Below are 576716 nucleotides of genomic sequence, written 5' to 3' on the forward strand. Positions count from 1 at the left end.
CAAAAATTACATAATGCCTATAACAATATATATATTCTAAAAATACCAGGAATTAATATATATAAACAATATATATATATATATATATATATATATATATATATATATATATATATATATATATATATATATATTATATATAAAGTGCAAACGTGCAAAAAAAGATAAATATAAAGTGCACAGAGTGAATAAATAAATTGCAACTATAAATTAGATATAATGTGAAATATATACCGTGATATATATCCCAATAAATATAGAGGAAACACAGTGTCATATAAAGTGCAAGAAAACTCTTATATAACAAACAATAAACAGTTCTGGAATAATTCACACATTAGTTGGTGAACACTTGGATGTTTTTTGGCACTGGGTTTGGCACGGATGAATTACCTTCAGCAATAATTCAAGAACTGTTTATTGTTTGTTATATAAGAGTTTTCTTGCACTTTATATGACACTGTGTTTCCTCTATATTTATATTATATTTATATTTATTGGGATATATATCACGGTATATATTTCACATTATATCCAATTTACAGTTGCAATTTATTTATTCACTCTGTGCACTTTATATTTTTATTTTTTGCACGTTTGCACTTATATATATATATATTGTTTATATATATTAATTCCTGGTATTTTTAGAATATATATATATTGTTATAGGTATTATGTAATTTTGGTACCGTATTTTGATTTAGGCTAGATGCGATTTTTTGATTCCTTCAAATTTTTACTCTCACGGCAGAAGCGCAGCACCATTTATATTTATCACTTATCCACTTTATATGAGATTTGGTTTGGCTCATACGGTGTGTGCAGCATTTGTTTTATTTTAATCATTTTATCCAATACTCCTATTAGTGCAGGTGCCAAAATCACCATACTGAATCGAACATTGCTCTGTTGGAACAAATGGTTAGACTGATAAGAGATCCAGCAACTGCAATAGATCTTTCTTCCTTGGTGACCGACTCCTCACGACTGCCCTCAAAAGTTGTGAAAATTAAGGATTCTTGCTCCTTTCAAATGTGTTACTGCCAGTATAGCCCACACTCGTGAGCTATGTGAGGATAGGCTAAGGCCTGGAGGAAGAATACAACAGCTGACACTGGAAGGGCAGTAGGATCAATGTCTCGCCTTACCAAGAAAAAGCAAACTTGTTCTAGAATTAGACCTAGATGTTGTAAGTAGAATGTCTTCTCACACACAACAAAAGTAGAGATCACTCTGGAGTAGGGATGAGCTTCGTGTTCGAGTCGAACATACGTTCGACTCGAACATCGGCTGTTCGCCCCCCGAACATCGGCTGTTCGCCCGTTCGGCGAATTCCGAACATTATGGGCCGTTCGCGCCAAATTCGTGTGGCGCTCACGGCCCACAATGCACTGCGTCATCGCAGTGCATTGCTGGCTCATGATTGGCCAAGTCATGCACTGTGACCCCGCATGCTTGGCCAATCACAGCGCCAGCAGCGAGGAGAGCCATGATTGGCCACAGGCAGGATGCCTGTGGCCAATCATAGCTCAGGCTGTGTAGTACACGCCCCACACTATATAAGGCCGCCAGCGCGGCGGCCTTATGTAGTGTGTTGGCGTCGGAAGCAGTTAGTGGGTGTTCTGTGTACCTTCAACACAGTACACACCGGTCGTTATCGGCCGATTTTCGATCTTGCTGTTGTGTAGTGGTTGTTGTCTGCTTGCCATGACCGCAGTATACACCGCTATATTCACCTCACCTATATAGCTAGTGATCTATCTTTTATAATAGAGCTTGCAGTCAGTAGTGTTAGGAGCGTGCGTGCTGTCTGCGTGCTCTGTACCCAGTACACACCACTATATCCACCTACATAGCTCTTCTCTATTTGAGCCCACTTGCCATCTGCAGGAGTTATTGGAAGTTGTGTGTGCCTCCAGCACAGCACAGTATACATCTGTATATACACCTTTATCTCTGGTGTTCTATAAAAAAGGCATCTGCAGGAGTTAGTGGGTGTTTTGTGCCTCCAGCACAATATACACCTGTATCTACCCTTTATTGCTGTTCTCTAATAGAGCCATCTGCAGGGCTTAGTGGGTGTTGTGTGACTCCATTACAGTATACCCCTTTATCTCTGGTGTTCTATAATAAAGGCATCTGCAGGGGTTAGTGGGTGTTGTGTGCCTCCAGCACAATATACACTACCCAACTGCTGTTTTACCCAACTCTCCTCAGGCCATTACCATGTCTGGAAGGCCAGCAAGGAGAGGCAGACAGGCGTGAGCCGATAAAAGAGGGCAAGCAGGCTCTGTGTCTAGAGACAACAGTGCTGGTCGTGGATGCGGTGCATTGTCATCAGCACGTGGCCATGAGACACGCTTGTCCTTCTTTTCGGCAGCTGGACATGTTGAACCGCAACATGCCAATGACTTGGTAGAGTGGATGACCAAGCCCTCTTCATCCTCCTCATCCTCTCTCACCCAGTCTCAGGGTACTAGCAAAGCAGCTGCCAGCGCATCGTCTTCCCTCCTCTCAATGTCATCATCAGTGACTCCTTCCCTAGACCCACCATGTCCTCCTGAGGAGTCTCCTGAACTCTTTGAGCACAGTGTTGGGTACATGCTTCAGGAGGATGCCCAGTGTTTTGTGGGCTCTGATGATGACACTCAGCTAGAGGAAGGCAGTAGCGTGAGCGCAGAGAGAGGGGATGCTCAAGAAGGACAGCAATCTGGCAGTCATGTTCCACAAGCTGCAGCATACTGCCAGGTTTGCTACAGCGATGAAGAGGGAGGGGATGATGAGGGCACTGACTCCACGTGGGTGCCTGGTAGGAGAGAGGAGGAGGAGGAGGCACATGTCCAACGAGGCAGGATGCCCTCCGGGGGCCAGCTTAGGGGCAGCACACCGACTGAATCACACCACAGAGCTCCGCCTGTGCAGGGCGCTGCCTCTGCGCGTTATTCTAAAAGTTCTTTGGTGTGGGCCTTTTTTGAACGAGTGCATCAGATCGCACCGCTGCTATTTGCAACGAATGTCTCAAGCGTATCTCGCGTGGCCAAAACATCAGCTGCTTGGGCACCACATGCTTGACCAGACACATGTTGACCTGCCATGCAGCTCGTTGGCAAGTGTACCTCAAAGACCCACACCAAAGAACAAAGCGGACCTCTCCTTGCTCCTCATCAGCTGGCATCTCCAACCCCACTAGACCTTCAGTCCTCTCTGAAACCTGCTCTGAGAGGAATGAAGGTGTAGAATTAGGTGTGTCACAGCCAAGTGCTTCCGGGCACTCTGCTAGCAGTACACCCACGTCCGATTATAGCAGGCAAATGTCCCTGCCCCAGCTGCTGGACCGGCGAAAGAAGTTCACTCCCAGCCATCCACATGCCCAGAGGTTGAATGCTAGCTTGGCTAAATTGCTAGCACTTCAACTGCTGCCTTTTCAGTTGGTAGACTCGGCCCCCTTCCGTGAGTTTGTACAATGTGCGGTTCCTCAGTGGCAGGTCCCCAAACGCCACTTTTTCTCACGGAAGGCAATTCCGGCTCGCTACCGGCATGTGGAAGGCAATGTCCTTGCCTCGCTGGACAGGGCGGTCAGCGGTAAGGTGCATATTACCGCTGACTCATGGTCCAGCAGGCATTAACAGGGATGTTACCTGTCTTTCACGGCCCATTGGACCACTCTTCTGGCAGCTGGGAAGGATGCAGGACAAGGTGCAGTAGTGTTGGAGGTTGTTCCACCACCACGCCTCCAAAATGCCACTATTGGTTGTGACACACCTCTCTCCTCCACCCCCTCCTCTTCTTCTTCCTCCATGGCCTCTTCCAGTGCTCTGTCCTCAGAACCAGCGTTGCTCCGTAGGCGTTCCAGGGGCTACGCAAGTACGCAGGCAAAACGATGCCATGCCGTGCTTGCGCTGGTTTGTTTGGGGGACAGGAGCCACACTGGGGCGGATGTTTTGTCAGCTCTGCAGGGGCAGGCCGAGAGGTGGTTGACGCCACGCCAGCTTAAGCCAGGAATGGTGGTTTGTGACAATGGCACCAACCTCCTCTCTGCCCCCCGACAGGGACAACTGACCCATGTGCCCTGTGTAGCTCACATCCTTAACCTGGTGGTGCAGCGGTTCTTGGGCAGGTACCCCGGCTTACAGGATGTCCTGAAGCAGGCCAGGAAAGTCTGTGTGCATTTCCGCCGATCATTTAATGCCTGTGCTCGGCTGGCTGAGCTCCAAAAGGAGTTGAACCTGCCCAAGAACCGCCTTATATGTGACATGCCCACCAGGTGGAACTCAACGTTGGCCATGCTGCAGCGGCTGCACACACAGCAGAGGGCCATCAATGAGTAACTGTGCGACTACGGCATCAGGACAGGATCAGGGGAGCTCGGTTTTTTCTCACCACGCCAGTGGGGCATGATCAGGGATGCATGCACTGTCCTGCCACCGTTTGAGGAGGCCACAAGGATGGTGAGCAGTGACAGTGCATGCATCAGTGACACTGTACCTCTTGTCCACCTCTTGGAGCATACGCTGCGTGGAATAATGGACAGGGCACTTGAGGCAGAACAGAGGCAGGAAGAGGAGGACTTCCTTGCCTCTCAAGGCCCCCTTTATCCAGACAGTGTTCCTGCTGTGCCACCCATCACACAGGAAGAGGATGAGGAGGAGGAGGATGATTGTGTCAGCATGGAGGTGGAGGCTGGCACTCAGCATCAGCAGCAGCAGTCTTGTAGGGATGATTTACAGTCCCAAGAAACATGTGGACTTGTACGTGGCTGGGAAGAGGTAGCTGCGGATCATGTTGCCCTTAGTGACCCAGAGGACTCTGGACCGAATGCCTCAGCTAACCTACGCTGCATGGCCTCCCTGATCCTGCAAAGCCTGCGGAAGGATCCTCGTATTCTTCGGATCAAGGAGAGGGACCATTACTGGCTGGCCACTCTCCTTGATCCACGGTACAAGGGTAAGGTTGCCGACCTTATCTTGCCATCGCAGAGGGAGCAGAGGATGAGACATCTCCGGGAGGCCTTGCAGAAAGGTCTGTGCAACGCGTTCCCAGAGACTGGGAGGTTACAAACTCCTGGTCCTGGACAACGTGTTGCTGAGGCATTGGTCAGAAGGAGCGGGGGAGAAGGTGGCTGTCTGACTGATGCTTTCAGACAATTTTTTAGTCCGCAGCCCCAAGGTATGATCGGTTCCAGCAACCATCGCCAGCGACTGATTTACATGGTGCAGGAATACCTAGGGGCAAGGTCAGACTTGGACACCTTTCCCACCGAAAATCCTCTGGCTTACTGGGTCTTGAGGATGGATCACTGGCCAGAGCTTGCACAGTATGCAATTGAGCTACTGGCCTGTCCTGCATCCAGCGTTCTTTCGGAACGCACCTTCAGTGCTGCTGGTGGCTTTGTTACCGATCACAGGGTGCACCTGTCCCCCAAACCAGTTGATCGACTGACCTTCATCAAGATGAATCAGTCTTGGATCACCCACAGCTACCAAGCACCTGAAGCTGATGTAACCAAATAATTTTTTTGGAAATATCACATCCCTTCAAGACTGCCTATGCTGATGCTGAGTGACTGTCCTGTTATGTTGATTGTCTATTCTCTTCCTCCTCCGCTGATATCTTGGAAGAACATTTCTGGTTCTGGGTGATGCCATCAGCCCAATTTTTCTGCCCCTGTTTAACAGGGGCGTTTAATTACAATTTTTGATGCAATGCTTTGCAGCAGGGCTAATTCCTGCAATAAAAATAGAGTATATGGGAGAGGTTGCAGTGTGGTGGCACCAGCACCAGTGCCTAAGGCCCAATTTTTCTGCCCCTGTTTAACAGGGGCGTTTAAGTACAATTTTTGATGCAATGCTTTGCAGCAGGGCTAATTCCTGCAATAAAACTAGAGTATATGGGAGAGGTTGCAGTGTCGTGGCACCAGGACCAGTGCCTAAGGCCCAATTTTTCTGCCCCTGTTTAACAGGGGCGTTTAAGTACAATTTTTGATGCAATGCTTTGCAGCATGGCTAATTCCTGCAATAAAACTAGAGTATATGGGAGAGGTTGCAGTGTCGTGGCACCAGTGCCTAAAGCCCAATTTTTCTGCCCCTGTTTAACAGGGGCGTTTAATTACAATTTTGGATGCAATGCTTTGCAGCAGGGCTAATTCCTGCAATAAAACTAGAGTATATGGGAGAAGTTGCAGTGTGGTGGCACCAGCACCAGTGCCTAAGGCCCAATTTTTCTGCCCCTGTTTAACAGGGACATGTAATTACAATTCTTGATATAATATTTCACAGGAGGGCCCGTTCCTGTGCCCACCCAGAGTAACTGTGAGGACTTATAGTGTTGTGGCACCAGCACCACAACCACCAAAGGTCAATTTTTCTACCACTGTTCAACAATGGCATGTAATTACAATTCTTGATATAATCGTTCACAGCAGGGCGCTCCAGCGCCCACCAAGAGTCACTTTGAGGGCTTACAATGTTGTGGCAAAACCAAGACCTTGTTCCGCCATTTCTGCAGAGCATATAGGGCAGGCCCCTACTTTCAAACATCCAACTTACAAACATCTCCTACTTGCAAATGGAAGGAGACAACAGCAAGTGAGATGAAAAAAGATGTACGACAAAACAAATTATACAGGGGTGATAACCCTTCCCTATGTTTTCCAAAAAGCTTAAAAATAGTTTTTTTGACTGGAGCTACACTTTAAAAATGTACCAGTTGAAAATTACAAACAGATTCAACTTAATACAAAAAACCTACACAGTCCCTGTCTTGTTTGCACCGCCTGTATACTGCTGTTCTGAGTATATAGGGCCTGGGGGCCACACGCATTTCCTTTTTTTAATATGGGTACAGGGTTCCCCTTAATATGCGTACAAGACCCAAAGGGGCTGGTAATGGGCAGGGAGGGCTACCCATGCCATTTTTCTCAATGATTTTCAACCATATTGCAGGAACCAGATATAACATTAAAACCGCAAGCAGTTTTCAATGATGTTATTTCCGTTTAATGTCATTTTGTGCAGGGACTGTTCTAAACACGGGAAACACGTGGCACTTCACAGGCATACTACAGACACCCCCCAGGCACCATATTTAAAGGAATATTTCACTTTTTTTTTTCACTTTAATCGTCATTAAAATCAGTGCTCCCTCCAAAACTGCCATTTTTAAAAACATTTTAGGCATTGACCCATGTCCCCTGGGGCAGGAGCCAGGTCCCCAAACCCTTTTTAGGACAGTATCTTGCATATTAGCCGTTAAAATTAGCACTTTTCATTTCGAACGTTCGAGTCCCATAGACTTCAATGGGGTTCTAAAGTTCGTACGAATTTGGGGTCCGTTCGAAAGTTCTGGTGTGAACCTAACCGGGGGGTGTTCGGCTCATCCCTACTCTGGAGTGAAACTGGAGCAGCCGGAGTTGCCCATCCTCCCCCTTTAGTGCCCCTACTTGCAGCCCCAGTCTGCGTATGTTATAGAGGGGAAATGCCTTCTGTATCCTGAAATGAATGGCCAGGGAAAACTGAGGGCCTCCTGGTCATAATGGAGGACTGGCTATGACAACTATGTTTTCCCTTGACAGCCTCAAGGGGAATCTCATTTATGGGAAATGTTGGGGAAAATATATAGGTTAGATCGCAGTCCCGGGGAGAGACCAGAGCATCTGCCCCTTGGGGTACAGACAAAATCAGACCACAGTTTGTGATTACTGTGGCAAACGAGGAGGTCTGTCTGTGGTAGGCCCCACCTGTGGACCAGCTCAGAGAAGACCTGGGTCATAGACCCACTCTTTGTGCTCTGGGAAGCTTGTACTTGTTCAAAAGCAACTGCTGGGAGGTAAACTGTTTCCGAAATTTTGCTGGTGGTCTTCCACCCCAGGTGTTATGGGTTTAGCCTCTCTCAATAGCATATTGCTGCGAGTTTCATCCTGGAGTTGAATATAGGCGACTGCTGCCCTGTTGCTAAACTGCAAGGAGATTGGTCCTCCTTGACTATGTGTAGTAAGGCCTAAGTGCTAAAAGGGCTGTTTGAATCCCATCATGTTCAAGATTACCCTCCTTGGCTGGGAATCTCTGCTTGCATCTTCCCGGCTGTCTTGCAGACATGATTCGTAGCCATTCTCCAGTCTATAGATTCTAACCGACTGAGACTTCCTCAAGGTCTTTCCATCACCGCGGACCGCTACTCATACTGAGTAACATTTATTAACCTCCCTGGCGGTACGATTATTTCGGATTTTAGGTGCTAAAAGCGGTACCATTATTTTGCATGAAAATTTGGCGTTTTATATTGTAGTCCTGCAATTCTTAGGAATAACTCACTTAAATCTGTCCAAACCAGAGTCTAGCAGACATCCCGGGTATAATAAAGTTTGAAAAATGAAATCATAAATTATAATATAATAAATAATTATAAATAATTGTACCAAATAATAATATAACAATAATAAAAATTATTCAATAATGTAATCAAATCAAAAACACTGAAATTTGCTCAGTTGCAGAATTGTCACTGTTATTACTTTTCAGTATTTGATGACAGATCTCCCCACAAATCGCTATCGCTCAATTCTGCGAGTGATTCTAATTTATTATCGCTGTTTTCTAGCTGGTCTAAAACCATTTTTGATGTAAAGGGACAGTTTTGGTTGCTATGGACAATCTCCAGTTTCCAGGCATAAAGAACAGTTTTTATTACATAAAACTGCATGCAGGACACTGGGCAGACCACTAGGGACAAAGGGGATGTGAAATACTTACATACAGCAATGTAATCTGTAAGATTACATTATACTGTATGTTTACTGTTTGTTTCACTTTTTGAATTTGGCGCCGATCTCCGTCCCCGTGCGTCGCAACGCTCGCAGGGCACGGAGATCGGCGATGTGATGCATCGAGCGAGACACGGCTCGCTCATACAGCGGGGAGACAACGCTGGATCCGAGGGAGAAGGTAAGTAAATCTCCTCCTGGATCCAGCGATGCAGTCCCGAGTCTGGCTCGGGGATACCGCTTTTGGTATGAAAATTCCACCCCGAGCCAGACTCGGGAATACCGTCAGGGGGGTTAACTGTGTTCTATCCTGTTTCCTCCCTTGCACTAAGAATTCTAGTTGAAATTTGTGCGGGTGCCCCTGCACCCCAGGAATCATCTATATGCAAGATGACGTTGTGCGTAGATGACTGAGGCACTGAGAAACCTTCAAACAAGCGGAAGTATATTCATCAGAAATCTGTTCCTGGCTGTCACCACTTCCTCTGATGGAAATAAAAACAGAGGAAATAGCAGAGCACCCACGGGTACACCAACCATTGGGATGGAGAAAGGTTGGATTTACTTTCCCTCTAAAGTGTGAGGATAGGATAGGCATCCTGACGATCCAGTAACAGCCTCCAGCCATGTGGTTATACTGTTTAATGGACTCCGTCTTAAAGATCTCAAAGATGGCCCAAAAGGGTTCAACCTCTTCTGATCTGCAACTGGACACTAACCAACCTCCCCTGCAAACTCCAAATGGGATTGGGTAGGAAACCTATAATCCCTCTTGAGTCGGAGGTGCTTGTAAGCATTGTAGCAGCCCCCCCCCCCCCCCCCCGCTGTTGTGGTGGACTTCGGAGCTCCATGGGAGAGAAATGGTCTTGAGGAGTGTCTGATACCTTCATCATGCTCTCCAGAAACCCATGAAGCATGCCTTCTAGGTTTTACCTTAAGAGTCTGGGTATGCCCTTGTGTGACTGGCTCTCTAATTTTCCTAGAAGTCTGCACTAAAATACAAGTCAGATTTTTGGCACCCACTGCTTACAAAAATATAATTTTTTTGCAAGATACTCCCAATAGGAAATCATGTCTAAAGGGATGCATACCCTGCCACTCTCCTCAGAGTCCTGCAGGTGCAGCAGCTGGCTGATAATTATTAACCATTCCCATTAGACTCACCCAGTACATGGACTGAATATTGGTGGTCTGCTGACACTTACAGATGCTACAGTATGTAGAAGCAGGTTTACCATTAGCTTGTTCAGGGTACACATTTTCGACAGCCTGTTTATACTGGCATTTTTCTCAAACCCCTTACATTGTTCCCCACTTTTGTTTCTAGGAAGCAATACGCAGTCCAGTGTCTCAACCATATGACCTCCCTAGCCACCAAAGTGCTAGGGTGCTCCTCCAGTGGTTATACAATCAACTAAGGGGGTCTTCCTGGTCAGCCTCCCTATTTTGAGTAGCAGACTGCTGCATCTATAATATATGTAGCAAGGACCCACTACACCTTCAGTCCAATGAGAACCTCCAGAGCCTTGAGTTGTTGACCTCCCTCCACATAGAGTGGGTCGTAAGACATAGTAGGTGCAGAGCACGTCTTTGGATTGTGGTGAGAAACCCACACAGGGAGAAGATATAAACTTCAACACAAGCATTAGCATGTTGGGGAATTAAACCAGCAACCCCAGTGCTGCTAGATAGAATTGCCACCCACTTAGCAGGCAGCCTCTGCAAAGTAGATTCATGGGCGCCAGACACCTACGGTGTGCCACCTGTCCAGGATTCAGCCGAACAGTTTGGGTTTTGAATCAAGTGTCAGGGTTTCAGTCCACCTGAGACCTGGACATATTACCCGGAACAGGCTGTGGTTCCCCAAGTAACCGACATAGTCATACACAAATCTGTTGACGCCATAGGTGGCTGTTTTGATGCTGTCAGCAAGGGCAATTTGGCCACACCTACTAGCTCACTCTGAGTGCTAAATTTCCACTCTCCTTGGAGCACCCAAATGTGTCTGTGTAATGCTAACCCGGTAAACTCCCGGACTTCTACAGGACAGCCACGTAGGAAAAAGCATCCAGCAAGATGCCCCATCTGCATGAATAAGATGGCTGTCTCCTATGGCAACAGTCTCCTACAGTATCCAATCAGTATCCAATACAAGTGTAACAGTTGCTTCAGGTAATTAAGGCAAGTTCATAACAGAATCTTGTGCCACTCTTATCAACAATAAAATCATTTGCCATTACCTGTTAGCTGTATACTCCTCCTCCAGTCAGTGTCTACTCACCAGCCTCCTGGGTATAGATACTGTGCCACGGGCCCTGCAGGACTCTTGCTGGGGCGCTGGCTCTGGGGAAGTGGAGCAGAGATGTCTTCCTTGGAGCTTTTCTCCTGAGTGGGAGCAACATTTTTTTTCTTTTTTTTAAACTAGCCTGATTTTTTGCTGGGATGCCTGTATTGCTCTGGAGAAGAGGAGGCGTGGTGTGCTCTTTTGGATCTTTTTTTTGACCGAGAGCGACGTCTGAAGCTATGCTCCTTTAGAGAACACCTGTCCTCGCTGTAACTCCAAGAGCATGAGCGTGCGGAGCTGAAACCTATCAAAGCGAACCGCATTAGAGGGCACTCTTTAAGGAGACCTGAAAATTACCAAGTGGTGGTCCCCCTACCTTAAGTATTGAGGGTCTTACATAAGTGGTGGCTGACTCATGGTAGTAGAGAATAAGGGATGGCCAGCAGAAAAAGAGAGATAGCTGAAAAGAGAAACAGAAGGATGGAGATTGCCAGTAATCTTCTAACATGAAAGTCTGAACACTACAACAAAGCAAACAGCTGAAACAAACCAAAGAAAAAGAATGTATCCTTTTTTTTTTTTTTTTTAAGTACAGAAAACTTTCCTACCAGCAGATGGCGACACAGAAGGTTGCTGAGACTGGATTCAGGAACAAACTTCACAGTCTGAAGACACAGTCAGGAGGCTGTATATTGCCCATACCACAGCAGCCCACTGACACTCTTAGGTGATCCTGGGACAGGCAGAACCCTCCCCCAGACTCCTCCTGTTGTTTGTGGGCAAAACTAATTGCTTTGCCTAGAACCAAAATGGTGCCCAGAGCTTCTGTCGGCCAGCGCTCATGTGCGGACCGGGCGCAGTCCTATGACAGAGTATGAAGAGTCTTCACTACTATTATAATTCTTTTTATTTTATTCTCTGGGGTTTACTTATGAATTTCAGTATACGTAAATTCTTCGACAGCGCTCCAGTCCTCTGAAGAAGACCCGCATAGTTGCCAACGGTCCCGAATTTCCCGGGATATTCTCGGGATTAGGACATTTGTCCCCAATCAATTTTATCCTGGGAAATGTCGCGGGAAATTCAAATTCCCCATTTTTCGCTGCCGCCCGCGGACAATGTCTCCGCCGGCCGCTATTTTAAAGAAGACCAGAAGCTGGTCTTCAATAGAGATGCTGTGACTCCGCCCACCCCCGCTGCCAGTGTGCGTGAAGTGCAGTGGGCGGCGCCGCAGTTCAAAGTCTCCGCGTGTCAACAACGGGATGTCGGGGGCCAGTCTAGATGTCGGGGGCCAGTCTGGATGTCGGGGGCCAGTCTGTGGATGTCGGGGGCCAGTCTGGATGTCAGGGGCCAGTGAGCCTGGATGTCGGGGGCCAGTGAGTCTGGATGTCGGGGGCACCAGTCAGAGTCTGGATGTCAGAGGGGCCAGTCAGAATCTGGATGTCAGAGGGGCCAGTCAGAGTCTGGATGTCAGAGGGCGCAGTCAGAGTCGGAATGTCAGAGGGCGCAGTCAGAGTCCGGATGTCAGAGGGCGCAGTCAGAGTCCGGATGTCAGAGGGCGCAGTCAGAGTCCGGATGTCAGAGGGCGCAGTCAGAGTCCGGATGTCAGAGGGCGCAGTCAGAGTCCGGATGTCAGAGGGCGCAGTCAGAGTCCGGATGTCAGAGGGCGCAGTCAGAGTCCGGATGTCAGAGGGGCCAGTCAGAGTCCGGATGTCAGAGGGGCCAGTCAGAGTCCGGATGTCAGAGGGGCCAGTCAGAGTCTGGATGTCAGAGGGCGCAGTCTGGATGTCAGAGGGGCACCAGATGTTAGGAGGACTGATGGGGACACCAGATGTAAGGAGGGGCTCCGCTGATGGACACAGATGTGAGGAAGGTACCTCTGATGGGGCACTATGGGGCATTATGGTGAGTTGAATGATTTCATTTCATATTACAATGTAATAATAGAAATAATGTGCTTCAATCATCCTGACACCATAACAATCATGGCGCCAGGATGATTGAAGCACTAACACCAGGTATTTGGAGTATCTTTATCTGCTGATTGTCAAACTCTGGAAAACACATATTGCTATTTGTGGTGTAGGATCCGGGGGCTGCTGTCCCTCCATCCCTCCACCCTCCCCCCCTTTCCCTCTCCATCCCACATTCATCTCTGACACTAACCACACCCCTTTGAGCCACGCCCCATGTAAGCCACACCCACTATTTTACGTAAACCATGCAACCGCATTTTCACCTTTTCCTATGCCACACCTATAACCGCATGCCACGCCCCCTAATTTAACACAACTCCGCCTACTGCCAAAAACGTGTCCCGATTTTTTTTTTTTTTTTACAATGTTGGCATCTATGGACCCGGCAGGGTCGAAATGCGTCAGTATTCATTTAATATCCTGTTTTAGCGCTACAACATTGAATACTGTGTTTTATTCTCACTTGTGTTTATTGCCTTCATATCTCTGTACCACAGCTCATATTTTAACTGTTATTGTCATTTTTTTGAGATTATCTCATTAATAAAGTTTAAACAATTTGAAATCACATAATATAATTTTTCTACTCATTTGCTGCCTAGAAAACCCCATATGGGGGGCATCTCCCTTTTTTTTTTGTATCACACCGGGTATGCCTCTTTACTCCCTCCAGTGGCGGAAACAGGTATGACATGCAGCTAAGGAGAAAGTCCTTAAGATTTTTTTCTTAGGATTTTCTCACTTACCTTATCCCTGCTGCAGGAACTGCTGAAGACCAGACAGATCCATTCTTCACCAATCACGGTGGGTAGTGTTGTACCAACATTCAGGGCTCTGGGTTCCTATTTAAAGGAGGCCTCTTCCCTGGACCTGTAAAAGACTCTGCCAGAGTATCTTTGCGCATTTTTTAATACGTGACCAAAGTACTGGATCCCTGAGCCCAGTCCTACAAAAGAGACATTACAGGAAAAACCTTGCTTTTCCACGAGGCCTGGGTTCCATCCATTTTAGCATTTTTTTTGGCTTTTTTGGATGGATCCGGTTGCATAGCTCCTTGAGGCTAGGTTCACACCGGAGCGATGCGGGAACGCCGCGAATCCGCTGCGTTTTCCCGCATCGCATGCCTCCCGCCGGCAGTTCACACTGCCCTATACGGACTGCTGGGAGTGTCAGTGAAATCTTAATGACACCCCCAGATCAGTCCGCATATCGCAGTGCGATCTGCAAACTCGGACAGGAATCGGATCGCATGGTGTGAACACCCATGCGATCCGATTCTGCTGCGGACCAAAAAAAGGGTCCCGTGCGAGTTTGCGGCGGGTGCGATGCGAATTCAGCCATACTATCTGTATGGCTGAACTCGCATCGCACAGAGATTGTATGTGATTTGCACTGCAGTGCGGTGCGAATCACATCCGGTTCTCTCTGCCGCAGCAGTGTGAACCCAGCCTTACCCCCGGAGGGATCATTCAGTAGAGCTTTCTTCTTAGCACATCTTTAACCGTGACCAACACAGACACTGGTGAAAAAATGGAGGTACTCTCCTTATGGGAGGGGTTATATAGAGGGGGATTTGTCTTCATTGGGTGTGCCAGTGTCCAGTCACCTATTGGTGAGCTATACAATCCATTAATTAATTAACAAGGCTCTGTGTCCCGTGGTGTATAAAAAAAGAAAGATCACTCTAGTAGTACCAACTACTACAATGATTGTCAGTTTTCACAACATTACAGTACATTAGTCCAAGCTGGACCAATGTAAGTATGCAATTAACATCATGCCAAGTTCAACTTTAATTCTAATGTGTAGTACTGGAAAGTAACAATATGTGGGGAAACTGCCACGTTTTCTGCTTTGTAATTATGACTACTTATTGGTCAGTTAAACAAAAATAACTGTGGTATTTAGGGAAACGACTTCAGTTTAAAGAGCTCAACAATATTCAGTCTCTCGCTGCGAACTGTGGTCAATGCCAGATGTTATGGAAGCAATCTGTAATGTTCATGACCTCAGCTCTTCTATCCAGTCAGAGAGTTTACCGAGACAATGACCCACTACCCTTCAAAAACAGTCAACAGTCCAAGTCCATTCCTCATGTCTGCAGATCTCTCCTGGGTTTTCAGCCCGCTCCCACTGCGCTTCAAATGTTGGAATAATATTGTTAGTCTTGGCACAACATTTTTCTTCTATACTTGAAGCTCTAGAAATAGCACATTAGACACAAGCATACATAATGGTAAAAACAGGACCTTCTGCAAATTAAGATCTGTTGTAATGGGATCAGATGAGCATCAATGACAACTTAAAAGGATGGGAGGGGGCTTCTCATACATTTTAGGTATGCTAGTACTCACCTATTTAAATAGAGGGGGAGAGGGCTCTGTGGGGTGTCTTATGTCAGCATTATTTTATCACGGAATAGAGATGAAAAATAATCCGTAATACAGATGGGTAGTTCAGTCATGTTGCTTTGTTCTTTGACCTCACTAATGTGTACATTAACAGCGGTCCTGCAGTGGGCTTTTTTCTAAGACAGCCTTTTGATTTGATGCCAAGATTGTACCTAACTAACAATATTAGTTTGTTTAAAGGTCTGCACATCAATTGGTCATATACTGACAGATCGCTTAGTGACTATGAGATCATTTATACGTTTACAGGGCTGAATTTAAATTATTTGACACCCTAGACAACACTTTGTGTTGAGTCAACAGCACCCAACGGCCCCAAATTTTTGTGGGCACATATTGCGCGTGCATTTGATGTGCATGGAATTTGCATTTATTGACCCTAGAATTTAGAATTTTTACTGTTTTTACTGGAAGATGTATAAAGAAAAAAATATTTTGAGATGATTAACTAGGGTAATCTGTTGCTTAGTCATATTATTATTAGCATTATTATTATACAGGATTTATATAGCACCAACAGTTTGCATTAGGGCGAATAGTACAGTTGCAATACAGTACAGGAGGAATCAGAGGGCCTTGCTCGTTAGAGTTTACAATCGAAACTTCTTAAAGTGGTTGTAAACTCTGTTACACCACTTGTACCTACACGTGAGCCTATAATAAGGCATACCTGTAGGTACTGTGAATATCTCCTAAACTTGCACAGTTTAGGAGATATTCAGAGTACATGCAGTGATGACATCATCGGCGCATGTGCTCTGAAGGTCCAGCTTACAGCGCTGGACCTTCAGAGCCCGTGCCGGAAACAGCGACTCCCATGCGCCATAGCAGCTCCAGCCACTCACAGCGCATACTCGGAAGAAACACCGGGGGGAAGATTTCAGCTCTCTCAGCGGTGAGTGGGCACCGCTGGAAGAGTTTCGTTCTAAGGTAAGTATTTCATAATGTGCTAGAACAGGTTTTTTTTTATCTTCAGCAGTTTACAACCGCTTTAACTGCTACATGCAAACTGGTCCCCTCACTAGTGTATACATATGATATAGTATATCATATGACAGAAAAACAATGTATTGGTGTATTTCAAACAAACATAATACAGTCAAATGACTGCATTATTTTGTAATACTGTATGCCAGTTGATTATCAATAATGGTACCAAATAATGAATCAAAACTAAATTCCCAAAACTAAAACTGGCCATACACCTGAATGAAATTCCTGCTGGGCTGCCCAAATTTCAATGAGTGCGTGGCTTTGCTGCTGCACAGAAGTCGGTTATTTCTGTTGAAGGAACATGGTAGAAAACTTTCATCAATCAGGGGCTGCAGCCAATAAGCTGCAGCCATTGATTACTGGATTCTGACAGCTATGGGTGTTATGCAAGCAGTCCTAAGGTTGCATCTTACACAGAATAGTTGTTTGTACTACTGAGCTTACAATATTTTAGAACAGCAAATGTACAGAGCGCAGTAGTCTGATCTATGTAACATAGAACATAAAAAACAGCAGTATCCAATGGTCTGTAGTATGTGATGCTCAGAATGATGAGCAAAGTGACATGCTGCAGATTATTTTGTAGCACGTACCCCTGTGGGATACACACTAAATTAGACATTCGAGGTTCTCCCCATTACTAACAAATATATTTAGTAATAAATTCCTCAAATCAGTGGCAGAGTACATTGGCCCATTAAGCAAAAATTTAGTTTAAAACCCTCTTTTAAGCGGTTCTGCACTGACAATTTTTTTTGCGGAATGTTAAAAAAATATGTGTTTAAAATAAAAACCTTACTTGTCCTGACTTTGCCCGCTATCCATGTCCGTTTTTCCGTTCAATTGTTCTTTTTATAAATTAGTTTTGGCCGATGTCATTTTGCTTGTGGGCATTTGAAGCCCACAAGCAATCACGTCCTCCTTCCCTCGCTTCGGAGGAACCAGCATTCCTTGCTGGTTCCCGTGCATGCTCAGTGGCTACAGCTACGAGCGGCGTAATTAGAATCGCTGCCATGACGAAATCCCAGGAGACATGAAAAATGATGCTGATCCCTGCAGAAACCCTGCCCATAGACGCAGGGAGAACAGCAGAGAAGGAAAGGTAGGAGGAAAAAAAAATAAAAATAAAGGGGCATTGAGCACTAGTTAGAGCACCAAAAAAACAAAGGGACAAAGAAAAAAAAATGTGTGTAGAACCGCTTTAACTCAACCACCAGAGGAAAAGAACATACAGTGGTGTGAAAAAGTGTTTGCCCCCTTCCTCATTTCCTGTTCCTTTGCATGTTTGTCACACTTAAGTGTTTCGGAACATCAAACCAATTTAAATAATAGTCAAGGACAACACAAGTAAACACAAAATGCAATTTGTAAATGAAGGTGTTTATTATTAAAGGTGAAAAAAAATCCAAACCATCATGGCCCTGTGTGAAAAAGTGATTGCCCCCCTTGTTAAAACATACTATAACTGTGGTTGTCCACACCTGAGTTCAATTTCTCTAGCCACACCCAGGCCTGATTATTGCCACACCTGTTCACAATCAAGGCATCACTTAAATAGGAGCTGCTTGACACAGTAAGGTCCACCAGAAGATCCTTAAAAGCTACACATCATGCCGAGACCCAAAGAAATTCAGGAACAATTGAGAAAGAAAGTAATTGAGATCTATCAGTCTGGAAAGGGTTATAAAGCCATTTCCAAAGCTTTGGGAATCCAGCGAACCACAGTGAGAGCCATTATCCACAAATTGCGAAGACATGGAGCAGTGGTGAACCTTCCCAGGAGTGGCCGGCCGCCCAAAATTACCCCAAGAGCGCAGCGACGACTCATCCAAGAGGTCACAAAAGACCCCACAACAACGTCCAAGGAACTGCAGGCCTCACTTGCCTCAGTTAAGGTCAGCGTTAATGCCTCCACCATCAGGAAAAGACTGGGCAAAAATGGCCTGCATGTCAGAGTTCCAAGGAGAAAACCACTGCTGAGCAAAAAGAACATCAAAGCTCGTCTCAATTTCTCCACAACACATCTTGATGATCCCCAAGACTTTTGGGACAACATTCTGTGGACCGATGAGACAAAAGTGGAACTCTTTGGAAGGTGTGTGTCCAAGTATATCTGGCGTAGAAGGAACACTGCATTTCATAAAAAGAACATTATACCAACAGTAAAATATGGTGGTGGTAGTGTGATGGTCTGGGGCTGTTTTGCTGCTTCAGGACCTGGAAGACTTGCCGTGATAAAAGGAACTATGAATTCTGCTGTCTACCAAGAGATCCTGAAGGAGAATGTCCGACCATCTGTTCGTGTACTCAAGCTGAAATGAACTTGGGTTCTGCAGCAGGACAATGATCCTAAACACACCAGCAAGTCCACCACGAATGGCTGAAGAAAAACAAAATGAAGACTTTGGAGTGGCCTAGCCAAAGTCCTGACCTGAATCCTATTGAGATGTTGTGGTATGACCTTAAAAAGGCCGTTCATGCTCGAAAACCCTCTAATGTAACTGAATTAGGACAATTCTGCAAAGATGAGTGGGCCAAAATTCCTCCAGGATGCTGTAAAAGCCTCATTGCACGTTATCGCAAACGCTTGGTTGCAGTTGTTGCTGCTAAGGGTGGCCCAACCAGTTATTAGGTTTAGGGGGCAATCACTTTTTCACACAGGGCCATGATGGTTTGGATTTTTTTTCACCTTTAATAATAAACACCTTCATTTACAAATTGCATTTTGTGTTTACTTGTGTTGTCCTTGACTATTGTTTAACCACTTGCCGACCGCCTAACGCCGATGTACGTCGGCAGAATGGCACGGGCAGGCATAAGCACGTACATGTACGTGATTTGCCTCCCGCGGGTCGGGGGCCCGATCGGGCCCCCGCCCGGTGCCTGCGGCGGTCGGTTTTCGTTCGGGAGCGATCCCGGACGAGGGGACGGCCATTCATTCATGGCCACCCCCTCGCGATCGCTCCCGACGAATAGAAATCCCCGGTGACATCACTTCCTCTCCTGTAATGTAAACACAGGAGAGGAAGTGATGTATTCTCTCCTCCGTGTCGGTATTTTTCGTTCCGACACGGAGGAGAGCGGATCAGTGAGTTGCACCAACACATCCCACACACAGTAGAACATGCCAGGCACACTCACACCCCCCCTTTACCCCCCGATCACCCCCCCAATTACCCCTGCCCCCCAGTCACAGTGACACCAATGTCATTTTTTTTTTTTTTTTTTTTTTTTTTGCATTGGTGTCATTTGTGACTGTAATAACTGTTAGGGCAGTTAGAGTTAGCCCCCTTTAGTTCTAATGTACCCCCCTAACCCCCCCAATAAAGGTTTAACCCCGTGATCACCCCCCGTCGCCAGTGTCACTAAGGCTGGGTTCACATTGCAGCGGTTTATGAGAACGAATGTGATTCGCACCGCACTGCAGTGCAAATCACATCCGATCTCTGTGCGATTCGAGTTCAGCCATTCGCCGCACCCGCCGCACCCGCCACACCCGCCGCACCCGCCGCAAATTCGCACGGGACCCTTTTTTTGGCCCGCAGCAGAATCGGATCGCATGGGTGTTCACACCATGCGATCCGAGTTTGCAGATCGCACTGCGATATGCGAACTGATCTGGGGGTGTCAGTAACATTTCACTGACACTCCCAGCAGTTCGCATAGGGCAGTGTGAACTGCCGCCGGGAGGCATGCGATGCGGGAACCCGCCGCGGATTCGCGGCGTTTCCGCATCGCTCCAGTGTGAACCCAGCCTAATAAGCGATCATTTTTCTGATCGCCGTATTAGTGTCCCAGGTGACGCTAGTTAGGCAGGTAGGTATTTAGGTTCGCCGCAGCTTTTTATAGCGCCAGGGACCCCCATATACTACCGCATAAAGCCCCCTGATTGCCCCCTAGTTAACCCTTTCACCAGTGATCACCATATAACTGTTACAGGTGACGCTGGTTGGTTAGTTATTTTTTTATAGTTTCAGGGCACCCGCCATTTATTACCTAATAAAGGTTTAACCCCCTGATCACCCGGCGGGTGTCATTTGTGACTAATAACTGTTAGGGCAGTTAGGGTTAGCCCCCTTTAGTTCTAAGGTACCCCCCTAACCCCCCCAATAAAGGTTTAACCCCGTGATCACCCCCCGTCGCCAGTGTCACTAAGGCTGGGTTCAGATTGCAGCGGTTTGAGAACGGATGTGATTCGCACTGCAGTGCAAATCACATCCGATCTCTGTGCGATTCGAGTTCAGCCATTCGCCGCACCCGCCACACCCGCCGCACCCGCCGCAAATTCGCACGGGACCCTTTTTTTGGCCCGCAGCAGAATCGGATCGCATGGGTGTTCACACCATGCGATCCGAGTTTGCAGATCGCACTGCGATATGCGAACTGATCTGGGGGTGTCAGTAACATTTCACTGACACTCCCAGCAGTTCGCATAGGGCAGTGTGAACTGCCGCCGGGAGGCATGCGATGCGGGAACCCGCCGCGCATTCGTGGCGTTCCCGCATCGCTCCAGTGTGAACCCAGCCTAATAAGCGATCGTTTTTCTGATCGCTGTATTAGTGTCACAGGTGACGCTAGTTAGGCAAGTAGGTATTTAGGTTCGCCGCAGCTTTTTATAGCGCCAGGGACCCCCATATACTACCGCATAAAGCCCCCTGATTGCCCCCTAGTTAACCCTTTCACCAGTGATCACCATATAACTGTTACAGGTGACGCTGGTTGGTTAGTTATTTTTTTATAGTTTCAGGGCACCCGCCATTTATTACCTAGTCTCACTAGTGTACCCCTAAATTTAGGGGTGTCTACTTTCCAAAATGGGGTCATTTGGGGGGGGTTTGTGCCATCTTGGCATTTTATGGCCTTCAAAACTGTAACGCCCTTAGAAAGCCTGAAGGCGGTGCTTGGTTTTCGGGGCCCCGTACGCGGCTAGGCTCCCAAAAAGTCCCACATATGTGGTATCCCCGTACTCAGGAGAAGCAGCAGAATTTATTTTGGGGTGTCATTTCACATATGCCCATGGCATGCGTGAGCAATATATCATTTAGTGACAACTTTGTGAAAAAAAAAAAAAAAAAAAAAAAGTTTGTAATTTTCCCGCAACTTGTGGCAAAATATAAAATATTCCATGGACTCAACATGCCTCTCAGCAAATAGCTTGGGGTGTCTACTTTCTAAAATGGGGTCATTTGTGGGGGTTTTGTGCCATCTTGGCATTTTATGGCCTTCAAAACTGTAATAGGTAGTGAGGAGTGAAGTCAAATATTTACGCCCTTAGAAAGCCTGAAGGCGGTGCTTGGTTTTCGGGGCCCCGTACGCGGCTAGGCTCCCAAAAAGTCCCACATATGTGGTATCCCCGTACTCAGGAGAAGCAGCAGAATTTATTTTGGGGTGTCATTTCACATATGCCCATGGCATGTGTGAGCAATATATCATTTAGTGACAACTTTGTGAAAAAAAAAAAAAAAAAAAAAAAGTTTGTAATTTTCCCGCAACTTGTGGCAAAATATAAAATATTCCATGAACTCAACATGCCTCTCAGCAAATAGCTTGGGGTGTCTACTTTCTAAAATGGGGTCATTTGTGGGGGTTTTGTGCCATCTTGGCATTTTATGGCCTTCAAAACTGTAATAGGTAGTGAGAAGTGAACTCAAAAATTTACGCCCTTAGAAAGCCTGAAGGCGGTGCTTGGTTTTCGGGGCCCCGTACGCGGCTAGGCTCCCAAAAAGTCCCACATATGTGGTATCCCCGTACTCAGGAGAAGCAGCAGAATTTATTTTGGGGTGTCATTTCACATACGCCCATAGCATGTGTGAGCAATATATCATTTAGTGACAACTTTGTGTAAAAAAAAAAAAAAAATTTTTTTTTTGTCATTATTCAATCGCTTGAGGCAAAAAAATAAAATATTCAATGGGCTCAACATGCCTCTTATCAATTTCCTTAGGGGGTCTACTTTCCAAAATGGGGTCATTTGGGGGGGTTTTGTACTGCCCTGCCATTTTAGCACCTCAAGAAATGAGATAGGCAGTCGTAAACTAAAAGCTGCGTAAATTCCAGAAAACGTACCTTAGTTTGTAGATGTGACAACTTTTGCGCAAACCAATAAATATACAATTATTGACTTTTTTTTTACCAAAGACATGTGGCTGAATACATTTTGGCCTAAATGTATGACTAAAATTGAGTTTATTGGATTTTTCTAATAACAAAAAGTAGAAAATATCATTTTTTTTCAAAATTTGCGGTCTTTTTACGTTTATATCGCAAAAAATAAAAATCGCAGAGGCAATCAAATACCATCAAAAGAAAGCTCTATTTGTGGGAAGAAAAGGACGCAAATTTTGTTTGGGTACAACATTGCATGACCGCGCAATTACCAGTTAAAGCAGCGCAGTGCCAAAGTGTAAAAAGACCTCTGGTCATTTACCAGCAAAATGGTCCGGTCTGAAAGTGGTTAAATTGGTTTGATGTTCCGAAACACTTAAGTGTGACAAACATGCAAAGGAACAGGAAATGAGGAAGGGGGCAAACACTTTTTCACACCACTGTATATAGGGTAACTCCATGGACTATATTATTATTACTATACAGGATTTATATAGCACCAACAGTTTGCACAGCACTTAAATTGTTACTTTATTGATTATCAAAAAGGATTAGAATATACAAATACATAAATTAAAATTGGTACCACACACAACAAACACACCTAAAATCACACTTACTCTCTCTAATGGCAAAAACGCATTCCCTATATGTAAATTAGCTATAATCTCTATACATATATATAATATGTGTATGGGCTAGGGCTGGTGATCCTAATGATAGACGGGATTAAATTCTGGTCACAAATGGATTTGTGTGCATGTAAATAACAGTTCATAGCACCCATCCAAAGATAGCATTTCTGTCAAGCAACATAATTCAAGTTCCAGGATTGATCCAAGAGGTATGGTGAGATGATGAGCAAATCCTCAGTTAGTTTGTGAATCAAGGTATTGCGTGGTCTAGAGGAGGATCAATGTTTACTGGTTGTGTACAGTTATATTAGCTTTGTAGGTATATAGGTATATAGCTACAGCAATAATAAATCAGCCAAGAGATATGTGTGAACATGGATACCGCTTCCCTCGCACATCAGTCATGTTCCAGGTAACACAAAGTGGGTCTGTTCCAACACCAACTTGGAAATTAATCCTTAATGTCTTAAATGTCCATGTGTGGTCGCAAAGACCAAAATATCATGGAATGTTCCATAGGGTGCATGCATGCATGTTATACTTATCAGTCCAGACGTCTCTGAAGATATAAGACCAGAATTACCATTTCAGGAAGATTCCTGCTTGGACGTTGAAATCCTTAGTCATAGAGATGGGGATCACCAATGCCCCAGGAGAGAGGGCGGATGTGGAAAGAGAGATTAAGACTGACTGGTTTTGCCAGACCCAAGCTGGCTACCACTGATATTGATGGGTCCTCCGTTCTGACATGACTCTTAAAACCTAGCTAGATAACTTAAGGATTACTGATTCACAGCTATGTAACAATGCACAAAAAATTAGGTGCAGACTACCAGATAGCAGGTTAAGCAAATGTATTATTTCAAAGCTGTTTACCAGTATATAACATGGTATCAAGCAAATATAATATTTCAAAATGGCAAAACTGACTAAAGTGAGCACTGGCCTGTAACTGGAAAGACAAACTGAACTGCGGCAGTGTTGAACCAAGTTTTAAATAAAACCACTACTATAGATCTAGATTAGACTCAATTAACGCAAAGATAATGTTCTCGAGTGTACTCTCTTTGGATACCTCTGATGTGGGTATACGTAAATGTTCCTAAGTGGGGTAACCCTGAAAGAATGTGGCAAAGTACCTGGTGCCTTAACATTAGTGTTGTCCGGCTTGCTGTAGGGCTCTCTGTTGGTGGTGCCAAAGGGTCTGTCCCTTTAAGAATAAATGGTGTATAGCAGCAGGGCTGATAAGTAATGAGTGATCTCTGTTGTACAGTGTGTAGCAAGAGATTAAGTGCTGTCCTCTCACGACTCCTGGTAGGTGACAAGTCCCAGTATACGTGATTGATGTATAATGCTGGAAGTCTCAGCGACAGGTTTGTCCTCCCTCTGATGTATGCAGTTAGGCACTAGCAGCAAGATCATTCTGTACACTATTCTTTCTCTCATACTCTCATTTCTCCCGTGATCCTGCTAAGCTGGCCGAAGCGATTTACACAGACTTTTTACATAGGGAGAAGTTGCCTGCCAGCTCATGCAGGTGATCACCCCCCTTCCTCTCCTCTTACACACACAGAACTGTTCACTCTGTAACCCACCCCTGTGCCCCTATTGGCAGGCAGAAGAAAGCCAATTAAAAGGCACAGTTACAGCAGCCAATCAAAGAGACTGTACTGAACTGCAGGAAAACTGCAATGGATTTTGGGACATGCAGCTCCCACACAAAACAGCTCTATAGCCTGGTATACAACCTTCCTTCCTATGCTCATTGGTGGGAGGTTTCTCTGCCAGGTTCTTATGCAAATGTGAATTGTTTGTTTTCCTGTGTACATTAACCTGTTTTCTCTGCATGTATTTTAAAAGCATGTACCAGGTCAAGGACTGTTACTTCCTCTGGGAACCAAAGGTTCTTTGGTGGAGGGAGTGTGTAGCAGGTGTCTTGTTTCTCCTGCAATCCTGCCAAGCTGACTGTAGCAATTTACACAGGCTTTTCACATAGGGAGAAGTTGCCTGCAAGCTCCTGCGGGTAATCACCCCCCTTCCTCCATTTTTACACACACAGAACTGTTCTCTCTGTAACCCTCCCCTGTGCCCCTATTGGCAGGCAGAAGAAAGCCACTTAAAGGCACAGTTACAAAAGCCAATCAGAGAGACTGTACTGAGCTGCAGGAAGAGCTGCAATGAATTCTGGGACATGCAGTTCCAACGCAAAACAGCTCTATAGCCTGGTATACAGAAAGGAACTAAAAACCCATGGTGCTCTGCTGACAGGAAAATAAAAGACTTAATTTTGTGTGCTGAAGGGAGTTCAGTCAGCCAGTCCTCCTGCCTGGTGTCACGTACCTGGTTGGAGAGCCCAAGCGTGCAGGGAGCGGCGCCTCGTAAGCCTCCGGCTCGAGAGCCCCTGGAGGTGGGAACAGGGATTCAGGAGTCCGGAGGACACAAGTGCCAGGCTTGATAGCTGGTAGTAGGCAAGCCGGAACAGGTGGTAGACTGGAACGGCAGGTGCAACCAGCGCTGGGTGCTGGACTGGAACTGCTGGACAGCTGGCACAGGTGAACAGGCAGGAACCGCAGAAGTAGTCGGTGCTGGACTTCAGGTAGATAGGCAGGCGTGGTCAGGGACGAGCTGGGTCGGCAACAATCGGGCAGCAGAGGTACAGAGCAGAAGGCAGAGGAGAGGTCAATCAGGCAAAGGGTCGGAGGCAGGCGGCAAACAGGCAAGGTCCAGGAACAGGCCGGGTACAGGATCAGGAGCACACACACAGGAACGGATAGCAGGAGTCTCGGGAACGCTGTAGACAGGACAGCACTGAGGAGCAGGAGCAGGTCCCTTAAATAGGCAATTGGGTGCCACGAACGGTCGCACGGTACATTTGCGTACCCCCGCGGGTAGCCGTGCTCCCGTTCGTGACCCCGCGTACCCGCGTACGCCCGTTCGGCTCGTCGCGCACCCGCGTGCGCCCGCTCGTGTCAACGCGCACCCGCGTGCGCCTGTTGGGGACTACGTGCACTCGCGTGCGTTCGTTAGCGCCAACCCACGTCCGAAGGCACCGACGATCCCCTTGTACGGGGAACCTGCGGGTAAGTCTTCCTTGAACGACCGGGATAGTGGAACGACCGTGACACCTGGACTCATAGATCCAATCTGAGTAAAGGTAACCAATCTAATTTTAAGTGCCATATTGTGCTTTATTTACCGTTAAAGTGTGCCTCTTCTTTTGGACACATTCTCAGATTTGAAATCCCCTGTCTGCAAATCACTAGCTACTAGGTCCACAAAGGTCCTTCTAAGGACTGGTATAGATATACAATATATAGAGTGCTGGGGCACTGCTACTGACTGCTGCCCTATTCTGCAGCAGTCTTTTATCAGTGTAGGGACTGAGGGACAGTCTGCAAATCACTAGCTACTAGGTCCACAAAGGTCCTTGTAAGGACTGGTATAGGTGTACAATATATAGGGTGCTGGTGCAGGGCTGTGCTGCAGATTACTGCCCTATTCTGCAGCAGTCCTTTATCAGTGTAGTGACTGAGGGACAGTCTGCAAATCACTAGCTACTAGGTCCACAAAGGTCCTTGTAAGGACTGGTATAGGTGTACAATATATAGGGTGCTATAGGTGTATTATAACTGGTGTGATAGACCAATGGCCCCCAAAAATGACAGATTGAAGCGGGGTGTTATATACCTTCTTCCACATACATACTGCACTTCTCTAGAGACTTTTGTCACAGGGTCATTTAAAAAATGACAGGCAGAGGAAGAGGCAGGCCCTTCCGCAGGGGTGGTAGGGGTAGGGCAGGAGCAACAGGCTTGAGCCAAAGTGGCAATTTGCAGAAGGTGCGTGCGATTACGTAAAAGGATGCACCAGACTTGGAGTGGCTCACTCAGCCTTACTCTTCTGCACCCTCCTCATCCTCTCGATCTGCACCCTCTTCTTCACCCTCTGCTGTGTGCACCCCCAAAGATACTACCACCAACACCACCACCACCACCATATACCTTCCGCTTGAGTCACAGGAATTATTTTCCGATCCATATCAAGACATTTCCGATGCGCAGCCACTCTTGGCATTGGATCAGGAAGAGGAGGTAGCAACAACCGCCACTCAGCAGACTGACTACTGGTGTCAGTGCTCTATATCACGGTGCTGGTGTCAGTGCACTCTATCATGGATTAGACAAATTCGTCCAAAAAAATTTCAGGGGGTAAATCTACTCTCCTTCCAGTCAAAAGGAGCAAACATCCATCATTTAGGCGTTCTCTCTCTCCCGGAGCATCAAGCTCTCAGCAGTGGCGACGGCCTTCTCAACCCTCCTCTACAGGAAAGGCTCAAGGCCGGGCCCAGGGGCAGAAGAAATCCTGGGGGCGAAAGCCTGTCAAGCAGAGCCCAAAAGCTTCCTTGTGAAGGGGCGGCCCCGTTCGGCCGAGTGGGGGGGAAGGCTCCTGCAGTTTGTGGAAGCCTGGCAGGAAGAGATCCAGGACAAGTGGGTGGTCTCTTCGGTATCTCTGGGCTTCAAGCTAGAGTTTCAGGAGATTCCACCTTCTCGCTTTCTAAGGTCAAGGATCCCCAGGGACCCAGTAAAGCAAAGACCGCTATTTCTGGCCTTAGATCACTTACTATCCAAGGGGGTGATAGTAGAAGTGGACCCAAAAGAACAGGTTTCAGGGTTTTACTCGAATCTCTTCACCATTTCGAAGCCAAATGGAAGTGTCAGACCTATCCTGGATCTGAAGGATCTGAACCGTTTTTTCCACATCCGGTCCTTCCGAATGCAGTCAATTCACACTGTGGTCTCCTTCCTGCAAGGGGGAGAGTTTATGGCATCAATAGACATCAAGGATGCATATCTCCATGTGCCAATTTTTCCTGCACACCAAAAGTATCTAAGGTTTGCGGTAGAGCGGCGCCATTTTCAATTTGTGGCCTTGCCGTTCGGGCTTGCTACGGCCCCTCGAGTGTTCACAAAGATTCTGGACCCTCTCTTGGCAAACCTAAGAGCTCAGGGTATAGCCGTCATGGCTTATCTAGACGATTTGCTTCTCATAGAGAAAACAGTAGCGCTCCTGAACCACAGTGTTACCAGAACGCTAGAACACCTGGAACGCCTAGGTTGGATTCTAAACCTAGAAAAGTCGTCCCTACAGCCTGCTACCAGGTCCATTTATGCCTTCCCCCCGTGCCCGCTTCTGTCGTGGTTCCTGGGAAGAGTCAAGAGGGAGACAAATTCAGTTCTTTTGGTAGCCCCGGCTTGGCCCAGGCGACCGTGGTACGCAGAGATCATGAAGTTGGCAGTAGGCAGGCCGGGGATCCTCCCTCTCCGGCCAGATCTGCTCTCACAGGGTCCAATTTACCATCCTGCTTTACACAGTCTGATTTTTACGGTTTGGCTGCTGAGACCCACATTCTGAGAGACCGTGGGCTTTCGGGGCCAGTCCTTTCTACTCTGGTCAATGCCAGAAAGCCGGCCTCCAGGCTTATTTACTACAAAATCTGGAGGGCATATGTTTCCTGGTGTGAACTCAGGGAATGGCATCCTAGAAAGTATGTCATTAGCAGGATCTTGGTCTTCCTCCAGTCAGGCCTAGAAATGAATTTGGCCGTAAGCACTATCAAGGTGCAGATTTCGGCCTTGTCAGTGTTTTTTCAGAAGCCACTTGCATCGCATTCCCTGGTGCGGGCTTTCATCCAGAGGGCTATGCGGATAAGGCCGCCAGTCAAACGTCCGGTATGCCCATGGGATCTGAATTTGGTTCTCTTGGCTTTGCAGGGGCAACCTTTTGAACCTTTGCATCAGGCTTCATTTGTTCTTTTGACAAAAAAATGTGTTTTCTTGGTAGCCATATCCACGGCTAGAAGAGTGTCAGAACTAGCAGCTCTCTCCAGCAAAGAGCCGTATCTAATTATTCATAAGGACCGGGTGGTAATGCGTCCCAACAGGTCCTTTCTGCCTAAGGTGGTTTCAGGATTCCATTTGAATCAAGATCTAATCCTACCATCCTTTTTTCTGGACCCACAGTCCGCAGAAGAAGAATCTTTGCACACTTTGGATGTGGTAAGGACAATCAGTATCTATCTTCAGGCAACTGCTCAGATAAGGAAAACTGATTGCTTATTTATTTTGCCGGAAGGCCCTATGAAGGGCCAGGCGGCATCAAAATCCACTCTCTCAAGGTGGATTAGACAGATTATTTCTCAGGCCTATAGTGTTAAAGGGAAAATCCCTCCTTTTCAAGTGAAAGCACACTCAACTAGGGCTGTAAGTGCTTCTTGGGCAGTGCATCACCAGGCCTCCCTGGCTCAGATCTGTAAGGCTGCAACTTGGTCATCAGTCCACACATTCACCAGATTCTATCAGGTGGATGTCAGAGGGCAAGAGGATATCGCCTTTGGGTGCAGTGTACTGCAGGCTGCAGTTTAGGTCCTCCGGTCCATGGCGGTCTATAATTATGATCTGTGTCTCTCTCCCCTCAATCTGAGCATTGCTTTGGGACATCCCACTATGTAATGAAGCTCCTGTGTCCCGTGATGTATGATCAAGAAAATAGGATTTTTATATACAGCTTACCTGTAAAATCCTTTTCTTGAGAGTACATCATGGGACACAGTGCTCCCGCCCCTCTAGGGTTTTACGTGGTTTCTTATTGCTTTGCTACAAAACTGAGGTGCCTCCCATATGGGAGGGGTTATATAGGGGAGGAATTCTCCACTATGTAATGAAGCTCCTGTGTACCGTGATGTACTCTTTTACTCTTTTACAGGTAAGCTGTATATAAAAATCCTATTATTGTTTTTTTCTAACATCCTAGAGAATAAAATGGCGGTCATTGCAATACTTTTTTTCACACCGTATTTGCGCAGCGGTCTTACAATCTTACAAGCGGTCTTAAAATTCACTTTTTTGCATAAAAAAATAAGACAACAGTAAAATTAGCCCAATATTTTTTTTATATTGTGAAAGATAATGTTACACCAAGTAAATTGATACCCAACATGTCACGCTTTAAAATTGCGCCCGCTCGTGGAATGGCATCAAACTTTTACCCTCAAAAATCTCCACAGGCGACATTTAAAAAATTCTACAGGTTGCATGTTTTGCGTTACAGAGCACTAATGGTTTGACCACCATTTTCATATGCGGGCTCTACTCACATATGTGTTCACTTCTGCCAGCGAGCATTTCAGGACAGGCATTTTTTATCTTATTTATTTTACTTTATTTTTATTATTATTATTATTTATTATTATTTATTTATTTACTATTTTATTTATTTTTACACTGTTTTAAAAAAATATAAAAACTGGGTCACTTTTATTCCTATTACAAGGAATGTAAACATCCCTTGTAATAGAAAAAAGCATGACAGGTCCTCTTAAATATGAGATCTGGGGTCAAAACATACTCAGATCTCATATTTGGACTTAAATGCAATAAAAAAAAAAAAATATCATAATTTTGTCATTTGAAAAAATGACATTGAAAAAATGTGCCTTTAAGAGGTATGGGCGGAAGTGATGTTTTGACGTCGCTTCCGCCCTGCTATGGTATGAAGAAGGGTGGGAGCCATCTTGCCCTCACTCGTAACCATACCAAGCAGGAGACAGGACCTGATCGCCTCCGCCGCTACTGACAGTTCCAGTAATCGTCAGAGTGCGCAGGAGAGCGGCGGGAGGGGGGTGGCACCTCTCCCGCCGCCGGTAACGGTGATCTCGCTGCGAATCCACTGCAGAGACCACCATTATCGTAAACATGACCAGCGCCTAAAGAGATGGATAGGTCGGTTGTGGAAGCAGCTGCTGCCGTTACCGAGATATCCCTCTTCAAAAAAAGGGACGTACATCGTCGTGCGCTGGTTGTGAAGTGGTTAAAAGAACAGTGGCAGTGATAGCAAACCCTTAGGCTCCTTTCACACTTGTACGACTTGTAGTCGCGGGATGATTTTTAATGACAACCATTTATATTAGTACAGCGTCAAGTCTTGCCCAGTTTAAAGTAGTCCCTGCACTACTTTGGTACGAGATATGAATACCGCAGTTACTGTAGATCTCAAGTATTATTTATAGACTGGGCCAGCTACTTTTCTTAAGTTTGGTCTATAAGGTAGCTCTTCACCTTTATGCCCACTTTTACCAAAGGCAATGACTGTACAATCCAAATACAAAATAGATATGATGTGTCACTGGTGTAGCTACAGGGGTCACAATGGCGATCCTGCCCATGCTCCAGGGGACCTGTGGGGCGTCCCTGTCACATTAGCTTAACCTCTTGTGGAAAGCCCACTGCCTTTTTACTGTGTCAGATCACTTAAATGGACGTGATCCACTGTTTCTGGGTATAGGACTTGTGCGGGCACCCACTGCCTGATCAGTGCTGCCATTCGATACAGCACAAGTCGGTTATCAGGTCCAGGCCAATGATTTTTGGCTTGGACCTGCTGATCGGCTGTACCAGTTCACAGCCCAGCTTGTGTTAATGTTTTGTCAATGCAGACACAGGAACTGCACTGTTCTTCCGTCTATGAGCCCTTTTTTGGTTCCAAAGAGAAGAGAGCAGACCCGTGTAGGTAAAATCAGCACATTTTTCACTTAGTTAGGCATGGTTAACCCCTTGATTGCTCTTCGGTTAACCCTTTGATTGCCCTGTCACAGTGTCATTGGTACAGTATACAGAATTTTCTTTTACTGGTCTCTGTATTAGTGTCACTACAATTTTAGTACAACCACCGTGCAATTCCACAGGTACCCATGACATGTGTGAAAAATATCTAATTAAAGTGACAACAATTTTTCTTTGTCATTTTCCAAAAACTTTTGGCAAAAAATAAAATCTTCCATGCAGTCAACATGCCTCTCAGCAAATACCTTGTGGTGTCTACTTTCCAAAAATGGGTCATTTGGGGGGATGTTTGTACTGCCCTGGCATTTTAGCACCTCAAAATTTTTTATAGGCAGTCAGAAAGTAAAACTGTGTACATTTGAGTATATATGCCATAGTTTGTAGACACACAAACTGCTTGTCTTTACCAAAGACGAGTAGCAGAATATATTTTGGCCTAAATTTATGACAACATTTTATTTTATTGGATATTTTTTCAAACAGAAAGTAGAAAATATATAGATTTTTTAAAGTTACAAGCCCAGTGGTGATCAAATACCACCAAAAACAAAGCTCTATTTGTGTGAAGAGATGAAAAAAATGTGATTTGGGCACAGTGTTACATGACTGACTGACATACCAGTTAAAGCAGTGCAGTGCTGAATAACAAAAATGCTCTAGTCATGAAGGGGCTAAAACCTTCCGGAGCTTAAGAAGTTAAAGCAGCCTTTATCAACCAGGTAGCATGAGTTCTCAGGGGGTGCCATGGTATCCTTGTGTAGTTACTTATACAAATATGCAGCCTCATACAAATCAACTTCTGTTCTTTAATCCTGGGTTTACACTTATGCGAATTTAGAGCGGGTTTTTATTGCTTTTAGGAACACACAGATTCACAGGTCATGTAAAAAGCATAGTATTCATTGGCTTTGGCTCACATCTATGCGTTGCAAGCAGGGTCCGGTGAGTGATGACTGCGGGTGCCATGTGAATTCTTAGTGCAACGCAAATTTTATCTTCATAGGCTTCAATTGAACTTGCAGTAAATTCACAGCACACAGTTCACATCTCTGCAAATTGTTCACTGCCTGCCTCCTGAAATTTGCGGTAAAATCGCAGTAAATCCTCACACAGGACAAAAAAAATGGATCAAATTTGCAGTACATCTCATCGCAGTAGTGTGAATCTAGGCTAAAAGTGTAAGCAGTTTATCCTTGTGCATCATAATGTTCTGTTTTCCTTCTACTTTGCTATAAGAGTTAGAGAATCTCCGGTCGTTTTTCTGAAAATGAAAAGTCAGCTGCTACAAAAACTGTAGCGGCTGACTTTTAATAAACAGACACTTACCTGTCCCATGTTTCAGCGCTGTGCTCACCCGAGGTCCCTGGCGCCGGCATCTTAACTGTGGGCACCAGGCTGTGACAGCGAGCCGCACTGCACATTGTATATGGCCTATTAACATAATATTTTAATTTTGGGTTTCCTGCAAAGACCAACTCAAGTATTAATTGATGGGTGGTGAACAGATGTTTATACAGTTATGTTAATTTTAAGTGAGTTGTTAAATAAAGAGGCAGCTATGGCCAATATTTACTCCAACTTGGTGTGGTCTCCATTAATGGGAAGGTAAGGGGGGTATTGGAGTATGGGTTAGTAAGGCAGTTATGTGGTAAGTATGGATCATCTGTTATACAATGGTCAAGGAATAGCCCACTGCAGGCTTTGTATTCCAACTCAGTACAGACCAGTACAATAATACATCTTTTGTGGCGATGTCCAAAACTTCAAAGATACTGGGTAAAGGTGATTGGTACCTTAAATTTCTGTACATATGTTCAGTGTGTTTTTACACTCTTTTTCCTGTTTATGTGGGTGTTTGTCTGGACTGACTTTTTTGCACCATTTTGTGGGCCTCCACTCATTGGAACCGATGCACAAAGGCCCCCCATTTCATTTTTGGGGGGCCTTTTGGTGCCGCCCGTTCTGCGGCCCTGTGTTTTTGGCACCTTGGTGCCTTAAGCCTGGTTGGCCGTTATGGGTTCGCTTTTGGCGCTCGTGGGTGGTACCTGCAGGACGCGTCTCACAGGGTGGGCCCTTTTTGATCCGGCTCTGTGAGGGGCGCCCTTGCAGCTATTGCCCAGGTTCCCCATGGTGTCTTTGGTTGGTGCATTTTTGACTGTTAAACTACGAGATAGGATTTTTATCTTATTTGCTCCTTTTTTTTCTTAGCATACACTAAATTAGGACTTCGGCTGCAGGCTCTTCCTTTATTTCTTTGTTTACTGGTTGCCATGGCAATCAGTGTATACATCCTTCCAACCTTTTATTTTACACCTACGTGGTGCTGAACTTTGAGGTTTCACTTACGGCGTGGTGGCGTTGCGCTTGTTGCTATAGTGACACAAGACACAGTGTTGTCATCACGCCGTACACCACATCCATATCCGCTTTAAAAAGCCAGCATCAGCTGTGTATGCCCCGTCGCTGTTGACGCTATAGGATCCGCACAAGGGAGTTTTATCCTAGGCTTGATCTATTTAAAGGTACACTATCTATTTTACTGATCCCTTGATGGGCCAAATTTTTTGTTACTTTTTAGAAGCCCTTTTTTCATGTCTATAGAGGACAATGTCCTCTGACATGATTTGTAACCAATAGCGGCAATAGCGGCAGTTTGTTATGAGATGTCTCTCTTTCTTTTTTTTTTGCTATAGATTTATTGCTATTTGACTCCATACCCTTGAACATTGCAGCTCCTTGGCCATGTACTTACTGTGAATTATATCAAGGTATGATGTGTTTGGTGCAATTACGGTTCTTTACTACCCACATCCATACAAGGGATTCTCCCTGGACTTGGCTTAGTTTAGCTTGATAAATATCTTATACTTTATCCTTTTTTCTTTTTCATTTTCTTAGATCGTATAATTTGGAGCTTTTTTCTTACAAAAGCAGATGTTTACACTCATTTGTGTGCCACAACGCGTCAGGTTGTCTGGACGCTATGAAAACTCATCTTCAAGTTTCATCCAATTTTTATCTGGTTTGATATTTCTAAATTTGTATATATGTATATGTGTTCAATAAATTATATTGTATTTTTTGTAATTTTTGTACTCTGTCGCTGTTAAAGTCCCAGTTTCTTGGGGGGCATCTCCTTTTTGAAAATGTACCTTTAATATTGTTTTGGATATTAATATTTCGGTTGAACCGCTTATATGTATATTGGGTTACTGTGACACCTCTATCTACACCTCCTCTACTGATAATACTATAAGGCGCACACTTTTTGTTGCCCGTAGACAGATTTCTCTTAAGTGGACCTCTCCACCTCCACTGACTGTGTCCAAATGGATTGTAGATCTCAATAGGATCATTCTTTTTGAAAAGCATTCATATTCCCTAAGGAACTCCCTGAATAAGTTTGATGTTATCTGGTCTAGATGGCTTCAATCTATGACTTAGGTATCATGTCAACCACTTTGTACTGTGTACTTTGTAATGCTGGATATTGGAAAAAAGGAAAAAAACTGCGCTAAGGTGCAAAAAATGTGAATTGTATATGCTCCCGTGTGGTACTTATAAAAGTGAGCGTTTAGCTGCAGCTTCACTGTGTCACATAATACAGAACCAAAATTGAAAAAATACTAAGCTGCACTTAACCTATACAGACAAGTGATTGTACGTAAATTAAAAATTATAAATATAACAACCATATATAAATAGTGTTACTTACAACATCTATAATATAAAACACACATAGAAAGAGCCAAAATATAAAACTTGAGTCTTGCAATATAAGTTCCCAACATATAAGGCTCTTATCAGCAAAAAAGGTAAAACAGAAACACCCAGTGTTTGAATGGTGAGTCCATGTGCATGAAAACTGATTATGAAATAACTGAAAATAAAGTCCTCCAAAATTAGACCACAATATTCATAGATATCCACCTCTCGGTTTAATAGAAAACAAAAGGGATATTCAATACACCACCACCATACGATAAAATTTGCCGCTTACCAGAACGACATGACCCCCCACTACAGAGGGTCACACGAGACTTGTAAGGATAGATGTCACTTCCGGCCAAAAGAAGGGGGGATCCTCCATGTCCTCCTGGTTCCACCACTCCAATGGGGGTAGGGAAGGGGACCTGTTCCCGGGCGTCCTCCTCACAGGTCCACAAGCGGGTTCACATACAGGAATATAGGAACCATAAAGGGAAAAAGACTCCAGATAGTGTAAAACCCTTTATTGCTCACGATAAAAAAAGTAAAAATACACTTACAAATGTGTAGAAGAAAAAAAGCCTTAAGTCTGCGGCGCCGGCCGGACGCACACAGACAGACCTGTTCTCCTGGAAGCCGTCACAAACACGAGGTGATGTATAGCGTACCACTCAGCCCTACGTGTTTCGCAACAAAATTGCGTCATCCAGGGGCACGAGCGGCACGCTGCGTCACCTCCATTTATACTGTCTCTACCTTCCAAACCTCACTCTGGGCACCTGGCTGTTCCCGCCAAAACCAAGCCTCACTGTGATATCCACACCTGATTCGTCAGGTACTTATCCCATCGACTAGTCAAAATCTAAGCCCGGGTCAGATGTCCACCCCCCATACGAGCAACCGACCCGATTGGTTCCTAGTACTTATCTGGACTGTGGTGGTGCCAGTGATTGGATGTACAAACTGCTATTATTTGTTAACCCAACTGTGTCTGCTATGTCTTATGACCCTCCACACCAATACATACCTCCAATTATTAAAATAAGGGGGAGAGAAGCACGAGACACCATGTTGAAACAAACATCCCGCCCCACTTCCGGTTTATGGCCGTCCGGTTTGACCAAGCCTCGTTGTCAAGCACAGACGGCTTCCGGTCCAGCATGATATGGTGTATAAACTCCTGGTGTTTCATGTTCCACTATATTTGTTGTGTCACATGCTCATCCGTGTTAGTACATATCCAAAACTGATAGGACTAGAACACCAGAAGAGAAAGAAAGGACAAAGAGCACCGTAATCGTGTTTAACCCGCCCCACTTCCGGTTCGCGACCATCCACCACAGTCAAGCCTCGTTTTCAGACTCTGCTAACTTCCGGTCTGGCGCCACCAGTCAATGATTATGCCCCAACCAGCCACACCTCCCTACCGCTGTAATAGGTCATATCCAGCATGGGGTTGTGAAACCAAGCCTCACTCCCATGTCAGTATGTCACATCCGGTGTGTGGCTTATTGTAACAAATCCCAAGCCTCGTTTTCAACAGCCTATAGCCACCAGTATAACCCGTCCGCCATCCAATAACCGCCCGCACGGACGAACGATTCGATGTCCCCAACATAGGCAACAACCACATCACGGAACAGCATACAGTCCCGCATGGGTCAAACACTGCACTAACAATCTAAAATTCGGAGGCAGTTATCACATATACCAACCCAGGTATCTGCTCCAGGCTATTTTAAAGAGCAGTCTGCATATTCTTAAGGCTAAGGAAGCATAGTATCACCCCATCAGGAGAGGAGAAAAAGAATATACAGATAAAATGAATTAAAATCAGAACAAAAGTGAAAAATAAAATATAAAAAAAGGATATTAAAAAATTATGAGAAGAAAAATAATAAAATGAAATGAAAGTGAAAAATGTATTACCATAGATAGAAAGGTCCAATGGATAATAATAGGTGAGAGGAATTTGTGAATTGATAGTGTATCCAATACATGGGGGCTCAACCTACAATTAAATAAAGCCATCAAAAACCCCCATAACAATGGCCATAAAGAAGCCATCGTTAATGTCCTATATAAGGTACCGATAATGTACAAAAATATTCAATAATTACCGAATTTCTGACATTCAGTAATCATTAGAAAAATATTCAATGATGGACAAAACGCTAATAGCCAATTCCTATAACACCTCAGCATACGCCGAACTATATTGAGACCCCAGAGACGAGGTGTATCAAAAGTTCCCCATAGCTATGGCCCTGGAGACCCCCATAGATATCCCCTATGGACATACGCCATGAAGCCGCCGGCCCAGAGTGTAGATCAAGTAGGGGGAGCTCACAATATCATCAATTAGACGTGATAATACAACACTTCAAGATAACTAACATCATAAACCTAAAAATATAAGTGACCATATGTGACTATACTTGCCATTTGTAAAAATTATCTCCATTGGAGAACAAAAACGACCATACAGTAAAGAATACAAAATAGACTGAGAACCAAAAAATTGTTCCCACAGCATATTGGCTGCAGTCGCTGATAGTGATACAGATCCCTCATTTTACAGAGGGTATTCACGGAATGAACACACAACTAGAAAGATGTGGTAGGGATGTGGATGCCCTCACGAATTATTGATGAAGGCATTCACATCCGTGTCCACATTCAAACCGAACGGAACAAAAGTTTTAAGTCTGTATATCCAGGCCATTTCTTGTTTAGAAATCTCCCTAACGAGTGACCCACCCCTCCAATGGGGTCTGTGTTTGTCAATGCCCACATATAGCGTGTTGGAGGGGTCCCTGTTATGTACTTGGTCAAAATGGCGTGACACAGGATGTTTATCGAAGCACCTCCTAATGTTGCCAATGTGTTCATTGAGCCTCGTCTTAAGTGCCCTTTTGGTCCTCCCTACATACTGGAGGCCGCAAGGGCACTGTATCAGATTTACTACTCCCTCAGACGAGCATGTAATAAAAGATTCAATATCATATGATCTTAAAGTGCTCGTGGATGAAAATTTGTAGATCCTCCTATCTCTACAGCCATTTAGAGTGCATACTTGACAATTTCCACATTTATAATAGCCTTTCATATCCTGAAAGAAAGATCTGTTCGCTTTTGGGGGGTCGTGTACACTCGGTGCCACCCGGCTCCCCAAAGATGATGCTCCCTTAAACACCACCTGTGGTTTAGATGGTAAAACAGTACCGAGGATCGGATCACTTGTTAATAAGTGCCAATGCTTTTGTATTAATTGTTTAATACTGCGATGTTGTGCTGAAAAGGTGGGGATAAATGGGATCCTATTTTGTGCAATAGTGTCTACAGGTCTCCTCTCCCCTAGTAACCTGTCCTGCGCTTTCGAACTGTTTGAAGGGCTTTCAATAGGCAACTACTATTATACCCCTTTTCTAAAAATCTGTTTGAGAGGAGAGTTGCCTGATCTTCAAAAGTACTAATTTCAGTGCAATTTCTCCTCAAACGCGTAAACTGCCCCTGAGGGACAGCCTTCAGCCAGGGTTCATGATGACAACTATCTAGGGGGATGTAGGAATTGTGATCGGTTGTTTTGAAGAAGGTTGATGTTACAAAACAGTCACCCTCTATCCTAATCTTGAGGTCTAGAAAACAGATCTCTGTCTGACTGGCCTCAAAATTGAACTTAATACCTCTATTGTTCATATTGAGGTTGGCCATAAATGACTGTAACTCAGTCTCCGCTCCCTCCCATAAGAGGAGGACGTCATCAATGTATCGTGCCCATAGGGCCACTTCCGGTCTCCTAGGGGCATCGATGACGTTCTCCTCCCATTTGGCCATGAATAGATTGGCCAAGCTGGGGGCATATTTAGCCCCCATAGCCACACCCCTATCCTGGCGATAAAATTGATTATCAAACCAGAAATAGTTGTGACTTGCTGCATATTCTAAAAGTTCCATAATGAACTCGATCTGTGCGGATACAAGGCCCGAACCCCTCTCCAGGTATAATCTGACTGCTTCTAGGCCTAAACGATGTGGAATAATCGTGTATAGTGACGTCACGTCAGCCGTCACTAGCCACAGGCCCCTCTTGGGGGTTAATCCAGACAGGATGTTGATAACTTGTTTCGTGTCTTTAATATACGATGGCATCGTGTTGACCAATGGCTGTAAAAAGTGATCTATGTATTTGCCCACCCGGGACGTGACCGAGTCGATACCGCTCACTATCGGGCGTCCTGGGGGGCAAGTTACACTTTTATGTATTTTGGGGAGGTAGTAAATAATGGGCGTACGGGGGGGGGGGGGCACGTGGCACCAAAAACAACCTCTCCTTTTCATTAAGAATCCCCTTTTGAAAGCCCTGAGCAAGAGTCTTTTTGTAATGTAAGACGGGATTCCTATTCAAAACGGTATAGGTCTCATTGTCATCTAGAATCCGATGCATTTCCTTTAAGTAATCATCGTGATCCAACACTACAATCCCCCCCCCCCCCCCTTGTCTGCTGGTCGAATAACCAAAGATTTATTATTACACAGTGAATCTAGGCCAACCTCAAGGTCCTTCTGCATCCAGTATAAATGGAGGTGACGCAGCGTGCCGCTCGTGCCCCTGGATGACGCAATTTTGTTGCGAAACACGTAGGGCTGAGTGGTACGCTATACATCACCTCGTGTTTGTGACCGCTTCCAGGAGAACGGGTCTGTCTGTGTGCGTCCGGCTGGCGCCGCAGACTTAAGGCTTAAGGCTTTTTTTCTTCTACACATTTGTAAGTGTATTTTTACTTTTTTTATCATGAGCAATAAAGGGTTTTACACTATCTGGAGTCTTTTTCCCTTTATGGTTCTTATATTCCTGTATTTGAACCCGCTTGTGGACCTGTGAGGAGGACGCCCTGGAACAGGTCCCCTTCCCTACCCCCATTGGAGTGGTGGAACCAGGAGGACACGGAGGATCCCCCCTTCTTTTGGCCGGAAGTGACATCTATCCTTACAAGTCTCGTGTGACCCTCTGTAGTGGGGGGTCATGTCGTTCTGGTAAGCGGCAAATTTTATCGTATGGTGGTGGTGGATTGAATATCCCTTTTGTTTTCTATTAAACCAAGAGGCGGATATCTATGAATATTGTGGTCTAATTTTGGAATCAAATTTTTTGCACCTTAGCGCAGTTTTTTTCCTTTTTTCCTTTGTTTTATTTCACATTGACTAATTGCAGCTTTGGTTGAGGGTAATTTTGACCCCTTAGTATGGATATATTTGAATTCCGAGCAAAGAGGGTGGTTAATACTTCTGAAGTTTTTAGCTCCACCCCCTTTGTCTCAGAATCGGATGTTGGGGGTTTGTTTATTAGATTAAAGAATCTTACTACGTCAGAAATCCATGCACAATGGGACATTGCTTTTCTAGAAACATATATAAGGGAAGCCATGGTGCCCAGAAGCCTCAGATGGGAGGTAAGTCCTCCCAGGGGTGATCCTGATGTGGAAATCTGGTTCAAGTTCTTTAATGAGGCAGGGATCAATCTGTTGCGATTTCTCGTCCATAAAAAAAACGAGAAGTTGATCAGATTGGATGAAGACATCAAAGAAATCAGGGAAAAATTAACACCTTTTATTAATGGGGAGGAATATAAAGAGTGTTCAAAAAACCTACAGAAAGTTCTAGAGAAGGAGGAAAGGGACCAGAAAGTAAAAAAGAAAAAGAAATACGATAGAGACAGGGAGGACTATCAGACAGGTTTTGTTTTCATTTGGCAGAGGAAACTCGCCTCAGATAATGAGGAGACCATGATGATGGACACCTTACCACAAGGGGCAGTCTCTAATGGTCCAGCTAACATCCCTTCACTAGCTCGGGTTCAACAAGGTCCCCACCATTCCCCTAAAAGGTGTAATGTACATAATAGGTCAAGAACAGAACCAAGACTTTCTCACAGAGGGCCTGGGCAACGTCAGTCCGATGCCCAAACTCGGGGTTGGAGAGGGAATATGACTTATGGTCCTGACCCTTACCAACATCCGAATGCAAGGTGGACACAGGCTGGCCCCCAGAGTAGACGGCCCCCCTATCATCCGGTACAGGGATACGACAGGCCCTATTTGCCATACTATAATAGAGATAATGGTAACCACGACACAGAGATTAATATCCAGAACCGTTTTTTTCTCTTGTCTGATCTAGAAGCCTCTGACTATACCAGACAAACGGATGGCCCAAGAAGTAGAGGGGGACATGGTGGTAGCCTTAGAACACAATATCAGTCGGACCACATACGGGATCCAGACGATATGGGACCCCCCCCACCACCCGGTCGTTCCGGGAGACAGGGGAGGACTCGGATGGAGACAAGATGACCGTAGGTCCACACATTATATAGACTCTCCCAGAAGGAGAGACGGTCAAAGTTCGGATTTTCACAAGGACAACAGGGGCATAAAAAGGCCCGTAGAACGAAGAGAGGAAGCAGAGGGGGGAGGAGAATCCAGTCAGCTAAAAAGAAGGAGACCATAGGGTCCGGTATTTTTAATCTAAGTAAACAGACCCTATCAGACCCTGAGAAAAGACTATTGGACAAAGGCCTAAAATTTGCCCCTCCAAGGAACATGAGTAAGTTCCAAACATATATGGACATACACAAATATGTTCGTAGATTGAAAATTAAAAGGTATATGCTCAATAATACAATACCTGATGGAGGAAGAAGCACGTCAGTGTTCCAACACTCCAATCTTTCCAATGCATCCCTCTTTAATCCCCCGGGCCCCATGCCGCCCAACATCAAGGTCTTCAGAGATGTGGTATTGCGTGACCTTGATTCTCTTAAAGTGAGGAAGGTCAGGATGCAGAAGGACCTTGAGGTTGGGCTAGATTCACTGTGTAATAATAAATCTTTGGTTATTCGACCAGCAGACAAGGGGGGGGGGATTGTAGTGTTGGATCGCGATGATTACTTAAAGGAAATGCATCGGATTCTAGATGACAATGAGACCTATACCGTTTTGAATAGGAATCCCGTCTTACATTACAAAAAGACTCTTGAGAATATTGTTGCTCAGGGCTTTCAAAGGGGGATTCTTAATGAAAAGGAGAGGTTGTTTTTGGTGCCACGTGCCCCCCCGTACGCCCATTATTTACTACCTCCCCAAAATACATAAAAGTGTAACTTGCCCCCCGGGACGCCCGATAGTGAGGGTATCGACTCTGTCACGTCCCGGGTAGGCAAATACATAGATCACTTTTTACAGCCATTGGTCAACACGATGCCGTCGTATATTAAAGACACGAAACAAGTTATCAACATCCTGTCTGGATTAACCCCCAAGAGGGGCCTGTGGCTAGTGACGGCTGACGTGACGTCACTATACACGATTATTCCACATCGTTTAGGCCTAGAAGCGGTCAGATTATACCTGGAGAGGGGTTCGGGCCTTGTATCCGCACAGATCGAGTTCATTATGGAACTTTTAGAATATGCAGCAAGTCACAACTATTTCTGGTTTGATAATCAATTTTATCGCCAGGATAGGGGTGTGGCTATGGGGGCTAAATATGAACAATAGAGGTATTAAGTTCAATTTTGAGGCCAGTCAGACAGAGATCTGTTTTCTAGACCTCAAGATTAGGATAGAGGGTGACTGTTTTGTAACATCAACCTTCTTCAAAACAACCGATCGCAATTCCTACATCCCCCTAGATAGTTGTCATCATGAACCCTGGCTGAAGGCTGTCCCTCAGGGGCAGTTTACGCGTTTGAGGAGAAATTGCACTGAAATTAGTACTTTTGAAGATCAGGCAACTCTCCTCTCAAACAGATTTTTAGAAAGGGGGTATTGTCATGTATCAGATAAGAGCAGAACTGTGTGGACTGCAACAGAGGAAACCCAAACGTGTATAAGTGAAATATGATTTATTAAAGAAAGTGAATAATATAAATACAACCACACAGTGCAATAAACCAACCAACAAAGACCCCCAAACAACAGGCAGATATGTACAGTAAATGGGAAATGCAAGGACCGTAAACGATAGGCAGGCCAGGGTCATACACAGAGGATCAGCGAATAAACAAGGGCAGTCCAGAATCAGAGTCACAAGCCAGGCCAAGGTCATACACGGGGAGATCAGCAAATGGGATAAGGAACACAGGACAGGGAGAGGATGGACGGATCAGACTGCAGGACAGGGATAATGGTAACAGGTGGGACAGGGTAGGGACCAGGACAGGGAAACAGGATCAGGACCACGGGTCACAGGTTCAGGGCACAGGAATAGGTTCAGAATCAGGATCGCAAGCAGCAGGTCAGGGCACAAGGAACAATACCAAGGCGAGGTGTGTGTGCACCTGCCGGGTATTTATAATGGCTGCTGTCAGTCATGTGACGCCTGACTGCAGAAGGCAATACCTGCTCCATACTGCCAGGATGCCTCCGCTGGTGGACACCAGTACTGCGGACCAAAGATTACATAATTCCAGCAGGAGACACCTGCTGGTGGATCGCAGTACTGCATGCCAAATGATTGATATTACCAGCGGAGGGAACCTTTCCTGACAGTACCCCCCCTCAAAGGAGCGACCTCCGGACGCTCCAACTAGCAGTTGCTGGGGAAAGTCCATTGCGTCAAGCTGGGCTATGAGCAAAGTCAAATCAGGTTGGGTAACGGGCACTTCAAGCAGGGCAGCAGACAGAAGCACATCGGACCGGGAAGCTGGCACATCGGGCTGGAAGGCAGGCAGTGACACGTCAGGCTGGAAGGAGGGCAGCGGCACGTCAGGCTGGAAGGCGGGCAGCGGCACGTCAGGCTGGAAGGCGGGCAGTGGCACGTCAGGCTGGAAGGCGGGCAGCGGCACGTCAGGCTGGAAGGCGGGCACTGGGACGTCAGGCTGGAAGGCAGGCACTGGGACGACAGGCACATCAGACTGGAAGGCGTCGGACTGCAAGGCCGGGACATCAGACTGGAAGGCGTCGGACTGCAAGGCCGGGACATCAGACTGGAAGGAGTAGGACTGCGAGGCCGGGACATCAGACTGGAAGGAGTCGGACTGCGAGGCCGGGACATCAGACTGCGAGGCCGGGACATCAGACTGCGAGGCCGGGACATCAGACTGGAAGGCATCAGACTGCCAGGCCGGGACATCAGACTGGAAGGCATCAGACTGCAAGGCCGGGACATCAGACTGGAAGGCCAGGGCATCAGACTGGAAGGCCGGGACATCAGACTGGAAGGCCGGGGCATCAGACTGGAAGGCATCAGACTGGAAGGCCGGGGCATCAGACTGGAAGGCATCAGACTGGAAGGCCGGGGCATCAGACTGGAAGGCCGGGACATCAGACTGGAAGGCCGGGGCATCAGACTGCAAGACGTCAGACTGGAAGGCCGGGACATCAGGCTGGAAGGCGTCTGGCTGGAAGGCCGGGACATCAGGCTGGAAGGCGTCTGGCTGGAAGGCCGGGACATCAGGCTGGAAGGCATCTGGCTGGAAGGCCGGGACATCAGGCTGGAAGGCGTCTGGCTGGAAGGCCGGGACATCAGGCTGGAAGGCGTCTGGCTGGAAGGCCGGGACATCAGGCTGGAAGGCGTCTGGCTGGAAGGCCGGGACATCAGGCTGGAAGGCGTCTGGCTGGAAGGCCGGGACATTAGGCTGGAAGGCGTCTGGCTGGAAGGCCGGGACATCAGGCTGGAGGCATGGGCGTCCGCAGCAGGGGGCAAGGGGGGTCAAGTGCCCCCCCCTGGAATCCCCAAGGTGTTGCAGCCGCCACCATGCTGCATTTTTTTTACTGAGTCTGCCGGCGGCTGCATCCTCCGCTCTCTCCTCTGGATCACAGAGCGGGCTGCCTCTGTGTTCGGCGGCCGCTCTGTAACATGGCCCCGCCCCCCCAGACCTGCTTGTGTGATAATAGAGAGAATCACTGTTCTGCCTATCACACGAGCCGGTCTGGGGGGGCGGGGCCATGTTACAGAGCGACCGCCGCCATACACAGCCAGCCAGCACTTTTATCCATAGGAGGAGATGCTGCAGGTACAGCCCGCCCTGTGTGCCACAGTGCGTGGATAGGAGGATCGGGGGGGGAGGGGGTCTGAAGGGCTTCCCCTCTGCCAATTCTCCTATCCAAATTATTTTACTGTCCCCAGTTCACCTTGTGCTCCCTGCCCCCCCCCAGTGCTCTCCTCCACCACACTCTCCTGCCCCCCCCCCAGTGCTCTCCTCCGCCACCACACTCTCCTGCCCCCCCGTGCTCTCCTCCACCACACTCTCCTGCCCCCCCCAGTGCTCTCCTCCACCACCACACTCTCCTGCCCCCCCCAGTGCTCTCCTCCACCACCACACTCTCCTGCCCCCCTCCCAGTGCTCTCCTCCACCACCACACTCTCCTTCCCCCCAGTGCTCTCCTCCACCACCACACTCTCCTGCCCCCCCCCAGTGCTCTTCTCCACCACCACACTCTCCTGGCCCCCAGTGCTCTCCTCCACCACACTCTCCTGCCCCCCCAATGCTCTCCTCCACCACACTCTCCTGCCCCCCCCAGTGCTCTCCTCCACCACCGCACTCTCCTGCCCCCCAGTGTTCTCCTCCACCACCACACTCTCCTGCCCCCCCAGTGCTCTCCTCCACCACCACACTCTCCTGCCCCCCCCAGTGCTCTCCTCCTCCACCACACTCTCCTGCCCCCCCACAGTTTTCTCCTCCCCTGTTCTTGCTGCCCCCCTGCTTTCCAGTTCTCCCCATCCTTCTCTAGCCACCATCCCAGTGCTCTCCCCCCGCCCCCCCCCCCAGTGCTATCCCCCCTATTCCCCCCCAGTGCTCTCCACTCCGCCCAGTGCTCCCCCCGTTCCCCCCCCCCACAGTGCTCTCCACTCCCCCTAGTCCTCTCCCCTCTGTGCTCTCCCCCCTGTTCTTTCCCCCCCAGTGCTCTCCACTCCCTCCAGTGCTCTCCCCACTGCTCTCCCCCACTGCTCTCCCCCAGTGCTCTTCCCCCCAGTGCTCTTCCCCCCAGTGCTCCCCCCCCCAGTGCTCTCCTCCCCCCCCAGTGCTCTCCTTCCCACCAGTGCTCTCCTCTCCCCCCAGTGCTCTCCCCCTGTTCTTTCCCCCCCAGTGCTCTCCGCCCAGTGCTCTCCACTCCCCCAGTGATCTCCCCCCTGTTCTTTCTCCCCCCCAGTGCTCTTCAGCTCTCCCCATCACTCTCCAGCCCCCCATTCTCCCCACCCCTGTTCTTTCTGCCCCCCTGGTGTTCTCCAGCTCCCCCAGTGCTCTCTACCCTCCGTGCTCTCCACCCCTGTTCTTTTTGGCTCCCCCCAGCACTCTCCACTCCCCACCCCTGTACTCTCCACTCCCCCTGCGTTTTGCCCCCACCCATGTGCTCTCCAACCCTACCAGTGCTCTCCACCCCCCATAGTGCTCTCCAGTCCCCAGTGCTTTCCACCCCTGTTCTTTCTGGCCCCCACTGGTGCTCTCAAGCTCCCCCCCATTGCTTTCCACTCCCCCCTGCTCTTTCCACTCCCCCCTGCTCCCCCCCCCATTGCTTTCCACTCCCCCCTGCCCCCAGTACTCCCCAGCCCCCGTGCTCTCCACCCCTGTTTTTCTGCCTCCCCCAATGCTCTTCACCACCCCACACTCTTAGCCCCCCCCCCCCAGTGCTCTCAGCCTACCGTGCTCTCTACCCCTGTTCTTATTGCCCCCTCTAGTGCTCTCAAGTTCCCCCCAGCACTCTCTGCTCCCCACCCCTGTGATCTCCACTCCCCCTCGCTCTTTGCCCCCACCCATGTGTTCTCCAACCCCACCAGTACTCTTTGCTCCCCCTTCTCTCCAACTCCCACCCAGTGCTCTCCACTGCCCCAGGACCAGAGAACAGGCTGACTGGGGCTGGAAAATGAGGACAGCTAAAGGTCCAGGTGGCCAGGGACCACTCCATCTCACAGCAGACAGATCCTCTGGAAGGAGCACCGTCCCCATCCAAAACGAGAACAGACCCTGCCTGCTGCTGGCCATCATGGATATCCTGCTGGCATGCAAGGTACCGTACCGAGCATCAACAACACACCTTCCCACAGACAGGGACTGCAGACTGGGACATGGGGCACAGGGGGGGCTGCAATGATGGACACAGTGAGGCTGCATTCACGGCACAGTAAAGCTGCAATTGATGGACACAGTGAGGCTGCATTTGATGGACACAGTGAGGCTGCATTTGATGGACACAGTGAGGCTGCATTTGATGGACACAGTGAGGCTGCATTGGTGGGCACAGTGAGGCTGCATTGGTGGGCACAGTGAGGCTGCATTTGATGGGCACTGGTGAGGCTGTATTGAGCTCTTGCATCAAGTCTGCAGTCTCTGTCCATCTCCTGTAGCATGTCTGCAGTCTCTGAGGGAGTCTGCAGAGGAGTCAAGAGTGGGAGCACCGCCAGGATGGGGGTCATGGCAGAAGTCAGACTTGTGTGGACTGTGGACAGGAGACTATAGGATAAAACCAGAGCCACCAAGCTGGAGCCGACTGACTGAGCCCTGCACAGTGCACCTGAGAGGAGGTCAGTGGAAGCACCGCCAGGCCAGTCGGGGGGGGGGGGAGGGTCACTGATTTAAGGGGGGAGTGAATACGATAATGTAAGGGGCACTGATATAAAGGGTTTCCTCCTTATATTAGTAACCCACCCCCCTTACCTTAGAGTATTCTTTCTGCAGAAGGTGGTCCCCCTCCCCCACGTTCTGAGTTCCCGGGGTCCCCCTTGATGATTGATCAATTACCACTATTAACTGGTAAAATGTATGGTTTTCCCTTTCATGAACAAGAAAATAATGACGTTATGCTGTTGGGCTGGTATAATAATGCTGTGAGGCTGGTATGAAATTTTTTCCAGGGCTGGTTTTTGAAAGCATGGGCCTCCGCAAGGTTACTCAGGTGGCTGCGTACCATGCCCATATAGCCTAGAGAATGTACATCTTTTTACATTGCAATACATCTGTTGTTGCCATATTTTTATCTTTATGAAAACAGCCTATACAGTGACAGTATGAGATCAAAATATGGCCACAACAGATGTATTGCAATGTAAAAAGATATACATTCTCTAGGCTATATGGGCATGGAACACAGCCGCCAGAGTAACTTCCAATACAAAGTGAAGATGAATTATCTGTTATATAACACATATGTATTACCAGTGGAAAGATTTTCATGAGATTTTCGAAAAGGGGCGGAGCATGAGTGGCCTTAAAATGATGCCCCCCCTTGGAAAAAGTTCTGCGGACGCCCATGGCTGGAGGGCGTCTGGCTGGAAGGCCGGGACATCAGGCTGGAGGGCGTCTGGCTGGAAGGCCGGGACATCAGGCTGGAGGGCGTCTGGCTGGAAGGCCGGGACATCAGGCTGGAGGCCGTCTGGCTGGAAGGCCGGGACATCAGGCTGGAGGCCGTCTGGCTGGAAGGCCGGGACATCAGGCTGGAGGGCGTCTGGCTGGAAGGCCGGGACATCAGGCTGGAGGGCGTCTGGCTGGAAGGCCGGGACATCAGGCTGGAGGGCGTCTGGCTGGAAGGCCGGGACATCAGGCTGGAAGGCGTCTGGCTGGAAGGCCGGGACATCAGGCTGGAAGGCGTCTGGCTGGAAGGCCGGGACATCAGGCTGGAAGGCGTCTGGCTGGATAGCAGGCAGATGATTGGCAGAATCAGGTGGGTGATCAGGTTCAGCTGGCATGCAGGCAGACTGGAGCAGGTTGGTTGATGTGGAGGCAGGTTGCATTACTGGCAGGATCAAATGGGTAGGAAAGAACTTCCGTCTCTTTTTAGATTTAGCTACTGAAGGCCTGTAGGTAGCTGCAGATCTATAGGTAGGGGATGAAGCAGACTGGAGAGAAGGGTTGGAATATGGCAGGGAAGAGGTAACAGTGGCTGGGGGAAGTTCTTGAGGGATAGTGGGCCATGGGAAAGAGGCAGTTGGATTAAAGGCAGGATATGTGCAGCAGGAAGAAACAGGGTATTGATATTTGGTGGGGGGGTAGAGTATATTGGGCTGAAACTGAGGTTGCCATAGGTGATGGAGGAAGAGACTCTTGGGCAGGCAGGTGTTTGGTAGCAGAGATGGTTTGTTGTGGGCTGGCTGTGGCTGATTGCAAAATACCAGACCAAGCTAAAAGTAGTGGTTGTACAAACTGCGGGTTACATACTGCCTGTCTAACAAGGGATTGTACGGAATCAACACATTCTATTATCATCTGTTGGGAACAGGCTGTGTAATGCTCAAAAAAGTAAGGGGAATCATCTTCCAGAAGCCATACCAGTGATGTGACTTGATTAATACTGAAAGGGGGAGAAAAATCATCCTGGCCCCCTGGGATGCAGGGCAGGGCTAGCTTTGTGCAGATTTGAATTAACGGCTGAACATCCCCAAACAACATACAGCCCTGATCAACCCAGGAGTGAGCTAAACCAATGGTTTCCAACAGCTGATCACTGGTCCACCCTTTCAGTGTCTGGCGGAGATAGTCACCACTCTCAGACGCCAACAAAGCATAATAACGAATCACTTCTAGATTCATTTCAGTAAGCAACCTGAACCAAGATGGTTCCTCTGTGTAGCCACTTCTGGTCAGAGATGGCCTTGGTATTCTGTCATGTATCAGATAAGACCAGAACTATGTGGACTGCAACAGAGGAAACCCAAACGTGTATAAGTGAAATATGATTTATTAAAGAAAGTGAATAATATAAATACAACCACACAGTGCAATAAACCAACCAACAAAGACCCCCAAACAACAACAGACAGATATGTACAGTAAATGGGAAATGCAAGGACCGTAAACGATAGGCAGGCCAGGGTCATACACAGAGGATCAGCGAATAAACAAGGGCAGTCCAGAATCAGAGTCACAAGCCAGGCCAAGGTCATACACGGGGAGATCAGCAAATGGGGTAAGGAACACAGGACAGGGAGAGGATGGACGGATCAGACTGCAGGACAGGGATAATGGTAACAGGTGGGACAGGGTAGGGACCAGGACAGGGAAACAGGATCAGGACCACGGGTCACAGGTTCAGGGCACAGGAATAGGTTCAGAATCAGGATCGCAAGCAGCAGGTCAGGGCACAAGGAACAATACCAAGGCGAGGTGTGTGTGCACCTGCCGGGTATTTATAATGGCTGCTGTCAGTCATGTGACGCCTGACTGCAGAAGGCAATACCTGCTCCATACTGCCAGGATGCCTCCGCTGGTGGACACCAGTACTGCGGACCAAAGATTACATAATTCCAGCAGGAGACACCTGCTGGTGGATCGCAGTACTGCATGCCAAATGATTGATATTACCAGCGGAGGGAACCTTTCCTGACAGGTATAATAGTGGTTGCCTATTGAAAGCCCTTCAAACAGTTCGAGCGCAGGACAGGACAACGTTACTAGGGGAGAGGGGACCTGTAGACACTATTGCACAAAATAGGATCCCATTTATCACCACCTTTTCAGCACAACATCGCAGTATTAAACAATTAATACAAAAGCATTGGCACTTATTAACAAGTGATCCGATCCTCGGTACTGTTTTACCATCTAAACCACAGGTGGTGTTTAAGGGAGCATCATCTTTGGGGAGCCGGGTGGCACCGAGTGTACACGACCCCCCAAAAGCGAACAGATCTTTCTTTCAGGATATGAAAGGCTATTATAAATGTGGAAATTGTCAAGTATGCACTCTAAATGGCTGTAGAGATAGGAGGATCTACAAATTTTCATCCACGAGCACTTTAAGATCATATGATATTGAATCTTTTATTACATGCTCGTCTGAGTGAGTAGTATATCTGATACAGTGCCCTTGTGGCCTCCAGTATGTAGGGAGGACCAAAAGGGCACTTAAGACGAGGCTCAATGAACACATTGGCAACATTAGGAGGGGCTTCGATAAATATCCTGTGTCACGCCATTTTGACCAAGTACATAACAGGGACCCCTCCAACACGCTATATGTGGGCATTGACAAACACAGACCCCATTGGAGGGGTGGGTCACTCGTTAGGGAGATTTCTAAACAAGAAATGGCCTGGATATACAGACTTAAAACTTTTGTTCCATTCGGTTTGAATGTGGACACGGATGTGAATGCCTTCATCAATAATTCGTGAGGGCATCCACATCCCTACCACATCTTTCTAGTTGTGTGTTCATTCCGTGAATACCCTCTGTAAAATGAGGGATCTGTATCACTATCAGCGACTGCAGCCGATATGCTGTGGGAACTATTTTTTGGTTCTCAGTCTATTTTGTATTTTTTACTGTATGGTCGTTTTTGTTCTCCAATGGAGATAATTTTTACAAATGGCAAGTATAGTCACATATGGTCACTTATATTTTTAGGTTTATGATGTTAGTTATCTTGAAGTGTTGTATTATCACGTCTAATTGATGTTATTGTGAGCTCCCCCTATTTGATCTACACTCTGGGCCAGCGGCTTCATGGCGTATGTCCATAGGGGATATCTATGGGGGTCTCCAGGGCCATAGCTATGGGGAACTTTTGATACACCTCGTCTCTGGGGTCTCAATATAGTTCGGCGTATGCTGAGGTGTTATAGGAATTGGCTATTAGCGTTTTGTCCATCATTGAATATTTTTCTAATGATTACTGAATGGCAGAAATTCAGTAATTATTGAATATTTTTGTACATTATCGGTACCTTATATAGGACATTAACGATGGCTTCTTTATGGCCATTGTTATGGGGGTTTTTGATGGCTTTATTTAATTGTAGGTTGAGCCCCCGTGTATTGGATACACTATCAATTCACAAATTCCTCTCACCTATTATTATCCATTGGACCTTTCTATCTATGGTAATAAATTTTTCACTTTAATTTCATTTTTTTTTTTTCTTCTCATAATTTTTTTAATATCCTTTTTTTATATTTTATTTTTTATTTTTCACTTTTGTTCTGATTTTAATTCATTTTATCTGTATATTCTTTTTCTCCTCTCCTGATGGGGTGATACTATGCTTCCTTAGCCTTAAGAATATGCAGACTGCTCTTTAAAATAGCCTGGAGCAGATACCTGGGTTGGTATATGTGATAACTGCCTCCGAATTTTAGATTGTTAGTGCAGTGTTTGACCCATGCGGGACTGTATGCTGTTCCGTGATGTGGTTGTTGCCTATGTTGGGGACATCGAATCGTTCATCCGTGCGGGCGGTTATTGGACGGCGGACGGGTTATACTGGTGGCTATAGGCTGTTGGAAACGAGGCTTGGGATTTGTTACAATAAGCCGCACACCGGATGTGACATACTGACATGGGAGTGAGGCTTGGTTTCACAACCCCATGCTGGATATGACCTATTACAGCGGTAGGGAGGTGTGGCTGGTTGGGGCATAATCATTGACTGGTGGCGCCAGACCGGAAGTTAGCAGAGTCTGAAAACGAGGCTTGACTGTGGTGGATGGTCGCGAACCTGAAGTGGGGCGGGTTAAACACGATTACGGTGCTCTATGTCCTTTCTTTCTCTTCTGGTGTTCTAGTCCTATCAGTTTTGGATATGTACTAACACGGATGGGCATGTGACACAACAAATATAGTGGAACATGAAACACCAGGAGTTTATACACCATATCATGCTGGACCGGAAGCCGTCTGTGCTTGACAACGAGGCTTGGTCAAACCGGACGGCCATAAACCGGAAGTGGGGCGGGATGTTTGTTTCAACATGGTGTCTCATGCTTCTCTCCCCCCTTATTTTAATAATTGGAGGTATGTATTGGTGTGGAGGGTTATAAGACATAGCAGACACAGTTGGGTTAACAAATAATAGCAGTTTGTACATCCAATCACTGGCACCACCACAGTCCAGATAAGTACTAGGAACCAATCGGGTCGGTTGCTCGTATGGGGGGTGAACATCTGGCCCGGGCTTAGATTTTGACTGGTCGATGGGATAAGTACCTGATGAATCAGGTGTGGATATCACAGTGAGGCTTGGTTTTGGCGGGAACAGCCAGGTGCCCAGAGTGAGGTTTGGAAGGTAGAGACAGTATAAATCGAGGTGACGCAGCGTGCCGCTCGTGCCCCTGGATGACGCAATTTTGTTGCGAAACGCGTAGGGCTGAGTGGTACGCTATACATCACCTCGTGTTTGTGACGGCTTCCAGGAGAACGGGTCTGTCTGTGTGCGTCCGGCCGGCGCCGCAGACTTAAGGCTTTTTTTCTTCTACACATTTGTAAGTGTATTTTTACTTTTTTTATCGTGAGCAATAAAGGGTTTTACACTATCTGGAGTCTTTTTCCCTTTATGGTTCCTATATTCCTGTATTTGAACCCGCTTGTGGACCTGTGAGGAGGACGCCCGGGAACAGGTCCCCTTCCCTACCCCCATTGGAGTGGTGGAACCAGGAGGACACGGAGGATCCCCCCTTCTTTTGGCTGGAAGTGACATCTATCCTTACAAGTCTCGTGTGACCCTCTGTAGTGGGGGGTCATGTCATTCTGGTAAGGGGTAAATTTTATCGTATGGTGGTGGTGGATTGAATATCCCTTTTGTTTTCTATTAAACCGAGAGGCGGATATCTATGAATATTGTGGTCTAATTTTGGAGGACTTTATTTTCAGTTATTTCATAATCAGTTTTCATGCACATGGACTCACCATTCAAACACTGGGTGTTTCTGTTTTACCTTTTTTGCTGATAAGAGCCTTATATGTTGAGAACTTATATTGCAAGACTCAAGTTTTATATTTTGGCTCTTTCTATGTGTGTTTTATATTATAGATGTTGTAAGTAACACTATTTATATATGGTTGTTATATTTATCATTTTTAATTTACGTACAATCACTTGTCAGTATAGGTTAAGCGCAGCGTAGTATTTTTTCAATTTTTTCAATGCTGGATATTGTTATTCCTTTTTTTTGTGTGTCATATATACTCCGAGTGATTGGGGGGAGGTTGGCAGGGCTTGTGGAAGGGAACGGGTTTGGGGTTTACATTTTTTTTTTTTTTTTTTTTGTTCTGGCAGGGTTTTGGTTTGGTGTGATTTCTATTTTTGTGGTTTTGTCTGTATTGTGTCAATGTCATTTTCATATAAAATAATAAAAAGGATTTGATTACAGTACAGGCCGGTGAAAATGTGTTTCCATTGTTGGCCATATAGCAGCATTCATTTTCACATCATGGATGCTAGTCATTAAATTAGGAGTGAGATTAAATAAGGGTGAAAAACCAGAAAGGGAGAAAGAGAAAAGGAAAGAGAAAATAGAGAGATGGGTGGAGAGAGAGAGAAGGAAAGAGACAATGAGATATAAGTAACATTTGAGAATTTAAGAAACAGAGGCAGCAAGAGAAGAAGGAGTAGAGAGCAAAAAAGGAAAGAGAGAGACAACAAAAAAGAGAAAGAGGAGGAAAAAGAGAGCTAGAGCACCCAAGAGAAGCAAAGAAAGAGGAAGAGGGAAAGAAAAGCAAAGGAGAAAAAGAGAGTAGAAGAGAGAGTTTAATGATTTCACCTGGGGGAGGGGAATGTGATTAACCAAAGTTTGTAATATATTCATGCAAACATTTTACATTTCAGACTGTGGTGCCCCAAGTTTTGCACACTTTTAAAGGGTGCCGTGACCAGGGCCTTTTTTCTGCCGGACGTGGCAGAACAGCGTTCCGCTACCTCTGGCAGCCCTGTCCTCTCCATCCAGTCACTGAACACAAAAGGCGGTAGAGGAGGTTTCTGTTTCCTCTGGCTTCCTCCACCGGCTTCTGTGTCCTATTGTCAGGACATGTGTATATGTCAGTCAGTGCTGGAGTCCCCACACCGCGACCGCTGCATCTTTTTACTTTTTCTGGAACTTCGGGAGTTGTGGCTCCCATCCCACGGCTCCCGTCCCGCCCAGACCTGCCCTGCAGTGCCTCCCTGTCAGATGTGTGTAGCTCAGAGCCGAGTGAAGTGTTCGGCCGGAACTGCACATGGAAAAAAGCCTGCATTCTCTAAACGGACCAATGATAGCTGAAACGTAAGCTATGGAGAGGAGGTGAGTGCGCTGAAAACTATGGAGGGAAAACTACGGAGGGGGGCGAGTGGCATCTGCAGGGAAGGTGATAGCTGTGGGTCGCAGTGGGGGAGTTGTTGGAGCTGGAAAGGGGGAGAGGTTGTGCAAAGTGAGAGCTGAGTAGTGGGGGGGGGGGGGCAGGTTGTTTGAAGGTGACAGGTGGTGAAGAGGTGGAAGTTGAAGAGATTGTGGATTGAGGTAATCTGTAGATGGGGGTGCAGTAATGAAATGTGGAAGGTGTAGAGACAAGCTGTAGTTGTGGACTGGGAGTGTAAGCTGTAGATGTGGGCATGGACGTAGCATAAGGGGTTGCAGGGGTCACAATTGCAACCCCGCCCCCAGCTCCATGGGGCCCCTGCAGCCTCCCTGCCATATTATCATATCCTCCACAAAGTCCAGCTCCAATCTGCCCTATGGCCCTACAGCCACTCTCCAGGACTGGGCTTCCACTTAGCCTTCCACAGTCCACACCCCTCTGTTCTAATTGGCTGGGGAGAAGATGTGAGCCATTTCCTGAATGGAGAGCATGGGGTGAGAACAGCCCAGGATGAGGAAGTGTCTGTGCTGTGTGCTGGCAACATGGAATGGTAACCAAGCTCAGCGAGTTAAGAGGAGGAGAGTGCAGTCCTGTAGCCACGATGGGACCAATGTCACTGGTGAGGTAAGACACTGCTCAGTGTCTTCTAGTCACTAGCTGGGATTCTCTGTACCCCCCCTCCAACCGGGGATGTCTGCTTACCCACTTCCCTGACAACTGGGGAAAATACACACACCTCTGGGAGGTGACCTTCCCCCAACACCTGCCAACACTGACAGAGAAACCTTCAGAAATTGCTAAAACAAATCCCTTAACGCCTCCTGAGGGGCCCCTGAGGGGCTGCAGATTTAATGTCATATGCCCCCCGATATCTAAGTCCCCCCCCCAAAGCCCATTGACCACCCCTTCCACCTTGGATGCTATGCCCGCTGCTGAGCTTCTTTCCCAGTACAGCACTCTATACTGCTCCTCCTCCTCAGGGCTGAAATCACTGTCCTTTACAACACAGCTAGTCAGCCATGATCTGCATAGGGTGTATTTGCCTACTGGAACTACACTGCCGTTCCATCCAGGGGATTTCACAGGTCAGAATGGTGACATTAAATCCAGATACACCCTGTGAAGGCTGATAGACTGTGTAAAGGAATGTGATTTCAGCCCTGTGTATTGGTATATTGTGGGGGGGGGGGGAGCTGTATGCAGTGCTGGAATGGGAAAGGAGCTCTGCCAGGGGTCCCCTGTCCTCTGATTCTCCAACAATGATCCCTGTCCTCTAATTCTCTAGGGGTGATCTCTGTTACATAGTTACATAGTTAGTCAGGTTGAAAAAAGACACAAGTCCATCTAGTTCTACCACAATTCTTACAATGTGAGGAGGAACTCTGAGCTCTAAACTCTTAAGTCACTTTGAGTATCTTATTGTGCGGTGGGTGTATCTGCGCACATGGTGGAAATGGTGGGTGGTAGTGGAGGGGGGGGCCCAGGTAAACTTTTGCATCAGGGCCCACAAGCTTCAAGCTACACCTCTGGATGTGGGGCTGCAGAGTTGAGTTGTGGATAGGGTGTACAAAGGTGAGTTGTGGGGGGTGCTAAGATGACATGTGGACAGGGGTGCAGAATTGAAGAGGGACAGGGGAAAGAAGAGGATTGCGGATGGAGGGAAGAAGTGGTGAGTAGCGAATGGGGGGAGAGAAGTGGTGAGCTGCAGACAGGGAGGAGAGAAGTGGCGAGCTGCAGACTGAGGGAAGAAGAAGTGAACTGTGGACTGAGGAAAGAAAAGGTGAGCTATGGGGGGGAAGAAGAGGTGAGCAGTGAACCGAAGGGAAGAAGAGGTGAGCCATGGACAGGAGAAAAGATGATATGAGCCGTGGACAGGAGGGAAGTAGAGGTGAGCCATGGATGGGGGAAAGATGATGTAAGCTGCGGATGGGGGAAGAAGAGGTGAGCTGTGGACAGGGGACAGAAGAGGTGAGCTGCAGACAGGGGGAAGAAGAGGTGAGCTGTGGACAGGGGAAAGAAGAGATGAGCTGCAGACAGGGGTAAGAAGAGGTGAGCTGTGGAAGGGGGGCAAAGATCAGCTGTGGACAAGGTTTGCAGAGGTGAGGTTTGAATGGGGGGCACAGAAGTGAGCAAAAGATGGTTACATTGGGGGAGATATGCAAGTACTGTCTGCTGATTTTTTGTTTTTCTGTGCACTGTCATACACACAGCTCATCACTGCAGAGTACACTTTCCTCAGCCCTGTGTGTTATGCGCTCCTCTGTGCCATTTGGGCCTACGCGGTTTTGGCACCATTTTACTTCTCTACCCGTGGAACAACATGATTGGGGGTGGAGAGTTGGCTGGGGAGGGTGAGTTCCTGCACCTATTTTCTGGGAAAAAAAAGCCCTGGCCGTGACTGAAAAAAGTTGAAAAACACTGGGTTAAAGGCTCTATTCACATTAAAGCAGACAGCTACCTGGAGCGCATTTCCTATCCTGGGGGAGGTAAATGGCAGTGTAGAGTGAGATGCAGTGCATCACCCGACTGCCTGTTTTGTCCAATTTTTTTGGAAGTGTACAAAATGTACATTTCTTTCATGGTGCGGTACAGCAGCATGATGCATTGCCGCACAGTGTCATGCGTTTCCGTATAGTGCACTGCAATAAAATACAGCTTGTCTGCATTTTATTGCAATGCAGTAAAATGTCTGTCACTGTACAATGTGTGAATTAGGCCTTACATTGTGTCGCTGGGAAAAAGTGTGTAAGCAGGTTGAAATAGTTAAATAGGTACTGTCCTGGTCGGGAGGGTAGGAGTTAATGCCTTTCCTGGTTCTTTGAGCTTTTGGTGGGATCCTTTTGGGCCCGGCCTACTATTTCTCTGGTTTATAAATATGAGGTCCAGGTTTCGTCCAGAGGACAGAGAGTTTGGGGACTATCTCCATGGAGAGCCCAAGAGAAAGAGAGAAAGCTGTAACCAAGACCCATAAGGGAGAGAGACAGAAAATTATATCCATGAGGAGGTCATCTATCACATCTGAACTTGAGGTTCATCCTGAAGACACCAGAACTGGAGTGTGCCTCCGAAGGACTTGCATCTGCATGAGAGTGCCTCTGAAGGAATATAATTGCTTGGATTTCATCTTTACAGATATGTCGGGGCAGCACAAGCCTGTAGTTAGGAGTAGGGACATAGGAATAACCTTGCATTTGTATGTTGGACTGTGGAATGTTCAATTTTTGCACTTAAGAGCAGGGTCCACTCTGCTAATGGGGAGTAGTAGAGGAAGACACTGGACAGTTGGATGTGGACATTGTCTTAGCGTGTCCCTCCTGAATGCAGATTAGGTGAATACTGTTACGGGAACCAAGAGTTAACTGGTTACAGTGTCAGTGTGCATAGTATACGTTCATCTTGAACAATAGAGGTCTGCCTTAAGGTTGAGTATTCCCCCATGGCAGCCTCAGCCTTGTCCCAGGCCATTGATGAAGATGGTATGAAGCAAAGGTACCCCATATGTAGTGAAGTGGCCCTGTACAAGGTGCCTAACACAGCCCAGAAGAACCCACCCCGCGGTAGGCCTCTCCTGTGACCCTATGAGGAGGGAAACATGGAGGATGTTACAAACAACCACCATCCTAGCCCCATAAGTGCTTGCCATGTCACCCTTCGTAGGTAATTCAGTAAACTCAGAGGGCAGAGGTTAATAGTGCCTTTGTACCTCCGGAGTTGGCTGAGAAGGGTCATGGAAAGGTCTCGGTAGAGGTGTCAACGAAGTTCCTTCATCATTCTTTAACCTCTGAAGAGCTGCAATGTGGTCACCTGACCCCATGACCAGTAACACCCTGAACCTCCCCTGCTCAGTTCTCAGCTCACTTTCTACATTTTTGATTTAAAACTTCCTTCCAAACTAAAACTTCCTCTTCCTAACCAATGAAACTACAAAGCTCCTGATTCACTCCCTGGTTATCTCTCGTCTCGACAACTGCAACTACAACTCCCTCCTCATTGGCTTACCTTCAATTAGGCTATCCCCCTTCAGTCCATCATATATGCTGCTGCCAGATTCATTCACCTACAAACTGCTCAGCGTCTGCTACCCCTCTCTGTCAATCCCTCCACTGGCTGCCACTCACCCAACAAATTAAATTAAAAATTGTAACAATAACTTACAAAGCCATCCATAGCTCTGCCCCCAGCAACAACAGCCTAGTCTCAAAATACCAACCTAATCCTCCTCTTTGTTCCTCCCAAGACCTCCTGCTCTCTAGTTCCCCCATAACCTCCTCCCATACTTGCCTCCAGGACTTCTCCTGAGCCTCTCCCATCCTTTAGAATTCCCTACCTCAATCTGTCAGACCCCAAATCTATCCACTTTTAGGCGACCCCTGAAAACTTTTCTATTCAGAGAAGCCTACACTGCCTCCATGTAACAACTGTACTTTCATTTTCTTCATTAGATCACCCCCCACAGTTTTTTACCCTTTTGTATCACGTGACCCTCCCTCCTAGATTGTAAGCTCCAATGAGCAAGGCCCTCTGATTCCTCCTGTTTCGAATTGTATTGTAATTGTACTGTCTGCCCTAACATTGTAAAGTGCTGCACAAACTGTTAGCGCTATATAAATCCTGTATAATAATAAAATAGCCATACAGCAAGTAGGGGCAAAGTCAGATCTTTTATTAGTCATTGAAGTAAATTGATCAGCATGAGAGCCTGAAAAACAGAAAAATATTTTCGGAAGGACAGTCTGCACATATAATTTCTTTTACCTTTCAGATAACTTTTTCCAGTTAATAAAAGATGATAGCAAGCATCTTGTGGTGACCGATCTTAGGCAGGACTTGGCTGGCAGAATCAGTTCAGAGTGGTATACCATTTCAGAGTATATTTGTGTCATATTGTAAAGCTCTGCAGAAAGGAAGCATTTTATTCTGTTCACATGACCCAGAGTCATTGCACTGATAAAACGCTTTCTGATCAATTTTAAGGATTTATGGTGGTCCCGAGTAAACTGGGTCTTAAAACTGTACTTCTCTGAAAACCCATTCTTCTCCATTCATTGTTTTTTATGTTTGTTTTTTTTTTGTCAAGCACAAGATTTGTTTTTAGATAATTTTCTTTTCATTGAAATTTTGTATATAATATTTGTAGAGGCAACAAGTTGTAGCACAAGAGAAAATATTTACAGGATTGCAAAATGGTGATTGCAAAAGGGTATACAGTAAATGAAACAAAGTTGCTGCATGTGACTAAATTAAAAGAATTTAATTTAATGCAATAAAAATAAACATTTCTTTAGTTTCCCCTCATTGAAAATAATGAATTATACCTAGTTAGGGTAAGTAAAATTTATTTGTGAAATGCTCACAATAGTTTTACAAAAAAAACCTCTCATAAATTAAATGTTTCACCAAAAACAGCAAAATAGCCATTAAATCTTTATAACTTGGCTCTGCAGAGTGAAAGTGGCTCACTTTATCCTTCAGGACAGTAATAAGCTGCTTTAACTCAGTTAAATAGTAACTTTGTGGTTTCTGCAGGCAGACAAGAAACCTATCCTGTAAAAATGTGAAGTTTATAATTTGACTCTGTAGTGCGACTACTCAGCACTCAGGTATGAGATCCGGCCTGCTGACCCCTCCTGATGATCCTGCTTTCTTATCCCACATTGTTAGTGATTGATGTTTCCACTCATAGCCCCGTGACTCACCACAGCTTCACAAAGACTCATCTAGCAATAAAGGGAGAGAAAAAAAAGCAGGAGAGTAGTAAGAAAAAACCTCAAAGTTGTGAATTATAGAACACAGCATAAAATAAATGTTTTTGTCAGTGGTTTTGCTACAGTTCACAATTGGAAATGTAAGCAGTGTCAGGACGCAAAAAAATATTTGTATTGAATTTTACAGAACCATTCACGTCATTCCCTACTGCAGCAGACTTAACCGGCTTTGACTATCAGTACTATCAGGGTATAATGACTGTCAGTGACAGTAAACAGCACTAAGCCAAGGAGCTGAGTCAGTCAACACTCAGGCTTACATTTTTTTCACTTCAATTTTTCTCACTAGGACCATGCAATAGCAGCACAATGCAACAGTGTTTCAGCATTGTGTTTAAGGCTTGGTTCACACTGCTGTGACATGGGATCTGATTTGTGAGACTCCAAGTCGTATGACATGTAAAAGTCAATGTTTCCCTATGAGAGCCGGCTTAACTAATACTAGACAAGTCGCTCTGACTTTAGAAAAGGTTCCTGCACTACTTTGGTCTGACTTGGGTGGGACTTCAGGCCTTATACAGGCTCACATCCAAGTCTGATCAAGTCAGAAGGAAGTCGCAGGCAAAGTCGTACGACTTTGTTGTCGAAGCAGCGTTAACTAAGCCTATAGCCTCATACACACGGTCGGACTTGTACAAACTTTTCCGTGGACTTTTGTACAAAGGGCGTGGTCCACAAGTTTGTATTGCATACACACGGTCGGGCTTTTTGACAACAAACACGAACGTGGTGACGTCACAACGTACGGACGCCACATAAAAAGAGGACGTTCAATGACTCCAGCGCCACCTTTGGTCAACTTCTGTATTGTAGTCTGATCGTTTGCATAAGTTCTGAGCATGCGTGTTTGTACCTTGTACAAAAGTCCGATGCTTTTGCGTACACACGGTCGGACTTTGCTCCATCGGACTTTTGTTGCCAGAAAGTTTGTCCGTTCGCACAGCCAACAAAAGTCCGATGAAAACAGAAAAAGTTTGTCCGATGGAGCGTACACACAGTCGGATGTTGCTCCAAAACAGCTAATTTGCATGTTTGTTGTCAAAAAGTCTGACCGTGTGTACGGGCCTTTAGGCCCCTTTCACACGTGTGGACCGTATGTCCGTATTTCATCCATCTGTTTTCGGACATACATGCTTCCCTATGGGAGAGCGGGTCCGCTGACACCCGATATCATCCGTCTCCCCTATGGTTCGATTCTGCAGATGGAGGAAAATCCTATTTTTCTATCTGCCTGCAGAGCGGATCAGATGAACATGGACAGACAGTCCGTGTTCATCCGATCCTCCATAGAGGAGAGCGGTGATCTGACAGGGCAGTCCCTGCACAGTGTGCAGGGACCACCCTGTCATCCGCTGGCTCAGCGGGGATCAAAGGAGCGATCCCCGCTGAGCAATCGGATGTTCACCGGACGGATCATCACGGATCTATCCGTGTGAAAGGGGCCTAATAGGGTAGTGTCATGATTTCTGTGACCAGGGAACAATAGACTATTATAAGTGATCTGTTCCTACAGAGGTGCATGAGGGAGGAGAAAGGGCTGCATTACTTCTACGAGTAATCAAAACCTAAAGGTAAAAAAAAAAGAAAAGTAAAGCATATTGAAGAAGCACATTAATTAAAATAGAACTGTGATGGTTACACTCATGGTCATCTCCCACCACAATAACCACAATATGAAAAGTGCATACTTGGTCACTCCCCATGCAAACATTTTCCTGGTGGTGGGACAGCATTTTAAGAACCAACATAATAATCTAACTGAGCAGTTACTCCTTCACACATACACACGGTGGCCACAATGTATTTTACTGGAAACAAGCACTATTGCATCCGCTGTTCCAATTCTGACCTTTAAGAAATGTCTAGAACACTCGTTGCCACTCCCAGATGGGAATACAACAGAATTTGACACTATGGTGGTTCTTCGAAGAGGTAAAGTTCTTTGATTTCTAATTTATAGCAATTTAAGGTTCAGCTTAATTATATCATATTGGCTGGGTACACCCTGTTCCATATGCATAGTAATGCAAACATATATGTGAATGGGCCCATATCCTTTCACCCTAAACTGCAGTGAATAACATGTGAATGTTGAAAAGAACGGGATTATTACATGAAATGCATTGTCATACAACAAAATGCATACATTTTTATGCATGAAAACGGGCAAGTGAAATGATATTACATAGCAGACAATAGCAACAGTAAACTAAAAGGGATTAAAAGTGAAAAACAATACGTAAAGGTCACCTGGTCTTTGGTTCTATGTAGAGTCCAATTTGCTTGCAGAATAAGTCCAATCTGATATTTGTAAGGATCACTGGCTCTTTAGAAAAAAATAAAACATGGTATTCAAGGTCAAAGGGGAGGTTATGACTGTAAATACAGCCATATTTACCTGCCACTCACACCCCTACTGTCCTGGGCACAGCTATAGTTTCATTTGATAAGGTTTTACACTCTAACAACCAACATATTATTTGGCTGAATTAAATTAAAATGAGCTGGATACCAAAAATTTTGGCTTTAGAAGTTCAGTTTAGGGTAAAAACAGACCCACAGGTGTGTATTGTGGTCTGCCAGACTATTTAGACCTGGCCATTTATGACAGGGCCACAATAAGAGCCATACAAAACTCTGTCTAATGGATCTCTATGGCATCTCTGCATTCCTTTCTAGCTGTCCTGTATCTGTCAAATGTGCTATAAACTGAACTGTGATTTATCAAATGTGTCACCTTCTCGGGCTGCCTACAACTGTAACTGAGCTGTGAAATTTTGCAATAAATGTGCTTGCCGTGGTGTTCTCCCATTCTACTCACACAATTTAGGGTCAGGTTTCATTATTGTCACAATCTTAGGTCCCAACAAACACATCAGATGCTCCAGAGAACATGTGCTTTTACCTCAAGAGTGAAAAAAAACAAAAAAAAAAACTTTTTGCACAATGTAATTTGGTATTTTAATGATTGCAGGCCTGTGAAAATATGGTCATCACACTAATTTCTTTTCGTGCAAACCCAACTTAACATCTGCAGGACCGCCAGCCCACATCATACCGTAGGCGAGTGCCTCTTGCAGGCACACTGCCAAACCTGTATGTCACTGACCTCTTCTAGGTACATGGTGTAGGCAGAGGCGGCCCATCCATAGACTGCGCATGGGCCCCTCCCCTGTCCATGCGTCCGGCCCCCTGATGTACATATCAGTGGCGCCAAACCATGAATTCCAATGCAGGGTGTGTGTTTCTTTTAACCACCTGATTAGAGCCAGAGGCTCTAATAGGCTTCAAAAAAGGGTGGGCTCAGAGCATTGCGCTCTGAGCCCACCCAGTTGTGCGACCATAGCAAATACATTTTCGCTATTATCACACCAAAGTTCCTCCCTGCTAATCAGGAGGCAGGTACAAGACCTGTTTCCCGATTGGCCAAAGTGTCAGGCGATCCTATTGGATGCCTAATATGTTGGGGGAAGAGGAGACACGGTGGGTGGAGGAAGCTGGAGGAGTGGACACCGGAGCCGCTGCCCGCACTCCAGGAGAGGACACCAGAGCCTACCACATTAGCGGGTAAGTGGCAGACCACCCGCGAGAGATGCTGTTTCAGTGCCATGCCGTGTTGTTTGTTTGCTGCCCCCCAAAGGAGGAACCCTCCAGCCACCACTCTGGGTGTGGGCATGTGCCCTCCCCTGCCAACCCCCATTGTGATTAGACACAGTTGGATTTTGTCAGTAAGTCCTAGACAATAATTCATGGCTGGGACCTGCTGATCAGCTGTGTTCAATGACAGCCCAGAGCCCTGTGTTGACAAACACCACAGGGCTCTGTACAGAGGGATCAATCTCTTTGCTTCTTCTTCCTGAACAAAGATTTCTTAGTAAAAAGAAGCAAATAATACTTACATAAGCACTTGTTAGGCACACAACCCTATCCCAGCCAGTGTCATTAGTACAGTGACAGTGTATAGTATTATCACTAATCACTGTATTAGTGTCACTGGTTAAGTAAGTGTCAGTTCCCACCCAGTGTCAGCTAGTGTCAGATTGCCAAATACCATTACTAGTATAAAAAAGAACAAAAAAAAACATTCTAGTATACAATCTAGTATACAATATCTCACAAAAGTGAGTACATCCCTCACATTTTTGTAAATATTTTATTATATCCTTAAGTGACAGTGCCCAAATTGGGCCCAAAGGGAGTTATTTACTATAGAACCACTAATGCACACAAATTTTCGCTAATTAGCGCACATTTCCACGAATTAGCGCTAATATAGTCCAATGCAAGTTTCAGCCATTGATTCTAATGGTACAATAAATAGATATTTTTAATGTTGAAATGAAATGTATCTTTCTCTGAAATAAATGTCCTTTGCAACATTGTTGCTGCTTCTATTTTGTTTTTTCTCATCTATTTTGTTTTTGAGACTGCTAGAATGTGGAATGTTTTGATAAAATATATTTTTCTGTCACTTTCACTTGTTACTCTCCATCTCACAACAATCTTTACCCAAACTGACTCAGGTGTCTTTACAAAGCACAAACAATACCATTGCTGATGCAAATTTAAAATGAGTCACGCTTTTTTTGTGCATTTTATTATTTCCAAATAATCATAATTTGAGCCCAAAATATGATATGTGCACCAACATCAGAAATCAAAATGTAATTCCCCAAAATTTGAGGATAATATCATTATTCACTACTAAAATCACTATAAACTCACCCACAAAGAACCACCAAATATCACAGAATAAATCAAGAAGAATAACTCTTGAATAATGTAATTCCATTGCCTGTCTAAAGAAATGCAGTATTTGTGAGTATTCTCACATCTGTCAGCTCCATGGCTTAGAGCAATGTTTCTCAACTCCAGTCCTCAAGACGCCCCAACAGGTCATGTTTTCAGGATTTCCCTCAGATGAAACAGCTTTGGTAATCACTAAGGCAGTGAAACTGATCAAATCACCTGTGCAAAATAATGGAAATCCTGAAAACATGACCTGGTTTTGGCCTTGAGGACTGGAGTTGAGAAACACTGGCTTAGAGGTTAGAACTTCTGCTTAGCATCTCTGAGTGTCTGGGTTTGATTTCCAAACATGCAGCTTCATGTAGAGAAGTTGTCTCATCTCTCAGGTCCTAAAACGATGTGTAAATGTAATATTTATGTGTAGGAGGGTTCCACCACCTTTGTAAATCTTGCCAGATAAACTATCTAGCCAAAAGTATTGGGACACCTGGATTTACACACACATGACTTTTAATGGCAGCCCAGTCTTAGTCCATAGGGTTAAAATTTGATTTGGTCCACCCTTTGCAGCTAGAACAGCTTCGGGAAGCCTGGTATAGTGTGGATATGGCAATGTTTGACCATTCTTCCAGAATTGCATTTGTGAGGCCAGGCACTGATGGTGGATGAGAAGGCCTGGCTCGCAGTCTCTAGTCTCTTTTTCAGCCAAAAAGGTGCTCTGTCGGGTTGAGGTCAGGTCTCAGTCAAGTTCCTCCACCCCAAACTCGCTTATCCATGTCTTTATGGACCTTGTTTTGTGCACTGGTGTGCAGTCATGTTGGAACAGGAAGGGGCCATCCCCAAACTGTCCCCACAAAGTTGGGAGCATGAAATTGTCCAAAATGTCTTGGTGTAATGATGCCTTAAGCCAAGGCCAAGCCCAACCCTTGAAAAACAACCCCATACTATAATCCCCCCTCCACGAAATGATTTGGACCAGTGCATAAAGCAAGGTCCATAAAGACATGAATGAGCGAGTTTGGGGTGGAGGAACTTGACTGGCCTGGACAGAGTCCTGACAGCACACCTTGGGGATGAATTAGAGTGGAGACTTTAAGCCAGGCCTTCTCGTCCAACATCAGTGCCTGACCTCACAAATGTACTTGGAAGAATGGTCAAACATTCCCGTAGACACACTCCTAAACCTTGTGGACAGCCTTCCCAGAAGAGTTGTATCTGCAAAGGGTGGGCCAACTCAATGTTGATCCCTATGGACTAAGACTGGGATGCCATTACAGTTCATGTGTGTTTAAAGGCAGGCGTCCCAATACTTAGGCCAATATATTGTATATTGCTTGTGACACTGAGCATGGATTTAGGGCTGGTTCACACCACAGAGATGCAGACACCATGTGTTGGGCTGCCTGCTGGCTAAGTGGGTAGCAATTCTGTATAGCAGCACTGGGGTTGCTGGTTCAATTCCCCAACATGCTAATGCTTTTATTGAAGTTTATATGTTCTCCCTGTGTGGGTTTCTCACTACAATCCAAAGACATGCTGGCATTTTATTTGGCTCCTGTCAAAATAGTCTCTAATATAAGAAAGTTAATTTTTGACTTTAGGTTGGAAGCTCATTGCAGCCAGGGACTGATGTTAATTGGGGTTATTTATGAAAGGCAAATCCACTTTGCACTACAAGTGCAAAATGCACTTGGAAGTGCAGTCACTGTAGATCTGAGGGGAAGCTCTGCTGATTTTATCATCCAATCATGTGCAAGGTGAAATGCTGTTTTTTATTTTCCTTGCATGTCCCCCTCGGATCTACAGTGACTGCATTTCCAAGTGCACTTTGCACTTGCCTTTCGTAAATAACTCCCAATGTTTGTTAGCACAAATCATGACCAGGGATTTGGACATTTAAAATTGTAGGGTTTACACTGCACAGGTACATATGCTTAGAAAACTGTTACTTTGTGGATGCAAATACACTTTTTGATCTTTGGCCTGTAGTTGGAAATTTGATGCACATAACCAAGGGCTAACACAGGTGCAAATAGTATTATCTGTTCCTGCCCATCAGGTGCAATCACTTTAGACATACACGAAGAGGCAGGCGTGTGTCAGTGTGCCAACAATACAGCCTACCTTATAAAAGGGCAGCAGTAGGGGGGGGTTTGTTTGGCCTGAGAAGGTCAGGTTTTTTTTTTTTTTTTTGCAGTGATGTGTGTGTGAAAGATATTGTGCAGATTGACAGATGCCCAACTAGGGTTGTTTGCTGAAATTCTTGTGCATTTTTCCCATCAAAAGTGGCTTTTTGTGGCCAGGCTGTCAATGTTGTGTGTATTGTTCCTGTCTGACTATGCGTACATGGTTTGTGAGTATGTGCAGACCTTCTACTGTTTGCTCTCCTTGCTTAATCATGAACACAGGAATACAGCTTCCAGCAGAACATGGTCACCTATGTATGGATTGTGGGGTGGTGGTGGGTGTTATGTTTTGAATAAGTGGCTTTTTTAATATTCTGTTGGAATGTTTTGTAAGAATGACTGTTAAGTATATTTCTGTAATCTTGCAGATAAAAATGTGATGTGTTGCCCATTTTATACACTGAAAGTAAAGCTGTGTCCATGCTAAGGTTTAGACACATTTTAGATTGTAAGCTCCTATGAGCAGGGCCCTTAAAATCCAATTGCTAAATGTTTTGCTAAATGTAGCACCATAAAAAATTTTTTTGGGCTAGTAAGTGTACATAATTTTGTTTTCTGCTGTCAAAATAAAAGTACATTATTGAGCTTGTTTGTGTGTGTGTGTGTGTGTGTGTGTGTGTGTGTTCCCCTCCCCTCCCCCTTTTCTTTCTTTCTTTCTTTCTTTTAATTCGTTTTGGGGAAGTGCAATATCTTTTTATATCTTATACTTTCTATATATATATATATATATATTTGTGCACCAAAAAAAATTTGTCTCTTTGCCCTGGTTCACATTGATGCTACTTTGAAATCGGGCTAATTCACTTGAGGTAGCCCGGTTTTAAAGTAGCAAGGTCAGCGTGATTTCAGGTACTAATTGATAGACATCTGTGTGGCTTCATACAGTTTTCTATTGAAGTCACACCTGAAATCAGAAAAAGTAGTGCACAAACTACTTTTGTAAATCAGTGCGGTGCCTCATCGATTGGAACTGTGCCATTGCTGCTAATAAGCTGTGACTTGTCATGTAATTTGTCTAAAATCGCATGTCAAATTGCTCCAATATAAACATAGGCTTCAGCACACCTGCAAGTAAGCGATAAAGGGGGAATATTTATATATAACAGCTGTGGGGAATTGCAGGTAATGAATTCAGCTGGTGGATAGGCAGTGTGAATGTGTCAGCTCTGGTTCACATTGGTGCGATTTGACACGTCAAATCTGTGGCAAGTGGCAACTGCACTGATCTAATTGGTGTGACTTTGGAGTGCGAATTGTATTGATCAGTGCAGAAACTGCACAGATGTCTGATATTGCCCCCACAGTTGGGACGGACATGCGGGAATGAAATTGTGAGTAGGGATGAGCCGAACACCCCCCGGTTCGGTTCGCACCAGAACTTTCGAACGGACCCCAAATTCGTACGAACTTTAGAACCCCATTGAAGTCTATGGTACTCGAACGTTCGAAATTAAAAGTGCTAATTTTAACGGCTAATATGCAAGATGCTGTCCTAAAAAGGGTATGGGGACCTGGCTCCTGCCCCAGGGGACATGGGTCAATGCCTAAAATGTTTTTAAAAATGGCCGTTTTGGCGGGAGCACTGATTTTAATGACGATTAAAGTGAAAAAAAAGTGAAATATTCCTTGCCACAAGCGTGTCCCATGGCCACGTGCTGATTATGACGATGCACCGCGTGCATGACCAGCACTGTTGTCTCTAGACACAGAGCCTGCTTGCCCTCTTTTATCGGCTCACGCCTGTCTGCCTCTCCTTGCTGGCCTTCCAGACATGGTAATGGCCTGAAGGGAGTTGGGTAAAACAGAAATTGGGTAGTATATATTGTGCTGGAGGCACACAACACCCACTAACTCCTGCAGATGCCTTTATTATAGAACACTAGCAATAAAGGGTAGATAAAGGGGTATGCTGTACTGGAGGCACACAACACCCACTAAGCCCTGCAGATGGCTGTATTAGAGAACAGCAATAAAGGGTAGATACAGGTGTATATTGTGCTGGAGGCACACAACACCCACTAACTCCTGCAGATGCCTTTATTATAGAACACCAGCAATAAAGGGTAAATACAGATGTATACTGTGCTGTGCTGGAGGCACACACAACTTCCAATAACTCCTGCAGATGGCAGATGGCTCAAATGGAGAAGAGCTATGTAGGTGGATATAGCGGTGTGTACTGGGTACAGAGCACGCAGACAGCACACACAAGCTCCTAACACTGACTGCAAGCTCTATTATAAAAGATAGCTATATCGCTAGCTATATAGGTGAGGTGAATATAGCGGTGTATACTGCGGTCAGGGCACGCAGACAACAACCACTACAGAAGAGCAAGATCGAAAAATCGGCCGATAACGATCGGTGTATACTGTGTTGAAGGTACACAGAACACCCACTAACTGCTTCAAATGCCAACACACTACACAAGGCTGCCGCGCTGGCGGCCTTATATAGTGTGGGGCGTGTACTACACAGCCTGAGCTATGATTGGCCACAGGCATCCTGCCTGTGGCCAATCATGGCTCTCCTCGCTGCTGGCGCTGTGATTGGCCAAGCATGCGGGGTCACAGTGCATGCTTGGCCAATCATGAGCCAGCAATGCACTGCGCCATCGCAGTGCATTGTGGGCCGTGAGTGCCACACGAATTTGGCGCGAACGGCCCATAACGTTCGGAATTCGCCGAACGGGCGAACAGCTGATGTTCGAGTCGAACGTATGTTCGACTCGAACACGAAGCTCATCCCTAATTGTGAGTTCAGCTGAACGATTTCCTCCCGCTGTCAGTGTGAACCAGGGCTCAAACTGGGCCTATGTCTTTGTAATTCACCTACTGCTATCCCAGGGCCACCCTTTCTTATCAAACTTCCTTAAGTTTACCTTCAAATATCATATGTAGAAATACAGATTTGTAGATCTGAAAATAAATACTAAACATGGTTGTGACCAAATATTCGCAGCTGCAATCAAGAGCGTTTTTTTACCTCCTGACCCGGAAATGAGTCCTTGTATGTGCCCAGAAGTTCCTGTGCTGGTCAGGATCTCCATCTAGGTGGACATGGCAGTGTCTCTCTTTAGCAAAGAGAAGGTGCTGCTTGTTTGCCGGGTAAGTGTAGGTAGGATATGTACTTACTCAATGTGGATTTGGTAGATTTGGTGTGAGTGGGGTTCATTGATTTCTTTGGCATCACCACACATTTGCTTCTGGCCAATGTGCACACATCACTTCCTGCATTTGTTCTGCTGATGTAAATCAGTAAGGACTTTGCAAGCATAAATGAGCGCTCCTTTAATTCAAATATATATGACTTCAGTTTCACAGTTGGGTGAATTTTCCAGTAAATTTGGACCTCTGAGTTGCACCCCGTGATTCTCAATGATAACCATTCATATCTGTGCTACTTTAAAGAGGAAGTAAACCCTGATGGGTTTACTTCCTCTTTTTTTCCCTGCAAAGGTAAAGCATAATGGACTACTATGCATCGCATAGTAGCTCATTATGTGTCACTTACCTGACACAGGAGCCAGCGAAGTCGCCGCTGTCCCCTGTAGTCCGCCGCATCCATGTTGCTTGTGGCGTCTCGCAGCTCCGACGAATCACAGCGGCGCAACCGCGATGACGTCACTCCCGCGCATGCGCACGGGAGTCGCGCCTCGCAGCTCCGCCGCTGTCATACGGCGAAGCCGCGATGACGTCACTCCCGCGCATGCGCACGGGAGACGACAAATTTGGCAAATCCATTCTTGGATTTGCCGCATTTAGTGCGCATGCGCGCCGCTGTCTACGGCGCATGCGCCGTAGACAGCGGTGCCCATTTTCGGGCAAATATCTCCTAAACCATATAGGTTTAGGAGATATTGCTTGGACCTACAGGTAAGCCTTAATCTAGGCTTACCTATAGGTCCAAGTTGTTTGGAAGGGTTTACTTCCTCTTTAAGTCACACCAACTTCAAAGTAGTCCCTGTACTACTTTTGTGTGACTTGAGGTACATCGGGTACAATAGTACACAGGCATTCCCAGAAGTTGGGGCCAAGTTGTAGAGGCAAAGTGGCAGCAAAATAGTGTGACTTTCAGGTCGCAGCAGTGTAAATGAGATTCAAGGATAACACCTTTTTAATTTGGCTCTATTGTCACTAGTGCATTCTGAAAGTGGGGCAAATTCATCTCCTGCACTACCTTGGTTGGACTTTGATGCAATTTTAGGTCCATACACCACAAGATTATACAGACATTGTTTCAAGTCATGGCAAAGCTGTGCAATTTTAAGGTCGCACAAGTGAAAATGGAGCCTTATTCAAAGGTGTTATCAATTAATTTCATTAGGTTACTTTCACACTTTGGTGACTTTTCATGCAGCTTTGGAACTCAGAGTCACATGAAAAGTTGTCCCCCATGATTTCCATTCATATTTATTAGAGCTGCACGATTAATCGTCAAGAATCGTTATCGCAATTTTTTTCCCCTTTGCGCTCTTGAAAAAAGCGTTTCATGATTCTTGCTATGCAAAGAGTTCTCTCTGCTCTTCTGAAGCCGCAGCCTCAAAAGAAAGGAAGTGAAAAACCGGGCAGTCTGCCAAGAATGAGAACATTCTTTATCAGTGAACTTAAAGCAGAGCTCCACCCTAAAGTGGAGCTTCCGCTCATTGGAACCCTCCCCCCTCCGGCGCCACAATTGGCACCTTTCAGGGGGGAGGAGGGTGCAGATACCTGTACAGTACAGGTATCTGCACTCACTTCCGGCATAGATATCCGCAGAATCTGCGGATATTTACGCCACTTCCCGCGGGTCCCCAGCTGTCTGCTGGGAAACACACGGATCCCAGAGACAGCGGGGACCATCCTTATTGCGCAGCACGACTCGCGCATGCGCAGTACGGAACCGGGAAATGAAGCCGCAAGGCTCCACTTCCTGATTCCCATACCCAAGATGGCGGCGGCAGCACCCGAGAGACGATTGAGAGATCGGCTTTGGGTGCTGACATCGCAGGCGCACTGGGCGGGTAAGTGTCCTTATTTTAAAAGTCAGCAGCTGCAGTATTTGTAGCTGCTGGCTTTAAAAAAAAAAAAAAAACGGCGTTACTCCCGCTTTAACTAGAACATTGTAACAATTTGTCAATTAAATAGACTTCTGTGTAAGTGAGGACAGTTTAAGCACTTAAACACTAAACCTTTTCTGACATTTGTACAATATAAGAGATATAAGCTTTGGCGCTAAAACCTTACCTAACGTGCACCTTGGTGCCAAAAAATTAAATGTGCAGTATTCTAATCAATATTATTAATAGGCGGCCTTAAAAATAAAATAAATAATGTGAACTAATATGAAATATTAGTGGTATCCACCAAATACCATATATATATCCCTGATAAATACGTGTTAATATAAATAAATAAATGACGGTTAAAATGAAGATTAAAAAATGAAGATTGAAAAATGCCCGTTGGCGTGCAACTCAAAAGTGCACATGTGCTATAAAAAGTGAAAATCATGCAAAAATATAGAAATAAAAATTAATGCATATGTGTTACATGTGAAGGATTATATACAAACCACAAGCATCAATAATAAAAATCCATAAACTGTGTTCTATATTGTAAGTCCCAAGAGTGATAGTCCAAAATGATCGTAAAAATAACAAGAAAAAGTATGTCAAAAGGAATTCTTTCAATGCCCAAACAAATTTTTTTTTTTTATTTAGAATCGCATCACTCAAATTGCTGGAAAAACGCATAAGATCTCTTCAAGTAACAAAGGATAGAGTAAGGTGACTAGTGCAGAAAAGGTTAACCACTTTCAGACCGGACCATTTTGCTGGTAAATGACCAGAGGTCTTTTTACACTTTGGCACTGCGCTGCTTTAACTGGTAATTGCGCGGTCATGCAATGTTGTACCCAAACGAAATTTGCGTCCTTTTCTTCCCACAAATAGAGCTTTCTTTTAAAGGTATTTGACTGACTCTGCGATTTTTATTTTTTGCGATATAAACGTAAAAAGACCGCAAATTTTGAAAAAAAATGATATTTTCTACTTTTTGTTATTAGAAAAATCCAATAAACTCAATTTTAGTCATACATTTAGGCCAAAATGTATTCAGCCACATGTCTTTGGTAAAAAAAAAGTCAATAATTGTATATTTATTGGTTTGCGCAAAAGTTGTCACATCTACAAACTAAGGTACATTTTCTGGAATTTACGCAGCTTTTATTTTATGACTGCCTATCTCATTTCTTGAGGTGCTAAAATGGCAGGGCAGTACAAAACCCCCCCAAATGACCCCATTTTGGAAAGTAGACACCCTAAGGAAATTGATAAGAGGCATGTTGAGCCCATTGAATATTTTATTTTTTTGCCGCAAGCGATTGAATAATGACAAAAAAAAAAATTTTTTTTTTTTTTTACACAAAGTTGTCACTAAATGATATATTGCTCACACATGCCATGGTTATATGTGGAATTGTACCCCAAAATACATTCTGCTGCTTCTCCTGAGTACGGGGATACCACATGTGGTCGACTTTTTGGAAGCCTAGCCGCGTACGGGGCCCCGAAAGCCAAGCACCGCCTTCAGGATTTCTAAGGGCATACATATGTCATTTTACTCCTCACTACCTATCACAGTTTTGAAGGCCATAAAATGCCAAGATGGCACAAAACCCCCACAAATGACCCCATTTTAGAAAGTAGACACCCCAAGCTATTTGCTGAGAGGCATGTTGAGTCCATGGAATATTTTATATTTTGCCACAAGTTGCGGGAAAATGACAAACTTTATAAATTTTTCACAAAGTTGTCACTAAATGATATATTGCTTACACATGCTATGGGCATATGTGAAATTACACCCCAAAATAAATTCTGCTGCTTCTCCTGAGTACGGGGATACCACATGTGTGGGATTTTTTGGGAGCCTAGCCGCGTACGGGGCCCCGAAAACCAAGCACCGCCTTCAGGCTTTCTAAGGCCGTAAATTTTTAATTTCACGCCTCACTACCTATTACAGTTTTGAAGGCCATAAAATGCCAAGATGGCACAAAACCCCCACAAATGACCCCATTTTAGAAAGTAGACACCCCAAGCTATTTGCTGAGAGGCATGTTGAGTCCATGGAATATTTTATATTTTGCCGCAAGTTGCGGGAAAATTACAAACTTTTTTTATTTTTTTATTTTTTTTCACAAAGTTGTCACTAAATGATATATTGCTCACGCATGCCATGGGCATATGTGAAATGACACCCCAAAATAAATTCTGCTGCTTCTCCTGAGTACGGGGATACCACATATGTGGGACTTTTTGGGAGCCTAGCTGCGTACGGGGCCCCAAAAGCCAAGAACCGCCTTCAGGCTTTCTAAGGGCGTAAATCTTTGATTTCACGCCTCACTACCTATTACAGTTTTGAAGGCCATAAAATGCCAAGATGGCACAAAACACCCACAAATGACCCCATTTTAGAAAGTAGACACCCCAAGCTATTTGCTGAGAGGCATGTTGAGTCCATGGAATATTTTATATTTTGCCGCAAGTTGCGGGAAATTTACAAACTTTTTTTTTTTTATTTTTTTTTTCACAAAGTTGTCACTAAATGATATATTGCTCATGCATGCCATGGGCATATGTAAAATGACACCCCAAAATAAATTCTGCTGCTTCTCCTGAGTACGGGGATACCACATGTGTGGGATTTTTTGGGAGCCTAGGTGCGTACGGGGCCCCGAAAGCCAAGAACCGCCTTCAGGCTTTCTAAGGGCGTAAATCTTTGATTTCATGCCTCACTACCTATTACAGTTTTGAAGGCCATAAAATGCCAAGATGGCACAAAACCCCCACAAATGACCCCATTTTAGAAAGTAGACACCCCAAGCTATTTGCTGAGAGGCATGTTGAGTCCATGGAATATTTTATATTTTGCCACAAGTTGCGGGAAAATTACAAACTTTTATTTTTTTTTCACAAAGTTGTCACTAAATGATATATTGCTCACACATGCCAGGGACATATGTGAAATGACACCCCAAAATAAATTCTGCTGCTTCTCCTGAGTACGGGGATACCACATGTGTGGGACTTTTTGAGAGCCTAGTCGCGTACGGGGCCCCGAAAACCAAGAACCGCCTTCAGGATTTCTAAGGGTGTAAATTTTGGATTTTACACCTCACTACCTATCACAGTTTTGAAGGCCATAAAATGCCAAAATAGCACAAAACCCCCCAAAATGACCCCATTTTGGAAAGTAGACACCCCAAGCTATTTGCCGAGAGGCATGGTGAGTATTTTGCAGCTCTCATTTGTTTTTGAAAATGAAGAAAAAAAAAAATAATGTATATTTTTTTTCTTTTTTTCAATTTTCAAAACTTTGTGACAAAAATGAAGGTCTGCAAAATACTAACCATACCTCTCGGCAAATAGCTTGGGGTGTCTCCTTTCCAAAATGGGGTCACTTGGGGGGATTTTGTGCTATCTGGGCATTCCATGGCCTCCGAAACTGTGATAGGCAGTGAGGAATGAAATCTAAAATTTACACCCTTAGAAATCCTGAAGGTGGTGCTTGGATTTTGGGGTACCGTACGCGGTTAGGCTCCCAAAAGGTCTCACACTTGTGGTATCCCCGTACTCAGGAGAAGCAACAGAATGTATTTTGGGGTGTAATTTTACATATAACCATGGCATGTTTGAGCAATATATCATTTAATGACAACTTTGTGCAAAAAAAAAAAAAAAAATAATAATAATGTATTTTTTCCACAACTTTTGTCAAAATATAAAATATTCCATGGACTCGACCTGCCTCTCAGCAAATAGCTTGGGGTGTCTACTTTCTAAAATGGGGTCATTTGGGGGGGTTTTGAACTGTCCTGGCATTTTATGCACAACATTTAGAAGCTTATGTCACACATCACCCACTCTTCTAACCACTTGAAGAAAAAGCCCTTTCTGACACTTTTTGTTTACATGAAAAAATATTTTTTTTTGCAAGAAAATTACTTTGAACCCCCAAACATGTAGTGTTTTTTTAAAGCAAAAGCCCTACCGATTAAAATGGTGGGTGTTTCATATTTTTTTTTCACACGGTATTTGCGCGGCGATTTTTCAAACGCATTTTTTGGGGAAAAAACACACTTTTTTTTATTTTAATGCACTAAAAATCACTATATTGCCCAAATGTTTGATGAAATAAAAAATATGATCTTAGGCCGAGTACATGGATACCAAACACGACATGCTTTAAAATTGCGCAGAAACGTGCAGCGGCGACAAACTACGTACATTTTTAAAAGCCTTTAAATGCCTTTACAGGTGACCACTTTAGATTTACGGAGGAGGTCTACTGCTAAAATTAGTACCCTCGATCTGACCTTCGCGGTGATACCTCACATGCATGGTGCAATTGCTGTTTACATATGCCACCAGACCAACGCTTGTGTTCCGCGTTGCGCCTTAGCAGGGGGGGACAGGGGTGGTTTTTTTTTTTTTTTTTTTTTTTATTATTTATTTTGCTTTTTTATTTTTTTTTTAAACTGTTCCTTTCATTTATATATATTTTTTTATGATTTTTATTGTTATCTCAGGGAATATAAATATCCCCTATGATTGCAATAGGTAGTGACAGGTACTCTTTTTTAAAAAAATTAGGGTCTATCAGACCCTAGATCTCTCCTCTGTCCTCAAAGCATCTGACCACACCAAGATCGGTGTGATAAAATGCTTTCCCAATTTCCCAATGGCGCTGTTTACATCCCGCAAAATCTAAGTCATGAAATGCTCGTAGCTTCCGGTGTCTTAGGCCATAGAGATGATTGGAGCCATTCTGGTCTCTGATCAGCTCTATGGTCAGCTGGCGGAACCACCGGCTGCATTCTCAGGTTCCCTGTTGGGACAGGAGAGCCTGAGAAAACCATGGAAGATGGTGCGGGGGGGGGGACATTCCCTCCCACTGCTTGTAAAAGTAGTCTAGAGGCTAATTAGCCACTAGGATTGCTTTTACATAAAAGCCGACCGCTGGCTGAAAAGAATGATACCAAGATGATACCTAAACCTGCAGGCATCATTCTGGTATAAGCACTCAAAGTCCCGCAACATACCAGTATGTTGCTGGAACTGGTTGGGCATATATTGTATTTTTTTTTTCATGCAGCCTGTGGGCTGAACGAAAAAAAAATATTGATCGGTGGGCATGCCCACCATTAGATACCACCCTTCATCCACCCACTTTCTAATGGTGGGCATACATGCACCATTTATATATGCCGAAGCATGGGGGCATCCTCCCGCAAAAGGTAGGAGCAGATCGTTCCTCCACCCCGTATGCCCCCATGCTTCGGCATATATGCTCTTTTTTAACTGTGGTGGTGAAATCACCCCCGACAGTGCTGGAGTCGCGGCTTTATGTATCGTGGGAGCAAACGCTGTTGCTGTCAAGATAAATAAATCCGCTCTGCAGCAGAATGGCGTACCTGCTAAGCAAATGATGGTTAACAATAAAACAAAGTAACATTACAGTATAACAGTAGGACTTACCATACCTGCAAAGCAAATACAAAAAAAATCGCAAAAAATAACACATTTAACACAATCTGTGCCTAAAATATATATATGCCGAAGCATGGGGGCATCCTCCCGCAAAAAAGTTATGCCGCGTACATACATTCAAACTTTTCCACGGGCAAGCCCTCCGTCGGAATTTTGACTGTATGTACGCGGCATTAGGAGCAAAATCGATCCTCCACCCCTTATGCCCCCATGCTTCGGCATATATGCTCTTTTTTAACTGTGGTGGTGAAATCACCTCCGACAGCGCTGGAGTCGTGGCTTTACATATCGTGGGAGCAAACGCTGTTGCTGTCAAGATAAATAAATCCACGCTACAGCTGAATGGCGTACCTGAAAACAAAAAATGGTTAACAATAAAACATTGCAGAATAGAATACAGTACAAAGGAGCAGAACAATAGAGAGAGAATAGAGAGCGAGAGAGAACAATAAAACGACAACTATTTTTGGTTTTTTTATTTTATATTTTTTTTGGTTTTTTTGGTTTTTTTACTTTTTTTTTCTTTTTTTTTTTTAACACTTTTTTTTGTAACTTTAACACTTTTTCTGTTGTAACGGTTCCAGCGGTTTGGGTCTCTCAAAATGTGATGGCATCTTGGGAGACCCTGTGAACGTGTGCCTAGCTTGTGCAATGCTGTACCCTGCGCTAATACTCAACTAGTTCATGGTAGCGTTCAAAACACTCACCCTGACAAAGACCAGGCTGGTCAGGACAGCGGGGACAATAAGAACGGGTGTCACGCCTAAATCCGCGCTTGCTACAGACACGACATCTTTTTTGGGGGGCTCGTTGGGTAGGGGTACTCGGGATGACATAAGAATAATGCCTCTCATGCAGCCGGCTTACTGCATCTGGTAGGGGAAGGTGAGGTGGAGCACCGTCTGGATACAGAAGGGCTCTGACGATATCCTCCTGGAATTTGAGGAAGGATCCAGTCCGTCCTGAAGCTTTGTGTAGTACATAAGCATTCAGTATAGCCAATTGGAATAAATAAACAGACACTTTTTTGTACCAGCGTCTGGACTTACGGGCAACTAGATACGGCGCCAACAACTGGTCATTGAGGTCCACCCCTCCCATGTTAAGGTTATATTTGTGGACACAGAGGGGTTTCTCCACAACACCAGTCGCCGTAGAAATTTGGACCGTCGTGTCTGCATGAAGGGAGGTAAGAACGAAAACATTCTTATTATCCCTCCACTTCATAGCGAGCAAATTATTACTGCGCAAGCAGGCTCTCTCCCCCAGCCTAAGACGGGACTCTACAAGCCGCTGGGGAAAGCCCCGGCGATTAGGTCGCACGGTGCCACATGCTCCAATCTGCTGATCAAACAAGTGACTAAAGAGTGGCACGCTTGTGTAATAATTGTCCACGTACAAGTGGTACCCCTTTCCGAATAAGGGTGACACCAAGTCCCACACTATCTTGCCAGCGCTTCCTATGTAATCAGGGCAGTTCTCCGGCTCTACGTGACTATCTCTTCCCTCATAAACCATGAAACTACGTGTATAGCCTGTGGCCCTGTCACAGAGCTTATACATCTTGACCCCGTATCTGGAACGCTTGTTGGGGACGTATTGTTTGAAGGACAAGCGACCAGAAAATTTAATCAGGGACTCATCAACGCAGACAACTTGATCGGGAGTAAACAAGGCTGCAAAACGTTGGTTGAAGTGGTTTATGAGGGGCCGAATTTTGTAGAGCCGATCATACTCAGGGTCTCCACGAGGACGACAGAGTTCATTGTCGCTGAAGTGCATGAACCGCAAAATCATCTCGTATCGTGCCCTGGACATGGAAGCAGAGAACACGCGCATATGGTGAATTGGGTCAATGGACCAATATGACCGCAACTCACTCTTTTTGGTTATGCCCATGTTGAGGGAGAGGCCCAGAAAGATTTTAAATTCGGAAACCGTAACTGGTTTCCATTGTCTGGCAAGGGCGGACTGGGGAATAGTGGCGATGTGTTGAGCAGCGTACAAATTGGTTTGGTCCACAATAGATCTAAAGAGATCTTCGGTGAAAAACAGTGAGTAAAAGTCAAGTGTCGTAAAATCAACTGTTTCCACGTTAATGCCAGGTTGGCCAGTGAATGGGGGAAGTACGGGTTCTGCAGAAGTGGTGGGCACCCAAATAGGATTGGCGAATTCTGCAGGAAGGGCACTATGGGTACGACGGGCCTGTCTTTGTCTTCTTCTTGGTGGCAGCGGGACACTACTTGTGCTTGCCACCTCGCCAGCTTGAACTGCACTTATGGGACTCGCCACGTCACCACGTGTTACTGCAGTGCTGGATGTAGGTCCAGGGTGTACTAGGCCGCTGGTGCTTGCCAGTTCACCAGAAGGTTGAGCGGCTCTAGTACGTCTCTGCTCCATACGAGTGACCTGCGGTTCCTGCACCTCAACAACAGAATACATACGGGATTGGGCACACCTGTTCTTAACAGCGGCCTCATCTCCGTCGTCAGAGCTATCTGTCATGGAGCCGCTGTCCTCTACAGGATCGTATTCTGAGCCTGAATCTGACAGATGAGTGACGTCCTCTTCACTATCTGTCATGCTCAGAAACGTGTAGGCCTCATCACTAGTGTACCTTCGCTTTGCCATTTTGGGCTCTAAATTTAGGGGTACACTAGTGAGACTCACAGGTAAAAAAGCACCTAGCCTGTCAGCGACTGTTTCAAAACGCTACAAAAAAAACTGTTAGCGATCGCAGGGATCAAGCCTGACTCTGCGAACGCTGCAGTTATGTGTGTTGTGTTTTGTAAGTGACAGTGATCGATCGATACTGCACTTGGGTGGGCTGGGCTGGGCTTGGCGGAGGGGCTAAACGCAGGTGCTAGCGGGTATCTGGGCTGATCCCGCTAACAATGCGTTTTGGGAAACCTAAAATGCTGGCAACGCTAATATATATCTGATCAGATACTATATTACTAAGGGAGGTGTATGCTTTGCGCGTGGGTGTTAGCGGTACTGGCACTAACCTGACGCTGGGGCGACGCAGGCCTTATCTGACCCTAAAAAACTTATATCACCCGCCGGGTGATCAGGGGGTTAAACCTTTATTAGGTAATAAATGGCGGGTGCCCTGAAACAAAAAAATATAACTAACCAACCAGCGTCACCTGTAACAGTTATATGGTGATCACTGGTGAAAGGGTTAACTGGGGGGCAATCAGGGGGCTATGCGGTAGTATATGGGGGTCCCTGACGCTATAAAAAGCTGCGGCGAACCCAAATACTTACCTGCCTATCTAGCGTCACCTGTGACACTAATACAGCGATCAGAAAAAAATCGCTTATTAGTGACACTGGCGACGGGGGGTGATCACGGGGTTAAACCTTTATTGGGGGGGTTAGGGGGGCACCCTAGAGCTAAAGGGGGCTAGCCCTAACTGCCCTAACAGTTATTACAGTCACAAATGACACCAATGCAAAAAAAAAAAAAAAAAAAAAAAAAAAAAAAAAAATGCACTTGGTGTCACTGTGACTGGGGGGGGCAGGGGTGATTGGGGGTGATTGGGGGGTGATCAGGGGGGTGAAAAGTGTGCCTGGCGTGTTCTACTGTTAGTGTAGTGTTAGGTGCAACTCACCGATCCGCTCTCCTCGGTGCCGGAACGAAAAAGACCGACACGAGGAGAGAATACATCACTTCCTCTCCTGTGTTTACATTACAGGAGAGGAAGTGATGTCACGGGGGATTTTCATTCGTCGGGAGCGATCGCGAGGGGGTGGCCATGAATGAATGGCCGTCCCCTCGTCCGGGATCGCTCCCGAACGAAAACCGACCGCCGCAGGCACCGGGCGGGGGCCCGATCGGGCCCCCGACCCGCGGGAGGCAAATCACGTACATGTACGTGCTTATGCCTGCCCGTGCCATTCTGCCGACGTACATCGGCGTTAGGCGGTCGGCAAGTGGTTAAGGAACATTCCTCTCCGGTGCGCCACTCAGTGTCAGGAGAATGATTGCGCTCACCAGACAAAGAACCCTCAAAGGGTTAGCCGAGCAGTCACAGTATGAGCCACTGTGCAGCTTTCCTTTGGACTCTGTTCCTGCTGTGCTGGGGGAATGTTCGCCCTTTTACTTCCTCAAATAGTCCGTTTAGCAAGTGCATAGGAGAGGAAACAGAAATACATCCATAGTGCAACACTATTTTTTGAACGGTTTATTTGTTTAAAATCCAAATTACTCACAATCTCCAAAGAAACAATTCGCCTTTCAAATAGCTGCGCCGGCGTTGTTATCTGTATGCCAGTGTAAGGTGCACGTCCTAGGCCACGCCATACGCGTTTCGTCAGCACGACGTCATCTGGAGCGGCCATGTTGGTGCACCCTCTCATTTATATAGGGTGCAGCGCTCCACTGCGCTTGCGCAATGAATCCGCGCCATTTTGACTATGGGAATGCCCTAACCGTATCGCTACGGGTCCCACTGCGTGCTATATGTTCCCTTCTGGCAGCACAGGTGTGGGAAAAAGTCAGTTTTTCCCGTCTCCGCTGCGGGCACAGGGCATAATGATTGTTATGTTATTATATTGAACTATGGAGCACTGCAACCCACATGTTTGACACAGGCACTCAGAACCAAGGCAGACAATGGTAAAAGACTGATAAAACGCAATACACACAAATATGGGTAATAAAATGTATAAAAAAATTTAAACAATATGTGTGCAATCCACTGACAGATTGCCCCATATATATGACCTAAAATACGAAAATAAAATTAAATTAAGATTACAAAAACCAATCTATGTAGTCACTCCCTAGGGAATGAATATAATGGCATTCTAATGAACAGAGAATAAGGAAAAAAGGGGAAGAAAAAGTGAAACAAAAAAAGGCTTATAAATATATGTATACACACTTCTTTGCACACATATATGTGTATAAAGTTGCCAACACTAATGTAAATATATTATAAAATTATAAGAATTATTAATACAAATCCATTTAATCAATCAGTTGATATGGAATAAGGTAGTGTGCAAAGTGTACCTTCAGGTGAAAATAGCTTTACGAGGGAAGTGTATAATGAAGGAGTGTCGGTATGTTTCCTTTTAGGGGAATATTGACTCCCAAGGGTGAAAAGTATGGGAAAGAGCAACAGAATGTAAAAGATTTTTTGAATGAAAAAGGGGGGTATCTATATGTGAATCCCTTATTGAAAGGTGGTACCTGATGTTTAATCTATTATCAACCCACTCTTTTTATTCTTTTGAGTGCATATGTGTGTATACTGCCCCCAATTGGGGACATATGTGTATGGTCCTTTGTTTGGTCCCCGATATATATATGCCCCTATCTTAGAATGGGTCCTTTTTTCTATACTGCTATAGCTCATTAATCAATCGATTAAAAAGAGAACCTACCTAGTTTGTATATGGGTCGAATGTTATGCTTAATATGGCGTCTTCAATTTCATGGATATAAACCCCTATTATATTCAATCCTATTCCAAATGGTGTGTAGTCTAAGTATAAGGAAGAGGGGAATTTAAGCAAATTTAAAAGTAAGGGAGGGGTTAAAAGAAATTTAAGATTTAAAACCTCAAAGAATTTAAAAATTGGTCAGAAAACAATTCAGATCCAGCTCCACATTCATTCCTTGTGGTTGAAGGGTGTCTAGGTCATATATCCATTTGGTCTCATTTTTAGATATTTTAATTGTTTTGTCCTCTCCTCTCCAGTGGGCCCTTATTTTGTCAATTCCATAGAACACCATCTGTCCTGGGTCACGGTTGTGGAAGTCCCTAAAGTGTCTGGAAACACTATGTAGTTCGTCCTACATATTGTTTGAAACAAGGGCACTCTATAATATAGATGACATGAGTGCTTTTACACGTGATGAGCTCCTTTATTCTATATTCTCTTTTGTTTGAAGATGATTGGAAAGTAGCCCTCTTTCTTTCTGTTCTTTTACTAGTTTTGCAAGGGAGGCATTTGCCACATTTGAAGAAACCTTTTAAATTGCCCGCTACTTTTATTTGTCTTGGGGGATCGATGGTATTTTTGACTAATTTATTTCTCAGTGTGGGTGCCCTTCTGTAAATAAACAGAGGTTTTTCTGGTAGAATATCTTTAAGTGTGCAGTCCGCTTTCAGGATAGGCCAGTGTTTTTTGATAATGGATTCCACATCCCTATGTTGTCTATTAAACCCTGTGAGGAAGGCAATTAGTAAATTGTTGACCTTTTCTCGTTTCTTATCTTTCAGTATCTTATCTTATCTTATCTTTAATAATATTGATTAGAATACTGCACATTTAATTTTTTGGCACCAAGGTGCACGTTAGGTAAGGTTTTAGCGCCAAAGCTTATATCTCTTATATTGTACACTTTTCGCCTACTCCTGTATCCTAAGGGGCAGGTTCTAAGCACAGGCAGCTCTAACCTTTTGAGTTTGTTTTTTTTATTATTTTTTCACTATTTTTTTCCCCAAGGAGCTAATAGGCTTTGTATAATTTGTCCATAGCGCAATCTTATTTTTCTATTTTTATTTCTTTTCTGACATTTGTTGGTTTCAAGTTAAAATCATTTTTTTTGCTAGAAAATTACTTGGAACCCCAAAGCGTTATATTTTTTTTTAGTAGAGACCCTAGAGAATAAAATGGTGGTTGTTGCAATATTTTATGTCACACTGTATATGCGCAGTGGTCTTTCAAATGCAATTTTTTGGGAAAAATTACTTTAATGAATTAAAAAACAAAAAACAAAAAAAAAAAACTAACCAGTAATGTTAGCCCAATTTTTTTTTGTGATAATGTGAAAGATTTTAAATTTTTGCCAGAACCGCGCAGCTCTAATATCTATGCAACTTCACCCATGTTCACATAGCTCTGAATTTACATGTCTAATTGCTGGCCAAATCGCCGCTTATTGACGGCAATAGAACTGTCCGAATTGTTGCGACGCCACAAGAATCCCTGCACTACTTTGGGTGACTTCAGGGGGCTATTTCTTACCTCTCAACTTTTTGAGATGGCTATAAGGGACACCTATTAGCAAAAGTAGGTAGGTAAAGGACACCCCTCCTAAAACACCTTCTTAAAGGAAAATTATTAAAAATAAATAAATATTAGTTAAACCTCTAAGTGCTTTTTTTTTTTACCAATAATATTCCTTTAGATTGGCTTTGGAAATGTACAAACAAAGCAATTTAGAAATTAGATGAAAGGTTTAGCGCTGGGAAACCCTTTTTGAAAGATAAAAAGAGCATTTTATATACAACTATACATGTCAGAACAAAGGGACAAATGAGGAGAAAAGAGGACAGTTATGACCTATGTGATTTCACTATACATCTGTGCAGTAAAGTGCACTGATGTCTCTGAAATCACTCACAAAGTTGTGAGTCGCTGAGTCACACTTGTGCCACTTTGGACATCAGACTCGCATGACAAGTTATACCCCATGATTTTCAATGTGTACCATTCATATCTGTGTGACTTCAAGTCACACCGACTTCAACATAGTCCCTGTACTACTTTGGCCTGACTTTAATGCGAGTTGAGGTCCATAGACCTCAAGTTTACACAGGTATTCCCTGGAATCGTGGCAAAATTGCTGACGCAAAATCGCGGGAAATTTGCGCACCTTTCACTGCAACTCCTGCGTCCATGGGCCTCAAGATTACACAGGCATTGCTTAACCACTTAACAACCGCCCTTTGCCGATTAACGGCTTCAGGGCGGTAGTTTAACTCTGAGAGGCCGTTAATTAACGGCCTCCCAGAATTCTGCTCTCGCGCGCCCCCTGGGGCGCGCACACGAGATCATCCGTGCCCACGGATCACGGTAAACAGCCGCTCGTCACGGCCGTTTACCACGTGATCGCTCCGTCAAATGACGGAGTGATCACTTGTAAACAAACCGGCGTCATGTTATGACGCCGGTTCCTCCCTCCCCCTCTCTGTACCGATCGGTACAGCGGAGGGGAAAGAGATCGGTGTTAGCAGCGCTGTGGGCTGCATCTGCAGTGCCCACATCGCTGCTCACCGAATTTAACCCTGCAGTAACCTGCCATTACTCTGCAGTACCCCCCATTACTCTGCAGTACCCCCCATTACTCTGCAATACCCTGCCATTACTCTGCAATACCCTGCCATTACTCTGCAGTACCCTGCCATTACTCTGCAGTACCCCCCAATACTCTGAAATACCCCGCCAATACCTGCCAATACCCCGCCAATACTCTGCAATACCCTGCCATAAATTGCCATACCCAGCCATACTTGGAGATACCCTGCAATACCCAGCCATACTCCGAGATACCCTGCAATACCCAGCCATAGACGCCCCCCCCCCACCCCTCACCGCCCTCCGGTGCTTCTACCAACTCACCAATACAATCAAAGCCAGAATCTTCTTTTTTTTTTTTTTCATGCTTCCCAGCCTAGAGGTGAGATGTGGGGTCATATTGACCCCCAGATTTCATTGTAAAGAGGACCTGTCATGCCATATTCCTATTACAAGGGGTTTACATTCCTTGTAATAGGAATAAAAGTGATCAAAAATTAATTTTTGGGGAAAAAAATGTCAAACTAAAATAAATAAAGTAAAATGAACAATAAAAAAAAAAAAGGGGGGGCATGGCTACCGCGCGTGTGGATGGACGTGTGAAGCAATAGCTCCGCACCACCAAGAGTCTACATCGCATACCGGGACGGTTAGATAAGCTCAGACTGGCATCGCCGGGTGTCGGAACCCCCACTCTTCACAGCGAGATGACCCGCAAACGTAAGGGTTTGCCGCAACTTAAAAAATTGCCTCAGTTCTTCCCGAGGAATTCCCGAGGCCTAATCCAAGATGGCGCAGGCGAATCCTCCCCTTCGGCTTCCAGCGGCTCAGGATCGGCAGCGTCCAGCCCAGGAGCGAACAAGCGATCGTCGAATAGGTCGCCGGAGGCGTCCACCCCTCTGTCCCTCAGCCCAGCGAAATCCAAACCGCGGATGGCGGATCCTCTCAGCGTGGAACAGGTCAGTGGAGATGGTGAACACCTAGAGGACACTAGGGAAATTACAGACACCATAGACTCATTTCCCACATCCAACCAACCTGTGTCCGATACCACGCTCAAAGCCATGCTGGTCTCATTGCGTAGCACCATCCACGCGGATATTATGAACTGCATGAGGGGGTTCAAGGCAGACATCACTGCAGTGGGGGCCTGCATCGACCATGTCAAACACAAAATGGGAGAATTCGCGTCCACCATAAACTCAGTGGTGGACGCACATAACAGCCAATCGGATGAAGTGGAATGGCTCAAAATGAAAGTCGCAGACCTAGAGGACAGATCTAGACGAAATAATCTTAAACTGAGAGGTGTCCCTGAACTGATCTTACCAGGTCAACTACTGCAGTACGCCCAAGAATTGATGGGAGCCTACCTCCCAGACCTATCGGTCTCCGACTTAGCCATAGACAGAATTCATCGCCTACCAAAGCCACCACATATCCCGGACAATCATGTTCTCATGAGGGTCCATTTTTTTCAAGTTAAGGAGAAGTTTGCTTCAGCTTTTCGGACCACTAAACAACCGCCGGAACGGTACGCCAGTCTGCAGGTATTCGCTGACTTGTCGCAACACACAATGCAGAAAAGGAAAGCACTACTGCCCATTACCAAAGCCCTCCGTAATCATGCTATTTTATACAGATGGGGATATCCATGTAAACTTTCCATATCCAGAGAGGGCCAAACGACAGTCATTGACAACCTAGAGGATGGTTTGGCCCTTCTTAGGCTTTGGGATATTCTCCCTGCCCAAACAGAAGTCACTTCAACCCCTCTGACCAGGCCTCCAATGCATGATACTTGGCAAGTAGTGTCGCGCAAGAAAAAAGCTGCAAATCGAAATGTTTAAGTTCTGGTATTCGTTTTCATTTAAGTTTTCACTTTGTTACACGTTTTATTATGCTCTCGGTGTTGGCTTGCTGAACTTTGTGAGCTCTTTGTCCCCTTGCTAGTTTCATGTTAGGCAGGATACCTGCCCACAGATTCTCAAGTGAATCGTCCTTTTTATACATGTGGCCCAAGCCACAGCTTCGGCACTGTTTTTCTCCTTGTTACTCCTTTTTTTTTTTTTGCATTTTTATCTACCCCCTCTTTTTCTGGACTTACCCCCGTCTTTCATGTCCTCCCTTCCCTCACGCTTCCTGTATCCCTGGAAGCCACCACATTTCTACCAGAGATGGAACCTATGATCTCAAGGCCTTGATGCCCAGGAAAATGCTACAAGTTGAGCTTGCACGCCCGTGCTCGATTGGAGACGCTCCCAAGAAAGCGGGGGGGGGGGGGCATGGCCTACATTTACCTCATCTTATACTGACTCACGATGCTGAACTTTGTTTCATTCAATGTACACGGTCTGAATCATCCGGCAAAGAGGGCTTCTGCATGGAAGGAGGCTCTGAAGCTCCGTGCAGATGTGCTTTGTAGTGATGGCCGAACGGTTCGCCCGGCGGTCGTTTCGCGGCGAATTTCCGACTTTCGCCGTCCGCGGGTTCGAACGCCTTTTTCCGTCGTTCGCCCCGGCGGACTTACGTGTTTAATGTATACAAGAACTTTAACCTTTCGTGACACGTTTATCATGTGTTACAGGACAACCAATTGAGACATGACAGCTCATGGACACTTGGACATTCCCCCTAACCTATAAATACACCCGATCCGGTGGCCATTTTACATTCTTTCTTCTGTCACTGTAGGGAAAGGATCCTGTGTGGAGTAGGGACAGAGAAAACGCTAGCTATTTGGTACACAAAAGTTCTTTTCAGGACTGGTATAGGTGTTAGGTCAGCAGCCTGAGTTTCTTTTGTCAGTTTAGATAAAGGGACAGAGCGCTGTATGCTGCTATTTTAGGGACAGCTCAGCCAGATTAGTCTTTCTTCATCATCATCATCATCATCATCATTAGCTGTTACTATCAGGTCCACAAAAGAGCTGTTCCAGCTAATCGTTCCAGCCTACTCTTTTTTGCCAATTTGTATAGGGACAGGCAGGAAGCAGTGTGTCAGGCAGTGAGGATAATTTTAAAGACTTGCTGTTACTATTAGTTCCACAAAGGTTCTTTTCAGGACTGGTATCAGTGGTACGGTAATAGGCTTGTACACGTATAATATTCTTTCTTCCAAATATAGAAAGAATATTATACTTGACTGCTGCCCTTCTGCTGCAGTCTGCTAATCATTCACAACTCACTTGTTCCACAAAAGTTCTTATAAGGACTGGTAACTTGGTCTGTCTAGGGTGCTACGGTACATAGGCTTGGGTGCGGTACAGTCTGCTGTTCTGTAAGGACCGCTATCGGTCCACAATAGATAGGGTTGCCGTGCACTACTGCTGACCGCTGCCCTATACTGCAGCAGTCCTTCAGCGGTATAGGGACTGACGCACAGTCTGCTAAACACTAATACACAACCTGCTTGGTCCACAAAAGTTCTTATAAGGACTGGTAACTTGGTATAGGGTGCTACGGTACATAGGCCTGAGTGCGTTACAGTCTGCTGTTCTGTAAGGACCGCTATCGGTCCACAATACATAGGGTTGACGTGCACTACTGCTGACCGCTGCCCTATACTGCAGCAGTCCTTCAGCGGTATAGGGACTGACGCACAGTCTGCTAAACACTAACACACAACCTGCTTGGTCCACAAAAGTTCTTATAAGGACTGGTAACTTGGTATAGGGTGCTACGGTACATAGGCCTGAGTGCAGTACAGTCTGCTGTTCTGTAAGGACCGCTATCGGTCCACAATACATAGGGTTGCCGTGCACTACTGCTGACCGCTGCCCTATACTGCAGCAGTCCTTCAGCGGTATAGGGACTGACGCACAGTCTGCTAAACACTAACACACAACCTGCTTGGTCCACAAAAGTTCTTATAAGGACTGGTAACTTGGTATAGGGTGCTACGGTACATAGGCCTGAGTGCAGTACAGTCTGCTGTTCTGTAAGGACCGCTATCGGTCCACAATACATAGGGTTGCCGTGCACTACTGCTGACCGCTGCCCTATACTGCAGCAGTCCTTCAGCGGTATAGGGACTGACGCACAGTCTGCTAAACACTAACACACAACCTGCTTGGTCCACAAAAGTTCTTATAAGGACTGGTAACTTGGTATAGGGTGCTACGGTACATAGGCCTGAGTGCAGTACAGTCTGCTGTTCTGTAAGGACCGCTATCGGTCCACAATACATAGGGTTGACGTGCACTACTGCTGACCGCTGCCCTATACTGCAGCAGTCCTTCATTGGTATAGGGACTGACGTACAGTCTGCTAATCACTAACACACAACCTGCTTGGTCCACAAAAGTTCTTATAAGGACTGGTAACTTGGTATAGGGTGCTACGGTACATAGGCCTGAGTGCAGTACAGTCTGCTGTTCTGTAAGGACCGCTATCGGTCCACAATACATAGGGTTGACGTGCACTACTGCTGACCGCTGCCCTATACTGCAGCAGTCCTTCATTGGTATAGGGACTGACGTACAGTCTGCTAATCACTAACACACAACCTGCTTGGTCCACAAAAGTTCTTATAAGGACTGGTAACTTGGTATAGGGTGCTACGGTACATAGGCCTGAGTGCAGTACAGTCTGCTGTTCTGTAAGGACCGCTATCGGTCCACAATACATAGGGTTGCCGTGCACTACTGCTGACCGCTGCCCTATACTGCAGCAGTCCTTCATTGGTATAGGGACTGACGTACAGTCTGCTAATCACTAACACACAACCTGCTTGGTCCACAAAAGTTTTTATAAGGACTGGTAACTTGGTATAGGGTGCTACGGTACATAGGCCTGAGTGCAGTACAGTCTGCTGTTCTGTAAGGACCGCTATCGGTCCACAATACATAGGGTTGACGTGCACTACTGCTGACCGCTGCCCTATACTGCAGCAGTCCTTCAGCGGTATAGGGACTGACGCACAGTCTGCTAATCACTAACACACAACCTGCTTGGTCCACAAAAGTTCTTATAAGGACTGGTAACTTGGTATAGGGTGCTACGGTACATAGGCCTGAGTGCGTTACAGTCTGCTGTTCTGTAAGGACCGCTATCGGTCCACAATACATAGGGTTGCCGTGCACTACTGCTGACCGCTGCCCTATACTGCAGCAGTCCTTCATTGGTATAGGGACTGACGTACAGTCTGCTAATCACTAACACACAACCTGCTTGGTCCACAAAAGTTCTTATAAGGACTGGTAACTTGGTATAGGGTGCTACGGTACATAGGCCTGAGTGCGTTACAGTCTGCTGTTCTGTAAGGACCGCTATCGGTCCACAATACATAGGGTTGCCGTGCACTACTGCTGACCGCTGCCCTATACTGCAGCAGTCCTTCATTGGTATAGGGACTGACGTACAGTCTGCTAATCACTAACACACAACCTGCTTGTTCCACAAAAGTTCTTATAAGGACTGGTAACTTGGTATAGGGTGCTACGGTACATAGGCTTGAGTGCGGTACAGTCTGCTGTTCTGTAAGGACCGCTATCGGTCCACAATAGATAGGGTTGACGTGCACCACTGCTGACCGCTGCCCTATACTGCAGCAGTCCTTCAGCGGTATAGGGACTGACGTACAGTCTGCTAAACACTAATACACAACCTGCTTGGTCCACAAAAGTTCTTATAAGGACTGGTAACTTGGTATAGGGTGCTACGGTACATAGGCTTGAGTGCGGTACAGTCTGCTGTTCTGTAAGGACCGCTATAGGTCCACAATAGATAGGGTTGACGTGCACCACTGCTGACCGCTCACCTATACTGCAGCAGTCCTTCAGCGGTATAGGGACTAAGAGTTTTGTCACAGGGTCATTTAAAAAATGACATGCAGAGGAAGAGGCAGGCCCTTCCGCAGGGGTGGTAGGGGTAGGGCAGGAGCAACAGGCTTGAGCCAAAGTGGGAAGTTGCAGAAGGTGCGTTCAATTACTTTAAAGGATGCACCAGACTTGGTTGAGTGGCTCGCTCAGCCTTACTCTTCTGCACCCTCCTCATCCTCTCGATCTGCACCCTCTTCTTCACTCTCTGCTATGTGCACCCCCAAAGACACTACCACCAACAACACGACCACCACCACCACCACCACATACCTTCCGCTTGAGTCACTGGAATTATTTTCCGATCCATATCAAGAGGACATTTCTGATGCGCAGCCACTCTTGGTATTGGATCAGGAAGAGGAGGTAGCAACAAGCGCTACTCAGCAGTCTGACGCCAGTACCCAGATCAGCCCAAGGAGGAGGTTGGTCCCCGGTGTTGCTGCCTACTCCGAGATCTCTACTTATAGCGGTGGGGAAGGTGACGTTGATGATGACGTGTCTAGTGATGTCACGTGGGTGCCCACAAGAGAGGAAGAGGAGGGGAGTTCAGAGGGAGATATGGACCAGCAGATAGGGAGGAGAAGCAGCAATGACTTACATTGCACAGCAGGGACAAAGCAGACTGCAAATGTATCAGGAGCGAGTCATCGACCATGTACGGTCACATCTGGCGCTCCCAGGACACCGGCACATGGCTCCGCAGTGTGGGCTTTTTTTAACGTGTCCGCTGCTGACAATAGCGTTGCCATCTGCAATCTTTGCAGTCAACGCGTTAGTCGCGGTAAGCCCAATACTCACCTAGGGACGACCGCCTTAAGAAGGCACATGAGCAGCCATCACCGAGCCCAGTGGGAGCAACGGAACACACAAAGCCACACTGCAGGCTCTCACCGTCCAGCCTCGTCTTCTACTTCTCCTTCTCCTCTCTCCTCACAATTGTCCTCCACTCCACCTTCCATCACGCCAAGCTCACATTTTTCTGCAAAAAGGCAGGCTTCCGTGGGCCTAATGTTTGAGCGTAAAAAAATGATGACGCCGGATAACCCTCTTGCCCAACGGTTGGCGGCTGGCTTGTCAGAACTCATAGCCCGCCAACTACTGCCATATAAACTGGTGGACTCGGAGGCCTTTCGCAAATTTGTGGCCATTGGAACACCACAATGGAAGGTCCCAGGAAGGAAGTATTTCTCAGAGAAGGGCATCCCAGAGCTATATGGCCATGTTCAGCGGCAAGTGAATGTATCTCTGGCACACAGTGTCGGTGCCAAGATACATCTGACCACAGACACGTGGTCTAGCAAACACGGGCAGGGAAGGTATATCAGTTTTACTGCCCACTGGGTGAACCTTCTGACGGCCGTCAAGCATGTAACCCGTGGCACCCGTGTAGATTTGGTTTTACCGCCACGGATTGCATGCAGGCCTGACTCTTCTTCTCCTCCTCCTACTCCATCCTCCTCCCTCTCCTCCTCAGCTGCCTCCTCCTTTTCCGCTGCTAGCGTCTCTTCCACTGCACCGCCCAAGCTCCCCAGAACCTATTCCACATGCCAGGTGAGACGTTGCCATGCCGTGCTGCGTCTGTTGTGCCTGGAAGCAAAGAGCCACACTGGCCCGGCACTCCTTTCAGCTTTGCGTTCACAGGCAGATGAGTGGCTAACACCGCTCAATTTGACAGTTGGTAAAGTGGTGTGTGACAACGGTGCCAATCTGCTTAGCGCATTGAAACAGGGCAAAATCACGCACGTGCCGTGCATGGCACACGTCTTAAACTTGGTCGTGCAGCGATTCCTTGTCAAATACCCTGGGGTCCAGGACATCTTGCGGCAGGCAAGGAAAATCTCGGCCCATTTCAGAAGATCTTACACGGCCATGGCTCGCCTTGCTGACATTCAGCGGCGACACCATCTGCCGGTCAGACGTCTTATTTGCGATTGCCCGACGCGATGGAACTCAACCTTCTATATGCTTGATAGGCTGCTCCAGCAGAAACGTGCAGTTAACGTCTACCTGTATGAACTCTGCGAAAGAAACGGTTCTGGGGAGCTGGGTTTTTTTTCACCGCGCCAGTGGCTGCTCATGCGCGACACATGCAGACTTCTGCGGCCATTTGAGGAGATCACCAAACTGGTCAGTCGCAGCCATGGCGCCATCAGTGACATGGTACCTTATGCCTTCTTTCTGGAGCGTGCATTGCGTCGTGTCATTGATCAGGCTGTGGAGGAGCAGGAGCGGGAAGATGAGGAAGTCGCAATGCTGGATGAATTCCCAGGGGGGGCTACTCTATCTGAGACAAGTCAACAACAGGAGTCTGATGAGGAGTCAGAGGAGGATGGTGCCGGGGCGGATGAGCAGGAGCAAGAAGAGCATGCTTTAAACCTTTCTGGGATCCCTGTTGTGCGAGGATGGGGAGAGGAGAATGAAGAGGACGACATTATCCTGGATGATGAGCAGGAGCCAGGCCACCACACCGCTTCCACTTTAGTGCAAATGGGGGCCTTCATGCTCCAGTGTTTTAATAGGGACCCCCGTATAAAAAGCATGAGGGTCAAGGACCAGTACTGGGTGGCAACGTACTTAGACCCCCGGTACAAACACAAAATGGCGGAAATGTTACCGCCGTCGCAGAGGGCTGTCAGAATGCAGCACTTCCAGGCCTTGCTTCGAGAAATGCTGCATTCTGCTTTTGCGTGCGCTGGCAGAGGAGCAATTCCCACTCCCAGAGAAGGATTTGCGGGTACCAATCCAACAGCGCCTGCAAGAAGAGGCCGGTTTGAAGATGTGTTGGTGACTTCGGATATGAGGTCATTCTTTCAGCCGACCCATCGACAGGTGTCATCCGGATCCAGCATCAGGGAACGCCTAGACCGTCAGGTGTCCGACTACATTGGGTTAACGGCCGATGTGGACGCTCTGAGGAGTGATGAACCCCTAGACTACTGGGTGGGCAGGCTTGACCTCTGGCCAGAGCTTGCCCAATTTGCAATCGAACTGTTGGCTTGCCCCTCATCCAGTGTCCTGTCCGAAAGGACGTTCAGCGCAGCAGGGGGGATTGTGACCGATAAGCGTACTCGCCTAGCTCACCACAGTGTTAACTACCTCACATTTCTAAAAATGAATGAGGCATGGATCTCGGAGGAATTCAACACATGTGATCAGTAGACCATGTATATGTCTATAAACAATTTTTGGAATCAAGCACACAGACCTTCTTAATTCATTTGGCTCACTTCCCTGACCCAAAAAAGCACACCGTACTATATGCCCCTACCCTCCTCTTTGAAGAGGTTGAGCGGTGTCATATTTCTACTGGGGCTGCTTATTATGAGGGGTTCCCACCATCCCTGTGCTGTGCTGACTTCCTCCTGGGTGTTCTTATTATGAGGGGCTCCCACCATCCCTGTGCTGTGCTGACTTCCTCCTGGGGGTTCTTATTATGAGGGGATCACACCATCCCTGTGCTGTGCTGACTTCCTCCTGGGGCTGCTTACGGTGCTGCTGTCAGCGCTGTATGTCACGGAGCTGCTGTCAGCGCTGTATGTCACGGAGCTGCTGTCAGCGCTGTATGTCACGGAGCTGCTGTCAGCGCTGTATGTCACGGAGCTGCTGTCAGCGCTGTATGTCACGGAGCTGCTGTCAGCGCTGTATGTCACGGAGCTGCTGTCAGCGCTGTATGTCACGGAGCTGCTGTCAGCGCTGTATGTCACGGTGCTGCTGTCAGCGCTGTATGTCACGGAGCTGCTGTCAGCGCTGTATGTCACGGAGCTGCTGTCAGTGCTGTATGTCACGGAGCTGCTGTCAGCGCTGTATGTCACGGAGCTGCTGTCAGCGCTGTATGTCACGGAGCTGCTGTCAGCGCTGTATGTCACGGTGCTGCTGTCAGCGCTGTATGTCACGGAGCTGCTGTCAGCGCTGTATGTCACGGAGCTGCTGTCAGTGCTGTATGTCACGGAGCTGCTGTCAGCGCTGTATGTCACGGAGCTGCTGTCAGCGCTGTATGTCACGGAGCTGCTGTCAGCGCTGTATGTCACGGTGCTGCTGTCAGCGCTGTATGTCACGGAGCTGCTGTCAGCGCTGTATGTCACGGAGCTGCTGTCAGCGCTGTATGTCACGGAGCTGCTGTCAGCGCTGTATGTCACGGAGCTGCTGTCAGCGCTGTATGTCACGGAGCTGCTGTCAGCGCTGTATGTCACGGTGCTGATGTCAGTGCTCTGTATTACGGTGCTGCTGTCAGTGCTCTGTATCTCCTGCACCCTCTTGTTTGCCTACCCTGGTCCCTGACCTTCCCTCTCCTCCATTGCCTTCATTAGCTCCATAGTCCTGAATTGTCAGAACAATTTCCCAAATAAAAAAAAAATGCTTGTAGTTATCGATCCCAAATTCACCTCATACATGTATTATGCTATTGTCCAGGTGGTGGGACTACGTGCTACCCCCTAATAATTACCCCGTGGCCGCAAATTCGACCTAAAGGTTTGCGAAATTCGCCTCCCATTGAAGTCAATGGAGCCCGCGGCGAACGGTCGTTTTCGCGAACGTTTGTGCCCGTTCGCGTTTCGCGTTCGCGAAACGTCCCGTCGGAAGTTCGTCCATCACTAGTGCTTTGCCTCCAAGAATCACACTTCCTTGCTTCTGATCCACCATCATTTCGCAACAAGCATTTCCTCATCTCTTCTGTGCCTCTGCTACCCATAAACGTAAAGGTGTTCTGATCGCTATTCGAGACACAGTTGCCTTCTCCCACATCCACACTGTATCGGACCCAGAGGGCAGGTACCTTATTGTGGTAGGGTCGCTCAACTCAAAAATCGATACTATTGTTTGCCTGTATGCCCCAAATTCCCATCAGATAAGGTTTTTTCAACATCTACTCAAAAGAGTCAAGGACATTCGTCAAGGAGCTTTGATACTGTGTGGGGACTATAACATCACCGCTGACTACACTATAGATACTACTACTAGATCTCGTAGACCCCTTCCCTCATTACAACGTTTACTTCATGAGGAGGGACTGTACGACATCTGGAGATGCCAGCACTCTAACGAGAGAGACTATTCGTTTCACTCTTCCAAGCACAATACTTATTCAAGAATCGATATGATACTTGTAGATATATTCTTGCTCCAGGCAGTGTCTTCCTCCGCTATCCACAGCATTTCTTGGTCTGATCATGCCCCGGTCTCTGCTGTGGTGGCGGAGGGGGACAACCGCCCTGTGTCAGGTGTTTGGAGAGCGAATACTGAGGTGTTTGGGTCCCCAACCCTTATCGGAGAAATTACTAACAACCTCAAAGAGTTTTTCCTCTTTAACACTAATTCGGTAGATGATCCTATGGTTCTCTGGTGTGCGCACAAAGCCTTTGTGAGGGGTTTGTTGTTACAGGCTAGCATTAGACTTAGGAAAGCAAGATCTCTAAAACTGGATGGTCTCCTAAAGCCCCGTACACACGAGAGGACTTATGTCCGACAGACTTCCGAAGGAGTTCCGTCGGAGTTCTGCTGGAATTCCGACGGAGTTCTGACAGACTTTTCGGCTGAGCGGACTTGGCCACACACGATCACACTAAACTCCGACGGATTCGAACGTCATGACGTACAACTGGATTCGAATAAGGAAGTTCATAGCCAGTAGCCAATAGCTGCCCTAGCGTCAGTTTTAGTCCGTCGGAGTAGCATACACACGAGCGAATTTTTCGAAGGGAACCGGGTCCGGCGGAGTTCTTTCGGAAAAATTTGAAGCATGTTCCATATTCTAAAGTCCTTCGGACTTTGGCGAGTCAAAAGTCCGTTGCAGCCCACACACGATCGAATAGTCTGACGGACTCAGTCCGTCGGACTTTGGATGTTGAAAAGTCCGCTCGTGTGTACGCGGCATAAGAGATATTAAACTATTAGATACACAAAATAAAATGGCTCCTTGCCCTGTGAGGGTGCGCAAAATAGACGCACTCCGGTCCGAACTGAGACTCTTACTGCTAGAAAACCACACCAAAACTCTAGCTTACTTTAAATTGATGCACTACTCGGTGGGTAATAGGGCAGGTAAACATCTAGCACGCCGCTTGAAAGAACATAGAGCTCGAACTACCATCCCCTATTTACTTAACCCCACAGATAAAAGTAAGATATACGACCCTAAAAAAATAGCGGACTCTCTCACCCAATACTATTCCTCCCTTTACAATATCACCTTAGACCCCGAGACCCCTCAGCCCTCTGTAGATGATATCCAAAAATTTCTAGATGGAGTTTCACTTCCAAGGCTCTCTGAAGATCAACTTCTGAGTCTCAATGCCCCAATATCACAGACAGAGATCCGGAGAGTCATTGGATCCCTGCCGTTGGGCAAGTCCCCGGGGCCTGATGGCCTCCCCGGTGAATATTACCGTAAATTTGCTGAAATTTTATCCCCTACCTTACAGGATGTTTTTGCCCAGGCGACTACCTCCTCCTTATTCCCCCCTGAGATGCTTAGCACCTATATTGTCACTATCCCTAAACCGGGCAAGTCCCCAGATACACCGTCTAACTTTCGCCCAATCTCACTTTTAAATACTGATGTGAAAATTTATGCTAAAATTCTAGCCCAAAGACTACTCCCTATACTTCCCACACTTATTAACCCAGACCAGTCGGGGTTTACCCTGGGCCGTCAGGCATCTGATGCCACTAGGAGGGTGATAGATATTGTGTGTTATGCAAGGGTCTGTCGAGCGCCTTCTCTGCTCCTCTCCTTGGACGCGGAGAAGGCGTTCGACAGAGTACACTGGGGCTATATGCGGTCCACTCTTGCTAGCTTTGGATTCGGGAGTCCTATCCTGTCTGCTATAATGTCCCTATACTCAACTCCTTCAGCAAAGGTATATACATCTAATATTCTCTCCGAGTCCTTCGATATAACTAACGGTACAAGACAAGGGTGCCCCCTATCCCCCTCTATCTTTAATTTGCTAATGGAACCCTTGGCTGAAAGGATCAGGGCTCACCCGGGCATACAGGGATTTTCCTTCCAAGATAAACAACATAAAATAAACCTCTTCGCAGACGATGTCATTTTATTTCTCACTTCCCCAGTAACGTCTTTACAACATACCCAATCTCTATTAGATCAATTTAGTAAAATCTCTTATTATAAAGTTAATGCTTCTAAATCTCTTATACTCCCTCTTGCTGTCCCACAGGAGCTCCATTCTAAATTGCAAACACTCTACCCATACTCGTGGAAATCAGATAGCATAACTTACTTAGGACTTCAGATAACGTCAGACCCTAGCAGACTAGCAGATATAAACTATTCCATCCTACTCCAAAAATTAACCTCAGAGACTAAGCGTATCGCTAAAACCGAATTGACTTGGTCGGGACGCCTAGCCTCTTTTAAAATGCTCCTGCTCCCGCAGATTCTTTACGTATTTCGCACCCTTCCCATACCACTTAAAGCCACTCATCTCAAGTCGCTCAACACCCTTCTGCAGAGTTACATATGGCGTGCACAAAAACCAAGGTGCTCAAAAACTCTCCTAATTAAAAATAGGAGGGCGGGAGGTATGGGCCACATTGAGTTACAGGGTTACTTTAGGGCGAGCCTGCTCACTCAACTTAAGACTTGGTTGGATGTGCAGTCATCGTCCCCTTGGCGTGACATCGAACAATGCATGTCTATGACAAAAGACCTCCCTGCTCTCTTGTAGCTTGACCGCTGGAGTCCCGTCCCCTTAAGACAACTACCTCTTACACTACAAGCTTCTCTTTGGGCATGGAGGGGCCTCCCGTGGGCTGACACGCTGGAGCTGGGGATGATAGTGGTCCCCCTGGGGATTGAGCTGCTCACTAGGGCGATTCCTAACCTCAATCTCCAAAGCTGGCAACTCAAGGGCATCACCCTAATATCTGACATGTTTGCTGGGGGACAGATTAAAGATTTCAAGGTACTCCAAACTGAATACGGTCTTGGGCAGAGTGAGATCTGTAGGTTTGGTCAAATATCCCATTTCCTGCGTTCACTACCAGTGCCCCTTATGTACCTGAACCAAGATGTTTGGAAATTCTATACGAGTAAGAACGCAAAGGCAAGAGGTGTCTCTCTCTTCTATGGCCTCCTCCAACACAAGAACGTGTTTATTAAATCCTCCCCATATTTGAAGTGGGAAGGAGATCTGGGGAAATCTTACACATCAAAACAATGGCAGTTAGCTGTTAACTCAATTTACAAAGCCTCCAAATGCGTAAATCATTGGGAGCTACACCAAAAAATAACCCTTAGATGGTACCTCACGCCATACCGGCTGTCTAAATTTTCTGATGGGCACTCTAATCTGTGCTGGAGGGGCTGTGGAGGTGTAGGCACCCTTAAACACATATTTTGGTCCTGTAGACACTTGACCAGTTTCTGGAATAGTATATTCAGACTGATCTCCTCCATAACGGGTATTATATCATCCTCTGAGCCTGGGCTGGGCCTACTTAACCTGGGAATAGAGCTCTTCCCACCCCAATACCGTACGATTGTTACACACATTCTACTAGCTGCTAGATCGCTAATTACTAAAAAATGGAAGTCTGCTGAAGTACCGAATCTCTCAGAAGTAATTGTAATTGTTAAAACCAACTGTATATTTGAAACCCAATTGCTTCAAAGGTTAAATAATGGTATGGCACGAGCTAATGTGTGGAAAGCTCAATTTCACCAATAAACCTCAATAGCTACAGCAGATTTGGTAATTTAGGTCCATCTCACTCTCTAGAAACTTCCTACCTTTATCCTCCCTTCCCTCCTTTCTTCTTTTTCGATTTTTGTTTCTCCCATCTGTGGATTAGTTACTTCCCTTTTTTCTTTTTTTTTATATATTATTTTCTTTCACTCCAGGTAATTTACAGCATGAACCAGCTTGATAGTTACCACCTGACCCACTTTCCTTTTCCCATTTTCCTTACTCCTCTTTCTTCTTGGTATCCCTCTAACTCAAGTGATGGTATGTTGTTGAAGACTATCTTGATGTACCGTATATACTCGAGTATAGGCCGACCCGAATATAAGCCGAGGCCCCCAATTTACCCCCAAAAAAACTGGCAAACTTATTGACTCGTGTATAAGCCGAGGGTGAGACATGCCTGTCCATCCCTGTGTGTGTGTCCGTCCATCCCTGTGTGTCCGTCCATCCCTGTGTGTCCGTCCATCCCTGTGTGTCCGTCCATCCCTGTGTGTCCGTCCATCCATCCCTGTGTGTGTGTGTGTGTCCATCCATCCATCCATCCCTGTGTGTGTGTGTCTCCATCCATCCATCCATCCATCCCTGTGTGTGTGTGTCTCCATCCATCCATCCATCCATCCCTGTGTGTGTGTGTCTCCATCCATCCATCCATCCCTGTGTGTGTGTGTATCCATCCATCCATCCATCCCTGTGTGTGTGTGTGTCTCCATCCATCCATCCATCCGTGTGTGTGTGTCTCCATCCGTGTGTGTGTGTCTCCATCCGTGTGTGTGTGTGTGTGTGTGTGTGTGTGTGTGTGTGTGTGTGTCCAGCCTACCTGTGTCCCGAGCCTTTGTCCCGAGCCTCCGTCCCGTGTCGTGCCTTGCCTTCGTCCCGTCCCGTCCTGTCCCGTGCCGTGCGTTGCCTTGCCTCCGTCCCGTGCCCTCTTCGTCGGCGGCCATTGTAAAATTCAAAAGCCGCGCCTCCTCCTTCGCCTGTGATAGGCGGAACACTGAATTTCCCAGCAGCCTGTGTTCCGCCTATCACGGACGTCGTATCATCCTCGTCCGTAGGAGGAGGATGAGCGGATGCCCGTGATAGGCGGAACACAGGCTGCTGGGAAATTCAGTGTTCCGCCTATCACAGGCGAAGGCGGAGCCGGAGGCGCGGCTTTTGAATCAGAATGGCCGCTGTCTGTCTGCTCGACACGCTGATCGAGCGGGCAGACAGCGATGACTCGAGTATAAGCCGAGGGGGGCACTTTCAGCCTCAAAAAAGAGGCTGAAAATCTCGGCTTATACTCGAGTATATACGGTAATAACATTTAATACAATGTCTTGGAAAGAGCATAGATGTCGAACCTGAACTAGAGTGGATGCATATATGGTGTACCTTCTTTTTCTATTATTGTACTTGATAACCACACTTTGTATTATTGTATATGATTTCTCTTGCCTTCTTTCTATAATGAAAAATGTATGTTCATGCTTTTGAAAATCCCAATAAAAACATTTAAAAAATAAAATAAAAATTTAAAGCGCCCCTGTCCCCATGTGCTCGCATGCAGAAGCGAACGCATACGTAAGCCCCGCCCACATATGAAAACGGTCTTCAAACCACACATGTGAGGTATTGCCGTGAACGTTAGAGTGAGAGCAATAATTCTAGCCCTAGACCTCCTCTAACTCAAAATATGTAACCAGTAAAAATTTTTTAAAGCTTCGCCTATGGGGATTTTTAAGTAGCGACGTTTGGCGCCATTTTGAAGAGTGACATGTTTGATATCTATTTACTCAGCTTAACTTAATCTTTCACCTTATGTAAAAATTGGGCTAACTTTACTGTTTTTTTTTTTTTTTTAAGCACAAAACTGTTTTTTCCCCCAAAAAAATGCGTTTGAAAAATTGCTGCGCAAATACCGTGTGAGATAAAAATTTGCAATGACCACCATTATATTCTCCAGGGTGTTTGCTAAAAAAAATATATATATAATGTTTTGGGGTTCTGTGTAATTTTCTAGCAAATAAATTATGATTTTTACATGTAGGAGAGAAATGTCAGAATTGTCCTGGGTGCTCCAGAACGCCTGATGGCGCTCCCTGCATTTTGGGCCTCTGTATGTGGCCACGCTGTGTAAAAGTCTCACACATGTGGTATCGCCGTACTCAGCAGTAATAGCAGAATGTGTTTTGGGGTGTAATTTGTGGTATGCATATGCTGTGTGTGAGAAATAAACTGATAATATGACAATTTTGTGGGAAAAAAAAAAGTAAAAAAAATCTTGATGTTGCAAAGAATTGTGGGAGAGAATGACAACTTCAAAAAACTCATCATGCCTCTTACTAAATACATTGGAATGTCTTCTTTCCAAAAAGGGGTCATTTGGGGGGTATTTGTACTTTTCTGGCATGTTAGGGTCTCAAGAATTGAAATAGGCCATCAGTACTTCAGGTGTGATCAATTTTCAGATATTGGCACCATAGCTTGTGGACTCTCTAACTTTCACAAAGACCAAATAATATCCACCAATTTGTACTTATTTTTACCAAAGATATGTAGTAGTATAAATTTTGGCCAAAATTTATGAAGAAAAAATTACTAATCTGCTAAATTTTATAACAGAAACGAAGAAAAATTCATTTTTTCACAGAATTTTCGGTCTTTTTTCTTTTATAGCACAAAAAATAAAAAACTGAGAGGTGATTAAATACCACCAAAAGAAAGCTCTATTTGTGTGAAAAAAAAGGACAAACATTTCATTTGGGTACAGTGTTGCATGACTGAGTAATTGTCATTCAAAATGTGAGAGCACCAAAAGCTGAAAATTGGTCTGGTTATTAAGGGTGTTTAAGTGGTCAAGTGGTTAAATATGCATCATAATCTCGCAACTTTCAGGTCACACAAGTGTGAGAGGGGCCTAAGTCCCTGTGCTGAGTACTATTATACCTAGAATATAATGTAGTCCTACCATCAAACACCAGTAAGGCTGGATTCACACCTATGCCTTTTTAGTGCTTTTTGCATTTTGCATATTTGCACTACAGTCCATTTACCATGGTTTCCTATGGAACACGTTCTGTTGTGCAAATCTGCAATAAAAAGCACTAAAAATGCATAGGTGTGAATCCAGCCTCCACTCTGTGGCGTCTCTTACATAGCCATGGAGCAGACTCTCCGGGTGACATTAGTGGATGGCCACAGAAGAAGAGCGGGCTTTTTTTAAATATTGGGTAACCGGCTGTGCAGAAGAACACATCAGCGGGAGACCACACTCCCCCGCTGCCGACAGCACTCATGCAGCCCTAGACCAGGACACTCTCACCACCATGCTTGACTGTAGGCAAGACACACTTGTCTTTGTACTCCTCACCTGGTTGCCACCACACATGCTTGACACCATCTGAACCAAATAAGTTTATCTTTGTCTCATCAGTCTACAGGATGTGGTTCCAGGAATCCATGTCCTTAGTCTGCTTGAATTTAGCAAACCGTTTGCCGGCTTTCTTGTGCATCATCTTTAGAAGAGGCTTCCTTCTGGGACAACAGCCATGCAGACCAATTTAATGCAGTGTGCGGTGTATGGTCTGAGCACTGACAGGCTGTCCCCCCACCCCTTCAACCTCTGCAGCAATGCTCGCAGCACTCATATGTCTATTTCCCAAAGACAACCTCTGGATATGACGCTGAGCACGCGTACTCAACTTTATTTGGTCGACCATGGTGAGGCCTGTTCTGAGTGGAAACTGTCCTGTTAAACCGCTGTATGGTCTTGGCCACCGTACTGCAGCTCAGTTTCAGGGTCTTAGCAATCTTCTTATAGCCTAGGCCATCTTTATGTAGAGCAACAATTCTTTTTTTTAGATCCTCAGAGCGTTCTTTGACATGAGGTGCCATGTTGAATTTCCAGTGACCAGTATGAGAGAGTGAGAGTGAGAAAACCAAAGTTAACAAACCTGCTCCCCATTCATACCTGAGACCTTGTAACACTAACGAGTCACATGACACCGGGGAGGGAAAATGGCTAATTGGGCCCAATTTGGACATTTTCACTGAGGGGTGTACTCACTTTTGTTGCCAGAGGTTTAGACATGAATGGCCGTGTGTTGAGCTATTTTGAGGGGACAGCAAATTTACACTGTTATACAAGCTGTACACTCACTACTTTACATTGTAGAAACGTTACATTTCTTCAGTGCTGTCACATGAAAAGATATAATGAAATATTTTTACAAAAATGTGGGGGTGTACTCACTTTTGTGAGGTCCTGTATATACCATACATTTCAGACACTATAACTTTCATGCAAACTAATCAATATACACTTCTTGGGATTTCTTTTTACCAAAAACATGTAGCAGAATACATTTTGCCTAAATTTATAAAGAAATTAAATTTTTTTTATTGGATACTGTATATTTTATAGTAGAAAGTAAAATAAATATATATATATTTACATTTTTTGGTCTTTTTTTTTTTTGTTTATATAATAAAAAATTAAAAACCCAGTGGTGATCAAATGCCACCCAAAAGAAAGCTCTATTTGTGTGAAAAAAAATAATATAAATTTAAGCAGGGCCGTCTTTAATATTGATTGGACCATGGGCAAAAATTTTCTTAGGGCCCCCTCCCCCCATGCAATTTCGCTCGCCATCTTCTCTGAGACATACAATAAATAGCAGCTAGACTTAAAGCGGGAGTACACCGGGACTCCGCGTTTTTTTTTAAAAGCCAGCAGCTACAAATACTGCAGCTGCTGACTTTTAAATAGTGACACTTACCTGTCCAGCGCGCCCGCGATGTCGGCACCCGAAGCCGATCGCTCGCTCGGCTGCCGGGTCCCGCCGCTATCTTGGGTATGGGAATCAGGAAATGGAGCCTTTCGGCTTCATTTCCCGGTTCCCTACTGCGCATGCGCGAGCCGCGCGGCGCAATCCGGACGGTCCCCGCTGCCTCTGGGAGCTGTGTGTTTCCCAGCAGGCAGCGGGGCACTTGCTGAAGGGGGCGGGCGCTTTCGGAAAGGGGCGTAACGTACGCCCCGTTCCGCAGAGAGCTAGCCCGGAAGTGGGTGCAGTTACCTGGATTATCCAGGTAACTGCACCCCCCTCCCCCCTGAAAGGTGCCGATTGTGGCGCCGGAGGGGGGGGGATTCCGATGAGCGGAGGTCCATTTTAGGGTGGACCTCCGCTTTAAAATCAGTTTACTGTATCAGGCAGTGATTGCGATTGGTTGCCAAAGGTTACAGCATATCATTACTGCTTACTGACTGGTTGCAGCACTCCTTAAGGCTCACTTATTAGTTGCTAGAGGTTACAGCACATTTCTGCTTGTTGATTGGCTGCTAGAGATTTCTGTACAGTAATATTGCTCACTGGTTGCTATAGGTTACAGCACATCTTCTCCTCACTGCAGGGGGGCATGATATACCTATAAATGCTGCCTTTATTTACATAACAATGCAGTTGGCCTCAGCTATTTACATATTAATGCCAGTATTTACATGTAAACAAAAGATCTGCAGGTGAGTCATCTGTACACAATAGGGCAAAGCTGGGCAACATTAGTAGCAGCACAGGACTAAAACTTCAAGGGAATGTAAACTGGGATAGTTGGCAAGTATGAGGCAGCTGCTTTGGGCCCCACAACAATGACAGGACCCAGGGCAGCTGCCCCTTTTGCCCTGCTTTAAAGACGGCCCTGAATTTAAGTTGTTAAAGTATTGCATGACCGCACAATTACCAGTTAAAGTAGCAAAGTGCTAAATAGCAAACATTGGCCTGGTCATGAAGTGGCTAAAACCTTTCAAGAGCTGAAGTGTTTAACGATACACAAGCAAACTATGCAAACCGATAATTTTTTTGCCTGTTTGCGTTGTCATGCAATAAAGCTGTAGCTGTCAGCGCAATAAAAGTTCAGTTCTTGCAACAACTCAAAACTTTGGGTTTTCCTGCATTTTCTGTCTCCGGGACAATTGTCATCAGGACATCCAGAAACTGTAATACAAACCTGGCAGAGTTTCTAATCCTTTCTTACTCTATTCAAAACCAAAAAATGGCTTTAGGATCAATTTATACTGATACTAATTAACCTAAATCAGTAGCTTTTTGGAATTAAGGCTTTAGATCTTATATGATACATTGCTGTAGACAGAATTCAATCATTTTCAAATATGAGAAATCATCCATATATTATCATCTACCAAAAAACGATGTGTTCGGACTTTACTGGTATGAGAGAGACTGTCACAAGTATATTAAAAATGTTATATTAAAAAAAAAAACACAATAAAAAAGTATGTTAAAAACAAAGAGAATGATTCTCTACTACCGTATAGGCCATATAATGTAGTACCATCAATTATCTCTGCTGGATGATCCAATCGGTCGATGCGTTTTGCAACCTGCTTCCTCAGGACCTCCTTAGCTTAATAGCAAAGAAATGGCCTACTCAAAAAAGATACATTTTAAACATACATAAGCAACATATAATATAATATAATATATAGAATCTTACATATAGATTGCAATGCATACTTTGTTACACTTACGCATCACGTTAACAGTCTAGCTTTCCAATGACGACAGATTATTCAACGTAGACATATGTGTGAATGTATCTTATGTCCAGTTTGCAGTCAATAAAGTAGTGTACATAAGTGAACCTTATGATAAAAAAAGATATTTATATCTATAAATACTAATGAAAAGCAATCAAACATTCTATATTGTATAGCATTGAAAGGCTGTAACACCACAACAAATGGTCCATTACTTACTTATACATAGACTATTATGCTACGCAGTCTATTAGGAGCTGCTGCTTCAATCACACAGGCAGATCACAATAAAAAAGTATCACAGCCAGGGCCGCTGATAGGGCAGTACAACAAGCCCTGCTGTACCGGACCCGCCCCCATCAGCTACACAGTGGGGCCCAGGTATCTTACAGTTTCTTACTGCATTTAAAAAAAAATTAAAAATTTGAAATTCCTCTCCCGCTCCTACTTGCTTACAGGGGGGGGGGGGGGTTATATAATTTTCCAGGAGGGGAGTGCAGGCGCAGCAGAGGGACTATTTCTTTATTTTCGGGCACATGTACATCATGCCGCCGCACTATTCTATTAGAGCTGGCTGGGGGAGTGATACAGTGATTCTTCATTCGTCTCCCGACTGCAGTCCTCAGGAGATGTATAGAAGTTGACCGGCTGACAGGGGAGAGCAGGAGGACAGCGTGGTTGCACTGGACACAGTGAGCGGGGAATAGAGGTTAGAATACTCACTGTGTCCTATCATGTATCTGACAGCACAACAGGTTATCAGCATTACAATTATCACAGGTAGCACAATAAGCAGGTGCTCTATCATGGCTCTAGGTCACATTGCTTTTGGGTGCTGACTGTGTTATGGCTGTGCTTTGTTACAGTCTGTTACATACAGTACAGCCATAAGTTAACAAAGTCAGCACCCAAAAGCAATGTGACCTAGAGCCATGATAGAGCACCTGCTTATTGTGCTACCTGTGTGATAATTGTAATGCTGATGACCATAAGAAACAATGAGATGCCACTTTACACTTCATTTGGGGGAGCAGTAAACATGCAGCAGAGCTGCATGTTTACAGCTCCCCAAACCAATCCCCTTTAACTGCTTCCCATCCAGCAACGTACCAGTAAATCACTGGGATAGAAGGATTATATCTTGGTCATCACTACAGCAATGATCAAGATATAATTTTTTTAGTCCCAGCAATTCTGCACAAAGTAAAGTAATCCTAATGGCTAAGAAGCCACTGGATTACTTTTACAGACAGTGGAAGGGGGTCCCAACACCATCTTTACTGCTTTTAAGATGTGACCAGTAGCATCCGGTTTTGGGGACACAGTGAGAGGGACGGATATTGTTCTTCCCACTGTGTGACATCAGAAACCGGAAGTGACACGGATGTTGTCACTGCCAGTTATGTAAAGAAGCCATCACTGGCTTGAACAAGCATTCTAATCAAACTGATCTTAGTTTGATCAGATGCTTTGGAGGCCAGAGGACAGATATGGGGTCTAAAAGACCTCATATCTCTCCATAAAGTGGACCTGTCATGGCCCATGCTATCACAAGTAATGTAAAGATACAGTGTAAGATTTTTTTTTTTAAATTTGTAATAAAATACAATTTTAAATAATTTTAAACCCCCCCCCCTCCCCTCCTTCGTGCTTATTAATTGCAAACGCATGCATTGGCTCCACATGCATATGTAAATGGCAACAAACCTGCATTTTGTTTCAAGCCAGGGTCAGGGGCGGGGCCAGGGGTGGTTGAAGGGGGCCCTGTCAGGTAGACTGTACGGGGCCCCATTATTTCTAACAGCTGCCCTGCTCACATCCACTAATCATAAAATACATACACAAGCCCAGGGGCTCCGGAGCTACTGTTAAAGTTATGAAGGCTAAGGATTTTTTTATTGCACCCCCCAAACAAAACAATACCAAAAAAATGACAACCTCCCACAACCTAGATCGGTATGTATTGAAAATCAAATCGATGATGATAAATTACAAGTCATCAATTTATCCTCCCAAGGCGTTTCTGAAACAGAAAAAGAGGTATTACGGTAGGATTTGGACTCTGTTTCTGTCCAACTAATAAAACAGACAGTTTTGAGGTTGTGAAAGACCTTAATCTTTTTGCCTGTAGGCTTACATACAAGTACCTTTATGATGAAGAGAGAAAAAAGAAAAAAAACAGGAAAAGCTAGAAACAGTTGAAGGGCTTTACTGTTAAAGATTTCCTTGCATTAAAGGATCTGATGGATCTGCTAAATGAAAATTAACTAGCCATGGGAGACTCTGTTGAGATGGGGTCCCAGGATGTTATACCTGGGACCTCCCCTCAAACACAGTCCCCCATGCTGTCAACCAAATTTAAAATAAAAAATCTACCATATTATGCCCTTTACAAACAAATCCGAATATCTGGACATTCCTCTCCCAAACAACATCAGAAGTTAAATAGCTTGACCTCAGTAAAAATCCTATATAGCAGGGTTCTGCAACCTGTAGATCATGATCTACCAATAGATTGCGGACATATGCCTGGTAGATCACAGTCTGGGCTTGCTGACCCCCCATCCCAGAGCATCAGAGTGCAGTGCAGAGGGACTACTTCTAAAGTTGAAACTGTAGTAGGGAGCAAGAGCCACATAAGCTGATGCCTCCTATGTAGTGCTGGCTTCTGTTCCATGTGGAGTAATACCAACTGCACTCCACTTATTCCGGCTAGTGGTCTCCACAGTAGTGCCAGCAGCAGAACAGAAGAGTTCTTCAGGTCAGTGTGAAGCAATACACTGGGCATCATAATATAGGGCTGCTTTCACACTGATGTGCTGTGGTTTACCCTCATTTCCGGAGTGGAGTGCAGTGCACCTGCAGCTTTCCTGCGGATTTGCTGCGCTTAGCCATAGACTTCTATTAAATCTCCTTAGACTTATATTCAATCTTGCAGGTTTGGTGCTCTTTCTGAAAGTGCACCACACCTGTGTAGCACCTGCCAAGCATGACCCATTCAAGGGAATGAGGCCACTCTGCAAATGCCATGGCGCTATTCCTATCCCTAAGTGCATAGGGATAGGAGGTGGTAAAACTGCAATTCAACCGCAGGGTTTTACCACACCTCAACTTTACCTGTGAATGAGCCCTATAGGCTGCTGCTTCTATATGCAACTAAGGATTCATTCACAAGTGCACAAGGCACTGCTGCTCCTCTGAAAAGCAATCTAAGTGTGTTTGACAGGTGTCGAGGAGGCGATATGTTGCCTGCTTACCACCTGGTTTAAATCCATGATTGGTGTACAATGTACATGATTGCAACATGGTAGTATGGCAATTAGAGGTTTAAATCAGGTGTGAGGAGGCAACACTGTGCCCGGTGATCTTTGACTTCTCTCTTTGTTGTTCAGGTAGATCTCCACCTCTTTAAGGTTGCCTAACCCTTCCATATAGCAATCTCACTTCACAATGACAAGCAATATTTAGATTGCATAACGATAATAGTTTAACTATAAAAATGGCTGCCAAAGGAAGGAATATAGTAGTAATCGATACACTAATGTATAAACAAATGTGCCTAGATATTCTCTCTAATTGAGATTGGTATGCAAGAATTCCTGCTGATTTGATCTCTGAGTTTAATACACAATTTGACACATTAATTATGGAGGCATATAGAGATGGCATTATTGACAAATAATGACTGCAATGTTTCACTGCACTGAGAGAAGAGACACTAGTCACACTTTGGTTGTTTGTTCTATCACTCAGCAATTTTGCGGCATTATTTATGTTGCACTGATTTCAGGATTTATCACGTACATCGTCTATTGAGTCAATGCTTATCACCAGCACTTATTGTTTTTTGTCATTTTGATTTACCTATGACAGGAGGGGCTGCTATACTTCTCTGTGTTTATTTAAGTTTAACTACGAGATTTCAAATCACGCATTCACTGATTTACATGTCTATGCACCTTTAAATATACTTCATCTTTCCACATTTATTAATTTAAATAGCGCAGCTCCATACACTGTTATTTTTTATTTCTCCATTGCTACGGATTAAGCTTACGGGTGTTTGCGGCTGTTAGTCATGTACTTACATGCAGTGGTAGTGCAGGAGCACTTTTTTTATATAATATTAACAAAGATATCTTCGAGGCCTTGAAATTTACACATGCAAGAGTCTCACCATTTTAAGCATGCCAAAAACACATAAACATCCTACTAGACCCCCAGGCCAACCAACCATCTCAGGAATTTATTTTATTTATTTATTTCAGGTACTTATATAGCGCCGTCAATTTACGCAGCGCTTTACATATACATTGTACATTCACAGTCCCTACCCTCAAGGAGTTTACAATCTAAGGTCCCAATAAATGGAAAAAGGGTTGGGACTTTGGCGAAGCATGCGATTTTGGGAGCAAAAAGCAAAAGAGCAATAGGAGTCAGATAATGTAAATTCATTAGCTGTAAATTTAATGCATAACATAGGACGCAAGGATGCACATTCCATAGTCCGTAATCCATCATCCATCCTAGATATATTAAAATATTGCACATCAAAAACATCAATCCCATAGTTCATACATCAAAAGACTTGAATTCATATATAAACATATTACACATAGTAAAAGTCAATAGAATTGAGTAAAAACATTACAGAGTCTAGTAAAACTGCATGATTAGATGTAATTTATAACATTTAAAGCTCAAGCTCTACGCGTTTCGTGGCTATTTTGCCACTCATCAGGAGCTGATATATGATGGATATCTGTGGGACGAGAAATAGTGTGCCAAAAATTAGTCAAGTTGATATATTAGATAAGGAAAAGAGGGAAAAGGGCAATGTATCAAAGACAAGCGCCCATACTTACGGGTCAGGCAATGATAGGAGGCGCAACAATGGGCGTTGGAGGTAGCCGGGAGTATCATCTGATACGGGAGCTGAGGCGGGCAGAGCGTACGGTACTGCAATGAGACAGTGTGCCATAGATGTGAGCCAAAAAATGATCCTCACCCTAGGATCAATGATTGCGTGTGTAAGTGTCAGGTTAAAGCATCTAAATAACTGTAATGTGACGTGAGTTGGGTTGGAAATGTTGTGACACAGAAAAAATTATGTGATAGTGAAATCATGTTAAGAGCAATATAGATGCTCCAACAATAGTGAACACTATTGTTTATGACAAAAACAAACGGGTGAGTGTTGAAAACAAAAACCACAAAATGAGTGTACTGTGAAACCATCCCTGGATATGTTGAACATAATGTTCATTCCATCTAAGTGCACTGGGCTATCAAGAGCAACAGTCGCCGTACTAATATTGTCCTTTAATCTTGTACCAAGAGTTATGTGTGCCTCACCATAGCTGCACAATGCCGCCAACGTCACGCTGGCAACCGAGTAGGAAGAGGCAACGTCATCACCCGGGGGAACGGCGCCAAAAATTTGCTCCCTCCCAGCAGGGTGCCAGATAAATTCACTGCGCCCACGTGATGATGTCAATCGGCGTCAATCACATGACGTCGGATGCGTGACGTCGATGCGGGGAAACCACCCAATCCCCCAACAGGGAGGAGGGGCGAAAGCCCAGGTGCGCATCGCAGCTCCCATAGTCAGAAAAAACCCCAACCACGGAACCAAAGCCACAGAGTTTGCACCCCATACCACAGCAGACCCTATGAATCTAATAAAACTGAATAAATATAATAGACTCAAATGAAAAATTTAATAAAATAAAAAGTTGCACAAACATTATCATAATAGGGAGTTTAATCCCGACCTTGCCCTGCAGCGTTGCAGGAAAAGGAGCTAAATCTGACATGAAGGTATTATGTCAGAGTGCTCATGTAACCTATCCTGGATCCTATCCCGCAGTTTTGCAGGGACAGGAGGAGAGGAAACAAGCCTAACACCTGAATTACATGTGTTGGCTGGGAACCAAAAGACGCATGCTTCCATCCCTGGTTCATATAGACTAGAAGAAGGGGTTGGGACTTTAAGTGAGGCCTAAAACACTTACATCAAAGTAGCCTCCATCCCTATCGGCACGATAAATAGAAAAAGGGTTGGGACTTTGGCGAAGCATGCGATTTTGGGAGCAAAAAGCAAAAGAGCAATAGGAGTCAGATAATGTAAATTTATTAGCTGTAAATTTAATGCATAACATAGGGTGCAAGGATGCACATTCTATAGTCCGTAATCCATCATCCATCGTAGATATATTAAAATATTGCACATCAAAAACATCAATCCCATAGTTCATACATCAAAAGACTTAAATTCATATATAAACAATTTACACATAGTAAAAGTCAATAGAATTGAGTAAAAACATTAGAGTCTAGTAAAACTGCATGATTAGATGTAATTTATAACATTTAAAGCTCAAGCTCTATGCGTTTCGTGGCTATTTTGCCACTCATCAGGAGCTGATATATGATGGATAATCTAAGGTCCCTAACTCACATTCATACATACTAGGGACAATTTAGACAGGATTCAATTAACCTACCAGCATGTCTTTGGAGTGTGGGAGGAAACCGGAGTACCCGGAGGAAACACACAATTGGGGCTAAAACTGAGAAAGGGAGTCACTTGGTAGATACATTTCTGCACCCCTATGTTACATAGTTACATAGTAGGTGAGGTTAAAAAAGACACAAGTCCATCAAATCCAACCTATGTGTGTGATTATATGTAAGCATTACATGGTATATCCATGTATGTTGTGGTTGTTTAAGTGCTTATCTAATAGTTTTTTGAAACTATTGATGTCCCCCACTGAGACCACCGCCTGTCGAAGGGAATTCCACATCCTGGCTGCTTTTACAGTAAAGAACCCTTTATGTAGTTTATGGTTAAACCTCTTTTCTTCTAATTTTATTGAGTGGCCACGTATCTTGTTAAACTCCCTTCTGTGAAAAAGTTTTATCCCTATTGTGGGGTCACCAGTATGTTACTTCTAAATTGAAATCATATCCCCTCTCAAGTGTCTCTTCTCCAGAGAGAATAAGTTCAGTGCGCGCAGTCTTTCTTCATAACTAATATCCTTCAGACCCTTTATTAGCTTTGTTTCCCTTCTTTGTACTCGCTCCATTTCCAGTACATCCTTCCTAAGGACTGGTTCCCACAACTGGACAGCATACTCTAGGTGCGGCCAGACCAGCGTCTTGTAGAGTGGGAGAATTATCGCTTTATCCCTGGAGTTATTCCCTTTTTTAATGCATGCCAATATTCTGTTTGCCTGTCATTTATTAGGACCCCAGGTCCTTTCCCATCCTAGTTTCCCCCAGAGGTTCTCACCCAAATGCATTATTTTACATTTTTCTACATTAAACCTAATTTGCCATGTAGTTGCCAACCCCATTAATTTGTTCAGATCTTCTTGCAAGGTTTCCACATCCTACGGAGAAGTTATTGCCCTGCTCAGCTTAGTATTGTCCGCAAATACAGAGATTAGACTGTTTACCCCATCCTCCAGGTTTATGAACAAATTAAATAGGATTGGTCCCAGCACAGAACCCTGTGGGACCCCACTAGCCACCCCTGACCATTTCAAGTATTCCACATTTATCACCATCCTCTGAACTCGCACTTGTAGTCAGGTTTTAAGCTATGTACCTGTCAGGTCACCTAGAGCTCAGGTGACAGGTGCACACCGAAGGGTTGGGGATGCACCGCAAGGCTGTGGACCCTACGGCTGACGGCTGCAGACGGGGGACAGATCCCACTGGGGTAAGAGCGTAAGATTCCCCGGGGCGCGGAGTCTAAGAGCCAGCTGGTGTTCACCAGAGCTTCGAGTGGTGAAGATGGTCTTGGCTGCAACTGGCTCCAGGTCGCGACCCCCAGGGTCCCCCAGCTCACACCCACAGTAGGTAACAGGAGGATAGGGATGGTGAGGGACAAAGCCAAGGTCGGGGCCACAAGCAGAACAGAATAGTCGGGTACACGCCAATAGGTCAGGGTCACAGGCAAGCAGGGATGGTCAGAACACGCCAAGGTCGGTAACGGAAATCAGAAGCAGAGCACACGACAGGAAACAGGAAGCTAATACACAAAGGTTGATCAGCAGGATAGGCTAGCAGTGCAAAGGTTAATATAGAGTAGTCTGATAGGGGCTAGGGTGGAGCCATTCCAGAGGAAGGAAATAAAAGCAGTCAGGTGAAGCTCGGCTGGTCTCTAGAAATGAACACATGCAGACAGGTAAGGAGAACAACTCTAATGCATAACCATGACAGCACCCATATGGTTCATGACAACGGACCTTATTTTGTACAGTAAAAGTCTATGAGGAACTGTGTCAAATGCTTTTGTAAAATCCAGATACACCACGTCCATGGGCCTTCCTTTATCTAGATGGCAACTCCCCTCCTCATAGGAGGTTAATAGATTGGTTTGTCAAGAATGATTCTTCATAAATCCATGCTGATTACTGCTAATGATAATGTTTTCATTACTAAAATCTTGTATATAGTCCCTTATCATCCCCTCCAAGAGCTTACATACTATTGATGTTAGGCTAACTGGTCTGTAATTCCCAGGGATGTATTTTGGGCCCTTTTTAAATATTGGTGCTCCATTGGCTTTTCTCCAATCAGCTGGTACCATTCCAATTAGTAGACTGTCAGCAAAAATTAGGAACAAGGATCTGGCAATTACTTGACTGAGTTCCCTAAGTACCCTCGGGTGCAAGTCATCTGGTCCCGGTGATTTATTAATGCTGTTTCCCAAGTCTAATTCTAATTCTGATACAGTTTGTAAGGGCGCTCTGAACTTCAGGACCAAGCAAAACCAGATGTCTTTATGAACCAGAAAGTCTATAATAGGGTATCTTCCCCACTTAGGGCTGCACTTGTGGAGAGAAGCAATCTCTGAATAGGAAACAGAAAAACAAAGAAAAGGCACCTCTAAGTGTAGAATTAAAAGCTGTTTAATTTCCCCAAAAAGCAAGGTGGCACCAAGTAAACTTAAAGAGAATCCTCCTCCCCCTGGTAGCTCTATTCCCACTTTTCTAGCTATCTCGGGTATGTACCAATGCCGCAAACCATTATGCAAAACCTGTCAGTTTGTGAGACACGGCCAGAAGGATTTTGTTGTAAAAGGAAAAGCATACCCTATCAAGGGTTTTCACACATGCTCCACTGACCATGTGGTATACTGTCTAACATGTCCCTGTGGCCTGTTTTATGTAGGGAGAACCATTAGGCCACTTCGTAATTGTTTTGGCGAGCTTCGCCGTTTCATCTCCGGTGGATTAGATAATCACAGTGTTCATGGCATTTCCTCAAGAACCATCAAAAATCTACAGATGGTTTAAGGGTCTGGGTCATTGAGACAATGCCAAAGAACCTCCCCTCAGCCGAACGTTTCAGAAAACTCTGTCATCGAGAAATGTTTTGGATTTTTACTTTAAATGTTCTTGCCCCTGGAGGGTTGAACAAGGACTTTGAAACTAGTGCCATTCACTAGATTCCTCCTTTCCTAATATATATGTGCAGGATTTTTTATCAGTATATAATTTTCTATTAGTATATTATTTTAAATATGGTAAATATTTTTAAATAATTTTAACCATTTTGGTTTATATATATTTTTTAAATATATTTAGCCAATATATTTATACATATTTTTTTAAATATTTTTTCCCTAGATATTTTTCAAAATATTTTCTCTTTGCCCCTTTATTCCCTTTCTTCTTTTGCCCCTCTCTTTTTTTCCCCCACCCCTTCCCCTTCAGTCTTATATATATGCCTAGTCTTAAGAATTATTGAAGACTGTGTAAAAATATGATTCTCATTTTCATTTTATGTTTATTTTTAAATGTTGCTCATTGGTTGGTGTTCTGTATGAAATCATATATTTTTTTTTTTGTTTGGATAGGGATTTTGTTTCTCCTCCTGTCCTATACCTTTATATTGTGATAACACTCCATTTACATATTCCCCGCCCCTAAGGTCCACCAAGGTAGTATAAATTAGTCTCATACACATACAGTCATCAGGTTGACAAAGGAACCAATGAGATGTTCCGAAAAACGCGTCCCTCTTTGATGACTGCTTCCTGTTTTGCTTCCTGTTTGTGGTCCACGCTGGTTTCTGGTTATTGTCTCCTGCAGCTGACGTCACTTCCAGGATCCTCGTGTTTTGAGACTGTAATTGCGGGCTGGCCTGTCAGTTCTCTTGGAGCTCCTGGCTGGTTTTCCCGTTGGCATCCCCTGAACCCCCCCCGCTACTGGACACACACAGCCTAAAGAACTTGTATATGCCAGTGACCACTGCCTTCATGCCTGACCACCTACATGGATATTAATGATATGCTCTGCCAGTCTACATATCTTGTAAGTGTTTTTAACCCTTTTTGGGGAAATTAAACATCTTTTAATTCTACACTTAGAGGCGCCTTTTCTTTGTTTTTCTATTTCCTAATTCTAATTCTGTCCTCAGTTAGCCACGAGGGTACTTCCTGTGATGTGTCATGAGGATACACATTGCAGTTTTGGTTACTAAAGCCCCAGATTCTCTTGTGAAGACTGAGGAGAAGAATACGTTCAATACTTTCGCCATCTCCCCATCCTTTGTAACCACATATCCTTACTAGTCGCCCTAATTGCACCCTTACATTTCTTGTTGCATTCTTTAGAAAGAATATGTTAAGCCTTTCATTGTACATTCAAGATACTATGAATTTATTGAAAAAACTATATAATGTTACCATACACCCAGAAACAGAATGTTGCTTATGTATGTTTTTTCCTTTTTTTTTTCTTTGAGTAGGCCATTTATTGCTATTAATCTAAGGAGGTCCTAAGGAAGCAGGTTGCGAAATGTGTCAACCCCTTGGATCATACAGCAGAGATAATTGATGGCATTACATTATATGGCCTATACTGTGTTAGAGAATCATTATCTTTGTTTTTAACATACTTTTTTATTATGCTTTTGTAATAAATGTAAATTTTTTAATATACTTGTAACTGTCTCTCTCTGGTACCAGTAAAGTCCAAACACAGGTAGGAATAAATTATTCTGCGTAATAATAGTTCCTTTTTCAAACCCTTCACCACTCACTATAGAACACACCATTGACATATGGACCAGAAGATAAATCCACTGAGCACAAAGAGGGATCATGAATCTGAAACACCCAGAAGTTTTGAATTCTGCAGGATCTTCAGGTGGTGGTTTCTCTTCACTACTGCAAAGATCAGTGTGGACAGCAGAAGTGAATATATAGGGGTTGATTTACTAAAGGCAAATAAACTGTACACTTTGTAGTTGCTCCAGAGCTTAGTAAATGAGCAGAAGCCCTGCTAACTTCCATCATACAATCATGCGCAAGCAAAACTGCTGTTTTTTTTTTTTTATTTCCCTTGCACGCAATTCGGTATTTTTTGCAAAGTGAAGCTTTACCTCATTTGCTAAGCTCCGGATCAACTGCATTTGTAATGTGCACAGTCTATTTGCCTTTGTTAAATCAACCTCATGGTGTCTTTTTCAGAAGGCATATTATTGTAAATTGTTTAAATGTTTAAGTAGAAATGTATTCAAAACTTTTTTTTATTTTTGTATAGAATAGAGAAGGGTTAAATCCTGTGGTCAGTTTTTTTTATTTTTTTATTTTTTTTTATTTTATTGCTGTCACCATGAAGGAGATTTGCCTTTACTTTTTGTCCTAGAGAAGCAACAAAAAAATGAGTGAAAATTTCTTGACTGAGTGAACAAATATCAGTTTTAATAGCTGACATGGGAACAGGTGTTCCTGATCGAAAAAATACTACATCCTATCCTGGTAACAGCTGTACATTTTTGGATCGCACCCACAAGGACACAAAGCAATAAAAAAAAAACACTGATGTTTGTTTTGTGTCACTGTTCTATCACTACACCTTGTCGCCAGTCACAGAAACACTTCAATGGTGCCAGGCCAAAGGGGCTAAACTTTGCATTAAAACCTGACAGAGGTTCTAGCCCTTTCCACTCATTTCAATGAAAGGTTTTTAGCCCTGACCATGCTGCATTTTCAAATAAGAGACAGATGCAAAAAGTTCTAAAAATATGATCTACAGGGCCCTGAATTATCTACTTACCTCTCTATACCTTCCTGGTAACAACCTTTCTTTTACCCTATATTATACCAAATCTCCTCCAACCCTAAACTTTGAAACTACAATTTTTACTATGTATCTAATCCAGTTATTAAACTTTATACATGTTTATCTTTAGCTAAAATGTGTTAAACTAATATATCCCAAATTACATGACTGTTATTATAGTATTCACTTCCTGTTAATATACTGAGAAGCCTCATTTCACACTTTTATACATTCTACTTAACTATAAATCTATTGTATGACTCTTTTTATTGCATTATATTCAATGAAATATTTGAAAAGAGAAAAATATGATCTACAGGTACATTTTGCTTTTTTACTGCTGTTCTCTTAGGGTCAGTTCTTGCCTACACTAAAAAGATTAAAGCTTGTTTTTTTTACAATGCAGTTTCTGTAGATTTCCAGTGATGGATGTGACATTTTTAGCACTCTAAATTGTAAAATGTATTTCAGTGGAAGTAGCGTTATGAAGATGTTGGCTTGGTCCAAAGAGAGGTGTGGTGGTATTTTTGTCACACTTATTGGACAGTCCTTCCTGACATCTCCTGACACAGCTGTTGTACTCACTTAAAGGCATAGAAAAAAGCACAGAAGTCGTGACCGTAAATTTTATTGCTTGAAATAAAAACTAACAGAGAGAGTAACTGATCCATGCAGGGGGTCATACAAATAGGATAGTTCATAGAAATTTTAACAGGCTGCTCTCTGCACTAACTTTGTACCAGTCACTTTTACTGCTCTGGTCACAGGTCCTTTGCTACTCAGAATGCCAACCATCTCTTAAAATAAATACTTTAATATCCGCTTTGAAGTCCCCAGGGGTACAAATGTCTGCACAGAACCCAATACTCCACATGTGAAGGAATTCATGATATGTGCCAGCCTCAAGCAATTGAGAAACTGGAGACACATGTGATGACAGCCACTCTTGCATACTTGCTGTCCCTTGCCACGTACACTGGCAGTTCTACTTGGGTTTATCTGAACTGTCTGTTTCAGAACTCTGCTGTGCTCTATAACAGCTCAAGGCCCAGATACCTGCAACACCACTTCACCTACTGTAGGTATGTGTTCTGGCAGGCCAAGTGGTTCATCCTTAAACAAACATTTCCATGAGATCCATGAATAAAATACATTCTTCCTTTCCTACTGAAAATAATAGAAAATGTAGACATTCTTTTTGTTATTAGTAATATTCAGATGCAAGTATTGCAAAGCAAGGGAACTACAGTAGTTTCTATACAGTTTCCTGCATAGAAAAAAATGTGACCTTGACCCTAAATTTATGGTTACCTATAACAGCACAGAACTATTTTATATGTAGCATTACACTGTAGGAGTCGCTGAAGTTAGGGTTCTCCACTGCTGCACAACCAGTCACGTAGTATTTCCTTCATTCACTCCAACTCAGAAAACAGTCATTGGCATTTTTTTTTTTTTTAATTAGGGATGATAACTTGGATGGGGTAGGGAAATTATGGGATGTCCAACTTGAAAATGTCCAAAACACTGAACAGCGGGACAACCTCCTTCCAATTTACAAAAGTCCTCTGCTTCCTTCCATATGCATAAACTCGGTTTCCTATTTACAGCACCTGTTACCGACTTCTGATGGAACTAGCAGGACATTACTAGTTCAGCAAAGGCCCACTACAAGCAGGGACTCTCAGTTTGACAAAATAGCACAGATGAAGTGAACAGCATAACATCTCTCCTTCTGCGTTCCTGTGGTCACTGATCCCAGCTCCACTTGCCTGAAGAATGCTAGCTAACCTGGCTGCTCTTCCTCTCAGTCCTCCTGACTGACTCTCTGCACCAGTCCTACTTAACTGGTACACACACATGGATATCCCCCAGGGCAAGGTTAGATGAAGACTTAGATGAAGACTTTGCACAACACAGTCTTCAGGAAAGTCACAGCTCACAGTATTTCCCTTTTGTCTTGTCCCTGCACCGTGCTGATCTGTTCTTTTTCCCGCTGCCTCTACGGCATGAATCCTTCCAACTGCCTCCTGTGGTAGGATCTTTCCAGGCCAGCTTTTCTGAGCTCCCAGCCTGAGGTAAACTTCCTCTGGTAAGGGATCCCTCAAGGGCCACTCACAGCTTCTCCTCATCTTCCACCTGACTCCCCTGATGGCATGCCCCATGTCTATTTAAAGGCTTCTTTAGCTCCTTGACATGCCTCAAACCTGGGGATTGGCTAAAGGCCTCAAAATATTCATGGCAGCTCCTCACCTCTGCCCACTTGTTCTGGAATATTCTCCAATATTCCAGATATCAGTGGGAGGCACCAGGTAGCTGCCAGGATGAATCATCCAGCCCTTGCCTCTACTAACCCTGACCCAATTCAGGGACTCAGGTTTATCCCTGGCCAGAAAATGCTTTCAACTACTCTTACTTCTAGTGCTACACCCACCTCACCTCATGATCAATTTGTATGCTGAGGCATCAGGCTCAAAGATCCATCTGGATTAGAGTGAGGTATTCTGAATAGGAGAGGAAGGCGAAGGCTTTGAACTACTGGACACCTTTCCAGAGTCCTAGCAGGAAATGAAAGTTTTAGGCATCACATTTGATCTCGACGATTAAGGCCTTGCAAATTGGGTAAGCAGGTTACTAGATGCCATTGCCAAGGTTGCCAGCTGGAAGGATTTGAAACTCTCTTACATGGAAAGGATTGAGTTGATCAAAACTTACCAGATCCCAATATTTCTGTATGTCAGCTCCAACTTTGTTTTGCCAGTTTCTCTCTATGGGAGAATTTACAGTTGTTTCTTTCAGCTGTTTTGGGGAAACAGACTGAAGCTCGTTAAGAGGTCTGTAACTTACCTTCCCAGGAGGATGGGTGGCCTAAGTATGGTCGACACAGTGGTATTCTTTTCTCTGATGTTTTTGAAACATAATTTTGGTAATATGCTGGCAGAGGAGCCGCCTGGGTGGGTTGATATTTTTCAGTCCTGGTTTAGGCCTTTTCTGCAGAGCTGGGAGAATGGTGGGCCAGTGAAAAGCCTGAGGATCCTACATGGTAAGCTCCCTTGCCTGAAAATACTTCTGCAGTGGCAAGTGATGGCCGAGGAAATTATGTCTCTTCCTAGGAAGGCCCTAGAGAAGAGGGTTGTTGAATCTACCCCCTGAGCCAACCGCTGGATTGCCCAGGCCCCGTAAGATTTGATTAATCTGAAGAGAATCCCTTTAAAGTTTCAGGCTTTGGCCTGGTGCTCGTTTCATGGCAGGCTCTATGTGAAGGGCAACCTGAAGGATCTCTGTGTGGAGAACCGTAGTTGTCCAAGAGTGGAGTGCGGTGGGGTGAAGGAGATGATGGACCATTTCTTGCTTCGGTGCCCTTTAAATATAGAAGTCTATAAGCATAGTGTGGCTCTGGGTATCCCTTTCCTTTGCCATTTGAGTTATGCGGAGTGGTCATGTGGAGCCTTTTAAACGCACTGGGATTTTGAATTTGAGACACTTTTTCTAGTTAGCTTAGTCTGTTACTTCATGTGGAATGCACAGTATCAGGTTCAGTGCCGGCCCCCACTGAAAAAACATAATTTTTTTCCTTTTTGCTATAATAAATATCCCCAAAAAATATTTAAATTTTTTTTCCCTCAGTTTAGGCCAATACGTATTCTCTGAACATATTTTTGGTTGAAAAAAAACCGCAATAAGTGTTTATCGATTGCTTTGCGCAAAAGTTAGTGTCTACAAAATAGGGGATAGATTTATGGCATTTTTATTAATATTTTTTTTTTACTAATAATGGCAGCGATCAGCAATTTTTATCATGACTGCGATATTATGGCGGACACATCCGGCAATTTTGACACATTTTTGGGACCATTGGCATTAATACAGTGATCAATGCTATAAAATTGCATTGATTACTGTAAAAATGTCACTGGCAGAGAAGGGGTTAACCACTAGGGGGTGGGTAGGGGTTAAGTGTGTCCTGGGGTGTTTCTAACTGTCTGGGGGATGGGCTAGCAGTGACATGACACTGATCGCTGCTCCCGATGTCACTATGCAGAACGAGAAGATACTGTGTTTACATGAGCATCCTCCCCTGTTCTTCAGCTCCGTGACACGATCGCGGGTATCCCAGCTGCCATGGTCACGGAGCTCGAGGCAGGTGCATGCACGCGCGCGCACAGCAGGACATTCAAAGTAACGTATGTGTACGTTACTTTACCCAGCCTTCCATTCTGCTGACGTATATCTACAGGAGCCGGTCGGCATGTGGTTAAAAAAAAAAAAAGTCCAAAATTGCACTGTGTTTGGGTGCCAGACACAGTGCACTATGGGAAGCGCCACGTCTATGCAATCACGAGATGCGGCGCTTCATTGGCAGGATTTGGAGCTGCTTTGTGGTACAATCCATAATGCTGAACAGCTTCCGCCTGGTGCCCGTGGTGAATCACTATGGCCAGATACTTTGTTCTCAGTGTGAGAAAAAAGTCGCTTCAGGTGAGCCACAAAAAGATGGCCGCCACTGCGAGGACTAATCCCCTTGTGTTCAGTGGAGAGGGGAGGCCCCTCCCCTCTCCACTGTACACATGGAAAAAGCCAGGAACTAGCTGCCGCTGAAGGGGAGAGACAGATGCGGCATGAAGGAGGGCTGTGCTGCCAGGGACACAGATGTGTGGAGGACTCTGCACTGCTGATGGGGACACAGATGTAAGGAGGACTCTACTCTGCTGATGGGGACACAGATGTAAGGAAGGACTCTGCTGACGGGGACACAGATGTAAGGAGGGACTCCGCTGATGGGGACACAGATGTAAGGAGGGACTCCGCTGATGGGGGCACAGATGTAAGGAGGGACTCCGCTGACGGGAACACAGATGTAAGAAGGGACTCCGCTGGCGGGGACACAGATGTAAGGAGGCGCTCCGCTGACAGTGAGACAGATGTAAGGAGGGGCTGTGCTGACTGGAACACAGATGTAAGGAGGGGCTCCGCTGACGGGGACACAGATGTAAGGAGGGACTCCGCTGATGGGGACACAGATGTAACAAGGGGCTCCACTGACGGGGACACAGATGAAAGAAGGTGCTCCGCTGACTGGGACACAGATGTAAGGAGGGGCTCCACTGACAGGGACACAGATGTAAGGAGGGACTCTGCTGCTGGGGGCACCTGATGTAAGGAGGGACTCTGCTGGGGGCACCTGATGTAAGGAGGGACTCTGCTGGGGGCACCTGATGTAAGGAGGGACTCTGCTGGGGACACCCAATTGGATCTGGTGGCAAGTAATCTGGCAGGTGACACGCTCAGGGCTCCCACTGATTCTACATTATGGTGAGTTGAATGATTTTATTTTATATTACACTGTAATAATAGAAATAATGTGCTTCAATCATCCTGACACCATAACAACCTTGGTGCCGGGATGATTTAAGTCCTAACACCAGGTGTTTGGAGTATCTTTATCTACTGATTGTTAAGCTTTCTAGAATATACATATTTCTATTGCTGTGTAGGATCTGGGCCTGCTGTCTCTCCCTCCCTCTCCCGTCATCCCTTGTTCATCTCAGATGGTAACCACACCCCCCTTATAGCCACACCATTTAAGCCATACCCACTATTTTGCTGAAACCACACCCATTTTCTCCAAGTGGGAGGGGTCAAAAAGGAAGGGCGGGGTATGGTGCCCCCCCATCCTAAAACTTCACCAGGCGCCACTGGTCAGGTTTCTACTTGGAAAAAAAGTCCTTCCTGTCAAGGTGGTGGTGCACAAAATTCTGGGTGAGGTTGGGAAGATTTGGGGTCTTGAGAGGGACGGGTGGTGGCAGGGGGCCTGAGCAAAGGCGTGGAGGAATGTTAAGTCCCCATAGCTGCTGTCTTTCAGTCTCTGAGTGTTCGGGTTTATTTCTGTCCTCTAGATGTTTTATGATCAGATTTTTTTTTGGCAAAAGGTTGCATACATGGGTTAAAGTGGAGAGCCCCCCTGAAAAAAAAATACTGTAAAAATAAAAAATAAATCATTAAAAAAAAAAAATTTTTTTTTTAACTTACCAGAAATGCCTGTTGCTAGGCACATCATCCTAATCTGCCTCTTCCTCCTCCGCAGAGATCTTCTTTCTTCTCTCCTCCATGCGGCATCTTCTGGGTAATGGGTCGCGCTGTGTTCTGGGAACTGTGTGCCCCAGAACACAGCGCGCCCCATTCACAAAGCGCTGCGCGACTCGCGCATGCGCAGTAGGAAACGGGCAGTGAAGCCGCAAGGCTCCACTGCCTGTTTCCCTTAGTTGAAATGGCGGCGCCGGGACCCGAGAGCCGACATCGCGGGCGCCCTGGACAGGTACGTCTGCTTAGTCAGCAGCTACAGTGTTTGCAGCTGCTTACTTTTAATTTTTTATTTTTTTTTAAACCGGCCCTTCTCTTTAAAGCGGGAGTCCGCCGGGAGTTCCGCCGTTTAAAAAAAAAAAAAAAGCCAGCAGCTGCTGACTTTTAAAATAATGACACTTACCTGCCCAGCGCACCCGCGATGTCGGCACCCGAAGCCGATCTCTCGATCGTCTCTCGGGTGCTGCCGCCGCCATCTTGGGTATGGGAATCAGGAAGTGGAGCCTTTCGGCTTCATTTCCCGGTTCCCTACTGCGCATGCGCGAGTCGTGCTGAGCAATAAGGATGGTCCCCGCTGTCTCTGGGATCCATGTGTTTCCCAGCAGGCAGCGGGGGACTTTCGGAAAGGGGTGTAGATTCCGAGGAAGGGGCATACCTTCTGCAGAATCTACGCCGGAAGTGGGTGCAGATACCTGTACTGTACAGGTACCTGCACCCCCCTCCCCCCTGAAAGGTGCCAATTGTGGCGCCGGAGGGGGGGAGGATTCCAATGAGCGGAAGGTCCACTTCAGGGTGGACCTCCGCTTTTAAGTGTTTGACTGTTGCTTAGCCTGAGGGGGTGTTCAGGTTGAAGTAGGTTTGGTTTTGCATAATTTAGTAGTTTACAGATAGTAAAATTATCTTTCTTTGTATATAGTTCTGTTTATGCTATTTTCTGAAAAAATATATTTTCTTTTCTGTTATTTGCTGATGTAAGCTTGTTTGTTTTTGTTTATTTATGCATATAAATTTTTGTTGATTTTTTTGTATATATGTAAATATGTTTTTATTATGTTTTTATTATGTTATTATGTTGTATGTTTGTAAGATTTTTGATAAACAAAAATGTGCACCCTCCTCCCTCTAAAATTCAGAATGTCCCCATTGGCTGAAAAAAAACTGGCATCCCATAAGAAAAAAGGGGAAGGGGGAAAAGGGAAAAAGGGAACAGGTACATAAATAAAAATACACCGCTTAAACAATAGGTAAATATCAACAATAGTCCTTGTAACAGCTAAATAAACCCAAGGTGCTGCAATCCACAAAGTGCTTGTGCTTCTATTTTTAAAAACAGTGCTCCGCTTGGCTTGTGCTCAAAAACAGGTGACCCACATGGATGTACACTCACCCTGAATCTTGACCACCTATCTATAGCATAGCTCCCACCTGTCTCAGATTTCGAGGGACTGTCTCTGATTTGGGGCAAAGTCCCTCTGTCCCTCGTTTCCCCTCATGTGTCCCTCGTTTTTTGGTCTGATCCATATAGTTGTATATAAAATGCACTTTTTATCTTTCAGAAAGTGTTTACCAGCGCTAAACCTTTCATCAATATTCTTAATTGTTGCATTTGTACATTTTAAAAGCCAATATAAAGGAATAGTAGTGTTAAAAAAAAAACATTTGTGGATTTAATTAACCTTTTTTTTTTTGGTTACTTCTCCTTTAAGGGGGTGTGGCAGGGGATGCATCCTATGCCTACATACGTTTGCTAGTAGGTGTCCCTCATTCCCATCCAAAAATGTTGGGAGGTATGTCTATAGCAGGGATATGCAATTAGCGGATCTCCAGCTGTTGCAGAACTACAAGTCCCATGAGGCATAGCAAGACTCTGACAGCCACAAACATGACACCCAGAGGCAGAGGCATGATGGGACTTGTAGTTTTGCAACAGCTGGAGGTCCGCTAATTGCATATCACTGGTCTATAGTATGGTCATATGCACTTGTTGGGGAAATTTCCCCTGGGTGGTGTCTCTGCTCACGGTAGTGTCAGGAAATGTTCCATCCGCTGATAATATGTCTTTTGGCATGCAGTACTGAGGTCCACCAGTAGGTGTCTCCTGTCAGTTTGGAACTGTCAGGAGAGCATTTCCCTGCTGATATGTCATCTTTGGGCTGCAGCCTGATGTCCCGGCCTTGCAGTCTGATGCCTTGCAGCCTGATGTCCCGGCCTTGCAGTCTGATGCCTTGCAGCCTGATGTCCCGGCCTTGCAGTCTGATGCCTTGCAGCCTGATGTCCCGGCCTTGCAGTCTGATGCCTTGCAGCCTGATGTCCCGGCCTTGCAGTCTGATGCCTTGCAGTCTGATGTCCCGGCCTTGCAGTCTGATGCCTTGCAGTCTGATGTCCCGGCCTTGCAGTCTGATGCCTTGCAGTCTGATGTCCCAGCCTTGCAGTCTGATGCCTTGCAGTCTGATGTCCCGGCCTTGCAGTCTGATGCCTTGCAGTCTGATGTCCCGGCCTTGCAGTCTGATGCCTTGGCCTTGCAGTCTGATGCCTTGCAGTCTGATGTCCCGGCCTTCCAGTCTGATGCATTCCAGTCTGATGTCCCGGCCTTGCAGTCTGATGCCTTGCAGTCTGATGTCCCGGCCTTGCAGTCTGATGCCTTGCAGTCTGATGTCCCGGCCTTGCAGTCTGATGCCTTGCAGTCTGATGTCCCGGGCTTGCAGTCTGTTGCCTTCCAGTCTGATGTCCCGGCCTTGCAGTCTGATGCCTTCCAGTCTGATGTCCCGGCCTTGCAGTCTGATGCCTTCCAGTCTGATGTCCCGGCCTTCCAGTCTGATGCCTTCCAGTCTGATGTCCCGGCCTTCCAGTCTGATGCCTTCCAGTCTGATGTCCCGGCCTTCCAGTCTGATGCCTTCCAGTCTGATGTCCCGGCCTTCCAGTCTGATGCCTTCCAGTCTGATGTCCCGGCCTTCCAGTCTGATACCTTCCAGTCTGATGTCCCGGCCTTCCAGTCTGATGTCCCGGCCTTCCAGTCTGATGTTCCGGCCTTCCAGTCTGATGTTCCGGCCTTCCAGTCTGATGTCCCGGCCTTCCAGTCTGATGCCTTCCAGTCTGATGTCCCGGCCTTGCAGTCTGATGCCTTGCAGTCTGATGTCCCGGCCTTTCAGTCTGATGCCTTGCAGTCTGATGTCCCGGCCTTGCAGTCTGATACCTTCCAGTCTGATGTCCCGGCCTTGCAGTCTGATACTTTCCAGTCTGATGTCCCGGCCTTGCAGTGTGATGCCTTCCAGTCTGATGTCCCGGCCTTGCAGTGTGATGCCTTCCAGTCTGATGTCCCGGCCTTGCAGTGTGATGCCTTCCAGTCTGATGTCCCGGCCTTCCAGTCTGATGCCTTCCAGTCTGATGTCCCGGCCTTCCAGTCTTATGTCCCGGCCTTCCAGTCTGATACCTTCCAGTCTGATGTCCCGGCCTTCCAGTCTGATGCCTTGCAGTCTGTCCCGGCCTTCCAGTCTGATGTTCCGGCCTTGCAGTCTGATGTTCCGGCCTTCCAGTCTGATGTCCCGGCCTTGCAGTCTGATGCCTTTCAGTCTGATGTCCCGGCCTTGCAGTCTGATGCCTTCCAGTCTGATGTCCCGGCCTTGCAGTCTGATGCCTTCCAGTCTGATGTCCCGGCCTTGCAGTCTGATGCCTTCCAGTCTGATGTCCCGGCCTTGCAGTCTGATGCCTTCCAGTCTGATGTCCCGGCCTTGCAGTCTGATGCCTTCCAGTCTGATGTCCCGGCCTTGCAGTCTAATGCCTTCCAGTCTGATGTCCCGGCCTTCCAGTCTGATGCCTTCCAGTCTGATGTCCCGGCCTTCCAGTCTGATGCCTTCCAGTCTGATGTCCCGGCCTTCCAGTCTGATGTCCCGGCCTTGCAGTCTGATGCCTTCCAGTCTGATGTCCCGGCCTTGCAGTCTGATGCCTTCCAGTCTGATGTCCCGGCATTGCAGTCTGATGCCTTCCAGTCTGATGTCCCGGCCTTCCAGTCTGATGCCTTGCAGTCTGATGTCCCGGCCTTCCAGTCTGATGCCTTCCAGTCTGATGCCTTCCAGTCTGATGTCCCACTCTTCCAATCCGATGCCTTCCAGTCTGATGTCCCGGCCTTCCAGTCTGATGTGCCTGACGTCCCAGTGCCTGCCTTACAGCCTAACGTACCAGCTTCCCGGTCCGATGTGCCAGCTTCCTGGTCCGATGTGCTTCTGTCTGCTGTCCAGCCTGAGGTGTTCCTGTCTGCGGTCCAGCCTGAGGTGTTCCTGTCTGCTGCCCAGCCTGAGGTGCCAGTGCCCGCTACCCAGCTTGAAGTTGCCGCTGCCCAGCTTGAAGTGCCTGTGCCCGCTGCCCAGCTTGCAGTGCCCTCTGCCCAGCTTGATGTACCCGCTGCCCCACGTGATGTGCCTGTGCCGGCTGCCCAGCCTGATGTGCCTGTTGCCCAGTTCAAGGTGACTGCTGCCCAGTCCGACAACCCGGACCCTGCCGATGACCTGGAGCCTGCCGCCCAACCCAACGACCCGAGCCAGCCGCCCAGCTCGATGTGCTTGCTGCTAAGCCTGCTATGTCTTCACCTGCTGTCCAGCTTGAGATGCCCATCGCCTGGTTTAATATTTTAGACTGTCTTCATATGCAGCTTAATGTGACTCTGCCTGTTGCCCAGCTTGATGCCATGGACTTGTCCCAGCAGCAGCTAGTTGGAGCGTCCGGAGGCTGCTCCTTTGAGGGGGAGTACTGTCAGGAAATGTTCCATCCGCTGATAATATCTGTCTTTTGGCGTGCAGTACTGAGGTCCACCAGTAGGTATCTCCTGACAGTTTGGAACTGTCATAAGAGCTTTTTCCTGCTGATATGTCATCTTTGGGCTGCAGTACTGGCGTCCACTAGCGGATGGATCCTGGCAGTATGGAGCAGGCAGTACCTCCTGCAATCAGGTGTCACTTGAGGCCAATCACAGGCCTATAAATAGCTGGCAAGCACTCATATGTTTGCCTTGGTATTGCCCTTGTGCCCTGACCTGCTGCTTGTGATCCTGAGCCTGATTCTGAACCTGTTCCTGTGCCCTGAACCTGTGGCCCATGTTTCTGATCCTGTTTCCCTGTCGTGGTCCCTACCCTGTCCCACCTGTTATCATCGTCCCTGCCCTGCAGCCTGATCCGTCCATCCTCTCCCTGTCCTGTGTTCCTACCCCATCTGCTGATCTCCTGGTGTATGACCTTGGCCTGGCTTGTGTCTCTGATTCTGGACTGCCCTGTGTTTATCTACTGATCCTCTGTGCATGACCCTGGCCTGCCTATCGTTTACGATCCTGGTATTTCCCATTTATTGTGCATATCCGTCTGTTGTTATTTGGGGGTCTCTATTGGTTGATTTATTGCACTGTGTGGTTGTATTTATATTATTCACTTTGCTTAATAAATCATTATATTTCACTTATACACGTTTGGGTTTCCTCTGTTGCAGTCCACACAGTTCTGGTCTTATCTGATACATGGCAGGTAGTTACTCCTTAGGTGTGAGTGGTGAAAGATAAACGATAGATGTAAACCTCATAGCGTAAAACTGTTTTCTTTATTGTACATGAAAAGGTATAAAAATTGTACATTTACATTGTATGGTGCCTATGTCCTGGCACCTGGTGTATATAGCATGGGTAATATGGATATCCTGGCCCGTGTATGGTAGGTCTGCAAATCACACCTCCGCACAGTCCCTGGAAGTGACATAGGTGGAAGTGTTGTCACAGTGACGCAATCAAGCCTCATCGTGCTTCAGGCCTTCAAAGGGCCGTCGACAGGAAGCTCTGGACAGGTGTCAGGGAAAAATTCTGAGAAGACCTGTCAAATATGCCAATATCCAATATTTCCACACTAATGTCTTGGCTCACCGACTGCTATTATCTGTCTACCCATGTATGATTCCAGCTTGATCTAGTTTCTGCTACCTGCCTATGCTACTGACTGATCCACCGTGTATGGCCCCTGGCCTGGCTTCTGGTTCTGCTTCCTGTTCGCCCTACTGCCAAGCATGACCCAGAACTGCTAAGGACATCTGCCCTGTAGCGTATCCTGCTTGTTTCCAGTGATCAGCTCTGCAGACTACTACAACTGGCAACCCATGCTTCATTGGGCACTGCATTCCCTGTACCACCTCCAGAGGTGTTCTGCACTTAGCCATAAGGGGAGCCCTCTCAGCACTTTGGCCTCCGACCAGGTACGGGACAGTACAATCCAGCCAACATGTCAGAGGCCGATGGAGTTGTGTCCCTGCTTGAGGCTCTGTGCCAACAAGTTGCTGCATCACTCGAGTATTAATAAATACCTTTTTTTACTTGGATTCATGCACCATGTGGAGGCCCTTTTTTCTATTTTTCTCAGTTATGGTTTGATCCATTGATTGGATGTCATTGGGAGGATTTTACACACTTTCCAGCTGACAATTAATCCAAGGACCAGGCACATCTGCGTACCAGAGTTCCCGGTGTATAACATCCACCTTTCATCTTATACTAGATATCCTTCCAATGCTTGCTTTGTGTGGCTATGGTCTCTTTTCTCGTTACCATAAAACTAAAGTTAGTCTGTCCATTTGGGTAGTGGTTGAATAATGCAAAACAATTGACCTAAAAATAGAAAGTATTATTTTGAATTTTATGTGATTTGTTTGGGTCCACCATAGCTGTAAGATAATTTCTGGGCCTGTATATATCCATATCCAGCCAGTGCATTATAGAATGCTTACCAGTTCCTGATGTCCCACTGTGTCCGGTCTGGCCATCTAATGAGATGTCCCGCCGTGTCCGGTCTGGCCCTCTATCGAGATGTCCCACTGTGTCAGATCTGGCCATCTAATGAGATGTTGTATGACCATAGCCTGGGGACAGATATGTAATCTGCTGCTGTTCCTGATCTCTTGTAGTCCTGGACCGGATTGTGCTCACTATTATATGGACTCCTCAGGCCACCAATTTTTACTTTAAATTAACAGATGTGTGCCCTGGGGTACAAAGGCTTCGCAAATTTCAGCAGTTTCTCCAGCGTTGCCTTCCTCTTTATTTTGTAATGATCCAGAATAAATTAATATTTATTTTTCCCACATACCGTGTTTCCCCGAAACTAAGACAGTGTCTTACTTTCTTTTTATCCCCAAAAGCCCCACTATGTCTTACTTTCGGGGTATGTCTTATATTGGAAAAAAATCCCAGCATGCAGAGCTGCACTGCGCTACAGAAGAGGACTACAAGTCCCAGCAAGCAAGGCTGCACTGCATTACAGAGGACTAAAAGTCCCAGCATGCAAGGCTGCACTGTACTACAGAGGAGGCCTACAAGTCCCAGCATGCAAGGCTGCACTATGGAGGACTACAAGTCCAAGCATACAAAGCTGCTATGCTCAGCAGAGGAGAACTGTAAGCCCACACAGCCCGGTATGTTGGGACTTGTAGTCCTCCTCAGCTGCATCTTGCGGTTACATAATAAGAGCTGCAGAGAATCTCTTCACACCCCCCCTCCCCCTCCTTGGTCTCTCTCTGTATGACCAGCACTGACCTGTACCGGGAGGACACAGAGCCAGTGACACCTGTCGGCAGTGATCCGGGACCTGGCGCAATAATCCCCTTCTCTGTGGTTGCGTCGCGCCGTTCTGATCAGTCTCGGGCCGAGCAGAGTGAAGCCGCCTCCCCGTCCTCTTGTATGGCTACACAGTGCTGTCCATGAAGGAGAAGGAGGAGCCATACAAGAGGAGGGGGAGGCGGCTTCACTCTGCTCGGCTGTGAGTGACAGCCGCTGCCCGAGACTGATCAGAACAGCGCTGTCTCTTCAGTCGGAGGGGGAGGGCGCTGGCCTGGCACCCCCCCAAGGGTGTGGGACCCGGTGCAGCCCGCACCCCCCGCCCCACTCTTAGTACGCCACTGGAGGCGGCAATACCCCCGTGTTTCCCCGAAAGTAAGACATATGTCTTACTTTCGGGGTACGGCTTATATTAGCCGACCCCTCTGAAACTCCCGATACGTCTTACAATCGGGGGTGTCTTACTATCGGGGAAACACGGTACTTGCCTATGTGTTTTACTTCAAAAAGAACAATTTTTTTGTGAGTGGGCAGGTACATTTCTAAAATACAAGGTCAAATTAACAAGGGACACCAACCAACTTCCTTGAGGTAAAAAAAATCCAAGATAATAATGGTGTTGTGGCAACGTGACACACAAAACAAGAAATAATATCATGGAGAGCACTAGAAAAAAAATGCAGATCTTGATAAAACAAACAAACAAAAAAAAAGTATTATGGAGATCTGACAAAAAAACAACAATATTATTCATGAGATTGTGAGAAATTATAAAGAAAGAAGTTTGTGAGATGTTTGAATATGACCAGGAAAACAACTTAATTCTTCTAGCATTCGAAAGAAGAAGAGAATGCACTGTATTAAAAAATTTGCAGCATGAAGAATGTTCTATGTCCATTACGAGCGCTAGTTTTACCAAACCAATCGCTTCTGTCTCGTAATTTATTCTGAGCATGCGTGGCACTTTGTGCATCGGAATTGTGTACACGTGATCGGAATTTACGCAAACAGATTTTGTTGTCGGAAAATTTGAGTACCAGATCTCAATTTTTTTTGCGACGGATGGAGTCTACAAACGGTTGGAATTTCCGACAACAAGCTCCGACTGCGCATTTTACGTTGGAAAGTCCGACCGTGTGTACAGGGCAGTACTCTGCAGCATCCAGTCAGTGTAGCCTAGAGATCTACATTCTAACGTGCATTCTGTGGTGTTCTATTTCTAATCTACTTGAGGCGGTGTATTATATATATACACTCTGCAGCATCCAGTGTAGCGTATATCTACAGTGAATTCCGTGGTGTACTACTACTACTACTACTACTATTACTACTTTTCTGGTGGTGTACACAGCACACAATACAGTGCAACTGTAGTGTAGTTGCTACTAGTTTTTTGTGGTGTACACATCACACAATACAGTGCAGCCATAGTACAGTTGCTCCTACTTTTCTGGTAGTGTACAAAGCACACAAAACAGTACAACATAGTGCAGTTACTCCGACTTTTCTGGTGGTGTACACATCACACAATACAGTGCAGCCATAGTACAGTTGCTCCTACTTTTCTGGTGGTGTACACAGCACACAAAACAGTGCAACCATAGTGCAGTTGCTCTGACTTTTCTGGTGGTGTACACAGCACACAAAACAGTGCAACCGTAGTGCAGTTGCTACTACTTTTCTTGTGGTGTACACATTACTTGACTGCTGAGGCACAATGGGCTTAGGTACCAATTAACGTAACACAATAGGATCAAGTCCCCCACTAGCCTTGCCCTTTACCACATTAAATAAGACACTTATAACCATTAGTTTGGAGAGGGTAAGGCCACAGCTTTATTAAATTCCAACATATAATATAATATGTGAACATATTCAACCAGTGCCAGTCACAGTCATACTGTGAGCACTTAACCAAAAGAGGGAAGTGGGGTCTGTCCTTTACAATAAGTGCTGGACAGACAGCCTACTTCCAATTTTCCATCAAGGGCATAGCTCAATACAGCGACTTTAACTGCTGGCAAGGTCAAGAAAACACCAACCGTCTGTCAGTTAATAACTGAAAAGCGCCCCACCGCAGCCAGCACCTGTTCCACACCTCGCTGCAGACCAAGGTTGAAAATGTCCAACCCAATGTCATTAAGGTGAACTCCGTCCGGCCTCAACAGATCATCATTAGTACCCTCCAGAACCTTGTGACGGATTACAAACCCACTGATTTGCCAAAGAAACTTGGCGACCTGAGCGTTAACTTTTTGACGGAAGCGTTCTAGCTGGGGACCAGGTGTTTCCCTGGCCCACAGCCAGCGAGGCATGATTTCCGACCATATGAGCACCAAATTAGTATAAACTGCATAGCATTGAGCAATGTCCCACTTGATAGCAGAGATTAAGTTCACAGACCAGGTATAACCCACATCATTCCCTCCAGCATGAAAAATCAAAATGATGGGGCCAGACACGTGGGACCAAAGGCGCAAACACTCTGGAAGGACTTTGGGCCAGCGTAAACTGCAAAGCCCAAGCCAGCGTATCCTGGCGAGATCATAGGTAAAACCCAAATTCTTCCTGTGGCTCTGAACTGCCGCCCAACGAGTGGCCCAGTAAATGAAGAAATCTCCCACGATCAAGACCATAGTCGGGTATCGATCTGAAATTTAAAACAGGTGTGGACGGGCATACAAAAAAAAAGGTACGATTTCCACCTACCCAAACGCTGGAGTTTCGTTCCAGCAAAACCCATGCCCGAAGCCGTAGTGGCAGCGCCGATTCAAACGGAGTGGGTCGTAAAGTCACGTGAAGGGAGGCCAAGTTTTTTTTTTTGTTTTCTTTTTTAGGCAGCAACGAAAACCCGCCAAAAATTTGAACCTGCTAAGGGAGGAGGAATCGGCATGGACAAAGAAGCTAGGGGACGGGGGCCATGAAGACAGGAAGGGAAGCCAAAAGAAACAAGGAAGAAGGGGCCTCCGCAAGGGTACAAAACGACTCTTCTGCCCTTGCCAACGCTGTTGAATTTTGATGTGTGCAACAGAACCGACACGCATCGCTCAGAGAAGGTAATGTCCTACGCCTGGACTCCGCCCACCGAAGACGCTTTTTGATGTCCTCCCACCCAAGGAGCTGAAAGCAGAAAGACAAAGCAGACATAGCATAGTAGTTCAGGGTATAGGTTTGAGGCAGTGCTGTGCTAGTGATTGTTGCAGCAGCCTGAGTGTCTTTTGTCAGTGTAGAGAAAGGGACAGGACGCTGTGTGCTGCAGGGACAGTCAGTTTAATCATTAGCTGTTACTATTAGGTCCACAAAAGTGCTATTCAAGTTATTGTTCCAGCAGCCTGTGTTTTGTCAGTTTAAATAGGGACAGGCAGGAAGCTGTGTGTGAGGCAGTGAGGGGCAGTCAGTTTAATCAGTAGCTGTTACTATTCGGTCCACAAAGGTTCTTTTCAGGACTGGTATGGTAATAGGCTTGTACACGTATAATATTCTTTCTTCCAAATATAGAAAGAATATTATACTTAACTGCTGCCCTTCTGCTGCAGTCTGCTAATCATTCACAACCTACTTGTTCCACAAAGGTCCTTATAAGGACTGGTAAGGTCTAGGGTGCTACAGTACATAGGTTTTTTTTTTTTTTTTTGCCATCTCAGTAAGTTTCTTTGTACTGACGGATTCTAATCAGCTTGACTCTCAGAATCCCTCTTAACTTAACATCATTGTGGCAGTCTCTCTTTTTCTTTCCTTTCTTTTCTCCATTTTCTTTTTTGTGAAAGGAAAAAAAAAAAAAAAGGGAGAGCTTTACAAAAAAGAATAAAACTACCATCTCATTAAATGCTTTTACATTCATGTTTAAGAAACTGTATCTTATTTACTAAACTATTTTATTTATTTATTTTACCCCTCCCCCCCTACCCTCTTCTCTCTAATCTGTTGGCCCTTCCTGAATCCACTACCTTTTATTCTGTTAGTGCTTGTGTATAATGTTTCGTCCTTTAAAATATTCTCCACTTTAACCACATTACCCTGTATCTTTTCATTTTATTTTCTTCCATTTTGCTAAGATATTCCATATTATTGATGTACTCTATTCTTTGTATCCATTCTCTGATAGGGTTTTTTTTTTACCTGTAACCAGTTTTTGGGTATTATGGCTTTTGCCGCATTAAGTAAGACCGGTACTAACGTATTTTTTATTCTTTTTTTAAATTGCTTACTGTTTTTTTCTTCTGCCCCTTGGAACAAACACTCCCCGGGGGATAAAGGTATTCTGTCCCCTGTTATTTTTTCAATATATTCTATTATTTTTCGCCAGTATTGTTTTATTTCTGGACATTCCCACCAAATATGGAATATTGTTCCCGGTAATTTACATTCTCTCCAACATAGTTTAGATTTGGAGGGATCTATTCTGTATAATTTATCTGGTGTTAAGTGCCATCTCATTAGGCATTTATAATTAGCCTCTATTGATCTTGTGTCGGATATGTGGTCGTATACGGAGTTGATCATTTGGGTCTCATCTACTTTAAAACCCAAATATTTTTCCCATTCAACTAATGAAGGTATAATACCTAGGCCCTCTATTTCCGAGAGACGATCGTATACCTGTGAAACACAGTGTTTAACTGCTGTTTTCCCCGTACATAGTTTTTCTATTGGTGTTAACATATTTTCGTTTCTTATTGGTTTTGGGATAGAGTTAATAAAATGTTGAATCTGTAGGTATTCCCATTTTCTTAAAATTTGCCAACTGTGCTTCTTAATTAAATCTTGTCTTGACATTAATTTCCCATCCCGCGTGATATCCTTTATTTGTAGATCCTTAATTTGTTTCCCTAATTGTGTGCCGTATCCTGGGGTGAAAAAAGCGTACCCTCTAAAGGGATTAGTGGTGAATTATATACCCATTTATTTTTCCGCTGTATTGTATCCCATTTTTTTAATACAGTACATAGGGTTGAGTGAGGTACAGTCTGCTATTCCTTAAGGACTGGTATAGGTCCACAATACATAGGGTTGAGGTGCACTACTGCTGACCGCTGCCCTATACTGCAGCAGTCCTTCATCAGTATAGGGACTGACGTACAGTCTGCTAATCATTCACAACCTACTTGTTCCACAAAGGTCCTTATAAGGATTGGTAAGGTCTAGGGTGCTACAGTACATAGGGTTGAGTGAGGTACAGTCTGCTATTCCTTAAGGACTGGTATAGGTCCACAATACATAGGGTTGAGGTGAACTACTGCTGACTGCTGCCCTATACTGCAGCAATTCTTTATCAGTATAGGGACTGAGAGTTTTGTCACAGGGTCATTTAAAAAATGACAGGCAGAGGAAGAGGCAGGCTCTTCCGCAGGGGTGGTAGGGGTAGGGCAGGAGCAACAGGCTTGAGCCAAAGTGGGAAGTTGCAGAAGGTGCGTTCAATTCATTTAAAGGACGCACCAGACTTGGTTGAGTGGCTCACTCAGCCTTACTCTTCTGCACCCTTCTCATCCTCTCAATCTGCACCCTCTTCTTCACTCTCTGCTATGTGCACCCCCAAAGACACTACCACCAACAACACCACCACCACCACATACCTTCCGCTTGAGTCACAGAAATTATTTTCCGATCCATATCAAGACATTTCTGATGCGCAGCCACTCTTGGTATTGGATCAGGAAGAGGAGGTAGCAACAACCGCTACTCAGCAGTCTGACGACAGTACCCAGATCAGCCCAAGGAGGAGGTTGGTCCCCGGTGTTGCTGCCTACTCCGAGATCTCTACTTATAGCGGGGGGGAAGGTGACGTTGATGATGACGTGTCTAGTGATGTCACGTGGGTGCCCACAAGAGAGGAAGAGGAGGGGAGTTCAGAGGGAGATATGGACCAGCAGATAGGGAGGAGAAGCAGGAATAACTTACATCGCACAGGAGGGACAAAGCAGACTGCAAATGTATCAGGAGCGAGTCATTGACCATGTACGGTCACATCTGGCGCTCCCAGGATACCGGCACATGGCTCCGCAGTGTGGGCTTTTTTTAACGTGTCTGCTGCTGACAATAGCGTTGCCATCTGCAATCTTTGCAGTCAATGCATTAGTAGCGGTAAGCCCAACACTCACCTAGGGACGACCGCCTTAAGAAGGCACATGAGCAGCCATCACGAGCCCAGTGGAAGCAACGGAACACACAAAGCCACACTCCAGGCTCTCACCGTCCAGCCTCGTCTTCTACTTCTCCTTCTCCTCTCTCCTCACAATTGTCCTCCACTCCACCTTCCATCACGCCAAGCTCACGATTTTCTGCAAAAAGGCAGGCTTCCGTGGGCCTAATGTTCGAGCGTAAAAAAATTATGACGCCGGATAACCCTCTTGCCCAACGGTTGACGGCTGGTTTGTCAGAACTGAAAGCCCGCCAACTACTGCCATATAAACTGGTGGACTCGGAGGCCTTTCGCAAATTTGTGGCCATTGGAACACCCCAATGGAAGGTCCCAGGAAGGAAGTATTTCTCACAGAAGGGCATCCCAGAGCTATATGGCCATGTTCAGCGGCAAGTGAATGTATCTCTGGCACACAGTGTCGGTGCCAAGATACATCTGACCACAGACACGTGGTCTAGCAAACACGGGCAGAGAAGGTATATCACTTTTACTGCCCACTGGGTGAACCTTCTGACGGCCGTCAAGCATGTAACCCATGGCACCCGTGTAGATTTGGTTTTACTGCCACAGATTGCATGCAGGCCTGGCTCTTCTTCTCCCCCTCCTCCTACTCCATCCTCCTCCCTCTCCTCCTCGGCTGACTCCTCCTTTTACGCTGCTAGCATCTCTTCCGCTGCGCCGCCCAAGCTCCCCAGAACCTATTCGACATGCCAGGTGAGACGTTGCCATGCGCTGCTGCGTCTGTTGTGCCTGGAAGCCAAGAGCCACACTGGCCCAGCATTCCTTTCAGCTTTGCGTTCACAGGCAGATCAGTGGCTAACACCGCTCAATTTGACAGTTGGTAAAGTGGTGTGTGACAACGGTGCCAATCTGCTTAGCGCATTGAAACAGGGCAAAATTACGCACGTGCCATGCATGGCACACGTCTTAAACTTGGTCATGCAGCAATTCGTTGTCAAATACCCTGGGGTCCAGGACATCTTGCGGCAGGCAAGGAAAATCTCGGCCCATTTCAGAAGATCTTACACGGCCATGGCTCACCTTGCTGACATTCAGCGGTGACACAATCTGGCGGTCAGACGTCTTATTTGCGATTGCCCGACGCGATGGAACTTAACCTTCTATATGCTTGATAGGCTGCTCCAGCAGAAACGTGCAGTTAATGTCTACCTGTATGAACTCTGCGGCAGAACAGGTTCTGGGGAGCTGGGTTTTTTTTCATCGTGCCAGTGGCTGCTCATGCGTGACGCATGCAGACTTCTGCGGCCATTTGAGGAGATCACCAAACTGGTCAGTCGCAGCCATGGCGCCATCAGTGACATGGTACCTTATGCCTTCTTTATGGAGCGTGCATTGCGTCATGTCATTGATCAAGCTGTGGAGGAGCAGGAACGGGAAGATGAGGAAGTCGCAATGCTGGATGAATTCCCAGGGGGGGCTACTCTATCTGAGACAAGTCAACAACAGGAGTCTGAAGAGGAGTCAGAGGAGGATGGTGCCGGGGCGGATGAAGAGGAGCAAGAAGAGCATGCTTTAAACCTTTCTGGGATCCCTGTTGTTGTGCGTGGATGGGGAGAGGAGAATGAAGAGGACGACATTATCCTGGATGATGAGCAGGAGCCAGGCCACCACACCGCTTCCAGTTTAGTGCAAATGGGGGCCTTCATGCTCCAGTGTTTTAATAGGGACCCCCGTATAAAAAGCATAAGGGTCAAGGACCAGTACTGGGTGGCAACGTACTTAGACCCCCGGTACAAGCACAAAATGGCGGAAATGTTACCGCCGTCACAGAGGGCTGTCAGAATGGAGCACTTCCAGGCCTTGCTTCGAGAAATGCTGCATTCTGCTTTTGCGTGCGCTGGCAGAGGAGCAATTCCCACTCCCAGAGAAGGAGTTGCGGGTACCAATCCAACAGCGCCTGCAAGAAGAGGCCGGTTTGAAGATGTGTTGGTGACTTCGGATATGAGGTCATTCTTTCAGCCGACCCATCGACAGGTGTAATCCGGATCCAGCATCAGGGAACGCCTAGACCGTCAGGTGTCCGACTACATCGGGTTAACGGCCGATGTGGACGCTCTGAGAAGTGATGAACCCCTGGACTACTGGGTGGGCAGGCTTGACCTCTGGCCAGAGCTTGCCCAATTTGCAATGGAACTGTTGGCTTGCCCCTCGTCCAGTGTCCTGTCCGAAAGGACTTTCAGCGCAGCAGGGGGGATCGTGACCGATAAGCGTACTCGCCTAGCTCGCGACAGTGTTAACTACCTCACATTTCTAAATATGAATGAGGCATGGATCTCGGAGAAATTCAACACATGTGACCAGTAGACCATGTATATGTCTATAAACAATTTTTTTAATCGAGCACACAGACCTTCTTTCTTCATTTGGCTCACTTCCTTGTCCAAAAAAAGCACACCGTACTATATGCCCGTACCCTCCTGTTTTGAAGAGGTTGAGCGGTGTCATATTTCTACTGGGGCTTCTTATTATGAGGGGCTCCCACCATCCCTGTGCTGTGCTGACTTCCTCCTGGGGCTGTACCTCTGCTGTGCATATTATGAGGGGCTCCCACCATCCCTGTGCTATGCTCATTATGAGGGGCTCCCACCATCCCTGTGCTGTGCTGACTTCCTCCTGGGGCTGCTTATTATGAGGGGCTCCCACCATCCCTGTGCTATGCTGACTTCCTCCTGGGGCTGCTTACGGTGCAGGTGTCAGTGCTGTATATCACGGTGCTGGTGTCAGTGCTGTATATCACGGTGCTGGTGTGAGTGCTTTATGTCACGCTGCTGATGTCAGTGCTCTCTATCATGGTGCTGCTGTCAGTGCTGTATATCACGGTGCTGGTGTCAGATCACTCTATCACGGTGCAGGTGTCATTGCTGTATGTCACGCTGCTGATGTCAGTGCTCTCTATCACGGTGCTGCTGTCAGTGCTGTATATCACGGTGCTGGTGTCAGTGCTGTATATCATGGTGCTGGTGTGAGTGCTTTATGTCACGCTGCTGATGTCAGTGCTCTCTATCACGGTGCTGCTGTCAGTGCTGTATATCACGGTGCTGGTGTTAGTGCTTCATGTCACGCTGCTGATGTCAGTGCTCTCTATCACGGTGCTGGTGTCAGATCACTCTATCACGGTGCAGGTGTCATTGCTGTATGTCACTCTGCTGATGTCAGTGCTCTCTATCACGGTGCTGCTGTCAGTGCTGTATATCACAGTGCTGATGTTAGTGCTTCATGTCACGCTGCTGATGTCAGTGCTTCATGTCACGCTGCTGATGTCAGTGCTCTCTATCACGGTGCTGGTGTCAGATCACTCTATCACGGTGCAGGTGTCATTGCTGTATGTCACGCTGCTGATGTCAGTGCTCTCTATCACGGTGCTGCTGTCAGTGCTGTATATTACGGTGCTGGTGTTAGTGCTTTATGTCACACTGCTGATGTCAGTGCTCTCTATCACGGTGCTGCTGTCAGTGCTGTATATCACGGTGCTGGTGTTAGTGCTTTATGTCACGCTGCTTATGTCAGTGCTCTCTATCACGGTGCTGGTGTCAGATCACTCTATCACGGTGCAGGTGTCATTGCTGTATGTCACGCTGCTGGTGATCATCTCCTGCACCCTCTTCTTTGCCTACCCTGACCTTCCCTCTCCTCCATTGCCTTCATGCGCTCCACAGTCCTGAATTGTCACAACAATTTCACATATAAAAAAAGAATGCTTGTAGTTGTCGATCCCAGATTCACCTCATACATGTGTTATGTCATTGGCCATGTGGTGGGACTATGTTTGCACTGCTATTAATTATTTTGTGGCTGCAAATTTGACCTGTAGGTTTGCAAAGTTCGCCTCCCATTGAAGTCAATGGGGCCCAACGTGAACGTTATGGTTCGCGAACTATCGGGCCGCGTTCGCGAAACGTCCCGTCGGAAGTTCGTCCATCACTACTTATCAGTAGAGGGGTATGAGTCCTTTGGGCCCTCCACATTGGATTCCCTCCTTTTTCTTTATTTACTATTCCATTAGAAGGGGGCTGCATATGGCCTTTAGGGTACCAAGTCCCCAGGATGATAGATACAGTCAGTGATGATTTACGTGGGCAGAAACACCATCAGTGTCAGCATAAAGAGTAGGTATAAGGCTTTCCCAAAGTCTGTTGTGAGAGAAGTGAGGTCATCTTTTTCAGAGCCTTATTTTCACCTGTTTCACTCGCTCTTCGAGGATTTGCATCACCTATTTGACCTCCTTTATCTGTGTCTTGCTTCGGGGTCCTCTGTGGTACTTTCTTTATCCTCTCATCATGGATCCAGCCTCCGGATTGTTCCATGAGGACAGCGGTTCTGGTCACTGCGACTATGCAAGTGGGCGGGCCAAAAGAGTAATCTTGCTTCATGGTCTGGTTCAGTTAGGGAATTACGACCACATCTCTGGGTTGGAACTCGGGTGCTGGCTCCTTTGAGAGTTATAGAAAAAGAATACTTTACCGTAGATGCCATTCAACTTCCTAATCAAGTTTCTACAATATTCTTCCTGTATCAAAGTCAGATCTCCCTGCTCTATTACCAAGGGTTTCTTAATTCAGGGCGTAGGAAAAGGTTGGCCCATCATGATCTTAAAAGAGTACAAGTGATTGGTCATGGAAAGGAGTCATTCTTATTTCTGCTAAAACCACAGGCAGCACGGTCAAAGCAGCTTGTTTAGCAGTGGCGTCGGCCAGTGCATTTCCCTTTGAAATGTCATCAGTACTGTGTGTGTGTGTGTGTGTGTGCGCTTCCGTAAGGTGACCTAATGTAAATGATGTAGCCATTTCTACAGCCATGACACAAGAGGCCAAAGCCCTCAGACACGCCGGCATGCCTTGTACCAGATCTGGGACTATTCTAGAAAAAAAGACTACAGGTCTCAGCTTTCCTCCATGCTCATGTGCAAGGACACCAGCCATGGTTTTACAGTTGTCCTGTGCAAACAAATGAAGCATTTTACAATATTCAAGTAATCCCAGACCAGGAGCCATTATCATAGCAGTTTTAAGATATACAAAAGCGTTAACCATTTCATTACAAAATCAGGACTGTTAGGTAGAGCAGCTTGTCTCAGCAAGTTATCATAGTAGGGGCAATCATATATCCATTGGCAGCAATAACCAAGCGTACCTAAGAAGGTTAGCACTTCCTTCATGGTATGTGGGCAGGACAGAGCCCTTGTGACTGATTCTCCTTTCACCATGGTACAGAGTAAAATCAAGACACTCAACAATTTCCTGACACCTTTGCAACTTTTCAGTAGACACTTTGTGACCCCTCTGTGCTAAATTTTGTAACAGTAAAACAGAATCTTTCTGACAGGCTTCCTGGGAGAGACTACAATGAAGTAGGCTATTGAAGAGGGACGGAACCATGACTAGGTGCCTAAGACTGTAAGGTTGCCTAGATTTACATATCTCTGGGATTAGGTTGGGGATATTCTTTACTTTCTCCCTTACCCATTCTTAATTTGGTTATAAACAACTTATACAAACTTACCAAACTGTTGTTGTCTTACCTTACAAGACCCTCTTGTAATGTACAACAATAATATAAGCTCTAAACAATATTATTATATAGCACAATATTCTTATACTGTATAATAAAATATTATTATGCAATATAATATTCAGCGATAGAAAGAAGAAGCGAAAGGTTGGTAGAATTCCACTGATTGTCTGGCTCCTTCCTTAAGACCTCTATTTTAGCCTCCCAAAGACTAAGGCCGCGTACACACGCGCGGACTGTTCGCCCAACTTTGTCCGTCCAACAGTTTCGGCAAACAGTCCGCTCAAACTTAGCATGGACGGACATGGCCACACACGACGAACGAACAGTTTGCTGAAACCGTGCGCGATGACGTGAACGGCACGTACGACGGGACGAAAAATACGACGTCCTATACACTGCATTATAGCTTTCGGCGTGAAAATCCTTTCTGAGCATGCGCGCAACTTTGTTTGACGAACAAGCCTACACACGAGCGGACTGTTCGCTGTAACAAGGTTTCAGCGGACAGTTTTACGGAATTTCCGAAAAACCTTGTCCGTCAAACTGTCCGCTGAAACTGTCCGCTGAAAGCCCACACACGAGCGGACTGTCCGCCCAAACACTGTTCAGCGGACAAAGTTGGGCGAACAGTCCGCGCGTGTGTACGCGGCCTAAAGCCGCGTACACACGGGCGGACTGTCTGGCCAACTTAGTCCGTCAGACAATCCGACGGACAGTCCGTCATACTTTCGAATGAACGGACTTGACCACACACACCACTTTTTGAGCGGACTAATACGGCGTACTAAGTCCGCCATACTATCCGCCCTACTTTTGAAATGAACGGACTCGCCCACACACGCGGAGGAAAGTCCGCTCATTTCGAGCGTGTCTCCAGGTAGGCGGGGCCCGCGAAGGAGACGTCACTGACCCCGCCGCCTGGTATGGACTTAAAGGGGAACCCCAACGCCGAAAAAAATCGGTGTGGGGGTCCCCCCCAAGTCCACAACAGACCCTTGTCCGAGCACGCTACCCGGCCGGCCAGGAAAGGGGGGCGAGCGAGCGCCCCCCCCCTCCTAAACCGTACCAGGCCGCGTGCCCTCAACATGGGGGGGTGCCTCCACCCCAAAGCACCTTGTCCCCATATTGATGAGAACAAGGGCCTCTTCCCGACAACCCTGGCCGTTGGTTGTCGAGGTCTGCGGGCGGGGGGCTTATCGGAATCCGGGAGCCCCCTTTAATAAGGGGGCCCCCCGGATACCGGCCCCCCACCCTATGTGAATGAGTATGGGGTACAATGTACCCCTACCCATTCACCTGTAAAATAAAAGTACCAAAAAAAAACACAACACACGAGATAAAATACTTTATTGCACAGCTCCGGGGGTCTTCCGTCTTCGGGGGTCTTCTCGCCGGACTCCTCCGCTATCTTCTTGTAGCTCTTTTGCTAGCGGAGGAGTCCGGCTTCCTTCCTCGCCGCCGGCCTCTTCTCCCGACTTCGGGGGTCTTGTCTCCCTCTTCGGTTCTTCTGCCGGGCCACCGCGCCTTCTTATAGCTCTTTTACAGGCGGCGGCCCGGTCTTCTGTCACCGCCGCCGCCGCCTTCCGTTCTTCTTCTTCTCCAGGAGATGTTGCCTCGACGATCTCTCTGGCCGGAATGCCAGGGACGCACTGCGCGGCCACTTATATAGGGACAAGGGGCGGTGTCACATGGCTTTATGTCACATGGGTTGGTGTCACATGGTGACCCCGCCCCCTTACGATGTCATAGTCCCCATGTGACATCAACCCATGTGACCAACCCATGTGACATAAAGCCATGTGACACCGCCCCTTGTCCCTATATAAGTGGCCGCGCAGTGCGTCCCTGGCATTCCGGCCGGAGAGATCGTCGAGGCAACATCTCCTGGAGGAGAAGAAGAAGAAGAAGAAGAACGGAAGGCGGCGGCGGCGGCGACAGAAGACCGGGCCACCGCCTGTAAAAGAGCTATAAGAAGGCGCTGTGGCCTGGCAGAAGAACCGAAGAGGGGGACAAGACCCCCGAAGTCGGGAGAAGAGGCCGGCAGCGAGGAAGAAAGCCGGACTCCTCCGCTAGCAAAAGAGCTACAAGAAGATAGTGGAGGAGTCCGGCGAGAAGACCCCCGAAGACGGAAGACCCCCGGAGCTGTGCAATAAAGTATTTTATCTCGTGTGTTGTGTTTTTTTTTGGTACTTTTATTTTACAGGTGAATGGGTAGGGGTACATTGTACCCCATACTCATTCACATAGGGTGGGGGGCCGGTATCCGGGGGCCCCCTTATTAAAGGGGGCTCCCGGATTCCGATAAGCCCCCCGTCCGCAGACCCCGACAACCAACGGCCAGGGTTGTCGGGAAGAGGCCCTTGTCCTCATCAACATGGGGACAAGGTGCTTTGGGGTGGGGGGGCCGCGCGGCCCCCCCTTCCCCAAGGCACCCCCCCATGTTGAGGGCACGCAGCCTGGTACGGCTCAGGAGGGGGGGGGCGCTCGCTCGCCCCCCTTTCCTGGCCGGCCGGGTAGCGTGCTCGGACAAGGGTCTGTTGCGGACTTTGGGGGGGACCCCCACGCCGATTTTTTTCGGCGTTGGGGTTCCCCTTTAAGTCAATACCAGGCGGCGGGGCCAGCGACGTCTCCTTCGCGGGCCCCGCCTACCTGGATACCCGCTCGAAATGAGCGGACTTTTCTCCGGGCGGGGAAAAGTCCACTCATTTCAAAAGTACGGCGGACTGGCATACACACGGGCGGATTGTCCATCAAAATGCGAGTACGATGGACAGTATTTTGAACATTCCGAAATACTTAGTCCGCCGTACTGCACGCTGAAAAAGTCCGCTGAAGCCCCCACACGAGCGGACTGTCCGCTGAAATGTGTTTCGGCGGACTATGTAGGCCATACAGTCCGCCCGTGTGTACGCGGCATAACATTAATGTGCCTAGCAAAAGCACAGCAGTTTACAATTAACCTCTCTACAATTTTGCACTATTCGTCTACCAAAGACTTTCTGCCTTTTAATGTGCTTGCCTAAAGCACGGCAGTTTGCAATGTTGCACTATACAAGGATACAGTATTGTCAGCAGGGCCGCTGATAGAAATCATGGGGCCCCGTACAGCCTACCTGATGGGGCCCCCTTCAGCTCCACCCTGGCCCGCCCCTGGTCCCTTCTTCAGCCCCACCCCTGGCCCCACCCATTGCCCCTCCCCAGACCCCACCTTGAAACAAAGTGTAGGTTTGTCTACAAGTGATATTTGTTTTTCTCCAGCCAGTTATAGGTTTGATTATCCAAAAGAAATACTGTTTTCAGATGAGAACAGACCTCGTTAATATCTATATGTAATACAAACCATTAATGAATAAATAAAATGGTATTTTGAAAAAATTAGGGAGATTAAACAAATGACAAAGGTTGAAAAAAACAACAAGCCAGGTCTCGTTAAAGATAGTTTACTGTAGATAGTTTTCAGGTGTATTGGCAGGGCAGAGGCGGCTCTAGGCTTTGTGGGGCCTTAGGCAAAACTTAGGCATGAGGCCCCACTCACACCCATGATGGGAAAAATAATTCAAGTGATAAATAACTGTATAAGGAGGGTAATTGGACACAGTACAGGGGGGAGCAGGACACAGCACAGGGGAAGGGTAAGCAGGCACAGTACAGGGGGCAGGAGGGTACAGCACAGGGGGAGCAGGATGGCACAGCACAGGGGGGAGGGTAAGTGGGCACATTACAGGGGGTAGGAGGGCACAGCACAGGGGGAGGGTAAGTGGGCACAGTACAGGGGGCAGGAGGGTACAGTACAGGGGGAGCAGAAAGGCACAGCACGGGGGAGGGTAAGTGGGCACATTACAGGGGGTAGGAGGGCACAGCACAGGGGGAGGGTAAGTGGGCACAGTACAGGGGGCAGGAGTGTACAGCACAGGGGAGGGTAAGTGGGCACAGTACAGGGGGCAGGAGTGTACAGCACGGGGGGAGGGCAAGTGGGCACAGTACAGGGGGCAGGAGGGTATAGTAAAGGAGGGAGCAGGAGGGCACAGCACAGAGGGAGGGTAAGTGGGCACAGTACAGTGGAAGGTAAGTGGGCATAGTACAGGGGGAGCAGGAAGGCACAGAACAGGGGGGGGTAAGTGGACAGAGTACGGGGGCAGGAGGGAACAGTACAGGGGGAGCAGGAGGGCACGGCACAGGGGGGAGGGTAAGTGGGCACAGTACAGGGGGCAGGAGGGCACAGTACAGGGGGCAGGATGGCACAGGCAGGGCAAGTGGGCACAGTACAGGGGGCAGGAGGGTATAGTAAAGGAGGGAGCAGGAGGGCACAGCACAGGGGGAGAGTAAGTGGGCACAGTACAGTGGAAGGCAAGTGGACATAGTACAGGGGGCAGGAGGGTACAGTACAGGAGGAGCAGGAAGGCACAGAACAGGGTAGGTAAGTGGGAACAGTACAGGGGGCAGGAGGGTACAGAACAGGGGGAGCAGGAAGGCGTAGCACAGGAGGGAGGGTAAGTGGGCACAGTACAGGGGGTAGGAGGGCACAGCACAAGGGGAGGGTAAGTGGGCACAGTACAGGGGGAGGATGGAATCTCCTGTGTTTACAGCGGCTGAGCAGCAGATTCAAAAAGGGTTACCAAGGCGGGCGGGGAGAGAGGCACCGAGCGGAGGAACAGACTGGCATAGCTAAGAATCCTCCTTGAGTGGAGCGCATTGCCGGAAGTTCGGGACTTGGTCCGACACTGGCTTCATCCCCTGATGGGTCAGCGGGGCAGACAGGAGAAGTGGGCGGAAGGAGGAGGAGCAGCAGCATTAGCAGCTCTCTCTCCTTTCCTGCTTGTGAGGGGAGGATGGAAGTGTCAGCGCTGGCTCTGAGCGGCTGTCCCTGGCTGTGATCCGGCGCTATCAGTGAGCTCCGATCAATCAGTAAACAACCCGCTATCTCTCCATGTAGCGGTGAGCAGAGTCAGCACTGTGTTGATGGCGGGGGGTACGGACGATGATCGGTGGAGGAGAATCTTTTTTTTTTTTCATTAAAAATTTACTTTGCAGTTCAGGTAGCCCGGGTCCCCATGCTAGTCAGGCCCGGTACAGCAGGGCCAATAGTACTGGCCTATCAGCGGCCCTGATTGTCAGAGCCAAGGCAAGAAGAACTGTCAAAAGCAGACATGTTCCTACATTACCTCAGGTGAACACTGTATCCCACAGCTGCAACAAAACTGTAAGGCCGCGTACACACGGGCGGACTGTCCGCCCAACTAGGTTCGTCAAACAGTTTGACAACCAGTCCGTTCAAAATTAGCATGAACGGACTTGACCACACACGGCGAACGAACAGTCCGCTGAAAACTTGCGCGATGACGTGAACGGCACGTACGACGGGACGAGAAATTCGAAGTCCAATACACTGCAATGCAACCTTCGCCGTGTAAATTCTTTCTGAGCATGCGCGAGACTTAGTTTATCGAACAAGCCTACACACGAGCGGACTGTCCGCTCAAACCAAGTTTCAGCGGACAGTCTTATGCCCTGTACACACGAGAGGGATTAAGTCTGACAGACCTCCAAAGGAGTTCCGCCGGAGTTCCGACGGAGTTCTGGCGGACTTTTCGACCGAACGGACTTGACCACACACCATCACACCAAACTCCGACGGAGTCGAACGTGATGACGTACGACTGGATTCGACGTAGGAAGTTCATAGACAGTAGCCAATAGCTGCCCTAGCGTCGGTTTTAGTCCGTCGGAGTAGCACACACACGAGCGAATTTTTCGAAGGGGACCGGGTCCGGCGGAGTTCCGTCGGGAAAATTTGAAGCATGCTTCATTTCTAAAGTCCGTCAGACTTTGGCGAAGCTAAAGTCCGTTGCAGCCCACACACGATCGGATAGTCTGACGGACTCGGTCCGTCGGAGTTTGGATGTCGAAAAGTCCGCTCGTGTGTACGGGGCTTTACGGAAATTCCGAAAAACTTTGTTCGTCAGACTGTCCGCTGAAACTGTCCGCTGAAGCCCACACACGAGCGGACTGTCCGCTGAAACACTGTTCAGCGGACAAAGTTGGGCGAACAGTCCGCCCGTGTGTACGCGGCCTAAGGGTTAATTCTGCTTAGACCTGGGACAATCAATAGAATTCTTTCGGAACTCTGGAAGCATTCAATGCACAAGACAAGAGAGAGCCATTGAATGAATGCTTGGCTTTATTAGTAAGACGTGCATCTTTATACAAATTATGAACAAAGAATATTGCACAACTTACAGAGAAGGAGGGAGGGAGGATAGAGTTCATCACATGACACATAATCCTTATACAAACATCTAGCCTCTCAAACACAGTGTTAAACTAGTATTTTAGCTGATGGTTGATATTACCTGAAAACATAATTTATCAACTGATGTTCTGACTTTGTGTGAAGACATCATTTCAAAACCAGTTCTTACCAGACCTTATCAATACTGTGGTCATCAGAAAAAACAAGACCCTAAAAAAAGAGATTGTTCCTCTATGAGCTATATTCAATTTTGTCATGTTAACTCTTTCTCCTCCTTCATTCACATTCATAAAAATGAATCAGTCTTGGATCAGCAGCAGCTATCAAGCACCTGATGCTGATGTAACTGTACTTTTATATGGATGTGGATTTAAAGACTGCCTATGCTGAGTCACTATCCTATTCCTCCTCAATCATCAAGATGCTAGCTGACCAACAATATTTTTGGTTTAGGGCACCACCACCACTGCTTAAGGCCCATTTTTTCTGCCCCTGTTTAACAGGGGCATTTAATAAAAAATTTTGATCAAGTACTTCACAGCAGGGCCTGTTCCTGCGCCCAACAAGCGTAACTGTGAGGGGTTACAACAGTGTTGTGGCACCAACACCACCTAAGGCCCAAATTTTCTGCCCCTGTTTAACAGGGACATGTAATTACAAGTCTTGATATAATACTTCACAGTAGGGCCCGTTCCTGCACCCACCAAGAGTAACTGTGAGGGCTTAGCCCACGTACACATGGTCAGAGATTTTGCCAACCAAATCCGTCGGATTTTGCCCGTCGGATTTAGTCCGACGGATTGTGTCCGAAACTGTTGCATACACACGGTCGGGCCAAGTTGGCGAAAAATCCGATCTTTCAGAACGTGATGACGTAATTTCATTACGATGGGACTACATTCAGGCTAGTAGCCAATAGCTTTGATGTAGGAATTTGATCTGAGCATGCGTGGCACTTGGTCCGATGAAAATGCTCTACACATGATCGGATTAGGTCCGTCCGGCCCATTTGGTCGGGAAATATTTCCAACATGTTGGAAAATTGGGTCTGACGGAGATTCGGATGGAATCAGTCCGATGCATACCACACACAGTCGGATTATCTGACGACACGGTCCGAAAAGACTCATTCCGACAGATTCTCCGACCGTGTGTACAAGGGCTTACAGTGTTGTAGCACCACCACCACCACCCAAGGCCCAATTTTTCTGTCCCTGTTTAACAATGTTTGATCAAATATTTCATAGAAGGGCCCGTTCCTGTGCCCAACAAGCGTAACTGTCAGGGGTTACAGTGTTCTGGCACCACCACCACTGCCTAAGGTCCAATTTTTCTGTCCCTGATTAACAGGGGCATGTAATTACAATTCTTGATCAAATATTTCATAGTAGGGCCTGTTCCTTTGCCTAACAAGCATAACTGTGAGGGGTTACAGTGTTCTGGCACCACCAACACCTAAGGCTCCATTTTCTGCAGAGTATTTACAGCAGGCCATATAGTCTATATACTTCTGTTCAGAGTATATAGTGCCTGGGGGCCCCCCCACGCATTTTTTTTTAAACAATTGGGTGCAGGGTTCCCTTCAATATCCATACCAGACCCAAAGATCCTTGTAATGGGCTGGGGGAGACCCATGCCATTTTTCTCAACGATTTTTATGTATATTGCCGGGACCTGACAATACATTACAGCCGCAAGCAGTTTTTGATGATTTTTTTCCTTTAGAAATGCAATTTTTCTGTGGTATTGTTATAAACACTGGAAAATTGCGTGAATTTACAGGCATACAATAGACACCCCCCAGGCACAAAATTTAAAGGAATATTTCAATTTTATTGTTTCACTTTAAGCATTCTTAAAATCACTGCTCTCGAAAAAAAACGCCATTTTTAAAACCTTTTTTTTGCATTGATCCATGTCTCCTGGGGCAGGACCTGGGTCCCCAAACATTTTTTAGGGCAAAAACTTGCATATAAGCCTTTAAAATTAGCACATTTGATTTTTCCCACAGACTTTGCATATTCAAACAAACTTTTCGGCATGTTCTGATGTGAACCAAACTGGGGGGGGGGGGGGGTGTTCGGCTCATCCCTACCTCCTTGTACATGTGAGAATTCCAAGCAGTGCTGCCTAGCATGTCCTAGTGGAGCTGGTATTTGGGTGAGTTTCCCCTGACTCCTAACTATGCATTACATTCCCCCTGGTCTGTTTTTTTATGTTTTGTTTGGTTATGGTCTGGTTAACTCTGGTGACCCCAGTTTTTGGGAACATGCTTGATCTACATTTTGTTTATCCTAAAATACTTGTCCTGTCTGATTTCATGCATCTCTAAAACACTCTTTATCGAAAAACTCAAGGCAAAGCTATTAAAACCTCATTCCTGCACATGCGGATCTTAAATTATAAAATGTCTGGCACCATGGTGCCATGTAAAACCACAAATATAAGTGAATGACTGTACATTTCCGGCTTCTTTATAAATGCTGATGGCTTCTACATCAGTATTTACCAATTCATGCATGTACGTGAAAGTTGCATTGGTAAATTCCAATGTAGAAGCCATAAGCATTTACAAGCAGCCAAATGTGTACAGTCATCCACTTTTATTGGCAGCTGTATGCAGCACCATAGTTCACTGGGTGCAGGCTGTCTGTCCTTATAGAATTGCTCTCTCTGTAGCCAGGTACAGCGAGATGTTTCTCTTTCGCTGACCTAAATGCTATTGATTCCACACCACTAGTGATGAGAGCAACATCTTGCTGCCTTAACCACAATGGGAGTGATTCCATAGAAACAAACAAGCCAGGAGGCTTCTACTGCTACTGATTTTCAAAATTGCTAGCCCAGCAGCAAGATTGCTGGCAGCAGAGTAGCCCCGTGGACAGCAGCCTAATGCCGTATACACACGACTGGACTTTTCGACGGACTATGTCTGACAGTCTTCCCGACGGACTTTCTGCGTAGTTCCAGCGGACTTTCTGAATGAATGGACTTGGACACACACAATCACACCAAAGTCCAACAGATTCAAACGTGATGACTAGGGATGAGCTCAGTGTTCGATTCTCTTTTATACTCAGTTGTGACATGATGCTACTTGTATTTCAAGTCAAAATGTATTAACAAAATCTGCTTGTCTTGCAAAACGCTCTGAAACCAAGGTTTTACTGTATATATAATATCAAAAAGAATAACATAATGTAGACCACTTAATAATAATAACTGGCTAGCTGATCACTAGGGATGGCCGAAGTGTTCGCCAGGCAGTCGTTTCGCGGCGAATTTTGCGTGTTCGCGATTCGCTCGATCGGCGGACTATTGCCGCTGTTCACCCGGCGAACATACTGTATGTGTTTACAGTGTGAAAGAACTTTGACCCATGATGACACATCCATCATGGGGTACAGGACAGCCAATTGAGACATTTCAGCACATGGACAATTGGACATTCCCCCTACCTTATAAATAGAACTGATCTGGCGGCCATTTTACATTCTGTCTTATTTCAGTGTAGGGACAGGACGCTGTGTGGAGCAGGGAGAGACTGTAGTGACACAAATCGCTAGCTATTATGTCCACAAAAGTCCTTTTAAGGACTGGTATGGTATTGGTGTAGTACAGTATATAGGGTTGAGTGCACTGCTGTTCTGGTGATTGTAGCAGCCTGTCTTTTGTCAGTGCAGGGAGGGACAGGACGCTGTGTGCAGCAGGGACAGTCAGTTTAATCACTAGCTAGCTATTACTATTAGGTCCACAAAGGTCCTTTTAAGGATTGGTATAGGTGTACAGTATATAGGGTTGTACACTTATAATATACTTTCTTCCAAATATAGAAAGAATATTATACTTGAATGCTGCCCTATTCTGCAGCAGTCCTTTAGCAGTGTAGGGACTGAGGTACAGTCTGCAAATCACTAACTACTTGGTCCACAAAGGTCCATGTAAGGACTGGTATAGGTGTACAATATATAGGGTTGTGGTGCACTGTTGCAGATTACTGCCCTTTTCTGCAGCAGTCCTTTATCAGTGTAGGGACTGAGGTACAGTCTGCAAATCACTAACTACTTGGTCCACAAAGGTCCATGTAAGGACTGGTATAGGTGTACAATATATAGGGTTGTGGTGCACTGTTGCAGATTACTGCCCTATTCTGCAGCAGTCCTTTATCAGTGTAGGGACTGAGGTACAGTCTGCAAATCACTAGCTACTTGGTCCACAAAGGTCCTTGTAAGGACTGGTATAGGTGCACTATTTGGTGTACAGTATATAGGTGTGTAATACACGTATAAAATACTTGCACATATATAAAGCATAGTATAGTGCATTTCCACTGTGCAGCATTGTGACTGCTGAGTGGTTCTGCAGCGATACTACAGAGAGCGACAAACGCAATAAAAAAAAAGTATTATAACTGGTGTGATAGACCAGTGGCCCCCAAAAACAACAGATTGAAGCTGTGTGTTATATACCTTCTTCCAAATACATACTGCACTTCTCTAGAGACTTTTGTCACAGGGTCATTTAAAAAATGACAGGCAGAGGAAGAGGCAGGACCTTCCGCAGCGGTGGTAGGGGTAGGGCAGGAGCAACAGACTTGAGCCAAAGTGCCAAATTGCAGAAGGTGCGTGCGATTATGTCAAAGGACGCACCAGACTTGGTTGAGTGGCTCACTCAGCCTTACTCTTCTGCACCCTCCTCATCCTCTTGATCTGCACCCTCTTCTTCACTCTCTGCTATGTGAACCCCCAAAGACACTACCACCAATACCACCATATACCTTCCGCTTGAGTCACAGGAATTATTTTTGGATCCATATCAAGACATTTCCGATGCGCAGCCACTCTTGGCATTGGATCAGGAAGAGGAGGTAGCAACAACCGCCGCTCAGCAGTTTGACGACAGTACTCAGATCAGCCCAAGGAGGAGGTTTGTCCCCGCTGTTGCTGACTACTCAGAGATTTCTAATTATAGCGTTGGGGAAGGTGACGTTGATGATGACGTGTCTAGTGATGCCACGTGGGTGCCCACAAGAGAGGAAGAGGAGGGAAGTTCAAAGGGAGATATGGACCAGCAGGAAGAACTTAGATTGCACAGGAGGGACACAGCAGAATGCAAATGTATCAGGAGCAAGGCATCAACCATGTACGGTCACATCTGGCACTCCCAGGACGCCAGCACATGGCTCCGCAGTGTGGGCTTTTTTTAACGTGTCCACTAATGACAATAGTGTTGCCATCTGCAATTTTTGCAGTCAACGCATAAGTCACGGTAAGCCCAACACTCACCTAGGGATGACCGCCTTAAGAAGGCACATGAGCTGCCACCACCGAGCCCAGTGGGAGCAACGGAACACACAAAGCCACACTCCAGGCTATCACCGTCCAGCCTCGTCTTCTACTTCTCCATCTCCTCTCTCCTCACAAGCTCACGTTTTTCTGCAAAAAGGCAGGCTTCCGTGGGTCAAATGTTCGAGCGTAACAAATTATGGCGCCGTATAACCCTCTTGCCCAACGGTTGACGGTTGGCTTGTCAGAACTCATAGCCCGCCAACTACTGCCATATAAACTGGTGGACTCGGAGGCCTTTCGAAAATTTGTGGCCATTGGAACACCACAATGAAAGGTCCCAGGAAGGAAGTATTTCTCACAGAAGGGCATCCCAGAGCTATATGGCCATGTTCAGCGGCAAGTGAATGTATCTCTGGCACACAGTGTCGGTGCCAAAATACATCTGACCATAGACACGTGGTCTAGCAAACACGGGCAGGGAAGGTATATCACTTTTACTGCCCACTGGGTGAACCTTCTGATGGCTGTCAAGCATGCAACCCGTGGCATCCGTGTAGATTTGGTTTTACCGCCACGGATTGCATGCAGGCCTGGCTCTTCTTCTCCTCCTCCTCCTACTCCATCCTCCTCCCTCTCCTCCTCGGCTGACTCCTCCTTTTCCACTGTTAGCATCTCTTCCGCTGCGCCACCCTATCTCCCCAGAACCTATTCAACATGCCAGGTGAGACGTTACCATGCCGTGCTGCGTCTGTTGTGCCTGGAAGCCAAGAGCCACACTGGCCCAGCACTGCTTTCAGCTTTGCGTTCACAGGCAGATCAGTGGCTAACACTGCTCAATTTGACAGTTGGTAAAGTGGTGTGTGACAAGGGTGCCAATCTGCTTAGTGCATTGAAAAAGGGCAAAATTACACATGTGCCATGCATGGCACACCTCTTAAACTTGGTCGTGCAGCGATTCATTGTCAAATACCCTGGGGTCCAGGACATCTTGCGGCAGGCAAGGAAAATCTCGGCCCATTTCAGAAGATCTTACATGACCATGGCTCGCCTTGCTGACATTCAGTGGCGACACAATCTGCCGGTCAGACGTCTTATTTGCGATTGCCCGACGCGATGGAACTCAACCTTCTATATGCTTGATAAGCTGCTCCAGCAGAAACGTGCAGTTAACGTCTACCTGTATGAACTCTGTGGCAGAACAAGTTTTGGGGAGCTGGGGTTTTTTTCATCGTGCCAGTGGCTGCTCATGCGTGACGCATGCAGACTTCTGCGGCCATTTGATGAGATCACCAAACTGGTCAGTCGCAGCCATGGCACCATCAGTGACATGGTACCTTATGCCTTCTTTATGGAGCGTGCATTGCGTTGTGTCATTGATCAAGCCGTGGAGGCGCAGGAGCGGGAAGATGAGGAAGTCGCAATGCTGGATGAATTCCCAGGGGGGGGGGGGGGCTACTCTATCTGAGACAAGTCAACAACAGGAGTCTGAAGAGGAGTCAGAGGAGGATGGTGCCGGGGCGGATGAGGAGGAGCAAGAAGAGCATGCTTTAAACCTTTCTGGGATCCCTGTTGTTGTGCGTGGATGGGAAGAGGAGAACGAGGAGGACGACATTATCCTGGATGATGAGCAGGAGCCTGGCCACCACACCACTTCCAGTTTAGTGCAAATGTTACCACCGTCAGAGAGGGCTGTCAGAATGGAGCACTTCCAGGCCTTGCTTCGAGAAATGCTGCATTCTGCTTTTGTGTGCACTGGCAGAGGAGCAATTCCCACTCCCAGAGAAAGAGTTGTGGGTACCAATCCAACAGTGCCTGCAAGAAGAAGGCGATTTGAAGATGTGTTGGTGAGTTCTGATATGAGGCCATTCTTTCAGCCGACCCATCGACAGGTCTCATCTGGATCCAGCATCAGGGAACGCCTAGACCGACAGGAGTCCGACTACATCGGGTGAACGGCCGATGTGGACGCTCTGAGGAGTGATCAACTCCTGGACTACTGGGTGGGCAGGCTTGACCTCTGGCCAAAGCTTGCCCAATTTGCAATGGAACTGTTGGCTTGCCCCTCGTCCAGTGTCCTGTCCGAAAGGGCGTTCAGCGCAGCAGGGGGGATCGTGACCGATAAGCGTACTCGCCTAACTCACGACTACCTCACATTTCTGAAAATGAATGAGGCATGGATCTCGGAGGAATTCAACACATGTGACCAGCAGACCATGTATATCTCTATAAACAATTTATTTAATCGAGCACACAGACCTTTTTTCTACATTTGGCTCACTTCCTTGTCCAAAAAAAGCACACCATACTATATGCTCCTACCCTCCTGTTTGAAGAGATTGAGTGGTGTCATATTTTTGGGGCCCAGCAGCGAGTTGCTGGTATCAGTGCTGCTGTCAGTGCTCTCGATCTCGTTGCTGGTGTCAGTGCTCTATATCACGGTGCTGGTGTCAGTGCTCTATATCACGGTGCTGGTGTCAGTGCACTCTATCACGGTGCTGGTGTCAGTGCACTCTATCATGGTGCTGGTGTTAGTGCACTCTATCACGGTGCTGGTGTCAGTGCTCTATATCATGGTGCTGGTGTCAGTGCTTTATTTCATGGTGCTGGTGTCAGTGCACTCTATCACGGTGCTGGTGTCAGTGCTCTCTATCACGGTGCTGGTGTGGTGTCAGTGCACTCTATCACGGTGCTGGTGTCAGTGCTCTATATCACAGTGCTGGTGTCAGTGCTCTATATCACGGTGCTTGTGTCAGTGCTCTATATCACGGTGCTGATGTCAGTGCTCTATATCACGGTGCTGGTGTCAGTGCTCTATATCACGTTGCTGGTGTCAGTGCTCTATATCACGGTGCTGGTGGCAGTGCTCTATATCACGGTGCTGGTGTCAGTGCTTTATATATCATGGTGCTGGTGTCAGTGCACTCTATCACGTTGCTGGTGTCAGTCCTCTATATCACGGTGCTGGTGTCAGTGCTCTATATCACGGTGCTGGTGATCATCTCCTGCACCCTCGTCATAGCCTACCCTGACCTTTCCTCTCCTCCATTGCCTTCATGCGCTCCTGAGTCCTGAATTGTCAAAATTTCACATATAAAAAAAGAATGCTTGTAGTTGTCGATCCCAGATTCACTTCATACATGTTTTATGTCAGTGGTCATGTGATGGGACTATGTGTGCACAGGTAGTAATTATTTTGTGGCTGGAAATATGACCTCACAGAGGGCTGTCAGAATGGAGCACTTCTAGGCCTTGCTTCGAGAAATGCTGCATTCTGCTTTTGCGTGTGCTGGCAGAGGAGCAATTCCCACTCCCAGAGAAAGAGTTGCGGGTACCAATCCAACAGCGCCTGCAAGAAGAGGGCAGTTTGAAGATGTGTTGGGGACTTCTGATATGAGGTCATTCTTTCAGCCGACCCATCGACAGGTCTCATCCGGACCCAGCATCAGGGAATGCCTAGACCGTCAGGAGTCCGACTACATCGGGTTAACGGCTGATGTGGACGCTCTTAGGAGTGATGAACCCCTGGACTACTGGGTGGGCAGGCTTGACCTCTGGCCAGAGCTTGCCCAATTTGCAATGGCACTGTTGGCTTGCCCCTCATCCAGTGTCCTGTCCGAAAAGACGTTCAGCTCAGCAGGGGGGATCATGACCGATAAGCGCACTCGCCTAGCTCACAACAGTGTTGACTACCTCACATTTCTGAAAATGAATGAGGCATGGATCTCGGAGGAATTCAACACATGTGACCAGTAGACCATGTATATCTCTATAAACAATTTATTTAATCGAGCACACAGACCTTTTTTCTACATTTGGCTCACTTCTTTGTACAAAAAAAGCACACCGTACTATATGCTCGTACCCTCCTGTTTGAAGAGGTTGAGCAGTGTCATATTTTTGGGGCCCAGCAGCGAGTTGCTGGTATCAGTGCTGCTGTCAGTGCTCTCTATCTCGTTGCTGGTGTCAGTGCTCTATATCACGGTGCTGGTGTCAGTGCACTCTATCACGGTGCTGGTGTCAGTGCTCTATATCACAGTGGTGGTGTCAGTGCTCTATATCTCGGTGCTGGTGTCAGTGCTCTATATCACGGTGCTGGTGATCATCTCCTGCACCCTCATCATAGCCTACCCTGACCTTTCCTCTCCTCCATTGCCTTCATGCGCTCCTGAGTCCTGAATTGTCAAAATTTCACATAAAAAAAAAGAATGCTTGTAGTTGTCGATCCCAGATTCACTTCATACATGTGTTATGTCAGTGGCCATGTGATGGGACTATGTGTGCACAACTAGTAATTATTTTGTGGCTGGAAATATGACCTGTAGGTTTTTAAAGTTCGCCTGCCATTGAAGTCAATGGGGCACGCCGCAAACATTGGGGTTCGCGAACTTTCGGCCACGTTCGCGGTTCGCATTCACGAAACGTCCCATCGGAAGTTCGTCCATCTCTACTGGTCACTAGGGACAGAGTGAGCAAATCTATTAAATATTTTCTTTAGCTCCGTGTACACAAAGGGGTGAATATACAGTTTTAAAGGCAATTAGACTGCACGTTGCAAGTGCATTTACACTCATTTTCACCAGAGTTTAGTAAATGTGGTACATTAAGGGCACTTTCACCCTGAGGCGTGGGGGCGTCGGCAGTAAAGCACCTCTAGTTTTAGCTGCACTTTATCGTTGTTTTAGCAGTGCTTTTTTTGGGTCACTAGCAGGGCGCTTTTAACCCCCACTAGCAGCGGAATAAAGGGTTAAAAACGCCGGCAAAGCACCACTGCTTAAGCACTTTGTGGGCACTTCAGCAGTACTGGCCATTGATTTCAATGGCAGAGGCGTATTAGGAGCGGTGTGTTCACCGCTCCCGCAAAGCCCCAAAGATACTGCTTGCAGGACTATTTTTTCCCACTCAGGCTTTCACACTGGGGTGGCAGGGGAGGAGTTTTTCAGGTGCCTTACAGGCGCTATGTTTAGCCCTTTAGCACCTTAAAAACGCCTCAGTGTGAAAGTAGCCTTAGTTTTTGGCTCCTTCTGTAGTCAAGGGAACAGTGATAGTTTCAGAACACAGAAACGCAATTCGCCCATGGGACTTTTTTAGAGTGGTGTTGAGTAAAAGAGTGCATCGAATATATAAAAAAAAACATTTTATTAGAGTTTGAATAAACATATATACACTCCCACATTGATTTTGTCACAATAACATATAGTTTTACCAATGTACATACAACGTATCAGTGTATATGAAAAAGTGAATAATTAGGCTGTGGGGGTACCTCATCCTATATAGAATATACACAAACACAGAACCAACATGATGGACTATGACAGTACCAAAGAGGAGTATAAAGACTAAATCCTTTTTAATACATTTATTTTACAAAAATTCATTCATAGAAAACATATTAAAATCATTAGAGTTATTTTTAGAGATCAACGATAATAGTTACGAAGTCAAAAAGCTGGTAGCCATCACTTTGGTTCTGTGTTTGTGTATAAACGTATCAGCGTAGCAGATAATGCATTGTTAATAGGAGCTGTCATCTCTATGCATTTCGCGGGACAACACCCACTTCATCAGGAGACAGCTGCAGTTGTTTTATGTGTACATATGTGAAAAGAACATGCCGATATACAAACAGGTTTTAATAAAGGAAAAAGAAAACAAAATCATTAAAATGTGCCTTGATTTAAAGTGGTTGTAAACCCTTACTAACCACTTTGACCTACAGGTAAGCCTAGATTAAGGCTTACCTGTAGGTCCAAGAAATATCTCCTAAACCTACACGGTTTAGGAGATATTTACTAAAAGACAATCACAGCTGTCTAAGGCCGCGTACACACGGGCAGATTGTCTGCCCAACTAAGTTCGTCAGACAATCCGACAGACAGTCCGTCCAAACTTTTGAATGAACGGACTTGCCCACACACGGCACTTTTTGAGCGGACTAATACAGCGGACTAAGTCCGCCATACAATCCGCTCAACTTTTGAAATGAACGGACTCGCCCACACACGCGGAGGAAAGTCCGCTCATTTCGAGCGCGTCTCCAGGTAGGCGGGGCCCGCGAAGGAGACGTTGCTGGCCCCGCCGCCTGGAATGGACTTAAAGGGGAACCCCAACGCCGAAAAAAAACGGTGTGGGTGTCCCCCCCAAGTCCACAACAGACCCTTGTCCGAGCACGCTACCCGGCCGGCCAGGAAAGGGGGGCGAGCGAGCGCCCCCTCCCTCCTGAGCTGTACCAGGCAGCGTGCCCTCAACATGGGGGGTGCCTTGGGGAAGGGGGGGCCGCGCGGCCCCCCCACCCCAAAGCACCTTGTCCCCATGTTGATGAGGACAAGGGCCTCTTCCCGACAACCCTGGCCGTTGGTTGTCGGGGTCTGAGGGCGGGGGGCTTATCGGAATCCGGGAGCCCCCTTTAATAAGGGGGCCCCCGGATACCAGCCCCCCACCATATGTGAATGAGTATGGGGTACAATGTACCCCTACCCATTCACCTGTGAAAAAAAGTACAAAAAAAAACACAACACAGGGTTAAAATATTTTATTGCACAGCTCCGGGGGTCTTCCGTCTTCGGGGGTCTTCTCGCCGGACTCCTCCGCTATCTTCTTGTAGCTCTTTTGCTAGCGGAGGAGTCCGGCTTTCTTCCTCCCCGCCGCCGGCCTCTTCTCCCGACTTCGGGGGTCTTGTCCCCCTCTTCAGTTCTTCTGCCGGGCCACCGCGCCTTCTTCTAGCTCTTTTACAGGCGGTGGCCCGGTCTTCTGTCGCCGCTGTCGCTGTCGCCGCCGCCTTCCGTTCTTCTTCTTCTTCTTCTTCTTCTTCTTCCCCAGGAGATGTTGCCTCGACGATCTCTCCGGCCGGAATGCCAGAGCCGAGCTGCGCGGCCACAAGGGGTTCTCCCTGGGAGCCGAGGGTAAGATGGTGGCCAGGAGGTGGGGCATAAAGTTCGACCCTCACCGCAGAATCCCTACAGCGGTTTATTCTCTTTATTCACCTCATTTTATTTCACCATAAGCATGTACATCTGTCTTTCAATGCATACTTTCTTGCATGCAACTTTTCTCATTTGTATGTTTTTGCTTTGCATTTGTCACTTATCTCTCATCACCCATCCCCTGCAGGGATTCTGCAGTGGGGGTTGGATCTTAATGCCCGCCCTCTGGCCACCATCTTACCCTCAGCTACTTGTATCTGATGGCCTGCCAACTAAATAAAATCAAAAAATGTTGGCTACCCCTATCTGTGTGCAATCCAATTAATGTTTTTAAACCAAAACCTTACTTACAAACCACAAAACTGCTTTTATTATTCCGTGACAAACTTTCTTGTGTACAATAAAAAAAAAAAAATGTGACAGTCCCAGATGACTATAGTTCAATTAGTAGTGCATGTCTTCTTTCAAATATTTTTCCCTTTTAAATGTGCTTCTCATATCCCACAGTTTTTCCCTCTTCACTCGCGAAAGTGGAAAAAATGCGCCTGCACTGTGCTGTTTAGCCATGCTCTGTTCAATAATAATGCCTTGTTCAGTAATATTGAGGATACAAGCAATATACCTTTAAAAAAATTAAACAGGATACACAGAAACAATTTAAACAAACTGAGTCAGTAAATAAAGTGAGCACATTCTTAGTATGCATGTACTCACAATAGCATGTTAGTTTTATTATCAGCTTTACTGTCGCTGTAGGGAAAAGTAAATTCACTTAACCCAGAAAAAAAATGTTAGCTGAAAGTACATTGCTGGACAAAGATTTAGAACATGAGAAGAAACTCTGAGCAGATACTGCTTTAGTCAACAGGAGCAAATTAGGTGTGACTCACAGTTCAGCATCTCCCTGATGTGCCATTATTTGGTGAATCATTTCTAAGAAAACCAGACTCTTGCCTTAGCACACGCCTGTACTTTCTAAGCAATTATATTAACTGCCTGCACCCATTTTTAAGCATGTTGTAATTGACAGGGAACGCAAAGAGCATCCAGTGACTGTGCTCAGTGCCAGGTCATACGGTGCCCAGGGCGAAGATGGCAGACTTCTTTTGGTGGTATTTACACACCACTGGGTTTTGTTAGCTTTTATTATGAGTGAAAATAATTTAAAAATTTATTCAAAAATATATATTTTTTACTTTCTGCTATAAATTAAATTAAATTAAAAAAATAAATAAATCTTCATACATTTAGGCCAAAATGTTTTCTGCTGTCGTTGGTAAAAAAATAAGTGTGTATTAACAACTTAAGGACTGGGCCTATATTTTAGACTTGTTGTTTACAAGTTAAAATCTTTTTTTTTTTTTTTTGCTAGAAAATTACTTAGAACCCCCAAACATTATATATATTTATTTTCTAACACCCTAGAGAATAAAATGGCGGTCGTTGCAATACTTTTTGTCACACCGTGTTCGTGCAGTGGTCTTACAAGTGCACTTTTTTGGGGGAAAAATACACTTTTGCGAATTAAAAAATAAGACAACAGTAAAGTTAGCCCAATTTTTTTTATACTGTGAAAGATACCAAACATGTCATGCTTCAAAATTGTGCTCCCTTGTGGAATGGCGCCACACCTTTACCCTTAAAAATCTCAATATGCGACATTTAAAAAACTCTACAGGTTGCATGTTTTGAGTTACAGAGAAGGTCTAGGGCACTAACAATCGCGGCGATACCTCACATGTGTTCGCTTCTGCTCGCGCGCTTGGCGGAACGGGTTGTGTTTACATTTTTTTGTTATTCATTTTACCTTTTATTTTTTATTTTTACACTGTTCTTTAAAAAAATAAAATAAAATAATGTGCACCTTTATTCCTATTACAAGGAATGTAAACATCCCTTGTAATTGAAAAAAAAAAAACATGATGGAACCACTTAAATATGAAATCTGGGGTCAAAAAGACTTCAGATCTCATATTTACACTAAAATGCATTAATGAAAAAAAGTCCCTTTAAGAGCTATGGGCGGAAGTGACATTTTGATGTCACTTCCACCCTGCAATGGTATAGAGACGGGTGGGGGCCATCTTCCCCTCAGTCAGCTCCATACCATAGAGGGGACAAGACCCGATTGCTGCCGCCACTGCTGGTGGCTCCGGTAAGCAGTAGAAGGAGGGGGGGCCCTCTCCCACTACCGATCAAAGTGATTTTGCGGCGAATTCGCCGCTGAGACCACTTTTATCTAACAGCGGACCACTCGCTGAAGAAGAGGATAACTTGGTTATGACAGCTAGCTGCTGCCATAACAATGATATTCCTCTTCAAATTGTCGATGTATAACGATGGTGGGTGGTCCATAAGTGGTTAATTGGTTTATGTGAAAGCCAAAATGCCTACTAACAATGGGATATATTCCGTTTTTTTTTTTTAATACTAGTAATAGCGGCGACCAGTAACTTATAGTGGGAATCAACTAAGATTCCTGTGTGTGCTTCTGTAAAATCACAGGGGAGTGGGTGGGTGGGACGATGGGAGCATGAGCCCGATACCCTGAAACCGGTAGCATCATACGCCTGTAGCTGCCACCCCGTAGCAGTATATGTATTATGACAGGTTGTCTTTTCAAGTGGTTAATTACCAATGGCATTTTTAATATGCAGAATGGATGGGGGGGGGGGGGGGGGGGGGGTACTGGTCAGCCACTAATGTATCAGTGACCAGTGGCAGTACATTAAATTAATGCTGCATATTACAGAAATTAAGAATAAGTAGCATTGGTAATTAACGTCCCATCAGCCTCCTCCCCTCATCGGATCCAGACAGTTAATTTATTATGCTGCAAATGGCATGGCATTTGGCAATCATTATCTGTTTAGTGCTTACTTTTGTGCAATATACACACTTGGTTGGTTCCTCCTTGGCGGCTCCTCTAGGTCTCAGCTTTGGAAGCAGCTCTCTACACTATTCCCATCCCGCCTCCGGCCATGAGCGACGTCACGCCGCCAGGATGGGACCACAAAGTGCCTTCATAGGGGGAGTGAAGCACGGACAGGGAAGGGCTGGTGCGGTCTCTCTAGGCTTGTGCCGGGTGCAGGAACATACTCAGCACATCATTACAGTAACAGGTACAGACGACTGCAGTACAGCTATTAGTGTCGCCGGCTACTGTGAAGTAGGGATAAGTCGAACACCCCTGGCTCGGTTTGCAGCAGAACATGTGAACAGGCAAAAAATGTGTTTGAGCACATGAACACCGTTAAAGTCTATGGGAAACGAATGTGAAAAATCAAAAGTGCTAATTTTAAAGGCTTATATGCAAGTTACTGCCATAAAAAGTGTACGGGGACCCACAGTGAACTGTCGTCCCATGTCATGTCCTGGACAATACTCATAAGATGGTTAGTATCTTTGAAATAGTTGGGGAGACTGCACACTAGAGGCTGCAGGATATTATCTAACAATTCTCCCAATCTCTCATTAAGGGATTCAATCCCTGCAAAAATGGGCCTTCCAGGCAGCTGGATAAAGGGGGCCTTGAGAGGTAAGGAAATCCTCCTCTTCCTCCCACTGTTCTGCCTCAAATACCCTTCATTATTCCATGAAACGTGTGCTCCAACAGGAAGACTAGAGGGACAGTGTCACTGATGCATGCATTGTCGCTGCTCACCATCCTTGTGGCCTCCTCAAATAGTGACAGGACAGTACATGCATCCTTGATCAGTAGCCATGGGCATGGTGAAACAAAGCCAAACACCCCTGACCCTGTCCTGGTGCCATACTCGCACAGGTACAGATTGACGGCCCTCTGCTACATGTGCAGATGCTGCAGCATTGCCAACGTTGAGTTCCACTTGGTGGGCATGTCATAAATGAGGCAGTTGGTGGGCAGGTTGCATTCCCTTTGAATGTCAGCCAGCCGAGAACTGGCATTGTATGACCAGCGTAAATTACCACAGACTTTTCTGGCCTGCCTCAGGAGATCCTGTAAGCCTGGGTACCTGCTCAAGAACTGCTGCGCCACCAAATTCAAGACGTGTGGCAAACATGGAATATGGGTCAAGTGTCCCTGTCGGAGGACAGGGAGAAGGTTGGCGCCATTGTCGCATTCAACCATTCCTGACTGAAGCTGGCAAGGCATCAACCACCTATGAGTTTGCCCCTGCAGAGCCGCCAGAATCTCTACCCCAGTGTGGCTCCTGTCCCTTAAGCAGAACAACTCAATCACCACATGGCATCTATCTTTTTTCCTGAATGCTTGCATAGCCCCTTGAACACTTACGGAGCACCATTGGTTCAAAGGACAAATCTGCAGAAGAGGCCGTAGAGGAAGAAGAAGAGGAGGGGGTGGAGGAGAGAGCCGTGGCAGAATGACCACTAGCATTTTGGAGGTGTGGTGGCGGAACAAGCTCCAACAATACTGAACCTTGTCCTGCATCCTTTCCAGCTGCCAGTAGAGTTACCCAGTGTGCCGTGAAGGAAAGGTAACATCCCTGCCCATGCCTGCTGGACCATGAGTCAGCGGTAATATGCACCTTACTGCTGACCGCCTTTTCCAACGAGGCAAAAACATTGCCTTCCACATGCCAGTAGAGAGTCGGAATAACCTTCCGTGAAAAGAAATTAAATTTTGGAACCTGCCACTGAGGTACAGCACATTCCACAAATTCACAAAAGGATGGAAAGTCTACTAGCTGAAAAGGTAGCAGCTGTAGTGCTAGCAATTTGGCCAAGCTAGCATTCAGATGCTGTGCATGTGGATGGCTGGGACTGAATTTCTTTTTAGGGTTCAGCAACGGGGGTAGGGGAATTTGCCTGCTAAAATCAGATGTTGGTGTACTGCTAGCAGATTGGCTGTAAGTACTTGGGACACCTATTGCTATACCTTAATTCCTCTCAGTGCAGATTTTTGAGAGGACTGGAGGTATATTGGGGTTGGAGATCCCAGATGAGGAGCAAGGAGAAGTCCACCTTTTCTTTGATGTGGGCCTATCAAGTGCTGTTGCCAATGGACTGCATAGAAGGTCATCATATGTCTGGTCAAGCATGTGGTGCCCAAGTGGCTGCTGTTCTGGCCACGCTTGATCCGCTTCAGACATAGGTTGCAAGCAGCAAAGGTGTCATCTGCTGCACACGTGTCAAAGGCCCACATCAAGGAACTTTTAAAAGTCAGCAGGGAGTCAGCAGCGTCCTGCACCTGTGGAGCTCTATGGTGTGATGCAATAGGGTGGCTGCCCTTAAGCTACCCCCTAGAGGACATCCTGCCTCGTTGGAGTTATGCCTCCTCCTCCTTGCTTCTCTCAGGCACCCAAGTAGAGTTAGTGACCTCATCATCCCCTCCCTCCTTGTCACTGGAGCAAACTTGGCAGTATGCTGTAGTTGGAGGAACATGACTTCCGGTTTTTAGTCCATCTTGGGCACCCCCTCTCTCTAGGCTCATGTTACTCCCTTCCTCAACCTGGGAACCAACATTGGAGCCTTCAAATTTCTGCACATCCTCTAGCAGCATGTACCCAACACTGTGGTCGAATAGTTCTGGGGACTCCCCCATGCATGATGGTGGGGCTAAGGAAGGAGTGACTGTGAACAAGGAGACGGTGGAATAGGCCGCTTTGGCAGCTGCATTGGAAGGCCAACTACTCTGAGCCTGGTTGACAGAGGATGAGGATGAGGACGGCATTGTTATCCCCTCCACCAACTCTTCTGCATGTTCTGACTCATTAACACGGCCAGCAGCAGAAAAAAAGGACAAGCTTGCCCCACGGCCACCTGCAGAGGATGTACCATGTCCACGACCAGCACTGGACTGTAGACACAGAGGCTGCTTGCCTGTGAGGGTCTGCCTCTCCCTGGTGATCTTCCAGATATGATTTATATTTTATTTTGCAACACCACACTACACTGTATTAGTAGAAACTCTACACACTGTATACACCGCCTGCACTGTATTAGCAACTGTACTACGGTTGCACTGTATTGTGTACTGTGTACACCACCAGAAGTGTAGTAGAAACTGTACACACTGTATTAGATACTGTGTACACCACCAGAAAAGTAGTAGAAACTGTACTATGGCTGCACTGTATTGTGTACTGTGTACACCACCAGAAGTATAGTAGAAACTGTACACACTGTATTAGATACTGTGTACACCGCCTGCAGTGTGGGACTCTTCATTCTTGATGGAGAGGGGCTCTTGACATCTGATGTAGGGGGGTGCTCTGGACATTTAGACTTACAGATACAACTGACCCTTTGAGGGCAACCATAATGCTGATGTGGCCCGGGATAAAATTGAGTTTGACACCCTTGTCCCAGCTGAGAACAGAGGGAATGAGGGAAAAAGGGGGGAAGAGTATTTTTAATATTTAGTATTTAGTATTTTAAAGTCATTGGTACGAATCCGGACAAGGTTATAAGCGCCTCGTAGGTCAAGTTTGGAGAAGATCTTGGCAGTCCGAAAGCGCTGAAATAATTCTGGGATGAGCGGGAGTGGGTATCGGTTTTTGACAGTTATTTTATTGAGTTCCCTATAATCGATACAGGGTCTGAGGGAGCCATCTTTCTTCTCAACGAAGAAAATACCCAAAAATGTGAAAAACAGTGCAGCGCTTGCTATTAAATAAATTAACCATGTAACTAAATACAATGAAGTGATCTTTCATGAAAAAACCTTAGTGTTAGTGATTCCAGAAACTGAACATCAGTGAAGAAAAATATTGTGCAAAAAGTTATTTTGCAAAAAAGTTGTTTGGTTGTGAACCAAAAAAAAATTTTTTCTAAAAAAATATATATATAAATGCAAAAAAGTGTGTTTACCAAAAATTGTTTCTAAAAAAGCAAAAAAACGAAAACAGAAAAAATTATAGAACAAAACAAAGAAAATCAAATCAAAAGAAAAAGTCCTCTGCCTTGAATATGCGAAAGTGACTTTTCAAGGTCCCATACAAGTGAAGATAATTATTGGTTGAGTGGAATATAAGTGAACACAAATGAAATTGATCCCATGTAACTCCGGTGAGAGTGCTTGACCATGTAAAATCATTCACTACAGCAACTTAAGTAAGTAATGCAGGCTTACCAGAACATCTATTAATGTGCGCAGATACGAATTCCCAAACGATTTGGATCGGTCGAGGTCGCTCCTCAGACACTCCACACTAACTCGGACGACTCGAATCCTCTTTCCGGACGGGAAGGTAAAACACAGCCCACACCTTCGGGTGTTCCGAGATCGTAGTCCGTTCCGGTCAGTTCGAAAGTCTCAAGGTGTCGTATCACCGAATGGATGAAAAAAATAAAGTACGCCCAATCGTGTGATAAAGTTTCAAACACGTGGAATTTATTTCTCAACCAAGTACATGTTGGAAACTACGAATGACTCGTTCGAGTCACATAAAAATAATCGTAACATAAAAAAGAACAGTTTTGCTAGCAAAAGTATATAAACGAGCGAATAAAAATAGCACGAGGTGTAAGCGTATCTACCCGACGATCATTTCGTCACAGATTGACGTCATCAGGGGTACGCCCACACCCTCGTGCTGAAGCCTTTTATATCCTATGGGTAAGGTAGGGAGCCCTGCCATAGGTGCAGACAAAAAACGTCCGTTCATGATCAATTTAACCAACGAACGACCAGTTTATTCGAACAAGTTCCCATCAATTGGGAAGGATGACAAAGGTACTGAAAGTGATAGGGTGTCCCCCAACCAACAAATAAATTCCAGCACGGTCTATGACCATTTTGTTCGAATGAGGTTGAGGTTCCCTCATGAAGTTTAGTAATAAAACTTATATCAAACATTATAAAGTAACTCTTAGACAATGCAAACATTCGATGCAAATCCAAATCCCCCCCTTTATTCCCATGGCCACATACACTAATGGTGACCTGTACCACACAATTTGACCACATATGTGTCCCAAAAATAGGTGGCAGGTTCAAAAAATGAACAAAGCTAGTGAGTGCGTGTGGTTTAGAAACAACCCTCCACAAGATCATGAAGTTATGCAGATATGATGTTGTAATGGGGGCCTAAACAACATTGACTACCCACCATTACCCATAGTCAGTTCAAGAAACTTCATGGGTAAAATATGTGTACTAAGTTTAAAAAACATACCATTTTTTCTTTTTTTATAAAAGAAATGTATAAATGATATAACAGAAATTATACAAAAATACAAACAATAATATCATAGTTGGTCCTCAGGGCATAAACAGCTTGTATTGACTACAAACTAGACACACTAAAAAGGGGGGGGGGGCATCAACCATTGTTGATGAAGCAGTTAATGTCCCATTCAATATTGAGTCCCCCAGGAATATGTGTACCTAATTTGTGTATCCAATTTGTTTCTGCTCTTGAGATAGTGCGCTTAGCATTACTGCCGCGCCAATGCGGAATATATTTCTCTATAGCTAGAAAAGTGGTGCCTCTTGGATCACGGTTATGTTTTAAATCATAGTGTTTACTAACATTGTGTTTATCAAAACCTTTGCAGATGTTGGTTATATGCTCCCCCAGGCGCACATGTAACATGCGTACTGTGCGACCCACATATTCTAAACCACATGGACACCTAAGCAGGTACACAACACACTTAGTAGTGCATGTGATAAATGTTCGAATAGGGTAAGTGAGTCTCGTCCCCTCAGTAAATCTCCTGCCCCGTAACACATTCAGCTTGCAGGCTCTACATTTCCCACAAGGGAAAAAGCCTTTCAAATCTGCAAAGAATGTTGGTCTAGTCGGGGGATCAGGGACATTTGGAGCAATCATATTTCTCAAGCTGGTGGCACCCCTAAAGATCACATTTGGTCTGTCGGGTAGCTCAGGACCCAAGATGCGATCATTTTTAATAACTGACCAGTGTTTCCGTAGGATTCTTTTAACGGCCCAATGTTGGCTCGAAAAAGTTGTAATTAAAGATACCCCATAGTTGTCTGTGTTACCAGTCCTAGGTTGTTTATCGACTAACAATGATTGGCGATCTCTACTGTTAACCTCCGTTATGATGGAATCAAGAGATTCACTATTGTAGCCCTTAGCCAGGAATCTCTTCTTTAAAATTAGTGCCTCCCTAAGGAAGTCATCATTAAAAGTGCAATTGCGCTTAACCCCCCTGACGGTATTCCCGAGTCTGACTCGGGGTGGATTTTTTATACCAAAAGCGGTATCCCCGAGTCAGACTCGGGACAGCGTCGCTGGATCCAGGAGGAGGTTTCCTTACCTTCTCCTTCGAATCCAGCGATGTCTCCCCGCTGTACGAGCGAGCCGTGTCTCGCTCGATCTATCACATCGGCGATCTCCGTGCCCTGCGAGCGTTGCGACGCACGGGCACGGAGATCGGCGCCAAATTCAAAAAGTGAAATAAACAGTAAACATACAGTATAATGTAATCTTACAGATTACATTGCTGTATGTAAATATTTCACATCCCCTTTGTCCCTAGTGGTCTGCCCAGTGTCCTGCATGCAGTTTTATATTGTAAAAACTGTTCTTTATGCCTGGAAACTGGAGATTGTCCATAGCAACCAAAACTGTCACTGTACATCAAAAATGATTTTAGACCAGCTAGAAAACAGCGATAATAAATTGGAATCACTCGCAGAATTGAGCGATAGCGATTTGTGGGGAGATCCGTCATCAAATAGTGAAAAGTAATGACAGTGACAATTCTGCAACTGAGCAAATTTCAGTGTTTTTGATTTGATAAAATTATTGAATAATTTTTATTATTGTTATATTATTATTTGGTACAATTATTTATAATTATTTATTATATTATAATTTATGATTTAATTTTTCAAACTTTATCATACCCGGGATGTCTGCTAGACTCTGGTTTGGACAGATTTAAGAGAGTTATTCCTAAGAATTGCAGGACTACAATATAAAACGCCAAATTTTCATGCAAAATAATTGTACCGCTTTTAGCACCTAAAATCCGAAATAATGGTACCGCCAGGGAGGTTAAGGCGCAGAAACTGGCCTTTAGGGACAGCTGACAGCCAAGATTTATGATGACAGGAATCTAATGGGATATAACTATTCCTATCCGTTTTCTTAAAAAACGTTGTAGTAATTATATTGTTGTCCCTGATGGAGATATTCAAATCCAAAAATTGGATGTTGGTGGGACTCAGAGCATGACTGAGAACTATCCCACGGTCATTATTGTTTAGATGGGACAGAAAAAGTTCTGCTGATAAACTGTCCCCATCCCAGATGAAAAGAATATCGTCGATGAACCTTTTCCAGGTCACCAATTCAGGAGGTTTGTTACTCAAGACAGTATCCTCCTCCCATTTTGCCATGAAGAGGTTGGCCATACTGGGAGCAAATTTAGCTCCCATGGCCACCCCCTTCACTTGCAAAAAATGGGTCCCGTCATGCCAAAAATGGTTATGTGTCATGGCGAAAAAAAGTAGTTCTAAAATATAATTACGCTGAGTCACCGAAATACTCCCATCTTGGGCTAAAAAATGATGTACTGCATCATAGCCCAACTGATGGGAAATTGCGGTATACAGCGAAGCTACATCCGCGGTGATCAGCAGATAAGTGGGTTTCCATTCAACCAATTGTAAAATATTGATGACATGCTTAGTGTCCCTCAAGAAGGATGGGGTGCCCACCACCAGTGGTTGTAGATATCTGTCAATATATTTCCCTATGCGGGAAGTTACAGAATCAATTCCACTGATGATGGGCCGCCCTGGTGGATTCTCCAAAGACTTGCGTATCTTCGGTAAAGAATACATGACCGGCAGGCGTGGCGCCAAAGGTACCAAAAAATCTCTCTCTTTTTTGTTCAGAATGCCCATATTAAACCCTTTATCGACCAACTCTTTTAATTCACCTTTAAACCTAATAGTGGGGTCTGTAAGTAATGGAGAGTAGGTCTCGGAGTCTGACAAAATCCTAGTCATCTCATTGGAGTACATAGTTTTATCAAGTATTACTATTGCACCCCCTTTGTCAGCCGACCGAACTACTATATCCTTCCTATTCAGCAATGAGTCTAGTCCTATCTTAAATTCCCGTGTTGGTTGGGCTGGTCTCAACCTCAAATCGTTGAGATCTTTTAGTAACAGATCGGGAAAAATGTTTATGTTGGGTGCTGTATTGCTGGGAGGATTAAACAAAGAGGCGTTTGATAAACCAGAATGCATAATTGTTGTGGAATCCCTAGCCATTTAACGGGAGGGGTTGCTCATGATGTACCTTTTTATGTTCAACTTGCGTGTGAACTTTTGAATGTCTATAAAGGTCTGGAATTTATTTAAATTCTGAGGAGGCACAAACTTCAGGCCCTTGCCAAGAGTCTGCATGCAATTCCTCCTTTGATAACTCCTTGTTGCTAAGGTTGATGACACCGCTAATGTCTAGGTCCTTCTCCTTTTTGGTGTGAAAACGTTTCCCCCCTCTGCACCCTCTCTTGTGTCTCCGTTTCTTTTGTGTCACCCCCGAGTGCCTTCCTGAAAACCCTGTTGGTAGTAACTACCACCTGAGGGTTGAATGTATGATGGTTGGGAACCACCATGACCCCTAAGGGGTCCAGAGTGCCCCATCCTTTCATCCCCAAGGGGGCCATATCTATTAAAGGTCTCAACCGTATAGTTGGATCCCACATCCCTCAAATCCGAGGGGGGTCTCCTGTCCCTACTATCACTTCTACCCTGTAGAAATGGTTTTTTTCCTTGAAAAAAAGGCTTACCACCTCTGGAGCGCCAAGGTGGAGGAGGTGCCATTGAGGTGGGATGTTGGTAATAATTTGATGGAGTCGGATACTGTTGGTGATTAAAATTACGTTTGTCCATCCTTTCTCTGGAGGACTGAGGATATGGCTGTAATGATGGACCCATTCCTCGTTCCGTATACACTGGAGAGGCCTGATATCACTTTCAGTACCTTTGTCATCCTGAAAATTGATGGGAACTTGTTCGAATAAACTGGTCGTTCGTTGGTTAAATTGATCATGAACGGACGTTTTTTGTCTGCACCTATGGCAGGGCTCCCTACCTTACCCATAGGATATAAAAGGCTTCAGCACGAGGGTGTGGGCGTACCCCTGATGACGTCAATCTGTGACGAAACGATCGTCGGGTAGATACGCTTACACCTCGTGTTATTTTTATTCGCTCGTTTATATACTTTTGCTAGCAAAACTGTTCTTTTTTATGTTACGATTATTTTTATGTGACTCGACCGAGTCATTCGTAGTTTCCAACATGTACTTGGTTGAGAAATAAATTCCACGTGTTTGAAACTTTATCACACGATTGGGCGTACTTTATTTTTTTCATCCATTCGGTGATACGACACCTTGAGACTTTCGAACTGACCGGAACGGACTACGATCTCGGAACACCCGAAGGTGTGGGCTGTGTTTTACCTTCCCGTCCGGAAAGAGGATTCGAGTCGTCCGAGTTAGTGTGGAGTGTCTGAGGAGCGACCTCGACCGATCCAAATCGTTTGGGAATTCGTATCTGCGCACATTAATAGATGTTCTGGTAAGCCTGCATTACTTACTTAAGTTGCTGTAGTGAATGATTTTACGTGGTCAAGCACTCTCACCGGAGTTACATGGGATCAATTTCATTTGTGTTCACTTATATTCCACTCAACCAATAATTATCTTCACTTGTATGGGACCTTGAAAAGTCACTTTCACATATTCAAGGCAGAGGACTTTTTCTTTTGATTTGATTTTCTTTGTTTTGTTCTATAATTTTTTCTTTTTTCGTTTTTTTGCTTTTTTAGAAACAATTTTTGGTAAACACACTTTTTTGCATTTATATATATATTTTTTTAGAAAAAATTTTTTTTTGGTTCACAACCAAACAACTTTTTTGCAAAATAACTTTTTGCACAATATTTTTCTTCACTGATGTTCAGTTTCTGGAATCACTAACACTAAGGTTTTTTCATGAAAGATCACTTCATTGTATTTAGTTACATGTTTAATTTATTTAATAGCAAGCGCTGCACTGTTTTTCACATTTTTGTTATTTGGGCCTAGTATCTGGGTTATTGTGTTTAGCCGCTGTTTTCTTAATCAATTTTTTTACCTAGCGCAGATTTTATATTTAGAAGAAAATACCCGCCCCGGCTGGAGATGAAGAGGGCCGAATGAAGCCTTTTTCCAGGTTCTCATCGATGTAGGCTTTGAGAGCCTTTAGTTCAGTCTCGGATAGAGGGAATATGCGCCCGAACGGAATTTCAGATCCAGGTAACAATTCGATGGGGCAGTCGTAAGACCGATGAGGTGGTAGACAATCGGCCTTCTTTTTATCAAAAACATCCTTAATCTCGAGATATACTGGATGGACATGCTGAAGACTGTCGGATGCAGGAACGACTGCCATACAAGTAGCTGGAACTGGAGGAAAACAGTGTTGAGAACAGTAAGAGGATGTAAAAGAGACCTTCTTTCTGCCCCAGTTAACTTGGGAGTCATGAGTCTTAAAATAATAGGGAACATGGGAGAAGAAATCAAATCAAAGCGTAAGAACTCCTGGTGGCCCGAGTCCGTGATGGTGAGAATCGGCTGGGTCTCTTGTGTAACTGGTCCGGAGTGAGGTAAAGACCCATCAGCCAAGTGGACAAGAAGATTTTGTTTTTTGTCTTGGAGAGGGATGTGAAGTTTTTGAGCCACAGAGATGTCCAGGAAACAACTGCATGCTCCGGAGTCAATGACAGCCGGTAGTTGAATCCTCTCTTCTGCCAGCTGCAGAGAAACAGAAAGAGTAACATAAGACTGGGTGAGGTTTGTGGCTTGATAGTTCATAACAAATTGCAGAGGTGGCTTACAAGGTCTCACTGGGCAGTTGCGAAGGTAATGGCCAACCCCTCCGCAGTACAGACATAGGTTGGCCTGTCGTCTTCGTTGCCTTTCATCTGGGGTGAGACGAGGGCGAACAAGTCCTAGCTGCATGGGTTCCCCTTCCGAGGCCAAGGGGCCGGAAGGGACCAGAATTGGAGGGTAAGGAGTGGTCGACTTGGGGAGAAACCAGCTGGGCCGAGGGGTCTGAAGACGCTCAGAGCGACGCTCCCGCATGTGCCTGTCCAGCTTGGTGGCTAATTGGATCAGGTCCTCCAAAGAGGCGGGGGTCTCTACTCTAGCTAATTCGTCCTTCAAAGTTTCGGAAAGGCCTTGTCGGTATTGGTACCTGAGGGCGGCCTCATTCCAGCCGGTGTCAGCTGACCACTTATGGAACTCGACGGTATAGTCCTCCACTGGTCTCTTTCCTTGTGTTAAGGTGTGCAGAGTGGCTTCAGCTGTAGCAGTACGTTGTGGGTCATCATATAACTGACCCATGGAGTTAAAGAAGGTTTCCACCGAGTTCAGGAGAGGACTTCTTTGTTCCATAAGGCTATGTGCCCATGCCTGGGGTTCTTCAGATAGTAAGGAGATGATAAATCCAACTTTCACTATTTCAGAAGAAAAAGTCCTTGGTTGCAGGGCCAGATATAAGGAGCAGGCATTTTTAAATGCCCTGAATTTTTTTCGGTGGCCCGAAAATCGCTCAGGCATAGGTACCCTTGGTTCAGGAGTCGCCATCACTAGGGCAGGCGGTGAATGGGCCTGTGGTAGGGAGGCACCGCCAGGGGGCGCTGGTGCTGCGTTAACTGGTGCAGGTGTTCCTGCTAATTTCTGAAGACGGCTGTCGATTTGGGTGTACCCTTCTTGCAATTTCTGCACAGCGTCTGCAAGGGCTGTAACTTGCTGGCACAACATCTCCAAAGGTGAACCCGCTCTGTTGGCCTCTGACATGGCTGGTTTGTACTATCAGCAAAGAGGTACTCACCGAGGCCAAGATGCAGAGAGCGGTGGCTGTTGCGACTCAGCGCACACCACCCCTGGAGGTGATACAGGGAATGGGTTGCACCAAGAGGCACAAGCCTCCAGCGGGATACCTGACTTGTGTGAAGGTCTGGAAGAAGGCTTGTGCAGGATGGACCGGACCAGAAGGTAAGCAGCCAGCAGGTCTGTAAAACAAGTAAAGGAAGTGCAAAAACAGGCCGAGGTTCAAACACAGGTGATCAGTCCTGGAGCCAGCAAGGCTAAGTGCAGCAGACAGAGAATAATCCAGAGGCAGGCCGAGGGTCAAACACAGGTGATCAGTCCTGGAGCCAGCAAGGCTAAGTGCAGCAGACAGAGAATAATCCAGAGGCAGGCCGAGGGTCAAACACAAGTAGCAGTCCAGTGCGCAGCAAGGCTAAGAGTAGGAAGTCCGTTTAAACAAGCCAGGGGTCAGGTCAGGAGAGAATCAGCATAGTCTTCAGGCAATCCGGGTCAAACAGGAAGTGGCAAACAGGAACAGGAAGCAGGGAAACACAGGTGAGCTGAGACAAACCAGCAACTTGTCTGTGTGCTAAAGATCCTTTTATAGGCTGGTCAGGGAATTCACGTAATGCGTGTGCTTGAGCGCACTCGCGCACGCCTCTCAGTAGGGCTGCGAATGTGCGTGCGCCGGAGCACCGATCCATGGCAAATTTGTGTGCGTCTTTGCACAGGGAAATGGTGAGTTTGATACAAATTACTTCCCTGATAACTATTTAGGTGTGTTACTTGGTAATCTTGTGCGATAGAGTAAGCAATTGAGGAACATTCTTAACAACATTACTTTTAACCTTATATAGAGAAAAGAAGGGGCGCACCAAGAATCCTGCCAGGCCTCAAATTCAACGCTAAAATAATTGTCACAGCCATTTTTGGAGTCTAGTGAGCATCCCTGATAATAAAAGGGTGTATCTATATATCTAGTAAGATATATAGGTTGTGGCTTTCTTGGGCCCAAGAAAGGTGTGCACTAGAAGGATTCTCAGTACGCCCAGTTAACAAGTTTTAGAAAGGTAGGAGGGGATTTGACTCCTTGAAGAAACCTCTTACTGATACCTAACATACACTGTTAACGACCAGAACCATTTGCTTTGTGTATAGTGAAAAAACCCCCCCCTCAAAAACAAGAATGAAAGGAAAAGTAAACCAGATTAAGAGAACCCTTTTGACGGAACTGGTATGGGGATAATCCAGTCTCCAGGACTCGTAAGGAAATTAAACCTTTAGTGATTAAAACAATGAGTCACTTGTATGCTAGCATAGGGAAAAAAAATCTAGGCATCCTAAACGTAACAGTCAGTATCTGGACCTGTCATACAAAACAAAATCAGGCTTAAACCTTTCCCCTCTAGTAAACAGTTATTAACACAAACACAGGTGAGAAGAGGGTTAGTATTTGACAAATGTTTAGGAGTCCACCTGTGAAAGGAACTAGATTATGAAATACCCAGTTCAGTCTTTCCCCAAATAAACGTGCTTGGTAAGGGTGACTGTAGATCTGCGTAATTGCAGGTCCAAAAGCTGTCTGAGTTCCCTTGAAACGAGTTAACATGCGTTTTACCCATAGTCCGGGTATCCACAAAAAGAGCGCAAAAGAACCCCTGAAAGGGGCTTACCTTATGGGGCAAACCTGATTTACCCAGTTGTGGATAGGGGTGCTGAAGGTTCGCTGGGTAAATTCACGCGCTGTTCAGAGGGCGCTAGCTGGCGGAATTAGGCCAGTAGATGAGGTGTTGGCGGGTAGAATAGGACAACGGTGAGCTGATGAGAAAAAGGTCCAAGAAGGGTTGTGGGGCTTCTTTAAGGTAAATGCTTCAAGAAGTTTCACCTTGAGGGAGGCGAGGAACTGTGATCTAGGTGTGCATTAGATCTTGTCTGTCGACTTGGTTTCTTCTGGATGGGGAAATACCTGGGCTTCCGTGTTCTGCTCCCCTTCCATGGTGAGGTGCTGACGGAGATCTTCGACAGCCGTCTCTGTTTCTCTGCGTTCTGGGAGTCGTGTTGTTTGCTACTTCGATCCATGTGTCATGAATCTGGAAGGAATTGTACCAGTCAGGTACATCCGTTACAGGGAGGTTGAGCGATTCACAGAATGATTGCAGGTCATCAGGAGTGCGTAGAAGAGCTGTGTGACCTCTCCATGTAGCAGAGAGGCAGAATGGAAACTTCCATCTGTAGGGGATGCCTCTGGTCCGGAGTTGGTCCAGCAGCGGACGAAGGACCCTGCGTTGCTGTAAAGTAATGTTGGAGAGGTCTTGATACAATTTGATTTCATGTCCATTGAAAAGCACTCTGTTTCTTTCTCTAGCTTTTTTAAGAATGGCTTCCTTTAATGGAAAATTTACCAAGCAGCAGACAATGTCTCTCGGTGGGTCAGTGTCTCTTCCCCTCGGTCGGAGAGCACGGTGAATCCGTTCAAAGTCAATTGGGGAGTCAGGGGGTCTCTCCAGCAGGTCATTGAAAATGGAAGTTGCCGTTTGCATTACAGGGGTTTGGTCTGTTGTCTCGGGGACCCCACGGATTCTGATGTGGCGCCTTCCTCTATTGTCGAGGTCCTCAATGTGGCGTTGCATCTCTATTAGGTGACATAGATGGTTGTCAGATGATCTTTGTATTTGTTTCAGGGCATCAGAGTGACGTGATGCAGTTTGTTCAGCTGCTCCAATTCTTGCTGCCATGTGCTGAATGTCAGACTTTAAGTCTGTAATGGCTGCTGACAATGCAATGTAGCCTTAATATCAAGGGCTACTGCTTGGAGGTCTGCAAGGCTTAAAGCTTGTGGGGCTAAGGAGACTTGGGGGGATACAGCCTGAGGCAGTGGGGGGAAGCTGTCCTTATTCAGGCCCTGCGGGCCGCTCGCGCCGCCCGCCCCGCTCTGCACCTCCGGAGGCTTAGGCGAGGCCGCGGCTTTGAGGCCTCCGTGCCCCGGGCGGAACATCGCCGGGATGCTGGTGAGAGGGGACTGACCTGCCTCGGCGGTGTCCTGGGATCCCGGAGCATTCCGATCCCCCCTTTCCCATATTCGGATGGTGGTTGTTTAGCCCTGTGTGCTTCCAAATAGCTCCCTGTGCGCCGGAGGAAAGGGATCAGGCGTCCATCACTGTCCCCGGTTAGGCCACGCCCCGCCTTTTAATTTCTATTTTAAACTGAAAGGGTTATTTTACAATGGGATTGTTTACGATCACTTTAAGTTCACCTTTCGGAACACGTTACATGTTACACCCGTATTTAGGTTCCAGCTCCTGCTACCAGTTCTCCAAATGTACCCCCCCCCCCTCCCTGCACCTCCTCTCACTTTTTGAACAGAGTGTGCAGGGCCAGATTAAGAACATCATGGGCCTGGTGCTGAGGATTTTGGTGGGGCCTTTTATAAACAATAAATAAATAAAAATGCAAACTATTTTTTGTTATAACAAATTAAATGAAGAGAGAAGAGAGGGAGGATGAGAGAGAGAGAGAGAGAGAGAGAGACAGAAAGGGGATGAAAGAGGTGTGAGGGGTAAGGGAGGGAGGATGAGAGAGAAAGAAAGGGGGGGGATGAGAGAGAGAGGATGCACATGAGCATGTGTGGGAATGACATCAATGCAGCCTGGCCAAGGCAAGTGACTGCAGGCACAGAACCCAGAAGGAAGACCGGGTGAAGATGGAAGTGCCCGGGCCCCGCCGGATTGATCACAGCACAGCATTGGAGGGCTCAGTCTGACAATTTAATTGTGCCCTAATGTGCTAATATGCTGTGCATACTTGTACATTATCATAGCTGCCAACTGTCCTGAATTTCCCGGAACATTCCCGGGATTAGGACATTTGTCTCGAATTAATTTTGTCCCGGGAAATGTCCCGGGAAATTCGGTTTGTCCCGGGAAATTGAATTTCCATTTTTTTGCCGCCGGCCGCTAGAGGGCCACCATTTTTAAGAAGACTAGAAGCTTGTCTTTAATAGAGAACCTGTGGTGCCACCCACCCCGCTGTCAGTGTGTGTGAAGAGCAGTGGGCGGCGCCACAGTTGAAAGTCAGCGCAGCAACGACGGCTGCCGCTTGGAGGCCAGGAGATGTAATGTCCTGTCGGGGGAGTCCGTGCAGTGAGTATGTGGGCGCCAGTCTGGGGATGTGGGGGCCAATCTGTGTATGTGGGGGCCAGTCTGTGTATGTGGGCGCCAGTCTGGGGATGTGGGGGCCAGTCTGGGGATGTGGGGGCCAGTCTGTGTATGTGGGGGCCAGTCTGTGGAGATGTGGGGGCCAGTCTGTGGGGGCCGGTCTGGAGATGAGGGGGGGGGCAGTCTGGATGTCAGAGGGGCACCAGATGTAAGGAGGGGCTCTGCTGATGGACACAAATGTGAGGAAGGCTGCTCGGATGGGGCACCTGATGTAAGGACAGACTCCGCTTGGGACACCTGATGGAATCTGGTGGCAGGCAACGTGGCTAGTGACGTGCTCATGGCTCCCACTGATTCTGCATTATGGTGAGTTGAATGATTTAATTTCATATTACAATGTAATAATAGAAATCATCCTGACACCATAACAATCATGGCGCCGGGATGATTGAAGCACTAACACTAGGTATTTGGAGTATCTTTATCTGCTGATTGTCAAACTCTGGCAAACACATATTGCTATTGTGGTGTAGGATCGGGGGGCTGCTGTCTCTCCTTTCCCTCCCCCCTGCATTCATCTCAGACTCTAACCACACCCCTTTGAGCCACGACCCCATGTAAGCCACTATTTTGCGTAAACCAAGCCCATATTTTGCCGTGGTGTTCTTCGTGCGCCGCATTTTCACTTTTTTGTATGCCACACCTATAACCGCATGCCCCGCCCCCTAGTTATAATACAACTCCGCCTACTGGCAAAAAAGCGTCCCGAATTTTTTTTTTTTACAATGTTGGCAACTATGCATTATGGCATAACCTACCCCAGGGCCTCTAAAAAGTAGTAATGTTAGAAAAGTTTACTACCACTTTAATATCACAGGAGCCTCTCATGGGGCCCCCTACTGACCCTGTGGCCAAGTGCATAGTTGTCAACATTTCAAAAATATTTTCAGAAACACTTTTTTTTACAAGTGCTATATTTAGAATAGCTGACATCCCCTATGTTCCTCTATACATCACAATTGTAATTACAAAATTAAATAAGTACTAATAATGGGGCAGAACAAATATGAGGACTGTGAGATTTCCTTTAGTTGAACTGACTAAAGTGTGCCCATTCTAAAGCTGGTAACATTGAGGATATTCAGTATCATTTTAAAGAACAGTTTTTGTGGGTAAGAGGCATAGGGGAGGAGTATGGATGGTATAAAAGAGGGAAGTATGTTCAGGGAGAGGAATGTGGAGGGTCTAACAGTGGACACTATGTACATGAGAGGAGTGCAGAGGGTTTGGCAGAAGGCACTATGTACAGGAGAGGAGTGTGAAGGATATGACAGTGGGCAGTATGCACAGCAGAGGAGTGTAGAGGGTATGACATTGGGCACTATGTATAAGAGAAGAGTGTGGAGGGTACGACAGTGAGTAATATGTACAGGAGTGTGGAGGGTATGACAGTGGGCACTATGTACAGGAGAGAAGTGTGGAGAGTAGGACAGTAAGCAGTAATTACAGGAGAGGAGTGTGGAGGGAGGGTATGACGGTGGGCACTTTGTATAGGAGAGAAGTGTTGGAGCTATGACAGTGGGCACTATGTATAGGAGAGGAGTGTGGAGGGTATGACAGTGAGTAGAATGTACAGGAGAGGAGTGTGGAGGGTATGACAGTGGGCACTATGTATAGGAGAGGAGAGGAGTGTGGAGGGTACGATAGTGGGCACTATGTACAGGAGAGAAGTGTATGACAGCGGGCACTATGTACAAGAGAGGCGTGTGTAGGATATGACAGCGGGCGTTATGTATAGGAGAGAAGTGTGGAGGGTATGACAGTGAGCAGTATGCACAGGAGAGAAGTGTGGAGAGTATGACAGTGGGCACTATGTATAGGAGAGAAGCGTGGAGAGTATGACAGTGGGCACTATGTATAGGAGAGGAGGATGAAGTAATCTGGGAAGGAAAAATTTAAAGGTTTGTGGAAGGATGTTTAGGGACTGTGTAGTGGTTAAGCGGGCCATACATGGATTGAAATTACACCAATTAAGCAGAGACCAGCCATAGTCGATCTATGTATGGGCTAGCTGATTTTATACAAGTCAACCTATTAACCAACTTGAGTACAACCAGCCTGTCAGGTTTTCCCCAAAACAATCAGTGCTGCCAGCTATAGTTAGCAACACTAATCATTGTATTCACTGGCAGAACACAATAACACTGCGGGAGTGATTGCCCCATTCACAGGTCAGCAGGTGAGAGGGTGTGTGGGGACAGGCTGGGGAGAGATACTAGTCAGTCCCTGGGTAGGCACTGGTTAGTATCAGAGCCAGATACACACAGGTTACATACGCCAGGATCGTTAGATCGAGAGCAATAATTCTAGCACTAGACCTCCTCTGTAACTCTAAACGTGTAACCTGTAAAAATATTTAAAGCATCGCTTAGTACACAACAAAAAATGGTGCTAACTTTAGTGTTTTTTTTATGAATGAAACAGTTTCTTTACAAAAAAAAGTTAAAAAAATTGCTGCGCAAATATCGTGTAACATAAAAAGTTGCAAAGACCACCATTTTATTCCATAGAGTGTCTGCTAAAACAATATATAATGCTTGAGGGTTCTGAGTCATTTTCTAGCATAAAAAAATTATGATTTTTACATGTAGGAGAGAATTATCCTAAGTAATATACAAATAATTATTATAAGCACTGTGAGCTCATCCTCTCAGTCTGCTGCAGAGTGTTCCAGCTTATATTTAAAGTGGCCGCTCTGTATGTAGCTTCTGACAGGCTGCACAAGGAGCCCCGTATCTCCGGAACCATAGATGATAGCAGCCCCAAATTTTAACCAGTGCTGTAGTGGGTCTTTAGCTACATACCCCCCCCCCCCCAAATGTGGGGTCTCTGTGACTCCTGATCGCCGAGCTACAATCCCCGAAGTCGATCTTTTTTTTTTTTTGGGCAAATGGGCCTATCTTGAGAAAGGGGCCTGGAGCTGCAGCTCCAATAGCCCCTATGTTAATCCGGCCCTGAGAGTGTGGCCGTACAGGGCTTTGTCCACACAGCCACACCATTCATTCTCAGTTTCCTGTGAATGAATAACATACAAGTACCATCAGCAATATGTTACTGAAGACACGTCATCACAATGTTAGAGTCAGAAAAATGCTTGGCTAGGGAAAAAAGAATATTACTCTTCTACTAATGCACATTTCCAACGTTCACATGATACCCAAGGAATGCCTTACTGCCAAAGTCATGCCACATTTCCACAGTGATTCCATGGCACCTGTGATGTCCTATTTAGTTAAATCAGACATTTCATACTACCAGAACCTGTGTTGTTATAGCAATAATGGCCATAACCTAATGACCACTGACATGTATAGATGAATACCTTTGATTGTCTCATTACAATGGCACCTGAAAGTCAGTAGGATATAGAATGCAGCAAGTGAACAGGTTGTCCCTAAAGTTGATGTGTTGATAGTAGAAAAATTGGACAAGGGTGAGTGATTGTGACAAGGGCTTAATTGTAAGGTCTAGATGACTGAGTCAGAGCAACTCAAACTGTAGTTCTTGTTGGATTTTCCCATTCTGCAGTGTTCAGGAACCCTACCAAAAATGGTCCAAGAAAGGAAAACCGGAGAACCCGCGTCAGGGCCATGGGCAGTCAAGCAGGGTTGTCTTAATGCATGGCCACCCCTGGCTGTGTCCTGGGAAGCATCCAAGAACATGTCCTGTGCCCTCCTGACCCCCGCCCCCATCCCTGTACTATGTCCTTCTGCTTTCCCCCTGTACAGTGCCCTATGTGTTGCTTAGTTTTTGATTTAGTGCATGTTTTCTTATTGTTTAAAATAGATTTTATTGAAAGTGCTAAGGAATATGTGATTAATTCTATCAACTATTTACTCTTTCATTTTTGAGAGTAGGTGTGCAAATTTGGGCAAGCTTGTAGGGATCCCAGTGCATTACTTTGACCAGGGGCCCATGATGCTATTAAGACGACCCTGCAGCCAAGGCTCACTGATGCATGTGAAAAGTGAAGGCTGGCCCCTGTAGTCTGAGTCAATAGAAGGGCTATTGTAGCTCAGATTGCTGAAAAAGTTAACGCTGGTTCTGATAAAAAGAAGTCAGAACACACAGTGTAATGAGTTTGTTTATCGGGTTATGTAGATGCAGTTTCTTTGAAATCACGTGGATAGTCAGGTGCATGTGTGTCGCTTACATGGAGAAAAGATGGCATCAGGATACATTATGGAAATCCATGGAGGCCCCGCATCACAACTTACAGGGCTTAAAAGATCTACTGCTGATGGCTTGCTGCTTCCAGTATACCTCCAAAAGGTTTAGTGGAGTCCATGCCTTGATGGGTCAGGGCTGTTTTTGCGGTAAAAGGGGGACATAATTATATGGGTGGTAATAATGTTATGTTTGACTGGTGTAACTATCACTATAGGAATGCAATGGTCCATAATTCTATGACTGATGGGAATGTGCCCTTCACTACTACACTACTGCTTGGATGCATTTGCTTCACAACAGATCTAGTGTTCTACTGTGTATCCTTGATTCCAGCTGCTGAGGGTCGTTGGAAAATCTTGCTACCCTTACAGTAGAACCCTATTAAAATTAAAACACTACTAGTCTGAAAATTTTATGGAACAAAACAAAAAACACTACTAGTTTGAACCATTCTATGCAATATTTCATGAAACTATTATTCATAATCATTGATCATTTTTGATCATTGTAAAGCTTGTGATGGATAGTAAGTTCTGTAACCTGATATCTGGGAACTTCAATGTATTAATTTTTTTTTTTACTGGACACAAATAATATATATTTTTTTCCTTTTTTTAACACTGTTCTTTATTTTGAAAGTCCCCTGTATGACAAAATACTATAGACAGACAGTCTTTTGCAGTTTTGCAGAGGGAATTAATGGGGTGTTTTAGAAGAGCTACAGCTGCTTGGGGCTTAGACACAAGCTGTTATTTGTGCAGAAATATAGATGTCTGGCTGTCTGTTCCCCTGGCATGCACCTGAAAATCAGCCCCCTGAATAATTTACTGCCAGCACACTCTGCCCACCTTCCAAATGTTTCTCACATTCTGATCTGCTGACATTCAGTGAACACTGCAGCTAGTACTAAGCTATAAAAAGGAGCAATATGGGAGTAGATTCAGGGCAGCAATCTAACATTTAATAACAGCTCACGGTAGAATTGCAGTATTTACACCAATGTAAATATGACAAGTGCGTTATTGATTTTTAGTTAAAAACTGTATTAAATGTATATAGCTCCAGAGCATTGGAGCAAAAATAGAGACATAAAGAATCATACATATACATTTTTGGGGGTACATGTATGCTATATTGCAGTAATAATAGCAAGAAAGTAAAACTATTTGACTCTCCAGAACCCATAACCTAAAGTTGTTTCCTAACCATAATCTTGCTTCCAATGCAAAAACCCAAACTGTTATTATAAAGTTCAGTTACAACCTTTGGATATAGGGGGAAGATTTATACCCTCAGTCATCATTATTAATATTTTTACTATGATTGATTTTTATTACAGTTATTTATATAAAACTGACAATTGATGAAGTGCTTTATATTTGAAATGTACAATTTATGAAAACTCTTTACTTAACCAGGCCTTTTCTGGCACATATCGTTTACATGTAACAGTTTCTAGAAAATTACTTAGAACCCCCAAACAAGATATATTCCTTTAAAGCAGAGGCCCTACAGAATAAATTGGTGGGTTTTGCAATTTTCTATGTAACAGAGTATTTGCGCAACAATTTTTCACATTTTTGGGAAAAATACACTTTTTTGAATTTTAATGCAAAACAACACAATACATAACCCATTTTTATAAAAAATTATGTTACGCCGAGTAAATAGATACCAAATATGTCATACTTTAAAATTGCTCACAGCCGTGCAATGGGGACAAGCAACGTAAATGTTACTATCCATAGCTGATGCTTTAATAGCCTTTACAGATTACCACTTTAGATTTACATAGGAGGTCTAATGTTGCCATGATTTGGCGTTGTCACGTACCTTACAGTGGAGTCAGACTGCTGAGGGTGGCCTCTCGCACGGTTCCGGTCTCCACGCCCCTGAGGATGGGGACAGGGAGCGTGAGGACACGAAAGGGTGCAGGTGCCTGAAGGTGGAAGTAGCAGACCTTGGAGATGCTGGGTCCTCACGGCAGAAGAGATGTTGTAGGTAGGCACCGGAAGATCAGCAGGTGTGCAGGAAGCACTGCGTGTCTGTAACAGGCAAGGTCGGCAACTGGCAGGCAATGCGGTACAATAACAGGAGGCAGGTGCGTAATCAGGAACAAGCAAGGGTCTGGCAACGTGCAAGCAAACGAGGTACAGATTCAGGAGGCAAGCCAAAGTCGAAGTCCAAGCCGGGGTCAAAGGTAGTCCAGGAGATAGTAGCACAGGGTATCCAAAGAGCGGGTGTCAGGAACGGGTCACAGGAACAAGGATCACGGGAGCAAGGTCACAGGAGCAAGGTCACAGGAGCAAGGTCACAGGAGCAACGATCAGGTCTACAGGAGTAGCTGAAGACGATCCAGCACTGATGTCAGGCCAGGATCCTGTTTATATAGAGGGGAGTGAGCCAGGATTGGTGGAAGTGGCCGTCCGTGCGTGAATATGTACATCCGTTCAGTTTGCGTGGGTGTCTTCGCGTGTTCGGATTGGCGTACGTCCACGTGTTCGGATTGGCGTACGTCCACGTGTTCGGATTAGCATACGTCCGTTCGTCCTGGAATTCGTACGCCTCTGACGGGGACACCGCGCATGCCGCCTGGAACGAAGGGAAACAGTCGCTATACGGGGACGGGCATACGTATGGTGAGTTCCCTGACAGGCGTTCACAGCGATACCTCGAATGTGTGGGCTGATCACTGTTTGTGTGCATGTGGGACCGGCCTTTGTGCACTAGCACCTTTTTTTTTCATTATTCATTTATTTTATTTTATTATTTTTACACTATTGCTTTTAATATTTTCGATTTTCAAAAAATTGTGCTGTTTTCGGGTAAACTGGAAGTTCTTGTCATCGATTTCAGGTTATCATAGCGAAGACCTGATCAAAGCTGATCCTGGCTTCCTTTCCCCGGGACGGGAGAGCCTTAGAGAGAAGATGAAGGCAGCAGGAGGGGGGACATCCCCTCCGGTTGCTTGTAATAGCAATCGAGTGGCTAGTTATCACCCCAGTACAACCACTTGAAGTCAAATGATGTACTAGATATGTGATTTGGTGTCAAGATGATATTATACATTCTCATCAGTACCTGCATGCAGCTTACAATCTAAGGTCCCATACTTAAATGCATACTGTACATACACACACTAGGGCGAATTTAAATAGGATCCAGTAAAACTACCAACATATTTTTGGAGTGTTGGGAGATAAGCTAGCAGCGGTGGCTATACAGGCACACAGAGGAGGAGAATCACTAGTGGAGCTGCTCATCTCCTTCCCATTGATGACATAGCAGTGCATAGGAGTTTGGGATATGTAGTCCTCAAGGAGTGCAGTATATTGCAGATGAATGGGGGCTGTAGACTTAATTACCTAGCAGAGTTTTTTCTGGCAATTGAGCAGAAGGTTGGGCAGAGCATTGAAGACTGAGTTACTGGGGCTGGGTTCTTGAGGACAGCAGACCACCAAGCATTTAGGACAAGGATCGCATTGTGCCAGGGCTGACGATCATCCAGGAACTTGTGGATCAGACTGCTGATTTAAACCAAGCCACTGGACGCCAAGATCTATCATGCATTGTGTGCGCCATGACGCACATGCATGTGCTATTGCGCACAAATGTTTGCAGCCATTCACAGCCGTGCACGCATGCACATTCACACTGGCGAATCTTCTATGGCCCTGTTGAGTATTGGCAGATGTGCTAGTTCTTCTGTGAACCATCATCTAACAGCTCCTTTACCAGTGTTGCTGGCACCATTTAGAATTAGCTTAATGCCACAGTGATCTGAACTAACTGCCATATCGTATCCTGATTTGCACGTCAGTTAGCATATTGAAGTAACAGTGAAAAAACAAATGTGCAAACTAACATGGCACTAACACAAATAAAGTTCTATAGTAAACAAAACAATAATCACATAATCAATAGATCAATAGAGTCCATAATTATAGTCCAATCAGTGAAATAGGAATCCAAAATTCATATATGTACAAAAAAGTGCATGTGCAAAAAACAAGTCCTAATATTAAAAAAAAAAAAGTGTATGTGCAATCAAAAAATGTTGATAGTAGATGTGTAACAATCAAGTGCAGGAAACACATCTGTAGCACTGACCCCCCGAAGGATCTGCTGGTTTGATTTGGGCCTGCCCTCTGCTAATAAACCCCACTAATTTGACTCAGTCCCCTTGACACAGCTGTGGTGCAATACAATACAGTAAAATATAATATAAAACAATGTACCTGTATTGACACTTCAGGATCCACTGGCTGCACCTGCTGGGAGAAAACAATATTCCACACAATGGGGTACTTAACCAAAGTATATTTTGGCGCTACATGGCGCCAAACACTAAGCCATAGAAACGTCCATAGACTTCCATTATAAATGCTAATACACATTAGTAGACAAGGATACTCACGCTACACACTCCTACTTTTGTCTCTTTGGTATGCAAAGATGTTCAAAATCTTGACTCTATCCTGTATTCTTGTCTCTATACGGTTACACAATACAGACAGAGGAGCTTCTCACCAGTTCACTTGTGATGGGGAGCTGTCCTGTGCACTCACAGCTGACACTATAGTGTCTGGTACAGATGTGTCAAGGGGTGAGTTGGGGTTGTCCCTCACTGAATTAGAAGTAGATTCTCGAAGATATCTGTGGAATTCAGTATAGAAAATTAATTAAATAATAATAAACCAATTGCAGAGCTAATAAGTGAAAGAGAGAACACCCAAATTAGTTTGTAGCAACCAGGATACCCGTGAGGATAAAAGAGTAAGTGTTGGAATAGCAAAAATTAAAAAAGGAAAGGGTGAAATAAATAAAGTGTAATTACCCGCAAAGATATATAAAGGGGTCCAGAGAGGTGCAGCAGTGTCGTTGACAAGTAGATGTAACTGGGTGTGATCTCAGTGTGTATGTGATATAAGTATCATCCGTGAACCAATGATGACCGGCAACGTCACACAGCGTAATGAGAGGGAGGCGGCGCCACCGCCTGAGCAACAAAGTGTGCTCGGCACTTGGCGCCAAAAATTCCCTCGTGGAGTACGCAGAGTGGATAAACATGTCAATGATGCGGCATCAGGAAATGACGTCACTCGCTTGACATGCGGGTGTGGCGTCGACCCACAGCAAGTACCCGCCACGTCCTACCACAGTAAGGACTACAAAACAAAACCAGTCCCTATGAGCAAAAGACTACATAAATTGGCAATAATATGTCACAGATATATTTAAAACAAGTATTATAGTATAGTGATGTGCTTCCATCCCTGGCAATATGAAATAAGAACTAGAACTAAAACTAGGGTTGGGACTTTAAATGAGGCAATAATATATTATATACCTCCATCCCTAATATCTTGAACAAGAGGGAGCAATTAGTGGGACTTTATATGAAGCACATTACTGAATCAGAATGGACCAATCAATAAATAAACGGTTATTTATTGCAAGTGGTATACATACACATAAAAAGGAAATGTCAAAGTGATACAATACATTGTTGAGATACAGTCTGAACAATTTATAATGTATACAAAATATCTCGACATAATATTAAGTCTCAATGTATAAAAATAGTTCATAATATAAAACAATTGTCTCAACATAATAAATAATAATAGACCTTGAGCATGTAGACCAAATTGCAATGGTATAAAGTGCACACAACAGCGTGCATCGGCAAGCATCGACGCGCACCGGCGCCAGCAGGAGCACGCATGGGCGCACACCGGCGCGCACCAGCGCCCGAAGGAGCGCGCACCACCGCGCGCACAGGAACGCGCACCCCCGCACACACCGCCGCACATCGGCGCACACCAGCACGGGCAGCACCACGACCATCCAGGTAATGTCCCTGACAGGCACCGAAATCCAATTTGTACAAAAAGAGGGATATCCAATGTGCAGCTGAAAAAATGGCATTTAAAAGTGTACATAATAAATATTGTAGCTGATTCCCGAAGATATCTGTGGAATTCAGTATAGAAAATTATTTAAATAATAATAAACCAATTCCAGAGCTAATAAGTGAAAGAGAGAACACCCAAATTAGTGTGTAGCAACCAGGATACCCGTGAGGATAAAAGAGTAAGTGTTGGAATAGCAAAAATTAAAAAAGGAAAGGGTGAAATAAATAAAGTGTAGATACCCGCAAAGATATATAAAGGGGTCCAGAGAGGTGCAGCAGTGTCGTTGACAAGTAGATGTAACTGGGTGTGATCTCAGTGTGTATGTGATATAAGTATCATCCATGAACCAATGATGACCGGCAATGTCACACAGCGTAATGAGAGGGAGGCGGCGCCACCGCCCGAGCAACAAAGTGTGCTCGGCACTTGGCGCCAAAAATTCCCTCGTGGAGTACGCAGAGTGGATAAACATGTCAATGATGCAGCGTCAGGAAATGACGTCACTCGCTTGACATGCGGGTGTGGCGTCGACCCACAGCAAGTACCCGCCACGTCCTACCACAGTAAGGGGGAGGAGGGGGAGGACTCTGTATGCATCGCAGCTCTCTGGGACAACAAAACCAGTCCCTATGAGCAAAAAACTATATAAATTGGCAATAATATGTCACAGATATATTTAAAACAAGTATTATAGTATAGTGATGTGCTTCCATCCCTGGCAATATAAAAAAAGAACTAGGACTAAAACTAGGGTTGGGACTTTAAATGAGGCAATAATATATTATATACCTCCATCCCTAATATCTTGAACAAGAGGGAGCAATTAGTCGGACTTTATATGAAGCACATTACTGAATCAGAATGGACCAATCAATAAATAAACGGTTATTTATTGCAAGTGGTATACATACACATAAAAAGGAAATTGTCAGGTCACCTTGAGCCCAGGTGACAGATGCACACCGAAGGGATTAGGAGTGCACCGCAAGGTTGTGGACCCTATGGCTGACTGCTGCGGACGGGGGTCAAGGTGATAGGAAGGCAGGGCCGCCAGAACACCAAGATGGATCCCACCGGGGTTAGAGCGTAAGATTCCCTGGGGCGCGGAGTCTAAGAGCCAGCAGGTGTTCACCAGAGCCTCAAGTGGTGAGGATGGACTTGGCTGCAACTGGCTCCAGGTCGCGACCCCCAGGGTCCCCCAGCTCTCACCCACAGTAGGCAACAGGAGGATAGGGATGGTGAGGGACAAAGCCGAGGTCGGGCCACGCCAAAAGGTCAGGATCACAGGCAAACAGGGATAGTCAAGGACACGCCAAAGTCGGTAATAGAAAACAGTAGAAGAGCACACGGCAGGTAACAGGAAGCTAACACACAAAGGTTGATCAGCAGGATTGGCTAGCAGTGCACAGGTTAATATAGAGTTCTCTGATAGGAGCTAGGGTGGAGCCATGCCAGAGGATGGATTATAAAAGCAGTCAGGTGAGGGTCGGCTGGTCTCTAGAAATGAACACATGGAGAAAGGTAAGCAGACAAACGCTATTGCATAACCATGACAGAAATGTCAAAGTGATACAATACATTGCTGAGATACAGTCTGAACAATTCATAATGTATACAAAATATCTCGAAATAATATTAAGTCTCAATGTATAAAAATAGTTAATAATATAAAACAATTGTCTCAACATAATAAATAATAATAGACCTTGAGCATGTAGACCAAATTGCAATGGCATCATATAGACATAGTAACAATGAGAGATTGGTTCATTATAATAAAAATATAGCATAGTACAACCGGTAGATAAGGGAACTGTGACGTTGCATCATAAAAGAATCTCTACGCGTTTCGTGGTTACATTACCACTCATCAGGAGCAGATGCATAGTTAAGAAGTATCTAAAAAAAATGCCAAAATTGTATAATATTAGAAAAAAAGATTTAAAACATGGGAGAAAGAGGGGGAACATAGAAGGTCCCAAACACTCTCACCTCTCTGTAGTAAGTTGATAGAACTGTTGGTAATAACAATGGTAAAGGGCACTTTAAACAAACGTTATCCCTGGGAGCTGAGACGGTAACATCAGAGGCACGGACAGTGGCACCGACAACCAATTTATACAAAAAGAGGGATATCCAATGTGCAGCTGAAAAATTTGCATTTAAAAGTGTACATAATAAATATTGTATTATTACTATGTCTATATGATACCATTGCAATTTGGTCTACATGCTCAAGGTCTATTATTATTTATTATGTTGAGACAATTGTTTTATATTAACTATTTTTATACATTGAGACTTAATATTATGTCGAGATATTTTGTATACATTATCAATTATTCAGACTGTATCTCAACAATGTATTGTATCACTTTGACATTTCCTTTTTATGTGTATGTATACCACTTGCAATAAATAACCATTTATTTATTGATTGGTCCATTCTGATTCAGTAATGTGCTTCATATAAAGTCCCACTAATTGCTCCCTCTTGTTCAAGATATTAGGGATGGAGGTATATAATATATTATTGCCTCATTTAAAGTCCCAACCCTAGTTTTAGTCCTAGTTCTTTTTTCTTAAAAGGCCACTCAAACGCAGTCATGCAGATGGCGATCACCTAATAACCACCTTAGTGTAGCTATAGGGGTACAAAGGGCAATCGTAGAGACAATATAGAGAAACATCTAAAAACATAGGAGGCGCTAAAGAAATTGCACTCGATGAGATTTTAATGGCATGACCCAAAAAGGTCTGGAAACAAAACCGGATTTCATTGAACAATAAGTAGCACTCAACTACAAAGTGAGGACAAGCATTAAACCATCGGGCAGTCCGAACGTGAAGTAAGTGTAGATGTCAATAACACCTCAGCAAAGGACAAACTCCCATGTAAGTGATCTTATTCTAACTAAGCAATAACATGCAGCTCCTCCAGGAACCCAGCCCTTTGCTGAGGTGTTATTGTGATACTGTGATATTGTTATTGTGATACTGGATAGAATATATCTATTTTGTGACTAAAAATTATTTTTCGAATTTTTTCCTTTTTTTCTATGTAAATTGTACTATTATTTTGTGTGATACTTATCAAATTGTGTAATAAATCAGTTTTTTAACCCTTTCATGACTAAGCCTATTTTTGGAATTTGGTGTTTACAAGTTAAAATCCATATTTTTTGCTAGAAAATTACTTGGAACCCCCAAACATTATATATATTTTTTTAGTAGAGGCTCTAGAGAATAAAACGGCGATTGTTGCAATATTTTATGTCACACGGTATTTGCGCAGTGGTCTTTTAAACGCAACTTTTTGGGAAAAGATACACTTTCATGAATAAAAAAAAAACAAAACAGTAAAATTAGCCCAATTTTTTTGCGTAATGTGAAAGATAATGTTACGCCGAGTAAATAGATACCAAACATGTCACACTTTATAATTGCGCGCACTTGTAGATTGACGACAAAGTACGGTACCTAAAAATCTCAATAGGCGACGCTTTAAAAAATTTTTACGGTTACCAGGTTAGCGTTACAGAGGAGGTCTACTGCTAGAATTATTGCTCTCGCTCTGACGATCGCGGCGATACCTCACATGTGTGATTTGAACACCGTTTACATACGCAGGCGTGACTTCCGTATGCGTTTTCTTTGCTTCGCGAGCTCGCGGGGACGGCGGGCGCTTTGAAATTTAATTTTTTATTTTTTTATTTATTTTATTTATTTTAAAATGACTAAATTGTTTTAAAAAAAAAAAAAAAATTTGATCACTTTTATTGCTGTCACAAGGAATGTAAACATCCCTTGTGACAGTAATAGGTGGTGACAGGTACTCTTTATGGAGGGATCGGGGGTCTAAAAGACCCCCCACCCCTCCTTTACACTTCAATGTATTCAGATCGCCGAAAACGGCGATTCTGAATACCGGATATTTTTTTAAAACCGGCGCCATTGGCAGCCGAGTAAACGGGAAGTGACGTCATGACGTCGCTTCCGTGTTTGCGATGAGGAGACTGGAACGAAGCCGATTACGGCTTCGTTCCAGTTCCTCCCCAGCAGCCAGAGCCAACGGATCGCTAATCGGTGCTCCCGATCGAGCGGGAGCACCGGTAACAGCGGCGAGAGGCGGCGGGAGGGGGGGACGTCCCCTCCCGCTCCTCCGGCATAACAGCCGAGCGGCTTTTAGCCGCATCGGTTGTTATGGCTGGAAAGCCAATCGCCCGCTGTAAAAAACGGTACCGGGATGATGCCTGCAGGTGCGGGCATCATCCCGGTATACCCCCCGGAAGCCGAGTACGCAGATCTGCGTACGCTCGGCGGGAAGGGGTTAAACATTTGTAACTTGTTTATCTGTATTAACCACTTTCAGACCGGACCATTTTGCTGGTAAATGACCAGAGGTCTTTTTACACTTTGGCACTGCGCTGCTTTAACTGGTAATTGCGCGGTCATGCAATGTTGTACCCAAACAAAATTTGCGTCCTTTTCTTCCCACAAATAGAGCTTTCTTTTGATGGTATTTGATTGCCTCTGCGATTTTTATTTTTTGCGATATAAACGTAAAAAGACCGCAAATTTTGAAAAAAAATGATATTTTCTACTTTTTGTTATTAGAAAAATCCAATAAACTCAATTTTAGTCATACATTTAGGCCAAAATGTATTCAGCCACATGTCTTTGGTAAAAAAAAAGTCAATAATTGTATATTTATTGGTTTGCGCAAAAGTTGTCACATCTACAAACTAAGGTACGTTTTCTGCAATTTACGCAGCTTTTAGTTTACGACTGCCTATCTCATTTCTTGAGGTGCTAAAATGGCAGGGCAGTACAAAACCCCCCCAAATGACCCCATTTTGGAAAGTAGACCCCCTAAGGAAATTGATAAGAGGCATGTTGAGCCCATTGAATATTTTATTTTTTTGCCTCAAGCGATTGAATAATGACAAAAAAAAAAATTTTTTTTTTTTTTTACACAAAGTTGTCACTAAATGATATATTGCTCACACATGCTATGGGCGTATGTGAAATAACACCCCAAAATAAATTCTGCTGCTTCTCCTGAGTACGGGGATACCACATATGTGGGACTTTTTGGGAGCCTAGCCGCGTACGGGGCCCCGAAAACCAAGCACCGCCTTCAGGCTTTCTAAGGGCGTACATTTTTGAGTTCACTTCTCACTACCTATTACAGTTTTGAAGGCCATAAAATGCCAAGATGGCACAAAACCCCCACAAATGACCCCATTTTAGAAAGTAGACACCCCAAGCTATTTGCTGAGAGGCATGTTGAGTTCATGGAATATTTTATATTTTGCCACAAGTTGCGGGAAAATTACAAACTTTTTTTTTTTTTTTTTTTTTTTCACAAAGTTGTCACTAAATGATATATTGCTCACACATGCCATGGGCATATGTGAAATGACACCCCAAAATAAATTCTGCTGCTTCTCCTGAGTACGGGGATACCACATATGTGGGACTTTTTGGGAGCCTAGCCGCGTACGGGGCCCCGAAAACCAAGCACCGCCTTCAGGCTTTCTAAGGGCGTAAATTTTTGAGTTCACTTCTCACTACCTATTACAGTTTTGAAGGCCATAAAATGCCAAGATGGCACAAAACCCCCACAAATGACCCCATTTTAGAAAGTAGACACCCCAAGCTATTTGCTGAGAGGCATGTTGAGTCCATGGAATATTTTATATTTTGCCACAAGTTGCGGGAAAATTACAAACTTTTTTTTTTTTTTTTTTTTTTTCACAAAGTTGTCACTAAATGATATATTGCTCACGCATGCCATGGGCATATGTGAAATGACACCCCAAAATAAATTCTGCTGCTTCTCCTGAGTACGGGGATACCACATATGTGGGACTTTTTGGGAGCCTAGCCGCGTACGGGGCCCCGAAAACCAAGCACCGCCTTCAGGCTTTCTAAGGGCGTTACAGTTTTGAAGGCCATAAAATGCCAAGATGGCACAAACCCCCCCCAAATGACCCCATTTTGGAAAGTAGACACCCCTAAATTTAGGGGTACACTAGTGAGACTAGGTAATAAATGGCGGGTGCCCTGAAACTATAAAAAAATAACTAACCAACCAGCGTCACCTGTAACAGTTATATGGTGATCACTGGTGAAAGGGTTAACTAGGGGGCAATCAGGGGGCTTTATGCGGTAGTATATGGGGGTCCCTGGCGCTATAAAAAGCTGCGGCGAACCTAAATACCTACCTGCCTAACTAGCGTCACCTGTGACACTAATACAGCGATCAGAAAAACGATCGCTTATTAGGCTGGGTTCACACTGGAGCGATGCGGGAACGCCACGAATGCGCGGCGGGTTCCCGCATCGCATGCCTCCCGGCGGCAGTTCACACTGCCCTATGCGAACTGCTGGGAGTGTCAGTGAAATGTTACTGACACCCCCAGATCAGTTCGCATATCGCAGTGCGATCTGCAAACTCGGATCGCATGGTGTGAACACCCATGCGATCCGATTCTGCTGCGGGCCAAAAAAAGGGTCCCGTGCGAATTTGCGGCGGGTGCGGCGGGTGTGGCGGGTGCGGCGGGTGCGGCGAATGGCTGAACTCGAATCGCACAGAGATCGGATGTGATTTGCACTGCAGTGCGGTGCGAATCACATCCGTTCTCATAAACCGCTGCAATGTGAACCCAGCCTTAGTGACACTGGCGACGGGGGGTGATCACGGGGTTAAACCTTTATTGGGGGGGTTAGGGGGGTACCTTAGAACTAAAGGGGGCTAACCCTAACTGCCCTAACAGTTATTAGTCACAAATGACACCCGCCGGGTGATCAGGGGGTTAAACCTTTATTAGGTAATAAATGGCGGGTGCCCTGAAACTATAAAAAATAACTAACCAACCAGCGTCACCTGTAACAGTTATATGGTGATCACTGGTGAAAGGGTTAACTAGGGGGCAATCAGGGGGCTTTATGCGGTAGTATATGGGGGTCCCTGGCGCTATAAAAAGCTGCGGCGAACCTAAATACCTACCTGCCTAACTAGCGTCACCTGTGACACTAATACGGCGATCAGAAAAATGATCGCTTATTAGGCTGGGTTCACACTGGAGCGATGCGGAAACGCCGCAAATCCGCGGCGGGTTCCCGCATCGCATGCCTCCCGGCGGCAGTTCACACTGCCCTATGCGAACTGCTGGGAGTGTCAGTGAAATGTTACTGACACCCCCAGATCAGTTCGCATATCGCAGTGCGATCTGCAAACTCGGATCGCATGGTGTGAACACCCATGCGATCCGATTCTGCTGCGGGCCAAAAAAAGGGTCCCGTGCGAATTTGCGGTGGGTGCGGCGGGTGTGGCGGGTGCGGCGGGTGCGGCGAATGGCTGAACTCGAATCGCACAGAGATCGGATGTGATTTGCACTGCAGTGCGGTGCGAATCACATTCGTTCTCATAAACCGCTGCAATGTGAACCCAGCCTTAGTGACACTGGCGACGGGGGGTGATCACGGGGTTAAACCTTTATTGGGGGGGTTAGGGGGGTACATTAGAACTAAAGGGGGCTAACTCTAACTGCCCTAACAGTTATTACAGTCACAAATGACACCAATGCAAAAAAAAAAAAAAAAAAAAAAAAAAATGACATTGGTGTCACTGTGACTGGGGGGCAGGGGTAATTGGGGGGGTGATCGGGGGGTAAAGGGGGGGTGTGAGTGTGCCTGGCATGTTCTACTGTGTGTGTAGAGTGTTGGTGCAACTCACCGATCCGCTCTCCTCCGTGTCGGAACGGAAAATACCGACACGGAGGAGAGAATACATCACTTCCTCTCCTGTGTTTACATTACAGGAGAGGAAGTGATGTCACGGGGGATTCCTATTCGTCGGGAGCGATCGCGAGGGGGTGGCCATGAACGAATGGCCGTCCCCTCGTCCGGGATCGCTCCCGCACGAATACCGACCGCCGCAGGCACCGGGCGGGGGCCCGATCGGGCCCCCGACCCGCGGGAGGCAAGGGACGTACATGTACGCCAATATGCCTGCCCGTGCCATGCTATCGACGTACATCGTCGTGCGGCGGTCGGCAACTGGTTAAGGCACCGTGATAATTCCACTTTCTTCTTTTGTTGCTTTTGGTTTGATTTATTCAGGGATGAGGTGCAGTATCTATAATTGACTCCTTTGCCACATAATTCCTAGAAAATGATTTTTTCTAACCCTCTATTAGGGATGAGCTTCGTGTTCGAGTCGAACATACGTTCGACTCGAACATCGGCTGTTCGCCCGTTCGGCGAATTCCGAACGTTATGGGCCGTTCGCGCCAAATTCGTGTGGCGCTCACGGCCCACAATGCACTGCAATGGCGCAGTGCATTGCTGGCTCATGATTGGCCAAGCATGCACTGTGACCCCGCATGCTTGGCCAATCACAGCGCCGGCAGCGAGGAGAGCCATGATTGGCCACAGGCAGGATGCCTGTGGCCAATCATAGCTCAGGCTGTGTAGTACACGCCCCACACTATATAAGGCCGCCAGCGCGGCGGCCTTGTGTAGTGTGTTGGCGTCTGAAGCAGTTAGTGGGTGTTCTGTGTACCTTCAACACAGTATACACCGATCGTTATCGGCCGATTTTTCGATCTTGCTCTTCTGTAGTGGTTGTTGTCTGCGTGCCCTGACCGCAGTATACACCGCTATATTCACCTCACATATATAGCTAGTGATATATCTATCTTTTATAATAGAGCTTGCAGTCAGTGTTAGGAGCTTGTGCGTGCTGTCTGCGTGCTCTATACCCAGTACACACTGCTATATCCACCTACATAGCTCTTCTCTATTTGAGCCATCTGCCATCTGCAGGAGTTATTGGAAGTTTTGTGTGCCTCCAGCACAGCACAGTATACATCTGTATTTACCCTTTATTGCTGGTGTTCTATATTAAAGGCATCTGCAGGAGTTAGTGGGTGTTGTGTGCCTCCAACACAATATACACCTGTATCTACCCTTTATTGCTGTTCTCTGATACAGCCATCTGCAGGGCTTAGTGGGTGTTGTGTGCCTCCAGTACAGTATACCCCTTTATCTCTGGTGTTCTATAATAAAGGCATCTGCAGGAGTTAGTGGGTGTTGTGTGCCTCCAACACAATATACACCTGTATCTACCCTTTATTGCTGTTCTCTAATAGAGCCATCTGCAGGGCTTAGTGGGTGTTGTGTGCCTCCAGTACAGTATACCCCTTTATCTACCCTTTATTGCTGGTGTTCTATAATAAAGGCATCTGCAGGAGTTAGTGGGTGTTGTGTGCCTCCAGCACAATATACACTACCCAACTGCTGTTTTACCCAACTCCCTTCAGGCCATTACCATGTCTGGAAGGCCAGCAAGGAGAGGCAGACAGTCGCAAGCCGATAAAAGAGGGCAAGCAGGCTCTGTGTCTAGAGACAACAGTGCTCGTCGTGGACGCGGTGCATTGTCATCAGCACGTGGCCATGGGACACGCTTGTCCTTCTTTTCGGCAGCTGGACATGTTGAGCCGCAACATGCCAACGACTTGGTAGAGTGGATGACCAAGCCCTCTTCTTCCTCCTCATCCTCTCACCCAGTCTCAGGGTACTAGCAAAGCAGCTGCCAACGCATCGTCTTCCCTCGTCTCAATGTCATCATCAGTGACTCCTTCCCTAGACCCATCACGTCCTCCTGAGGAGTCTCCTGAACTCTTTGAGCACAGTGTTGGATACATGCTCCAGGAGGATGCCCAGTGTTTTGTAGGCTCTGATGATGACACTCAGCTAGAGGAAGGCAGTAGCGTGAATGCAGAGAGAGGGGATGCTCAAGAAGGACAGCAATCTGGCAGTCATGTTCCACAAGCTGCAGCATACTGCCAGGTTTGCTACAGCAATGAAGAGGGAGGGGATGATGAGGGCACTGACTCCACGTGGGTGCCTGGTAGGAGAGAGGAGGAGGAGGAGGAGGCACATGTCCAACGAGGCAGGATGCCCTCCGGGGGCCAGCTTAGGGGCAGCACACCGACTGAATGACACCGCAGAGCTCCGGCTGTGCAGGGCGCTGCCTCTGCGCGTTATTCTAAAAGTTCTTTGGTGTGGGCCTTTTTTGAGACGAGTGCATCAGATCGCACCGCTGCTATTTGCAACATATGTCTTAAGCGTATCTCGCGTGGCCAAAACATTAGCCGCTTGGGCACCACATGCTTGACCAGACATATGTTGACCTGCCATGCAGCTCATTGGCAAGCGTACCTCAAAGACCCACACCAAAGAACAAAGCGGACCTCTCCTTGCTCCTCATCAGCTGGCATCTCCAACCCCACTAGACCTTCAGTCCTCTCTGAAACCTGCTCTGAGAGGAATGAAGGTGTAGAATTAGGTGTGTCACAGCCAAGTGCTTCCGGGCACTCTGCTAGCTGTACACCCACGTCCGATTATAGCAGGCAAATGTCCCTGCCCCAGCTGCTGGACCGGCGAAAGAAGTTCACTCTCAGCCATCCACATGCCCAGTGGTTGAATGCTAGCTTGGCTAAATTGCTAGCACTTTAACTGCTGCCTTTTCAGTTGGTAGACTCGGCCCCCTTCCGTGAGTTTGTACAATGTGCGGTTCCTCAGTGGCAGGTCCCCAAACGCCACTTTTTCTCACGGAAGGCGATTCCGTCTCTCTACCGGCATGTGGAAGGCAATGTCCTTGCCTCGCTGGACAGGGCGGTCAGCGGTAAGGTGCATATTACCGCTGACTCATGGTCCAGCAGGCATGGACAGGGATGTTACCTGTCTTTCACGGCCCATTGGGTCACTCTTCTGGCAGCTGGGAAGGATGCAGGACAAGGTGCAGTAGTGTTGGAGTTTGTTCTGCCACCACGCCTCCAAAATGCTACTATTGGTTGTGACACACCTCTCTCCTCCACCCCCTCCTCTTCTTCTTCCTCCATGGCCTCTTCCAGTGCTCTGTCCTCAGAACCAGTGGTGCTCCGTAGGCGTTCCAGGGGCTACGCAAGTACGCAGGCAAAACGATGCCATGCCGTGCTTGCGCTGGTTTGTTTGGGGTACAGGAGCCACACTGGGGCGGATGTTTTGTCAGCTCTGCAGGGGCAGGCCGAGAGGTGGTTGACGCCACGCCAGCTTAAGCCAGGAATGGTGGTTTGCGACAATGGCACCAACCTCCTCTCCGTCCACCGACAGGGACAACTGACCCATGTGCCCTGTGTAGCTCACGTCCTTAACCTGGTGGTGCAGTGGTTCTTGGGCAGGTACCCCGGCTTACAGGATGTCCTGAAGCAGGCCAGGAAAGTCTGTGTGCATTTCCGATCATTTAATGCCTGTGCTCGGCTGGCTGAGCTCCAAAAGGAGTTGAACCTGCCCAAGAACCGCCTTATATGTTACATGCCCACCGGGTGGAACTCAACGTTGGCCATGCTGCAGCGGCTGCACACGCAGCAGAGGGCCATCAATGAGTACCTGTGCGACTACGGCACCAGGACAGGGTCAGGGGAGCTCGGTTTTTTTTTTATTAGCCGTTAAAATTAGCACTTTTAATTTCGAACGTTCGAGTCCCATAGACTTCAATGGGGTTCTAAAGTTCGTACGAATTTGGGGTCCGTTCAAAAGTTCTGGTGCGAACCAAACCGGGGGTGTTTGGCTCATCCCTAGTGCTGAAGATGTCAATCATGCCAAAACTATTATATTTTTTTCAAAACACTCCCTGTCCCCATCCCTATGGCTCAGATAAAAATACTTAAGCGGTGGTTCCTTAACTTTATTTGGAAAGGTGGGGCACATAGAGTGGCCAGCTCGATTATTTTCTCCCCTAAAGGTCAAGGTGGTATGGGGGCTCCAGACGTCTACAAATTTTACCTGGCTTCCCACCTACGTACGGTGGTGTCATGGTCCAGTCTGAGACCCCCAAGCCGCTGGACAGAGATAGAGATGGGCTCCCTTTTCCCGACCCATCATTGCTCCCTACTGTGGTCCCCCGAGGCAGTGTCAGACCCCAGGCTTCAAGACCTTTGCCTGGGCCCCATGCTGTTCACACTCAGGCTATGGCACTCCTGCCTTTCCAAATTTGCCCTATCGTCCCCTTGCCCCCCCTTTAACGTACTCTTTAATCCCTTAATCCCTGACAGTCTTTCACATGTTTGTATGTTCCCGTGGGCAAAGAAGGGACTGTTTCAACTCCGCCACTTTGTCCATCCAGTCACACCTAAACTTAGACCCTTTCCAGCCCTCCAATCTAAAGCCAAGTCTCAGACCATTTGAGGTACTCATATCTCCAGATAACCCATTACTTCTCTAAACTTTCTCCCACCCTTACCCTCACCAAGCCGACGCCCTTCTAACATATCACAATCACATTGTCTGAAGGACTAATCCCTTCGGAAAAGGGTGGTAGGCGGTAAGGACACAGCATGGACATCGCTGACATTGTTGCCGCTATGTATTTTTAAGTTTATAGGGTTAATTCCCCCCCCCCCCCCCCACACACACCCCTGATCCCTGCTACACTTGCCTCACTCCATGATTGTCTATCACTGCCGACATTGGTTGATGTAGTCAGTGATGCAGTCCAGGCAGGGGTCAAGTACTTTGGAAAAAAGTGTGGGAACTCCCACCCAAGATCCTCTCGCCCACCAAAAAAAAAAAAAAATGAAACGCTCATATGCACGAACGCTTCAAAAGTAGTATTTTTCATCCAATTTTTGTATTGTGTGTATGAAGCTTAACTGTTAGTACATAAAAAAAAAACAATCCTCAATAAACATAAATATGGTAATTCTCTGAATAATCAGGATAGAGTGTTTATGTGGTGAGTTTACACTTTTCATTGAACAGAGTTTGAATAACACGGAATTAAACGGAAAGGTCATAAATGAACTGCACATTATCTGGACAGAATGCTTGGGAAGATAGTGATGTGTTCCTACTTAGGAGATGAATTTTAGCTTGAGGGGGCTGCAAACTCTGCTGGGCTCCAACACACACTCGCTGCTATTCCAACCCTTCACATATTTCCACATAAACTTCCCTCCTGGCATTAAACGTTGCCAGGTATTGTGCTCAGCTTACCACCCCAAACTGATGTTCCTCCCTCAGCTCACCTCTCTCCCTGCTTGTCCTGTGAGCAGAATGGCTATGCTCCTCCTCTGGGTTCTCTCATCATATGGCACTGAAGATAGAGGAGGGGGGATTCAGCGGGACACACAGAGCAAGTATGCAGAGACTGGGGGGGGGGGGGGGATGAGGAGACAGAAAATCAGGAGGGGTCGATGGGGAGGAGCGCATAATGAGAGATCTGACTAAATACAATCTCTTAGCAGCAGGGACCTGATCTACCCGCCAGCTAGCTGTGATTGACAGGTAGATAGATAGAATGAAGCGGAAGCTGTCATGGGGCCCCCTACTGGCAATGCCTGAATGGTCAGTCCACCCCTGGTGTGCGGCGCTTACTATTGCGAGCTGTGTCGGCAGCTGCTGGTGTAGCACCTGCCACACAGCTGGCATACTTCAAAGTCTTGCAGGACATGGCTGCTAACGGGAACTGAGTTCCTGTTGTGGAAAAAGTACAGGAACTCCATTCCCATGCGTTCCCGCAAGACTTGAGCCCTGAGTCCAGGCATTTGAAAGCCCTGCTCTTCTGTTCCCTTATTTCTTTCAGAATGCTGGGACGGCTCAGAGAGATTCTTATTGGCCAACACATGTCCTCTCACCATTGCATGAACTATGGTGCTATACAACCTCTGGGCTGTGAACGGCATTTTCCAAAAACCCCGACTGCATGCACCAGCTGGCATGGGCAGCAGAACATACCCAATGAAGGCGACAAGTGTAGCAGGGACCAGGGGAGTGGGGAAAGTGCATTTTTTATTTTGAGAAAAGGTATTTATTGTGAGCAGATTCTATCAATAAAGCTTCATGACCATTTTGTGAAAAAAGATAAGAAGTCATTAAACATTTAGTGGGAATACAATTATTGCCCTAGAACTTTAACAGGCAACCTATTATGTACCTGGTGGAGATCAATCAGGAGAGGGGGCTTCTCTTGTGTTCTTCTCTTCTATTTTATACCCCTGGCAGTGGTGACAGGAGATGTGAGGAGACTGTTGAATGAGGGACACAGATGACTGTGGACCATCAGATAAGGACTAGAGGCCACAACACAGTGACACTTGAATAAAAGATAGGAGTGAAGCCAGGACTCAAGACAAAGGTTCTCAAGAGCGAGACAGCAAACTACAGGAACATAGGCAGTGGCGTCTCCAGCTTTCATATTTAGGGGGGGCACATGGGGGGACAGGAACAAAAGTAGGGGGGGGCAACTATAAAAGGCAAATTATATATATATATATATATATATATATATATATATATATATATATATATAATATATACACTCAGTATCTCACAAAAGTGCATACACCCCCCACATTTTTGTATATATTTTATTATATCTTTTCATGTGACAACACTGAAGAAATGGCACTTTTCTACAATGGAATATTAGTGAGTGTAAAGCTTGTATAACAGTGTAAATTTTCTATCCTCTCAAAATAACTCAACACACAGCCATTAATGTCTAAACCGCTGGCAACAAAATTGAAAATGTACAAATTGGGCCCAAAGTGTAAATATTTGGTGTGGCCACCATTATTTTCCAGGACTGACTTAACCCTCATGGGCATGGAGTTCACCAGAGCTTCACAGGATGCCACTGGAATCCTCTTCCACTCCTCTATGACGACCTCGCGGAGCTGGTGTATGTTAGAGACCTTGCGCTCCTCTACTTTCCATTTGAGGATGCCCCACAGATGCTCAATAGGGTTTAGGTCTGGAGACATGCTTGACCAGTTCATCACCTTTACCCTCAGCTTCTTTAGCAAGGCAGTGGTAATCTTGGAGGTGTGTTTGGGGTTGTTATCATGTTGGAATACTGCCCTGCGGACCAGTCTTCGAAGGGAGGGGATCATGCTCTCCTTCAGTGTGTAACAGTGCATGTTGGCATTCATGGTTCCCTCAATGAACTGTAGCTCCCCAGTGTCGGCAGCACTCATGTAGCCCCAGACCATGACACTTCCAGCCACCATGCTTGACTGTAGGCAAGACACATTTGTCTTTGTACTCCTCATCTTGTTGCCACTACACACGCTTGACACCATGTGAACCAAATAAGTTTATCTTGGTAGCATCAGACCACAGGACATGGTTCCAGTAATCCATGTCCTTAGTCTGCTTGTCTTCAGCAAACTGTGGGCTTTGTTGTGCATCATCTTTAGAAGAGGCTTCCTTCTGGGAGGACAGCCATGCAGACCAATTTGGTACAGTGTGCGGCATATGGTCTGAGCACTGACAGGCTGACCCCCCCAACCTCTGCAGCAATGCTGGCAGAACTCATACCTCTATTTCACAAAGACAACCTCTGGATATGACGTTGAGCATGTGCACTCAACTTCTTTGGTTGACCATGGCGAGACCTGTTCTAAATGGAACCTGTCCTGTTAAACCAATGTATGGTATTGGCCACTGTGCTGCAGCACAGTTTCAGGGTCTTGGCAATCTTCTTATAGCCTAGGCCATCTTTATGTAGAGCAACAATACTTTTTTTTCAGATACTCAGAGAGTTCTTTGCCATGAGGTGCCATATTTAACTTCCAGTGACCAGTATGAGAGAGGGAGAGTGATAACACCAAATTTAACACACCTGCTCCCTATTTACACCTAAGACCTTGTAACACTAATGAGTCACATGACATCAGGGAGGGAAAATAGCTAATTGGGTCCAATTTGGACATTTTCACTTAGGGGTGAACTCACTTTTGTTGCCAGCGGTTTAGACATTATTGGCTGTGTGTTGAGTTATTTTGAGGGGACAGCAAATTTACACTGTTATACAAGTACACTCACTAATTTGCATTGTAGAAAAGTGTCATTTTAGTGTTATCACATAAAAAGATATAATAAAATATTTACAAAAATGTGAGGGGTGTACTCACTTTTTTTTTATATATCCTGACAATGGATATCAAATGCATACAGATATAATGTTAGTGTAGTGATACTAGAAAACATCCAATTCTTTAAATGTGCATAGGGATTTGTGATAGTGTGCAAGTAACTTTTTCCTTTTGTTTTTTATCAAATAAATATACAGTATATACACCCCTGAAATCGGACATCAAATGCATAAACATGAAATATTCCTGACAATGCAAATTCTTAATGCATTTGATGCCCATTGTCAGGATATATAAATGATGTATTAACATTATACTTCCTGACAATGGGCATTAAACACTAAACAGTAAACATTCAGGAAAGCCTGTGCTATTCTGGTGGCGGCTAGGGTGACCACATTTCCAAACTGCCATTCAGGGGATGGAGTCTCGGGGTTGAGGAGGAATTTGACGGTGGGTGATTTGTCAGGTGAATGGCTGGTGCACTTAAATCATCTCAACACCATGCTTGATATGGTGTACGAATGATCAAATCACATTATTTCTATTATTACATTGTAATATATAATTAAATAGTTCAACTCACCCTAATGCAGAATCAGTGGGAACCCTGAGCTTAAAGAGCTTTGATCCATTGAACTGACACTGACAGCTCCAGCACAACCGGCTCTGGCCGCTCACACAGAGCCTCCTGATCCATGTGCCAGGGTACAGGGCCGTGTCAGGTACTCACCAAAGCCGAAGTGCTGAGAGCGGCTTCCCTTGCAGCTGGGTGCACAGTACCCCTGAGGATGGAACAGTGGGTATAGGGCACAGAGAGGCACGGGTTGCCAGCAGGTGACTGGAATGCAGCAGGTCTACTGAAGGAAGAGATGCCCGTGCAGAAGATCTTGGAACTGGTAGAGGTAAACGCCTGCCAGGGGTTCCAACACCTGGAGTGAAGGCCGAGGGTCAAACACAGGTACAGTCCGTGAGACAAAGGATATTCCAGAGGCAGGCCGAGGGTCAAGCACAGTCATCAGTCCGTGAGATAAAGGATATTCCAGAGGCAGGCCGAGGGTCAAGCACAGGTATCAGTCCGTGAGATAAAGGATATTCCAGAGGCAGGCCGAGGGTCAAGCACAGGTATCAGTCCGTGAACCAGCAAGGCTAAGTGCAGAAAGTCAGTTTAAACAAGCCAGGGGTCAGATCAGGAGAGAAGCAGAGTGGTCTTCAAAAAAGCCGGGTCACAACAGGAAGTGGTCAACAGGAACAGGAAACAGGTGAGCTGAGGAGACAAACCAGCAAAGACACAGAGCACATTGATGCCTTTTATATGACTGTCAGGCCAATCAGGTAAGGCCCATAGCCGTGTGCATAGGCTTGCACATGCGTGTACGACATTGTATCGTACGACGCATATGCATGCGTCGTTGTGCAGCTCTTCCCCGCAGGCGCACAGGGAAGTGCCGACGTTGAAGTCTGGTGATTCTCTGACAGTGCCCCCCCCCCCCAAGGGGCAGCCTCCGGATGCCCAATCTGGCTGGTAGCTTGGGGTGTCTCTGGTAAAAATCCCGTATCAGGCGAGGAGCGTGGATGTTACTGGAGGGTTCCCAAGAACTGTCTTCAGGGGGATACCCTTTCCATTTTACCAGGTATTGGGTCTGTCTTCCCCTTCTTCGACAGTCCATTATGGCTTCAACCTCGAATTCTTCCTCACCTTCGACTTGGACGGGTGGAGGTGGTGCCACTTGTCTTCCGGTGAAGGAGCTTGGAATCACTGGTTTTAATAGGGATGCATGGAACACCGAGTGAATTTTGTACGAACTAGGTAGCACCAGTTCAAAAGCTACTGGGTTTACCACCCTTTTGATTCCAAAGGGGCCAATGAACTTGGGACCGAGCTTCCGTGACGGGTATGGCAATCTCGGGTTGGCAGAAGATAACCAAACCTTATCCCCGATCTTGAAACTTGGGCAACCTCCTTTTCCTCTATTGTAGTACACCTCATAGTCTCTTTGAGCCTTCTTCATGGCCTCCTGAATCTGTAGGAAATTGTCCTGAATTTACTTTACCCGTTCTTGGACTGCAGGAGCAGAGACTTCAGGGACGGAATCTGGCAAGAAAAAAGGGTGGTAGCCATAGTTCGCCCAAAATGGAGTTTGGTTGGTGGCGGAATGTACAGAGTTATTATACGCAAATTCCGCACAGGGCAGGAGAGAGGACCAATTGTCTTGAGAGCAGGAGCAGAAGCAACGAAGGTATTGTTCTAGTGTCTGATTTGTTCTTTCTGTTTGCCCGTTGCTTTGCGGGTGGTATGCGGAGGATAGTGAGGTCTCGATTTCTAGTGCTTTGCAGAGGTCTTTCCAGAATTTGGAGGTGAATTGGATTCCCTTATCAGACACGATGTTGGAAGGGACGCCATGTAGCCTCACGACTTCCTTGATAAAGATACTTGCTGTAGCCGAAGCAGAAGGGGTGCCATACATAGGTAGAAAGTGTGCCATCTTCGAGAGACGATCTACCACTACTAGGATTGTAGTGAACTGGTCAGAAGGTGGTAAGTCAACAATAAAATCCATAGAGATCTCTCTCCAAGGGCGTTCGGGAACAGGTAAGGCCGCGTACACACGGGCGGACTGTCTGACGGACTTGGTCCGCTGAAACGTGTTTCAGCGGACAGTCCGCTCGTGTGTGGGCTTCAGCTGACTTTTTCAGCGGACTGTCTGGCGGACTAAGTCTTTCGGAATTTCCGTAATATTGTCCGTCCAAACTTGGTTTTAGCGGACAGTCCGCTCGTGAGTAGGCAAGTTGGACGGACTAAGTATGGCGCATGCTCAGAAAGGATTTACACGGCCGAAGGTTGCATTGCAGTGTATTGGACGTCGTATTTCTAGTCCCGTCGTACGTGCTGTACACGTCATCGCGCAAGCTTTCAGCGGACTGTCTGTTCATCGTGTGTGGTCAAGTCCGTTCATTTAAAAGTAGGACGGACTGTCTGTCGGATTGTCTGACGGACTTAGTTGGCCAGACAGTCCGCCCGTGTGTACGCGGCCTAAGGACCTCAAAAGTCCCCAGGCCTTGGTGTTTGCCCCCTTGTTACGCTGGCAAGTGATACAGGATTGGACATAGTTCTTGCAGTCCCTTCTCCAACCCGGCCACCAGTACGAACGACTGATTAAATTGGCAGTCTTCTGGATCCCAAAATGTCCTGCCATCTTGTGGTCATGAAAGGTTTGCAAAATCTGAGGTCTTACTGAAGGAGGAATGAATACCTTGTTGTGTGCCCATAGCAAACCGTGTTTCCTTTCCAGGGAGGATGCTGTAGTTTTCGAGAGTTGGTTAGTGGCTTGTTTGATGGCAGTTTCTAGATCGGGCTGGATAATTTGGAGGAAGTTGTGTGGAGACAGAATAGTTGTGGGTTCAGGTGGTTCTTCGGCTTCTGGAAACATTCGGGAGAGTGCGTCTGCTTTCCCATTCTTGGAACCGGGACGGAAGGTGATATGGAAATTGAACCTGGAGAAAAAGAGAGCCCAGCGTGCTTGTTGGGGGTCGGAGGCGTTTAGCAGCTCTGAGGTACTCCATGTTCCTGTGATCTGTAAAGATCATGATGGGTTGAGACGCACCCTCCAGCAGGTACCTCCATTCTTCCAGTGCAAACTTTATAGCGAGAAGTTCTTGATCTCCGACATCGTAATTCCTCTCCGGAGGACTGAGTTTCCGAGAGGCGAAGGCAACTGGATGAAGGAGAGCCTTCGGCCCACTTCTTTGGGAGAGGATAGCACCTAATGCGAATTCAGAGGCGCCCACCTCCAACACATAGGGAAGGCTTGGATCTGGATGTAGGAGGATAGGAGCTGATATAAAGAGTCTCTTTAATTCATCGAAGGCTTCCTGTGCTTGTGGAGACCATCGAAATTTGACCTGCTGGCGGGTTAGTTGGGTGATGGGGGAAATAATCGTGGAGAAGCCCTGGATAGACCTGCGATAAAAATTGGCAAAGCCAACGAATCGCTGTACAGACCTTTTGTCTGAAGGTGCCGGCCATTCTTGAATGGCTTTGATCTTCTTTGGATCCATTGAGATTCCTCCTGTGGAGATGATAAATCCAAGGAACTGGATGGTGTCTCTCTCAAATTCACACTTTTCTCCCTTTAGGTAGAGCCCATGTTCTCTGAGGACAAGGAGGACCTTCCTGACGTGAGTACGGTGCAGTTCTAAGGAATTGGAAAAAATCTGAATATCGTCAAGATATACCATCACGAAGTTGTCTAGATACTCACGGAATATATCGTTGACCAGATGCTGGAATGTGGCCGGGGCATTGCAGAGCCCGAAGGACATCACTAGATATTCAAAATGCCCGAATCTAGACCTGAAAGCCGTCTTCCACTCATCCCCATCACGGATTCGGACTAAGTTATATGCTCCCCGAAGATCTAGTTTAGTAAATATCTTGGCAGTTCTTAGGCGTTGAAAAAGTTCAGGGATGAGTGGAAGCAGGTACCTGTTCTCAATGGTAATTTTATTAAGTTCCCTGTAGTCCACGCAAGGCCTGAGAGAACCGTCCTTTTTTTCAACAAAAAAGATGCCTGCACCAGCTGGAGAAGAGGATAGTCAGATGAATGCCTTTTCCAGGTTTTCATCTATGTAAGAGAGTAGGGCTTCTAGTTCAGTCTCTGATAATGGAAAGATCCGACCAAACGGAATTTCGGAACCGGGTAGCAAGTCTATCGGGCAATCATAGGGCCGATGGGGTGGCAGAGTATCAGCCTTCTTCTTGTCAAAGATGTCCAAAAAATTATGATAGGCTGAAGGGACATGTTGCAGGTTATCAGGAATGGTCTGTATGGTTAGGCAGGAGGTGGACTTGTGGGAGGTCGGCAGGTGACAGTGCTGTGAACAGTAGGCAGATGAAAAGAGTACTTCTTTCTTGTTCCAGTTGATCTGTGGGTCGTGGGCTTGTAACCAAGGGAAACCCAGAATGATTGGGAACATAGGAGAGTGGATAATGTCAAAGCGAAGAAATTCGCAGTGACCAGAGTCTGTGGATGTCAAGATTGGTACTGTTTCCTGGGTCACAGGACCGGAGCAGGGTAGGGAGCCATCGGCCAGATGAATCTGAAGGTGTTGTTTTTTAGAGCAGAAGGGAACGTGCAGACTCCGAGCTAGGGTTATGTCCATAAAGCAACTGCAGGCCCCGGAGTCAATGATGGCTCCCAGCCGAACCTCCTCTTCCGCCACCTGTAATGAAACCGGGAGGACAAGGTGAGACCGGGTGGAAACCGCAATCTGGGAATTCACAGCAACACGAGGTCGGCACTTACTGGGTCTCACAGGGCAGCTGCGTAGGAAATGGCCCGCTTCACCACAATATAGACAAAGGTTGGCTTGACGCCGACGGAGTCTCTCGTCAGGGGTGAGTGGAGCCCGGACCAAGCCCAGCTGCATGGGTTCGCCATCAGTAGAGGAGGTGGGAGCTGGAACAGGTGCGGGTACCGGGGGTACCCGGGGTAGCATCCACATGGGTCTAGGTGACTGGAGGCGTTCGGAGCGACGCTCCCGTAGAAGTCGATCAAGTTTGGTAGCCAAATGGACCAGATCTTCCAGGGATGTAGGGGTGTCTACTCGGGCTAGTTCATCTTTTAAGGTCTCAGACAGGCCCAGACGGAACTGATACTTAAGGGCAGCCTCATTCCAGTTAGTGTCCCCAGACCATTTCCGAAATTCCACAATGTAATCCCCTACTGGTCTCTTTCCCTGGGTTAGGGAATGCAGGATGGCTTCAGCCGTAGCGGTGCGGTGGGGATCGTCATATAGTTGTGACATAGCTTCAAAAAAAGTCTCTACTGAATCAAGAAGGGGGCTCTTCTGTTCTAGGAGGTTATGGGCCCAGGACTGTGGCTCATCGGATAGCAGGGAAATGATGAAACCCACCTTTACCGACTCAGAATGGAAGGTCCTGGGCTACAAAGCCAAATACAGGAGGCATGCATTTTTAAATGACCTAAACTTCTTCCGGCTGCCCGAAAAACGCTCAGGAGTAGGGACCCTGGGTTCCGGAAGGGTCATGACTACCGCAGGTGTAGCATCGCTTTGGGCATGCGAAGCAGAAGGGCTGCTGGCTGTGGACGATGAAGAATCTGGTAGACTGGGAGCGACTGCCAAGTGCTGAAGGCGACCCTCAATCTGGAAGTAGCCATCTTGGAGTCGCTGTACGGCCTGGGTGAGGACTGCAACCTGCTGGCAGAGAGCCTCCAAAGGTGAGCCAACCCTGTCGGCTTCTGACATGGCTGGTTTGTACTGTCAGGTACTCACCAAAGCCGAAGTGCTGAGAGCGGCTTCCCTTGCAGCTGGGTGCACAGTACCCCTGAGGATGGAACAGTGGGTACAGGGCACAGAGAGGCACGGGTTGCCAGCAGGTGACTGGAATGCAGCAGGTCTACTGAAGGAAGAGATGCCCGTGCAGAAGATCTTGGAACTGGTAGAGGTAAACGCCTGCCAGGGGTTCCAACACCTGGAGTGAAGGCCGAGGGTCAAACACAGGTACAGTCCGTGAGACGAAGGATATTCCAGAGGCAGGCCGAGGGTCAAGCACAGGTATCAGTCCGTGAGCCAGCAAGGCTAAGTGCAGAAAGTCCGTTTAAACAAGCCAGGGGTCAGATCAGGAGAGAAGCAGAGTGGTCTTCAAACAAGCCGGGTCACAACAGGAAGTGGTCAACAGGAACAGGAAACAGGAACACAGGTGAGCTGAGGAGACAAACCAGCAAAGACACAGAGCACATTGATGCCTTTTATAGGACTGTCAGGCCAAACGGGTAAGGCCCATAGCCGTGTGCATAGGCTTGCAAATGCGTGTACGACATTGTATCGTACGACGTATATGCATGCGTCGTTGTGCAGCTCTTCCCCGCAGGCGCACGGGGAAGTGCCGACGTTGAAGTCTGGTGATTCTCTGACAGACCGGTGCAAGAATTTTTGTCTACAATTTTACCACACCCACCCCAAAGCAACTGGATATGTCTCCAACTGATGCTGTCCTCCTATGCTGTGTGTGCTTGGGGTGTGGCGCCCTGTCTACCTGGTGCAGAGCTCTCTAGTCCCAGTCGGGGGAAACATTCAGTGTTGAGGTATCCCATTCTCTGGTACCACTAGCTGCCCCATATGCTGCAGTAAGCCTGTCGCAGGTACCCTGGTTCCCTATCTCATGCCACTCACTGTGCCTAGTGCTGCACTGCAAACAAACGTAATAAAGCCAGGCCAGGCTGAGCTCGGCAGAGGATGGAGCAGAGTCCAGCAGGGGGATCTGAGAAAAGGAGTCCCGGCAGGGGAGTGCACAGAGAGCACCTTTTACATCCGAGTTTCCCTTCACATCAACAATGGCCCGATAAATCAGGACCCCATTTGCAATCAGAGTCCACACATAAAGAAAGAGCCCCCCCTTACCATCAGAGACCCCACTTACAGAAAGAGCCCCCACTTACAGAAAGACCCCCCTTTACCATCAGATCCCCCCTTACAGAAAGAGCCCCCCTTTACCATCAGATCCCCACCCACAGAAAGAACCCCCCTTTAACATCAGATCCCCGCTCACAGAAAGATCCCCCATTTACCATCAGATATCCTGCTCACAGAAAGAGTCCCGCTTTATCATCAGATCCCGCACTCACAGAAAGAGCCCCCCTTTACCATCAAATCCCACAATCACAGAAAGAGCCCCCCTTTACCATCAGATTCCCCCCTCACAGAAAGATATCTCCAGCAGTGCTGGAACTGTACATGGGGGAAAAAAGCAGCAGCGGGGACATGGAGATCACATCACAGCCCGCACAAGTCTTTCAGGCTCCACTAGTTTTGGCCCTGGCTCAGAGGAGGTGGGTGGAGCTAAGTACTAGGTGCGGAGGAGGAGGAAGTTAAATCCTCCTCCGCTCTGAATGCTGAGGCCTCGCTCTGGTGATGTCACTGGTTGATAGACGCCAGGCCACTAGCAACCAATTTGGGCAGTGAGCCAGAAGCTGGGGAACTAAAGGGTAAAGCGTGTCTTGGCTGGCCTGCCCCAGCCAGAACAATTAACAGTCAGTAAAGTGGTGATGGCATTTTAATTGGGGGGCACGGTATAATGTTGGGGGGGTCATGGCCCCCTCTGCCCCCCCCCCCCCCCCAGTGATGCCACTGAACATAGGCAGAGGCAGAGGTAGGATACAAGCCAAGATCAGTTCACAGTTTGGCTGCTACCAAATCAGGAAACGGGATACAGAGTCCAAACACAGGCTGAGGTCACAACATTTAGATACAGATCGAAAGACAGGTCAAAGGCAAGTCAGGTCATACACGGGAAGGCAAATGTAGCAGGTCAGGTCACTGGTAAATCAACAACTAGCTGAAGACCACTTAGCAGCTTGTCCATGTCACAATCCAGCTTCAATAGACTGTGTGGCGCCAATACCAGCGCTAAGTGTGCATGTGCATGTCTTGTATTGAGCTTATGCTCAGAAACATGCGCATGCAATGGTCTTGTTTTAGCATATACTGGACTTTTCTTACATAGCCAGTATTTATTCAAAACAAAGGAAGGAAGCCAGTTGGTTAATGCAGTGGTGGCTGGTGAAGTTTTAGGATGGGGGGGCGCCAGACCCCGCCCCTTACTGGTTGCCCCCTCCCACTTCTCATAAGCCACACCCCTTATAGAATCCACCCACTCCGTCCCCTGTATTCCACTTGCTTCCACTCAGTGTCAGGAGTATACAGCTCACCATTACAGGACAGAGTATATAGCCCCAGCATCACAGGACAGAGTATATAGCCCCAGCATCATAGATCATGGTATATAGCGCAGCCTTACAGACCTGGTATATTTCATTTCTCACAAAGCCTGGCATATAGAATTTCTCACAAAGCCTGGCATATAGCATTTCTCACAAGCCTGGCATGTAGCATTTCTCACAAAGCCTGGTATATTTCATTTCTCACAAAGCCTGGCATATAGCATTTCTCCCAAAGCCTGGCATGTAGCATTTCTCACGAGCCTGGCATGTAGCATTTCTCACAAGCCTGGTATATAGCATTTCTCACAAAGCCTGGCATGTAGCATTTCTCACAAGCCTAGTATATAGCATTTCTCACAAGCCTGGCATATAGCATTTCTCACAAAGCCTGGCATGTAGCGTTTCTCGCAAGCCTGGTATATAGCATTTCTCACAAGCCTGGCATGTAGCATTTCTCGCAAAGCCTGGCATATAGCATTTCTCACAAAGCCTGGCATATAGCATTTCTCACAAGCCTGGCATGTAGCATTTCTCGCAAAGCCTGGCATATAGCATTTCTCACAAAGCCTGGCATATAGCATTTCTCACAAGCCTGGTATATAGCATTTCTCACAAGCCTGGCATGTAGCATTTCTCACAAAGCCTGGCATATAGCATTTCTCACAAGCCTGGCATGTAGCATTTCTCACAAAGCCTGGTATATTTCATTTCTCATGAAGCCTGGCATATAGCATTTCTCACGAAGCCTGACATGTAGCATTTCTCACAAGCCTGGCATGTAGCATTTCTCACAAGCCTGGTATATAGCATTTCTCACAAAGCCTGGCATGTAGCATTTCTAACAAGCCTAGTATATAGCATTTCTCACAAGCCTGGCATGTAGCATTTCTCACAAGCCTGGCATATAGCATTTCTCACAAAGCCTGGCATGTAGCATTTCTCGCAAGCTTGGTATATAGCATTTCTCACAAGCCTGGCATGTAGCATTTCTCGAAAAGCCTGGCATATAGCATTTCTCACAAAGCCTGGCATATAGCATTTCTCACAAGCCTGGTATATAGCATTTCTCACAAAGCCTGGCATGTAGTATTTCTCACAAGCCTGGTATATAGCATTTCTCACAAAGCCTGGCATATAGCATTTCTCACAAAGCCTGGCATGTAGCATTTCTCACAAGCCTGGCATGTAGCATTTCTCACAAGCCTGGCATGTAGCATTTCTCACAAAGCCTGGCATGTAGCATTTCTCACAAGCCTGGCATGTAGCATTTCTCACAAGCCTGGCATGTAGCATTTCTCACAAAGCCTGGCATGTAGCATTTCTCACAAGCCTGGCATGTAGCATTTCTCACAAGCCTGGCATGTAGCATTTCTTACAAAGCCTGGCATGTAGCATTTCTCACAAGCCTGGTATATATCAGTGTCAATGCTGGGGGGGGTGGTGTCAGTGTCAGTGCTGGGGGGATGGGATGAGTGCCGGTGCTGAGGGGAGATGGCATCTGTGTTAGTGCTGGGGGGGTGGTGTCATTGCTGGGGGGGTGGCGTCAGTGTCAGTGCTGGGGGGGGGGTGGCGTCAGTGTCAGTCCCGTGGGGGATGGGATGAGTCAGAAGCGAGGGGGGGGGGGGGGGGTTGCTGCCATCAAAAATCATAAAAATAATCCATGTAGTTCAGAAGTGCGGGGTGCTGTCACCCAGACTGAGAAAAAAATATGTGTAGTTTAGAAGGGGGGGGGGGTGTTGTGTTTGCTGCAGTCCAAAATCATTAAAAAAAATCCATGTAGTTTTACAAGGGGGGAGGGTGGGAGGGTGCCATCCAGGTTAAGAAAATAAAAACATGTAATTTAGAATGAGAATGGGGGGGGGGGGGGGTGTTCTGCCGTCCACAATAACCAAATAAGACACTTTAGTACAGTACTTTAGAACCAGGTGGTTGCTGCCTTACATTCATCCATGCATACCATCCACAGCAGGAGACGAGTGCCAATGACATCACTTCCTTCCTGCTTCTGAATGAATTTATGCACTCGCCTGGCCAGTCAGACAGCCGGAAGCTGTGGCGCGATTGACCGCGCCACAGAGCGAGTTCTTTTGGGCCAAATGAAGCGCCTCGTCTGCAATCTCGTGATTGCATAGACATGGCGCTTCACATATCGCACTGTGCCCAGCGCCCGATGCCGGGACACAGTGCACATAAGGACATTAAAAAAATAAAAAATGTAAAGGGATATGTTTAAATAACATTTTTTTTTTACTTTTTTCTTTTTTGGTCTGCCTGGGGGGGGCGGGGGGGGCGGTGCCCGGGCGCCCCCTATGGATGGGCCGCCACTGGGTTAATGTGTATGTTCTACCACTGACAACTTTTAGATCTGGTTTTATATAGGACAAAGATAGACAAAAACTAGTTTAGCTACTTGCTTTTAATGACTTTTGGTCTGGACATATTATGCAGCTGCACAGAGAGCTTTGGGATTTGGTTCATTAATAATGACCTTTACTACTAGTGATGGACGAACTTCCGACGGGACATTTCGCGAACGCGGACCGCGAACGCGGCCGATAGTTTGCGAACCGCAACGTTCGCGGAGGGCCCCATTGACTTCAATGGGAGGCGAACTTTGCAAACCTACAGGTCAAATTTGCAGCCACAAAATAATTACTAGCTGTGCAAACATAGTCCCACCACATGGCCAATGACATAACACATGCATGAGGTGAATCTGGGATCGACAACTATAAGCATTTTTTTTTTATATGTGATGGATGATCAACCGCACCGTGATAGAGAGCACTGACATCAGCAGCGTGACATACAGCAATGACACCTGCACCGTGATAGCTGTGCAAACATAGTCCCACCACATGGCCAATGACATAACACATGCATGAGGTGAATCTGGGATCGACAACTATAAGCATTTTTTTTTTATATGTGATGGATGATCAACCGCACCGTGATAGAGAGCACTGACATCAGCAGCGTGACATACAGCAATGACACCTGCACCGTGATAGAATGATCTGACACCTGCACCGTGATAGAGTGATCTGACACCAGCACCGTGATAGAGTGATCTGACACCAGCACCGTGATAGAGAGCACTGACAGCAATGTGACATAAAGCACTGACACCTGCACCGTAAGCAGCCCCAGGAGGAAGTCAGCATAGCACAGGGATGGTGGGAGCCCCTCATAATGAGCATAGCACAGGGATGGTGGGAGCCCCTCATAATAAGCAGCCCCAGGAGGAAGTCAGCACAGCACAGGGATAGTGGGAGCACCTCATAATAAGCAGCCGCAGGAGGATGTCAGCATAGCACAGGGATGGTGGGAGCCCCTCATAATAAGCAGCCCCAGGAGGAAGTCAGCACAGCACAGGGATGGTGGGAGCCCCTCATAATGAGCATAGCACAGGGATGGTGGGAGCCCCTCATAATATGCACAGCAGAGGTATAGCCCCAGAAGGAAGTCAGCACAGCACAGGGATGGTGGGAGCCCCTCATAATGAGCATAGCACAGGGATGGTGGGAGCCCCTCATAATATGCACAGCAGAGGTACAGCCCCAGGAGGAAGTCAGCACAGCACAGGGATGGTGGGAGCCCCTCATAATAAGCAGCCCCAGAAGGAAGTCAGCACAGCACAGGGATGGTGGGAGCCCCTCATAATAAGCAGCCCCAGTAGAAATATGACACCGCTCAACCTCTTCAAACAGGAGGTTACGGGCATATAGTACGGTGTGCTTTTTTTGTACAAGGAAGTGAGCCAAATGAAGAAAGAAGGTCTGTGTGCTCGATTAAAAAAATCGTTTCTAGACATATACATGGTCTACTGGTCACATGTGTTGAATTCCTCCGAGATCCATGCCTCATTCATTTTTAGAAATGTGAGGTAGTTAACACTGTTGTGAGCTAGGCGAGTACGCTTATCGGTCACGATCCCCCCTGCTGCGCTGAAAGTCCTTTCGGACAGGACACTGGATGAGGGGCAAGCCAACAGTTCGATTGCAAATTGGGCAAGCTTTGGTCAGAGGTCAAGCCTGCCCACCCAGTAGTCCAGGGGTTCATCACTTCTCAGAGCGTCCACATCGGCCGTTAACCCGATGTAGTCGGACACCTGACGGTCTAGGCATTCCCTGATGCTGGATCCGGATGACACCTGTCGATGGGTCGGCTGAAAGAATGACCTCATATCCGAAGTCACCAACACATCTTCAAACCGGCCTCTTCTTGCAGGCGCTGTTGGATTGCTACCCGCAACTCCTTCTCTGGGAGTGGGAATTGCTCCTCTGCCAGTGCACGCAAAAGCAGAATGCGGCATTTCTCAAAGCAAGGCCTGGAAGTGCTCCATTCTGACAGCCCTCTGTGACGGCGGTAACATTTCTGCCATTTTGTGTTTGTACGGGGGTCTAAGTACGTTGCCACCCATGCCATTTTTCTCAATGGTTTTCAACCATATTGCAGGAACCAGATATAACATTAAAACCGCAAGCAGTTTTCAATGATGTTATTTCTGTTTAATGTCATTTTGTGCAGGGACTGTTCTAAACACGGGAAACACGTGGCACTTCACAGGCATACTACAGACACCCCCCAGGCACCATATTTAAAGGAATAGTTCACTTTTTTTTTCACTTTAATCATCATTAAAATCAGTGCTCCGCCAAAACGGCCATTTTTAAAAACATTTTAGGCATTGACCCATGTCCCCTGGGGCAAGAGCCAAGTCCCCAAACCCTTTTTAGGACAGTATCTTGCATATTAGCCGTTAAAATTAGCACTTTTAATTTCGAACGTTCGAGTCCCATAGACGTCAATGGGGTTCTAAAGTTCATTCGAATTTGGGGTCCGTTCGAAAGTTCTGGTGCGAACCGAACCGGGGGGTGTTCGGCTCATCCCTACTTCCTGCATACCAGTCACCTGCTGGCAACCCATGCCCCTTCGTGCCCTGTACCCGCTGTTCCACCCTCAGGGGTACTGTGCACCCAGTTGCAAGGGAAGCCGCTCTCAGCTCTTCGACCCCTGGTGAGTACCTGACAATGCTCTTCTTGCTCCTCCTCATCCGCCCGGCACCATCCTCCTCTGACTCCTCTTCAGACTCCTGTTGTTCACTTGTCTCAGATAGAGTAGTCCCCCCTGGGAATTCATCCAGCATTGCGACTTCCTCATCTTCCCGCTCCTGCTCCTCCACAGCTTGATCAATGGCACAACGCAATGCACGCTCCATAAAGATGGCATAAGGTACCATGTCACTGATGGCGCCATGGCTGCGACTGACCAGTTTGGTGATCTCCTCAAATGGCCGCAGAAGTCTCCATGCGTCGCGCATGAGCAGCCACTGGCGCGGTGAAAAAAACCTCAGCTCCCCAGAACCTGTTCTGCTGCAGAGCTCATACAGGGAGACATTAACTGCACGTTACTGCTGGAGCAGCCTATCAAGCATATAGAAGGTTGAGTTCCATCGTGTCGGGCAATCGCAAATAAGACGTCTGACCGGCAGATTGTGTCGCTGCTGAATGTCAGCAAGGTGAGCCATGGCCGTGTAAGATCTTCTGAAATTGGCCTGAGATTTTCCTCTCCTGCCGCAAGATGTCCTGGACCCCAGGGTATTTGACAACGAATCGCTGCACGACCAAGTTTAAGACGTGTGCTATGCATGGCACGTGCGTCATTTTGCCCTGTTTCAATGCGCTAAGCAGATTGGCACCACTGTCACACACTACTTTACCAACTGTCAAATTGAGCGGTGTTAGCCACTGATCTGCCTGTGAACGCAAAGCTGAAAGGAGTGCCGAGCCAGTGTGGCTCTTGGCTTCCAGGCACAACAGACGCAGCACGGCATGGCAACATCTCACCTGGCATATCAAGGTTCTGGAGAGCTTGGGCGGCGCAGCGTAAGAGACGCTAGTAGCGGAAAAGGAGGAGTCAGCCGAGGAGGAGAGGGAGGAGGATGGAGTAGGAGGAGGAGGAGAAGAAGAGCCAGGCCTGCATGCAATCCATGGCGGTAAAACCAAATCTACAGGGGTGTCTTGGGTTACATGCTTGACGGCCGTCAGAAGGTTCACCCAGTGGGCAGTAAAAGTGATATACCTTCCCTGCCCGTGTTTGCTAGACCACGTGTCTGTGGTCAGATGTATCTTGGCACCGACACTGTGTGCCAGAGATGCATTCACTTGCCGCTGAACATGGCCATATAGCTCTGGGATGCCCTTCTCTGAGAAATACTTCCTTCCTGGGACCTTCCATTGTGGTGTTCCAATGGCCACAAATTTGCGAAAGGCCTCCGAGTCCACCAGTTTATATGGCAGTAGTTGGCGGGCTATCAGTTCTGACAAGCCAGCCATCAACCGTTGGGCAAGAGGGTTATCCGGCGTCATCATTTTTTTACGCTCGAACATTAGGCCCACGGAAGCCTGCCTTTTTGCAGAAAAACGTGAGCTTGGCGTGATGGAAGGTGGAGTGGAGGACCGTTGTGAGGAGAGAGGAGAAGTAGAAGACGAGGCTGGATGGTGAGAGCCTGGAGTGTGGCTTTGTGTGTTCCGTTGCTCCCACTGGGCTCGGTGATGGCTGCTCATGTGCCTTCTTAAGGCGGTCGTCCCTAGGTGAGTGTTGGGCTTACCGCGACTAATGGGTTGACTGCAAAGATTGCAGATGGCAACACTAATGTCAGCAGCGGACACGTTAAAAAAAGCCCACACTGCGGAGCCATGTGCCGGCGTCCTGGGAGCGCCAGATGTGACCGTACATGGTCGATGCCTCGCTCCTGATACATTAGCAGTCTGCTTTGTCCCTCCTGTGCAATGTAAGTTATTCCTGCTTCTCCTCCCTATCTGCTGTTCTATATCTCCCTCTGAACTCCCCTCCTCTTCCTCTCTTGTGGGAACCCACGTGACATCACTAGACACGTCATCATCAACGTCACGTTCCCCACCGCTATAATTAGAAATCTCAGAGTAGTCAGCAACAGCGGGGACAAACCCCAAAAATGTACTATATACACCAAACCCCAAACCTCATATATCCAAATGTGCAAAAATGCAAGATAATCTTACTAAATATATACATATACAATAAATATCAACCAGGATATTTATATATAATAGAAAAATAGGAAACTATATATATAATTATGTGCTATAAATCAAAAAATAAAAAATTTCCCAAACAACATTAAATAAAAAATAGAGCCAAAAAATAATAAAAAACCAAAAGCAGAAAAAGAAAAAGAAAAAAAACACAAAAAAAGTCTGTTAATGTCCACACGTGGAAGCAAAGAAAATTAAAAAAATCAGACAAAATTCTTGATTGTGCAAATCCAGCAGGAATAAAGTGACTTTCGTGCTTGCGACTAAATTCTCCAGGTGACTGTGTGCTCCCCCACAAGGTTCCCCACTCACCAGAACGATGTGACCGTACTTGGTCGATGCCTCGCTCCTGATACATTAGCAGTCTGCTTTGTCCCTCCTGTGCAATGTAAGTTATTCCTGCTTCTCCTCCCTATCTGCTGGTCCATATCTCCCTCTGAACTCCCCTCCTCTTCCTCTTTTGTGGGCACCCACGTGACATCACTAGACACGTCATCATCAACGTCACCTTTCCCACCGCTATAAGTAGATATCTCGGAGTAGGCAGCAACACCGGGGACCAACCTCCCCCTTGGGCTGATCTGGGTACTGTCGTCAGACTGCTGAGTGGCGGTTCTTGCTACCTCCTCTTCCTGATCCAATGCCAAGAGTGGCTGCGCATCAGAAATGTCTTGATATGGATCGGAAAATAATTCCTGTGACTCAAGCGGAAGGTATGTGGTGGTGGTGGTGGTGTTGTTGGTGGTAGTGTCTTTGGGGGTGCACATAGCAGACAGTGAAGAAGAGGGTGCAGATCGAGAGGATGAGGAGGGTGCAGAAGAGTAAGGCTGAGTGAGCCACTCAACCAAGTCTGGTGCGTCCTTTAAAGTAATTGAATGCACCTTCTGCAACTTCTCACTTTGGCTCAAGCCTGTTGCTCCTGCCCTACCCCTACCACCCCTGCGGAAGGGCCTGCCTCTTCCTCTGCCTGTCATTTTTTAAATGACCCTGTGACAAAACTCTCAGTCCCTATACTGATAAAGGACTGCTGCAATATAGGGCAGCAGTCAGCAGTAGTGCACCTCAAACCTATATATTGTGAACCTATACCAGTCCTTAAGGAATAGCAGACTGTACCTCACTCAACCCTATGTACGGTAGTACCCTATACCTTACCAGTCCTTATAAGGACCTTTGTGGAACTAGTAGGTTTTGAATGATTAGCAGACTGTACCTCAGTCCCTATACTGATAAAGGACTGCTGCAGTATAGGGCAGCAGTAAGCAGTAGTGCACCTCAACCCTATATATTGTGGACCTATACCAGTCCTTAAGGAATAGCAGACTGTACCTCACTCAACCCTGTGTACTGTAGTACCCTATACCTTACCAGTCCTTATAAGGACCTTTGTGGAACTAGTAGGTTGTGAATGATTAGCAGACTGTATCTCAGTCCCTATACTGATAAAGGACTACTGCAGCAGAAGGGCAGCAGTCAAGTATAATATTCTTTCTATATTTGGAAGAAAAAATATTATACGTGTACAAGCCTATTACCATACCAGTCCTGAAAAGAACCTTTGTGGACCTAATAGTAACAGCTACTGATTAAACTGACTGTCCCTCACTGCCACACACAGCTTCCTGCCTGTCCCTATTTAAACTGACAAAACACAGGCTGCTGGAACAATAACTTGAATAGCACTCAAAACTATATCCTGTACTACTTTACCATACCAGTCCTGAAAAGGACTTTTGTGGACCTAATAGTAACAGCTGATGATTAAACTGACTGTCCCTGCTGCACACAGCGTCCTGTCCCTCTCTCTACACTGACAAAAGACAGGCTGCTGCAACAATCACTAGCACAGCAGTGCCTCAAACCTATATCCTGAACTACACCTAACACCTATACCAGTCCTGAAAAGAACTTTTGTGGACCTAATAGCTAGCGATTTGGGTCACTGCAGTCTCTCCCTGCTCCACACAGCAACCTCTCCCTATAGTGACATACGAAAGAATGTAAAATGGCCGCCGGATCGGGTCTATTTATAAGTTAGGGGGAATGTCCAAGTGTCCATGTGCTGTAATGTCTCAATTGGCTGTCCTGTACCCCATGATGGATGTGTCATCATAGGTCAAAGTTCTTTTATACCGTAAACACGGAAGTCCGCCGGGCGAACGGCAGCAATAGTCTGCCAATCGGGCGGACCGCGAACACCCGAAATTTGCCGCAAAACGACCGCCGGGCGAACCGTTTGGCCATCCCTATTTACTACTTTTAAAGCTGAATTCCTTAAAACTACCCTTGCAGTGGGGCTCTCTCCCCTCCCTCACTGCAAAGGTTAAATGCTTGTTTTTGTCTAGGGAGCAAAAAAACTGGTTTACTTACTCTGCTGGCAGATGGTGCCCTCCTCTTCCTTCTGACAGTCTGGGCTGTTGGTCAACCCTTGGTGTCCTCACTTACAATGCAGGACTTCTTTCTTCATTTTCCAAAAACGTGAGACAAAAAATGTGAACTTCATTGTTCATTGTTCTTCATTGTTGAAGTTGTGTGTTGCAGTCTGTCTTCCAAAATGTGGTCATTTTTCAAGGGTTTTCATTGTCCTGATGCTCCAGGGCCTCCGCAAATGTGATAGGTATTCAGGAAATTTAAATGTGTAATTTATGCCCCTCACACATGTGCGCTCCCAACTGTCCCTGATTTCGAGGGACTGTCCCTGATTTGGAACAATCTCCCTCTGTCCCTCATTCCTCCTCATTTTGATCTGATCCATGCACTTTTTATCTATCAAAAAAGTGTTTCCCAGTGCTAAATTTTCCATCTGATCTCTAAATTGCTGCATTTGTAAATTCCAGAAGCCAATATAAAGGAATAGTAGTGGTAAAAAAAATCACTTGTGTGTGTTTAACCAATTTTTTTTGTACAATTCTCCTTTAAGGGCCGTGGCAGGGGGTGTGTCCTATGCCTGCATACTTTTGTTGATAGGTGTCCCTGATTCCCATTTCAAAAAGTTGGGAAGTATGCATGTGGCATCCTCATACTCAGGAGGACTAGAAGAATGTGTTTTTAGGTGTAACTGTAAGTATGCCCATGTCACGTGGGAGAAATAACTTGTAAAAATGACAACTTCATAAAATCACATTTTATTAACTTTCTTCATCTTCCAAAAATTTGTAGCAAATAATTACAACCTCTAAAATCTCACCATGCCTCTTATAAAAGGGTCTACTTTAAAAAAAGAGAGACAATTTCGGGGGTGTTTATACTGTCCTGGCATTTTAGGGCCTCATTTTAAGCAGCCAGGACATCAGGCATGATACATTTTAAAATATATACCATAGATTGTAGACTCTATATTCTGTGTTTCTTTGGTAAAAACAAAAAACGTTAGAGTCTACAATCTATGGTATATATTTTAAAATGTATCATGCCTGATGTCCTGGCTGCTTAAAATGAGGCAGAATATATTTTGGCCTACATTTTTGAAGAAAGGATATTTATTATATTTATTTGCAACATTTTATAACAGAATCTACAGAATTTTATTATTATTTTTTTTAAATGTGTAAATTGTTTTCCTTTTTCTACCTGTAGCAAAAAAAATAAAAAAAACCCAGTGATGAAAAAATATCACCAAAAGAAAGCTTAATCTGTCTCTAAAATTGTCAATGTATCACAGTGATTAAAATGGAAAAATGGCTTGCAAAAGGAAGGAAGTTGAATATGCTGGCCTTCCGCTAACATTACTTTTTTGAAATGTTAAAAATTACATCAGAAGTTTATAAATGCCACCTGAAATGGATTACAGTGAAGCCCAGATTATACAATTCTCTTAAAACAAACAACTTTTACAAAACATTTTTAATTATAGTGTAAGCTCCGTTTAATAATACAGAGATCATGGATCTTTGTTATGTAGTCATCATGACTGTAACTCAGCTCTAAAGCCAAGACTATGCATGCACAAAGTGACATCTAGTGGCTATACGGATAATTGCAATAAAATGAATGTTGATACAAAATCCATTTTGTTTGGTGGGGTCTCTCTGGACTTTTCAAGTGTATCTTCTTAGTCTAGGTTCACATCTATGCGTTTGCAGTTGATGCATTTTTCAGGCATGTTTTGCAGTGTGTTTTGCATTTTCTATGTATTTTTGCATGCAGTTTTCATGCATTTTGTGTTTTTTTTCGCCTTTAACCACTTCAATACCAGGCACTTAAACACCTTCCTGCCCAGACCAATTTTGAGCTTTCAGCGCTGTCGCACTTTAAATGACAATTGCACGGTCATGCTACACTGTACCCAAATGAAATTTTTATCATTTTTTTCCCACAAATAGAGCTTTCTTTTGGTGGTATTTGATCACCTCTACGGTTTTTATTTTTTGCGCTACAAATAAAAAAATACCGAAAATTTTGAAAAAAAAAATGTTTTTTTTTGTTTCAGTTTCAAAACTTTGTAAATAAGTACGTTTTCTCCTTCACTGATGGGCACTGATGGGGCTACACTGATGGGCACTGATAAGGCAGCAATGATGGGCACCAATGATGTGGCACCAATGAAGTGGCACTGATGAGGTGGCATTGATGGACACTGATATGTGGCACTGATAGGCGGCACTGATAGGCGGCACTGATGGGCGACACGGATGGGCGACACGGATGGACACTGATAGGTGGTACAAATTGGCACTGATAGCTGGCACGGATTGGCATGGATGGGCGGCACAGATGGGCATGGATAGGCGGCACAGATGGGCATGGATAGGCGGCACAGATGGGCGCGGGTGGGCACTGATAGGCAGCACAGGTGGGCACTGATAGGCGGCACAGGTGGGCACTCATAGGCGGCACAGGTGGGCACTCATAGGCGGCACAGGTGGGCACTCATAGGCGGCACTCATAGGCAGCATTGGTGTTATACTGTACTAATGGATGCCAATCAGTGCCAAACAATAATGCATGCCAATCAGTGATGCCCATTGTGGGCACTGATTGGCATCCATTATGGGCACTGATTGGCATCCATTGTGCTGACTGGCATCCCTGGTGGTCTAGGGAGTATTACCTTTTCCCTGGTGGTCTGGTGGCGTTCCTGGTGGTCCAGTGTGGGCATCCTCGGGGTGGCTGTGCTGATAATCGATCAGCACAGACCCCCCCCCTGTCAGAGGAGCAGCCAATCGGCTCTCCTCTACTCGAGTCTGACAGACGCGAGTGAGGAAAAGCCGATCACCGGCTCTTCCCATTTACACTGTGATCAGCCGTGATTGGACACGGCTGATCACGTGGTAAAGAGTCTCCGTCGGAGACTCTTTACCGAGATCGTAGTTGCCGGGTGTCAGACTGACACCCCGCAACAACGATCGCCGCGATGCGCGCCCCTGGGGGCACGCAGCGGCTCATAATCCTGATCACGTCATATGACGTCCGATCAGGATTATGAAACCACTTTGCCACCGTCAATTGCCTATAGGGCGGGCGGCAAGTGGTTAAAAACAGCAGGCACTTCCTGCCACCTTATGCATCATTTCCCCTCTGCAAGCTGCTGCCATCCTTTTGGACACCGCTACTAGAGGTCAAATGCTCAAAAAGGGAAGCATAACTGCTGAATAAGCAGCACCAGCCTGAAACTCTGGCCTGATCCCCCCCCAATTTATGGCACAGGGCCGCAGCGCCCCCCCCTGCCCCCCCATTGGTATGCCCGGCCCCCAATTCATACCAGGCCCATGTCTGAGCATGCACCCTGGCAGGTCAGGAAAGAGAGGGGACAAGCGAACCATATCAGGTTTCATGCCCTCAACATGGGGGGTGCTTTGGGGCAGGGGGGGCTCTGCCCCCTACCCCAAAGCACCTTGTCCCCATGTTGATGGGGACAAGGGCCTCTTCCCCACAACCCTGGGCTGTAGTTGTTGGGGTCTGCGGGCGAGGGGCTTATCAGAATCTACTCATTCACCAAAAAAGTCTCACACACAGACAAAACACAAACACAGTTTTTGACAATTCCTTTTTTTTTTTAAATCAAAAAATAATGTCCCCCTAACCTGCCAGGCTGCATGCTCAAATAAGGGTCTGGTATGGGTTTGGGGTGGGACCCCACGCCATTGTTTTTTAAATTTTTGTTGGATTTCCCTCCAAATCCATACCAAACCCAAAGGGCCTGGTATGGATTTGGGAGGAGACCCCATGCTGTTTTTTTCACTATTTTTTAGCTGGCAATTCTTATTTTTACATCCCGCTGTCATCAGTTGTTAAGGACGCAGCAGCCAGCTTTCTGTGTTACAGTGTTTTTAACCAGTTGCCAACCGCCGCATGCCAATGTACGTTGGCAGAATGGCACGGGTAGGCATATGGGCGTACCTGTACGTCCCTGGTCGGAATAGCTTCAGGAGTGATCCGCGCTGAGGGGGGGGGGGGGTCACTGATTCATTGCCACCCCCTCGCGATCGCTCCTGGCAAATGAGAAGCTTCCTCTGCTTCTGCAATGTAAACAGAAGCAGAGGAAGTGATGTCATCACTCCTCATGCCTTTTCGTTCCTGGCTTCCCAAGGACTGAAGACATCCAAGTGAGTTTGCACCAACACTACACTTACAGTAGAACACGCAGGCACACAAATCACTCCCAATCACCCCTGATCACCCCCCCCCCCCCCGCACCACCTGTCACAGTGACACCAATAGCATTTATTTTTATTTTTTTACTGATTACTGCAGTGGTGTCATTTGTGACTGTTATAAATGTTAGGGCAGTTAGTGGTAGGCCCCTTTAGGTCTAGGGTACCCCCCCCATAAAGGTTTAACCCCCCTGTCACCAGTGTCACTAAGCAATCTTTTTTCTGATTGCTGTATTAGCCGTTGTACACACGGTTGGAGATTCCGACGGAATGTTTCCTATCAGACCATTTTGTCGGATATTTCACTGTGTGTGGTCTGCATCGCACTGTTTCCGTCGGAATATCCGACGGACCAACTTTTCCAACTTGCCGGTAAAATTTTCAGACAAAATGCTCCGATCTGACATACTCTGATCATGTGTAGCCTACTCCGACGGACAAAGTGCCACGCATGCTCAGATCAAATTCCTAGACCAAAGCTATTGGCTACTAGCCTGAACGTAGTCCTGTCGTAACGAAATAACGTCATCACATTATGTACAATCAGTTTGTCCGACCATGTGTATGCAACATCACTTCCGGACCTCTTCCGGAATTAATCCGTCGGGATTAATCCGACGGATTTGGTTGCCGGAATCTCCGACCGTGTGTACGAGGGCTTAGTGTCACAGGTGATGCTAGTTAGCCAGGTAAGTATTTAAGTTCAGCATCAGCTTTTTATAGCGTCAGGTACCCCCATATACTACCTAGTAAGGTTTTAACCCCTGATTGCCCCCTAATTAACCTTTTCACCAGTGATCACCTTATAACTGTTACGGGTTTCTAGTTAGTTTGTTTTTTATAGTGTCAGGGCACCTGCCGTTTATTACCTAATAAAGGTTTAACCCCCTGATCACCCAGTGGGTGATATAAGTTAGGTTTTAGAGTCAGACAGGGTCTGTGTCACCCCAGGCAGCGTCAGGTTATTGCCAGTACTGCTAACACCCACACAGCATACACCTCCCTTAGTGGCTTAGTATCTGAACGGATTGATATCTGATCTGATCCGATCTATACTAGCGTCTCCAGCAGTTTAGGGTTCCCAAAAATGCAGTGTTAGCGGGATCAGTCCAGATACCTGCTAGCACCTACATTTTGCTCCTCCGCCCAGCCCAGCCCACCCAAGTGCAGTATTGATTGATCACTGTCACTTACAAAACACTAAACACATAACTGCAGCAAAAAATAAAAATATAATTGTGCTACCAGAATAACGTAAAAAGTCTAGCAGCCAGCAACAATGATGAATTGTGAAAACATAAAAAACAAAAATTGCAGCGCTAAATAATGTTAGATACTAGTGACAATACACACCAGACAAATATTTTAAAAAAACATTTGTGATAAAAAAAATCTGTGAGAGTAAACTCACTGAAAAGAGTGAGACACAACAATAGTAGTGAAACAAATAAATATTAATAAAAAGCAAATTAATATCAAATCCAAAATGCATAACATTAAATTATAAAAAATAATCTGTGCAGTTCATAGAAAATCGCAGAAAATAGGAAAATGCTATGCACATAAAAAAATCCTCATGAGAGGCCAAGACACTACAACATCAATGAATCAGTCCTTCATGTAACCCCATCCAGTTCTTATACGAGGGACTTCAAATATATGCGGTAGTATGGAAATGTGATACTTGACGTCTAAATTCCACCAATAGCAAATGCTAAGCCCTTGTCCACATGGTCGGACATTCCGACAACCAAATCCGTTGGATTTTGTCCAAAACTGTTGCATACACACAGTCGGACAAAGTTGTCAGAAAATCCGATCGTACTTAACGTAATGATGTTATTTCGTTAGGACGGGACTAAGTTCAGGCTAATAGCCAATAGCTTTGGTCTAGGAATTTGATCTGAGCATGTGTGGCACTTTGTCCGATTGGAATTCTCTACACATGATCGGACAAAGTTCGATCAGATCATGTTGTCAGAAAATTTTATAGCCCAGCTTGAAAATTGGTCCGTCGGATACTCCGACGGAAACAGTCCAATGGAGCCCTCACACTGTCGGATTATCCGACAACACTGTCCTATCGGAGTTTTGTGATTTTAGTGTTGCGCAATAGAAAATAGAGGAAGAGAAGGAAAGAGAGACGGAAGAGAGGGGGGGGGGGAGGGGAAGGGGAGGGGAGAGAGGGGGAAAAGGGGAAAGAGGGGAGAATGTGCAAAGTGCTTGATAAATTATTGAAATGCGTGGTAGCAAATATATAAAAATGCCATAAAGGTGAAACTATCAGTCATAAATGAATGCCTAAGCTCACAAATAGTAAAAATCAAGAAGGCATTGCCGAATTGCCAATATAGTGTACCAAATGTGAAAATAAAGTGATAAAGTGATAATCCAAGATATATAACTAAAAGTGTACAATTTTTAAATAATCACATAAGCATATTTCCATGTGACATGCCAAGTGAACAATCAAATGTCAATAAACCCAATAACTATATACACAACATACGTAATCCATGCAGTGCTTATAAGTGAAAATGATGCTAGCAGCAATATAAAACGTAACAATTGCAAATAAGAGAAAAAAAAAAAAAATTGTGCAAAAATGGATCAAATGGGTAAAGTGCTAATAGTCAATATAAACTATTCAATACAGTGAACATGCTGTGTTCAAAGGGAGAGCACTTTGCTTCAAACTCCAGTGACTCATGCAGGCATACAGATGCAGTGACTTTTTCTTCCTATTATCCAGTGAGTGGACGGATGTGCCCTTACCTCACGGCTGTGAGGTTACAGCCTTAATCAAATATTGGTGAATAGCTTGCTTCAATTCCTAGGGTAGGTATGCCTCACAAAATAAAGAGATGATATCCCATAGTGCAGTAGTTTGAACAGATTCAATTTATTAAGTAAAACGTCAGGGTACTCACATTTGAGGAGTAAATAAGTGCAGTATATACAGAGCAACGAGCGGTGCGTTCCAACGTTCTTCCTGGTATCTCTCTCACTTCCTTCCTTGCGCATTCGTCACCGTCACGTGACTTCTTCAGGGAAATGAGTAGAGAGAAAAGGATTGTGCTTTTATGCTAGACGTTAGTCATTACGGCGGCCATTTTCTTGTGGTCCGAAACCGGAAGTTCCGTGGCGGCCATTTTTGATGGGTTATGTCGCCGGAAATAGACCAGCAGGCATTAGATTGGAGGTTTACATAACCTAATTATGTTACGCTCGGGTCAGAAGAGTGGTGACACCAGGAGATTGCTCAGCACCTTTACTCTGATTAAATGTATCGCTTAGATCACAATTTAAGACAATTAAAAAACCATTAGCAAGAAAAAATATTGTAAAAAATCTAATTTAAAATGTGCAAATTATAAAAATATAAAAATAAAGCGCACCAAAATACGTTTATAATCTATGAAGTATAATGGAGAGAGAGAGTATAGATATATTTACATCAACGTTTACATATATTGTAAAAAATCTGATTTAAAATGTGCAAAAAATAAAGCGCACCGAAATATGTTTAAAATCTATGAGGTATAATGGAGAGAGAGAGAGTACAGATATATTTACATCAACGTGTACATACATAAATATAAAAAAAGGTTATCTGAATCAATCTTTACTTTTAAAACTATTTTAAAATTGGGTATTTTTATAAAAAGCTTAGTAAAAACTCATAAACCAGAATTAAAACCAATATCTGGGTGTAATGAAAGGAGTCTAATAAGGGGTAGGCATGTATAAATTAAAAATCACTGATAAAACAGTTCAGGTCAAAATTTATGTTTAACCCTTGAGGTGCAAAAGTGTCTAAGGTAAAAATCCACTTTGATTCCAATTGACTTAGTATTCTAACTTTACGCCCTCCGCGCCAATGTTTAGTATAAGATTCTATACCCCAAAATTTCAGCTGGGATGGATCTTTATTGTGCACAGAGGCAAAGTGCCTCGATACACTATGCTTGTCGAATCCTTTTGTAATGTTCTGCACGTGTTCCTTCAGGCGTACTCTAAGGGGTCTTTTTGTGCGGCCCACGTATTGGAGACCGCAGTTACACTCCAGTACATAGACCGCTCCCTCAGTGTTGCAACTTATAAAATCTTTTATCTCATACGTGTTTCCAGTAGTTGTAGATGTAAACTCCTTTCTTTTTTTGTTCTGACATCCAGTTTTTAAGTAAGCATAGCCTCTTCTGCAAGGGAAAAAACCTTTTCCAGAGAAAAATGAGAAGTTGTTCTTAGGGGGATCCGGGACATTTTTTACTACCTTGTCCCGAATGGTTGGAGCCCGCCTATATATAAATTTAGGTTTTAAAGGGAGTAGCTGTTGTAGTTGTTTGTCTGCTAGTAGAATGTTCCAATTCCGTCTAATTATTTTCTCAACATCTTTAAATTGGGAACTGTAATCGAGGATGATTGGTACTAGATCATCTTTGGGTGTATGTTTAGGTTTATCTTCTAGTAGTGTTTTTCGATCGATCTCCGCAACCTCCATGATTTTATTATTGATAAATTCATTATCATAGCCTTTTTCCAGAAATGTATCTCTCAGAGTCTCTGCTTGTACTTTGAATACTTGATCGTCAGTGCAGTTTCGCCTTATTCGCATCATTTGCCCTTTTGGTATATTAAACAGCCAGTTGTTATGGTGGCAACTTCCTATTGGAAGGTAGCTGTTCCTGTCTACTTCTTTAAAGTGTGTTTGGGAAGATATTATGTTGTCATTCTGCATGATTTCTAAATCCAGGAATTTAATGTTCTTATCACTGATCTCCCATGTTAACTGGACATTTCTGTTGTTAGTATTAAGGCCTTCTAGGAAGTTGATGAGTGATTCTTTCTTACCCTTCCATATTATTATTATGTCATCAATATACCTTTTGTATAGTTGTAGGCCTTCTGGGATATTTTTCAGTACCTCTTCTTCTTCCCATTGCGCCATGAATAAGCCCGCCACACTCTGGGCAAATTTAGCTCCCATGACTACTCCAGTTTTTTGAAAAAAGTAATTACGGTTATACCAGAAGTAGCTATTTTTCAGGGCAAAATCCAGGCATTTTATAATGTATTTCCTCTGACTACATGGTAAGGTGGTATATTTTCTCAGACCCCATTTAACTGCCTCACACGCCTGATGGTGTAAGATTACTGTATATAAGGAGGCTACATCTGCTGTTGCCAAAAGCCACGGATCTTCATTGGCAGGGAGATTGTCTAGCAGTTGCAGAATCTGTTTGGTGTCCCTTAGGTATGCTTGTGTCTTCTGGACTGCGGGTTGTAAGTAAAAATCAATGTATTGTCCCATGCGCGATGTTAATGAGTCTATCCCGTTGACTATTGGTCTTGGTGGGGGATTACTCTGCTCTTTATGTATTTTTGGGACTGAATATATAATAGGCGTACGACACGATTCCGGTATGAGATATTTTGCTTCTTTCTCGGTCAGGGTTTCTCTTTTAAGACCCAAGTGGACTACTTGTTCTAGTGCCTTTCTGCATCTGAACATAGGATTACTTAGTAGGCATGTGTATGTGTTTTCATCTTGTAGTAAGTTTTCCATACTTAAATTATATTGCTCCTTGGAGAGGATCACAATCCCTCCCCCTTTGTCCGCTGGTCGAATTACCAAGTCTTTTCTTTTTGTTAGTTTGCGAATTCCACTCTTAATGTGCTTGGGGTCTTCTTTCTTTCTAATTTATAGTGACTTTAGTTCGTCTGTCACAACTCTTTTGAAAACATCAATGTGTTTATTATCTTTTGCTGGTGGATTAAAAGTGGATTTATTCCTCAAAGTGCTATGTACAGTATTGTCATTAATGTGGGATATTTTGGTTCTACAAGGGTTGCTAGCGATATATTTCTTAATGTTGAGTTTCCTCATGTACTTCTGAATCCCTATATATGTCTGAAACTTGTCTAAATTTTTTACGGGAGCATATTTAAGACCCTTGTCTAATGTACCAATTTCCTCATGTGTGAGTTGTTTCCCACTAAGATTAAAAATGCCTCCTCCTTTCACTCTCTTTTTCTTTTGTGCTCTCTTCCCTCCTCTCCGTCCTCTCTTCTTTCTGGAGTGCGTCTTACATATCTCATTTCTTCGGCATTTCTTACCGGGTGATTTTCCCTGCCCCGTTCTAAAAAAGACCTTTCATGTTCAGTATCTGAGTAACGCTGTCTGTCAGGTCTTTCCTCCTCTGGTCTGTCTAGTAGGGGCGCATAATAATTATGCGTTCGGATTGGACTCCTCTCGTACGGTCTGTACGGACCCTGTGATTGTGGGCCTCTACCATCTCCATCTCTTCTCTCGTGATTATGCATGCGGATTGGACTCCTCTCGTGTGGTCTATACGGACCCTGTGATTGTGGTCCTCTACCATCTCCATCTCTTCTATCATGTTGGTATTGGTATTCTGGGCTCCTTGCTCTTGGTTTGTATGTATCTTGCGGGCGATCCCTATTATAATATGGTGCCCCCCTATAGGTTTGTGGATATCTTCTCTCATCCCTCTGTTCGTATGGAGGCCTCTGATCATATGTAGGTTTTTGTTTATAATTATTCTTCCTGAAGTTTTTCCAGAATGGCTTTTTCCAGCCATTTCTTGGGGTCCGTTCATGTTGATATCTTCTTTCATTGTCATAAGGTGTATGTTGTTGGTAATTTGTATATCTTTCATCATATCTTTGATGTTCTGTAATTTCCCCTCTGTAGTTTTGATGATCATCTTGAGGTAAATGTTGTGTATCATTTCTACTCGGAGGGTTTATTTGGGGGGGTTGGACTCTCACTGTTTTCTCTGGTGTTGAGTATGTAGATATTGGATCTGATTGGCTGTGCTGATTCTGCCATTTAAAAGTGTGATCCGTTTTAAAATCATTTATGTCCCTGGTGTATTTTTTGCTTTTTTTCTGTTGGACTTCTTTATCCCTTTTAGTGAGATCCTTGTTTAGTTGTGATGTAAGGGTAAGGAATTCGGTTTTGTCTTTCCAAGGTTCCAGGTCCCTTTTAATCTGAGAGATCAATTCCTCTATTAATCGCAATTTCTTCTTCTTTCTTTCTAGTAGGAAGGCAAGTAATTCTAGGCCTTTCTCGTTGAAAAATTTGAACCATTCATTGATGGATTCCTGGTCCATCAGTCCATCATTAGGAGTTATGTCCCATCTTAATCTTCTTGGGACAATGCTATCTTTCATGTATTGCTCAAAAGTCACTATATCCCACCATAGGTTAACTTTTTTCTCCATAGCATGACCCAATTTCCTCATTAGGCTCTCCAGGTCATTGCTTTTCTTACTGGGGATGGTAGTACTAAAAATTTCCTCCAGGTTAATTTGTCGCTTATCTAAAAATGAAAAAATGTCCATGGTGGCAGCAAAAGTGGGGAGGAAAAGTAGGGAGCAGATAATTGTTATATAAGATACCTCTGCGCCAGCCAACCAGACAGGGGGAAATGAAAAAATGCTGCAAACACTTAAGGGGAGCTTAACCTACTCCCTAAGCGATAAGAGTTTTGTGATTTTAGTGTTGCGCAATAGAAAATAGAGGAAGAGAAGGAAAGATAGACGGAAGAGAGGGGGGGGGGGGGGGAGGGGAGGGGAGAGAGGGGGAAAAGGGGAAAGAGGGGAGAATGTGCAAAGTGCTTGATAAATTATTGAAATGCGTGGTAGCAAATATATAAAAATACCATAAAGGTGAAACTATCAGTCATAAATGAATGCCTAAGCTCACAAATAGTAAAAATCAAGAAGGCATTGCCGAATTGCCAATATAGTGTACCAAATGTGAAAATAAAGTGATAAAGTGATAATCCAAGATATATAACTAAAAGTGTACAATTTTTAGTTATATATCTTGGATTATCACTTTATCATTCCGGCCGGAGAGATCGTCGAGGCAACATCTCCTGCAGAAGAAGAAGAAGAAGAAGAAGAAGAAGAAGAAGAAGAACGGAAGGCGGCGGCGACGGCGGCGACAGAAGACCGGGCCACCGCCTATAAAAGAGCTATAAGAAGGTGCGGTGGCCCGGCAGAAGAACCGAAGAGGGGGACAAGACCCCCGAAGTCGGGAGAAGAGGCCGGCGGCGAGGAAGAAAGCCGGACTCCTCCGCTAGCAAAAGAGCTACAAGAAGATAGCGGAGGAGTCCGGCGAGAAGACCCCCGAAGACGGAAGACCCCCGGAGCTGTGCAATAAAGTATTTTATCTTGTGTGTTGTGTTTTTTTTGGTACTTTTATTTTACAGGTGAATGGGTAGGGGTACATTGTACCCCATACTCATTCACATAGGGTGGGGGGCCGGTATCCGGGGCCCCCTTATTAAAGGGGGCTCCCGGATTCCGATAAGCCCCCCGCCCGCAGACCCCGACAACCAACGGCCAGGGTTGTCGGGCCCTTGTCCTCATCAACATGGGGACAAGGTGCTTTGGGGTGGGGGGGCCGCGCGGCCTGGTACGAAGGCTAATCAAGGCACCCCCCCATGTTGAGGGCACGCGGCCTGGTACGGCTCAGGAGGGGGGGCGCTCGGACAAGGGTCTGTTGTGGACTTGGGGGGGACCCCCACGCCGATTTTTTTCGGCGTTGGGGTTCCCCTTTAAGTTCATTCCAGGCGGCGGGGCCAGCGACGTCTCCTTCGCAGGCCCCGCCTACCTGGAGACGCGCTCGAAATGAGCGGACTTTCCTCCGCGTGTGTGGGCGAGTCCGTTCATTTCAAAAGTAGGGCGGATAGTATGGCGGACTTAGTACGCCGTATTAGTCCGCTCAAAAAGTGGTGTGTGTGGTCAAGTCCGTTCATTCGAAAGTATGACGGACTGTCCGTCGGATTGTCTGACGGACTAAGTTGGCCAGACAGTCCGCCCCGTGTGTATGCGGCTTAAGTCTCACTAGTGTACCAGTAAATTTAGAGCCCAAAATGACAAATCGAAGGTACACTAATGAAGATGCCTACACGTTTCTGAGCATGACAGATAGTGAAGAGGAAGTCACTCATCTGCCAGATTCAGGCTCAGAATACGATCCTGTAGACAACATCGGCTCCATGACAGATAGCTCTGACGACGGCGTTTTGGTCCCTGTCAAGGTCAGGCGTCTCAGACCCCAATCTTCTTCTGCTGTTGAGGTGCAAGAACCGCAGGGCTCTTGTATGGAGCAGAGAAGTACTAGCACCACTATTCCTTCTGGTGAACTGGCAAGCACCAGCAGCCTAGTACACCCTGGTCATAGTCAAACCAGCACTGCAGTAACACGTGGTGACGTGGCAAGTCCCGTAAGTGCAGTTCAAGCTGGTGAGGTGGCAAGCACAAGTAGTGTCCCGCTGCCACCAAGAAGAAGACAAAGACAGGCCTGTCGAGCCCATAGTGTCCTTCCTGCAGAATTTGCCAATCCTAATTGGGAGCCCACCAGTTCTGCAGCACCCGTACTTCCCCCATTCACTGGCCAACCCGGCATTCAGGTGGAAACAGTTGTTTGTATGTCACTTGATTTTTATTCTCTGTTTTTCACTGAAGATCTCTATAGATCTATTGTGGACCACAGCAATTTGTATGCTAATCCCCAGGCCTCCCTTGCCAGAGATTGAAAACCAATTACGGTTTCCGAATTTAAGACCTTTCTGGGCCTATCCCTTGACATGGGCATAGTTAAAATGAGTACGTTACAGTCATATTGGTCCACTGACCCAATTTACCATATGTCTGTGTTCTCTGCTTCCATGGCCAGGGCACGATACGAGCAGATTTTGTGGTTCATGCTCTTCAACAACAATGAACTCTCTCTTGTCCTCGCGGAGACCCTCGATACGATCGGCTCTACAAAACTTGGCCCCTCATAAACCACTTCAACCAACGTTTTGCAGACTTGTTTACTCTCCATGTTGTTTGCATTGATGGGTCCCTGATTACATTTTCTGGCCGCTTGTGATTCAAACAGTATCTTCCCAGCAAGCGTGCCAGATACGGGGTCAAGATGTATAAGCTCTGTGACAGGGCCACAGACTATACATGTCGCTTTCCCCAGTGGCTTGTATATTCCCATATTAGGCTGGGGGAGAGAGCCTGCTTGAAGTGTAATAACCTGCTCGCTATGAAGTGGATGTTTTGAGCGCTACCATACACTAATTGAGTTTTAACGTAGGGTACAGCATTGCACAGACTGGGCACACTTTCACAGGGTCTCCCAAGATGCCATCACATTTTGAGAGACCCGAACCTGGAACCAAACCGTTACAGTTACAGTTACAAATAAAAGTGTAAAAAATAAAATAAAAAAGTAAAAAAATACACAAAAAAATATAAAATAAAAAAAACATAAATAGTTGTCGTTTTATTGTTCTCTCTCTCTCTATTCTCTCTCTATTGTTCTGCTCTTTTTTACTGTATTCTATTCTTCAATGTTTTATTGTTATTATGTTTTATCATGTTTTCTTTTCAGTTATGTAATTTTTTTATACTTTACTGTTTACTGTGTTTTATTGTTTTCAGGTACGCCATTCAGCTGCAATGTGGATTTATTTATCTTGACAGCAACAGCTCCCACGATACATAAAGCCATGACTCCAGCGCTGTCAGAGGTGATTTTACCACCACAGTTAAAAAAAGAGCATATATGCTGAAGCATGGGGGCAGCAGGAGTGGAGGAGCGATTTGCTCCTAACTTTTGCGGGTGGATTCCCCCATGCTTCGGCATATATGTATTTTAGGCACAGGTTGCGTTAAAAATTTTTTTATTTTTTACTATTTTTTTTTGTATTTGCTTTGTAGGTATGGTAAGTCTTACTGTTATACTGTAATGTTACTTTGTTTTATTGTTAATCATCATTTGCTTAGCAGCTCGGATTTATTTATCTTGAAGCAACAGCGTTTGCTACCACGATACATAAAGCCGTGACTCCAGCGCTGTAGGAGGTGATTTCACCACCACAGTTAAAAAAAAGAGCATATATACCGAAGCATGGGGGCAGCAGGGGTGGAGGAGCGATTTGCTCCTAACTTTTGGGACAGATGCCCCCATGCTTCGGCCTATATTTTTTAGGACATTCAGCTGCAGGGCTGATTTATTTATCTTGATAGCAACAACGTTTGCTCCCACGCCATGACTCCAGCGCTGTAGGAGGTGATTTCACTACCACAGTTAAAAACAAAATGGTGCTTGTATGCCAAGCATTAGAAGTGGGTTGGATGAAGGGAGGTATTCTAATGGTGGGCATACCCACTGATCAATCTCTTTTTTTCATGCAGCCCACAGGCTGCATGAAAAAAAAGATTACAATATATGCCCAACAAGGACCAGCAACATACTGGTATGCTGCTGGGACTTTGAGTGGTTATACCAGAATAATGCCTGTGCGTTTAGGTATCATTATTTTCATCCAGCGGTCGGCATTCATGTAAAAGGAATCCTGGTGTATAATTAGCCTCTAGACTGCTTTTACAGGCAGTGGGAGGGAATGTCCCCCCACCGTCTTCCATGGTTTTCTCTGGCTCTCCTGTCCCAACAGGGAACTTCAGAATGCAGCCGGTGGTTCCGCCAGCTGACCATAGAGCTGATCAGAGACCAGAATGGCTCCAATCATCTCTATGGCCTAAGAAACCGGAAGCTACAAGCATTTCATGACTTAGATTTCTCCTGGATATAAACAGCACCATTGGGAAATTGAGAAAGCATTTTATCACACCGATCTTGGTGTGGTCAGATGCTTTGAGGGCAGAGGAGAGATCTAGGGTCTAATAGACCCCAATTTTTTCAAAAAAGAGTACCTGTCACTACCTTTTGCTATCATAGGGGATATTAACATTCCCTGAGATAACAATAAAAATTATTAAAAACATATATAAATTAAAGGAACAGTTTAAAAATAAAATAAAAAAGCACCCTTGCCCCCCCCTGCTCTCACGCAAAGGCGAACGCAAGCGTCGGTCTGGCATCATATGTAAACAGCAATTTTACCATGCATGTGAGATATCACTGCGAAGGTGAGATCGAGGCCAGTAATTTTAGCAGTAGACCTTCTCCGTAAATCTAAAGTGGTAACCTGTAAAGGTGTTTAAAGGCTTTTAAAAATATATGTAGTTTGTCGCCGCGGCACGTTTGTGTGCAATTTTAAAGCATGTTGTGTTTGGTATCCATGTACTCGGCCTAAATCATCTTTTTTATTTTATCAAACATTTGGGCAATATAATGGGTTTTAGTGCATTAAAATAAAAAAAAAGTGTGTTTTTTACAAAAAAAAATGTGTTTGAAAAATCAATGCACAAGTATTGTGTGAAAACAATAAAATAAACACCCACCATAGGGTCATTATTTGGGGGGGGTTGTGCCATCTGGCAATTCTATGCCCACTGAAACTGTGATAGGTAGTGAGGAGTGAAATCAAAAATGTACGCCCTTAGAAATCCTGAAGGTGGTGCTTGGTTTTCGGGGTCCCATACGCAGCTAGGCTCCCAAAAACTCCCATACATGTGGTATCCCTGTACTCAAGAGAAGTAGCAGAATTTATTTTGGGGTGTAGTTCCACATATGACCATGGTATGTGTGAGCAATATATCATTTAGTGACAACTTTGTGCAAAAAAAAAAAAGTTTGTAATTTTCCGGCAACTTGTGGCAAAATATAAAATATGCCATGGACTCAACATGCCTCTCAGCAAATAGCTTGGGGTATCTACTTTCCAAAATGGGTTCATTTGGCTGGGTTTTGTGCCATTTTGGCATTTTATGGCCTTCAAAACTGTGATAGTTAGTGAGGAGTGAAATCAAAAATTTACGCCCTTAGAAATCCTGAAGGCGGTGCTTGGTTTTCAGGGCCCCATATGCGGCTAGGCTCCCAAATAGTCCCACACATGTGGTATCCTCATACTCAGGAGAAGCAGCAAAGTGTATTTTGGGGTGCAATTCCACATAATTTAGTGACAACTTTTTGTAACATTTTTATTTTTTTTGTCATTATTCAATCACTTGGGACAAAAAATAAAATGTCCAATGGGCTCAACATGCCTTTTAGCAATTTCCTTAGGGTGTCTACTTTCCAAAATGGGGTCATTTGATCAGGGGTTTGTACTGCCCTGCCATTTTAGCACCTCAAGAAAAGCTGCGTAAATTCCAGAAAATGTACTCTAGTTTGTAGACGCTTTAACTTTTGCGCAAACCAATAAATATATGCTTATATATGCTTATTGACATTTATTTTTTACCAAAAACATGTGGCTAAAATTAGATTTTTCTTATAACAAAAAGTAGAAAATATAATTTTTTTCAAAATTTTTGTTCTTTTTCCGTTTATATTGTAAAATATAAAATATAAAAACACTCAAATACCATCAAAAGAAAGCTCTATTTGCAGGGAAAAAAATAATGCTAATTTTGTTTGGGTACAACATTGCATGACCGCGCATTACCAGTTAAAGCAGCGCAGTGCCAAATTGTAAAAAGTCCTCTGGTCTTTAGCCAGCCAAATGGTCTGGGGCTTAAGTGGTTAACATTTAAAAAAACACATAAAAAAAATAGTTTAAAAACAACATTTGCGTTTCTGGTGCAACTCCATTAAAGTCTATTACATGGAAAACATAATCTGCAGCGGGAAAAAAAGTCCCTGACCCTTTCCAAAAATGCACCGGCTGAATAACGAATTGGTGTGAAGGTGTACCATAGGAAACCATGTTAAATGGACTGTAGTGCATGTCTGAAAATTGCAAAATGCACAATGCACAATATCAGTTCTAGCCTTTCCTCTCCTGTTCCAATCAATTCTAGAAATAATACAAGTTCACTTCTAGACATGTGAAAGCAAGTATTATATAACACTCCACTCACACTGCAAACACAATGCTGTCTGGCTGCTATATGTAATTGTTCTTCCTAAAAATAATGAGGGATGATAGATGAATGGTGAGACCAATCACCTCCTGAATAAATTTCAGCCCACTACATATTTCCCAATTTTCTGAATTGATGAAGAGGGCTTTTTAGTACACAGTATATAGGCAAAGGACAATCACTTAGCAGCAAAATGATTGAATTGCTTATGTAGCTCAAGGTTCAGTAATTGGCCACTGTAATATACTATTTGCTATTTAGGCAGTATATATATTACTATGTGTAGGTTCCTCATGCTGTAACAACCACATCCAGGAAAAGGGCTCTGTGATCAGTGGAGAGGAAAAACATAACACTAGCTAACCCTAGATAAGAACAAAATGTGATAATGGGTAGGGGTAAATGCTTTGAACAGTAAATATATGTAGGGCCGCTGATAGAATCTGTACCCCACTGGTTGCCCTGACTCTGCAAGTCCTCCGACACCTCTAACACCCTGGGTTCAGTCATTATTCCCCTTTGACACCAGGAATAAGGCCTCATGCACACGAGACACTGTTAAATGCGTGTCCAGATGCAGTTGGACACTTTTTTCAACTGCCCCTGAACTCATTCAATGTTATCCTATGTGTCCATGCACACAGTCTAGTTTTTTGCCGCTTTTATGCAGTTGCGTTTAACCTAATTTTTCCAGAAGCAAAAAAATGGGTTCAGACGCAAAAATTTCCCCTTTCAGACGCAAAACGCAGCTAAATGCGGCTAAACGTGGCACCCGCATTTAGCCGCGTTTAGCCGTTTTTGCGTTTATAAGCGTTTTTAAAGGAACCCAATTTTTTGGAACTGAAAAGAAATATGATCTGAGAATGACATTTTGCGACCCGACTTTGGGGGCCCATATCTTGGGGCCATTTATTGCCAGGAACCCCAAATTCTGTATGCAGACACTGTGAAACTAGCACTACAACATATCCAATGTGAGGTTCCTATCACCAAGTGACCCCGAGATAGGGGGCCCCAAAGTCGGGTCGCAAAATGTCATGCACTTTTCTGCATCAGAGATACATGGCCTCTAAATCAACTGTGACCATCTGCGGCAATGTAATTTGGTCATTAGGGTTGGGTGTTATGGTAAGTGGTTATCCGTTAGGGTTAGGGTTATTGTTTAGGATTAAGGGTTGGATTAGGGTTAGGGTTGTTTAGGGTTAGGGTTAGTGTAAGGGATAGGGTTAGCTGTTAGGGTTAGTGTTAGGGGTTAGGGTTAGTGGTTAGTGTTAGGGTTATTGTTTAGGGTTAGGGGTAGGGTTAGTGGTTAGGGTTAGGATGAATGGTTAGGGTTAGAATTTTGGATATTTTAATAAGGTATTAAAAAATATTATACTACCATATACAGCAGCAAAGAATTAAAATATATTAATCAATATATTTCACGATAAAAATATATTTAAAAATTGGCCAAATAAATTTAAAACAATTATAAAAAATCGAATTAGCATAGATTTGCTTTTAAATAAAACTATTTGAAACTAGAAAAAATGAATAAAAAAATATATTAAGATTAAAAAAAAAAAAAAACTATTTTAATATTGTTTTATATTAGAAATAATGAAAACATTTTGAAAATTGCCACAAGAAAATTTTAGATATTTTAAAAAAATTAATAATTTGCTATAAATAGACATTATTTTTTTTTTTAAATAAAGGACAGAGAAAAAAATTCATCTGTACATCTATAGATAAATATATTTTATAAATATATACACATACCTGATCGTTACCAACAGACGTTCCTCTGGTGACACACTGTTTCTCATATTGGTGTCCATGAATGTCAGACCAGGTCATACTTTTTATAAGAGCAGATCAAATGTGACAATGGACATCCGGCTAAAATAAAAAAACTTGTCAGGGTAAGTACGGAGCTGCACATACATGTTTGTGAAATATCCAACGGACATTCGCTGTCCCATCAACGGATGGGTCCAATATCGATGAGCTCTGACTCTGGACCTCTCACGAAATTTGCAACGACGTTGCTGTCTCATCAAGAGCAACATCAGGAGCATTTCCTGACATATATTCAATATTTCAAAATATATACCACAGAAAGGGAGGCAAATGCAAGTGTACAACTGCTCTCTATGCTGCTGCTGCTCACTCTGATCAAAATAGCAGAAATAGTTAAAAAAACATGCTTTGAGAGCTTGGGGAGGGTCTACATGATGTTATCTTTATAAACGCTTATAAACGCGGCTAAACGCGGCATGCAAACGGCTTTTTTTAAGCAGAGTTTTCACCTGCATCTCGTGTGCATGAGGCCTAAGAAAGTTACACAATGATAAACAGTTTAGTTCTTGTTTACTGTGGCAAAAAATTACACAATGGAATGAATAACATAAAACTGCACATCATGTGAATACCTTATTTTAAGGCAACAAATCTCTAGTAATCAGTGCAATTATACCATAAGGATTTCTGTCAACAAAGCAAAAATGCAAATAAACACAATGTGGTTAAATACAATTAAACCCTGTTTCAGTCATTACATAGTTACATAATAGGTGAGGTTGAAAAAAGACACCATCAAGTCCAACCTATGTATGTGATTATATGTCAGTATTACATTGTATATCCCTGTATGTTGCGGTCGTTCAGGTGCTTATCTAATAGTTTCTTGAAACTATCGATGCCCTCCACTGAGACCACCACCTATGGAAGGGAATTCCACATCCTTGCCGATCTTACAGTAAAGAACCTCCTACGCAGTTTAAGGTTAAATCTCTTTTCCTCTACTTTTAATGAGTGGCCACAAGTTTTGTTGAACTCCCTTCTGAGAAAAAGTTGTGGGGTCACCAGTATGGTTTTTGTATATTGAAATCATATCCCTTCTCAAGCGTTGCTTCTCCAGAGAGAATAAGTTCAGTGCTCGCAACCTTTCCTCATAACTAATATCCTCCAGACCCTTTATTAGCTTTGTTGCCCTTCTTTGTACTCACTCCATTTCCTGTACATCCTTCCTGAGGACTGGTGCCCAGAACTGGACAGCATACTCTAGGTGAGGCCGGACCAGAGTCTTGTAGAGCAGGAGAATTATCGTTTTATCTCTGAAATTAATCCCCTTTTTAATGCATGCCAATATTATGTTTGCTTTGTTAGCAGCAGCTTGGCAATGCATGCCATTGCTGAGCCTATCATCTACTAGGACCCCCAGGTCCTTTTTCATCCTAGATTCCCCCAGAGGTTCTCCCCCCAGTGTATAGATTGCATTCATATTTTTGCCAACCAAATGAATTATTTTAAATGTTTCTACATTAAACCTCATTTGTCATGTAGTTGTCCACCCCATTAATTTGTTCAGATCTTTTTGCAAGGTTTCCACATCCTGCGGAGAAGTTATTGCCCTGTTTAGCTTAGTATTGTCTGCAAATACAGAGATTAAACTGTTTACCCCATCCTCCAGGTCATTTATCAAACAAATTAAATATGATTGGTCCCAGCACAGAACCCTGGGGGGCCCCTCTACCCAACCCTGACCATTCTGAGTACTCCCCATTTATCACCACCCTCTGAACTCGCCCTTGTAGCCGGTTTTCAATCCATGTACTCGCCCTATGGTCCATGCCAACGAACCTTATTTTGTACAGTAATTGTTTATGGGGAACTGTGTCAAATGCTTTTGCAAAATCCAGATACATCACGTCTACAGGACTTCCTTTATCTGGATGGCAACTCACCTCCTCATAGAAGATTAATAATCGTTGGCAAAAACGATTCTTCATGAATCTATGCTGATTACTGCTAAAGATACCGTTCTCATTACTAAAATGTTGTATATAGTCTCATATCATCCCCTCCAAGAGTTTACATACTATTGATGTTAGGCTAACTGGTCTGCAATTCCCAGGGATGTATGCTACATTGGCTTTTCTCCAATCAGCTGGTACCATTCCAGTCAGTAGCCTGTCAGTAAAATTAGGAACAATGGCCTGGCAATTACTTGACTGAGTTCCTTGAGTCCCCTTGGATGCAAGACATCTGGTCCCGGTGATTTATTAATGGTATGTTTTCCAAGTCTAATTTTAATTCTGTCCTCTGTTAACCATGGGGGTGCGTCCTGTGATGTGTCATGAGGATAAACACTGCAGTTTTGGAAGCCCCCCCGATTCCCTCGTGAAGGCTGAGGAGAAGAATAAATTCAATAACTTATAAAAGGGGGGGATTTGGGACTTTAAATGAGGCACGGTAAGGTGCCTCCATCCCTATATTCGATACATTCAAAAGGAGATTGGGACTTTAGATGAAGCAGTTGAAATGCGGAGGTGAGAGTAAAAATTATTTTATTGATCACAAATATATAATAACAGAGTAATTTCATCTATATAGATGTAATAAGCACAAGGCATAGACATGATAATACAAGGGTATAAATAAACACATGATTCAGGATGAGTACATAATAATCAAATGATAATGTATAAGACAATAGTATGGCCTACAAGTACCGAGGACAGCATGCCTATGTTCATAATCACATTATATAAGTATAATCGTACTAAGTTAAAATTGATGACATCATCAGGGCGTAATAGGTATCACTGTAGCATCAATTATAGCTCAACGTGTTTCATGGATGTTTCTCCACTTATCAGAAGCAGATGCGAAAAATTCCAACCCTGTCAGTGAATGTGACATGCAGTGAATGTCGCATAGTGGGCCAGAGGCACCAACTCCACGGCTGGAGCTGAGGCGGCGTGGTATACAATGGCAGCATCGGGTGATGTAAAAAGGAGCCTGGGTATAGGGGTAATCTCAAGTGACGGCAGTGCTGGTGTATAGGTCATCAAACAGGGAAATCCAATTGCTGTATACCTTGCAACACCAAGCAGAGAAACAGTTGGTGTGCAGGAACCCCAGGAGGAGACAGGCCGGCCTGTCAGATGCAGCCTGCCTGTGCCCATTAGATGCAGTCTGCCTGTCCCGTCAGATGCAGCCTGCCTGTGCCCGCCAGATGCAGCCTGCCTGGGTCCCTCATGCAGCCTGCCTGTGCCCCTCATGCAGCCTGCCAGTGCTCGTTATATGCAGCCTGGCAGTGCCCATCATATGCAACCTGCATAGTGGCAGTACTGGAGGGTTGATGGGATTGTGGCAGTGCTGGGGGGATGGGATTAGTGGCAATGCTGGTGGGGTGGGGGGTGAGAATAGTGAAGAGTATGCTGGTTGGGATGGGATGAGTTGCAGTGCTTCAGGAGGATGGAATGAGGGGAGGAGGGGGATGTAATCAGTGACACTCACTTGCTATTACCTGTCCATGGGCAGCAGCGGGTAGGGCTCTTCTCCTTCTGGGTGGTGAGGCTCCTTTCATGATCTATGACTTTTTAGGTCATAGATCATGGACTGTCCTGGGTAGCAGCCCCTGGCTGCATGCACCTCCCGTCGGTCCTCAGGGGACCCCCGATCCGCCTGCACACCGGGCCGCTGTCAGAGCTTGCAGTGGATTTTATAGGAGTAGATTGACATACAGGAAGTCATTCTTTCTCCCTTTCATACCTCAACCCATAGGCCATTTCCGGCTTGTGGGTTGGTTATACTGTAATCTACTCTAATATACCTCTTTGGTGTTCAGTTACCAAATCTCAGAGGTGTGCCAGAGGGGCAGAGCATAGAACCTAAAATTATTAAGCAGGTCCAACGGGGGGGGGGGGGGTTCAACTGCATATTATCAAGTAATAACCATATGCACTCACCAAAGTATGCTTCATGATAGCTAGCATCTAACTTCAAGCAAGTACCGAAAACACAATTTAATGCAGCTATTTATTTGATAATTTATTTATTTTTTTAAATACAGCTGGTGTAAGTACCTAGGTTGATCTACATCAGCTTCCTGTAATTCATTGCCAGGCACCACTCAGGTCCACAGGTTAGCAGAAGGTGATCCAGCAGGTCAGCCAATCAGGCTACCTTGTTTTGCACAGTGCCATCAGATTAACTATGTGAATGAGCCCAAATTGACTTATTCATCTAAGTCATACACTAAAGACCTTGAACACAGAGAATCATTCTTAAAATGAAACGAAAGTCCCCAATACATAAGTCTCAAATTGTCCAAAGTTGTTCCCCCGTGCCAGCATCTTCTACTCAACTTCTGCAGCCGTCTTGATTGGCTGGTGTCTGACATCACTTCCTTGCAGTTTCTTTTATATGATTATATCATTTTTGGTGCATTTCTATTGAAGCCTCTGAGGCAAAAAACAGGATCTGTACTTTTAAAATATGCACTGCATCTGAGCTGTATTTACTGTATGTGATGGGCACCATAGAGAATAATGTACTTTCTATTGCCATGCAGTATAGCTCAACAGCAAATGCAGGAGAAAATGCACTAGTGTAAATGGGGGCTTCGTTTTAGAGGAGTTTTTTTGTTGCATATGTAACACTACCCCTGGAGAAGCTGCTGTAATTTAACTGGTTGTTCCCCAAGCTATGTGCAGAGGTAGCCAGGTACACAGCAACAGTTCACTCACTCTGACTCAGTAATCAGCCTAGGGAATGTCTTTTCAGGATTTTATTGCTAAAGAACTTGGATGGGGTATAGGGTGTGTAGCACTACCCCCAAATGAGCTACTGGTTAGATTTGGGCTTACCGTTACCTTCTTCTTTCCACACTTCACGTCTAGGGGTGTCCCGTGGTAGATGGCTCAGTAACTCGAGAGACTGACAATAGATCCACTTGAATGGATTTTATTTGAAAAACGTTGACAAGGAACAGTCTCTTAAATTGGGATCAGAGGGTTGGAAAGGAAGCTCAGGTACTCTTAGTGTCAAAGTCAAATGTTGAAGAACTTGCTTACTTTGAATGTATCCAGAGAATAGCCATTCGCAACTGGATGATCACTCAAGTTGGACAGTCCCTCTTTCACAAGGCCTAGCAGCCAACAAGGTGCTTACTCAGGAACAAGTCTCTGCCACAGACGTTTTAGAACGTACAAGATATGTCTCTGCCACAGACGTTGTTATAGAACACGTAGGAAAACTAAACTTGATGAATACTCGTGGGATACCTGGATCTTTCAGCCAACTTGGCGATATCTATGAGACCAGATTCTCTTGGGTACTTCAGCCCTTCCAGGCTCTTACAAAGAATCCAACCCGTACGTGGTCATCTTCTGAAGAGTCCTCCCCTGGAATGCTTGAAGTCACTGGGTCTTTCCCAGACCAGAGACGGCACCCAACCACCTCAGAATCCTCCTTTGGTTTCCTTGCCTCGGGATAGCCGGCCCGAGACATCAAGATTGGGTGGATTCCTGGGGGCTGGTCAGGAGGGCCAGGACCATGAATTCAGTGCATCCTTCTGGCCCGGAACACCGAACCACGTGACGTCCTCATCTTAAATACCCTCTCCCAGAAAGCACAGCAAGAGTGCCACTCCCACTGGGCGGGCTCCAAGAGAGAGTAACTTAAACACCCAACCAGACCATAGTTCCATACCTGCCAGAAGAGACAGTGCCCCCTCTGGTAACGCGGAACATCTCACAGTCCAGTCAGACTAATGCTGAAGTCCAAATTTAGACAATTGTGCCTAAACCAAACTGCAGTTTAGGCATAATCTTAACTTTGAAAAACGCATAGCGCATGCTCTTAAGGAGCTGCTGCTACAGGTGATATGGGATACTCCTAATCTACTGAAAAATAGCAGGAGGACACTCCACTTTGCTAAACCTCCTTGAACAATCTCTATGCAGGAACAAGTATAGATGGCAGAACTGGGTCCTTTTTAAAAGCTATCCCAGTCAGAACTGCCACTTGCTCTTTCAAACAAAGGGCAGTCACTAGAACTATGAGCTCAGGTCAGTACTCTTAATGCCACAGGATCACTGGATGCCTCCTTCCAGTATCCACCGGACATTCTTAAATGAGGGAGAGGTTAATGCCCAGCCCACAATGCCACAGGACAGCCATACCCTTTCCATCTTCCACTGGGCACTCTTTACTGAGCTCTCCAGACCAGGTTCTTAGAGAGTTCAATTGATCAGCTTCATAAAAATAATTTTTAGAAGAAGGTCCCCCAGCTATTCCACTGCTGGGACAACGATAAACATGCAGCAAATTCCAGCACTCTGCCCAGAGGGGCACAATTCCTCAGGCTGGGGATTCCTGCAGGATGAGACCCAGGACTAAAAAAAGGCTGCTTGAAGCCTCAGATTATTTTATGTGCTCTTTAGCCACCTACTGGGCACACCTCCCCAGGGATTGGCTGAAGTCCCATAAATAATCAGACTACTTATTTATCGTTTCAGACCACTATGATTCTAGAATAAAGGGGAAACAATCAAATTTCCATAAAAACAAAAATGTAACTGCGCTGGTAGAAATGGAAAAGAAAGGCTAAAAAAAAGCAGCAGTAATACAGTGCGATAACACAGAAAATATTAATACAATCAAAAAAACGGTGCTATACATAATAAAAATAATAAAATTAAGTTACAAGTAGTCCATATATTGTGTCAGACCAATCAAGGCCAAAAAACTTGATCACAAGTAAATAGAAATAAAAATAAAAAATCATAAAGTCTCTAAATTGTAAACACAGCGGTGCACATGCATGAACTTCAAAAGTGTGCCCGATCACCCAGAAGTAGATTGTGCTTACCAAATAGCAAGCAATAAAAGGTTTCTGCTAAACCCAGCCTAGGGCCTCTACGCTTACAGATATCAACACCTCGGATAGGGACCACATATAGTTGAAAGCCGCGTCCACCAAACAAGGTCCGTACACTGTCAGAAATGGCTCCAAAAAGAGAAATGGACCACCATAGCATAATACGTTCAAACAATATACAAAATTTATTCTTGGGAATAAAACTTACAAAAGTAGATCGGTAAAATACAATAAAACGAAGAAATGCCAACCAGCATATACACGGAGCCTGTCCTCCTGTTCGGATGGTATGGTAACGTCACTATGTGCCTTCCTCCAGCCGCGTTTCGTCATCAACCAGACGTTTTCAATAAGGTTCCCCATTGAAAATGTCCGGTTGACGACGAAACGCATCTGACGGATGACGAAATGCGTCTGATGAATGCACGTAGTTCCCCATTGAAAACGTCCGGTTGATGATGAAACGCTTCGGGAGGACAGGCTCCGTTTATATGCTGGCCGGCATTTCTTTGTTTTATTGCATTTTACTGATCTACTTTTGTAAGTTTTATTCCCAAGAATACATTTTGTATATTGTTCGAACGTATTACGCTATGGTGGTCCCTTTCTCTTTTTGGAGCCATTTCTGACAGCGTACGGACCTTGTTTGGTGGACGTGGCTTTCAACTCTATGTGGTCCATATCTGAGGTGTGGATAGCTGTATGCATAGAGGCCCTAGGCTGGGTTTAGCCGATCACTTTTATTGCTTGCTATTTGGTAAGGACAATCTACTTCTGGGTGATTGGGCACACTTTTGGAGTTCATACATGTGCACCGCGGTGTTTACAATTTAGAGACTTATGATTTTTTTTTTTATTTCTATTTACTTTTACGTTTTTTGCCCTTGATTGGTCTGACACAATATATGGACTACTTGTAATTTAATTTTATTATTTTTATTTTGTATAGCGCAGTTTTTTTGATTGTATTAATCAAACCTCCAGCCTGTGAAACATTGAACAGCCCAAAGTAATTAACAACTATTCCACAGATTACAAAGGAGCAAAAAAATCGAAGTTTGCCTAACTTCTTAGCAACTTAACTAGGATAGTACTACACATACATTTTGGATTCATGAAAACCACTCTGCCATATCTGAAAACTGTGGCCCCCAACTTAGCTTCCAACTTGGGACATGTACATAACAGTAAATAACGTGAGAGTAGACTTAGCTAAATCTTTTGGTAAAATCTAGTTTAGCTCCCAGCCCCCCCGCTTTAAGGATGCTCTACAGCCGATCAAAAAATAAATGCAGGAACCTGGAGGTTCCAACTATGATATTTAAGTGGTTGTTACTTTATTCTATTGCATATCATAACTTCTGAAAAGTTCAGTTTTTAACAAGAGAAAATGTTTTTTATGAAAAGGCCACTAGATGGCAGCAACTAAACAATAATTGTAATGAAGTTTGTGCCTATACACAGTTGTGCTCAAAAGTTTGCATACCCTGACAGAAACCTTAAAATCTTGGCACTGATTTTGTAAACTTTTATTTAGGGATAGTGATCATATGAAGCCATTTATTATCACATAGCTATTTGATTCCTTTTGAAATCATAATGATAACAGAAATCCCCCAAATGGCCCTGATCAAAAGCTTAGATACCCTAGAATGTTTGTCCCTGGTACAGACACACAAGGTGACACACACAGGTTAAAATGGCCATAAAGGTTAATTTCCCACATCTGTGGCTTTTTAAATTGCAATTAGTGTCTGTGTATAAATAGCCAATGAGTTTCTTAGCTCTCACATGGATGCACTGAGCAGGCTAGATCAGTATCTAGCCTGCTCAGTACATCCATGTGAGAGCTAAGAAACTCATTGGCTATTCATACACAGACACTAATTGCAATTTTCTCTGTAATTTACAATTGCTCGGTAGCCATGGGGCGCCGAAAAGAACTGTCAAAAGATCTGCATAACAAGGTAATGGAACTTAATCAAAATTATATCATGCACAGCTCTCTCTCTCTCTCTCTCTCTCTCACTCTCGTGAGAGTTTGCCAGGAAGGAAGAGGGGATGAGTCATAAGAGGGCCAATGGGAGCGGCAGGGCTGGAGGTGTGCCTCTGTGTGTCTTCGTAAATCCAGGAAGAGAACAGGCAACAGCTTCAGCTGCCCACATTTAAAATGGATGCAGCCAGACTCAGTGGAGAGAAATTTCTGCAGCATATTTGGCAAGTACAGAATCACAGTATATATAAAATAATATGTAAACTGGTTGGAGAGAAGTTTCAGGATGGCAAAGATGTTTTAATTACAAATTATGTGAGCAGACTGAGGTTCCCCTTTAAGTACACCAAGCCCAAAAATATAGGTATATGGGTGCTGACACTCAATATCTTAAAATTGTACCCCATACATACTGCATACATGGAAAGTAAACCTTGCAATGTCCTTAATAATAATCTACAAACATAGGATCCAGAAGAGCACTTTAAAGAATGCATATCATTTATATATATTTAAGAAAACTGAGCTATGTACATGTGTGAAGACTCAAATAATCCTCTATCCTATGTTTTCTGTGGTTAAATTGAACGTCACACATTTTTTTTTTAATCTGGAGTGTGGTAAAGAGTTATCTGCCTCACAGAAATAGCCAAAACACAGATTACTGTATTTATTGGCGTAAAACACTCACTTTTTCACCATGAAAATCGGGTGCAAATAGCGTGTGCATGTTATAAGCCAATAGTTACATTTTAGCTGCCTCAGAGGGGACGGGGCGGGGGTGCAGGGCGAGCGCCGTCAAATTACAGCAGTGAGAATCTCCTGTTTACGTGACGGCCTCTGTAATAGGACGTCCTGTCTCCTGGGCTGCCATTGGACCACTGTTCTGTCTATCATAGGAGATTCTCACTGTATGTAATCTATATGAGCTCATCCTGCCCCCCTCCCTGTCCCCTCTAGGCTGCAGATGAGCATCATCAGGCTACACTGATGGCAATAGTGAGGCTGCTGCATTGATGGCAATGGTGAGGCTGCACTGATGTGGACTGATGAGGCTGCATTGATGGCAATGGTGAGGCTGCAGATGGGCAATGACCCTTATTTTGCTTCAAAGTTTCTTATTTAAAAAAAAAAAAATTACTGAAACTTCTCTCTTAAAACGAATGTGCATGTTATACACCTGTGCGTGTTATGCACCGATAAATACGGTAAATACTCTTTGTTTTCCCACAAAAGTGATTTATCTGATCCATCCATTTTCTTGTTGCTGCACACCAAGTAGACTTTCCATAGCAATATATGTAGATATTATTCTGCTGGAAGCAGCTTGCTTGGCTATCTGGCAGACTGTTGTCATTTTCATGGATAGGAGTAAAGATGATGAGAGATACTGCATTCCTACTCTATCCAAAGGCAAACATTTTGGGTGGAGTTCTTCTTTAAATAAACACATAAAACAGGTATATGAATATTTAGCTATGTGTACCATTTATTAATAAACATGACCCAAACGTTTTTCTACTATACATCAAACATTGTACTATTATGTGTTCTTTACAAACTGTAAAGATTAATACTGTGAGATTACCAAGCTATCACAGCATGGTCTATATATAAATATATTCCTTGGAAATTCCAGTCTCTCTTCAGTCAGCCTAACAAGATTGAAAGCCAGAGACAATGCCCGGAGAGGGGAACATGTATTGGTCAGAGCACAGCCAAGTCTGAATTTCAATATCCCATTGTCTTGCCAACTCTGATAAGTGTCTTCCTGTATCGGGAAAGGTGGGTAAACTTCAGGTACTGATGCTCAGAGCATGCCATCTTTTTACCAGTTCTTTGGGTTTATTAAGCATTTCATTCCAGTGCTCCAGCTCTCGACCTCTTGTGTACATGTATGGTCCAACGACAACACGGCCCAGCAAAATAGTCTCTAAATAACACAGAAGGCATATTAAATGATTGTCAGTTTGTCATTACTACTATACTGACTATAAATAAATAATTTCTTTATACACCTCATTATTTACTGAAGCAGTACTAAGACCAGTAATGGTTTGTTGTAATCCATAGGGATTAAACAGATTTCAAATAAATTTACAAATATTTACTGCAATTTGGAAGCTGTTCATCTAAAACAATATACCTTAAAGTATATATATGCCCTGTAAAACAATCCACTCAGTTTAAAATAGAAAAGGCAACAAAAAGTTGTGTATACTGTAACAGAGCGAGATCCTGTCACTGAAAAGGGAGGAGACTATGAAACAGGATTCACATTAAAGCCCCATACACACTATCAGATTTTCTGCTGATTTTTTTCATTCAGATTTACCAAAACCATATAATATGAGGTTAGGGGTTTTAATTTGTATGCAATCAGGCAGGCCCTTGCGCTACATAGTTTTAGTGAATCTGAAGACAAAAATCTGCAGAAAATCTGATAGTGTGTATGGGGCTTAGTAATGTGAGGTTCTGGACTATCTTTTCTGTGCAGGGAAAGCTGTGTTTTTGGGTTTTCTCCGGATTCCCTGGTTCTGGACTGGAATTTTCAATTCTGTGTCTGGATTTTACCAAGTGCCTGTAGCCTGTCATGAGTACACAGGTGTGCAGGGTTGTTACAGTGCCTTGAAAAAGTATTCATACCCCCATGCAGGGCTGGACTTACTATTGGGCTTGACTGGGCTCAAGCCCATGGGCCCCACCCAATAGGGGGCCCCACGGACCCCGCCGAGATACATAGCCGAGTGTGCCCGGCTCCACTCACAGTCACGCCCAGTTCCACCCTATGATGGACATAGCACAGGGACTGGGCGAGACTGTGAGCCAAGTCAAGTACACTCGGCTACTCTCGGCTCTGCTCGAGACTGCGAGAGGACCCGAGAGCCGCCGAGATAGACAGGACTCTGTATTTCGGCGGCGCCATTTTTAAACTTCAAGACTGCAATGACAAGGCTGAAATGACACTGGCCAAGGATGCAGATGGATGGGCAAGGCTGCAGATGGACACTGATAAGGCTGCATTGATGGGCATTTAAATGTAAGTTTTTTTCCTTAAACTTCCCTCATAAAAGTTTTTTTCCTTAAAACTCGCTCCTAAACTTGGGGCGCGTCTTATACGCCTATAAATACAGTAATGTATAGAAGGTAGGGCCCAAAAGTGACTCAAGCCCAGGGGCCTCCACCACCCTAAGTCCTGCCCTGCCCCCATGACATTTTCCACATGTTGTCATGTTAGAACCATAAATTCTATTGGGATTTTATGTGCTAGATCAACACAAAGTGGCACATAATTGTGAAGTAGAAGGAAAATTATAAATGGTTTTCAAAATGTTTTACAAATAAAATATGTGAAAAGTGTGATGTGCATTTGTATTCAGCCCCCTTTACTCTGACACTACTAACTAAAGTTTAGTGGAACCAATTTCCTTCAGAAGTCACTTAATTAGTAACTAGAGTCCACCTGTGTGTAATTTAATCTCAGTATACACACATCTGTTCTGTGAAGCCCTCAGAGGTTTGTTAACCTTAGTGAACAAACAGCATCACGAAGGCCAAGGAACACACCAGACAGCTCAGGGATAAAGTTCTGGAGAAGTTTAAAGCAGGCTTGGGTTTTACAAAAATATCCCAAGCTTTGAATATCTCACAGAGCACTGTTCAATCCATCAAACAAAAATGGAACGAGTATGGCACAACTGCAAACCTACCAAGACATGGCTGACACCTAAACTGACAGGCCGGGCAAGGAGAGCATTCATTAGAGAAGCAGCCCAAAGGCCATGGAGCTGCAGAGATCCACAGTTCAGGTGGGAGAATTTGTCCACAGGACAACTATTGGTCGTGCACTCCACAAATCTGGCCTGTATGGGGGAGTGGCAAGAAGAAAGCCATTGTTGAAAGAAATCCATAAGAAGTCCTGTTTGCAGTTTGCAAGAAGCATTGTGGGGGGACACAGCAAATATGTGGAAGAAGGTCCCCTGGTCAGATGAGATGAAAATTGAACTTTTTGGCCTAAAAGCAAAAGTATATGTGTGGTGGAAAACTAACACTGCACATCATCCTGAACAAACCATCCCCACTGTGAAACATGGTGGTGGCAGCATCATGTTGTGGATATACATTTCTTCAGCACGGAGATTGCGTTGGCTTCATCTGTTGGGGCTTTACGTATATCGAATAAGTCTTTGGTTTATTTTGGCCCCTATTTGATACCTATAGATTATCTACGGTGTCTGTAGTAGATTTAATAATATTAGCTTTACCTGCTATATAAGAGATGGAGCTTATATTAGACTTATATGAGACTTATTTGAGACATCCCTATGGTAGTTTGAAACAAGTTCTGCATTAAAACTAGGAGTAGTGTCTTAGCTGGCTACTGATCAGTGTCAGTATTGATATAATCATATAATTTATAAAAAAAGGCTTAATAATATTTTTAGAGAGTAATCAATGTCCTTCTGTCTAGACACAAATCTGTGATACAAGGGTTTTGTTGTTTATAGATGTTTGGACAAATAAGAAATTATAAGAAATCCGGTATCAGTTTAGATTTTTATTTTTACAGGTTAAACTTTTTCCAGCATCGGTTCTTAATTTTTGCCTTACCTAAGATGGCGTCTCATGTGGTTTCCCCTACATAAGATGGTGTCTTAAAGTCAGCCACTTATGATTGAGAATGAGGCTTGTTTTTTTTTTTATATGAAGCGGTGCATCAGTACGCTGCCTGTGCCCCATGACGATGTCAAACCTGTGACGAAACGCATTGGCAGGAGCTACGCACTGACGTTACCGCACGCTACATCTCGTTGTTTGTAACACGGGCATGTGTATTGCAGCCAGCCGGCCACATATTTTATCTGTTTTAGCTTTATTGACACATTTTTGACAATGTTGTTTTAAAAAAAATTTACAATTAAAGTACGCAGCGGGTTTTACCTATGGTCATCTCAATATTTTTTCTTTGAACCACAATTGCACCAACATCCATTGTATTGCAACAAGTTTCCAGTGGATGATTTGCAACAAGCATCCAGCGGAGGATTCATGCTGTCTTATGCCCCATACACACGGTCGGACATTCCAACCACAAAATCCATCTGATTTTTTTCAGTGGATTTTGGCCAAACTTGTGTTGCATACACACGATCGCACAAGGTGACGTCAAACACGTATGCAGGACTATAAACGGGCCAGAGCCAATAGCTTTCATCTCTTAGTTTATTCTGAGCATGCGTGGCACTTTGTCCGTCAGAATTGTCTACACACAATCGGAATTTGTTGCCGGAAAAGTTTAGATCGTGCTCTCAAATTTTGTGTGTCGGAAAATCCAACGGAAAAAGTCAGATGGAGCCCACACACGGTCGGATTTTCCGACAACATGATCCGACAACACATTTTCCATCGGAAAATCCGACCGTGTGTATAAGGGATTACACTCTGACCAGAGGACCCCTCATAGATGTGAGGATCAACCCAATTGAGGAAATGGTCCTGGCTGGGTGTTAGCAACAGGCATAATCTGTCTGTGCAGCTGGTAAGTGCACACTTCTTTGCCCTTGTACACACGGTCGGAGATTCCGACAACCAAATCCGTCGGTTTTTGTCCGTCGGACAAAATCCGACGGATCTTGTCCGAAACTGTTGCATACACACGGTCGGACAAAGTTGTCGGAAAATCCGATCTTTCAGAATGTAATGACGTAATTTCGTTACGATGGGACTACGTTCAGCCTAGTAGCCAATAGCTTTGATGTAGGAATTTGATCTGAGCATGCGTGGCACTTTTTCCGATCGGAATTTTCTACACATGATCGGAGTATGTCAGATCGGAGCATTTTGTCGGAAAATATTTCCGGCAAGTTGGAAAAGTTGGTCCGACGGATATTCTGACGGAAACAGTCCGATGCAGACCACACAGTCGGAAAATATCCGACAAAACGCTCCGATCGGACACATTCCGTCAGAATCTCCGGTCGTGTGTACAAGGGCTTATGGTGGTGGGTTTGTTAAGGAAAGTCACATTGTTTTCTGGATTTGATCAAAAGTTGACCTGTGCACCATTCAGTATTGGTTGCCTATTGGAACTTGATTGACTTTTTTTGTTTCTAATTTACACTGTCACCGAATACCTACAGAGTTCATCATATATTATTATATTTCAATTTGTGGGACTTATTACAATTTCATTCACTGAATATTTATTTATCACATTTTTGAGTTTTGAGCACAACTATTTTTGTTTTTTGTTTGTATTTGTGTGTATTCCACTTGGTGTTGCAGCTATATCTTTTTTTTTTTTAACCTTTTTTTGTTTTTGTCCAGTGCAGTTTTTTTCTTTTTTGGTTTAGGTGTATAAAGGTGGCTATACAATCTGATTGTACAATTTCCTTTAGATTTACCAAATTTGTATAATAGGAGGAAACACCTATCTAGCCAATCACTCTGTATCCAACCAGGCAGGCCCTTGCAATACATAGTTGATGGTAGATCTACAGGAGATTGTACAATCAGATTGTATAGTGTATGGCCACCTTTATACACCTAAAATTACTTGTTAACAACACACGTTTTGGCATGTGAAAAATATGAATGGCAAATGCTGCCAAACGCACAGTAAAAAACACGCAACCCACAAAACGCCAACATTTCCCATAAGCCACATATAGCACAGACCATTTAAATCAGCAGGCTGCCCTATGTGTGTCACAGGAAAAACGAGACACAAAATGTGCACTCTCACTATGCTAGATGTGAATGGTACCTGAAAGTGAAATTGGTGCGATAACACAAGAACACTGAGGCTCCATTACATCTGTGCATTTCCTTGCATTTCAGAAATGCACCGCACCAAAAATTGCAGTAAAAAACCCACCAAGCTCCACTTTAAAAAAAGTTCTGAAGCTTCTTTGGAGTGATTGCTGCGTGTTGGGCAGCACATTCAGGTGGATGGCTGCTCTATGTGTGATGAGTGATAATGGTCCAAAACACCTCTCCACCTCGCTAAAAAAATAAAAAAAATAAAGCGCATGTGTGAATGCGAGTTCCAGCTATGCAGAGATGTGAATGGGGCAGCTGAGTGTTTCTGTCCACTCCCTCCTATGTACTTGTATAAAGATGGCCATACACTATGCAATCTGATTGTATATTGTGTATTTAGTGAGAAGGGTGATATCTGATTGATTGCATTTGATTTAAAAAACATGCACCTGGGAGTAGGAGGGTGGAGGATGCAGGGTGTGTGCTAATGAGGTCAGCTGGTCAACTCCTTCCTGTGTCATGAGCTACAGTCTGTAAGGAAGTAAGATAGAAGCAATAGATATGTTTTGAATCATGGATGTAGGACAGCAAGGTACACGTCTATAGATTTTATGGTAACTTTGAAAATTTTGCAAAAAAACGACATGAATGCTATATAATGGCACATAGGGGAGCTGGAATTTATAAAAACAAAAAGGTGAACTTAGCCTTTAATAATACAGTGATGACAGTGATGGACATGCCTGTTATCTTAACATGCCCTCCTTCAACATCAGGCCCACAGCGGCAGCATGATCTTCTGTAACTATTATTGGATCATGGAGCACCAGGAACGGGCTCCATAGAGGCAAAAAACGTGCAACAAACTAGAATACATTGCTTCATTGCCAAAGAGAACATCATAGATTATGGTTTCATTGCCAATTAGCTATTTATATAAACTGTTAAAATTGCCACCTGTATTTTAAAAGAGAAGTATGGGGATTTTTTTTTATTTTTGAATCATATTTACCAAGGTGAGTGCAAAATTGTTCCCCGATGGCTCTAAGGCCGCGTACACACGGGCGGATTGTCTGTCCAACTTAGTCCGCTGAACCGTGTTTCAGCGGACAATCCGCTCGTGTGTGGGCTTCAGCGGACTTTTTCAGCGGACTGTCTGACGAACAAAGTCTTACGGAATTTCCGAAATTTTGTCCGTTCAAACTTGGTTTTGTCCGTCCAAACTTGGTTTCAGCGGACAGTCCGCTCGTGTGTAGGCAAGTTGGACGAACTAAGTATGGTGCATGCTCAGAAAGGATTTACACGGCCGAAGGTTGCATTGCAGTGTATAGGACGTCGTTTTTCTAGTCCCGTCGTACGTGCTGTACACATCATCGCGCACGCTTTCAGCGGACTGTCTGCTCATCGTGTGTGGTCAAGTCCGTTCATGCAAATTTTGAACGGACTGTCTGTCGGATTGTCGGACGAACTTAGTTGGCCAGACAATCCGCCCGTGTGTACGCGGCCTAAGGCTGCGAACTGAGTGATCAAACACCACAGATCGCTCAGTTCTCAGAGCTTGGTGAGCAGTGAGCTGGGGACTCTCAGTCACTGCTCTCATCTCTGCCCCCCCTCCCGTGCTCACTGGAGCACTGTGCTGTGGAGGGGGGGGCGGGAGTGGTTGGCTCAAGCTCTCATCTGCTCACTGAGATGATGAGCTGGGTGTCGGTCCAGGCATGTTGGCGGGTCCCAACCATATTGTCGTGATCTTACCCCAGCCTGGACTGGCTCTGTGACGTCAGCCGATAGCAGGCTTTAGTCCGCTGTCTGCTGAAAAGGGTCAAGGGAGTGCTGAACGAGCTGCACTTCTGTGATCCACAGGAGAGGTAAAACCAAATGAGATTTGGCTATACTTTTCCTTTAAATTCACTAATTGGTAGGCCTTTATTTATTAGGTTTAGGAGATTTAAGCTAGATTACTTACTCTTCCTGCTTAAAGGAAAGCATTTTTCTTTTTGAAAGATCTGGGAATGAACACCTTCCATTTTCAAAGATTTTTTGCATTAGAAAGGCTTTGCCTTTTATTTCTTGAGGCCTATATACATACAATTTTTGAATTATCTTCTCTAGGGCTCTTGGGTCAATATACTTTAAGATCCTCTTGTTCACTTATAAGGCTCTTCATGGCTTGGAACCCCATTATCTGTCTGAGTCTGAACCTTTATCCTTCACTCCTCAACCCCCCCCCCCAATAACCTTCACTCCTCAAATTCAGGTCTTCTATGTGTTCCCCTTCCAAAGAAGATCAGAGAGTTATCTTCTCTAAACGCATTCAAATCAAATCTAAAAACTTTTTCCTTTGGACAGGCTTTCACGTAATTTTTCAATTTTTCCCCTTTGTTTTATCCTAGATTCCTGTGTATATCTTGTGTTTCCTTTGTATGCCAGTTCTCATAGTAGAAAAAAAAAAATGACAGCAATTCAGAGAACCCTCTTCGTCCGACCTCCTTTGAGCAAAGGTGTCACAGTGACCTCCACTCACTACTATCCCTGATTGTTGCTTATTTGCTGACAACTTCCTTCTTATACACAACAGTGATTCTCTGATAATGGTTCAGATCTTACTGAGGAGGATTGGTCTCATATTTGTATCAACAATAAATCTAGCTAATGTGGGCGGCACAGTGGTGTAGTGGTTAGCACTCTCACCTAGCAGTAAAAAGGGTCATTGGTTCAAATCCCAACCACGACACTACCTGCCTGGAGTTTGCATGTTCTCCCTGTGCCTGCGTGGGTTTCCTCCGGGTACTCCGGTTTCCTCTTACACTCCAAAGACATGCAGGTAGGTTAATTGGCTTCTGTCCAAAATTGACCCTAGTATATGAATGGGGACTTTAGATTGTGGGCTCCTTGAGGGTAGGGACCAATGTGAGTGTGTAATGTACAGGGATAGGGATAGACACTCACTCAGGTTGAACTGGATGGACTGGTGTCTTTATTCAACCTTACTAACTATGAAACTATGAAACTATAATGAGATAGAAACTAAAACCAATTATAAAGTTCCCACACATTGGTACAGGGTAAGTGTTGGAATCTAACACTGTGTACCCAGTTACACACCCCTTTGTTTTCAGCGATGTGGACATTGGGGGACTTTCTATCATATGTAGTGGATGGTCCTATGGTTCAGCAGTTCAGCCACAGGTGTTCTGTATACTGACCACATTTTTCAGCACTAGGATCTCCCCATAACCCAAATATTCACTCTTAGATATGAGACCGCTTGGCCTTTTTAAAGTATGGTTCTATTTAATGACCCATATTCTCACAGCTGCCAAGTAAACTATTAGGTAAGGCATGGAAAGCATCCACTGCTGAAACCAAGTCTTTAGTTACTCAGGTCATAAGAAATTAGAAAAGTGAATATAGGATTTCTGACCAAATGGTCAAATACTTGGCAACATGTTACCCCTGGTCCACACACTTTCTTAGTCCTACACATGATACAATTCTTTTAGGCCTGTAGGCATTGGAGCAGATTTAGTGGCTTCTCTCTGTGCCTCTCTTTCCCTGTCTCTCCCTCTTCTTTTGTTGCTTCTTTCTCCACCCAGATTGTTGTATATCCACCCCTTCCACTTTTTATTAGAGGCTGTGACATGCTCTGGTGCAGGGGAATCAAACCACCTGCTGTAGCTGAATCAGCTAAGCTGGTTGTTTGGAATCATTTGTTGCATTAACATTGACAGATCTCTTTGTACCTTTCTGAGTAGATTTACTTTTAAACTTATATAAACATATGTGTAAGATTTTAACTTTGATAGATTTGTCTCTTGCTGAGATCACGAGTGTGAGGTATTGTGAAATGCTATCATCCCATTCATCTTCCACAAGCTCAGGAATATCAGCTCTCCATTTGTAAGGTAGTTGAGAAAGCTTCAGGGTGTCTAAGTCCTTGAGGTATAGGTATAGGAATGAGAGTGGTTTAGGGAGGTCAGGCTGCAGTAAACACAATTCCAATGGGTTAAAGCCAGATTGGATGGGAATTGAGATCAGGTAGTGTTACTGAACTGTAAGTATCTAAAAGACATCCTCTTGGGGAAGTTAAAATTAGATTTATTGTATTAATGTTGGCAAGGGTATCCATTGAGAGGGAATTTTGTAGTATGGTTATTCCCAGTCACTAATCCAAATCTGGGCATATGGTGTTGTATTAAAATAGAAGAAGGTTGGATTTTTTCCGCAAGGCATAAACTAATATTATTGACTAATAACCAAGCCTTCAGCTAGGTCTTTATAGGACAGAGAAGATGGGGATGGGGGCATAGGCCCTTATAGAATACCCTTTTCAATTTTGTGAAGAGAGTGTATACCTAGTACATCAGTATCAAGGTTAACTGCAGAGTTATTTGGAGCTAGGATAAGCTTTGTTAGCACATGAGAGATTCTATACATGTATTTGTTGCATTTATGCACATAAGCTTTATTACACTAAAAATGTATCAAAAAGCTACTGAACCATAAAATAACAGAAATTCTGCTTATGATGCCACTAAAATTTAGTATTGAAGCTAGATTTTTTTAGTGATATCTGTTACCTCTCATATAGACACATTGAGAGCATAGTACTTCCCATATGTTTTGCCCAGCAAGCAAAACTCCTCCCAATGTCAAGTGACTACATCGTGTTACCAAATTCTGCAGCAATCTTTTTTTATATTACAAGAGATAAAAAAGATAAATATATAACAGCATATATATAATATAATCCACAGCAGTGCCCTTAAATGTGTCTAAAAAAGACACCCGCTGTGACTAAGTCAGAAATGATGAAATGCGCCGGGGCGTGGCTACTTGGCCACTGTATGTTGAAGCTGGGATACTGTTCTGATGTCTAAAAGGCTGATCTTAACTGTATTTGATGTACCTGCAATATATATTTTAAATACATCTATTTCTCAAATGATTTTACACTCTTGGAGGATCCATATTTTCTGCATGTGGAGTCAAACCAGGCATGTGAACAGAGTGTGACGGTTTACAGCAGCTGTTCAATATAATCTTTGAGCTTGTTTGCCAAAAACGAGAGTGAATGGCAACATCATCTGGCGAGCTTGTTTATTTTTTCTTTTTTTTTTAAGTATTTGTTTATTGATTTTTGATATAAAGTTTTGGACAGGCATTTCACAAAAGGTACATCTTGTATACATTGAGCATTATATAACCAGTAGCCAAACATGGCCAACTTATAACACATTAATAACTTTGCCCCCCGGTTTCAGAAACTTGATAGAATGGCTTATGAAGATTTCCATGTGGACCACGTATTGCCCAAAACCAGTACGTTATAGTGCCATAAACGGTAAAAGACATTCATTCTCCATTTACACACACCAACATGCAACCACCATTCAGACCTCACCATCCCCTCCCGGTCAGATTGAAGGGTCTTGGATCCATCAACAGGACGCCCGACAACCTAGTGAAAAAATTACCTAAACATAAAAGTTACCCACTATTGTTGGGAGAGTGGAGTGTCACTCCAAAAGGAATCAGCAATATCAAGCCAGGGTTGCCAGACCTTGAAGAACTTTTTTGGACAGGCCCTACCATTATATACGGGTACAACTTTATTCACCATGTGATGTAAAATGTTTGTATATCCGGGGCAAAGGCATTCTTCCATTGCAACAAAATGAATTCCTTGGCATTAAATAATAATATACGTACAAGAGTACGAGCATGATTTCTGTGTATAAAGTCATTTAACACATCCAATAGTTCAACTTCAGAAGTGTGAGGTACTGGTAAGTGGTAAATGTAAGGTGCTGTCAAAAAAAGAAAATAAGTCCTTCCAATATGACAACAGAGCAGGACAGGACTAAAACAAATGCAAGAACTCTGTGTCTGTACATCCCACATCTGACCCACATCTGGAACAGGATGCAGCAGAGTCAAACCCCATTCAGGCCAACCTGGCAGGAGTGTAATGCAACTGGTGTATGAATTTAAACTGTATATACTGATCATTGGATCCAATAAGGTCCTGAAAGCAGATTTCTGGGGCCACCCCTCCTCAGACAGCCCAGGAATCACAACCTCCCATTTCCATTGAATCAGTTGGAAGGGGTTGACTCTGGCCGACTGGAGGCAAAAGTAAACAGTCGTAACTAGTTTCTCAATATCTGGATATGACAGCATCACCTCTAGTGGTGATTCAGAGAGCTCCTGGGTTAAATCCGCAAACTGTGCCCGACTGGTATAACGCAACAAAAGATATTTGAAAAATTATTTATTAGTCACTCCACACCAAGCCTTCAACTCCTTGAAGGAAGCAAATATGTTGTTAACACAAATGTGGGAGTCATGGGTGACACCAAGTCGTGTCCACCACAGGGAGTACAGGTGGCCCAGGATCTCTGAGAAACTGGGATTGTGCCACAGGGGGGCATTAGGAGACACCCCGCCCGAATTTGTTATCACCTTATTACCCTTATGCCAGCCAGCTAACATCTATCGGAGAGATGCGAGAGCAGCATTTGGGCATAGACCTGTGTAGTGCATTTACGTGTGAGGTCCTAGAGCCAAATAGTGCAGTCAATAGAGCAGTGGAGCAAGACGAGGAGGACTCTGGGAACCAGTCATAGACATAGGTAAGTTGTGACACTAGAAAATACTGTAGATTCGTAAATTTGGGCAGGCCAATCCACCATCAGATTTAGCAGCTTGGAGAGATGCTCTTGCGATATGTGGGTGTTTTCCCTACCAGAGGAGGGTGGATGAGATCAAATGTATTTAAAAAAAAAATTTTAAACAAAAAACTGGGGATGCCCAGAAAACATATAAAAATGTGGGTACGTATATAATTTTAAAAATGTTCACACGGCCAATCAGATTGAGAGGCAAGGAGGTCCAGGTCCATAACCTTGTCTCCATGTGAGTTATAATTGGGGTTATATTAAGGGATTCAAACATGGATAGGTTCATATTAATATAAATCCCTAAATATTTAAAGGCGGGCTGAATGGTCAGTTTGTATTGACATAGATAGGTATAATCGAGGTTGGGGCCAATAGGAAACGCCACAGATTTCTCCCAGCCAACACATAGGCCAGAGCCCTCCCAAACTCCTTCACAACTCCCAGCAGTGAGACAAAGGACTGTTCTGAGCCATCTAAATATATTAAGGCATGGTCCCCATAGAGGGAGATCTTTGCAGACAGCTCCCAATAACAGATGCCCCCCACCGCTGCCGTCTGTTGCACCGCCAGAGCATGGGCCTCTATTGCCAGTGCAAACAGAATCAGCAAGAGCGGTCAGCCCTTGTTCCCCTCTGTATGGAAAAAAGATCATATATATCCTTATTAGTATATACCCTAGCCCTAGTGTTAGTGTAGAGCAGGCGGACCCACTTAATATATTGGGGGCTAAAGCCCATGCGGTGCATAGTTTCCCAAACAAAGGACCAGTTAACAGTATGAAAGGCTTTCAGCACATCCAATGATAACATCAGTCCACTTTTTTGGTCAGCAGTTGCCTGTGAATATGCAAATAAAGACGGAGAATATTGTCATATGTACTCTTTCCAGGCATGAACCCAGTCTGGTCCTGGTGGGCAAGGTGAAGAATAACCTTTTTTAGCCTTGTAGCTAAGATTTTAGCCAGCACTATAAAAATCACAATTTAGTAGTGAAATTGGACGGTAGGACCCACATAACAGTTTATTTTTCTCAGGTTTGGGCAACACTACAATCAGGGCTTCACACATGGATGCGGGAGGCTTGCCATCCTCTAAGGCCTGTCCGAACAGAGAATGTAGTTTCTGTGCTAGGTCTTCTGCATAGTTCTTGTACCATTCACCAGGTAAACTGTCCAACTATGGAGTCAGAGGTTTATCCAAAATACGTTTGTGAGAGTCCACCAATTTGGGGGAATTGGATGGATTCAAAGAACCCCACCGACTCAAGTTCGGTTGGGGGGTGGGTCTGAATATAGGCATTCATATAAGGACTTGAATGTCTGGTTTATGGTCATAGGATTTGTGAATTCCATGCGAGAAAGATAGACCAGCATCTTACCATTTTTCCCACTATGCTTGTGTAACCCAGCCGACAGATAGAGTTGTAATTTCTGAGTTGTGTCCACCCTATGGAGATCCAGTGCCTTATGTGTCCCCACCAAGACACCATGGGAGTCCGGAGTGGGGAGTGCAGTATATTAGGCCCTAGCTGTCTCTAAGGAGGACCCCCGGGCCCGAAGGGTAGCCTGAGTAGATTTCCTATGCTTGACAATATTGGCGATATAGGCGTCATGCACAGTTGCCTTAAAGGCGTCCCATGTGGGGGCTGAGGAGGAAGACCCGGCATTGTCCCTCCATGTGAGACATGTCCTGCCGGATGGATTCCTGAAATTTGGGGGTCAATATCCATAGGGGACTGAGCTTCCACAGCCGAAAAGAGGGCCTATGTCCTAATAGTAATTCTACACACAGAGCAGAATGGTTAGATATCGTCTGAACTAAATAAGAAACTGTCTGGATATAGGGGACTAGATCCGGCATAGTCCAGCCTGGAAAGAGTACAGTACATTAGAGATTGGCATGAGTAATCCCTGACATTTGGAACTTTTTTGTCGCCATAGGTTGACATAACCAAAGGAAGCACACCACTGACCAAACAGCCTAGATTCATAATGGAGAGACTTTAATCGGTGAGCTTGTTTCTTAATGGAAGTTGATCTCCCATTCATCACTGTGGTAGAGGAACTGGTGTCATTATATTGTTTTTGCACTCTTCATCTTTTTGGTGTGGATTCACAAGACTTTCTCATTATTTATATAAATAAATATATATATATATATATATATATATATATATATATATATAACATTTTTTTCAGTATATTTTATACAGTATATATATATATATATATATATATATATATATATATATATATTCATTAAGGATTTTTTGTGACACATTTGAGAGCGCTACTGTGGATTATATTATATATTTATTTATGTATTTATTTATTTCAGGTACTTATATAGCTCCGTCAATTTACGCGGCGCTTTACATATATATTGTACATTCACATCAGTCCCTACCCTCAAGGAGCTTATATATATACACTGTTATATATTTATGTTTCTTTATCTATTGTTATGCTTATGTTATTTAACCACTTACAGACCGGACCATTTTGCTGGTCAAAGACCAGACCACTTTTTGCGATTCGGCACTGCGTCGCTTTAACTGACAATTGCGCGGTCGTGCGACGTGGCTCCCAAACAAAATTGACGTCCTTTTTTTCCCACAAATAGAGCTTTCTTTTGGTGGTATTTAATCACCTCTGCGGTTTTTTTTTTGCGCTATAAACAAAAATAGAGTGACATTTTTGAGAAAAAAAACGCATTATTTTTTACTTTTTGTTATAATAAATATCCCCCAAAAATATATAAAAAAATATTTTTCCCCTCAGTTTAGGCCGATACGTATTCTTCTACATATTTTTGGTAAAAAAATCGCAATAAGCACTTATTGATTGGTTTGCACAAAAGTTATAGCGTTTACAAAATAGGGATAGTTTTATGCCATTTTTATTAATAATTTTTTATTCTTTTTTTTTACTAGTAATGGCGGCGATCAGTGATTTTTATTGTGATTGCGACATTATGGCAGACACATCGGACATTTTTGACACATTTTTGGGACCATTGTCAGTTATACAGCAATCATTGCTATATAAATGCAGTGATTCCTGTGTAAATGACACTGGCAGTGAAGGGGTTAACCAGTGAGTGGCAGTGTAGGGGTTAAGTGTTCCTAGGGATGTGTTACTAACTGTGGGGGGTTGGGCTTTCATTTAGTGAACACTGATCTCTGCTCCAATCACATGGAGCAGAGATCAGCGTCACTAGTTGCTAGGCAGAATGGAGAAATGCTGTTTACAACGGCACTTCTCCATTCAGCTGTCCCGTGAGACGATCGCGGGTATGCCTGCAGCGATCGAGTCCGCGGGACCCGCGACCGAACTCACGGGGGTTCCGACCGACACGCGAGCGGCAGGGCAGCATTGAAGATTGGACATACCTGTACGCCAAGATGCCTGCCCGTGCCATTCTGCCGACGTACATCGGCGTGCACTGGTCGCGAACCGGTTAAGTAACAGCACTACTATTGGGTATTTTTGCATTCTAAAGTGCATTGCTTTTGTTTTTACAAATCTTTTTTAGATGGCATCTTTCCAAATAGTATGCAGACCAGCAGGATCTGTGACCCAGGGACTCATCTGTGTTATATTTGCGTAGCAATATGAACTACAATCATGAAGAACCGTACCTTCCAGTATTTCAAACCATTGTGTGCCCCTCTAGTGATCAGTGTATCAGATGACATCAAATTTTTGTGCCAAACTAAAGGATTGGGATGAATAATCCCCGTAAGAGAATTGCTTTGCACGATTATGTGCCAGGATTACATATCTCAGAGATCTTTGCTTCCATCGTGAGATTGCTGGGAGTAGCTATAAAAGAAGCAAAAGCCCACACAGAGCTCTCTTTCTCTCTGTACAACAGGGAGAGAGAGGTCGTGGCCTAACACGTGGAGTATCACCTTCCAACCCGTAACCTGAGAGGCCTAGCTCTGCCGTTTGCTGTCGGACAGCCTTCCAGCACCAATCTGGTCGCCTGCCATTCAGTGAGTGTCAAGCTTCACATTGGGAGATCGAGACAGTGCATCTGCTGCATGTGTGTCGCTACATGAGTTCCTGTTCGGAAGACATCGGGGCAGTCTGGTTGTTGGTGAGAGGGAAAATCGCTCAACCCTTATCCATTCTTTGTCACAGTTACATTGAGACATTTTGCACAGACATCTCTACTCCAGGAATGCTTTGCTGAATTTATCTGAATACTGTGCTTAGACATCTTTAACCTTCCTCACTACAAGAAAGCTACTGTTTCCCCACTAAACCTAATCAGATTACAGTTAACAAGCTCCTACATGCAAGTGAAGAACATCAGATCTGCAACGTGGACTTTATTGCCATTACTAATAGAAAGGCTCACATACTATTATTTCTAGATCTGCTCTGCCTTCTTAGGATAGCATTATAGGCTGGCTAGGTCCCTTCTCTTACAGAGTGTCAGTATAACCAGTTAGCTAAAATATCCATCTAGGGGGAAACATTATTTCCCAAGGAAGTGTGTACATTGTATTGTCATTGTTAATATGTGTCTTGTCCATTTCAGGGGAATTCCTTTGCTGAGTTGGCGCTGTCGCCTAGAACTCATCAGATCTATTACCTCCTCTTTGTGATAACGTTCCCCTTTATTGGTTCAACTAAAATATTCATAGAACCTAAGTACACAGAGTTGTACTCAATAGTGATACAAGGATGTCTGAACCCAGATTGTCAGGTGGGTTGGACTGTTCAACAGGTCTTGGCCATGCAGATGAGCAGGTAATTCTAAGCAGTCCTCTAGGGGGTCATGCTACATTTGAGGGCTCGTCTGGGATGCTATCTGCAGCTGGCTCTAGCCATCGTAGATTGGAGCTGCAATCTGTGCGGGAGGCCATCTCAATGACTGCAGTTGCGTGGGATAGAAGTTGTGAGGCCACAACAGAGAAAAGCACCATTCTGGAGATCTCTGGAAATGAGCTCAGTGAGAGAGAGATTAGAAGGTGGCTGAGAGCTCTGACACCAGGACACCGGGTCTACCTGGTGGAAACTGAAGCCTCAGAGGAGTTGAATCACATCAGGGCACTGATAGAATGGTAGTAAGAGGTGCCAGTGTGCCTTTGAAAGGAAGAGGTTCTTCAGACTGAAGACGTGACTGCAAGGGTGTTCCCACTCAAAATGGAGAGAGAACAGACCGAGAAGCAGCCCGCTGCAAAAATTCACACCAAGGGTCCTGTACTGGTGGGAGTCGACTCGTAAGGAGCCAGTGCTCCCCTCTTGTTCTTTACGGATATGAGTCGATTAGTCGATAGCTTTGTGAAGAATGGATCTGGGAATGCTAGCCAGACTTATCGAAGATTTCAATTTTTCTCAGGGCAATTATCGACCCCTGTGGGAGAAGACTAGTTTGAAACATGGGTGAGCCAGGCTCTACAGGCCATGGAAGAGTGGAGTGTCCTGGAGGCTGCAAAACAACAACGGCTTAGTGAGAGCCTTCCAGGCTCAGTGGCTGAAGTGGTCCGTAACCTGATGATAGGCAAGAGGGTTTGAATTGCTATGGACTACATAGATGCCTTGTATGCTGTTTTTGGAATGGTTGAAAATACTGCTGACTTGCTGTATAAATTCAACCACACTCACCAACAGAGGGGAGAGAGTCCATCTAAATAAATCTCCCGAGTAGACAGGATGCTGCATCAAATTATCCTCAAGAAGGGAATTGACCCTAAAGATGTTGATCAGGCCCATCTGGACCGGGTTCTGCATGGGGCCCAACCCAATAATCCTATCGCACTGAAGTTATTGCTGAAGAGAACTCAGGTGGTACTCACCTATCTTGAATTGATAAGAGAGGTAAGAGAGGAAGAGGCTCTGTTGGAAGAAAAGAGTAAACAATCAAGAGAATTGAACTCTGCTGCTGGGAACAAAGAGAAAGTGGTGACCCAAGCTGTCCATGCAGAAATTACCTGATGAGGATAGTGGAACTGAGTCTAAACCGAAGGTAACGGCCCTCACTGACATGCATAAACCAGTAGCAGAACTCGGGCCAACAGCACTGATGGCTCAGGTAGCTCAGGCTCAATCCCAAATGTATCATGCTCTGATGCGAGTGATGGAGACTCAAGCGAAGGTTTAGGAGCAAGGGACTCGTTCAAGTGAACAAAAACTGTACCCAGAGTGATAAAAGTGATGTTATAGATGTGGGGAGGTCGGACATTTCTGAGCTAAGTGCCCTAAATCCAGCATCAGCCTTCAACTACTCACCTAAGTCCTACAAGCCTTACAGAAATTGCTTTTCCCAAAGCCAGCGGGAAACTTTAAGGGATCTCAGTGAAAGAGCTAGTTGAGAGTCCCAAGGGAAAACTGTGCTCCAAAAGAAGAGAGGCAAAAAGAAAGTGGGACGTCCCTTCTAACACTTCGGTACCTAAGCAGTGGACTATAGAAAAAAAATCCTCAGAGAATGGAAGATGGGGACAGGAGATCAATGCACACCTTGTCAACCGAGTAGTTAAAACAACTCCACCACCTCCAAAGAGGCTGGCTAGGGCACAAACCATAGAGTCACCTGTAAGAAACCTACCCGAGAACTTAGTGGGGCTTCCCCCATAGTGTCGATACAGGTAGAGGGCATATATACACAAGCTTTGCTGGACACTGGAGCCCAGGTGACACTGCTTTATTGAGGCTTGTACCACAAGTACCTGAAGCATATCCCTTTGTGAAAACTCGAGGAGCTAGAGATTTGAGGCATCGGGACACACAATGCCCCTATGATGACTACATACCCATCAATATAACTTTCGACTCTGCTCTATCTGGAAAACGAGAGACTTTTGACACACTGGCCATCGTATGCCCCCAACCTCCCGGGGCTGGCCGAAATTCCTTATTGATAGGCACCAACACCAATTTGGTAAGGAGACTGCTCCCTTCTCTGGCCTTAGAAGGTGCTCCCATTGGGAAGATTCATCCTCAGTTGAGGCACGCATTTCAGAAGGTGAGAAAAGAAGGAACCTGTGGAAGGAGTGGGAAGATTGTGGCAGCTGGACACCCAAGAGAAGGTGCTGCAGCCTGAAGAAAGGGCCCGTCTAAAAGCCACAGTCAAGCTGTCCTGGGACCAGCTGGGTCCATACGTGGTGGTATACGTGGTGGTATAAGCTGATCCCACAGAAGAAGTTTGTGAAAGAATTGGTTCTGGAAAGTGTCCCCACTCTGGCCTTGCTAAGAAGGAGAGGGCGGATTCCTGTCAGTGTGATCACTACCCGATCAGACTAAAGCCTCGAATGGTGATCGGAAAAGTGAGTGCTGCCATCCTGGTAGCAGGGAATGACATAGCTCAAAAGGGAAATGGAGGAAGAAGCACTGACCACTGCCCAAATCTTCCTCCTTCAAGGGAAGAGAGGATTAAAGCTCAGATAGCTTGCGATGGGAGAAAATGATCTCCAAGAATGACTTTGATGTGAGCTGTGCCAAGAGCGCTCAACATCAAATTCGTCTGACTGAAGATAAGCCATTTCGAGAGAGGGCAAGTCCCCTTATGTGAGCTGGAGGATCTTCGAGAGAAACTGGCTGAGCTAAAGAAGTCAGGGGTCATTAAGGAGTTCAGGAGCCCTTATGCTTCTCCAGTTGTGGTAGTAAGGAAGAAGAATGGGTCCTATCGGATGTGTATTGATTACACATCCAATAGCATGAATCGAAGGACCATCCCATATCAATACATGACCCTTTGCTTAGAAGAAGCCCTACAATGCTTATCAGGGGCTGAATGGTTCAGTGTATTGGATCTAAAGAGCGGGTACTACCAGATCCCCATGCACCCAGAAGACAGAGAGAAGACAGCTTTTATTAGCCTGCTGGGGATTTTCTAGTTTGATTGAATGCCACAGGGATTAACTGGGGCCCTTGCCACTTTCCAGCGACTGATGGAGAGCACTGTGGGTGATATGAACTTGGTGGAATCATCATCGTGTTTGGCTGAACGTTAGAAGAGCACGAGGCCCAGTTGGAGAAGATTTTCCAGTGACTGCATGATGAGGGGTTGAAGCTGTCATTAGAGAGGTGCCAGTTCTACCAGATTTTATTCACATACCTAGGGCACGTGGTGTATGTCAAAAGTATAGCAAACAACCTTCAAAAGCTGGAGGTGGTCACTTCTTGGTCCCGCCCAACTACTGTCACCGAATTGAGGTTGTTCTTGGGCTTCTGCTCCTACTATAGAAGATTTGTGAAGAACTTCTCACAGATTGCTCGGCCACTGAATGAGCTGTAACAGAAGCAAATGGAAGGGGAACAGCAGAAAGCCCAGAGGGGAGGGCCCAGGAAGCCTCAGGACTCGGAGTCTATCCAGGAACAATGGATGGTGAAGTGTAAAAGGTCCTTTGAGCCATTGAAGGAAAGCCTGGTTGAAGCCCTTGTGTTGGCCTATGCTGATCCCTCTAAACCATATGAACTACATGTGGACACCAGCAGAGATAGTATAGGGGGGGGTATTGTACCGCGAAGTCCGAGGGGAGACTTCACCCAGTGGCTTAGATGAGTTGCAGCCTAACCCCACCTGAGAAGAACTATCCTGTGCACAAGTTGGAGTTATTGGCTCTCATGTGGGATGTAGTAGGTAAACGACGTGACTATCTGTAAGGGGCCACCTTTGTGGTGAAGACTGACAACAAGCCCCTGACTTATTTATTATCCACTGCCAAACTGGATGCCCCTGTTTTGAAATATCAATCAGGAGTGGGAAATAGAGATGCTGATGCTCTTTCCCGAAGGCCTCACTCCACCCAGAATGGTCAGAAGAGTTGGGTCCATTTACCTACATAGTTACATAGTAGGTAAGGTCAAAAAAAGACACAAGTCCATCAACCTATGTGTGTGATTATATGTCAGTATTATCTTGTATATCCCTGTATGTTGTAGTCGTTCAGGTGCTTATCTAATGCCCTGTACACACACGGTCTGACTTTCTGATAGAAAATGTGCGATCAGAACGTGTTGTCTGAAAATTCGATCGTGTGTGGGCTCCATCTGACCTTTTCCGTCGGAATTTCCGACACACAAAGTTTAAGAGCTGGATCTAAAATTTTCCGACAACAAAATCCGATTGTTTAAATTCCGATCGTGTGTAGACAATTCCGACGGATAAAGTGCCACGCATGCTCAGAATAAATTAGATGAAAGCTATTGGCTACTGGCCTATTTATTGTCCCGCCGTATGTGTTTTACGTAAAGTCCGACCGTGTGTACAGGGCATAATAGTTTCTTAAAACTATCAATGCCCCCAGCTGAGACCACTGCTCCATCTGACCTTTTCCGTCGGAATTTCCGACACACAAAGTTTAAGAGCTGGATCTAAAATTTTCCGACAACAAAATCCGATTGTTTAAATTCCGATCGTGTGTAGACAATTCCGACGGATAAAGTGCCACGCATGCTCAGAATAAATTAGATGAAAGCTATTGGCTACTGGCCTATTTATTGTCCCGCCGTATGTGTTTTACGTAAAGTCCGACCGTGTGTACAGGGCATAATAGTTTCTTAAAACTATCAATGCCCCCAGCTGAGACCACTGCCTGTGGAAGGAAATTCCACATCCTTGCCCCTCTTATAGTAAAGAACCCTCTACGTAGTTTAACCACTTCAGCCCCAGACCATTTGGCTGGCCAAAGACCAGAGCACTTTTTGCGACTCGGCACTGCATCGCTTTTTTGCGCTATAAACAAAAAAGGAGTGACAATTTTGAAAAAAAAGCAATATTTTTTACTTTTTGCTATAATAAATATCCCCCAAAAATTTATAAAAAAACTATTTTTTTCCTCAGTTTAGGCCGATACGTATTCTTCTACACATTTTTGGTAAAAACTAAAATCGCAACAAGCGTTTATTGATTGGTTTGCGCAAAAGTTATAGCAGCTACAAAATAAGGGATAGTTTACGGCATTTTTATTAATAATTTTTTTTTTGGCGGTGATCAGCGATTTTTATCGTGACTGTGACATTATGGCGGACACATCTGACTCGTTTGGTGCTATTTTGGGACCATTCACATTTATACAGCAATCAGTGCTATAAAAATGCATTAATTATTGTGTAAATGTGACCAGCAGTGAAGGGGTTAACCAGGAGGGGGTGCTGAATTGGTTAAGTGTGTCTTATGGATGTGTTCTAACTGTAGGGGGGATGGGCTACGTGTGTCACGACACTGATCACCGCTCCCGATCACAGGGAGCAGTGATCAATGTCCTGTCACTAGGAAAAATGGGGAAATGCTTGTTTACATCAGCATTTCTCCATTCCTCCTCTCCGTGAGATGATGGCGGGTATCCCCACAGACATCGAGTCCACGGGACGCGTAATCACACTCATGGAGCTTGCGGCGGGAGCACGCGCCCACAATGTCAAGTCTTAAAGGCGACGTACAGGTACGTTAATATGCCTGTCCATGCCATTCTGCCGACGTATATCGGCTAAACCGGTTAAACCTCTTTTCTTCTAAATTTAATGAGTGGTCACGTGTCTTGTTTAACTCCCTTCCACAAAAAAGTTTTATCCCTATTGTGGGGTCACCGGTATGGTATTTGTATATTGAAATCATATCCCCTCTTAAGCGTCTCTTCTCCAGGGAGAATAAGTTCAGTGTTTGCAACCTTTCTTCATAACTAATATCCTCCAGAGCCTTTATTAGCTTTTTTGCCCTTCTTTGTACTTGCTCCATTTCCAGTACATCCTTCCCGAGGACTGATGCCCAGAATTGGACAGCATACTCTAAGTGTGGCCTGACCAGAGTCTTGAAGAGCGGGGGAATTATCGTTTTATCTCTGGAATTAATCCCCTTTTTAATGCATGCCAATATTCTGTATACTTTGTTAGCAGCAGCTTGGCATTGCATGCATTGCTGAGCCTATCATCTACTAGGACCCCCCGGTCCTTTTCCATCCTAGATTCCCAGAGTTTCTCCCCCCCAGTGTATAGATTGCATTCATATTTTTGCCACCCAAATGCATTATTTTAAATTTTTCTACATTAAACCTAATTTGCCACCTAGTTTCCCACCCCATTAATTTGTTCAGATATGTTTGCAAGGTTTCCACATCCTGCCGAGAAGTTATTGCCCTAGTCAGTTTAGTATCATCCACAAATACAGAGATTGAACTGTTTACCCCATCCTCCAGGTCGTTTATGAGCAAAATAAATAGGACTGGTCCCAGCACAGAACTCTGGGGGACCCCACCACCCACCAAATTTCATAAACAAATTTCATAAATGACTCGAAAGGAGTACAGGCTGTGTGTGTCAGTGTCAGGGAGTGGAAGATAAACACAGAGGAGCCATAGGAGCTGAAGCAATGGGAGTCGCCCCTGTGGGAGTACCGTACTACTGTGTAGTAATGCAGCCAAGAGTTACTTCAGCTGACTAAGAAGGACATAAGATGGGATCAATGGGAAGATCCATGAGGGAATCTAATAAGGAAATCGTTGTCCACCAAAAACCCTCAGATATTGATGAATAACCCCATTGAGTTGTCCAAGGTGATTCACAGAGAATGGGAGCAAATGAAGCTGGAAGAGGGGATCATATATAGAAGAGGTCCCTCTGAAGAGGCGGAAGGTGTGAGCTAGCTGTTCCTCCCTAAAAAACATTGTCTAACTGTGCTAACCGCTCTCCATGATGATCATGGTCACTTAGGCCCAGATAGAACTTTCAAGCTGGTCAGGGATTGATTTTCCTGGCCATCCATGAGAACGCTATTGCCGTTCTTGTGTCAGGTGTATCCAGAGAAAGACTTTACCAGGCAGGGCAGCCCCCATGGGCCATCTACACAGTCAAGGGCCAATGGAGTTGGTGTGCATTGATTTCTTGTGCCTGGAACCTAATCTGAGTGGGAGGAGTAATGTCCTGGTTGTGCAGATCATTTCACCCGATATGCTCAGGCTTTCCCCACTAAGGATCTACAAGCTAGTACAGAGGCCAAGACTCCAGGGGAGAATTTCTTTGTCCATTACAGGTTGCCTCAGCGCCTACATTCAGATCAAGGTCGGAGACCCTGAGAGTAAACTAATCAGAAGACTATGTGAGCATAAAGAAATCCTGGACTAGTCCTTACCATCCCCAAGGGGACCCACAACCTAAGCGTTTCAACAGCACCCTGTTGAACATGTTGGCGACCTTCCCATTAGAGAAGAAACAGCATTGGGGAGACCATATCGCTGCAATAGTTCATGCCTACAATAGTATCTCAAATGATTCTACCGGATACTCCCCTTACAGATTAATGGTCCGGAGAGAAGTGTCAGGGCTGGGCTCAGCCCTTTCTTCTCTGAGCTGGCTGCTCAGCTGTCGGTTAATTGGCAGCTTTTATCCCTCCACAGTGACTCACCTGTTGATAATATCCTGCTTGTCAGTCCTGCCTACTTAAGCCATCCAGCCCAGATGATCTCTGCCTTCACCTTGGTCAACATCACAGAGACTATCTCCTGCATTCCTGTTAAAGACTTGCTTGGCTGACATTCCTTCTGGCTCCAGATCCTGCTTGCTGTTCCACTATGCTGATCCATGACTTTCTGGCTTGTCTGACAATCTGTTCTGGTTACCGAACTTTGGCTATGTTTTGATTAAGTTTGTTCTATTTACTTTTATTATTAAACAAGTGTGATTTAGCTGTACTTCTGTCTCAGTCTGATTCATGGTCTCTGACAAGAAGATCGTCTACCCGTGGATCAGGCCTTCCAAACATCAATAGATCACACCTCTCAAGCCTCTTATAGGGGATATATCGACAGGCTCCAGAAAGAATTTAAAGGTGGCTTATGAGAAAGCCAAGGGGGTCTCTACCATCAAAGGACAAAGGAACAAGAAGAGCTTTGATCTCAGAGTGAGGGTTCAGGATCTACAACCTGGAGATCGAGTGTTGTTGCGTAGCCTAGGGGTGCCAGGAAAACATAAGCTGGCTGATCGATGGCATTCCCAACCCTACATTGTTTACAAACGACTAGCTGGACTCCTGTGTATCAGATGCGGCCTGAAGGGAAGACTGGCCCCCTCAAGACTTGGCATTGAAACCATTTGCTGCCCATTTCAGAGGCTGTTCGTGTACCCTCAACCCCTTGCCAAGAGACATATCAGTCTCAAACATTGAGGCCTAGGGTCAGGAAAACCTGCCTACCTACACTTCCGAAAGAGGAAAATGATGATGAGGAATTACCTTTGGATTGGCTGTGGGTTTCCTCTTTGGAAAATTATTCCATTGTTACTGATGCTGAAAAAGAAGGCTGTCCAGGGACAGGTTCCCATTCACCTGACACTGAGATAGTGGTTCCCTACACACTTGAGGGAAATGAGGAATTCAAGCTGGAGCCTCATGAAATGTCTAAAGTGACTGATACTCTCATCCCTCCTACTAACACGACAGGGTGAGAAACAACCTGAATCGGGGCCAGAGCCTGAAGTAGAACCAGAGCCTGAAGTAGAGCCGGAGACAAGTTAGAACCTGAACCGGAAGCTGGGTGCAGTTTTTGGGAAGCAGAACAGGAACCAGAGTCACTGGAAGACATACATTGCCAGTTGAGACAGGGGATATGTCCCCCAAAAAGATTGACTTATGATACTCTAGGAGAAAATTCTGAAGAATGTATACCCACTACCCAATGTCATAGTCAAGCACTTGTCTCCTTTCCCAAGCCTTTAGTAAAGGATGACCTTGATCCACACTACTGGGTGGGCCACTAACTTATTACTGGGCTGTCGTAAAATCAATGTGACTTCTCCTGTTGATGTATATAATTTGTCAGAAGACCCTTCATTAAGTCAGTTATTAACTGTTGCAACTTCTAGTTTGTTAGATGGTTCATTGTTTAGCTTTCAGGATGCAGTAAAGTGATTTTACAAGTTGTGCTCTGTCTTTAGGGACCACAGACTTTCAAGTGAGGGGAGGATGTAGCAATATGGACTACAATAATAAAGCACCATACCTTTCAGTATTTTAAAGCATTGTCTGCCCCTCTAGTGATTAGTCTATCAGGTGACATCATATTTGTGTGCCAAACAAAAGGATTGTGGGATGAATAGTTCCCCAGTCATATAATTGCTTTGCATGATTATGTGCCCGGACTATATATTCCAAAGATCTTTACTGCCATCATGAGATTGCTGGGAGTAGCTATAAAAGAAGCAAAAGCCCATATGGAGCTCTCTTCCCCCTGGGCCTGACGCAAGACGGACCTCTCTGTACAGCAGGGAGAGAGCGGTCGCGGCCTACCACGCGGAGTATCGCCTTCCAACCCGTAACCGAATAGGCCTAGCTCTGAAGTTTGCTGTCGGAACATCCTTCCCGCTCCACTCTGGTCGCCTGCCATTAGGTGTGTGTCAAGCTTCACATTGGGGGATCGAGACAGCGCATCTGCTGCATGCGTGTCACTACATGAGTTCCTGTTCAGAAGACGGGGAGGTCTGGTTGTTGGTGAGAGGGAAAATCGCTCAACCCTTATCCATTCTTTGTCACAGTTACATTGAAACATTTTGCACAGACATCTCTACTCCAGGAACACTTTACTGAATTTATCTGAACACTGTGCTTAGACATCTTTAGCCTTCCTCGCTACAAGAAATCTACTGTTTCCTACTACACATAATCGGATTACAGTTAAAGTGGAATCCTCCCACCACTTCAAAAATTAAAAGCCAGCAGCTGCACATACTGCAGCTGTTGACTTTTAATAATAGAACACTTACCTGTCCTGGAGTCTAGAGAAATTGGCACCTGCAGCTGATGTTTCCATCAGCTGTCGAGTGCTGCCGCTGCCATTGAGAGTAAGAGAACCCGGCAGTGTAGCCTTACGGCTTCACAACAGGAAGTGAGGCTCCGCTCCTCTCTCCTATTGGCCCGGCAGCGGGGTAGGAGGAGGGTGCCGAGTGGGCTGTGGCGCAGGCTCCCAGAAGTGTGAACAGGATACTTGTGAAAAACAGATATTCTCAGATGAGTGGAAGTTCCACTTTTCTGTGGAATGCCACTTTAACAAGCTCCTACATGCTGGTGAAGAACATCAGATCTTCAACGTGGACTTTATTGCCATTACTAATAGAAAAGCCCCATTGCTATTATTTCTAGATCTGCTCTCCCTTCTTAGGAAAGCATTATAGGCTGGCTAGGTCCCATCTCTTACAGAGTATCAGTATAAACAGCTGAAATATCCGTCTGGGGGAAACATTATATCTCAAGTGTGTACATAGTATTGTCATTGTTAATATTTGTCTTGTGCCTTTCGGGAGAATTCTTTTTTTGAGTTGGCGCTGTCGGCTAGAACTCAGCAGATCTATTACCTCCTCTTTGTGATAATGTTCCCCTTTATTAGTTACAGTAAAATACTCCTAGAACTTAAGTACGCAGAGTTGTCTGAGTAATACTCTATAGTGATACAAAGATGTCTGAAACCAGTGTCAGGTGGGTTGGAATGTTCAAGAGGTCATGACCCTGCAGGTGAGCAGGTAATTCTAAGCAGTCCTCTAGGGGGCCATGCAACATATGGAATTTATCTTCTATTGATTTATGTTTTCTGGTGTGACATCTAGTTTAAAGTGATGGTAAACACTTACATAAATCCAATGAAGTGACTATCCTCAAGTGATACACAGAGATTAAACAAATCCTACTACATAAGTTGTACCAGTATATGTACATCCCTCTTTTCTCCATTCAAAGTACAGAATTTGGACCAGATTTCTGAGCTCCAGAAGGCAGGGGTGAGTATCTGATGTCTCACACTGCAAAGCACAGAGAGGAGCGCTGAGTGTAATCTGAGACCCGAGTGCAGGGAATATGTACAATCCACTCTTCACAATCACATAGGTAAACATGCACAGCTGTGGCTGTCAATCACCTGCTGTGTGCTGGGGGGGGGGGGGGGCGTCTCACAGGATTGTCTGCTGTTTGTATAGATTTTCAGAAGTGACTCATGCAGATAGGGATAAGAACTTACTATAGAAGGACATGCTTTGTTCATTTTTTATTTCAGAGGCTTACAATCACTTTAATAATATTATCTTTTTTTTAAATGGCACTGTTTGTTTTCTACCCTCAACTTTTTTATTTGTTGCATTATGTGCATGCATTTGAACCAACAACCTATAATTTCTTATTTCCAGCTTTTTAAATAAAATCAGGTTGTTAACAAAGTAAATCATGCTTTTAGTTTTCGGGTTTCAGTAATCAATGGACATAAATGAATACAAATTCTTTATATATTCTGTAGAGCTTTCTAACAGAGTAACTTCTGATTATTCTTTTCCTCCAACCTCCATTATCCAACAGCTGGCAAAGCCTACAGATGGCTGTAGCTGGCATCTAATTGGGTTTTAATAACTTAATTATCTGTTATATTCAATATATATGTTTCACTTGGGAGAGACTTGCAGTATAAAACTTCCTGGGCATAACAAAAGCTAGAATATTATTATTAATTAGGCAGCTTGATAGATACACATCCTTGTGCCCTTTTCATATGAATCAAACATCTATGCAGCAATTTCCCCTAAGTCATTGTGACAAAGACCTGCAGTGCTCACTAACAATAAACGCTCTAATAAGGGAACTGAACTAAAGTCTTGTTTGCTAGTGATATGGGACAGGTGAAGGTTGGATAAACAGCTGGAGAGGAGCACCCAGTTCACACATTGTTGTTTGTTGTATTTTCCATCCAAGGTATGTAAAGCGGAATAGTTTAACTCCCTGGTGGCAGAAGCAAAGTGTTTATACTAAGACGTGGTCAGACAGAAGCAAATCTAGACTATCGTCAGCCTTGTGCAGTACTGAAATCATGGGGTTGATTTACTAAAACCAGAGAGTGCAGAATCTGATGCAGCTGTGCATGGCAGTCAATCAGCATCTGACATCAGCTTATTCAATTAAGCTTTAACAATAAAACCTGAAAGCTGATTGGTTTGGAGTTGCACCACATTTTGCTTTCTATAGTTTTAGTAAATCAACCCCCATATATCCCAATTTAATATACAATTTTGCTTTATCTGCTGACATTTCCTTCATTATAAATTTGCCTAATATGAATAATAGTGAATAACCTTTTCAGAAATCATTAAAAAAAATGCTACAAACTCTTAATGTCAAAATAATATAATGGTTTGCTCTCCCTAACACTTACAACTTTAGATCCCAAATTTAAAGATGAACTCCAGGTATTGCATACTTACAGTACATTGATCTGGCTTGGGCCAAAGTACATATCTTGTACCTGATGGATTGCTGGGGAAGTTGGAAATCACTGTAGTAGTCGGCGCATCTTCAGGGTCCTGCTTCGGTTCTATGCAAGTGAATGCCCCACTGCACAATGACCACAGGGTTGATTGCTCAGTACCACCGCCATTTTTATTGAATGAGTACAAGACATTCTGTCACCGAACAAGGTGGCGAAGAGGGGCAGCGACACCTAAGCAAGACCCAGAAAATAGTGGCTATCACTCTATTAGTGCCAACTACTGTAACGATTGTCAGCTTCCCTAGCGATCCATCAGGCATGAGATAGGCATACTTAAATTATGCCAAGCTGGACCAATGTAAGTATGCAATCAAGATAATACTTGGAGTTTTGCTTTAACCCCCCTGACGGTATTCCCGAGTCTGGCTCGGGGTGGAATTTTTATGCCAAAAGCAGTAACCCCGAGCCAGACTCGGGACCGCATCGATGGATCCAGGAGGACGCTTACTTACCTTCTCCCTTGGATCCAGCGATGTCCCCCCGCTGTACGAGCGAGCCGTGTCTCGCTCGATTCATCACATCGCCGATCTCCGTTCCCTGCGAGCACTGCGACGCACGGGGACGGAGATCGGTGCCAAATTCAAAAAGTGAAACACACAGTATACATACAGTATAATGTAATCTTACAGATTACATTGCTATATGTAATTATTTCACATCCCCTTTGTCCCTAGTGGTCTGCCCAGTGTCCTGCATGCAGTTTTATATTATAAAAACTGTTCTTTATGCCTGGAAACTGGAGATTGTCCATAGCAACTAAAACTGTCCCTTTACATCAAAAATAATTTTAGACCAGCTAGAAAACAGCGATAATAAATTGGAATCACTTGCAGAATTAAGCAATAGCGATTTGTGGGGAGATCCATCATCAAATACTGAAAAGTAATGACAGTGACAATTCTTCAATTGAGCAAATTTCAGTTTTTTTGTTTTGATTACATTATTGAATAATTTGTATTATTGTTATATTATTATTTGGTACAATTCTGCTAGACTCTGGTTTGGACAGATTTAAGTGAGTTATTGCTAAGAATTATAGGACTACAATATAAAACGCCAAATGTTCATGCAAAATAATGGTACCGCTTTTAGCACCTAAAATCCGAAATAATTATACCGCCAGGGAGGTTAATGCCTATAATGCCCCAATGATAACTCCACCTCTATGGCTGAATATGGAACTTGTATAACCCTGGCCTGGTCGTTCAGTCTAATTTATTCTAAGTAATCAGAAAAAGACACACAGATATGTTTCATAGATATGGATACTTTATATAGGTATATGTGTGTAGGTGTGTGTGCTACTTACTATCTCCTTCAGCATTCTGCAAGATGGAAAAACTCAGGCTTGCTGTGTCCAATTCACTTTGTTCCAGCTTAAAGCTAAAAGTTTCATTATACACAGGATTTGGAGTCCCAAGTACTACAGCTGTCTTCTTACTCTTAATAAACCTGTTGTGATTCATGAGGGACACCTTAACAAATGCTGAGCCTATAGAAAAGATATGACAAATATTGTAATCTATATACATAACCATAATCCAGCTGATTTTACATATATAGTCATATTAAATGTACACATGCATGTATTATTTAATTGGAGGTGTGTTTAATAATTTCAGGCCCCGTTGTTGGCCATTGACGAGAGATCACATGACACAATCCACCCACCCCCCCCCCCATGTCTTTAGCTGTTACCCTTCATTCATTAGATGTGAGAGGGTGTCATTCGATAATATTAACCCCCCCCCCCCCGCCAGCTGTTACATAGTCCAAATTGTAGGGAGCCACTCAATCTACCTGATATGTCACAAAATCAGAGTGATAAATACATCCTATTCTGGACTGTGCCCTTAACACTATAATGATTCTTCAGCTACACTTTATAAAAGAGTAGTGGTGTGTCAAGATGACATCAGAAGGCCTAATTCCAGCTTTGGAGCCATAAGGCCTATTTAAGGAATTTGCTAAATGTTCTTCGGTTGATCTCCAGGCACCTGGACCTGACTCGGCTTGTTCCAATCCCTGGTTTTGTTTGCCTGTCCATTGCTGCCTTGGACCTGCTTTTGCTTAGCTTTTGTTTGCTGATTTATATAGTTGCTGACCATGGCTGATTTCCTGGTGTAATCTTGGCCTGCCTACTGACCACAAACCTGACTATTACCCTGCTTGCTCATTCCTTATCTTAGGCTTTGCTTCCAGCCTGTTCCTGTTTGCTGCAGTTCCAGCTTACTCTGGGGTCCCTCCACCTGCTGCCTTGCTGCTTGGTGACATCCCCACTCTGAACTTTAGGGACATGGTGTGCATGAGCCCCTAACAGTCAAGCCTTCTGCCAGAAGGGAGCGCCTGCATATTATTAGACTTTTGGTACTTTTGCCTCTTTGTGCCCTCTCATTCCCTGTTCTCAACTCCAAGGATATTTGGACCAGTGGTGTGGAGGAAGCCCTCACATCAATTCGGCCTCTTAGGCTCCATTCAAACCAATGCATTTTTTTCATGTTTTTTACAGAAACACAGGACATTTTTTAACATGGGTTCCTATGGAACATGTTCACATCCATGCAATTTTGTGCATTTTATTTCATAAATGTACCACTGTATGTTGAGATATGTTGCAGCCAGTGGCTTCTGGTGAAGTTTTAGGATGGGGGGGCACCAGACCCCGTCCTTCCTTTTGGACCCCTCCCACTTGGTGAAAATGGGTGTGGTTTCAGCAAAATAGTGGGTGTATCTCTAAGGTGGTGTGGTTAGCGTCTGAGAGGGAGGGAGAGAGGGAGGGACAGCAGGCCCAGATCCTACACAACAATAGAAATGTGTATTCTAGAAAGTTTAACAATCAGCAGATAAAGATACTCCAAACACCTGGTGTTAGCACTTCAATCATCCTGGCACCATGGTTGTTGTGGTGTCAGGATCATTGAAGCGCATTATTTCTATTATTACATTGTCAATTACACCATATATTTTACCAAGTAGTTATTAATTAAACCTGTCATTGTCACTAAAGGGCATCTGTAGGAATTCAAACCTCAATACCTAAATTGTTATAATAGCGCAGCTATACCTTTGAGATATTAATAGACATTTCATTGCTTGAAAGTTGCTACAAATATGTCTTCTATTACAGGCAAATGCTGCTGGACACAAGGCTGAATTATACACCAAAAAGCTGCATACTGCACTCAATAAAAGTTCTCTAGTGCAATAACTTCAAAATTCATACATAAATTATCAAATTATCAAAGTGCTATAGTGCAAATTATTTCACATTAAAATGCTATTAAACAAAAAAATAAAGTACTCTTGTGTATTCCAAATAAATAAAAATATTCCAACTGGCTTCATAAAACAGAGAAAGCAGGGACGGAAGGTGTGCAGTCTGTGAGGCTGAAAAGGAGCCATTGCAGTGACCTCTGTTATGAAGCCCAAGTAGAGGAAGGGGAGAGCACGGGGGAGGATCAGAGAGGCACCGTGCAGTAGTTGGAAGAACATCAGCGACAGTAGCTGGCTGGAGAGGACTTCACCTTCATTATCAAACACAGGGAGAGGAGGGAGGTGCGCATGGGAAGGATCAGAGGCATCTGTTTTGCAGCTGCAGGGCTAGAGTTTTGTCAGGGACAGGCTGGAGCCATGTGATATCAAGTGTACTCACTGACACGGCTCTTTTACTTGCTGTTATGCCCAAAGTTAGTGCGGGAGGGAGAGCAAAGTCGCAGCTGCCCAGGAGAGCTGCAGATCAGAACAGAAAAGCTCTCTCTATGTGTTTGCTCTGGACAGGCAGGGGTGGGCTCAATCGCTCAGAGAGAAATAAAACCACAAAAAAATCCAGCAGCTTTGAAAAATGTTACAGATACTCCCCCTCCCCCCTTCTTCGTGTGAGAACAGCAGCGGCACTTACCTTGATGACTGTGTTGTGTTGTCCTCTCCTGCGGTGTGTCCTTCCAGCGGCGATGGAGGAGTCCGCTCCTCATACTTCCTGTTTTCTCTCTCAGGCACAATGGGAGAGAGAAGACAGGAAGTGACATCTGAGTCAGATGTCAATCAAACTGCCCAGCCGTAGTAATACATACTACGAGCTCCAGGCGGAAGCTACTCAGTGCTTCAGAAAGCGCCCAAGGCGGGCTAAATGCTCCGCAAATGAAGTGTCACGTCTGCAATCTCATAATTGCATTGACGTGGCGCTTCCCATAGTGAACTGTGTCTGGCACTCGAACACAGTGCACGTAAAGGACTTTTTTTTTCTTAAAGGAGCAGTTTAAAAAAAAAAAAATCATTTTTCTTGTGACTACACAAGGGGGGGGGGGGGCGCCCAGACGCCCCTTATGGACGGGCCGCCACTGGTTGCAGCCCTGGCCTGCCCCACATATGCATTACAATAACCAAAAAATGCACTTGACTATATTGTTATGCAGATCCTTAATAATGGTATAATAATTAACCAACTTCTAGGGAGACAGCACAGGCCTAACATTGTATTATAATGTTTATATAACGTAATTTAAAGAAAGAAGATCTGTTAATATTTCCTTCCTCTGCTCAGTCTTCTGTGTTTTTTTTTCTTCTGTATAATCAGATCTTACTAAAACCAGACACCACAATAAATAAACAATAAAGACAGCAGAGAAACTGAATCAGAGAGAACGTGGAAAAAAAAAAGTTTGGTTCACAGAAAGAGATATTGTTTGTGTAAACAACCTTTTAATAAGAGGATGATGGGAAAAATGTGTGGCCCATAATGGTACAGAGAAAAGCCGCCTTTTTTTGTGGTAAATTCAGTGCTGCTGGTCAAATTTTACCGTATAAAATCCTAATATATAATCCACTTGGATGTTTATTATTTTATTTTGTATTTTTTATTGCTTATTTTATAGTTTTATCTATCACTTACTAAAACTGAAATTTTTAGGTAGAATGGGGAAGGGTTGGGGCTCCTGCCAGGAGGATTTGTCCAGTCAATTGCCATCCTAGGGACATTTTATTTATTTATTTCAGGTACTTATATAGCGCCGCCAATTTACACAGTGCTTTATATATACATTGTACATTCACATCAGTCCCTACCCTCAAGGAGCTTACAACCTAAGGTCCCTAACACACATTCATACATATATTAGAGCCAATTTAGATAGGATCCGATTAGCCTACCAGCATGTCTTTAGAGTGTGGGAGGAAAACGGAGTACCCGGAGGAAGCCCACGCAGGTACAGGGAGAACATGCAAACTCCAGGCAGATGGTGTTGTGGTCAGAATTCATCACTGGAAATTAAAGTTTTGCAATGGGAACAAAGAAAAGGCTACTAAAGGAACCATTTACAGTTCTGTACATGAAACTGTATCATGGAAATATAGAGCAAAAAACAGGGGCGGACTGACAACTCATGGGGCCCCCGGGCAATAGGAGATTATAGGGCCCCCAGGCAATCAGAGATTATGGGGCCACACAGTATACAATCACATGGTGAATGGTCAGTCCACGCCTGGCAAAAAATATATAAACGTAACATAAAATGTCCAGACTAGTAAGCTTCCATAGCATTACACAAGCTGAGCTTTTTCCAGCTTAAAACAAATCCCTGCTATGATATTGTCCACTTGTCCACATATAACGCATAAACAGTATTTTTATGTTTATTCTCTTTTTGAATTTAAAATGTTATGTGGTCTTTTTTTAGATGCAAATCAGTCTAATTAAAATTGCTTTTTTTAAGTATTTTACCATGTTTTCATCTGCAATGAAAGTTTTCCACAATAGAAGACTAACTAGAAATAGTCTGCCTTTTTTGGCATTTGGTGCAAGATAATCATTCCGTTTAAACACTATTACGCTCCTGCACAGTTTGTTTTTATGTCAGCTATAATTTGTTGTGCTTTTCCAAATCAAATTGTAAGCATTTATTTTTTTGATTAAATAAAAATTGTCCTTATTAATAAGAAGCAGCTGTAACTCATGTGTTACGGTCTTGGATCATTAAGCAAATCTTGACACTGCTAAATGATATAGTGTACTGGATTGTCATAATAGAAGCCAAGCATTTGGGGATTACCAGTCAACCTATAAATCTACTGTGTTTTTGTGACACTATAAATGTATTATGGTAGAGCCCCCACGACTTGCAGCCCCTGAATTTACCTGTAGTGGGCACTGTTATGACATTTTTCACCAGGGTGTTGATGGTAATATCTAAGGACATTATCAGGTTTGGAGCAGATTTTCCTAGAAATATGATATTCAGGACCCAGTCAAAATCGGTTGCATATTTAGTCCTGCACACATTTTAAAAACAGGTTTATACTGGGTGAATGCATGATGCTCTATTGACAAATCCAGAAATTGTGATTATTGTTCCTTAACAAAATGTCTTTTGAAAAATTTGATGAAGAAATATACTAAAGCCTAAACAAACCTAGAAGATAAACTCTAGAGATTAGAATTAGCAAACAAACCATGCACTTTTATTTATTCAAACAAATCAAGGACATTATAGTACAACCTTCCACCTCCCTATCCAATAAAACAGAGGGCTCTGGGATGGACTCACTCAAGATATTACACATTTATATACCCACCTGACAGATGGCTAAACTGAGAGCTATAAAACAGCTAAAAGTTTACAACCCACACGTTTAGACTGGTCAGGTAATTTCTAACGCAGACAAAAGCTATTCCTCCCTTTAGGCATTATTTACATGGACGCACTGTTCCAAAAACAACCCTGCAAAGGGACGCCTTTACCACCACAGAAGGCACAAGTGTTCCATGCAGGTTGGTGATTACATGAATCTTCAATCATATCCCTATGTGTGCATCTGCTAATGGATCAGAACGCAGTCTGTCATGCTTCCAGTCATACCATTCCCCTTTGTTAGATATAGATACAAAGAAAGTGTTTTATTGCCTAGACTGGGGGGCATACATGGGCCAAACTACAGCAACTTGCCATCCTGGACCACCTACTAGAAGAGATTATAACCCTTTATATCTGTCTCACAGCTTGGATTCAAATGAGTGGCCTACTCTTAGGCCTTGTACACACGGTCGTATATTCCGACGGAAAATGTTCAATCGGACCGTGTTGTTGGATAATCCGACCATGTGTGGGCTCCATTGGACTGTTTCCGTCAGAATATCTGACGGGCAAAGTTTGAGAGCTTGGCTATAAAATTTTCCGTCAACATGATCCAATCAGACTTTTTCTGATCGCTTGTAGAGAATTCTGATCGGACAAAGTGCCACGCATGCTCAGATCAAATGCCGAGACCAAAGCTATTGGCTACTAGCCTGAACGTAGTCTCATCGTAACGTACAAACGTCATCACGTTATGAACAATCAGATTTTCCGACAACTTTGTCCGACCGTGTGTATGCAACACTAGTTTTGGACAAAATCCGACGGATTTTGTTGTCGGAATGTCCGACCGTGTGTACAAGGGCTTAGACCCCGTCCAAATCCACAGTGGGACATGTCAAGGGTGTCCCCTCTCACTCTTCTAATATGCCTTGGCCATTAAACATCTGGTGTATGTTATTCACTCTAACTCTGACATCTGTGGTGTCCTAATAGGAGGCTATCATCACAAGGGCTTTATGCCGATAATATGCTTTTAATTATTATAATTATTATTCACAATTTATATAGCGCCATAAGTTTACACAGCTCTTTACAATGTATAGGGGGGACAACACTATTACAGTGCAATACAAAAGGTACAGGAGGGCGCTGCTCATAGAGCTTACATTCTAAAGGGAGGGGGTGGTGGTACAAAAGGTAATAGCTGCAGAGAATGCTTTGATGGGGGTGGCTCGGGGACAGTTAGGTGGGTATGGGATAGGCTTCCCTGAATAAATTAGTTTTCAGGGAACTCCTAAAGGTGGACAGGGTAGGGGCTGATCGGACAGACTGGGGCAGGGAGTTCCAGAGGATGGGAGAGGCTCTGGAGAAGTCTTGAAGGCGAGCATGAGAGGAGGTAACAAGGGAGCTAGAAAGCAGGAGGTCCTCGGAGGAGCGGAGGGGACGATTTGGGCGATATCTGCAGATGAGGTTGGTGATGTAGATGGGGGCGATGTTGTGGATGGCTTTGTATGTTATGGTTAGCATTTTGAATTTTACATGGTGGTGTAGGGGAAGCCAGTGAAGGGATTGGCAGAGAGGGGCAGCAGTCACGGAACGATTAGTGAGGTGTATTATTCTAGCAGCAGCATTCATAATAGACTGAAGGGGGGATAGCCTTCTTAAGGGTAGGCCATTAAGGAGAGAGTTGAAGTAGTCAAGAAGGGAAATAATCAAGGAGTCAATGAGTTGCTTTGTGGTGTCATTAGTCAGGAAGGGTCGAATTCTGGAGATGTTGCGGAGTTGAAGGTGGCAGGATTTAGCCAGTGATTGGATATGGGGGCTGAAGGAGAGGTCAGAGTCAAGGATTACCCCCAGGACCCTGGCATGTGTGAAGGGACCAATGGTTGTGTTGTTGATATTAATGGTGAAGTCACGGGGGGGGGGGGGGGATTGTGAAGGAGGAAATATAACAAGTTCAGTTTTAGAAAGATTGAGTTTGAGTTAGTGGTGTGACATCCATACTGATATGTCATTCAGTAAGTTGGAGTTCTGTGAGGAGATTGAGGGGGTGAGTTGAGGAGTGGGGAGATAGATCTGGGTGTCGTCGGCATAGAGGTGGTATTGGAGACCATGGGAGTTTATCAACTGGCCCAGGGAAGAGGTATAGAGCGAGAATAGGACGGGCCCAAGGACAGAACCTTGGGGTACCCCAACAGAAAGAGGTAGGGGAGCAGAGGAGATGGAGTTGTAAGTGACGCTGAAAGTGCGCTGAGATAGGTAGGAGGAAAACCAGGATAAAGCAGAATCGCAGAGGCCAAGGGAGCGCAATTTGCTGAGGAGGAGCAGGTGGTCAACTGTGTCAAAGGCAGAAGAGAGGTCTAAAAGTATGAGTATGGAGTAGTGGCCGTTGGTTTTAGCAGTTAGTAGGTCATTGGTGATTTTTAGTAGGGCAGTTTCAGTAGAATGTTGTGGGCAGAAGCCAGACTGTAGGGGGTCGAGAAGGTTGTTGTCCATGAGGTAGCGACTCATTTGGTCATGGACAAGGCATTCGATGAGCTTGGAGGCAAACGGGAGCACGGAGATGGGTCTTAAGTTGTTCAAACAGGTGGGGTCTAGTGAGGGTTTTTTGAGTATGGGGGTAACCAGTGCATGTTTGAGCAGGGAAGGAAAGGTGCCGGGGGAGAGGGAGAGGTTGAAGATGTGGGTTAGGGAGTTAAGGATAGAGTGGGAAGGTGGTAGCAGTAATTGTGAGGGGACAGGGTCCAGGGAGCAGGTAGTAAGGTGGGCCGTCGAGAGGAGTTTTTTAACTTCATCTGTGGTAACTGGGCAAAAAGAGGAGAGTATTGAGCGTGGTGTTGGACCTGTTGTGTTGGGTAGGGGAGGAAGTTGAATGCTGGATATCTCCTTGCGAATTGTGTCAATTTTGCTATTGAAATGGTTGGCAATCTGTTCAGCTGTAAGCAAGTTGGTGGGTGGGGGCAGTGGGGGGCGAAGTAAGGAATTAAGGGTAGAAAAGAGTTGATGAGGTTTTTATGAGAGGGTTTGATGAGAGTGTTGTAATAGGTTTGTTTAGCAGTGTGGAGGCAGGAGTTGTATTTGAGAAGGGCAGATTTATAGAGGGTAAAGTTTTGCAGGGACTTAGATTCACGCCACGCTCGCTCAAGAGCATGGCTGTGTCTCTTAAGACTTCTGGTGTCATCTGTTTGCCAGGGTTGTGGCAGACAGGGCCTTGTTCTGCGTGTAGAAAGAGGAGCAAGTATGTCTAGGGAGGATGACAGCGTGTTGTTGTAGATGGAAGTGGTTAGGTCTGGGCAGGACAGGGGTGCGATTTTGTCATAAAGGCCACCAGTAGCAGAATGAAGAAGGGAAGGGTTGAGGTTGCAAAGGTTTCTGCAGGTAGTGGTTTGTAGGTTGGCGGCATGGGATGTAGGAGACAAGGAGAGAGTGAAAAGGATAAGGTTGTGATCAGAGAGAGGAAAGGGTGCGTTAGAGAAATTGCAGGGAGTGCAGCGATGGGAGAATACGAGGTAGAGTGTGTTACCGTTGGAGTGAGTGGTGGTTTGTGTCCATTGTGTTAGGTTAAAAGAGGAGGTTAGGTTGAGTAGTTTAGAAGTGGTAGCAGTATTAACATTGATTGGAATGTTAAAGTCACCTAGGATGATAGCAGGCACTTCAGATGAGAGAAAATAGGGTAGCCATGCAGAGAAGTCATCCAGAAAGCGTGACACTGGTCCAGGTGGTCGATAAATAACTGCGTCCCTCAGACAAACTGGAGAAATAAAACGAATGCAGTGCATTTCGAAAGAGCAGGGGGAAAGAGAGGGAGGTGTGGGAAGTACCTGAAAGGTGCATTGTGGGGAGAGGAGAATGTATGTTTACCCCAGATATTGTTCCCTTCCTTCCTACGGGTGCTTGTGTTATTTAATACATTTAGAAGTCTTGGAGCTTAAATGATACCCTTTATTGACTAACAATTCAATTGCCTTAAATGTTTCCCTCCTATCAGGAGATCAGCTACACCTAGCCAGTGTCTTTCCACTTCAGTGGGTCGCCAAATCATCCAATAATTTGGAACACAGATGCCTGTGGACCGCTAAGGCCGCGTACACACGCGGGGACTGTTCGCTCAACTTTGTCCGTCAAACAGTTTCAGCGGACAGTCCGCTCAAAATTAGCATGGACGGACTTGCCCACACACGACGAACGAACAGTCCGCTGAAACCGTGCGCGATGACATGAACGGCACGTACGACGGGACGAAAAATACGACGTCCTATACACTGCAATGCAAACTTCGGCGTGTAAATCCTTTCTGAGCATGCGCGGAACTTAGTTTGACGAACAAGCCTACACACGAGGGGACTGTTCGCTGAAACAAAGTTTCAGCGGACAGTTTTTCGGAATTTCCGAAAAAACTTTGTTCAGCAGACTGTCCGCTGAAACTGTCCGCTGAAAGCCCACACACGAGCGGACTGTCCGCCGAAACACTGTTCAGCGGACAAAGTTGGGCGAACAGTCCCCGCGTGTGTACGCGGCCTGAGACTTATATTACCTGAACATTACTCCATTTCTGCAAGACACTCTCAGTAGACTTAAAACGTGGGTCCCAAATATGCTGCTCTATTTAAGATGGACATTTTGCCATGTCTCCTCTATTTCAGGCCATTTTTGATTGCATTTATTGGCTATACACCAGCCTGTTTTTGATTACAGCATCTTAGTCCATCTTGAACAAGCTTGGTCCATACTGGACTGCATATTTCATGCCGATGATAAACTATGGGTAACATCTTGCTCATTACCAGCTGCCGCACTTCTCTGGATGTCACAGGCAGACAGGCCTCCTTCCTCTACTCTTCTGTACTCTATTCTTCTGTGCTAAAAATGTAGCACTCCTCTGTTACACATCTTAAACGCTCCACATATGTAGGCCTTTAAGTAAAGTACTTGGAAATCAAGCATTACCCCCAGATCTGAACTGTTTACAGTTTCTTGTATGGATCAAGGGTGGCATGTCACCTGTTGTAAGTGTCCTCTACAAAAATCAGCTGAAGTCCTTTGTTGCCCTGACTATGAATTGTCCACCCTACCTCTATAGATGGCTGCAACAAATGCAGAGGTTTATCATTTCTCTAGCACAGACATCCATGAACGTTTAACCCTGTTTGAAGCCTTTTGTCTCCAGAAAGAATATCCCACTCGCCTCATCTCAATTTTTACCACTGTACTTGCCCACCCTGATATCCCCTATTATGTCTTCACATGGGTGAAGTATCTTGGCTAAAGATATTTGGCTGATGAATTACCAAAAACATTTATTTTGACTGAAAAGATGTACCATTAGCAGCGCAGGAAAAAAGTTAAACATTTTCACATGCTGGTACCAGTGGAATTTTTCCTTCAACTCCAAGCATCTGTTGGTGGTGCAGAAGAGTGATAGGCACAATGCTAAATACTTGGTGGTCCTGCCCCCGATACACGACTTTTGGTCCCACTGCACACATACCACAATGTTATGGATACACAGACTACTGTATCTCCTAACATTGCCTTTTTTCGATGTATACTAGCTTTATTTCCAAGGCCAAGAAGGGCCTCTTTCATTTATTTCTCCTGGCCATCAATTCCAAGCTCACACACACTGGGGAGTATGACTCATTGCCTTCACACTCATCATTCCCTAGAAGTCCTCAGTCATTCCTAGATCGTTAATCTGTTTCCAGTTATGTCTGCTCTCTCTTTTGCTCTTCTTTTAATTCCTTTCCAACCAAGTAATATTTATAGGGTACCCTCATGGCAAAACGACCCACCCATACCCCCCACAAAATGCAGTGACTTACCCCTAGTTAAAGGCACACTTCCCTAAATCTCTCATTCTACCCTATTTTGTGACCTAGATGAGATTCAGATAAGGCATCAATATAGCATTTGCTGATTTTTGTTATGTCATTACATGTTATAATCTCCACATGTGGTGTGGTGCCTGTTTTTTGTTTGTGCTTCATGTTTTAGACATTATGTTGGTCTGTGTAAATATTTTCTGTATATACTTGAAATCAATAAGCATTAATTCTTAAAAACATATTTAATAAGACTAAATGTTGCTTTGTAGCATTTAGAATTTTTTGTAAGAAGTTGTGTGAGCTACCGTGAGAGTTCAACACCAAAATTGACCTGGAAATAACTCTTATGCCACATACACAAGGTCGGAATTTCAGCCAGCAAAAGACGATGAGAGCTTTTCATCAGAAAATGCGACCGTGTATATGCTCCATTGGAATTTTGCTGGCCGAATTTCCACCAGCAAAAGATTGAGAGCAGGTTCTCAATTTTTCAGACGGAAATTCCGATTGTGTGTATGCAAATCCAACATGCAAAAAAAACACACGCATTCACAGATTCAACTACTAGAGGGAAGCTATTGGCTACTGGCTATTGAACTTCCTTTTTCTATTCAGGTCATACATGTTGTACGTCACCGCGTTCTTGACGGTCGGAATTTGGTGTTGCCCATGTGTATGCAAGACAGCTTGAGTGAAATCCCATTGGAATTCCATCGGGAAATCCATCAGAGCTTTTTCCGACCAAAATTCAGATCGTGTGTACGGGGCATTACAGTAAACCATCTCAATGGTAGCCTTGCATTATCATAGTAAAAGATGACCACTCTAGTAACAGGTTTTTACTATATAATGTGGTGCCTTTCTAGTACAGAAGCATGGAATCATTTCTTCATTTTCATATCTGTCAATGACTCCAGTATAATGCCACGTACACACGACCAGACTTTCCGGCAGACTAGGTTTGATGGTCTTCCCGACAGACTTTTGGCGGAGTTACTACAGACTTTCCAAGCGAACGGACTTGGCCACACATGAACGGAGTAAGTCCATTCATTTTGAACGTAATGACGTAAGACGGGACTAAAAAAGGAAGTTCAATAGCCAGTAGCCAATGGCTTCCCTTGCATGTATTTGGTCCGTCGGACCAGCATACAGACGAACGGTTTTCCCGATAGGAATTGGGTCCATCGGACAGTTTTGATTTTTTTCCACATTTCTTTGAAAAATTAAGATTATTTTTTTTTCTAATTTGTCATCATCGGGTTATTTCTCACACACAGCATATGCATACAACAAATTACACCCAAAAATACATTCTGCTACTCTTCCCGAGTATGGTGATATCACATGTGTGAGACTTTTACACAGGCTGGCAACATACAAAAGCCCAACATTGAAGTAGCACCTTCAGGTGTTCTACTAGCATAAATTACACATCTCATTTCTCAACCACCTATTAGCCCTTGTACACACGGTCGGAGAATCTGTCGGAATGAGTCTTATCGGACCGTGTCATCAGATAATCCGACTGTGTGTGGTATGCATCAGACTGATTCCGTCTGAATCTCCGTCCGACCCAATTTTCCAACATGTTGGTAATATTTCCCGACCAACTGGGCTGGACGGACCTAATCCGATCATGTATAGAGCATTTTCATCGGACCAAGTGCCACGCATGCTCAGATCAAATTCCTACATCAAAGCTATTGGCTACTAGCCTGAATGTAGTCCCATCGTAACGAAATTATGTCATCATGTTCTGAAAGATCGGATTTTTCACCAACTTGGCCCGACCGTGTGTATGCAACAGTTTCAGACACAATCCGTCGGACTAAATCCGACAGGCAAAATCCGACAGATTTGGTTGGCAAAATCTCCGACCGTGTGTACGTGGGCTTACACTTTTGAAGGCCCTGGAGCACCAGGACAATGGAATCATCGTCAAAATGACCCAATTTTGGAAAGCAAACACCTCAATGTATAATCTATGAGGCATAACGAGTCTTTTGAACAGTTCATTATTTTTCCAGAAGTTTTTGGAAAATGTGGAAAAAAAATGAAAACTTATTTTTTTTTTTACACAAAGTTGTCAATTTATAAGATATTTCTAACACATAGCATTTATATAGAAAAAAAATTACACCCCAAAATACATTCTGCTACTCTTCCCGAGTATGGTGATACTACATGTGTGAGAATTTTACACAGCCTGGCCACATACAGAGACCCAACATTGAAGTTTTAGGCGCATAAATTACACATCTCATTTCATTCCTAGCGACCATACTTTTGAAGGTCCTTGAGCACCAGGACAATGGAATTACCCACAAAATGACCACATTTTGGAAAGTAAACACCCCAACATATATTCTATGAGGTATGGGCTGCAGATAGGTACTGGGGTACTCTGATGGGCTGCAGATAGGTACTCAGGTACTCTGATGGGCTGGAGACAGGTACTCTGGTAACTTGATGAGCTGCAGACAGGTACTCGGTTACTCTGATAGGCTGGAGACAGGTGTTCGGATACTCTGATGGCCTGGTGACAGGTACCTGGGTACTCTGATGGGCTACAGATAGGTACTCGGATACTCTGATGGCCTGGTGACAGGTACTCGGGTACTCTGATGGGCTACAGATAGGTACTCAGGTACTCTGATGTGCTGTTGATTGGTATTCGAGTACTCAGTACTCATATGAACTGTGACAGGTACTCAGGTACTCAGATGGACTGTAACAGGAGCTTGGTTACTCAGATGAACTGTGACAGGTACTCGGGTACTCAGATGAACTGTGACAGGTACTCAGATGGACTGTGACAGGTACTCTGGTACTCATATGGACTGTGCGACATTCCCTCCCACCTGTTCAGTTGCTCCCCACCTGTCCCGCTTCCCCCCTACCTATGACGCTGCCTCCCAAGTGTCCCGCTGTCCCCCTATCTGTGACTCTCCCTCCCACCTGTCCCGCTGCCTCCAATCTGTTCCACTGCCCCTCCACCTGTCCAGCTTCCCCCCTACCTATGACACTGCCTCCCATGTGTCCCGCTGCCCCCCTACCTGTGACTCTCCGTCCCACCTGTCCCGCTGCCTCCCACCTGTCCCACTGCCCCTCACCTGTCCCGCTGCCCCCACCTGTCTCGCTGCCCCCACCTGTCCCGCTGCCCCTCACCTGTCCCGCTGCCCCTCACCTGTCCCGCTGCCCCTCACCTGTCCCACTGCCCTTCACCTGTCTCGCTGCCCCATCTGTCCCGCTGCCCCTCACCTGTCCCGCTGCCCCTCACCTGTCCCGCTGCCCCTCACCTGTCCCGCTGCCCCCCACCTGTCCCGCTGCCCCTCACCTGTCCTAATGCCCCTCACCTGTCCCGTTGCCCCCCTACCTGTGACACTGCCTCCCACCTGTCCCACTGCCCCCCTACCTGTGACACTCCCTCCCACCTGTCCCTCTGCCCCGCACCTGTGACACTGCCTCTCACCTGCCCCACTGTCCCCACCTGTGACACTGCCTCTTACCTGCCACACTGTCCCCACCTGTGACACTGCCTCTGACCTGTCCCAATGCCCCCCACCTGAGACACTGCCATTAATCTGTGATGCTGCCCCCTACTCCACTTTTCCCACTGCCCCCCACCTGTCCCGCTGCCCCCCACCTGTCCCGCTGCCCCTCACCTGTCCTGCTGGCCCTCACCTGTCCCGATGCCCCCACCTGTCCCGCTGCCCCCCACCTGTCCCGATGCCCCTCACCTGTCCCGCTGCCCCCCACCTATCCCACCTGTCCAGCTGCCTCCCTACCTGTGACACGACCTCCCACCTGTCCCACTGCCCCCCTACCTGTGACACTTACTCCCACCTGTCCCTCTGCCCCGCACCTGTGACACTGCCTCTCACCTGCCCCACTGTCCCCACCTGTGACACTGCCTCTCACCTGCCCCACTGTCCCCACCTGTGACACTACCTTTCACCTGCCCCAATGTCCCCCACTTGAGACACTGCCTCTAATCTGTGATGCTGCCCCCTACTCCACTTTTCCCCCTGCCCGCCACCTGTACCGCAGCCCCCCTTCTATGACACTTCCCCCTCCTGTCCTGCTGCCCCCCTTCTGTCCCCCTGACCTCCTCCCATGACCCTTCCCCTTCCACTGCCTCCGCCTGTCCCACTGCTCCCCCTTTCATCCATCTGCCCCCTCCTGTCAAGCTGGTCTTCTCCTGTGACACTCCCCCCTCCTGTCCCACTTCCCCCTCCTAACCCACTGCCCCCCACCTGTCCCCCTGCTCTCTTTCTGTCCCACTTCCCCCCTTCTGGGGTAGGAGGAGATGGGACTGGAGGAGGAGGACATGGGATTTAACCCTGGTAAAGTAAGGCTAGTCTAGGGAAAACCCAGAACTACTGACAAGTGGCCATTCACCAACTGAAGGGTTGATTGTAAAATTTTCACCAAAGACCTGAACTAGCTTTATCTACCTTGAGTCTAAATTAGCTTTACCTAGAAACTCATAAATGAATTGATAAATGAACTGATCAGAGTTGTCAAAATCATGGAGAGACAATGAAGCTGCTGTTTATGTTATATTGAAAGCAGTGTAAGAAGCTCACGCTATCACTGTAAATTTACAGTATCTAGAATTGGCTGAATTACAACACACACACACACATACATATATATATATATATATATATATGTATATATATATATATATATATATATGTATATATATATATATATATATATATATATATATATATATATATATATTAGTATTTTAATGATTTTTCCACATGTAATTCGCTTTCAGTGCTTGCCCCAGTCAGTGTTTTTTACTCCTAGCTTTTAGAAAATGCCATTTGTAATTTAATTATTTTATGTCTGTGTTTTCTTTTTGACCAGAACAACAGGAAATGATAACAACTGTTAAATATTCTTTTACAAACAGATGTGCATGAACGCATGAAGAAGTCAGGAGATGGGAGATATAGTGAATCTAGCAGTGGTATTTAGCATGTAGAGAATATTAGTCATTCCAAGACTAAGCTTTGTAGAACTACAATATAGCTGGCCCGCTAGATGAACACTACTTTGGGAGACACAGCATTTCTGTAAGCAATATATAAAAAAGAAGATGTGCAAAAATCAAAGATTCAGATTATCTTCTGTTTAAAATAATCAAAAACCTGGTAAAGATATCCATGCCCGGGGAGTGGCCTGAGGTGCAATGGAGTACGCCCTCCGCCGCGGGTGTGGTGCTTATTTTCTCAATAGCGGCCGGTGGGACAGTCCGTGGCTCCAGCCTGGTCCCTGGAACGGTGGCCATCTTGCTCAACCCACGGTGGCCCCTAAAGGCCTCTATGACTGCCTACATGCTAACATCTACCTGCCGTGGCCATCAGCTTGCTCCCTGCCACCTGGGAAGCGCCCCTCTACCCTGCAGCAGGTGGGATAGCCTGTGGGGCCGGCCTGGGCCTAGGAGCAGTGGCCATCTTGCTACACCCACTGCGGTCCTGTGCCCAGTAATCTACGATCCCCTGACCGCCCTGTCCCCGGTTCTCCCCTGCTGCAGCTGCTGATCTTTTCAGGCACCTAACCCCTATCCATAACCCTAACTGCGGTACTATACAGACGTTGCGAGCGGGGAGGTTGAAGAGTTGGCCTAATACACAGCGACCATCTTGGAACACCCCGGACCATGTGCCCACCTAAAAAGTCCACCGAGGCCGCTGACAAGCTTGCCAGGTACCGCCGCCATGAAGAGGAACACCGGGTCAAAGATGGCGCTGGCGCTCCCTCTGACGCAGCCCACTCTGCGTCGGCCACTAACCAAGTTCTTGATGCTATAGCCCTATGCCAGAGCTCACCTCCAAAATTGAGGAGGTCAAAATTGATGTGTCCCTCATCCGGCAAGATCTCTCTACCCTCCGGGACTGCGTGGCAAAGACGGAGACCCGTATCAGTAGAGCTGAAGACATCATACACCCCCTGCAACACACCACTGACGAGGTGCCCCGCCAGCTGCAACAGATTAGCGCGAAACAGAACGACATGGAAAATCTTCTCCGGAGATGCAATCCCCGCTTTATCGGCCTCCCTGAGGGCAACAATCCGGTGGGTTTCCTTGAAAATCTCCTGACTTCCACCTTCGGAAGAGAGGCATTTTCGGTGATGTTTGCGGTGGAGAGAGCTCATCGAATTCCTGCCCGTCCTCCTCCCCAGGGGGCCCCACCGCGCACCCTGATAGCGAAATTTCTTAACTTCAGAGATCGCGACAAAATCCTGACTAGAGAGAGGGGTAATATCCCTCATACCAATATACATGTGGAAGTATTCCCAGACTTCTCCAGCGAGGTACAACGGCAGCAATCCAGGTTTCAGGATGTTAAGCGACGCCTCTGGGTTCTACACCTCAAATACGCAATGTTGTATCCTGCGAAGCTTCGCGTGGAACACGAGGGCCAAACCCACTTTTTTGAAGCCCCTGCATTGGCATCCACCTGGATTGATCAGAGGGGACACCCCTCCTACTTGGCGGTTGAACTCATTTTGGTTCACTGCCCTGCAGGAGCAAGAAGACATCCCTACGGAGTTGCAACACTATTTTACAGTTAACAAGGACTCCGCTACGCACGACATAGTGTGGGAGACATTTAAGCTTTAAGCCCGCTCCCTGCTCACCACGCATATTAACAGACTTAAGCGGTCGTCAAAACTTGTTGTCCAACAGGCTACAGAACACCTACAAAGAGTGGAGCAGGCGTTTCATCGAGACCCCTCACCTGACACAGCTAATAATCTTAAGATTCAGCTACGACAGGTCTCCCAACTGCATATGGAGAAGGCCAAGCAGCGCATCTTTTTCTGTAGGCAAAGGATATTTGAGTATGGAGAAAAATCGGGCAAACTACTTGCTTACCTTGCCCACTTAGATTCCCGTCCCCCAGTTGTGGTATCACTGATAGACATCCAGGGGAATGATATTACTGATCCACAACAAGTGGCGGAGGAATTCGCAAGATTTTATCTCGTACTTTACGCCACCCGGGTCACTCATACTCCCCAAGATACCAGAGACTACTTAGCGAGAATTATATTTCCCAAACTGACAGACGCCCAACGTGAGCTCTTAGCCCTTGTACACACGATTGGAGATTCCGACGACCAAATCCATCGGAGTTATTCCGACGGATTAATTCCGGACCAGGTCTGGAAGTGATGTTGCATACACACGGTCGGACCAAGTTCTGCTGATCTCGTGTCTATCGCGTGTTAGTAGAAGTTTGGTGAGAGACGATTCGCGCTTTTCAGATTTGTGATTCAGATCGCTACTGCTCTTCAGTTTGTGCTTGTCTTTGCTTATCTGATAATCAGTGCATGCAGTCAGTAAGTATTTGTTGATCATTGTGGACTATATCTTGGTATAGTACGCTTTGATTTGCATTTCTTATTGTCTGCTTGCTTCTGCTATTCAGTTCGTTCCTTCAGGCATTGCTGTTTTTCGGTGCTTTCTGTTGTCCATTCTGACGAGCCAACCATTTTGAAACCATGTTTCGTCTATGTACTCGTCGTAGAGTTTGTGCTGTGCAGGGGCTTCGTGTTGGGGTTGTTACTTTGACACAAGCCCGGTCCATGAACAGGGAGGGGAGGCGTTTGTGGACCAAGAATTGGTTGCGCCAGCGTGACCAGTTTTCGCACATGCCTTTGCTCCGTGAGATCCGGGAGAATAATCCTACTTGGTGACAGGGAGAAGCCTTCAGGACCTCAAGTTCTCTACAGGCATCTCCCCCCAGGCTCTGTGGATCATTATTCAAGAGACCTGTTCTGCCATCATTCAGGTCCTGCAGAAGGACTATATGAAGGTAAGTTTTATCCTTTAACATCCCATTCTATGTATTTAATGATTGCTAATGTCTTGCATTTCTTTCCTCATTCTCTAATTACCATCATTGCAATATGCTCTAATTCATATACTTTGCCCCTTTGTCCTCAGGCATATTTGCCTCACTAACTTCCCCACTAGGGATGAGCTTCATGTTCGAGTTGAACATATGTTCGACTCGAACATCGGCTGTTCGCCCGTTCGGCGAATTCCGAACGTTATGGGCTGTTCGCGCCAAATTCGTGTGGCGCTCACGGCCCACAATGCACTGCGTCATCGCAGTGCATTGCTGGCTCATGATTGGCCAAGCATGCACTGTGACCCCACATGCTTGGCCAATCACAGCGCCAGCAGCAAGGAGAGCCATGATTGGCCACAGGCAGGATGCCTGTGGCCAATCATAGCTCAGGCTGTGTAGTACATGCCCCACACTATATAAGGCCGCCAGCGCGGCGGCCTTGTGTAGTGTGTTGGCGTCTGAAGCAGTTAGTGGGTGTTCTGTGTACCTTCAACACATTACACACCGATCGTTATCGGACGATTTTCGATCTTTTCGAGCTCTTCTGTAGTGGTTGTTGTCTGCATGCCCTGACCGCAGTATACACCGCTGTATTCACCTCACCTATATAGCTAGTGATCTATCTTTTATAATAGAGCTTGCAGTCAGTAGTGTTAGGAGCTTGTGCGTGCTGTCTGCGTGCTCTGTACCCAGTACACACCGCTATATCCACCTACATAGCTTTTCTCTATTTGAGCCCACTTGCCATCTGCAGGAGTTATTGGAAGTTGTGTGTGCCTCCAGCACAGCACAGTATACATCTGTATATACCCCTTTATCTCTGGTGTTCTATAATAAAGGCATCTGCAGGAGTTAGTGGGTGTTTTGTGCCTCCAGCACAATATACACCTGTATCTACCCTTTATTGCTGTTCTCTAATAGAGCCATCTGCAGGGCTTAGTGGGTGTTGTGTGACTCCATTACAGTATACCCCTTTATCTCTGGTGTTCTATAATAAAGGCATCTGCAGGAGTTAGTGGGTGTTGTGTGCCTCCAGCACAATATACACTACCCAACTGCTGTTTTACCCAACTCCCTTCACTTCCCTTCCCTTACCATGTCTGGAAGGCCAGCAAGGAGAGGCAGACAGGCGCGAGCCGATAAAAGAGGGCAAGCAGGCTCTGTGTCTAGAGACAACAGTGCTGGTCGTGGACACGGTGCATTGTCATCAGCACGTGGCCATGGGACACGCTTGTCCTTCTTTTCTGCAGCTGGACGTGTTGAACCGCAACATGCCAATGACTTGGTAGAGTGGATGACCAAGCCCTCTTCATCCTCCTCATCCTCTCTCACCCAGTATCAGGGTACTAGCAAAGCAGCTGCCAACGCATTGTCTTCCCTCGTCTCAATGTCATCATCAGTGACTCCTTCCCTAGACCCACCACGTCCTCCTGAGGAGTCTCCTGAACTCTTTGAGCACAGTGTTGGGTACATGCTCCAGGAGGATGCCCAGTGTTTTGAAGCCTCTGATGATGACACTCAGCTAGAGGAAGGCAGTAGCGTGAATGCAGAGAGAGGGGATGCTCAAGAAGGACAGCAATCTGGCAGTCATGTTCCACAAGCTGCAGCATATTGCCAGGTTTGCTACAGCGATGATGAGGGAGGGGATGATGAGGGCACTGACTCCACGTGGGTGCCTGGTAGGATAGAGGAGGAGGAGGCACATGTCCAACGAGGCAGGATGCCCTCCGGGGGCCAGCTTAGGGGCAGCACACCGACTGAATCACACCGCAGAGCTCCGCCTGTGCAGGGCGCTGCCGCTGCGCATTATTCTAAAAGTTCTTTGGTGTGGGCCTTTTTTGAGACGAGTGCATCAGATCGCACCACTGCCATTTGCAACATATGTCTCAAGCGTATCTCGCGTGGCCAAAACATCAGCCGCTTGGGCACCACATGCTTGACCAGACATATGTTGACCTGCCATGCAGCTCGTTGGCAAGCGTACCTCAAAGACCCACACCAAAGAACAAAGCGGACCTCTCCTTGCTCCTCATCAGCTGGCATCTCCAACCCCACTAGACCTTCAGTCCTCTCTGAAACCTGCTCTGAGAGAAATGAAGGTGTAGAATTAGGTGTGTCACAGCCAAGTGCTTCCGGGCACTCTGCTAGCAGTACACCCACGTCCGATTATAGCAGGCAAATGTCACTGCCCCAGCTGCTGGACCGGCGAAAGAAGTTCATTCCCAGCCATCCACATGCCCAGCGGTTGAATTCTAGCTTGGCTAAATTGCTAGCACTTCAACTGCTGCCTTTTCAGTTGGTAGACTCTGCCCCCTTCCGTGAGTTTGTACAATGTGCGGTTCCTCAGTGGCAGGTCCCTAAACGCCACTTTTTCTCACGGAAGGCGATTCCGGCTCTCTACCGGCATGTGGAAGGCAATGTCCTTGCCTCGCTGGACAGGGCGGTCAGCGGTAAGGTGCATATTACCGCTGACTCATGGTCCAGCAGGCATGGACAGGGACGTTACCTGTCTTTCACGGCCCATTGGGTCACTCTTCTGGCAGCTGGGAAGGATGCAGGACAAGGTGCAGTAGTGTTGGAGGTTGTTCCGCCACCACGCCTCCAAAATGCTACTATTGGTTGTGACACACCTCTCTCCTCCACCCCCTCCTCTTCTTCTTTCTCCATGGCCTCTTCCAGTGCTCTGTCCTCAAAACCAGCGGTGCTCCGTAGGCGTTCCAGGGGCTACGCAAGTACGCAGGCAAAACTATGCCATGCCGTGCTTGCGCTGGTTTGTTTGGGGGACAGGAGCCACACTGGGGCGGATGTTTTGTCAGCTCTGCAGGGGCAGGCCGAGAGGTGGTTGACGCCACGCCAGCTTAAGCCAGGAATGGTGGTTTGCAACAATGGCACCGACCTCCTCTCCGCCCTCCGACAGGGACAACTGACCCATGTGCCCTGTGTAGCTCACGTCCTTAACCTGGTGGTGCAGCGGTTCTTGGGCAGGTACCCGGGCTTACAGGATGTCCTGAAGCAGGCCAGGAAAGTCTGTGTGCATTTCCGCCGATCATTTAATGCCTGTGCTCGGCTGGCTGAGCTCCAAAAGGAGTTGAACCTGCCCAAGAACCGCCTTATATGTGACATGCCCACCAGGTGGAACTCAACGTTGGCCATGCTGCAGCAGCTGCACACGCAGCAGAGGGCCATCAATGAGTACCTGTGCGACTACGGCACCAGGACAGGGTCAGGGAGCTCGGTTTTTTCTCACCACACCAGTGGGGCATGATCAGGGATGCATGCACTGTCCTGTCACCGCTTGAGGAGGCCACAAGGATGGTGAGCAGTGACAGTGCATGCATCAGTCCACCTCTTGGAGCATACGCTGAGTGGAATAATGGACAGGGCACTTGAGGCAGAACAGAGGCAGGAAGAGGAGGACTTCCTTGCCTCTCAAAGCCCCCTTTATCCAGACAGTGTTCCTGCTGGCCACTCTCCTTGATCCACGGTACAAGGGTAAGGTTGCCGACCTTATCTTGCCATTGCAGAGGGAGCAGAGGATGAGACATTTCCGGGAGGCCTTGCAGAAAGGTCTGTGCAACGCGTTCCCAGAGACTGGGAGGTTACAAACTCCTGGTCCTGGACAACGTGTTGCTGAGGCATTGGTCAGAAGGAGCGGTGGAGAAGGTGGCCATCTGACTGATGCTTTCAGACAATTTTTTAGTCCGCAGCCCCAAGGTATGATTGGTTCCAGCAACCATTGCCAGCGTCTGATTTACATGGTGCAGGAATACCTAGGGGCAAGGTCAGACTTGGACACCTTTCCCACCGAAAATCCTCTGGCTTACTGGGTCTTGAGGATGGATTACTGGCCAGAGCTTGCACAGTATGCAATTGAGCTACTGGCCTGTCCTGCATCCAGCGTTCTTTCGGAACGCACCTTCAGTGCTGCTGGTGGCTTTGTTACCGATCACAGGGTGCGCCTGTCCACCGAATCAGTTGATCGACTGACCTTCATCAAGATGAATCAGTCTTGGATCACCCACAGCTACCAAGCACCTGAAGCTGATGTAACCGAATAATTTTTTTTTGAAATATCACATCCCTTCAAGACTGCCTATGCTGATGCTGAGTGACTGTCCTGTTATGTTGATTGTCTATCCTCTTCCTCCTCTGCTGATATCTTGGAAGAACATTTCTGGCTCTGGGTGATGCCATCAGCCCAATTTTTCTGCCCCTGTTTAACAGGGGCGTTTAATTACAATTTTTGATGCAATGCTTTGCAGCAGGGCTAATTCCTGCAATAAAACTAGAGTATATGGGAGAGGTTGCAGTGTGGTGGCACCAGCACCAGTGCCTAAGGCCCAATTTTTCTGCCCCTGTTTAACAGGGGCGTTTAAGTACAATTTTTGATGCAATGCTTTGCAGCAGGGTTAATTCATGCAATTAAACTAGAGTATATGGGAGAGGTTGCAGTGTGGTGGCACCAGCACCAGTGCCTAAGGCCCAATTTTTCTGCCCCTGTTTAACAGGGGCGTTTAATTACAATTTTTGATGCAATGCTTTGCAGCAGGGCTAATTCCTGCAATAAAACTAGAGTATATGGGAGAGGTTGCAGTGTGGTGGCACCAGCACCAGTGCCTAAGGCCCAATTTTTCTGCTCCTGTTTAACAGGGGTGTTTAATTACAATTTTTGATGCAATGCTTTGCAGCAGGGCTAATTCCTGCAATTAAACTAGAGTATATGGGAGAGGTTGCAGTGTGGTGGCACCAGCACCAGTGCCTAAGGCCCAATTGTTCTGCCCCTGTTTAACAGGGGCATTTAATTACAATTTTTGATGCAATGCTTTGCAGCAGGGCTAATTCCTGCAATAAAACTAGAGTATATGGGAGAGGTTGCAGTGTCGTGGCACCAGCACCAGTGCCTAAGGCCCAATTTTTCTGCCCCTGCTTAACAGGGACATGTAATTACAATTCTTGATATAATATTTCACAGGAGGGCCCGTTCCTGTGCCCACCCAGAGTAACTGTGAGGACTTATAGTGTTGTGGCACCAGCACCACAACCACCAAAGGTCAATTTTTCTACCACTGTTCAACAATGGCATGTAATTACAATTCTTGATATAATCGTTCACAGCAGGGCGCTCCAGCGCCCACCAAGAGTCACTTTGAGGGCTTACAATGTTGTGACAAAACCAACACCTTGTTCCGCCATTTCTGCAGAGCATATAAGGCAGGCCCCTACTTTCAAACATCCAACTTACAAACATCTCCTACTTGCAAACGGAAGGAGACAACAGCAAGTGAGATGAAAAAAGATGGACGACAAAACAAATTATACAGGGGTGATAACCCTTCCCTATGTTTTCCAAAAAGCTTAAAAATAGTTTTTTTGACTGGAGCTACACTTTAAAAATGTACCAGTTGAAAATTACAAACAGATTCAACTTAACACAACAAACCTACACAGTCCCTGTCTTGTTTGCACCGCCTGTATACTGCTGTTCTGAGTATATAGGGCCTGGGGGCCACACGCATTTCCTTTTTTTAATATGGGTACGGGGTTCCCCTTAATATGCGTACAAGACCCAAAGGGGCTGGTAATGGGCAGGGAGGGCTACCCATGCCATTTTTCTCAATGATTTTCAAACATATTGCAGGAACCAGATATAACATTAAAACCGCAAGCAGCTTTAAATGACGTTATTTCCGTTAAATGTCATTTTGTGCAGGGACTGTTCTAAACACGGGAAAGACGTGGCACTTCACAGGCATACTACAGACACCCCCCAGGCACCATATTTAAAGGAATATTTCACTTTTTTTTCCACTTTAATCGTCATTAAAATCAGTGCTCCCGCCAAAACGGCCATTTTTAAAAACATTTTAGGCATTGACCCATGTCCCCTGGGGCAGGAGCCAGGTCCCCAAATCCTTTTTAGGACAGTATCTTGCATATTAGCCGTTAAAATTAGTACTTTTCATTTCGAACGTTCGAGTCCCATAAACTTCAATGGGGTTCTAACGTTCGTACGAATTTGGGGTCCGTTCGAAAGTTCTGGTGCGAACCGAACCGGGGGGTGTTCGGCTCATCCCTATTCCCCACCATGCTCTTCTCGGCCCATAAAACTATAGTCTAGTCCCTTACCAATGTCTTTTGTCAGCTCCATAGTATTGCTTTGCCCTAAACACCCCCTAAAATGTCTTCAAATGTGATGTGTGTGCTTCAATTCATGCAGAGTGCTTCTTTTTTTTTTTGGGTTGTGCCAAACTCATTAGGAACCCCCCTCCCCCAACAGCTAGCTCAGCTGATAGCAATCTTCTATCTCATAGTTTCATAGTTAGTTAGGTTGAATAAAGACACCAGTCCATCCAGTTCAACCTGAGTGAGTGTCTACAATTGTCCCTTTCCCTGTACCTTGCTACACCCACATCCCTATCCTCTAGGAGCCCACAATCCAAGGTCCCCATTCATATACTAGGGCCAATTTTGGACAGAAGCCAGAAGCCAATTAACCTACCTGCATGTGGATGTGGGAGACATTTAAGCTTTTTATCTGATGACTTTGCCAAACCCAATACATACTCTACCTACCTTTTTGATGGTCACATTAATAGACAAGATCACCAAAGCATGTAGTGCAAGGGCCTGCCTCAATACTTTCAAATGCTTTTTACATTTTTTTGTTTTTTCCCCTATTAATTATTTTGATATGTGATAGCAGAATGTCAAAATGTACTTTCATTTTTTTTCTATTTTTGGTATTATGACACTTCTTACCTGTCCGGTGGGCTGCCAATAGTGTAAGTAGAGAGGGGCTTCCCAAAGTATCACACATTATTTCTGCATTCAGCTCTCAATCAAGTGGAGAGGGTTACCTGTCCAAAACATCCCCCCCCCTCATTTTTTAGCAAGGACCCATCAGATGGGGGGGATGGGGGGGTGATGACTCTCATAAGGGGACCTTATACTTTAGGCTTTAAATACTCAGTTCCCAAAATGTTAGACTAATCTTCGCCAAGAATGTTGGTGTCTAATCTGCTTGCAATTTTGATTATTTAAATTACTAATTTTGGTTCTTTGTAAATATAAACATTAACAGGAAATGGGGGGATTAGGGAGAAAAATAAAAAATATGGATGAAAGAACCTTCACATAAAAGACCTCAAGAGAAAAAAAGTGGGTTCAGTTGGACTTTTTAGGCATAAAAGAAGTTGTAAACACAACCGATATATTCAAGAGAACTTATCTCTATTTATTATCAAAACAGAAAAAATAAAATTTTTACAAACACAAAGAAGTTTTTTCCTCCTTATACATACACATTTAAGACCTAATTGACATCCTATCAGAGGTAATATAGTCCACTCCAAATTTCCAAAAAGGAAAAACAAAATACATATTTATATAAATATAAACTAGAGGATATCAAACATACAGTCGGAAATGACATATGTTCTGGTGCTCTACATGTTTCGCGTCTATTAGATTTTGGTTCTTGTTTCACTCCACAGTGTCCTTCAATGCCACAGGAATGGCAGACTGTGGCCTCCCACTTTGCCAGTCCTTGGGACTTTCCCAATTGTGGAGGAGCAATAGATGGGAAGCACGTCCTCATCATCCCACCACCCAACTCGGGGTCATACTATTATAATTATAAGGGGTTTCATAGTATCGTGATGTTGGCGGTGGTGTCTGCGACATGAGTTTTTGTATGTGGACGTGGGGCAAAATGAACGGATGTTGGATGGTGGAGTGTTTGCACAGATGGAGTTCTACTGGCATCTCCAGAGTGGCAGTCTGGGCTTGCCACCCCCAGAGGAGAATCAGGAAGGACTCCCGTTCGTCTTCGTCGCGGATGAGGCGTTTGACCTGGCGAACCATCTGATGCGGCCTTTCCCGATGAGGACTCTCACCCCAGACCAGAGGATTTTTAATTTCCACCTGTCCAGAGCCCGATGAGTGGTGGAGAACACCTTTGGTATACTGGCCAGCCGGTTCCGCCTTTTTCTTACGCATATCCACATGGCGGAATACAAACTGAATCACATAGTGCTGGCGTGCTGTGTTCTTCACAATTTTCTTAAAAAGTTTCTGTGAACTATGCGGTCTCAATTGGCCAACAAGAAGCAGACTTGCTTGAAAATTATGATAACCTCACGGGCCTTGAACCTGCTCATCCTGGCTTGCCCCCCAAAACGCCCGTGAGGTTAGAACCCAATACATGGACTACTTTGTGGGTAGGGGGGCCATTGATATGCCAGACAATGTCTGAGAGGCATTTTCAAAATAAATTTTACTTTGAAACTCCTTCATTTACTGCTTGGCTTGCTTTTAGGTGTCTCCTAGGTAAATTTAGGTTTTTTCTTGTGGTGCCTTTTTCACCAACAGTGCAAACCCAAGTTCAAAGCGAGATGAGGGGACAGTCTCTTCTTCAGATAATCTTATTATGTTGTGGGTCTGCTACACACACACACACCTTGTTTTTGGTAACTAATGTATGTAGTGCATTACTGACCAAAATCATGCTAATTTTCAGCACCATGGCAGGAAAATGGCATTATTGTCCAAATTAACACATCACTGTGGGTGTTTTTTTACTAAAGGCACATCCACTATGCACTACAAGTTCACTGCAAAAGTACACCTGAAACTGCACTTGGAGTGCAAAGTGGAGTTTCCTTTAGTAAATCACTCCCATTCTCACCGCAATCTAAAATTTCACTCCAAATACATCTTTGGCGCAATGAAAAAGGAAGCCACACATTGATGATAATTTAACTTTTTAATCCAAGCACATTCACATGCGTTTAGAAAAGGTTTTTACAACAAACCAAGAAATTTTGTGTATCAAAAACAGTCTTTCAGCTAATTTTTGTGTACTTGGTGTTTTTGTGTAAACAGGCATGTATCAAAGCGTAACATACAGAACACAGGAACTTACAAAGTTCAACTTTGAAAAGTGAAGACAATATCAGACATGAGTATGTACAAACTGGGCTGATATTGTCTTCATCACATGGGGTGTCACCCCTGGAAAATCCAAATTTGGAAGATGCACACAGTGTGTCAACATGTGCTATCTCCCATCATGGGGGATCAATGTACATGTTGTGGGGCTGCAACCCCTTCAGCTCAGCCACTTTCCACAAAACACGTACATTGATCCCTCATGATGGGAGATAGCGCATGTTGACACACTCTGTGCATCTTCCAAATTTGGATTTTCTAAAAATACAAAAGTTGTGGTTTAAAATTTAAAAACTAAAAGCCTAGCTAGTTTGGGCTGTTTCACACTCTCCCCAAAACATCAATGATGTTCTTCATTTTATTTTTCACATCATTGATGTTTTGCTGTATATTTTCCAAATCCCGATTGCACCCCATTATCTCCCCAATCAGGATCTGGGCACTTTCACTGGTAAAACGGGAATCTTCTTCCACATCACCTACAAAACAAAAAAAAAAAAAACACACCATGTATTAAAAATATGGTGATATACATTGATGAGCTTACCGGAAGCTGTGTTCTCTGACACTCACCTGTTGTGGTGACAATTTGCCCAACTTCAACGATCTCTCCTTCCTCCTCCTCCTCCTACTGCTCCTCTGCTTCGGGTTTTGGTATTTGGCCTTCTTTGGGAGGGGTGTGGTCCCTGGTGTCTTCATACTTGCCGAGTCTTCTCTCCCCTATGAGAATGTAAAAACAGAATAATTAGCACACTGAGGGCAGAATTCGGAATATGAAACATTGCTTGGAAGTGTTGTAGAATTGATTTTTTGGGCCGAGCTCCAAGGTGAGAACATTATTGTGGACACTTTGTTCAGCTGGAATACCTCCCTGCAGAACGATGTTTCTTACGAACGAATGAAACCATGAACTTGAAAGTGGCCATTTTAAAATGCACAACATGAAATCAAAGCACATGGAGCAGTATGCAAAGCAGGAATAATGATATGAACACAAGACAACTACTTACTTTTTTGAAGAACACGCTTGATCCTTCTGTACTGATCGTGCTCCCTCAGTTTCAGGTCTGACCAGCGTTTTCTCAGTTGATCCTTGGATCGGTGTACCCCAAAATTCTTATGAAGACTCTTCACAACTTTAGTCATCTTGGCCTTTCTGATATTTGGGTTTGGGTAAGGTCCATACTTCCCATCATAGTCGGACCTGTTCAATATGTCCACCATCTCCAACATCTCTCCAAAAGACATATTTGAGGCCTTAAATCTTCTCTTCCTGGATCGGGATGTTTCAGGCTCCAGGCTTTCCTTCCCCTCCTCCTCGTTAGTGGAACTGTGATTGCGCACCTGCGTTCTCTCCGCCATGTGCTCTCCCCACTGCGCCGAAAGCGAAGGGGCGGGGAATAGTCTAGAAAGAACATCAGGGGTGGGCGGAGTTTCACGCATGCATACTGTATATAAAACTTAACACACGTGTGTCGTCCGTACGATCTGGGAAGAGAGTGAGGCGCGGACGCGAGGATCGTGCAAACGAAGGTAACATTTTTAACTTGGTGCATCACTATGCTTCTATCTAGGCCAATTTTGGGACAAGATTAGGAGGGTTTTTCATGGCATTATTAGCATTATTAGTATTTTAGGATTTGTCTTGTGTTGTGTCTTGCAGACAAGATGGATCCATTCGTAAACCCCAATTTTATGGGGCTATTCCTCCAACTATACAAGGAGATGCCCTGCCTGTGGCAGATCAACAACCAGTTTTATTACGACAGAAGAAAGAGGAAGGCAGCGCTGGAGAAACTTCTTTCTTTGGTGCGGATCATGGTCCCCACGGCAGACATGGCCTATCTGAATAGGAAAATTGGTGCCATGAAGATTACATATCTCAGGGAGAGAAAGAAGCACCTGGAGTCCTTGAGATCAGGAGATCCAGATGCCGTTTATTACCCCAGGATGGTTTACTTCCAGAGGCTGCATTTTTTGGTAGACCAGGGGGTACCCAGGCCACCACTCGACCGTCTTCCTTTAAGGCATCCTTCACCCCCAGCTGAGGCTTCCAACGTCCAACCTGGGCCTTCCAGGCAGCAACATGTGGTGGGGCCCAGCTTGAGACAGGTATTGCATTGTTGAACATATTTCTTGTGTTACATTTAATGATGTTAACTAGATGTTCTTATTGATCAGTAAGTTGTGATTTAACAAAGTGGTTTACATCTCAATAGACAGTAGTGACCAAAAATGATTGGGACGGGAATGAAAAATGCTGGGCTCAGAATGATAGTCTGTTCTATTTGGTAACATTCTATTTGCAAAAGTCAGGAGCTCAAAATGGTGTGATTGATGAGCAAAAAACTAAAACTATGTCCCATTTTCATACACAGGAAGACCTCAGTCGGTGGGAGGCTGTGGCAAGTGGCAGCCAAGAGGTCGATCAACGCCCTGCTTCTCCTCCTCCTGCCCCAACTACAGGAGCCCAGCCACAGCCTTGAAGGATGCCTGGTGGGAAGTGCCTAAGGAAGACGAGAGAGTGATGGCCTGGGTTCAGTCTGGTCTGCCAGAAGATGCAGCCTCTTGAAGAACCACATCCTGGGGACATAGATGGCATCTGCTTTTCCTGATCTCTAGGACTTCTGGACCAGAATTCTCTCCCTGAGATACAGTGCCTTGCGAAAGTATTCGGCCCCCTTGAACTTTTCAACCTTTTGCCACATTTCAGGCTTCAAACATAAAGATATAAAATTTTAATTTTTTGTGAAGAATCACCAACAAGTGGGACACAATTGTGAAGTGGAACGAAACCTATTGGATTTTTGAAACTTTTTTAACTAATAAAAAAATGAAAAGTGGGGCGTGCAAAATTATTCGGCCCCCTTGCGTTAATACTTTGTAGAGCCACCTTTTGCTGCGATTACAGCTGCAAGTCGCTTGGGGTATGTCTCTATCAGTTTTGCACATCAAGAGACTGAAATTCTTGCCCATTCTTCCTTGCAAAACAGCTCGAGCTCAGTGAGGTTGGATGGAGAGCGTTTGTGAACAGCAGTTTTCAGCTCTTTCCACAGATTCTTGATTGGATTCAGGTCTGGACTTTGACTTGGCCATTCTAACACCTGGATACGTTTATTTGTGAACCATTCCTTTGTAGATTTTGCTGTATGTTTGGGATCATTGTCATGTTGGAAGATAAATCTCCGTCCCATGTTGGAATTTGAATGTGAGCATGCGTGGCACCATACCGTCGGAGTAGGCTACACATGATCGGAGTATGTCCGATTGGAGCAGTTTGTCGGAAAATATTTCCGGCAAGTTGGAAAATTTGGTCCGATGGAAACAGTCCGATGCATACCACACACAGTCGGAATATCCGACAAAATGCTCCGATCGGACACATTCCGATGGAATCTCCGACCGTGTGTACAAGGGCTTAGAGGCCCCCATTACTGAGGAGGATATTTCCGGGGCTATCTCCTCTATGGCAACCTCTAAAGCACCAGGACTGGACAGCCTACCGCTTGAATTTTATGCCACCTACTCTGAAATTTTGACCCCTAAACTCCATAACCTCTATGAATCCATATTTGACATGGGAATCCTACCCCCCTCTATGAGAGAAGCTCAAATAGTAGTAATTCCCAAGCCCCGGAAGGACCCAAACTATCCGGAATCATATAGACCTATCCCCCTACTACAGGTCGACATTAAAATACTGGCTAAGATTATTGCCGCCCGCCTTAACCCGGTCATTCTTTCACTGATCCACCCTGACCAGACTGGCTTTATGCCAGGAAAAAACACTGCCATGAATATCCGCCGCTTACTCATGAACATCCAGGGATCCCATGATGAAGTCGGCTCGCAGGTCGTGGTGGCCCTAGATGCTGCCAAGGCCCTCGACTCCGTGGAGTGGAACTACCTGTGGGAATGCCTCTTGGGATTTGGATTTGGCCCCAACTTTATTCAATGGGTCCAACTCCTGTATCAATCCCCAAGGGCCAAGGTGTTTGTGAATGGTTGGCTCTCTGACCGGTTCCCGCTGGAGAGAGGGACTCGACAAGGCTGCTCCTTTCTCCCATGCTGTATGCGTTGGCTGTGGAACCACTGGCTATTATGGTTCGCGCAGACACCAGAATCCGTGGCCTTAGGATAGGGAATCTGGAAGAAAAGATCGGGATGTATGCTGACGATACACTCCTATACTTAGCCGATTCGGGTCCCTCCCTTCTTGCAGCCCTTCACACCATAGACTGTATTGGTAGTCACTCGGGTCTGAGTGTCAACTGGTCTAAATCCCAGATCCTCCTGCTTGATCATTTCCCCTTGTACCCACACCCTCCCCTGAATCTCCCTAGGGTCTCTGTGACCAAGTATCTAGGAGTGCAGGTCACTAGATCGCTGACAGACTATGTACCCCTAAACATTGAACCCCTTTACACCCTGATCAAGAACAAGACACAAACCTGGGCCAGACTACCTCTGGGTGTTATGGGACACATCAGTCTGGTCAAAATTATACCTAATATACTTTATTTGGTGTGGCATGCACCCCTGTATATACCACAAAAGTTTTTCAAAACAATTGAATCAATTCTTAATTCATTTGTATGGGGTCACAGCAGACACAAATTGTCTTGGAGAATTCTGAAGAACCCAGTGACATTGGTAGGGGCTGCTCTTCCAGAATTCCAGGATTATTATCTTGCCTCCCAATTGTCCCATTTTTATCATTTTGACAAGAGCGAGCTACCAAGATACCAGACATTACTTTGTAAACTCCCTGACGACCCAGCCCATACCCCACTCCAGTCAGTCCTTAGGGCCACATTGCCAAGACGTTCCCCCCATCACAAAGCATGCTGACACACCACCGGAGGATATGGCGGACAGCCCTAAAAAAACTTGGGACCCCGCAGGTCCACTCTTATACTCCTCTCTGGTTCAACACTCATTTGCCCGAACTGTTGTCCGTCCCAGGCCCCGTAGCTTGGATACGTTACGGGATCCTGTACATGCACCAAATTATGACTAACACTGGGCTCAAATCATTTCAAACGCTAAAGGAAGAATTCTCACTCCCTAACCATCTCTTCTTCAGATACTTACAGCTCCGACATGCTTTACAGACTCAATTCGCCGGTTCCAACCCAACTCTGACAGTCCCTCCTATAGTTGACATAATCACAGGTGCTGAGCCAACCAAGTTGATTTCCACCCTCTACTCCACCATCCGTCTCCCAGGCACCGTGGCATTGGCTTATGTTGCTAAGACCAGATGGGAGGTGGATGTTGGATTCATTGAGGATAAGCAGTGGGATGAAGTTTTGGGGGATGTGAAGAGAGTCCCCCCCAGGCTGTCGGACCGCCTCACATAGTTGTACATCATACATAGGACATACCTGACTCCCCAGAGGATAGCACGGTTCAAACCCATGTATAATCCAGGATGCCGCTTATGCGACCACACCCCAGGCTCCTTTCATCACCTTATATGGTCCTGTCCGGTTATCCAAACATACTGGATACAGGTGATTCACTTTCTCCATGATCAGATGGGCTCTCCTGCTAGCCTTGACCCAAAGATGTGCCTGCTTGGTCTGTTGCCAGATTTAGACACTGACAAACCCCTTTGCACCTTTTTACATGAAACGCTTTTCCTAGCGATAAAAGTGATTGCTCGTGGCTGGATGCAGGCCCTTCCCCCCACAGTCCAACGCTGGAAGAAAGAGATTAACAATACCCTCCCGTATAAGAAATTGATCTATGCACATAGAGGATGTCCACTTAAATATGAGCATATCTGGAGTAGATGGTTGGGGGATGGGGAGACATGTACTTGAAACATTGCTATATTGATCCCTTTCTCCCCTCCCCCCTCTGCTTTTCCCTTTCTGTGCTTCTTCCACCCCATGGGCTTCCTCTTATTATGTTCCCTTCCCCCTCCCCCTTTTTTTTCTTTCTCTATCTGCTCCCCCTTCCCCGGTTGACACAAAATGGCTTTATAATGACTTTACCCATGATAAGTATCTAACCCTATACAGCGCAGCTAACCCAATGCACTCATGTATGCAATACTGCTTTGGCCAGGTTGGCCCATGTTACTTGTTGTACCGTATGTATGCCTACTATGTCTGCCTTTTTCTCTGTTTCCTTCTCCTTTCAATAAAGTTTGTTTTTTGATGAAAAAAAACCCATCCATGCCCAAGAACAAAAATCTAAAATATTGCAGCCTACCATGCACTAGATGTGGTGGATGCATTTTTTTTTTAAGGCTTAGTACATTAAAAAAAAGTTTTTTACTATTTTAAATAGATTTTTTAAACTAACGTTTAAGAGGGAGGGGGGAGGAGGTAGGTAAGACGAACAAAAATGTGTGAAGTTCTACTTCTCTAAAGTGGAAGTAAACCCTCCTATCATTTTCAGCCAAGGAAGCTGCCATCTTGACCTCAGTTTAATCTTCAACTGCCATGATGTTGCACATGTGATCAGTTATGACACCGGCCATTGGATGGTTTGACAGTTTGGTTCAAGAGTAACTGTACTTGTTTTTTGAAACTGTTAAATTAATGGGCGTATTTCTGCTTTAAGTAACTGAAAAGCTCATAGTAATTTCTCATGCATGTTATACTGTGTGTGTGTATATATATATATATATATATATATATATATATATATATATATATATATATATATATTACACACACACAGATGCATCTCATGAAATTAGAATATCATCAAAATGTTAATTTATTTCAGTATTTCAATTCAAAAAGTTAAAAGTGCATGTTTTATACAGATGCGTTACACGAGTGATATGTTTCAAGCATTTCTTTCTTTTAATTTTGATGATTATGGCTTTTACAGCTAGTAAAAACCCCAAATTCAGTATCTTAGAAAATGTGAATATTACATAAGATAAGGGCTGCACTGACTTTGGACTTGATAAAACACAGTGGACCAATGCCAGCAGATGACATGGCTCCCCAAATCATCACTGACTGTGGAAAATGTTGCATTTCATATGGCAATCAAAATCCCAGAGTCTGGAGGAAGAGTGGAGAGGTACAGAATCCAAGTTGCATAAGGTCCGGTGTGAAGTTTCCACTTCAGGGAGCCATACCATCTGCAGGTTTTGGTCCTCTGTGTTTTATCAAGTCCAAAGTCAGTCAGCCCTTATTGTTTATAATATTCTAATTTTATGAGATGTATAAATATCTCCTTAACAAAATATAAGTATCAAAGGGGTTGTTAACCTTTTTTTTTCTAAAATAACAAACAGGTCATACATACCTCCACTGTGCAGTTCATTTTGTACAGAGTGGCCCAAATCCTCCTCTTTTGTGAAGCTTGAGAAAGGAACGCAGCTATTCCTCCACCAAGTTTCAGAAAGGAACGTGGCTATTCCTCCACCAATAGCCTGCCAGTTCTGAAACGTGTTGTATGTTTGTGACGTCATTGCCAGGCACCGTGCTGTGTTTTCTCTCCAAGCCTCATTCTGATCATCACCAAGCCGTGTCCCTCTCCACATAGAGGCGGACCAACATTGTGACAACACGGTGCGGCCAGCCTTTTGACACTGGCATCTGTTTTTCTCCCCCACTGCTTATTTCCGGAACTCTTATCCCTGGACTATGCCCCAGTACACCAGACTGGATATGTACAAGCCTGCATACGCCTATGCTGGGCCATAATGTAGTATAGCTTTCATCATTGGTAGAAATTTTTGTAAATCATCCCCACTATGTCCAGGCCAGGCCTAGGGCTGTCATTTGATCCATGAGAAACCAAATGGGAGATTTTGAAGCCTGTGTGCAGAGACTTGAACATTCATATAAGCAAGAGATGTCAGAGCTGTGCAGAGATGTCACAAACAGGCTGGAGGAAGTGTAACACAGTGTAGAGGAGACTGTCTGCACACTACAATCGCATGAAGCCATTCTACATGAGCATACCCTGCAGATTCAACAAATTATGTACCACCAAGATGACCAAGAAAACAGGGCCAGACACAACAATACACGCATCCGCGGCCTCCCAGAATCTGTTGAGACCAAAGACCTGGCCCCTGCTGTCATAGCAATGTTTAATGAACTACTCCAAAAAGACAAAGATGCCCCTCTGGAGCTTGATCGTGGGCACAGGGCCCTAGGCCATGAAAATCCAAACCTGGAACACCCCAGAGATGCGATTTTCAGAGTGCACTTCACGATTAAGGCTGACATATTGCAAGCTGCACGCACACAAGACGCCATATACTTTAATGGCACACAGATTTCCTTACTTCCAGATCTCTCCAAACTGACCCTGGACAAGCGTTGTTTGCTGAAACCACTCACTGGAGCTCTGCAAGCAAATAATATTAAATACCGCTGGGGTTTCCCGTTTAACCTTTTGGCCTCCCATGACATTCCGCACATTGGGTGACCTACCAAAATTCTTCGGGACATTCGAGCTTCCACAAATCCTTATTTCGGATTAGCCACTTCATGCAGCCACCCCTGGACTCCCTATCACCACCAGTTGGCAGAAAAAATCCAAGAACAACAAACATGGAAGCCTCCAAGTCGACAGCTGGATGAACCTCCACTGCCTGCATGACTGCATGACTAACAAATTTTCTCTTCACAGATACATTTAATCCCAATTACTATTTATTATTATTTTTTACCTGTTCTCTACCATTACATTATATTACTGCAGGTAAGAGGGCTAGGTTCATAGGTGTTGCTCCCTCTCTTTCCTATATCAATTGATTTTAAACCATTATTAACTTTTTGCATACAATTCATTGTAGATATTCCCAACCAGCTGCTCCTGATGAGTGGATATAAGTCCACGAAACGCGTCGAGATTTTACCCTTGCTGCTATATCACAGTATCCATAGTTTATACCATGGGTTCTATTAAAGGGTGGAGACATTGATTTATTTATTATTTATTTATTTTTTATTATAATATGTTCATCATGGTCATGTCGATTCTGGGTGTACTGCTGCTATTTATTTTTACTATGTGATATATTATTTATTATGTTATTATACCTATTATTATTATTATTATTATGATATATTGTTTGATATAAAATTATGTTGTGAGATATTATACGAATCATATTTTATTTATTATACTATTGATTTAATTTAATTACATAGTAATATATTGTATTTGTATCAATTATTTCTTATTGTTTACCGATTGATTTCAATTAAATACTCAATGAATTATTGCTTTATGCCCATTATTGTCACCTCAGAACACTATTTATATTATAATTAATGTCTCAGCCAACCCTGAGTGTTGTATTTCATATAAAGTCCCCTTGTCCCCCATGTCCCCCAGCTTTTTTCCCCCTTGTGCATTACATGATCTACACGATAATTAATGCATATTCTCCAAATCAGGATCAACTGCAGTTCCTCTCCTCTGTGACGTGGTGCCTGAAGTGATTCGGCACAACCAACATAATCCTGGGAGGTGATCTCAATGCCGCCTTGATACCTTGCCTAGACACCTCGACTGGTGAGTCATCAGTCTCCCTGGCCTCTCTGACCAAAATTCAATCACTTCTCTCTAACTTATCACTAGTAGACGCGTGGAGAATACTACATCCTACAACTAAAGACTACATGTATTACTCCCCCGCACACTCATCTTACAGTAGGCTAGACTACATTTTCATTTCTCAATCCTTGATGGATTAATCCCCCACCACTTCCATAGGCCTCACCTTATGGTCGGACCATGCACCCATACACATGAATTTGGGAAACATCCCCACACATTGGAAGAGATCCTCTTGGAGGTTGAACGACAAACTTTTACATGACTCTGCACCCAAGACATCATACAGACAATCAAAAACTTTGTAAAAGATCACACACATGATGACATCAACCCACTTACAAATTGGGAAGCACTTAAATGTGTTCTCAGGGGCAAATTCATACAACACGGCTCCCAAATTAAATGAGCACACATGGCAGACATAACACGCCTTCTGAACACCATAGCCTCCCTGGAAGACTCCCATAAATGAACCCCTGACGCCACTGTACAACTAGAGCTAACCAACATTAGAAGAGACCTCCTCAGAATTTTTGCAGAATGCTCTACCCTGGCGAGAGATAAAGGGTGATTTGTCCACTACTCTCAAGCTAATAAGTGCAACAGACACTTCACAAATACACTCCAACCAGGACAAATGCAGAAACCTATCCCTTTCATCAATTCCTCTACAAAAGGCAAAATACTGACCAATGCAGCTATAGCCGAAGAATTCCGCCAATACTACTCCCCCTTATACAATCTCACCCCCAGGTACAACCAGTCTCACCCCATGCAAGTAAACTGACACAAGACTTACTTTCATATATCTAGGAAACTGCATTGCCAACCATTTCAGCCTCTGACACGGAGGAATTAGATTCCTCCCTGTCCGAGGCTGAATTTCAACTTGCCATAAAAAATCTTAAGAATGGTAAGAGCCCTGGTTCTGACAGGCTCACCCCAAGTTTCTGCAAAACATTTCCACTCATGCTGGCTCCCCCCTTGGCAAAAGCATTTAATGCCATAGACGGGACCCTCACCCCCTTTCCTACCCTGCTCCAAGTCCAAATAGTAGTTATCCTGAAGCCTGGTAAGGACCCCTCTTTATGCTCCAATTACAGACCAATATCCCTTCTAAATATAGATTTAAAACTATTCTCCAAAATGTTATCAAATCACCTTTCACCTCTATTACCTGAGACAATACTTAGAGACCAAGTAGGTTTTTCCCTGGATGCAAAGCTTATAACCTTATAGCTTATGCTCAACACAACCACATACTGACCTGCCTTATCTCCTGTGATGCAGAGAAGGCCTTTGACAGGGTCAGCTGGCCCTTTCTCCAAACCACCCTCTCCCAGATAGGAGTAGGCCCAAACATGCTCTCATGTATTATGTCCCTGTACTCCAAACCCTCCACCACAATCTTAGTAAACGCAACCCAATCGGAAAAGCTCACGATCACCAACGGCACCAGGCAGGGCTGCCCCCTTTCCCCACTCCTGTTGGCCGTGGTAATTGAACACCTAGCCCAAGCCATTAGAGCAAATCCAAACATCCATGGTATACAAACCCCCCCCGCTCAATGTAAACTCTCCCTGTATGCGGATGACCTTCTCCTCTACGTGACTCAACACCATATCAGCATTCCATCCATACTTGCAGCGATCCACTTCAGCAATTATAAGCTGAACATCTCCAAAACTGAAGCACTGAACCTCTCTTTAACACAATCTACCCTCTCCTCTCTAAAAAACTATTTCTCCTTTCAATGGCAAACAAAATCCATATCATACCTTGGAACAGCTATCACAATGCATATAACAGATATATATGCACTGAACTTTAGCCCTTTACTTACAAAACTTAGACACCTCTCAGAAGGCAGAATGAACCTTCCAGTGTCAAGCTTTGGTCGCATGTAGACGCTAAAAATGGACATACTCCCCAAACGGTTGTATTTATTTCAAGCCCTACCGATTACTCTGCCATCCGCTTTCTTCCGCACTCTTCGATCCATGGCCATCAAAATTGTATGGAAGGGTAACCACCCAAGACTGAAACATAAGCTCTCCTGCACCCCCACTTCTAAAGGCGGGACTGGCCTTCCAGATTTTGAGCTCTATCACACATCGGCAGTGGTCTCCTGAGGTCTGGAGTGGTTCCCCTGTCCTCTGATCAAAGCCTCCACTTTGGTGGAACAAGATTTGTCTACCTTCGTGCACTTCTCTGGGGTCACAACCAAACCTACAAATCTATTCCAACACTGTCCCCCCTCACGAAGGATGCCTTAGCAATCTGGTACCGCAGAAAAGAGAACTACTCATTATGCACAGAACCGAGCCCACTCACCCGGCTATTTGACAACCCAGCTCTCCCAGAGGACAGGTCAACCCAAACTATAGACAATTATAACAGAATCTCCTGGCCTACAGCAAAACAATTTACCCTGGGTACCTATGTGACGAACCATACTACTACACCCTCCCACATAACATGGCTCACTCGTTTACATTTGTCCTCCTGCTGTAAGAAACTTCATGACTCCAAACAGATTCACAGACCCCTGACTAGCTTTGAGCAATTATGCACAATCTCAGAAACCCCCAGACGCACCCTTTCACTGATTTACAAAATGATACTAGACCATACTCATAGTACTCTACCCAAATACACGAAAGCTTAGTCGGAAGAGCTTGGGAGAGACATATCAGAGGCGGAGTGGAGTAAAGCCTTTCTCTTTAAGCACAAATCATCTATCTTTAGTTACACTCAGGAGAAAACTACAAGCTGTTATCTAGATGGTATCGTGTGCCAACTGACCTCAAGATCATGTTCCCATCGGCCACCAACATCTGTTGGAGATGTAATTCTGCAAAAGGTATGTACAACCTGATGGGAATACGATGAGATCCAACTGTTTTGGGCGCAAATCTTCCAAATTCATACTGAAATATACAACAAACCACTCATTCCCTCTCCTTCCATTGCCCTCCTCTCCATACTACCATACTCCATACTCCATACTACATACTACATATTGTTAAATCTCAAAAGCACAACCTCCTAAAATTTTTCCTCAGTGCAGGTCGGCAACTAATTCCTAGACACTGGAAATCTACCCCCTCCCCATCTCTTATAGAATGGGTGAGAGAGATAAACGACATCATGCTAATGGAGGAGATGCAAGCCAAATCTCTAGATAAACAAGCACAATTTTCCTTTAACTGGAGTATCTTGAGGCATTACTCTATCTCAGATAAACTGAAGCACAGACTCTCAATGGCAAGCACACCTTGAGACACTAACTAACCTCAAAATTGTGTTCCCACTCCCTGGACTGGCAACACCTCAGTAGAATGAGGCTCGCTGTCTCCCCCTCCCTCCCCCTCCTATCTCTATAACCTTCCTTTTCCTTAACTAATCTGCCCCCCCCCCCCCTTCTTCTATCGCTTCTATCCTTTTCCTACAGGTATATTTCCAGCTATGAATAGCCATACTACGAAATCACTTGTATTCAGGCTCTCAAATATGATCACTTAAATTGGTCATGGGACTTGAAAGTACACATGCACCTTTGTACAGACAAACTCCCAATGTTCCTCTCAAACACTTTGATTTCCTTGGCCTCTGGGCACAGCAGGTTCCCATAGGGGCACCCAAGCCAATGGAAATTGCACTTACACGACTGTCAGTACATTGTTTGAAATCCTACCTCAATGATGCAGCCTCAGGTTACCTATATAAATGACATAGAATGTACTATATATAATTTTTGTATAATTCAAATATGTTATACCAGAACGCCTTATGTTAGGCACCTGGCCCTGTTCTTGTTTCTTTCTGTTTAAATTTATTTTGAAAACAAAAACAACAACTTATTGAACCCAAACTTTTGGGTACCAGTTAAAGTAGTGCAGTGCCAAATAGCAAGAAATGCCCTGTTCATGAAGGGGGTAAAACCTTCCGGAGCTTAAGTGGTTAAGGTAACTTTATACAGTAATGTATTGTCGAAAGCATACTGTAAAGAATTTAGTGTTTACATACACTTTATTCAGTTTCAAAATCTTGGAAGCATACCTAAAAATCCTTGAGATAGAGAATTTAATTTTACCGAAATACTCTTTATTGGTCATCTGATAACTTCTAGTCTGCTCAGTTGTCACTAATGATGCTCATTATGGCCAGCTTAGATAAAAACTTGTTAAAAATGCTCATACAATCAATTTCCCAGTTAAATCATGGTTGTCAGTGTTGGAATAACAACATTTAAACAAAAGAGTGCACTCCTTCTCTGTGAAATGGGTTCAAGTGTGGAGATCATAAAACCACTAACTAAACATATGCTGATATTTTAAAGCACTATTTAAAGCACAGTCGTATTTAATAAAAAATGCAATTACTTGAATGCTTTATTAACTATGCTTTCAATGCATGCAGGGTGTCTTCCCATCTGGTAATCCTTTAATTGGCAATTACTGAAGCACCTTGCTGTTAGTGGCTTATAGTAATGTATTTTGGTCTGTCTGCAAATCAAGGCTTTATTTTCAATAAATAAGTGACCCATGCTGCAAAGATGTGTAAGAAAAAACTTAATGAACAAAGTATAAAACACTAATTCACAATATTCGCATAACTAGCAAATGTACAATGGGGACGGAAAGTATTCAGACCCCCTTAAATTTTTCACTCTTTGTTATATTGAAGCCATTTGCTAAAAACATTTAAGTTCATTTTTTTTCCTCATTAATGTACACACAGCACCCCATATTGACAGAATAACACATAATTGTTCACATTTTTGCAGATTTATTAAAAAACAAAAACTGAAATATCACATTGTCCTAAGTATTCAGACCCTTTGCTGTGACACTCATATATTTAACTCAGGTGCTGTCCATTTCTTCTGATCATCCTTGAGATGGTTCTACACCTTCATTTGAGTCCAGCTGTACTTGATTATACTGATTGGACTTGATTAGGAAAGCCACACACCTGTCTATATAAGACCTTACAGCTCATTGTGTATGTCAGAGCAAATGAGAATCATGAGGTCAAAGGAACTGCCTGAAGAGCTCAGAGACAGAATTGTGGCAAGGTACAGATTTGGCCAAGGTTACAAAAAATTTCTTCTGCACTTAAGGGTCCTAAGAGCACAGTGGCCTCCATAATCCTTAAATGGAAGTCGTTTGGCAGCACATGAACCCTTCCTAGAGCTGGCCGTCCGGTCAAATTGAGCTATCAGGGGAGAAGAGCCTTGGTGAGAGAGGTAAAGAAGAACCCAAAGATCACTGAGGCTGAGCTCCAGAGAGGCAGTCGGGAGATGGGAGAAAGTTGTAGAGAGTCAACCATCACTGCAGCCCTCCACCAGTCAGGGCTTTATGGCAGAGTGGCCCGACGGACGCCTCCCCTCAGTGCAAGGCACATGAAAGCCTGCATGGAGTTTTCTAGAAAATACCTGAAGAACTCCAAGATGGTGAGAAATAGGATTCTCTGGTCTGATGAGACCAAGATAGCTAACTTTTTGGCTTTAATTCTAAGCGGTATGTGTGGAGAAAACCAGGCACTGCTCATCACCTGTCCAATACAGTCCTAACAGTGAAACATGGTGGTGACAGCATCATGTTGAAGGGGTGTTTTTCAGCTGCAGGGACTAGTTGTAATCGAGGGAAAGATGAATGCAGCCAAGTATAGGGATATGCTGGATGAAAACCTTCTCCAGAGTGCTCAGGACCTCAGACGTTGTTTCACCCAGCTGTGCCAGTCTGCTGCAGTAAACAGCCATACCACAACCACTTTAACATACAGGTAAGCCTAGATTAAGGCTTACCTGTAGGTGCCAGAAATATCTCCCAAACCAAAAAGGTTTAGGAGATATTTGCAAAACTAGCTGCACCAATGTCTATGGCGCATGCGCTGTAGACATCGGGCGCAGGCGCACTGAGCGTGCCGTTTCTAATGGCGATCATGCCGTTAGTGACGGCACCAGCGCGAATGCTTGGGAGTGATGTCATCACGGCTCCGGCCAGTCAAAGCGCCGGATCCGTGATACCCGGAAGTCACTCCAGGATAGATGACGGCATCAGAGGAGGGGAACGAGGACCGCTTAGGGGGCTTTGATCTCAGGTAAGTAATTCATAATGAGCTAGTATGCTATGCATACTATGCATAGTATGCTAGCTCATTATGCCTTTGTCTTGCAGGGGTTATTTTTATTTTTTTTATTGCTGAAGCTTTACTTAATCTTTAAATTTTGATATCACTATTTAGTCACAATTTAATAACGATAAAACTCACAAATTCGAAAAGACAGCTCTACTTACTGACAACCCCATGGTCTTCTTGGAACTGTAGTCCTTTTGCTCGAAGTACTACTGCTGTCAAACGTCCAAGGTAGTCATTGTAGCTTAGAGAGAACTGTATGTCTCCATATTCGGATGGTGGCTGGTAAAAAAGGTAAAAAGACATAATTGATTATTACCAAGATAGGAACACAGAATGTCCACTAACTGTAAGTTAGTTTCCTGCAACATAGTTACTTAAAGCAGTATTAACCCAAAAGCAAACCTTTATTATATCACAGCTTAGTAGAAAAAGATACCTCACAAGAATTACTTCTTTGGTCAATGGTGGATTTTAAAGGCACAACGTGAGATGCATACATTTATATAAAAGAAACATTTTATTTAACACATATTGAAAACTAGTTTATTAAAAGGCTTCAGAGATAGCCAAATTCATGGGGAATATCCCCTGCAAATGCACCACTCAAAGAAATACAGGACATGCAGTGAATGACCATAAACGCCAGATGGTATATGAATTATTCATATCATCCAAGTAGTCTTGTTCAATTTTACAATAAATGTCAGAAATCGGTGGAATTCCAAAGAACCAGTCTGGGGAGTGGACAAAAGGGACCTAGGTGTAACCAGCCCAAAGGGAGAGCAGAGACATACAGAGGTGGAAAAAGGCCCTATAGGGTGAAACCAATAGGGAACCAGGGACATTATTCTAAGGGTATTTACTGTAGTTCAAAACAAAAAGGTAATATGTGGTAAATCATAAAAAACTTACACAAATACTTTGCTGGTGTCTTAACCTACAAACAACCTGCATTGTAGAATAGGGATCAGGATGAAACAAGGGAGGAGAACCAGCCTTAATGATGCTTATAGCCCAACTAAAAAGAAGGGACCGAAGAGCCAGCTACTAATCTGTATTTAAACAAATATATAAAACAACTAAATCCATCATAGATAAGTAACGCTCACATGAAAAGAGGGGAGGGCTTTTAAAGTTAATTTAACTCCTGGTATACAACTTCTTTTATATATGGACTGTGCAGTCTACTGAGCATTAGAGTATGATCTATGATCAAGCAAACAAAACCATAAACGTATAGATCTACACAAAATGGCTCTAGTTAAGAGTGAAAAAGGCATATGTAATACACAATCTCTCACCTTGCACACAATAAAAGGATATTCAATGTGGCCCAAATTTTCACAGATTTTCCTCACACATCATATCTCCCAAAATTAGAATACCATCCAGAGAGGAAAATATATCAGTGAAGCCAGCACTAAGATGGTAAAATGGCCTACAGAGCCCATAGACCAGCCATCGTCATGTTGTTTACCCTGTATGTTGCCTCCTCCTGTAAAGCCACTGCCATGTGTCTGTTATCCCCAGGGAGGCTGCCTGATATACCCCCACCATGCCAATCAAGTCCATTCTAAACATGGCTCCGGCTGATGATGTCACAATGCAGCAGCGCTGCCCAATGATACCATGACATGGCATGCCCCAACCAGTCGCATATCGCAGGTCTGTATGTGGAAGCGAAGCCGCATGGACACAAGGACTGTGCCAGAAGAAAAATCTCCCAGAGGCACATTAGCCCATGGCAAACTGGCACCGCCCCTAGGACCCACCAACACATAGGAGGGACGAACCAAAGGAGTAGCACGCCATGCTGCTACCCTGTTTCCCCTAAAATAAGACCTAGCGTGATTGTCGGTGTTGGCTGCAATATAAGCCCTACCACCCAAATAAGCCCTACTCTGTTTCCTCAAAAATAAGCCCTACCCTGAAAAGAAGACCTACAATGACTTTAACTAGGGCTTATTTGGGGGGTAGGGCTTTTATTGCAGCTATCACCGACAATCACACTAGGTCTTATTTTAGGGGAAACAGGGTAGCACAAACAATCCTCTAGCAACATAGGGAGTGTTTAGGACACATATGTTTGCCTATGAGACTAATGGGATCCCACCAATGCAACCATCAAAATCGTAGTCCCCTTTGTCAACCCCCCAGACTAGTTCTTTGGAATTCCACAATTACCGGCATTAGTTGTTGTTCCCTCAAAAGCATATGGTCTTGAAGAAGCTACAAATTAGGTGAAACACGTCGACCATTCAGAACTGGGCAAGATTACTTGGATAATATTGATAATTGATATACGATCTGGTGCTAATGGTCATTTATGTCCTGTATTTCATACATTTGCAGGGGATTTTAATACACAATTTTTAATATGTGTTAAATAAAATGTTTTTTTTATATAAATGTATGTGTCTCCTGTTGTGCCTTTAAAAACCACCATTGACTACACAAGTAATTCTTGTGAGACATCTTTTTTTGCTATTGTTTATTGGATGTGGTACTTTTTTGAAAGCTATTTTGCTTTATTGCTGCTTACCATTCATTAGATGTGATGGCTGTATTAGTTCCCGTTTTTAGGTTTTATCGCTCCTGTTCTCTTCTGACAATCCAGCCAGTAAAACTGTTTTTCAACAGAAAAGCTCTTTTGCAGTTACAGGGATGAGACAGACCAATTAGGACTGGCGGGGGTGTGTAAAATGATCAGCTATTATTTATTTATGTACAACCTTTTATCCCAAAAGGAAAAATTTTTTTTGCTGTAACCGATTTATAAAGTATTACCTGGAGTTTGACTTAAATTTGTTCCTGTGGGGGTAGGTGCAGTGTGGTGCGGTGTCAGAAAAGCTCCAGTTGCAGAAAATGGAAATGTATTGTAACTTAAATTAGGCAATTCACAACAAGCCCAGCAGGAAGACACCTGACTGGGAACACTCACAGGATATATCAACAATGAGTAGTGGCAGAAGGTCTTAGGTGTGCCAACAGTGCAGTCTGAAGAAGTTAATGGTGGCTTGGCAGGTCCGAACCCAAATGGGGAGGCTACCAGGAAGGATGGCGTATCCCCGTGCTTTTCCTACTCATCTGGAACCCCTCCCTGATGCTAAGTACTGTACTTGTCAGACAGGTGACCTGTGCCTATTCTAGCAACACGTGAAATGCACACCAAGCCTGGGAACCAGGGTCCAAAATGGACTCGCCTGACCCAGGAAGGCCACCAAAGTCACATGGGGCGCCGGCATCCAATCAGACCAAGAAATCGATAGAGGAACTAGGTTCCTCTCAACTTCCTACTCCACCTGCATTGCCACTGTGGATGAGCGCCACCTGCAGTGGAGACAATAGACTGCACCTGTCTTCAATTGTATAAAAATCTGCTAGTCCATCTAACACTCCCCTCCCCAAAACTGACAATTATGCTGTTCAATGATGCCCCCTCTTCTCCTTTATTCAGAGTGAGGGCACTCTAAGGCAGGAGGTGTGTAAATGGCAAAATCACTGGGTGAAAACAGAGGGGGGAAATGCCTAATGCTGCGTACACACGTAGCGGACTATCCAACAGACTTAGTCTGGCGGACTTCCCGCCAGACTGTCCGTCCGACTTTCCGAACGGGCTACTTGCCCACACATGGCACTTTTTCAGCGGACTAATACGGCGTACTAAGTCCGCCGTACTATCTGCCCTAAATGAACGGACTCGCCCACACACGCGGAGAAAAGTCCGCTCATTTCGAGCGGGTCTCCAGGAAGGCGGGGCCCGCGAAGGAGACGTAGCTGGCCCCGCCACCTGGTATGGACTTAAAGGGGAACCCCAACGTCGAAAAAATCAGCGTGGGGGTTCCCCCCAGGTCCACATCAGACCCTTGTCCGAGCACGCTACCCGGCCGGCCAAGAAAGGGGGGGACGAGCGAGCGCCCCCCCCCCCTCCTGAGCCGTACCAGGCCACGTGCCCTCAACATGGGGGGTGCCTTGGGAAAGGGGGGGCTGCACGGCCTCCCCACCCCAAAGCACCTTGTCCCCATGTTGATGAGGACAAGGGCCTCTTCCCGACAACCCTGGCCGTTGGTTGTCGGGGTCTGCGGGCGGGGGGCTTATCGGAATCCGGGAGCCCCCTTTAATAAGGGGGCCCCTGGATACCGGCCCCCCACCCTATGTGAATGAGTATGGGGTACAATGTACCCCTACCCATTCACCTGTGAAAAAAGTATGAAAAAAACACAACACAGGGTAAAAATAGTTTATTGCAAAGCTCCAGGGGTCTTCCGTCTTCGGGGGTCTTCTCGCTGGACTCCTCCACTATCTTCTGCTAGCTCTTTTGCTAGTGGAGGAGCCCGGCTTTCTTCCTCGCCGCCGGTCTCTTCTTCCGACTTCGGGGGTCTTGTCCCCCTCTTCGGGGGTCGTGTCCCCCTCTTCGGTTCTTCTGCCGGGCCACCGCGCCTTCTTATAGCTCTTTTACATTCGGTGGCCCGGTCTTCTGTCGCCGCTGTCGTCGTCGCCGCCGCCTTCTGTTCTTCTGTTCTTCTCTTCAGATGTTGACTCGTGGCATCCTCCGCTCACAATGGCGATGCGCTGCGACTTATATAGGCGGGAGTTTGCCGGACTTTTCCACCCGATTGTTTGATTGTGTGTACGCGGCTTTAGAAAACCTAATTTATCCAGTAGCCACAATATCTAATGATTGGTAAATATATAACATTGTTAAACATGACATTTTTGGTTTTGGGTTTAATACTGCTATAAGCTCCTTCAGATGCTAACTAAAACAATAAATAATAAATAAATAAATAAGCCTGAAAAAAAACTCTGATTTGTGATTACACTAGCACTAGCGAACTAAGTCTGGGATCAATTAGTCCCATTAGATCTAGGAATTCTTCTTGAGTGTGCTGAACTTGCCTTTTCCATTGTGAACACCATGCAGCCCCCAGCTCAAGCTACGTTTCTTTTTTTGTTTTTGGTGGAATAGGGAACAGTTAACATTTCTGTCAAGTTTTCGTATTTTGTCTATGATCCCCATTGGGAAGATTTTATTTTATGTCCACATCCTGTGATTCTTTTGCAAGAAATGCAGGGTCCTGCAAAGAGACAGCACCACAAATTGGGGGGATTCCTTGCCCACAGGACTGGGAGAGTGAGGACAGCTGCAGAAGATTGGGAGAAACTGAAACAAATAACGAGTCCAGGGGACCGGAGAGCTTCTGTAGATCTCAAGATAGTGAGAGAGCTCAGGGTGTCAGTGCATTCTCAAGCAGACTCAAATTAATAATTTAAATATTAACTCTAGATTTATGTACAGGCCTATTTAAAGTCTATCATTAGAGATCTTTGAGCTGGAAGTGGGGGAGATGAAGGTGAGATTCCTTGAGAAGGTCTATAGCTGGTCTCTTATAGATAGGACTTAAGAAGCTGCCAAGAATACTTCAAAGGAGGACATTTAAAGAACAATGTAAGTAAGGATAATAGGGAATATATCAAGACTAACTCCCAATTTGTCTCTTTTAAAACATGTTATAACCTGTTCAGTGATGTTAAACAAATTGTATACAGGCATTTACCCATTTTACGAAAACAGATGTAGAATTAAAGAAGATATCATCTCCAGGAGATTGTTTTGTGGTTAAATGACACCCACAATTGGCAATATATGAATACCCAGTCTGTTTCAATCTAATAAAAAAAAAAATCAATGCACAATGGCTGGATACAGTGGGTATATTTGGGATTGGGGCTCTTCCTACCTGAGCGCTCCTCATATTATCCAATCATTTGCAAATGGTCACTCATTTAAAATTAAACCATTGGTGAAATGTCACACAAAATATGTAGTTTAAGTCTGCTCTGAGACTGATGTGGTGCGGTTTGACTGCAGTGCAGCTTACTCGCATGTTTGGGGCAGGTTAGCTTCCCTTTCCCATAGAGTAATATTGTGTATCATGGTTTTGGTACACTTTTTGAAAGCACACCAAAACTTCTGCATGCTGCATCTTTAGTGCGCTTTCAGAAAACACACCAGACATGCAGGACATAATATAAATCTGTGGGAAAGCGTAGCTAACTGAATGCAAACACATGGGTAAGCTGCACTGCCCTCCCGGTGTGGATAAACAACATTGCATCTGTCTGAAAGCAGTCTAAGTAATTTCTTGCCAGTGGAATAATGGCATGATTGTGTGACCATTTTAAGAACTGTACAACAGCAGAACCAACAAAATACCAATGTAGATTTTTTCTCCTTTTCTTTTTGCTCCATTTTCCTATTTCTTACCTTTTTTGACCCTCTCTCGTTTTACCTTCTTTTTATATGTCGCCCTTCCCTTTCCTTCCTCCTGCCTTTTTTTCCCCTACCTTCTTTTGCTAACCTTTACAAAGGATACATTATGTTTTTGTTAAAGTTATACAACTGTTGATTTACAAAAAATGGAGAGTACAAATTCCGATGTGGCTGTTGATTGTAATCAATCAGCTTCTAACTTTAGCTTGTTCAATTAAGCTTTGGCAAAAAAACTGGAGGCTGATTGGTTTCTTTGCAGAACTGCACAAGATTTTGCACTCTTCAATTTTAGTAAATCAACCCCAATTTGTCAAGCAATTTAAAGTGGAACTTTACTTATAACAACTTTATAAAAATAATGTTCTTTCGCAAGGAGCATACATTCCACATTATTAATTATGCTGCCAAAAGTAGTGTGTTCTGTGAATTGCCTCCAGCATTTCCCCTGTTTCTTCTTGCTTGAGGCTGCCATTTTGCTAAAGCCTGGTGCCCCTGAGTGGCAGTGAATCTTTAGGCTGTCAGCAGATCAACCTCCAGACACTTATTTTTGTTTACATAGATTTACCTGCAAAAAGGGCCAGACAGAAGTGATCCATCAGGACTTAATTTTCTGACCAAAGTTCCACTTTAAGGTCAAATTCTCTGTACCTTCTTACCTCTGAACTCTCTTGTTCAAGATCCCGCCAAATGACAAGCTTGCCATCATCTGCTAAATTCTCATTTTTCAGGGGGAAGAGAACCTGTCCTAAAAGATGGTGCTTCTTAATTTTATCCACATGATAGACAGAAAATCTCAGAATTCTCTGACGTAATGTTTTGCCAGAAACCTGCAGAAAATCAGATACATTGTCTATAAATGATCACGAGTGTGGTGTATCTTCAAATTATATCCAAAAGCTGAGAGTTAAGTTACAGAACCCAAACTTTATACCCTCTCCCAAATACAATGGCTTTCAAAATAGTACATGTACTCTTAAAACAAATTCTACAATATTATAAAACTGAAATGTCTTGGCAGTATTGTTTTAATCAGTTCATTAATAACCTTCCTTAAAATTTGTAAATTGTCAGTACATGCTTATCATTAATGTTTTATACAAATTTAAACTTGGAAATAAAGCCAAACTATTACATTCATTTGAACAAGAACATTTTTTTGGAGTACTGCCACAAGCAAATAAAGTTACAATCTGAATGTCTGACAGCACAAGGAAAAATCCTGACAAACCTGCTGAACATGCCGATTTCCTCATTTTTAAGATATTTGTTTTGTTTTGGGTTTGCTGTCATTCTTTCAAATTAGGGACATTTTAAAGTAAAAACCTGTCATTAGGAAAATAAATACCATATCAGGCTTGTGACCCCTTGCTAAATATGCTAGTTGCCTGTCTGTTATACTAATTCATTGGCTCCAATACTTTCTGAATCTCTCACCTAAAACAGTTATGCACATCAGGAAGTTTGGAGTAAACTCAGAAGTTCCTTATCTCCATACTTGTTTCAGGTTAGTGATTCAAAGTTTATTTTTTATTTTTTTTAATAGGCAGGTTTTTATATAGTTACATAGTTACATAGTAGGTGAGGTTAAAAAAAAAACATACACAAGTCCATCAAGTCCAACCTATGTGTGCGATATTATGTCAGTATTTATGTCAGTATTACATTGTATATCCCTGTATGTTGTGGTCGTTCAGGTGCTTACCTTATAGTTTTTTTAAACAATCGATACTCGCCACTGAAACCACTGCCTGTGAAAGGGAATTCCACATCCTTGCCACTCTTATGCTGCGTATATATGAGCAGAATGTCCGACAGAAAAAGTCTGATGGAAGCTTTTCATCGTATATTCCGATCGTGTGTATGCCTCATTTGACTTTTAAAAAAAAGAAAATTCTGACGGACCGAGAAATAGAACATGTTCTAAATATTTCCGAACCAATTCCTATCGGGAAAACCGCTCATCTGTATGCTGTTCTGACCAAAAATGACGCATGCTCTGAAGCAAGTACGAGACGGAAGCTACTGGCTACTGGCTATTGAACTTCCTTTTTCTAGTCCCATCGTGCGTGTTGTATGTCACCGCGTTCTTGACGATCGGACTTTGGTGTGATCGTGTGTACGCAAGACAGTTTCAGGGGAATTCCGTCGGAACTCCATCGGAAAAAGCTTCAGAGTTTATTCCGAAGGGAAAACCGGTAGTGTGTACAAGGCATTACAGTAAAGAATCCTCTACGCAGTTTAAGGTTAAACCTCTTTTTTAATGAGTGGCCACGTGTCTTATTAAACTCCCTTCTGCAAAAAAGTTTTATCCCTATTGTGGGGTCACTAGTATGGTATTTGTAAATTGAAGTCGTATCCCCTCTCAAGTGTCTCTTCTCCAGAGAGAATAAGTTCAGTGCTTGTAACCTTTCCTCATAACCAAGAACCCCCAGTCCCTTTTTTAGTTTTGGTGCCTTTCTTTCTACTTGCTCCATTTCCAGCACATACTTCCTGAGGACTGGTGCCCAGAACTGGACAGCATGCTCCAGGTGAGGCTGGACCAGAGTCTTGTAGAGTGGAAGAATTATCGCTTTAATACCCATTTTAATGCATGCCAATATTCTGTTTGCTTTGCTAGTAGCAGCTTGGCATTGCATGCTGTTGCTGAGCCTATCATCTACTAGATCCTTTTCCATCCTTGATTCCCCCAGATGTTCTCTCCCCAATGAGTAGATTGCATTCATATTTTTGCCACCCAAATGCATTATTTTACATTTTTCCACATCAAACCTCATTTGCCAAGTAGTTGCCCACCCCATTAATTTGTTCAGATTTGTTTGCAAGGTTTCCACATTCTGCAGAGAAGTTATTGCCCTGCTTAGCTTATTATTGTCTGTAAATACAGAGATTGAACTGTTTACTCCATCCTTCAGGTCGTTTATGAATAAAATAAATAGGATTGGTCCCAGCACAGAACCCTGGGGGACCCCACTACCCACCCCCGGCCATTCTGAGTACTCCCCATTTATCACCACCCTCTGAACTCGCCCTTATAGCCAGTTTTCAATCCATGTGCTCACCCTATGGTCCATGCTAACGGACCTTATTTTGTACAGTAAACATTTATGGGGAACTGTGTCAAATGCTTTTGCAAAATCCAGATACACCATGACTACGGGCCTTCCTTTATCTAGATGGCAACTCACCTCCTCATAGAAGGTTAATAGATTGGTTTGGCAAGAACGATTCTTCATGAATCCATGCTGATTACTGCTAATGATACCGTTCTCATTACTAAAATCGTGTATATAGTCCCTAATCATCCTTTCCAAGAGCTTGCATACTATTGATGTTAGGCTAACTGGTCTGTAATTCCCAGGGATGTATTTTGGGCCCTTTTTAAATATTGGTGCTACATTGCCTTTTCTCCAATCAGCTGGTACCATTCCAGCCAGTAGACTGTCAGTAAAAATTAGGAACAACGGTCTGGCAATTACTTGACTGAGTTCCCTAAAGACCCTCAGGTGCAAGCCATCTGGTCCCAGTGATTTAATAATGTTAAGTTTTTCAAGTCTATTCCTAATTCTGTCCTGTGTTAGCCATGAGGATGCTTCCTGTGATGTGTCATGAGGAAAAACATTGCAGTTTAGATTACTGAATCCCCCCCCATTTCCCTTTGTAAAGACTGAGGAGAAGAATAAATTCAATACCTTCGCCATCTCACCATCCTTGTTAACACAATTCCCTTCTTCATTCTTTATGGGGCAAATATGGTCTGTCCTCCCTCTTTTACTGTTTATATACCTAAATAATTTCTTGGTATTTTTTTTGCTCTCCTCTGCTGTGTCTTTTGTGTTCTTCTTAGCCGCTCTAATTTCACCCTTACATTTCTTGTTGCATTCTTTGTAAATTTTGAATGCTGATGACGATCCCTCAGCCGTGTATTTTTTGAAGGCCTTCTCCTTTGCTTTTATATGCATTTTTACATTGGAGTTAAGCCACCCAGGACTTTTGTTTTCTCTTTTAAATGTATTTCCCAATGGGATGCACTGGCTAATGCTCTTATTGAATCTCCTAAGATTTTATCCCAATTAATATCTTCTAGCAAGGTTCGTAGTTTAGGGAAATTGTCTCTTTTGAAATTCATTATCGTTGTATTCCCCTTATGTTTCCTATTTATGTGATTTATACTGAAGATAATTGACCTGTGATCGCCTTTTCCTAAATTGGCCCTTATTTCCAAAATCCGTGATCAGGTCTGTATTGTTGGTAATCAGTAGGTCTAGTAACGCTTTGTTTCTAGTTGGCACGTATAATTTTTATGGTTCTTCTGAACCATGAAACTGTCCTGCAACACATTTAGGAACTGGCAAGCCTTAGACAAATGTGCGGTTCCTTCTGCCCAGTCTATGTCTGGATCATTAAAATCCCCCATTATGATGACACTTCGCATCCTTGCCGCTAATCCAAATTGTGATAGGAGTTCTGTCTCCCCCTCCCCAGGTTAGGGGACCTAAGGTATACTCCCAGTATTACTTTCTCCTTAGTTTTCTTACTTAGGAGCTCTACCTATAAGGATTCCACCTCCTCCCTTGCTCCCTTAGTGATGTCATCTCTCACATTCACTTGTACATTATTATTGATATACAGGCATACCCCTCCCGTTTTTTTACCCTCTCTATCCCTGCAATAAAGGGAATAACCTTGAATGGTTGCCAGCCAATCATGAGAGCTGTTGAACCAAGTCTCTGAAATTCCCACAAAATCGAAATCCTCCTCGTACAACAGTACCTCTAGTTCTACCATCTTGTCCACCAGACTTCTAGCATTGGTGAACAGTTTAGACAGGTCATATACTGTCTCTTATTGGGTGTTCCGAGGTTGCAATTAGGACTTGTTACAATACTATCCTCGGGTTTAGTCAACCTACCACTAATGCCCCCAATACTACCCTCTGGAATATGTTCCGCACTGACTATCTCTACCTCTGGACCCTCCCCCCCCATCGCCTAGTTTAAAAGCCCCTCTAACTTTTCAGCCATCTTCACTTCCACAGATCTGCGCGCTCCTGATTTAGGTTTATGGATTTACAAAGTACAAAATGTACAGATTCCAGAACAGGAAGAATACATACAAAGAGATGTAGCACTTGACTTCATGAATACAGAACAGTCCAATACAAAAGGGAAGAAAATTACATTCCAACAGTTGCACCATACAATATTAAAAAATAAACTGATGTACTGTTCTGCAAGAAGTAAGCTCACGTGCTAACCGATGGCAATGAATCAACCAGGGAGGAGTCTAAGGCCTGGTTCACATCTGTGTGCTTTTATGTGCATTTTTACAGAGCATAAACATGCAGGTGTCATGAATATACATTGATTCCAATGAGACTATTCACATCCATGCACTGCATTGTAAAAACATAAGGCATGATCGATATTATATGCATTTATCTTCATTTTCTGGCTCATTGAAGCCTATTAAACATATGAAAGCTCTTGTAAAATGCATGAAAATTCTTAAAAGTGCATAAAAAACACATGTAAATGCACTAAAAGCAAATTAAAGAACATAAACAAAACACAAGCAAAAATGCATGACAGTGGAAGCAGTAAGATGTGAACAGGCTAAGTGGTTAACACAACTGCCTGGGAGCACTAGGGTTGCTAGTTTGAATTCTAACCACGGCACTACCTGTACGGGGTTTGCATATTCTCCATGTGCCTGTGTGGGTTTCCTCTGGGTACTCCACTTCCTACCACACTCCAAAGACATGCTGGTTAGCTTAATTTGCTCTCCTCTAAATTAGCCCTAGTATGTGTGTTAGGGACCATAGATTGTAAGCTCCTTGAGGGTAGGGACTGATGTGAATGTACAATGTATATGTAAAGTGCTGTGTAAATTGACAGCGCTATACAAGTACCTGTAAAAAATAGTAATAATAATAATAATAATAGGCACCAGCAGTTTTTCACCCGAGCTCTTGATAGTGGAGATAGATTTCACTGAGTATTGGTACTGGTTGTTACCCCCATGCTGTAACGCATGGTCTAACCCTTATAAGCTGAAGAGGCCAGGTGGGAAAGAACATCAGGAAGTACAGTAGAATTGAACAGCAAAGATGAAGATCTGGAAACAAGCCAAGGGTCAGGACGGACAGCAGACAAGCAAAATTAATTGTGAGAGAAGAGATCGATACACAGAAAATCAGGACAAAACAGGCAGGTATTGGTTTCCCTGAAGAGACATGGAGGCAAATGATAAAATGTTACTGAGGTGCTAGATGCTGACCAGTGCAGACCAAGCAGGGCTGGTACAAGGGGTGAGCGGGAAGGGCTTCTGCCCTGGGCACAGTGTGGGAGGGGGTGTCAGGTTGGGAGAAGAAGAAATTGGTCCACAAAATCTAGCTGTGACACTTGTATGCCCCTGTTGCCTGGCCAAAAACAAACAGAATGCACCCTTGCCCACTGCCAGACTCCTTTCCAGAAAAATATCACGCTCTCCCGGGCTCCCTTATTGAGTTCCTGTGAGTCGTCACCCACCCCCCGGGCGGGGCAAGGAAGAGAACCTTACACTGTAGTTTATTGAAAGAGAAAGTAAAATTCTTTAATGGGTTAGGAATTAGTGGGGCTTTTCAGGTGCTCCATAGATGTATTCCACATACACATTATACACATTGTATTACACATTAAAAATTCTTGTTGTAAGATATAATGTGTATGTGGAATAAATCTGTAGCACCTGAAAAGTCCCACTAATTCCAAAGCTATTACAGAATATATATATATATATATATATATATATATATATATATATATATATATATATATATATATATATAAAGAATATAAGTATACACAGAAAAGAATGGAATGGCTTATCCTAGCCCAACTCCAAGAAAGTAAAGAAGTCCATGCATGCAGTGTGGGGGAGGGGGGACAAGGGGAGTATAGCCTTTTTTACTTACCTGATTCTTTACTCCAGCCAGCTCCAGTGTTCTTCTCTTCCCTAAAACATCATCACATTTAAAGGAAGATTAACCCGGTATGAAACAAAGTGGAGGCTGGAGTGTGACCACAGTCAGTCCCAACTTACACAGGAGCTGCAGGGGACCAGTAACAGCACTGCGGGGAACCTGCTGAAGCAAGGGATAAGGTAAAACTGGGTACACAGATCAACATTCATCTGGTTCAGCAGGGGCTGAATATTGCTCGGTGTGTAGACGTCTGTATTAGGTAGAAGCCGATCATTATAGCAGCTTCTGCTGAAAGGGACTTCTGGAAATCCTTGTTCAATTACCTGCTTGCAGACAAACAGCAACAGTGCTGATCAGTGTGTTCTGACAGGGGATAGTCACTACTGTCAGGATACAATGTCCCAGTGAGGGGGGATTCCTGAATACACCCCACTTGTATGGATGGAGAAATCTGTCAGCCAGTGGGCGGAGCAAAAAAATTTAATTGTGCACATGTACCAGCTTAAAGGATAAGTTAAACTTTCAGAACATGTTACAATCCTATACATGTTCCAATTGCCCCCTTTCCTCAGCATCACCCCTTCCCAATGTGACAGCAGGCAGAGGTTCTTCTGCGCACACCCACTGTCAGATTTTAAAAACAGCATGGCTGTTCAGGAAATTGCCCATAAAGCCACATCATTCATTTACAGGAGTCTTTAAAAGTAGAAACTACAAGTCCCGTCTTCCAGCACGGCAGACAAACTTGCAGTTTAATCACTTAAACCCTGGAAGGATTTCCCCCCTTAATGACCAGGCCATTTTTTGCGATATGGCATTGCGTTGATTTAACTGATAATTGCGCGGTCATACCCAAACAAACTTTATGTCCCTTTTCCCCACAAATAGAACTTTCTTTTGGTGGTATTTGATCACCTCTGCGTTTTTTTTTTATTTTTGTATTGTGCTATAAACAAAAAAAGAGTCACAATTTTTAAAAAACACAACATTTTCTACTTTTTGCTATAATAAATATCCAAAAAAAATAATTAATAATCAAGAATAATGTATTCTTCTACATATTTTTGGTAAAAAAAAAAACGCAATAAGCGTATATTGATTGGTTTCCGCAAAAGTTATGGCTTCTACAAAATATTATTTTATATATATTATATTATCATTTTTTTTTGTTTACTAGTAATGTCGGTGATCTGCGATTTTTATTGGGACTAAGACATTATGGCGGACAGATCGGACACTTTTTTGGGACCGATCAGAGCTAAAAAGAGCAACTGATACTGTTTAAATGTCACTGGCAGGGAAGGGGTTAATACTAGGGGGCGATCAAGGGGTTAAATGTGTTCCCTCACTGTGTGTTCTAAGTGTGGGGGGATAGGACTGACTGGGGGAGGAGACATATCACTGTTCCTACTTAGTAGGAATACACGATTTGTCTCTACTCCCAAGACAGAACTGGGATTTTTGTGTTTACACACACAGATCCCTGGTTCTGGCTCTGTCAGGAGTGATTGCGGCTGCCTGGTGGACGTTGTGCCCGCCAGCCTTGCACATTGGCTCCGGGGACACGCCGTGGGTGCACGTGTGCCTGCCATGCCGATTTAAAGAGTCGACGTACCATGACGGTGATTCGCACAACAGTGCCAACCTGCCGCATTACAACTGTGGCCACTGGTCGGCAAGTAGTTAAATGAACTACAAGCACACTAATCGGCATGCCTGTAGTTCATTTACTCTGTCTACAGCTCTGAAAATGACAGCCCATACAGAGGTATAGGCAACAGAGCTGTGGGTAGTGTCTGCAGGAGCCTGACATTGTACCCGTGATCTGCCGATGACAGGTGCAATACTTTGCAGGCTCCGGTTTTAAATTATAATAAATGCACAATTCTTACCTGAAAAAACAAATGTTTTTATTATTTATTATTTTTTATTTAAAGGTGAATTTAACCTTTAAGTATTTATACCTTAAAGTGCTTCTAAAGACTGAAGATTTTTTTTACCTAATATATTCTCTGCATTAAGGTAAAAAGCCTTCATTGTGCAGCTCTCCCCCCTCCCCCACCCACCTAATACTTGCGTCCCATCTCAATCCATCAATGTGCACAATATCAGTGGCTCTCTAGTGGCCTGTTTGTTTTTAGGGGACTGCTTTGCACTATTTGTTTGATTTGCAGCACTGGGAGTTTGGTAGGAACTCCTGCACCAAATTGTGTGCAGCTGAACTATAAGAATTTGACTAGAGTTGTTTGAATATTATTTGGAAGTTATTCACATTATATGTTATAGTATTTTATATTGTTTTTTACAGCATCAGGAATCCGGTCTTAACTCCCTCACTAAATTGTTTTTACACAAGGGGATTTTTGTCCCCCATACCCGTGATTTGTAATTGATATTTGTAATTGTAATATGTTTTGGTATTATATGTACAGCACCGGGAGTCTGGGTATTTTGTTTTCATATTCATGTGACATATAATTCACTTGAGGTAATGACATATACACTAAATTTAATTTAATTTATAAATGTATTTATAGCATACATATAGGACTTAAGCACCATGCTGATACAAAGAAAAATACACTAACATATATGGGGAGACACATATGTGGTGATACACATAGTAAATATAGGGAAGAGATTTAAATTGCAGTGGTTGCACTCTCTCCCTCCTCATTTGCTCAGAGAGAGCAGCAGGAGCTATTGGCTCCTGCTGCTTTCATTCACATTCCAGAGAGGAGGGGGCAGGACTGAGCTGCACTCTGTGTGTCTATAGACACACAGAGCCAGCTCAGGAGCAAGCCCTCACAAGTGCTCCCATAACAAGCTGCTTGCTATGGGCACTTGGCAAGGGGTAGGGGCCAGGAGTGCCATTGAGGGAAAAAGAGAATCGTGGCTGCTCTGTGCAAAACCATTATACAGAGCAGTTAAGTATGACATATTTGCTATTAAAAACAGTCACTTTAATCCTCTGCCCCTAGACTAAACTGAGTGGGGTGCCCCGCCAAGGGTGAGTTTTTTATTTTACTGGAGTTGGGATTTGAACCTTTATGAAAGAGAAAGTCAGAGAAGACACCTGGGTCTGGCAGGCACATAAATGGGTTTATGTATATATGTGTGTGTTTGATGTACATGTGGGTATATATGTACGTGTAAAATGCCTCATAGGGGTACTGCTGTGCACTAGGTTGTATATACTCGTGGTCTCTGCACTCTAAACTAGTTTATCCGCTCATGACTCCTGCACATTGTATATTACTGTACATACACCTTACCTCTGCACTCTGTATGTTTTCATCTCTTGACTCCTGCACACTGTACATTATTTTTGCTCCGGATCCTTGTACTTCTTAATGTATCCAATCCTGGCCTCTGCACTCTATATGTAGTTCTAATGATCAGGTGTGTGTAAGATAATTGGTCATGGGGGGCACAGCTTGGCATGTTCGCCCTGGGCGCTGATTGACCTTGTCCCAGCACTGAGGCCAAGAAAGAAAGGAAGCCTGGAAGCACAGGAGTGAGGAAGGTAAGTGACATGTGGCAGCTATGTGTATATTTTGGAGTTCTATGTATATGGTGGCCAATAGAAATTTAGACTACATTTTTGTTATTCGGAGATTCGGATGTATGCAAATTGTTATGGATGTTATGTTTGTTTATTTGGAACTCTAGGATGCATCTCTGTTGTACTTACTTCCTGTGTTGTGTTTCCTGTTCCTGCTGAATATTATTCAATGGACATGACTGCTGTGCAGTAATGCAGTAATGGCTTGTGCTGTCTTCACTTACATCACATGAAACATGGTGTCAGAAGTATCTGAATCCAAGCTGTTCCTACACATTTGATGCTGAGAGCCTGCTAGCCTTGATGTGAGTGTTTTTAGTACCGATTGTGCCTCCTAGCATTTGCAGTCTTGTCCTGGAAGCTGGGCTTATTAGTTAAAGTTATACCGATATTTTCAATACTTGTGTGAGCCTTTGAAGACAGATTTTCTCTTCATTATATTTCATTTTATAACTTGCCAGTCTGATAGAGAGATGTCACTGAGCTGAATACTATTATTATTATTTTGTATTTTTTTTCATTATTCATCTAGGGGTTTCATGCCTTCATATGACCTGCCCCCTTGTGGACAAGGCGACCCCCAATGTCTCCACTTTCTCTGGGCCTTCAATATTGATGAGAGCAATTGCCTAATTGGTAGTCTATAGCTTGTATTGTGATTTTTTCCATTCAATTAGACTATCCATGAATTATGTTTTAATTTGTTCCATTACAATCAATGTGAAACTTGCAACCAAATTACTTCGGAGCTTTTGGAATTTCCTTTAGCATTATCTGGATGCTGAAACCCTGGAGTCTTGCTTTGTTTCTTTAGCAGTATTTTTGATGTAGTCTGATCCTCCTAGTAAGTGTATTTTAAACTCCTCCCGCATCCTCTGTTTGAACCATTTATACATGCTTTATGTCACATGTTATACTCTAATTAATGAATATTATTTTTGTATGTTTGCTAGATATTGCAGTCTCTCTTTGCGATCCCTGAAGAAGAAATTAGACATAAATATTAATCCGAAAACATGTTGGATATTGGGAGTATATTGGATAATGCTTTGATTTTTTAAGAATCTTTGGCTTCTTCAATGTACATCCTGTAAGAGGCTCTGCGTATAATATGCTGCTTTCTTGTATTTTTTGTTTGTGTTATTATTATGTATGAATAAAATTTGTATTTTTTACATTTTTATATATTTTTGGACCGACTACACTTTTAACCCCACCCATAAAGTCCCTTGGGGCATGTTTTCTTTTTCTATTGATCCTATATATGTGGGATAAGGCGGTGGTTATATGTAATTGCTGGTTGATTTCTCCTCTTTTCTGTTCTTGTCCTGGAAGCTGAGCATTTAAAGCAAGGAAAACGGCATCATGGCAGCTAATAGCATTCCACTGCCTGATGCAATGAGGGTGGGTGGAGATATCAGCAGTAACTGGGACAATTTCAGGGCTGAGTTTGAGCACTATTCCCTAGCCACAGGGTTAAATGAGAAGCCTGCAGCAGTGCAAGCAGCCACAGTGAGGGGGGTGGTGGGCAGTGAATGCCTCCATGATTACAAGCATAATCTGAGCCGCATAGGGGAGCAAAAGAGCTAAACTAAAGCCATTCTGGATGCATTCAAAGCTTTCTTCAGGCCCCCTAAAAATGCCATGAACTTATTTGTGATAAAATAGCACAAGCTGTCATCTATTGAGGAAACATGATTTAGACCTACAAACAGCAATTGAGATGTGTCGTATAGCAGAACTTACTGACCAACATATGAAAGCTATGCAGCAGGATAAACTGATTGACAATATCAATGCAGCCTCTAAACAACAGCAAAGGTTCAAGAACCACCAGCACAAGTTTCAGCACTAGAATCGCCTACACAATTCACCTGGGAGGAAGCCTGCATCATGCAAGTATTGCAGCAATGTGCATGTACAAGCGAAAGAAAGGTGTCCTGCATATGGGAAAATCTGTACTGCATGTGGTAAACCAAATCACTTTGCAAGAGTGTGTCTCTCCAGTAACATGGAAGCAAGGAAGCTGCACACAATTGAGCAAAAATGACAGATCTGGAGGATGCACACCTGCTTAGCACTGATATGGCTTACTCCTCAGAATGCATTGGTGCTGTAAACACAAAGGGCAAAAAAATGTTTGTAAACCTTAGATTAATTAGAACTGAGAATAAAAAACCTGTCTCGGCTCAACCAGCCCAAAAACATAAAAGTAGCCCACTATATGTATCAATATAGCAAACAATTTTATTAGATAAACCATAAATGTATATTTAAAACAATGACTAACAGACACAAACAGGCACTAATTAAAACAAGCCAAGTCCACCTCTTTCAGACCCATAAATAAGACCAAGATGACAGCGGCATGTGGCAATTGTGCAAAAATCTAGTATAGAGGGTTGTACCCTCCAGTTCACAAAAGCTCTTAAGACTGAATAGCTTGTGCACCTATGGAGGCCAAGATATATAAACTGTCAATGCTCATGGGGTAAAAAGTGTATATCTCCAATGTCATTCTGCTGCATAGTTGGATCCAGTAGTGACGAGGAATACTAACCACAATTACACAAATACTGCTGGCAATGTGCTGATGGTTTTTGGATGACCCAAGATAGGGAAAACTTTTCCAATGGTGTAGAATAGGTATGTCAGACAGGATGGTTGTGTACACACAGTGTAGAGCCACTAAAAACACTCAGTGGCATATCCACTCCTGTATGGCCTCTCTTGCATTGTGGCATAAGGCTGCAGAAAGCAAACTGATAGTCCTGATCCCATAGGGACCATTTGTAATCCAGAGGTTGTATATAAAGTACTGCATAGCTCCCAAGTTCTTGGGGTGTAAGATATACTTATCAGAGCCTGAAATGTTGCCAATTCCTTGATGGCGCACTGTTTCAGTTTTCCATTGTAGGGTCCTTACAAAGCACTGACAAGTGGGTGCCTTCACAGGCTCAATAGGGTCATGGGCATGAGACTGTGGCAAGGCCTGACTGGTTTCTCTGGTCACCGCCGGCTGTGTCATAGGCTCAAAGCGAGTGCAGTCCTGCTACCATATGCAAGAGGCAGGCTTTTAAATGGCTATTATTAAACATCCTCATTTAATATTCTGACCACAGTATACTCAATGCTGATTATGAAATAGATACATTATAGCCAGCCATTCAGGGCATGGAGCTTCACTTCTACCACGTTAAAATTGTGAGTATAAAGGATTTTATTGCAGTTTTCATTCTGCAATTATACATGCTGTTTTAGGATTAATTAAATCTTTTTAATCCCTGCAAATGATTTATGCTGAAAATTACAGTAACTAAACTCTATATTAAAGCTAAACTATAGGTTTAATAATTTTTTTATTTTTTACATTTCATATACAAGTATATAGGAGAAGAGTAATGCCCCGTACACTTGGTCGGAAATTCAGACGGAAAAGGTCCGATCGGATTATATTGTCGGAAAATCCGATCGTGTGTGGACTCTATCGGACTTTTTCCGTCGGAAATTCAGATGGAAAAAATTTGAGGGCAGGATCTAAAAATTTGCAAAAAAATATCTGATTTGACTTTTTCCGATAGTTTGTAGAGAATTCTGATGGACAAAGTGCCACGCATGCTCAGATCAAATTACGAGACCAAAGCTATTGGCTAATAGCCTCTATGTAGTCCCATCGTACGCAATGAGCATCACCACGTTCCGAACGTTCGGATTTTACGATAACTTTGTCCGTGTGTATGTAACACCAGTTTTGGACAAAATCCGTCGGAAAAAATCAGACGGATTTTGTGGTTGGCATTAGAGTTTCTCAGGCTTTCACTACTGTCTGTAGTTCCATTTGGAGGATTTCCTCTTGTGTTTTATCACTGTAACAAAAGAACATGACATGAAGGAAGCAGGCATCCCTCGGAAAAGACAGCACAGACAAATATTCTGACCTCACAAAGGTTCTACCCTTTCTCCTTTCTACTACAAAAAAAGCGTAGAACCAGAAGTGTTTAAACATAGCAACCTCTCCGATGTCCCCTTCACTACCTCTGTGAATTTAAGTAGTCTCGGTGAACAGAGAACCTTCCTCCTGATAATTGTCTCAAACATGTCAGCACAAGTGCATTATGTGAACATACCTGAAAGACAAAGTTTTCATCAAACTGGGGGTTCAAGGTTTTACGTTTTGTTTTTGACTGAAGAGAGCGCCTTTCATCAGGCAGGAGATGCATCTTCACAAAGGGGTTGCAGGAGTCTGAGTTGAAGTGAAGGTTCCTTACTTTAATAAGAGAAACCACCAATCTCTCTGTCTCATGTTCATACTCTACAGCAAACCAAATGCGCCCAATATTTCCTTCTGGGAAATCAGTTTCTTCATTATCATCTGGATATTTGTACAAAGCCGGGTTGATGGAGCCCAAAATATATGCTGCCCCTAATAATTGTAAAAGTATATTTGATTATTATATTTTCTAGCAGCCATCATTAAAATAAAAACATTAGCTTAATTATCAAATATCAGTAATAAACACAGAATCTAATTTTTTTACTGAAAGCAATTATTTTCCTAATTAAATTGGCTTATACATTAAAGACCTCCATATGCTGCTTCTTGTTATTCTGTATAATAACACAAAAGGGTCCCAATTTTAATAGCTTACTTTTTTAGCAACAGCTAGAATATTGCAGTAGTGGTGCTTCCAATGATCAATCGATGTACAGTCAATGTCATTAGAGGATACCAATAAATCTGCCAATGTTTGATTTTTTTGAGGGTTTTTCACATTTAAAGTCAGCAAAACACAAATTTAGCTTGGAACCCCACTGAAGTCGATGGGAGAGTGAATCTTGATGCTGAATTCTGGTCATTTTGCAAGGCTAATAGGCAAACAAGATATTGTAAGTAGGGCACTGTCATGGGTGACATTTAACAAAGCAAAAATAAAAAAAAATGTAGAAGATTATTCTTTTGCTGTGACTTCAAGGGCAACATGGAAAAACACCAATATACATTGCATGCTTGGGAGGTGCCTTTAAGTTCTTTGTGGTGCTACAAAACAATTTTTACAGACAGGAACAACACCACATTCTGGCATCATATATTTGGATTTGCAATTGCGGTTTTAACCTTTACATTTAGCTTTGCCTAAATACAATAGCAGCACCCTAGTCTGATTAGTTTCAACCTGAAAAAGGGGCCTTTTTAGGTTTTGGCCGTGACACCTAATTTATTTTACCAAGTGGTAATAGGTAAGCTGACTGTTGGAACTAAGAGCAACAACAAATTTTAAAGCCATAAGAGTGTTCACCCTTAAAAGAAAAGCCAAAGCCCACAGTTTCGTACAATTTGGCCAGTGGCACAACAATTTATTAGTACTGTTTATGAGCTTTTTTTTCACAGCACCACACTGCACTGTCTTTAAAGGGTTAGTTCAACCTTTACCAAAAAACTGTCTATGCAAATAAGAATGTTTGTAGATAAAACAAACGGCATCAGAAGCCTAGCCAATGTGTTATATATATACTGTGACAGACCCAACATGGACAAGACTAAGGGCAAGCCTCCTACCCACTGATTATGGCCCATGGAGAAAGTGGATCATTCTCCAATGACAACAATCTGATGAATGCTAATGCCCCATACACACGATTGCACCTCACAAAGCCTGAACTTTCTGAAAACTCTGCAGGAATATATTCTTGCAGTATTTTGAACACCCTGCTATCCCAGAATAGAGCAATGATGGACAACAATATGATGAATGCTAATGCCCGATACACACGATTGGAACAAAACCGTGGATTTTTGTCCGAAGATTGTTGGCTAAAACTTGTCTTGCATACCCATGGTCACACAAACGTAGGCCAACAATTCCGAACGTGAGAACACGCTGATGTACAACACGTACGGCAAGCATATAAAAAGGAAGTTCAATAGCCAGTGCGGCACCCTTTGGGCTCCTTCTGCTACTCTCATGTTTATCTCGTGTTAGTAGAAGTTCGGTGAGAGACGATTCGCGCTTTTCAGCCTCATGCTTTTCAGTTCATTTCTGCTTTACAGTTTGTGCTTGTGGGTTTGTATCTGTTCTTCAGTGTGTGTTGTCGGTTTGTTCCTGTTTTTCAGTGCGTTCTATTTGTAGTTCACTATTGTGTTTTACAGTGCGTTCTTGTCCAATCGTTTCCAATTTTCAGCTCATTCTGTTAGTTCGTTCTGACCAGTCAACCGCTTTCTAGCCATGTTGCCGTTACATTCTCGTTGGAGAGCTCGTGCTGTTATTGGGCTTGGTGTTGGAGTTATTGCTTTGACCCTAACCAGTCCATGAACAGGTTGAGGAGGAGTTTATGGATGGAGAATTAAAACAAGTGATTCCCAATGCGATTTGTTGTGGCTGTCAAAATCGCATAAAGTGCCAGTGCCAAAAAATAAAATAATAATCCATGCAAAATTCCTCTACACCATAAAAATTGTTAAAACAATATAAATAAAGCAGTGAGCAAATTGATCATTCAACTGTGCAGAAAGTGGCAATTATAGAATAAAAATAAAACACATAAAGTGTCATTGCTGAGGGAATAAATGCAAAATCCCTCTAAAACAATATGGAACTATGCACAATGCCTAAAACAGTATTGAAGCTATGCAAAATGCCAAAGTGAAAAAAATAAAATATATCGGAAAATGTCCATTACACTTGTGCAAGACCGGTGGCGATTATGTCAGAAAATCGCATGAAGTGCTAGTGTTTAAATAATAATAACATGTGCACTATATTTAATAAAAACAATATAATTGGTGGTGGTAGTGGTGATGGTGGATATTTCCCTCGTGGTCCTGTATTTTTATGTAAGCAAACAATAGGATACTCACAAACAAAGGAGATGTTTAAAACAGTGTATAAACGAGCATCGAGCTCGATTTGCGTCACTTCCGGTAGCTCTCAGCCCGCTGCGTATTCGTCGCGGTCACGTGACTTCATCAGGGATCTTTGATGAAGTCACGTGACCATGACGAACACGCATCGGGACGAGAGCTACCGGAAGTGACGCAAATCGAGCTCGATGCTCGTTTATACACTGTTTTAAACATCTCCTTTGTTTGTGAGTATCCTATTGTTTGCTTAAATAAAAATATTTTATGGTCAAAACTACTACACTATGGGGCTTCCTATCTCCACATCTTTTTAACCCTATATATACACACCAATTGTTGAGGCACCCCCCACGCTGAATGTTGCTGAGTTACCACTTAAAGGGACCAACACAGCGCAATAGGCAGGATACTGACGCCAGGATCTGGGGACACCACAGCAGAACCTCAAAAGACAAAGAGCACCAGGGACCCCGAGGATATACATATTATACGCTGTTACCTTACAGCTGTAAGGTAAGGGGACACCCATACCCTGACCACACAGGACCACGAGGGATATATCCACCATCACCACTACCACCACCAATTATATTGTTTTTATTAAATATAGTGCACATGTTATTATTATTTAAACACTAGCACTTCATGCGATTTTCTGACATAATCGCCACCGGTCTTGCACAAGTGTAACGGACATTTTTTCGATATATTTTATTTTTTTCACTTTGGCATTTTGCATAGCTTCAATACTGTTTTAGGCATTGTGCATAGTTCCATATTGTTTTAGAGGGATTTTGCATTTATTCCCTCAGCACTGACACTTTATGTGTTTTATTTTTATTCTATAATTGCCACTTTCTGCACAGTTGAATGATCAATTTGCTCACTGCTTTATTTATATTGTTTTAACTATTTTTATGGTGTAGAGGAATTTTGCATGGATTATTATTTTATTTTTTGGCACTGGCACTTTATGCGATTTTGACAGCCACAACAAATCGCATTGGGAATCACTTGTTTTAAATATTTTGATTGTGTGTTTTTTCGTATATTATTGCATCTATACTTGAATTTACCTTTGCTATAACGTTATAGTGCTTTTGAGGGTTCCTTACTATCCCCTCATAAAAAAACGCACACTGCTTTACATATATCTTTTGCCTTATGTGACGACATATATATCGTCTAACATCTCTATATTATTCTAGTGCCTATAGAGCTTACCAGCCTTCAGGCTAGACTCCCTGTCACAGTACAGCGCACCACTACTTCTGTTTTTTCCATTTTTTCTCACTGGGGTTCAGGTACCCCACCACAGTGCGTGCAGCAGTACAACGTTCCTTGTTTTCTAGATTTACCTTGATTAGGCGCAGGAATACTTCCTTATACTTATGGACGGAGAATTGGTTACTTAATCATGACCAATTCTCTCACATGCCTTTGCTGCAGGAGCTCCAGGAGAATAATCCTGATGATTTTAGGAATCATCTCCGATTGGCAGAACCCGTTTTTCATTGTCTGTTGGCTTTGCTTACCCTTCATAATGCCAAGCAGGACACATGCATGTGGCAAGCCATCACTCCTGAGTAAAGGCTCGTCGCCACCTTGTGGTACTTGGCAACGGGGAGAATATTAAGTTTACGACGGGGATCTCCCCCCAGGTTCTGGAAATCATTATTCCAGAGACCTTTTCTGCCAAAATTCAGGTCCTGCAGAAGGACTATATTAAGGTAAGTTTTATCCTTTAACATCACATTCTATGTATTTAATGTTTGCTAATGTATTGTATTTCTTTCATCATTCCATATTTACCATGATTGTAATATGCTGTGAATGTCCTCTTTGTTCTCATGCATGCTGCAAGCTTTTAGTGCTCCTTTTTTGTCCTTCATGCATATTTGCCTTCACTAACCTTCCCAGCATGCTATCATGGGGCCATACACCCCTAGCCTAGTCACTTAACAATGTATTTTGTCAGCTCCATTGTAGTGCTTACCCTAAACACCCCCTAAAATGTGTACAAATGTTTTTTGGTGTTCTAAAATTCAGGCATAGTGCAAGAGGTTTTTTTGGGGGGCCAAAACTCATTTGGAGCCCCCCCCCACCGTAAACCGATACCAATACTCAATCTGCTGACTTTGCCAAACCAATACACACTATACCTACCTCTTTTGTGGTCATATTTATGGATGAATTCACCAAAGCTCCTATTATCTTGATAGATAATTGAGGAATGTAAAAATGTGCTTCAGTTTGGACAGTGTGCATTCATATTTTTTTATTATTACACTTCTTACCTGTCCACTGGGCTGCCAATAGTGTAAGTACGGAGGGGCTGGCCAAAGTAACACACATTATTTATGCATTCAGCTCTCAATGAAGTGGAGACGGTTACTTGTCCAAAACATCTCCCCCCATATATTTTTTTGCAATGGGCCATCAGAGGGGGCGAGGAATCTGATAAGTGTACCTTATACTTTTGACTTTAAATACTAATTTAAATAAATGTTATACTTATGTTGGCAAAGAATGTTTGTGTCTAATCTGCTTGCAATGTTATGTGCAAAAGTACAATTTTTTTTTTCTTGTTTGAATCCAGTTTCCTTCCAAGTATAAAAGAGAATATTCCTGCGCCTAATCAAAGAGTAATCTAATTGTTGCACCGCTGCACACACTGAAATGGGGTACTTGAACCCCAATTGGAGAAGACAAAAGGTAAAAAGGTAGTGGTGCGCGGTACTATGGTGAAGAATCTAGTTAAAACAGGTTTAATATATTCAATAGGTACTCAAAAGATTAGAAGATAAATGTAATATCGTCTCCACTACAGGTAATAAATGGAACGTAGAAAAAGAAAAGACAATATATGTATATAAAAAATAAAAAAAATATATATATATGTATATATAGTGAGGGACCCTCACTCCTATGCGTAGTAGTATTTTGAGTGGTAGACAAATGGATAAGAAAAACAATTAATGATAAATAAGACTGGTGGTCCCAATGCGATTTTTTAGGTAGCAGAGTTGCATAAAGTGGCAGTGCTGAATATAAAGAAGGTCAGTGAAAATAACTACTACTGTATTTGTTTCAGTGACTAAAGTACTATACATAAAATAGTGGACGAAATAAAAAATATATAAAGTGAATCACCATGCGATTTGTTAAAAATGACGAAAAACGCATACAAAGTGCTAGTGCTGAACAATAAATAGATCTGAAAAGAAAATCTGCTAAGTCAAAGTATATGTGTAACAGTGTACAAAAGTAATCATTAGCTAGATAAGGAAAAAGATGTAAGTAATGCTTGCCTTGTGACTAAAGAAATCGCATATGGTGTTAAAGCCAAGGGAGGGTTAAGCAAAGTGACTCTGTGCGGGTGTCTTTATACCATAGACTTAAATATCGGTGCAGTGCACTAAATAGAATCATACAATCAAAGAAAATAAATCAAATTGTTGAATCAAAACAAAAACGCATAAACGATCCAAGTGTTGGTGAGAGGGAAACAACCCTCTGGGAATAATCCAAAACAGAAGGAAAAAGGTGCACAGTGTTTGAAGCTATAAAAAATATAAAAAAACAACAATGGAACAGTAATCCTAGTTAAAATTGTCCATTCAGCTGGTGCAACAACAAGTGGCGATTAGCCCAAAATCGCATGTAACAAGACAGTCGCCTGCAATGCTGGTGCTTAAAATATATGTGCACTATAAGGTAGAGATTTAAACAGTGATAATGGTGATGGTGGATATCTCCCACGTGGTCCTGTGTAATCAGAATATGGGTGTCCCCTTACCTTACAGCTGTAAGGTAACAGCATATGGTATATGTATCCTCAGGGTTCCTGGTGGTCCTTATCCCTCGAGGTCCTATTCACGTGTCCCCGGGTCCTGGCGTCTCCTGCCTACTGTGCCGTATTGGGCTCTGTAAGTGGTCCCTCAGCGGTACTTCAGCGTGGGGGGGGGAAATTGGTGGTATACCTCGGCGGTTTTATGCAAGGGGTTAAACAGATAAGGAGGAAGGGAGCTCCATAGTATAGTATTTTTCAACAGTATTGAAATTTATTTATAAAAACAGCTTTGGTACTCACAGAGTAACAGACAGAGTTTTTGTATGGTGTATAAACGAGCCTCGAGCTCGATTGCGTCACTTCCGGTAGCGTCCCGACTAGTGTTCGTCACGGTCACGTGACTTCATGACCGTGACGAACACTAGTCGGGACGCTACCGGAAGTGACGCAATCGAGCTCGAGGCTCGTTTATACACCATACAAAAACTCTGTCTGTTTGTGAGTACCAAAGCTGTTTTTATAAATAAATTTCAATACTGTTGAAAAATACTATACTATGGAGCTCCCTTCCTCCTTATCTGTTTAACCCCTTGCATAAAACCGCCGAGGTATACCACCAATTTCCCCCCCCCACGCTGAAGTACCGCTGATGGACCACTTACAGAGCCCAATACGGCACAGTAGGCAGGAGACGCCAGGACCCGGGGACACGTGAATAGGACCTCGAGGGATAAGGACCACCAGGAACCCTGAGGATACATATACCATATGCTGTTACCTTACAGCTGTAAGGTAAGGGGACACCCATATTCTGATTACACAGGACCACGTGGGAGATATCCACCATCACCATTATCACTGTTTAAATCTCTACCTTATAGTGCACATATATTTTAAGCACCAGCATTGCAGGCGACTGTCTTGTTACATGCGATTTTGGGCTAATCGCCACTTGTTGTTGCACCAGCTGAATGGACAATTTTAACTAGGATTACTGTTCCATTGTTGTTTTTTTATATTTTTTATAGCTTCAAACACTGTGCACCTTTTTCCTTCTGTTTTGGATTATTCCCAGAGGGTTGTTTCCCTCTCACCAACACTTGGATCGTTTATGCGTTTTTGTTTTGATTCAACAATTTGATTTATTTTCTTTGATTGTATGATTCTATTTAGTGCACTGCACCGATATTTAAGTCTATGGTATAAAGACACCCGCACAGAGTCACTTTGCTTAACCCTCCCTTGGCTTTAACACCATATGCGATTTCTTTAGTCACAAGGCAAGCATTACTTACATCTTTTGCCTTATCTAGCTAATGATTACTTTTGTACACTGTTACACATATACTTTGACTTAGCAGATTTTCTTTTCAGATCTATTTATTGTTCAGCACTAGCACTTTGTATGCGTTTTTCGTCATTTTTAACAAATCGCATGGTGATTCACTTTATATATTTTTTATTTCGTCCACTATTTTATGTATAGTACTTTAGTCACTGAAACAAATACAGTAGTAGTTATTTTCACGGACCTTCTTTATATTCAGTTTCCTTCCAACCCACAGGAATGGCAGACTGTGGCCTCCCAACTGTGGTGGTGAGATAGATGGGAAAGGAAACACGTCCGGATCGTCCCACCCCCCAACTCGGGGTCGTACTACTATAACTGCAAGGGGTACAGTAGAATCATGTTGTTGGCATTGGTGTTGGCAAAGTATGAATTTCTGTATCTGGATGTGGGGTAGAATGGCCGTATGTCGGATAGAGGAGTCATCGCCAAGACTGAATTCTACAGGCATCTCCAGACTGGCAGCTTGGGCTTGCCACCTCCAGCAGACAACGTGGTGGGCCTCCCATTTGTGTTTGTGGCAGATGAGGAGGTCTAGTGCTAGAATTGCTCTCACTCTAAAGATTGCGGCGATACTTCACATGTGTGGTTTGAACACCGTTTACATATGCAGGTGCGACTTCCATATGCGCAAGCTCGCGGGGACGGGGGAGCTTTAAAAAAAAATCTTATTTATTTTATATGATTAAGTTGTGTTTAAAAAAAAAATAATTTTGATCACTTGTATTGCTGTCACAAGGAATGTAAACATCCCTTGTAAGAGTAATAGGTGGTGACAGGCACTCTTTACGGGGGGATCAGGGGTCTAAAAGACCCCCGATCCCTCCTTTGCACTTCAAAGTATTCAGATCACCATTTTCATCAATTCTGAATACTGTATATATTTTTAAACCAGTGCCATTGGCAGCCAAATAAACAGGAAGTGACGTTGTGACGTCGCTTCCGTGTTTACAATCAGGAGGCTGGAACAAAGCCGTTTCCGGCTTCATTGCAGTCTGTCCCTGGCCACCATAAGATTGTCGGTCGGGTCTTCCGTGTCATCGGGAGGCCCGGGAAGAGTGGCAAGTGGCGCTCCTCCGGGATAACGGCCGAGCGGCTTTTAGCAACATCGGTTGTTATCCTGAAAGCCGATCGCCCGCTCTAAACAACGGTACCGGCATGATATGTCTGCAGCTGCGGGCATCATTCTGGTGTGACCCCCGAAAGCCAAGTACGCACATCTGCATACGCCTGGCGGGAACAGGTTAAAAACATAACATCCACATCCCCAACTCAGGAACTTACAATGTTCAACTTTAATAAAGTGAAGGCCATATTAGACATTAGTATGTCAAAACTGTGTTGCTCTTGCCTTCATCAGATGGGGTGATCTCACGCCTGTAAAAGCCAAATGTTGAAGATGCACACAAATTGGGAGTCAAAATGTGGATTATGTTTAAAATGTGTGTCTTTTCCCTACATCTATTTTGATAAATCCACAAAACACACAGTGTGTCAACATGTGCTATCTGGCATCATGGGATATCAATGTAGGCGTTTTGGGAGTGCAACCCCTTCTTCACAACTAAAGTAGATGAGAGGAAGAGGTTGCACCCCAAAACATGCCCATTGATCCCCCATGATGTGAGCTAGCACATGTTGACACACTGGGCCTTATTTCAGAAAGGACAATCCACTTTTCCCTACTAGTGCACTTGCATTGCACTTGTAGTGCAAAGTGGTTTGGCTTTTTTGAAATAAGCCGCAGTGTCAACATGTGCTAGATCCCATCATGGGGGGATCAATGGAAGTGTTTCAGGGGTGCAAATCATTCTTCTCATCTACTTTAGTTGCGAGGAAGGAGTTGCACCCACAAAATGCGTACATTGATATCCCATGATGGCAGATAGCACATGTTGACACACTGGGGGTTATTTACGAAAGGCAAGTCCACTTTGCACTGCAAGTGCACTTGGAAGTGCAGTCACTCTAAATTTAAGGGGTAGATCTGAAATGAGTGGAAGCTCTGCTGATTTTATCATCCAATCATGTGCAAGCTACTGTTTTTTATCTTCCTTGCATGTCCCCCTTGGATCTACAGCGACTTTACTTCCAAGTGCACTTTCATTGCAAAGTGGATTTTCCTTTAGTAAATAACCCCCACTGTGTGCATCTTCAAAATTTGGCTTTGCAATTACTTTCACATTTTTATAAAAAGATACACAATAACGACAACTTTTTTTGTTTTTAGATTTTGGCTAAAACATCAATGATGTTGGTCAGTCTTTTTACAACATCATTGATGTTTTCCTTGAGCTTCTCTAAATCCCGATTGCACACCATTATTTTGCTGATGAGGACTTGTGCACTTGCACTGTTGAAGTGAGATTCTTCTTCCACAACATCCACATCACCTAAAAATAAAAAAACACACACCATGTATTATAAATATGCAGGCATACATCTATTACCTGAAGCTGTGGTCTCAGAGACTGACCTGTTGTGGTCACCATTTCAACCACTTCCTGAACCTCGGAATCCACATCCTTAGATTCTGTGCTGAGTTGTTCCCCCTCTTCATTAGGTGTGGGGATTGTGGTGTCCTCATATGTCCAGATTCTTTTCTCCCCCATGTGAATACAAAAAAGGTATACTTAGCAGACAGATATTTGAGGCGAGAAATAGAAATATGAAACATTGCTTGGAAGTGCCCTCCAATTGTCTGTTTTGGCAGAGTTCTTAGCTGAAGACATGATTTTTTCCCTTTCAAAAGCTGGAATACTTACCTGTTTTGTGCAAGTTTCACACATGGAGAGACCCCTAGTATCCACTGGAGCACCTGCGTGGGACACCATAAAAAGGTTGTTCTGGTGTCCCGCACTAGTGCTCCTGAGTCCAGATGTGTAAACAGCCACTGAGTGTCTTCTCCTTACACTGAATTGAGTTTGCATTTCATTATAGTTACAAACACATCTAGACAACAATGTACTAAACTTCTTTTAATAAAAATATGCATGAACAAATGTAGTTAACCTGCATCTGCCAAAAACATTGTATTAGTGGTCGAATTATGTTTACTACAAATGATTACTGTGCCCACGAACCTCAAACTTGCCATTTTAAACTGTACAACAGTAAAGAAAAGCACATGGAGCAGCACTAAAGTAATAATAATAATAGGAACACACGACAAATACTTACTTTTTTTAAGCACTTTCCTGATCTTTCTATACTAATCATGCTCCCTTAATTTCAGATCTGAACAGCGTTTCCTCAATTGCTCCATGAATCGTTGTACCCCAAAATTCCTGTGCAGACTTGTCACAACTTTAGTCCTGATCTTGACCTTTCTCACATTTGGGTTTGGGTAAGGTCCATGCTTCTCTCTTCAAGATGTCTGCCCTCTTCAAGATGTCCACCATCTCCACCATCTCTACAAAGGACATATTTGAGGCCTGATATCTTCTCCTGGATGTTGAACTGCTTTGCTCTGGGCTTTCGTCATTGCTGCCCTCTGCATGCACCTGCTGTGTCTCTGCCATATGCTCTCCCACTGCCCCAAAAGAGAAGAGGCGGGAAATACACTAGAAAGAAGGACAGAGGCAGAGTTTCACGCATGCACAGTGTATATAAAGCATAACACACGGGTGTCGTACGTATGATCTGTGAGTGGAGGACGAAAGGATCGTAAGAGCCGATTGTGTAAACGAAGGTACAATTTTAACTTGGGGCATCAGTGGTTAGTGGCCTATACTGCTTTAGAGATTGAGGCCTATATTGGGAGAAGATTAGGAGAGTTTAGCCTGACATTAGGGTTTGATTTGTGTTGTGTGTTGCAGCTAAAATGGTGGATAAATTCACTGACCCGGACTTCCTGCCCAAATTCCTGGATGTGTACAGGGAGCTGCCATGTCTCTGGCAAGTGACATGCAGAGAATACTCCTAACAAGCTAAAGAGGAAAGCAGCGCTGGAGAAAATGTTGTAATGGGTGAAGCCGGTGTATCCCACAGCAGACATCTATTTGAAGGCCAAAATTGGTAGCCTGTGGAGCACATATAATAGGGAGCGAAAGAAGGTCCAGGATTCCATGAGATCCGGAGCAGCAGCTGATGATATGCTCATAAATGTACCCAGGCTGTGGTACTATGACAGACTGTGTTTTTTGTCAGACCAAAGTGAACCCAGGCCATCGCTATCCACACTTCCTTCAACATCAGCGGAGGCTCCTGAAGTCCAACCTGGGCCTTTCACTCAGGAAGAAGATGTGGAGGAGCCCAGCTTGAGCCAGGTATAGCATTGTTCAACATATTTTTTGACAAAAATTAAATGATGTTAACTAGATGTTATTGATCACTAATTTCTGATTTAATAAAGTGGTTTACATATCAATAGACAGTAGTGGGCAAAAATGAATGGGTCAAGAATGAAAAATGTTGGGGTCAGAATGATAGTCTTTTCTATTTGTTAACATTCAATTTGCAATAGTCATGAGCTCAAAATTCTGTGTGATTGATGATCAAAAAACTAAAATTATGTACCATTTTCATACACAGGAAAGTGTCAGCCAGGAGGAGGCCATGGAAAGCAGTCTGACTGAATCCTAGGTTCCTCCCCTCTGCCTTCCAATCAAAAGGACCAGGAAGGTGAGGCACCTGGAGAAGTCAGCGACTGCTTTAATTAGCCAGGCTACTGCGGTACTTACAACGACCCCTAGTGGCCCTGAGATGTTTGGCTGTTTGACAGCGAGTAAACTGGAACACATGGAGGAGGGCGCAAACGCCTCATCTGTGAGAAGATCATTCTTCAGGCCCTAAACAAGGGGACAAGGGGCCAACTCACAAATAAAATCCACGTATGTGAGTTTGACCATACTCCTTCACTACCTCCAGCAACACCACCAACACCACAGCCACCCAACCCACCACAGCAGCATGGAAGGAAGCGTGGAAGGAAGTGTTGAGAGTGATGGCCTGGGTTTGGTGTGGTCTGGCAGAAAAAACGCAGTCTGTTGTGAGACCACAGCCTTGGGACATATATGTCATCTGCTGCTGCTCCCAATCTCTCTGAGTCCTCGACCGTACTGTGCTCCCTATTAAATGACTTTTGACAGTCAAATAATTGATGTCTGTCCTGGGGTATAAAGGCTTTACCAATTCCAACTGCTTCTCCAGGGTTGCCTTCCTCTTTTTTTTGTTATGACCCCTATTATATTTCTAATTTTGGTTTTGACAAATACTTGGCTGTGTTTTACTTCAAAAAGGACAGTTTGTTTGTGAGTAGGCAGGTACATTTCCCAAATACATTGTCAAATTAACAAGGGACACCAGCATAGTTGTATCTCTTTAAGGTTAAAAAAATACAAGATAATAATGGTGGTAACTTGACACACAAAACGATAAAAAATATTCTGGAGATCACAAGAAAAAAAAATATTCTGGAGATCACGAGAAAAAAAAAATATGGAGTTCAATAGAAAAAAAAATAATATACTGAAGATCACGAGAAAAAAAAACAACAAAGATTATTGATGAGCTCACGAGAAATAATAAAACATCAGCTTGTCAGAACTCTTCTTCTCATAAAGAAAAAGAGAATGCGCTGCATTGAGAGATTTCAACATTTGCTGCATGATGAATGTGCTCTCCATCTCCATTACGAACACTGGTTTTACAAGACTGAGCGCTTCCGGCTCATACTTGATTCCGAGCATGCATGAACTTTTGTGTGCGGACTTGTGTACACACGATCGGCCTTTCCGAACAACAAAATTTTGTTGGTGGAAAATTTGAGAACCTGCTATCAAACATTTGTGGGTCGAAAATCTGACAGCAAATTTCCGAAGGAGCATACACACAGTCGTACTTTCCGACAACAAGCTCACATTGAATATTTCCCGTTGGAAAATCCGACCATGTGTATGCGGCATAAGAGCGAGGCTTGGATTACTTCTCTGAATATGGACAATAAAGCTTCCCTTCTGGAGTGAATGGAAAGGTGTAATAATAATCTTGGTCAGAGGAAATATGGTGGCCCTCCTGTAGATTGGGTTGGAGAGGCTCCTTCACTTGGGACAGAAATATTTATCAACAATATCCCTCAAGAAAAATATGAATATAAATTCCACCTTTTCAGACTGCTGGAACAATGTATGAGTTTGTCTCATACAGACAGTTGTAGACTTTTGCCGAACAGTCTGAGGTGGGGTGGGATCACTGTTTGTTATGTGTGTGTCTTTGTCCCGTTGTGTGCCTTTTAGGTGTGCATTCCCATTGTTAATTGAGTCACTTATTGCTTCTGTATGATCATCTCATGGAAAGGTGATTAATATTTTGTCCACTTTAACTTGTTATCGAACTTAGGGGGGATGTTATGTGTTTATGTTGATTAGCTTACAGATTAATTAGAACACTGTCAATTAGATCATTTTCAACTATTTGTTGCTAGCTATGGATTAGCATTATGTGTATGTTGGCTGTTCCTTAGCTATGTAATTATATTCCTGTTTACCATTTGTATTGTATACGATCATATGGTCAGGCTCACCTGATATTGTGTGGTATATAAATTCTGTGTAGGGTTTTAATAAAAAACGTTCCAGTTTGCATCTAAGCTAGTGCCGTATAGTCTTGGATGCTCAGCTACAATACCTGGTTCATGGGTCCAGACTGGATTAAGCTATCTCTTGACAGAAGCACCCAAGCTTGGTGCTGGATGGTTCCGTCAAATATACATTAAACATTTGTATTCAGTTTGACTTTGGGGGGGGGTTAGGGGCTTTCAATAGAGTAGGCCTTCCATTTTCATAGAAAATCACTGTTTTAACCCTTCCTAACTAGTTGAGCTAAGTTCAAAGGCCATTTAGTGCATTATGGTTACTATGGAGAATTCCCACATTATTTTTGCGGGTCTGTGAACCTTGAACACACATGCCAAACCCATGGTAGTAGCACACCTGAACCTTGTACCTACAGCCAAAGTATCTGAATTATCATGCTGCAGTAATAGATTGTATTGTACACCAGAAAAATAAATCTAAAACACTGCTAATAGTAAAGCTGCTCATTTACAGAGATGGGGAATAATGACCTTTTCAGCCACTTAACACAATCAGAAATATGATTTCCATTTAAACCATAATTAATCCTTAATTGCTACACCTGATTACACATCATTATGTTAATACAAGTACTACCTCAACAGAGATTTAATAGAGAATATTTTACCCATAGAGCAGAAGGATGATCTTGGAAGAAAATCTGGAGCAGTATATGGCTCACTATCTTCTTGTATACGTTCTCCATTCTGTATGCCAACCCAGTCTCTTCCATGAAACTTTGGTGGAACAATAAAGGGTATGCTTTTTGCTCTGAAAGTAAAAAAAAAAAAGAAAAAGGCTACACCATTTTCCTGTCAGATTCGTACATATGACTGCTATTTGTTTATGCCAAAGACTGTATTTTGATAATGTTTGGCTACAAAACATAGGTTATAAACTGTAGACTTACATTAAAGATTCTGTCTTCAAGAAAGACAGAGAAATAACTCAAATAACTTAATTTCTTTTAAATATAACTATTTCTTGTGATGTATAGCCAAATGATGGTTCTTAACAAAGTAATCTGTCAGTAATCCACAATTAACTAAAAGTGACTAAGCGTGAGCCAGGTCAACTGGACACCAACATGGGTGTAACAGCAAAAAACCTGTGCCGTTTGCAAATTGAAAGCAGTGTTAGTACCTACAGTGACTATAAAAAGTACTCAACCCTTTTTGCAGTTTTTATGTTTCATTGTCAAAAAAATTGAATCGCAGAGGATTTAACTTGGATTGGAAGATTTAACGGGCGGCACAGTGGTGTAGTGGTTAGCACTCTCACCTAGCAGTAAGAAGCATCGCTGGTTCAAATCCCAACCACGACACTATCTGCTGGAGTTTGCATGCTTTCCCTGTGCCTGCGTGGGTTTCCTCTGGGTACTCTGGTTTCCTCCCACAATCCAAAGACATGCAGGTAGGTTAATTGGCATCTGTCTAAAATTGGCCCTAGTATATGAATGGATTGTGGGGACTGACATGAGTGTGCTATGTACAGTGATAGGGACAATCGTAGACACTCACTCAGGTTGAACTGGATGGACTGGTGTCTTTATTCAACCTAACTAACTATGAAACTATGAAACTTTTGTTACACTAATAAACCGAAAATACTATGGAGCACCATTCTATACATCGCTGAGATGCACCAGCTCTAGAGAGAAGCCCACTCATCATATGGCTGCCTGGAATAAACCTGCATTTAAGGTGTGTGTGTGCAGTAGTTTTTTTATTTGAAAGCATTCTATGCATTAAGATAAAAAAAAATCTGTGTGCAGCAGCCCCCCTAGTCCCTCCTAATACTTACCATTGCCCCATTTCGATCCAGAGGTGTTGCACAAGAGGCTATGCTGTCCCGGACTCTCTCTCATCATTGGCAGAGACAGCAGTGGGGTGCCATTGGCTCCCCCTTCTGTTCAATCAAAGGCAGTGAGTCAATGAGGAGAGAAGGGCAAGGGGCCGGGCCACAGCTTTGTGTCTGAATGGACACACAGAGCAGCTGCTTGGGTGCCCCTTTAGCAAACTGCTTGTTGTGGGGGCACTCGGCAGGAAGCAGGGGCCAGAAGTTGCCGATGGGGGGCCAGAAAAATAGGAGGATCTGAGCTTTAGTATCATTTTAATGTCTTATTATAGGCAAACTAAAAATGTCCTAGTATTTGATTCTTGACCGTAGGGTTATAGTGCTATCTCCAGGAGTAGGAACAAAACAAAAGCACTTCCTAGGGACATCTCCCATTGGTAGCCAACTCCCCCATCTGCTATGTGCAGCTCAACTTCACGTTCATGGGGCTGGCTAGGTGGATACTGGCTGGGGCGGATACTCTCCATCCAACATGAATAACCACAGAACCACCTACCTAACCTAATAATTAAGGCCTTCTTTAACAATTGGAGGTGTCAAAAAGATTCTTTCATTAATTCAAACATACTGTAAATCCATTAGGCGATTGAGCATGCAGAAATAAAATGTTTCTTAGCAACAGTTTTCATTATATAGATTCAATATACAGTATCTCACAAACGTGAGTACATCCCTCACATTTTTTGTAAATATTTTATTATATCTTTTCATGTGACAACACTGAAGAAATTACACTTTGCTACAATGTAAAGTAGTGCGTGTACAGCTTGTATAACAGTGTAAATTTGCTATCCTTTCAAAATAACTCACACAGCTATTAATGTCTAAACCACTGGCCACAAAAGTGAGTACACCATTAACTGAAAATGACCAAATTGGGCCCAGTTAGCCATGTTCCCCTTCCCTGTGTCATGTGACTCGTTAGTTTTACAAGGCTCAGGCGTGAATGGGGAGCAGGTGTTTAAAGTTTGGTGTTATCACTCTCACTCTCTCTCATACTGGTCACTGGAAGTTCATGGCACCTCATGGCAAAGAACACCCTGAGGATCTGAAAAAAAAATTGTTGTTCTACATAAAGATGGCCTAGGCTATAAGAAGATTGCCAAGACCTTGAAACTGAGTTGCAGCACGGTGGCCAAGACCATACAGTGATTTAACAGAACAGGTTCCACTCAGAACAGGCCTCGTCATGATTAACCAAAGAAGTTGAGTACACTTGCTTAGCGTCATATCCAGAGGTTGACTTTGGGAAATAGACATATGACTGCTGCCAACATTGCTGCAGAGGTTAAATGGGTTGGGGTTCAGCCTGGCAGTGCTCAGACCATATGCTGCACACTACATCAAACTGTATGCGTAACTGTCATCCCAGAAGGAAGCCTCTGATGCACAAGAAAGCCAGTGTCTAGGAATAAGGACCTGCTAGGAATATTAGTTTCCTTTTAGCATGGATATTCTTTTTTATTTTTCTTCAAGGCATTCAATAAACAGCCAAATTGGGTGACAAGCTATTAAATATAGACAGCGGCGCCCAGGCGTACTGGGCAAGCCGCAGATCGCGGAGATATGCCGCGAGTGTCGGCTCCCGCGCGTATGCACGAGAGTGACATCATCGCGGCTCCGGCGAATCACAGCACCGGAGCCGCGAGACCCAGAAGTCGCTCTAGGATACATGGCAGCGGCAAAGAGGAAGACGGAGGACAGCTTTGGGGGCTTCGTTCTCAGGTAAGTTATTCATAATGAGCTAGTATGCTATGCATATTAGCTCATTATGCCTTTGCCTTACAGGGTGTTTTTTTTTTTTTTTTTGCCTTTATTTCCTCTTTAATAAGAGGTTTATATGTTAAATGTGTATTTTTGATTCACATGTCTTGTGAAATTAGGAAGTCAGTTTCAGCCAGTCTCAAACCAAAGGGAGACAGTGAGAACATTTTGAAATATATATACAGAAGGTGTGAATATCGGAAAAGAGGAGCATAAAGTAGATTGCTCTACTGTACTGTACTGAAAAATTTAGTTTTAACTTATAGCTGGGATATTTTGATTATTTCAGTTTAAGTCTGACTTTAAATAATGTTTTGCACTTAAGTTCCAGAGGTTAAAAGAAACTAAAGGTGTTTGTTTTATTGAATCCTGCTGTAATACTGTATTTGAAAAATGTTCATTTGAATATACAGTATCTCACAAAAGAGTACACGCCTCACATTTTTGTAAATATTATATTATATCTTTTCATGTGACAACACTGAAAAAATACACTTTGCTACAATGTAGTGAGTGTACAGCTTGTATAACAGTGTAAATTTGCTGTCCCCTCAAAATAACTCACACAGCCATTAATATCTAAACCGCTGGTGACAAAAGTGAGTACACCCCTAAGTTAAAATGTCCATATTGGGCCCAAAGTGTCAATATTTTGCGTGGCCACCATTATTTTCCAGCAGTGCCACTGGAGTCCTTTTCCACTCCTCCATGATGACATTATGGAGCTGGTTAGAGACCTTGCACTCCTCCACCTTCCATATGAGGATATCCCACAGATGCTCAATAGGGTTATAGTCTGGAGACATGCTTGGCCAGTCTATCACCTTTACCCTCAGCTTCTATAGTAAGGCAATAGTCATCTTGGAGGTGTGTTTGGGGGTCATTATGTTGAAATACTGCCCTGTGACCCAGTCTCCAAAGGGAGGGGATCATGCTCTGCTTTAGTATCTCACAGTACATGTTGGCATTCATGGTTACCTCAATGAACTGTAGCTCCCCAGTGCCGGCAGCACTCATGCAGCCCCAGACCATGACACTCCCACCACTATGCTTGACTGTAGGCAAGACACACTTGTCTTTGTACTCCTAACCCGGTTGCTGTAACATACGCTTGACACCAAATAAGTTCATCGTGGTCTCATGAGATCACAGGACATGGTTCCAGTAATCCATGTCCTTAGTCTGCTTTTCTTCAGCAAACTGTTGGCGGGCTTTCTTGTGCATCATCTCTAGAAGAGGCTTCCTTCTGGGATGACAGTTATGCATACAGTTTGATGTAGTGTGCAGCATATGGTCTGAGCATTGCCAGGCTGAACCCCAACCCATTTAACCTCTGCAGCAATGTTGGCAGCACTCATATGTCTATTTCCCAAAGTCAACCTCTGGATATGACGCTAAGCAAGTGTACTCAACTTCTTTGGTTAATCATGGCGAGGCCTGTTCTGAGTGGAACCTGTTCTGTTAAATCACTGTATGGTCTTGGCCACCGTGCTGCAACTCAGTTTCAAGGTCTTGGCAATCTTCTTATAGCCTAGGCCATCTTTATGTAGAACAACAATTTTTTTTTCAGATCCTCAGGGTGTTCTTTGCCATGAGGTGCCATGAACTTCCAGTGACCAGTATGAGAGAGAGTGAGAGTGATAACACCAAACTTTAAACACCTGCTCCCCATTCACGCCTGAGCCTTGTAAAACTAACGAGTCACATGACACAGAGAAGGGGAACATGGCTAACTGGGCCCAATTTGGTCATTTTCAGTTAATGGTGTACTCACTTTTGTGGCCAGTGGTTTAGACATTAATGGCTGTGTGAGTTATTTTGAAAGGACAGCAAATTTACACTGTTATACAAGCTGTACACGCACTACTTTACATTGTAGCAAAGTGTAATTTCTTCAGTGTTGTCACATGAAAAGATATAATAAAATATTTACAAAAAATGTGAGGGATGTACTCACTTTTGTGAGATACTGTATATTGAATCTATATAATGAAAACTGTTGCTAAGAAACATTTTATTTCTGCATGCTCAATCGCCTAATGGATTTACAGTATGTTTGAATTAATGAAAAAATCTTTTTGACACCTCCAATTGTTAAAGAAGGCCCTAATTATTAGGTTAGGTAGGTGGTTCTGTGGTTATTCATGTTGGATGGAGAGTATCCGCCCCAGCCAGTATCCACCTAGCCAGCCCCATGAACGTGAAGAAACTAACCCCCTATTCATGCCCTTATGCAGATGCTAGCAATTTGAAGAAATTACTACATCTTTTACAGCAAAATCTTTGTTGTTCATCTTTGTTGTTCTAATGCCACAGGAGGTCCTGAGATGAGTAAAGGGAGACTCCTGCTGGAAAAATGTTCCTGGGAATGACCCCTTGAGGGGGGCCATGATGCAAACCCAAGGAAGACTTCCAGTGAACACCTCAAGAAAGAGACCTGAGGTGCCAGCTCAAAGACCCAAGCCTAGCCCAATGCATCAGTTCCAGTTTGTCTGTGGATGTCAAGTTCTGTCCTTACAAAGAGGCAAGTTTTTGGGGTGGAGAATCTTCTGTTTACATGGATGACAACAAAATCAAATCCTTGGAGGTATTTTTAAAAGTTTAGGAAATTAAATTAAGGAGTGAAATAATGTGGATTTTTTTTCTGTATACTGGAAATTTTGTGGACATTCATATGCCATACAAAAGAAACTATTTTTGTGTTCCTTTATATTTTTTGATAGTTATATAATAGGTGAGATTGAAAAAAGACACAAGTCCATCAAGTCCAACCTATGTGTGTGTGATTATATGTCAGTATTACATTGTATATCCCTGTATGTTGCGGACGTTCAGGTGCTTATCTAATAGTTTTTTTAACTATTTATGCCCCCCGCTGAAACCACCACCCGTGGAAGGGAATTCCACATCTTTGCCACTCTTACAGAACCCTCTATGCAGTTTAAGGTTAAACCTCTTTTCTTCTAATTTTAATGATTGGCCACGAGTCTTGTTAAACTCCCTTCTGCGAAAAAGTTTTATCACTATTGTGGGGTCACCAGTATGGCATTTGTGAATTGAAATCATATCCCCTCTCAAGCGTCTTTTCTCCAGAGGGAATAAGTTCAGTGCTTGCAATCTTTCTTCATAACTAATATCCTCCAGATCCTTTATTAGCATTGTTGCCCTTCTTTCTACTTGCTCCATTTCTAGTACATCCTTCCTGAGTACTGGTACACAGAACTGGACAGCATACTCCAGGTAAGGCCAGACCAAAGTCTTGTGGGAGAATTATCGCTTTATCTCTTGTGTTAATCCCCTTTTTAAAGCATGCCAATATTCTGTTTACTTTGTCAGCAGCAGCTTGGCATTATATGCCATTGCTGAGCCTATCATCTACTAGGACCCCCAGATCCTTTTCCATCCTAGATTCCACCAGAAGTTCACCCCCTAGTGAGTAGATTGCGTTCATATTTTTGCCACCCAAATGCATTATTTTAAATTTTTCTACATTAGACCTCATTTGCCACGTAATTGCCCACCCCATTCATTTGTTCCGATAATCTTGCACTTCTTAGCTTAGTGTCTTCCGCAAATAGAGAGATCAAACTGTTTACCTCACACTCCAGGTCATTTATGCATTATTATGCATATTTAAACAGGATTGGTCCCAGTACAGAACCCTGGAGAACCCCACTTCCCACCCCTGACCATTCTGAGTATTCCCGACGGATTAATTCCGGAAGAGGTCCAGAAGTGATGTTGCATACACACGGTCGGACCAAGTTGTCGGAAATTCCGGTTGCCAAGAATGCGGTGATGTAAGCCGCGTACGGTGGCACTAGAAAAAGGAAGTTCAGCACCACGCCTGGCACCCTTTGGGCTCCTTCTGCTGATCTCGTGTCTATCGCGTATTAGTAGAAGTTTGGTGAGAGACGATTTGCGCTTTTCAGATTTGTGATTCAGTTCGCTACTGCTCTTCAGTTTCTGCTTGTCTTTGCGTATCTGATAATCAGTGCGTGTAGTCAGTAAGCATTCGTTTCTCATTGTGGACTATATCTTGGTATAGTACGCTTTGATTTGCATTGCTTATTGTCTGCTTGCTTCTGCTATTCAGATCGTTCTTTCAGGCATTGCTGTTTATCGGTGCTTTCTGTTGTCCGTTCTGACCAGCCGACCGTTTTTAAACCATGTTTCGTCTACGTACTCGTCGTAGAGTTTGTGCTGTGCAGGGGCTTCGTGTTGGGGTTCTTACTTTCACACAAACCCGGTCCATGAACAGGGAGGGGAGGCGCTTGTGGACCAAGAATTGGTTGCGCCAGCATGACCAATTCTCGCACATGCCTTTGCTCCATGAGATCCGGGAGAATAATCCTGATGATTTCAGGAATTATCTCTGGATGACAGACCCCGTTTTTCACCGTCTGCTGGCTTTGCTGTACCCTTATATCAGCAGGCAGGATACCTGCATGTGGCAAGCCATCACTCCGGAGCAGAGGCTCATTGCCACGTTGCGCTACTTAGCGACAGGGAGAAGCCTTCAGGACCTCAAGTTCTCTACAGGCATCTCCCCCCATGCTCTGGGGATCATTATTCCAGAGACCTGTTCTGCCATCATTCATGTCCTGCAGAAGGACTATATGAAGGTAAGTTTTATCCTTTAACATCACATTCCATGTATTTAATGATTGCTAATGTCTTGCATTTCTTTCCTCATTCCCTAATTACCATCATTGCAATATGCTCTAATTCATAAGCTCTGCCCCTTTGTCCTCATGCATATTTGCCTCACTAACTTCCCCATCATGCTCTTCTTGGCCCATAAAACTATAGTCTAGTCACTTACCAATGTCAGCTCCATAGTATTGTTTTCCCCTAAACATCCCTTAAAATGTCTACAAATGTTATGTGTGTGCTTCAATTCATGCAGAGTGACTTTTTTTTTGGTTATGCCAAACTCATTAGGAACCCCCCTCCCCCCAACTACTAGGTCAGCTGCTAGCAATCCTCTATCTGCTGACTTTACCAAACCCAATACACACTATACCTACCTTTTTGATGGTCAAATTTATGGACGAGTTCACCAAAGCATGTAGTGCAAAGGCCTGCCTCAATACTTTCAAATGCTATAATTTTTTTTGTTTTTTCTCCTATTATTATCTTGATATGTAATAGCAGATGACTCTGATAAGGGGACCTTATAATTTAGGCTTTAAATACTCAGTTCCCAAAATGTTATACTGATCTTGGCAAAAATGTTGGTGTCTAATCTGCTTGCAATGTTGATTTGCAAGATTACAAATTTTTTGTCTTGTTTCACTCCACAGTTTCCTTCAACACCACAGGAATGGCAGACTGTGGCCTCCCACTTTGCCAGTCGTTGGGACTTTCCCGATTGTGGAGGTGCAATTGATGGGAAACACATCCGCATCTTCCCACCACCCAACTCGGGGTCGTACTATTTTAACTACAAGGGGTTTAATAGTATCGTGATGTTGGCGGTGGTGTATGCGACCTATGACTTCTTGTATGTGGACGTGGGGCAAAATGGCCGGATGTCGGATGGTGGAGTGTTCGCACGGATGGAGTTCTACTGGCGTCTCCAGAGTGGCAGTCTGGGCTTGCCACCCCCAGAAGTGAATCAGGAAGGACTCCCATTCGTCTTCATCGCGGATGAGGCATTTGCCCTGGCAAACCATCTGATGCAGCCTTTCCCGATGAGGACCCTCATCCCGGATCAGAGGATTTTTAATTTCCGCCTGGCCAGGGCCAGAAGAGTAGTGGAGAACACTTTTGGAATACTGGCCAGCCGGTTCCGCCTTTTTTTAATGCCTATCCACGTGGCGGAATACAAAATAAATCACATTGTGCTGGCCTGCTGTGTTCTGCACAATTTCTTAAAAAGACATTCTGCAAACTATGCGGTCTCAGTTGTCCAAGATGCAGACTTGCTTGAACATGAGAACCTCACAGGCCTTGAAGCTGCTCATCCTGGCTTGCCCCCCCAAAGCGCCATGAGGTTCGAACCCAACACATGGAGTACTTTGTGGTTAGGGGGGCCATTGATATGCCAGACAATGTCTGAGCGGAATTTTTTTAATACATTTTCCTTTGAAACTCCAATAATCTTTGTTTTCATTTACTGCTTGGCTTGGTTTTAGGTGTCTCCTAGGTAAATGCATGTTTTTTGTTGTTGTGCCTTTTTCTACAACAGGGCAAACCCAAGTTCTGAGCGAGATGAGGGGGCAGTCTCTTCTTCAGTTAATCTTATTATGTTGTGGGTCTGCTACACACACACCTTGTTTTTGTTAACTAATGTATGCAGTGCATTACTGACCAAAATCTTGCTCATTTTCAGCACCATGACAGAAATATGTGGGCTCAGGAAAATGGCATGATTGTGAAAATTAACAGATCACTGTGGGTGTTATTTACTAAAGGCACATCCACTATGCACTACAAGTGCACTGCAAAAGTGCACCTGAAACTGCACTTGGAGTGCAAAGTGGAGTTGCCATTAGTAAATAACACCCATTGTCACCGAAAACAACAATTTTACTCCAAATACTGCTTTTGCGCATTGAAAAAGGAAGCCACACATTGTTGATAATTACACTTTTTAATAAAAGCACATTCACATGTGCGTTTAGAAAAGGGTTTTACAACAAACCAACATATTGGGTGTATCAAAAACATTATTTAAGGTAATTTTTGGGTAACTTGTTTTTTTTGTGTAAACAGGAATGTATCAAAGTGTAACATACAGAACACAGGAAAGTTCAACTTTGAAAAGTGAAGACAATATCAGACATGAGTATGTACAAACTGGGCTGATATTGTCTTCATCACATGGGGTGTCACCCCTGGAAAATCCAAATTTAGAAGATGCACACAGTGTGTCAACATGTGCTATCTCCCATCATGGGGGATCAATGTACATGTTTTGGGGCTGCAACCCCTTCATCTCAGCCACTTTTCACAAAACACGTACATTGATCCCCCATGATGGGAGATAGCGCATGTTGACACACTGTGTGCATCTTCCAAATTTGGATTTTTTTAAAAGACAAAAGTTGTTGTTTAAAAGCAGAAAAATAAAACCCTAGCTAGTTTGGGGTGTTTCACACTCTCCCCAAAAAATCAATGATGTTCTTCATTTTATTTTTAACATCATTGATGTTTTGCTGTATATTTTCTAAATCCTGATTGCACCCCATTATCTCCCCAATCAGGATCTGGGCACTTTCACTGGTAAAATGTGATTCTTCTTCCACATCACCTACAAAACAAAGCAAAAACAACACACCGTGTATTATAAATATGCCGACATACATTGATGAGCTTACCGGAAGCTGTGGTCTCCGACACTCACCTGTTGGGGTGACAATTTGTCCAACTTCAACGATCTCTCCTTCCTCCTCCTCCTGCTCCTCTGTTTCTTGTGTTGGAATTTTGCCTTCTTTGGGAGGGGTGCGGTCCCTGGTGTCCTCAGACTTCCCGAGTCTTCTCTCCCCTATGAGAATGTAAAAAAGGAATAATTAGCACACAGAGGGCAGAAATCAGAATATGAAACATTGCTTGGAAGTGTTGTACAATTGTGTTTTTTGGCCGAGTTCAAAGGTGAGAACATTATTGTGGACACTTTGTTAAGCTGGAATACTTACCTGCAGAATGATATTTCTTACGAACGAATGAAACCATGAACTTGGAAGTGGCCATTTTAAACTGTACAACATGAAATCAAAGCACATGGAGCAGTATGCAAGCAAGAATAATCATATGAACACACGACAACTACTTACTTTTTTGAAGAACACGCTTGATCCTTCTGTACTGATCGTGCTCCCTCAGTTTCAGGTCTGACCAGCGTTTTCTCAGTAGATCCTTGGATCGCCGTACCCCAAAATTCTTAAGAAGACTCTTCGCAACTTTAGTCATGATCTTAGCCTTTCTGATATTTGGGTTTGGGTAAGGTCCATACTTCCCATCATAGTCGGTCCTCTTCAATATGTCGACCATCTCCAACATCTCTCCAAAAGACATATTTGAGGCCTTAAATCTTCTCTTCCAGGATCGTGACGTTTCAGGCTCCGGGCTTTCCTCGCCCTCCTTCTCGTTAGTGGAACTCTGATTGCGCACCTGCGTTCTCTCCGCCATGTGCTCTCCCCACTGTGCCGAAAGCGAAGGGGCGGGGAATAGCCTAGAAATAATATCAGGGGCGGGTGGAGTTTCACGCATGGGCACTGTATATAAAACGCAACACGCGTGTGTCGTACGTATGATCTGTGAACAGAGGGAGAAGCTGATGCGACGATCGTGCAAACGAAGGTAACATTTTTAACTTGGTACATCACTAGCCTATGCTGCTTCTAGATTGAGCCCTTCATTAGTGGAGTTTAGCCTGACATTAGGGTTTGTCTTGTGTTGTGTCTTGCAGAGATTATGGACGGTTTCAATCATCACAGTTTCCTCCCTCTGTTCATCTATAAATACAGGGAGCTGCCCTGCCTGTGGCAAGCGACGCATCCTCATTATAGTAACAGATTAAAGAGGCAGGCAGCAATGGAGAAACTGGTTGAGTTTGTGAAGCCGGTGGTCCCCAGGGCAGACATCCACTATTTAAAAGTGAAAATCGGTGGCCTGAGGAGTACATATCTGAAGGAGAGGAAGAAGGTGCTGCAGTCCATGCAATCTGGAGCTTCAGCAGATGACATTTATGTCCCCAGGCTGTGGTATTATAACAGGATGCAGTTTCTGTCAGACCAGGCTGAGGTCAGAGAATCCCTCTCTACACTTCCTTCCATGCGTCCTATGCTACATTCCACACCCGCTGAGTCTTCCGACGCCCAACCTGGACCTTCCACTCAGGAAGAACTGGGAGAGCCCAGCTTGAGCCAGGTATAGTATTGTTGTACATATTTTGGGAGTAAAAATGAATGATGTTAACGTGATTTTTGCTCACTAATTGCTGATTTTTGAAAGTGTTTCACATATCAATAGACAGTAGTGGCCATTGGGACAAGAAATAAAAATGCTGGGCTCAGAATGATAGTCTTTTCTATTGCTTAACAATTTGCAACAGTCTTGATGTGAAAATTGTGTGTGTTTAATGACCCAAAAACTAAATCTATGTCCCTTTTTCATACACAGGAAGATATCAGCCAGGAGGAGGGTGTGGAATGCAGCAGCCAGGAGGTGGCTGTGGAAAGTGGCAGCCAGGAGGATGCGGGGGTAAGCAGCAGCCAGGCGGTGGGTGGGCGGAGGAGCCTGACAGAATGCCAGGTCCCTCCCCTCCGCCTTCCACGCAAAAGGGCAAGAAAGGGGGGGAATGTGGAGGAGCCGGCTCTGAGGCTGATTGGGGAGGCTTCAGCGGCCCTCCAAGCCACCCCCACCTATCAAGAGGCCTTTGCCGCCTTGGCTGCATGCAAACTGGAGAAAATGGAGGAGGGGCAAAAGCTCTTGTGTGAGGAGATAATTATACACACCCTCAACAAGGGTCTGTTGGACCAAATCACACAAACAACACACTTGTGTGATTTGGCCCATGCCCCTCCTCCTCCTCTTTCTGCCACAGCTCCAGCACTACAGCCACAGCCTGGAAGGAAGCGTGGAAGGAAGACCAGAGTGTGATGACCTGGGTTCAGTCTGGTCTGACAGAAGGTGCAGCCAGCCTCTTGTAGTACCACAGCCTGGGAACATAGATGTCATCTGCTGCTGTTCCGGGTTTCTTGGACTTCAGGGCCAGACTTCTCTCCCTCAGACATGTATTCCTCAGGCCACCAAGTTTTGTGATTAAATAGTTGATGTGTGCCCTGGGGGCCAAAGGCTTCGCTAGTCTCCCCAGTTTCTCCATCGCTGCCTCCCTCTTTATCTGTTACTGACACCTAAATAAAGTTTTTTTTTGTTTGAAGAAATACTTGCGTATGTGTTTTACTTCCAAAAGGCCAGTTTATTTGTGAGCAGGCAGGTACATTTCAAAAATACAAAGTGAAATGAATAACAAGGAGCACCAACACTAAACAACGTCCTGTAGATTAAAAAAGAAAATACAAAAAAGATAATAATGTTGTTGTGGTAAGTTGACATACAAAACACACCCCAAAAAATGCAAAGATGAGCAAACTGTCAAAAAAGGAGATGTTTATGAAAAAAAAACAAACACAAAATTCCCCCAAAAAAATAAAAAAATAATGTGCCGATTTAAAATATTGTATTGCTGAACTGAGTAAAAAAGACTGAAGAAATACGTTCGGGAGAAGTGTGTATGACTATGAACATCAAAAGAAGTTCATTCTTGCAGCATTGTAAAGAACAAGAGAATGCGCTTCATGAAAGAATTTTTACCATTGCAGCGTGACGAATGTGCTATATCGATTACGAGCAGTAGTTTTACCTGAGCGAGCGCTTCCATGTCCGAATTTGATTGTGAGCATGCGTGGCACCTTGTCCGTCGGAGTAGGCTACACATGATCGGAGTATGTCCGATTGGAGCAGTTTGTCGGAAAGTTTTACCGGCAAGTTGGAAAAGTTGGTCCGTCGGAGTATCCAGTCCGATGCAGACCACACAAAACGCTCCGATCAGAAACATTCCGTCGGAATCTCCGACCGTGTGTACAAGGGCTAAGAGTTTTTATACTATTAATGTTAGGCTAACTGGTCTGTAATTCCCAGGGATGTATTTTGGCCCTTTTTAAAATATTGGTGCCACATTGGCTTTTCTCCAATCAGCTGGTACCATTCCAGTCAGTAGACTGTCAGTAAAAATTAGGAACAATGGTCTGGCAATTACTTGGGGTGCAAGCCATCTGGTCTCAGTGATTTATTAATGTTAAGTTTCCCAAGTCTATTTCAAATTCTGTCCTCTGTTAGCCATGAGGGTTCTTCCTGTGATGTTTCATGAGGACAAACAGTGCAGTTTTGGCTACTAAAGCCCCCTGATTCCCTCGTGAAGACTGAGGAGAAGAATAAATTCAATACCTTCACCATCTGACCATCCTTTGTAACCAGATGTCCCTCCTCATTCTTTATAGGGTCAATATGGTCTGTCCTCCCTTTTTTACTGTTTATATACTTAAAGAATTTCTTGAGATTTTTTTACTCTTCTCCGCTATGTATCTTTCGTTTTCTATCTTAACCGCCCTAATTGCACCCTTACATATCTTGTTGCATTCTTTGTAAATTCTGAATGCTGATGATGATCCCTCAGCCTTGTATTTTTTGCCATCCAGGACTTTACTGGCTGGCCACTCTCCTCTCAGACAATTTTTTAGTCCGCAGCCCCAAGGTATGATCGGTTCCAGCAACCATCGCCAGCGTCTGATTTACATAGTGCAGGAATACCTAGGGGCAAGGTCAGACTTGGACACCTTTCCCACCGAAAATTCTCTGGCTTACTGGGTCTTGAGGATGGATCACTGGCCAGAGCTTGCACAGTATGCAATTGAGCTACTGGCTTGTCCTGCATCCAGTGTTCTTTCGGAACGCACCTTCAGTGCTGCTGGTGGCTTTGTTACCGATCACAGGGTGCGCCTGTCCACCGAATCAGTTGATCGACTGACCTTCATCAAGATGAATCAGTCTTGGATCACCCACAGCTACCAAGCACCTGAAGCTGATGTAACCGAATAATTTGTTTTGAAATATCACATCCCTTCAAGACTGCCTATGCTGATGCTGAGTGACTGTCCTGTTATGTTGATTGTCTATCTTCTTCCTCCTCCGCTGATATGTTGGAAGAACATTTCTGGTTCTGGGTGATGCCATCAGCCCAATTTGTCTGCCCCTGTTTAACAGGGGCGTTTAATTACAATTTTTGATGCAATGCTTTGCAGCAGGGTTAATTCCTGCACTACAACTAGAGTATATGGGAGAGGTTGCAGTGTCGTGGCACCAGCACCAGTGCCTAAGGCCCAATTTTTCTGCCCCTGTTTAACAGGGGCGTTTAATTACAAATTTCTGATGCAATGCTTTGCAGCAGGGCTAATTCCTGCACTAAAACTAGAGTATATGGGAGAGGTTGCAGTGTTGTGGCACCAGCACCAGTGCCTAAGGCCCAATTTTTCTGCCCCTGTTTAACAGGGGCGTTTAATTACAATTTTTGATGCAATGCTTTGCAGCAGGGCTAATTCCTGCACTACAACTAGAGTATATGGGAGAGGTTGCAGTGTCGTGGCACCAGCACCAGTGCCTAAGGCCCAATTTTTCTGCCCCTGTTTAACAGGGGCGTTTAATTACAATTTTTGATGCAATGCTTTGCAGCAGGGCTAATTCCTGCAATAAAACTAGAGTATATGGGAGAGGTTGCAGTGGCACCAGCACCAGTGCCTAAGGCCCAATTTTTCTGCCCCTGTTTAACAGGGGCGTTTAATTACAAATTTCTGATGCAATGCTTTGCAGCAGGGCTAATTCCTGCACTAAAACTAGAGTATATGGGAGAGGTTGCAGTGTTGTGGCACCAGCACCAGTGCCTAAGGCCCAATTTTTCTGCCCCTGTTTAACAGGGGCGTTTAATTACAATTTTTGATGCAATGCTTTGCAGCAGGGCTAATTCCTGCACTACAACTAGAGTATATGGGAGAGGTTGCAGTGTCGTGGCACCAGCACCAGTGCCTAAGGCCCAATTTTTCTGCCCCTGTTTAACAGGGGCGTTTAATTACAATTTTTGATGCAATGCTTTGCAGCAGGGCTAATTCCTGCAATAAAACTAGAGTATATGGGAGAGGTTGCAGTGGCACCAGCACCAGTGTCTAAGGCCCAATTTTTCTGCCCCTGTTTAACAGGGACATGTAATTACAATTCTTGATATAATATTTCACAGGAGGGCCCGTTCCTGTGCCCACCCAGAGTAACTGTGAGGACTTATAGTGTTGTGGCACCAGCACCACAACCACCAAAGGTCAGTTTTTCTACCACTGTTCAACAATGACATGTAATTACAATTCTTGATAAAATCGTTCACAGCGCCCACCAAGAGTCACTTTGAGGGCTTACAATGTTGTGGCAAAACCAACACCTTGTTCCGCCATTTCTGCAGAGCATATAGAGCAGGCCCCTACTTTCAAACATCCAACTTACAAACATCTCCTACTTGCAAACGGAAGGAGACAACAGCAAGCGAGATGAAAAAAGACGGAAGGCAAAACAAATTATACAGGGGTGATAACCCTTCCCTATGTTTTCCAAAAAGCTTAAAAACAGTTTTTTTGACTGGAGCTACACTTTAAAAATGTACCAGTTCAAAATTACAAACAGATTCAACTTAACACAACAAACCTACACAGTCCCTGTCTTGTTTGCACCGCCTGTATACTGCTGTTCTGAGTATATAGGGCCTGGGGGCCACACGTATTTCCTTTTTTTAATATGGGTACAGGGTTCCCCTTAATATGCGTACAAGACCCAAAGGGGCTGGTAATGGGCAGGGAGGGCTACCCATGCCATTTTTCTCAATGATTTTCAACCATATTGCAGGAACCAGATATAACATTAAAACCGCAAGCAGTTTTAAATGACGTTATTTCCGTTAAATGTCATTTTGTGCAGGGACTGTTCTAAACACGGGAAACATGTGGCACTTCACAGGCATACTACAGACACCCCCAGGCACGATATTTAAAGGAATATTTCACTTTTTTTTTCAATTTAATCGTCATTAAAATCAGTGCTCCCGCCAAAACGGCCATTTTTAAAAACATTTTTGGCATTGACCCATGTCCCCTGGGGCAGGAGCCAGGTCCCCAAACCCTTTTTAGGACAGCATCTTGCATATTAGCCGTTAAAATTAGCACTTTTAATTTCGAACGTTCGAGTCCCATAGACTTCAATGGGGTTCTAAAGTTCGTACGAATTTGGGGTCCGTTCGAAAGTTCTGGTGCGAACCGAACCGGGGGGTGTTCGGCTCATCCCTAGCTGTGTTGTTATCTAGGAGCCGATTAGCCCTACCTTGTGATGCCTCCTACCTTTTGCGTTGTACCTACCATTTTAATTTAATATGGGTTTACAGCCTGGGGGCTGTTGGGTACTGGCTATGACCATTCTGCTGTGACAAAGTCTGCACTAGACATGTGCAAAAGGAAAAAATTGTTTCGTTTTATTTTGTTTTAATTCGTTAATTCATTAATTTTGTTTAGTTATATTCGTTAACTTCCTTAAATTAGTTTTCGGATTTCGTTTAGTTTTCTAAAAAAAAAATCGGCCACATTCGAAAATATTTCAACCAAATTTGAAAATATTTCTACCGGATTCGAAATTATTTCAACCGCATTCGAAATGATTTCAACATGATTCGAAATGATTTCAACCGCATTCGAAAATATTTTGTGACCCGACTTTAGGGCCATGTATCTCGGGGTCACTTACTGCTAGAAACTCCAAATTTGGATATGTTGTAGTGCTAGTACTATTGTGTTTGCATACCAAATTTGGGGTTTCTAGCTATAAGTGACCCCGAGATATGTGGCCCCAAATTCGGGTCGCAAAATGTAATTCTTTGCTGCAGAAAAGTACTTGACATATTGCCTATATCTATTGGGCACTTGGTGCTAAGAACCCCAACTTGTGGCAGGTGACATGGCAAGTGGCCAATCCATAACTTGGTCATGTGGCAGGTCATGTGGCACTTGTGGCAGGTCACGTGGTACACATAGCACTCGTGGCTGTTCACGTGAAACTCGTGACAAGTCATGTGGCACCCCTGGCAGGTCACGTGGCACCCGTGTTTGGTCCTGTGGCACCCATGTTTGGTCACATGTGCTATGTGACCTGCCACGAGGCAGGTCATGTGGCACTCGTGGCAAGTCACATGGCACCCCTGACAGGTCACGTGGCCCCGTGGCCGGTAACGTGGCAGGTCACGTGGCCCCCCTAGCAGGTCATGTGGCACCCGTGGCAGGTCACGTGGCACCCCTGGCAAGTCATGTGGCACCCTTGGCAGGTCACGTGGCACCCGTGACCGGTAATGTGGCACCCGTGACCGGTCACGTGGCACCCTGGCAGGTCACGTGGCACCCTGGCAGGTCACGTGGCACCCATGGCAGGTCACGTGGCACCCCTGGCAAGTCATGTGGCACCCCTGGCAGGTCACGTGGCACCCGTGGCCAGTAATGTAGCACCCGTGGCTGGTAACGTGGCACCCGTAGCAGGTCACGTGGCACCTTTGGCAGGTCACATGGCATCCGTGGCAAGTCACGTGGCTGGTCACGTGGCACCCATGGCCGGTCATGTGGCACTCGTGGCAGGTCACATGGCACTCGTGGCAGGTCACGTGGCACTTGCGGCCGGTCACGTGGCACTTGCGGCAGGTGACTTGGAAAAAGGGACAATGATATACAGCATATGTACTTGCCTTGCGAATGAAATCCATGACGTGCAAAAGGCAAACATTTGTTTTGTTTTAATTAATTAAAGTGGGTTCCCACCCTAAAGTGGAACTTCCGCTCATCGGAACCCTCCCCCCCTCCGGTGTCACAATTGGCACCTTTCAGGGGGGAGGGGGTGCAGATACCTGTCAAAGACAGGTATTTACTCCGACTTCCAGGCATAGACTCCCACGGGTGTCTATGCCTCTTCCTGTCCCTGCGCGCTGTCTGCTGGGACACACACGGGTCCCAGAGACAGCGCGGACAATTCCTATTACGCTGCGCGACTCGCGCATGCGCAGTAGTGAACCGGGAAGTGAAGCCACAGCGCTTCACTTCCTGATTCCCTCACCTAGAATGGTGGCGGCAGCAGCCGAGAGCCGAGCGTTCGATCGGCCTCGGCTGCCGGCATCGCTGGACCATGGGACAGGTGAGTGTCCATTTATTAAAAGTCAGCAGCTGCAGTATTTGTAACTGCTGGCTTTTTATATTTTTTTTTTCCACAGTGAAATAATTTAAGTAATTTTGTTTAGTTATATTCATTAAATTAGTTTTCGGATTTCGTTTCGTTTTCGACCGAATTTGAAAAATCGGTCGCATTTGAAACTATTTCAACCGGATTTGAAATGATTTCAACTGCATTAGAAACTATATCAACGGGATTTGAAATGATTTCAACTGCATTAGAAACTATATCAATGGGATTTGAAAATATTTCAACCAAGCCCATTGGGGTGGAGTGGTGATCTCGGGGGTTTCCGTAGGAGATGCCGCCATGTTTACAAATAAAACTTTCTATCCTCCCACTTAGGCCTTAGTTTTTTTTTTTTTTATCATTAATATAAATTTCAGATTTGTATATTACGAAGCCTCGTAGTGATAGATACCAAAAATAAGGAGAGCAGACTTGACTATAGCTATTTGTTGAAGGTCTTCTCTACCTATTCTTATGCCAATTGCCATAAAGAAGTTTTAATGGAAATTTCTTTCCCATATACAGCTTTTCGTTCCTAATAGGTTATCATTGCTCAGGATAGAGCTTAGCTTCTCTTCTTATACAATGTTTGTAGCCTTTCTTTTCTGGCCTCAAGAGACCACGTATAATCTTATTACGATTTAGGTAGCTTATTGCTTTTTCTCTTTGGTTCTAGACCATTAATAAAAATTTTTACTTAGAGGTTGTACACCTAAAAGAAATACATCTTTACATTCCAAGTCTTTCATGCCCTACAATAGTCTCAGGTATAGGAGTAAAAGATACCTTGTATAACTTGTTTTTCTTTGATTAATGAATCCTGCTCAAATTCTATTTTCTTTCTTTTATTTCATGTATTTGCTTTATACCTAATTTTGATGATACATGATGTATTTGTCAAAGATTAAAATTCAATAAAAACTATTGAAAGAGAAAATATTTCAACCAAATTGGATAATATTTCAAACAAATTCAGCTATGTTCCTGGTAAATCTGTCTGTCAAATTTTTCACATATAAGAATAGAATTATACAGCCTGACAATTCAAAAATGACTTTAAATAAAAAATGTACTTAATTTATCTTATTTGAGAATTACTTTTTTTGCACCACTACCATGTTGAGGACTTCAGGTCCAAGATGCACCTGTGTTGTGTCAGCCATAGAATAAAATAGAAAGAATATACAACCATCTTCTGAAATTCGAATTTCAAATAGAATGAATTACATTTTTTAAATTAATTAATTTTAAATTTGGATAGAAAAGATTATAATAAAATAGAAAATTGACTAGAAAACAATAGAATAGAATATATTATATATTATATTTTATTCTGTTCTGTTCTATTGTTTTTCTAGTCTATTCTTTTATATTCTATTAATATCTTTTCTATTCAAATTCAAATTCATTCTATACCAAATTCTAATGTCGGAAAGAAATATATATATATATTATAAAACCACCATCTTCCGAAATTCGAATTTAGTATATAATGATTTCACCAAATCACCAAATTTGTGGTTTCTAGCACCAAGTGACCCTGAGATATGTGGCCCCAAATTCGGGGTAACAAAATGTCATTCTCTGCTACAGAAAAGTGCTTGACATATTGTCCATATCAGAGAATAACATTTTGCAACCCGAATTTGGGGCCACATATCTCGGGGGCCACGCTTTAGCTGTAAGTGGCCCCTGAGATACGTATCTCTGGGTCACTTGGTGTTAGGAACCCCATAACTTTTGGTAGGAGATGTGGCAAGTGGGCAGTCCACAACTTGGTCACGTGGCACTCGTGGCAGGTCATGTGGCACTCATGGCCAGTCACGTGGCACTCGTGGCCGGTCACGTGGCACCCGTGGCCGGTCACGTGGCACTCGTGGCCGGTCACGTGGCACCCGTGGCCGGTCAAGTGACACCTGTGGCAGGTCACATGGCACTCGTTGCCGGTCATGTGGCACCCATGACCGGACAAGTGTCACTCATGGCCGGTCACTTAGCACTCGTGGCCGATCACGTGGCACTCATGGCAGGTGTTGTGGCAAGTGGACAATACACAACTTGGGGCAGTTGATGTGGCAAGCGGACAATACACAACTTGGGGCAGGTGATGTGGCAAGTGGACAATACACAACTTGTGGCAGGTGACGTGGCAAGTGGACAATACACAACTTCTGGCAGGTGATGTGGGAAGTGGACAATACACAACTTGTGGCAGGTGATGTGGAAGGTGGACAATACAAAACTTGTGGCAGGTGACGTGGGAAGTGGACAATACACAACTTGATCACATGGCAGGTTACGTGGAACTTGTGGCCGGTCACGTGGCACTCGTGGCCGGTCATGTGGCACCCGTGGCAGGTGTCATGGCACTTGTGGCAGGTGTCGTGGCAAGTGGACAATACAAAACTTATGGCAGGCGACGTGGCAAGTGGACAATCCACAACTTGGTCACATGGTAGGTTACGTGGAACTTGTGGCCGGTCACGTGGCACTCATGGCCGGTCACGTGGCACTTGTGGCCGGTCACGTGGCACTTGTGGCAGGTGGCATGGCACTCGTGGCAGGTGTCGTGGCAAGTGGACAATACACAACTTATGGCAGGTGATGTGGCAAGTGGACAATCCCCAACTTGGAGTTCGGGTTAGGTTTAGGGTTAGGGTTGGGGTTAGGGTTTCCCCTTGAAGAATAAGTCTTGGACTCAGTGATAGAATAAAAATAAATAGAAAAATAATATTTTATACTATTCTGTTCAATTGTTTTTCTAGTCTATTCTTTTGTATTCAAATCTTTTCTATTCTAATTCATTCTATAGGAAATTTGAATTTTGGAAGATGTTATATATATTAATTCTATTGTGTTATTATTTTATATTCTATTTTACTGTATTCTTTTTTAGAAATCGATTTATATTTTTTTGATTTTTATTCAAATTTGTTTTCAAATTTGATTCGAATTGTTTTCAAATTTGGTTCGACTAGAATTGTTTTTGAATTAGATTCGAATTGTTTTAGAATTCAAATTTTTTAGAATTTGATTTGAATTTTGGCCGAATTCAGTTGCGTTCGTTAGCATTGTAATTCGGTAATTTGGATGCATCCGAATGTCCAAATAATGAAAATTTGTCCGAATTTAGAATCGGAACGAAACGAAATGCACATGTCTAGTCTGCACCTCCGGCAGTGATCTTTGTTTTGGGAATGGCACAGGCCAATAATATCTCTCCTCAGTGCTCTGCAGGGACAGTGCGAAGGGGCTCCACTTGGCTTCCCTGACTGACTCATGTTGTGCAGCTGCTGCAGTGGTCAAGAACAGCACCCTGTGTAATAGCTTGCTCCGGAAAGGGCACCCTTCCTGTTTTTTAACCTGTGTGGTTGCCTAAAACTCATAGTGGTGCTCTGAGTCCTGCTGGGTGTCAGTCCTTCAATCTGTGGCAGTTGTTCTGTGCCTGTAGAGTCTTGCCCTCAAGGCTTACACGTGGTGATGAAGGGGGAGGGAGACTGGGTGCCTTTTCCTGCCAAGCTAATGCGGGCCATCCCATACTGCACTGCCCCATCTTGGGGAGTGCTACAGTAATCCGGTACCTATTTTCCTCCAAATTAATTCACAGGAAGGAATCTCCTTTCTTTAAAGACCAGGCCAAAAGAAAGGCAGAAACCCTTGCACATTCTATGTATTTGTCCTGTCTTCCCTGGAGGACAATCTAGAAATTACTATTTGCACCCTAAACGAGTTTGACTGAATCTTGAACTTCTCCAGCTTCAACTCTGCATTTGGAGTACCTGGGCCTGATTCTGCAAAAACTGCAGAGACTCAAAGCTCATGTTTATCTGCTGTTGTCTCACTGGTGGGCATCTCTGCAGAATGTATGCAAATTCTAGATGTCATTGTCTCTGCGGTTCTGTAGGCAGTTTTGTATGTGTAATACCACACCCTAGTTCTGCAGTGGGAAATTTTGACCAAATGGGACAAATCATCCTTGTCCCTGGAGAAACAGGTTTGTGTGAGTTGTCTACTCAGGTTCTTCCTATTTTGGTTGCTTCTTTCTCCATTGCTGCTGACTGGCAAAATCTTTCTGACCCTTTATTGGATAGAGAGGGCTGATGGTTCAGATGGCCTGTGGAAGGGATGTAAATTTTCTAACAATGTGCAGCAACTATGGGCAATAAGAATCTGTCTTTCACATTGGATTGATCTCTTTTGGGATAATTCACTGAGGGTCCAGTTGCAGCAGTGGCATATGTCAATTGCTATGGCAGAACAATGAGTCCTGCTGGGTGGAGCTTCATGTTCCAGCCCTCTCCATGGTTTAAATTCTGGATATGGAAAGCTAACAGGCAGACTACTTAAGTCATCAAGGTCTAGACCAGGGGTGTCCAACCTGCTGTCCATGGGATATGAAAGCTATGAATGTGGCCCAACACAAAATCATTAACTTATTTTAAAATATTGTGTTTTTCTAGATTTTTTTGTAAAAATGTTGTTTAGCGAACACATACAGACAAAGAAATATTTGTTAGTGCCTCTTTTAGAGGCACTAATGACAAGATAACAAGATAAAACTTTTATAAGTTTTATCTTCCCAAAGAAAAATACCCCACTCTTCACAATCATGCTTTTTCCATGTCATCAGTTTTTAGCAGCACCTATATTTGTGAGCAACTATTTTCCAGGATGAAGCACACGAAGGGCAAAATTAGAACCAAAATATCTGATGAGCACCTAGAGCAGGCATATGCAACTAGCAGACCTCCAGCTGTTGCAGAACTACGAGTTCCATGAGGCATAGCAAGACTCTGACAGCCACAAGCATGACACCCAGAGGCAGAGGCATGATGGGACTTGTAGTTTTGCAACAGCTGGAGGTCCGCTAATTGCAGATACTTGACCTAGAGGATTCATTGAGAATTTCTACTACATCCAGCAAACCAGATATTGATGGGTTAGTTTGTCAAAAACAGTATCAAATATTGCACTAGTTTTATGTTGCCCTCTTATATTTTATAATAAATATATTACAAAAAACATAATTTTCTTACTTAGATAGGTACATGATCTATATCAGTGATTAACTTACCCGACTTGTTCTACTCATCAGCTATCTTTATCATTAGTGCATTTTATGTGTGGCCCAAGCAATTCCTCTTCTTGCAATGTGGCCTAGGAAGGTCAAAAGGTTGGACATCCCTGGTCTAGACCAAGGTAAGCCAGGTTTTGGCCAAGGTGGTCTACTTTAAATTACCTCTGGCTGTACAGTCATTGGATTGTACCTTCTTCACCCAAGGTGTTATGGATGTTACTCTGCCTGTCAGACTTCCAATGTTGTTGTGGGACCTGACCTTCTGTAGAAACTCCCCCTTGAGAACATTCGGAAAATTAATTTCCTGACTCTTTCCCAGAAAATTGCCTTTTTGGTAGACATCAACTTTGCTTGGCTGGAGTTGACGTTCCTGTTTTGCAAGCCCCCCTTTGTGGTTTAACATAAGGATTCTTCAGCCACTGCTCTTTTTCCTACCAAAGATGGTGTCCACATTTTACGTTAACATTGTCCTGCCTTGTCTTTGCCAACAACCAATTCATCCAAAGGATATTGCACTTTGTACTCTGGATGTTGTTACCTTTCTGATATAGCCTCATTTCACACAACAGTTACCCTCTTTGAGGTCCCAGAGGGTCCATACAAGGGGTTGATGGGTTCTTTGCCTACTATCTTGAGATTGATTAGGCAGGCTATTGTTCAGGCTTATACCATAAAACATCAGGCTCCTCATTTTCCTGTTACAGCCCATTCCAATAGGGGAGCTTGCATGCCTTGGGTCTATTTTGCAGGCAGCAGTTTAGCAGATTTTTTTTCTTGGGAGTTTTATGCTGTTTCTGGTTCTCCTACCTCATGGTGGTCTCTGCTTTGGGATGTTCTTAAGGTCTAGAATCAAAAAACAGACTTTGTCCTTTATAAACAAAAGAAACAATAGGATTTTTTGTACTCACCATGAAAAGGTGAGTACCTTTATTAAAAAGGACTACGAGGAAACAAGATTGAATACAATTATTGTCCAGGTGCCTCAGGTCCATTGGAGGGGCATAAATAGGAAGAGATACATTTTTCAAAAAGAAACTAAGTGGATTAATTATCTTCAAACTCTGAAACCCAAAAGTCTCAATATCAAATTGGACATCATTTGTTTTATTAGCAATGCTTATTTTATATATACAGTGTATATAAAAGTCTACTCACCCCTGTTAAAATGTCAGGTTTCTGTGATGTAAAAAAAAGAGACAAAGATAAATAATTTCAGGAGTTTTGAACCTTCAATCTGACCTATAAACTGTACAACTCAGTTGAACAACAAGCTGAAATCTTTTAGGTAGAGGGAAGTAAAAATAAAAAACAAAAATAATATGGTTGCATAAGTGTGCACACCCTTAACAAATACTTTGTTGAAGTACCTTTTGAGTTGATTACAGCACTCAGTCTTTTTGGGTATGAGTCTATCAGCATGGCACATCTTGACTTGGCAATATTTGCCCACTCTTTGCAAAAACACTCCAAATATGTAAGATTGTGAGGGCATCTCCTGTGCACAGCCCTCTTCAGGTCAAACCACAGATTTTCAATCGTATTCAGGTCTGGGCTTTGGCTGTGCCATTCCAAAACTTTAATCTTCTTCTGGTGAAGCCATTCCTTTGTTGATTTGAGTGTATGCTTTGGGTCATTGTCATGCTGAAAAATGAAGTTCCTCTTTATGTTCAGCTTTCTAGCAGAAGCCTGAAGGTTTTGTGCCAATATTGACTGGTATTTGGAACTGTTCATAATTCCCTCTACCTTGACTAAGCCCCTGTTCTAGCTAAAGAAAAACAGCCCCAAAGCATGATTCTTGCCACCACCATGCCTTACAGTGGGTATGGTGTTCTTTTGTTGATGTGCAGTGTTGTTTTTGCACCAAACATATCTTTTAGAATTTTGGCCAAAAAGTTCAACCTTGGTTTCATCAGACCATAACACATTTTCACTCATGCTTTTGGGAGACTTCAGATGTGATTTGGCAAAATTTAGCTGGGCTTGGATGTTTTTCTTCATAAGAAAGGGCTTCCATCTTGCCACTCTACCCCATAGCCCCGACATATGAGGAATATGGGAGATTGTTGTCACATGTTCCACATAGTCAGTACTTGCCAGATATTCCTGCAGCTACTTTAATGTTGCTGTAGGTCTTTTGGAATCCTCCATGACCAGTTTTCTTCTTGTCTTTTCATCAATTTTGAAGGGACGTACAGTTCTTGTCCAGTCACTGTTGTGCCATATTTTCTCTACTTGATGATGACTGTCTTCACTGTGTTCCATGGTATATCTAATGCCTTGGAACTTCTTGTGTACACTTCTTCTGACTGATACCTTTTAACAATGAGCTCCCTCTGATGCTTTGAAAGCTCTCTATGGACCATTGCTTTTGCTGTAGAATTTGACTAGGAAAATGGCAGGAAAGACCTACTAGAATAGCTGAACTTTATTTGGGGTTAATAAGAGGCACTTTAAATTATGGCAGGTGTGTACTGGCTCCTATGTAACATAAGTTTGAATGTGATTGCTTAATTCTGAACACAGCTACATCCCCAGTTATAACAGGGTGTGCACACTTATGCAACCCCATTATTTTAGTTTTTTAGTTTTACTTCCCCATCCTAAAAGATTTCAGTTTGTTTTTCAATTGAGTTGTACGGTTTATAGGTCACATTAAAGGTGAAATAAGTTCTGAAATAATTTATCTTTGTCTAATTTTTTTTACAGCACAGAAACCAGACATTTTAACAGGTGTGTGAAAACTTTTTATATGTACTGTATTTTTGTGAGGGCCTTTAGGTTTAGATTTGCGTTTAATATTGTGGTCTTTTATGGGTTTTATTTTCTATACATGTATTTTATTACCGTATATACTCGAGTATAAGCCGAGATTTTCAGCCTCTTTTTTGAGGCTGAAAGTGCCCCCCTCGGCTTATACTCGAGTCATCGCCGTCTGACTGCTCGATCAGCGTATCGAGCAGACAGACGGCGGACATACTACAATTTGAAAGCCGCGCCTCCTTCTCCGCCTCCGCCTGTGATAGGCGGAACACTGAATTTCCCAGCAGCCTGTGTTCCGCCTATCACGGACATCGTCTCATCCTCGTCCGTAGTACGAGGATGAGACGATATCGGTGATAGGCGGAACACAGGCTGCTGGGAAATTCAGTGTTCCGCCTATCACAGGCGGAGGCGGAGGCGGGGCTTTTGAATTTTAGAATGGCCGCCGAGGCGATCCTGGCAAGGCACGGGACGGAGGCAAGGCAAGGCACGGCACGGCACGGGACGGGACGGAGGCAAGGCACGACACGACACGACACGGGACGGAGGCAAGGAGGCAAGGAGGCAAGGCACGGCACGGGACGGAGGCAAGGAGGCAAGGCACGGCACGGGACGGAGGCAAGGAGGCAAGGCACGGGACGGAGGCTCGGGACACAGGTAGGCTGGACACACACACACACACACACACACACACACACACACACACACACACACACACACACGGACACACACACATGGACACACACACACAGGGATGGATGGATGGAGACACTCACACACAGGGATGGATGGATGGAGACACACACACACAGGGATGGATGGATGGAGACACACACACACAGGGATGGATGGATGGATGGACACACACACACACAGGGATGGATGGATGGATGGACACACACACACACAGGGATGGATGGATGGATGGACACACACACACACAGGGATGGACGGACACACAGGGACGGACACACACACAGGGATGGACAGGCATGTCTCACCCTCGGCTTATACACAAGTCAATAAGTTTGCCAGTTTTTTTGGGGGTAAATTGGGGGCCTCGGCTTATATTCGGGTCGGCCTATACTCGAGTATATACGGTATGTGTTTATTTGTTTTTTTATACAATAGTTTTCATATTTTAATATTTATTTTACTTTGTTACAATATTTTATTTGGGGTGCAATATATGTGTATTCATTTTAGATCTTTTTATGGATTACATATGGATTAATTATACACCACGCCTTTTATGTATTATATATGTTGGTTCATTATGCTACATTGATTTTCAGTTGATCAGCATTCGATAAGTTAATGAGCTTGCATACAATTGGTATTATTTTGCTACAAAGTTTTAGTTGTTTTTACTATTAACTGATACAGTCCTGTGTGAGGTCTGTGCCTATGGAACTGGCTTGTGTGAATTTCCAGCTCTGGGGATCTATTCAGCAGGGATGGGCTAAGCTTTTCTAGGCAGTGTTTTCAATATTGGGCCTCTCCCTTGAAAAAGACAATACGAACGAAACGCATGTAGGGAGTGAAGCCTAATAGTGGGGGCTGAGATTTGCTTTGTTTCTATCTGTAGATCCTGTTTGTGTTCAGCTGTGAAGGCTGGATTAGCCAGCGGCCGGAGGTACACTCTGCCTAGCTGAACCTGTGTTTATTTCATGCTTTATGCTGATTAACAAGATTTTTTGTGTGGGTATGTTTTGGTTAGATTCAATATCGTATGCTTGGCAGTATTACACTATGGAAGTGGTTTTTGCTATGCATCTCTATGTCCTATGAGACTGTGTTCTAAGGCGAAAGCCTGGTCTGCCAGTGTTTTTTGATCTTAGAATCATCTGATCTGTGTTTGCCTAATTTTATTTGTTATGCCGCGTACACACGGGCGGACTGTATGGCGTACTTAGTCCGTCGAAACACATTTCAGCGGACAGTCCGCTCGTGTGTGGGCTTCAGCGGACTTTTTCAGCGTGCAGTCTGGCGTACTAAGTATTTCGGATTTTTCGAAATTCTGTCCGTCGTACTTTGGTTTCAGCGGACAATCCGCTTGTCAGTAGGCTAGTTCGACGGACTAAGAATGGTGCATGCCCAGAAAGGATTTACACGGCGGAAGGGTGCTTTGCTGTGTATTGGACTTTCTATTTCTAGTCCCGTCGTACGTGCTGTACACGTCATCGCGCAAGCTTTCGACGGACTGTTTGGGTATCCGTGTGTGGTCAAGTCCGTTCAGTCGAAAGTACGATGGATGTCCGTCGGATTGTATGACGAACTAAGTACGCCACACAGTCCGCCCGTGTGTACGCGGCATTAGACACACACTTTTGGTAAGTGCGTTTCATGAGTGCAATGGAGGGCACTTAGTGTTGAGGATTATTTTCCTGTATTATCATATGGGGGAGAAAATGAAGGACCATACACCAGTGGATTTTTTGACATCACATACATGTTTACACTATATAATTTGTACTATTTTATCTGCTTTACTTATACTACTATTTATTATCATTGTTCATTTGAATGGTTCAAATTTTGTTTAGAGGAACTAGGGCACAGTACAATGAAACAAATAAATAAATATACCTCTCATAGAACCCTTATAATGTGCAATTGCACGACTGTGTCCATTGATATTCTAAACTATTCTAACAGCCTTGACAGTATGTTCTTCTTCTGCAGTCTAAATGAACCAAGCTGAAGGGCTAATCAAATCAATTAATCAAATTTGAAAACCAGACTAGTTGGCATAGAGTGTAGGCCATGTGGACTTAATCTGATTTTATTGTAATTTTATGATACCTTTAATTGATGTAACAATGTAGGCAGTTATATATTTTTTTTTTTTCATTCGTTTTTTTTTAATTGTAAGGTTTGTATTTAGTTTTCAAATTATACAAAGATAAACCATTACATATTTCACATTCTGCCAGTCTTCATAGTGTCAGCAGTTAAAGTAAATCAACAGTCATAGCGCAATATTGGGTAATTAAGTATTTACTATTACACACAATGACGGAAACAGAAGATAAACATTGTAAGAATGTGGTGGAAACAGCAGTGGATAACTCATCTTTCTTTGGTTGTGAAAGCTGAAAAGTGGCAATGGTGTGAGAGGGATATAGGTTTGTTGGCTTTTAGCAGTCCATGGGGGTGTTGTGTAGTGTAAAAAGATTAGGGGAGAAAAGAGACTCTGAGACTTAGGGGAAGGGTAGAATGGGTGGGCAGGAGGCGTGGGGACCTGTACATCTGGTCAGGCCCGGACTGGGACAAAAAAATGGCCCGGGCAATTTAGACTGAGCAGCCAATTTCCCATCAACCGCATGTTCGCGAGAGCAGTTGGTGACCAGATAATGAAGGAGTCAGTCCTCTGCACTGTAATATAATGGGGGCACTGTGATATAAAGGGGACTGCACTATAAATGAAACTGTAATGATTACAGTCCCCCTTTACAGTGCAGTTCACTTTTCATCACAGTGCCCCTACCAATCACAGCCTTCCATTACAGTGCCCCTTGCAGTCATGCCCCCTCATTTTTTTCTGTAATCACAGTGGCCCCTTTTACTCTCTGCCTCCCCTGCACAGTCCTACCTTTGGCAGGGCAGGGGCAGGAATCAGCCTGTGTGTCCTCTAAAGTCTCTCGCACCCCTCCTACGATGTCATCCTATAAGCAGAGTAGGGGTCGGGAGGAGCTGTAGATCAGGATTATATTAACAAACGGGTGAGTACCTGCTTGTTGGTATTAAAAGACTCCCACTTCATTGAACATGTATTAACATTGATTAGGTCTTTCTGCACCAAGGCTTTGTTCTCTTCTTTTTTCACCTATAATATTTTAGGTTTTCCCATTTTCCATTTTTCTTTTTTTCCTTATTCCGGTTTCTTCCTCTTCGTGTTCTTTCATTTTTATCCTTTATTATAATTTTTATTTCTCCTTTTTTTCCTTTTCTTTTATTATTATTTATATTTATTTTTATATTTATGTTTTATTTAAAAAAATGTCACACTTTATTTATTTATTTATTTATTTTTTATTACTTAGGTAATTTTCTTTACTTGTTTTTTTAAGTTTATTTTTATACATTTTTCTCAGTTGCACCTTATCCTCTTAAATTGTCTCCTTTCCCCACTCATTTCTTCCTTTTTTCCTATTTTCATTTCTTTATCATCTTTATCCTTTTTCATTTTTCACTGTTTTTTTGTCTTTCATTTTCCTCTCCGTTGTCTCCTTTTTCTGTTTCTTTTTTCCTTGTTTTTCTCTTTCTCTTTATATACCCCCCCCCCTTTTTTTCTATCTGCTCTTCCTCCTTCCTTCCCCTCTTCTTCCCCCTTTCTTATCTCCTTTTTGTGGCCATTCATTTTTATCTATTTATACTTTCCTGTGTCCTCCATTACTCCTTTTCTCGTTTACCTGTTTTCCTTCTGTGTCTCCTTCCCTTGTCTCCCGATCCGATGGCTTCACTTCTCTCTATGCACTTACACTTCTCACATTTACTGTCTTCTCACTCCTGTTGGTTTTTTGAATGGACGTAATCTGCCTGGGTGGGCGGGGTCTCCATACGTCATACGTTTCCATGACATCAGTGGCCCCAGCCCTGACAGCGTCCCCCTTGCCTAGCTATCAGCAGCAGTGCGCGTGCATGGACAGTAATCGCTGTTTTGATTGGATCTGACCTGCTGACTAGCAACCACGGATCCCTGCACTCAAGCTGTTCAGTGTCTCCGGCTCCTCCTGCCCCTGCTCTGCTGATATATTACATTGTCGGCAGGGCAGGAGAGCCTGGAGAGGAGACACAGGCAGAGCCGCACGGTGAGAAGTGACCGCGTCCTGTGTTAACCCTCTCCATGCCGTGGTCAGAGCTTACCTACTGCTGTGCAGCCCAATTATCCCCAGGTATCAGACTGCGGCCCTGAGGTTGATCCCAGCGGGCCTGGCCCACCGGGCAAATGCCCGGTGTGCCCTATGGCCAGTCGGGGCCTGCATCTGGTGCACCGTGACTGTCCCTCCTACCAAATCCAGAGTGTTGTAGTAGTTCACTAATGGCCCACAGATTCAGGGTATTTTACCTCCTTTTGCTGCAGCTGTAGCTCCGGGCGCCTCAACAACAGTTAGCCCTTGTACACACGGTCGGAGAATCCGTCGGAATGTGTCCTATCGGACCGTGTCGTCGGATAATCCGACTGTGTGTGGTATGCATCGGACTGATTCCGTCGGAATATCCGTCGGACCCAATTTTCCAACATGTTGGAAATATTTCCCGACCAGCTGGGCCGATCGGACATACTCCGATCATGTGTAGAGAATTTTGATCGGACCAAGTGCCACGCATGCTCAGATCAAATTCCTACATCAAAGCTATTGGCTACTAGCCTGAATGTAGTCCCATCGTAACGAAATTACGTCATCACGTTCTGATGACCTTCCGTCGGACCTTTGCTGTCAAAATGTCCAGTCGTGTGTGTGTGTGGCATAACAGAGAAAGTGGTGTTATCCTCCTGGCTGTGCTGCTTGTCAAGGACCTATGAATCACAAAAGCGGCAGACCTTTTAGCAGATAAATCTGTTCATATACACAAAAAAATTTCAGTTGTATATTTAGCCATTTGCCTGCTGTTCAATTTTTAAAGGATATATCCAGTAAAAATGTTTTTCGTCCTTTTGGATAGAGTGGGGAAGGGTCAGGACCTCTGTCAGTTTCCAATGGCTGTCCATTTTCCATTTATGTCCTGTGTACAGCTTGCTATACATTTTCAGGTAAATTTCACCACTTCAGCTCAGCACAGAGAGTTATTTACAATATTATGGCCAGGAGTTGGGCACAATATGGCTAAGCCCCTGTACACACGGTCGGAGATTTCCACAATCAAATCCGTCGGATTTTGCCCGTCGGATTTTGTCCATCGGATCTTGTCCGAAACTGTTGCATACACACGGTCGGACAAAGTTGGCGAAAAAATCAGATCTTTCAGAACGTGATGACGTAATTTCGTTACGATGGGACTACATTCAGGCTAGTAGCCAATAGCTTTGATGTAGGAATTTGATCTGAGCATGCGTGGCACTTGGTCCGATCAAAATTCTCTACACATGACCGGAGTATGTCCGATCGGCCCAGTTGGTCTGGAAATATTTCCAACATGTTGGAAAATTGGGTCCGACGGATATTCCGACGGAATCAGTCCAATGCATACCACACACAGTCGGATTATCTGATGACACGGTCCGATAGGACACATTCCGACGGATTCTCCGACCGTGTTTACAAGGGCTAAAACTTCTATCTACTAGCAGCGGGTCACTGTCCTAACACAGAAGAAGGAGGACTCGGGTTCTAGCGATTTGGTGCTAACATGCACCAAATCGTGGTGCCTCTTACAGTTTTTACTGCATGTCTAGACTCCAGATGCTGCATGCACGCAGCCCATTGAAGTATATTGAGAGGCTGCACGGACAAAGACATTCATTATAATGTATCAGGCGAGCAGGTGTACTTGAGCATACTTGTTAATGAGGCAAAAGTAAACAGGAATGCCCTGAGTTACCCGGGTCAGTCAAAACTCAGGCAACCTTGTAAATATAACAACAGGAGACCTTGTAAATATAAAACGTTGACAATGTGGCTCCAAAAATGTTGCAACATTTAATATATCTAGATAACTGTTTTATAATTTGAGTTCTGTCTCAACTCTACAGTCAGCCAAACCACCAATGAATTTATAAAGTTTATATATAGGTGGGGAAAATAATTAAAAAGGAGGGTAGGGTTTGCGCTATGGAGACAGTGGTTGGAAATAAGAAAAAAACAAACTAAAACCGCTCGGAAGGGAGGCTGCCACTACCGAAAAAACGTCCCAACTGAATGAGTAGGGAAAAGCTGTATGAAAATAAGGAGGTAGTTACGGCACTCTCCTATACTAGTGGAATAAATCGCTTGCTACTCATAGATGAAAATCGCATGAATAAAAATCGCATGTGGACTGGGTTACCACTATTCAACTTTCTCAAGTGTTAGTGTTGCTGAATCGCAGTGAAAATAACATATATTGATACAAATTCTTTAAAATTCAAATAAAAAACGTATATGACAGTAAAATAAACATAATATTTTTTCTATTATATATTTTTTTTTCTATCATGTTTTTTTTCTATTATGTTTATTTTACTGTCATATACGTTTTTTATTTGAATTTTAAAGAATTTGTATCAATATATGTTATTTTCACTGCGATTCAGCAACACTAACACTTGAGAAAGTTGAATAGGGGTAACCCAGTCCACATGCGATTTTTATTCATGCGATTTTCATCTATGAGTAGCAAGCGATTTATTCCACTAGTATAGGAGAGCGCCGTAACTACCTCCTTATTTTCAAAATAATTATTTGATCCCCTGCAGATTTTGTAAGTTTTTCAACTTACAAAGAAATGAAGGGTCTATAATTTTTTTTCATAGGTGTATTTTAAATGATAGAGAATCCAGATAAAAACACATAAAACAAATGCTATAAATTAAAGCAAAACATGAGTTAGTACTTGGTGGAGAAACCCTTGTTGGCAAGCACAGAGGTAAGACGTTTCTTATAATTGGTGACCAGGTTTGCATGCATCTCAGGTGGGATTTTGGTCCACTCTTCTTTACAGATCTTCTCTAAATCCTTAAGGTTTCTTGGCTGTCTTTCGGCAACTCGAAGTTTCAGCTCCCTCCATAAATGTTCTATATGATTAAGGTCTGGAGACTGACTAGGCCACTCCATGACCTTAATGTGCTTCTTCTTGAGCCACTCCTTTGTTGCCTGGGTGGTATGTTTTATACCATTATCATGCTGGATGACCCCTTCATGACCTTCAGTGTTCTGGCTGAGGGAAGAAGGTTCTCATCCAAAAGTTTACAATACATGGCCCCATCTATTGGCCCTTCAATGCGGCAAAGTCAACCTGTACTTTTAGCAGAGAAACAGCCCCAAAGCATCATGTTTCCACTTTCATGCTTCAGTGTAAATATGGTGTTCTTAGGATAATAGTCAGCATTTTTCTTCCTCCAAACACGGCAAGTCGAGTTCATGCCAAAGAGCTAAATTTTGGTGTTATCTGACCACAGCACTTTCTCCTAATACTTCTCTGAATCATTTAGATGTTTGTTGGCATGACTGTACATGTGCCTTCTTGAGGAGGGGGACTCGCTGTGTTAGAACGAAATAAAATGCTTACTGTGATCCTAAAAACACCATCTCTATAGTCAAGCACAGAGGTGGAAACATTATGCTTTGGGGCTGGTTCTTTGCTAAAGGTACAGACTGACTTTCCCGCATTGGGGCCATGTATTGTAAAATCTTGGATGAGAATCTTGTTTCATCAGCCAGAACACTGAAGATAGATCGTGGGTGGGTCTTCCAGCATGACAATGACATAAAACATACTGCCAAGGCTACAAAGGAATGGCTCAAGAAGAAGCACATTAGGTCATGGAGTGACCTATTCAGTCATCAGCCAGAACGCTGAATATGGGCCATTGATGAGTCTTTCAGCATGCCAGCGCTCTCTACATAGTCTAAAGTTGAGAAGAAATCACTTGCCAGCCCCTTGTCCTACACTGCTTCTCCTGTGTCATTGTCAAACAAAGCTTTTAAATAGCTTTTAAATAGCTCAATAGCTCTGTTTTTTTCTGGCTGCTCTCCTCCTCCCTCTCCTCTTCCTCCTGGGGGGTGTAGCTTTAGATTGGATAAGGAGAGCAGTCACAAGACCATCTATGAAACGTCAGAGGAGAGCAGTCATGTGACTGGGTCAGTGAAAGAATGGAACTATTGAACTATTGAGGTATTTAGAAGCGTCATTTTACAATTACACCAACACAGGAGGAGCAGTGTAGAAGGGGCTGGCAGTGATTTTTCTTTACTGGGGGTCTCCTGGGAGTGCACGGGGCTGTGTATTGTGCAGAGGTGGGGGCTGTGTATTGTGCAGAGGTGGGGGGCTGTGCATTGTGCAGAGGTGGGGGCTGTGTATTGTGCAGAGGTGGGGGGGGGGGGGCTGTGTACTGTGCACAGGGAGGGGGCAGTGTAATGTAGAGGGGGCTGTGAAAACATTTTTCTTATTGTACATCACGGGACACAGAGCCATAGTAGTTACTATGTGGGTTATAGGCCACCTACAGGTGATGGACACTGGCAGACCCTAAGACAAGAAGTCCATGCCCTATATAACCCCTCTCACTACTGGGAGTACCTCAGTTTTTTTGCCAGCGTCTAAGGTGTTGGTCACGAGTGAAGATGCGCTGTGCTGACCTCCTCTGGAGCAATCCTTGATGGGGCTAGCTATGGAGCCAGATCCATTCAAAGTGTCTCTTAGGCCAAATTGAATGATACCCGGGCCTCTTGTCTGAAGAAATTAGGTTTTGCCTGAAAACGCTTCTCTTTTTAGAGAGCTGGATCCCGGGATCCAGTACTTTTGGTATTAAGGCCATAAAGTTTTACTGGTGGGATGCTATTGCAGGTCCAGGACTGTGGGTTACCCCGAGGGTCCCCGGCTCCTGAAGGCTTGTTAATGGAACCCAATGTGGAGGGTGAAGATTGAGTATGTTGGTTTTTACCACAGAAAACTTTTCTACGTTTCCCCCTGCTTAAGCCAATACATGTCCGGGTCCCTCTGAGGTTTGCTAGAGAGCATTTAGACGATCCAGAAGAGGATTGTGAGAATGTCATATGGTCAGATGAAACCAAAGTAGAACTGTTTGGTAGAAACACAACTTGTCATGTTTGGAGGAGAGAGAATGCTGAGTTTCAACCAAAGAACACCATAGCTACTGTGAAGCATGGGGGTGGCAACATCATGCTTTGGGGCTGTTTCTCTGCAAAGGGAACAGGACGACAGATCCATGTACATGAAAGAATGAATGGGGCCATGTATCATGAGATTTTAAGTGCAAACTTCCTCCCATCAGCAAGGGCATTGAAGATGAAACATGGCTGCGTCTTTCAGCATGACAATGATCCCAGACACACTGCCCGGCAACAAAGGAGTGGCTTTGTAAGAAGCATTTCAAGGTCCTGGAGTGGCCTAGCCAGTCTCCAGATCTCAACCCCATAGAAAACCTTTGGAGGGAGTTGAAAGTCCGTGTTGCCCAGCGAAAACCCCAAAACATCACTGCTCTAGAGGAGATCTGCATAGAGGAATGGGCCAACATACCAGCAACAGTGTGTGACAACCTTGTGAAGCCTTACAGAAAACATTTGACCTCTGTCATTGCCAACAAAGGATATATAACAAAGTATTGAGATGGGTAGGGGTACATTGTATTGTACCCCATACTCATTTACATAGGGTGGGGGGCCCGGATTCCGATAAGCCCCCCACCCGCAGACCCCGACAACCAATGGTGAGGGTTGTCGGGAAGAGGCCCTTGTCCTCATCAACATGGGGACAAGGTGCTTTGGGTTGGGGGGGCGCGCGGCCCCCCTTTAGGCACCCCCCCATGTTGAGGGCATGCGGCCTGGTACAGCTCAGGAGGGGGGGGGGCGCTCGCTCGTCCCTCCCTTTCCTGGCCGGTCGGGAAGCGTGCTCAGACAAGGGTCTGATGTGGACCTGGGGGGACCCCCATGCCGATTTTTTCGGCGTTGGGGTTCCCCTTTAAGTCCATACCAGGTGGCGGGGCCAGCGACGCATCCTTCGCGGGCCCTGCCTACCTGGAGACACGCTCTAAATGAGCGGACTTTCCTCCGCGTGTGTGGGCGAGTCCGTTCATTTCAAAAGTACGGCGGATAGTCCGGCGGACTTAGTACGCCGTATTAGTCTGCTGAAAAAGTGCCGTGTGTGGGCAAGTAGCCCGTTCGGAAAGTCCGATGGACAGTCCGGCGGATAGTCCGCTACGTGTGTACACGGCATAAGAGTAACAGGTCCCATTCCATTACCCAGGACCCTCAAACTGAGGAACATGGGGCGAGAGATGACAAATTTCTCTCAGGGGACCAGGAGGAGGCTGATGATTCCTCTTCTGAAGAGTCAAATACTGATGGATCGGGTTCACAAGAAAGGTTGTTGGTACAATCTCTCACTGAATTGGTCCGCTCCACATTTTTGCTGCCAGTAGCGGAGTCCGTCGATGGACCCACTTCTTGTTTGTGTTCGCGAAAGCTATTCATGCTTTTCCTATCCATTCATTACTAAAAAAGCTTATATTTCCTGAGTGGGAGCATCAGGTTTTTCCTCCAAAAAAGTTTTCAACACTTTATCCTATGGAGGAAGAGTTTAATAAGAAATGGGGGATTCCAGCAATTGACGTTGCTATATCCTCTGTGAGTAAAAACCTAACTTGTCTGGTAGACAATGCTCAAATGCTGAAGAATCCAACAGTTAAGAAGTTGGAATTCCTATTTAAAAACAATATTTCTCTGGCAGGTTCAGTAGTTTAGCCAGCACTGGCAGCGATCGGTGTATGTAAGTCCTTAAAAGACCAGTTTAAACAGGAGCTCAAGATTATTCCTGATCAGCAGGCCCAAGATTTGGCTGGAATATTAGAGGCGTTATGTTTTACAGTAGATGCTATGAGAGATTCTATTCTCTAGGGATCACGGCTTATGCTCAGGCTGGTGCATGTGCGTCAAATTCTAGGGTTGCAAAATTGGTCAGCCGAGGGGTCCCATGCAAAAAGCTCTTGGCTAGTTTTCCATTTCATGGTAAACGGTTGTTTGGGGACGATCTGGATAAATACATCCAAAGAAGTTCCCTTTTACCAGTTAAGAAGTTTAAGCGTTTTTCTTTTAAATGAGCGTCTTCTCCAGTGCTAGGAGCATCAGCCTCCAGGCAGTCACGAGGGCCTCCACCATCAAGTAAAGGAGGGAAACCTCAGGGTCAACCCCAGGGTCAAAAGAGGCCCTGAGGGAGGAAACCCACAAAACAAAATACTAAAACCTCCTTATGAAGGGCGCTCGAGTGGGGTGAAGACTTTTTCAGTTCTCAAGGGTCTGGCAGGAACAGTGTCAAGACAAATGGGTGGCTTCCTCAATCTTCTCGTTTTCTCAGATCAAACGTTGCCAGAGATCTGGAAAAAAAAGAAGTCTCTCTTTCTGGCTTTGGATCATCTCTTTTCTCAAAAGGTGATATCTGTGGTCTTCATGGAGTGAAGATTAGGGTTTTCATGGTACCAAAACCAAGTGGGGATGTCAGACCCATTTTAGATCTCAGAGATCTAAACCGTTTTTTGAATATCCGCTCTTTTTGCATGGAGTCAATCCGATCAGTGGTCTCTATTCTACAAGGTGGAGAACTGCTAGCATCAATCAACATCAAGAATGCTTATCTCCATGTACCTATTTTTCCCGCTCACCAGAAATATCTACGTTTCGAGATAGAAAAATCATAATTTTCAGTTTGTAGCTCTGCCTTTCGGTCTAGCTACTGCAACTCAAGTGTTTACAAAGGTCCTGGCTCCCCCTTTAGCCAGATTGAGGTCTCAGGGTATAACGATTCTAACTTACTTAGACAATCTACTCTTGATAGATCAGTTGGTAGCCCGCTTAAACCAAAGTTTGGTCACCACAGTTAGTTACCTGAAATACCTAGGTTGGATTCTCAACCTAGAGAAATCCTCCTTAAAACCATCAAGGAGATTGGAGTACGTGGGTCTGATCATTGATACAGCTCGGTAGAGGGTGTTCTTGCTCCAGACAAAGATTAGTTCCATAAGGCAACTGATTCAGGTGGTCAAAGCAAAGAAGAATCATTCTATTTGACTTTGCATGAGATTCTTGGGAAAGATGGTGGCTTCATTCAAGGCCTTTCCTTATGCTCAGTTTCATTCGAACCTGCTACAAAACAGTATCCTGTCAACTTGGAACAAGAAGGTACGCGCTCTAGACTTCCCAATGTGTTTATCCCCAAAAGTGCATCAAAGCATCAGTTGGTGGTTGATAATCAAGAATCTCCAAAAAAGAAAATACTTTCTACCAGTTACCTGGAAAGTGGTAACAACAGATGCTAGTTTTCTGGACTGGGGAGCAGCCCTAGAAGAAGCGTCTGTCCAGGGAAGATGGTCCAAATCAGAAATGACCTTGTCCATCAATATTCTAGAAATTTGGGTAGCTTGTCTGGCCCTGAAAGCATGGATGCTCAGTTTATGGAATTGTCCTGTCAGGACCCAATCCGAAAATGCCACAGTAGTGGCCTATATCAATCACCCAGAGAGAGGTGAATCATATCCTATCTTGGGCAGAAGACGCCATTCCTTGCCTAGCGAGAATTGGCAGGCGGACTACTTGAGTCACCAACAGTTGTTCCCGGGAGAATGGTCTCTTCACCCTGACATCTTTCTATCAATATGTCAAAGATGGGGAATTCCAGGATCTGTTTGCGTCCAGGTTCAAAAAAAATATCAACAACTTTGTGTCAAGGACAACATGGACTCAGGTTTCACTGTGGACTCAGTTTTCACTGATCTATGCGTTCCCTCCTGTTCTGCTGCTTCCGCGCCTTCTTCGCAGGATCAAGCAGGAAGGGAAGGAAGTGATTCTTGTGGCCTCAGTGTGGCCCAGGAGATCGTAAAGATGGCGGTAAAGGACCTATGGACCCTACCATCTCTACCAGACCTTCTCTCACAAGGTCCGGTATTCCATCCTACCTTACAAATGCTATATTTAACGGTTTGGCTATTGAGACCCACATTCTGAAAGACCATGGGCTGTCAGGTTCAGTAGTTTCTACTTTGGTTAATGCTAGGAAGGTGGCCTCCAGAGTCATATATTATAGAATCTGGAAGGCATATGTCTCTTGGTGTGAATCTAGGGGTTGGCACACCAAGAAATATGTCATAGGTAGGATCCTTGAATTTCTACAGATGGGATTAGAAATGAAGCTAGCCTTGAGTACTATCAAAGGCCAGGTGTCAACCTTATCGGTATTTTTTTCAACGACCACTTCACACTCTCTGGTTCGTAGCTTTATTCAGTGAGTAATGCGGATTAATCTTCCAGTTCGGTCACCCCTGAACCCTTGGAATTTGAATTTGGTCCTGTCAGAAACAGCCTTTGGAGCCGATACAGCATATTCCTTTGGTCCTATTGACAAGGAAATTAGTTTTTCTGGTTGCCATATCTTCTACAAGAAGAGTATCAGTTGGCTGCCCTTTCTTGTAAAGAGCCATATTTGATTATTCATAAGGATAAGGTTGTATTGCATCCTCATCCTAATTTCCTACCGAAGGTAGTGTCAGGTTTTCATTTAAACCAGGATATTGTTCTGCCTTCATTTTTTCCAGAACCTCATTCTGCAGAAAGAAATGTCACTACATTCTTTTGATGTGGTGAGAGCAGTCAAGGTCTACTTGAAGGTGACTGCTCAGATTCGTAAAACAGATGTTTTCTTTGTGTTACCAGAAGGACAGGCAGCATTGAAATCTACTATTTCTAAATGGATTTGTCAAGTGATTGTTTAAGCTTATGGTTTAAAAAAGAAAATTCCACCTTTTCATATTAAAGCGCACTCCACCAAGGCTGTCAGTACTTCCTGGACAGTGCATCACTGAGCCTCCATGGCTCAAATATGCAAGGCAGCAACTTGGTCTTCAGTCCATACATTTACCAGATTCTATCAAGTAGATGTAAAAGGTCATGAGGATACTGCCTTTGGGCGCAGTTGGGAAGAGAGACGTACTGACATCACCATTCGCTACGTCCCGTTGTTTGTAGCACAGGCGTGTGTATTGCAGCTGGCCGGCCGAATATATTTTATTATTTGCTGTTTTTTACGCCTATTTCGGCGTTTTGTAATTTTAAACATTTAAATATAGAGACATTTCACATTGAACATTTTTTTAATATTTATTTCTGAGCACAGTTTCATTGGGGTGCAGTGCTGTATACAATGAGGATTAGCCTTATATTTTTGGTCATCTAGAAGAATTGATGCTATTTTTAAGCCAAAGGGTGGTCACATCAATATTGATTTCATTGGGATTTCTTTTCTGTTTATTTTCTTGCCATTTTGTTAACTGATAAAAATAAATTATTAACACTTCTATTTTTGAAAGCATTCTTAAGAGCATTTTTTCACACTTCCAAAAACTTTTGCACAATGTACAGTGCCTTGAAAAAGAATTCATGCCTCTTGAAATTTTATACATTTTGTCATGTTACAACCAAAAACGTAAATGTATTTTATTGGAATTTTATGTGATAGACCAACACAAAATGGCACATAATTTTGAAGTTGAAGGAAAATGATAAATCGTTTTCAATTTTTTTTACAAATAAAAATCTGAAAAGTGTGGCATGTATTTGTATTCAGCCCCCCCGAGTCAATACCTTGTAGAACCATCTTTCGCTGCAATTAAAGCTGCAAGTCTTTTTGGGTATGTCTCTACTAGCTTTGCACATCTAGAGAGTAAAATTTGTGCCCATTCTTCTTTGCAAAATAGCTCAAGCTCTGTCAGATTGGAACATCAATTTTTAAAGTCTTGCCACAGATTCTCAATTGGTTTTTGGGCCCAGACTTTGACTGGGCCATTCTAACACATGAATATGCTGTAATCTAAACCATTCCATTATAGCTCTGGCTGTATATTTAGGGTCATTGTCCTGCTGGAAGGTGAACCTCTGCCCCAGCCTCAAGTCCCTTGCAGACTCTAACAGGTTTTCTTCTAAGATTGCCCTGTATTTGGCTCCATCCATCTTCCCATCAACTCTGACCAGTTTCCCTGTCCCTGCTGAAGAAAAGCACCCCCATAACATGATGCTGTCACCGCCGTGAAATATGGTGTTCAGGGTGATGTGCAGTGTTAGTTTTCCACCACACATAGAGTTTTGCTTTTAGGCCAAAAAGTTCAATTTTGACCAGAGCACCTTCTACCACATATTTGCTGAGTCCCCCATATGGCTTCTTGCAAACTGCAAACGGACTTCTTATGGCATTCTTTCAACAATTCCTTTTTTCTTGCCACTCTTCCATAAGGCTACTTTCACACTGAGGCGCTTTACAGGAGATATAGCGCTAAAAATATCACCTGCAAAGCACCTGAAAAGCACCACTCCTGTCACTCCAGTGTGAAAGCCTGAGTGCTTTTACACTGTAGCAGTGCACTGGCGTCCCTGTCTATTGAAATCAATGGGCAGCGCTGCTGAAGCTGCAGCAACGTGGCACTTTTAACACTTTTTCGGACGCTAGCGGGGGATAAAAGCACCCTGCTAACAGCCGAAAAGCGCTGGTAAAATGACGATAAAGCACTGTCAATGCCCCAGTGTGAAAGTGAATACTTGTACTGTGGACAGATTCTCCCACCTTAACTGTGGATCTCTGCAGCTCCTCCAGAGTTACCATGGGCACCTTGGCTGCTTCTCTGATTAATGCTCTTCTTGCCTGCCTGACAGTTTAAGTGGACTGCCATGTCTTGGTAGGTTTGCAGCTGTGCCATACTCTTTCCATTTTCGGATGATGGATTGAACAGTGCTCTCTGAGATGTTCAAAGCTTGGGATAGTTTTTAGAACCTAACCCTGCTTTAAAAATCTCCACAACTTTATCCCTGACCTGTCTGGTGTGTTCCTTGGCCTTCATGATGCTGTTTGTTCACTAAGGTTCTCTAACAAACCTATGAGGCCTTTACAGAACAACTGTACTATTTTCATTTTCCTTCTACTTCACAATTATGTGCAACTTTGTGTTGGTCTATTACATTAAATCCCGATAAAATACATTTCCGTTTTTGGTTGTAACATGACTAAATGTGCAAAATTTCAAGTGGTACGAATACGGCACTATATATACAGTACACACACACACACACACACACACACACACACACACACACACACACAGTGAGTGAAGATAGAATGATAGATAGATAGATAGATAGATAGATAGATAGATAGATAGATAGATAGATAGATAGGCATTGCAAATTATCCCTTTGCAATCAAATATCATGACATTCCTTGCATACTCAGTAGAGTTATAGTGTTAAATCTTACCCTGGGTCCTTGGCATAACCCAATGACGGTGACAGTCTCTGTTCCACAACAGTGATTTCTGTTTGTGTTGGAGTTGAGGCATTTAACAGTTCTTCATAAGAAGGGCCAATGCACTTCTTCTTCAATAGGACATAGACTCCAAAGCCAATCAGAAACAACAGAAGAACTCCTCCTATTATACCTCCGGCAACTGCTGCCACTTGTTCTAAATGGAAACAAAATAAACAAGGTGTTTTTTTAACACAGTGGCATGTAAGTGGTTGACATAATGAAATCCACAAACGTAGATATCGTAAATATGCGCTTGAATTAAATACAAGAACTATTTCACCTTCTAAATAATTTGTATATCTGTACAGCCAGTTTTGTGATCCATTGCCAAATATTTGACCTCCAGAACAGCATAAGCACAGCTTGATTAAAGCTGGCCATACACTTATAGATTATCTGCAGATTTTCTATGGTTAGATGGAAAAAGTGGGAGATTCCTTCATCCACACAGTTTCGCGAACATGGAGAAATCTGTTGCACTTTTTCCATCTAACCATAGAAAATCTGCAGATAATCTATAGGTGTATGGCCAGCTTAAGAAAACTGGTCAAACTTTACCACAGATTTTTGATTTTACACTGAAGTACCTGATCCTCCTTCTGCCAGATGAAGGGCCCAGTACAAGGACAGCTTTGTGTACATCATCTGTATTGTAAAATATAATTCTTAATTGTTTGATAAATATATTACTACATTATTAGGGGTTTTTATGTCTCTAAATTCGGCATGCAGCACTAATATAAAAAATAAGACACCCAGTACACCATCATGCAGCACTCTGCTTCTTGACTGATGCTTATTTGGATGCGGACTACATCTGATTTGTGGCATGTTCACTCACTGTACTGTATATTATACAGTAAAACCTTGGATTGCGAGCATAATTCATTCCGGAAACATGCTTGTAATCCAAAGAACTTGTATGTCAAACCACATTTCCCCATAAAAAAATATGGAAACTCAGGTGATGTGTTCCACAAACATTTATTCATAAGTCCTTCAGTTTATAGTCCATATTAAAAGATTATAGCAATGTGATAGGTTGTGTAACCATGTGAGTTGCTAAATGTTGTACCTTCATTAAATGTAACCATATTGCTACACTTAGAGGGGCCTGAGTTTTAAACTCTGTTGTGACATGACGCTACTTGTATATCAAGACATCACTTATTTATTTAAAAATTTAGCTTGTCTTGCAAAATGCTCTCAAACTAAGGTTTTACTCTATACTGCTAGCACTTATTTGTTACAAATTCATGTATGGTGCCCTGATTGCCATCCATTTCCTACTTTTTAAATTCTTTGTTATCTTGTTATTCTATTTCCCTATATCATGTTCTGAAATTAGGGATTTACTCATAAATCTCTTCTGACAGAGTTACAAAGTTAGTTCGTCCAGTTCAACCAATAGAAGGGGAGAAAAAAATTATACAATCCTATATCCACAGTTCATCTAGAGTAGGGTGTCAAACTAGCGGCCCTTCAGCTGTTGAGGAAATACAAGTCCCATCGTGCCTCTGCCTGTGAGAGTTATGCTTGTAACTGTCATTCTTGCAATGCCTCATGGGACTTGTAGTTCTGCAACAGATGGGGGGCCACCAATTTGACATCTGTGATCTAGAGCAGGATTGTCCAAACTATGGCCCTCCACTTGTTCATGAACTAACAACTGTAGTAAACAAATGCAAGAGCAATTAAATGATAAAGAGAATTATTTCTTCATTGGGAGAAAATGAATAGAAAATCCTCAAGAATAGTCCTTACGTGGCACAGCCTAACGGAGGAATAAGTCAACATTAGGGATAAGCTTCGAGTTCGAGACAAACTCACGTTCGCCTGTTTGCTGAACAGCAAACAATTTGGAGTGTTTGAGGCAAATTCGAAAAGCCGTGGAACACCCTGTAAAAGTCTATGGGAGAAATCTAAAGTTCTCATTTTAAAGGTTTATATGCAAGTCATTGTCATAAAAAAATATCAATGCAAAAAAAAGCTTTTAAAAACTTTTAAAAACTGCAGTTTTTTTGGGAGCAGTGATTTTAATAATGCTTAAAGTAAAACAATAAAAGTGTAATATTCCTTAAAATTTTATACCTGGGGGGTGTGTATAGTATGGGGCACATGTTTCCCGTGCTTAGAACTGTCCCTGCACAAAGTGTAATTTCTGTAGGAAAAAAAGTAATTTAAAAGCACTCGTGGCTATAATGAATTGTCGGCTCCCCGTAATACAAAGAACAGTCATTGAAAGTCATTGATAAAAAAAAAAACTCCACGCCACATTATTATTTTTTTAAATGGCGTGGTGTTCCCCTGAAAAAATCCATACCAGACCCTTTGTCTGAGCACGCAACCTGGCAGGCTGCAGGAAAAGAGGTGGGGACGAGAGAGCGAACCCCCCCATCCTGAACAGTACCAGGCCACATGCCCTCAACATTGGGAGGATGCTTTGGGGGTCTGTGACATGTTGATGGGGACAAGGGCCTCATCCCCACAACCCTGGCTGGTGGTTGTGGTTGTCTGCGGGTGGGGTGCTTATCAGAATCTGGAAGCCCCTTTTAACAAGGGGACCCCCAGATCCCGGCCCCCGTTTGAAATGGTAAGAGGGTACAAAAGTACCCCTACCATTTCACAAAGAAAGTTTAAAAAATTGTAAAAAAAGACACACACACCGTTGGGAAAAGTCCTTTATTAAAAATAAAAAAATAAAAAAAGATTCCAGCGGTGGTAATCCACTCTTGCTATCCAGCGATGGGTGATCTCTTCTCCGGGTTCCAGCGATGGGTGATCTCTCCCGATGTTCCAGTGCAGTGCATCCATCCTGTCTCCACCAGAGACACTGCGGGAATCCTGGCAGCCTGACACATCTTAGCTGAGGACAATTCATGCGAGTGCTTTTTTCATGCATAAATGACACTTTGTGCAGGGACAGTTCTAAGCACGGGAAACATGCGCCCCTTTACAGGTATACTATACACACCCCCCAGGTACGAAATTTAAAGGAATATTACACTTTTATTGTTTCACTTTAAACATTATTAAAATCACTGCTCCAGTTTTTAAAACTTTTTTTTTTTGCATTGATCCATATCCCCTGGGGCAGGACCCTTTTTAGGACAGTATCTTGCATATTATCCGTTAAAATTAGCACTTTTAATTTCGAACGTTCGAGTCCCATAGACTTCAATGGGGTTCTAAAGTTCGTACGAATTTGGGGTCCGTTCGAAAGTTTTGGTGCGAACCGAACCGGGGGGTGTTCAGCTTATCCCTATTGGCTAGTATCAGAGCCAGATACACAAAGGTTACATACGCTGCGATCATTAGAGTGAGAGCAATAATTCTAGACCTCCTCTGTAACTCTAAACATGTAACATGTAAAAATGTTTAAAGTGTCACCTATAGAGATTTTTAAGTATTGAAGTTTGTCGCCATTCCACAAGTCTGCGCAATTGTGAAACATGACATGTTAGGTTTCTATTTACTTAGCGTAACATCATCTTTCATAGTATACAAAAAAAAGCGGGCTAACTTTTTTTATTCATGAAACAGTTTCTTTCCCAAAAAATATGTTTGAAAAATTTCTGCACAAATACCATGTTACATAAAAAGTTGCAACGACCACCATTTTATTGGTGCTAAAACTATATATATATATATATATATATATATATATATATATATATATATATATATATATATAATGTTTAGGGGATCTGAGTAATTTTCGAGCAAAAAAATTATGATTTTTACATGTAGGAGACAAGTGTCAGAATTGGCCTGGGTGGCAAGGGGTTAAGAAAACCCTGCTCAAGCAGGGTTATCATCACCCCTGTAACATTTGTTTTGTTGTCTGTGCCCCTGTTCAGAACATTTCACCTCACTTTCTGTCCCAATGACAATTGGATTTAGAAAATATTGGGTTATTGGGGAACCAAGGATTGGTGATAAAACCTCAGTGGAGACACCTTTTTCCCATATTAACTCTTACAGGAGAGAATTTCCCTTCCTAGGGGTAGATTTCCTCTCACTTCCTGTTGTCTCCCTCCGTTTTTTAAGTAGGAGCAGTTTTTAAGTCGGATGTTTGAAAATAGGGGACCGCCTGTATATACTATATGGCCTGCCCTATACACTCTGTGGAAAATTGGGCCTTAGGTATTGGTGGTACCAGAACACTGTAAGCCCTCACAGTTACTCTTGGTGGGTGCTGGAACAGGCCCTGCTGTGAAATATTATATCAAGAATTGTAATTGTAATTACGCCTGTTAGGCGGTGGTGGTGGTGGTGATAGCACAACACTATAAAGCCTCACAGATACTTTTGTTGTGCGCAGGAACAGGCCCTGCTCTGAATATTAGATCAAAAATTGTAATTACTTGCCCCTGTTAAACAGGGGGAGAAAAATAGGGCCTTAGGCAGTGGTGGTGGTGCCCTGAACTGAAAATATTCCTAGAAGCTATCAAGAAGATTGAGAAGGAATAGGATAGTCACTCAGCATAATAGGATAGTCACTATGCAGTCTTCAAAGGATACCACATCCATAGAAAAATCAATCGGTTACATCAGCATCAGGTGCTTGTTAGCTGGTGATCCAAGACTTATTCATTTTTATGAATGTGAGCCGACCAACAGAGTCTGTGGACAGGTGCACTCTGTGATCGGTTACAAAGCCTCCAGCAGCACTGAATTTGCGTTCTGAAAGAATGCTGGATGCAGTACAGGCCAGTAGCTCAATTGCATATTGACCAAGCTCTGGCCAGTGGTCCTTCCTCAACACCCAGTAACCCAATGGATGTTTTGGTGAAAGAAAGGACTGAAGAATTGTCTGAAGGCATCGGTCATCCGGCCACCTTCTCCTCCACTCTTTCTGTGACTGAACAAAGCTTCAGCAACAGGAAATTGTACTCCCAGGCTCTGGAAACGCATTGCACCAACCTTTCTGCAAGGCCTCCCAAAGATTATTCAACCTCTGCTCCCTCTGCGAAGGCTGGATAAGTTCTGCAACCTTACCTTTATAATGTGGATCAAGAAGGGTTGCCAGCCAGTAATGATCCCTCTCCTTGATACCATGAATCCTGGGGTCCTTTCGCAGGCTTTGCAGGATCAGGGAGGCCATGCAGCTTAAGTTTGCAGAGGCATTCAATCCTGAGTCCTCTGGGTCAGTAAGTATCAAATGATCCTCAACCACCTCCTCCCAGCCAAGTACAACTCCATGGGTTTCTGGGGACTGCAAACGATCCCTTGAAGTCTACTGCTGATGCTGAGTGTTATCCTCCACCTCCATGCTGACACAATCCTCCTCCTCCTCTTATTTTTCCTGTGTAATCGGCGGGCCTGCAGGACTACTAGTATCTGGATGAAGGGATCCTTGAGAGGTAAGGAAGTCCTCCGCTTCCTCCCGCTATTCTGCCTTAAGTGCCCTGTCCATTATTCCATGAAGCATGTGCTCCAACAGGAAGACAAGAGGGACAGTATCACTGATGCATGCACTGTCACTGCTCACCATCCTCGTGGCCTCTTCAAATGGTGACAGGATAGTGCATGCATCCTTGATCAGTAGCCACTGGCGTGGTGAAAAAAAAGCCAAGCTCCCCTGACCCTGTCCTGGTGTCATACTCACACAGGTACTCATTGATAGCCCTCTGCTGCATGTGCAGCCGCTGCAGCATTGCCAATGTTGAGTTCCACCTGGTGGGCAGTGGTTATTGGGCAGGTTGCACTCTCTTTGAATGTCAGCCAGCCGAGCACTGACATTATATGACCGGCGGAAATGACCACAGACTTTCCTGGCCTGCCTCAGGAGATCCTGTAAGCCAGAGTAGCAGCTCAAGAACCGCTGCACCACCAAATTCAGGACGTAAGCCAAACAGGGAACATGGGTCAAGTGTCCCTGTCAGAGGGCGGAGAGGAGGTTTGTGCCATTGTCGCATATAACCATTCCTGTCTGAAGCTGGTGTGGCGTCAACCACCTCTGAGTCTGCCCCTGCAGAGCTGACAGAATCTCTGACCCAGTGTGGTTCCTGTCCCCTAAGAAGACCAACTCAAGCACCGCATGGCTTTTTTTTGCCTGAGTGCTTTGTAGCCCCTTGAACACCTGCGGAGCTGGTTCAGAGGAGAAATATACAGAGGAAGAGGCCATAGAGGAAGATGAAGAGGAGGGGGTGGAGAAAAGAGCCGTGGCAGAATCACCACTAGCATTTTGGAGGCATGGTAGCGTAACAAGCTCCAACAATACCGAACATTGTCCTGCGTCCTTCCCAGTTTAGCAGCAGAGTTAGCCAGTACATTGTGAAAGAAAGGTAAAGTCCCTGTCCATGCCTGCTGGACCATGAGTTAGCAGTAATATGCACCTTACTTCTGACCGCCCTGTCCAATGAGGCCAAGATATTTCCTTCCACATGCTGGTAGAGAGATGGAATGGCCTTCCGTGAAAAGAAATGGCATTTGGGAACTTGCCATTGAGGTACAATTCCACAAATTCACAAAAGGGGGCCGAGTCTACCAGCTGAAAAGGCAGCAGTTGCAATGCTAGCAATTTGGCCAAGCTAGCATTCAGACGCTGAGTATGTGGATGGCTGGGCCCGAATTTCTTTTGACGGTTTAGCAACTGGGGTAGGGAAATTTGCCTACTAAAATCAGATGTTGGTGTACCACTAGCAGATTGGCCGCAAATACTTGGGACACCTATTTCTATAACTTCATTCCTCTCAGTGCAGGTTTCTAAGAGGACTGGATGTATAGTGGGGTTAGAGATCCCAGCTGATGAGGAGCAAGGAGAGGTCCGCCTTGTTCTTTGATGTGGGTCTTTTAAGTGCTGTTGCCAATGGACTCGTTGCCAATGGAGGTTGTCATATGTCTGGTCAAGCATGTGGTGCCCAAACGGCTGCTGTTTTGGCCACGCTTGATACGTTAGACAAAAATGTCTATTGTGTCCGACATAATGTCGCAGTCATGATAAAAAAAACTCTGATTACCACCATTACTAGTAAAAAAAAAAATATTCCTAAAAAAGTGTCATGGTTATGCAGTGATCTTCCTCTGGTTGCTTACCTCCCCTCATGTGTTCTGACTAAGAGGCCAGCCACTTCCACCTGGGGATTTTTATAACCTCTCCTCTAAGCATGGCTCCACCCCAGGCCCTATCAGGGAACCCTATATTAACCTGTGCACTGCAAGCCAACAGGGCTGATCAACCATTGTATATTCATTGTGTGTTTGGCTTCCTGGTTCCTGTGTGCCGTGTGCTCTATGTTTGACTCTGTTACAGACCTTGGCGTGTTCTCAACAATTCCTGTCTGCTTGTGACCTTGACCTTTTGCATGTCCCTGACCATCCCTGTCTGCCTGTGACACTGAACCTTTGGCGTGTACTCTGTTGTTCCTGTCTGCTAGTTGCCCTGACCTCTACCGTATCCCCTTACTATCCTTGTCGTTCCAGCCTGCTACTTACTTCTCCTGTAGTCTACTGTGAGCGTGATCTGTGAGACCCTAGGGGCCGCGATCTGGAGCCAGACTGCAGCGAAGTCCATCCTCACCACTGGAGGCTCTGGCGAACACCCGCTGGCTCTTAGACTCCGCGCCCTGGGGAATCTATGCTCCAGCTCCCATTGGGATCTGTGTTAGTGATCCTGTAGACCTGTGTCCTGAATCTCCCTGGGTACAATCCGCAGCAGTCAGTCCTAAGGTCCACTACCTAGTGGTGCACTTCCGACTCCTATGGAGTGCATCTGTCATCTGGTTTCAGGTGACCTGACAGTTTGATCAGCCATGGACCCAGCTGATGTGCCGCTACCTGCAGATGATCCATTGCAGGGCTTAGTTCGCAGACTTGAGACCCAACAATCACATCAGACCCAGGTGATGCGATTCCTTCAGGATTTGGCATCCCGTATTGAACAGGTTTAGGCCTCATTAGGACCCCCGGTTCAACAACCTCAACCACTATCTGCCACTGCACCTATCGCATCAGTCGCAGCCACAAATTCATTACAACTACCAGCTCCAGCCCGTTTCTCTGGGGACTCCAAGGCTTGCAGGGGGTTCCTTAGCCAGTGCACAATTCATTTTGAACTTCAGCCCCAAAACTTCCTGTCCGATCGGGCAAATGTAGCATATATTATATCCCTCCTGTCCGGCGAGGCACTAGCTTGGGCTGCCCCTCTGTTGGAACTGAATGATCCAGTGGTTTCTAGCCTGTCTGATTTCTTGAAACTTTTTCGGAATATCTTCGAGGAACCGGGTCGTGTCTCCTCAGCGGCTAGCGTTCATTTACGTCTCTGTCAAGAGTCCGCTTCTGTGGGACAGTATGCTCTTCAGTTTCGTATCCTCACAGCTGAATTGAGCTGGAATAATGAGGCCCTAGTTGCAACCTTTTTACATGGCCTCTCTGATAGAGTGAAGGATGAATTAGCAGGAAGATCCCTTCCTGCTGATCTGGACAGTGTAATCACCTTGTGTAACCAGATTGATATTCGATTTCAGAAGAGGGCCCTGGAAAAAAGACACCAGCACTCCCCGTTCTTTAGGCAGCCTGAGCTCCCAGTCCCTTCTCTTCGAGCCGAGGAGCACCCCCTGCCTGCTGAGGAACCTATGCAGTTGGGCCGGACAAAGTTATCTCCCGAAGAACGCACTAGGCGCAGAGCTCTGGGCCTATGCCTCTATTGTGGGGCCAGAGGTCATTTCTGTGACACTTGTTCTCTTCGTCCGGAAAAACGCTCAGGGCTAATACATCTGGAAGATGGAGTATTAGACCCTGAAATATCACCTTCACCTTCTCGTCTTCTCCTTTCTGTGTTGCTTCATGTCGGTGCTTCCTCTCGTTCGGTCTCAGCATATCTGGATTCCGGAGCAGCTGCCAATTTCATGGATTGGGAAACTGCATCCTCCTTGAGACTTACCCTTTTGCCCCTTACAACACCATTGGTGGTCTTGGCGATTGATGGCACTGTTCTCCCAGGGGGCCCTATCCGCTTCCAGACCCTTACTGTTAAGATGTCAGTAGGGACACTCCACTAGGAGTGGATATCCTTCCTTGTCTTACCTAAGGCTTCATCTCCTATCATATTAGGTCTTCCTTGGTTACAGCTCCATTCTCCACACGTTGACTGGTCTGCTGGACAGATCCTGGCTTGGGGTTCCTCCTGTTCCTCTTCCTGCCTTCTCAAGGGTACCCCAAAAGAGAGACTTCCTGTTGCCACCATTCCAGTATCTTCTGCTCTTCCCGCTGTATATAGAGATCTCTGGGATGTGTCCTGCAATAGTCAGACTGGTGCACTCTCTGGGTCATGTGGTACTCTGGATGAGGGGCCCACCTGTGAACCTGAGTCGATCTTTCACTCAAGTTTGCATTTCCATTTACCTTTGCCTGTCCCTAATCTCCCTTGGACGCACAGCCAGGCTAGCTTGTCTGCAAGTTCTAGAGTCGCTATGCCCTGTGATGCGATTGAGATGGTCGCTACACCTGACAATACTATTCAGCCGGCCTCTGCACCAGTTATGCCAGTCTAGCCCATGCCCAATGAGCTTCCTGCTGTTCAGGACCTTCTGTAACCTGGCCTCACCCTACTGCTACTATGTCCGTTCAAACCCGTTTAAGAGGCTCAATCCATCCTTTGGATAACAAGAGAAATAAAACCGTGCTGACACCCAAAAAAAAAATTTCTTACTTGTCAAATAAGAAAAAAATGTTTTTTAAATGAATAAATATAAAATCAATCAAAAAAACAAATACACACACATGAAAATAGACAAAAATAGGAAAAAAGAGCTGCGCCAAAAAAACTACACCAATAAAAAACAAATCAATAAACCAATACTATAAGCAAAAGTCCATAAAGAATTTGTGTTATTGACGAAAAAAGCTGATCACACCACAATGATTCCACACTTCCTTATCTCTACTGTGTCCAGCCACCGACAAATAAATGCGCTTACCAGACGGTAAAGCATAATGAGCGTTTATGATCTCAAGCTACTGACAGCTCCTCGCCTCCACCGAACACTTTGCCAATCAGGAACAAATGATCCATGTATTGAGGATTCTTATGATGCTCCGCATTTTCATTAGTATCCAATATATACGTTCAGAATATAGAAAGAAAGAAGCTTCCCATAGTATAAAAAAACTTCAGGACTCGTTTAATTATAATAGAAATACACTTACATAAAACCAAGAATGATCGCACATAAAAAATAAGCCGGCCGGCAAAACAAGAGCCCATCCTCCTCTCGTAACACGTGGTGACGTCACAGCATGCCCTCCCATATGCGTTTCGTCATATGTGATGTTTTCAATGGGGAACATTGAACATTCCCCATAAGCGCATTTATTTGTCGGCGGCTGGGCACAGTAGTGATAAGGAAGTGTGGAATCACTGTGGTGTGATCTGATTTTTTCTTCATTAACACAAACTCTTTATGGACTTTTGCTTATAGTATTGGTTTATTGATTTGTTTTTTATTGGTGTCGTTTTTTTGGCGCAGCTCTTTTTTCCTATTTTCATCCTTTGGATAGACTGCCTCATTCGGCCAGGTGGGGTTTTCAATCTTTTTCTTAGGGCTCTCTGCATTCTATTTGTGTTTCAGCTATCCAGCTTGACTCTTGTGACATGTCACCTTCTAACCAACCTGACCTCAGGAATCCACTGACCCCTGCCCAGTCTGGTGGTCCTGTGCTGGATGTCCAGCTCATCTTTAAGGATCTGTGGGACCCTGCTCAGACTCCTGATCTTCTCATGCCCTTACTCATTCCTAAAAAGCCTTTAGTCCTCAAGTACTCCCGTCCTCTCCCTATCTTGGTTCCGGTCTCTGAGGATAATCTTAAATACGAGGTTAGTCAAGTTTTGGATTCCCGGCTCCATAAAGGCCCTGAGGAGAGGTCTTGGATCACTGCATCTGAGGACTTTGCTCCTCGTCTGTTGAGGAGGTTCCATCTGGAGTTTCCCTTTAAGCCTGGACCCAGGCGGGGGAGGGTGAGGCCTCGTAAGAGGGAGGGTACTGTCATGGTTATGCAGTGATCTTCCTCTGGTTGCTTACCTCCCCTCATGTGTTCTGACTAAGAGGCCAGCCACTTCCACCTGGTGGTTTTTATAACCTCTCCTCTAAGCATGGCTCCACCCCAGGCCTGTCAGGGAATTATTAGACCAGACTGTGTGGACTGCACAGAGGAAACCCAGAACGAATGTGCGTAAAAATAACAAGTGTTTATTATAAATAAAAGGAAAGTGAAAACATACAGTGCACAACCAACCACAACAGAAAGAAATATATATACAATAAATAGGAACTACCGGAGACGTTAATGAAAGCCAGGCCGAGGTCATACACCAGGGAATCAGTCGATGGGTGAGGACGGATGGATGGGCTCAGGATTGGAAAGGGACAGGTCAGGTAGGTACAGGGTTCAGGTACAGGGTTCAGGTACAGGGTTCAGGTACAGGGTTCAGGTACAGGGTTCAGGTACAGGGTTCAGGTACAGGGTTCAGCGGTCAGGGCACTTGCAGAGAGAGATACCAAGGCAAAGCATATTAGCGCTTGCCGGGTATATATAAGACTGATGATTACCCTCACGTAACAGCTGATCGGAGCAGATGCTGTCTGCTCCACACTGCCGGAGTACACCCGCTGGTGAGCGCCGGTACTACAGTCCAGGGATCAAATAGTGCCACCAAGAGGTAGGTCCTCTTAATACAGGCCCTGGGTGTTAGAAGACACCCGCTGGTGGACACTGGTACTGCAATCCAAAAGATCAACAGCGCCACCAACGGGTGGACCTTTTCATGACAGTACCCCCCCTCAAAGGAGCGGCCTCCGGACGCTCCAACCAGGTGTAATTGTCCCAGGTTAATGGCCTCAAACCACACCATGGATGAGGGCACGTCAAGCTGGGTACCGGGCACTTCAAATCGGACAGCGGGCACGTCAGGGCAGACAGCGGGCACGTCAGGGCAGACAGCGGGCACGTCAGGGCAGACAGCGGGCACGTCAGACTGGCAAGCAAAGACATCGGGCTGGCAAGCAAAGACATCGGGCTGGCAAGCAAAGACATCGGGCTGGCAAGCAAAGACATCGGGCTGGCAAGCAAAGACATCGGGCTGGCAAGCAAAGACATCGGGCTGGCAAGCAAAGACATCGGGCTGGCAAGCTGGAACATCAGGCTGGCAAGCTGGAACATCAGGCTGGCAAGCTGGAACATCAGGCTGGCAAGCAAGGACATCAGGCGGGCAAGCTGGAACATCAGGCTGGCAAGCTGGAACATCAGGCTGGCAAGCTGGAACATCAGGCTGGCAAGCAAGGACATCAGGCTGGCAAGCAAGGACATCAGGCGGGCAAGCTGGAACATCAGGCGGGCAAGCTGGAACATCAGGCTGGCAAGCAAGGACATCAGGCTGGCAAGCTGGAACATCAGGCTGGCAAGCTGGAACATCAGGCTGGCAAGCTGGAACATCAGGCTGGCAAGCTGGGGCATCAGGCTGGCAAGCTGGGGCATCAGGCTGGCAAGCTGGGGCATCAGGCTGGCAAGCTGGGGCATCAGGCTGGCAAGCTGGAGCATCAGGCTGGCAAGCAGAAACATCGGGCTGGCAAGCAGAAACATCGGGCTGGCAAGCAGAAACATCGGGCTGGCAAGCAAAGACATCGGGCTGGCAAGCTGGAACATCAGGCTGGCAAGCTGGAACATCAGGCTGGCAAGCTGGAACATCAGGCTGGCAAGCTGGAACATCAGGCTGGCAAGCTGGAACATCAGGCTGGCAAGCTGGAACATCAGGCTGGCAAGCTGGAACATCAGGCGGGCAAGCAGGAACATCAGGCGGGCAAGCTGGAACATCAGGCTGGCAAGCTGGGACATCAGGCTGGCAAGCAAGGACATCAGGCTGGCAAGCAAGGACATCAGGCTGGCAAGCAAGGACATCAGGCTGGCAAGCTGGAGCATCAGGCTGGCAAGCTGGGGCATCAGGCTGGCAAGCTGGGGCATCAGGCTGGCAAGCTGGAGCATCAGGCTGGCAAGCTGGAGCATCAGGCTGGCAAGCAGAAACATCGGGCTGGCAAGCAAAGACATCGGGCTGGCAAGCAAAGACATCGGGCTGGCAAGCTGGAACATCAGGCTGGCAAGCTGGAACATCAGGCTGGCAAGCTGGGACATCAGGCTGGCAAGCAAGGACATCAGGCTGGCAAGCAAGGACATCAGGCTGGCAAGCTGGAGCATCAGGCTGGCAAGCTGGGGCATCAGGCTGGAAGGCGTCAGGCTGGAAGGCCGGGACATCAGGCTGGAAGGCGTCAGGCTGGAAGGCCGGGACATCAGGCTGGAAGGCGTCAGGCTGGAAGGCCGGGACATCAGGCTGGAAGGCGTCAGGCTGGAAGGCCGGGACATCAGGCTGGAAGGCGTCAGGCTGGAAGGCCGGGACATCAAGCTGGAAGGCATCAGGCTGGAAGGCCGGGACATCAGGCTGGAGGGCGTCAGGCTGGAAGGCCGGGACATCAGGCTGGAGGGCGTCAGGCTGGAAGGCCGGGACATCAGGCTGGAAGGCGTCAGGCTGGAAGGCCGGGACATCAGGCTGGAAGGCGTCAGGCTGGAAGGCCGGGACATCAGGCTGGAAGGCGTCAGGCTGGAAGGCCGGGACATCAGGCTGGAAGGCGTCAGGCTGGAAGGCCGGGACATCAGGCTGGAAGGCATCAGGCTGGAAGGCCGGGACATCAGGCTGGAAGGTGTCAGGCTGGAAGGCCGGGACATCAGGCTGGAAGGTGTCAGGCTGGAAGGCCGGGACATCAGGCTGGAAGGCAGGTGGCACGACATCAGACTGAAAGGCAGGTGGCACGACATCAGACTGAAAGGCAGGTGGCACGACATCAGACTGGAAGGCAGGTGGCACGACATCAGACTGGAAGGCAGGTGGCACGACATCAGACTGGAAGGCAGGTGGCACGACATCAGACTGGAAGGCAGGTGGCACGACATCAGACTGGAAGGCAGGTGGCACGACATTAGACTGGAAGGCAGGTGGCACGACATCAGACTGGAAGGCAGGTGGCACGACATCAGACTGGAAGGCAGGTGGCACGACATCAGACTGGAAGGCAGGTGGCACGACATCAGACTGGAAGGCAGGTGGCACGACATCAGACTGGAAGGCAGGTGGCACGACATCAGACTGGAAGGCAGGTGGCACGACATCAGACTGGAAGGCAGGTGGCACAACATCAGACTGGAAGGCAGGCAGCACAACATCAGACTGGAAGGCAGGCAGCACAACACCAGACTGGAAGGCTGTCACGTTGGACTGGAAGGTAGGCAGCAGGACGTCAGGCTGGGTAGCCGGGACGTCAGGCTGGGTAGCAGAAACTGGGACGTCAGGCTGGGTAGCAGAAACTGGGACGTCAGGCTGGGTAGCAGAAACTGGGACGTCAGGCTGGGTAGCAGAAACTGGGACTGGGTTGGTTGGTGTGGAGGCAGGTTGGGTTACTGGCAGGATTGTGCGGGTCGGAAAGAACTTTCGTTTCTTTTTTGACTTAGCCACTGCAGCTTTGTAGGTAGGTGCAGGGCTGTAGGAAAAGAAAGTATCTGGGCAAAAGGAAGACCAAGGAACAGTGGCAGGAGGAGGGTTGTGTGGGATTGTTACAGGTGGAGGAGAAGAGGCAGGTGGATTGAAGGCAGGATAGGTGCAACACTTGGTGACAGGATAATAGTATTTGGTAGGAAGTGGAGTAGACTGGGCTGTAGCTGAGGTTGCCGTAGACAATGGGGAGATAGTTACTTGGGAAGGCAGGTGGTTAATGACAGGGCTGGAAGGTTGTGGCTTGGCTAAACGCAGGAGATCTGACCATGCTTGTAGTACAGGTTGAACAAACACTGGTTCACACACAGCCTGACTAACCAGAGATTGCACTGAATAGATGCAATCAGACAACACCTGCCATGGACAAGAGGAATAACATTCCATGAAATAGGCTGGATCATCCTCTAACAACCATACCAGAGATTCAACTTGGCCCAAATTGAAGGGGGGAGAAAAATCATCACTTCCTTCGGGATAACATGACAGGGCTGGCTGTGCACATAACTGGATCAAGGGCTGTACATCCTCAAATGACATGTAGCCCTGATCCACCAGGGAATGAGCTGATCGGATGGTTTCCATCAGCTGGTCACTAGTCCACCCTTTTAGAAGCTGGCGACAATATTCACCATCCTCTTCTGCCAGCAGAGAATAATACGAGATTTCATTGAAATCCATATTGGCCAACTAACAGGTCGGGATGGTTCCTCAATGCAGCCACGTCTGGTCAGGGATGGCCTTGGTATACTGTCAGGGAATTATTAGACCAGACTGTGTGGACTGCACAGAGGAAACCCAGAACGAATGTGCGTAAAAATAACAAGTGTTTATTATAAATAAAAGGAAAGTGAAAACATACAGTGCACAACCAACCACAACAGAAAGAAATATATATACAATAAATAGGAACTACCGGAGACGTTAATGAAAGCCAGGCCGAGGTCATACACCAGGGAATCAGTCGATGGGTGAGGACGGATGGATGGGCTCAGGATTGGAAAGGGACAGGTCAGGTAGGTACAGGGTTCAGGTACAGGGTTCAGGTACAGGGTTCAGGTACAGGGTTCAGGTACAGGGTTCAGGTACAGGGTTCAGGTACAGGGTTCAGCGGTCAGGGCACTTGCAGAGAGAGATACCAAGGCAAAGCATATTAGCGCTTGCCGGGTATATATAAGACTGATGATTACCCTCACGTAACAGCTGATCGGAGCAGATGCTGTCTGCTCCACACTGCCGGAGTACACCCGCTGGTGAGCGCCGGTACTACAGTCCAGGGATCAAATAGTGCCACCAAGAGGTAGGTCCTCTTAATACAGGCCCTGGGTGTTAGAAGACACCCGCTGGTGGACACTGGTACTGCAATCCAAAAGATCAACAGCGCCACCAACGGGTGGACCTTTTCATGACAAGGCCCTATCGGGGAACCCTATATTAACCTGTCCACTGCAAGCCAACAGGGCTGATCAACCATTGTGTATTCATTGTGTGTTTGGCTTCCTGGTTCCTGCTTGCCATGTGCTCTATGTTTGACTCTGTTACCGACCTTGGCGTGTTCTCAACAATTCCTGTCTGCTCGTGACCTTGACCTTTTGCGTGTCCCTGACCATCCCTGTCTGCTTGTGACCCTGAACCTTTTGGCATGTACTCTGTTGTTCCTGTCCACTAGTTGCCCTGACCTCTACCGTATCCCCTTACTATCCTTGTCGTTCCAGCCCGCTGCTTCCTTCTCCTGTAGTCTACTGTGAGCGTGAGCTGTGAGACCCTAGGGGCCGCGACCTGGAGCCAGACTGCAGCGAAGTCCATCCTCACCACTGGAGGCTTTGGTGAACACCCGTTGGCTCTTAGCCCTTGTACACACGGTCAGAGAATCAGTCGGAATGTGTCCTATTGGACCGTGTCGTCGGATAATCCGACTGTGTGTGGTATGCATCGGACTGATTCCATCGGAATATCCGTCGGACCCAATTTTCCAACATGTTGGAAATATTTCCAGACCAACTGGGCCGATCGGACATACTTCGATCATGTGTAGAGAATTTTGATCGAACCAAGTGCCACGCATGCTCAGATCAAATTCCTACATCAAAGCTATTGGCTACTAGCCTAAATGTAGTCCCATCGTAACGAAATTATGTCATCACGTTCTGAAAGATCGGATTTTTCACCAACTTTGTCCGACCGTGTGTATGCAACAGTTTCGGACAAGATCCGACGGACAAAATCCGACGGGCAAAATCCGGCAGATTTGGTTGTGGAAATCTCCGACCGTGTGTACAGGGGCTTAGACTCCGCGCCCTGGGAAATCTATGCTCCAGCTCCCATTGGGATCTGTGTTAGTGATCCTGTAGACCTGTGTCCTGAATCTCCCTGGGTACAATCCGCAGCAGTCAGTCCTAAGGTCCACTACGTAGCGGTGCACTTCCGACTCCTACGGAGTGCATCAGTCATCTGGTTTCAGGTGACCTGACAAAAAGCCATAAAACTATCCCCTATTTTGTAAACGCTATAACTTTTGCGCAAACCAATCAATAATCGCTTATTGAGATTTGTTTTACCAAAAATATGTAGAAGAATACGTATTGGCCTAAACTGAGGAAAAAAATATTTGATATATTTTTGGGGGATATTTATTATAGCAAAATGTAAAACATAATGTGTTTTAATTAAACATTTTTGCACTTTTTTTTGTTTATAGCGCAAAAATAAAAACCGCAGTGGTGATCAAATACCACTAAAAGAAAGCTCTATTTGTGAGAAAAAAAATGACGTCAATTTTGTTTGGGAGCCACGTCGCACGACTGCGTAATTGTCAGTTAAAGTGACACAGTGCTCTGGTCAGGAAGGGGCGAAAATCTTCCAGGGCTGTTAAGCGGTTAAACAGTACCTTTTCAGCAGCAGCACATTCTCATTCTCTGTCTTAACTGTGTGAGAAAAATATGGGATTGTGGTTAAATCTTATACCCATAAACCCATGTATTTCTTTGTAATTAAGAGGGCTGGGCTGGAAGAGAGCATGTGTCTTTTATTGGACACCTGAGGCCAATGGTACTTTATCATTGGTCGAAGACTCCAAGCTGTCCATTTAGCTCAGTGCCTCTGACAAGACGGAAGGAGAGGCACTGTCAGCTCAACCTCTCATTCTGTTGCAAACAGAGTGTGCCAGCTTGTATTTAAACTGTCTGCTCTGTATGTAGCTTCTGACAGGCTACGCAAGGAGCTCTGTATCTCTGGAATTGTAAGTTGTAGGAGCCCCACATTTTGACCAGTGGTGGGGTAGGTATTTGGCTACATACCCTCCAAATTCTCTGCGACCCTGGAAATTCAATCTTTTTTTTGGGCAAATGGGCCTATCTTAAGGTAAGGGGCCTGGAGCTGCAGCTCCTAAAACCCCTATGTTAATCCGGCCCTGTGAACAGGTACAGAACTTCTAACCAAATAAAAGAGGGAAAAACTGGGGTGTAAGGGTATCAACTAAGGGAGAACCATCTAGAGGTCCACTTTTCATTTTATTTGTACAGACTAGCTGAAGACTGGAAAAAAATGAATAACATAATAAGTGTCATTAAACATTATAGAATTCTTATAGGATTTAGTATTGTAATTAAACAGTTAAAAATTGCCACTGTGAAAAGAAACAGAACGTTTATGTTAATTGATACAGCGAGCCCCAGAGCTTTGGATCTCATTGCTACAATGAACTTGGTGAACCCTATTACACAACAACTGGAGCACTGTTATTTTAATAATTCCATGTGCGGGGTTATAGAATGATGATATCTGGTGCTTTCTGGTGCTTCATGTTACACTAAACAAATAACATAGCCACCTTATGAAAGGATTTCTGTTACTGAAGTCAAAACGTAAAATGATATAAGTAATAGAGTCCTCAACACACAATCACATAGTACTGTATGTACTGTGATTTTTTGCATAAGCCCTCTGTATTTTAAATGATATCTGTTATTCTGGCCAGAATCCCTGCTTGTATGACATTTTCATAAACAGGATGATAGTCCTGACATCATCTGAAATAGGACCCCTAAAATGGCAATCAGCGTTGTCACCCAGCATCCACTATTTAACCCAGCATTACAGCTCTACATGCTGACATAGGAGTTGATTTATGAAAAGCAAATAGACCGTGCACTTTGCAAGTGCAGTAGCATTCTGCAAAGGCATCTGTGCCAGAGCTTAGTAAATTAAGTGAAACTTCACTTTGCTGATGTAGTGCTACTCCCATAGGAGCTGCTAGAAATTTGAGCAGGTTCTTCCCCTGTGGATTGCCCCACAGCCAGGCACACAATCTCAGCCACACTTTTCCTTAATAAACAGTCCAGGGTTTGTTGTTTTTGTTGTTTTTCTTTTTAAGAACTTGGATAGGGTTGAGGGAATTGAGTGGGATACTCCAGTCACTATCGATCCGAGGGGAGATGCAAGGAAGATAAAAAAACAGCATTTTAGCTTGCACATGATTGGATGATCAAATCAGCAGAGCTTCCCCTCATTTCAGATCTACCCCTCAGATTTACAGCAACTGCACTTTTAGTGCACTTGTAGTTTGCACTTGTAGTGCAAAGTGGATTTGCCTTTCGTGAATATTTGCATATAGCATAGAGTTGCCACCTGTATGGTTTTCTCCCGGACAGTCCGGTTTTTGAATGATGTGTTTGGGTTTACTTCTGCCCCAGACCTGGACACATTAGTCACATGGACTGCACCGAGAGTGACATGTCTCTCCTCTCCCTGACAGCAGCTTGGTTCAGCGGAGAAGAGCAGAGTGTCAGTGTATCAAAGCTTCTCCCCTCCTCATCCTTCTCCATTCTGTACACAAACGAGGAGGGGGGAGCAGGAACACGTTGATATCAGATCTGTAGAAAGTTTTTATTATGCTCTGTAGATGGAGGAGGGAGTGGGAGAGAGCGACTGGAAATGAGGACAAGGTAAACAATATGTGGAGTGATCGAGGGGTTAGGAGGAAATGTGCTGGGGGGGGCTTTGGCAGGAGGAAGATATGCTAAAAGTATGGATTGGATTTTGAAATCTGACAACCCCTCCTAGCACTATCTCTCTTAATTCCCAAAGGACTCCCAAAGGACCCCTCCAGCACATATCCTAACCCCTACCCCTCCCCCTTGCAATGGCCCTCTTCTCTCATAAAGCCTTGAAGAAAAGGTGGCAACCCTAATATAGCAGACTGTGGAGTTTGTAAAAGAAGCAGTTAAAGTGGTTGTAAACCCTTACAACACACTTTGACCTACAGGTAAGCCTAGATTAAGGCTTACCTGTAGGTCCAAGAAATATCTCCTAAACCTACACGGTTTAGGAGATATTTGCCGAAAGACAGGCACTGCTGTCTACGTAGACAGCGGCGCGCAGACGCACTGAGCGCGGCATCGTCAACGACGAAGATGCCGCGCGTGTCGGCTCCCGTGCACATGCGCGGGAGTGACGTCATCGCAGCTTCACCGAATGACAGCGGCGGAGCAGCGAGACCCCACGAGAAGATGGAATGCGCCGGACTACAGGGGACAACGGTGACATCGCTGGCTCCTGTGTCAGGTAAGTGACACATTATGGACTACCATGCGATGCATAGTAGTCCGTTATGCTTTGCCTTTGTAGGGAATGAAAGAGGAAGTAAACTCATCAGGGTTTACTTCCTCTTTAACAGCATACACGCTTCTTCTGTTGGGCCCCATTCACACCTGAGCGTTTTGTAGCTTGAAGCCTGAAGCAAAAATGCCATAAAAAAGCCACAAAATCACGCGATTTCTGACTGAAAACGCTAAGCCCAGGTGTGAATGGGTTCTTAGAGCAACAGGAGCAGAGTCTCTTCACAGAGAACTAGATAGACTGAGCTCTTAAGGACACCAGCCAAAGTCCCTTTTAGCAAACACACAGCTGACTCTAGCACAAGAGGAGTGGCAGCAGCCCAAAGTTCTCACAGCCATCTGTAATCACAAAGGGTCAAGGGACAGTTGGTTGCCTACTTCCAAGCAACACTTTCCTCCAGCGATAGCAGACTAGATCTTCAGCAGCCCCAGTTAGCTCTCGGTAGCTTCAGCATCCAGGCCCTCAGTCCACCCTCTTGAGGCCTCCTGAACAGCAAGCACCTGGCAGCACTGCCCTGGAGGGGAGCAGCCCTCCTGGCTAGACTAACCCTCTCCATGAAAAGACCCAGAGCCCAGTGTACTCAGAGAATATATAAAGTCCCCCAGCATGCCATCAGGGCCCTGTGCCCTGGGATTGGCCAGGGCTGTATAAATATTCATGCTATTATCTGCATAGCTCCACCCCTATGATCCAGAATGTTCTCACAGCTTTTCTGGAAAGAAAAGGGAGTGAACAGACTAGCAGCAGCTAAGAACAATGAGCAGACCAAACAAGTCAAAGGCAGCTGCACAAAGTTCTACAAAAATGTCATCATTGTACACAGTACGTGTGAAGCATGTACAGTCTTTCTGCCCTGCTTCTGGGACCACCCATCCCCATTATACAGTAATTAATCAAAGCCACAATACTGCATACTCACAGAAGAACTCAGCATCTGTAGCTGTCAAAAAAAGAAATTGGAATCAATGTTTATAAACAACAATACTCAGACAGTGACTATGAAAAAGAAACAACGTAACATGTTGTTACTTTTGTATTATTATGTTCAGTTGTCTGCAGATTAACCACTTAATAACCGCCCTATAGCCGAATGACGGCTACAGGGCGGTTTCTTAACTCTGGGAGGCCGTCATATGACGTCCTCCCAGAATTCTGGTCTCGCGCGCCCCCTGGGGCGCGCACTCGAGAGCATCCGTGACCACCGGGTCCACAGGACCCGGCGCATCACGGATCACGGTAAACGGCCGCTCATAGCGGCCGTTTACCATTTGATCGCTCCGTCAAATGACGGAGTGATCACTTGTAAACAAACCGACGTCATGTTCCTCCCTCCCCCTCTCTGTACCGATCGGAACAGCGGCGGGGGAAGAGATCGTGTCAGCAGCGATGTGGGCTGCATCTGCAGTGCCCACATCGCTGCTCACCGAAAATTAACCCTCAATTCCCTGCAAATACTCTGCAATACCCTGCCATTACTCTGCATTACTCTGCAATACCCTGCAATACCCTGCAATACCCTGCAATACTCTGCAATACCCTGCAATACCCTGCAATACTCTGCATTACTCTGCAATACTCTGCAATACTCTGCATTACTCTGCATTACACTGCATTACTCTGCATTACTCTGCATTACTCTGCATTACTCTGCAATACTCTGCAATACCCTGCAATACTCTGCAATACTCTGCAATACCCTGCAATACCCTGCAATACTCTGCAATACTCTGAAACACTCTGCAATACCCTGCAATGCTCTGCAACACCGCCAATACCCTGCAACACTCTGCAATGCTCTGCAACACCCACCAATACCCTGCAACACTCTGCAATGCCCTGCAACACCCGCCAATACCGTGCAACACTCTGCAATGCTCTGCAACACCCTCCAATATCCTGCAATGCTCTGCAACGCAATACTCTGCAACGCCATACTCTGAGATACCCAGCCATACTCTGACATACCCAGCCATAGTCGGTGATACCCTGCAATACACAGCCATAGACACCCCCCCCCCCCCTCCCGTCGCCCTCCGGTGCTTCTACCGACTCGCCAATACGATTAAATCCAGAATCTTTTTTTTTTTTCAGGCTTCCCAGCTTAGAGATGAGATGCGGGGTCTTATTGACCCCACATCTCACTGTAAAGAGGACCTGTCATGCCATATTCCTATTACAAGGGATGTTTACATTCCTTGTAATAGGAATAAAAGTGATCAAAAAATTATTTTTGGGGAAAAAAATGTCAAACTAAAATAAATAAAGTAAAATGAACAATAAAATATATATATTTTTTTTAAAGCGCCCCTGTCCCCATGTGCTCGCATGCAGAAGCGAACGCATATGTAAGTCCCGCCCACATATGAAAACGGTGTTCAAACCACACATGTGAGGTATCGCTGCGAACGTTAGAGCGAGAGCAATAATTCTAGCCCTAGACCTCCTCTGTAACTCAAAACATATAACCAGTAAAAAAAAAAAAAAAATCGTCGCCTATGGGGATTTTTAAGTAGCGTCGTTTGGCGCCATTCCACGAGCCTGTGCAATTTTGAAGAGTGACATGTTAGGTATCGATTTACTCGGCGTAACTTCATCTTTCACATTATGCAAAAATTGGGCTAACTTTACTGTGTTTTTTTTTTTTAAGCACAAAACTGATTTTTTTCCAAAAAAAAGCATTCGAAAAATTGTTGGGCAAATACCGTGTGAGATAAAAAGTTGCAACGACCACCATTGTATTCTCCAGGGTGTTTGCTAAAAAAACATATATAATGTTTTGGGATTCGATGTAATTTTCTAGCAAATAAATTATGATTTTTACATGTAGGAGAGAAATGTCAGAATTGTCCTGGGTGCTCCAGAACGCCTGATGGCGCTCCATGCATGTTGGGCCTCTGTATGAGGCCACACTGTGTAAAAGTCTCACACATGTGGTATCACCGTACTCGGGAGTAATAGCAGAATGTGTTTTGGGGTTTAGTTTGTGGCATGCATATGCTGTGTGAGAAATAAACTGATAATATGACAATTTTGTGAAAAAATAAAAATAAAAGTAAAAAAAATCTTGATTTTGCAAAGAATTGTGGGAAAAAATTACAACTTCAAAAAACTCATCATGCCTCTTACTAAATACCTTGGAATGTCTTCTTTCCAAAAAGGGGTCATTTGGGGGGTATTTGTACTTTTCTGGCATGTTAGGGTCTCAAGAATTGAAATAGGCCGTCAGTACTTCAGGTGTGATCAATTTTCAGATATTGGCACCATAGCTTGTGGACTCTATAACTTTCACAAAGACCAAATAATATCCACCAATTTGTACTTATTTTTACCAAAGATATGTAGTGGTATAAATTTTGGCCAAAATTTATGAAGAAAAAATTACTAATCTGCTAAATTTTATAACAGAAACGAAGAAAAATTCTTTTTTTTACAGAATTTTCTGTATTTTTTCTTTTATAGCACAAAAAATAAAAAACCCAGCGGTGATTAAATACCACCAAAAGAAAGCTCAATTTGTGTGAAAAAAAGGACAAAAATTTCATATAGGTCCAGTGTTGCATGACTGAGTAATTGTCATTCAAAATGTGAGAGCACCGAAAGCTGAAAATTGGTCTGGTTATTAAGGGTGTTTAAGTGCCCAGTGGTCAAGTGGTTAAAGGGATGAACCTAGATCTTCACATGATGTTTTTTTTTTTTGTTCTTTCAATAAAATGTTCCTCTGTTTAACCCCTTATTAACCCATAGTTAAATCTAATCAGTTCTAATTAAGGCTCAGTTTAGACTGCAGTGATGCAGGAACCCTGCAAATCCACTGCGGGTTCCTGCATCACATGTCTCCCAGCGGTAGTTCATACTGCCCTATGTGCACTAGGCTTTCTTTTTTTCTTGTTGTAACGTTTTGGGATTTGATAGACCAGCCCTGATAGCCATCATCCTGCACACATTTCCTTTTTTGTTTCTCATATCGTGGGGTCAAACCCACAAAAATCCCCTAATTTGTGCAGTTTGCTGGTTCGTCGTTTTGACCTTCATATATACTGTATACATATAATGGCTGATTTTTTCAGTATTAGGTGTTCGCTCTTGTTCTTATACTCCTTGTCACCTTACCTTTGTTACCTTGTTCAGTTTTTCTAACTAAACCCCTTTCCTTTGCGGTTATATCTGTGTTTTTGTTATGGCAGCCTTTCTAGGTGATGAGTGGGATACCAACATGAACTTTACTGCTAACCAATTTGAATCTAAGGAATTTGTTGAGTCTGAACTTAGATTCATTTTTTTGAACCTAACACATACAGTACACTGGCACATTAAATCATTTCAGAACTACCTTACAGAAGGCATCAACCCCTTTGGATTACGTGTACAAATCTTTCCTAAATTTGATGACATTACACGAGAGTTTAAGTCTTCTTGGGAAATAGCTCTTAAACAATGTTCATCAGAGCTGAAATTACTTATTCAGGAATACCAACGTAAAATGACTATATTAGACACTAAATTAAACATTATTAGTCCGCAATTAGCCAAATTTAAAGATCATCTTTTGTACGATACACTTGACAAACAACTGAAGGATAGATTTGATAAATTTAACAAGGACATGCTTTCCAAGAAAGACAAAAACATTTTTATAGACAAAAAAGGAACGTGCCTACAAATGGCTGGATGCACAGCGTGCTACACGACCTACGATCCCTGCACGCGGTGCGCCCAGACCTACACAAACTTATAGTAAAGACATTGCACATGATCCACAAGTTTCTGTTATTGATGTACAGACTTTACCCAATGGCCAACGCAGACAAAAGCGGGGTCGTCCTAAAACAATGTCCTGTGAAGACTCCTCTGATATAGAGGGTCCTTCACATTTATCGACTAAGGAACAGCCACAATCTATTCCCAGTCATGACAATAATGTGTCATCTTACACCCCCGTCAGATCCAACTCATTGCCTACTCCTACCCGTCAGGGCGATTTTTTAGACAAAATCTGTGCCGCCCAAAAGATACAACAAACACACACCAAGTCTCACTCTCACAAGTCCAAAAAACAACTCCCGTCACCCCACCTTCACTAAATCTTATCAACCTTTCCAACTATCACTTATCCACGCACAAGATTTCCATGTTAGAAAGAGGTCTAACGTTTTCCCTGTTTCACAAATTGACATATTTTCTGTGATTAAGGATATACATCTTTTTATTCGTAAAGTTTTACTACAATCCATTTATTCCTACACACCCTTGTGGATAATATTGAGCCTTAAGATCTATGTGGAAACTATTTGAGGTGCAAAATTCCAGCCGAGGGGGCCAGTACTCACCTGCCAGGAATAAGGTCATAACCCCTGGACCTTGCCGTTTGGTTGCTCTGCTGTTTACCTTACAGCAGTAAGGTAAGTGGCCACTCCACCTGGTGTGCCGTGAACACTGGAGATATAAGAATTAAAGACACGGTTGCTGGCACCTGTTTTTGAGAAGCACTGAATAAGCCACTGGTCACTTTACCCATTTCAGTTCACATAAAGACTTTATCATTTTGTTTTACTGTGAGGAGCACTGAAAAAAGCCACTGGTCACCTTATTTCATTTAATTTCACACAAAGACTTTATTATTTATTCACGTTTTACTATAAGAAGAATCCTATGAGTTTATTATCTTGGAGATATTTACTCGAATATTTAAAGCACATGATACTTTATTGTTTGGTTATCTGTGTTATATTGGACACTTTATTCTATTATTCTTTGATTATTCACGGTTTAATCTACTGGAGGCACTTTATATATTTGGATTAGTTTTATATTTACCGTGTGTAACCACTTTCAGACCGGACCATTTTGCTGGTAAATGACCAAAGGTCTTTTTACACTTTGGCACTGCGCTGCTTTAACTGGTAATTGCGCGGTCATGCAATGTTGTACCCAAACGAAATTTGCGTCCTTTTCTTCCCACAAATAGAGCTTTCTTTTAAAGGTATTTGACTGACTCTGCGATTTTTATTTTTTGTGATATAAACGTAAAAAGACCGCAAATTTTGAAAAAAAAACGGAAAATTCCTATCAAAATACTTACCGTAATTTTCCTTTCCTGATGGACTCCATGGCAGCAACGTGTGGGTTAAGTCCCGCCTCCACTACCCTATAGGACACTACTCCCATAAATCTTTGCTCCCTGCCCATGGCCGTGTTCGATAACTAGCCTACTCCAGCCATTTTGGGAGGGAACTCCTGCTGCCATGGAGTCCATCAGGAAAGGAAAATTACGGTAAGTATTTTGATAGGAATTTTCCGTTTTCCTGACAGACTCCATGGCAGCAACGTGTGGGAAATAACTCGCCAAACACACTCGGGTGGGCAAAAAAATGCTGAACAAAAAATGTATTTAACACTGTCCACCGACAGCACCTTTAAGCCAAAATCAACAGAAGATAAACTGGCAGGTTCAACACAATAGTGAGCCATAAATGTATGAATGGATGACCAAGAGGCAGCCTTGCAGATAACCTCAGGAGCCACATGACGTGAAGCTGCCCAAGAAGTAGAGAGACTTCTCGTGGAATGTGCCGTAACCGCCTCAGGAGGAGCCAAGCCCTTCTCATTATAAGCCCACTGGATCGCCTGAACCACCCACGTGGAGATGGATCTGACCGAAGCCCTAAGGCCTTTGCTTTTACCATGAAAAAGAACAAAAAGATAATCTGATTGCCGGAAAGAAGCTGTCGCCTCCAGGTATCGTTTCAAGATAACTCCCATGTCGAGAGGATGAAGATCCTGATTCCCAGCCGAATGAAAGGTAGGGTAATGTCCTGATTTTCGTGAAAGACTGAGGTAACCTTTGGGTTCGAACCCAGCATTGGCACTAGGACCACTCTGTCAGGGAAGAATGTGAGGAAAGGTTCCTTTGATCCTAAAGACTGAATCTCAGAGACTCTTTTTGCTGAGGATATGGCCACCAAAAAAGATGTCATTAGGGACAATTCTTTGACTGAAAGTGTTCTGTCCAGATGAGAGAAGAAGTCGAGAACTAGCGGTAAATCCCACTTGGGGAACCTAGGTTTCCTCTGTGGTCTAAGTCTAATCGCTCCTTTAAAAAATTGCTGAACCAATAGATGTTTAGCCCAGGATACTCCAGAAAAGGCCGAGATTGCCGAGACTTGCACACGAAGAGCGCTGACAGATAGGGGAATGTCTAGTCCGGACTGTAAGAAGCCGAGAACATCCTGAACTGTCAAATTACCACTGGAGCAAGACCTGGAAGACAAGTGACTTGTGAATCTAGACCAAATCCTCTCATATACCTGGTTGGTACTTTTCCTCCTTGCACTCATGAGAGTAGGAATGGCCTCCTTTGGGCAACCCAGAGCCTCTACCCTTCCCCTCTCAAAAACCAGACCCTCAGACATAGATGGGCTGGACAGGGATGGAGCTTCGAGCCCTGGGATAGAAGATCGGGTCTGAGAGGTAAGGGAATCAGATCTCTGACACTGAGGAGCATTAGAAGCGGAAACCATGGCCTGTTGGGCCAATAAGGTATTACAGCTATCACCTCTACTGCTTCTGTTTTGAGTCTCCGCAGGAACTGTAGAATCATAGGAGTTGGAGGAAAGGCGTAAGCTTTGTTGAACCACCATCGATCCGTCAGCGCATCCACTCCGTAGGCCTGAGGATCCCGAAACCTGGAATAATACCTCGCCAGTTTCTTGTTGCAAGGGGAAGCAAATAGGTCGACCTCTGGGGAGAACCACAACGTTAGAATCCACCTGAAAACTTCTTCGTGAAGGGACCATTCGTTGTTGTCCAGATTGACCCGAGACAGAAAATCCGCTTGGACGTTCTGCGTTCCTGGAACATAAGTTGCTGTAATGTTGACCAGGTTCTTCTGAGCCCAAGACATGATTGGCTCTACCTCCTGAAGAAGGGACAGACTCCGAGTACCTCCTTGTCTCCTTATATATGCCACTGCTGTAGTGTTGTCTAGTCTGAGTAGGACCGAGGTTCCTAAGACCAGATGACGAAAGGCTAGGAGCGCCTGGAAGGCTGCCCTCAATTCTAGAATATTCGACACCATCCTCCTGGAAGGAAAGTCCCAGGTGCCCTGTGCTACTTCCGTCAAACAGTGGGCGCCCCAGCCCCTGTTGCTGGCATCCGAAGTTATTGTCACCCATGAGATGGGGAGAATGGAATGGCAATTGAATAGGTTCTCCTTCCGAAGCCACCAGAGCAGAGAGACTCTCATTGAAGATGTGATCCGGATAGGTTGCATCTTGTTGCCCAGCCATTGGTGAAGAAACCCCTTTTGGAACGGTCTCATCTTCCATTGGGCCCACTTCACCATTGGAATCGTGGCCACCATGGTGCCAATAATCCTCAGGCACTGAAGAGCCGGAAGATGGGAGGCTGAGAGGGCCGGGCGAATTCTGTCTCGAATTACCACTACTTTCTCTTCGGGTAAAGAGATGGTACCCCTCACTGTGTTGAAGAGTGCGCCTAGGAACACAAGAGACTGGGAGGGAATTAACTGACTCTTTTCTAGATTCAGGATCCAACCGAACTCTTGAAGAGTGGAGATAACCTGACCCTTGTGCAGTAACAGACGGTCTCTGTCCTGGGCTAGCAGCAGAAGATCGTCCAAATAGTGGTGAAGACGAATTCCCTTGGTTCTCAATAGAGCCACTACGGCCAACAACACCTTTGAGAACACTCGGGGGGACGTTGAAAGTCCGAACGGGAGACACACGAACTGGAGATGTAGTTTTCCTACTGAAAATCGCAGAAACTGCTGAAAATCTTCTGCCACAGGGACATGAAAGTAAACGTCCTTTAGGTCTATTGAAATCATCCAGTCTCCTGACAGGACTGACTGTTGTATTGTAGACAAGGTTTCCATCTTGAACCTTTCCTTCTTGATAAAACGATTCAGATGTGTAAGGTCTATGACTGGTCTCCAAGAACCGTTTTTCTTCTGGACCATAAAAAGAGGGGAATAAATTCCTCTCCCTCGTTGATCGTCTGGCACGGGTACGGCAGCGCCTTGAGCCAATAAAGATTTCACGTAGGCCAACAAGATCTGCCTTTTTTCTTCTGTGGCTGGAAATGAAGTGGCAACATACTTTAGTCTTGGGGACCTGCAGAAGGTCCAAGAATGGCCTGAAGAGACCGTTCTGACGGTCCAGAGGTCCTGGATTGAGGCCGCCCAGACATGCCGAAAATGTAGAAGACGAGCCCCCACCTGGCCTATCTGAGCGGGCCCAATCTCAAAAAGATTTAGCTGGTTCCCTCTCTCCTGACGCACTGCTCTTGGCGGATTTCTTGAAGGATGACTGCCTTGATTTCCATGATCTGGAATATTCCCGACCCGGTTTATAGCTACGGGCCTCCCTGGCCTGCTCTTGATACTGCTTTTTAGGAAAAAATCTCCTCTGGCTTTTTAAGCGTCTATCCTGGGGAAGAAACCCCGACTTACCACCAGTGGCCCGGGTTATGGCATTATCCAATTTATTCCCAAAAAGAGAAGAACCCTCGAAGGGGATACGGCACCACACCTGTTTAGATGCTGGATCAGCCAGCCAGGGACGGAGCCAAAGGGCCCGTTTGGCGGTTACAGCTGAAAGCATGACCCGGGACACTAGGCGGATGATGTCAATCGAAGCCTCCCCCAGAAAAGCCGAAGCAAGCCGCAACTCCTGGATAGGAGAGTTTTTAGCGACTTCATCCGAAATGTTTCTGAGAGTATCATCCACACCGTCCGTCCAGACTTCCATGGCTTTGGACATTGCCGCTAAACCCAATGCTGGCTTGCATGCCATACCAGCAGTGAGGTAGACTCTCTTTAAATCGGAATCAATCCGCCTATCTAAGGCATCCTTGAATGAAACTGTATCCTCCAATGGAAGGGTCACATGTTTTACTAATCTCATCACCGCTGCATCCACGAGTGGAGCGGATTCCAGATACTTGACCTCATCCTCCTTAAAGGGATATAACCTTAGGACTTTTGAGAGCATACTATTCTTTTTCTCAACTTTACTCCATTCATCCGTGATGACCTCACCAAGTTCAGACAGGAATGGAAAGTTAAGACGCTCCCTTTTAAGTTGCTTGAAATACTTCCTTTGTTTGGAAGGATTAGCCACCTCATCTTCCCAGTTCAAAGCCTCTCTGATGGCCTTCACCAAGGGAGAAAGTAAGGCAAAGTCAAACCCCACACAGGGGCTATCTTCCTCAGATTCACTGTCTGAAGCATCAGCTGAATGGTGGCTTGTTAAAGAGGACTCCCAGAGCTCTTGAGCATGCGAATCCCTGACTGGTGACTGAGGTGATTCTGACTGAGGCACAGGGGTCTGATTGGCCCCGATCCCCTTGAGGGATTCTTTCACCACTTTTTCCACAAGGGATCTTAGTTGCTGGTCCGTACCCCCTCTCTCACTAGAGGCTTTGGAAAAGCAGAGGTCACACAGGGATTTCCCAATAGGAACTTGCGATCTGCATCCCCAGCAAGTATTAATAACAGAGTGGCTGGAATGAGCCCTGGAGGAGCGAGATCGATCCTCGCTACGGCGCCCAGATCTTGAGGGTGAGCCGTGATGTTTAGACTTAGAATATGAGTGCCGGTGGTAAGACTTAGAAGAATCGCTTCCTCTGTGCGTTGAGCTGCGTTGCTGTGCTGATCTAGATGGGCTAAGACAGAGATAGAAGAGACATACAGATAAGGAAAGATAACACACTGACTAATACCGGACCACTCCCCCCCCCCTTACTTCCTCCCCAGACAGTACCTATTATGAGAGGGCTGGCCACATACCGGCGGAGGTGAGTCCATATCTCTAGGGGTTTCCATAAATGCTGCAAAGACATATAAGTAAGGCTGAGGGCATCAAACACACACACGCCCACCCCCTTCTTCCCAGAAGGCCACCTACCTCCACAGCAGAAAACCTGGACAAGGGGAAGTCACGTAATAACCTGCAAGCATTCCCAAAGCTTGCAGGCTATTTTCTAAGTTTAAATAAGGCGCCTTAATGACGTCATCACCGCGTCCTGTGTACCGCTACTGCGCATGCGCGAATAGCATCATTTTGCCGCCACTGCGCACGCGTGAACCAAGCCTCGCTCCTGTGCCGTACGCGCGCATGCGCAGAACGAACGTACCGACGAAGACCCGGAAGTGAGCACCGGCTGGAACGCAGGCTAATCCGACCGTCACGCCTATACCCACATACACAGACACAGAAAACGAACGGAAAATGAAGGAGAAACGGCAAGAAACAAACACAAACTGCTGCCATGGAAAAGAGGAACAATCTTACCGCTCCCACACGATCGTCTCCAGGCTGAAGGTAAGCACAATACATACCGGACTTCTCAGGGCAAAATAGGTCACCTGCTATTTAGCTGGGCTATCCGACCAAATGCGCAGCCTGCCTGCCAGTGGCTAGGTTTCTGGATTCCTCCAGCACTTATATCCAATGCCCACTCCATACCCCGCTAGTAGCTAGGGCTTAACGGAGTCATGCGACAATTCCATCCAGTCGCAATTCGGCCAAACCAACAATGGAACCGTGTGGGAGCAATCTTCAGGTAGAAAGACCATAACGTCTGGTCCTACGGAGGAGGACAAAAAAAGAGCATGGCCATGGGCAGGGACCAAAGATTTATGGGAGTAGTGTCCTATAGGGTAGTGGAGGCGGGACTTAACCCACACGTTGCTGCCATGGAGTCTGTCAGGAAATGATATTTTCTGTTATTTTTTGTTATTAGAAAAATCCAATAAACTCAATTTTAGTCATACATTTAGGCCAAAATGTATTCAGCCACATGTCTTTGGTAAAAAAAAAGTCAATAACTGTATATTTATTGGTTTGCGCAAAAGTTGTCACATCTACAAACTAAGGTACGTTTTCTGGAATTTACGCAGCTTTTAGTTTACGACTGCCTATCTCATTTCTTGAGGTGCTAAAATGGCAGGGCAGTACAAAACCCCCCCAAATGACCCCATTTTGGAAAGTAGACCCCCTAAGGAAATTGATAAGAGGCATGTTGAGCTCATTGAATATTTTATTTTTTTGCCTCAAGCGATTGAATAATGACAAAATTTTTTTTTTTTTTTTTTTTTTTTTACACAAAGTTGTCATTAAATGATATATTGCTCACACATGCTATGGGCATATGTGAAATGACACCCCAAAATAAATTCTGCTGCTTCTCCTGAGTACGGGGATACCACATATGTGGTACTTTTTGGGAGCCTAGCCGCGTACGGGGCCCCGAAAACCAAGCACCGCCTTCAGGCTTTCTAAGGGCGTAAATTTTTGATTTCACTTCTCACTACCTATTACAGTTTTGAAGGCCATAAAATGCCAAGATGGCATAAAACCCCCACAACTGACCCCATTTTAGAAAGTAGACACCCCAAGCTATTTTCTGAGAGGCATGTTGAGTCCATGAAATATTTTATATTTTGCCACAAGTTGCGGGAAAATTACAAACTTTTTTTTTTTTTTACACAAAGTTGTCACTAAATGATATATTCCTCACACATGCTATGGGCATATGTGAAATGACACCCCAAAATAAATTCTGCTGCTTCTCCTGAGTACGGGGATACCACATATGTGGGACTTTTTGGGAGCCTAGCCGCGTACGGGGCCCCGAAAACCAAGCACCGCCATCAGGCTTTCTAAGGGCGTAATTTTTTGATTTCACTTCTCACTACCTATTACAGTTTTGAAGGCCATAAAATGCCAAGATGGCACAAAACCCCCACAAATGACCCCATTTTAGAAAGTAGACACCCCAAGCTATTTGCTGAGAGGCATGTTGAGTCCATGGAATATTTTATATTTTGCCACAAGTTGCGGGAAAATTACAAACTTTTTTTTTTTTTTTTTTTTTTTTACACAAAGTTGTCACTAAATGATATATTGCTCACGCATGCCATGGGCATATGTGATATGACACCCCAAAATAAATTCTTCTGCTTCTCCTGAGTATGGGGATACCACATATGTGGGACTTTTTGGGAACCTAGCCGCGTACGGGACCCCGAGAACCAAGCACCGCCTTCAGGCTTTCTAAGGGCGTTACAGTTTTGAAGGCCATAAAATGCCAAGATGGCACAAACCCCCCCAAATAACCCCATTTTGGAAAGTAGACACCCCTAAATTTACGGGTACACTAGTGAGACTAGGTGCAACGCGAATTCAGCCATACTATCTGTATGGCTGAACTCGAATCGCACAGAGATCGGATGTGATTTGCACTGCAGTGCGGTGCGAATCACATCCGTTCTCATAAACCGCTGCAATGTGAACCCAGCCTTAGTGACACTGGCGACGGGGGGTGATCGTGGGGTTAAACCTTTATTGGGGGGGTTAGGGGGGTACCTTAGAACTAAAGGGGGCTAACCCTAACTGCCCTAACAGTTATTACAGTCACAAATGACACCCGCCGTGTGATCAGGGGGTTAAATCTTTATTAGGTAATAAATGGCGGGTGCCCTGAAACTATAAAAAAATAACTAACCAACCAGCGTCACCTGTAACAGTTATATGGTGATCACTGGTGAAAGGGTTAACTAGGGGGCAATCAGGGGGCTTTATGCGGTAGTATATGGGGGTCCCTGGCGCTATAAAAAGCTGCGGCGAACCTAAATACCTACCTGCCTAACTAGCGTCACCTGTGACACTAATACAGCGATCAGAAAAACGATCGCTTATTAGGCTGGGTTCACACTGGAGTGATGCGGGAACGCCACGAATCCGCGGCGGGTTCCCGCATCGCATGCCTCCCGGCGGCAGTTCACACTGCCCTATGCAAACTGCTAGGAGTGTCAGTGAAATGTTAATGACACCCCCAGATCAGTTCGCATATCGCAGTGCGATCTGCAAACTCGGATCGCATGGTGTGAACACCCATTCTGCTGCGGACCAAAAAAAGGGTCCCGTGCGAATTTGCGGCGGGTGCGGCGAATGGCTGAACTCGAATCGCAGAGATCGGATGTGATTTGCACTGCAGTGTGGTGCGAATCACATCCGTTCTCATAAACCGCTGCAATGTGAACCCAGCCTTAGTGACACTGGCGACGGGGGGTGATCACGGGGTTAAACCTTTATTGGGGGGGTTAGGGGGGTACATTAGAACTAAAGGGGGCTAACCCTAACTGCCCTAACAGTTATTACAGTCACAAATGACACCAATGCAAAAAAAAAAATAAAAAAAAAATGCATTGGTGTCACTGTGACTGGGGGGGCAGGGGTAATTGGGGGGGTGATCGGGGGGTAAAGGGGGGGTGTGAGTGTGCCTGGCATGTTCTACTGTGTAGTGTAGTGCTTGTGCAACTCACCGATGCTCTCTCCTCAGTGCCGGAACGAAAAATACCGACACGGAGGAGAGATTACATCACTTCCTCTCCTGTGTTTACATTACAGGAGAGGAAGTGATGCAATGCTTCACTCCCATTCGTCAGGAGAGATCGCGAGGGGGTGGCCATGAATGAATGGCCGCCTCCTCATCACCGATCGCTCCTGCACAGATACCGACCGCCGCAGGCACCGGGCGGGGGCCCGATCGGTCCCCCAACCCGCGGGAAGGCAGGGACGTACATGTACGCCCATATGCCTGCCCGTGCCATGCTGTCGCGTGCGGCGGTCGGGAAGTGGGTAATATATAATTGTATAGTATCGGGTGATTTTTATCACATTTACATAATAGGAGGAGACATCACCTAATAGGAGGAGACATTGCTCTCGGGAGTGTGTTATTTAGTAACACTGGTAATATATATATAAGCATAAGGCACCTTATTTTAGTTTAGTATAGTCTAGCTTAACCTTTTCAGGTAGCGCAACACCATTTATTTGATTTTTAAGAATATACTATTGGGGGTTAGGGCTTATACCCCTGCCGGTGGTCTGCTGCAACCTATCCTTATTAATAGCCTAGGCCCTTGGTGAGAGCGCGGGGATACCCTAATCTACTGTATTCCTATACACCGCTCACAGATCACTCACTACACACTTCAATTGAGGCTGCCACAGTTCAGGATCTTATTGACCTCTTAGATGAAAATGAACCTATCGATTTAATTAACACTTTAGATCTTGATAAAATTCTTGCTCAGGTGGATAGTGCTTCCAGTTTTACTTCTACTAGGCCCGACATCTCTATTAAAAAAAGTCAAGTATGTACCGCTCCCCAGCACCAATCCAAACGCAGCTCTTTTTTTTAAATTGGTAACCCATGAATTACAAAGCCTCAAACCTACTTCTCGAAGTATAAAAAAATATTACTTACAATGAAAACATCTCGCACTTCAAAGCTTAAAACAAAATCCCTCTATCGTTATCAAGCCATACACTATTTTGGTCGCCATTGACATGTAGGCCCTATACAGCTCCATTCCTCCCCAATTAGGCCTTACTACTATTTGCCACATCTTATCAACCACACAGCTGTATTCTGTACAGCTGTCCGACTTCATTATTCAAGCTCTTGAGTTCATACTCACCCATAATTTTGTCTCTTTTAGCGGTTCCCACTACCTCCAGGTACAGGGTGTTGCCATGGGCACTGGTTGTGCCCCAGCATACACCAATCTGTACCTGGGGGAGTGGGAACGCTTACTCTTTTTGGATCTAGAAGCGGATCGCTTCTGTCCATATGTAGCGACTTGGTGTCGCTACATTGATGGCATTTTGTTATTCTGGACTGGCCCAGTAGACCTATTACATCAATTTCTACACTTTCTGAACTCCAACAATGTACTAAACCTGTCATGCAGCTTATCCAGCATATCTTTTTAAGACCTAACCATTATTAAGGACAATCAAGGCTTGCTCCAAAGCAAATTGTTTAGAAAGCCGACTGCTGGCAATACTATTTTGTCAGCAATCAGCTTTCACCCCAAATCGTTACTCCAGTCTATCGCGTTTGCTCAGTATTTGAGAGTGCGATGCAACTGTTCTACCGATGCTTTTTTCGATCAGGAAGCTGCTCTATTGAGAGACAGACTTCAAGCTCGGGGCTAGTCTAAAAAAACACTAAAATTAGCATATAAAAAAGCTAAGGCCAGACCTAGACACGACCTTCTTGCTAAAACACGGACGATACAACGTCCCCCCCTATGCATCATCACTACATATTGCTAACAGTATCAGCAGATCAAAAACATACTATCTAAATACTGCCAGATACTTACCACAGACAACTGCCTCGCACCTTTTGTACCTACACAGCCACTTTTCACGTACAGGAGAGTTCCATCTATATGTGACAAACTTGTTAACAGTGAATATAAATACTTTTAACACTACTAAATTCCGAGGCAACTTCCAGTGTGGGAGTTGCGGATATTGTAAACCAATGGCCAGGGTTGTCGGGAAGAGGCCCTTGCCCTCATCAACATGGGAACAAGGTGCTTTGGAGTGGGGGGGCCGCGTGCCCCCACCTTCCCCAAAGCACCCCCCCATGTTGAGGGCATGTTGCTCGCTCGTCCCCACCCCCTTTCCTGACTGGCCGGGTTGTGTGCTCAGATAAGGGTCTGATATGGACCTAGGTCGGACTCCCACTCAGTTTTTTCGGTGTAGGGCTTCCCCTTTAACTCCATACCAGGTAACGGGGCCATCAACGCTTCCTTCGCTGGTCCCAGCTACCTGGAGCCGCGCTCAAAATGAACAGACTTTCCTCCGTGTGTGTGGGCAAGTCCGTTCATTTCAAAAGTATGGCTGATAATCCAACGGACTATGTCCACCGGACTTAGTCTGCCGGAAAAGTCACGTGTGTGGGCAGGTCCGCTCGTTCGGAAAGTCCGGCGGACTTTATGGCAGTTTGGCAGACTAAAGGTCCATACACACGATCAGACTTTTTGACAACAAACATGCAAATTAGCTGTTTTGGAGCAACATCCGACCGTGTGTACGCTCCATCGGACAAACTTTTTCAGTTTTCATCGGACTTTTGTTGGCTGTGCGAACGGACAAACTTTCTGGCAACAAAAGTCCGATGGAGCAAAGTCTGATCGTGTGTACAGAAAACCATAGGACTTTTGTACAAAGTACAAACAGGCATGCTCAGAACCAATGCAAAAGATCAGGCAACAATACAGAAGTTGACCAAAGGTGGCAGTAAAGAGCAGAAAAACCACATGATTTGGTGAAAGTTGGCTGAAAAAGTCCTGCTGTGTGTATGCAATACAAGTTCAGGGCCGACGCCCTTTGTACAAAAATCCAAGGGAAAGTTTGTACAAAGTCCTATCGTGTGTATGAGGCTTAAGTCCGCCGGATAGTCTGATCGTGTGTACGCAGCATTAGAGTGAAATTATGCAAGACTCTTATGTAAGGGGAACGCTGGGAACCATGATTAAAGGGGAATGCTGGGAACTATGATATATGTGGGGGCTCTGGTTATCAGAGACCCCTTTGTTACCCTTTACACCAGACTCTGCAGTGTTACCCCTTGCATTAGACTTCCCTCCTTACAACAGAGTTCTCAGCACTGCCCCTTACATCAGAGTACCCAACATTCTCCCTTACATCAGAGTCTGCAGCGTCCCCCCTTACAGTATAAAAAAAATGCGAGATGTAAAGGGGAACTCTGTGATCTCAGATGTAAAGGGGAACTCTGTGAGCTCGGATGTAAAGGGGAACTCTGTGAGCTCAGATGTAAAGGGGAACTCTGGGAATTTTGATATAAAGGGGAACTCTGTGAGCTCAGATGTAAAGGGGAACTCTGTGAGCTCAGATGTAAAGGAGAACTCTGGGAGTTTTGATATAAAGGGGAACTCTGCAGGTTCAAATTTAAAGGGGAACTTTAGTAAACAATAAAGCAGGAACTAATAGGAGAATAGGACACCACTAGGGATGGTCCCGATGTTCGTGTTGAATGTAAGTTCAATTTGGCGAATACAAAACATTATGGGGTGTTCGCGACAAATTTGAGCGCCAAGGAACACCCCATATGCACTGCGAGATCGCAGTGCATTGATGTCTGATGATTGGTCAAAGTATGCAACTGACCTGCGTGCTTTGGCCAATCACAGCGTCAGAGCCATGATTGGCCAAAGGCCAATGGCCTAAGTCCATGCCCCACACTATCTAAGGCTGCTTACACGGCAGCCATATATAGTGTAATGATTGAGAGAACATTAGCTAGAGGCAGGTTAGTTAGTGGCATACAGACAGTTTAATATATATATATATATATATATATATATATATATATATACATATGTAGAGTGAAGTCAGTGTTCAGTATATAATACAGTATATTGAAGTGGTTAAGGGGAACCCTAGGACAGAATTAAGGAAAAAAAACAGCATGTCACAGCCAAGAGACAGCAGTTGCCAGGAGGCCCCCCATGGAGGCAGAGTTTTTTCTTTTTTTTTTCTATTTTTCGGGTCTGTTGGGCGGCGTGATTGACAATGGATGTACATCGCAGGACACTCTTTTTTTCTTTTCTTTTTTATTAAAGGAATTGTCAAAAACTGTCTTTTGTGTTTTTTACTTTTTGACACTTTTGTTGGTGTACCCGATACCCATTCAGATAGGGGGGGCGGGATCTGGGGGTCCCCTTTTTAAAGGAGGCTTCCAGATTCCGATAAGACCCCCACCCACAGACCGCCACCACCACCACCCATCCTGTCCTCCTTGCTGAATGCTCAGATAAGGGCCAGGTATGTATTTTGGGGGGACCCAACATTGTTTTTTTTAAATGTAATTTTAGGGTGAAGTCCCTCTCAATAGCCATACCAGACCCAAAGGTATCGCTTTCCATTCATGAACAGCTTGCTTACTGTTGTGGTCTGTAAATTGGCCAACAGCAATCACATGGCATCTGGCTACCTGTACCATGTGATTTGTTGTAGCCAATCACAGATCACAACCAAAAGCAAGCTGTTCATGATTGGTTAACTCATTCATGACAGCGAAAATTAATAGTGTAAAAAAAAATCCCTGATCATCCCCACAAGATTCAGTCAGTATACTTGATTATCCCCACACCAGTCACATGATGGTGCTGTACTGAAGTGGTCACAGTATGTTAATAAAAATGTGAAAAAAAATGTATTTAATTACTTAATTTTCTAAAAAATTGAGACATAAAAATTACAACTTCAAAAAACTCGCCATGCCTAAATAAATACCTCAGACCATCTACTTTCCAAAAAGGGATCATTGGGGGGGGGGGGGGGGGGGGGTGGGCATTTGTACTGTCTTGGCAATTTAGAGCCTCAAAAAATGATTGATCAATTTGTGGACGCTATAACTTTCACGCAAACCAATTAATATACACTTAATGTGTTTTTTGTTTACCAAAAAAAGAATACATTCAATGTGACAGAATACATTTTGGCCTAAATGTATGAAGAAATGCTATTTATTTTTTTTGTTGTATAACAGAAAGTAGAACATATTGGGTTTTTTTTTCAACATTTTTGGTCTTTTTTCATTCATATAAAAGCCCAGTGGTGATCAATTACCACCAAAAGAAAACGCTATTTGCGTGGAAAAAGTTGGGTACAGTGTTGCATGACCAAACAATTGACAGTTAAAGTAGCACAGTGCTGAATAGCAAAAAATGCTCTGGTCATGAAGTGGGTAATATCTTTCGGAGCTCAAGAGGTTACCTGAGTGACTTCATGTAAAATGCTTTTATTTGAACATACATAAAGTCACCCAGGTAACCTCTTGAGCTCCGAAAGATATTGATCACCCTTAATTTTGATCATCCTTTTAATTTTAAAAGGCCCAATGAACCAAGTTTCCATGAGGGCAGAGTTAGTCTAAGATTTACGGTTGACAGACAGACTTCCTCGCCAACTTTGAAGACTGAGTTCTCCTTCCTTCCCTTGTCATAATGTCTCTTGTAACTCTCCTGGGCTTTCTGTAAAGTATGCTGAATTCTCTGAAAATTAAGTTGAATAGAGGCTATCCGGTCTTGTTCAGCAGGGACAGACATCTCAGGGATGATGTGAGGGAGGAAAGGAGGATGGAACCCGAAATTTGCCCAGAAGGGTGTTTGATTGGTGGCTGAGTGGATGGAGTTGTTGTATGAAAACTCAGCATACGGCAGGAGAGTCGCCCAATCATCTTGAGAACAAGAACAAAAATAACGGAGGTACTGCTCCAAAGTTTGATTTGTTCTCTGTCTGGCCATTGCTCTGGGGATGGTACACAGAGGAGAGACAAATCTTAATTTCCAGGATTTTACAGAGTTCTCTCCAAAACATGGAGGTAAATTGGACACCTCTATCCAAGACAATGCTCTTGGGTATGCCGTGAAGTCTTATTTCCTTAAGGAAGATATTGACCGTATCTGAAGCAGTGGGGGTGCCCACCATGGGCAGGAAATGCGCCATTTTAGAGAGGCGGTCGACAACGACCAAGATGGTGGCTAACCCCCCAGAGGCATGTAGGTTCCCAATGAAGTCCATGGAAACTTTTGCCCATGGCCGTTCTGGAATGGGTAAGGGTTTGAGTAAACCCCAGGATTTGGTGTTTAGAAGCTTATTGTGCTGGCAAAGCGAACAAGAAGAGACATAGTCCTTACAATCCCGTCTCCAACCCGGCCACCAGAAGGAACGGAAGATCAGTTCAGCAGTCTTTTTGGTTCCAAAGTGGCCTGCCAATTTGTGGTCATGAAAGGATTTGAGAGCCAGAGGCGTTGCTTCCTCCAGAGCCCAGAGCAGGTCATCATGTTTTTCCAAGGAATGTGTTTCCGGATCAGTGCAGTGACTGGACGATTTGATGTTATTAGATCGGATTGGTTGATCACAAGAAACTTTATGCAGAGAAAGGATAGTACTAGGTTCAACCGTTTGATGGGTTACAAGGAACATCCGAGAGAGTGCATCTGCTTTTCCGTTCTTTGAGTCCAGTCTATAGGATATATGGAAGCTGAATCTAGAGAAAAAGAGAGCCCACCGGGCTTGGTTTTAACCGTTTAGCTGTCCTGAGGTACTCTAGATTCTTAAGATCAGTGAAGATCATAACAAGGTGAGACGTGCCCTCCAGTAAGTACCTCCACTCCTCCAGGGGGAACTTGATGGCCAACAGCTCCCTGTCACCTACATCATAATTTAATTCTGGTGGACTCAGTTTCCGGGATGAGAAGGCTACATCCTTTGGGAGAAGATGGCTTCGGTAGCAGTTTCCGAAGCATCTACTTCTAGTATGAATGGTAGGGCTGGGTCTGGATGCCATAAGATTGGTGCAGATGTAAACAAGGCTTTTAGCTTCCTGGGCCTCCTGTGACCATTTGAAATGGTTGTGTTGGTGTGTTAGTTGGGTGATGGGTGCCACAATGGAAGAAAAGCCAACGATAAATCTCCTATAAAAGTTAGCAAGCCCTATGAATCGCTGTACCCCCTTTTTGTCTGTCGGAGCTGGCCATTCTTGTATTGCCTTGACCTTTTGTGGGTCCATTGCATCCCCGTTGGTGGAAATGATGATTTCCAGGAATTGCACATCAGTCTTTTCAAACTCGCACTTCTCAGCTTTGAGGTACAATTTATGAGTTCTGACTATTGTGAGAACTTTTTTGACATGAACTTGGTGTAGTTCAATGGTGGCCAAAAAAATTAGGATGTCGTCTAGGGAAACAACTAGGAAGTCATCAAGATATTCTCGAAAAATGTCATTGACCAGATGTTGAAAGGTGGCTGGGGCATTACAGAGCCCGAACGGTATCACCAGGTATTCATAATGTCCAAACCTAGACCTGAAAGCGGACTTCCACTCATCCCCAGCCCGAATCCTGATGAGGTTGTAGGCGCCTCGAAGATCCAGTTTAGAGAAGATTCGGGCAGATCGGAACCGTTGAAATAGCTTTGGAATAAGTGGTAACGGATATCGGTTTTTGATAGTTATTTTATTTAGCTGCCTGTAGTCAACGCACGGCCTTAGGGACCCATCCTTTTTTTCTACAAAAAGGATACCAGCTCTAGCCGGTGAGGGCGAATGAAGCCCTTTTCTAGATTTCCGTCAATGTAGTTCTTGAGAGCTTTTAGTTCAGTTTCTGAGAACAGGAAGATGCGGCCAAAAGGGACTTCAGAGACAGTTAGATGGTCAATAGGGAAATCATAAGGCCGATGAGGTGGTAAATGATCAGCCTTTTGTTTGTCAAACACATCTCGGAACTCGAGGTACACTGAGGGAATATGTTGGAGGTTGTCAGGCACAGGTGTGACAGCAGAGCAAGTGCTAGGAGCCGGGATGATGCAGTGCTGGGAGCAATATTGGGAGGAGAAAGAAACTCCTTTAGTATTCCAATTTATTTGGGGTTCATGCGCCTGGAGCCAGGGCAGACCTAACATAATAGGAAATATAGGTGAGTAGATGAGATCAAAGTGCAGGAACTCCTGAAGGCCTGAATCAGTGGTAGTGCGAATTGGTTTGGTTTCCTGAGTGATGAGTCCAGAACGAGGAAGAGACCCATCGGCCAGAATTATCTGGAGACTTTGTGCTTTGGTTTGAAGGGGAATATGCTGTCTTTGAGCCAGAGAGACATCTAAAAAACAGCTACATGCTCCAGAGTCAATTATAGCTGGCAGGCGGGTTTCCTTTTCCGCTAGCTGTAGGGAGATAAAAAGAGTAACATACGCCTTGGGAAAACCAGTGGCTTGATAATTCACAGCCACTTACAGGTAAGACTTACTAGGTATCACTAGGCAGTTGCGAAGGAAATTACTGGTACCCCCACAGTATAGGCACAAGTTGGATTGGCATCTACGTTGCCTTTCTTCATGGACCAGTCCGAGTTGCATAGGCTCGACTTCAGGAGCAGAAGTGGCGGCAGGAGCCAGGAAAGGCAGATGGGTAGGAATTGGCCCAGGGAGCATCCAGCTAGGTTGCAGCCCCTGGACGCGTTCCGAGTGCCGCTCATGCATACGCCTATCCAATTTGGTGGCTGATTGAATCAACTCCTCTAAAGAGGCAGGGGTTTCTATCCTGGCTAGTTCATCCTTAGGGACCTCGGACAACCCTTGACGGTATTGGTATTTCAAAGCAGGCTCATTCCAGTCACTATCAGCTGCCCATTTACGTAACTCCACTGTGTAGTCCTCTATTAGCCTTCTCCCTTGAGACAGATTATCCAAAACTGCTTCAGCTGTGGCCGTGCGCTTCGGTCATCATATAGTTGTGCCATGCTCTCGAAAAAATAATCAATTGAATTTAACATGGGGCTCCTCTGTTCCATCAGGCTTTGGGCCCAGACTTGTGGTTCTTCTAGAAGGGAGATAACAAATCCCACCTTTACCACTTCAGAAGAGAAAGTCTTGGGCTGAAGAGCTAAGTAAAGGGAGCAGGCATTCTTGAAGGCTCTATATTTCTTGTGATTGCCTGAAAATCGCTCTGGTGTGGGGACCCTGGGCTCGGGAAGTGCTATTACTATGGTCGGATTTACAGAAGCCTGAGAAGAGGAGGCCCCACTGGTAGGTGTAGGAGCTGCAGCTGAGGGTAAGGGTGGTCCGGAGAGTTGCTGAAGATGGCTATCTATTTGGGTATAGCCCTCTTGCAGTTTCTGGACTGCATCGGTGAGTGCTGAGACCTGCTGGCACAGGATCTCGAGAGGGGAACACGTTTTGTCGGCCTCTGACATCTGGCTGGTTTGTACTGTCAGGTGAGTACTTACTGAGGCTGAGATGCCGAGAGCGGTTCACCCTTGCGACTAAGTGCACCCTGTCCCCTGGAGGTGGTACATGGAATGGGTGGCACGAAGAGGCAGGGGCCACCAGCAGGTGGTAGAGTTCCTGGGAGATAGCTATTGAATGAACCAAGGTTAGCAGGAATTCAGGAACTGGCTGAGGAACTGATACGGGAGATACAAAGTAAGTCCAAGGTACAAGCAAGGGTCAAACACTGGAGAAGGCAGGCAATCCGGATCACAGGCAGAGGGTCAAACACTGGAGAAGACAAGGCAAGTCCGCGCTGCCATTCATGCGTACAGGAATATGGATGATGCGGCTGGAAAGAAGCCTTCTCTGACAAGTGTACTTACTTTTGTGATATACTGTATGTAGTATTTTCTAATCTAGTTATTAATCATTAATCTAATTAACTGAGATGTCTACAGTGGTGTGAAAAAGTGTTTGCCCCCTTCCTCATTTCCTGTTCCTTTGCATGTTTGTCACACTTAAGTGTTTCGGAACATCAAACCAATTTAAACAATAGTCAAGGACAACACAAGTAAACACAAAATGCAATTTGTAAATGAAGGTGTTTATTATTAAAGGTGAAAAAAAATCCAAACCATCATGGCCCTGTGTGAAAAAGTGATTGCCCCCTAAACCTAATAACTGGTTGGGCCACCCTTAGCAGCAACAACTGCAACCAAGCGTTTGCGATAACGTGCAATGAGGCTTTTACAGCATCCTGGAGGAATTTTGGCCCACTCATCTTTGCAGAATTGTCCTAATTCAGTTACATTAGAGGGTTTTCGAGCATGAACTGCCTTTTTAAGGTCATACCACAACATCTCAATAGGATTCAGGTCAGGACTTTGGCTAGGCCACTCCAAAGTCTTCATTTTGTTTTTCTTCAGCCATTCGGTGGTGGACTTGCTGGTGTGTTTAGGATCATTGTCCTGCTGCAGAACCCAAGTTCGTTTCAGCTTGAGTACACGAACAGATGGTCGGACATTCTCCTTCAGGATCTCTTGGTAGACAGCAGAATTCATAGTTCCTTTTATCACGGCAAGTCTTCCAGGTCCTGAAGCAGCAAAACAGCCCCAGACCATCACACTACCACCACCATATTTTACTGTTGGTATAATGTTCTTTTTATGAAATGCAGTGTTCCTTCTACGCCAGATATACTTGGACACACACCTTCCAAAGAGTTCCACTTTTGTCTCATCGGTCCACAGAATGTTGTCCCAAAAGTCTTGGGGATCATCAAGATGTGTTGTGGAGAAATTGAGACGAGCTTTGATGTTCTTTTTGCTCAGCAGTGGTTTTCTCCTTGGAACTCTGCCATGCAGGCCATTTTTGCCCAGTCTTTTCCTGATGGTGGAGGCACGAACGCTGACCTTAACTGAGGCAAGTGAGGCCTGCAGTTCCTTGGACGTTGTTGTGGGGTCTTTTGTGACCTCTTGGATGAGTCGTCGCTGCGCTCTTGGGGTAATTTTGGGCGGCCGGCCACTCCTGGGAAGGTTCACCACTGTTCCATGTCTTCGCCATTTGTGGATAATGGCTCTCACTGTGGTTCGCTGGATTCCCAAAGCTTTGGAAATGGCTTTATAACCCTTTCCAGACTGATAGATCTCAATTACTTTCTTTCTCAATTGTTCCTGAATTTCTTTGGGTCTCGGCATGATGTGTAGCTTTTAAGGATCTTCTGGTGGACCTTACTGTGTCAAGCAGCTCCTATTTAAGTGATGCCTTGATTGCGAACAGGTGTGGCAATAATCAGGCCTGGGTGTGGCTAGAGAAATTGAACTCAGGTGTGGACAACCACAGTTATAGTATGTTTTAACAAGGGGGGCAATCACTTTTTCACACAGGGCCATGATGGTTTGGATTTTTTTCACCTTTAATAATAAACACCTTCATTTACAAATTGCATTTTGTGTTTACTTGTGTTGTCCTTGACTATTGTTTAAATTGGTTTGATGTTCCGAAACACTTAAGTGTGACAAACATGCAAAGGAACAGGAAATGAGGAAGGGGGCAAACACTTTTTCACACCACTGTATTTTTTCACTACTTCAGCTCCGGAAGATTTTACTCCCTTCATGATGAGGCCATTTATTGCTATTGCGTCACTTTAACTGGTGATTGCGCGGACATGCAACACTGTACCCAAACTGAACTTCTATAATTTTTGCAAACAAATAGCTCTGCTATGCACAAAACCCTGACCCAGAATCAGGTCGTCTACATGGGCGGTTGCCTCCCTTCCCCCCCCCCCCCCCACTCCACTGAACAAAGCGTCAACCCGGCCCGCCCGCAACATGGGCCCTTTATCCTGGACCTACTTCCACCGAAAGCCCTCCCCGAATTTTTTTTTAAAAAAGACCGAACATTTTGAAAAAAATAACAGTATTTTTTACTTTCTGCTATAAAACATCCAATAAAAAAATAAAAAACTTGATTTCTTCATAAATTTTGCCAAAATTGTATTCTGCTACCAGGGGCGGATTGACATTTGGCCACTCGGGCACCGCCCGAGGGCCCCGTGCCACTAGGGGGCCCCATCAGGGTTGCCAGCCTCAGTAAAACCAGGGACAGTATGTAAAAATCTGTTTTTTTTTACATCTGTCTCTAAAATGTCCCTTACCGACATCCTTTTGGTATAAAAATCCAGAGATTATAGCTGCTCCACCCCTCCAGTACCTTCCCAGCCAATAGAAACATGTCTGTGTATACTGTGTGATTGTATACTGTGTGTGTGTGTTTTTGTAGATTGTGTGGCCCCATAATGTCTGATTGCCTGGGGGGGCCCCATAATGTCCAATTGCCTGGGGGCCCCATGAGTTGTCAGTCTGCCCCTGTTTGCTACATGCTTTTGATAAAAAAAATCCCAATAGGTGTATATTGATTGGATTGGTAACTGACTAACTGCCACTGACATCACCAGTGACATTAATTCAGTAATAATACTATACACTGTTACTGTACTTATAACGATTAAGGGGCTTGAATGTCACCACAGAGCTCTGGGCCTTAGGTGTACCGTGAATCATTGGCTGGGACTTGCTGACAGGCTCCTGCTATGTACAATCACTGTGAGCACCCTAAACCTGGAAGTAGGCTGCGTCGTATAGGTATATCGCTTTGCATAGAGCAGCCGCTCCTCCACAGTGAAAATCGGTTTTAATGAAAATGAAACGGTAGCTAAATTCTTTTATTTTTCTTTTAATAAGTTTTATTTATTTAGATGCATTCCATGAAATAAGTACTGACAAATAAACAAAATTCAGTTTATTTTCCACAAACCGAAGAACAAAAATGGATAGTTTAAAAATGGACAGCTCACTAGTCTTTAGATGTGGTGGTTACATTAGTTAACTTTTTTCACCCTTTTTTTTCTTTATTTTAAAACCTGGCAGTTCTTCCGTTAACACAGTAAATGACCTAGGGTGGCAAATGTGTGGAGCAGCATTGTCACTCTGAGATAAGAGAGGACAATATAACACTGGGGTTGGTTTACTAAAACTGGAGAGTGCAGTGTTGCCAACCATCAGTATTTTTACTGACAGCCACTAAAAAATGGGCACTTTTCTCCTGCCAGTAAATGCTAGTGACAGGAAAAGTTTGCCAGTAAAAATCTGCACTTCTGGGTTTTGGGTGCGAGCACGCACTACTAGGAGCTCGCTCCTGCTGTGATTTTACACCACGGGAGCTGATCAGCAGGTCCCACCGATCATTTGGTACTCTGACAAAATGACATGTCCATACATTATGCAGGACCCACATGGGAGAGCTCAAAGGGGAATGTTGTTTCCCTATTAGTCTCTTAACAGGTTGTCATTGGATACTACAGCAACAGGCAGCGGCAACTAGTAGGTTGTGATTAGCAGACTGTACCTCACTCAACCCTATATACTGTAGTACACTATACCTTACCAGTCCTTATAAGGACCTTTGTGGAACTAGTAGGTTGTGATTAGCAGACTGTACCTCAGTCCCTATACTGATAAAGGACTGCTGCAGAATAGGACAGCAGTCAGCAGTAGTGCACCTCAACCCTATATATTGTGGACCTATACCAGTCCTTAAGGATTAGCAGACTGTACTTCACTCAACCCTATATACTCTAGTACGCTATACCTTACCAGTCCTTAGAAGGACCTTTGTGGAACTAGTAGGTTGTGATTAGCAGACTGTACCTCAGTCCCTATACTGATAAAGGACTGCTGCAGAATAGGGCAGCAGTCAGCAGTAGTGCACCTCAACCCTATATATTGTGGACCTATACCAGTCCTTAAGGATTAGCAGACTGTACCTCACCCAACCCTATATACTGTAGTACACTATACCTTACCAGTCCTTATAAGGACCTTTGTGAAACTAGTAGGTTGTGATTAGCAGACTGTACCTCAGTCCCTATACTGATAAAGGACTTCTGCAGAATAGGGCAGCAGTCAGTAGTAGTGCACCTCAACCCTATATATTGTGGACCTATACCAGTCCTTAAGGATTAGCAGACTGTACCTCACTCAACCCTATATACTCTAGTACGCTATACCTTACCAGTCCTTAGAAGGACCTTTGTGGAACTAGTAGGTTGTGATTAGCAGACTGTACCTCAGTCCCTATACTCATAAAGGATAATATTCTTTCTATATTTGGAAGAAAGAATATTATACGTGTAAAACCCTATTACCATACCAGTCCTGAAAAGGACCTTTGTGGACCTAATAGTAACAGCTACTGATTAAACTGACTGTCCCTCACTGCCACGCACAGCTTCCTGTCTGTCCCTATTTAAACTGAAAAAACATAGGCTGCTGCAACAATAACTTGAATAGCACTCAAAACTATATCCTGTACTACTACACCATACCAGTCCTGAAAAGGACCTTTGTGGAGCTAATAGTAACAGCTAATGATTAAACTGACTGTCCCTCTCTGCAACACACAGTGTCCTGTCTGTCCCTATCTACACTGAGAAAAGACAATCTGCTGCAACAATGACTTGAATAGCAGTGCCTCAAACCTATATCCTGAACTACACCTATACCATACCAGTCCTTAAAAGAACTTTTGTGGACCTAATAGCTAGCGATTTGGGTCACTGCAGTCTCTCCCTGCTCCACACAGCAACCTCTCCCTATAGTGACAGTAGAAAGAATTTAAAATGGCCGCCGGATCGGGTCTATTTATAAGTTAGGGGGAATGTCCAAGTGTCCATGTGCTGTAATGTCTCAATTGGCTGTCCTGTACCACATGATGGATGTGTCATCATAGGTCAAAGTTTTTTTACACAGTAAACACGTAAGTCCACCGGGCGAACAGCGGCAATAGTCCGCCGATCGGGCGGCCCGCGAACAGCCGAAATTCGCAGTGAACCGACCGCCGGGCGAACCATTCGGCCATCCCTACCAGTGATTAGCAGCCATTGGTTACTGTACAGTAGTTATTCCTTTACTATATTAATAATTCATCTTTTTTTTCTGTTGTAGAGATTGCAAATATATATTCTGACAAATGTCAACTATCAGTAACTCATCCAGGCAATTAATCTAATTGCCTGTGACTGGCTGAAGGATTTTTTTTTGATATGAGGAAAACATTGGTTGTTGAGGAACTGTTTTTTTTTCTGGATAATGATTATAATGGGTTTATCATAACACATTTTTCCTTTCTCATATCTAAGAACTGGCACAAACATCAGACTATTCTGCCTGTTGAAGTATGGACTTGTAGTTACACACGTAGGATAGTAGGGTGGCACATTGGTGTAGTGGCTAGCGCTCTTGTCTAACAGTAACAAGGGTCACTGGTTCAAATCCCAATCATGACACTACCTGCCTGGAGTTTGCATGTTCTCCCTGTCCCTGCATGGGTTTCCTCTGGGTACTCCAGTTTCCTCACACACGCCAAAGACACACTGGTAGGTTAATTGGCTTCTGTCCAAAATTGGCCCTAGTATATGAATGGGGACCTTGGATTGTGGGCTCCTTGAGGGTAGGGACCAATGTGAATGTACAATTGTAGACACTCATTCAGGATGGACTGGTGTCTTTATTCAACCTTACTAACTATGTATATATTCATAAACCGGTGAATGTGACATTCACCAGACATTTTGTTTTTTACATTTTTTTATTTAATAACCCTCCTGGCAGTAATCCCGAGTGTGGCTCTGGGTTAAATTTCAGTACCATTAGCAGTAACCCCGAGCCACACTCGGGATTGCATTGCAGAATCCTTGGCCAGGTAACTTACCTTGTCACCAGGATCCTGCGATGTGTCCCCCCTCTGCCCTATGTACTGTGTGCCGGGCTCCATTCCCTGCGAGCATCTCAACGCATGGGGTCATATATAGAACACATACAGTACATTGTAATCTTACAGATTACATTACTGTATCAAATAATTTAATCTCCCTTTTGTTCCTAATGTTTTGTCCAGTTCCCTGCATGCAGTTTTATATTATATATACTGTTCTTTCTGCCTGGAAACTTGAGATTGTCCATGGCAACCATAAAGTGTCCCTTTACGTCAAAAGTGGTTTTAGACCAGCTAGCGATAGAAAACTAGAACACTTGCAGAATTGAGTGATAATAATTTGTGGTGAAATACATTTTATTATTATTTTTTTTTATAATGATGTATAGTTATTTATTATATTAGAATTTATCATTTTGTGTTTGAAACTTTATCATACCCGGGATATCTACTAGACTCTTGTTTGGACAGATTTATGTGTGTTATTACTAAGAATTACAGGCCTACAATATAAAATGACAAATTTCTATGCATAAAAATGTATCACTTAAGATTTAAAAATCTGACATAATCATACCTCTAGGGAGGATACAGGTGCTTAACAGATAAGAAAATTTGGACTTCATACATTTGACATATGCACAGGCTGACAACGTGCACGGCAGATAGCAAAGGTATCGGAAACAGAAGAGACAAGGTACAGTTTTGTACATAAAAACTGGAAAACCAGTATTAGATTGTTGTTAAAAACCTGAATGCATAAACTATCACATTGTAAACATTAAAGGTATATAGTGCTATAAATTTTAAAACTTGCCTTGATCTGTGCACACCTAGGAAGAATATTTTGGATGTACAGTATGTATGAAAAAAGGAAGTGTAGGAGAATAAGAAAAGGGGAGTAGAGAGGATGGAGAACAAAGGGAGGGAAAGAAAAAAAAGGGGGGTCGGGGAGTTGAAGAGGGTGACCACAGGGGGAGAAGTAAAAGCAAAAGAATGGGCATTGGCCATGAACTTGTTCTACATACACACGGCATTTTCAGACAACTTTCACCAATTTACATGGTTTTTCAGCTCTTTACCGTCCCCCTTTGGGCAACTTCTGCTATTGTTATAGTTCTATAGTTCTGAGCATGCGTGTTTATACTTTGGACTTTAGTCTGATGGACTTGTGTACACACAATCAGATTATCCTCCATTGGACATTTTTTGTCAAAGTTTGAGAGCATGCACAGTGAACATTTGTCCGTTGAAAAAGCAACATTGTCCGATAAAACAGTTCTGTCAGACCGCTGTTGTCGAAAAGTCTGATCGTGTGTATGGGCCTTTAGTGTGGCTGTATTTGTGCAGTAAAGACATCTTTATAAAGCAGTATTGTCAGTCTGGATGTTAAACTAATGCCCTGTACACACGATCTGACATTCCGACAACAAAAACGTATTTTCGTTTGAAGAATGTTGGCTCCAGCTTGTGTTGCATACACACGGTCACACAAATGTTGGCCAACAATTCCAAACGTGGGAACGTTGGTGAGGTACAAGATGTACGACGAGCCAAGAAAGAAGTTCAATAGCCAGTGCGGCTCGTTCTGCTTGATTCCAAGCATGCGTGAACTTTTGTGCGTCCGATCATGTGCACATGATCGGAAATTCCGACAACAAAGTTTTGTTGGAGGGAAATTTGAGAACCTGCTAGCCAACATTTGTTGGCGTAAAGTCCGACAACAAATGTTCAATGGAGCATTTCAGCTAAAAAGCTCACATCCAACATTTGTTGTTGGAAAATCCGATCGTGTGTATGGGGCATAACAGATTTAGATGGACTTGACTAACAAACAAAAGCATAAGCAGTTACAGCAAAAAAAACAGGTCTCCTCCCCTGCTAGCCACTTGCTGAACGGCTCCTGTACATATACGTTGGAACTTTGAAGATGGATATCTCGGTAACGGCAGCAGCTGCTGCTACAACCAAGGTATCTATCTCTTCAGGAGCCGGTCATGTTTACGATAATGGTGGTCTCTGTGGGGAAATAGCTGTAATCGGTGGTGGGAGAGGGCACCCCCCGCCGCTGTCCTGTGCCCTCTGCCACTTACCAGAGCAGTCGGCAGTGATGGAGGCGATCGGTTCCTTGTTGTGGCTTGGTATGGAGACGAGGGGAAGATGGCCCCCACCTGTCTCCATACCATAGCAGGGCGGAAGCGACGTCATAACGTCACTTCCGCCCATACGTCCTAAAGGGCCAATTTTTTAATGTCATTTTTTCAAATGACATTTTTTTTTATTGCATTTTAGTCCAAATATGAGATCTGAGGACTTTTTGACCCCCAGGTCTCATATTTAAGAGGAGCTTTCATGCATTTTTCTATTACAAGGGATGCTTACATTACTTGTAATAGGAAAAAATGTGGCCCAAATTTTTGTTTGCAAAAAACAGTGAAAAAATAAATAAAATCAAGTAAAATAAATAAGAATTTTTTTTTTAAAAGCACCCCGTCCTGACGGGCTTGCGCGCACAAGAGCATGCATACATGAGTAGTGCCCGCATATGAAAACGATGGTCAAACCACACATGTGAGGTATCACGATCATTAGAGCAAGAGCAATAATTCTAGCCCTAGTCCTCCTCTGTAACTTAAAACATTCAACCTGTAGAATTTTTTTAAATGTCGCCTATGGAGATTTTTAAGGGTAAAAGTTTGACACCATTCCACGAGCAGGTGCAATTTTGAGGCGTGACATGTTGGGTATCAATTTACTTGGCATAACAATATCTTTCACAATATAAAAAAATTGGGCTAACTTTACTGTTGTATTATTTTTTTATTCAAAAAAGTAATTTTTTTCCCAAAAAAAGTGTGCTTGTAAGAACGCTGCATAAATACGTGTGAACAAAGTATTGCAATGACCGCCATTTTATTCTCTAGGGTGTTAGAAAAAAAACTATATATAATGTTTGGGGGTTTTAAGTAATTTTCTAGTAAAAAAAACTGTTTTAAACTTGTAAATAGGGATGAGCCGAACACCCCCGGTTCGGTTCGCACCAGAACTTTCGAACGGACACCAAATTCGTACGAACGTTAGAACCCCATTGAAGTCTATGGGACTCGAACGTTCGAAATTAAAAGTGTTAATTTTAACGGCTAATATGCAAGATACTATCCTAAAAAGGGTTTGGGAACCTGGCTCCTGCCCCAGGGGACATGGGTCAATGCAAAAAAAACTTTTAAAAACGGCCGTTTTGGCGGGAGCACTGATTTTAATGACGATTAAAATGAAAAAAAAAGTGAAATATTCCTTTAAATATGGTGCTTGGTGGGTGTCTGTAGTATGCCTGTGAAGTGCCACGTGTTTCCCCTGTTTAGAACAGTCCCTGCACGAAATGACATTTAACGGAAATAACATCATTTAAAGCTGCTTGCGGTTTTAATGCTATATCTGGTTCCTGCAATATGGTTGAAAATCATTGAGAAAAATGGCATGGGTAGCCCTCCCTGCCCATTACCAGCCCCTTTGGGTCTTGTACGCATATTAAGGGGAACCCCGTACCTATATTAAAAAAAGGAAATACGTGTGGCCCCCAGGCCCTATATACTCAGAACAGCAGTATACAGGCGGTGCAAACAAGACAGGGACTGTGTAGGTTTGTTGTGTTAAGTTGAATCGGTTTGTAATTTTCAACTGGTACATTTTTAAAGTGTAGCTCCAGTCAAAAAAACTATTTTCAAGCTTTTTGGAAAACATAGGGAAGGGTTATCACCCCTGTATAATTTGTTTTGCCGTCCGTCTTTTTCAGAACACGCAGACAGCACGCACAATCTCCTACCGCTGACTGCAAGCTCTATTTAAAACGAGCAAGATAGTTAGCTATATAGGTGGATATAGCGGTGTATACTGCGTTCAGAGCACGCAGACAGCACGCACAATCTCCTAACACTGACTGAAAGCTCTATTTAAAACGAGCAAGATATTTAGCTATATAAGTGGATATAGCGGTGTATACTGTGTTCAGAGCATGCAGACAGCATGCACAATCTCCTAACACTGACTGAAAGCTCTATTTAAAACTAGCAAGATATTTAGCTATATAGGTGGATATAGCGGTGTATACTGCGTTCAGAGCACGCAGACAGCACACACAATCTCCTAACACTGACTGAAAGCTCTATTTAAAACGAGCAAGATATTTAGCTATATAGGTGGATATAGCGGTGTATACTGCGTTCAGAGCACGCAGACAGCATGCACAATCTCCTAACACTGACTGACAGCTCTATTATAAAAGATAGATATATCGCTAGATATATAGGTGAATATAGCAGTGTATACTGCGGTCAGGGCACGCAGACAACAACCACTACAGAAGAGCAAGAACGAAAAATCGGCCGATAACGATCGGTGTATACTGTGTTGAAGGTACACAGAACACCCATTAACTGCTACAGATGCCAACACACTACACAAGGCTGCCGCGCTGGCGGCCTTATATAGTGTGGGGCGTGTACTACACAGCCTGAGCTATGATTGGCCACAGGCATCCTGCCTGTGGCCAATCATGGCTCTCCTTGCTGCCGGCGCTGTGATTGGCCAAGCATGCGGGGTCACAGTGCATGCTTGGCCAATCATGAACCAGCAATGCACTGCGCCATCGCAGTGCATTGTGGGCCATGAGCGCCACACGAATTTGGTGCGAACGGCCCATAACGTTCGGAATTCGCCGAACGGGCGAACAGCCGATGTTCGAGTCGAACGTATGTTCGACTCGAACACGAAGCTCATCCCTACTTGTAAACACCAAAATCTCAAAGCTAGGCTAGTCCTTAGGTGGCTAGACATGACTGTGCTATGTAGAAGTGCTGTATAAAGCTGGATTCTCATTTTTAGTGCTTTATGCATTTTGCAGATTTGCACTACAGTCCATTTAACATGGTTTCCTATGGTACACATTCTGTAGTGCAAATCTGCAAAATGCAAAAAGCACTAAAAATGCATAGGTGTGAATCCAGCCTAAATCTCAAGACAGAAATATAAATCCTTTGGCAGGTAAAACAGAAAAATTATAAACGCAACACCTATTTATCATTAACTGAACTCAAAGATCTACGACTTTTTCTATGTACACAAAAGCCCTATTTCTCTCAAATATTGTTCACAAATCTGTTTAAATCTGTGTTGGTGAGCACTTTTCCATTGCCAAGATAATCTACTAACTCACAGGTGTGGCATATCCAGATGCTGATTAGACAGCATAATTATTGCACAGGTGTGCCTTAGGCTGGTCACAATAAAAGGTCACTCTAAAATGTGCAGTTTTACCGTCTTGAGGGGGTCAGTTCGAAAACCAGTCAATATCTGGTGTGACCACCATTTGCCTCATGCAGTGCAGCACATCTCCTTTGCATAGAGTTGATCAGGTTGTTGATTGTGGCCTGTGGAATGTTGGTCGATTCCTCTTCAATGACTGTACGAAGTTGCTGAATCAATATCCAGGAACTGGAACACGCTGTCATATACACCAATCCGGGGCATCCCAAACATGCTCAATGGGTGACATGTCCAGTGTGTATGCTGGCCATGCAAGAACTGGGATATTTTCAGCTTCCAGGAATTGTGTACAGATTCTTGCAACATGGGGATGTGCATTATCATGCTGCAACGTGCCAAATGCCATTCATCCACGTGATGGTCGTGGATGAATGACACAGCAATGGGCCTCAGGATCTAATCACGGTATCTCTGTGCATTCAAAATGCTATCAATAAAATGCACCTGCCCATACCATGGACAGGCGTATGGCTTATGGTATACCATAGACCACTCCATCCACAACGTTGACATCAGAAAACTACTCACTCACACAATGCCATACACGCTGTCTGCCATCTACCCTGTACAGTGAAAACCTGGATTCATCCGCAAAGAGAACCCCACTCCAAAGGGCCAGACGCTATCGAATGTGAGCATTTGCCCATTCAAGTCGGTTAGAATGATGAACTGCAGTCAGGTCACGACCCCAATGAGGACAATAAGCATGCAGATGAGCTTCCCTGAGACGGTTTCTGGTAGTTTGTGCAGAAATTCTTTGGTTATGCAAACCAATTGTTGCAGCAGCTGTCCGGGTGGCTGGTCTCAGACAATCTTGGAGGTGAAGATGCTGGATGTGGAGGTCCTGGGCTGATGTGGTTTCACGTGGTCTGCAGTTGTGAGGCTGGTTGGATGTACTGCCAAATTCTCTGAAACGCCATTCAATTCAAGGGCAAAAGCTCTGGTGTGCATTCCTGAAGTCAGCATGCCAATTGCACGCTCCATCAAAATTTGCAACATCTGTGGCAATGTGCTGTGTGATAAAACTGCTCATTTTAGAGTGGCCTTTTATTGTGGCCAGCCTAAGGCACACCTGTGCAATAATCATGCTGTCTAATCAGTAGGGATGAGCCCCTGGTTTGAGGCAAACATAAGTTCGTCTTGAACATCGGGTGCTCACCCTGTACGCTGAATACCAAACATTATGGGGCGTTCGCTGGAAATTGGAGCACTTGTGGAACACCCCATAATGAACGGCGAGATCGTCAATGCACTGTGAGATCACAGTGGATTGACGGCTGCTGATTGGCCAAAGCATGCTTTGGCCAATCACAGCGCGCTCTGCTGTGAGAGCCATGATTGGCCAAAGTCCACAACCCACACTATGTACGGCTGCTTACACGGCAGCCATACATCGTTTTTTGAATGAGAGCAGCAAAATTAAATTTGTAAAGGAAAACGTAATTTAAAACTGCTCGCGGCTGTATGTATTGCCGGATCCCAGCAATATAGATAAAAATCATTGAAAAAAAATGGCATGGGTCCCCCCTCTCCCCGTCTATTACAAGGCTCTTTAGATGTGGTATGGATATTAAGGGGTACCCCGCACCAAAATAAAAAAAAATTGTGTGGTTGTCCGTCCAAAATCCATACCAGGCCCTTCAGGTCTGGTATAGTTTTTAAGGGGAACCCCGAGCCAAAATTTTTTAAAAAAATGGCGTAGGGCCCCCCAAATCCATACAAGACCCTTATGTGAGCATGCAACCTGGCAGGCCGCAGGAAAAGGGGAGGACAACAGAGCGCCTCCTGAACTGTACCAGGCCACATTCCCTCAACATGGGGAGGATGCTTTGGGGTCCCCATGTTGATGGGGACAAGGGCCTCATCCCCACAACCCTTTCAGGTGGTTGTGGGGGTCTGCGAGCGGGGGGCTTATCAGAATCTGGAAGCCCCTTTTAACAAGGGGACCCCCAGATCCCGCCCCCCCATGTGAATGGGTGTCGGGTATCATGTGACGTCACGTAATTTCAGAAGGGATGAGTGGCCCCGCCCTCAGCCATATAACAGCTGTCATTGCAAAAAGCCTGCAGTTAGTGGGAGCCTCTTAAGGAGGATGAGTTTTTTCCATTTTTTTGTTTTTTATTCTCTGGTCGTCTGCGCTGTGATCGAAGATGAAAAGACACTGCAGGACACTTCCCCCCCGCCCGCAGACCCTCACAACCACCAGGCAAGGGTTGTGGGGAAGAGGCCCTTGTCCCCATCAACATGGGGACAAGGTGTTTTGAGGGGGACCCCAAAGCATCCTCCACATGTTAAGGGCTTGTGGCCTGGTACAGTTCAGGAGGAGGGGTGCTCTCTCCCCCCCCTTTCCTGTTGCCTGCCAGGTTGCGTGCTTGGATAAGGGGCTGGTATAGATTTTGAGGGGGGGCCCCTACACCATTATTTTAAATTTAGGCTCGGGGGTTCCTCTTAAAATCCATACAAGACCTGAAGCGCCTGGTATGGATTTGGGGGGGGGCCCTATGCCTTTTTTTTGGCACAGAGTTCTCCTTAATATCCATACCAAAGCCAAAGGGCCTGGTAATGGACGGGGGGGGGGACCCATGCCATTTTTTTTCAATGATTTTTATTTATATCTGCCAGGACCCGACACTAAATTAGAGCCACGAGCAGTTTTAAATGAAATTTTTTCCGTTAGAAATTAAATTTTGCCGTTGAACTGTTCTAAACACGGGAAAGATACGCTATTTTACCGGCATACTAAGGACACCCCCCAGGCATGATATTTAACCACTTCAGCCCCGGACCAATTGTCAGCCTAAGGACCAGAGGTCTTTTTACAATTTTGCACTGCACTGTTTTAACTGGTAATTGCGCGGTCATGCAATGTTGCACCCAAACGAAATTTGCGTCTTTTTCTTCCCACAAATAGAGCTTTCTTTTGATGGTATTTGATTGCCTCTGCAATTTTTATTTGTTGCGCTATAAATGGAAAAAGACCGAAAATTTCGAGAAAAAAAGATATTTTCTACTTTTTGTTATAAGAAAAATTGAATAAACTCAATTTTAGTCATACATTTAGGGCAAAATTAATTCAGCCACATGTCTTTGGTAAAAAAAAATGTCAATAAGCGTATATTTATTGGTTTGCGCAAAAGTTATAGCGTCTACAAACTACAAGTACATTTTCTGGAATTTACACAGCTTTTAATTTATGACTGCCTATCTCATTTCTTGAGGTGCTAAAATGGCAGGGCAGTACAACCTCCCCCAAATGACCCCATTTTGGAAAGTAGACACCCCAAGGAAATTGCTGAGGGGCATGTTGAGCCCATTGAATATTTTTTTTTTGTCCCAAGTGATTGAATAATGACAAAAAAAAAAAAGTTTACAAAAAGTTGTCACTAAATGATATATTGCTCACACATGCCATAGTTATATGTGGAATCGGGGGGGAGATCGGGGGGGGATTTGTGTGCTTATGTGTGCCTACAAGTCAGTGTAGTGTTGGTGCACACTTACTTTCAGTGTTCTCCTCGTAGTCCAGTCAAAAAGACCGCCCCGAGGAGAATGACTTCTCTTCCTCCCTGCCTGTGTTTACTATACACAGCTAGGGAAGCTTCTCATTCGCCAGGAGCAATCGCGAGGGGATGGCCAGAAACCAACGGCCATCCCCTCATTCCGGATCTCTCCTGCAGCGAAACGGACCGCCGCATCCAGCGGGAGGGGTCTGATCGGACCCCCCACCCGCTGGAAGGCGAGCATGTACATGTACGTGCTTGTGCCTGTCGGTGCCATTGCACCGACGTACATTGCCATGCGGCGGTCCTTAAGTGGTTAAAGAAATATTTATTTTTTGTTTTACTTTAAGCATTATTAAAATCACTGCTCCTGAAAAAACTGCAATTTTTCAAACTTTTTTTGCATTGCTACATGTCCCCCGGGGCAGGACCTGAGTCCCCATATACTTTTTATGGCAATAACTTACATACAAGCCTTCAAAACTTTTGATTTTTCATGTTTGTGTCCCATAGACTTTAACGTTTTTTTTGCCTGCAAGTTCTGGTGCGAACTGAAACGGGGGAGTGCTTGGCTCATCCCTACTAAGCAGCATCCTATTATGCCACACCTGTAACTCATGATAAATGATAAATTCATGATAAATACAGTAGGGGCAAACACAAAAGTGTTGCCTTTATAATTTTGCTCAGTATAAAGATATATATATATATATATATATATATATATATATATATATATATATATATATATATATATATATATATATGTATATATATATATGTATATATATATATATATATATATATATATATACATATATATGTGTGTATATATATATGTGTGTGTATATATACAGTGGTGTGAAAAAGTGTTTGCCCCCTTCCTCATTTCCTGTTCCTTTGCATGTTTGTCACACTTAAGTGTTTCGGAACATCAAACCAATTTAAACAATAGTCAAGGACAACACAAGTAAACACAAAATGCAATTTGTAAATGAAGGTGTTTATTATTGAAGGTGAAAAAAAATCCAAACCATCATGGCCCTGTGTGAAAAAGTGATTGCCCCCCTTGTTAAAACATACTATAACTGTGGTTGTCCACACCTGAGTTCAATTTCTCTAGCCACACCCAGGCCTGATTATTGCCACACCTGTTCGCAATCAAGGCATCACTTAAATAGGAGCTGCTTGACACAGTAAGGTCCACCAGAAGATCCTTAAAAGCTACACATCATGCCGAGACCCAAAGAAATTCAGGAACAATTGAGAAAGAAAGTAATTGAGATCTATCAGTCTGGAAAGGGTTATAAAGCCATTTCCAAAGCTTTGGGAATCCAGCGAACCACAGTGAGAGCCATTATCCACAAATGGCGAAGACATGGAACAGTGGTGAACCTTCCCAGGAGTGGCCGGCCGCCCAAAATTACCCCAAGAGCGCAGCGACGACTCATCCAAGAGGTCACAAAAGACCCCACAACAACGTCCAAGGAACTGCAGGCCTCACTTGCCTCAGTTAAGGTCAGCGTTCGTGCCTCCACCATCAGGAAAAGACTGGGCAAAAATGGCCTGCATGGCAGAGTTCCAAGGAGAAAACCACTGCTGAGCAAAAAGAACATCAAAGCTCGTCTCAATTTCTCCACAACACATCTTGATGATCCCCAAGACTTTTGGGACAACATTCTGTGGACCGATGAGACAAAAGTGGAACTCTTTGGAAGGTGTGTGTCCAAGTATATCTGGCGTAGAAGGAACACTGCATTTCATAAAAAGAACATTATACCAACAGTAAAATATGGTGGTGGTAGTGTGATGGTCTGGGGCTGTTTTGCTGCTTCAGGACCTGGAAGACTTGCCGTGATAAAAGGAACTATGAATTCTGCTGTCTACCAAGAGATCCTGAAGGAGAATGTCCGACCATCTGTTCGTGTACTCAAGCTGAAACGAACTTGGGTTCTGCAGCAGGACAATGATCCTAAACACACCAGCAAGTCCACCACCGAATGGCTGAAGAAAAACAAAATGAAGACTTTGGAGTGGCCTAGCCAAAGTCCTGACCTGAATCCTATTGAGATGTTGTGGTATGACCTTAAAAAGGCCGTTCATGCTCGAAAACCCTCTAATGTAACTGAATTAGGACAATTCTGCAAAGATGAGTGGGCCAAAATTCCTCCAGGATGCTGTAAAAGCCTCATTGCACATTATCGCAAACGCTTGGTTGCAGTTGTTGCTGCTAAGGGTGGCCCAACCAGTTATTAGGTTTAGGGGGCAATCACTTTTTCACACAGGGCCATGATGGTTTGGATTTTTTTTCACCTTTAATAATAAACACCTTCATTTACAAATTGCATTTTGTGTTTACTTGTGTTGTCCTTGACTATTGTTTAAATTGGTTTGATGTTCCGAAACACTTAAGTGTGACAAACATGCAAAGGAACAGGAAATGAGGAAGGGGGCAAACACTTTTTTCACACCACTGTATATATATATATATATATATATATGTATGTAATCTGTGAATTTTGCTGTTTGCCTGAGGTTCAGCGTTACAACCCACTTCATTTGTATTTCACATACACAGATATTTTCCCAGCTTATGTCATAAAAGGCAAGGCACTGCTTCCTTCTAATTGAATTTTTGTGACAACAGAATGCATTCCAATGTCTACTACCTTATGTACGTAACATAGCATGTCTCTGTAGCAAATTCTTACAAATGCTCCAACTCCTCCATGTATACGATACTATAGGGTTGTGATTGTTTGAATAATATCGGCAATGTCTAAAACCTGTTGTTCAAGCACCGTTCCCATCTGCAGATGATTCTGACAAATGCTGCTGACATGCAAACAATTACAGAAGGAAAGTCCAGACATGGGTATTTTAAGTTCTCTCTAGTATGGAAGCATGTGCAAAATGAAACTTTTCACTGAAACTTTAGATATATTTCCTTATTTACATCATTAAAAAAAACAAATAACATTTACATGCACTGCAAGTGTTAAATGCTAGTTGAGGTCTAGGGGACTGATAAAATAAATTTTAGACCCCTTTTACATTGGGGCGGTGCTGGCATCAGCGTTAAAGGGGTTAAAAGCGTTCACTTAGAGCTGCTTTCAAAATGCTTTTACTGTGCTTTGAAAGCGCCGCCTGATCATTTCAATGGGCAGGTTTCAACCGCCCCAAAGATGCTGCCTGCAGGACTTTTTTTCTTGTCCTGCAAGCACACCGCCCCAGTGTGGCTGCTGAAGAAGAGCCAGTTTACAGGCACTTTACAGTTGCTATTTTTAGTGCAAAAAACACCTGTAAAGTGCCCCAGTGTAAAAGGGGTCTTACTTACCTGATCCTCCACTCCTGCATAGCCAGTGGTACCCTACACTCCAACGATGGACTGTTCCCCAGTGTCCTCACTTCCAATCCAGGGCTGTGGGCTCTGCATTGGACATGAGGCTGTCAGGGGACCTGTGACCACCAGGGGGAGGAAACTACATGGACTTGTCTAAGGGCTCATTTACACCTGAGATTGAGGGCCAGCAAAAACATGCAGCTGAGATGCATTTTTACTGCCCCCCCAACCACCTCTCCTTAAAATGCAAAATCAGCAGGCAGGGCTGTACACATGCCATGATGTTTTGTGGCTGTGGCAGGAATTATACCCCCTGTTGACCCATTCAAGGCAAAGGTGGATGTGCTGCTACTGCCCTGCTGTGGTAGTACAGCATTTAGGGGGTTAAATGCTTCTGAAAGGTGATCTAAATGCAGATCGCTTTTCAGAGGAGCACAAGTCCTTGCCGCAAGTGTAAACAAGTGCCTAACTGTGGACTATTCTCAGCATCCTCACATCTAGTGCAAGGCTACAGGCTCTGCATTGAAATTGAGGCTGTCAGAAGACCTGTATAGTGGAGAAGAGACTGTGGGCACTCACCCTACTTCACGAAGGAGCCTACGGGAGTGGAGGATCAGTGAGTAAAAAAATTAACATTTAACCCTTACAAAGCAAGGGCAGCCCCCCTGCAAGGGACGATTGTTCCTTTCCCTATAGTTCAGCCTTAATGCCGCATACACATGACCGTTTTTTCCGTCAGAATAAACTCTGACAATCACACCAAAGTCCGATCATTTAGAACACGATGATGTACAACACGTATGACGGGACTAGAAAAAGGAAGTTCAATAGGCAGTAGCCAATAGCTGCCCTTGCATCATTTTTGGTCCGTCGGAACAGCATACAGAAGAACGGTTTTCCCGATAGAAATTGATTCCATCTGAAAGATTTAAAACAAGTTCTATTTCTAGGTCCGTCATAATTTTCAAAGAAAAAAAAGTCAGCTGAAGCCCACACATGATTGTCTGACTTTTTGGATGATTGTCTTACAACTTTGCCTTCGCAGCAGTTTGGACCGAGCCTTAGGCTGTTTTCACACTGCTACTTTGAAAAAATGCATCAAAAACGCATATATATTTCTGATGCATTTACCATGCATTTACTGGTTGCCTAACCCCCAGCATGCACCTGTGAAACATGGACATGTGACTGAAAAAATACACCAAAAACAAAACTAATGTGCATTGTTTTTGACTTGTTTTCTATTTATTTCTATGGGAAGCTACTTTTTGGTGTGGTCTTGAAAAGCGCACCAAAGATGCAGAAAGCAAATGCAAAATGTATTGCATCTGCAGCACAGTGGTGTAAAGAGTCCCATAAGATTTAAAGGGAAACATTTTTCTTGTGTATTTTTTTGCGGGTTTGGCAAGGTAAAAGTACAGCAAAAATGCATCAGTGTGGGTTCACACTATTGTCTGCATGCGGCTCACAGTGGGGGTCCGGTGCATCACCGGTCACCATTTCAGCACAAATTTTGGGCTGAATTTGGACCTGAAATTGACCAAAAGAAGCACAGGACATGGAGCCGCAGCGGAGAAATGTAAACCGGCTCCATAGAGAGCTGGTCACAATCTCCTACCATGCGAATTGGAATGCAGGAAAAACCCGCATCCAATTCCCATAGATGTGAACCCAGCCTGAAGGGGCACTAACATTTGTGACTCTGATTCCTCTCAATTCAGTTTGATCCAGCTACCAATTGGGCATTTTATTTAAAATACTATTGAGAAAAAATCTATGATTTGTGAAAGCAGACATGAAAACCCTTTAGGATGGCGTGCTAACCCCACACTGGAATCACAGCCAGAAATAATTCTGTCCAACACAGAATCCTGGTAAACCTAATTAGTCCAACACAATCTGTTATACGAACATCCACCTCAATAACTGAAGGCACTTCAGGCTTTTTTCCCCCAGAAATATAGATTTACAAAATAAGAAAACTAGAGCAGCTGTCCATAGTGACCAATTCGCTTTTAACTCCCAAATGAAATAAGAAATTAGACTGGTAACATGCTCTGCTCTGCTCTGCTCCAGATTCTGAAAATCAGCTTTTGTAATTAAAAATATGTTCATGCATGAGTATACAGATCTGTCCTTTCTAGAAGTGCAAGCCAAGGTCTAGTGTAAACTCCCTCTGTGTTAACATGCAAACCTGTCCCAGCTTACCAGACATTGCCGCCTGTCCTCCTGGACATTGAAGAGAAGCTGGTTGGGGGTCTCTATAGAGGGCTATCCTCCTTCTTGTCCTGAATTCTCAGTCCATGTGGATCTATTAACTTTATTCAGGCAGAGATCTCTAATCCACAGTCTTGTCAAGAGTCAGCTCTGCAGACACAGTGCTGTCATTGTCAGCTCCCAGGTCTGTCACACAGACGCCTGAATCCTCCCCTTTCACTGTACAGGCATTGAACGCCCGGCTTCTGTTCCAGCTGACTAGAGGGGAGGAGAGAAAATACATATTAGAAGACATTCAATGAATTTGCTTCCCTTCATTATGTACAAATGTACATTTGCCTGCATAAAACACATTAAAGGGTCACTCCATCCAAAACAATTTCTGTTTTTGGTAAATTCTGGCGGATAGTTACACCATCTGATGTCTGTGTGTATTTTCCTGAGCCTGCTCACCTGCTGTGACCACCATGGTGTCCTACTCCCACACCACCGTCATCAGTTCCATTATGAAAACTGAATCCTTCTACATCGATTTACATTAACAAACCAATGAAAAGCAAGGCGCTAACACATATGTCATAATTGCATGAGAATGAAAAAAAAACATCTAAATATACTTGAGAGTCCAAAGGTGAAAAAAAAGTTATTTATAAGAATTATTAATAATTATTGCACAGTCCAAAAAATGTTCCTAAATCTTGCTGAAGAAAGTTCCAATCACCGTGCTCCTGGTCTTAAAGGCGCCTCATATAATTGCTGCACCACAAAGCAGTGGGGGTGCTGACAGCGGCTGAAGTCCCGAGTGGGACCCCAAACAAAAACCTGGGTCTCGGGTGGGCACTGTTCTATTATTAACCCCGAGCGCTGCCGCGTAGCGGGGACCAATCTGATCCTGAGTGCACCTGAGTGCGGCCGAGTCACATAGCAGGTCCCGCCTTCTGGAGCCTGCAGCACCTATCATGGATGTCCCACTGGTCCAAGGGCGGGACCACGGGACGTGTGACATCCATCATAGGTGCTACAGGCTCCAGAAGGTGGGAATTACAATGCGGCGGCCGCTGCGCCATATTGATCCCCGCTCGGTACTCGGTCGAGCAACTCTCCCCCTCTTCTCTGGCTGCCTCACACACCATAGCTGAGCTGAGCTGCTGCTGCAGGACACGTGAAGTCCGTCTCCTGGTCAGGTAGGTCAGTGTGTGTATGTCAGGTAGGTAGGTATGTCAGTGTATGTCAGGTAGGTAGGTCAGTACATGTCAGGTAGGTCAGTGTATGTCAGGTAGGTAGGTCAGTGTATGTTTCAGGTAGGTCAGTGTATGCCAGGTAGGTCAGTGTATGTCAGGTAGGTAGGTCAGTGTATGTGTCAGATAGGTCAGCGTATGTCAGGTTGGTAGGTCAGTGTATGTGTCAGGTAGGTTAGTGAATGTCAGGTAGGTAGGTCAGTGTATGTGTCAGGTAGGTAGGTCAGTGTATGTGTCAGGTAGGTAGGTCAGTGTGTGTAAGCCAGGCAGCAACCAGCAAGTGAGTTTAGCCCCTTCCACACAACCACACAACCCCACCGCCCAGCCAAAAAACCCTGCGCCACTAATGCCCCCCATACCGGCCTTGGACTTCGGGCTGAAGCCCCTGGTCTTTTTTCCACCTAGCAACTCCCCTGCCACAAAGTGTACAAAATTCACGCTTACCAAGAGCATCTATGATATGCTCATTTGGTGTCATAGGATATCACCCTTTTTGCACTTTGTTTTCACAATGTTCCACCCTAAGAATGGTATATGGGAAACTAACACCAACTGATCTTCTCAAACATCAATAACCGAGACCCAGGGAGAGATAATAATCCAGGATAGTGCTATATCAATTTATTAAATCAATTATAAATTTGCCACTCACATTTCTATAATCAGCGCCAATACAACCAGCTCTTCGACTGTCCTGCACACCGCTCGGTCTGGGACGGCATGCATTCCAAATGCCCGAATGTTTAAACCAGATCAAAAACCGGAAACTACATCACGTATGGCAGACGAGCAGTATCAATGCATTTCACTTGTCAGCATCATCAGGAAGCTCATTACATTATTTACATTAGCTTTATACATCTGTCTTCAGTTAAAGCTGCATTAAACCCAAAAACCGAAGTATTATGTAGCGCACCTCTTAAGGAGCCACAGTTTAAATGGATCCCCCACCCTGCACAGCCAGACACACCAAATTTTCACAGGCACTCCAGAGACAGAGACCAGTCCATGACTTTGTTTTTGTTTTTTATTGAAGGTTAATAACTTGGACGGGAATGGGAAATTCTGGGATGCCCACTTTTCTTCAACAACATTTTAGGAACATCTTCAGGGACATCCTCCTGAACACAGTCTATATACAATCTATATACAGCTTACTCAACACTTCTTCTGCAATTGACTACAGGATTCGTCAACCTTGGTCCTTACCATTAAATTAAAGACACCGACTGCGTGACATGGGTTTTATATGGTCACAGCAGCCAAATTTTATTAACCAAAGAATAAAACAACATCACTTAAAACATGTAAAACATACCCGTAAATGCCAATTTTAACAACGTAATTTTGCCCAACAGCAAAAGGTCTTTGGGTGTTTTTTAAGACACAATTTATAACTGTAATGGTCTATGTCCTCAGCTGTGCCCCAACCGGCTTGAGGACTCTCTGACATCACACATACTTCCATATTACCTTCCCCCAGGGGACCCAGCTCCTGGGAGAACCACCGCTAACCAAGTGTAAGCGCCATACCTTAGATAGGCCCCACTAATCCTATAACCATGTAATTCCTCACTGACCCACCAAAGACCCCTTGAACCGCCAACTGCTGTGACAAAATTGAGCAATATACCTGGAATGCTACATCTACCTTCCCTTACGCAAGACTCCCTCCTCTGGACCCTGCCATTGTAACTTCGACCACCAATCAGGTAAGAGCTACCCCCTTGCCCCTAACACTGACCTAGCTGACCGATACATGACCCTGTTCCTCCCCCTAGTCGTGCAGCTCCTCCGTCCATTCTCTCCTACGGGTCTCACTTTCCTTGCTTGAACACTCCAGCTTAATCACTCAAATGGATCTAACAGGCACCAGTCAGATTTAGCAATAACCCTTTGTAGGCTGAACTCAAATCCCCTTGTGTAGCAGAACACAGTGATCAGCTTGCAATCTCCCTCCTGTGGCTACTGGTCCCAGCACCACCTCTTCCCGCACTGCCAACCCACCTGACTGCAGATGCCCCTTTCACTAGCCCTCCAGGCTAACTTCACACAGCAGTCCTCCAGACTGACTCTCTCTTACTAGCCCACCTGGCTGACTCTGCTGGAGAGCTCCCAGGGATGGGATGAAGACTTGACACAGATGGTCTTCAGGGAGAACTGGCTACATGTGGCAGTCTCCCCCCTTGTAAGTTGCTTGCCGAGTTATTGCTGCCCTGCTAACCCAATTCCCCAACCATGGCTGGAGCGTACACTTGTGCTAAAATCTGAAATTTAGTAACTTTCTACCGTGTGCTGTTACACGTGGCAAGCACAGCGGGCGACCGCGCCAATTGATTACAAATATGTCCAGTGGTCTGCTAATGCTGGACATCTCAAGATGGATTACAAATATGTCCAGCAATCTGCTATTGCTGGACATTCTGAACTTATGCTTCAAACTTCTGCTTCAAACAGCAAAGTGTGCCTGAAAGTGTCTACTGTTTCCCTGGGGTTATCGGGATCAGGCTGCGGGTTCCTGCAGGCGGGATTGTGCTAGAAGTGTTCCCTTCAGTGAGGCATGGGCTACAAACGTTATTGTTGCTACCAGCAACCACGGAAAAGCCAGTGATAATTTTCTTGGGCACAGTTGGTGCTGAGCGACATGCCTGGACAGTGCTAATTTCAGCATGCCTGCAAACTTCAGTTTGTCTAACAAGAGGTTACAGCAGCATGCCAGGGGAGGGGCCTGCCTGTCAGTTTCACTGATGTCAGCCTATCTAGAAGCGAGGGGCAGTGCCACGCCCTAGAGGAGACCCAGGTTCCCTGCTAGCAGACATCACAAGGCAGGGAAGCAAGATGGCGGAGGGTGGTTGTGCATTCCCAGCACTGACCTGGTTGCCTGATTTGCAGGAGCGGATACTGGTGGACACTGGTGTCCGGTTAGAGCATCACGGGGGATTTCTCTCTGGATGATTGATGGGATGGAGCGACTGTGCCTGCTGTGTCCAGAATGCCAGATACTGACCATGGTGGTCAGTGTCTGGATTTGCTGCAGTCAATGTGGCGAACTGCTCACCTGGCTTGCATCCAGCCAGCAGGAGCCACAGTACTACAATCTGGGCCTGCAGTCAAGACTGTGTCGTGTGCAGCCGCGGAAATCCCAGAAGGCTGGAGCGGGCCTGGAATCATCGCCGAAATAAATGAATGCATTGGGGTAAAAAAAACGTGGCATTATAACCACTTTGAGGGAGATATGATCACCATGTAAAAATACCTAACGGGTCTATATAGTGAAGTTGGTGCAGATCTATTCACCTTCAGGTCATTGCAGAGGACAAGTAGGCACTATTTACATTTGGAGTAAAAGAGATTAAACCTTCACATACAGAAAGACTTCTTCACAGTAAGATCTGTGAAAATGTAGAATAGACTCCCTCAAGAACAAGCTCAGGAGATAGTTTAAAAAAAAGCTGGATGCATTGCTAGATGCAAAAAAACATAGCTGAATACTAACATTGATAGGTATTAACACTTGAGATTGTTGTTCCAGGGAATATGTAATTGTTTCCCGGGGAGAACAGGAAAAAATGTGGGTATAGGACTGTGTATATGGAGGTTTTCTATTCTATTTATTTTTTTCCTATTTTTTTTAACTGGATGGATTTGTGTCTTTTTTCAACCAGACTATGTATGTGGGCAGGAGAGTTGTTTGTTACTAGGGATGAGCCGAACACCCCCCTGTTCGGTTCGCACCAGAACCTGCGAACAGACCTAAACTTCGTGTGAACTTTAGAACCCTATTAAAGTCTATGGGACTCGAACGTTCACAATCTAAAGTGCTAATTTTAAAGGGTAATATGCAGGTTACTGTCCTAAAAAGTGTTTGGGGACCCGGGTCCTGCCCCAGGGGACATGGATCAATGCAAAAAAAAGTTTTAAAAACGGCCGTTTTTTCAGGAGCAGTGATTTTAATAATGATTAAAGTGAAACAATAAAAGTGTAATATTCCTTTAAATTTCGTAGCTGGGGGGTATCTATAGTATGCCTGTGAAGGGGCGCATGTTTCTGGTGCTTAGAACTGTCCCTGCACAAAGTGTCATTTGTGCAGGAAAAAAAGTCTTTTAAAATCACTTGCGGCTATTGTCGGGTCCCGTAATACAGAGAACACTCAATGAGTGTTCTCTGCATTAGCCGACAATTCATTCATTCATTGATAAAAAAAAAAAAAAGCGTTCCCCTGAATTCAATTACCAGGCCCTTCAGGTCTGACATGGATATTAAGGGGAACCCCGTGTCAAATTAAAAAAAAAATTTACGTGGGGGTCCCCCTAAATATCCATAACCAGACCCTTCAGGTCTGATATGGATATTAAGGGAACCCCGCATCAAATAAAAAAAAATTGACGTGGGGGTCCCCCTAAAAATCCATATCAGACCCTTTATCCGAGCACGCAACCTGGCAGGCCGCAGGAAAAGAGGGGGGGACGAGAGAGCGGCCCCCCTCCCTCCTGAACCGTACCAGGCCACATACCCTCAACATTGGGAGGATGCTTTGGGGGTCTGTGACCCCTCAAAGCACCTTGTCCCCATGTTGATGAGGACAAGGGCCTCATCCTCACAACCCTGGCCGTTGGTTGTGAGGGTCTGCGGGCGGGGGGCTTATCAGAATCTGGAAGCCCCCTTTAACAAGGGGACCCCCAGATCCCGCCCCCCCCCCTGTTTGAAATGGTAAGGGGGTACAAAAGTACCCCTACCATTTCACAAAGAAAGTGTCAAAATGGTTAAATAAGACAAACACACTTTTGAAAAATTCCTTTATTAAAAATAAAAAAAAGATTCCAGCGGTGGTAATCCACTCTTGCTTTCCAGCGACGGGTCTCCGGGGTCCAGCGATGGATGATCATATCCAGCGACGGGGGATCTCTCAGTCCAGCGCTGTCCATACATCCTTCTTCTGTCTCCACTCCGGAGACACTACAGAGATCCCAGCGCTGACGTTTCTTATATTAGGAGGGCGGGGCCACCCGTCACCTGACCCCGCCCCTCTGACGCTGGAGAGGGAAGCCAGGGGTTCCCCAGTGACGTGTGGGTGACCCCGCCCCCTCTGATGTAACGCAGGTTTCCGTTACATCAGAGGGGGCGGGGTCACCCACACGTCACTGGGGAACCCCTGGCTTCCCTCTCCAGCGTCAGAGGGGCGGGGTCAGGTGACGGGTGGCCCCGCCCTCCTAATATAAGAAACGTCAGCGCTGGGATCTCTGCAGTATCTCCGGAGAAGGATGTATGGACAGCGCTGGACTGAGAGATCCCCCGTCGCTGGATATGATCATCCATCGCTGGACCCCGGAGACCCGTCGCTGGATAGCAAGAGTGGATTAGCACCACTGGAATCTTTTTTTTATTTTTTTATTTTTAATAAAGGAATTTTTCAAAAGTGTGTTTGTCTTATTTAACCATTTTGACACTGTCTTTGTGAAATGGTAGGGGTACTTTTGTACCCCCTTACCATTTCAAACAGGGGGGGCGGGATCTGGGGGTCCCCTTGTTAAAGGGGGCTTCCAGATTCTGATAAGCCCCCCGCCCGCAGACCCTCACAACCAACGGCCAGGGTTGTGAGGATGAGGCCCTTGTCCTCATCAACATGGGGACAAGGTGCTTTGAGGGGTCACAGACCCCCAAAGCATCCTCCCAATGTTGAGGGTATGTGGCCTGGTACGGTTCAGGAGGGAGGGGGGGCCGCTCTCTCGTCCCCCCCTCTTTTCCTGCGGCCTGCCAGGTTGCGTGCTCGGATAAAGGGTCTGATATGGATTTTTAGGGGGACCCCAACGTCAATTTTTTTTTATTTGATGCGGGGTTCCCCTTAATATCCATATCAGACCTGAAGGGTCTGGTTATGGATATTTAGGGGGGCCCCCACATAAAAAATTTTTTTTAAAATTTGACACAGGGTTCCCCTTAATATCCATGTCAGACCTGAAGGGCCTGGTAATTGAATTTAGGGGAACCCCCACGCTTTTTTTTTTTTTTTTTTTTTTTTTTATCAATGAATGAATGAATTGTCGGCTAATGCAGAGAACACTCATTGAGTGTTCTCTGTATTACGGGACCCGACAATAGTCGCAAGTGATTTTAAAAGACTTTTTTTCCTGCACAAATGACACTTTGTGCAGGGACAGTTCTAAGCACCAGAAACATGCGCCCCTTCACAGGCATACTATAGATACCCCCCAGCTACGAAATTTAAAGGAATATTACACTTTTATTGTTTCACTTTAATCATTATTAAAATCACTGCTCCTGAAAAAACGGCCGTTTTTAAAACTTTTTTTTGCATTGATCCATGTCCCCTGGGGCAGGACCCGGGTCCCCAAACACTTTTTAGGACAGTAACCTGCATATTACCCTTTAAAATTAGCACTTTAGATTTCTCCCATAGACTTGTATAGGGTGTTCCGGCTTTTTGAATTTGCTGCGAACAGCCCAAATTCTTCACTGTTCGCTGAACAGGCGAACAGGCAATGTTCGAGTAGAACATGAGTTCGACTCGAACTCGAAGCTCATCCCTATTTGTTACATCTTCATTGTTTTCCCATTAACTTGGGTGCCAAGTACTAGGTAACATGGAAGGTCTACCTGGCGGGGGTTTCTTCTAGGCTATTTTAGGCACTTTCTTACAAGGTCACTTGAAACACACGAGGTACCTTTACTTTGTGCCATCTTCAACAATGCCTTAGGATAACACCAAGGCTATTATAGGGTAATACTCAACTCTAAGGTGGGCCTTCTCTCTTTAGAGATGAACGCACCTCATGTACACTGTACTGTAACTATTCTCTAATTAACTCTTGGTTCCCCGGTGACAATGTACATTTTCTCAGTAACTTGTGTAGCACTGACCCTCGAAGGAGCTTCTGAATTTATTTGGGCCTGCACTCTGTTATTAAACCCCCTCTGACTTGGCTCAGTCCCCTTGACACAGCTGTGGTGCAATGTTGGTGTGAAATAAATGGTGAAAGATAACCCCACAATATACAATATAATGACAGTATACCTTGGTTGTCACCTGGGTATCCAATGGCTTCACCTGCTGGAGAAAGAACAATACTCCACACCAATGTACTTAACTAAAAAGGTATTTTACTATGGTTGTGATAAGGTAATAGTTACAGTCGTTGTGCTGTCACATCAACATAACGTAACAATATAGTGACTCTAAACAACAGATAAATATAGCACAAATACAAGCGAGTTCCCCTACTTTAAGTTCTAGGTGCAAGGCCTTGCAATAACACGCAGTCTTTGATCTTCTTTCTTCTGCTAACTATAAAGGTCTGTATTGATTTGTAATCCAACAAAGTGAGATAATAAGGGTTAACTTAGAAAATATCTGCTTCTAGAGGTACTCCAATGGTTGTTACCTCTGGTATGGCATGGTACTAAAGTTTAATGAAGAGTATTCTTTAGACCTGCTTAATGTCAGTCTTTGTTAGATCCTCCTCTGGGGGACTACAGGTCCCAGCACCTCTGTATAGAAGTATAACTGTATGCAAGTGTGTAATGAACTCTGGGCCACAGCCCGTTCACCAACTGGATTTGATGAAATGCAGTAGTTCCGCTCCGGTGCACTGTGTCTTGCTTCTATCCGGCCAGCTCCGTTCTGCAGAATGCACTGAGTCCCTCTGATGGCTCCGACAGGTGTCTCTGGATCCTTCCCGATCCGGTCACTCAGTCTCTCCAGCTGTCAGATGAATGGCAAGGTCTGTCTTAGCTACGCTCCACAGTGGCTGTAGGTAGCACTCTCTGGAGACCTCCTCACAGGTCCTCACATGCAGGCCATGCATCCAGAAGAGATCTAAGATGGCCGCGCAGGGTCCTTTTATAGCCTACCCAGCATGCATTTCAGTACAGGGTGATCATGGATTGGTCACCTGGCATTCTGGGTAGATGTTATCTTTCCAACACTGTTTAACAAACAAAATCACTAAAGTCCATTTTTCAGTTTTGTTCACTAGATGGCGCCAAATACTAAAGAATGACATTGTCCATAGGTTTACATATTAAAGCATTAGTAGGCAAAAATATCAGTGCTACACTTGCATTTTGGAGGGACATGCTAAGTCAATGTCCACATCCACCCGTTCAGCATTTTCCACTACAACTCCTCAGTAGCGGAGTGGGCCCTCTGTGTGAACACATGTTCACTTAACTTGACTGCAATCTGTTCCTGTTACTCTGGGAGACACACTGCTGGCGGAAGGAGTGCCAACATCTCCCTCGCTGCTAGAGGCTGTGCCACCTATAACAGGTACACACTATACTAACAAGTTGCTTGTTACAATTAACTCTAGGCAACCACTTAACATTACTCCACTGGAAAAAAAAAAAAAAAAAAAACATTACTCCATGCTCATATCTTCATACCACAATGTTTTAAGACATTTTCAGTGAACTATATGTACTCGTTACTTACAATACTCCTCTTTCAGTAACTTCAGATGAGACAGGGACAGAGTTTCAAATGCTTTATTTGGTAAAAGTGCAAAAATAAACATTTCACAGTTCAGCAGGCAAGACATGATACTTTCTAGATCCCTAACACTACTGGTGAAGTGCTGCCCCAGCATACCTGAAAAAGGTGCATTCCAGAGTTCTTCGTCCTTTCAAGTCTCTCTCATGCAAGTATAAATCCTTATGAGGCACATTTCAGCACTGGTGTCTTTGGGGTAAACTCAAGGTTCTGATTCCGATAGTGATCAATAGCATCTGTCTAATAAGGGATTATTTGTGATAGCTAAGAAAATGCTTGAAACATTCACACAACAACATTTTATTATAAAAGTATAGACTTGTATTAGATCGATAATTTTTGGTTCATTTTCTGAAAGCGCAGCAAAGATGCAGCATGCAGGACTTTTTGTTGGAGCAGTGTGAAAGGGGTCTTAAACAATGAGCCAAAATTTGACCTCAGGATTTAATAACCCATTACTTAAAGTGATTGTAGAGGTTCATACTTAACTGCTCTGTGCAAGGGTTTTGCACAGAGCGACCCCAATCATCCTCTGCTGGGAGAGCTTCACGGAGAGCTGAATTCCATTGGGGCACTCATGCTGCGTCCATTGACACAGACAGCAGCACTCGGCCCTGCCCCCCTGCTCCCGTGCCACTGGATTTGATTGACAGCAGTGGGAGCCAATGGATCCTGCTGCTATAAATCTATCCAATAAGGATCTGAGACAGCGGATGGAGCTGCTGGGCTTGTGCTCGTCGCTGGAAAGGGTTCAGGTAAGGAAAGGGGAGGCTCTGGGGGCAGCTGCACCACAGAAGGTTTTTCACCTTAATACATAGAATGCATTAGGGTGAAAAACCTTGAGACTTTACAACTACTTTAATATCCCATCCTTATTACTTATTTTTATTGTATTTATTTATTTCAGAGCTTTATATGGGGCCATCAATTTACACTTTTCTAAATACATTTTACAATGCTAAACAAAATTATAAATTGCAAAGCCCAGTACATAGGATTGGTGTCAAGGAGTCTGATGAGATACGTGCAGGTGTTATGTGTACACAGGTGTTGCTTTCACATGCTACAGCCGGTTAGGCCATGGGTGATTTCATGATGTTGATGGACGCTAAACCCTTGTGTAAGAAGGCTCTGTTTAAAAAAAACATTCTTCAACTCATGTGCTCCATTGTAGATGCTAGAACTGTTTGTTTGCACTGTGCCTAAGGGTAAAATCGGTGGACTTATGATCCATGAGTGAAATTCAATAAGACTGGAGCAGACAGAATATGGAGTAACCAATGAGCTTCTGTCTTTCATATTTAAAACTCTTCTAAACGCTTTTCTTCCGGCAGGAGAAAAGGAACATCAAAAACATGCCTAAGCCACGTTTTTGCAAAAATTCGGACCTGAATTGCACCGGACCCCAGGAATGAACCCGCAGTCGCACATATGTGAACATGACCTTATGAGTAAAGAAAACTCCCTCTTCTTTTGGAAGTTAAGTCATTGTTTATCAAACCACAAAATACATTTCCTAAATAAATATTTGGCATGCTCACATCTCATATTTAGGACTGGAAAATTAATTTGGAATGACACTCAAAGGAAAGGCCAAATCTTCAAGCGCGGTGTGCAGAGTATTCTGGTGTATTGTTAATTATTCTGTTGCTGCCTACCACAGACCTCCTCCAGAGAGATCCTGGAGAATAACATTTTGGTAGTTTAAAGTTTTTATGTCAAACAACATTATTGCAATAGTTTTTAAAGCACAAATTTGCAAGATAAAAAACACAAAGATTACGTAGTTGTTACATATTTACATAGTAGGTGAGGTTTTAAAAAGACACAAGTCCATCAAGTCCAATCTAGGTATGTGATTATATGTCAGTATTACATTCTATATCCCTGTATGTTGCGGTCATTCAGGTGCTTATCTAATATTTTTTTTTAACTATCGATGCTCCTCGTTGAGACCACCACCTGTGGAAGGGAATTCCACATCCTTGCCACTCTTACAGTAAAGAACCCTCAACGTAGTTTAAGGTTAAACCTATTTTCTTCTAATTTTAATGAGTGGCCACGTGCCTTGTTAAACTCCCTTCCATGAAAAACTTTTATCCCTATTGTAGGGTCACCAGTATGGTATTTGTATATTGAAATCGTATCCCCTCTTAAGTGTCTCTTCTCCAGAGAGAATAAGTTCAGTGCTTGCAACCTTTACTCATAACTAATATCCTAAAGACCCTTTATTAGCTTAGTTGCCCTTCTTTGTACTCGCTCCATTTCCAGTACATCCTTCCTGAGGACCGGTGCCCAGAACTGGACAGCATACTCTAGGTGCGGCCAGACCAGATTCTTGTAGAGCGGAAGAATTATTGTTTTATCTCTGGAGTTGATCCCCTTTTTAATCATCTACTAGGACCCCCAGGTCCTTTTCCATACCAGATTCCCCCAGAGGTTCTCCCCCCCAGTGTATAGATTGCATTCATATTTTTGCCACCCAAATGCATTATTTAAAATGTTTCTACATTAAACCTCATTTGCCATGTAGTTGCAAACCCCATTAATTTGTTCAAATCTTTTTGCAAGGTTTCCACATCCTGCCGAGAAGTTATTGCCCTGCTTAGCTTAGTATCGTCCGCAGAGATTGAACTGTTTACCCCATCCTCCAGGTAATTTATGAACAAATTAAATAGGATTGCTCCCAACACAGAACCCTGTGGGACCCTACTACCCACCTCTCTGACCATTCCGAGTACTCCCCATTTATCACCACCCTCTGAACTCGCCCTTTTAGACAGTTTTCAATCCATGTACTCACCCTATGGTCCATGCCAATGGACCTTATTTTGTACAGTAAACGTTTATGGAGAACTGTGTCAAATGCTTTTGCAAAATCCAGATGCACCACATCTACGGGCCTTCCTTTATCTAGATGGCAACTCACCTCCTCATAGAAGGTTGATAGATTGGTTTGGCAGGAACGATTCTTCATGAATCCATCCTGATTACTGCTAATGATACCGTTCTCCTTATTAAAATCGTGTATATAGTCCCTTATCATCCCCTCCAAAAGCTTGCATACGATTGATGTTAGGCTAGGTCTGTAATTCCCAGTGATGTATTTTGGGCCCTTTTTAAATATTGGTGCTACATTGGCTTTTCTCCAATCACCTGGTACCATTCCAGACAGTAGTCTGTCAGTTAAAATTAGGAACAGTGTCTGGCATTTACTTGACTGAGTTCCCTAAGTACCCTCGGATGCAAGCCGTCTGGTCCTGGTGATTTATTAATGTTAAGCTTCCCATGTCTAATTTTAATTCTGTCCTCTGAATTGCTTCCTGTGATGTGTCATAAGGATAAACACTGCAGTTTTACTGAAGACCCCCAATTCCCTCGTGAAGACTGAGGAGAAGAATAAATTCAATACCTTCACCATTTCCCCATCCTTTGTAACCAGATATCCTTCCTCATTCTTTATGGGGCCAATATGGTCTGTCCTCCCGTTTTTACTGTTTACATACTTAAAGAATTTCTTAGTATTTTTTTGCTCTCCTCTGCTATGTGTCTTTCGCGTTCTATCTTAGCCGCCCTAATTGCACCCTTACTTATCTTGTTGCATTCTTTGTAAATTGTGAATGCTGATTATGATCCCTCAGCCTTGTATTTTTTGAAGGCCTTCTCCTTTGCTTTTATATGCATTTTTACATTGGAGTTAAACCATCCAGGACTTTTCTTCACTCTTTTAAATGTATTACCCAATGGGATACTGTCAGGGCTGGCTTAGCCCTTCCTCCTCTGGGCTGGCCGCTCAGCTGTTGGCTAATTGCCAACTCTCTTCTCTCTCTTCAGTCACCAGCTGTTCCTGATGATTCTCGTCTGGCCTGCCTATATAAAGTCTTCCAGCTCCTTTCTCCTTTGCCTTCACGTTTGGTCACATCACTAGGAACCATCTCCTGCTGTTGTTTCAAGACTGGCTTGCTAACATCCCTCCTGGCTTCCATCCTGCTTGCAGTTGCTCTCCGTGGATCCCTGACGTCTGGACTGGCTGATTACCCGATCTGGTTTATGAACTTTGGACTGGCTGACTACCCGATCTGGCTACTGGACTCTGACTTGCTTGACTACGCTTTTTTCTATTTATCTTTTTATTTTTTATTAATAAACAAGTGTGATTAGATTGTACTTCTGTCTCTGTCTGTTTCATGGTTCCTGAGAGATACATTGGCTAATGCACTTAATTAATATGCTCTTAAAGCAAGCCCATCTCTCCACAGTTTTTTTTTGTTCCTAAGATTTTATCCCAATTCATGCCTTCTAACAAGGTTCATAGTTTAGGGAAGTTGGCTCTTTTGAAATTCAGTGTCTTTGTATTCCCCTTATGTTTCCTATTTTTGTGATTTCACAGCCAATTAACCTGTGATTGCTGTTTCCTAAATTACCCCATATTTCAATACCCGTAATCAGGTCTGTATTGTTGGTAATCAGTAGATCCAGTAAGCCCTTGTACACAGGGTCAGAGAGTCTGGCAACCAAATCCGTCGGATTTTGTCCGACGGATTTGATCGGAAACTGTTGTATACACACGATCGGACAAAGTTGTCGGAAAATCCGACGTGATGACGTTATTTCGTTATGACGGGACTATGTTCACGCTAGTAGCCAATAGCTTTGGTGTAGGAATTGGATCTGAGCATGCGTGGCACTTTGTCCGATCGGAATTCTCTACACATGATCGGAGTATGTCCGATCGGAGCATTTTGTCGGAAAATATTTCCGGCAAGTTGGAAAAGTTGGCCCGACGGATCTTCCGACGGAAACAGTCCGATGCAGACCACACACAGTCGGAATATCTGACAAAACGCTCCGATCGGACACATTCCGACGGAACCTCCGACCGTGTGTACAAGGGCTAACACTTTATTTCTAATTGGTGCGTCTACCATCTGAACCATGAAATTGTCCTTTAACACATTTAGGAACTGGCGAGCCTTAGATGAATGCGTGGTTCCCTCCACCCAGTCTATCTCTGGATAATTAAAATTCCCCATTATGATAACACTTCCCATCTTTGCTGCTAATCCAACTTGTGATAGGAGTTCCATCTCCCTCTCCTCCCTCAGGTGGGGGGGGGGGGGCTGTAGCATACTCCCAGTAATTGTCATGGTTATGCAATAGTTTGTCTGCTTACCTGTTTCCATGTGTTCATCTAGAGACCAGCCGACCCTCACCTGTCTGCTTTTGTAATCCATCCTCTGGCATGGCTCCACCCTAGCTCCTATCAGGGAGCTCTATATTAACCTGTGCACTGCAGGCCAACGCTGCTGATCAACCTTTGTGTGTTAGCTTCCTGTTACCTGCCGTGTGCTCTTCTGTTGTTCCGTTACCGACTTTGGCGTGTCCTTGACTATCCCTGTTTGCCTGTGATCCTGACCTTTTGGCATGTCCCTGACTATTCCTGTCTGCTTGTGGCCCCGACCTTGTCTTTGTCCCTCACTATCCCTATCCTCCTGTTGCCTACTGTGGGTGTGAGCTGGGGGACCCTGGGGGTCGCGACCTGGAGCCAGTTGCAGCCAAGTCCATCCTCACCACTAGAGGCGCTGGTGAACACCTGCTGGCTCTTAGACTTCGCACCCCAGGGAATATTATGCTCTAACCCCAGTGGCATCTGTCTCCCGTCTGCAGCAGTCAGCCGTAGGGTCCACAACCTTGCGGTGCACTCCTGATCCCTACGGTGTGCATCTGTTAGCTCGCCTCAAGGTGACCTGACAGTTTGATCAGCCATTGACCCGGCTGACGTGCCGCTTCCTACAGTCGATCCGTTGCAGGGCTTAGTTAGCAGACTTGAGACCCAAGAATCGCATCAGACCCAGGTGATGCGATTCCTTCAAGATCTGGCTTCCCGCTTCGAGCAGCTACAGGCTTCCTTGGGAACCCCGAACCTGCAGCCTCAAGTACAGTCAGCAGCTGCACCAGTCGCATCCACGCATCCATTATTACTGCCAGCTCCGTCCCGTTTCTCTGGGGACTCCAAGGCTTGCAGGGGGTTCCTTAGCCAGTGCACAATTCATTTTGAACTTCAGCCCCAAAACTTCCTGTACGATCGGGCAAAAGTAGCATATATCATATCTCTCCTGTCCGGCGATGCGCTAGCTTGGGCTGCCCCTCTTTGGGAACTGAATGATCCAGTGGTTTTTGGCTTGTCTGATTTTTTGAAACTTTTTCGGAATAACTTCGAGGAGCCGGGTCATGACTCCTCAGCGGCTAGCGCTCTTTTACGTCTCCGTCAAGAGTCCGCGTCTGTGGGACAGTATGATCTTCAGTTCCGTATCCTCACAGCTGAATTGAGCTGGAATAATGAGGCCCTAGTTGCAACCTTTTTACATGGCCTCTCTGATAGAGTGAAGGATGAATTAGCAGGAAGATGCCTTCCTGCTGATCTGGACAGTGTCATCACCTTGTGTAACCAGATCGATATTCGCTTTCAGGAGAGGGCCCTGGAAAAAAGACGCCAGCACTCCCCATTCTTTAAGCAGCCTGAGCCCCCAGTCCCTTCTCTTCAATCCGAGGAGTAACCCCTGCCTGCTGAGGAACCTATGCAGTTGGGCTGGACTAAGTTATCTCCCGAAGAACGTACTAGGCGCAGAACTCTGGGCCTATGTCTCTATTGTGGGGCCAAAGGTCAGTTCCGTGACACTTGTTCTCTTCGTCCGGAAAAACACTCAGGGCTAATACATCTGGAAGGTGGAGTATTAGATCCTGAAATATCACCTTCACCTTCTCGTCTTCTCCTTTCTGTGTTGCTTCATGTCGGTGCTTCCTCTCGTTCGGTCTCAGCATATCTGGATTCCGGAGCCGCTGCCAATTTCATGGATTGGGAGACTGCATCCTCCATGAGACTTACCCTTTTGCCCCTTACAACACCATTGGTGGTCTTGGTGATTGATAGCACGGTTCTCCCCGGGGGCCCTATCCGCTTTCAGACTCTTCCTGTTAAGATGTCAGTAGGGACAGTCCACCAGGAGTGGATATCCTTCCTTGTCTTACCTAAGGCTTCATCTCCTATCATATTAGGTCTTCCTTGGTTACGGCTCCATTCTCCACACGTTGACTGGTCTGCTGGACAGATCCTGGCTTGGGGTTCCTCCTGTTTCTCTTCCTGCCTACTCAAGGGTACCCCAAAGGAGAATCTTCCTGTTACCACCATCCCAGTATCTTCTGCTCTTACCGCGGTATATAGCGATCTCTGGGATGCGTCCTGCAATAGTCGGACTGATGCACTCTCAAGGTCATGTGGTACTCTGGATGAGGGACTCACCTATGAACCTAAGTTGATCATTCACTCCAGTTCGCATAACCATTTACCTTTGCCTGTCCCTAATCTCCCTTGGATGCACAGCCAGGCTAACTTGTCTGCAAGTTCCACAGCTGCTATGCCCTGTGATGCGATTGAGATGGTCGCTACACCTGACAATACTATTCAGTCGGCCTCTGCACCAGTTATGTCAGTCCAGCCCATGCCCAATGAGCTTCCTGCTTCTTATTCAGCACCTTCGGTGGCCTGGTCTCACCCTACTGCTACTATGTCCATTCAAGCCTGTTTAAGAGGCTCAATCCATCCTTTGGATAGAATACCTCATTCGGCCAGGAGGGGTTTTCAATCTTTTTCTCAGGGTTCTCTGCATTCTGTTTGTGTTTCAGCTATCCAGCTTGACTCTTGTGACATGTCACCTTCTAACCAACCTGACCTCAGGGATCCACTGACCTCTGCCCAGTCTGGTGGTCCTGTGGCCCAACTCATCTTTAACCACTTGGGTACCGCGCTATTGCCGAATGACGGCTTTAGCGCGGACCTAGATTTCCAGGACTACGTCTATTGACGTCGTCCTGGTTACGAGCGGCCTGCGCGCCCCCTGAGGGGCGCGCGCGGCGCGCTCTGTGATCGGCGAGTCCGTGAGACTCGCCTGATCACCGATCCGTGTAAGGGGTCGATCCCGACCCCTTATCACGTGATCAGCTGTCAGCCAATGACAGCTGATCATGTGATAGAACGGAGCCGGTAATCGGCTATTATTCCTCCTCGCGCTGACAGCGCGAGGAGAAAAAAAAAAAGCCGATCACCGGCGGCCGTGATCGGGACATCAGTCCCGATCACGGCCAGCAATGAAAGGCACCACATGCCACCTGCCAGTGCCCACCTGCCTCCCGCAGTGCCATCCTGAAAAATAACAAAGTAAAAGTAAGTGCCCCCCGTCTGTGCCCATAATGCCCACAGTGCCACCCCACAGTGCCACCCACAGTGCCACCCCACAGTGCCACCCCACAGTGCCACCCACAGTGCCACCCACAGTGCCACCCACAGTGCCACCCAATCTGCCTCAAAGGTGCTGCACCCCAGTGCCGCCCATCAGTGCCCAGCAGTGCCGCCCATCAGTGCCCAGCAGTGCCGCCCATCAGTGCCCAGCAGTGCCACCTATCAGAGCCACCTATCAGTGCCACCTATCAGTGCCCATCAGTCCCATCTATCTGTGGTACCTATCAGTGCCCATCCGTGCCACCCATCCGTGCCACTTATCCGTGCCACCCATCCGTGCCATCTTATCTGTGCCCATCTTTGCCCATCAGTGCCGCCTTATCTGTGCCCATCGGTGCCGCCTTATCTGTGCCTATTAGTGCCGCCTTAACTATGCCTATCAGTGCCCACAAGTGCAGCCTATCAGTGCCCACCAATGCAGCCTATCAGTGCCCACCAATGCAGCCCATCAGTGCCCACCAATGCAGCCTATCAGTGCCGCCTTATCAGCGCACTTCAATGAAGGAGAAAAATGACCCGTTTGCAAAATTTTATAACAAACTATTAAAACATGATTTTTTTTTTGCATCTTTTTTTGTTTGTTTAGCAAAAAATAAAACTCCGAGCTGTAACTAAATACCACCAAAAGAAAGCTCTATTTGTGGGAAAAAAATGATAGAAATTTCATTTGGGTACAGTGTTGTATGCCCGCGCAATTGTCATTCAAAGTGCATCAGCGCTGAAAGCTGAAAATTGGTCTGGGACTGAGGGGGGTTTAAGTGCCCAGTAAGCAAGTGGTTAAGGGTCTGGGGGACCCTGCTCAGGCTCCTGACCTTCTCATGCCCTTACCCATTCCTAAGAAGCCTTTAGTCCTCAAGTCCTCTCGTCCTCTCCCTACCTCGGTTCCAGTCTCTGAGGATAATCTAAAATATGAGGTTAGTCAAGTTTTGGATTCCAAGCTCCGTAAAGGCATTCTTCAGTACCTCGTACATTGGAAAGGGTTTGGCCCTGAGGAGAAGTCTTGGATCACTGCATCTGAGGTCTTTGCTCCTAGTCTGTTGAGGAGGTTCCAGCTGGAGTTTCCCTTTAAGCCTGGACCCAGGCGGGGGAGGGGGAGGCCTCGTAAGAGGGAGGGTATTGTCATGGTTATGCAATAGTTTGTCTGCTTACCTGTTTCCATGTGTTCATCTAGAGACCAGCCGACCCTCACCTGTCTGCTTTTGTAATCCATCCTCTGGCATGGCTCCACCCTAGCTCCTATCAGGGAGCTCTATATTAACCTGTGCACTGCAGGCCAACGCTGCTGATCAACCTTTGTGTGTTAGCTTCCTGTTACCTGCCGTGTGCTTTTCTGTTGTTCCGTTACCGACTTTGGCGTGTCCTTGACTATCCCTGTTTGCATGTGATCCTGACCTTTTGGCGTATCCCTGACTATTCCTGTCTGCTTGTGGCCCCGACCTTGTCTTTGTCCCTCACTATCCCTATCCTCCTGTTGCATACTGTGGGTGTGAGCTGGGGGACCCTGGGGGTCGCGACCTGGAGCCAGTTGCAGCCAAGTCCATCCTCACCACTAGAGGCGCTGGTGAACACCTGCTGGCTCTTAGACTCCGTGCCCCAGGGAATCTTACGCTCTAACCCCAGTGGGATCTGTCTCCCGTATGCAGCAGTCAGCCGTAGGGTCCACAACCTTGCGGTGCACTCCTGATCCCTATGGTGTGCATCTGTCCCCTTGCCCCAAGGTGACCTGACAGTAATATTTTCCTCTAAGCTTCATCCCTTTGAAGCTCTACCTATAAGGATTCCACCTCCTCCCTAGCTCCCTTAGTGATGTCATCTCTCACATTCACTTATTCTTGATATATAGGCATACCCCTCCCCCTTTTTTACTCTCTATATACCTGCGATAAAGCCTAAAGTGTATGTACATTTTTAGTTTTCAGTACTGTGGATAAGGTTATACACACTGTCAGTTATTTTTGTTGTCTATTTCACTGCTGAGAAGATTCACCCATCTCTTTGTTCTGATGGCCAATGTCACCCAGACAGAAATTCTGTCTAAGGAGAATTCTAAATTTTAGAGGTGAAGGTAAATTATTCAATTCTGAAAACCATCTAAGATGAGAATTCATTTTACTCTGTGGAAATGTTATCCGACTCTTGTGTATACAGGACAGAAAGTCACAGAGGATTACTACCAGACAGTCTAATCACCTAATTGGATTTTTACTTTTCCCCACGCTAAAACTGAAGCTGTCAGGGGTCTCTCATTTAGTGATAGTGGTATTGATACTGCTTCCAAATGACAGATTTTCTGGTATCTTGACAAACAGTAGTCAGCAGGGAATCGCTACCACTACCCAGATAACAATGATAACTTTCCACAAATTTGTGGCAGTGTTGAACTGTAAGTCTGTTAACATGCTGCACTTTTTCACTGATAAGTTGTACACTTGCAGAGTACATGAAGCACTAGTTGACACTTTTACAATGTGTAGCAAATTTGCATGGCAAGTCTCTAGTAAGAGCAAAGTTGTAGTGGTGAGTCTACAGCATGAGCTTTGCAAGTCTACAGCATGCAAATTCAGCCACAGTGACCCCTGTGGTGGGATGACTATTGCACAACATAACTGAACCAGAACTTGCAGCAGACTTGCAGAATGTTTGATCTGGAGACATACAATGCGGATTTGCTGCAATTTGAAAAAAAACTTGTAAGGCCTAGCAAGTCTAAGCCCACGTACACACGGTCAGAGATTTTGCCAAGCAAATCCGCCAGATTTTGTCCGTCGGATTTAGTCAGACGGATTGTGTCCGAAACTGTTGCATACACACGGTCGGGCCAAGTTGTCTGATTTAGTGGTTGCCAAGAACGCGGTGACGTAAGCCGTGTACGGCGGGACTAGAAAAAGGAAGTTCAGCACCATGTCTGGCACCCTTTGGGCTCCTTCTGCTGATCTCGTGTTTTAGTAGAAGTTTGGTGAGAGACGATTCGCGCTTTTCAGATTAGTGATTTAGATCGCTACCGCTCTTCAGTTTGTGCTTGTCTTTGCGTATCTGATAATCAGTGCGTGCAGTCATTAAGTATTTGCTTCTCATTGTGGACTATATCTTGGTATAGTACGCTTTGAAAGGCATTTTTTATTGACTGCTTGCTTCTGCTATTTAGGTCATCCTTTCAGGCCTTGCTGTTTATCGGTGCTTTCTGGTGTCCGTTCTGACCAGCCGACCGTTTTCCAAACATGTTTCGTCTACTTACTCATTGTACAGTTTGTGCTGTGCAGGGGTTCTTACTTTGACTTTGACACAAGCCCAGTCCATGAACAGGGGGGGGGGGGTGGGTGGACCAAGAATTGGTTGCGCCAGCGTCACCAGTTCTCCCACATGCCTTTGCTCCGTGAGATCCGCGAGAATAATCCTGATCATTTCTGGATTTTTCTCAGGATGACGGACCCCGTTTTTCACTGTCTGCTGGCTTTGCTCACCCCTTATATCACCAAGCAGGATACCTGCATGCGGCAAGCCATCACTCCAGAGCAGAGGCTCATCGCCACGTTGAGCTACTTGGCGACAGGGAGAAGCCTTCAGGACCTCAAGTTCTCTACAGGCATCTCCCCCCAGGCTCTGGGGATCATTATTGCAGAGACCTGTTCTGCCATCATTTAGCTCCTGCAGAAGGACTATATTATGCTAATTTTTAGCCTTAAACATCACATTCTGTGTATTTCATGATTGCTAATGTCTTGCATTTCTTTCCTCATTCCCTAATTACCATCATTGCAATATGCTCTAATTCATATGCTCTGCCCCTTTGTCCTCATGCAGATTTGCCTCACTAACTTCCCCACCATGCTCTTCTTGGCCCCTAAAACTATAGTCTAGTCACTTAACAATGTCTTTTGGCAGCTCCATAGTATTGCTTTCCCCTAAACACCCCCTAAAATCTCTACAAATGCGATGTGTGTGCTTCAATTCATGCAAAGTGACCTTTTTTTGTTTTTTTGGAGTTGTGCCAAACTCATTAGGAACCCCCCTCTCCCCAACTGCTAGCTCAGCTGATAGCAATCTTCTATCTGATGACTTGACCTAACCCAATACACACTCTAAATACCTTTTATCATGATCACATTTATGGACAAAATCACCAAAGCATGTAGTATAAGGGCCTGCCTCAATACTTTCAAATGCTATTTTTATTTTTTAAACACATTAATTTTCTTGCTATGTAATAGCAGAATGTCAAAATGTCCTTCCATTTTGTTATTATGACACTTCTTACCTGTCCGGTGGGCTGCCAATAGTGTAACTAAGGGGGGGCCAAATTTACACATCACTGTGGGTGCTTTTTACTAAAGGCACATCCACTATGCACTACAAGTGCACTACAAAAGTACACCTGAAACTGCATTTGCAAAGTGGAGTTGCCTTTATTAAATCACACTCCTTCTCAGCACAAACTCAAATTTCACTACAAATACATTTTAAGCCCAATGAAAAAGGAAGCCACACATTGTTGAGAATTCAACTTTTTAATACAAGCACATTCATATGTGCGTTTATTAAAGGTTTTTACAACAAACCAAGAGATTTTGGGTATCCAAAACAGAGTTTAATCATATTTTTTAATCAAAATTCTTCAGAAGACTCTTCACAACTTTATTCATGATCTTGGCCTTTCTGATATTTGGGTTTGGGTAAGGTCCATACTTCCCATCATAGTCGGTCCTGTTCAATATGTCGACCATCTCCAACATCTCTCCAAAAGACATATTTGAGGCCTTAAATCTTGTCTTCCTGGATCGGGACGTTTCAGGCTCTGGGCTTTCCTCCTCCTCCTCCTCGTTAGTGGAACTATTAGTGCGCACCTGCGTTCTCTCCGCCATGTGCTCTCCCCAATGCGCGGGAAGCGAAGGGGCGGGAAATAGTCTGGAAAGAACGTCAGGGGCGGGCGGAGTTTCACGCATGCGTACTGTATATAAAACGCAACACATGTGTATCGTCCGTGCGATCTGGGAGGAGAGTGTGAGTCACGGACGCGGCAAACGTGGAAACGAAGGTAACCTTTTTAACTTGGTGCTTCACTAGACTAGACTGCTTGTATCTAGGCCGATGTTGGGACAAGATTAGGAGGGATTTTAATTGTATTATTAGTATTTGAGGGTTTGTCTTGTGTTGTGTCTTGCAGACAAAATGGATCCATTCAACAATGCCAACTTCATGGGGCTATTCATAGAACTGTACATGGAGATGCCCTGCCTGTGGCAGTTCCACAACAAGTTTTATAATGACAGATCAAAGAGGAATGCAGCACTGGAGAAACTGCTTGCTTTGTTGCAGATCAGGGTCCCCACGGCAGACATGACCTATCTGAATTGCAAAATTGTGGCCATGAAGCTTACATATTTCAGGGAGAGAAAGAAGCACCTGGAGTCCTTGAGAGCAGAAGATCCAGATGCTGTTTATTACCCCAGGATGGTGCACTTTGACAGGCTGCATTTTCTGGTAGACCAAGGAGTACCCAGGCCACCACTCAGGCCACCACTCTCCAGGCTTCCTCCAAGGCATCCTTCACCTCCAGCTGAGGCTTCTGATGTCCAACCTGGGCCTTCCAGGCAGCACCATGTGGTGGGGCCCAACTTGAGACAGGTATTGCATTGTTGAACATATTTCTTGTGTTACATTTAATGATGTTTTTATTGATCAGTAAGTTGAGATTTCTCCAAGTGGTTTACATCTCAATAGACAGTAGTGACCAAAAATGATTGGGACAGGAAAGAAAAATGGTGGTGTCAGAATGATAGTCTGTTCTATTTGGTAACATTCAATTAGCAAAAGCCAGGAGCACAAAATGGTGTGATTGATGATCAAAAAACTAAAACTATGTCCCCTTTTCATACACAGGAAGACCTCAGTCGGGGGGAGGCTGTGGCAAGTGGCAGCCAGGAGGTCCACCAACGCCCTCCTTCTCCTGCCCCAGCTACAGGAGCCCAGCCACAGCCTGGAAGGATGCCTGGTGGGAAGTCCCAAAGGAAGACCAGAGAGTGATGGCCTGGGTTGAGTCTGGTGTGCCAGAAGATGCAGCCTCTTGAAGATCCACATCCTGGGGACATAAATGGCATCTGAATTTCCTGCTCTCTAGGACTTAGGGACTAGACTTCTCTCCCTGAGATATCTACTCCTCAGGCCACCAATTTTTTAATATCTCATTTAGTCATGTCTGCCCTAGGGGCCAAAGGCTGCACCAAAGTTAAGAAGTTTCTCCAGTGCTGCGTTCCTAGTTTTATTTTCTAGCAAACAAAATAACATTTTTTTTTTCTTTGATGAAATACTTGTGTAATGTGTTTTCCTTCAAAAAGTACAGTTTATTTGTGAGCAGGCAGGTACATTTCCAAAATACAAAGTGAACTAAATAACAAGGGGTACCAACACTAAACAACCTCCTGTAGATTAAAAAAGAAAAAGAAAATATAAAAAATACAATAATGTTGTTGTTGTAAGTTTACACACAAAAAAATAAATAAAAATAAATAAGGAGAAATGAGCAAAGTGTCTTTAAAGGAGATTTTTAGGGAATCCCCCCCCCCAAAAAAAAAAACATCCAAAAAATAAAAAACAAAATCAAACATTGTGTAGATGTGACGCAAACTAAAATTGTATTGCTGAAATGGTTAAAAAAGAGTAATGAAATACGTTCGGGAGAAGTGTGTGTGACTATGAGCATCAAAAGAAGTTGGTTCTTGCAGCATTGTTAAAGAACAAGAGAATGCGCTTGATGAATGAATTTTTAACATTGCAGCGTGACGAATGTGCTATATCGCTTATGAGCAGTAGTTTTACCTGAACGAGCGCTTCCGTGTTGGAATTTGAATGTGAGCATGCGTTGCACTTGGTCCGATCAAAATGCTATACACATGATCGGATTAGGTCCGACCGGCCCAGTTGGTCAGGAAATATTTCCAACATGTTGGAAAATTGGGTCGGACGGAGATTCGGACGGAATCAGTCCAATGCATACCACACACAGTCGGATTATCTGACGACATGGACCGATAAGACACATTCCGATGGATTCTCCGACCGTGTGTACAAGGCTTTACAATAGCTTAGCAAGTCATTTTCAAACTTGCAGCACAATTGCTTGCTATCTGGGTACCAAATGCCAAATTGCCGGATGCTATTTGTAAACACAAAATTTCCATGTGCAACTTCAAGTGAAAGGTATCCACTGAGCATGTTATTTAAAGGATTTGTGTTTTTTCATCATTACCATTAAAGCAGCATTAAAAAACCCTTTGCCCACTGAATGGTATTTATTAAAAAAACATTCTGGATTGGTACAATATCCTTCATGGCATTGCCCAGCTGCCCACATCCTGTTTTAGCAAAAGCTTGCAAACTAGCCTTAAAGTAACATTCCAGTCACATCATAACTATACCTGCTCTCACCCCCATTCTAAGCATATTCTAACTACCCTGTAAAGGAAAGATGTCTATGCTTACCCATTCTGAGGGTGCTCCAGTCACATGATCAGGTACCAGCGATGGCTTCATTGTAAAGGAGGGACAGCTGAAAACGGTTGCCTCATAGTAAGCTTATAGGTGACATCACTGTATAGGCTTTGAAGACATTGTCGGCAATCTCTCCTCTTCACTGAAGCTGGCCTCTGGAGAGATCATATGACTGGACCGGAGCACCCTCAGAATAAGTAGGCATAGATAGCTTTCCTTTGCAGGGTAGTTAGAATAGGCTTAGAATGGGGGTGGGGACAGGTTTAGCTATAGTTGGGAATTGACTGTAATTCTATTTTAACCTCTTAAGGACCGCCACATGGCAATGTACGTCGGCGCAATGGCACCGACAGGCACAAGCACGTACATGTACGTGCTCGCCTTCCAGCGGGTGGGGGGTCCAATCAAACCCCCTCCCGCTGAATGTGGCGGTCCGTTTCACTGCAGGAGCTGGCCATCCCCTCTCGATCGCTCCTAGCGAATGAGAAGCTTCCCCCGCTGTGTATAGTAAACACAGGCAGGGAGGAAGTGATGTCATTCTCCTCGGGGCTGTCTTTCTGGTGCCGCTAAGTAGCTAGTTATTTTTTTAGGTTCACCGCCAGGTTTTTATAGCAGGTTTTTATAGCGCTAGGTACCCCGATATACTATCCAATAATGGTTTTAACCCCCTGATTGCCCCTAGTTAGCCCTTTCACCCCCTTTTGCCAGTGTCACTAAGCAATAATTTTTCTGATCGCTGCATTAGTATCACTGGTGCCGCTAAGTAGCTAGTTATTTTTTTAGGTTCACCGCCAGGTTTTTATAGCGCTAGGTACCCCGATATACTACCCAATAATGGTTTTAACCCCCTGATTGCTCCTAGTTAACCCTTTCACCCCCTTTTGCCCGTATCACTAAGCGATAGTTTTTCTGATCGCTGCATTAGTGTCACTGGTGCCGCTAAGTAGCTAGTTATTTTTTTGGTTCACCGCCAGGTTTTTATAGCGCTAGGTACCCCGATATACTACCCAATAATGGTTTTAACCCCCTGATTGCCCCTAGTTAACCCTTTCACCCCTTTTTGCCAGTATCACTAAGCAATCGTTTTTCTGATCACTGCATTAGTGTCACTGGTGCCGCTAGGTAGCTGGTTATTTTTTTAGGTTCACCGCCAGATTTTTATAGCGCTGGGTACCCCCATATACTACCCAATAATGGTTTTAACCGCCTGATTGCCCCTAGTTAACCCTTTCACCCCCTTTTGCCAGTATCACTAAGCAATCGTTTTTCTGATCACTGCATTAGTGTCACTGGTGCCGCTAGGTAGCTGGTTATTTTTTTAGGTTCACCGCCAGGTTTTTATAGCGCTGGGTACCCCAATATACTACCCAATAATGGTTTTAACCCCCTGATTGCCCCTAGTTAACCCTTTCACCAGCGATCCCCGTATAAGTGCCACTGGTGACGCTGGTTAGCCAGTTCGTTATTTAGGTTCCCCGTCAGGTTTTTATATAGCGCCAGGGACTCCCATATACTACCTAATAAAGATTTTAACCCCCTGATTGCCCCTAGTTAACCCTTTCACCAGTGATCACCGTATAAGTGTTACGGGTGACTCTGGTTAGTTTGCTTTTTATAGCATCAGGGCACCCACCATTTATTACCCAATAAAGGTTTAACCCCCTGATCACCCGGCGGGTGATATCAATTGGGTTTTAGGGTCAGGGTCTGCGTCGCCCCAGGCAGCGCTAGGTTAGTGCCTTTACCGCTAACACCCACGCGCAAAGCATACACCTCCCGTAGTGGTATAGATTCTGAACAGATCAATATATGATCTGATCAGATCTATACTAGAGTCCCCAGCAGTTTAGGGTTCCAAAAAAACGCATTGTTAGTGGGATCAGCCCAGATACCTGCTGGCACCTACGTTTTGCCCCTCCGCCCAGCCCACCCAAGTGCAGTATTGATCGATCACTGTCACTTACAAAACACTAAACACATAACTGCAGCGTTCGCAGAGTCAGGCCTGATCCCTGCGGTCGCTAACAGGTTTTTTTGGTAGCGTTTTATATTTAAATCCGGAAGGCAGTACTTGGTTTTCGGAGTCCCGTATGTGGCTAGACTCCCAAAAAGTCCCCCACGTGTGGTATCTCTGTACTCGGGAGAAGCAGCAGAATTTATTTTGGTGACTTTTGGGGTGTAATTTCACTTATGCCCATAGCATGTGTTAGCAATATATCATTTAGTGACAACTTTGTGCAAAAAAAAAAAAAATTGTAATATTCCTGCAACTTGTGGCAAAATATAAAATATTTCATGGACTCAACATGCCTCTCAGTAAATAGCTTGGGGTGTCTACTTTCTAAAATGGGGTCATTTGGGGGGGTTTTGTGCTATTTTGGCATTTTATGGCCTTCGAAACTGTGATAGGTAGTGAGGAGTGAAATCAAAAATTTGCACCCTTAGAAATCCTGAAGGCAGTGATTGGTTTTCGGGGTGCCATACGCGGCTAGACTCTCAAAAAGTCCCATATATGTGGTATCCTCGTACTCAGGAGAAGCAGCAGAATATATTTTGGGGTGCAATTCCACATATAACTATGGCATGTGTGAGCAATATATCAATTAGTGACTACTTTTTTTATTGTTTCAATGATTTTTGTTTAAAGACATTTTATTGAAGTTTAGTGTATAACAAAAACAGTAAAGTCAAATGTTAGGGTACAGAGCAAAAAGAAAAAAATGTTACAATGCCTCAAATAGTAGATGCAACAGTTAACATAAGAAGAACCGAAGAGTAAACATTTGTACGCTTATAATGGTATAAGGTGAGGTTATCTGATAGGTACAGTGTTATAGTCGTAAGTACAGTGCCTAACTGTGATTTAGAAGATGTTAAGTGAGCAGAACATGCACTGTGCTTATTTGAAAGAAGCGAAATCCAATACAGAGTCATTATCTCTTAGTAGATAGATGCAATTGTTGTCAATAGTATGTTGGTGTGGCAATGGTATGTGCAGATAAATTCAGAGAGGTACAGTAAGTGGTAATCTCCAGTGTAGAGAACTAGTGCGTAATGCACTAAGGGATGTTCGTTAAAGGGAGGTGTTGACTAGTATTTATGATTATGTACATACCCCTCAATCATTGTAGTAGTATGGACATATACATATCTAGATCTGAGAGATCTTGTACAAAAGAGATAGTTCAATCAGCAATACACATTCATTTATAGGGTTACATAATATATACAAATTACACACCAGACAGTATGTACATCACAATATACAGTGTAGGTCCCCTGGCTTACATGATATTTACAAATTACTCACAGAATCGTATTTACAATACAATATAAGGTGCAAGTTCAGAGTTAGGTTACCTGTTAACTTCAGGTCAGCCCATGGTGACTGCCGTGTGCTCCCACACCAGTGTGTCTTGGCTTGCTCACAAAGCATTATATCCCCCCCCCCCTACTTTCTGTAGTGTGGCTAATACATTCTCCCTAATTGGTCACTGTACCTAGTCAATGTATATTGGGAACAGCCTGATTGGATGAGTCAACGAAAGCTGTTGTTTACTTCCCAGGTGAGATGTTATCAGGGAAAACAAAAGGCCAAGCTTTGAAGTTGAACCAATTACAGTAACACCAACCCAACACTCAATACTTTACATATATATTTAAATCTAATGGAAATATATTTCTAATTACAATATTGTACAGGTATTAATGGAGATTTCACATAAACTCATAAGGCTACAGATGGCCCCTTGTGGCCAGTTGAGAATATGAGACTCGGCCACACATAGAATAATGGTTTATGTGCAATCTTCTTTAATATTTTGAACGTTTGGCTTTGCCCTCTGAAATGAAATAAAACTCTTTGAGAAGAAAAAAAAAAACTTTTAAAATCCCCATCTCTACAGTTCACATTTCTGGATCCCAGTATCGGTAGTCCTCACTTGTTCTGAATGTAATAAGTCCATAATAAAAATCATAGGATACAAAATACAATAAAAAAAAACAAGAGGGATAAAAAAAAAACATGAGGATCCTTGTTCTCAACCGTCCAATAATGTTAGTGCGAAAGTCAATAATGTCAATCTGGTCATGTTGCCCTTGCTTCTGGGACAGCCTTCCATGGTGATTCCCGTTGGATACCGCGTACAGTAATGGCCTTTGGATCAGCTTTCCCGGCTAAGATTATACTTTGTTAATGTGGACAGAGGTAGAGAAAGAACACCACAAGTACATTTGAGACACATGCATTCAAATTAATGCTTGTCTGGTAAGTCTGAGCAGTTAGGACCTTTTATTAGAATTACCATAGATATACTGCGACATATTAATAAGACCCCTTTCTCAATGACGTGTAACAATTTGGTTACGCCCTTCAGCCAGGTGTCTGATTTCCACCCCCCATCTTTCTTCCTCCATGGTCATATGCCTGCAAGTAACTTCTGCCGTATACCACTGTGTGTCTGTGTATGACCCTTCAAGTGTGCAGGGGGTTCTTGTTGCCATCGCAACTCACCACTAACTCCTGTTACTGAAGCTATGTTCAGTGCTGGTCCCAAACCTTGGGCACCGTCCTTGGCTACCATGTGTAGCTACTGCACGAGCCCTGCCTTTAGCAGGCTACGGAAGAGGTCATCACTTTAAGAGTTCTCATTGCAGATTAGGCAGTGTCGCCTACGCAGACAAACATGACTGGATTTCAGAATACAGATAGGTGTGATGTCACCAGTCACTAGTGGCTTCTGGAAAAATCTAAATAAAATACTCTTAAGTACAAATGTACTATACTCCCTGCTATTTGCCAATCACTATGAGTCTCACCAGTCCCAGTATATCTATATGATATTGACGCAATGCTCTTTGAACTTATTATGGCACAAAAAGAAAGAAATGAAAAAGAAAAATATATATCAATGACCACATCTGATGACTGCCCAACATTAGAACTGTAGAGAGGATTGTATGTCACATATACACAGAAAATAGTCACATGGCTGTTGCTAAAGCCTTATATTACTATTGTCATGATAATAGCTACAATGACCTAAAATTATATAAAACAATTATCCAATGTCATAAGAGAAAAACAAAAACTGTTGGATACTCGACCCATCCCCAAAATGCTAAAGGGAAGCTTTTAATATTCTATATCAACATTTGTAATTGCTTTAAATGTTCTCCATATAATGTTCCCCATACTCCCCTCTTTTTTTTTTTTTTATTTCACCATAGGCAAGCCAAACTGAAGAATCACCCAAAAAATTAAAATAAGGTGATATAGGCAGTAAAGAAAAAAAAAAAATAGTTTTCTTTAAGAGAAAAAGTTGAAGGAGAAAAAAAACAATAAAGAAAAAAAACTATTCAGATTGAATGCTGCCTCAACCTTTAATTTGTTAAAGAGCCTTGAATCTGTAATTGTGTTAAACAAAATGATTGAATCTGCTTTCAAACATTGCGCAACACCCTCTCTCGGTGGTGATTAACATATTAATTGACTCTTAGTGCAAAACAATTTGCAAGTCAAGCAGGCCACAAAAATTTGTATTAGAGAGAGCAGGACCTCTGTTTATTGAAACAGACCGCCCTAAAGAAGTTAGAATTTAGTAAGGCCTGACTGTAATTAATTCCATTCAAGGCTTCTCCTTAAAACCAACATAAAATTGTTTTAAGGTCCTCATCTGTGTTTCACAATACTTTGCCCCATCTGCGTCCGATCATCCATCCTTGTTTGGGCAATTACCCTAAAATACAAAACTTAAAAATCATTAATAACACCTCACTGTACCTCTCTGAGAGGTTCATAATGGTCTAAAATAGTAGTGGATGCTTGGAACAGACTTCCAGCCAAGGTAATGGGTCCATTAACCGTAAGTACAGTCAATAATGTCCAGGACCCACCCCCATATCTATACTCGGACAGACCAAAAATTATGGAAAAACTGGGAGGGTTTGTAAATACTTAAATTCTAAACGACAACATGTAGATCTATAACCTTCACACATATTAGCATCACATGAGTTAATTTGGAAGGAAAAACAAAACAAAACACAAGACCTACTGAATCCATAAGATGCCACAAGGTGCAAAGTAATGTATCGTGGTAGTTTCCGAGTGTCAGAGTGAAAGAACCTTCACTCTAAACCACAGGAAAGGAGAAAACCAAGATCTACACAACATCCCTACAGTTCCTCATAGTTATAGGGATTGAAATTTCATATTTTTGCACAGGTTATTTATTCGCAAGTACATTTAAACTTGTAAAAAAAAAATTATAAATTTAAACTGGTACCAGTATTGAGCTCATTTCCAATGAAAAAAAAAATTATAAACAGTACAACGCATGCGCATTAGTGTGATCACACTTATTTATGGCCATAAAGCAATGTTAAGTACAAAAAAGAAAAATATCTTTGTTTACACATGGACAGTTCATACCCATGCATTCCATCACTCAAACATACACATTAATTTCGATTGCATCCCATACATCCTGGATAGCACCTTGGTAATTGCAAATTAATTGTTATGTGTTTCTGCAAACGGGAGAGAGAGAAAAAAAAAACAACAACCAAGAACAAAAAATAAAAATAAACTGAAGCAAGAGTAAGATTCTGTACTAAGCAACACTTGTACCCTATACCTTTGAATATTTATGGCAGTCTTCTGATCCTTTGGGGAAGATAAACACCTATATTACAAATAACCATGTTTGAATACCTAGCCTAATATACATTACCTTAGGTGTATGTATTTATGTATATACATCTATATTGATACACCTGCTTAACATGTAAATACTTTTTCATGAGCTCCCTGCACCTGGAAAATATAACTTATACAAAAGTTATTACCCTTTTCCCTTTCGTTGGCACAAAGAAAGCAAACACTACCACATTGTTACATTTACATATTTACATTGTTATATGTTCACTGACATCCGCACTTGGATCTGGTGAAAATAAATTACTCAGATCATAGACATCTGAATGACACATTAGATCTGGTACTTCTTTCACTGTTTCTACATTGCTTATATTTAAGTTTTGTTCCCCGTAAGGGGAAGTCCTAGCAGATAATATAGATAGATTGGGCCTCCCTCCTGTATTTTCTGTTTGAATGGAATAGACGGTTTTCTGTGGGGTCTTAACAATTTGATCAAAAGATTGTTTTATTTCTTTTAGTTCTTTATTACACTGTACCACATCTGCATGGCATGCTTCATATTTTTCCTTAAGAACATGTTGTGATGTTTCCATTATTTTATTGGTATTTTCCCAATTATGAATATGTGCCTTCAGTAGCTTAATCTCATTTTCAAGAGACGTAATTGTGGTTATTAACTTAAGTTCTTTCAGAACTGATCTCCTGTGCTGTAATCTGAGATCGCTTTCCATTGTATTTACATTCAAAGGGGAGCATGAGGCTATTTGCCTTTGACTAGTAACTGTGGAGCCATGCCTATAGATCTTATCTTTGGAGGCATTGTAATTGTAATGATGTCTCTTTCTGTTTGAAGAGGTGGCCAATTCTCCTGTAGTGTGGCTTGCTAAATAGGTATTTTTGTTTGTAGGCTGGTGATAAATCTTTGATTTCACAGAATTAGACCTTCTGGCTAGTGATGGACGAACTTCCGACGGGACGTTTCGCGAACGCGAAACGCGAACGGACACAAACGTTCGCGAAAACGACCGTTCGCCGCGGGCTCCATTGACTTCAATGGGAGGCGAATTTCGCAAACCTTTAGGTCGAATTTGCGGCCACGGGGTAATTATTAGGGGGTAGCACGTAGTCCCACCACCTGGACAATAGCATAATACATGTATGAGGTGAATTTGGGATCGATAACTACAAGCATTTTTTTTTTATTTGGGAAATTGTTCTGACAATTCAGGACTATGGAGCTAATGAAGGCAATGGAGGAGAGGGAAGGTCAGGGACCAGGGTAGGCAAACAAGAGGGTGCAGGAGATACAGAGCACTGACAGCAGCACCGTAATACAGAGCACTGACATCAGCACCGTGACATACAGCGCTGACAGCAGCTCCGTGACATACAGCGCTGACAGCAGCTCCGTGACATACAGCGCTGACAGCAGCTCCGTGACATACAGCGCTGACAGCAGCTCCGTGACATACAGCGCTGACAGCAGCTCCGTGACATACAGCGCTGACAGCAGCACCGTGACATACAGCGCTGACAGCAGCTCCGTGACATACAGCGCTGACAGCAGCTCCGTGACATACAGCGCTGACAGCAGCTCCGTGACATACAGCGCTGACAGCAGCTCCGTGACATACAGCGCTGACAGCAGCTCCGTGACATACAGCGCTGACAGCAGCTCCGTGACATACAGCGCTGACAGCAGCTCCGTGACATACAGCGCTGACAGCAGCTCCGTGACATACAGCGCTGACAGCAGCTCCGTGACATACAGCGCTGACAGCAGCTCCGTGACATACAGCGCTGACAGCAGCTCCGTGACATACAGCGCTGACAGCAGCTCCGTGACATACAGCGCTGACAGCAGCTCCGTGACATACAGCGCTGACAGCAGCTCCGTGACATACAGCGCTGACAGCAGCACCGTAAGCAGCCCCAGGAGGAAGTCAGCACAGCACAGGGATGGTGTGATCCCCTCATAATAAGAACCCCCAGGAGGAAGTCAGCACAGCACAGGGATGGTGGGAGCCCCTCATAATAAGAACACCCAGGAGGAAGTCAGCACAGCACAGGGATGGTGGGAACCCCTCATAATAAGCAGCCCCAGTAGAAATATGACACCGCTCAACCTCTTCAAAGAGGAGGGTAGGGGCATATAGTACGGTGTGCTTTTTTGGGTCAGGGAAGTGAGCCAAATGAATTAAGAAGGTCTGTGTGCTTGATTCCAAAAATTGTTTATAGACATATACATGGTCTACTGATCACATGTGTTGAATTCCTCCGAGATCCATGCCTCATTCATTTTTAGAAATGTGAGGTAGTTAACACTGTGGTGAGCTAGGCGAGTACGCTTATCGGTCACAATCCCCCCTGCTGCGCTGAACGTCCTTTCGGACAGGACACTGGATGAGGGGCAAGCCAACAGTTCGATTGCAAATTGGGCAAGCTCTGGCCAGAGGTCAAGCCTGCCCACCCAGTAGTCTAGGGGTTCATCACTCCTCAGAGCGTCCACATCGGCCGTTAACCCAATGTAGTCGGACACCTGACGGTCTAGGCGTTCCCTGATGCTGGATCCGGATGACACCTGTCGATGGGTCGGCTGAAAGAATGACCTCATATCCGAAGTCACCAACACATCTTCAAACCGGCCTCTTCTTGCAGGCGCTGTTGGATTGGTACCCGCAAATCCTTCTCTGGGAGTGGGAATTGCTCCTCTGCCAGCGCACGCAAAAGCAGAATGCAGCATTTCTCGAAGCAAGGCCTGGAAGTGCTGCATTCTGACAGCCCTCTGCGACGGCGGTAACATTTCCGCCATTTTGTGTTTGTACCGGGGGTCTAAGTACGTTGCCACCCAGTACTGGTCCTTGACCCTCATGCTTTTTATACGGGGGTCCCTATTAAAACACTGGAGCATGAAGGCCCCCATTTGCACTAAAGTGGAAGCGGTGTGGTGGCCTGGCTCCTGCTCATCATCCAGGATAATGTCGTCCTCTTCATTCTCCTCTCCCCATCCTCGCACAACAGGGATCCCAGAAAGGTTTAAAGCATGCTCTTCTTGCTCCTGCTCATCCGCCCCGGCACCATCCTCCTCTGACTCCTCATCAGACTCCTGTTGTTGACTTGTCTCAGATAGAGTAGCCCCCCCTGGGAATTCATCCAGCATTGCGACTTCCTCATCTTCCCGCTCCTGCTCCTCCACAGCCTGATCAATGACACGACGCAATGCACGCTCCAGAAAGAAGGCATAAGGTACCATGTCACTGATGGCGCCATGGCTGCGACTGACCAGTTTGGTGATCTCCTCAAATGGCCGCAGAAGTCTGCATGTGTCGCGCATGAGCAGCCACTGGCGCGGTGAAAAAAAACCCAGCTCCCCAGAACCGTTTCTTTCGCAGAGTTCATACAGGTAGACGTTAACTGCACGTTTCTGCTGGAGCAGCCTATCAAGCATATAGAAGGTTGAGTTCCATCGCGTCGGGCAATCGCAAATAAGACGTCTGACCGGCAGATGGTGTCGCCGCTGAATGTCAGCAAGGCGAGCCATGGCCGTGTAAGATCTTCTGAAATGGGCCGAGATTTTCCTTGCCTGCCGCAAGATGTCCTGGACCCCAGGGTATTTGACAAGGAATCGCTGCACGACCAAGTTTAAGACGTGTGCCATGCACGGCACGTGCGTGATTTTGCCCTGTTTCAATGCGCTAAGCAGATTGGCACCGTTGTCACACACCACTTTACCAACTGTCAAATTGAGCGGTGTTAGCCACTCATCTGCCTGTGAACGCAAAGCTGAAAGGAGTGCCGGGCCAGTGTGGCTCTTTGCTTCCAGGCACAACAGACGCAGCACGGCATGGCAACGTCTCACCTGGCATGTGGAATAGGTTCTGGGGAGCTTGGGCGGTGCAGTGGAAGAGACGCTAGCAGCGGAAAAGGAGGAGGCAGCTGAGGAGGAGAGGGAGGAGGATGGAGTAGGAGGAGGAGAAGAAGAGTCAGGCCTGCATGCAATCCGTGGCGGTAAAACCAAATCTACACGGGTGCCACGGGTTACATGCTTGACGGCCGTCAGAAGGTTCACCCAGTGGGCAGTAAAACTGATATACCTTCCCTGCCCGTGTTTGCTAGACCACGTGTCTGTGGTCAGATGTATCTTGGCACCGACACTGTGTGCCAGAGATACATTCACTTGCCGCTGAACATGGCCATATAGCTCTGGGATGCCCTTCTCTGAGAAATACTTCCTTCCTGGGACCTTCCATTGTGGTGTTCCAATGGCCACAAATTTGCGAAAGGCCTCCGAGTCCACCAGTTTATATGGCAGTAGTTGGCGGGCTATGAGTTCTGACAAGCCAGCCGCCAACCGTTGGGCAAGAGGGTTATCCGGCGTCATCATTTTTTTACGCTCAAACATTAGGCCCACGGAAGCCTGCCTTTTTGCAGAAAAATGTGAGCTTGGCGTGATGGAAGGTGGAGTGGAGGACAATTGTGAGGAGAGAGGAGAAGGAGAAGTAGAAGACGAGGCTGGACGGTGAGAGCCTGCAGTGTGGCTTTGTGTGTTCCGTTGCTCCCACTGGGCTCGGTGATGGCTGCTCATGTGCCTTCTTAAGGCGGTCGTCCCTAGGTGAGTATTGGGCTTACCGCGACTAACGCGTTGACTGCAAAGATTGCAGATGGCAACGCTATTGTCAGCAGCGGACACGTTAAAAAAAGCCCACACTGCGGAGCCATGTGCCGGTGTCCTGGGAGCGCCAGATGTGACCGTACATGGTCGATGACTCGCTCCTGATACATTTGCAGTCTGCTTTGTCCCTGCTGTGCAATGTAAGTCATTGCTGCTTCTCCTCCCTATCTGCTGGTCCATATCTCCCTCTGAACTCCCCTCCTCTTCCTCTCTTGTGGGCACCCACGTGACATCACTAGACACGTCATCATCAACGTCACCTTCCCCACCGCTATAAGTAGAGTAGGCAGCAACACCGGGGACCAACCTCCTCCTTGGGCTGATCTGGGTACTGGCGTCAGACTGCTGAGTAGCGCTTGTTGCTACCTCCTCTTCCTGATCCAATACCAAGAGTGGCTGCGCATCAGAAATGTCCTCTTGATATGGATCGGAAAATAATTCCAGTGACTCAAGCGGAAGGTATGTGGTGGTGGTGGTGGTGGTCGTGTTGTTGGTGGTAGTGTCTTTGGGGGTGCACATAGCAGAGAGTGAAGAAGAGGGTGCAGATCGAGAGGATGAGGAGGGTGCAGAAGAGTAAGGCTGAGCGAGCCACTCAACCAAGTCTGGTGCATCCTTTAAAGTAATTGAACGCACCTTCTGCAACTTCCCACTTTGGCTCAAGCCTGTTGCTCCTGCCCTACCCCTACCACCCCTGCGGAAGGGCCTGCCTCTTCCTCTGCATGTCATTTTTTAAATGACCCTGTGACAAAACTCTTAGTCCCTATACCGCTGAAGGACTGCTGCAGTATAGGTGAGCGGTCAGCAGTGGTGCACGTCAACCCTATCTATTGTGGACCTATAGCGGTCCTTACAGAACAGCAGACTGTACCGCACTCAAGCCTATGTACCGTAGCACCCTATACCAAGTTACCAGTCCTTATAAGAACTTTTGTGGACCAAGCAGGTTGTGTGTTAGTGATTAGCAGACTGTACGTCAGTCCCTATACCAATGAAGGACTGCTGCAGTATAGGGCAGCGGTCAGCAGTAGTGCACGGCAACCCTATGTATTGTGGACCGATAGCGGTCCTTACAGAACAGCAGACTGTAACGCACTCAGGCCTATGTACCGTAGCACCCTATACCAAGTTACCAGTCCTTATAAAAACTTTTGTGGACCAAGCAGGTTGTGTGTTAGTGTTTAGCAGACTGTGCGTCAGTCCCTATACCGCTGAAGGACTGCTGCAGTATAGGGCAGCGGTCAGCAGTGGTGCACGTCAACCCTATCTATTGTGGACCGATAGCGGTCCTTACAGAACAGCAGACTGTACCGCACTCAAGCCTATGTACCGTAGCACCCTATACCAAGTTACCAGTCCTTATAAGAACTTTTGTGGACCAAGCAGGTTGTGTATTAGTGTTTAGCAGACTGTACGTCAGTCCCTATACCGCTGAAGGACTGCTGCAGTATAGGGCAGCGGTCAGCAGTGGTGCACGTCAACCCTATGTATTGTGGACCGATAGCGGTCCTTACAGAACAGCAGACTGTAACGCACTCAGGCCTATGTACCGTAGCACCCTATACCAAGTTACCAGTCCTTATAAGAACTTTTGTGGACCAAGCAGGTTGTGTGTTAGTGATTAGCAGACTGTACGTCAGTCCCTATACCAATGAAGGACTGCTGCAGTATAGGGCAGCGGTCAGCAGTAGTGCACGGCAACCCTATGTATTGTGGACCGATAGCGGTCCTTACAGAACAGCAGACTGTACTGCACTCAGGCCTATGTACCGTAGCACCCTATACCAAGTTACCAGTCCTTATAAAAACTTTTGTGGACCAAGCAGGTTGTGTGTTAGTGTTTAGCAGACTGTGCGTCAGTCCCTATACCGCTGAAGGACTGCTGCAGTATAGGGCAGCGGTCAGCAGTAGTGCACGGCAACCCTATGTATTGTGGACCGATAGCGGTCCTTACAGAACAGCAGACTGTAACGCACTCAGGCCTATGTACCGTAGCACCCTATACCAAGTTACCAGTCCTTATAAGAACTTTTGTGGACCAAGCAGGTTGTGTGTTAGTGATTAGCAGACTGTACGTCAGTCCCTATACCAATGAAGGACTGCTGCAGTATAGGGCAGCGGTCAGCAGTAGTGCACGGCAACCCTATGTATTGTGGACCGATAGCGGTCCTTACAGAACAGCAGACTGTACCGCACCCAAGCCTATGTACCGTAGCACCCTAGACAGACCAAGTTACCAGTCCTGATAAAGAGCTTTGTGGAACAAGTGAGTTGTGAATGATTAGCAGACTGCAGCAGAAGGGCAGCAGTCAAGTATAATATTCTTTCTATATTTGGAAGAAAGAATATTATACGTGTACAAGCCTATTACCGTACCACTGATACCAGTCCTGAAAAGAACCTTTGTGGAACTAATAGTAACAGCAAGTCTTTAAAATTATCCTCACTGCCTGACACACTGCTTCCTGCCTGTCCCTATACAAATTGGCAAAAAAGAGTAGGCTGGAACGATTAGCTGGAACAGCTCTTTTGTGGACCTGATAGTAACAGCTAATGATGATGATGATGATGATGATGAAGAAAGACTAATCTGGCTGAGCTGTCCCTAAAATAGCAGCATACAGCGCTCTGTCCCTTTATCTAAACTGACAAAAGAAACTCAGGCTGCTGACCTAACACCTATACCAGTCCTGAAAAGAACTTTTGTGTACCAAATAGCTAGCGTTTTCTCTGTCCCTACTCCACACAGGATCCTTTCCCTACAGTGACAGAAGAAAGAATGTAAAATGGCCACCGGATCGGGTGTATTTATAGGTTAGGGGGAATGTCCAAGTGTCCATGAGCTGTCATGTCTCAATTGGTTGTCCTGTAACACATGATAAACGTGTCACGAAAGGTTAAAGTTCTTGTATACATTAAACACGTAAGTCCGCCGGGGCGAACGACGGAAAAAGGCGTTCGAACCCGCGGACGGCGAAAGTCGGAAATTCGCCGCGAAACGACCGCCGGGCGAACCGTTCGGCCATCACTACTTCTGGCTACATGAAAATAATTGTGCATACAATCCATGATACTTTGATATGAATCTTTAAGAGGATTTATAAAAAATCCACATTGACTTTTAAATTTTGGATGGGCATTAGATATTAGGAGGGTTTTGTACTCTGGGTCCTCTCTGTTTACATTTCTCCGTTTGCCTACATAGTAAGCTGACCATAGCCTGTTTGCATAAAGAAGTGGATTCTCATTATTTTCCTGTTTTGTTCTAAACGCTGCTATTAAGCCTAGGTCAAAGGGATATAATATTTTTAGCAGTTCATCTACAGTTTCATTGTAATCTGCTCTTCCTTCTTTAACATGGTCTGGTAAGGAAGACCATGTGTCTAATTTAACTGTTAATAGTAAAACTTTAACCTGATCTCTGGAGTTGGCAACTCCCAGCAATTTACATCGTTGCAAGACATTATCTGCATGAAATGTTATGTGCACTCCTGGCAATAGTTTGCCAATATTGTTAGCTACAAGTAGCACATTTTCTAAAGACTGTCTGTCCTCCCTATCCATCTTTTGTGCTGTACTCTCAATTCCTGTTACATGCACTTCATCCACTGCAGGAATCATCTTTCAAACCTTTTTTTTTTTTTTTTAAATAGACTGAATCTTCATGCATATAAACATTGGGCAACAGCTCTTTTCATCTCCTTCTAATGTATCTGGACTCTTCATGTACAAATTCTATAATATATTTAGCTTTTAGCATAAATGATGTGTTCCTTAGTATACTAACAGTAGGCTTCCTAATGATTACACACTGTACAACACAGCTATTTTTTTATAGCCCATTTCTATATTGAGCACCTAGATCACCCAATGTTACTTTTTAGCATTCAGATGAAAAACCCTTTCATAGTGTGCCTTTTGTAGATATTGCAACCCCTTGAGATATTGCTGAAAGAGACCACCAATTTTTCCTGTCCCTTCATGGTCGCCATTTGTTGACTAGTATTTATGATTATGTACATACCCCTCAATCATTGTAGTAGTATGGACATATACATATCTAGATCTGAGAGATCTTGTACAAAAGAGATAGTTCAATCAGCAATACACATTCATTTATAGGGTTACATAATATATACAAATTACACACCAGACAGTATGTACATCACAATATACAGTGTAGGTCCCCTGGCTTACATGATATTTACAAATTACTCACAGAATCGTATTTACAATACAATATAAGGTGCAAGTTCAGAGTTAGGTTACCTGTTAACTTCAGGTCAGCCCATGGTGACTGCCGTGTGCTCCCACACCAGTGTGTCTTGGCTTGCTCACAAAGCATTATATCCCCCCCCCCTACTTTCTGTAGTGTGGCTAATACATTCTCCCTAATTGGTCACTGTACCTAGTCAATGTATATTGGGAACAGCCTGATTGGATGAGTCAACGAAAGCTGTTGTTTACTTCCCAGGTGAGATGTTATCAGGGAAAACAAAAGGCCAAGCTTTGAAGTTGAACCAATTACAGTAACACCAACCCAACACTCAATACTTTACATATATATTTAAATCTAATGGAAATATATTTCTAATTACAATATTGTACAGGTATTAATGGAGATTTCACATAAACTCATAAGGCTACAGAGGGGAACTGGTCCAGCCAGTCATTTTCTCAGATCACTGACATATTTAGTGCTTTAGGGGAGCAGTGAAAGATATTCTGGGGATGTACTGAAAAGCAACCAACTCGACCATATGCATGTGAAGGTAGAAGGGGTATCATTGGCTTGATGTATCAGGTTCTCCATCTCAGCTGTTTTGTTAATACGGTTGAACCACTCCAGTAAAGAGGGGGGATGTTTGGATTTCCAGTTGGCTGGGATGCACATATTCGCCGCCATGATCATATGCATGGTTAGGGATCCCATGTAGGCTTTTTTGGATTGTGTGGAGACATGAAAAAGAAGTTGAGCAGGGGAAAACTGTATTGGGCGGGTAGAAAATTTTTGGGTGATTCTATGGACTTCTTGCCAAAATGGCTGGACGATGGGACATGACCACCAAATATGTTCCAGGGTGCCAAGACTGGCCTGACATCTCCAACATTGCGGGGAGACAGATGGGAAGATACGATGCAGTTTTAGAGGTGTATTGTACCACCTGGATAATAATTTAAATGCATTCTCCTGAACACAGACATTTCGGGAGCCTTTATGTATGACAGAATATGTACCTTCCCAATCCTTGGGATTTAAGGGTGATGGCAGGTCTCTATTCCAGGCTTTGGTAGACCAATATTCATTGCTGGTCTGTTGTGGGAATAGTATATTATACGAAAAGGAGATGAGGTGTCTTTGTGGTTCGATCAGTGTACATGTTTGTTCAAAGGAGGTTAAGGTTCGAACTCCAGCTAGGGATTGGGGCTTGGAAGTCAGAAAATGGTGTATCTGATTATATGTCCATTGGGAAAACCCACTTTTGAGCATATTTCTCGACAGGTTTGTATAGGATAGAAGATGATTACGGTCATAGAAGTCTTTAGACAGGACTTTGGGATGAGGCCACAATCCGTGGAGAAAAGAGGGGTGCATACCCGGTGGGAACGCTGGATTGAGTTTTAGTGGTGTTAGTGGGCCCGTGACTGAGGAGATCTGATAGGTTTTGCAAGCGTATCGAAATGCGTTGAGTGACGTGGCGATTAACGGGTGTGAAGAATAGCTACGGGGGACATGTGTGGGGAGTAACCATGGTGTTTGAGCCACTGGTATTTGATCAAGGGATGATTCAAGTTGAACCCAATCTTTCGTGTTGGAATGGACGTTCCAGTCAATTATTCTGGCAAGGTGACATGCTAGGTAGTACCTATGGATGTCTGGCAAACCAATACCTCCTTGTGTTTTTGGTGTAACAAGTCTTGAATAACTCAGTCTGGGTCTTATGGAACCCCAGACAAACGTCGAACAGAGTTTGCGGAAGGAAGCGAAAAACGTTTGGGGAAGTGAGATAGGTATAGTCTGGAGGAGATACAAAATCCTTGGTAAAATATTCATTTTTATGATGGCTGCTCTGCCAAACCAGGAGAATATGCCTTTTGACCACCTCTGAAGGTCAGTGGACATGGTGCGTAGTAAAGGCAGGAAGTTAAGATCATATAAATTAGCTAGGGATCTTGGAAGTTGGATACCTAAGTAGGGTATACTATCAGGACTCCATTTAAAGGGGAAATTCGCCCGGCATTGGGCGCACACTTTTTCGGTCAGCGATACATTTAGTGCAAGGGATTTTTTAAAGTTAATTTGTAGGTTAGAGATGATATGGAATTGGTCGAATACTTTGAGTAAGTTAGGGATGGATGTTAGGGGTTCTGTTAGGAATAAAAGAATGTCGTCCGCAAATGCAGCCGTTTTAAATGTTCTTTTGCCTATATCCACACCCTTAATAGTGACTACTTTTTGTAAACTTTTTTTTTTTTTGTGTCATTATTCAATCACTTGGGACGATAAAAAAATATTCAATGGGCTCAACATGCCTCTCAGCAATTTACTTGGGGTGTCTACTTTCCAAAATGGGGTCATTTGGGGGGGTTTTGTGTAATTTTGGCATTTTATGGCCTTCGAAACTGTGATAGGTACGGAGGAGTGAAATCAAAAATTTGCACCCTTAGAAATCCTGAAGGCAGTGATTGGTTTTCGGGGTGCCGTACGCCGCTAGACTCCCAAAAAGTCCCACATATGTGGTATCCCCGTACTCAGGAGAAGCAGCAGAATATATTTTGGGGTGCAATTCCACATATAACTATGGCATGTGTGAGCAATATATTATTTAGTGACAACTTTTTGTGAAAAAAATTTTTTTTGTGTCATTATTCAATCACTTGGGACAAAAAAAAAATATTCAATGGGCTCAACATGCCCCTCAGCAATTTCCTTGGGGTGTCTACTTTCCAAAATGGGGTCATTTGGGGGGGTTGTACTGCCCTGCCATTTTAGCACCTGAAGAAATGAGATAAGCAGTCATAAATTAAAAGCTGTGTAAATTCCAGAAAATGTACTCTAGTTTGTAGACGCTATAACTTTTGCGCAAACCAATAAATATACACTTATTAACATTTTTTTTACTAAAGACATGTGGCTGAATAAATTTTGCTCTAAATGTATGACTAAAATTGAGTTTATTCGATTTTTTTTATTACAAAAAGTAGAAAATATATTTTTTTCTCGAAATTTTCGGTCTTTTTCCATTTTTATATCGCAAAAAATAAAAATCGCAGAGGCAATCAAATACCATCAAAAGAAAGCTCTATTTGTGGGAAGAAAAGGATGCAAATTTAGTTTGGGTACAACATTGCATGACCGCGCAATTACCAGTTAAAGCAGTGCAGTGCGAAATTGTAAAAAGACTTCTGGTCCTTAGGCTGACAATTGGTCCGGGGCTGGAGTGGTTAACAGAAGCCAGAAAAAAATGGCCTTCACTGGGGTTTAGGGCTATGTTTGGGTTTAGAAGACTTTTTCCAGGATTAACCAAACCTACTGCAAACCAACTTTGCTTGGTTTTCTTATCACCACTTACAGGACCAATTTGAATGGACCCTAGCAAAGAAAATCTGATTTTGTTTTCATCCAGTCTGAGGATTAGTCATCAGCTCCATCTTGGATTAAATAGGATTAGATGGAAGTAGTTATCACACCCTCCTTTTCACAAACCATTTTTCATTAATGGAACAGAATATTCATTATTTAAATAGTGGTTTTGGGATCCTGTAACTGTAAATATTCAGTAGTATGGGAGTGAAATTGTGAAATGCATTTTATATCATGAAATAATATATTAGAGCAGATGATTTGTCACAAAGCAACGGCTATTTCATCTGTGTCTTTAGACAATCAGGTTCATTTGACAATCGTCTGATTTCAACATTTAATGGCTTTCCATTTGCTTATATCTGAATTAATTTCAAAGAAAACATCTTGTTTTTTTTCCAGAATGAGCTTACATCCTGCAAGCGAGCAGAGCTTGTTGTTTTCATCTGGTCCTAGTAATAATGTCTTGCACATAAATAATTTATCATCATAATATTGCTCACTGTTTTAAAAAAAAAAAAAAGGCTATCATCAATTAATAGCAACATTAGGTCTGATGAAGCTAACACCAGATGAGGGGAAAATAGCATGTGGGAGGAAGGATGGGCCACCCCCCTTTTAGGACATTTCGTCAAAGTTTAACTCATTGATTGCTTGACATTTAAAATACTAAAATCTTCTGTCTATGTTTAGGTATTTTTTATAATCATTACTGAGGAGACATCACTGTTTGAATCACTATTTCTGAGCGAGATAATATCTTGAGCACAGCATAATGCTAATACCCAATATGTCACTGTAAAACAGTAATAAGATAACAAATAACAGTAAGCCCTTGTACACACGGTCGGAGGTTCCGACAGAATGTGTCCTATCGGACCGTTTTGTCGGATAATCCGACTGTGTGTGGTCTCCATCGGACTGTTTTCCAACTTGTCCATAATGTTTTCCGACAAAATGCGCCGATCGGAACATACTCCGAACATGTGTAGCCTACTCCGACGGACAAAGTGCCATGCATGCTCAGATCAAATTCCTAGACCAAAGCTATTGGTTACTAGCCTGAACGTAGTCCCGTCGTAACGAAATAACGTCATCACGTTATGTACAATCGGATTTTCCGACAACTTTCTCCGACCGTGTGTATGCAACAAAATCCGTCGGACAAAATCCAACGGATTTGGTTGTCAGAATGTCCGACCATGTGTACAAGGGCTAACAAGATAAAGTCATAGAGTCAGAAATAAATGAAACTAAGAAACTACATGTATTTTATTCGTTCCAAGATTTGCAGTAACCAAAAGTTTCAGGAAGTATTTCCAGGTCGGGGGGGGGGGGGGGTAGTTAACTATTTCAGGGCATATATATATATATGTCAAAGGAAAAAAATCCATAAGCTGTAGATCATGAAGCAGACCCATATGCATGAAGTGAGAGGAATGGCAGCCCCAGTCCAGACTCCAGCCAGGCCATGCCCCAATGCATTTTGTTCCTCCCCCTTGGAGCTTAATCATGGGGTTGGAAGTTTGGAGAATAAGGGAGGGTTTATAAGAGCTTCATTGGCTGTCATGTGATAGAAATGAATGACACAAATGAACAAAATACACAGGTGCTCAAGCAAGCAAAGTGGATAAAAATGGCCACAAACATCAAAGTAGGTCACAAACATTAAGGCCCCTTTCACACTGGGGCGGGAGCGGCATCGGTGGTAAAATGGCGCTGTTTTTAGAGCCGCTTTACCGTAGTTTTAGCAGTGGTATTTGGCCGCTAGCGGGGAGGTTTTACCCCCCTGCTGGTGGCTAAAAGAGGGTTAAAACCCCGCAAAGCGCTGCTACGGCTTTGCCGGCGGTATAGCCGTGCTGCCCCATTGATTTCAATGGGCAGGTGCGGTGTATACACCGCTCTTTCACCGCTCCAAAGATGCTGCTAGTATCCAACATACATCTATCACAGTGAACCAGTGCACAAAAACATCTGCAATTGTACCGGTGAACTTAGTGGATCGTCAACGTCTACCAGTGTTTTCCGTGGACAATTAATCTGTCACAGTGCACAAGTGCACAAAAACATCTGCCACAGTGTACAAGTGCACAAAAACATCTGTCACAGTGTGCAAGTGCACAAAACATCTGTCAGTGTGCCAGTGTAAAGCAACCCCGCCCCCCATGCTCACGTGCAAAGGCAAATGCACATGTTGGTCCCGTACACATGCGTAAACTGCCATGGCACCACAAATGTGAGGTATCGCCACTAACGCTAGAGTGAGAGCAATAATTCTATCACTAGATCTTCTCTGTAACCTTTAAACTGATAATGTTTAAAGGCTTAAACAACGTTGCCTATGGAGATTTTTTAAATACCGAAGTGCCGCACCATTTCACAATTGTGTGACATTGTAAAGCATGACAACATCTGTCAGTGTCTTCCATGGACAATCAACATCTGTCACAGTGTACAAGTGCACAAAAACATTTGGCACAGTGTACAAGTGTATTATATTGTGTTCGGAAAAACTGCTGTGCAAATACTGTGTGACACAAAAAAAAATACAGATTTTTACTTGTCAGAAGAAGTCCTGGTCGTAAAGTGGATAATGCTTGGATGTTGGGTCTCTCTACCTGACTTGGCTTGCACATTTGGTATCTCCATATTCAGGAGGAGTAGCAGAATATGTTTTGGGGTGTAGCTGCAAGTATGCCTATGTCATGTGTAAGAAATAACTTGTTCATTTGACAATTTTGTGAAAAAAATCAAATAAATGTAATTTCTTAATTTTTCAAAGAATCGTGGGGAAAAAATTATAACATCAAAAAACTCACAATGCCTCTTACTAAATACCTTGGACTGTCTACTTTCCAAAAATGGGCCATTTGGGAGGTATTTGTACTGTTTTGACATGGGTCTCAATAAATTAGATAGGTCATCAGTACATTAGGTGTGATCATTTTTTTTTCCTGACAGACTCCATGGCAGCAACGTGTGGGTTAAGTCCCGCCTCCACTACCCTATAGGACACTATTCCCATAAATCTTTGCTCCCTGCCCCTGGCCGTGTTCTTTTTTTGTCCTCCTCCGAAGGACCCAGAGGTGGTCTTTCTACCTGAAGATTTATCATTCCCACGATCGAGGTCGGCCGGTCTGCGACTCTGGGTCTGGAAAGTCGCATTACTCCGCTAAGCCCTAGCTATTAGCAGGGTATGGATTGGGCAGTGGAAGAGGCGCTGTGAAGAAGCCCATGTCCTGGCCACTGGCAGGCAGGCTGCGCATTGGTCGGATAGCCAGCTATTAGCAGGTGACCTGTTTTTGCCCCCTGGAAAGTCCAGTGTCATCTTACCTTATCTTCGGCCGTGTGATCGATCGTGGTGGGAGTGGTGAGAGGTTCTATAAGTTCATTATGGCAGCAGCTTTTGTATCTTTTATCTGTCTTCGTTTTTTCTGTTTGTTTGTATGTGCAGGCATGGCGGCTGGTTCTTCCGAGTTCCAGCCGCCGTTCTACTTCCGGGTTTGCGTTTTTTCGGCAGTACTGCGCATGCGCGAATGCGGTTGAGATCGAGGCTTGGTTTCGCGCATGTGCGATAGCGGAAAATTGCCGCTATTTCACGCATGCGCACAGGCACGGCGGTGACATCACAGGGGCGGGCTGTTTAAACGGGGAATTAGTCTGTAAAGCTTTGGAAAAATGCTTGCGCGCTGTTGCGGTGACTTCCCCCTGCCTCTGTGTTGCATCTACTGGTAAGTGGCATTCTGGGACAGGGTGGCTATCCTTTCCCTGTCCTTGCACTGATCCCTTGTCATCTTTTCAGCGCATATGGATATCGCTGAGGACATGGATTCTTTACCGCCTGTTTGTGGCCAGCCCTCTCATAAAAGGTATTTTTAATGATCACCTGAAGGTCTGGTGTGGGAGGGGTATTTATCTGTTAGCTCTGTCCTGATGTCCTGTCTCTTGTGGTTTCTTGTCTTGTTCTTGTTTCAGCCCTTCCAGGTCAGAACAGCATCGCAGATCTCACAGAGGGAGCGACTCCTCCAAGTCGCATCACCGGCACTCCTCTTCCAAATCAAAGCATTATGGTTCCTCCTCAAGATCAGGACACCGTAGTGAGGAACGGTCGCACTCCTCGAGGACTCAATCTAGTCACTCAGCTAGTGCCTGTTGGGGGTGCAGAGCTCTTGTACCGGCAGGAAAATCTTTGTGCGATCCTTGCTATGCCAAGGCTTCCAATGAAAGGGGTGACGCGGATCAACAACTTAAAACCCTGGTGGAAAAAGTTGATAAGGAGTCCCTCAGAAATATTGAGGGCCAGTCCTATGTTCCCCCCGCAGAGCCGCCACTTTCTCCAGGAAGGGAGACTCAGCTGCAGGATACTTGGGAATCCTCTGCGCATAGCCACCCCTCAGCTGCCATATCTGACAGTGACTCTGATGAAAGTGATCCCTGTGTGGGTTTTGATTTCGCTCTACTTCCTCCTCTGGTCAGAGCTGTTAGAGAGACACTGAACTGGGAAGATTCTGTGGCTGCTCCTTCCAAACAGAGAAAATTCTTTAAGCAATTAAAGAAGGAACGGATTAATTTTCCTTTTATCTCTGAGCTAGGTGATATTATCACAGATGAATGGGGCAAGGTGGAAAAGAAAAATTCCATGCTATCAAAGGTTTCGAAACTCTATCCTTTCAATGAAGAAGAGGTGAAGCATTTGGAGTCAGCGCCGTTGGTAGACGCAGCAGTCATGAGGCTGGTGAAACATGTCACACTTCCCTTAGAGGATACTGTGTCTTTTAAGGATGTTCTGGACAGACAGATTGATGCTGATTTGAAGAGAGTGTATCTCACAGCAGGAATGGCCTGTAAGCCAGCTCTAGCTCTGGCCGCTATGTCCAAAGCAATGGAGATATGGACGGATAGTGTAGATGAGACGCAATAAGTTGGATGAGGCTATTACCCGAGCCACTGGTGGGAAGTCGGGGTTCCTTCCCCAGGACCGGCGTTTGCAAGCCCAGAGAAGGTCTTTTCCAAAGAGACAGTACCAGGAACGAGCCAGGGAAACTCGCAGTTACAGACCGGGCCGTGAGTTTTCCAGGTCCTGGAAATCAAGACAATCCTCTTTTAAAAAATCTACAAAGAGTGATTTAAAGGGAGAAAGGGAACAGACTAAATCCTTTTGAGGTTGGGCCCTCTCAGACAGGGCAGGTGGGGGCTCGACTTTTCCACTTTCGCCATGTCTGGGCGGCCTCGATCCAAAACTTCTGGACCGTCAAGACTGTCTCCTCAGGTCATGTTTGGACCTTCAAGGAATCTCCCAGGCTCAGATGGGTCCCCACCTCTCTTCCGACTTCAGACGAAAAAAGGCTAATTCTTCTAGCCTACGTGGAATCTTTGTTGGCTCAAGGCGCCATTATCCATGTTCCAGTCATTCAGCGAGGCATGGGAATCTACTCTCCTTTGTTTATGGTCCAGAAAAAGTGCGGGGCCTGGAGGCCGGTCATAGATCTAACTCACTTGAACAGTTTTATCAAAAAAGAAAAATTCAAGATGGAGTAATTATCCACAATTCAACAATCTGTTCAAGCAAGGGATTGGATGGTCTCCATAGACCTCAAGGACGCCTATTTTCATGTCCCAGTTGCAGAAAATTACCAGCAGCATCTCCGCTTCTCCGTGGGCGAAAACCATTTTCAATTTACATGCCTTCCCTTCGGGCTATCAACTTCTCCTTGTGTATTTTCAAAAGTACTGTTGGCAGTGGTAGCTCTTCTGAGAACCAAAGGCATTCGTCTACATCACTACCTAGACGACCTTCTGTTGTTGGCTCAAGACAAGGATCAACTTCTGGTACACAGAAAGCAGGTCATCTCCACCCTACAGTAGTTCGGGTGGATCTTGAACTTGGAGAAGAGCCAGCTGGTCCCATCTCAGCGGCTGGTGTTCTTAGGGGCCCTATTCAACACTGTCAGAGGCACCATCTCATTACCAGAAGAGAAGTTGTCAGTGGTCAGGGACAGAATCCGTCCAGCCCTCTCTGCCTCTCATCTCCAGGCTCTCCAGTGCCTGAAAATTAAAGGCACTATGGTAGCGACAATTCCGATGGTGAGGTGGGCACAGTGGAGGATGAGGCCCTTTCAGAAGGGTTTCCTTCATCAATGGTCAGGCAGCAAAACCCAGCTGATTTGGATCACCCTATCCATGAGGAATTCCCTTCCGTGGTGGCTCCAACGGGAAAATCTCTGCAACTGCCATTCCATTCTCCCCATCTCATGGGCCACCATAACAACGGATGCCAGCAACAGAGGCTGGGGCGCCCACTGTCTGGCGGAAGTGGCTCAGGGCACCTGGATTCTTCCCTCCATAGGGACGGTGTCAAACATCCTGGAGTTGAGGGCAGCCTTTCAAGCTCTGCTAGCCTTTCGGCATCTGATTTCAGGAGCCTCGGTCTTACTCAGACTAGACAATACCACAGCAGTAGCGTACATAAGAAGGCAAGGGGGTACCCGAAGTCTATCCCTTCTCCAGGAGGCGGAACCGATCATGACCTGGGCTCAGAGGAACCTGAAGGATCTGACAGCAACCTATGTCCCGGGGATTCAGAACGTTCAGGCAGACTTTCTTTCCCGGATTCTTCTGGACAACAACGAGTGGTCTCTTCACCAGGAAGTGTTCAACTGGATCCTGACAATGGGGCTCTCCCCAGAAGTCGACCTGTTTGCCTCTCCCTGCAACAAAAACTGGAGAAGTATTATTCAAGGTACAGGGATCCTCAAGCCTACGGGGTGGATGCCTTGACGGAGAAATGGTGGTTCCACAGGGCCTATGCCTTTCCTCCAACTCCTATCATTCATCAGTTCCTGAGGAGACTCAGGTCAGAGACAGCAGAAGTGATAGCCATAATCCCTTATTGGCCCAACAGACCCTGGTTTCCGCTTCTGATGCTCCTCAGTGTCAGGGATCCAATTCCTTTACCATCCAGACCAGACCTTCTGTCTCAAGGGTCGAGATTACATCCTTGCCCGGATCACCTGCGCCTAAAGGCTTGGTTTTTGAAAGGGGACGGTTGAAGGCTTTAGGCTGTCCTGAAGAAGTCATTCCCACTCTTCTTAGTGCTCGAAGAAGTAGTACTAACCGGGTATATGAGAGAATTTGGGCGAAGTTTGTAGATCACTTGTCTTCAAGGTCCAGTTCCTGTAATACCCTGACAGTCCGGGACATTTTAAGCTTTTTACAATCAGGGTTGGATATCTCCCTTTCGGTTAGTTCTCTCCGGGTCCAGGTTTCAGCAATTTCAGCTTTTTCTGGAGTCGCATGGGCCAATCATCCCTTGGTCCAACAATTCTTCAAAGGAGCAGTCAGGCTTAGGCCACAAAGGAAGCCTAGATTCCTCAAATGGGACCTTCCATTGGTTCTCGATTTCTTCTCTCAACTTGACAAAACGCTCTCAATCAGAGAATTAACCCTTAAAACCTCTTTTCTGGTAGCCAAAACTTTGGCGAAGAGAATCTCCGAAATTCAGTCTCTAGGCGCAAATGAACCTTTTCTCACCTTCTTTCCAGATAGGGTAGTCCTAATTCCGATGTTGGGGACAAATCCCAAGGTTACCTCTGTTTTCCATGAAAACCAGGAAATCACTCTTCCTACCTAAAATTCTGCTAGAAGTCCGGATCCACATCCACTCGATTTAGGAGTTACTCTAAAACAATATCTGGATGTTACAGCTTCTTTTCATCAATCTGACTTCCTCTTCGTGCTATTTAACGGGAAAAATAGAGGCGCTAAGGCCTCCGTTAGATCCATCGCTGCTTGGGTGGTCCAGGCAATCCAATGGGCTTATAGAGAGAAGGGCTTGGCTCCTCCTGAGGCGGTTACAGCTCACTCTACCAGAAGTCTCTCAACCTCATGGGTGGCTTTGCGTCATGTTGCGCCTGATGTAATCTGCAGAGCGGCCTCCTGGTCTTCAATTCATACCTTCATGTCTCACTATTGTGTTGAGCCAGCATCTTTATCCTCTGTTGATTTTGGTTTGAAAGTCCTGTCGGCGGACAGTGTTAAATAAATCTTTTGTTTAGCATTTTGCCCACCCGGGTGTGTTTGGCGAGTTATTTCCCACACGTTGCTGCCATGGAGTCTGTCAGGAAAATGGAAAATTCCTATCAAAATACTTACCGTAATTTTCCTTTCCTGATGGACTCCATGGCAGCAGGAGTTCCCTCCCAAATGGCTGGAGTAGGCTAGTTACCGAACACGGCCAGGGGCAGGGAGCAAAGATTTATGGGAGTAGTGTCCTATAGGGTAGTGGAGGCGGGACTTAACCCACACGTTGCTGCCATGGAGTCCATCAGGAAAGGAAAATTACGGTAAGTATTTTGATAGGAATTTTCAATTTTTTTGTAATTCCTTTATTTTCTGGGTGTGGATATTTACATTTCAACGGAAACATGAAAGGACAGAGCATGGGCAGCATTTAGCATAGACATTGTAACTCTCTCAGTAAAAATGTATAGGTCAATTGACTTATTAAACCATTATGAATAGTCAAATAAATTCATCAAATATGAGACTGCACTACATTTAACATAGTATATGCAACAAATAGACTAACAATGTGAGAGACCACACACACCAATTCGTAGATTTAAAGCCGTGCAACTATGTTTTTAGCAGGATTATGTATTGTAGCAGGAAGCTGGCCTCTGCTACCAGAACTGAGCCCAGTAAACAGGAAGGGTAGGGATTTTGGTGGGGGGAGAGGTTTGTAGGAGACAGTTGTGGAAAGGTAAAAAGACAATTGAGCATCTCAGGTGCAGTATAAAAGGAACAAAGAAGAGGGGTAGAAGGGGTGGAATGTGGCCAACCTCAGTCTGAATGCGAGGCCCTTTGAAGATTGGCATCAGTGAAGCCAAAGTGTTGCCATGGTCTCCAGGTGTCGCGGAAGGTCTCCTCTCGGGTATGCAAGGTAGCAGTGAGATCCTCCATGTCCCTGAGTTCATTAATTTTAGAAAACCACCAGGCTTTAGATGACGGGCTCTTAGATCTCTAACATAAGGGGATGCATGCTTTAGCTGCATTCAATAACTGGATTGTGAGAAAAGCCTTATACTTCTTGATTGGACAGTTCAAGAGATGCAACAGACAAGCCGCGGATTCCCCTCCAGGTCCACTTTAGTCAGGTGCTTGATAATACCGATCACCTCTTGCCAAAAGGGTCTAAGTTTGGGACAATCACAAAAGATATGGAGCATTGTTCCCTCCACATTTCCACGCTACCTGTCATTTTTACATTAGTGCAACTATTTTTTTTCTTTCCCACCCCTTTGAGGGCATGGCTCTTTTTGACACACAATTTTCAATTCCACCATTTCTTCTAAAAACGCTTGCCCGTGGTGTACGAGACTAGCCTAGCTCTGAGGAAGGGGGTGCATCCCGGAAAAGCGTTAGCTGTAACCCGTGTTCTGTACATGCGCATGCACTGTATTTATAGACTTTTGTAAGTTGCATTTTGGGAGTACCCACTTTTATACAAAAATGTCTTATTAAATTATCTCTGGTAATGCACAAGGTGTGCGCTCCTTCCATTTCTGTTTTTGTTGTACCACACCGCCAGCATGTACTGGGGACCTGAGGATAGGTGTGATCCATTTTCAATGATTGGTACCATAGCTTGTAGACTCTATAATTTCCATACAAATCAGAAATATTTGGTTATGGTTAAAATGTATGAAAAAAGATTACTTATTTGCAAAATGGCAAAATATAACAGAAACAAAGAAAAAAAAACATGTTTTTTTTCAAAATTTTCTGTTTTTTTTTTTCATTTATAGCGCAAAAAAAAAAAAAAACAATGATGATTAAATACCACCAAAAGAAAGCTGTATTTATCTAAAAAAAAAGATTAAAAAAATGCATATGGGTACAGTGGTGCATGACTGAGTAATTATAATTCAAATTGTGACTGCACTGAAAGCTGAAAATTGGCCCGGGTGGTACTTTTCCCTCTAATGCCAAGAAATACCTGTTGTCTGATTTCTCAGCTGCAGCTACCAATAAAGCTGGCCATACACAGCTGGAATTTCAGCCAATTCTTGCTGAATCAGTCTAAATTCAAGCTGTGGGTGGGCCTGCTGGCACCACCCAGACTGACAAACTTAAACTGAAAAATCTTAAGACCTGGGAAAAATTGTTGGCCAAACAGTGACTACATCCTATGAGATGCAATCACTGTTAGAGTAACCAGACAGCTGCGGTCGTTGTGGCTGTCTGAATACAATAGCCACCAGGGCTCAATACGAGAGAACGATACATGTATGGTTAGCATAAGACAGTGGACCCATACAGAGCACTATAGTCCTAAATATTGCCTTTGAGGAGAGTAAAGAAAAGGGTAGATTCTTGGAAAGCCACTCCACCCCCATGTGAGGAGAGTAAAGAAAAGGGTAGATTCTTGGAAAGCCACTCCACCCCCATCTGAGGAGAGTAAAGAAAAGGGTAGATTCTTGGGAAGCCACTTCACCCCCATCTGAGGAGAGTAAAGAAAAGGGTAGATTCTTGGGAAGCCACTCCACCCCTATCTGAGGAGAGTAAAGAAAAGGGTCGATTCTTGGGAAGCCCATCCACCCCCATCTGAGGAGAGTAAAGAAAAGGGTAGATTCTTGGGAAGTGTCAGGAACAGTGTTGTTTCTTGGATCGCCTGCTGGTGTCACTGTTTCTTTTGCCATCAAAGGTTGCAGTTCTGGTGGTCACCAGCGGGTGTCTCCCAGCAAATGGACATTCTAGTAATCTAGCTGCACCTGAAGTGGAATTGCTTGGAAGTATATAAGCCCGCCCTTAGCTGAGGCTCATTGCTTCAGAATTCCTTCCTGCAAGCCTTGTCCCTGCCTGTTCTGATCCGTTGCCAGAAACCTGTTCCTGATTTGCTTCCTGTCCTGGACTCTGTTTCCTATACCTGGTTCCTGAGACTTGTCCCCTGATTCCTGCCTTGGCTCCCCTTGCTTCTGCTTCCTCCACCTGGCCTCCTGTTCCCCTTGTCTCTCATCCCTGCCTTGTTATATATGTGTTCCCTTTCCATGTGTATATATAGTTAGTTAGTTAGTTAGTTTAGGGTTTTGGGGTTGCTGTGTATTATTTGTGTTCTTGCTTGTTCATGGTTTGTTGTGTTTGGTTTGCACATGTGTCTTTTTCCTTAATAAATATATATATTTTCACTTACCTTTTGAGCCTGATTCCTTTAGTGCAGCCCATTGATCTGTTTACTCTGTGCTGGCTGCCTCTGTTAGGCATCCCTCCCATGACAGAATTCTGAAGCCATACTAACAGATCGGCTGCACTTGGGAATAGGGTCTGGACACTTGCTATTGCCAAGAAAAATGCATCTGGAATTTATCCTGTATCTTTCGCTTCTGTCAACAGATGACAGAGATTTTTGTCATCAGACATTAGGTGAATACACTAGAGAGCAACTGCTGTAATGTACCCGTATAGCCCATGTTTTTGTTGATCAGGGCAGTTTTCTGTTTGAGGATGTGCAGCCATTGATTCAGATCTGTACAGAGTTGGCCCTGTCTGATGCCTCTAGTGGAGGTGATGACTATACTCCCCCTTTTAGTGCAGCTCAGGTAGAGTCTTTGGTGTGGCTGTTGGAAGATGACTCGGCCTTTTTCTTTGAGCAGTACTCAGCTTGTCCTCAACAGGTGCTTGCAGCATGTATTGATTCAGTGCAGTCTCTGGTCAGACAAACCATGTGCAAACCTGATTTTGTGCAACCATTATTACAGGCCTGGTCAAGCTTGTTGTACTCAGCTTCTGTCAGCTCCCAACCACCCATTTCTGTGTCCAGATACCAGCCTGTTGGGATATCTTCCTCTCTATTACCCCCAACAACCACAATTTCCGACCAATACACCCTGCTACCAATGAAGTACCAGTACCCTGTTTCCTCCTGCTGTACCTACCCAGCCTTTAACCCCTCTGCTACTTCTCGGCTGCCTCCATCAGTTCCATTGAATCTCCCCTCAAGATCTGCTCCCTCTGTTTTACCATCCTTCCACTCTTCGCTCTTACCAGCTGCATCCACTACCTACAGCCCTGTACCCACATACAAATCTTCAGTTGCTAAAACCAAAAAGAAACGGAAGTTTTTCCCAACCCATACCATTCTGTCATCACCCACTTCTGCCTCCACGCCTGATGTTCCAATGCCTGCTGTTCAGCCTGTTGTGCCAGTGTCTCTGCCTGTTGTCCAGCCTGATGTCCCGGCCTTCCAGTCCGACGTCTTCCAGTCCGACGCCTTCCAGCCTGATGTCTCGGCCTTCCAGTCCGACGCCTTCCAGCCTGATGTCTCGGCCTTCCAGTCCGACGCCTTCCAGCCTGATGTCTCGGCCTTCCAGCCTGATGTCCCGGCCTTCCAGTCTTGGCCTTCCAGCCTGATGTCCCGGCCTTCCAGCCCGACGCCTTCCAGCCTGATGTCTCGGCCTTCCAGCCCGACGCCTTCCAGCCTGATGTCTCGACCTTCCAGCCCGACGCCTTCCAGCCTGATTTCCTGGCCTTCCAGCCCGACGCCTTCCAGCCTGATGTCCCGACCTTCCAGCCTGACGCCTTCCAGCCTGATGTCCCGGCCTTCCAGCCTGATGTCCCGGCCTTCCAGCCTGACGCCTTCCAGTCTGATGTCCTGGCCTTGCAGTCTGATGCCTTGCAGTCTGATGCCCCGGCCTTGCAGTCTGATGCCCCGGCCTTGCAGTCTGATGCCTTGCAGTCTGATGCCCCGGCCTTGCAGTCTGATGCCCCGGCCTTGCAGTCTGATGCCCCGGCCTTGCAGTCTGATGCCTTGCAGTCTGATGCCCCGGCCTTGCAGTCTGATGCCTTGCAGTCTGATGCCCCGGCCTTGCAGTCTGATGCCTTGCAGTCTGATGCCCCGGCCTTGCAGTCTGATGCCTTGCAGTCTGATGCCCCGGCCTTGCAGTCTGATGCCTTGCAGTCTGATGCCCCGGCCTTGCAGTCTGATGCCTTGCAGTCTGATGCCCCGGCCTTGCAGTCTGATGCCCCGGCCTTGCAGTCTGATGCCTTGCAGTCTGATGCCCCGGCCTTGCAGTCTGATGCCTTGCAGTCTGATGCCCCGGCCTTGCAGTCTGATGCCTTGCAGTCTGATGCCCCGGCCTTGCAGTCTGATGCCTTGCAGTCTGATGCCCCGGCCTTGCAGTCTGATGCCTTGCAGTCTGATGCCCCGGCCTTGCAGTCTGATGCCTTGCAGTCTGATGCCCCGGCCTTGCAGTCTGATGCCTTGCAGTCTGATGCCCCGGCCTTGCAGTCTGATGCCTTGCAGTCTGATGCCCCGGCCTTGCAGTCTGATGCCTTGCAGTCTGATGCCCCGGCCTTGCAGTCTGATGCCTTGCAGTCTGATGCCCCGGCCTTGCAGTCTGATGCCTTGCAGTCTGATGCCCCGGCCTTGCAGTCCGATGCCTTGCAGTCTGATTTCCCGGCCTTACAGTCCGATGCCTTGCAGTCTGATGCCTTGCAGTCTGATGCCCCGGCCTTCCAGTCCGATGCCTTGCAGTCTGATTTCCCGGCCTTCCAGTCCGATGCCTTGCAGTCTGATTTCCCGGCCTTCCAGTCCGATGCCTTGCAGTCTGATGTCCCGGCCTTCCATTCCGATGCCTTGCAGTCTGATGTCCCGGCCTTCCAGTCCGATGCCTTGCAGTCTGATGACCCGGAGCTCGCTGCCCAGCCTGATGACCCGTAGCTCGCTGCCCCGCCTGATGACCCGGAGCTCGCTGCCCCGCCTGATGACCTGGAGCTCGCTGCCCCGCCTGATGACCTGGAGCTCGCTGCCCCGCCTGATGACCTGGAGCTCGCTGCCCCGCCTGATGACCTGGAGCTCGCTGCCCCGCCTGATGACCTGGAGCTCGCTGCCCCGCCTGATGACCTGGAGCTCGCTGCCCCGCCTGATGACCTGGAGCTCGCTGCCCCGCCTGATGACCCGGAGCTCGCTGCCCCGCCTGATGACCCGGTGCTTGCTGCCAAGCCTACTGCCCAGCCTGATGACCCGGTGTTTGCTGCCCAGCCTGATGACCTGGAGTTCGCTGCCACGCCTGATGACCGGGTGCTTACTGCCAAGTCTACTGCCCAGCCTGATGACCCGGTGTTTGCTGCCCAGCCTGATGACCCGGTGCTTGCTGCCAAGCCTGCTGCCCAGCCTGATGACCCGATGCTTGCTGCCCAGCCTGATGACCTGGAGCCTGCTGCCCAGCCCGATGACCCGAAGCATGTTGCCCAGCCTGTTTTTATTTCCAGATCTAAACTTCCAGACCCTGGTGGTGGGATACATGTTCCATTGTCGGACTTGGGTGGCACGCCTCCCAGTAGGTTAAGAGACTCTGGCCGGAGAGCGCAAAGAAGTCCGCAGTCACAGGGGAGACTTTTCTGGACTTTTCCCCATTTACATGCACTGTCAGGTCAAGGGCAGAATTAAGTGTCCGGAGGCCACTCCTTAGGGGGGGGGAACTGTCAGGAACAGTGTTGTTGCTTGGATCGCCTGCTGGTGTCACTGTTTCTTTTGCCATCAAAGGTTGCAGTTCTGGTGGTCACCAGCGGGTGTCTCCCAGCAAATGGACATTCTAGTAATCTAGCTGCACCTGAAGTGGAATTGCTTGGAAGTATATAAGCCCGCCCTTCACTGAGGCTCATTGCTTCAGAATTCCTTCCTGCAAGCCTTGTCCCTGCCTGTTCTGATCCGTTGCCAGAAACCTGTTCCTGATTTGCTTCCTGTCCTGGACTCTGTTTCCTATACCTGGTTCCTGAGACTTGTCCCCTGATTCCTGCCTTGGCTCCCCTTGCTTCTGCTTCCTCCACCTGGCCTCCTGTTCCCCTTGTCTCTCATCCCTGCCTTGTTATATATGTGTTCCCTTTCCATGTGTATATTTAGTTAGTTAGTTAGTTCGTTTAGGGTTTTGGGGTTGCTGTGTATTATTTGTGTTCTTGCTTGTTCATGGTTTGCTTTGTTTGGTTTCCACGTGTGTCTTTTTCCTTAATAAATATATATATTTTCACTTACCTTTTGAGCCTGATTCCTTTAGTGCAGCCCATAGATCTGTTTACTCTGTGCTGGATGCCTCTGTTAGGCATCCCTCCCATGACAGGAAGCCACTCCACTCCCATCTGGTTTGTGCAGGGTTTTTCGCCACATGCTCGGGCAATACACTTTTAAATAATATGGAAGAGAAGGGGGTTGCAAGACCAATGCAGTGGACCAGGTAGGGGAAGGCAACAGTAGATGTGGTAGGCATAAGGGGGTATACAAAAGGACCAGGTAAGGTGGGCAGAAAAAGTTAATGAGCCCTTTGATATTGTGTTGTGTGGAATTAAGTATATAGAGAGATTTTTTCAAATAGCACTCAGAGATGAATACCATACTATCCTAATGACCTTAATTAGTTTATTTTCTATACATTACAGATGTATCTTACTCAAAGACTCAAATTTTAGTTTAAATCATCGTCATCCGTCTGATAGCTGCTGGCCTTACAGGAAGCAGTACACCTTAGTCTCTTCTGGTTGCACTGCTAGATCCAATTATATTCTTCATAGGGTTGCTTGCAGCAAATAATTCCAAACGCTGCTTCCCAAATTTTAATTATCAATAGTGTTCAGAAAAAGTTACTATTCACATATGACTAATACAAATAAATCCTGTATAATAATAATAATACAACGAAAATAACATGAACTACTTCCAGCTAGGGTGGCTCAGACTGCAAAAGGGCATAAATATAGCTTTTTGGAACACAGATCACAAAAGTGAGAAAATACAAATATAGCCTTTCTCCATTTCCTCCATTCAATCACAGCTGATTACATAAATTTAAAGAAGCAACGACTATGATTTCTGTGTTATGAATATTAATACATTTTCCAAACTATATTTTTGTTTAAATGACAATGGAACATAGTAGCCCGTGTGGGGGTACTTCTCCTTCACATTCAGGCGCTTCTGCTGACACCAGTTTCCTATCTTTTGGGGCTCATAAACCTCTTACTAAGATTGTTACTGATTAAGGGACTCTCTTTAGATCAAAAATTTTGAAGTTGTGTACAATACTCAAGATCAAACAGTTCCAGACCTCTGTGTATCACCCACAAACCTACAAGTTGGTAGAGTGGTTTCACAAAATGCAAAAAGGTATGTCACGCAAGGTAATTGACAAAAATGCACGAGACTACAGGCTACCACAGGGGACTCTCCCTTTAATCTGCTGTATGGTAGATGGCCCTGTGGCGAAAATTGTGACATTGACCTGGGAACAAGAAGCAATGATCTACAGAAGCATGATTGAGCATGTCTCTCAGATGCAGGACTGAATTGCAATGGTCATGCCTGTGCTTTGTAAGCATAAGCAAGGAGCCTAGGAGGTTCAAGGCAAGGTGTATAAAAGGCTGGCAATGGCATTGGTAAGAACTTTTCAACCTGGAGACAAGGCCCTGCTGTTGGTCCAAATTGTGGAAAGCAAGCGTCTGGCGCAGTGGCAAGACCCATTTGAGATACTTGTACATATCAGGGAGGTAAATTATAAAGTGCTTTAGCTTTGTAAGCAGATGCCAGAACAGATTTACCAAATTATTCTAATCAATGTGACCCTATTTAGTTTCTTAAAGCGTTGCTCCAATCGCCCATCCAACCCACTCCAGTGACCCACTACTCTCTGGTGCTGGTGTCTGAACTGCCCATCCTAGCCTGCTTTATAATGCTCAGAGATGCTGCATTTCTATGCAGCCTATATACTCGATAAGTGGGTGAAAAGTGGCCTCAGCCTAGGCTCCTTCCAGGCCATGCCTGCTGAAATTGTGGAGCAATAGCTGGGTTTTTATGCATCATAAGTCACTGGTAACAAGTGAGGAGGGATCACACAAATAAACAAATGAAAAGCAGCCAGATGCCAATACAAGATGTCTGCTTATATGGCACTGCTATGCCACATGATTCTAACCAAGCCTTAAAAGAATGGAAAGTTTACAGTTCTAGTTAGCCTGCTGCCAGCATCCAGTTCTTGGGTGTCAGAATTTGGAGTGACTGACAACCTATCCAAAGTGCAGAGGCAGGAAGTAAAAGTTTCAGCAGCAAAACTAGGAAATCATCTCAAATATCCCAAGATGCATCTCTGTGATTAAACAATGCATTGTGTCTGGTTAAAGCCCTCTAAAATACTAGAAGCTTGGAGACAGAAGGCAGGCTATAGCAGAGGAGGTACAGGAAATGTTGGATCTTGCGACAATAGAAAGGTCCAAGAATGAGTGGTCCAGGCCTATATTGCATGTTCCCAAACTTGATGGCTTAATCTGCATCTACAATGACTTTAGGAAGCTAAATGAGGAGTCCAAAGTCCATGCCTATCTCATGCCCTAGGTAGATTAATTAATAGATAGGCTAGGACTGGCCTGGTTCAGATCCACCTTGTATTTTGACTAAAGAGTACTGGTAAATCCTCCCTAACTCTCGCCAACAGCACCAAAAGTCTGCTTTTGTTATCTGGAGATTTTTCAGCCCCACTAACAGATCTTCCAACTGCTTGTCATTGACAACGTATCTGATCTTCTGATCTGTGGACCAACAAAAATGCATTCCTTAAAGCTATTGTAAACCCTCACCTCCCAACCTCCCAGTGAAAGACTGCATCGGGGAAAGGGGGGGGTTTGTCAGGACTAGGGATGAGCCGAACACCCCCCGGTTCGGTTCGCACCAGAACTTTCGAACGGACCCCAAATTCGAACGAACGTTAGAACCCCATTGAAGTCTATGGGACTCGAACGTTCGAAATGAAAAGTGCCAATTTTAACGGCTAATATGCAAGATACTGTCCTAAAAAGGGTTTGGGGACCTGGCTCCTGCCCCAGGGGACATGGGTCAATGCCTAAAATGTTTTTAAAAATGGCCATTTTGGCGGGAGCACTGATTTTAATGACGATTAAAGTGAAAAAAAAAGTGAAATATTCCTTTAAATATGGTGCCTGGGGGTGTCTGTAATATGCCTGTGAAGTGCCACATCTTTCCCGTGTTTAGAACAGTCCCTGCACAAAATTACATTAAACGGAAATAACACCATTTAAAACTGCTTGCGGTTTTAATGTTATATCTGGTTCCTGCAATATGGTTGAAAATCATTGAGAAAAATGGCATGGGTAGCCCTCCCTGCCCATTATCAGCCTATTTGGGTCTTGTACGCATATTAAGGGGAAACCTGTACCCATATTAAAAAAAGGAAATGCGTGTGGCCCCCAGGCCCTATATACTCAGAACAGCAGTATACAGGCGGTGCAAACAAGACAGGGACTGTGTAGGTTTGTTGTGTTAAGTTGAATCTGTTTGTAATTTTCAACTGGTACATTTTTAAAGTGTAGCTCCAGTCAAAAAAACTATTTTTAAGCTTTTTGGAAAACATAGGGAAGGGTTATCACCCCTGTATAATTTGTTTTGTCGTCCATCTTTTTTCATCTCACTTGCTGTTGTCTCCTTCCGTTTGCAAGTAGGAGATGTTTGTAAGTTGGATGTTTGAAAGTAGGGGCCTGCCCTATATGCTCTGCAGAAATGGCGGAACAAGGTGTTGGTTTTGCCACAACATTGTAAGCCCTCAAAGTGACTCTTGGTGGGCGCTGGAGCGCCCTGCTGTGAACGATTATATCAAGAATTGTAATTACATGCCATTGTTGAACAGTGGTAGAAAAATTGACATTTGGTGGTTGTGGTGCTGGTGCCACAACACTATAAGCTCTCACCGTTACTCTGGGTGGGCACAGGAACGGGCCCTCCTGTGAAATATTATATCAAGAATTGTAATTACATGTCCCTGTTTAACAGGGGCAGGAAAATTTGGCCTTAGGCACTGCTGCTGGTGCCACCACACTGCAACCTCTTCCATATACTCTAGTTTTATTGCAGGAATTAGCCCTGCTGCAAAGCATTGCATCAAAAATTGTACTTAAACGCCCCTGTTAAACAGGGGCAGAAAAATTGGGCTGATGGCATCAACCAGAACCAGAAATGTTCTTCCAACATATCAGCGGAGGAGGAAGAGGATAGACAATCAACATAACAGGACAGTCACTCAGCATCAGCATAGGCAGTCTTGAAGGGATGTGGTATTTCAAAAAAAAATTTCGGTTACATCAGCTTCAGGTGCTTGGTAGCTGTGGGTGATCCAAGACTGATTCATCTTGATGAAGGTCAGTCGATCAACTGATGCGGTGGACAGGCACACCCTGTGATCGGTAATAAAGCCACCAGCAGCACTGAAGGTGCGTTCCGAAAGAATGCTGGATGCAGGACAGGCCAGTAGCTCAATTGCATACTGTGCAAGCTCTGGCCAGTGATCCATCCTCAAGACCCAGTAAGCCAGAGGATTTTCGGTGGGAAAGGTGTCCAAGTCTGACCTTGCCCCTAGGTATTCCTGCACCATGTAAATCAGACGCTGGCGATGGGTGCTGGAACCGATCATACCTTGGGGCTGCGGACTATAAAATTGTCTGAAAGCATCAGTCAGACGGCCACCTTCTCCACCGCTCCTTCTGACCGATACCTCAGCAACACGTTGTCCAGGACCAGGAGTTTGTAACCTCCCAGTCTCTGGGAACGCGTTGCACAGACCTTTCTGCAAGGCCTCCCGGAGATGTCTCATCCTCTGCGATGGCAAGATAAGGTCGGCAACCTTACCCTTGTACCGTGGATCAAGGAGAGTGGCCAGCCAGTAATGGTCCCTCTCCTTGATCCGAAGAATACGAGGATCCTTCCGCAGGCTTTGCAGGATCAGGGAGGCCATGCAGCGTAGGTTAGCTGAGGCATTCGGTCCGGAGTCCTCTGGGTCACTAAGGACAACATGATCCGCAGCTACCTCCTCCCAGCCATGTACAAGTCCACGTGTTTCTTGGGACTGTAAATCATCCCTACAAGACTGCTGCTGCTGCTGATGCTGAGTGCCAGCCTCCATCTCCATGCTGACACAATCATCCTCCTCCTCCTCTTCCTCCTCCTCATCCTCTTCCTGTGTGATGGGTGGCACAGCAGGAACACTGTCTGGATAAAGGGGGCCTTGAGAGGCAAGGAAGTCCTCCTCTTCCTGCCTCTGTTCTGCCTCAAGTGCCCTGTCCATTATTCCACGCAGCGTATGCTCCAAGAGGTGGACAAGAGGTACAGTGTCACTGATGCATGCACTGTCACTGCTCACCATCCTTGTGGCCTCCTCAAACGGTGACAGGACAGTGCATGCATCCCTGATCATGCCCCACTGGCGTGGTGAGAAAAAACCGAGCTCCCCTGACCCTGTCCTGGTGCCGTAGTCGCACAGGTACTCATTGATGGCCCTCTGCTGCGTGTGCAGCCGCTGCAGCATGGCCAATGTTGAGTTCCATCTGGTGGGCATGTCACATATAAGGCGGTTCTTGGGCAGGTTCAACTCCTTTTTGAGCTCAGCCAGCCGAGCACAGGCATTAAATGATTGGTGGAAATGCACACAGACTTTCCTGGCCTGCTTCAGGACATCCTGTAAGCCGGGGTACCTGCCCAAGAACCGCTGCACCACCAGGTTAAGCACGTGAGCTACACAGGGCACATGGGTCAGTTGTCCCTGTCGGAGGGCAGAGAGGAGGTTGGTGCCATTGTCGCAAACCACCATTCCTGGCTTAAGCTGGCGTGGCGTCAACCACCTCTCGGCCTGCCCCTGCAGAGCTGACAAAACATCCGCCCCAGTGTGGCTCCTGTCCCCCAAACAAACCAGCGCAAGCACGGCATGGCATCGTTTTGCCTGCGTACTTGCGTAGCCCCTGGAACGCCTACGGAGCACCGCAGGTTCTGAGGACAGAGCACTGGAAGAGGCCATGGAGGAAGAAGAAGAGGAGGGGGTGGAGGAGAGAGGTGTGTCACAACCAATAGTAGCATTTTGGAGGCGTGGTGGCGGAACAACCTCCAACACTACTGCACCTTGTCCTGCATCCTTCCCAGCTGCCAGAAGAGTGACCCAATGGGCCGTGAAAGACAGGTAACGTCCCTGTCCATGCCTGCTGGACCATGAGTCAGTGGTAATATGCACCTTACCGCTGACCGCCCCGGTCCAGCGAGGCAAGGACATTGCCTTCTACATGCCGGTAGAGAGCCGGAATCGCCTTACGTGAGGAAAAAGTGGCGTTTGGGGACCTGCCACTGAGGAACCGCACATTGTACAAACTCACGGAAGGGGGCCGAGTCTACCAACTGAAAAGGCAGCAGTTGAAGTGCTAGCAATTTAGCCAAGCTAGCATTCAACCGCTGGGCATGTGGATGGCTGGGAGTGAACTTCTTCCGCCGGTCCAGCAGCTGGGGCAGGGACATTTGCCTGCTATAATCGGACGTGGGTGTACCGCTAGCAGAGTTCCCGAAAGCACTTGGCTGTGACACACCTAATTCTACACCTTCATTCCTCTCAGAGCAGGTTTCAGAGAGGACTGAAGGTCTAGTGGGGTTGGAGATGCCAGCTGATGAGGAGCAAGGAGAGGTCCGCTTTGTTCTTTGGTGTGGGTCTTTGAGGTACGCTGGCCAACGAGCTGCATGGCAGGTCAACATATGTCTGGTCAAGCATGTGGTGCCCAAGCGGCTGATGTTTTGGCCACGTGAGATACACTTGAGACATATGTTGCAAATAGCAGCGGTGCGATCTGATGCACTCGTCTCAAAAAAGGCCCACACCAAAGAACTTTTAGAATAACGCGCAGAGGCAGCGCTCTGCACAGGCGGAGCTCTGCGGTGTGATTCAGTCGGTGTGCTGCCCCTAAGCTGGCCCCCGGAGGGCATCCTGCCTCGTTGGACATGTGCCTCCTCCTCCTCCTCCTCCTCCTCCCTCCTTCCAGGCACCCACGTGGAGTCAGTGCCCTCATCATCCCCTCCCTCTTCATCGCTGTAGAAAACCTGGCAGTATGCTGCAGCTTGTGGAACATGACTGCCAGATTGCTGTCCTTCTTGAGCATCCCCTCTCTCTGCGCTCACGCTACTGCCTTCCTCTAGCTGAGTGTCATCATCAGAGCCCACAAAACACTGGGCATCCTCCTGGAGCATGTACCCAACACTGTGCTCAAAGAGTTCAGGAGACTCCTCAGGAGAACGTGGTGGGTCTAGGGAAGGAGTCACTGATGATGACATTGAGAGGAGGGAAGACGATGCGTTGGCAGCTGCTTTGCTAGTACCCTGAGACTGGGTGAGAGAGGATGAGGAGGATGAACAGGGCTTGGTCATCCACTCTACCAAGTCGTTGGCATGTTGCGGTTCAACATGTCCAGCTGCCGAAAAGAAGGACAAGCATGTCCCGTGGCCACGTGCTGATGACAATGCACCGCGTCCACGACCAGCACTGTTGTCTCTAGACACAGAGCCTGCTTGCCCTCTTTTATCAGCTCACGCCTGTCTGCCTCTCCTTGCTGGCCTTCCAGACATGGTAATGGCCTGAAGGGAGTTGGGTAAAACAGCAGTTGGGTAGTGTATATTGTGCTGGAGGCACACAACCCCCACTAACTCCTGCAGATGCCTTTATTATAGAACACCAGAGATAAAGGGGTATATACAGATGTATACTGTGCTGTGCTGGAGGCACACACAACTTCCAATAACTCCTGCAGATGGCAAGTGGGCTCAAATAGAGAACATCTATGTAGGTGGATATAGCGGTATGTACTGGGTACAGAGCACGCAGACAGCACGCACTATCTCCTAACACTACTGACTGCAAGCTCTATTATTAAAGATAGATCACTAGCTATATAGGTGAGGTGAATATAGCGGTGTATACTGCGGTCAGGGCATGCAGACAATAACCAGAGGACACCAGAGATAAAGGGGTATATACAGATGTATACTGTGCTGTGCTGGAGGCACACACAACTTCCAATAACTCCTGCAGATGGCAAGTGGTCTCAAATAGAGAACAGCTATGTAGGTGGATATAGCGGTATGTACTGGGTACAGAGCACGCAGACAGCACGCACAAGCTCCTAACACTACTGACTGTAAGCTCTATTATAAAAGATAGATCACTAGCTATATAGGTGAGGTGAATATAGCGGTGTATACTGCGGTCAGGGCACGCAGACAATAACCACTACACAACAGCAAGATAGAAAATCATCCGAAAACGATCGGTGTGTACTGTGTTGAAGGCACACAGAACACCCACTGCTTCAGACGCCAACACACTACACGAGGCCGCCGTGATGGCGGCCTTATATAGTGTGGGGCGTGCACTACACAGCCTGAGCTATGATTGGCCACAGGCATCCTGCCTGTGGCCAATCATGGCTCTCCTCGCTGCTGGCGCTGCGATTGGCCAAGCATGCGGGGTCACAGTGCATGCTTGGCCAATCATGAGCAAGCAAGGCACTGCGCCATCGCAGTGCATTGTGGGCCGTGAGCGCCACACGAATTTGACGCGAACGGACCAAAATGTTCGGATTTCGCCGAACGGACGAACAGCCAATGTTCGAGTCGAACGTACGTTCGACTCGAACACGAAGCTCATCCCTAGTCAGGACAAGTTTTATCATTTAGCAGCTGCACATAGCAGGAGGAAACCTTACCTCCTCTGTGCTGAACTGCTCCATCAGCTCCACCTTCCAGCTCCGTCCCACAACTCCAGCTCCCTCTTCTTTGTTCCAGACTGCTCCTGCCGGCCTGCCATGTAAGGGAAGAGAGATTTATTTCCCCAAGAGCTTCCTCCATGTCGCATACAAATAACTACAACATATTGCTGTCTCTTGTCAAATACACAATGCCCAGAGCCTGAGCGAGTGTGTGTCCAGGTGTCCCTCTGTCACACTGCCCTACCACCTGTTACACTTCCCTCCTGCTGTCACTATGTCACTCACCTGTCACCCTGCCCCCCACCCGTCACACTGCCCTCCACCTGTTACACTGTCCCTCTCCTGTCACACTTCCCCCACCTGTCACACTGTCCCTCTCCTGTCACACTGCCCCCTACCTGTTACATTGTCCCTCTCCTGTCACATTGTCCCTCACCTGTCACACTGCCCCCCACCTGTCCCACTGTCCTTCTCATTTCACACTGTCCCTCTCCTGTCACACCGCCCCCGCCTGTCACAATGTCCTTCTCCTGTCACACTGCCCCTCGCCTGTCACACTGCCCCCCACCTATCACACTGCCCCCCACCTGTCACACTGTTCCCCTCATCATCCTGCCCCCCACCTGTCACGCTGCTCCCCTCCTTTTACACTGCTCAGATACCCCTATCCCAGTGATGGCGAACCTATGGCACGCGTGCCACAGCTGGCACGTCAAGCCCTCCCTGTCGGCACGCCAGGGGAATCCCCCAGCCAGGCAGTCACTTGCACTGACATTGCAGGCAGGGAGGAGCCAGCTCTCTTCCTTGCTTCATTGCTAGTGACATCGGCAGGGGAGTGGACAGCCAGTCATCTTATTCCTTGTGTGTCATTTAAGTGTAAAATTCTTCTTTCTCCACCATCCAGACTCTGTTCAGCAGCTTATTGCCTCCCGCGGACCCCTACACTTCTGGTAAGGCATTCAGGGATTCCTTTCTGCGGGTACCCTATTTCAGCTCCCCCTGCTCCAGGATGACTTTGGTTCAGTCTGTCCTAGTGCAGCCTGTGAAAAAGAGAAGGGGGAGGGGCGGTGCTGGGAGCTGATTTTCAATGGGGAGAGGTGCAATGGCTGCTAGCTGGCATCCAGGCGGCGGGGATATCAAGGAATGGCTGGATGTCGGGGATTCCTTCAATGCTGTCTGGGGAGAGCTGGACGATGAGGCAATAGAAAGGTAAGGAGGAGGGTGGATCCTCCGATTTACATTGTACTGTGTGGGGGCATGTTAGTAGTGCAGGAAGCATGTGTCATGTACAGTAGGTGAGTGTAATGGTCAGGTAGGTGAGTGCATGTGTCATGTAGGTGAGTTCATGTGTAGTTCATGTGTCATGTAGGTGAGTTCATGTGTAGTTCATGTGTCATGTAGGTGAGTGCATGTGTCATGTAGGTGAGTTCATGTGTAGTTCATGTGTCATGTAGGTGAGTGCATGTGTCATGTAGGTGAGTTCATGTGTAGTTCATGTGTCATGTAGGTGAGTGCATGTGTCATGTAGGTGAGTTCATGTGTAGTTCATGTGTCATGTAGGTGAGTGCATGTGTCATGTAGGTGAGTTCATGTGTAGTTCATGTGTCATGTAGGTGAGTTCATGTGTCATGTAGGTGAGTGCATGTGTAGTTCATGTGTCATGTAGGTGAGTTCATGTGTCATGTAGGTGAGTTCATGTGTAGTTCATGTGTCATGTAGGTGAGTTCATGTGTCATGTAGGTGAGTGCATGTGTAGTTCATGTGTCATGTAGGTGAGTTCATGTGTCATGTAGGTGAGTGCATGTGTAGTTCATGTGTCATGTAGGTGAGTTCATGTGTAGTTCATGTGTCATGTAGGTGAGTGCATGTGTAGTTCATGTGTCATGTAGGTGAGTGCATGTGTAGTTCATGTGTCATGTAGGTGAGTTCATGTGTCATGTAGGTGAGTGCATGTGTAGTTCATGTGTCATGTAGGTGAGTTCATGTGTCATGTAGGTGAGTGCATGTGTAGTTCATGTGTCATGTAGGTGAGTTCATGTGTCATGTAGGTGAGTGCATGTGTAGTTCATGTGTCATGTAGGTGAGTTCATGTGTAGTTCATGTGTCATGTAGGTGAGTTCATGTGTAGTTCATGTGTCATGTAGGTGAGTTCATGTGTAGTTCATGTGTCATGTAGGTGAATGCAATGGTCAGGTAGGTCAGTGTATGTTGCACAGTGCATTCTGCATTCTTTTTGGTCCCTTAGGGCTCATTCAAAGCTGGCAGGTTTAATTCTGTGTTGGCACTTTGAAAGAAATAAGTTGGTTTTGCGTTGCGGTTTGGGCACTCGGGTTCAAAAAGGTTCGCCATCACTGCCCTATCCTGTCACAATAGTGGGTTTGGCGGGAGGATGGTATCAGGAGGAAGTGTCGGATAGAAATGTAACTTTTGTCTAAGTAGCCAAAAATCCTTGCACCGACCCTGACTACAAATACGGACAGCCTTTGCAGCGGCCAGTTTGTAGTTACATAGTTTCACTATGTTGAGCACTCTGGGTAGTTCATTGATGCTTCCTGCCAGCTTACACAGTCTAATAAATGCACCTTTTTTACTTGCAAAAAAGATATGCATTTCATTTTTTTTTTTAAAGCTGAAACTAAAGGATATCCTTTAATACCGTTGCCTTGCCTTTGTCCCCAGTCACCAAATCTAAATTGTCTTGTAAAGGGTCCACATTTTCAGGCTTGGCCATTTTACTAATAGTTTATTTGGGGATTTCTTATTCTCTCTTTTACAACCTGTCCTTCATTTTGAAATTTTGCAGCCTTGAGTTCCTTTTCACATTTTCTGTTATATTTTTTAATTTATAAATGATGATAGTTTTCTTTCCTTTTATTTTATTTTTACTTAAAAGTAACTGTTGACTTGATACATGAAAATAAACATTCTAGAACCTGGATTGTATTTTGCCAGCCGCAGAACTACCATGTGAGCAAGTCCTCTGTAACAGAAATTTCCTACAACAGCCCCTTGCCTGATAGGACATTATATCACACAGAAATATGGAAATGCATGAAAACTGCAGTATGTATCTTTATCTTATTTTACCTGGGTGGAATAGAATTATCAAGGATTGTTATGAGATCAAGCAGTCACATAAATCAGTTACTTAAGTTACAAAATATCTAATTTCATGGTCATTGCATGAACTTGGTAACTGGCAGTAGGCCTAAAGTCCTTTTAACCTACCATTTATAGACGCGAGAGCGCCACCTGCTGTTCAAAACCTTTCCTTAAAAAATGTATCACAGCAGGCTATAACATTGTTATCAACACTTCAACATATGCATGATTAACACAATTGATTGATATTTTTGAACACAAGTATTTGTAATACAAATGTAGATAGGCAGGAATGACCAACTGAAACAGAGATATTTTCTTTACCTTTTTATAAAAAGTAAAACTGTGTATATTACCTTAGCCTCAAATCTAATAATCCCACAGTATTAAAAAAAAAAAATGTTACACCAGAAAGTATTATTGTACGCATCTGCAGTAAATAGTTTTTTTTCATACTTTTTATTGCTAATAAAAAACATGCATAATAATAAAAATTACATTTACAATTTTCTACATTAATCATTATGTTCATCTACTCTATCTCTCTATAGTACACCATTTATTCAAAATTTTCTGATATTTCCCACAGTATTAAAAAATAAATTTTTACATCAGAAAATGTAATGGTACACGCCTGCAGTAAATAGTTTTAATCTTTACAGAGTTAACAGTATATGTGAAATGGTTGTAATGGATAACAAAATGCTATACAGCAAATACTGTGTATATACTGTATATAAGACCTCTTACTACACCCTGAAAAATACCTACTACCACAATGCAAAAAGAAAAATGTTAACTTGGGGCAGTTACCACTAATATGTGTAATCACACCACACAAAAAAAAAAAAACAAGATAAAAAAAAGGGAAGCGCTCCAGTATATATATATATATATATATATATATATTTATATATATATACTATACAAAAGGTCATATAGTGCCTATAGTACATACTTTGTTGCTTACGTCATTGCATTGAATATGCCCCCTTACCAACCTCAACTCTCTCAGAGGAGCTATTTTGGTAACCCCTTGGAAAATGCCCTCCAACTTTAAGAATTCTCTCATCATATGCATGGCCCTGGTTAGAGTTCAAGAATAACAGAATTTTCCAGAAAAAACGGCGCTCCTTCACAGATGTCCGCAGGCGCCTGAGGGACAAGGGCCTAGTCTACAACATGTTATATCCTAGCCGCCTCAAAGTCATCCACCATGGATCTGCAAAATTCTTCCATTCCCCTGCAGAGGCGGTGGACTGATTGGATTCCATTGCTTGAAGAAGTTGGCTGGGAATTGTTGTGTCAAATATAATAATTGGGCTGTAACTTGCTCCTCCAATTCGAGTATTTTCATTACCAAGTGCACAGCATTATTGAGTCCGGGACTGATTACCTGTCAATCGCAGGAGCCTACGACCCTATAGCTGGACTATGATCGGAACCTATCAGTCTTCAAGATCCCCCACGGGGAATGGTCCACTGTTTTTTTGCTATGTTTTTGGGAATGAAGTTTCTCCGGTGGTTTTTGTTCTGTTCACCTGGAGCAAACAGGGAGTTGGGAACTCACGCTGTTGAACTCTTTTTGGAATTTTTGTTGTTTTTTTTCTTTGTTTTTATTTTTTCAACCTTTGTTTATAATTTTTTCTTTCGGTTCAGCTCTGCCCTGAGGAACTCTATGTATGGGCTGGCTCTTCGCCTGGTACGGTCTATGCTGCTATGTTTTTGTCCTGTGGTGTGTTGTGGCTCTCTGGGTCCGGGACCTACCTTCCTGACCCCCCCTCACTACAGCATCCATCCTGAACTCTAAATTTAAGAGATCGTTGGTACTCCAATACCTCAAAAATCAGAATCCGCACATAGTCTTCTTGCAGGAGACTCATTTAACTGGGAACAGGATACTCTCCCTAAACAGGAGTTGGATCCAGAGAGCCATACACTCCACTCATTCTTCATATGCTAGAGGGGTGGCTATCCTTATCCATAAGCAGCTGACCTGCTCAGTGGAACATGTGGTTACTGACCCCCAGGGGCGCTATGTGGTGGTGGTTCTGGAGGTTGAATCCCAACTGATGGCGTTCGTTAATGTCTATCTCCCCACCCCCTTTTAAGTGTGAGGTCTTGTACACTGTCCTTGAGAAAATTGCCACCTTTGGCCCTTTAAAATTATTTGTGGCTGGGGACTTTAACAACATTTTAGACTATACCTTAGACACCTCTAACCCGAACCGGTTGCAGAACCTGGAGCTCGGACATTGGGCGGATTCAGCGACGCTGGAGGAGGTGTGGCCATGGAAGCACCCTGGAGAGAGGGGTTACTCCTACCTTTCTCACATTAGCACCTCCTCCTCTCGCATAGATCTAGCATTTGCTGGCCCTGCTCTGTTGACCCAGGTCACTGAGGTCTCATATCTGGCTGGGGGACTTTCAGATCATACTCCCCTACAGGTCACATTAACTCTGGCCCGGGTGAACGCAGTAGGGTGTGGAGGCTACATCCTGGTTGGGTGTCGGAACCCTCAGTAGAGGCTTCGGTCTCGCCACAGCTAACAGACTACTGGGATCACAATGAGGGAACAGCGGCTGGGCCTGTGGTTTGGGATGCATTTAAAGCATCCGCCAGGAGGATGTATGTATCGGCCATCAAGGCTGCAAGGGCTGAGAAAAACTCCACCACTGACAGGCTCCAGATTCATGAAACACTGTGCAAAGACTCATGCTGAAACACCTTCCACTTCCTTCCTGGCTGAGTTGCAAATGGCCAGAAGGGCACTATTGGTGCACTTCCAAAGTCTCACTCAATGTCACTTTAAAACTAGAGCCGAAACGCTGTTTGAAAAAGGGGATAAAAATTGAAAGTTCTTAGCCTATCTGACTGCTGACCCGCGGACGCACACTGTGATCCCCTGTGTCCACACGTCTGAGGGCACCTTGGTCAGGGATGGGGAGGGCATCAAACATGCATTTGTCTCTTACTACTCTACACTGTACACTCCCACCTTATGACAATCAGATATTGATAGATCTGCTGGACCCCCTCTGGATCCCGGTGCTGCCACTTGAGGTTGCAACTAGTTTAGATGCACCTTTTACCGAAAAGGAATTGGCAGCGGCTGTTGCCTCCTTTCCCAATGGCAAGTCGCCGGGCCCGGATGGGATTCCCGCGTAATGGTATAAACAATATATGGAACTCCTATCCCCTAGACTTTTGCACCTCTATAGCGAATGTATAGAAACTGGTTCGTTACCTACCTCCTTTTACGAGGCTCATGTGGTCTTGCTGCCTAAGCCTGACAAAGACCCTTTATCCTGCTCATCATATAGACCCATACCACTGCTGAATATGGACCTCAAAATTCTTACAAAAATGCTGGCCAATCAGTTAATGAAAATAATAGATCATTTAATATCGCCTGATCAGACTGGGTTCATGCCTAAAAAGGCCACAGATATCAACATCCGGAGGGTGTATACCTATACCCAGTTGGAGGCTGGAAGTTCATCGGGGGGGTGCTGGTGTTTTTTGATCTGGAAAAGGCATTTGACTCCATTGATTGGGGTTACATGAAGCAGGTGTTACACTGCATGGGGTTCGGCCCACCTTCCTTCGGTGGATATCGCTGCTGTACGATCATCCAGTAGCAGCTCTCTGTCTTTTTTTTTTTTTATCAGAAAAAGTTTTTATTAGAAAAACATAATGGTACAAGACATCCATACAATGGCCTCACATAATGAGAACACACACAATATGAAATCAGAGTAACAAACATAATCTTCCCAGAAACAGCAGATCAAGGAGGTGCAGTAAATGAGAATAAGGGAGACCGGATAGTAGATAGGATGTCAGCAAATCTATCCTCAGCATAAGAAGCAAGAGGGAAGAAGGAGAAAACTATCGTGCAGTTACAGTATTCAAATTTTACATTTTCTTATTCAAAAGAAACAAAATAAAAAAAAAATAACAGAAAAAGAAAGCAGAATAAACTAGGGGGAGGGAGAGATAGTCAGAGATCCCTGAGCCACAGAACATATAGAAATAGTACCGTACACAATACCCACAATTATTAGCATTCAATAGCATGCTTCAACAATTGTATACAACCAAACCAAACAGGTAAGACAGGACCCATGGTAAATATCAAGGTCAAATCAGCCCTGCAGTAACCTATTCTGAATCAACTGGTGCGGTGCCAGACCTGGGACATCCAGCCAGTCCTGCCACATATTATAAAACTTTTGGGGGGTATTCCTATGTTGGTATGCCAGCTTCTCACGTATCAACATCCCGTTAACCCGATCAATCCACTGTTGCCTGCTGGGTACCCTGGGCGTGATCCACATTTGGGCTATCAGTTTACGAGCCATATAAAGCAGCCTGAGAATCGCCGTGCAGACGGCCGGGGTAAGGGACTCCTCGTCCAGGGCCCCCAACAGGCATATCACCGGGCTTGTGGGAATCATGATTCGAAATACCTGATGAATAGTTTCCAGAATCGTAGTCCAATAACGAGTCAGTTTAGGGCACTTCCAGAACATATGGAGAAGGTCACCGTGGTCTCTCTTACATTTAGGGCACAGGGGGGAGTCCCGGAGGCCCCAAGCATACAATTTAGCTGGTGTCTTATAGGCTCTATGTAACAAATAAAGATGGGAAAGTCTCTGGGAGGCCGACACTGATACCCTGTGGGCAGACATAAGACAGAGATCCCAGGTCTCACCATCTAGAGGTCCTAGGTCCCCTTCCCATCCACGCCTGCACGGCAACATAGCCGAGTCTTGAAGCACCCCGGTAATAATGGCATACCCCTTAGAAATCATACCCTTCCTACTGGCCGTCATCATGATAGAGTGTATAATTGCATGGTCAACCAAGGCAAGTGGGGTAGCTCTGGACTGAGATTGTAAGGCGTGTCTCAATTGAAGGTATTTAAAAAAATCAGTGCGTGGTAGTGCGAACTCCCTCTGTAGCTCCAAAAAAGACTTAAGAGTAGGGCCATTGTATAATTGGGTCAAGTATTCCAGACCTTTCACCTGCCAGCTGCGGAAACCCTTGAGCCTCAGCAGCTGATAGTAAAAACCATTGTCCCAAATAGGGGTAAGAGAAAAAAAGCCCTGGATTTTCAACAGTCGCTTAATATATTTCCAGAGTGTGTTTAATAAGACCACAGTCGGAGCACCCTTAGGAAGATGAGGGAAGCCCGCCTCTAAGTTTGAGAACGCTACACGGCGGTGAGCCGTATGACTCAGCAACATCTTCCAGTCCCCAGCCACCAAGCTGCTGTAGTTGAGACGCCAAAAAATAGGCCCTGGCATGTGGAACAGCCAGGCCCCCGTCCTCTTTACCATATTGTAACGTTCGCAAACTAATCCTGGCAGCTTTTTTACGCCAAATTAATTCTCTGAATTGGGAGTCTATTTTGTCAAACCAGTACTTGGGTATCCACACCCGGGAGTTGTGGCAAACGTATAATAATTGGGGAGCCCAGACCATTTTTATAAGATTAGCCCGCCCCACCACTGATAACGGTAATTTGCACCAAGCCTTGCATTTTTCCCTAAATTTAGTCAGCAGGGGGACCAGGTTTAATTGAACATAATGTGCGACCTCTCGGGAAACCTGCACCCCCAGATATCTAAAAGTGGACACCACTTGAATCATAGCTGCACAGTCAGGGAGGGCAGTCGGTATGGGGTCTAGGGGTAAGAGTACTGACTTATTCCAGTTAACAGAAAAGCCAGAAAGAGCACCAAAGTCCGTAATTAGGGTCATAACGGCCGACAGGGAGCCCTGCGTGTCACCTAGGTATAACAAAGTATCGTCTGCATAGAGCGATACTACATCCACACCCGTGTTACGAATAAATCCTTTAATACCAGCATCTCCCCTGATCCTAGCAGCAAGAGGCTCGAGAGCCAGAGCAAAGAGCAAGGGAGATAAAGGGCAACCCTGCCTGGTACCACGAAACAAGGGAAAGGGTTCCGACGTTGCAGAGTTAACCCTAATCCTAGCTACAGGGTTAGCATAAAGTAGTCTGACCCATCCAATAAACCGTCTGCCTAGGCCCATCTTTTCCAAAACCTTTCACAGGTAAGGCCATTCGGTCATAGTGCACTAACTTCTGAATAACGTGAGACAATCTGGTCGCCATGACTCTAGCCAGCAACTTAACATCCGTTGTAAGTAGGGAGATAGGTCGGTAGGAGTCAGGGGACGTTGGCTCTTTACCTGGCTTCAATAACACAATTATAATGGCCTCATTCATGGAGTCCGGAAGCGTGCCAGAGTCCAATGCATTATTAAAGACATTCAAAAGTGTCGGCAATAAGGTGGCCGCATGTCGTTTATACACCTCAGAAGGAAGCCCATCTGCCCCCGGAGATTTATTGTTGTGGGTGTGTTCCAATGCTAGAGCAAGTTCGTCTATAGTCAATGGGGCATCCAGCTTACAAGCATCTGAAGTAGACAAGCAAGGTAGGTCACTCCTAGCCAGAAAAGCATCAATCTCTTCTGTGCCGGGATGAACCTTGGATGCATACAAATCAGCATAAAACGAGCGGAAGACTTGCAATATAGAGGGAGTATCCGTGTGGAGTTCCCCCCGTGCATCACACAGGGAGGAAACCATCGGAGCGGATCCCTGCGCTCTCGCCAGCACAGCCAGCATGTGTCCAGTAGATTCACCCTCCTCAAAGTGTGTTTGTTGCAGAAAAAATCTCTTATTTTCCGCCAACTGTAGAGTCAGCTGAGTAGCCATAGCCTGTGCACTCAGCCAAAGCTTTTTAGTATCATCTGAGGGGTGGTTGATATATCGGTCCTCTGTATCCCTAAGGGTTTTACAAACCTCCCGCTCCCAGGCCTTAGTATTTGTTTTAATAGAAGTAATAGCGGCAATAAATTGACCTCTCAGAAAGGCTTTCGCCGTATCCCAAACCGTACCCAAAGGGGGCGGAACCAATATTGTCCCGGAAAAAAATCTGGAGGTTGTCACTAATGGGGTCGGGTGAGGGAAAAAGCGTCAGCCAGAAAGGGTTCAACTTCCATATTCTAGGGGTAGCCGCGGTAAATAGATTAAGCTCGACCCAAAAGGATGAATGATCAGAAACGTGTCTGTCCCCATAACCAGAGTCAACGACAAAAGGGAGTAAAGCCGCGTTACCCAACCCCAGGTCAATGCGCGACAGGCTTCCATAAGCGGTAGAGCAGCACGAGTAGCACCTGAGGGCGGGAAGGCATGGGCGGGGGGGCGGGGGGGCGGGGGGGCGGGAATCTTATCCCATCTATGGTTAAGATAGTTGTTAAAGTCACCCAGTGCCAGCAGGTGGACCGTATGGTGTGGGGCCATAAACTTGGCCAAACAGCGGAGAACTTCAGCTGAGTACGGGGGTGGTACATAAATATTAGCTATAATACATGCCCAGTGACCAAGCCTGCCATGCAGAAATATATATCTTCCCCCAGGATCAATAACCGCCCGAGAACAGGTAAAGCGGGTATCCTGACGTATCAAGATACTCACCCCCCTAGCAAATGCAGAGAACGTAGAGTGAAACTGGGTAGGGTATGTCCTCGGGCTAAGACTAGGTATGTGACCCGGGGGGAAATGAGTCTCCTGCAGGCAGACAATACCCGATCCCATGGCCTTCAAAAGCCGGAGGACAGCCAGGCGCTTCACAGGGCTGCTCAGTCCCCTGACATTCCAGGAAAGGCACTTAACGGTGGTCGACATTGCTCAGAAACATAAGAATGTGCACACTCAACATATGTGATAACAGTATTAAAATAAACAGGAAGGTAACAGCAGACCAAAGCACCCCGGTATAGTCACACCAAAAGCCAGAGCATCTGGGCAGGACAAACATAAAGCCTCCCGTCATAGTTCCGGATCCAGATATGTAGGCATTGTCTGCGTAGCAAGGAGAAGGTTGTGGAAGCAGAGGGATTCTGTAAAAAAAGAAAAGGGGGGAAGAAAAGGGAAACAAAACAAAAAAGAGAAAAAAAAGAAAATCCAAAAAGCAGGGGGAGAAAAAAAAGAGGTCAGTTGCAGAACCAAACAGGCCCTGAGTCTGCATAACAAGGGAGCTTGGGGGGAAGGGGGGGAAGGCCACGGAAACACCCAGAGAAAACATTCCCAGGTAACAAAAGGGGTTTCACCCAAACAAGCAGCATAGTCTGTCAGTAGGTAGAAATAAACACTGAGTCCTGCTTGCTCCGCCGAATCTGGAAAAAAGATAGTCCCCATCAGAAGAAGTCATTCGGATCCGGGATCAAACAGGAGGGCGTTGTTGCCTGGCTTCTCTAAGCACCTTATCTTCGCGGTCCAGCCACTGCCTGGCCGCAGCAGGGCTATCAAAGAAATGGGTAGAGCCCAGGGCGGTGACCCGAAGACGGGCCGGGTACAGCATGCCGTATTGAACATTAAGATCCCTGAGCTTCTTTTTGACTTCAATAAACGTTGCCCGTTTCTTCTGTAGTTCCGCTGAGAAGTCAGGAAACAGCGATATTTTGGCATTGTCAATCACCATCTTGTCAGAGAAGCCTCTGGCCTTGGAAAGTACCGCATCCCTGTCTTTGTAGTTGAGGAGTTTAAACAGGAAGGGACGTGGGTGGTTACCAGGAGGCAGCGGGCGGGATGGCACCCTATGGGCACGTTCCACAGAGCTCTCTGTCTTAATAGCGGGGTGTCGGATGCCTTTCCAGTGTCCAGAGGCACCAGACAGGGCTATTTGCACTGGTCATGGAGCCTCTTGCCATGGCACTGCACACTTCCCCACAGATTCAGGATATCACCGTGGGCACTCTGACTGAAGTTACGGCCCTGTATGCAGACGACCTAGTGGTGTTCCTTAAAGATTCTGGACCATCTCTACAGGCAGCGCTGTCACTGCTAGACAAATTTTCTGTGGTCTCTGGCCTTAAAGTAAACTGGACCAAGTCCAAAATACTCCCCTTAAGATCCCATCCTGCACCCGGGCAAGTCGATCCCAATAGCCCTTTGCAATGGGTGAGGCAGATTAAATACCTTGGACTTTTAATCACAAACTCGGTGACAGATTTCATTGGCTTAAATGTCTCCCCCCTACTTGGTGTTCTCTCTAGAAAATTACATGCCTGGGGAAACCTCCCGCTCTCCCTCATTGGGAAAATAAACCTGATTAAGATGAAAATACTGCACTTGCTTCTATATATTCTCAGAAATTCGCCAGTGTGGATCCCAAAGTCCCTCTTCAAATCGATAAACAGTATGCTCTCTTCCTTTTTGTGGCAGGGGGGAACTCCTCACTTGAAACTTGCCATCCTCCAGCAGCCATGGGGGGAGGGGGGCCTTGCAGTGCCTAACTTTTATAAATATTTCCTAGCTGGCCAACTGACGGTAGCCCACCGCTGGTTGACTTCTCCCCCAGACGACACCTCGGTGTCCCTGGAGGCGGCCTGTGTGGGCTCTTATGAGGCACTCTCGCATTTGGTCTACAGAGGTTTAAAGTCTGCATACTCCCTGACTCCCTCTATGCGCTCAGTAATTAGGGCATGGAATGTGACTCAGGGAATGCGGTCATCTGTTGTGAGCGTGTTCTCCCCTAATTTACCATTGTGGAGAAACCCCAATCTGGTACATTTTTACAATTACCCAGACCCTGTTGTTTGGACCAAATATGGGGTCAAAACCTTACAACATATTGTACTAAATGGAAGCCTAATGTCGTTTAATGATCTCAGGGAGCGTCTCACCCTTCCCACTTCACACTTCTTTAGATACATCCAACTGAGACATGCATTTTACTCGCAATTTGGAAGGGAACTGCTGAAGCTAGACTCTAGTGACTTAGAACTATTGATACGCAATGACTCCTTGGTTAAACCAGTCTCTAGCATATATAAAAACCTTTTCCAAGAAACGGGCACGTTAATGGAACCTTGTAGACTGGCCTGGGAGGCTGTGGCCCCGGTTATGGACAGAGATGATTGGGATGACATGTGGGGGACCACGTTTCAATACTTAGTCTCTGCTGCTTAATCCACTACAAATTCCTACATAGAATATATTTAACCCCGCATAGATTAGCGAAAATGTTTGGGAACCAGCAATCGCTTTGCTGGAGATGCTCCATGCCTATGGCGAACTTCATGCATATATTCTGGGACTGTCCTCATATTAAAACCTATTGGCAAGCTATAGCTCACTGTATCAGATCGGTCACCTCTATTTCAATCCCCCAGTCCATTGAAGTGTGTTTGTTGCACATGATTGAACCTTTGGCCACTACTAGGGCTATATGAACTCTTCTCACCCTATTATTGTTTTATGCTAAAAAAAGAATTGTCTTATCGTGGAAGAGTTCGTCTGCCCCGACCTTGGAGAGCTGGAAATCTCTCGTCAACAAAGCGGTCCCATTTTATAAAGCTACCTACTTGAGCAGAGGAGCTCTTGCCAAGTTTGAAAAGGTTTGGGGAGGATGGGTGGCTTCTGTGGACACGGCTTCGGACTAACTGCATGATCAGCCACACTCAATGACCCTGGGGTTCCCTGTAGAGTCCTGAAAGAGTGGAGTGCGGGTGGGCTGGAACCAAATGCAAAGATCTCCCCAATAGATGGCCCTTTCACATACCTGAGGGGTACCTTTTCTTTAGGCGGGGAGTGGGGGAGGGAGGGACCACACGAGTAGACATTCTCCTGTACGATGGAACGAAGAGTCACCGCACGGAATCGCTATCAGTTGTACCTCCGGCTGGAGGGTAATGTAGTGGGCATATCTGTCTAGATAAGACCGTACCAGGGCTTGGCTAACACCTTTTTGTTTTTTGTGGGAGTTGTCCCCTCCCCCCCCCCCTCTTTTGGGGGGGGGGGGGGTGGGGGTTGGGGAATGGTCCCCGTTTTTGTTTACACTGGGAGGGTTTTTTGTTTTTTGTCCCCCCCTTTTTTTTATGCTGTAACCAGTGTCTGTTTCCGCCTTTTGCGGGTTAATGTTTGTTTGTATGTCAAAAAACTCAATAAAAAGTAATTTACAAAAAAAGAATAACAGAATTTACTGTCTGGAAATTAACTGTATATGAATATTGGGCTGTCCTGGGTTAAATTAATGGACTGGAGCACCTGTGCACACTATTAGCATATTGTTTCACATTTTTTTTCTCTTTTTTTATTTTTCTCTTTCTCTACTCTGTAAATAGCTTGGTCCTACCTAACAGGAACTGTATCATATGCTGGTGGCACTGTGGTTCTTAGATCTGAAGGGTGTAGCCCTGGTGTCCACTAGTGGGTGTTGCTTAGTAGCCTAGTAGCCAGAAGAACCCAGCAATTAGACCCAACCTGATGCTGACTACTGGGAAAGTATTTATCTGCTCTTGTAGCATCCTGCATGCCTCAGTGTTTTGCCTGTGCTCTGGTTCTGTAAACCTGTAACCTTGATCCTGTTTGCTTGTACCTGGCTCCTGTTTACCTGATCCCCATTTTAACCTATTCCTGACCTGCTATTCTTTGTTTCTCAATCTGATCCCTCTCTGCCCTATTTATCCTGCTGTTTGTACATTGCTTAGCTAGTTAGTGTCGGTAGGTTTGCTTTAGTTGGTTTAAATTACAATGGTTAAACAGTGTAAACAATGAGTCCTTCAAATTATAGTTCATAAAAGAATGCATTCGCTGTAAAAATAATTCAAATATGTCTTCAGTGACACATATCTTGCAATGGCGTGTTTAAATATTTGTGCTCCAATCCCCAGTGTCTCCACCAATAAGGGCAATGCCCGCTCACCTTTACCTTTGGACTTAAATTCAAACATGCCACTTGTGCTTTAGTATAAAATCTGTGCATCTCCACCACTAGCCTTTAGCAGCTACTTTACACTTTAGGTCCCTTTAAGAGACCAATCCTTGCTGTCCTCCTGTGCATTATGACTCAAAAGAAGGGCAGAATATTCATAGTGCACCCCATGTATAATAAAAACAAATTTATTGCGCCAATTTATACATTCACAATGTTTAAAAGATCTTTGAGCAGTGATACAAAGACAAAGATGGTATTTCCTCACCCCCCCTTCCAGTTTGCGCATGACTGGAAGTGACATCACCGGCTTCTCTTGATCCGTTACGCCATTAGCAGCTACTTCCAGGGAAAGAGTCTGAGACCTGATGGGTATTCGATTTTATATTATAAGAGATTCCAAAAGTTTTTGATCCCTAAATGATGTGAATATCTGAAAGCCATAGCAGAAGAAGAGACAATGCGGTTGGAATCATTATTGGCCTATATAACTCTATTTTTAAAAGAAGGGATGGATTCAACAGTCCCAGCGAGATATCGCCCAATATCCTTGTTAAACACAGATATAAAGATTTTTGCTAAATTAATAGCAGAAAGATTAAAGCCCCTATTACCAAGATGGGTAAATAGCGATCAGGTAGGGTTTGTGCCAGGGAGAGAGGGAAAGGATAATGGCCTGAAGTCATTGTGCCTGATCCATGAAGTAAAAGGGGGAAGATCCCAGTCGCATTCCTGCCGATTGTGTCAGGGCTTGCTGAGCCCTATCCTTCTCTGGGCTGGCTGCACAGCTTTCGGCTAATTGCCAGCTCTCATCTTTCTCCACAGCTACCAGCTGTTCCTGATCATGCTCGTCTGACCTGTCTACTTAAAGCTGTTCAGCTCACTTCCTCTCTGCCTTCGCCTTGGTCACATCACAAGAAACCATCTCCTGCGGTATTGTTCAAAGACTGGATTGCTGACATCCCTTCTGGCTCCTTACACTGCTTGCTGTTGCTCTACTTAGATCCCTAACTTCTGGCCTGGCTGATTACCCGATCTGGTTATTGAACTCTGGACTGGCTGACTACTCGATCCGGTTACTGGACTCTTGCTATGCTTTGACTACGCTTTCTCTATTTACCTTTTTATTTTTATTTAATAAACAAGTGTGATTTAATTGTACTTCTGTCTCGGTCTGATTCATGGTTTCTGTTAGGCGAAGGCCATGAATTCAGAAGATACAGTCAATTCACTTGTTGGTAATATTTTTTCCAGATTGGATCAGCAAGATCACTGCATGGATCAGTTTGCCTTGGCGTTACAAATGCTCCTGAGGCGCATGGCTCACCTGGAATCCCCCACTGTGGCTGCTCCGGTACAACCTGAGTCACAGACCATCCCTGCTGCTGCGCCAGTCTCTGTGCAGGAACCCGCCTCAAGTATTACCTCTATAAGAGGTATGTCTGGTTCCGCTTCCGCTGATTCCCCAGCGATTTGGGGGCGATCCAGTTCAATGCACAGGGTTTCTCAATCAGGTTGAGATATACTTCGAGATGCTGCCCCAGGCGTTTCCCACGGACAGAAGCAAAGTAGGTTTTGTGATATCTTTGCTTTCTGAAAGAGCCTTGGCCTTGGCTAACCCTTTATGGGAGACGCAAAAACATGTTTTCTTGATGTTACCCTGAGTTTGTGGCCTCCTTTGCTGCCAAGTGCCTCATGTCCATCAAACAGAATACGAGAACTGTTGCCGACTACGCCATTGAATTCTGTACCCTGGCAGCAGAGGTTGCTTGGAACAATGGGGCCCTCGTGGCTGCTTTTTCTCATGGTCTCTCAGATTCCATCAAGGATGAGATAGCTTGTTGCGCAGAGTATTCCTGCGTTAGAGGAGCATCTCCATGGTCGCTGTTCCACTTGGGTACAAGTCCAGGAGGCTTTGCATCATGCTAATGATATCCATGCTGAGCGCAGATGCCTGCCTGCACCTTCCTACTAGGTTGGGGACAGGGTCTGGTTGTCATCTCGCAACCCCTGACTTCGTGTTCCCTCACTGAAGTTTGCACCTCCGTTTATTGGGCCTTTCTGTATCCTTCGCAGGATTAATCCAGTGGCTTACGCGTTGGACCTTCCTCCTAGTATGCGCATCTCAAATGTGTTTCATGTCTCCTTATTGAAACCGTTGGTCTGTAACCAATTTACCACCTCGGTGCCAGGCCCTCACCCTATTCAGGTTGAGAACCATGAGGAGTATGAGGTACAATCCATTGTTGACTCTCGTAGGTTACATGGGCGCATACAGTACCTGGTGCATTGGAAGGGGTACGGTCCGGAGGAACGCTCCTGGGTTTCATCCTCGGATGTTCATGCCTAGTGATGGCCGAACGGTTCGCCCGGCGGTCGTTTCGCGGCGAATTTCCGACATTCGCGGTCCGCACGTTCGAACGCCTTTTTCCGTCGTTCGCCGCGGCGGACTTACGTGTTTAATGTATACAAGAACTTTAACCTTTGGTGACACGTTTATCATGTGATACAGGACAGCCAATTGAGACATGACAGCACATGGACACTTGTACATTCCCCCTAACCTATAAATACACCCGATCCGGTGGCCATTTTACATTCTTTCTTCTGTTAAGATAGGGACAGGTTCCTGTGTGGAGTAGGGAGAGATAAACCACTAGCTATTTGGTACACAAAAGTTCTTTTCAGGACTGGTATAGGTGTTAGGTGTTGATAGGTTTGCTGTGCTGCTGATTCTTGCAGCAGCCTGAGTGTCTTTTGTTAGTTTAGAGAAAGGGAAAGGACGGTGTATGCTACAGGGACAGCCAGATTAGTCTTTCATCATCATCATCATCATCATCATCATTAGCTGTTACTATCAAGGTCCACAAAAGAGCTGTTCCAGTAACCACTAATCGTTCTCTTTTTTTGCCAATTTGTATAGGGACAGGAAGGAAGCAGTGTTGTCAGGCAGTGAGGGTAATTTTAAAGACTTGCTGTTATTATTAGTTCCACAAAGGTTCTTTTCAGGACTGGTATCAGTGGTACAGTAATAGGCTTGTACATGTATAATATTCTTTCTTCCAAATATAGAAAGGATATTATACTTGACTGCTGCCCTTCTGCTGCAGTCTGCTAAACATTCACAACTCACTTGTTCCACAAAAGTTCTTATAAGGACTGGTAACTTGGTATAGGGTGCTACGGTACATAGGCTTGAGTGCGGTACAGTCTGCTGTTCTGTAAGGACCGCTATCGGTCCACAATAGATAGGGTTGACGTGCACCACTGCTGACCGCTGCCCTATACTGCAGCAGTCCTTCAGCGGTATAGGGACTGACGTACAGTCTGCTAATCACTAACACACAACCTGCTTGTTCCACAAAAGTTCTTATAAGGACTGGTAACTTGGTATAGGGTGCTACGGTACATAGGCTTGAGTGCGGTACAGTCTGCTGTTCTGTAAGGACCGCTATCGGTCCACAATAGATAGGGTTGACGTGCACCACTGCTGACCGCTGCCCTATACTGCAGCAGTCCTTCAGCGGTATAGGGACTGACGTACAGTCTGCTAAACACTAATACACAACCTGCTTGGTCCACAAAAGTTCTTATAAGGACTGGTAACTTGGTATAGGGTGCTACGGTACATAGGCTTGAGTGCGGTACAGTCTGCTGTTCTGTAAGGACCGCTATCGGTCCACAATAGATAGGGTTGACGTGCACCACTGCTGACCGCTGCCCTATACTGCAGCAGTCCTTCAGCGGTATAGGGACTGACGTACAGTCTGCTAAACACTAATACACAACCTGCTTGGTCCACAAAAGTTCTTATAAGGACTGGTAACTTGGTATAGGGTGCTACGGTACATAGGCTTGAGTGCGGTACAGTCTGCTGTTCTGTAAGGACCGCTATCGGTCCACAATAGATAGGGTTGACGTGCACCACTGCTGACCGCTCACCTATACTGCAGCAGTCCTTCAGCGGTATAGGGACTGACGTACAGTCTGCTAAACACTAATACACAACCTGCTTGGTCCACAAAAGTTCTTATAAGGACTGGTAACTTGGTATAGGGTGCTACGGTACATAGGCTTGAGTGCGGTACAGTCTGCTGTTCTGTAAGGACCGCTATCGGTCCACAATAGATAGGGTTGACGTGCACCACTGCTGACCGCTCACCTATACTGCAGCAGTCCTTCAGCGGTATAGGGACTGACGTACAGTCTGCTAATCACTAACACACAACCTGCTTGTTCCACAAAAGTTCTTATAAGGACTGGTAACTTGGTATAGGGTGCTACGGTACATAGGCTTGAGTGCGGTACAGTCTGCTGTTCTGTAAGGACCGCTATCGGTCCACAATAGATAGGGTTGACGTGCACCACTGCTGACCGCTGCCCTATACTGCAGCAGTCCTTCAGCGGTATAGGGACTGACGTACAGTCTGCTAAACACTAATACACAACCTGCTTGGTCCACAAAAGTTCTTATAAGGACTGGTAACTTGGTATAGGGTGCTACGGTACATAGGCTTGAGTGCGGTACAGTCTGCTGTTCTGTAAGGACCGCTATCGGTCCACAATAGATAGGGTTGACGTGCACCACTGCTGACCGCTGCCCTATACTGCAGCAGTCCTTCAGCGGTATAGGGACTGACGTACAGTCTGCTAATCACTAACACACAACCTGCTTGTTCCACAAAAGTTCTTATAAGGACTGGTAACTTGGTATAGGGTGCTACGGTACATAGGCTTGAGTGCGGTACAGTCTGCTGTTCTGTAAGGACCGCTATCGGTCCACAATAGATAGGGTTGACGTGCACCACTGCTGACCGCTGCCCTATACTGCAGCAGTCCTTCAGCGGTATAGGGACTGACGTACAGTCTGCTAAACACTAATACACAACCTGCTTGGTCCACAAAAGTTCTTATAAGGACTGGTAACTTGGTATAGGGTGCTACGGTACATAGGCTTGAGTGCGGTACAGTCTGCTGTTCTGTAAGGACCGCTATCGGTCCACAATAGATAGGGTTGACGTGCACCACTGCTGACCGCTCACCTATACTGCAGCAGTCCTTCAGCGGTATAGGGACTGACGTACAGTCTGCTAATCACTAACACACAACCTGCTTGTTCCACAAAAGTTCTTATAAGGACTGGTAACTTGGTATAGGGTGCTACGGTACATAGGCTTGAGTGCGGTACAGTCTGCTGTTCTGTAAGGACCGCTATCGGTCCACAATAGATAGGGTTGACGTGCACCACTGCTGACCGCTCACCTATACTGCAGCAGTCCTTCAGCGGTATAGGGACTGACGTACAGTCTGCTAATCACTAACACACAACCTGCTTGTTCCACAAAAGTTCTTATAAGGACTGGTAACTTGGTATAGGGTGCTACGGTACATAGGCTTGAGTGCGGTACAGTCTGCTGTTCTGTAAGGACCGCTATCGGTCCACAATAGATAGGGTTGACGTGCACCACTGCTGACCGCTGCCCTATACTGCAGCAGTCCTTCAGCGGTATAGGGACTGACGTACAGTCTGCTAAACACTAATACACAACCTGCTTGGTCCACAAAAGTTCTTATAAGGACTGGTAACTTGGTATAGGGTGCTACGGTACATAGGCTTGAGTGCGGTACAGTCTGCTGTTCTGTAAGGACCGCTATCGGTCCACAATAGATAGGGTTGACGTGCACCACTGCTGACCGCTGCCCTATACTGCAGCAGTCCTTCAGCGGTATAGGGACTGACGTACAGTCTGCTAAACACTAATACACAACCTGCTTGGTCCACAAAAGTTCTTATAAGGACTGGTAACTTGGTATAGGGTGCTACGGTACATAGGCTTGAGTGCGGTACAGTCTGCTGTTCTGTAAGGACCGCTATAGGTCCACAATAGATAGGGTTGACGTGCACCACTGCTGACCGCTCACCTATACTGCAGCAGTCCTTCAGCGGTATAGGGACTAAGAGTTTTGTCACAGGGTCATTTAAAAAATGACATGCAGAGGAAGAGGCAGGCCCTTCCGCAGGGGTGGTAGGGGTAGGGCAGGAGCAACAGGCTTGAGCCAAAGTGGGAAGTTGCAGAAGGTGCGTTCAATTACTTTAAAGGATGCACCAGACTTGGTTGAGTGGCTCGCTCAGCCTTACTCTTCTGCACCCTCCTCATCCTCTCGATCTGCACCCTCTTCTTCACTCTCTGCTATGTGCACCCCCAAAGACACTACCACCAACAACACGACCACCACCACCACCACCACATACCTTCCGCTTGAGTCACTGGAATTATTTTCCGATCCATATCAAGAGGACATTTCTGATGCGCAGCCACTCTTGGTATTGGATCAGGAAGAGGAGGTAGCAACAAGCGCTACTCAGCAGTCTGACGCCAGTACCCAGATCAGCCCAAGGAGGAGGTTGGTCCCCGGTGTTGCTGCCTACTCCGAGATCTCTACTTATAGCGGTGGGGAAGGTGACGTTGATGATGACGTGTCTAGTGATGTCACGTGGGTGCCCACAAGAGAGGAAGAGGAGGGGAGTTCAGAGGGAGATATGGACCAGCAGATAGGGAGGAGAAGCAGCAATGACTTACATTGCACAGCAGGGACAAAGCAGACTGCAAATGTATCAGGAGCGAGTCATCGACCATGTACGGTCACATCTGGCGCTCCCAGGACACCGGCACATGGCTCCGCAGTGTGGGCTTTTTTTAACGTGTCCGCTGCTGACAATAGCGTTGCCATCTGCAATCTTTGCAGTCAACGCGTTAGTCGCGGTAAGCCCAATACTCACCTAGGGACGACCGCCTTAAGAAGGCACATGAGCAGCCATCACCGAGCCCAGTGGGAGCAACGGAACACACAAAGCCACACTGCAGGCTCTCACCGTCCAGCCTCGTCTTCTACTTCTCCTTCTCCTCTCTCCTCACAATTGTCCTCCACTCCACCTTCCATCACGCCAAGCTCACATTTTTCTGCAAAAAGGCAGGCTTCCGTGGGCCTAATGTTTGAGCGTAAAAAAATGATGATGCCGGATAACCCTCTTGCCCAACGGTTGGCGGCTGGCTTGTCAGAACTCATAGCCCGCCAACTACTGCCATATAAACTGGTGGACTCGGAGGCCTTTCGCAAATTTGTGGCCATTGGAACACCACAATGGAAGGTCCCAGGAAGGAAGTATTTCTCAGAGAAGGGCATCCCAGAGCTATATGGCCATGTTCAGCGGCAAGTGAATGTATCTCTGGCACACAGTGTCGGTGCCAAGATACATCTGACCACAGACACGTGGTCTAGCAAACACGGGCAGGGAAGGTATATCAGTTTTACTGCCCACTGGGTGAACCTTCTGACGGCCGTCAAGCATGTAACCCGTGGCACCCGTGTAGATTTGGTTTTACCGCCACGGATTGCATGCAGGCCTGACTCTTCTTCTCCTCCTCCTACTCCATCCTCCTCCCTCTCCTCCTCAGCTGCCTCCTCCTTTTCCGCTGCTAGCGTCTCTTCCACTGCACCGCCCAAGCTCCCCAGAACCTATTCCACATGCCAGGTGAGACGTTGCCATGCCGTGCTGCGTCTGTTGTGCCTGGAAGCAAAGAGCCACACTGGCCCGGCACTCCTTTCAGCTTTGCGTTCACAGGCAGATGAGTGGCTAACACCGCTCAATTTGACAGTTGGTAAAGTGGTGTGTGACAACGGTGCCAATCTGCTTAGCGCATTGAAACAGGGCAAAATCACGCACGTGCCGTGCATGGCACACGTCTTAAACTTGGTCGTGCAGCGATTCCTTGTCAAATACCCTGGGGTCCAGGACATCTTGCGGCAGGCAAGGAAAATCTCGGCCCATTTCAGAAGATCTTACACGGCCATGGCTCGCCTTGCTGACATTCAGCGGCGACACCATCTGCCGGTCAGACGTCTTATTTGCGATTGCCCGACGCGATGGAACTCAACCTTCTATATGCTTGATAGGCTGCTCCAGCAGAAACGTGCAGTTAACGTCTACCTGTATGAACTCTGCGAAAGAAACGGTTCTGGGGAGCTGGGTTTTTTTTCACCGCGCCAGTGGCTGCTCATGCGCGACACATGCAGACTTCTGCGGCCATTTGAGGAGATCACCAAACTGGTCAGTCGCAGCCATGGCGCCATCAGTGACATGGTACCTTATGCCTTCTTTCTGGAGCGTGCATTGCGTCGTGTCATTGATCAGGCTGTGGAGGAGCAGGAGCGGGAAGATGAGGAAGTCGCAATGCTGGATGAATTCCCAGGGGGGGCTACTCTATCTGAGACAAGTCAACAACAGGAGTCTGATGAGGAGTCAGAGGAGGATGGTGCCGGGGCGGATGAGCAGGAGCAAGAAGAGCATGCTTTAAACCTTTCTGGGATCCCTGTTGTGCGAGGATGGGGAGAGGAGAATGAAGAGGACGACATTATCCTGGATGATGAGCAGGAGCCAGGCCACCACACCGCTTCCACTTTAGTGCAAATGGGGGCCTTCATGCTCCAGTGTTTTAATAGGGACCCCCGTATAAAAAGCATGAGGGTCAAGGACCAGTACTGGGTGGCAACGTACTTAGACCCCCGGTACAAACACAAAATGGCGGAAATGTTACCGCCGTCGCAGAGGGCTGTCAGAATGCAGCACTTCCAGGCCTTGCTTCGAGAAATGCTGCATTCTGCTTTTGCGTGCGCTGGCAGAGGAGCAATTCCCACTCCCAGAGAAGGATTTGCGGGTACCAATCCAACAGCGCCTGCAAGAAGAGGCCGGTTTGAAGATGTGTTGGTGACTTCGGATATGAGGTCATTCTTTCAGCCGACCCATCGACAGGTGTCATCCGGATCCAGCATCAGGGAACGCCTAGACCGTCAGGTGTCCGACTACATTGGGTTAACGGCCGATGTGGACGCTCTGAGGAGTGATGAACCCCTAGACTACTGGGTGGGCAGGCTTGACCTCTGGCCAGAGCTTGCCCAATTTGCAATCGAACTGTTGGCTTGCCCCTCATCCAGTGTCCTGTCCGAAAGGACGTTCAGCGCAGCAGGGGGGATTGTGACCGATAAGCGTACTCGCCTAGCTCACCACAGTGTTAACTACCTCACATTTCTAAAAATGAATGAGGCATGGATCTCGGAGGAATTCAACACATGTGACCAGTAGACCATGTATATGTCTATAAACTATTTTTTTAATCAAGCACACAGACCTTCTTAATTCATTTGGCTCACTTCCTTGACCCAAAAAAGCACACCGTACTATATGCCCCTACCCTCCTCTTTGAAGAGGTTGAGCGGTGTCATATTTCTACTGGGGCTGCTTATGATATCCCTGTGCTGTGCTGACTTCCTCCTGGGGGTTCTTATTATGAAGGGATCACACTATCCCTGTGCTGTGCTGACTTCCTCCTGGGGGTTCTTATTATGAGGGGATCACACCATCCCTGTGCTGTGCTGACTTCCTCCTGGGGCTGCTTACGGTGCTGCTGTCAGCGCTGTATGTCACGGTGCTGCTGTCAGCGCTGTATGTCACGGTGCTGCTGTCAGCGCTGTATGTCACGGTGCTGCTGTCAGCGCTGTATGTCACGGTGCTGCTGTCAGCGCTGTATGTCACGGTGCTGCTGTCAGCGCTGTATGTCACGGTGCTGCTGTCAGCGCTGTATGTCACGGTGCTGCTGTCAGCGCTGTATGTCACGGTGCTGCTGTCAGCGCTGTATGTCACGGTGCTGCTGTCAGTGCTCTGTATTACGGTGCTGCTGTCAGATGCCTCTATCACGGTGCATGTGTCATTCCGGTATGTCACGCTGCTGGTGATCATCTCCTGCACCCTCTTCTTTGCCTACCCTGGTCCCTGACCTTCCCTCTCCTCCATTGCCTTCATTAGCTCCATAGTCCTGAATTGTTAGAACAATTTCCCAAATAAAATAAAAATGCTTGTAGTTATCGATCCCAAATTCACCTCATACATGTATTATGTCATTGTCCAGATGGTGGGACTACGTTTTACCCCCTAATAATTACCACGTGGCCGCAAATTCGACATGAAGGTTTGCAAAGTTCGCCTCCCATTGAAGTCAATGGGGCCCGCGGCGAACGGTCGGTTTCGCGAACGTTTGGGTCCGTTCGCATTTCGCGTTCGCGAAACGTCCCGTCGGAAGTTCGTCCATCACTATTCATGCCCCTGTCCTCCTCCGCGTGTTCCATAGACGCTTTCCCCTCGAACCGGTGGCCCTCCGAGGGAGAGGGATCATTGAGGAGGGGGTACTGTCAGGGCTGTCTTAGCCCTTCCTTCTCTGGGCTGGCTGCTCAGCTGTCGGCTAATTGCCAGCTCTCATCTCTCTCCACAGTCACCAGCTGTTCCTGATCATGCTCGTCTGCTCTATCTACTTAAAGCTGTCCAGCTCACTTCACCTCTGCCTTCGCCTTGGTCACAGCACACGAAACCATCTCCTGCGGTATTGTTCAAAGACTGGATTGCTGACATCCCTTCTGGCTCCTTACACTGCTTGCTGTTGCTCTACTTAGATCCCTGACTTCTGGCCTGGCTGATTACACGATCTGGTTATTGAACTCTGGACTGGCTGACTACTCGATCCGGTTACTGGACTCTGGCTATGCTTTGACTATGCTTTCTCTATTTACCTTTTTATTTTTATTTAATAAACAAGTGTGATTTAATTGTACTTCTGTCTCAGTCTGATTCATGGTTTCTGACAGATTGATGATGAAAAGGCTTTCAACAGGGTGGACTGAGGCTTCATGTTTGGAACATTGCAACATCTGGGTATTGGGGTGAGGGTGATGAAATGGATATCGCCCTTCTATCACCACCCAATGGCTAAAACCAGAATAAATGGGAACCTATCCCCCACCTTGGACCTATTTAATGGGACAAGGCAGGGGTGCCCTCTTTCGCCAATGGCACTGGAACCCTTGCTAGCGGCTGTCTGTAAAAATCACGATATTGGAGGGGTAAGAGTAGGGGAAAGGGAGTATAAGGTAGCGGAATATGCCGATGACCTCCTTTTCTACGCCTCTAACCCTAGAATAACAATACCAATTATATTAGATGAGTTAACTAGATATGGAAAACTGACGAATTTTTTAATAAATATGGCTAAATCTCAGATTCTGAATATTACTATTCCTAGGGAGGAGCAGCGGGCGAGCCAACCTAAATTCCCCTTTGTATGGTGTAAGGAGGGACTTGGGTACTTGGGAATAAAGTTGCATCCCTGGGGAATATGTATAAGGCGAATTATATACCAGTTCTTAATAAGATCAAGGATCATTTGGAGAATCTGAGACATAAGCCTCTTTCATGGATAGGAAGAATTAATGTTTTAAAAATGAATATTTTGCCAAGGATGGTCTACATTTTCCAAATGATTCCAATTACAGTTCCCCAGGACTACTTTAAGAAATTAATATCAATGATATCAAAATATATCTGGGCACATAAACGTCCCAGAATTTCATATTCAACACTGACAAAAGCCAAAAGGTCAGCAGGATTAGCAGCTCCGGAGTTCGAAAAATACTATCAGGTGATTTGCATTTCCAGGATGGCAGAATGCATTCATAATAAGGAAGGGAGAAGCTGGGTAAATATTGAGAAATCACAAAGTAAGACAGACCTGGGAAAGATGGTCTGGATACCACGACAGCACCGGGATTTAGCTATTAGCACAAACCCACTAACCTAGAAATAATTTTAAGATTTGGGATGGCTTAGGGAGACTGCACCACTGGCATTATAACTCACCACCACTATGATCTATATTGGGAACAAACTATTTTAAGCCAGGGAAAGAAGAACATATATACTTTACTAGATGGGCAAAAAAAAAAGAGGAAATACAATTACAAGATGTAATGAAAGGTAATAGGATTTTCACTTATGCAGTTGCGGTTTCCAAAGCGAGTAAAGTCCTTTCTTGTATTAAGAGAGGTATGGACTCCAGAGAGAGAGATATCATTTTGCCCCTGTTCAAATCATTAGTAAGACCTCATCTGGAATATGCAGGTCAGTTTTGGGCACCAGTTCTCAAAAAGGATATTGGGGAACTGGAGAAAGTGCAGAGAAGGGCAACCAAACTGAAAAGAGGCATGGAGGAGCTCAGCTATGAGGAAAGATTAGAGGAACTGAATTTATTCACTCTTGATAAGAGGAGATTAAGAGGGGATATGATCAACATGTACAAATATATAAGGGGTCCATATAGTGAACTTGGTGTTGAGTTATTCACTTTACAGTCAACAAAGAGGACAAGGGGCATGCTTTACGTCTAGAGGAAAAGAGATTTCATCTCCAAATACAGAAAGGTTTCTTCATATATAGAGCTGTGAAAATGTGGAATAGACTCCCTGCAGAGGTGGTTCTGGCCAGCTCAGTAGATTGCTTTAAGAAAGGCCTGGATTATTTCCTAAGTGTACATAATATAACTGGGTACTAACATTTATAGGTAAAAATTTGATTGCCTCTCGGGGGATCAGGAAGGAATTTTTTCCCCTGCTTTAGCAAATTGGATCATGCTCTGCTGGGGTTTTTTGCCTTCCTCTGGATCAACGGTGGGTATAGAATTGGGTAAATGGGATTGTATTATATTATTTATTTATTTTTTGTGGTTGAACTGGATAGACTTATGTCTTTTTTCAACCTGACTAACTATGTAACTATTTAATTCATGAGGAAATAACACAAAAATGGGGAAAAAAGCCCCTGTATAAATGGAGGTATACAACTACAGCATTTTGCACAATCACTGTCACAACCGTTACGGGGGAAAGGACACATGAGGTTACTAGAGAAACTTCTCTGCTCTCTCCTTAGCCTAAATCAAAGTCTATCCTAGTAATCCTAATTAAGGAAACAGAACCTGAATTCTCTTCATATTTGGGGAAATGAGAAAAGGAGATAGGCCCGCTTAGAGATGAGGAACATAGAAGGAACATTTTGAGAATAGCCTGTTTCGCTACAGGAGATATAAAGACAGTGGAAATGTGGTATAAACCCCTGGAGAGACTGTATGTGTCCCCCCAGAGGGTGCACAGGATCGGGGAGGAGGGTCCCCCAACCTGTTGGAGGGGCTGTGATGCCCCAGGGACCTTTGCGCACCTCTGGTGGGAATACATATAGATTCAACCGTACTGGGAGGGGATCTTAGCAGCAACCTACCAAATCACAGGAGAACACGGGAACAAGGGAAACGGTTCCTCAATTTTAAGAATACCCTAGTTCCATTCCTTTTAAATGCAGCTAAAAGTTAAAAGTTTGATACCGAGCTTCTGGAGGATTCAAGAAGTCCAGAGTATGAAGGATTGGGTTGTAAGGGTGGAAATGATAAGAGCCATAGAAGAAACTATCCACATAGAAGATGACTCACTGGAGATATTTCAGAATATATGGCAGAAATGGAGGGTATTTAGGGAGTTGGGAAGTTGGGGGAATTGATAAGGTGCGGGGAAGTGGGGGGAGGGTTTGGTAGGTAGCGGGAAAAAAGGTTCAGAGAGTTGATAAAGGAATATGACTTTTTATTATGTGTACTGTATCTGTTTATATTTGTCTAAACAATAAAAAAAGACAATATTAAAAAAAAAAAAAAGCAGCTACTTCCATACCCCGATGAAGTCACGTGACTAATGATGTAGCGCATTGAGAAGAGCTGGTGACGTCACTTCTGGCCATACGTAAACTGGAAGGGTGGTGGGAAAATGCCATATTTGTCCTTGTATCACTGCTCAGAGATCTTTTAAACACTGTGAGTGTAAAAATTGACACAATAAAATTGTCTTTATTATATATAGGGTGCGCTATGAATATTCTCCCCTTATTTTGACTCATACTGCACGGAGGACAACAAGGATTGGTCTCTTAAAGGGACCCTGAGTGTAAAATAGCTGCTAAAGGCTTGATGTGAAGATACACAGATTTTATACTAAAGTACAAATGCCATTTATGAATTGACTGTAGGTCCATAGTTAAAGGGTAGCGGGTATTGCACTTATTGGTGGAGAACCACACTGGGGATTGGAGAACAAATATTTAAGCATACCTTTGCAAGATATGTGTCTCTGAGGACATATTTGTATAATCTGCACAATGAAAGGAATTTATTTATGAACTATAATTTAAAGGACTCACTTGGGAATGGGATTAATATATAATCAGATAAAGAGATTTTATGATGATTATTGGTTATTTTAGTAGGCTATATGTATAATATCTGAACACGGCATGGTTTGTGAATAATAAGAGTGTAATTAAGCATACAGTGCTTAATAATTGATTAGTTCATGTTATTATTATTTGATTTAAAGGGACAGTGCACCACTATTATATATTATCTCTTCCACTGGTTAGGTTCACTTTCATAGGTTTTTGTATATTGGTGTGTAGAGCTTACCTCCGAAGGGGCCACTGGAAACAGATTCTCCCTAAGTAGTACAGAGGCCACCCATCAAAGCAGTAGCAGACACTGCTCGTGTATACGCAGCAATAAAATAAATAAAACCTCTTTTGCATCCAAGAAGTGTCTGGTGCCCAATGACTTTTACCACCTTTGCACTCACTGTGCTTCACAGCCCACTACACATTGAAGGATTTCAGTGGTCTGTGGCCTCAAAGGTTCTCATTAGACTGGAAAAGGTTAGAGATTCTGCTATAAATCTAATGCCGGCCATACACGGTTCGAATTTCGAAAGAATTTTCTTTCGAAAATCGTATCTAAGAATTTTCATACGAATTAGTGGGCTGCAGCAACAGCTGATTTTCATGCCGCAATCAAATTTGAGGAATCGGACATGTTGTAAATTTTTTTTTAAATTAACGATTTTCTAATCAATGATGGGAGACTCGTGCAAGAAATGTAATAAGAAAATAAATGTGCATGTGCAAGAAAAGGAAATTTAGGGAGAGAAAAGAAGATTTCCGCCACAAAAATTATTTTATGTAGCAACATGAGGTAAAATTGAAGGCTTGGTTGGCCGAATTTCGAAAATCAATGGTGGCATCATTTGTTCGAAATTCGACCATGTATGGCCTGCATTACAGCCTAACTGGGAGGGTACTACAGGTGTATTTGATCGTATTGATTGCCATGTTTATATTACTTGTCACCTGTGCTGTTTCCCTAATAAATCTTTATTTAGTATTCCAACAGCACCCTTCAATATCAATTGAATTAAACGTTCTAGTGCAATAAAAAAATCAGTTTATAAAGTAAATTGCAATTCTGCTAAATCTCAAAATGAAAAAGAATGAAAAAAAACAACAGAGCACATCAAATTGTGCAGATAATCACTAGGGATGAGCTTGGTGTTTGAGTCGAATGCATGTTCGACTCGAACACCGACTGTTCGCCCGTTCAGCGAAGCCAGAACTCTGTGGGCCGTTCACGCCAAATTCGTGTGGCGCTCACGGTCCACAATGCACTGCGCCATCGCAGTGCATTGCTGGCTCATGATTGGCCAAGCATGCACTGTGACCCTGCATGCTTGGCCAGTCACAGCACCGGCGGCAGCGAGGAGAGCCATGATTGGCCACAGGCAGGATGCCTGTGGCCAATTATAGCTCAGGCTGTGTAGTACACGCCCCACACTATATAAGGCCGCCAGCTTGGCGGCCTTGTGTAGTGTTCTGGCGTCTGCAGGAGTTAGTGGATGTTGTGTGTGTGCCTTCACCGCACAATACATCTGTATCTACCCTTCATTGCTGTTCTGAGTGTTCTCTAATTGAGCCATCTGCCATCTGCAGTAGTTAGTGGGCGACTGGGTGTTGTCTGTGTGCCATCACCGCAGAATACACCTGTATCTACCCATTGTTGCTGTTCTCTAATTGAGCCATCTGCCATCTGCAGTAGTTAGTGGGCAACTGGGTGTTGTCTGTGTGCCAGCACCGCAGAATACACCTGTATCTAGCCATTGTTGCTGTTCTCTAACTGAGCCATCTGCCATCTGCAGTAGTTAGTGGGTGACTGGGTGTTGTCTGTGTGCCAGCACCGCAGTATACACCTGTATCTACCCATTGTTGCTGTTCTCTAATTGAGCCATCTGCCATCTGCAGTAGTTAGTGGGCAACAGGGTGTTGTCTGTGTGCCAGCACCGCAGAATACACCTGTATCTACCCATTGTTGCTGTTCTCTAATTGAGCCATCTGCCATCTGCAGTAGTTAGTGGGCAACTGGGTGTTGTCTGTGTGCCAGCACCGCAGAATACACCTGTATCTACCCATTGTTGCTGTTCTCTAATTGAGCAATCTGCCATATGCAGTAGTTAGCGGGGCAACTGGGTGTTGTCTGTGTGCTAGCACTGCAGAATACACTTGTATCTACCCATTGTTGCTGTTCTCTAATTGAGCCATCTGCAGGAGTTAGCTTGTGTTGTGTGCCTCCAGCGCAGTATACACCTGTAGCTACTTATATTGCTCTTCTCTAATTCAGCCATCTGCAGGAGTTAGTTGGTGTTGTGTGCCTCCAGCACAGTACAGAATACACCTATATCTATCCTTTATTGCTAGTGTTCTATAATAAAGGAATCTGCAGGAGTTAGTGGGTGTTGGTTGCCTCCAGCACAGCACAATATACACCCGTATCTGCCCTTTATTGCTGGTGTTCTATAATAAAGGCATCTGCAGGAGTTAGTGGGTGTTTTGTGCCTCCAGCACAATATACACTACCCAATTGCTGGTTTTCCCATCTCCCTGCAGGCTATTACCATGTCTGGAAGGCCAACAAGGAGAGGCAGACAGGTACAAGCCAATAAAAGAGGGCAAGCAGGCTCTGTGTCTAGAGACAACAATGCTGGTCATGGACGCAGTGCATCGTCATCAGCACGTGGCCATGGGACACGCTTGTCCTTATTTTCAGCAGCTGGATGTGTTGAGCTGCATCATGCCGAAGACTTGGTAGAGTGGATGACCAAGCCCTCTTCATCCTCCTCATTCTCTGTCACCCAGGCTCAGGGTACTAGCAAAGCAGCTGCCAACGCATTCCTCTTCCCTCATCTCAATGTCATCATCAGTGACTCCTTCCCTAGACCCACCACGTCCTCCCGAGGAGTCCCCCGAACTGTTTGAGCACAGTGTTGGGTTCATGCTCCAGGTGGATGCCCAGTGTTTTGTAGGCTCTGATGATGATACTCAGCTAGAGGAAGGCAGTAGCGTGAGCACAGGGAGAGGGGATGCTCAAGAAGGACAGCAATCTAGCAGTCATGTTCCACAAGCTGCAGCATACTGCCAGGTTTGCTCCAGTGATGAAGAAGTAGGGGATGATGAGGGCACTGACTCCACGTGGGTGCCTGGTAGGAGAAAGGAGGAGGCACATCTCCAATGAGGCAGGATGCCCTCCGAGGGCCAGCTTAGGGGCAGCACACTGACTGAATCACACCGCAGAGCTCCGCCTGTGCAGGGCGCTGCCTCTGCACGTTATTCTAAAAGTTCTTTGGTGTGAGCCTTTTTTGAGATGAGTGCATCAGATCGCACCGCTGGTATTTGCAACATATGTCTGAAGTGTATCTCGTGTGGCCAAAACATCAGCCGCTTGGGCACCACATGCTTGAACAGACATATTTTGACCTGCCATGCAGCTCGTTGGCAAGTGTACCTTAAAGACCCACACCAAAGAACAAAGCCGACCTCTCCTTGCTGCTCATCACCTGGGATCTCCAACCCCACTAGACCTTCAGTACTCTCTGAAACCTGTGCTGAGAGGAATGAATTAGAAAGAATTAGGTGTGTCACAGCCAAGTGCTTGCGGGCACTCTGCTAGCAGTACACCCACGTCCAATTGTAGCAGGCAAATTTCCCTGCCCCAGCTGCTGGACCGTAGAAAGAAGTTCACTCCCAGCCATCCACATGCCCAGTGGTTGATTGCTAGCTTGGCTAAATTTCTAGCACTTCAACTGCTATCTTTTCAGTTGGTAGACTTGGCCCCCTTCCGTGAGTTTGTGCAATGTGCGGTTCCTCAGTGGCAGGTCCCCAAACGCCACTTTTTCTCATGGAAGGCGATTCCAGCTCTCTACCGCCATGTGGAAGACAATGTCCTTGCCTCGCTGGACAGGGTGGTCAGTGGTATGGTGCATATTACCGCTGACTCATGGTCCAGCAGGCATGGACAGGGACGTTACCTGTCTTTCACTGCCCATTGGGTCACTCTTCTGGCAGCTGGGAAGGATGCAGGACAAGATGCAGTAGTGTTGGAGGTTGTTCCACCACCACACCTCCAAAATGCTACTACTGGTTGTGGCACACCTCTCTCCTCCACCCCCTCCTCTTCTTTTTCCTCCATGGCCTCTTCCAGTGGTCTGTCCTCAGAACCAGTGGTGCTCCGTAGGCGTTCAAGGGGCTACGCAAGTACGCAGGCAAAACAATGCCATGCTGTGTTTGCGCTGGTTTGTTTGGGGGACAGGAGCCACACTGGGGCAGATATTTTGTCAGCTCTGCAGGGACAGGCCGAGAGGTGGTTGACGCTACGCCAGCTTAAGCCAGGATTGGTGGTCTGCGACAATGGAACCAACCTCCTCTCCGCCGTCCAACAGGGACAACTGACCCATGTGCCCTGT

The 576716-nt window shown here is 45.0% G+C and overlaps 1 protein-coding gene and 1 long non-coding RNA gene across 3 annotated transcripts; both read right to left on the reverse strand.

Annotated features, from left to right (window-relative positions):
* Window positions 1-60855: 60855 nt before the first annotated feature.
* LOC143929936 (uncharacterized) lies at window positions 60856-66050 on the reverse strand. The gene is made up of 3 exons (XR_013262654.1): window positions 66027-66050; window positions 63552-63627; window positions 60856-61253 (listed from the first exon to the last, which is right to left on the reverse strand). It is a non-coding gene; the product is annotated as an uncharacterized LOC143929936 (long non-coding RNA).
* Window positions 66051-257101: 191051 nt separating this feature from the next.
* On the reverse strand, window positions 257102-475537 carry LOC143930510 (synaptotagmin-15-like). 2 transcript variants are annotated; one of them, XM_077454865.1, is made up of 8 exons: window positions 475310-475534; window positions 410837-411041; window positions 367247-367389; window positions 352171-352466; window positions 338174-338344; window positions 331402-331522; window positions 287628-287810; window positions 257102-257571 (listed from the first exon to the last, which is right to left on the reverse strand). In XM_077454865.1, the coding sequence occupies exons 1-8, from the start codon at window positions 475314-475316 to the stop codon at window positions 257435-257437; spliced, it is 1263 nt and encodes a 420-aa protein (XP_077310991.1). In that variant the 5' UTR covers window positions 475317-475534; the 3' UTR covers window positions 257102-257434. The 2 variants fall into 2 exon arrangements, with proteins under 2 accessions (XP_077310991.1, XP_077310992.1); XM_077454866.1 differs by lacking the exon at window positions 338174-338344 and having other exon boundaries at window positions 475310-475537.
* Between the last annotated feature and the right edge of the window lie 101179 nt (window positions 475538-576716).

The sequence above is a fragment of the Lithobates pipiens genome, unplaced genomic scaffold, assembly GCF_037356315.1.
Source record: "Lithobates pipiens isolate NorthernLeopardFrog02 unplaced genomic scaffold, aLitPip1_a1.2 Scaffold_25, whole genome shotgun sequence".
Classification (NCBI taxonomy): Eukaryota; Metazoa; Chordata; class Amphibia; order Anura; family Ranidae; genus Lithobates; species Lithobates pipiens.

What these genes read in the sequence shown, in the direction of transcription:
- LOC143930510 (XM_077454865.1), bottom strand. An exon ending in GGTTATGCCAAGGACCCAGG is followed by an intron (nt 367,390 to 410,836) that starts GTAAGATTTAAC and finishes TTTTACTTTCAG; the next exon opens with AGCAAAAAGCATACCCTTTA. An exon ending in TTGAACAAGAGAGTTCAGAG is followed by an intron (nt 331,523 to 338,173) that starts GTAAGAAGGTAC and finishes CTTTTTTACCAG; the next exon opens with CCACCATCCGAATATGGAGA.